Source organism: Cydia splendana, chromosome 18 (genome assembly GCF_910591565.1).
Source record: "Cydia splendana chromosome 18, ilCydSple1.2, whole genome shotgun sequence".
Classification (NCBI taxonomy): domain Eukaryota; kingdom Metazoa; phylum Arthropoda; class Insecta; order Lepidoptera; family Tortricidae; genus Cydia; species Cydia splendana.
In genome coordinates, this window is record NC_085977.1 from 3,404,839 (window position 1) to 3,972,253 (window position 567,415).

General features: G+C 38.9%; 19 protein-coding genes and 5 long non-coding RNA genes across 26 annotated transcripts in view; 9 read left to right on the forward strand and 15 right to left on the reverse strand.

Moving 5' to 3' along the window:
* The window catches only part of LOC134799329 (hemicentin-1-like), a 252,930-nt gene extending 219,988 nt beyond the window's left edge, over positions 1 to 32,942 (forward strand). Inside the window, exons 5-14 of one of the 2 annotated variants that reach the window (XM_063771725.1) lie at positions 8,119 to 8,229; positions 16,542 to 16,742; positions 17,403 to 17,566; positions 23,609 to 23,762; positions 25,062 to 25,192; positions 25,418 to 25,577; positions 25,842 to 26,177; positions 26,804 to 27,076; positions 27,971 to 28,101; positions 32,709 to 32,941. In XM_063771725.1, the coding sequence (XP_063627795.1) occupies positions 8,119 to 8,229; positions 16,542 to 16,742; positions 17,403 to 17,566; positions 23,609 to 23,762; positions 25,062 to 25,192; positions 25,418 to 25,577; positions 25,842 to 26,177; positions 26,804 to 27,076; positions 27,971 to 28,101; positions 32,709 to 32,819 (1,772 nt within the window). In that variant the 3' untranslated portion in view covers positions 32,820 to 32,941. Of the gene's footprint in view, positions 1 to 8,118; positions 8,230 to 16,541; positions 16,743 to 17,402; positions 17,567 to 23,608; positions 23,763 to 25,061; positions 25,193 to 25,417; positions 25,578 to 25,841; positions 26,178 to 26,803; positions 27,077 to 27,970; positions 28,151 to 32,708 lie in introns of both variants that reach the window. The other variant, XM_063771724.1, reaches the window with a different exon arrangement.
* Positions 32,943 to 41,891: 8,949 nt separating this feature from the next.
* On the reverse strand, positions 41,892 to 44,123 carry LOC134799192 (uncharacterized). Its single transcript, XR_010145353.1, has 3 exons — positions 43,515 to 44,123; positions 42,452 to 42,668; positions 41,892 to 42,076 (listed from the first exon to the last, which is right to left on the reverse strand). It is a non-coding gene; the product is annotated as an uncharacterized LOC134799192 (long non-coding RNA).
* A 3,043-nt stretch (positions 44,124 to 47,166) lies between these two features.
* Positions 47,167 to 51,801, reverse strand: LOC134799683 (melanization protease 1-like). The gene is made up of 6 exons (XM_063772122.1): positions 51,792 to 51,801; positions 51,289 to 51,348; positions 49,690 to 49,868; positions 49,205 to 49,313; positions 48,511 to 48,688; positions 47,167 to 47,456 (listed from the first exon to the last, which is right to left on the reverse strand). The coding sequence occupies exons 1-6, from the start codon at positions 51,799 to 51,801 to the stop codon at positions 47,207 to 47,209; spliced, it is 786 nt and encodes a 261-aa protein (XP_063628192.1). The 3' UTR covers positions 47,167 to 47,206.
* A 479-nt stretch (positions 51,802 to 52,280) lies between these two features.
* LOC134799378 (uncharacterized) lies at positions 52,281 to 58,944 on the reverse strand. The gene is made up of 3 exons (XR_010145384.1): positions 58,789 to 58,944; positions 57,215 to 57,345; positions 52,281 to 52,390 (listed from the first exon to the last, which is right to left on the reverse strand). It is a non-coding gene; the product is annotated as an uncharacterized LOC134799378 (long non-coding RNA).
* A 3,348-nt stretch (positions 58,945 to 62,292) lies between these two features.
* LOC134799347 (CLIP domain-containing serine protease B4-like) lies at positions 62,293 to 72,225 on the forward strand. The gene is made up of 8 exons (XM_063771754.1): positions 62,293 to 62,425; positions 66,133 to 66,263; positions 67,778 to 67,898; positions 69,248 to 69,307; positions 69,755 to 69,933; positions 70,147 to 70,255; positions 70,623 to 70,800; positions 71,840 to 72,225. The coding sequence occupies exons 1-8, from the start codon at positions 62,359 to 62,361 to the stop codon at positions 72,087 to 72,089; spliced, it is 1,095 nt and encodes a 364-aa protein (XP_063627824.1). The 5' UTR covers positions 62,293 to 62,358; the 3' UTR covers positions 72,090 to 72,225.
* On the forward strand, positions 68,234 to 68,933 carry LOC134799380 (uncharacterized). Its single transcript, XR_010145388.1, has 2 exons — positions 68,234 to 68,291; positions 68,802 to 68,933. It is a non-coding gene; the product is annotated as an uncharacterized LOC134799380 (long non-coding RNA).
* Positions 72,226 to 74,557: 2,332 nt separating the features above from the next.
* LOC134799684 (CLIP domain-containing serine protease B4-like) lies at positions 74,558 to 99,261 on the reverse strand. Its single transcript, XM_063772123.1, has 8 exons — positions 99,129 to 99,261; positions 98,200 to 98,327; positions 90,794 to 90,920; positions 89,985 to 90,044; positions 89,631 to 89,815; positions 78,096 to 78,201; positions 77,441 to 77,630; positions 74,558 to 74,955 (listed from the first exon to the last, which is right to left on the reverse strand). The coding sequence occupies exons 1-8, from the start codon at positions 99,196 to 99,198 to the stop codon at positions 74,712 to 74,714; spliced, it is 1,110 nt and encodes a 369-aa protein (XP_063628193.1). The 5' UTR covers positions 99,199 to 99,261; the 3' UTR covers positions 74,558 to 74,711.
* Positions 99,262 to 99,926: 665 nt separating this feature from the next.
* LOC134799193 (CLIP domain-containing serine protease B4-like) lies at positions 99,927 to 105,314 on the forward strand. Its single transcript, XM_063771584.1, has 8 exons — positions 99,927 to 100,074; positions 100,541 to 100,713; positions 101,326 to 101,455; positions 102,175 to 102,234; positions 102,582 to 102,721; positions 103,189 to 103,297; positions 104,129 to 104,306; positions 104,784 to 105,314. Exons 1-8 carry the CDS (start codon positions 99,993 to 99,995, stop codon positions 105,028 to 105,030), a joined length of 1,119 nt encoding a protein of 372 aa, XP_063627654.1. The 5' UTR covers positions 99,927 to 99,992; the 3' UTR covers positions 105,031 to 105,314.
* Positions 105,315 to 106,415: 1,101 nt separating this feature from the next.
* Positions 106,416 to 108,781, reverse strand: LOC134799685 (melanization protease 1-like). The gene is made up of 7 exons (XM_063772124.1): positions 108,766 to 108,781; positions 108,428 to 108,591; positions 107,959 to 108,064; positions 107,537 to 107,714; positions 106,916 to 107,159; positions 106,801 to 106,836; positions 106,416 to 106,441 (listed from the first exon to the last, which is right to left on the reverse strand). Exons 1-5 carry the CDS (start codon positions 108,779 to 108,781, stop codon positions 106,916 to 106,918), a joined length of 708 nt encoding a protein of 235 aa, XP_063628194.1. The 3' UTR covers positions 106,416 to 106,441; positions 106,801 to 106,836.
* A 206-nt stretch (positions 108,782 to 108,987) lies between these two features.
* Positions 108,988 to 111,283, reverse strand: LOC134799195 (uncharacterized). Its single transcript, XR_010145354.1, has 4 exons — positions 111,185 to 111,283; positions 110,605 to 110,726; positions 109,807 to 110,156; positions 108,988 to 109,046 (listed from the first exon to the last, which is right to left on the reverse strand). It is a non-coding gene; the product is annotated as an uncharacterized LOC134799195 (long non-coding RNA).
* Positions 111,284 to 113,777: 2,494 nt separating this feature from the next.
* LOC134799196 (CLIP domain-containing serine protease HP8-like) lies at positions 113,778 to 125,608 on the reverse strand. The gene is made up of 8 exons (XM_063771585.1): positions 125,500 to 125,608; positions 124,988 to 125,118; positions 120,434 to 120,569; positions 120,124 to 120,183; positions 119,620 to 119,783; positions 118,865 to 118,982; positions 118,057 to 118,234; positions 113,778 to 114,132 (listed from the first exon to the last, which is right to left on the reverse strand). The coding sequence occupies exons 1-8, from the start codon at positions 125,573 to 125,575 to the stop codon at positions 113,886 to 113,888; spliced, it is 1,110 nt and encodes a 369-aa protein (XP_063627655.1). The 5' UTR covers positions 125,576 to 125,608; the 3' UTR covers positions 113,778 to 113,885.
* Positions 125,609 to 127,320: 1,712 nt separating this feature from the next.
* Positions 127,321 to 128,665, forward strand: LOC134799197 (serine protease inhibitor 77Ba-like). Its single transcript, XM_063771586.1, has one exon. The coding sequence runs from the start codon at positions 127,375 to 127,377 to the stop codon at positions 128,623 to 128,625; it is 1,251 nt and encodes a 416-aa protein (XP_063627656.1). The 5' UTR covers positions 127,321 to 127,374; the 3' UTR covers positions 128,626 to 128,665.
* A 1,378-nt stretch (positions 128,666 to 130,043) lies between these two features.
* On the reverse strand, positions 130,044 to 136,609 carry LOC134799302 (mucin-17-like). The gene is made up of 2 exons (XM_063771682.1): positions 136,513 to 136,609; positions 130,044 to 133,271 (listed from the first exon to the last, which is right to left on the reverse strand). Exons 1-2 carry the CDS (start codon positions 136,531 to 136,533, stop codon positions 130,104 to 130,106), a joined length of 3,189 nt encoding a protein of 1,062 aa, XP_063627752.1. The 5' UTR covers positions 136,534 to 136,609; the 3' UTR covers positions 130,044 to 130,103.
* A 1,243-nt stretch (positions 136,610 to 137,852) lies between these two features.
* LOC134799686 (protein Fer3-like) lies at positions 137,853 to 140,816 on the reverse strand. Its single transcript, XM_063772125.1, has 4 exons — positions 140,384 to 140,816; positions 140,058 to 140,151; positions 139,388 to 139,551; positions 137,853 to 138,020 (listed from the first exon to the last, which is right to left on the reverse strand). The coding sequence occupies exons 1-4, from the start codon at positions 140,426 to 140,428 to the stop codon at positions 137,853 to 137,855; spliced, it is 471 nt and encodes a 156-aa protein (XP_063628195.1). The 5' UTR covers positions 140,429 to 140,816.
* A 7,720-nt stretch (positions 140,817 to 148,536) lies between these two features.
* LOC134799303 (dynein axonemal assembly factor 10) lies at positions 148,537 to 152,448 on the reverse strand. The gene is made up of 6 exons (XM_063771683.1): positions 152,071 to 152,448; positions 151,618 to 151,745; positions 150,989 to 151,206; positions 149,923 to 150,045; positions 149,225 to 149,337; positions 148,537 to 148,758 (listed from the first exon to the last, which is right to left on the reverse strand). Exons 1-6 carry the CDS (start codon positions 152,352 to 152,354, stop codon positions 148,551 to 148,553), a joined length of 1,074 nt encoding a protein of 357 aa, XP_063627753.1. The 5' UTR covers positions 152,355 to 152,448; the 3' UTR covers positions 148,537 to 148,550.
* A 569-nt stretch (positions 152,449 to 153,017) lies between these two features.
* Positions 153,018 to 162,916, forward strand: LOC134799304 (CXXC-type zinc finger protein 1-like). Its single transcript, XM_063771684.1, has 10 exons — positions 153,018 to 153,152; positions 153,228 to 153,349; positions 153,910 to 154,073; positions 156,074 to 156,197; positions 157,204 to 157,314; positions 158,146 to 158,335; positions 158,519 to 158,716; positions 159,411 to 159,617; positions 161,372 to 161,619; positions 162,738 to 162,916. Exons 1-10 carry the CDS (start codon positions 153,126 to 153,128, stop codon positions 162,832 to 162,834), a joined length of 1,488 nt encoding a protein of 495 aa, XP_063627754.1. The 5' UTR covers positions 153,018 to 153,125; the 3' UTR covers positions 162,835 to 162,916.
* Positions 162,917 to 163,981: 1,065 nt separating this feature from the next.
* On the reverse strand, positions 163,982 to 317,230 carry LOC134799373 (protein pellino). Its single transcript, XM_063771783.1, has 10 exons — positions 317,097 to 317,230; positions 283,524 to 283,649; positions 226,234 to 226,465; positions 175,354 to 175,548; positions 174,378 to 174,557; positions 171,811 to 171,918; positions 171,449 to 171,605; positions 170,885 to 171,065; positions 170,144 to 170,279; positions 163,982 to 169,196 (listed from the first exon to the last, which is right to left on the reverse strand). The coding sequence occupies exons 1-9, from the start codon at positions 317,213 to 317,215 to the stop codon at positions 170,153 to 170,155; spliced, it is 1,425 nt and encodes a 474-aa protein (XP_063627853.1). The 5' UTR covers positions 317,216 to 317,230; the 3' UTR covers positions 163,982 to 169,196; positions 170,144 to 170,152.
* LOC134799388 (uncharacterized) lies at positions 208,366 to 441,120 on the forward strand. The gene is made up of 2 exons (XR_010145398.1): positions 208,366 to 208,444; positions 440,291 to 441,120. It is a non-coding gene; the product is annotated as an uncharacterized LOC134799388 (long non-coding RNA).
* Positions 332,002 to 391,075, reverse strand: LOC134799371 (transcription factor IIIB 90 kDa subunit). The gene is given in 12 exon segments (XM_063771781.1): positions 332,002 to 332,146; positions 332,780 to 332,928; positions 334,681 to 334,930; positions 336,635 to 336,871; positions 338,634 to 338,777; positions 342,507 to 342,648; positions 343,303 to 343,529; positions 343,893 to 344,042; positions 383,837 to 383,941; positions 389,930 to 390,154; positions 390,630 to 390,854; positions 390,949 to 391,075. Coding segments are annotated over 11 exon segments (1,968 nt in total). The 5' UTR covers positions 390,844 to 390,854; positions 390,949 to 391,075; the 3' UTR covers positions 332,002 to 332,021.
* On the forward strand, positions 367,703 to 378,141 carry LOC134799305 (BTB/POZ domain-containing protein 6-B). Of its 2 annotated transcripts, XM_063771685.1 has the most exons (7): positions 367,703 to 367,969; positions 373,707 to 373,873; positions 374,914 to 375,198; positions 375,458 to 375,605; positions 375,856 to 376,072; positions 376,717 to 377,082; positions 377,158 to 378,141. In XM_063771685.1, exons 1-7 carry the CDS (start codon positions 367,866 to 367,868, stop codon positions 377,635 to 377,637), a joined length of 1,767 nt encoding a protein of 588 aa, XP_063627755.1. In that variant the 5' UTR covers positions 367,703 to 367,865; the 3' UTR covers positions 377,638 to 378,141. The 2 variants fall into 2 exon arrangements, with proteins under 2 accessions (XP_063627755.1, XP_063627756.1); XM_063771686.1 differs by lacking the exons at positions 367,703 to 367,969; positions 373,707 to 373,873 and adding an exon at positions 374,468 to 374,660.
* LOC134799342 (transcription factor kayak) lies at positions 392,635 to 441,120 on the forward strand. Its single transcript, XM_063771746.1, is given in 6 exon segments — positions 392,635 to 393,039; positions 434,212 to 434,386; positions 434,883 to 435,426; positions 436,450 to 436,567; positions 438,209 to 438,391; positions 438,393 to 441,120. Coding segments are annotated over 6 exon segments (1,224 nt in total). The 5' UTR covers positions 392,635 to 392,913; the 3' UTR covers positions 438,471 to 441,120.
* A 1,534-nt stretch (positions 441,121 to 442,654) lies between these two features.
* Positions 442,655 to 458,235, reverse strand: LOC134799641 (uncharacterized). The gene is made up of 12 exons (XM_063772079.1): positions 458,062 to 458,235; positions 457,123 to 457,332; positions 455,413 to 455,542; positions 453,471 to 453,661; positions 453,262 to 453,400; positions 453,033 to 453,203; positions 452,305 to 452,448; positions 451,417 to 451,553; positions 450,604 to 450,794; positions 449,821 to 449,944; positions 449,250 to 449,359; positions 442,655 to 442,815 (listed from the first exon to the last, which is right to left on the reverse strand). The coding sequence occupies exons 1-12, from the start codon at positions 458,181 to 458,183 to the stop codon at positions 442,655 to 442,657; spliced, it is 1,830 nt and encodes a 609-aa protein (XP_063628149.1). The 5' UTR covers positions 458,184 to 458,235.
* A 2,938-nt stretch (positions 458,236 to 461,173) lies between these two features.
* LOC134799338 (synaptotagmin-16) lies at positions 461,174 to 476,566 on the reverse strand. The gene is made up of 11 exons (XM_063771742.1): positions 476,233 to 476,566; positions 475,981 to 476,160; positions 474,666 to 474,757; positions 469,355 to 469,564; positions 468,075 to 468,230; positions 466,972 to 467,080; positions 466,075 to 466,238; positions 465,312 to 465,521; positions 464,842 to 465,006; positions 462,909 to 463,073; positions 461,174 to 462,555 (listed from the first exon to the last, which is right to left on the reverse strand). The coding sequence occupies exons 1-11, from the start codon at positions 476,267 to 476,269 to the stop codon at positions 462,523 to 462,525; spliced, it is 1,521 nt and encodes a 506-aa protein (XP_063627812.1). The 5' UTR covers positions 476,270 to 476,566; the 3' UTR covers positions 461,174 to 462,522.
* Positions 476,567 to 489,485: 12,919 nt separating this feature from the next.
* Positions 489,486 to 513,243, reverse strand: LOC134799366 (sodium/potassium-transporting ATPase subunit alpha). The gene is made up of 17 exons (XM_063771775.1): positions 513,166 to 513,243; positions 512,645 to 512,725; positions 512,274 to 512,405; positions 511,622 to 511,792; positions 510,911 to 511,132; positions 508,499 to 508,717; positions 507,834 to 508,014; positions 507,122 to 507,379; positions 506,273 to 506,622; positions 504,813 to 505,064; positions 501,724 to 501,935; positions 500,827 to 501,010; positions 500,138 to 500,353; positions 495,782 to 495,876; positions 492,683 to 492,857; positions 491,811 to 492,043; positions 489,486 to 491,101 (listed from the first exon to the last, which is right to left on the reverse strand). Exons 1-17 carry the CDS (start codon positions 513,232 to 513,234, stop codon positions 490,981 to 490,983), a joined length of 3,171 nt encoding a protein of 1,056 aa, XP_063627845.1. The 5' UTR covers positions 513,235 to 513,243; the 3' UTR covers positions 489,486 to 490,980.
* Between the last annotated feature and the right edge of the window lie 54,172 nt (positions 513,244 to 567,415).

Here is a 567,415-nt window from a genome sequence, read left to right on the forward strand (position 1 = left end):
CCCGGTGGACTGGGCACTAATGTTTTGCTTTAGATGGACTGGGTATTGTTTAGTGACCGCATCAGAAGTGCCGGAGCATGTAAGAGGTGCACGTGGTCTGCTTTTTATGTGCAGAATGCTCTTTGCAAGGAGTAGCACTTACGCGGCTGAGATGGTTACTTCTGACGAGGGTCTGGTATCTGCCGAAGGACTGGCAATGCACCGAAGGACTGGTGTTGTTTTGTTAAAAATGAATTCCCGTTGATGTACTGTGTTCATATGAGTAAAATTGGCATTATTAAGTCAGAGTGCTATTTATTTTAAGATGTCCTACAATGATTATTATCACATTTGACCAAAATATTTTTTTTTAATGCCAGATAATATCCCCGTAAATTGATATTGATGACAATAGTAGTGATACTGTCGAGCAATGAATTAGAGCTGTTGTGATTTGTGTTTTTGATGTTTGAGATTGTTCTGTTTTCACATAAATTTGAGAGTATCCGCCAGATGGAGGCGATGATTAATGGAGTGTATCCGCTAGATAGCGGCGATGATTACTGATTATTTTTTATTAAGTGGTTGCTCGATGGACTATTTTTGACTAGAGAATTGAGGATTGTTAAAGTAATTTTGAACAATCATTTTTTCTGGTTGGATTGATAACAAAGTTTGATTTTAATAGTAATTTGAGTGAGACCCAGATTGTGGGTCAGGAATGACCGAGCGATGAGATACTGTGCTGAGTATTTTGTTACAGAATCAAATGCATACACCCACACACGAGGACGTGTGTAGCGCAGGACGGCCGTGTCGGACCCTGACACCAGAAAGACGTATTGCAGCGTTATAGTTCATTATTTTAGACGCCTGTATAAAATCGATTAGCAATGTTGAGCTACGTATTATTTGGTTGTAACAAAATAAATAAAGTTGTGTAGAGAGTAACTCCGTCTATTGGCGCATTGTTGAAATAAAGTTGCGTAGAGAGTAACGCCATCTATTGGCGTGTTGTTGAACTAAGATGACAGGTAGAATGCTTTGGAACGTCGAGAGGTTTCTCTCGAGTGAGCGTAGGCACGAGTTGGCGTTTTTGTCGGTATGTTGGTAGACTGGTCGAGCAGGTTTACCAACTTGACTGAGGCGGGAGCGGAGAGGCTCCGCCGCTGGTACTTCTTCTTGATCGGACCGCGCTAGAGATCGGACGTACTCGTTAGCCAACCTCGTGCCTAACTCGCTACGTTCCTGAAGGTTTATACCTGAAGGATTATCCTGATAGCTTATAGAATCCCGCGTTCTTTAACCATTTAGCTAAGTGTTTTATTTCAAGTGTTATTTTGATTTCTTATGTTTCATTAGAAGCTTACTTTTGTGAAATAAAGAAATGATGTGTTATGTGTTGTTTTAACTTGTTTTAAAAAGATTTATCCCTCTGAGTTTGTTGCCGGTCCCATATAGGGCTAAATCTACTCAGGTCAGATATGTAGGGTTGAAGCCGGCCTAGTTTGACTTGAATAAAGATTTAAACGGTTTCTTTTTACTTTCATATCGCTCCCTTGAGTTAAAAATAGCAATTAGTTCTTTTAAACATTTAGTACTGAAGTATAGTAGGCACTAGTATGGTTAACGAGTCCTAATGTTTATTTCATGCACTGGTAGCAATGGTAGCATACTGGTTTAGCTGTGAAGTAATACATTATCGTACTACCCCCACGCGCCCACCGCCTTTAGGACCATCGGTATTCGATATATATATTAATTTTCCTGAACATATTAAGGCTCAAGATGGGATCAGATTTAAAAACAAACTCAAGAAATATATAATTACACTTCAATCCATCAACATATCGCCTGATAAGACAATATTACCAAAAATGGCGCCCAAAAAAGTTTTAAATATAATCCGTAACATGAAAGCTTCAATTACGCGCGGCGCTAAAAACATTAATCGTACAAAATAAACACATACTGCAAACAAACATCAGTCACATGGATGGATCCAATCAGTTTCCGGGCATCCCACACACCTGCTCGTTTAAATGCTGCCGCACATGAGCGACTAAAGTCACATATAGGTACATAAAATATTTGACACGCAAAATTATTTTGCAATGATGTTAACTCCAAATAACTATGAGTATACCTCTACAAGTATAACATCAGTGAATCGCAAGATATTAGTCGCCGGAAAAACACGATAGTGTGCGAAAGCCTAAACAAGTAGAGTTAGACCAAGAAAAGTCTGCAGCGATTTTGATAGCCCACGCAGTGCAAGTGTTATTTTAAACGTCAAACTTCTATAAAATTATGACTTTTAAAGAACACTTGCACTGTGCAGGCTATCAAAATCGGTGCAGACTTTTCGTGGTCTAACTCTAAAGATATTCCTGTTGATATTAACAATATTATACTTAGGTAATAACTTCCGAGAACGGTGTAATTATCAGATAAAATAATGAGCTTTTACAGTTAAATTAATGATTAATGGGATGTTTCGACGTATGTTAAACTGTAGTTTCAATTTTATCTTTAATATTTAAAATAACTTGAATCAACTATAGACCTTACTGCATTGAAATAAGGTCGAATTTATGAATGAATGTGTATATTGTGTATGTATAGAAGTTTTGGTGGTCCACCTATTATATGTTAGCGACTATTATGTAGTGGCTGACATTATAACAGTTAATAATATGTATATTCGAAATGATAAATGGGAGAGAGGCGAGGAAATGAGACATATTCATTCGGTGATAGTTGTGATAGTAATTAGTATGCATGTCAAACTTAATAGAGAATGATGTCGAATGTTATAACAATTTGCATACGTGTTTACTCACTCACAATTCTCAGGATACCGTGGCTATAACAGCAAAAACTGGACTTATATTATTTTAATTAGCTAATACATATGTATGCCAGTACATAGACCATGACGAAAACCCAATAACACATAGGTATTAAGAGAGAGACAAGTTACAGAAGGCTGCTATTTAACTGATCACCAGATTTAGTAAAATTTAATACCAAAAAAATCTATTTTACCACCCTAAAATCATGAATGATCACCAAAATTATAACACCATTTTAATGTGAAATGATTACCAATTTTATTACATTTTACTATCCTTTTAAAGGAAATGACACCAAAATAATCATTATTAACCCAAAAATAGTCAATGATTACCAAATTTCAATCCCCATTTTAATGTGAAATGATAACCAAATTTTTACATCTTGCTATCCTATTAAAGAAAATGACACCAAAATAATCATTGTAAACCCAAAAATAGTAAATGACCACCAAAATTAGAACTCCATTTTAATGTAAAATGATAACCAAATTTTTAAATCTTGCTATCCTATTAAAGCAAATGGCTCCAAAATAATCATTGTAAACGCAAAAATAGTAAATGATCACAAAATTGTAACCACATTTTAATTAAAAATGTGCAATCATTTAATATATCGTTATCCTATTAAATTAATTAATCCACTTCGTCACCTTGTTCTAGTAGCATTTTATTTCTGTAACAGTCGCAGTTCTAACCTAACCCAACCCACTTTTCTAGTAGCATTTTGTTTCTGTAAGGGTCGCAGTTCAAACCTAACCTAACCCACTTTTCTAGTAGCATTTCTTTTCTGCAAGGGTCGCAGTTCAAACCTAACCTAACCCACTTTTCTAGTAGCATTTCGTTTCTGTATGGGTCGCAGTTCAAACCTAACCTAACCCACTTTTCTAGTAGCATTTCTTTTCTGTAAGGGTCGCAGTTCAAACCTAACCTAACCCACTTTTCTAGTAGCGTTTCGTATCTGTATGGGTAGCAGTTGAAACTTAACCTAACCTACTTTTCTAGTACCATTTCGTTTCTGTAAGGGTCGCAGTGCTAACCTAACCTAACCCACTTAACTGATAGCAGTTTAACTTACTTTTCTAGTAGCATAACGAAATGCTACTAGAAAAGTAGATTAGGTTAGGTAGGTATGCGGTGCGGGCTACGGGGGGTTGAGCGGGAGGGGCTAGTAATTTTGGCATCAGTTTACTTTATTTGGTAATATGTATAAATTTTTTGGTAATCATAGTGGTTTATTTAGGTGAAAATATCGCATTAATTTGGTCTTCAAGATTTGGTGATCATTAATGATTTTTGGTGATCATTCAATATATTTGGTATTTGAATACAATTTGAAGTGCAGTCGTAATTAAAGTGGTGGTACTTTTGTATGTTTAGGCCTTATTTTTTTGGTGTTCAGTAATTTTTTTTGGTAAGCATGATTTTTTTATTTAGGGTAAGTACCAAAGTATTTTTTGGTGGTCATTATATTTGTAGCCGTTACAGAATATGACCAAAGAAGATAATGACAAAGAGTGATATAAAAAAGTGACGAACACAGAATGATACGAAACAAGAAATAAAAGAAAACGAATGAGATGAGCGGTGATGATATCGAACCTTTACTATAAATCATGACATTCGTGACTAAAATTAATAATCATGTGTAATATGTAATACTGAAGTACAAATTAAAGAATTTAAATAAACAAAACCAGGAAAGAAGTTAACAATAACGAACGACAGTAAAAAACAAAGAATTTTACAACTACTACGTTCGTGATCATATATTATACATTCCTAACATAACCTATTATTTGTAAAACGAACCTAACAACACGAATGGATCCATTTTAATTACGATTAAACCAAGTTCATTTACAAACAAAAAAAACAAGTATTTTCATATGAATTTCAACTACATTCAAAGCTTAGCACAGTGGTGGGCAAACTTTCTTCATGGGGGGCCAGAAAGTTTAGAAAATTTAAGTGGAGGGCCAGAATTGTAGCCAAAATTTATTTTGATTTGTGATAAATTGATAATCGTGGGCCAATGCCACATACTAATTATTTTATAGGACCAGCGGCGGGCCGGATAAAATCCATTCGCGGGCCGCAGATGGCCCGCGAGCCGTACTTTGCCCACCACTGGCTTAGCAGAATTGGAGACCGATTCTGTTTCAACAATATGATATGCTTTTCATAATATTTTGATACGACATTGACCGGTAGCACTAATTCAGCGTTAGCGACTCACGCTCATTGGTGCTACCGAAGTGCAATCATCTCATAAGGCATTTCATTCGCTATATATATTTTTATCAAAAACAAATAAGATGGTTGAATGTTGAAATGGTTTGAACACGCACAAAGAATAAGTGAAAGAAGGCTAACAAAGAGAGAGTACATGGAAGAAGTAGAAGCGGGAGTTGGAAGGGGTAGACCTTGGCGGATTTCTCTTTTCAGATCGGGGAAATCCTGAAGAAAGGCCAGGTCAAAAGTAACCTAAACCAGCGAGCGTGTATGAGGAATGTTATGAAAGTGAAGAAAGCGAAAGAGGTATGTCAAGATCGTAGCAAGTGAAACTCCGTGGTCTCTACCTACCCCTCCGGCAAATAGGCGTGATTATATGTATGTATGTACAAATAATTTAGTGATAAAAAGTATTACTTAAAAACTATTAGTTTCTCTTAAAGACAGAAGTGTTATTAGAGAAGAGTAGTTTACAAATGCCTGATCTAGGATTTCCTGTGTTTCAGGCAGAAAAATAACAATTTATATATTTTTTAATTGCTTACCCATTGGTAAGTGTGCGTATACTGTATGCTTATATACATAGATGACATTGACACGACTCGAGGAAAATAGGATGAAAACCCGCCTATTCCACCTATCCCTACCGCGATATCCCCCCCAGTGGGGATATGTGGAATATTTTTCCATCTATTTCTACTGGTAGTGATACATGGAATCAAGTCGTCCATTTATCCCCCCTATTTTTGAATGGTAGGGCCAGATGGAATTTATTACGCTTTTCCCAACTACTTTCCCCCCTGGTAGAAATAGGTGGATTTTTTTCCACGTGTACCTGTTGATTTCCCCCCTGGTGGGGATAAGTAACTTTTTTTCCACTTTAACCTCTTTTTTCCTCCCCAGGTGGGGACAGGTGGATTTTATGTTACCTATCCCTACTGCCTTTTTGTTTGGTAGGGATATATGGAATCTCTTCCACTCGTCCCTGCTACCTTGCTGTTTGGTAGGGATATATGGATTTTTTTCCACTCGTCCCTGCCACCTTGCTGTTTGGTAGGGATATATGGAATTTCTTCCACTCGTCCCTGCTACCTTGCTGTTTGGTAGGGCTATATGGAAATTCTTCCATTCAAACATCAAACATTAACATCAAACATCAATTCGTCCCTGCTACCTTGCTGTTTAGTAGGGATATATGGAAATTCTTCCAGTCATCCCGTCCCTGCTACCTAGTAGGGATATATATGGAATTTCATCCACTCGCCCTGCTACCTAGCTGTTTAAAGCCTGCGCAAACCGGCGGACCGCAGCGCAGATCACCCAGGAGGATTAACGTGCTCCTCGATGCCTCGGAGTAACAATCCTCCGTGATGCTCCGAGATGCTCCATGTCTCAGAGCATTCAAATTTATACCTGAATGAAATTGAAATAGGGAAGAATACACATTGATAAATTTAAAGTGATCTGCGCTGCGCTCCGCCGGTTTGCACAGGCGTTTAGTAGATATATAATATGGACTTATTCCACCCGCCCCTGCACCTTTTCATATATATGTTCAGATAGCCTCGTCACATTTTTTTTGGCCAGTCTTTCCAATGTAATTAGGTAAAGATGATTGGAGAAAACTTCCATGTATCCCTATCAAAATACAAATCAGGTAAAGATGATTGGAAAATTTTCCATGTATTTCAACCAAAATACAATCAGGTTAAGATGATTGGAAAAGTTTCCATGTATCCCTACCAAAATACAATCAGGTTAAGATGATTGGAAAAGTTTCCATGTATCCCTACCAAATAGCGAGGTTGTAGGGATAAGTGAAAAAAAATCCACCTATCCCCACCGGGGGGGAAACCAATGGGTATACATAGAAATAATTCCACCTGTCCCCCCCAGGGGGGGAAACAGTAGGGACGGGAGGATAAAAATCCATTTATCCCTACCAGGGGGAAAATGGTAGGGATATGCGGAAAAAAATCCATTTGGCATCAATTAGTAGGGATAGATGGAAAAGTATCCCTACTAGTAGAAATAGATGGAAAAATATTCCACATATCCCTACTGGGGGGGATATCGCGGTAGGGATAGGTGGAATAGGCGTGAAAACCATATATTTTTTTTAAACAAGATCGGCCTCCCGAATTGGAGTATTTTACACATACGAATTTGCATTTTGTACCGAAATGTTCTAAAACTTTAAAGGACGGTGGGAATGTTTTGCATTTTAAAACATCTGAAAATTGAAATGCCCGGTTTCGTTACGAGTATGCGGAGATTAGAGTTTTGTTACTTTAAATATTTGATGGTCTGTGATGTAACATTTGTTAACATTAACAAATGTTTGATGTATCTTTTATTTTACGGATGGAAGGCAGATGAGTTTTCATTTCATCGGTAAAATCGGAATGTTATACTTCCAGCCTATTAGGCCAATTACGAATAAAATTGATGAATGTTCGAAATATAAATATATGTGCAAAATAATTTCCGAATGCATTCGCTGATTGATTATATGACCGCCGTATCTTTACTTATTTTACAGGCTTTTATTTAACTTGCAATTTTCGTATAAAGGTTATTTGTGTTATTTATTGATTGGATTGGGCTGAAATATGTCATATTTTTTAATCCAAAATTATTTATTTCGAACAAAAGTCCATAATATGTTAATAACATACCTACTAATATTATGAACAGAGATCGAAGTACAGGCAACTGTAAAAATATGGGTGTAGACAACTTACTCAAAAATATGTCCCATAGTTCTTAATTCACTGACATAAGAGTTATGGGACATATTTATGAGATGATTTGTACACCCATATTTTTACAGTTGGCTGTACAATCGCTGTACACTACACATTTTTTTTAGATCTGGTATGAAACCCATCGACTCCTAAGTACAATTAAATAACGCAACCTCATTGAATTTAGGCAATTAAATCGATGAGTAGTCTATGATTTTTTTAAAGAAAACTACATTCAGTTAGTAATAAAAGCTTGTTTTAGCTTTACATTTAAATTAATTAGAAAAAAAAACTGATTTCAGTGCTGCCAAGTAAACCGTTCTTCTTCGATGAGTTGGACAACAAGGTGGAAGACAAAATCGGGCCCTACCACGAAGGAGACACGCTGGTGCTGAAGTGTCTCGTCATTGGAGGTAAGTTTAGTTTTAGTTTTTTACACCGACGCACGGAATGAGGACGATAGGGTGGTGCTATAGATCTTGCAAATTGTATATCAATGGGTCGTTAGGTCGTTTCTCAAGTTGGCCGAATATTGAATGGCTGTTGTGACATTTATTAATTAATTATCATCACATACGGATTCAACACAGGTTCCAAGACTTTCATTCGTAAAGTAATTCAACAGCGGGTGGTCTGTGCTCAACCGGTTTTTACCTTCACTCGCAGAAACATCATCATTTTTTCAATCATCAAGATATAAGACCATGTTGCTTTGAGATTCTTTATCTAATTTCAATAATCTCATTATTATAATGTTTAATATTATGTGTAGGTTTTAAATAAGGTGTTACATCAATTAGGTAACCCAGATATTTTATATATTAATCATGATTTTAAATTAATTACTGCCTTTAACATGTCCCTTGTGTTCTCTTTCCAAAGAGGAATGATAAAAGAGTGCAGATCTTAAACACTCTCCTACTTTTAGTATATTTTCCAAAACCAAATACACGTACAAAAGTTTCGGAAGACATATTATGTGACAGACAACTAATTCAGAGAGACAAACTAGTCTACGAGTAGGTAATGTCGTCTTCTTAGTCTAGAATAATACTACTATGGTCTAGGATTACCTAATCTTCAAGGAATACAAGACCAAAGCTTGGCAACAAGAAATAAAACTAAACGAATTATTGAAACTAACAATAAATGTGCCGTTCCATGGAAAAAGGTACCTTATGGCGGCTGGCGCTTACGTCGCAGAACTCGCAGAGCACCGCAATAGTATTGGAGCTGCGTTAATAATAGCGTAAGCGCCAACCGCCATACCAACCTTTACCCGTGGGACGTCACAATTTGTCAACTAGTCCACTGCCCTTGGGAAATTGATTTTAGGTTACTTTGCCGTATTAACAAACTTTACACTAATTATAGTTCTAAGTTCTAATCAAAGTCCTCCTTTCGAAAATAGGGAAGTATTGAATTTCGTATTGCCACTGTTTCAAGAGAACCCACAACTAACTTTGGAGCTTTGTCACATATTAAGGAGTTCACTCGTGCTAGTTTTAAACTTCAGGTCCCATTTAATAAGTTGCTTGAAACTTATATTGCCCCTGTGACCGGGTGGCCTAGTGGTTGTGACTTGTGACGTAAGTTGCTTAAAACGTATATACCTACGGATATTCCGTCTTCCGTACACTTATGTATGGTAGCAAAAGTTGGGTATGGCAGAGAGGCATCAGAGCTAAGTGAATGCTGTGGAAATGAGAGCGTTGAGAAGTGTGTGTGGTGTGAGATTGCAAGATAGAATTAGGAACAGTGTGATAAGGGAAAAGTGTGAACTGAATGTAGATCTATTTAGTGACAAAAATTGAGAAAGGTATGTTGAGATGGTTTGGACATGTGGAAAGAATGAGTGAAAGAAGGCTAATAAAGAGAGTGTATAAGGGAGAAGTGGAAGTGGGAGTTGGAAGGGGTAGACCTCGGCACACTTTCTCTGATCATATCGGGGAAATCCTGAAGAAAGGCCAGGTCAAGGGCACCCTAATCCGGCGAGCATGTATGAGGAATGTTATGAAAGTGAAGGAAGCGAAAGAGATATGTCAGGATCGTAGCAAGTGGAAATCCGTGGTCTCTGCCTACCCCTCCGGGAAATAGGCGTGATTATATGTATGTATGTATATTCCGTCTTCCGTTGCTTCTAAATTCAAATTGTTGGGGCTGCTGGCATTGAGTTATTATTACTACTAGCGACCCGCCCCGGCTTCGCACGGGTTAACAAATTATAGTAAAATTGTCTGCCAACCATGGTAACACCAGGTTGAACCGGTTAACCCCGTGTTAGTGAATGGTGCAAATGGCCCTTAGTGAATATGATTTTTAAAGTTACGCTTTACTGCGAAATTCCGAGTCGTCCTATTTTAAGCTTTGGCCTAGTCGATCCTTTATTCTACTTGTTAGCAGAAGTTTTTGTTAAAAGACCCATTCGAAAAGTCTGCTTTAAAATGGCCTCGTATTATCCTTGGTTGCGCGAGGGCGGGAGACACTAGCGTCACTTGCACCATCCCACTAACCCAGTGTTAACCGGTTAAAGTTGGACTTACCATGGTTACCAGTACAATTTGACACTCCGAAACATGTCGCGCGAGTGACTAAAAACAAGTGAGTCTAAACCGTAAAATTATTCAAAGTTAACACATATCAGTGAAAGAATAATGATCAAAGTGAAATGGCGTTCTAACAGTTATAATATTCTGTCGACAGATGGCAGTAAATGTACTGTAGCTACATAATTTACCTCTCTCTAATTCAAATTCTCCAATTCAAATTCTCTTTGCCAGAGGCTATAGCGAAGGTGCCAATCGTATGTCGACAGTGTCAGTTGTCTCAGGCAGACTCAGGCCTTCTTGTCCGCCTGAGACATCAACTCGGCAAGCGATAAAAATGAACGTCACCCCAGAAATGAATGCCTTCATTACTCGCTCTAGAAAAGGCAATGTAGTGAAACAACTTTTTGTAACAGGAAAGTTTACGTTCAGTTTTTTAGCTTCGTTAAGGGATTCTAGGGATTCCTCGTTTAAACTCGTATGTCGCTATTGACAGAGAAAAATGTGACGTATGCCTTTTTTGTATTGAGCTAAAGCTCAAAATGCTGTGTGTGTGGTCGCTACAAGTTATAGATACAGTCTCACAAGATCCCACATTTAAAAGCATGTGCGATACATATGCTTATAATATATGCCACATACGTTCGGGGGTACGGTCGGGGCCTAGTACGTAAAGGATGACACGCTAGACCGGGCCGGGGTCGGGCCGGAGCTTCCGCCGCTTCGCTTTCTATAGAAAGCACCACGTGATCACCGACCAGCCGTCATAGAAAATGACATGTCGGACGCCTCGATCCTGATCCTGATCAATCTCCCGCCAGTTATCGGCTACACACACTATCACAACACCACGAGGTTATACATCGTCTAGTGGAAAGTAATCTATACCTTGTGCACTGGCTACCGGTTTCGGAATGTCACTTCACTGCGCTTAAAGAATAGTCACTATTTATTACAAAGTGACGCATCCTGACGAAGATTGAAGTAATTACTTCTGAAATGGACAGTTGGTCAACTGTGGTCACAGCCAATTAAAAAATTGCGTAAATATTTTTAGGCGGTCACTTTTGATGCTATAAGTATACTGATGAGATATTAAAATGGATTTTATTTAATGAGGGACCCGTTATATGCACTTAAATGTTTAGAATGTATACTATGGACCTTTGACTGCATTACTTTTTTTTTATACCACGTCGGTGGCAAACAAGCATAGGACCCGCCTAATAGTAAGCAGTTATATTTGGTCTTTCAAACACGATCATGTGAACGATTGGAAATAAAAATTAATCCATTCGTATCTTTACCAATTCCAAAAATAGAAAGCCATTTTACGAGCATTATGGTATTAAATCTGATAGAAAAGTGCTTGATAAGCAGTTGCAAAAATCGCAATGCCTTTGTCTAGATTCAGTGACCTACACGGAAAATGGGAAAGGCTTTTATTCGATTGTCTGGCACGGGATTAGATTTAAGAAACGATAGAGTTAGACCAAGAAAAGTCTGCACTCCGCAACGATTTTGACAGTTTGTTTGACGTTTAGAAAGTCTTATCGCACAAAAGGCGTTCTTAATGCCTTCCGTAGCCCTTAAGGCATTATGTAAGATTTTCTATTGTACAATAAATACAATATAAAAATAAATAAACTTCCATAACGCCAACCAAAACTGTCAAGTTATGATTATCTTCTGACATAAATCACTACATTATCCAGCCTCATTTGTCCACCGGTACACCACTCATCATTCACCTAACTATAATCTACGTCAGATTAGATTTGAACAACCAATAAAAGTCACGACTAGAATAAATAATGGTTAGAAGGAATAACTGCCGAGTCGAATATTCGTATGGCACGACCCACCGCAAGCGTATTTGGGTATTCTTATGTGATTGGGTGTAATAATACTAATAATATACAATCATAAAGGGAATACGTGTATTCGTGTATGTGACTTTAATTGAGAACTTTGACGACACAAATGGATAATAGTCAAACAGTTATAATGAAAATCATTTATTTACAAACAAGATATAAACAGTGGTATTACTAAAAGAAATTAATAACTAGCTTAAATCTAAAATAGGCCCTTGAGGCATTGTACCAAGGATGCTGGCGGCATTTCCTCGCTGTATCGCAATGCTGACACGTTGTGCAGTAAAACAGTAGGTACATATATTCCAAGATATAACCACCCACCGTATCTCTTACATACCTACAGCTTTTTGCTAGTACGCTAACCTTACGTTTTGTACATTCAAGCCGGAGCGGCGGCTAGCGGCCGCTATGAATCTGAAGTGGTCAGGTTTTTTCATTTGCAATCTGGCTCTTTCGCACCCATGACATGTTCATATACGTGATGGCTCCCCTTTTGCACACTACTATTATCTTTAAGCACAAGCATCATTCAAGATCTGTGCTTGTACAGATTTACTTAGTGCATAATAATTTTCCATCGTATTTTCACGGAAAGGTACGAACGTGTTTTTACCCGACTACGGCAACGCAAAAGGAGGGTTATGCTATTTCAGTCAGTCTCGGTACAAAAAGTACTGAGGTTGACTGAAGTAGCATGACAAATACGAACGTTTCCGAGAAAATACGATGGAAAACAATTATGCATTACATATGTAACTGTTGCTTTTGTTTTTGTTTATTCCACATAATGTCACAGCCGACACACATAATCCAACCTACTCACTGAGTAAATGAAAAGGATACCATAAAAGGATAAGCACGTTTTTACATCCCAAACATCTATAAATGTGTTTAATGTTTTATGTGCCTAAAGTGATAAAACATTTACGTACGTTTAGCAGAATAATGTCGGCGGTGTAAGCGCGGCTACAAATATAAAATGTAGGCCTTTCAGGTTATGCGACAATTCACTAGCCCAATATTACACGGTTCTGTTTCACTTTTCTCGTGAAATTTGAACATTGTCATAGTGACATTAAGTCGAATTTCAATTATCTTGAAAATGTAACATAGAACCCTGTAATATTGGGCCAGTGAATTGTGACGTGTGGCTAAGTGCCTTGGTAATAATGTAACATTTCCCGGCATCGGTTTAATTTAGTATAAACCCAGGAACGGTGTAATTTAGTGAGATTATGTAAATAAAATCGAATAGGTAAAGATATATTTGGGGCCAATCTCATTCACTTAGTTACAGAATTTGTATAACCAGCATGTATTATCACAGAACAAATAATAGTACTAACTACCGTATAGAAAGGACGCTTCCTACAAAACCGAAGTTTGACAGCGATTCAGGGTCTAATCATGCTGTCCCTTTCTAATGTATGGCACTATCCCTTTCGGAAATGTAGGGTTGTCAAAATTCACAGATTATCTTATCTGTGGTCGTGCACGCAAAAGGAAATCAAGTGGTGCCAACCCTAATAATTGCTCGGAGCAATGCTGAACCGAACAGAGATTTTGCCCGAATTCAGGAGTGTCTCCCCACTGGTATTATGTATGTCGGCCAATCGTAAAGGCCCCATTACACAATGGGCCACCGCCGGCCACTCCATGGGACGCATTTATGCGTTAGAGGGAGCAAGTGATATTGCTATCTCATTCTACCGCATGGCTGCGTCCCTTGGAGTGGCCGGCGATGGCCCATTGTGTACTGGGGCCTTAAGATCAGGCAGATCGTGATAGAATATTCAACGTTCGTTTTATTGATCGTAAAACGTGAAAATCTTTGTCAGATTCCCTGAGTCGACGGAGCCCTGCATTCCAACTATTTGTGGACAGTTTGCCCTTCGGGCATCTAAACTCTAAAGCAACCTAATGACGAGCCTTCCAAATGGATGCCGTTACAATGGATTCGTCCAAATGGACGGCATCCTTTAAACATTGTACCTACGTTCTTGACATTCACGGACCGATTTTGGATTGCAGCCACGCTATTTGGACTGTTGGAAGGCTCGTCAGTGGCCACCTTAAAGCAACCTAACGAACCTATCCTACCTAATCTATTGGGTTAATGTGACTACCGTCAAACCATCACACACGATCTTTACGATCTGCCTAATTCTACGTCGGCATATATATTTTGTATATGTATAGACGACACACGTTATACTTACCTATTTTATGATGTCTACTAGAAAGACGCATAACCGGCATAACCTTAACTCATAGATAAGGTACTAAAAAAAGTTTTATAACCAATAACCATGATCAAAAACACAGTATAACCATGATCAAAAAACACAGTAGAATGACTCGCACCACTCTCACGACGCATTCCTATCATCACTTATGACTTTTCAACAACATACCTATCTTTTATTCGTATCTAAGGTGTGAATGTGAAATATCGATCATATAGTTAGAACAATGGACCGAGAACGCACGATAACGATCAGAAGATTGCCTTCAATATGTGCTTCATCATTGAAGCTCGAGTATGCTCGAGTATCGACACAATCAATCAACCTGACTGAGTAAGGCCGGTTACCCACACACCTGCAGCCGCCACGCCGATTTAGGGTCTCCCCAGATATATCGACTCGCGTTTGGCAAAAGCCGATAGGAAAAAGCTTTATGTCCGCGCAATAAGAGCGAAAAAGCTGTCGACGCGTCGGCAGGCGCCGGCCGATGCGAGCCGAGCCGAACGACCAATTTTTCGCTCTTATTGCGCAGACATAAAGCTGAGACTCTTAGGGCGGGCGATGGTCAGAGGGTCTACCACTACTCCATACATCCCAGCAATTATTCCGCAATTAGTCCGGCAATAAATTGTAGAAAATTATTGAGGGCGCCACTTCCTACGTAACTGTCACATTTTGGCGTAAAATGCAAACATGGCAACAATTTAGTATGGACTTTTTTTTTCTCCATTTTATTTAATTTCTACTAATTTATGTCGCACTGTAAGAAGATGCCTTCTCCAATCGTCGCTACTAGAGTCTGTTCGGGAAGAGAAGAGTTGTAGAATGTATTGGGCCCCATACATTCCACGACTCTTCTCTTTCCGCACAGACTACAGTTGTGTGGGTAACCGGCATTACAGTTAGTATGAATTTGAACTTTACATTAGTTACTGACAGGTCAAAGTAGGTCAAACTTTGTTCAAAACTTTCAAAAGGTTCTCCTTTGAAACAATGATTTGCGCAAAATAGAAGTTTGTTAAATGAAAAAGTTTACCGCGTGAGTGAGGGTATGTGTTTATTTTGTTCAATACTGTTATTACTGTTCACAAGAATGGGTATTGTTTTTATAACGGGTGTACTTAACAAAAGAAATTGATTAGGTAAAGTAACAATGAATAATTGATGCTTTACGTCGCGTTATTTAGGTACCGTAAAGTCGGGTTACTTTAGCCCTGGAGGGTAATTTTGGCCATTGAGATTTACTCGGTCCAGGTTATATTATTGTACTAGAATCATGGAAATATGTAATGAGGTTGGTTTTAACTACTTAACCTTTGACGTTTTTATGTTTATATTAGACCCTTTTAACTGAGGTTTTCATGTGGGTCAAAGTTACCCTCCATTGGGTCAAAGTAACCCGAGTTTACGGTACCCTGATATAAAACTTATTGGTCCCAACTCCCAAGTCTCATTTTGTAACATGTTACTATAGTTCGTTTTTTTTAGCATTAGAAAGAACTTGCAAGAAGGTAAGCGATCTTGACAAGTCTTTTAATTGAAAAACGCTTTTTAAAATTCAAAAACTATTACTTATGAAAGCAGAAGAATATAAATGATCGTATTAGATTCATAATTGTTACATATTTGCCGTCACTTATTTTTAAAATGTGTTTTTCAATTAAAAGACACATCAAGATTGTTTACCTAATTTCTAATGCTAAAAAAAACGAACTATAGTGCAAAATACAATTGTCTGGTAAGAAAACATTTACACAACTTGATTTTACTATTCAATGGTACTTTGATAAACATCCTAATTAGCTACTCAACGGTTGCAACTCCGGGGGTATCACAATTGCGTTGCTGACCGACCCTTTTGAAACTTTGCCCTTTTTAATAGCCCTATTCATTGTCTCTTTTACTCTAATTCGATCGACATTGATTCTTAATGACTACCTACCTACCCCACTTTTAAAAAAAAAATTCTTGCTTAGGATATTTCCTAACAAGACCCTATTGGGTCTTGATTTACTGTAATGTCAAAAGTATATTTTTTTCTTTTTTTTTACAGGAAGCCCCCCACCCCGAATCAGCTGGTACTCCGGCGAGACGCTCATCGACGCGTCAGACGAGGACAGCGACATCACGCTGATGAGGGAGAACGAGCTATATCTGCCTCTCACTCGGGACAACGCCGCGGGGCTGTCTTGTCGCGCGACGAATACGAAACTCGCGCCGCCTGTCGTCGCGACATTGCAAGTCAAGTTGTATTGTAAGTTGGGCAGTGATTAACTTAACTAGATAAGTCATCAACGAACCCAAAAGCCCGCTCCACAGTCGTGCGCGAATCGCGGCGCGAATCAGATCTGCTTCGCATCGCGCCGCGATTCACGCACGAGTGTGGAGCCGGCTTAATAGGAATAAAATATTTTACCCCAGGATGTATAACATCAAGCTTTTCTGAATAATTGACTTAAGTCTAGTTCTTGATGACCATCCCTAACCTATACAACCTTAGCCTCTGACACAGTGGCGTAGCTAGGAGTAAGCGGGCCCCGCAAAGCCAACCCTTTTTACTACCTTGGCAATGATCCTTCCGACCGATTTCGGCCAAGGCGACCACTTCGACTCCTAGTTAGTTCGACGCTCGTGCACCCGAAGATGGCTGACGTAGCCGATTTTCGAGGTGAACTTCCGCGCACATTGAGGGCACGTGAGGACACCAGCCACGTAGTGGTAATGGATGGCAGCACACAACCTTGGCAAGCATAGACATGGAAAGAAAAGCCTCGTAAATATAATTTCGACCACGGCTAGACTAGATTAGTTCACGCTACGCCACTTCTCTGACACTAAACACACAACAACAACAATTATGTTTGACCAGTCGATCATTGAATAAGAATTAATTTAATATTTATTCTAATTCCAGTGTCAGCCTACAACGTGTCAATCCACTGGGTATCAGGCACCCTTGGCGACGCGTTACAAGCAGGCAGGCCAGCTGTAGTCCAATGTACCGCCCACGGTTCCAACCCACCCGCCGACCTAGCCTGGTGGTTAGACCATAAGCATCTCACACAGCATAGTAATCAGGTAAGTTCGGGTATCAGGCAACCCTTGGCGACGCGTTACAAGCAGGCAGGCCAGCTGTAGTCCAATGTACCGCCCACGGTTCCAAACCCCTCGCTAATTTAGCCTGGTGGTTGGACCATAAGCATCTCACACAGCACAGTAAGTAGGTAATATTGCGTATTAGCTTCGTTTTTCATAGGTGTTAGAGAGAAAGAGTCAAGCACTAAGGAAAAAACCCCGATCTATTGAAGCTAAATTGGATACATACAAAACTAGAAGCCAGTATAGAAACAAATTAAAAACACCAAGCTCTAAATTAGCCATCTATAGAAACGGGCCCCATTTCGTATGTATCCAAGTAGTAAACAAAATACCCGATGAGATCAAATTGGAACCAAATGACAAACTGTTTCACAAAAAACTAAAAACCTTCCTAATACAAAAATGCTATTACTCAGTGGATAACTTTTTAAATGATGAAAGCTAGCCGCACTACTTATACCAAAAATTGTAATCAAACTATCATTGACATTCAACTTAATACGAAATTCGCTGTGACTAATTATTAATTATACATTAATTCAAAATATTAGACATAAATTGACATAATAATAGCATGCATGGCCTGTAATGTACTTTAGTATCCCACCAAAAACATTCTGTAAAAAACTAGCCAAGTCTCGATGGAGCTGCTTGTTTATCTCTAAAAAGTAATGAAATCTAGACAAAGTCGTGCCAAGTCTAAGGTTCCTTACTGCGATTTCTTTATTATTATAGTTAATGTTGTGTGACTTGGCCGTTGAAGGGTACACAAGGGTACAAAACCAGGTGCTCCATGACACCATTGCACCAATCTGTCGCCAGAACCGCTACCCATTGACGATGGAAAATTGCCACTTGGAAAACGTTGATTCAATAACCAGTCAATTGTAGGCTTGATAAAGCTGCGTATTTCAATAATACTTATGTATAGGCGAGACTGAAACAAACACTTCTTTTTGAAGCGTCAAATCGACCATCGATCTAACATAAAATAGACGTACAGGCGGACTTCTATCAATGATTAGAAGCCCGTCTGTACTGGAAATATTTTTTTATACTGTATGTTTGGTGTCATGGAGCACCTGGTTTTGTACCCTTGTGTACCCTTCAACGGCCAAGTCACACAACATTAACTAAAGAAATAAAGAAATAAAGAAATCGCAGTAAGGAACCTTAGACTTGGCACGACTTTGTCTAGATTTCATTACTTTTTAGAGATAAACAAGCAGCTCCATCGAGACTTGGCTAGTTTTTTACAGAATGTTTTTGGTGGGATTTCACTTCTTTTTGTAGAAACGTGGGCATATTGATTTATTTTATTAGATTTTCTTATTAGACACATTTTTTTTCTTTTTAGGAGTAGTTTTTTTATTACCATATCTCTAAAGGCTCCGTCACACATGAGCGTTTTCAAAGCGCGGCGTGAGCGGGGCACGATGCAAGCGTGACGCGAGCGCGTGGCGCTCGCGATCTGCGCTTGGACGCAGCGGCCCGCCGGCGCGCTGCGCGCGCGACCCGCTTTGATCACGCCCGCGCAGTCACACACAACACAGCGCGTGTTGCGAGCGGTCACTCGATTACTGAACGTTGGACGTTGGAAAGCATGATCATGGACGTTGAATAGTTTCACGAGCATTTTGTAGCCTGCAGCAGTATATTGCGACAATACTGCCGACTGCATTACTGCAGCAAATGTCAAATACGATGATGCTGACCGAAGTTTTGATATTTACCTCAGTAATTCAGTCGGCAGTAGTGCATGCTGCAATCCTGCTGCAGTATAGCTGCCGACTGCATTACTGCCAAAAATGTCAAAGTTGATGTATTTTTAACCGCCTTAAAATAAAGGTTCTCAGTTTGACCCGTATGTATGTTTGTTCGCGATTATCTCGCCTTTGGCTGAACCGATTTTGATGCGGTTTTCAGAAAAGTGTTTGTTACATTCTGGTAATGGTTTTAGTATACATAGATCTGAGCTGATGCTGAACCCTGGTTGTACCTAGTGGAACTCAGGTTTGGTGCAACATAAGCCCACGCTATTTTGGTCATCCGTCACATCTTGATGAGCACTTGGGAGAGCAGTACCTTAGACAGAGCTGATGCTGAACCCTGGCTGTACCTAGTGGAACTCAGGTTTGGTACAACATAAGCCCACGCTATTTTGGTCATCCGTCACATCTTGATGAGCACTTGGGAGAGCAGTACCCAAGATAGAGCTGATGCTGAACCCTGGCTGTACCTAGTGGAACTCAGGTTTGGTGCAACATAGGCACACTTTGTTTTGGTTAACCGACTTGTCGTCGTGTGCCTGTTGCAGAGTTCCACTAGGCGGTCATCAAGATGTAACGGATGACCAAAATAGCGTGGGGCTATGTTGCACCAAACCTAAGTTCCACTAGGTTCAGCCAGGGTTCAGCATCAGCTCTATTTCAGGTACTGCTCTCCCAAGTGCTCATCAAGATGTGATGGATGACCAAACTAGCGTTGGCCTATGTTACACCAAACCTAAGTTCCAGTAGGTACAGCCAGGGTTCAGCATTAGCTCTATCTTGGGTACTGCTCTCCCAAGTGCTCATCAAGATGTGACGGATGACCAAAATAGCGTTGGCCTATGTTGCACCAAACCTGAGTTCCACTAGGTACAGCTAGCGTTCAGCATCAGCTCTATTTCAGGTACTGCTCTCCCAAGTGCTCATCAAGATGTGACGGATGACCAAAATAGCGTGGGCCTATGTTGCACCAAACCTGAGTTCCAGTAGGTACAGCCAGGGTTCAGCATCAGCTCTATCTTGGGTACTGCGTTCCCAAGTGCTCATCAAGATGTAACGGATGACCAAAATAGCGTGGGCCTATGTTGCACCAAACCTGAGTTCCACTAGGTACAGCCAGGGTTCAGCATCAGCTCTATCTTGGGTACTGCGTTCCCAAGTGCTCATCCAGATGTAACGGATGACCAAAATAGCGTGGGCCTATGTTGCACTAAACCTGAGTTCCACTAGGTACAGCCAGGGTTCAGCATCAGCTCCATCTTGGGTACTACTCTTCCAAAGGCTCATCAAGGCGTGTCGGATGACCAAAACAGTGTGTGCATATGTTGCACCAAGCCTGAGTTCCACTAGGTACAGCCAGGGTTCAGCATCAGCTCCATCTTGGGTACTACTTTCCCAAAGGCTCATCAAGGCGTGTCGGATGACCAAAACAGTGTGTACATATGTTGCACCAAGCATAACGCCTATGTCTGACGGAGCCTTAATACTGAGACCAGCTGAGGGTTCTTCATGAGATACTTCAGACCATTGTTGACATCAAATGAAGCGGCCCACCAATTTGATTATTTTTTGTAAAGGCGGTATGTCGATCTCCAATAGTTTGGTTGGGCTCTTGTGTTTTCTAATCAGGGTCACCAGGTACTCCAGATCTTCGATTATCCTAGTTTTTATAGTTTTCCCTTTATGTGGCCATTAAACCCTAACTCTGTACCAAATTTCAGCTCTCTGAGTTTATGGGAAGTACTAGTTCTATTCTGATGATCATAAGTGAGTGAGTGTGTGTCATAAATGCGAAACTTTGCTTTCGCTTAACTTCGGAACTAAATGACCTACAGACTTGAAATTTTGGATTTTAAGTATGTGATTATAGCTTACTGGATGACGAAAATTTCTGCGTTCTGGTCTTATCCAGAGGTTCTCAAATAGGGACCTGAAAATGCGGCGAAATGGTTCCAGTAAAGGATGGTACGGCAGTGTTTGCTTCGCGCTCGACTTGGCGGGGGCACTGCCGTGCCCCCCGATTAAGCTAGATATAAGAAAATTTGTGTGCCCTGACAGGGTGTCATGGAAGCTTCCTGTATAACTGTAATAACATCCCATGTACATGACTATACAAATAAACATCTTATCTTATCTTATCTAAAGGTCACAAACCTTGCTCAGTGGAAAATCTGACCATGTGCACTGTTTGTAATTTAAACTAACATGGGTTTAAAATGTAGGCACATAAATGAAACACAACTACTTGGATCTTCCAAACAATAAAGAGGGTAGGAGTCTAGGAGGTAATTAAAAACTTACAGCTAAATTGTATTAGGAAACTAGCAAGCGACTTTTTAGTATAAACACTTTTAATATAAAACGTACTTATTATTAGAGGTTGTTCTTACTCAGAATTCTTAGCAAATTTCAAAGAAAAGCAATGTTTAAGAAAACCAGTCACAGTAAAAGATTGGAATAATCCTTTATTTTGAGTCACTTTTGAGTATTCCTTCATAGGTTTCCATTAACCGCTTTACATGTGCCACCTAGCGCGAAACTAAGGAACTACTTTCAGTGCGAGTTAGGAACTTCGCAGTTCCCCATAGGAACTTTTAACTCTGCGATCTTCCCACAGATGGCGTGATTAACGAAACATTATGTTCGTATATTTTTATTTTATGTTGCTTCATCTTTTATTATTATCCATTAGTATGATAATAAATGTCTAATAATTTGTGTCAAGTACTACCTACTTATATAGTAGGTACATGATTTTTATTGTTTCTTGTTTCCTAATGGATCATCATAAAATCCTGACTCCCACTGAATACTTAAGTAATATATCAAATAAGTATAACAAAGAACGTGTTTTTATCTTGTCTAGCACTATATAATATTGCAAGATATACTTGGTCAAGCAGATCTTGTCAGTAGAAAAAGGCGGCAAATTTGAAAAATGTAGGCGCGAAAGGATATCGTCCCATATAAAATTTGAATTTCGCGCCTTTTTTTACTGACAAGATTTGCTTGACCGTCTATATCTCTGCAGCTGACTTCAAAACACACTTCAAAAAATCCTTATTTAATTAGACTCTAAAGTGTAAATAACATTATTTGCGGTATTTGACGTCTGTCACTCACAACAGCAATACTACGTAAAATGTTTTGCACGTGGAAATCACAAAGGAAAACAACTGCACTGCGAACGTTTACGTTCTACGTCTTTTTTTTTTAATTTTAGGGTTGGCCGGACACCACCGTTATGAATCGGTAGTCGTCTAAGTAAATCGATATGAATTTTTCATTTTTCTTTTAATAAAAATAAGGAAAAGGTGGATAATTAACTGTAAATATGGATATATTTATCGTCACTTAACAGACAACAAATTTGACACAGAAATAACATAAATAAACTTTAAAATAGATCCCCAGTTAGTTTCAATTTTGACAATGGGTGCGACCTACTCGGTCGATGTATTAAATACACCGACCGACCGGTAGCTTGCGGGAAAACCATATAATTCTAGCTTTATTTAAATCTCAAATAAAAATTCATTATACGTCAGTGACAAGAAGAAAACCTAAACTATTCTTAGAAAATTTTACTCCCATTAATTACTATGGAGAGCGGACGTTTCAATATTTGGTACCTAAAATATTTAATGCACTTCCAGAAAAACTATTTGCTAAAGAGATAAGCCCACATACCTTTAGAACAAGTGTTAAGAAATATTTAATAGATATTTGCCCACAGGAACAGTAGAGAGGGGTCAACTTATTATGGAAACTTATAAAAGTGGACCCGTCTTTGCTGGCCCTGAAGGCCTATAATAGAATAACTAGATTTAAATTTGCATGCTTAGTTATTAAGTTAAAATAATACAGCATGTTTATAAATATTTAACTGACACAAACATGTATATCAAGAGCTTTACTAACTGCCATCAAACTGTTTTGCAGTTTGGCAGTCCTATTTCAATGTAAAACATTTGTACTGTGTCTTATGAAAAAAAAAAAAAAAAATAAATAAATAAATAATAAATAATTCGATACCTCAGTCTACGTGCCATCCAATCGTAATCGCTTGCTGTGACAATCGATTTGCGTTAGTTACATCTCTATATACGTCAGTCATAATGTGTCAAATACCGCAAATAATGCTATTTACACTTTAATAATTAGAGCATCTTAAGCGCTACTTACTTACTCACAGGTGCAATAAAAAATATTTGTAGGTACGTATTAGTAATATTTGTATCTCTGTTCACAGACCCTAATAAACTCAACGGGCACCGCGATATCATTTCTGCAACTTGCGCCCGGTGTTTTAGACGACGGCGCCACATTGGCCTGCGTGGCGACTAACGTCGCGATGGCGCCAAGTCGAGGCGCCAAGGCCGACTTAGTCAAGCTCAACGTCACTTGTAAGTAGACAGAGACAGATAGACAGTTAGAGAGGGATATCATTCCTGCAACTTTCGCCCGGAGTTTTAGATGACGGCGCCACTCTGGCCTGCGTGGCGACCAACGTCGCGATGGCACCCAGTCGAGGCGCCAAGGCTGACTTAGTCAAGCTCAATGTCACTTGTGAGTAGACAGAGACAGATAGACAGTTAGAGAGAGATATCATTCCTGCAACTTTCGCCCGGTGTTTTAGACGACAGCGCCACTCTGGCCTGCGTGGCGACCAACGTCGCGATGGCGCCCAGTCGAGGCGCCAAGGCTGACTTAGTCAAGCTCAACGTCACTTGTGAGTAGACAGAGACAGATAGACAGTTAGAGAGGGATATCATTCCTGCAACTTTCGCCCGGAGTTTTAGAGGACGGCGCCACTCTGGCGTGCTTGACGAGTTGGCGACCAACGTCGCGATGGCGCCCAGTCGAGGCGCCAAGGCTGACTTAGTCAAGCTCAACGTAATTTGTAAGTAGACAGAGACAGATAGACAGTTAGAGAGAGATATCATTCCTGCAACTTTCGCCCGGAGTTTTAGACGACGGCGCCACTCTGGCGTGCGTAGCGACCAACGTCGCGATGGAACCCAGTCGAGGCGCCAAGGCTGACTTAGTCAAGTTCAACGTAACTTGTAAGTAGACAGAGGCAGATAGACAGTTAGAGAGGGATATCATTCCTGCAACTTTCGCCCGGAGTTTTAGACGACGGCGCCACTCTGGCCTGCGTGGCGACCAACGTCGCGATGGCACCCAGTCGAGGCGCCAAGGCTGACTTAGTCAAGCTCAATGTGACTTGTGAGTAGACAGAGACAGATAGACAGTTAGAGAGAGATATCATTCCTGCAACTTTCGCCCGGTGTTTTAGACGACAGCGCCACTCTGGCCTGCGTGGCGACCAACGTCGCGATGGCGCCCAGTCGAGGCGCCAAGGCTGACTTAGTCAAGCTCAACGTCACTTGTGAGTAGACAGAGACAGATAGACAGTTAGAGAGGGATATCATTCCTGCAACTTTCGCCCGGAGTTTTAAAGGACGGCGCCACTCTGGCCTGCGTGGCGACCAACGTCGCTTCAACTTCATACATCAACTTTATACATCAGTAACATCAGTCTTCTCCGAGACCACGAAGACAATAGGTACCGCCCCTAGAAACGTCGGAGGTAATTTAAAAACTTGATTATATGCGATTAAGTCCCATTTTCGTAAATCATAATTAGTAAAAATAGTGAAAGTTTAAACAATTGAAAATCGTTTGATATTATTTTATTACAGATAGCCCAATCGTAGAGGTGTCAATAGCAGGCGACGAGAACGGCAACAGAGTGGTAGAGCTGGACCCACTGCATCTAGAGTGCGAGGTCAAAGCCAACCCGCCCGTGGAGCGGTTCCTCTGGTATTTTGACGTATGTATACCTGTTATTTTGACGTAAGTATACCTGTTATTTTGACTTAAGTATACCTGTTATTTTGACGTGAGTATACCTGTTTTGATAAATGATTGCTTACAACTCGGCCATCCTGATCGAGGTGAGACCCTACGCCATATCTTAACTTATTAAACTCTAGCTAGAGTAATAAAGCCCTGTTCGATTACTTACCATAAAATAAATTCTTCATTACCATTTTAGGATGTGGAAATCCAAGCCGGTGATATTTGGGGTACAAACACATCGTCACCGTCTCTGCTAGTGGAGGAGGTTTCGAGGCACCATGCAGGCCGATACGCGTGCGAGGCCGTCAACAGTGTTGGCCGGACGAGGGCACAACATATCACAATCGTTGTACATTGTAAGTATTGTATTTTTTTGCCAATGCACCGATGAGTTTGTTATAGAATTTAATAGACAAAAGTGCACATAATACAACTTTTCTCTTTTCTGAAATGAAGACAAACTCAAAACCATTATCTTTCCGAGGAAACTCATACCTTCTCCAACCATGTTGATATAGATGATTATGCAAACTTAAGTTGTTTAGGCCAACATGTTTCTTTTTAATCCAAATGGATTGAATGTCGAGACGCAACTACCTAAAATCTTTTGTCCCTTCCAGACCCACCAGAATGCGACAACGGCGTCATCGTCGTCAAAGAAACCCTCCACTGCAGCGTCAAAGCGCTCCCAACCCCAGACACATACTTCTGGCACATCTACCCCTCCGGCTTCGACATCCAGCAACTGACGACCGGCTCGGCCATCCTCCCGCTGTCCCAAGTAACCGCCCCGCTGTCCGGGATAGTAAGGGCGACGTGTGAGGCGAGCAACGGGGTGGCGTCGCAAGAGGCGCCATGTGAGAGGGTGCTGAGCTTGGAGCATTTGAGGCCGCAGCAGCCGCAGCAGTGTGATCTGGCTTATGAGTACGAGGAGTTTCAGATGAGATGTGTGCCAGGTGAGTTCTATCTCTTTATTTATTTATCTTCTAATCTTATCTTATTGTTTTCGGGGGCCCTTACAGATACACTTTGACCCATAGGGATCTTTTGTGCAATTACCCCCTAGAAAAGATCCGTCAACTACTCAAGAGCTTTTCCCACCATATCCATGTGCCGGATGATGGAGCTCATGGGTAGCGTTTTGAAGTCCTTCTTTTTTGAAGTTCTTTATTTGTTTACATCTTGAATGGATTCAAGACACATTCTCTTTAAGCTGTAAGCACAAAGATTTTAGCTGATGATTTGACTTTGCGATTAATTGGTAGTGACACCCATGTAATCGTCAATCGACAACCTTCAGGATATTTACGCGCAACCAAATGTATGTTGATGGACGAAGAGCGGATGGTAGGCCCAAAAAACGATGGATGGATTTTGTGAGAAGAGGATATGAGAAAGAATGGAGTGAGTGCTGAGGTGACGAAAGACAGAGGAGATTGGAAGAGAAAAACATGTTGTGGCGACCCCACATAACGTGGGATAAGGGCAGGGAAAAGAAGAACCAAATGTATCATACCCTATTGGGTAGAAGCTATTTAGCTCAAAACTACATGATTTAAAATGTTATTCTATTAATTTCCAGTGGAAAACGCTACCCACTACGAAGTATCCGTCTGGCGCATGTCCACCTCCAACACCTCCCTCGTCCTCGAGCACCGAGCGGCCATGGGTTTCGGCTCAGGCCAGGCTATGGCACAAGGCGAGGCCCCCTGGCTACTCCGAGGGGCCCTGGGCAAGCTGAAGGCGGGGGATGAGGCCGGGGCTTCGGCGTGTAATCGCTATGGATGCTCGAGGGCGCTGCTTTTGAGGCCGACGGAGAATCTGCTGACGGCTTCCGCGCCGCCTTGGTGGGAATGTAAGTTAACTGGCATTATTTTAGAATTATCGGACAACTGGTAACATCTCAGCTTATATGGTGAAAAGCATCTTGATTTATCTCTTTCGGTCCACTCGGTTGTTTAAGACTTTTAGGGCCACTTGCACCATTCATTAACCCGGGTTTAACCGTTTAAACATGGAGTTACCATGGTTACCAGTATAATATGACCCTGGGTTAACTGTTTAACCAGTTAACCCTGGGTTAGCGGGATGGTACAAGTGGCGCTTAGTAAGTTAAAGGTAGGGTGGATTCAGCTTTAGGTATCTTGGAGAAAATGTACGTATGACTAGAATTTGTATAATATAGATCTATCTGGTCTACACTTCTATCTAAAATCAGCACAGTAACTAAAAACCTGGGTTTTGCTGTCGCTGTGCCGGGTAATAATAGAACAATACATACCCATAATATAATTAAATGAATAATTAAAAATTAATTAATATTGTCCTTCGCTGCCTGAAACACAGGGAATCCTAGTTCAGGCATTTGTAAACCACTTGTCTTTAATAAAAATTCTTAGTCTGTAATAGCAACCACTGTACTATACTTTTCTCAATAAATTATTTGTATATATAAATTGCATAACTCTGCCCTTATCTCAAATTTTATATTAAGGGAAAAAATGGAAAAATTTACGTTTTAAGGACTTGAACCCGCAACCTCCGCAATCCGTGCGTTAGCTCTAACCAATTAAGCTACGGAAGCCTACCAGAACCTCGCGAATCTTTCCATTCCTTCCCTTATGTATACACGCCTTTGGGGTGGCGTATAGCGACATCTACCGAAAGACGATTACATTACGACGACGAGACAATTAGATTTTTTTTCTGCCCTTGTCTGCTTCTAAACGACCTTATGTTTGTTTTCCAGTCCTCGTCGAGAAAGATGTGGCCATATCCGTCGGCGCAGTGGTCCTGGTGGCCGCGTTCCTCATCTCCACGTTCCTCGTGGTCCGGCTGGCGCGGCGCACGCGCAGCAAGCCGCCGGCGCCTGTTATCCAAGTGCTGCAATTGGACGATATAGCGAGGGACTATCTGGATACTATTGGAGGTTAGGAGTTGACTGGCGATGGAGTTGTGTGATCACTTGGACTCGGGGTTCTCTAACCACATGCTTATGGCAACTGGAGTTGCCAGCTGTCACCCTTATTTTATAATAATAATAGAGGTCACTGAAAAATATCAATCATGTGACTGGCTAGCAATTTCAACCACGAGATTTACCTACATGAAAATAGAAAAGTACAACACGCGATGTATATGTAAACTAGCGATCTAGCTTCGCATTACCCAAAACCTTAACAAATGATACATCTTAACCTTCCTCAAGAATCACTCTATTGATATGTGAAAATCGCATGAAAATCCGTTCAGTAGTTTTTGAGTTTATCGCGAACAGACACACAAACAGACAGACGCGGCGGGGGACTTTGTTTTATAACGTGTAGTGAGGACTAATTAGACAATTAACACTTACAACATACAGACCAATCCCTCAATCCCTCAAAACGCTCTATGTGTCAATCAATTGGCATGTTTTTTTAGCCCCATTAATAGTATTCTCAAAAACAAAATTTGACACGTACCATTACCTAGTTTCATAAAAAATGAATTCGAAATTGTTATAAATCGGTCCGGTGATTCAGTAGGGCTAATAGGCTCTTTATCATTTGTCACCATGCCTGTCACGTTCTAACAAATACAGGGCGTTATTTGAACAACTAGCCATATTGTGCGAGGTGATTAGGTAGGCCATACTGAACAACTTTTTCTATGGGACCAACTCCGAAATCACAAAAAAATCTTTGGCCGTTTCATACATTTTGGTTGAGTGGATAATTGATCCCATAGAAAAAGTTGTTCAGTATGGCCTACCTAATCACCTCGCACAATATGGCTAGTTGTTCAAAAAACGCTTTGTATGTATGTGCGAAAGTGACTCATGGCATGACAGATGATGAAAAATGATACTTACCGCTCCAGATTCAGGTTAATCATGTATTTTATGTCTATCATACAACACATTGCCAGTTGAGAACCTAATGCTAACATGACTAATATGTCAAAATGTCCCACAATCGGACACGGTGCTTTTAGACTGTTTCATATCATATAATTTATTCATGTATCATAAAATTATGCTTGTGTTAATACAGTATTTATAAATCATGCTCTAGTTTCATTGGCTTGCGTACAGTTCATAAACTTGTTTAAATTTTTATTTTATTCCATTGGAATAAAATCGATAATTTAATGTTTGTGACAATTGTACGACGCTTTTACCCCATTGCACGATCTATACTCTGTATCTTTAGGTATTTAAAAGTAAACAAACAATTTGTACATTTTCGGGTAGTTATAACATTTATAGGTTAACCGACCAATTGCAAAACCGCCCGGATCAGTCACTGAACGACCTGACTTTAACCTACATTATTTGATCGTGTAATGTTTTCATCTACCCTCAACTGGCTTAACGAGCCATTTGAGGGTAGATTTTGTTTACTTTTATTTAAATAAATAAAGATACAGAATATAGTCTACAGATCTAGTGCATAATTATTTTCCATCGTATTTTCACGGAAACGTACGAACGTGACTTGCTATTTCAGTCAGTCTTGGTACAAAAAGTACTGACGTTGACTGAAGCAGCATGACAAATACGAACGTTTCCGACAAAATACGATGGAAAACAATTATGCACTACAGCTGTAATAGTACATTACGATATAAGTACGAAAAGTAGGAAATTCGCAACGAATGGCAATAAATTGAAACACGACCGAAGTGAGTGTTTTGAATCGACACGAGTTGCGAATTACCTTTTCGCACGTGTATTTTACAACATTTTACAGTACATATGGCCCTTTGAATTTTCGACATAGGCACGTATTGTGCTAATTACCGCTCTAGGGCGGTAAAGCAGCACCATATGCACTGTAAAAGTATGTGTGCAAGCACTATTTTGAGTCCTATGTTGCAAAATGCATGCATATTATCAGACATAATTGCATTACCCGCTTAAGTGTTCATCTTTCACCCATCAATTAATATAAACTCAACAAGTGCGATTCGGACTCGCGCACTAAGGGTTCCGTACCATTGCGCAAAAAACGACAAAAATCACGTATTTTGTATGGGAGCCCCACTTAAATATTTATTATATTCTGTATTTGTTATTATAGCGGACATTTCAACTGCCTAGCTATCACGGTTCATGAGATGCAGCCTGGTGACAGACAGACAGACGGACAGCGATTAGTAATAGGGTCCCATTTTTACCCTTTGGGTACGGAACCCTAAAAAGAAACGCATATATAAGTTTATTGAGAGAAAACTGCTTAAAAGAGCCAGGTTAAAACTTCAAATCAATTATGAACCAATTTTGCATGTATAACTGGCCTTAAAATTTATAGTTTATGATGGTTCATAATTTTGTAAGTGGGTAGTTTTTACACAGTACAGTTTTTCCTCAGTCACCCGTTGAACACGAACGCTGTAAAGGGTTCGAAACGTCGGGATGTAGAATTCAATATACGCGGTATAATCCGTTTCAATAGTTTTATTTCACTTCAAATCAACATGCCGATATTTACCTGGCTCTTTCATGCCAGTTTCTCCATGGTTTCCCCTAAACAGACATGCATGTATAAATTATGTCCTCGCTTTCAAGAATTTGACTACTACACTACCTTATTCAAAGCCATCAGTCAGTGATTTTATTTGCGTTACTTTCCTTGAAATGCATTATGATTATGAATTATGAATGACGAAGTAAAATTATTATTTACGTAAGAGAAATTCCCTGCAGTAAAATTTTAGTTCGTCACTTACACATATGATATTATGAATTAATAAGAAGTATGCAGTTAACTAATGATATTTATTTACATATTTACATACTTACATGAGCAACTGATTGATTGATGAACTAAATAAATTTTAATTTGTAGGTGCCGAACAAACCCCATTTTTTAAATTTCTACTTTGTATTTAATATTACACTCTGGCCCTACCATATCCAGACATAGGGTAATTGCGTTAGTTTTCGTCCACTTGACGGAATTGCGAAAAATATATTTCATTTTTAGGGTTCCGTACCCAAAGGGTAAAACTAGACCCTATTACTAAGACTCCGCTGTCCGTCCGTCCGTCTGTGACCAGGCTGTATCTCGTGATCTGTGATAGCTAGACAGCTGAAATTTTCACAGATGGTGTATTTCTGTTGCCACTATAACAACAAATACTAAAAACAGAATAAGATAAAGATTTAAGTGGGGCTCCCATACAACAAACGTGATTTTTGACCGAAGTTAAGCAACGTCGGGCGGGGTCAGTACTTGGATGGGTGAACGTTTTTATAAATAATGGTACGGAACCCTTGGTGTGCGAGTCCGACTCGCACTTGCCCGGTTTTTAATGTGCTACTTGTGAAATATATTTTTTATGTAAATAAGACATTAAGGGTTGCAATTTGCAATCATTTCAAATTTGTGCTGCAAGGTAGGTTATTAAAATTTCTTCAAGTGGACGAAAACTAGCGCAAAGACCCTAATATCACCTTATTCTTAAGAGACAACTGATTCAGAATAATTTTAAGTATTTAAACATAGTTGAGATCATATTGTCTTCGGTTACCGCGATAGTTGCTCATGAAATAAAACTATTGAAACGGATTATATCGCGTATATTCACCACGAACGCTGTAAAGTAAAGGGTTCGAAACGTCGGGATGAATTCAATAAACGCGATATATTCCGTTTCAATATTTCATAGTTGAGATCATATATACTTAGGTATGTTTTGTCTATACAAATTACACATTCTACAGGTAAATTATTTCGGTTTTATAATTGATATGTAGATTATCTACCTTAAATAAAGAATGATGTGAATATTTACACAAAATTTAACACATTATTACAACACATCGCCACATAGATTTATTCGAGGCACAATTTTTCATCCACTTTACATCTCTTCTAGAATCTTCTAAACTCTTTGCCATAACTAAAGTGACCCTCTTTATTTGTTCTTATTCTTAACCCTTTGAACGCAACGCCTATCATGTGCGGCGCGTCATCATGAACCTTGTTTGAATGCACGAAGGTTGATATTGGGCTGTAGCCGCGCGCGTCAGTGGGTCTAAGGGTTAATAACATATTTATCTAACCATTATCCACCACCACCCCACACTAGCGTCTTCCGAGCGTCGGCGTCTAGACAACTCTATGGCTGCTGCTCGACGTAGCGACGCAGCGCAGCGACGCCATTTTCCATGGCGCCGACGCTCAAAAGGCGCTAGTGTGGGTAGCTCTAAAACCATTGACGTATAATATCTACGGACGGGCTAATGGAGCACTAAAAATAGCACTAGTTCAGCGGTGTTACTCACGAATTCCAGCCAATCGTGCAGTCTAACGCAACTAGTCGCGACCTTGCGCGCATAATGCGAACTTGTCAACCAATCGCGTGCGTAATGCGAACTCATCAACCAATCGCGTTGTAGCGGTTTCACACCGCTGTACCGGGCCCTGTCATGCCTCTTTATTATTGCCCGTAAAGCCAGTCCCTAGATATCTATGCCTAAAACCCAATGTCCTTCTCAGAGAACAAAGTCCGAGCTTCCTGCAGCCTGCGCTCCTGCTCCAGTGTCTACTCCGAGGGTTCCGAAGCGAGCGCTCCGACCATCGACCGGAGAAGAAAACCTCTGTGGATAACTCAATACGAAGCCCCGCCGCCAGATGTCACTCTAACTTTGCATAGAGAGAGTGCCGTGTGAAATGAACTGTCAAAATATATTCTAGTTAGTTTTAAATGCAGTTGTTAAATCAGCAAGATCGTTCAGTTAGCTTAAAAAAGGCATCTATTATTGATAAGGGTGTATTCTGAACCGTCAATCGAAAAGGAAAACCTCTGTGGATACCTACAAATATAAAACTCTACAGATGTAGTGTACCTATAATTATTTTCCACCGTATTTTCACGGAACGGAACGGACGTGTTGCTATTTCAGTCAGTCTCTGTACAAAAACTACTGAGGTTGACTGAAGTGGCATAACAAATACGAACGCTTCCGAGAAAATACGATGGAAAACAATTATGCACTATATTTGTACCACCAGATGTCACTTTAACGCTATATTAGTCTTTGGTTAGCTTAATTAGGTCAATATCAGACAAGAAAATCTATGGAAGTATGTTAATTCGGATGTGAGCGACTGATGAACAGAACAGTTGATCAGAGATGAACAGAACAGTTGATCAGAGATGAACAGAACAGTTGATCAGAGATGAACAGAACAGTTGATCAGAGATGAAAACCGTTGTGGATACAGCAAGCTTCACCAACTAAGGGGTCATCCATTAATTACATCACACGTTTAGGGGGTGGGAGGGGGTCAAGAAAATGTGACATGTTGTGACAAGGGGGAGGGGGGAGTCATAAACTTTGTGACGTCGCTTTAACTTCATCAGTAACCGAAAATGTATTTAAATTATTTTATACGCTAATTATCATTTAAATAACAAGGTTTTTAAACGATAATCGTTTTTATTCGTTTAATTTTATTTCTTAATCAGTTTTGGGTTATAAAATTACTAATATTTCTTTTATCAAAAATATTTTGATAAAATATTAAATAAATATTTGCCGATTTCGTTGAAGAAATGTGACGTCACACCAGGGGGGAGGGGGGTTTGCCAAATGTGACCAAGTGTGACAAGGAGGGGGGGAGGGGTAAAAAAACCTAGAAATTCGTGTGACGTAATTAATGGATGACCCCTAATGTCACTTTATCTCAGTCAAATAAAACATTCAAAATATTCGTCAGTTATCTTTTAACGCAGTCGGTAAACCAGTAAAATCAAACCACAAAAGTCCGAAAAATTATGAATTATGAAACTTAATAAATAAAAACGTAATGCTTTTCTATCATATAATCCTCCACATGGATTATATGATAGAAAAGCATTACGTTTTACTTAAATTCAGTAATAGTTCATGGTGCGCAGCGTATATTAGATTTTATAAGACCTCTAATTATTATCGTGCCAAGTGTAGACATATTCACACATTCATAGAAAAGAGCTAATAACTGTTAAAAATCGTGAACCATGACATTTCCCATTCCAAAATATTACTAAGTATTGTAGTTATAAACTCTAATTATAATGTACAGTCGCCATCAGATATATCGGAGCGGCCAAGGTGCTCACAAATATCGGAACACGCCTCTATTGTCAGGGCGTTAGAGCGCGTGTTCAGATATTGTGAACACCTTGGCCGCTCCGATATATCTGATGGCGACTGTACTTATTTTAAGATACTTGACACTGTCACGTCGAATTCGTACCAAAGTGTCCAAAAGTATTAGGTACCTATCTTAGATCTAAACTTACAGGTCTTATTAAAAGAGCTATTCTAGAAAAGTGTCGGGCACGTGACGCTGTTTCTTAACACTTCTGATAAAGCTAAACTGATATTTGCCATGATAACTTTTGGTAACTTAGCTTTAAGAGCTCATCAACGTGCTCACTAGCGCCACTGCTAAACTATAATTGTGATTATTTAAATTTAACGATAGATATTTGCAAAAGGGGGCCGCTATGAACTGTATTTTGAATACATCAAACTAGTTTTTATGCTGTAGGATTCGTCGATCTATGAACTCAAAACAAAATCGGCCGTTTTAACTTTGGACGCATAGATTGACGAATTCAGCAACTTAAAAACTTTTATAATGTATTCAAAAGGCACTTAAATACAAAATACTGTACTTAACAGCCCCTTTTTTTTAAATATGTATCGTTTTGAGGAATTAATTCCCAGCAAGCTGGAAATCAATTTAATACCTTCATTTGGTCCTAAATGCGTATAATCCGAGTTTGATCCATCCCAGGAGGTGTGGATAAATTTTGGGAGCCTTGGATTGACAAAACCACTCGATGTAGAAGGACCTACCATCAATTCCAATATCACTACCAGCAAGGTTGTGGTGGATTAGACACTGGTGAAAAAAAAATTCGGATTTAACACGATTATACCAAAAAAGAAATTCAAAATGGCGGCTATTTTTTACAATCTTTGACTACGAATTCATATAGAGGTATATTTCGGATTCTCAGATATCAATTTTTATCATGATCACAACAAATTTTCCGTCAGTCGTACCGTTTTTGAACTACAAGCAAAAAACTGAAAAAGAGCACAATTTTTTCCACAACTCCTGGAATGGAGCAAACTGGGATTACACTAATTTAGAACCAAATGAAGGTATTAAGACGGTTTCCAACTTGCTGGGAATTAATTCCTGGAAAAAATCTAATTTGATTGGCCTAAAAGTTTATTGAAAGGCTGTTTGACTAAGCCAACGATATAATGTATGATTTGGTAATTTCTGTTAATTTTGTCATGTTAAAAATAATATGATGTAAATTCTATATTTTGAATCTATGAAATGAATACGTGTGTTGAATTAATAAATTGGATGAATGAAACAAAGATCACGTTTGTTTATTTTAGTTTTTTATAACTTTATTCTTATTTATTCTGGGTTGGAAGGTCAGATGGCAGTCGCTTTCGTAAAAACTAGTGCCTACGCCAATTCTTGGGGTTAGTTGCCAATCGGACCCCAGGCTCCCATGAGCCGTGGCAAAATGCCGACACAACGTGAAGGAGATGAGTGATACCTTAATCCTTTTAACCCTAAGAACGCCACGCCCAGTCGCCTACTATAGTCACAGAATAAATAATAGTACTAGGTACAAAAGACTCACTCTCTAACAAAACGCGTCTGTTATGATCAGCGGGCTTAGCAAGGTTATATCATATTGCGCGTGGAATCTACTGTCGTCTTTTAACGATAGTCTTATTTTTATCGTTTTGCTGAACATGGTTACGGGTTACGATAAGAATACCACGTCGATATCGTATAAAGTTATCCACTATCATTCGTAAGTGACCACGATTGTCTATGCCTAGAGTTTATGAAAAATCCATTTAATGCCTGGCTTTATTAAAATGTCGGACGTGTGTCGGACGATGTTTGAAAACGAATAGTTAGTTTTATTACTACACTTCCAAATTGAAAAATGTTTAAATGAGTGACAGCTTTATACAAATTGACTTACATTATAACATGCACGGATAATCGTGTTTTCTCAACTGACAATTCACTTGACATTGACAAGCATCGCGTACGCGCATGATTCAGTGAATTTAGTGAAAATACAAACCAAGTCGAAGAAAAATACTGATTTGCTGTTTAAACTAAAGGAAATGCCACCCAAAATGTAAGTTTCTCTAATTTATTTATAGAAAAAGTTATAGTTCGTTTGATCATTAACTGGTTTTGTCATGAATATGTTTAATTTCAGTCGATGCTTCGGCGCACAAGAAAATGCTAGCCAAATATATAACTCAGCATCCCCTGTTCGCCTACACCTACAGGGAGATTCATGAGCCTCTCGGAACCCAGAGATACAAAATGCAATGCTGCACAGTGCACACAAGTTCTAAGATCTAGAAGAAAGGATTGAAGATGTAAGTACACCTTTCTTAAACTAAAATCATGAAAAGTTTCTGGTGCCTTTTAATATTATTGACACTTAATATCTATTTCTTCTCATTCTATCTATTATGTTCTACTAAGTGACAAAAGTTTGTTAAAAACCTGTTCTATCACTACTATAATTGCAGGAAGTTGATTTGGCAACAAGGATGTGTAAAAGTTACACTACAACAGTACCTATGCATACTTACATTTATTCACACTGCATAAAAAGTGCATACTTAAGGGTTCTAACAAATATTAAAATCTTTGAAACCCGTAGACCTCACTTTAAAAACTTATATATTTTTTTACTCTGTTTGTATATTCTAGAAGCTGGTTTTGTAGCAAGAATAAAAGTTTATTGAAAAAGAAAAAGACACACTTTATGCCATAAATCTAAGACATAAAGATAAAATAAAATATTATTAATAAGTATTTAGTTTTTATGCCCGTTCCGGATGTCCCGCTCACTTAAACTTTAAATCCTTCCTCTTCATAACCGTTTTATGTATGATTGTTTTGCCGTTCAGGCAACCTATCTATGGAATGCACTCCCTCTACCTGTAAGACAAGCCCCAAGAAAATTTGTTTTTTGAGTAGTCATGCTCGGTAGTTATCTGCTAAATGTCTCGTCTAGTGTCTATCATCCCATATACATATTAGTACATTTATTTTTATAACATATATGTATGTTTATGTTAGTATGTATATCTAAGATATACCTACTGCATTTGCTTTTTGATTGGTTTTTGCACCAACCTTTAGTGTTTATATGTGACGTCCCACGGGTAAAGGTACCTTATGGCGGTTGGCGCTTACGCTATTAACTATTAACGCCGCTCCAATATTATTGCGGCGCTATGCGACGTAAGCGCCAGCCGCCATAAGGTACCTTTTGCCGTGGAACGTCACATATTTGTTTCTATGGTTGACTAGTAGGTGATAGATAATGCCTTTTGGCATTAAGTTCGCCATTTTTACGTAATTCTATATTTTTGTGCAATAAAGTTTATAAATTAAATAAATAAAGTAGCCATACCCACAAGTAACTTACAAATTCCCTGCAAGAGTTAGGCCGGCGCCCCACTGCTGCCCACGCTATGTACACGACCCACGTTCCTATACAAAATTTCGTGGGCTTGCCGGCTTGCCCACGGTTTGTATTAAAACGTGGGCCGTGGATGTAGCGTGCGCAGCAGTGGGGCGCCGGCCTTATTCAATACAAATAAATTGTATTAGTACCTATTCTACTAAGATTATAAAAAATATAATACGTACTCGTACAATATTCTTACTTATAACATGTAGGTAATATAGAAATACTAGGAACAGTTATGTTAGCACTAAAGCTGGCCATATACATTTGACAGCTAAGTTTGACCCACTTCCCGATTTCCGATTGAGCTGAAATTTTGCATACATAACAATATGTAAATCGGATGACAATTGCAATATTATGATGACATGGAGCTGATCTGATGATGGAGACATGAGGTGGCCATGGGAACACTGTGATAAAACAACGCAAACTAATTGTGCTTGGTGTTGTTAGAATGGACTCATGGAGTATTAGTTGCCTGTTGAAAGAAAAGTACAGTCAGCGATAAAAGCTTGTACCAAAAATTATATTTTTGCCAAAAACTTATTTATATTGTTAGGGCTTGGGAGTAGAAGCTGGTTTCTTTACTGCTGGCAGCTGGAATATTTTTTTTGTGTTTGAAGTGGTCTATTGTACCTATACCTGACTATGGGAATGATTTTAGCAGCCTATGTATGTGTGTGGGTATGTTTGTGTCGTATATTACCCTAGCATAGAATATCTGAGATACATTTTGATAAATAAGGTGTTGGTTGGTTTGTTTTTATGACGCAAGTGGTACAGAACTACACTTGATACATAATACAACTTTAATAACGGATAAATAATTACTAGAACAAAATTCAATTTATTTTCAATCGATAATTTGGACAACTGTAACAAAAAAATCCCCCTGGCTTAAAAACGAGAGCTTTCTAAAAGTGACATTAATTTCACATAATTTGCCAATGAACCGCTGTAAGTACTAGCCTGCGCCTGACCTCATCTAATATAATTTGTTTCTGTTTCAGTCATAACATATTGGAGGCTTGAAAGTGCACATACCCATAGATTGGACGTTAAGCTCAACGAGACCATGCGATGCATCTCAGGCACTATCCGATCTACAACCGCCACTGGCTGCCGGCATTGAGTCACATTGCCCCTCCTCACATCCGACGAGTCAAGGCGTTGAAGAGGGAGGCTGAGAATATCACGAATAACCCCACAATGCCTGTCCACGAGGAATTCTGCCGCCCGACTGCCCGCCGACCCTGTGCTACAGCTGGGAGCCTGAGCAGCTTTAATATTTCGGATAGGTGGATAGCGGAATGGTCAGCTTCGGCAGCTCGGAGTTGCTGTATATCTGACCCAACTAAAAAACCAAAAGGGTTTGACCTTCCTCGGAAAATCTGGTGCCGCCTGAGAACCGGACATGGCCGCTGCAATTCAGCCACACAAATGGAGGTAGACGGCTTTCCCACTTTGCGAATGCAGAATGCAGACCACTTAGCATATCTTCCAACGCTGCCTACTCCACTCCTCCTCCACTCCTGGGCCTGTTGAGGACCTGAAGACCGTGACACCTGACTTGGTTGCTTGGCTTGGCAACCTCAAGGCTACACTCTGAATGCCCTCATCAGTTTATGATATGAAATGAAATCACTTTATTGGAGCATTCCACGAGCTGTCCCGTACAAACGCATTTTATTTCCTGTGTTGCGACTTTTTTTTTCGCCATTTAAAGCAAGCGATTAATTTTCCGTGCATGTTTGACCATTTGTCATAGAAAAGGAAACTCTTATACCTGCAAATCTCCAGAAAATCTGCATTTCTACGGGACAAACGGTAGACAATTGCATGGAATGCTCCATTGCCAAAACATGATAAGTTGATGGTAGAAAAAATATTAGGAATACAAACCATATACCTACATATAAATTCTATGATAAGTATGTACTAAGTTATTCTAGGTTAAGTACTAACTTATTGTCTACTCTATACATAGGTAATTACACTTAGCAAGACATGTTGGCCGTGGGTACCAAGCTCAGCATGTGCTAGACTGGCGTCCAGCGCTGGTTTTCAGTTTGGCCCCTTTTTGTTGGAGGTCTGAGAGGAATGTTGATCTTTTCTGCGCCGTTAAGCATTCTATTTATATTGGAAACGAAACTTATAGATGAGCAGTTATGAAATAGCAATACTACAATAATATGGATATCAAATAAAAGCTAGTGAGAAGACCATTCCAAAAATATATATATGTGTCATACCTATCCACAAATAAAACAACAAACAACCTTTTCAGTTCATTAGTATTATCATTAAGCGTTTTACAACGTAAGTTAGGCCGTCGAATCAGACAGAATGGTAAGGGCCCCCGCTCAGTGGCGAAACTGACGCAGCAGGGAAACTTTTGTCAGTCGTATTTACCACCACTGTGAAGTGTGAAATGCGGATGGTAATCTGGCCCACAGCGCAAAAGAGAAAGACGATCTTTTAGGAACTCTTTTTGCATCGAACTCGACCTTGAAAGACGACGGTAGCGCCCTACCGCCCACCATCCCGTAGTGTGAATACTCTATGCCAGAAACTTCTATCAAGCAGAGGGATATTCGGCGGGAGTTGCTATGCTTTCGTTTTATAAGGCGAGCGGGCCAAGTGCTTCAGAGTTGTGTCCAGTGTTAGCGCGTCTTACGTTAGGGGTCTCCTGTCGAAGTTACCATCTTATGGACTGTCCAATAGACTACCTATTATGCAAGTGGATCGCTAGCCCTTTGTCCGGCAGGCGCATATGAGCCGTAGTTGACGGAACCTGCTTCAATAGCTGCTGCTGCATATCTGTGACATGTTGTCTATCGACGACATTCATGGATATGTGGACTACTGAGGCTTCCTATACACTATACAGGATGGCTAAAAAATAACTACATTCCCGTTGCCAGGGAGGTTTTGGGATTATACTGAGTAACTTTTGCTACGGGACCAACCTCGAAATCGCGAAAAAAATAGTTTACCCTCCCATAGAAATTTGACCAGCCAAAATGTATGAAACAGCCAAATTTTTTTTCGCGACTTAGGGGTTGGTCCCATTTCGTTTCGGAGAGGGGGGAGGCGCAAATTTGGTGCCTGCCCCGGGCGCCATATGACGTTCCTGGTACAAAAGCTGTTCATACTTCATAGTAATCCAGCGATAAAGCTGCTGGCATGATGGGCACTTTCACACCGGGTACGGCAGCCAATGATTTGTTTGTACACCTACATTTAATGTGTAAATAAACTTTGTTTAATTTTTTGGCAATAGTTGTTTTATTTACCCATTTATAATATTCTCTCTAGCACAGAGCCGAAATTGTTAACTTATCTATAGAGTTTAGTAAACAAAAAAGACTTGACAACACCACAAGTGACGAGAATTGTCATTCTTGTATCTACCTAAATGGAATTTAACATAGTTTTTAATATTCAACATTAGTTATTGGCGTATTGAGTCTGACCGCAGTTATAGTCTCTAAAGTAGACTTATTAGCATAATAGAGCATTTAGGAATATTCTTATTTGACCTTTTCACCGCCAGACTCACTAGACGCGTCCTTAAGACGCGTCTTTTCATACAAACGTAGTCCACATTTTTCTCTCTGGATAATAACATTAAATATTTTGATACAATTTGTTGTATATCATATCAAAATCAACTACAGCCATGCCCCTACGGTTGTTCTTTTTTTTTAATTTTTAATTATTATAAGAGTTAGAAGCATTTAAAAATTTGTATGTAATCTGTCTTCCGCTCCTAATTTTTACAATAATCAAAAATTCGAACGTAGGGGCATAGCTATATGGTTAATATACATTAAATTATGTAAAAATATTTTCCATAATGTCAATATCCAGAGAGGAAAATGAGGACTACGTTTGTATGGAGAAGCGGAAGCGGCCATCTCCCTTTCCTCTTAAGTAAGAACGTGCCTAAAATGTTTTTATTACCTATGCTTTCATTGTACTATACTGCATATGAGTCGGATTTTACATTTAGAAGCTATAATATCACAAATTTTGTACGCATAAGGCTAAAATGAAAAATAAGAATAAGTGACACCTACATTGAAGCATGCCCGGGAATGGTGTTCTGTGTGAAGATTATCCGTCTTGAATGTTTACTAGTCTCTACTTGTATAGAAATATAGGTAAATTAGGTAGGTATTTGTGTGATAGTAAAACATAGTAATAGGCGAAATATGTATTTATTAAGCTTATTAAGAGCCGGTTTTGTGCATGCTTGCATGCTTAGGAAGTTTTTTAGGAGCGTCTTCTCTAATTTTTCCCTTGATCCACGAGAAGTTTTCTGGAAGAAAAAGAAGGAAATAAGTAAAAGTAGGTTCATGTGGCAGCGATGGAGTAAGTATTTTCACATGAGTGCAGTCTAGTGCACTCAAGATATATACTAAACAATCGCCAGGAATAATATCCATTAAACAAGGCAGCACATTAGAACTAGGTGCCTTAGTTAAACCTAATAAGTATTGCATTCCCAGATTATATATCCCAGAGATAACTACTTATCATACATAACTATCAAACAATGGGTAGGTACATATCTCAATGCATAATACAGCCGCACTCATACTTATTCAAAAAAGGAAAAGTTACTAAGACAGTCCTTGTGGAAAGTCACAGTTTTTTATGTCTAATACTTAATTCAGTGCTCAAAAGAACTTACCTTCTGTTTACAGCATCTACAAACTGCTCGAGGTTCAGGCTTACAGTAGTGTGGCCAATCCAGTCAGTAGTGCTCCAATGGACAAGCCATGATCTTGACTAGTCCCACGTTGGTAGTTAATTGCCATCAGCTAGCAGGTGTAACTGTTACACACCAGCAGCTGCTGCTGCTGCTGCTGGTGTAGGTGTGCTGCTGGTGTGGTGTATACTGTTAGAACCTAAAACAAATAAGTACCTAATTACAGTACCGGCCAATAATATATCACCTCCATGCTTTTACGATATAACTTTTTTTTATATTTGTGAGTGACTTCCACAGCTTTAGGTAGTTTAGTAGTATTCCTTGTCCAGCGATGAGAAAAATTGGTCTATGTAATGATTTTTTCATAGAGGTTTTTTGTTTTAATGTATGGTCAACTTCATTATTTTTAAAGAGCTTTTTTAGTAATATGCTGAGTCTCTTATTGTAGTTCACAGTATTTCAGTATTCATAATATCTTATACCTTTAAACGAGCAATTCTTGTATATTTATTTATTTATATGTATATATATTTCGGGGATATCGGAAACGGCTCCAACGATTTCGATGAAATTTGCTATATGGGGGTTTTCGGGGGCGAAAAATCAATCTAGCTAGGTCTCATCTCTGGAAAAACATGCATATTTATATAAAATGACTAGTAAAATATGAAATCTACAAACTAACCTACTACAAGTTCATACAAAAACACACAAAGGTGATATGTTATTGACCGGTACTGTAAATCTAATTTTGTCAAGTAGATTTTCCCCCTGGAGGTTAGGATATGAATGTTGAAGTAAATAGTAGCTTAAGTAACCTCTGTTAGTAGGTTAGTAGCATAAGTAAGAGATTGTACAACAGATATCTTAACATACTAACTTTTACATATAATAATGAGGCCGGTACCTAGTATTGAAGAGTTTAGTAGCATTGTCATTAAGACGTCTGTTTTACATAGAATCAATGATTTCAAATATAATAGGGTCTATGCATAGAATACATATTAACTTTATAAGAAACACTGCAATTTTATAGCTTTACCTTTGAGATGTTTTGGTAGGTAACCCATCACCGTTTTGAAGCTCGGCGTTAAATTCGGCACATAAGTAAATGCACTGCACACTCCTTACGCACTCTGTAAATATGCCGAAACTCTTCGTCCGTCATATCAAATGGGCTGCAAGTGTTTCTTAAAGCTGTTTACGATATTTTTCTTCAACAGCAGCCGCGAGTAGGAATAATAAAATTTGACTTCCCTGCGAAGAAAATATTGACAATATTATATACAGCGGAACATTGTAACTAATAACTCTCAATATAATCATAGAAAAACTGATATTTACCTGTAATTTATACCTTAAAATATGATTATTCACTACTTTTGCTTTCACGACAAGGCTTATCGTCATCTAAGAAGCACGTAGTTAAAATTAACTAAGTTGAACTGTCAAAATGGGACAATCTGTCAAATTATCCACATCTTATCCAACGACCATGTTATGCAAATTGTCTTCTATCATCTACCGCTGTCAAATGTGGATAACTCCATATATCGTCTGCAACCATAGTATGGATGATAAAACCGACGATAACGGCCGTTTTATCCACACCTATTGCGTGATAACTACCTTGTCGTACAACCTTGCTAAGCCCGCAGGACAGATATGGCCGCTACGTGGCGATAGCGCCACGCGCGGCTTATGGCTAGCCACCAAAATTGGTGTGGAACGGATGTACTTGTAGCTACCTGTAGCAAAGCGACGAAATCGCGGAGTGAGCCACGCCTGCTATACTGTAAAAGTAAAGTAAAGTAAATCTTTATTTCAGTACAGTATATATGATATTGAGCGTCTGTGTATTGAGCATATGTATTAAACATAAAGCGTACACGTAAAGCTGATTAAAATGCAGGAAGATCTGTGATGAAGGTTGATAATTATTAAACTGCAACCATGCTCGTCTGTGGCTGTCTTTGACGGTCAAAGGATTACGAATAAAAAACAGCCAAAGCGCATAAACTGGTCACACCGCGGAGTGGTGTTTTTTACAATTTTCGGTGGCCAAAATAATTTGGCTAGAGGGAAAACCGAACATCATTTAAATTTTGGGCCACTTTTACCTTGTCGTTGTGACACATAAATAATAAGTATACCTAAGTCTTGAAAGATCTCATATAACAGACAGGTGTTCTTCTAACAAATTTTAAGAGTAGGTACAGTTCCATCCGGAACGGCCCGGTCTAGCGTGAGTCACCCTTTATTGGACTCTACAAGACATAGTAATAAAATGGTAATAAATGTAACCTGCTCACAAAATTTCACGGCACTCAGTTCAGAAATGCGACCTGAAGAGAACAGCCGTACGCCCAGGGGCGTATTTCCCTAGGGCCATCCGGGCATGGCCCGCATGCCTCACTCCGGGATTTCGTCGCTTTGCTACTGGTAGCTAAAAGTACATCCGTTCCCCACCAATTTTGGGGAAAGCTATAAGCTGCGCGTGGCGCTGTCGCCACCTAGCGGCCATATATGTGCTGATCGTAACAGACGCGTTTTGTTAGAGAGTGAGTCTTCTGTACCTAGTACTATTATTTATTCTGTGGCATGCCCGGGGCGCCAATCCGCTAAGGGCGGCGAATGCCGCCCCTCGCCCTTGTCATTTTGCATTTTGTTTTCTTCCTTAACTTCGGGGGTGGCAAAACTGGCAAAACTTATTGTCCCGGGGCGCCAAATTTCAAAATACGCCCCTGCGTACTCCCGAACTGGCAAGATAAGCATGAGCCCGAGCTGAAACAAAGACGCTTTGCTCAGCCGTCGCGCTAGCTCGGTCAAGAACTGTCAATGCACATTTGACCTTGCATTTGCTCGACTTAATGAACTTGATGATACCTATTATTTTGTTGAATAAAATCATCATTATCGGGAAATCCCTGAGACAAATTCCTTATAACTTACAATCGCCTCTCAACTTCAACTTCTTCACTGTCAATTAGTGATACACGTGATTAAGAAAGAAGGTACCTAAGTAAATAAAATAATTAATACACATTTTAAATAGGGCATATTACGCGAAATTCTGCGTAAGGGGCTCTACTACCACAATTCATCACAATCTGGGGGTCTACCGCGAAGCAAGAAAATCGAAATTTCGTTATCTAACCTCTCTATCACTCTTGCATATTCGAGCGATAAAGAAAAACTAAATTTAAAATTACGCGTTTCCCGGTAGGCCCTTGTTAACAAACCGCCTTGATGCATCAATGTCATATTTTATTGTCTGTGAAAACTTGTCAAAAAACAGTTTAAGGCACTTTTATAAGTTACTAGATGGTTAACTAGCTAGCTTAGTGCTGCACTCTGGCGGCAGAGCATTGCAGTAATACTACCCCCTATTGGCACCTGATTTGACAGCATTTTTTCCAGGTGAAGAGGTCAAGACTTATGTCAGCCAACTGGTCAAAGGAGACTAGAGTTAGACCAAGGAAAGTCTGCAGAGATTTTGACAGCCCACGCAGTGCAAGCTTTATTTTAAACGTCAAACTTCTATGACGTATAAATTACACTTGCACTACGGGGGCTATCAAAATCGTTGCAGACTTTTCTTGGTCCAACTCTAACTGTTACCTAGTAATGGTTCAGGGGACAAAATATAAATAAATAACTTAAGAAATATTTCACAATCGGCTAAAATAATTTACACTTTTTTGCAACATTTAGAAATTCCACTACTTATGTATATATGTAAGAGGAAAACCGGTGGATATCCCAAGTTATTTCTGTGATACCGGTCATCCAGCTATAGTCTGGGAGCCGACCGTAAGATTACTTAAATCACAAAATAAAAGTTGCAGAAAAGGGAAAAAAATAATTTTATATAGACAATGCACAAAATATTGATTGAAATTAGAATTAAATGTAGTTTTTACATTATCAACATGTAATTTAACATATACCACTAGCCTTTCAGCGTAGGTAAATATTATGATGAAACCTGCATAGACTTCTACTTAAATATATCAGAGAAAAAAAGGTGCACATAATTGGGAATTACATACGAAATCAAAAATAAGCATCATATTGCACTTCATTGGAAATATTATCAAGATGAAATTGACGCATTCACCTTATTCTGATGAAAACTGATCATCACGCAAATAGACGACCAAAAAACATAATTGACTAACTTAATGTCAACATCTCAATGGTAAAAGTACAATAAAATATTACGAATTTATTACTATAAACTAGTTTCAATAATTCTACAACAAAGACAAGAATATAGTTAACGCCAGTATCGCGCTAACATTATTGAAACTAGATTTATAATAATAAATTAGCAATATTTATTGTACTTTTTACATTGAGATGTTGACATTAAGTAACTTTGTTTTTTCTTGTCATTGACATATTTCAAGTATTTCAAAGTTAGAATGCGCGCCGCATCGTAGGTTCTTCTGGCGGCGCTAATGCATAAAGGTTAGATTGTTAACATCAGGTTATTAATATAAAATACTCTAAAAACATAAACAAAAACTTCTTAATTATTAATCACTACAAAGGATGAAGTGAATGAGTATCATTTACTGTCATTAGTATACTCCAAGTATTTGTCATCTTAACTTAAACCATTTCATGCCAAGGACAGCTGAATGTCTTAAGCGGTCATCTCCAAAAGTATATTATGGCGTACAAAGTTTCAAGGACCTAACGATGACGAGAAGTTATTATGATCTAAAATCAAGGCTTAATATTATCCAATATCCACTTCATATAGTTCGAAACATCTGTGTATACTCCCGGAAAGTCGGACCCGCAAAGCCTGGGTCCGTACGACACGATGCCGTGCTGAATGAAGCGTTCTCCGCTATTCCTGTAGGCCCCCTTGACCATCAGTGGGCCTCCGGAGTCCCCTGCGCAGGAGTCCTTGCCGTTCTCACCGGCGCAGATCTTGTTGGTCGTCTCGTCTTCTTCACCGGGTTTTTGGCCTCTGAAATAAATAAATATTAGAGGACATCTTACACAGATCAACCCAGCCACAAACTAAGCAAAGCCTGTACAAATGTACAAGGTGCTAGGCGACGATATACAATATACATACTTATATAGAAAACACCCATGACTCAGGAACAAAATATTTGCGTTCATCACACAAATAAATGCTCTTACCGGGATTCGAATCCAGGATCATAGAAACAACCATTCTTGCTTCTAGTTTGTTACCACTACGTGTATTAGTAGTATCTTATACTACCATATGTACCATGATGGATCCTGGGGATGACAGATTTTTTATTGGTGTAGGTAGGTACGATTCTATACCGAGCCCGACGATGGAATGCATACCTAAGTATAAAAAATAAAGTGGTAGGGCTACTTGCACCATCCAGTATTAGCCACTAACTCGAAGTTAACCGTTAACACAGAGTTTAAATTGTGTATTGTAACCCCGAGTTAATGGCTAACCCTGGATGGTGCAAGTGGCACACTTTAGTAAAATAGTCTTCTATTTCACAGCTACATTTTGGACTTCCTCCTCCTCCTCCTCTATGTAATTCTACTTGCGACACAAAAAAGGGAGAAACGTGTGAGTTGCCTCTCTCACATGTCATGGTTTCACTCTCATTCCCTTTCTCGTGATCCCAGCCCATCTTAACAATTGAATAATATACCAAATACCAATATAACTGTCGATTGGCAATAGCAAGCGTCATCCTTTACTGAAGAGGATCCAAGCCTCTTAAATCTTCTTAAATCTTCCTTTTTAGAGTTCCGTACCCAAAGGGTAAAAACGAGACCCTATTACTAAGACTTCGCTGTCCGTCTGTCTGTTACCAGGCTGTAACTCATGAACCGTGATAGCAAGACAGTTGAAATTTTCTGAAATGATGTATTTCTGTTGCCGCTACAAATACTAAAAACAGAATAAAATAAATATTTAAGTTGGTCTCCCATACAACAACCATGATTGTTTTGCCGTTTTTTGCGTAATGGTAAGGAACCCTTCATGCGCGAGTCCGACTCTCACTTGGCCGGTTTTTTACCTATTATACAATTCTCGGCACGAATCAGCAGTATGTATTGGCACGTATACGGCTAGCAGCTTAGATGAGATGTAGCCTTTCTCAGTATAGCCCCAGCCAGCGACGGTGGCGTGCTGGCCTCCGAGGTTACGGCTCTGTAGGTCTCTGGATACCGGCAGGCAGATTATACCGGCGTTCTCTGTAAAAATAAGTACGATGGTTGGGAAAGCTGTTTCCTCAATGTTTATACTACTTATATCGGTCAATGAGAATATAGCTAGCGCTACGTTAAGAACATCGGTGGCAAACTAGCTTCAGACTGGCTGATGGCTGGCTTTTATTTATTTATTTTTTTCTATGTGATACTCGTAATCTTACAAGAAACGGGAACATCCCCATGTCTAACGCAAAAAATATCAAAGAAATACACTCAAGATTATTTTTAGATATAGGTAATAGTGAAATATGCAGTGGCGTAGCGTGAACCAATCTGGCCGTGGTCGAAAACCAGATCTGTGAGGACCTTTTCAATGTGTTTTCCCAAGGAAATAAAAATATTGGCTTTGCGAGGCCCCCCTAAGTGCGAGGCCGTGGGCGAATGGAACATTCGCCTTGCTACGCCACTGGAAATATGTATAAACATATAAATAAACCGTTCAAGTTGGTGGAAGAGTCATTAGTGTGGGTATAAAAGAAGTAAATAGGATGTACTTACTGAAAGATAAGTCCACTGGCTTTTTAAGCCTGAGAAGACCGATATCATTTCTGTTGTTGGGTTTGCCGTGATATTCTGGATGGGGTATGGCCTCCTCAATACGAATATCCTGAAAGTAAATAAAATGGCAATAATTAAATTTGATAAGTGCATGATGTTTGTAGCTATGTTATCCAAGGGACAATGCTACGTAAATCATTGTCTCAGCTTGTAGCTCGAGTTTTGAACGTAGTGTTCATTGATGAGACTAAGTCAGGGTCAGTCGAGGACGCTAGACTTGTAGAAAAGGGGAAGAAGATATACCTGAATCTAGGATTACCACATCTCTCCTATGCTCACGGCAAGCATCTTTAAGTTGGATATGCAGTCGGCTGATGTCAGCACGTAGCGTTCATTGATGAGACTAAGTATCTTCAGGGACTCTAGGGGCGAACCACAGCAAATCTAATAGACACTAGACTTTGTAGAAAAGGGGGAGAATATACCTGAATCTTAGATTCGCAAGTAAGAGTGGGAGGTTCTCCTTGACAGTCCGGGGAGGTATCCACATCGTTTTCTCCTATCCTCACGCCAAGCAGCTTCAAGTTGGAGATGCAGTGGGCCGCGGTGAGTACGTAGCGTTCATTGATGAGGCTGCCGCCGCATTCGAACTGGGGTCCCAGTCCTGTTATACGTGAAACGTACAGTCAGCTACAGAGATAGTTGATCTCTCTGCAAATATACATGTAAAACTACTAAGAAAAAAAAAGAACCAGGTAACAACAGGCGGTCTTATCGTTAAAAAGCGAAGCAAAGCTTCCAGACAACCTTTGGCTAGCAGGAAATGTAGAACTCAAACAGAAGTCAACAGGTAGTGCACGGAGCAAAATATGGAGACTATTAAACACAAACACACATATTACATACTACTTATATTAGTACGAGTATTACAACAAAACCTAATACACAAATATAAATACAATATATATATACATAATATATATTTATACTTACATATATACAATATATAAAATGGCAACTTAAGGCAGACATAAAAAGTATACTTTCAGCGGATTTTTGAAAATGGGGAGTGATTTAGCTAATCTTAATTCTGCTGGCAAAGCAGTCCACAACCGAACAGCCCGGAAGGTAAACGAGATGTTATAAAATTTTGAAGTAGATGAAGGAGGAGCAAAAATATGAGTCTGAGAACATCGGATAGAAGAGAGATATTTGAAACGCTCTTTGAGATAAGGTGGTGTAGCGGGGTTAAAGAGAATGCCATAAAGAAGGGCGAGGACATGAGAGTCACGGCGAAGTCGAATGAGAAGCCACTTGAGCTGAGAACGGAATTGTGACACATGGTCATATTTGCGCAGGCCAAATATAAACCTTATGCAGAGATTCTGGAGGCGCTCAAACTTATTCAGCTGGTTCTCCGTAAGGTCCAGAGGGATTGAGCTAGCGCAATCTTAGTGGCGTAAGGCAAGAAATTTCGAAGTCTGTGGAGTGATGCACTTGCTGTAAACATTTTCTTGCTAACCTCACTCACATGAGGCGCCCAAGAGAGACTCTGGTCCATCATGACACCGAGGTTCTTTACCTGGAGAGAGTAGGGAATCTGAATACAATGGCAAGTAGAGAACCAAAATCAATCCGAGCAGTAAGCTTTGAGCTACCTATTACCATAGCCTAAGTTTTAGTAGGGTTTACCTTGAGACCGTAACGTTTGCTCCAATCTAAAATGCTCTCCAAGTCGGTGTTCATGGCGCAGATACTTAGTCTGTGATAGATCGGCAATAGAGCCCTGAGAGTATATCTGAAGGTCCGTTACGGTGATAGGAGGCCAAAATGTTGGAAGTGATAGAGTTTATAAAGATAGTTGATCTCTCTGCAAACAAATTTAAATGCAGGGACTTAAAATAGCATGGAGTAGAAACATCAGGGACTGGACAGGTATTAAAACCGGAGCCAAATTTTGGAAGTAAGAACTTAATGATACTTCAAATAGTTAATCGCATTTACCTTTTATTACATTTGTAGATAACTACGAGAAACTGCAACTAACTATTTTTTTTTTTAATAAAAGTAATGTTTTAACTTACGTGTCTTATATGCGATGAGCGTCATCCATGGATACTCGTAGAGACCCGCGGTTCGGCCTCCTGTGAATGAATGATTGAATTAATTGATCATAAGTGAAGTATTTACCTAAAGGTCTTCCATTTCTGACCGCAGCTGCACTACTGCTCCGACACGTCGCGCGTCGATGTTATTGTCAATTTCCATAGTAAAATGAATGACAAGACAATGAATGACAGTAACATCGCAACAGTAGTGCAGCTGTCGTTGGAAATGGACTGTCGCCTTATTTAATCCTGAAGTACTAAGTTGAATAACAATATCTACTTAATTCATTGTCGAATCAATTAATTTGATATATAAACAACTCTCCGCTAAAAGCACTAGTTTCTAGATTTGAATTAATTTAATTTGAACTTTTCATTTTGAACATGTCATTTTCTATGACGGCTGATCGGTGCTTTCCATAGAAAACGAAGCGCTGGCAGCTCCGGCCCGACCCCCGCCCGGCCCCGGCCCGGTCTACCGTGAGTCATCCTTAAGACTGTTGACAATACTTTATTATTATGTCATCAATTAATCGACTGATGGAGTTTGAAGAATGGTCATGTGAATTCGGTGATAAAATAACGCTACATCATTAATGTATTTTCGTTAGAATTAGAATCTCTTCGATGAGTAAGCTTTGCCTTCACCATGAGTGTTACGTGGCCTTTAACGCTCACAAACGCTTGCACCAATGTCAATTATCAGTACGAGGAGATGCATTTTGTGTACGTCTACCACTAGTTTTTACATTGACATAACGCTCACGTCTACGTAATTTACATTCTGTACATCTCGCTTGCACTAATATGCGAGTACGAGCGAGATGCATAGAAAGTAAGTTACGTAGACGTGAGCATATATGTCAATGTCAAAACTGATGGTAGACGTAGTGAATTACTTTACGCGGTCGCTAGCGAATACCTCTATATCAGTGTCAACTCGTGGTACCTTACCTAAGAGCTTGTCTCCGTCTCTGTTGATCTTCCCACACGCGTCCGGGAGCAGGTGGAGGTTCGGGTGGTTTTCCACGCTTTCCACATCAGGTGTTGATTTAGTCGAGAGTTGGGAGCAACACACCTGGGGAAGATATTTTACTTTGTTCATTCTTTCTGATGATGCTCTTTTGGTATAGTTCGTAGGTTTCTAATAGAGCCCGAACTAATCCTATTGTCTATTGTTAAGTAAAACCGCTCGTGCCACGTGCCACAACCACCTGCATAAAAAATACGTACTTCAGTTACTGAGTGCCGGCGAGTCGAACGCTACAGAACCAGTCTAAAATGTGTCATCGAGATGCGTAACTAGGGCTTGCAATCCGGATACCGGATATCCGTTTTATCCGGATATCCGTCCAATTTACTATCTAGATTTCGATGAGGTTGATATCCGGATAAAACGAATAATTCGAATACCATTTATGACAAAAATATCATTCCAATTTTTAAGAAAACTATTTCACAAACGTTGAAAATAATAACGTAAAGTATGTCGATTGATTTATTTATTTATTTGGATACATTTTTACGGTATAAAAACTGTTTATTTAAAAAGTATTTCTCCTTGATTGTCGACTACTCCCTTATTTTTTTTTTTATATTTGGGAACCTAGCTCCGTAAAACGTACAAAGTAACTTTGAATGTAGGTACTTGTACCGTGTTCCTGTCAAACGCGCTGCGCTGCATTATTGTTAGCATCTGAAAGCATTATTAATAACGTGCGAACAGAACTAAAATGGGTCCAACGGAGGAGAACTTCGGTTGATATTGAACTGCCGAACGAGATGCAGTAGCTGTTTTGCAGATACATATATGATAAGAAAGTTTTAGCATTCTGCATTAAAATAAATTATGTAATGAAAACCTTGATTGACCTTAAATTCAATGTCTCAACAAGAAGACTGTCTCAACGGTGAGAAGACGTATTCGATTCTCTAAATATCATCAAAACCACTGCCAGTACCATATGTCAATAAGACACCAATTTCGTAACTGAAGCATAGTTTGACTAGAATTATAATTCATGGTTGTAAAACTTACATGAAATAACGCTAAATATCTTGGGTAGGGCATGCAGTACCGGTCCCGGTACCAAAAATTTCATTTCCCGGTTCTGGGCATGGCCGGAACCGGGATTCCCGGTTCTTCCCGGTTCTCAAGGCATCTTTTGATTACTTTTAAGAAATTGTTTGTGTCAGCGTACAATCTTTATGAATGACTTATTTTCATATAAATAATTGCACAAGAAATATACATGACTTATTTTATTATAAACAAACACTTAATTGGCGTTCCAACCTATTTTACGAATTAACCGGCGCACTGGGCCGAGCCACACGGCCGTAGCGTAGTCGATGCGCTCAGCACTACCTATGACGGCACGGCCTGCCTGCATGAATGCCTACTTTACTAGGTTAGTTTGTCGGGTTATTTGGGTCCCCTGTTTCATAGCACCATTATTAAATATTATATAATGTCCCGAGCTAAAGTACTAAAACATTACTACTATTGAAACGGGAATAAATAGTCATATGATGAGAACCGGGAAGTACCGGTACCGGGTCTTCAGTACCGGTTCTTTTGACACTATAAAATTCCCGGGAATTCCCGGGAATATGAGAACCGGGAATTCCCGGGAGCATGCCCTAGTCTTGGGATCATCCTGAAGTCACTTAAGAAATGAATTTCGCAACGCAGGCTGCCAATATTATGCGGAGGGTTGAAGTATCTCCATAAACTATAAATTGTTACAAACATAGTTTGAGTCAGGTGTTTGCGTTTGCATAATTGAAGCAAATAATACCGTTCTCATTAATAGAATTTGCCGAAGGTAGTCACAGTAAAGCTTCAGCAAAAATGTTTTCGAAGTGAAATTCGGACATTAAAATTTCGGCGAAAAGGTAAAACTCCTAAAAATACTTTAATACTTGCTGTTACGCAACCTTTTATACGTAAAAAATACCAAAAAAAAACAAAAAATCCCGTAGAATCAAAATTCTATTACACTTTTTATAAAGTTCATGTGAGTTTTGTTAAATAAAAAGCAAGTATTCGAATTATCCGTTTTATCCGGATATCCGGATAGTAAAATAATAAATATTCGAAATATCCGGATACAAAAAATGGGCGGATATTGCAAGCCCTATGCGTAACAAAGGCGCGTTATCGGAGAGCGCACCTACACTGGTTTTTTGAGCGTTGGACTAGCCCGCGTTCAGGTGCCAAATATAATAATTATGACCCTTTTTTGCAGACAATAGGATTAGCCGCTGGGCTCTATTACAAAGCTACAAACTATAAGGTGTAGGTACTTATTTTATTATTTTAGCAGCTTTGTAAAATGTAAACATGGGCTAAACGGAAATAAATGGTTATATGCAAGATTAACTGGAAGAGCAATATAATATTTTAAACTTTCGCGTTTTGAACACATATTAACTCACATTTATTTCGCGTTAGACCCGTCTATAAATGTGAGTTAACTGGAATAGATCCCTTTGAGGGACAAGTTCGCCATTATACCTGCTAATGATGTGAGATTTTTCCTGTTTTGTTTTTATTATGTGTATATTACTTAACTGCTATTTACTACGCACGATTATCTTCTTTAGTTCCTTTATGTAGAGTATTTTTTTACTTTTCGACTCGACTCGAAGGAAATTAAATTGGAAACTTTGTATAATTGTATATTCATGCATGATATAGCCGTTTTATATAAGTAGTTCGTTTTTTTGCATTAGAAAAAGACTACGCGATCTTGACGTGTCTTTTAATTGAAAAAAGCTTTTTAAAAATCAGTAACTATTACAGAAAGCAAAAGAATGTCAAATAATCGTATATGATTCATAATTGTTACATATTTGCCGTGACTTATTTTTCAAACGTGTTTTTCAATAAAAAGACATGTCTTGATTGTTTACCTTTTTTTTCTAATGCTGAAAAAAACGAACTATAACAGGGATAAAATTATATCTAACTTGTAATCGAGTCAGAAGGATGTGGCCAGTTGTGCTAGCTACACACGTATACAGACAGTAGGTATTGACAATAAACACAAATATAAAATGAACATATTCGCAATAATAAGTGTTTATATGTCTGTGACGTACTGGTACCGCATGGTTAAGGTTGCAAAGACCTTTCCTCGAACAGACCAGTTGCCCGTTGCCCGCCATCGAGTATAAAAACTATTATATTCTCGGCTACGGTTTACCCGGGTAATTCCGAAATTCGGAAAATTCCGAAATTCAGATGAAAATCACCCAAAATTCCATCATAATAAAAGTCTCTTTTCGGAATTATCCGACAGTTTTCGACATTGGGAATTACCCTAATACAACTTATACATAATACGGGGAAACTATCAAATGACAGTGATAGGTACAAAGTACCTAAGTATCTACTTTTTAGAAAAAAAACAGTGATGCTTTGAAATAAGGATGAAAGTACGCACAATACGATATTACATCAGTAATATAAACGTAGTTTACCCTAAAAATGCATATAGATAAGGTAAATGTACTCGACGTGCTCGACGCGGTTCCAGTACCTACATGTCGTCTTGAAACTTAAGTCATTGTAAATAGAGGTGACAGCAAGGTGTCATCTATTGGGCATTAGCATGTCGAGCACTAGTACGTTTAGCACTAATACTATGATTGATGCATCAGACCATAAGCGACAGTCAATAACTAAGTTAAGTATCTATTCTATGTATTTTGAATGAAAAAACAAATTAATACTTGCAACAAAGTATGTGAGACTAGACGATTAGAAAAGTACCTAGGCAGTGCCGCGTACCATGTCCGATTTTTTATTCAGATAGATGTGTCATAACTATATACAGGGTGATTCAGGAGACGTGAGCAGGACTAATACTGCGCATTTCGTAGATTATAAGCAACACTTTCGTATCAGTATTAGTGAGGTTAACGTTAATTTTCTAGTCGTGTTGAAAAAAAAAGTTATTAATTTATTTACGACATGCGTGGTCACCCTAAAATTAGAATACTAAACTACCGATATTCTGTGTCAAATTAAATGTCACCACTGTCATCGCGGTTTGGTTACTTTTGAAAACTCGTATCTCACTCAAGTTAGTTTATTTTCTTCGTAATCAAAAATTAAAGAGGTTTTATGCTTATTAATTAGGTCTTGTAGGGTGACCATGATTGTAGAGGGTTAAATTTGCCCTCACCAAAAAGTTAAAAAATAGGAAAAAATCTGGCTGTTTCACCTAAATACGACGGTGATCGATCAATTATCAGTTACTGGGTGTGCAGGATTAGTCCTGCTCACGTCTCATGAATCACCCTGTATAATAAAGTATATATTTTTTAAAAGCTAGATAAATATTCTTCACGGTAGTAATTTTTCTATGGCAAAAAATTCTGTATTTTTAAAGATACTGATAGTTGAATAAAAAAAAACAAACCGTATTTGGTTTGATCGTCAATATTTTTATTTTTTTCTGTTAAACTGTACATTAAATGTCTCAAAAACGAATTCCTCATGCCCGATTTATCAGGAAATGATACCAAACTCGAGGTGGTAGGTAAATAGAAGCCGATATGATTTTTTACATAAAGGGCGGCGGCGTGTAACTTTGGATGCCCCGTCTGCCTACCCACCAGGGGGTGGCATTTAGCTACCGGGCTGAATTGACTTAGCTTTACGTATATTACATCTGTGCCAAGTGAATTCATCCGATACCAAAATTTGCACGTTTGACACTACTTCCCTCACTATAACCCCTTATTCATAAAACTTTACGGGCCTGATTTAGTAAAATATTTTTTTTATCATTTTCTTGACATAAGTCAAAATGACAGATAAAGACAAACGATTATTAGCTAATTGAGGTTTGTAGCGCGTTTATGTATAAGGGGGTAGGGAAATACTAACCATTGGTAGCTTGGCTCCATCGAAACCGCAGAAAGCGCTCTGGGACTTCTTATCGGCGGTTGGCGTCTTCATGTTAAGAAGGGCCACGGCAGCGTCACAAGATTGGTAGCCGACGCAATCGTTACAACTCTCTGCGAAATTTACAGTATTTTACGGAAAGTGTAAACTTAGGTACATGGGTCATATCCAGACATAGAAGTTTTTGTGGCATAAACGAATGTCTGAGAAAATGAAACATCGATAGGTCGTAACAGATTAATAATTAAAAGATGTAACCGACAAATTTTAAGAACGCAAATCAGTTACAAACTGGTACATAATTTAGATTAACATTAACTTAGATTAACACAAGTATCCTGGACATAACGCATGTGAACAAACAAATTGCAAAATTTCCACACGCGTATCGAAGTTTGAATAATTGTCGCCGTGGCGCATAAGTATAATAGGTACAATATTTCATTTTTCGATTAATAAGCAGGATATATTAATGTTCAAAGTACAAGAAAATTATTACACGGCAAATCCGTAGTCAACTCGAGAAGTGGTAGCCACATCGCCGTTATCGTCACTCAAGTCTTGATCGGCAGCGGCCCATTTGCTGCAAGATATGAAATTTTCTTGACAGCAGTTTGACGCGACGAGAGATGACCATAACAGCGTTTGTCTATGTTGCACCAAACCTGAGTTCCAATAGGTACTACCAGGGTTCAGCATCAGCTATCTTGGGTAATGCTCTACCATGTGATCATCATGACGAATCGGATGTCCAAAACAGCGCGTGCCTATGTTGCACCAAACCTGAGTTCCGCTAGGTACAACCAGGGTTCAGCATCAGCTATCTGCTAGCAGCCGCCAGCAACATGCTGAGGTGAGACCATTTCGTGGCACTTTTTCTTTTTTATGTTTCACTGTATAAGTTTTTATTTTGTGTCTGTGCTCACGAATACAATTATTTCTATTTCTATCTCTACCTCTACCTCTACCTCTACCTCTACTACCTCTACCTCTACCTCTACCTCTATTTCTATTTCCACCACCACAAGAATGCATAGATTGTCGAATAGTGCGTTCTGACTTTTTGACTATTTTAAGGTTAGGCTACAGGGCAAACCCTTAACCCGATCGTCTTTGTTTTAGGCTCAAATTGTAGCTGACTAAATTGTCCAGAGCCGTTTTTTTCAAATTTTTGATATCGTTCTTCGTTTCCAAATTATCGAGCACCAAAATCAAAAATTCGGAAAAAATTGAATTTTATTTTCACTATTACGACCATAACTTTTTTCGTTTTTGACTTTCTCGAATAATTATTTTTGCACCTTACAGCTCTCGTGATTATGCGTCTTTTGAGCCTATTTTTTAATATCATATCTTCACAACTTTCCGAGATATAAGGGGATCGCACTTTTTCGTGAAATCGGACCCTATACCTACTGGAGCGAACGAAAAGACATTTCCAATGTCAAAACCGTGAAGATCACAATTCACATTAAAATCTTGTTTACCACGAAACAAAAAACATCTCTAATTGTTTCATCTTTTATCACCATCAAATTTAACAAAATAAAACTTACGATTTTGATAAGCCAGAGCACAGCTTAACCAAGCGAGCACAACACAAAGGGTAACTTTTGCACGCATTTTGTTATTATTTATATATTTTCCTTTATAAAATATAAACGTCTGCATCTGCCGTTTGGCGGCTCTCGACTGGTCAGTTTAACCGGTTCCTTATACAGGGTGATTCAGGAGACGTGAGCAGGACTAACACTGTGCATTTCGTAAATTATAAGCAACTGTTTCGTATCAGTATTAGTGAGGTTAACGTACATTTTCTAGTCGTGTTGAAAAAAAATATATTAATTTATTTAGGACATGCATGGTCACCCTAAAATTAGAATACTAAACTACCGATATTCTGTGTCAAATTGAATTTCATCATTGTCATCACGGTCTGGTTACTTTTGAAAACTCGTATCTCACTCAAGTTTGACAGTTTATTTTCTTCGTAATCAAAATGCTGTCATTACGGTTAAAGAGGTTTTATGTTTATTAATTAGGTCTTGTAGGGTGACCTGGGTGACCATGATTGTAGAGAATTAAATTTGCTCTCACCAAAAGTTAAAAAATAGGAAAAAGTGTGGTTGTTTCACCTAAATACGACGGTGATCGATCAATTTTATTATCAGTTACTGAGTGTGCAGGATTAGTCCTGCTCACGTCTCATGAATCAACCTGTATCTTATAATATACCTATAAGAAGTGATTTTTTTTTACTAAGATGTTAGAGTTAGACCAAGAAAAGTCTGCAGCAATTTTGATAGCCCACGCAGTGCAAGTGTTATTTTTACGTCATAATTTCATAGAAGTTTGACATTTAAAATAACACTTGCACTGCGTGGGCTTTAGTTTTAGTTCCATCCGGAAGAAGCATGAAGCTTGACACACATGTAGCTTTTGTATGGAAGAAAAAAATGCCAGAGGAAGCAACATGTCAACAACTGGGCATGGATTTTATATGAGGATTTTGACGGTTCAGTACTCTTACTAATCAGCCTAAACCTGTCGGATAACTTAGCGTTATTGGACTCTATCATCATCTCAGCCATAAGACGTCCACTGCTGAACATAGGCCTCCCCCTTGGACCTCCATACGTGCCGGTTGGAAGCGACCCACATCCAGCGTCTTCCGGCGACCTTAACAAGGTCGTCTGTCCATCTTGTCGGTGGACGTCCTACGCTGCGCTTGCTATTCCGTGGTCTCCACTTGAGCACTTTTCGACCCCATCGGCCATCTTCTCTGCGTGCAATGTGGCCTGCCCATTGGACTCTATAGACAGGCGGAATAATAGTTGAGTCAGACCAAGAAAAGTCTGCAACGATTTTAATAGCACACGCAGTGCCTTATTTTAAACGTCCAATTTCTATGAAATTATGACGTATAAATAACACTTGCACTGCGGGTGCTATCAAAATCGTTGCAGACTTTTCTTGGTCTAACTTTAACCTTTTCGACGCCGTGTCAAACACAAAAGCAGTCACCCGGACGCCACGTCACCGAAGTGTCAAAAGTGAAATTGAACTTTATGCATATGCATGTAGATTGTAGGTCTATGTTGCTCTATGGTCTGTGACCGATTAATCAATCTTTGGCATTGAACCTGCAGTGCGGATATATCGGTCATTGGCGTCCAAAACGTTAATTATGTAACCTTGTCATTTCACGACACTCCGTTTAGAAATGTGACCTGAAGAGAACAGCCGTGCGCCCGAACCACCCGAACTGACATACTCGTAAAATAGGTAAGCATTTTTCCCTGAGCTGAAACAGAAACGCTTTGCTCAGTCTTCGCGCTAGCTCGATCAAGAACTATCAATGCGTGCGGTTGCTCATTTGACCTTGCATTTTCTCGACTTAATGATAATTTGTTGATAAGTGTTATTTTGTTGAATAAAATGATCATTATCGGGAAACCCCTGAGACAAATTCCTTATAACTTACAAACGGCTATCAACTTCAACTTCTTCACTGTCAGTTTGTGATACACGTGATTTAGAAAGAAGGTAAGTACTCGTAAATGTACTTAATGAATACCTAATAAGCATTTAAAATTCATTTGACAGCAATTTTTCCTGGTGAAGAGGTCAAGACTCTTGTCAGACGACTGGTCAAAGACGACTAACATATTCTGACCCACCGTGTCTAGAGTGAGACCAAGAAAAGTCTGCAGAGATTTTGATAGCCTACGCAGTGCAAGTGTTGTTTTAAAAGTCAAACTTCTATGAAATTATGACGTATAAATTACACTTGCACTACGGGGGCTATCAAAATCGTTGCAGACTTTTCTTGGTCCAACTCTAACTGTTACCTAGTAATGGTTCAGGGGACAAAATATTAATAAATAACTGAATAAATATTTCACAATCGGCTAAAATAATTTACACTTTTTTTGCAACATTTAGAAATTCCACTACTTATGTAGGTATATATGTAAGAGGAAAACCGGTGGTTATCCCAAGTTATTTCTGTGATACCGGTCATCCAGCTATAGTCTGGGAGCCGACCGTAAGATTACTTATATCATAAAAATGAATTCGTTAAGGTCACTTTGTTTGTTATATGATATTTATTTATTTATTTATTTATTTATATGATATACTTCTTAAAAATAGATTTATAAATATATGTCTCTAGATTACTTTTTGCTACACTATCGCATTGGGCTACTGTTATGATTATGATAGCTGTACCGTTATTATCAATAAATAAATAAAATAAGATATCCACTGTATAAGAGCAAACCGGTTGTTATCCCAAGTTATTGCTATAATAACATCATTCAGTTATAGTCTGGCAGCCAATCGCAAGATTAATTAAATCATAAAATAAAAGTTGCAGAAAAATGAATAAAAAATTTATTTTATACAGATAGTTCACAAAATATTGATTGAAATTAGAATTAACCTAGTTTTTGCATTTTCAACATGTAATTTAACATATACCACTAGCCTTTCAGCGTAGGCCGGCGTGAGCTGAAACCTGCATAGACTTCTACTTAAATATAGCAGAGACAAAAAGGTGCACATAATTGGGAATTACACACGGAATCAAATATGTATAAGCATCATATTGGACATATTATCAAGATGAAATTGACGCATTTAACTTATTCTGATGAAAACTGATCATCACGCAAATAGACGACCAAAAAACATAATAAAATTTATACTAAGTTCACAAAAAATAAATAAGAATAACTGCTATGGCCTGAACAATCACCAAAACATGATTATTCTGAAACTAACAAAAAATCCTTAAATTTTTTTGTATCACAAACAAGTTTTACATAGCATATCTCAAGGCACAAGCAATTATGCAGCGGGACGCCGGTCTACAAGTGTCTACATACAGCCTCGAAACTATACACTTTAGTACTTTGTTCCAGTAACGCTTAATATGCGACGACATGTTAATGACGTAGGTTGAAAATGAGACATGGTTCTAAAGTGTCCAGCAACTTGAGGTTGGCCGAAGGTATATTATATAGAACCGGTTGAACTAACCACTTGACCAGTCGAGAGCCACCAAACGGCAGACGCAGACGTTTATATTTTTTAAAGGAAAATATATAAACAATAACAAAATGTGTGCAAAAGTTATCCTTTGTGTTGTGCTGGCTTGGTTAAGCTGTGCTCTGGCTTATCAAAAACGTAAGTTTTATTTTGTTAAGTTTGACGGTGAGAAAAGATGAAATAATTAGAGATGTTTTTTTGTTTTGTGGTAGTAAACAAGATTTAATGTGAATTGGCATCTTGCCGGTTTTTGCACTAAATATATGCAATAATGTCGTCTTATATGTTGTTGTCGTATAAGAATCCCGTAGGTACAGTCAACTGTAAAAATATGGGTGTAGCCAACTTATTCAAAAATATGTCCCATAGTTCTTAATTCGCTGACATAAGAGCTATGGGACATATTTTTGAGAAGATTTGTGCACCCATATTTTTACATACTGTACCTAGATTAAGTAGGTAGGTACTTATTCAATAAAACTTACTAAGCTAGCGGCATCCAGAACTCTGTAGCGTTAAAGGATGTTTATGTATTTAAATGTTTGTTTGTGTATATTTAAAAATACCTATATGCGACCTTTAATATTTATAACATTAAAGTCCGCATATATTGAATATATAATATACACTCATGGACATATTTAGAGGAACGCAAAAAAAAGTTTAATTAAGTACTAATGTTAAAATTACTTAGGCAGGCGTGGCTCACTCCGCGATTTCGTCGCTTTGCTACAGGTAGCCAAAAGTACATCCGTTCCACACCAATTTTGGTGGCTAGCCATAAGCCGCGCGTGGCGCTGTCGCCACCTAGCGGCCATATCTGTCCTGATCGTAACAGACGCGTTTTGTTAGAGAGTGAGTCTTCTGTACCTAGTACTATTATTTATTCTGTGCTTTACGTGCTGGCCAGTAATTCAACCCTTTTTTTTTGTGTTCCTCTAAATTTGTCCATGAGTATATTAATAATATAATTATTCGTTCTACTAATACAAAATGTAAAAACAATATGAATGTAGTACCAAAGACATATGTAACTTCGTATAAGACGAATAAAGTCTAAGGAAAAACCGTGCCTCGGAATTCAAGTAAAAGTCATTCTCGAATAGATGGCGCACACACCTTTAGCCTATCCTCGGCTAGATGGCGTGACGACACCGTTTCATATTTAACAATTTTAACACATAGATATCAGTGAATGAACATGGATCAAAATGATATAAAAATAATAAAATCATTTATCCATATATATAAATTTTTTGATAACTCTATACGTTTTCATTTTGAGTTTTAGTCGTTTGTCGATAGATGGCAGTAAATTTACAGTGACTACAAAATTTACAATGACAGGACCCCTCTATACTATCTATTCTTTTTGGTAGTACTAATAAAATTAGCCAGTATCGAATCAGCCTTAAGGTACCTATACCTACAAACTATTTACCCCTTAAGTAAACAAGGGTGTACCGAGCATATTAAATGGAACAGCCGGCGTATTATGGATGGCTTTATCCATCTTTATCCACGTGATAAAATAACTGTCACCTTTTAACACCTTGGGATAGAAAGTGACGGACACCGTTTTATCACGCTGTCACGTAGACAAGAACGACCATCATATCCGTACTGGTATAAACTAGGGACACCATTAGTATTTTTTTTATTTGATTTAGGATAGGATAAGTGTACAAACAGCAACACTTAATTGTACATCGGTGGACCTTATTATATAAGGCATAAGGTCCACTAATGTACAGTTAAAAGTATGGGCGATGGTACCAGTGAAACGAGAACCAGGACTGGTAGAACTACACAGATTTCTTGTTTTGTTCATTCACTGGTGCACCTCCCTGCGTACACAACTTAGATTAATTTAAAAAATCGGACAAGTGCGAGTCGGACTCGCCCATCGAGGGTTCCGTACTTTTTAGTATGTATTTGTTATTCTGTGCCGCTTTCAAATGAAAGAAGCGCCTGGCGTCCGTTGGCTCGTTGGGTGGATGACATCCGGAAAATTGCGGGTCACTTCTGGATGAGATTAGCTCAGGACCGGGAAAGCGGCGTACTACAAGAGAGGCCTATGCTCAGCAGTGGGCGATAAAGGGCTGATATGATGATGATGATGATGATTTGTTATTATAGCGGCAACAGAAATAGATCATCTGATGGTTCATGAGATACACCTGGTGACAGACAGACAGACAGGCGGACAGTGGAGCCTTAGTATAATAGGGTCCCATTTTTACCCTTTGGGTACGGAACCCTAAAAATATAGCAAGAAGTCTTAATAATAGCTAAAGCAAACGAACGTAGATACAGTTTGTAATTATCGCTAGAAATAATGTGTTACCTACACATGTTTCTTGCTACTTTTAGGAAAATCCATATTGGACATACCTACGAGTACCTACTATATATTCGTTAAATAATTATCACATTATGTTTTTCCTAGAAGTAAAATGTCTATCAGGAACGACACACCTACCTATTAATTAATTAAACAGGTAGGTTAAATTGTTCAAAAAAGGTTTTGTCGTCTTATGTTTCTGTTAATTGAAACCCTAACACGGATGACAACAATTGTAAATATAGTTTAGTATAGTTTTTAGTAGTAACTAACCAATTTATAACGAAATGAATTCGTTACATTAGGTACCTAAATATAGTAATACCTACACAAATTCAATGTTGCTACCAAAAACAGGAAAAACAACAAGATACTTATAGTTCGTTTTTTAGCATTAGGAAAAAGGTAAACAATCATAACGTGTCTTTTTATTGAAAAACACTTTTGAAAAATAAGTCACGGCAAATATGTAACAATTATGAACCATATACGATTATTTACATTCTTTTGCTTTCATAAGTAATAATTACAGATTTTTAAAAAGCGTTTTTCAATTAAAAGACACGTCAAGATCGCGTAGTCTTTTTCTAATGCTAAAAGAACGAACTATAATCCAGGTAAATGATATGTAGTCACCGTGTGAGTCAGTGCAGTATCCAACTGTGATTTGAATTTAATTGATTAGGTCATCAAATCTTTAAGAACTCGATACTGCTATTTGCGTTATTAAATCCCTTTATCAGTGCTATTATATTAATATTAACCCAACCATTGAACCACAATGTAGGTAATGAAAATGGAAAGAAATGAACAAATTATTTTATTTTATAGATACGGCTGCCTTTTTAGAGTACCTACTACTCAGATCAAAACAAAGTTTGTTTTGTTCTCTAGTTTTGTTCTTCAGTTCAGCCAGTTAGCTGCTTTTAGGGCCACATATAGAAATACCTACCTACGTATCATATAGAAATAGACTTAGGTTCTAATTTGTTCCTAAAAGTTAAGAACATTGATAAAAAAAATGCTAAGTTTGGTATGTACAGTCACCTGCAATATTATGTTACTCTTCGAAGGCCGCAAAAATATGTGACACGCTCTTATGGCTCTACAAATAAGATCGTGTCAGATATTTTGGCGGCCTTCGTTGTGTAACATATTATCGCAGGTGACTGTACAACCCAAACTACAACGGGAGTAGTTTTGGGACAAGAAATTAAGCTATCTCTGACTTTAAAAAAAAAACACAGCGAGAGTTAAACCAAGAAAAGTCTGCAGAGATTTTGACAGCACACGCAGTGCAGGTGTTATTTCAAAACGTCAAACTTCTATGAAATTATGACGTATAAATAACACTGGCACTGTGCGTGGAGTGTGCTGTCAAAATCTCTGCAGACTTTTCTTTCTTTCTATTGTTTTTTATTTGTTGTTTTCTATTTCTATGTTTATGTTTATATGACCAATGTAAGTTTACACTTTCCGTAAAATACTGTCAATTTTGCAGAGAGTTGTAATGATTGCGTCGGCTACAAATCTTGTGAAGCTGCCGTGGCCCTTCTTAACATGAAGACGCCAACCGCCGATGAGAAGTTCAAGAGCGCTTTCTGCGGTTTCGATGGAGCCAAGCTACCAATGGTTAGTATTTCCCTACCCCCTTATTCATAAACACGCTACAAACCTCAATTAGCTAATAATCGTTTGTCTTTATCTGTCATTTTGATTATGTATTTGTAAGAAAGGGATAAAACGTAATTTAACTAAATCAGGCCCGTGAAGTATTTATGAGGGAGCTATAATCATCATCTTAATCCTAGCCGGCTTCATGGCGACTGGATTTGAATTCTTGATTTGGCGTCGTCTGTGAGCTCTCAAATAGCTGACGTAGCCAATTTGAGCAAAAAATGTACGGCCACATGAAGGCAGGTCAGCCCCCTCCGACAAAATTGTAGTTGATGACCGCAGGTGGTCGGGTCTTTAACTAGACTTTATTGTCAAGTTCCATTCGCATCATATGCCGAAGACTTGCACTTTCATCCTCACTGTACCTAAGCATGGGTAAAATTCAGTCCAGCAATGATTTCTGATAAGACCATAGTTTGTAATGGCTTGGTGCTGTGATTTCAACAGCACAAGATAACCAATGAGTTTCTAAAAATAGCAGTTAGATTACTAGAAATTACTCCACTACACTAATGACCTTATACAATGGGGACAATACAGATTAGTAATTAGTTAAATAGGTACTCGACGTACCGTACTACAAAGATAAAAAAAAATATCTATACTCGTGCCGCCCAATGTACACTCAGATTCGAAGGAATGTCAACCTTAATTAAAAACAAAGTAGGTAGCATTTCATATGTCTCGTAAAATGTTCGAACAATTGAATTGTCTTAAACGCAGTTAATAATTTTATAGTCTTAATTAATACGCGATGGCGGGCAACCGGCAACCGGTCTGTTCGAGGAAAGGTCACTGTATCCTTCCTTAATCATTATTCCTTCTGTGTATCCTTTGCAATGTTTTAATATTGTACTTATCTTATTGTGCTATCTGTCGTGGCATCACCGAATGGGCCCTACGGAAGACCAGCGCTGGCTTTATAGCTAGCATTATGCTGAGTTGGGTCCATTTCGTGCACACTTATTGTTCTCTTCTTTTCTTGCTGTTGTTGTCTGTACATGTTCGTACATGTTTTGTGATCGTCATGAATAAAAAATCTTTTATCTTTTATCTTTATTTTATCTTAAACGTATGCGTCATATACATATAAACACTTATTATTGCAAATATGTTAATTTTACTTTTATGTTTAGGTACTAGCGACCCGCCCCGGCTTTGCACGGGTTAACAAATTAACATATTATACACCTAAACCTTCCTCAAGAATAACTCCTATTATCTGTATAGGTGCTTAACTATTTAGCAAGTAGTCAATAGTTAAGTACCTATACAGAAAATAAAAACAAAACAGGAAAAATGTCACATCATTAGCAGCAATAGCAGGTATAATGGCGAACTTGTCCCTCAAAGGGATTAACCTTGCATATAACCATTTATTTCCGTTTAGCCCATGTTTACATCTTACAAGTACCTACATCTTAAGAGCATCATCAGCAAGAATGAACAAAGTAAAATATCTTCCTCAGGTGTGTTGCTCCCAACTCTCGACTAAATCAACACCTGACAGCGTGGAAAGCGTGGAGAACCACCCGAACCTCCACCTGCTCCCGGACGCGTGTGGAAAGATCAACGGGGACAAGATCATAGGTAAACACAGAATCATAGGTATATACAAAAAAATATTTGAGTACTCCATCACGAATTTGACACTGACATATTCGCTAGCGACCGCGCAAACTAACTCACAATGCATCTCCCTCGTGCTGGCAATTGAGATTGGTGCAAGCGAGATGCACTGCGTTTGAGCGTTTAATGCCACAGTTTAAGGTAACACTCATGGAGAAGGCAAAGCTTACTCATCGAAGATTTATCCCCGAATTCACATGACCATCCTTCAAACTCCATCAGTAGATCAATCGATGAGATAATAATGAAGTTGTACAATGCAAGCATCGCACATTTCTCGCGTCAGCATTAAATACAATGACTTGATAATAATTGCTGTATTTGCGATTACGCCATACATCGATTTATGAATTAGTTTACGTTTATACGTGCTCCTAGCTAGTACTCATATACCTTGGTTATCAATAAATAAATATACCGAGAAAAAAAAAAATATATATATATATACAACGTTGATCTTCTGATGACAAACTTGATGCTTCATTGATGTCTTCTATGGTCCAAAAGCGCGAGATATCATTCATGTTGTTGACGACGGTGCAGCATTGATACGATGGCAATGGGACCTTTCCGTTTATGATGTACCCAAGTTTCGTTTTTTGAGCTACAGGGAGGTCATCGCCTTCTATTATGGTTCCATTTTGGACGAATTTAGCGTAGATTTCTGTTCCCAAGATTATATCGATAGGGCGGCTGATGTTGTAATCCGGGTCAGCCAGTGGAAGTCCTCTTAAGTACGACAGATCCGGTTCGAAGGACCATAAGATGTACGGATAGTACATCTGAGTTGATATGATTCTTGATGGTAGATTGCAATCTTGATGGAAACACTGATTTCGGTATATTTATTTATTGATAACCAAGGTTTACGTTTATACGTGCTCCTAGCTAGTACTCATATACCTTGGTTATCAATAAATAAATATACCGAAATCAGTGTTTCCATCAAGATTGCAATCTACCATCAAGAATCATATCAACTCAGATGTACTATCCGTACAGAAGTATTGTCAACTGTCTTAAGGTTGACTCACGCTAGACCGGGCCGGGGCCCGGCCGGAGCTGCCGGCGCTTCGTTTTCTATGGAAAGCACCACGTGATCACCCATCAGCCGTCATTGAAAATGACATGTCGGACGCCTCGGCACGGGTTCCGCCCGGTCTAGCGATAGTCATCCATTACATAAAAATAAAATCATCTAGTCATCGGGAAATAGTTCAAATTAAATTTAAATCTAGAAACTAGTGCTTTTAGCGAGGATTAGGTAAATACTTCACTTATGATAGTTATGATCAATCATTCATTCACAGGAGGCCGGACCGCGGGTCTCTACGAGTATCCATGGATGACGCTCATCTCATATAAGACACGTAAGTTAAAACGTTACCTTTATTAAAAAAAAATAGTTAGGTACCTAATTTCAGTTACAAATCTAAAAAACGTCAATTGAATAAAAGCCAGACCACCTGCAGCAATACCCTATATCTATGTTAACGGTGTGCTCACATGCCCGCAATGTTCGCGAACTTGTATTAACAAGATCGTCAACATCAGCCACTTGCGAGCACACCAGCGACAGCAACGGAGTTGACAGCAGTCGCCGTAGCTGAAGTCAGCCGTGGAGAGTTATTAAAAGGTCAATGTTATATTTGAAGTATCATTAAGTTCTTACTCCCAAAATTTGGCTGCGTTTTTAATACCGGTCCAGTCCCTGATATTTCTACTCCATGCCCCCCCCCCCCCACCCCCTGCATTTAAATTTCTTTGCAGGTGGATCAACTATCTCTGTAGCTGATTGTACGTTCCACGTATTTCAGGACTGGGACCCCAGTTCGAATGCGGCGGCAGCCTCATCAATGAACGCTACGTACTCACCGCGGCCCACTGCATCTCCAACTTGAAGCTGCTTGGCGTGAGAATAGGAGAGAACGATGTGGATACCACCACGGACTGTCAAGGAGATCCTCCCACTCTTACTTGCGAATCTAAGATTCAGGTATATCTTCTCTCCCTTTTCTATAAGTCTAGCGTAATCCACTCACCCTGAAGGTACTTATACTTAGTCTCATCAATGAACACTACGTTCCAAACTCGAGCTACAAGCTGAGACAATCGATTTACATAATGTAGCTTGCATTGTCCCTTGGATAACATCTACAAACATCATGCACTTATCACATTTAATTATTGCCATTTTATTTACTTTCAGGATATTCGTATTGAGGAGGCCATACCCCATCCAGAATATCACGGCAAACCCAACGTCAGAAATGATATCGGTCTTCTCAGGCTTAAAAAGCCAGTGGACTTATCTTTCAGTAAGTACATCCTATTTACTTCTTTTATACCTACACTAATGCCTCTTCCACCAACTTCTTCAGTTTATTTATCTTATATGTTTTTAAACATTTCATTATAATGTGTAAAAAAATCTTGAGTGTAAGTACCTTTTTGATAGTTTTGCGTTAGACACATCCCCATGTCTATTCCCGTTTCTTGTACTTAAGAATACGAGTATCACACAGAAAAAAGAAAAATTCAATAAAAGCCAGCCATCAGCCAGTCTGAAGCTAGTTTGCCACCGATGTTCTTAACGTAGAGCTAGCTATATTCTCTTTGACCGATATAAGTAGTATAAACATTGAGGCAGCAGCTTTCCTAACCATCGTACTTTTTTTTTTACAGAGAACGCCGGTATAGTCTGCCTACCGGTATCCAGAGACCTACAGAGCCGTAACCTCGGAGGACTGCACGCCACTGTCGCTGGCTGGGGCTATACTGAGAAAGGCTACATCTCATCTAAGCTGCTAGCCGTAGACGTGCCAATACATACTGCTGATTCGTGCCGAGAATTGTACAATAGGTAAATACAGAACTTAAGATTTAAGAGGCTTGGATCCTCTTCACTAAAGGACGACGCTTGCTAATTGCCAATCGACAGTTATATCGGTATATTATTCAATTGTTAAGATGGGCTGGGCTCACGACAGCTGAGAAAGGGAATGAGAGAGAAAACGTGACGTAGGGGCTATTCATAAATTACGTCATTTCAAATTAGGGGGGGGGGGGTCTGGACATCGGATGACGGTAGCATGAAGTAGGAGGAAATGGGGTCATTTGAAGCATGATTTTTGGATGATTATAGGGGGGGGGGGTCCAAAATCGTCAAAAATCGATGACGTAATTTATGGACAGCCCCGTAGTGTGAGAGGGGCAATCCACACGTTTCTCCCTTTTTTGTTTCGCAAGTAGAATTACATAGAGGACACATGAGGTCCAAAAGGAAGCTGCGAAATAGAGGACTATTTTACTAAGTGCCACTAGCACCATCCAGGGTTTGCCACTAACTTGGGGTTACAGTACACAATTTAAACTCTGTGTTAACGGTTAACCTCGAGTTAGTGGCTAATACTGGATGGTGCTGCAAGTGGCCCTACCACTTTATTTTTGTATACTGTTGCATTCCATCGTCGAGCTCGGTATAGAATAGTACCTACACTAATCAAAAAAATCTGTGAGACCCAGACCCATCATGATCCATATAGATAGTAAAAGATACTCATACACGTAGTGGTATCAAATATCAAACTAGAAACAAGAATGGTAGTTTCTCAATTTGCTATACATTATATCTTATCTTATATTATTTGACGACCGGTCTGGCCTAGTGGGTAGTGACCCTACCTGTACAGCCGATGGTCCTGGGTTCGAATCCCGGTAAGAGCATTTATTTGTGTGATGAACGCAAATATTTGTTCCTGAGTTTTCTATGTATTTATCTATATAAGTATGTATTTGTATATCGTCGCCTAGCACCCATAGTCCAAGCTTTGCTTAATAGTTTGGGGCTGGGTTGATCTGTGTAAGATGTCCCCTAATATTTATTTATTTATTTATTTCAGAGGCCAAAAACCCGGTGAAGAAGACGAGACGATCAACAAGATCTGCGCCGGTGAGAACGGCAAGGACTCCTGCGGAGGGGACTCCGGAGGCCCACTGATGGTCAAGGGGGCCTACAGGAATAGCGGAGAACGCTTCATTCAGCACGGCATCGTGTCGTACGGGCCCAGGCTTTGCGGGTCCGACTTTCCGGGAGTATACACAGATGTTTCGAACTATATGAAGTGGATATTGGATAATATTAAGCCTTGATTTAAGAACATAATAACTTCTCGCCATCTCGAGCGTTACTTGAAACTTTCTACGCCATAATATACTATAGTATACTTTTGGAGCTGAACGCTTAAGACATTCAGCTGTCCTTGGCATGAAATGGTTTAAGTTAAGATCACAAAATACCTGGACTATACTAATGACAGTAAATGATACTCATTCACTTCATCCTTTGTAGTGATTAATAATTAAGAAGTGATTATTTACTAAGATGTTAGAGTTAGACCAAGAAAAGTCTGCAGCGATTTTGATAGCCCACGCAGTGCAAGTGTTATTTATACGTAATAATTTCATAGAAGTTTGACGTAAAATATCACTTTACTGCGTGGGCTATCAAAATCGCTGCAAACTTTTGGTCTAACTCTAGTAGTACTTAATTGGATAAGAACTACTCTGTAATGTGTGTTGTAAATAAAATATGTACTACTTCTTAAATTTTAAGCTTGTTTCATTTTAAGACGTCTAAATAGTAAGTCATGAGAAGGAATCCTTGCCGAGGTTGCCTCGAGGGACTGCCGTACGGATATGATAGGCTGTCTCATCATAGCAATAGGCATCTGTCTCATTCAATCGTGTGGTGTGACGGTCAGCTGACGGTTATTTTATGAAGTGGACTTTAATAAGTTTTTGGCACAATTTCATTTTTGGTACAAGCTTTTATCGCTGACTGTACTTTTCTTACGACAGACAACTAATACTCATCGAGACAATTCTAAAAACCCCTAACACAATTAGGTTGCGTTGTTTCATCACGGAGTTCATATGGCCACCTCCTGTCTCCATCATCAGATCAGTTCGACAGTACCATATTATTGTATTGTCATCAGAACTCCATACAGCTGCCAATTTTCATGACGCTACGATCCTTGGAAGATGGTTAAATTAGTTACCTTGGATTCCATTACATGTTAGTTACATAACTTACATACAGGTCGAGAGTTCCTATGGCCACCTCCTGTCTCCATCATCAGATCAGTTCGACAGTACCATATTATTGTATTGTCATCAGAACTAGATACAGCTGCCAATTTTCATGACGCTACGATCCTTGGAAGATGGTTAAATTAGTTACCTTAGATTCCATTACATAGTTAGTTACATACAGGTCGACCTAATAAAAGCTTGTTAAAAAACCAAGAATGGCTCTGCATATCCGAAGTCAGTCTACACATGGCATTTACATTGAACACATTGCAACGATCATCTATCAAAAATGTCGTCGCCAATAATAATCTCGACTAAAGCAAAATAATTAAATAATAATTACCTAAGTATCGGGAATCCTCAATTCGCTGTTCCGGTCCTGGGAAAGCTACCGATACCGCATACCTTAGCAGTCAACGCCGTCCACAAGTCCTAATGGCATAGGTCAGCATTTCCCAAACTATAGATCACAACCAATCACGACCCATTGGTGGGTCGCGAGCGCATATTGAGTGGGCCCTGAAACATAAGTCGACATTCCGACCTATCGGGCAATCTGAGCGTTGCGAATAATATTTTGAGCCCTTTTTTTAAGGCGGCCAAGAGGTGGGTCCCGAATTTGGGAGTTTTTGTTAGATAGTCGGAACCCATTCAATTTTGCGAACCACTGGCATAGGTAGTATTTGCTGCAAGAAGTGAAGTGTCGCGAGCTCCCTTTTCGGGGAGCAAGTAGTAAATATAGACACAAAACCGGATCACACTCCAGCCTGACCAGTTGCAATCAGTCTGTAAGACTTAAGACTCAGGGACCAGGGTGTAGGAGCTTGGAGATTTTGGATCTTGATTGGGACAAACGAATCTGATGAAAATAATGTATTTCATCCAGAACACAGACACATGATACAATCTCGAAATACAGTGTATATGTAATGTACAAAGATACAGTATTGGTCTTAAGGTGGTGGTACTAGTGCTCGACATGCTAATGCCCAATAGATGACACCCTGCTGTCACCTCTATTGACTATGACTTAAGTTTATGACATGTACTAGGAGCACCAGTACCACCACCACACAGGTGGTGGCACCACCTTACATACGGACGACACCGTGCGTATCATGAATCTAGTATTAAACTGGATTGGGCATGAGTTGTGGGGATAACAGACAGAACGGGATAGTCTTATGTATCTTTCAGTAGGAGTAGCAGCGAAAGCGCTATTATAGTTTGTCCTTGTCACTGTCTCACATATTTTTTGTTCCCCACCGTAAATTTAGTATGGATTATGGTGGGCAACAAATAAATTCGACCAATCATAGTTCGCATTGCGTATGTTTTGTCCCTCACGGAGGCACGCGTATACCACTTCTATAGGATGCTACCTTCTATGGTGCGTATGCTACGGTGGTCGAGAGCCGAAGAAGGAAGTTACAAATTGGAAAAGAGCCATCTAGGCGTCTAAGTTGGTATTAATACTGTTGGTAGAGGCTGCCGTAGAGGTTATACGCGCGGCCAATCAGGGGTGGCTTCTGTAGGAAGCTAGGCCCTGATAGGTCCTGCGAATCAAAATTGGCACAGATAAAGCAAATTAAACAAGTTAATGGGTCATCTACTAAATAATACAACTTCATTAAGTAAAATAAGCCACCAGTTTTAACAATAAAATCACTCATTCACTCAAGGTCTTATTGTATCCAGAATCCACATCATGTATTTAGTGACGTCAGTGTAGATTTCAGGAAGTGATAATGTTCCACAGTGGCTTGGTCCATACGACGCGACCCCGTATTGGACAAAGCGGTACCGGTCCCCGAACAGGCTCTGCACCATCATGGGGCTTCCTGCGACGGGGCAGGTGTCCGAACCGCTGGGATAGGAGCCGCAGATCTTGTTGAGCATGTTATCTTCTCTGGCGTTTTTACTGTTAAAAAAGGGCAATATTGTATCGTTATCGCATTATGAATCCATGTTCGCATATTAACCAGCCCATCAACACCCCATACTATGATAAATTAGAAACGTAACAAGTACGTTTCTAATTTATACCAACATTGAGGCATAGAAATAATCTTATCGAATTAAAATGACAGCTGTTGCATTTTGGTAGCACATACCATACTTGCTTTTAACATAGACGTATTATACTTAGTTTTCTTTACGTTGGTATGATCGGTAGTAAAACGTCAATAACGTCATTTTAAATTGTCGTGAACGTGGAAATACATGGTTATTTTTTATTGTAATTTTGGTAAAATAACTTTAGCTGCTATTTAAATGGGGGCCAAATCTTCAAAGAAATGTGAAGTTTGTGGTGGGCGTGTAAGAAGACTAACTACTGACGTATTTTTGGCCAGATTTCCACTTGATCCGAACAGGTCGGTAAACTGATGTTTGTATGCAATATTTTCATTTTTTACTTTGAGTAACGACGAATTAGTAACTGTTAACGAACAGTTACTAATTTAATTAGTTCGAATTAGTTTTAGTCGTGTACAATCCATGATTAAAACGAAAATGTTTTGTGAATGAAGTATTTTTAAGTATAAAACTAAGTAACCTAAGACACGAATAGTGTACGACCAATTTATCGATAATCTCTTTATTTCAGATGTCGATTATGGGCAAAGCTAACAGGAAATGAGGATATGGCGTATTTATTTACCTATTCAAAAGCTGAATGGAAACAAGTTCATTTGTGAAAATCATTCTCCATCCAGTGCCTTCAATAAAAGGGGATCAGAATATTGTAATATGCCTACTTGAATAATAAACTATGTTATTTTTATCATGTAAAATAAAATTGTTTATTTTTAATTTTTAATCCACGTGGTTCTCAAAATGTACTGTTACAGTAGTACAGTAAATACAGCAGCACGTATAGCACATTTATCGATATCGATAAACAGTAGGTACTGCGGGCGCAGCACGGTTCCATTTTTATCGACTATCACTATGTGCGTCCCTTTCGCACTTACATACTTGTTAGAACGTGACAGGCATGGTGACAAGGGATAAAAACGCGACCGTGCTACGCCGCTTGGAAGTGTCGAGCCCTAGCGTTGTTTTTTTGTGTTGGTAGTATTGACATGTATTTGGTGTGTGTTTTTTTTTACAATTATGGCCTGGATGCGAGGTTATTCAAGCCTGTATTTGGTGTATTGGCACAATGTACGTTCATAATTCGGTTCAAGGCTTGTTCGAGAGTGCCGACTCTTAAAACGTAGTGATTTAGGTAATTCTCTTTGATATTAACCTGAAAAGTGAAGCAAGAGTTTCCTTTCCTTTCCAGGCCTCTTTAGTGAGGCGCCTTTCCGTTCACCGTAAAACCTTTTTGACGGATACCGTGTCAGAATGACAGAGATAAAATGGCTTTACTCATCTAGGATTTGTGATGTATTCTATTTTATACTTAGAGAATATAACCAACGGAGACGCCATGTCTACAATTTTCGGTACAAAATATTCTGCCGTTTTTTGCGGGGGATGGGTACATCAAATGTATACGTAACGTAAACATAGCCATGTCAGATAAACGTCAGTCCATACATGTGGTTGACATGAGGTTGACCATTGGCCGCCTATTTTCGACAGAGGGGAACGCCTGTTAATGACCACTCCGTTTGGTTATATTCTCTAAGATTTTATACATGGTAGCTTGTGGCGAGCACTGGCTGATGCGCGCTGTCGCGCAGGCCTGTGCTGTCTTGTGTGTCAATTATCTGTCACGTCAATGAATGGTTCTTAATTTTCTGCCTAACCGTTTCGTTTAACATTTAAATATTAAACAAAACAAGCTAACCGGTGGTCACTGTTACCGCAAAAATTTATGTCATCTGTCATACTCATAAGAAGGATTACCGATTAAAAGTAAGCAATTTCCCTAAGTTTTGTTTTATTTCGAAACATATTAGCCTTTATCTTCACGCTTTGCCAGACCTATCTAGGCAAGCAACGCAACGCTACGCAACGTTTTCCCAAAAAATCCAAATAAGTATTCAACATTTTCACATTTCCTGAAAGTCCAATCTAATTTTAACCTTAAATCGGAATGCTGAAGTTGAAATTCTATTAGCGCATGCCTGGAAAAGGGTTAAGTCCAATTTAATGAAAGCACAAAACATGGACTATAAAACTACATATATGCACTTTTGTACTCCATGTTTTGATCTCAATATGTCAATGACCAAGAGTTGTTGCTATTTTCAAATATCAAATGTCTAAGCTAAGAGCGAACTATGGAAATAGTTTCGCAATTTAAAGAGCAACGAAATCCCTCTAGTTAGTGTGCCATACTATCATTATTAATTAATCCGGATCCCTGGTAGCTGCTCAGCGGTGGGTGGGTGCACTGGGTGCTCTATAAATTGCAAACCTATTTCCGTAGCTAGCTCTCCGTCTATACTTACTTAGTTGTAATCTTGTCATACTGCTCCTTGCATTGCTGAGCATTGTTTATTTTAACATCCGCATACAGCATTTTGGAAAACGCGTAGCCACCCTCCGAATATCTCCAATGGGAAACGGTGGCGCTCAGATTATCGATGTCTTGGGTGCGCAAATAGCGGGTCACGGGTAAGCAGATTGTGCCAGCATTTTCTATTAAATATAGGAATAATCGTGACACGTTGATCGGACAGAATCACAACACGACGAGGCACATATAAAGCTATATAATATGTATTATACATTGGTTTCGACATAATTAACTGGGTACTTAAAACTAGGTTTTTTTCTCTAGTAGTCATGGACAATATTAGCGACATTACTTTTAAAACAACGGATATTAATTAATAAAACGTCAAACTTAAGCAGTTATATTTTCATGTTTCGCGGTAGGCCCTGTGATTGCGCTTGTGACGCCCTCTACGCAGAGTTTTGCGTAATATTCCCTATTAGGTAACCACAAGCCATATGCTTAAGTATAAGATAATGTCACCGATCTGTCACTGTCAAAAGTGACGCTATTGGTTGAAGAAATGTCACTTTTAACACTGACAGATCAGTATCGTATCGCTGTGACATCTTGTAAGCGTCGTTCGAACTGGGCCGTCAGTTACTTACTTGAAAAATTTACAGTATCGTTCAGTCTAATGAGTCCGATGTCATTCTTAATAGGGTACACAAGTTTCTTTTCAGGGTGAGCAATGCCCTCTTCTATGTCTATGTCCTGAAATGACAACGAAACATTATTTTACTAGTACATAACACCTACCAGACCAGAAATACGAGGTAACATCCACTGTAAAACCTGACGCGCGTTGTGAGGAGATACTGAAATCACCAGAAACTTTAAGTGCTAGCTGTAATGATGTTATTATTATAAACATAGGTGAATGTGATTGTAACCCATTAGTATTACTTGCTGAGCTCAGCGCGTTCATAAAAATGCGACCAAAAGCCTTTATTATTGTTACTGGTGTGAAAAAGAGTACCTATATACTTAAACGAATGCACACTGAATAACACGATGAAATTGCTTTGCAAACTTTTTGACAACTGTACGTTTTTGGACGTCACAGACCTAACCTATAATGTAAACCTTAAGTATAAGCTCGCCCGCTCTCAATGACATCCTCCGTCGGGCCTTCGTCAGCGCCAACGTTCCAGCCATCCTAGAGCCACCTGGCCTCGCGCGTGACGATGGCAAGAGGCCCGACGGAATGACCCTTGTGCCCTGGAGTGTGGGACGGGCCCTTATTTGGGACGCAACGTGTGTGGACACCCTGGCACCGTCCCACCTCGGTTCAACATCATTGAGAGCGGGCGCGGCGGCTGCAGCTGCTGAGGGGGCAAAATGCCGCAAATATATAGCTCTCACTGACCGGCATATATTTGCGGCATTTGCAGTCGAAACTCTGGAACCGTGGTGCCCAGGGGCCCATAAACTAGTTCGGCAAATATCAAAAAAAATATTCGAGGTCACCGGGGACCGTAGGGCTGGCTCGTTCCTCGCCCAGCGGATCGGCATAGCCATCCAAAGGGGGAACGCAGCCAGCCTTATGGGAACCCTTCCACAAGGTTCGGACCTGGGTGATCTAGCCCATGGTATAATAATATACTCCGCCTGGTACTCCATTCCCGTCTTTTCTAGGTCACCTAACTGACACGCGCTTACGTCATCATGCGACAGCGCTATATGATAATATGCGATAGCGCTATATATAGCGGCCATGTTGTTGTGACGTAGCCCCGTGTCACTCTGGGAATGGAAGACCATGTTTTATTAGACTATGATCTAGCCTAATAGGCTTGTGCCTGCTCGGTCACTACAGAGAGCGCTCCGCTCTCGGTCAATCGGTCAAACGAACTAGTTCGGTCTTTTAGTTCCTTTAGTTCAGTTCGGTCGTTGAGAGCCGGGAATGAATAGGAGTCGATTTTTCATTGGTTTCTTTCCAATCTTTGGTAACTGAATACAATTCAACTTGTACGATACGATGTGTCGGTATTAAACATTAAAACACCTTAACATAATTAAAAAATATCAAATATGTCGAAATATATTTGATTTTCCTTCATATTTTACGGGCTTAGGAGTGTCACGTCGTTCTTTCATCTCGTTCACACTCGTGCCAGCGACATTGATAACCGTTTCGTTCCGTCCATTTTACGTTTCACTCAGTCAAGCGCTCTCGAATCCTACTGAACTAAAGGACCTAAAGACCGATTAAGAGCGTGCAAAAAGATTTAGTTCCTTTCGGTCCTTGATGGGATTTCATTCTTAATAGTTCTTAGTTCAGGACCGACACAAGCCTATAGCCTAATATATACATATTGGGCTAGGTCACCCACATTATGTTTTATTTATTTTTTTAGGTATTAGTTTTAGTTTTGTAGGTAGTATAAGTTATGTTCAAAGATTAATTTTCTCATCGACTTTCGGGACTATTCGAATAAATATTTGAGTTACAACAATTTTCAAAAAACGAGGAACTGTAACCCGAATAATCAGGCTCATAGATCACGTGCGGAGGTGCGGTGCAATAAAGGTAGGTACTATTCCTTATTATTTTAGATACACCTCGCATAATATTTACGGCAACACAGGGACAAGGTTAACACAAAGAGTTATTACTGATTACTTCCCAAAAAGCTGTAAAAGGGCTAATACACCACAACTAACACAACAAAAAAGTACAAGGTTAACACAAAAATACATTACTGATCACTTCCCGAAAAGCTGTGAACGGGCTAATACACCACAACCAACACAACAAAAAAACAACTCATTTTTTCGTCCCTCAGAGTAATTTATTCTCAATCCTTCGCCTAAATGGTTTAGGCCCAGTTCTACAGATTTCTATTACAGATTCCCAATTCTACAGATTTTCAATTTTACAGATTCCCAATTGTACATAATTTCAATTTTACAGAATCTTAATTCTACATATTCACAATTCTACAGATTCCCAATTCTACATAATTTCAATTTTACAGAATCTTAATTCTACATATTCTCAATTCTACAGATTCCCATTTCCACAAACTCCCAATTCTACAGATTAGAGAATCAGACATGGGCCTAAACCGCCTAAATATAGCAGGTTTTATGAGCAAAATAGAATTGCTAGAATTGACACTAGACGAATTGGTTGAAAATAATAATATAGATGGTCAAGCAAATCTTGTCAGTAGAAAAAGGCGCGAAATTCAAATTTTCTATGAACCGATATCCCTTCACGCCTACATTTTTCAAATTTGCCGCCTTTTTCTACTGACAAGATCTGCTTGACCAACTATAAGTTTGACGTATTATGCCTCACTGAAACATTTATTCGACAGGGTAATGAAGGGAATTTGCGCGTGCCTGGCTACCGGCTGGCAGCGTCCTATTCTAGGTCGCACCAAAAGAGAGGTGGCGTTTGCATACTTTGCGCGAATCACATTCAATCGCGAGAGCTGTCACTTGTGAAAGAGTTTGCTGTAAATTACGTATTTGAAGGCTGCGGCATAGAAATACCATCAATAAAGTGTATAGTGATTTGTATTTACAAAACTCCAACTGCTTTCTCATCATCTTTTCTACATAAATTGGAAATTCTCATGAGCAAGTTAAAACATAAATTAAAATATAAATTAATTATTGCTGGGGACTTTAACATAGACCTACTAAAGACCACAGATAATTCAACTGAACTTAAAAGAATTGCTCACAACAATAATTTTGTACTTCATATACTTCGCCCCACACGGAAAGATTCATGCCTGGATCAAATATTATCAAATATTTCAGAGGCTCGAGGCGAAATCCTTGATTTAGGCCTTTCGGATCATGAAACTGCCCAGACCCTAACGTTCAGTGTACATAATATACAAAAACCGCGCTTGAGTTTGTATCGCTATAAAAGAGATTACAGTTTAGATAACATAGCAAAATTCAACGAATGCCTTAATAGTTTGTCATGGTCTGACGTGTACTCTGAAGGTGATGCGACAGTGGCATTCAATAGTTTTTATGATACGTCTATACTGTTTTATAAATTATGTTTCCCAGTTAATAAAGTAAAATTTATATTAAAACCTAAAAATAGTGTGTGGTTCACAAGAGGTATTAAAAATTCTGTAAAAACAAAAAGAAGACTGCGCTTCAGTTATTACAGAACACCGAAAAACCGTGCTAGCGCTTTGCCAAGTAAAACTAAATTTAATAATTACTCTAAGCTTCTCAAGCGCTACATAAATCAAGCTTAAAAACTTGCGAATATTAATCATATACATCGATCCAAGAACATGTGTAAGGCAACATGGGAGGTAATTAGGAACATAACCACTAACAACGTAAGTGGGGCAAACGTCGAGAAACTGGTTGTCGAAGGTAGTCCTATATCAAATCCTACTGACATTGCAAATCAAAGAATATAATACTCACTAGGAGAAGAACGATAACTCCATACAAAAAAATGTCCCTTTCAAAAGTTCGTTTATACTACTAGCGCTCTGGTAGGATACCATTGTAATTAGAATTGACAACCCGTTTAGCCTAGCGGGTATTGGCAGTAATTCTGTTCAGGAAGCTAATGGTCCTGGGTTCAAATCCCGGAGAGGGAATTTCTTTTTGTATTTTTTCTTTTTTGTTGGGGTCAGGTTTTTAAGAGCCCATCAACGTGCACACTAGCGCCACTGCTAAATAATCGTGATTATTTAAATTTAGCGACAGGTATTTCAAAAAGGGGGCCGCTACTGACTGTATTGTGTATTTAAGTACCTTTTGAATACACCAAACTAGTTTTTATGTTGCTGGATTAGTCGATCTATGAGCTCAAAACAAAAACGGCCGTTTTAACTTTGGACGCGTAGATTGACGAATCCAGTAACATAAAAACTAGTTTGATGTATTCAAAAGGTACTTAAATACACAATACAGTCCGTAGCGGACTTTAAATACCTGTCATTAAATTTAAATAATCACGATTATTTAGCAGCGGCGCTAGTGTGCACGTTCATGGGCTCTTAAATTAGCATATCACAAAAAAATAAAAAAATACGTTAAAAGGTAATGATTAGGTACTATATTTAGAAATTCGTCAAATATAAAAGGCAACAAAAAAGTATATTAAGATATAAATATTTTCATTCCTATTAGGATTACTGTATATATGTTAGGAGCAATACATATGAATACATACATTGATATGGCAAATGGTTACAAGTTGTTATTACATCTATCCGGTTATCGGACATTTTCTGCTTCACAGCTCCGCGTAGCGTTCTTGTTCACCGGTATCCCGGTAGTCTGGATATGCGGCAGATACGTGCCCTTTGAGCTTTTTCCAAGAAATCATATGACGGCCCAGGATTATATTGTTATCTCACGCTCAAGCCATCTGCTGATTCACTCTCTAAAACAAAACAGTCACAAATTAAACAATATAATCTAACTGCCTAATTACTAACGTCGCTAATTGCTACCGGGTCTAAATTTACCAGCTGAAACAATGTGAGGTTTTACATCTATGATAAATTTTGATTAAAATTTCGGACGCGATATAGCGTCCGCGGGACTCACGGGGATAGTAAGATTAAATTATTATATTTGAATTTGGCAATTAGTACGCTCATTTTTATTTAAAGATTAATATATTTATGTATTTCTTACCTTGAAATTATCGCTATTTCTGGTTTACTACAACGGGTTAATTTTAACTAAGTCTGTGCGAAGACGCATTTAGATATGTTGCTCGTACATATGAATCGTTTTTATTTTTAAAATTAATAGGTAAATAAATATATTTCAAGTGAATAAATCGTTTTATATGAAAACTGATATTTTTAGGTTAAATGACTTTAATGACAGCATTGACATTACAGACTTTTGTCTTGCCTATGTTCTTACCGGCCAGACCCAAATCAAGGCCTATCAAAGAGGCCTATTGACAAAGATTTTTTTTAATTTTATCATGGAGGGTAGAGGCACGTCTACCCTTCATAGATTTTATGAACATAGACAAAGACAAACTGAAATAGATAATAATTTACATATGACTTCAACTACTTCATAAAATACAAATCAAAATATATTTGATAAAATAATTGGATTTGTTCCTAGAAATAGTATAGACGAAGCCAGTTCTAGCAATGTTGCTGTAGTAAAATATTTTTATGGTAATAACTGGCAATCCTCCTCTAGGAACGGAGCACACATGCACAATTATGAAGGGTCACGTCATTCCAAGGAAGTCAATAGGCCTTGTTGCAAATACTTTTAATGACTTTTATATACATTTGACAAATGTAAATAATAATCCTAAACCGAAGCCTGACATCTCACTAATCAATTGTAATAATGCTAATATGTTCTTATCACCGACAGATGAAAATGAAATTCGGAAATGAAAATGAAATATTTTTTTATTGACACTCTAAACCCGACTAACTCAGCGGGCTATGACGAAGTGCAAACTAAAATATTAAAAGGGTGTAAACAAAGTATTGCTGCAGTCATAAACTACGTAGTAAACTTGTCATTCACTAGTGGAGTCTTCCCGGAGCCCTTAAAACTCTCTCTTGTTAAGGTGGTTCGATTTTCATACAAAATTCAATCCGCTTTCATTAAGTAACTACACACTATTAGTACATAAATATTTCCGCATTTATCTACTTTCGAATATTCGTTTGCGCGAAATTAATAAGAAGACAATGTTTCATACATACACATACAACATCGTGTACCAAAATGTAAGGGGACTCAACACGAAGCTTAGCTTCTTTAGACAAAACCTACTATCTTTGGAAGGCGATGTGGTTGCAGTAACTGAGTCGTTCCTGACTGATGCTGTCAACGATGCTGAGCTCATGTGCGGCGGGTGGAGTGCGTTGCGCCGGGACCGCGCCACGGGCGCGCGCGGCGGCGGCGTGCTTCTCGCTGCGCGACCTGGAGTCCTTCTTCAGCGATGTCGAGACTTCGAAACTCCAAGCGGAGAGGATCTATGGGCTTCGTGCGTTATCGACCAAGTTACATTCTATTTGTGCGTGGTGTACATTCCTCCTAATGCAAATGATGAAACTTATTTGAGATGGTTCCAAAAGGTAGAGTCAGTGGTTGAGACATTAAAGAGTGTAGTACTGGTAGTCGGTGACTTAAACTTGAATCCGGCTTATACATCCCAAAATGTCCTTACTTACTATTGTTATTTTTTAGCTGTATGCGGTTTAAAAGAGACGAATGAGGTGATGAATTCATATGGTGGCAAGTTAGATGTTGTGCTGGTATCGGAGAGCATCCCGAGTACCGTGAGTGAGTTGTCGGGAGGAGGTCTGGTTCCAAGATCTGACGCGCATCACCCTCCTTTGGAGATTTCAATCCCAGCAAACTGTTTAACGCGCCGTCCCTCGGATGAATGGTTAGCTCCGAGCAATGTAGACATGGAGCGGGACTGGAACTTCGCTAAAGGTAATTACGAACTCTTATACAAATTAGTCTCGGAGGTGAGCTGGAAGGAGGTTCTCAGTGCTGGGAATGTCGACTGTGCTGTAAATAGCTTTTACCAAATATTGTACGGAATCTTTGACACTTGCATTCCTAAACGAAGTCGTCCGAGAAAGGCTAGTAGACGCTATCCTGTTTGGTTCACCGCAGACCTCATTAATGATCTGAGACTAAAAATTGACCTGCACCGAGAATGGAAAAGCACAAATAACAAACAGTCTTATAACAAGTTCGCAAAATTGAGGTCTGAGTTGAAAGGACGAATAGCCTCTGCCTACGACGACTATATTGTTCGAATTCAGAGCAAGGTGAAGGACAATCCGAGGGCATTTTGGCAGCACTTAGACAGCCTGAAGTCGACGGGAGGGTTCGTCAATAGTGTGAAGTCGGATGGAAAGCTGTTTACTGGAGCTGAGGTAGCTAATGCGTTTGCGAGCTATTTCTCTGGGGTATTTTTGCCTGACACGCCGCTTTTTGATCCCAACGTAAGGGGAACTGACCATCTCAACCGTAGTGCCAACTACATCCATATAGATGCAGTATCGATGGAACAGGTTGTATCTGGGATAAAGCACCTCAAATCCAATTGTGCTGTAGGCCCGGACAACATGCCAGCGTACGTTGTAAAGGGATGCATGGATTACCTTAAAGCCCCTTTACACTACATCTTTAATTTGGCACTGAGGACTGGCTCGTACCCTCTTCGCTGGAAACTATCGAGGGTGAGACCTATACCAAAGGCAAATGACGCTACAATCGTGGAAAACTATAGGCCCATTGCCGTCCTTTCCACTCTGGCCAAGCTCTTTGAGTCAATAGTCCACCGAACTCTATGTGCACAGGTAAAACCGTTTTTATGTGACGCACAACACGGATTCAGACATAGTCGCTCGGTTAACACCAACCTATTAATTTTGGCTGATAGCATATCTGAGCACCTGGATAGAGGTATCCAAGTCGATGTCCTTTATTTTGATTTCAGTAAGGCTTTCGATCGCGTGGATAACGATGTGTTGTTGGCGAAACTAGATCGGATTGGTTTTTCTCCCGCATTGTTGTCTTTCTTCGCTAGTTATCTACGCGATCGGCAGCTGTACGTCAAGCATGGATGTTTTTTCTCGGCCCCATACCATACCCGGTCTGGGGTCAGTCAAGGCTCCATATTAGGTCCTTTCTTGTTCGGCATCATGATATTCATGATAAACGACCTCAGTTCAGTCCTTCAATCGGCTCAGTGTCTTCTATATGCAGATGACCTTAAGTTGGTGTATGGAGTGGAGCAAAGTACTGACTGTGAGTCGTTACAAAGGGACATCGACTCGGTTTTTAGGGTTCCGTACCCAAAGGGTAAAACGGGACCCTATTACTAAGACTTCGCTGTCCGTCCGTCCGTCCGTCCGTCCGTCCGTCCGTCTGTCACCAGGCTGTATCTCACGAACCGTGATAGCTAGACAGTTGAAATTTTCACAGATGATGTATTTCTGTTGCCGCTATAACAACAAATACTAAAAACAGAATAAAATAAAGATTTAAATGGGGCTCCCATACAACAAACGTGATTTTTGACCAAAGTTAAGCAACGTCGGGAGTGGTCAGTATTTGGATGGGTGACCGTTTTTTTTTTTTGCTTTTTTTTTTTTTTTTTTTTGCATTATGGTACGGAACCCTTCGTGCGCGAGTCCAACTCGCACTTGCCCGGTTTTTCTCTGGAGCACCGAAAACAAGCTGCTGTTCAACCCGGCTAAGTGTTGCGTCTGCACTTTCAGCCGTGCTCATATGCCGTTGCATGCACAATATGTGCTGGGGTCCGAGCCTATAAACCGCGTGTGTTCTATTAAAGATCTGGGTGTGGTCTTCGATACGCGGCTCACTTTTCATGAGCATATCTCGACGCTTGCTGCCAACTGCTTTCGAAGACTGGGCTTCGTTACACGCAACCTTCGTCAGTTTAACGATCCTGTTGCTATCAGGCTTGTCTATAATGCACTTGTAAGAAGCAAGCTTGAGACATCATCGATCGTTTGGCATCCCTACGAATCTACCTACAGTTTGCTTCTTGAAAAGGTACAAAAAGCCTTTTTAAGGTTTTTATACAAAAAAATTTTTGGATATTACCCGTTTCTTTATCCGACAAAGTATCTCCTTGGGGCCTTAGGTTACAACTCTTTGGAGGTGAGACGTAACCTTAGCTTATTGACGTTGGCGTGTCGGACCCTGCGCGGTGTTTCGGACTGTCCAGAATTGGTGAGTCGACTTGTGCGACTACATGTGCCAGACATCCCCAGGATAGCCCTCAGACCGCGGCGACGCGATCTGTTGGCTTTGCCAGCGGGACGCACCGTGTCACGACTGAACTCTTCGCTGCTCCGTGCCCTCACACAGTTGAATGCACTCTTGGCATCAGTACCCGAGTGCGACCTGTTTGCGTGGCGTTGGGTGTCTGTGAGAAATGAATGCATGAGATTCTGTGAGGTGATGGATGCGAGGCCTACATCCGTTAAGGTGTAATTGTGGATGTGATAAGGGACTAGTGATTTGTAATTGTGTTATTTGTAATTGTTTGTTTGTACCTGATTGTTATATGATAGCGCATTGGATCTGTCTGTAAGGTCATGTAAACATTTTTCAAATAAAAAAAATATATAGAAATCATGCAAAAATCATAGTTAATTTCATCAATTTTACGTATGTGTGTGTCACAAATGACGTGTACAGATACATTTGCGACGTTGCCATACCATTTCCAACGTTGCCGGGCTGACCACGGCGCGAATTTGGAGTGCCGTCATGTTTGTTGACACTGATACTTGACAGGTACTTAATTGGCCGAAGCGAGAATAAGTACCCGAAGTTCGTCAGCTTAGCTAAGAACTATCATGGTGTGTTTTGCAAACAGACGCTATTTTGCTTACAAACGGAAGGTTCCCGGTTCGATCCCCAGTCATTGTATGCTGGGACATAACTTTTTGTATTTTTTATACACCTAATTTTCGTATTGTTTTTTTTTTTTAATTTTTCTTCTTTTCAAAAATCGATTGATTAAGTATGGGCTAACCGTATTCGTTTATTTTTTACAAAGATAATTAGAAATTATACTCTACCTAAACTCTTTGATTTTTACTATCAGGACATCCTCACTGCAATAATAAAGAAATGTATAAAATGTCCTGTGGTTGAAAATAATGGAATTTTGTCTATGAATGAAAAACACAATTATTACTAGTTACTACCAGGGGCCCGTTTCTCAAAAGCTTGTAACTTGTAATACAAGCGGATGTCACTTTTTGACAGCCTTTGTTAGAAAGGGACTTCCACTTGTATTACAATTAAGTTACAAGCTTTTGAGAAACGGGCCCCAGGTAAGTAAATTATAACTTGATTATAACTTTATTAGAATCCATATTGTTGCATCATCTTTCTTCCTATTACATTAGAGATTTGTTCCTATCATGATTCATGATATTATATTTCTTTCAGGTACAGGGACTACTACGGATAACAAATATAAAAAAAAATACTGTACATGAATTCAAAATAAAAAAAATTAAAATAAATGTTCTCATTACAAGCTTTTATTTAGTTTCACCTGACCGTTGTCTGTCTTTCTGTAATCAAATCTTGCAAGTTAAATTTGATCCACTTCCCAGTTTCCGATTGAGCTGAAATTTTGCATGCATGTATAAATCGGATGACAATGCAATATTATGGTACCATCGAGCTGATCTGATGATGCAGACAGGAGGTGGCCATAGGAGCTCTGTGATGAAACAACGCAACCTAATTGTGTTAGGGGTTTTTAGAATTGTCTCGATGAGTATTAGTTGTCTGTCGTAAGAAAAGTACAATCAGCGATAAAAGCTTGTACTTACCAAAAATGAAATTTTTGCCAAAAACTTATTTTATTTTACAATTAAGTACCTACTACTTTATTAGAGGCTGGGCAGTAAGGGATTGCTTTACTTGTAGAACAAACTATTAGCGCTTTATAAAAACTGATACCCGCAGGTATCAGTTGACACTTACAAACCTGGACTTCCTTGGGCTCATTCTACTAAGAATCGTCAGTAGGTATTCTCCATCCTAATTCCTAGCATAAAAAGATATCCTAAAATGTCGGTCCCATCACGTCAGGTTTTATACCGATACCTATTTTTTGAAAGAAAACAATGTGAGGAAACCGGACTAATCCCAATAAGTTTACTCTCTGGGTTGGAAGGTCAGGGCAGTCGCTTTCGTAAAAACTAGTGCCCATGCCAATTCTGGGATTAGTTGCCAAGCGAACCCCACGCGAGGAAGAAGAGATTGAATATCTGGGAGACCAACCAAAGCTTAGAAAACATATAAAAACTCAAAAATGCGCGTTTTCTCACAGATCAGACCTAGCTAAGAGATCGAATCCCTTATCAGCACATTTCATCCAAATCGTTAGAGCAGTTTCTGATATCATCCAAATATATAAATAAATTAAATATATATATAATAATTGCTCGTTTAAAGGTAAGATAACATAAAAAGGAACACTAGTGTGGGGGGGGGGGGGTTACGGCTCGGCCACGACATTACGCGACTGGCGACGGCGGCAGCGACAACCATAGATAGGAACGAAAGGTCCGATCGCTGCCGCCGTCGCAAGTCGCGCAATGTCGTGGCCGAGCCGTTAAATGGGGCTGTACCTGCACATAAGATTCACATTTATCTCCAATGCAGTCTGTAGTTGTGTCCACATCGTATTCTCCAATCCTTACGCTCAGCAATTTACTACGCCCCCTGCTGAAGATACAGTGGGCCGCTGTCAACACGTAGCGGTCGTTGATGAGGGTACCGCCGCAGTTGAACTGAGGACCCTCCTCGGGCTTTGCTGTCGAAATTAGAACGTTCAATCCGTCGGTTATATTGTCAAGGAGATTGACATTATGGCGCCGTGAGTTCAAAAAACGATTTGTTAGGACATCAAATATAATTATGTATTATTATAATAGATAGTTGGACCTGAATTTATTAGTATAGGTACTTTTTGCAAAACTTACATGACTTATATCCAATGAGGACCATCCACGGATACTCGTAGAGTCCTGGGACCGGGAACGCTGTAAAAAGAAGTTTTGCTCCAAATATAATATATTAATAGGTACGTTTCTAACAAGTTAAGATTATATTGATCACCACAACAATTGGTAAAGGCTTATATTTATTCCACATGACAAGAACAGCAAAGTATTTACATTTAAAGCAAAATTTGACTTGTTTCCTCATATTGGCCTGTGAGATTGAAGTTGAATTTAATGTTAATTTCAGTTTTATCTACCTTTTTAGGGTTCCGTACCCAAAGGGTAAAACGGGACCCTATTACTAAGACTTCGCTGTCCGTCCGTCCGTCCGGCCGTCCGTCCGTCCGTCCGTCTGTCACCAGGCTGTATCTCACGAACCGTGATAGCTAGACAGTTGAAATTTTCACAGATGATGTATTTCTGTTGCCGCTATAACAACAAATACTAAAAACAGAATAAAATAAAGATTTAAATGGGGCTCCCATACAACAAACGTGATTTTTGACCAAAGTTAAGCAACGTCGGGAGTGGTCAGTACTTGGATGGGTGACCGTTTTTTTTTTGCTTTTTTTTGTTTTTTTTTTTTTAAATGGTACGGAACCCTTCGTGCGCGAGTCCGACTCGCACTTGCCCGATTTTTTTCTTTAATTTTTACAAATATTTGGCATTAGAGATAGCACATTCAAATAAGAGTCACACAACAAAGATACTATATTTAATTTTGGACCATATTTACGAGCTTTTGGACTAGGTAGGTATATTTGGATGGTTTTACACAATTTACCTACCTCCTGCAAGTCTGTCTGCAAAGTCCTCCCCTCCAACGCCGCAGTCGTCCGGTAACAGAGAAAGATTGGGATGGTTATCGGCGGAATGCTCCAGTTGCCTCAGCCCTGTCAGGTCGGAGCAACAGACCTGGAAATTGTTAAAATACAGAATAAGAAACAAAACACAGCTGTGAAAAAATACGTCAAGACATGGTCGGCGTTGTGTAAAAAAATTTCCATAATGTGGAAATTCGGATAAAAATGGGGATTACATTCATATAAAGAAGTCCACTATTACGGTCTGAATACCTACGGAATCGGGTACGGAACCTTGAAAATATTGGAATTCTTAATTGATAGTCTTTTGAAATAATTCTAGAGTGTATAGGTACAGTTGGTGCCCCTAACATAAGTATCCACTTTTCTGTAGGTACAGTTGGTATGGCGACTTGGGAACTTAATATGGGTGGGTAGTGGAAGCAGTTATGAAGTTGACCCAAAAAAATTTTATTAAGCCATGAGCTTCATCATATATGTTCCTTGAGTAATTCTAAGCATTTCAAGCCTGGGAGGCAATAAGAAATGTGCGTCTAGTCGGGGAGGGCGGGGTACAAAGTGGTATCATTTTCGTATAAACCGAAGACGTAGAATTCATTGCCCTAATACAGGCAATGTACGACCGGTAAGTATAAACTAGTTTGATACGAATTCAGTGTACCTATTTTAATATAACATAGTTACAATCTATTTTGTAGCAAATCACATAAGAATGACTCCAAGATTTTATTTTTCTGCTCAATCCCTTGTACAACAGTCAACGAATGCAGAAAATATCAATTTACGAAGAGGGACAGACATCACACACAGCTAGAAAATATCCCTCCAACGAAAGCCGCTCTTCGCCAACACACACTTCGGGCAATATATCAAGGAGTCGATGTCTGGGAACAAACATTAGTGTCTCTCCAAAAGCTTCCGAGTCCTTCTTCTTAGGGCTGGAGAATGGAAGACAGTGAATGGACACCTGTTTGGTCAGATATACCCGATGTCGCAAAGTGTGCGCCTGGAACTCACTCATTGCAGGTGCACGACAGGTTGCAAAAATCGTTGCAACTGCATTAAATAGTACATTACTACAGAGGCCGGGACGAAAGGGGTTGCCGGCCGAAGACATATAGACGGATAGGTCTGAGCGCGGGCAACCCCATTTCCCGCCGAGGTATGTATAGTGCTTTTCTCAAACATGCAATGAAAGAAATAAAATAAAAAATCCACGAAACCCAAGTTTTATTTATAGAAAAAACTAAAAGTAAACTACACCCAAAATATAACCAACACGTACCTATATCATTATCACGCGTATGTTTTACACGAGTCGTGTATTTTTACTACCCGTATATTTTCATGTATCTTTGATTTTTTCGGCTTGTATCCGTCTGACTGTCGTTTTCGTCACATAAGTTTACATAGTCTTTCATGTTGATATCATGTTTCACATACATCGTTGCTTTATGCATGGAGTAAATAAGTATAATTTCCACAGTGTTGACGAATTTGTAGTTACATTCATTTAAAATATGCCACAAAACTGTTTCTAATAAACTGTAAGCCATTTTTCTTAGTTTCTCAAATAATAAAATTGCCATAAGCAACCATATACATACTTCGTCTTTGACTTGGCGGTAGAGGCAGCAAGTTATTAAAATCAATTCTGCTTACGCTGCCAATTCCAACACCTACGATTACAATTAATATTAATTTCATTATTTCGTCGAAACTCATATTAAAGTCAAAAAATCAACAACGCACCATAAATCCAATAAAACAGAATGAATATTTTTCAACTTTACCTCCATAACAATTTAAAAAATATAACTACGCGTGTTTGAGTAGACCTTTTTACCGCTAACGTTTAGATGAAATATTTTAAATGTTTTTATTTGTGTAGTTAAATTTATAATTTAAAATTATAGAATGTATTATTTATTAAGTTCATGTTGATTTTATACAAATAAAACTGCAAATTATAACAAACATTATTTTTTGTTTTTTTTTATAGGCGTAGTGGCAGAGTGTCATTACAAACCATAAAGCAAATACTGCCTCTAGTTTTTTTTAATGGATGAATGCCACGATGCTGTGTCACAAATATCTGTGAAATGAAAATTAAAAAAGAGGACTTTGCCGGCCTAGGCCTGCAAGATGTGTATGAAATTCCATTAACGACCTTTTGTCCTAGCCGCACCTGAAACGTCATACTTCGCAGCCTATTATAAGGAACTTAACATCAATATTTCATTGCATGTTTGAGAAAAAGAAAATTTAAAGTGCACATAGTTTTGTCCGTGTACCGGAAACTGCGGACATCAAATTGTTTTATAAAAATATATAGAAAGTATTTTATTTTGGCATCATAAAATTTAACACTTTTAACTCTCGTATTTGGTACACATATTTAATTATACAAACGACTGAAACGTCGTAATTTAAGGTAAAAACAATGAAATTATATCGCGGTAGACCCGTTTTAGTAGAAGAGCCGGCCGCAAATTTTCTAACCGACTTGATACCGCGATGAAATGCACAATGATTTCCTATAAAAGTGATGCTAAGTCCGAATTCGATAGTCTGCCATGGCGGAACTTGCCGAAAGTACGAAAAAGAAGGCCACTTCCGGTGCGAAAAAAGGGGCCTGATTTAACCCATCTGATACCGAAATAATAGTTATGGCAGCAGTTAGAAATATACATGTAGACACAGAAAAGCGAAGTCTGTCAGTATTTTTTTTGCCGGAAGTGCTTGGCAGACGCTCTCAAAGGTGGCCACCGGGACCCCTAATTTAACCCATCTGATACCACCATGAAACCAATTCCAGTCGGTAGGTATGAACCCTCATGTCAGGAATATATAAGTCTGCCAAGGCTTATCCTGCCGAAACACCTTGGCAGACGAGATTATGTGAGCAAGGTAACCATCGGTTACCCTACACTAACCCATCTGATACCACCATGAAACCAATTCCAGTCGGTAGGTATGAACCCCCATTTTAGGAATATATAAGTCTGCCAAGGTTTTTCCTGCCGAAACACCTTGACAGACGAGATTATAAGCAAGATGACCATCGGTTACCGTACACTAACCCATCTGATACCACGATGAAACCAATTCCAGTTGGTAGGTATGAACCCTCATTTCAGGAATATATAAGTCTGCCAGGGCTTTTCCTGCCGAAACACCTTGGCAGACGAGATTATGTTAGCAAGGTGTACATCAGTTACCCTACATTAACCCATCTGATACCACCATGAAACCAATTCCAGTCGGTAGGTATGAACCCCCATTTCAGGAATATATAAGTCTGCCAAGGCTTTTCCTGCCGAAACACCTTGGCAGACGAGATTATAAGCAAGATGACCATCGGTTACCGTACACTAACCCATCTGATACCACCATGAAACCAATTCCAGTCGGTAGTTATGAATCCCCATTTGAGGAATATATAAGTCTGCCAAGGTTTTTCCTGCCGAAACACCTTGGCAGACGAGATTATAAGCAAGATGACCATCGGTTACCGTATACTAACCCATCTGATACCACCATGAAACCAATTCCAGTCGGTAGATATGAACCCTCCTTTGAGGAATATATAAGTCTGCCAAGGCCTTTCCTGCCGAAACACCTTGGCAGACGAGATTATGTTAGCAAGGTGTACATCAGTTACCCTACATTAACCCATCTGATACCTCCATGACCATGAATCCAATTCTAGTCGGTAGGTATGAACCCGCATTTTAGGAATATATAAGTCTGCCAAGGCTTTGGCAGACATGACTTGGCAGACTGGACTTATCAAACAAGGTATCAGATGGGTAAATGTAGGGTAACTGATGTACACCTTGCTAACATAATCTCGTCTGCCAAGGTGTTTCGGCAGGAAAATCCTTGGCAGACTTATATATTCCTGAAATGAGGGTGCATACCTACCGACTGGAATTGGTTTCATGGTGGTATCAGATGGGTTAGTGTACGGTAACTGATGGTCATCTTGCTTATAATCTCGTTTGCCAAGGTGTTTCGGCAGGAAAAGCCCTGGCAGACTTATATATTCCTGAAATGAGGGTTCATACCTACCGACTGGAATTGGTTTTATCGTGGTATCCGATGGGTTAGTGTACGGTAACCGATGGTCATCTTGCTTATAATCTCGTTTGCCAAGGTGTTTCGGCAGGAAAAGCCCTGGCAGACTTATATATTCCTGAAATGAGGGTTCATACCTACCGACTGGAATTGGTTTTATCGTGGTATCCGATGGGTTAGTGTACATTAACCGATGGTCATCTTGCTTATAATCTCGTCTGCCAAGGTGTTTCGGCAGGAAAAGCCTTGGCAGACTTATATATTCCTGACATGAGGGTTCATACCTACCGACTGTAATTGGTTTCATGGTGGTATCAGATGGGTTAAAATAGGGGTCCCGGTGGCCACCTTTGAGAGCGTCTGCCAAGCACTTCCGGCAAAAAAAATACTGGCAGACTTCGCTTTTCTGTGACTACATGTAAATTTCTAACTGCTGCCATAACTATTATTTCGGTATCAGATGGGTTAAATCGGCCCCCTTTTTTCGCACCGGAAGTGGCCCTCTTTTTCGTACTTTCGGCAAGTTCCGCCGTGGCAGACTATCGAATTCGGACTTAGCATCACTTTTATGGGGAACCATTGTGCATTTCATCGTGGTATCAAGTCGGTTGGAAAATTTGCGGCCGGCTCTTCTACTATTTGTGTAATTAAATATCATAAAATTTAACAATGTAAGCATAACCAGATACTCGTACCTCGTACTCGACCATTTTGTAAGATAAACGCCGCCTAGTTCGCCGATCAACTACCCGCGCTGCGGTCATTTAATAATTTTTTCACCATCTCTGTACAGTAATATACTATTAAACGAGTATATTTTTAAAATTTGCATGAATTGCGCTTTATTACAGTATTTTTTGTATGATATTTTTGGCCACTATACAAAAGTTATTAGCTCTCAAAGCAAAAATCTCCAACCAAAATTTTGACCTTTTTACGTTTTTCTTGTAAAATTATTATGAAACTGAAAAAAACAAATACCAGCAATGAATTCTACGTCTTCAGTTTATACGAAAATGATACCAAACTTACCCTAGTAGCCACCACGACCAGAATAGATTTTTTTTAAAGATGACGGGTGGCGGCCATCTTTGTTCCCCGCCCTCCCCGACTACACACACGCTTCTTATTGCCTCCCAGGCTAGAAATGCTTAGAATTACTCAAAGATCATATGTGATGAAGCTCACAGCTTAATAATAGTACCTACATTATTGTCGAGGCTCGGAAGTAGCTACTTGCAGGCTGAGGATTCGTTTTAAACCTTGTGAGTCCGTTTAATTGAATGCGAAGCGAGCAAGTAGCCTTCCAGCCGAGTCATATATAGTGCTTTTCTCAAAAATGTGCAAGAAATAGAAATATTTTACAAAAACAACGCACAGTGTTTCGTCTAGAACAAGCTAGGTGGACAATAGTTATTTGTACAACAAGAGATCAAAGTTTGATATTTCTTCGAGTGCTTATTTTGAGTCCCGTGCAAGCGAAAGATTCTATAATAGATTCACGAGCGTAGCGAGTGAATCTAATTTAGAATCTTGAGCGTAGTAAGGGATTCAAAAGCGCACGAGATGTAAATAACTTTGATCTCGTGTAGTACACAAAATTTTTCACCCGAAGCAGTGAGAACATACCTAGAGGGACAGAGATAATAGAACCCAAGTATATCGAACTTGTATTAGACCCCGCATGTTGAAATGACTATAAAGGTCACTTGAATGTCATTTTGTCTCACTCAGTGAGCAAAATCGCATTTTGCTCACTGAGTGAGACACAATCAGTGAGCAAAATGCGATTTTGCTCTCTGAGTGAGACAAAATGACTCAGTGAGCAAAATCGCATTTTGCTCACTGTTTTTAAGAAGCAAAGTACCCTTGTTCGTGCTGCTGAGGTGAAAAAGTCGTTATCAAATTATCTCTAATGAGTCATTAAATAAGATAAACAACATGTTTAAACCCCGAAACCCATTAATAGATTATGTCTAACTTTCTAATTTTATGAGTCATAGGGTGCAGAAGTCAGCTAATGAGGTAAGTGCAATTGCACAATTAAATCAGTTACAATTTTGTGATGCGTTCAACAACATCTCTTACAAGTAAAACGTTATTTTGTGAAAAGTTTTGGTGATGGATCTTATAACTGAAGGTAAGCACTTTATATTTTTCTTAAAAACATGTTCATATCAGTTGTAATAATGCTCGCATAGAGCAATAAATATGCACTTAAAAACGTGGTGTTCTTTTTCTTCATTTTAGAATTTTGATAGACTAGCAAATACTTGACACCGCTTGACACCGGTCTAGATTTTTGATATTGTTTGCTTGCATAATTCTATTTTATGATGGTGTATATTTCATTTTGCAGAAATTTGCATGACAGAATACGTTTTCTCTATTTTAAGGAAGGGGTTTTTGAAGAATGGACAAATAAGGGGAAAAATTACGAAAATTTCCACCTGTATCAGTTTATATTGGTAAAATATGAGTTACAAGATTTCACAGAAGAGTCTGAGAGACGGTTGAAAAATATTTTAAGCAGTTATTCATCAAAACTGAATACTAAGTGGAATAGTGCGTCAAGATTAAAGAAGCAATTTGTGGAAAAGTTTAAAAGTGGTCTGGATGGCCAAAATATAGAATTACGAGTGTACATAACTAGACCAAGTGCATCAAAGTCGTCTGAAAATGCTATGTCCTGCAGGAAGACCCAAATTAAACTTCAAAAGTTCCTCTTTTAAAACGAAAAAACGCTGAGTTAAAGATCTGGTACAATTATGTACCTATGTTTTAACTGCTGCCGAAATCCCGATTTATTCGTGATCGGCAGGAAATAGAACACGGCAAAAATGTTAAAAAATATTAGAGAAAGTCCACATAAGCCAACGTAGTCTTGTTCTTACGACAACAGTAGGCACTTCAATGAATTCTAGGCAGCTAAGTGTTAATGAGGCATTAGCATATTATATTGAGTCAAAATCGACAAATATACAAACTTACAAGCAGACTAAAAAGTGGTCAATGAAGGCTGATTATCATAAATATTCATCATATCATTATTTGCCCAATGCAAAAGGTACAAGCGTGTTATATCCTTCAGAAGAACTTCAAAAAACTTACGCAAAACAAGGAAAACAATTATTATTGTTTTCCTTGTTTTGCGTAAGAAGATTATTAGGTTATTAATAATTAACAGATTAATAATTAATTTATTATTGTTATACTGAGCCGAACGCGAACGGAGCCGAGTTTGCCCGAAGGGAGGAGTTTCGCACCCCTGATATAATGTAGGTACCAACCATTGGTCTCCCAGCCTCGAATCCACAGAAGGCATTGGTGAGCTGGGTGTCGATGGCTGGATCATTCTTTTTAATGGCTTCTACAGCAGCATCACATGACTTGTAGGGAATGCAGTCGGTACAGTTTTCTGCAAAAAATCATAACGTTCCATACAAACGGTTTCATAGCCTAGACGGTAGTGACCTACCTATGAGGCAGGATCCCGGTAATAGAAATTATTTATGTGTAATTACAGGCATACCTCATGTCATTGTATGTTCAAAGTTTCATTACAATCCAACACGTAGTTTTAAAATGAGAACTCCGTTTGTATGGGAAGATGAAATTCGGCCGAACTTACTGCGGACTCTTAACTATGTTTCTAAGTACCTATACTTACTTACATGTATATATATATATATATATATATATATATATATATCTATATACAAACTTTGCTTAATTAAACTTTGTGTAGGATGGCACGAGATTACTTATCATGCACTGAACTTGAAAATACTCATAATAAATTTTGCGCCGGCTGTCGTGATCCACCACACAACATTCATCGTTCGAGTGCTCAAGAAATTAAGTCATATACTTACCCGAGTAATTGACCGTAGGTATATAAAAACGCCACAATAATATTCGTATCGTATTGGTATGCCACAAGGCACTATACTTAGACTTTTGTTGTTTCTCTATACTGATATTCAGAATAAAATACTAAACGGAACACAGTTTGAAAAAAAAAAATGTTCTAATCGTAGATATTTATGTAAAAATAGGTAGAAGGTTGCAGACATAAATATATATAAGAATTAAATATATAAAAATAAATGCCGTAAACACATGAAATGATGAATTGAATCTTTCTAACCATGTGAGTGTTATGCTTGGTTCCTTCATAACATAACTAATATTCTAATCTATAATAATGATAACTTACTTGTTTCTGTGTAAGCCGGCGTACAACTTAACACAATAAATAGAAATAAAGAAGTGACGGTATCGCACATGTTAATATTATTTGTTGTTTCAATTATTTTATTGGAAACACTGATGTGTGGATGCCGATCGTCTGATGAAGTGATGACTAATAACAACCGGATTTTTCACCGGAAAGTTTTTGTCAAAACTAAAACCAAAATTTTATAAGGTGCGAGTACCTAACTCTTAATATTAGCGTAATAGGTATTTTCCTGATCAAGTTTAAGAGACCAAAATGTCATATAAAGTTTTCTGGGTTCGGCCCGTAGATAATGTCATTTGCCATTTTTTCGAAAACACTTTAGTTGAGATATCATATGAATAAGCTAATTCCTAGCTGGATCTCCTAATTTAAGAGGATAATATTAGTAACAAAATCGCGAGCTTATGGTTAATATGTTTAAGATATTCGAACATAGCGTAGCTCTAAAGCACATAGGTAATATTTGACCACTTTCAAACAAACATCACATCTAGCAGTATGCTTTAAAATTTAGAGTCTTAATTCACCTCACTAAAGTCTTGGAAAATGTCAGCTTTCTAGCACTATCGATCACTGAGCTAAGCCGCGGACGAATATAAAAGGAAATGGCGAAACTATAATTAATTATAATTTAAGCACGAGCAAAACACCTATTAAAATACGGTTTCCTCAAACGTACGCGTAATATTACTGTAGGTATATTTATAAATGCAAAACCGGATCTGACTGACCACTCTGACCAGTTACAATAACACAACTGACATCTACACATCTACAATACTACTCTTTGATCTACACTCGAATATAAATTAAGTGTAGATTATAATAAAGTATAATAAAATGAATGGCAAAGTCAGTATTTTATGTGTACATTGTGTACTCATTTGGTTCAGTTGGACTCCCTCTTACACAGCAGCTATAAGTAAGTTGTGTAATTTATTTAAACTAGCTTCTGCCTTATTATTAGTTTTACTAATTTAATATAACAGTGTCAATACTACCTAGTCCTAAAAATAAATTATATCTATAATACTATAAATAAATTATATCTATGTATACTATATTGTATGTTGATGTTATGATCTGCGTAAAGGATGACTCACGTTAGACCGAGCCATGTCCGGGCTGGAGCGTCCGGCGCTTCGTTTTTTATGGAAAGCATGACGTGATCACCTGTCACTGTCATAGAAAACTAAGCGCCGGAAGCTCCGGCCCGGACACGGCCCGTCCTTAAGCCTCACCTTAAAGGGCATATTAGAACGATCTGGTCACTGGACCCTTTCTCCTAAGACAGTGGAAGGTGGTTATTTACCTGTCGCACAGCAGCAAGATATCAGAAAGAAACCGATAGATTTAATAACCACTAGATAAAACACTAATCGTTGCAGGAAACTGTAGCGATTGCACTAGTCTCAACGCATGTGCTGCCGCCGTGACAGCAACAGAAAACCTCTCAGCTTGCGCGGCAAAGCTGCCATCTTGCGTTCCAGGGATTGAGTTACAAATGGTTGATCAGCTCTCGAGCAACGCCTGCGGGCTCGACGATGCTGGGTTTAGAATGGTTAGTGTTTTATTAAATATTAGCGACCCGCTTTGGCTTCGCACGGGTTAACAAATTATACACCTAAACCTTCCTCAAGAATCACTCTATTGATTGGTGAAAACCGCATGAAAATCCGTTCAGTAGTTTTTGACTTAAATGTTAATATATTTTTCCTTTTTTTAGAACGCAGATGTCGCTAACAGTGACGTTGTCACAGTTGCAATGACTAAATTCGCGTTGATTGACGGATGGTCAGCTGGCTGAATTGGTAACGCATTGCCGGCCATCCAAGGATGTGGGTTCGAGTCCCACGTTGGCCAGAGTTGATGTGATGATCGTTGATTTTTTCATTGTGATTGGCATCTGTATTTACAATTTAGTTTTTGAATTTATCGCAAACAATCATACAAACACACAAACAGACAGACGCGGTGGGGGACTGTTTTATAAGGTGTAGTGATAAAAGTACGGTTAGCATAGCGTATAAAAAAACGCGTCAAAAGTATCTGCCACCAAAAACAAGTATTCCAACATGCAGTTATAGTTCCCGTTTGATTTTGGACTCAAACTCCTCACCAGCTTTTAAGTTAGCATGACATAAAAACATAATTATAATTTAATGATTTCCAGATGTGTTGCGCCGAGCTGACAGCTGGAGTAGAGAGCGTATTAGCGTCCGTCGACCATCCGAACCGACGCTTGTTACCGGATGACTGTGGTATCGGAGAGGAGGGCGATATTAGTTACCGAATATCAGGAGGTATATATTACGTCTACATCTTTAAAAAAAATCCTGGCGCTTCTTTCCGCCGTATCTCATTAAGTGTTAAGCATATTGCTATACCCTTACAGGGTTCATGTGGAACTGTACTAAGTATTTTTTTTAAACTGTATACTAATATGAGTGCAATAAACAATTCTGATTCTGATCGCTCTACGCGACAACATTTCCATCTTTATCACTTAGATCAGGGCTCTCCAAACCCCGGCCCGCCGACAGCGGTCCAATCTGGCCTGCGGGAGCCAGGCTCCAGGTGTTCAGCCCTAACAGCAGCAACCAGATACACCCCCCCTGACTTAGATGGTTGGCAGGATTGAATGGAATGGAATGAATGAATGGAATGAGAAATGAACTGTCGCCCGCGGTATTTTCGGACCAATACCTTCAAGAAAAGAGCGTACTCCCATTTTATAGGCCGGCAACCCACTTGCAACCCGTTTGGTATTGCAAGTGTTACGGGCGACGATAATTGCTTACCGTCAGTCGATTGATCTGCTCGTTTGCCATCTATATCATATTCATATATAACTTTCACAATCCAGTCTAAAATGTCACGCCATTTATTGACTTCAGTACCAGATCAGTAGCAGCTTCAACTGAACTAAGCGTTCTCAGAGGGACTAGGTCGATTAGTCTATATTATCCTTTATTATCGATTTATATTTAATTACGTACTTAGACACGTTTATTGTTTTTAGGGGTCCCAGTTTTAGGACTCAACGACTATCCTTGGATGATCTTCATTTCTTACCAGACTCGTGAGTTTTCAAGAAGTTTTATTACTAAGTAATGACTAATGAGTCTAATGGTACCTATAATTATAACGATCCGAGCGTTTCTTCCAAATCACTTTCATTGAACACATTTTATAGTCAGAAGTTATAGTTAGTCAGAAGTTAGAAGTTAGAAGTTAAGTTTATTTGGTAGAGTTCAACCACATTAAATCCATGCCAAGATACCATTGTCGATGTCATATTTAGCATGGTCGGTAAGTAATCAAAAATGTCATGTACTTTTAATAGGTAGCCAATTCATCAAAAAAGTGTCGACCAAAGTGAGACGTAACCCAACCAAACACTTGCATGACTTATAATCCGTATTTTAGAGGCAGGACCCATATTCCAATGCGGTGGTAGCCTGATAAACGACCGCTACGTGCTGACCGCGGCTCACTGTCTCTCCAGAAAGGACGCGCTCAGTGTGAGAGTACGAGAGTACGATGTGGAGACTACAGGGCCCCCAACTGTGAGTTAAATGCGTCTTTCCGATGCGGTGGTAGTCTGACGCTACGTGTTGACCACGGCTCACTGTCTCTCCAGCAAGGACGCGTTCAGTGTAAGGGTACGAGAGTACGATGTGGACATTATAGGGCCCCCAACTGTAAGTAACATTTATGATATGAATGAATGATACTTACGCCGTTGCGATCCTCGAAACAGAATGAAACTGTAGACCGATAATACGTATACCGATAATAACGTTTTTGTTTGAAGCTAGCAATTTTGACACTGACATATCTAATCCATATCGTATCTAGACGTAATATTTGACTTATCTTAAAGTTAGAATCGGGCTGATACAATTTAGTGTATTTTTAACATGTTGGAGTCTCTTGGAAGTTTTATACTTAATATTGTATGGTTGATGATTAAAAAAATATGGTCGCTAATCAATTTTAGGACACTAACTTCCCAAAATTCTTGTTATTTCAGGATATACCCATAGAAGAGGCCATTCCGCATCCGGGATACCGCCGTAAACCGGTCATTACAGATGACATCGGACTCCTGAGGCTGAAAAATCCTGTAAACTTATATTCCAGTATGTACTTCATGCCCTTAGAGCATTTATTTTAGTTCTAGTTGAACATCACTTGTTTGAAGGCCTGTCCAGACGAGAACAATATTTCGCCAATCTGATTAAATTGTCCGATCAAATCCGGTGGTGCGGACGTAAACGCCAATTTGGCCACTTTCACCAATTGTGTCGCTTAACTTCAAACTCGGGTCAATCCATTCGATCCTCTCAGCAAATATCTACTCTATTACCTTCTCTTAATACTATAATCGCATAATCTGACAGATGGATTTACCCGAGTTTGAAGTTAAGCGACTCAATTTTAAATTTATGGTGATATTTCAGCGCTCTAAATAAAAAAAATGCCCCCAAACGCGAATACTAGCGTCACAAATTGGTATTCTTGCGTCCGTACCCCGTTTTATCGGTCATAATCGGCGGTTGAATTCGGCGAGCCAAATTGGAGTTTGCGTCCGCACGGCCTGATTTGATCGGACAATTTAATCAGATTAGCGAAAAATTGTCCCCGTCTGGACACGCCTTAATAGAGCCTATATTGTATGATCACAGGAGTTTCACAAAACCCCCTGTTTCTGGAAGGCCTTTAACTTGGGCTATGCAAGGAAGGATAATACCTAAATTGACTAAAGCATGCAAAAGAAAGTCTGCAAAGTCAGTGCAAAAAATCTACGATAACTTAGAATGAAGAGGTATTCTATTTAGCCTGGCATTAATTGTAAAACGGTATAAGATAAGGACTAAGTAAAGAAGATAGCAAAAGTGATTTATGCTACTTTTTTGTGTGCTACTTTTGCTGAAGACTGTCCTCATTGAAAATGTTTGTTTTTCTAATAGAGAACGCTGGCACAATTTGCCTGCCAGTGACCCGCGACTTGCAGAACCAGGATATAATCGCACTGAACGCCACCATCGCACAAAGGAGGAAAGCGGAGGAAAACTACGAATCAGCGACGCTGCTCTATGCCGATGTATCTTTATATGGTGTCGAGTATTGCCGGGAACAATACAATAAGTAAGTATCCAGAGAAATTCCAAACTATCGCGTCCAAAGCGGTTTTCGCAGGTCCCATAGGAACAGTAGAAACTAGCTATATAAAAAACCGGTCAAGTGCGAGTGGCGTTTCGAAATTTTGTGTGATGATATGTAATTAATGGATGACCCTTAATAATGTACCTACACGGTGGCTAAAAAATAACTGCATTCCCGTTGCCAGGGAGGTTTTAGGATTATACTGAGCAATTTATACTAAGGGACCAACCCCGAAATCGCGAAAAAAAAATTTACCCTCCCATATAAAATGGACCAGCCAAAATGTATGAAACAGCCAAATTTTTTTTCGCGTTTTCGGGATTGGTCCCGTAGTGAAAGTTGCTCAGTATAATCCCAAAACCTCCCTAGTAACGGGAATGTAGTTATTTTTTAGCCACCCTGTATACAACATTGTAATGTTGTTTTTTATTTGAATAAATGTTGAAGTTTTTTTTTCAGAAACAGAAAGCATGGCGAGGAAGACAAGATGATCAACAAGATCTGCTCCGACTCCAACAGCAAGGGTGCTTGTCGAGGGGTCTCCGGAGGCCCCTTGATGGTGTGGGGTCCTTTTGGGGACCACAAGCGCTTTATCCAGTACGGACTTGTGTCGTATGGACCAAACCGTTGCGGCACCCTTTTACCTGAAGTGTACACCGATGTTACGAAATATATGATGTGGATTTTAAATACAATTAGACCTTGACCCTGACTTGACACGGGGATTTGGCAGAGCAGACCACGTCGGCGATGGCGAGACGAGCTAGAAAATAGGTTTTATCTAACTTGTCTCGCCATAGCGCCTCGTAAATTTGAAAACATAAATGACTTTATTTACATGTTTATTTTAGAATAGAAATATTATAAATATTTTTATTTGTGAGCACAAAACATTAAAGAAAATTATACAAGCAGAGTAACATAAAAAAGAAGAAAGTGCCACGAAATGGTCTTACCTCTGCTAGTGACTTCCAGCGCTGATTTTTCGATTTTTTTCCGAATTTCTTTGTAGAATGAAAATGTTGTATGAATGTTGGCTTGAAATTACAAGGAGTTTATACTTAGATATTATTTTAAAATAAATGTAAATAAATAATTATTTCTCTAAATGTTGTATGTATTATTGTACATATACTGACACTTTCATCTGCAATCAGCTCATAAATTAGAGGGAGCGTACCTAATACGTGCAGGGGATCAATTCTTTCCGTGCAGTCTCGTGTTTTGGCCTGAAATTTACAACAACAAATAAATACATGCTTTTTTAGACTGTTAGGAGACAAACTGTAAAATAGACCAATACTTATGTGTATAATTTAATAAAGTACCTACACCATTACTGTTTTAACAATAGCTAGAAGTCTGGCTAGCCAAATTTTGTTGACAGATATTTCCTTGTTGTATCACCAATTGTCTATGATTTTTAAAAAAGTTCAAAGTCTGTTGTCAATTTATGTCATTCATTCAAATTGTTTGCGGTTTATACGGCGTTTATTTTAAATAATATTAATAATTACTATACTTACCTACCGAGTGAGGTCCGCAAACTATTATTTAAGCACGTAAATAATTACGACAATATGAGAAGTCGACGTGAAGCGTGGAATAACGAAAAACTGCAATGTTTACAAGTCGTAAACAATTTAGTAGGTTGGTGCTCTATTAATATTTTGATACTTTAAGTACTAGTATTACTTTAAGTATTAGTAGTTGTAGTATTTGCCTATAACTTTGATTAAGTAAGTAGGTACATGAATTTATTAATACCTGAATCTCATAAACAGGACAAGTGTGTAAAGAAACGGATAAACTAGAAGTTCTGGAAAGTATCAATAAAATCAAAACTTTGGAACGTAAACATTGTTTGTCGTTGACTGTACTTTAAATAGTAGAAATTATGTGAGCTGACTTTGAGTGCACGTCAACGTATATTTAACTTATTTCCTTAGGTACCTTACGTGTGCACAGAAAATCAAAAATATTTTCTAGTATCAAAACTCTAATTCCTACTACACAAAGTGTGACCAGCCCAAGATATTTTGAAATTCCCGCCAAATATTTATTTGTGTAATATTTCAATAGCCAGACTCTATTGAGCCATTAACAAAATCGTGTTTATAAATAATTCATTACCTCCCCCATCATCCATCCAAAGTCTAACGCTATTCTGATTTACGGTTTTATCGTATTCAAAATCCACACCATGTACTTGATGGTGTAGACTTCAGGAAATGGCGTGTCGCAACGGTTTGGTTCGTATGACACGTTACGTCACGGTTACAGTCCCCAGACCGATCCCACACCATTAAAGCGGCTCCGGAGAACCCAATCCAAACTATGGAAGACGGATTGGGCCCATGTTTTTACTCAATTTAAGAATACTTTAAAAACTGGACAGTAAAATAGACCATCAACTTAATATGTAGGTATAATTTAATAAAGTTAATTTATTAAGTTATTAACAAAATTGTGTTTAATAAATAATTCATTTCCTTCCTCGCCATCTTTGTACCTGGATGCTGTTAAGCAATAATGTGTCAACCCACATTAATTTTTCAATAAGATGTAAATTTTTGCTATACTCCATCCACCTATGGTTTTATCGTGTTCAAAATCCATGCCATGTACTTGGTGACGTCAGTGTACACTTCAGGAAAAAGGGTGGTGCAACGGTTTGGTCCGTACGACACGATGCCATACTGGATAAATCGATCACGGTCCCCAAATCGATCCCACAACATTAAAGGGGCCCCGGAGTACACTTGACATGAGCCCTTGCTACTGGAGTCAGTGCAGATCTTGTTACTCATGTCATCTTCGCCATGTTTTCTGTTTCTGAAATAGGAAATATTATTATGTTATGCCTTAGAACATTTAATAACTGGAGTCGCCTTTAAGAGCTTACCCCTCTGCCGAAAAACTTGCACAATTGTGCAAACTTTTGTATGGACTGACATGGCTATTTGTACGTTACGTAGAAATCATGTAAAAATAGCAATACATTTGACGTCCCCCCCCGTCCCCGTCCCCCCCCCCCCCGCAAAAATCGGCAGACTGTTTCGTAAAGAAAATGACAGCGATGACATCTCCAGTTACTATATATATCCTCTTTAGTGTTATGCCTGTTGTCTGCCTCTATCTTTAATTAATCGTTTTTCTTTAAGCTGTATCTTTATCTGAGGTGTGCTAATAAATAAGTTACTCAATATTACCTGTCATACTGCTCCTGGCAGTACTGAGCAGTGTATATGGACACGTTGATATAGAGCAGTGTTGCTGATTCGTAGCTTTTCTCCAAGTTCTCCATGTGGGCGACGGTAGCTGGCTGCCCGACTATATTGCGGTGTCGCATGGACCGGGTCACTGGCAGGCAAACTGTGCCAGCGTTGTCTATAAAAAAAGAAAAGAATAACGTTTATTTAAAACAAAGAGAGTAAGCACTACAAATGTGGCTTTGGGAAGGGCACTTATGCACATGGAGCGTAAAGACTTTTAATAGGGATGGAACGCCACTAATCTTTCTGTAAATACAAAATTAAATGTGACGCTCGAAAGTAAAAAGGGTAAAAAAGATAAACGCTTTTCTCTAGGTTTTTAAAATGACACATCATTTTGGAGAACATGAGTAACATACTGAATAACAGATTAACAGGATTTTTCAGCCTCAGGAGTCCGATGTCATTTCTAATGACTGGTTTGCTGAACCCTGGATGAGGAATAGCTTCTTCTATGAGTATATCCTGAAATAAGAGAAATTTTTTGAAGTTAATTTACTGAACATAATTGAAAGTATAATCTTATCGTGATTATCTGGTAAATTACTGTAAATAGACCAAGTACCTATAGATATTTCATCGTAGAAATAAGCTACGCTACACACGCAACAACACTAGTCATGAACGATCATGACTATCAGCGCCTTTTTGAATTATCACTCTTCTCCTTATTATATTGTTCAATACAATACATAAGTTGGTGTTCAACAGAAGGCCCTTTTGGGCATGATATCACGATCATCACACCTGCAGCTAGCATTGAGGAACTTACGAATGAAGAAGAGATCCTCATACTCTATATTAATAAAGTCAGTCAGTCAGTCATACCTGTATACTAGCTTCACATCCGAACGAACCTCCCTGGCAGTCCGTGTCGCCATAAACTCGTATCTTCACGCCGACCACCTCCCAGCCTGAGAGACAGTGGGCCGCGGTCAACACGTAACGCTCATTGATGAGGCTACCAGCGCATTGGAACGGAGTACCCTTAGCTGTAATAAAGGGTTAGGGATTGTTTAGTCTCTTGGAGACCCTGGAATTCACCCAACAGCCTACTTGTAATCCCAATAATTTCCTTAGTTTCTTTAAGAAAGCGAATGCTCTGTTCAATCCATCACGAGAGAAAATTAGGGAATATAGGTATTAATCCGGTTTCCTTCCAAAACATCGGTTAGCCTTCATCGAAAAGCGATTGATAAATAACAAATAATATTTTGTAAATACCTAGTTCCCAGAATTTATTTGTTACGTACAAATTAATTCTGGGAACCTAGTACGTGGCAGGGTTTAAACCCGCGTCCTTCGCTTTGAAAGTCGAATTAACTAGTTCATCAACGCTTTATTTCGGTACTTCTTAGTTCTTCATAATATCTTAGTGCAAACTCACATGTTTTATAGGATATGAATACCATCCATGGATACACGTACAGCCCGAGCACAGGGACCCCTATAAGTAAAAAAACAGTTACAAAGTAGGATTAACCTTTTAACCGCCGTAGACTGATATATAAGACAAACAAAATCGGGCTTATTTCACCGCGGTCTGATAAATAAGACAAAACTTCGTGTAACTTCGTACCGCCGGCGACACGAGCACGCTTGATGAAAAATTCTATGGCGGTTAAAAGGTTAATAATAAGTTTAATGGTTTTCACGCCCGCTATCAGCTCAGAACAACAAATATGTACATATCAACTTTACCGCCTGCGATTCTGTCTGCATAACCATCTTCCTCACCGATGCCACAGTTATCCGGTAACAGGAGAACGTTTGGATGATAATGAAGGGTGTTCATTGCGGTTTCCACTCCAGGGCGTGTAGCAAACGTGCCAATCGTTAACGCTCTCTCTCTCTCTCTTTCTCTATCACTCTTCCATACTAATGCGACAGTGGCAGTTAAGTTTCGATCGCTACGGAGCGTAAATGATTGCACTTTGGCTACGCACCTAGCTGTCAGGTTAGCGCAACATAATTATGTTCATATCAACTTTACCGCCTGCGATTCTGTCTGCATAACCATCTTCCTCCCCGATGCCACAGTTATCCGGTAACAGGAGAACGTTTGGATGATAATGAAGGGTGTTGGCCATTGTGGTTTCCACTCCAGGGCGTGTAGCCAACGTGCTACGAAGCGTAAACGATTGCACGTTGGCTACGCACCCAGCTGTCAGCTTAGCGCAACATAATTATGTACATATCAACTTTACCGCCTGCGATTCTGTCTGCATAACCATCTTCCTCACCGATGCCACAGTTATCCGGTAACAGGAGAACGTTTGGATGGTAAACAAGGTAGTTGGCCATTGTAGTTTCCACTTCAGGGCGTGTAGCCAACGTGCTACGGAGCGTAAACGATTGCACGTTGGCTACGCACCCAGCTGTCAGCTTAGCGCAACATAATTATGTACATATCAACTTTACCGCCTGCGATTCTGTCTGCATAACCATCTTCCTCCCCGATGCCACAGTTATCCGGTAACAGGAGAACGTTTGGATGGTAATCAAGGTAGTTGGCCATTGCGGTTTCCACTCCATCTGTCAGCTTAGCGCAGCATACCTGGAAATTATAGGCAATTTTAATAACAAAACTTCAGTGAGGCACAGACACACGTAGAAGACACAGAAAATTGCTCGACATATTATATCGAGAAGTTTCAATGGAGCACGCAGACTTCGGGCGACAGCTCTCCGCGACCGATTGTTTGGCAATCTGCGACTTAAATGAGTGATTCGTTTAATTAATGTATTCAATTTTAGACAACATGGAAAAATAATACCATGAACCGTAGGTGCCTTAGAGGGTAATTGAAAAAAATATAAGTACAGAAAAGTATGTATCACACTATGCGTCAAAACGTATTACCTACGTATTTTTCAAGGCTTAGTAACGACGTATAATGCCCCGTTATTGCACATGGAAAACACATACCGTCGGGTTTACATGAGGCAAGCCGTTTGCTTGGTTTCCATCGTCGTAGTATAAAAAAATACCAAATTCAACTAACCTTCCGTACTAAGGCATCGTCTAACCCGCAGTCGGCGCTCTGAAGCTCAGTGTACAGAGCCATGCCTGTGGCTATCACGGCAGCGGTACATGATTTGTAGCCAATGCAATCGCTACAGTTTTCTGCAATGTATTTAAATAATAAGTACCCTAATATAATTCAGTGCGATCGCTAGTTTTCTGCAATGTATTTAAATAATAGGTACCCTAATATATTCAGTGCGCGAATCATGGTGCAAAGACGAAGTGTGTACCCGTCCGTAGCGCAAATTTTGGCGCGAATAAAATAAAACTCTACTATCATGTGATTGTTATAGCCTTTTCATTAATTCGAGGTTCGTGTCCGTTTACGCATGGTGCCTAACGGCCCTTTGCGATATTGAGATATAATAATCTTACTTATCTTTCTTGAGGAACTACTAGCTGACAACACACAACAAGGAAAAGGACTCCATATTCATCGCAAAATAGCATCACAGGAAATATTGACACATAACACGACACACATTGTTTACTTATCATAAACTTGCTATCAATGATATTTAAATGATTAACTATAAGCCATAAATGTTAAAACTTACTTCTTATAACTACTGTGTACACTCGATCACAATTAAACCAAATAACAATACATATAAAAGTAACTTTGGCGCGCATTTTCTTAATAAGTAGCGGTGCGTCGTGTCGGTCGTCTTATTGGAACTGGTTGGTATCTGATCCGGTTTTCAGTGTATAAATATAGTCATGTATATAATATGACATTGGCAAGGCAGGCAGGAATTCCGCATTGGTAAAGTATTTAGAGCGTTACAATCTTATATATTGCAAATAACCAGTACGGCTTTCGCCGTGGAAAGTCGACCGAAGACGCGGTCTCTGAGCTAACTGGATTTATAACTTGCTAACTAGATGAGAGACGTAGGTGCATGGGTATATTTCTAGACCTCTCCAAGGCATTTGATACTGTGTCAATCCCGATATTATTGCATAAATTGGAAAGCATGGGTGTTCGCGGAACTACGCTTGACTTGTTTAAAGACTATCTGTCTAAACGCTCCCAATCTGTAAAGATCAACAACTACGTCAGTAGAGAAGAAACCATAAGCTATGGAGTCCCGCAGGGTAGCATCTTGGGCCCCACGCTGTTCCAAATTTACATAAACCAATTATACCAGATGTCCCTCGATAACTGTAAAATTATAGCCTACGCCGATGACACGGCCTTACTCTTCCATGGATCTGATTGGGCTGAAATGAGCACGCACGCAGAAAAACGCCTATATTCCGTAATGCAATGGCTTAAGGCCAATCAACTCACTCTCAATCTAGAAAAAACGAAATGTATCCCTTTCGCAATTGCTAGCCCGTCACTACCTCCACCTCCCTTTACCATAAAGAGCCATATTTGCCAGTCTCCCTCACCTAACTGTCTTTGCGTCTCCCGCGCCCAAGCCTCCACTATTAAATACATAGGTGTAATGATTGATCAAAAATTAGACTGGCACACTCATATCGACTGTTTGACTTCCCGTGTTAGAAAACTCATGTTCGTCTTTAAATAAATACGTCACTCTGCTGATTTCAAGACCTTAATGATAGCGTATACGTCCCTGTGTCAATCACTCGTCACCTACTGTATTCCGGTATGGGGGGCCGCCGGCAAAACAACTATGCTAAAGTTGGAGCGCGCTCAGCGTGCCGTACTTTAAAGGTTGCTACGTCAAAACCGTACCACATCCGACAACACAACTGTACGAGGTATGTAGTGTTCTGTTTGTTAGGCAGCTGTACCTACATCCTTCGTACCATTTTACGTAGACACCGTCATCTTCCTTTTTCCATCTCCGTTTTGTTTTAATATATAACATCTAGACTCTAAATAAATTAAAATTATTGAAATATGTGTATTAATAAAATAATTACTTATGTTATTTAATATTACGAAACGTTTTATTCTAGACTCTTTACATTTCCCCTTTCTATCTTAGTAGTATTTATTTTTATTTTTACTTCTTATGTTCCTTTAGTACTTAAGTTTATAAAATAACCTGCACCACTTTCCTCGGAGGAATCGCTGAATCCTGAGTCACAGGCTTTGTCCTAGTTCAGGAAACAGAGGCTCTTTATATGTTGAATGTTTCATTGATGGCAAGGTTAAGGTCACATGTCTAACATTTAAACAATCGTTTATAAACACTATGCTGAAGAAAGTGTATGATATCAAGCATGGAGAATATGGAGATGCTCAAAGCTCTCCCGCGTCCACCAAGTTGGCAATCATGCTCCGTGGACATAAAAGGCGACTTTCTCGTAGCATGCCGTACGTGCCGACCAGATTTTCAACTAACAATGAAACTCAGGTGTATGTACAATGAAACAAGTCTTTCGCTTTTAGATATTTCAGCAATCTTATAATGATATGTCGGAAACCTGTTAAATAACCAATTTCAGCCTACCACTATTTTCTCCTTTCCTTTCTCATTAATTGATTGAAAGCATATATGTATTAATGTCACTTATTTATTACACCGTTTCAATGTTTATTAACGATGTTTCATGGTAGGCTATAATTATTACATTTGTTTGTTGTAAAAATTAGAGTGTTTCATTGAAAACATGCATAAGTACACAATGAAACAAAACTCATTTTTCAAAAAAAGGTTTATAATACAGAAACTGTTAAAGATAAGTAAAAACTAAGAATGCCATACGATAGCCAAAGAAATTGTTTATCTTCGTACGGAATGTCACACTCATAACTTTAAAAACACCAGAGATAGAAAGGCTTGAATTTTTAGTGTTTCATTGATCAACAAGTTACCCTACCTACACCATTACTGTTTTTTAACAATACCTATTTAGCCATTAACAAAATCGTGTTTATAAATAATGCATTACCTTCCCCACTTTCCTTCCAAAGTCTAACGCTATTCTATTTGACGGTTTTATCGTGTTCAACATCCACACCATGTACTGGGTGAAGTCAGTGTACATCTCAGGAAGAAGGGTTCCGCACCCATTTGGTCCGTACGACTCGATGCCATAACTGGATAAATCGTTTACGGTCCCCAAAACGATCCCACACCATGGGGCCCCGGAGAACCCAATCCAATCTATGGATCATGGAACGGACCCATGTTTTTACTCAATTTCAGAATACTATAAAAATTGGACCGTAAAATAGACCATCAACTTATGTATAAATTAATAAAGTTTATTTATTAAGCCATTCACAAAATCGTGTTTATAAATAATTCATTTCCTTCCTCGCTATCCTTTTACCTATGGTTTTATCGTGTTCAAAATCCACACCATGTACTTGGTGACGTCAGTGTACTCTTTAGGGGCAAAAATGCTGCCGCACACACTTGCTCTGCGCGACACGATGCCATACTGGATAAATCGTTTACGGTCCCCAAATTGATCCCACACCATTAAAGGGGCTCCGGCGAACCCTATACAGGGACCCTCGTCGTTGGCGATAGCGCAGATCTTGTTGATCATGTCTTCTTCGCCGCGTTTTGTGACTCTGAAAAAAAGGACATCACATTATATTTTTACTCCAGAATGAATCCTCATGGACCCTCTAATTTACAGGGTAGGAATGTCATTTTCGTAAGGCTCAATGTGCCATACATTTTACACTCCATTTCAATGGGATGGGAACCTAGTTCATAAATCAAATAATATTGCATTTATTAAACTGAAGTAGATGTCATAAAATGTAATTAGTAATTACCCACAATTTTAATTTTATGGATATGTATGTCTGAATTAAATAAATTAATTGAATTGAGTAATCTATATATTTATTATCTATCTTCTATATATATATATATATATATATATATATATATATAAATGCACGTGTCCTGACTAGGGCTTGCAATCCGGATATCCGGATAATCGTTTTATCCCGGATATCCGTCCAATTTACTATCCGGATTTAGATGAGTTTGATATCCGGATAAAACGAATAATTCGAATACCATTTATGACAATAATATCATTCAAATTTTTAAGAAAACTATTTCAAAAACGTTGAAAATTATAACGTAAACGATGTCGGTTGATTTATTTATTTATTTAGATACATTTTTACGGTATAAAAACTGATTATTTAAGTATTTCTCCTTGATTGTCGTCTACTCCCTTATTTTTTTAATATTTGGGAACAATCTTGTCGATCCGTAAAACGTACAAAGTAATTTTGAATGTACTTGTACCGTGTTCCTATCAAACGCGCTGCGCTGCATTCTTGTTAGCGTCTGAATACGTTATTAATAACGTGCGAAAATAACTAAAATGGGTCCAACGGAGGAAAACTTCGGTTGATATTGAACTGCCGACCATTTGAATAAATCTGTAATGAAAGCCTTGATTGACCTTAAATGCAATGTAATATCTCAGCAGTTAGAAGACGTAATCGATTCTATATACATATCATCAAAACCACGGCCAGTACCATATGTCAATAAGACGCCAATTTCTTAACTGAAGAAGAGTTTGACCATAATTATATAATTCATGGTTGTAAAATTTTAATGAATTAAACGTCAAATATCTTGTGATCATCTGAAGTCACTTAAGAAATTAATTTCGTAGCACAGGCTGCCAATATTAAGCGGAGGGTTGAAGTATCTCCATAAACTAAAGCCTGACCAGGAATATATGATCATTGTCAAGAGGGCGCTATTATTCTCATTTATATGGCAACAGTTCAGTATAGTCTGAACAATGTGGATTGGCAACTCGTTATTTTGACTTACATACTTTTACTCACTCTAATCATAATCAGTATCCAAATATTCGGTGTTCACATTTTTTTATTGTCGGTTTTTACCGTATAAAATTCATGTATTTTCTTACGCGTCACACATAGGTCAAAATTACCTTACATAGGGTCTGCTACATTGTCAATGAATAAAATTGATCGTCTCCAAAGCCCATAGCAAAGAGAATAGAGTGTATAGAGAGTTATTGTCATAGTAAATTTTGTAGTCACTGTAAATTTATTGCCATCTATCGACACAAGATTAAAACTAAAAATGAAAATCTATGTTATGTATATCTTTGCCCATAGTACCTAAATATTTTTCAAACACATCTTTGTTACTGTACTTAAGTATTTCCTCGCTTATGTATAACATAACACTACAATAATCAAGTCGTAATAACCAGACTATAATGACATTTTGATTTGTTTACCTGTCAGCTCTGATGTTAATTTGGAAATGTTTCGTAGCGAAATAGTTTAATTTCCCGAACGGTTCTTTTCCAGCAGTTTATTATTTACATTATTTACAATGTTTCGCTCTTAATTATGTATAGTTTCGGCCATTTTTTGTCATTTATTATTTAATATTAAACACTTAAGTATTATTCAAGTAAACCGCCACAATGACACTGACAACAGTGACAACCTATCATTAAAATTATTGCCAGTGTAAGAAATTAGTTCCAATGAAATTCCGCAACATGGCGCATGATCATATATTGATGGTCAGGCTTTACATATATATTGTTATAAAATAAAATTTGCCAAAGGTTGATTGTCATGTCACAGTAAAGCTTCAGAGAAAAAATTTACCAAGTGAAATTCGTACAATAAAATTTCGACGAAAAGGTAGAACTCCTAAAAATACCTTAGCATTTGCTGTTACGCAACCTTTTATACGTAAAATTTGATTCTATTACATTTTTTATAAAATTCGTGTGAGTTTTGTTAAATAAAAAGCAAGTATTCGAATTATCCGTTTTATCCGAATATCCGGATACTAAAATTATAAATATTCGAAATATCCGGATACAAAAAATGGTCGGATAATGCAAGCCCTAGTCCTGACTGATTGACTGACTGACTCATCAACGCAGAGCCGAAACTACAAATGCTAGAAAGTTGAAATTTGCACACTAGGTTGCATTTATAAAGTGTACAAGAGCTAAGAAGCAATTTTGTAAAATTCAACCCCTAAGGGGGTTAAAAAGGGGATGAAAGGTTGTATGGGGTACAAGTTTTATTTTAAGCTAGGAATTTGAAACTTCGTAAAAAGGTATTACAAGAAAACTAAATTCAGCCTTTTTGACAGTTCATCCCCCAAGGTGGTGAAAAAGGGGTTGAAATGTTGTATGGAGACCAAATATTTTTTTGAGTGTGGGACTTGCCTTTGTATAAGGGCATATTATTAGAATACAAGAAAAGTAATTTCAGCGTTTTAAAAAATTCATCCCTTAAAAGGGTTAAAAAGGGGTTGAAAGTTTGTACCGAAAACAAACTTTTTTTTTTACTGCGGGACTTGAATCGTTGTATAAAGGCATATTATAACATAACATACCATAATTTATTTAAACTGATAAATCTTTATTGAACAACAACATAAGTATAAAATAATAATAAAATAATCTAATTAAAATTAAAACTACCTACAAAACTAAAACTACTACTTAAAAAAGGGAAACTAAAAATCTATATCTAAAGAGGGCCCCTGGGGCATAGTACCGAAGATACTGGCAAGCATTTCCTCGCTGAATTGCAACGCTTATTCCGCTTATTCGCTGAGCGAGGAAGCTGCCAGCTCTTTTGTCCCCAGTGACCTCAACCAGCCGTTTGGCCAAATATGTAAATAAATTTTGAGCTCCCGGACCCCACGGATCGAGGGTCTCGACACCGAAAGGAACAAAGTTGTAATTGGCGTCGAGACCCCCGTATTTCCGCCTCTTGAGGGTCTCTGCAGCTTCGGCAGCACATAATTTATTTAAAGACAAGTAAAGTAAATTCAGTGTTTTTAAAAATTATTCCCCTAAAATAGTTAAAAAGGGGTTAAAAGTTTGTATAGGGTTCGAATTTTATTTTAAAGCTTACTTCAAACTTCGTAAATGGGTAGTAGTATAGGTAGGTAGTATTTAGTAGGTTTTATTAAATAGTGGATTTAAAAATCTTCCAGGGGTTTTGAGAGTGAGAGGGATTATATCGAGAACAATTTTATTCAGTTTATTGAAACTACTTAGCCAGGTTGTGAAATACAAATCTCATGCATTGTATAATAATGAACAAATCATTAACCGTCCCTACTGCTATCTTTTGCTGCATAATATTCTAAGCGAATGTATAATATATAACCACCAATATACTAATCCACGCGTACGAAGTCGCGGGCAACAGCTAGTACTAAATATATACACTAAATGATACTAAATAAATGAATAAATGACAAAGCCCTCTAATGCGTGAAACTTGATTCGAATTAGCGCCTACGTTTCAGTTTCGGCGCATCCGTTTCAATTTCTCGAATATAGGCAATCTTTGGAACGGCTGTATCTTGTGGTAAAATCACATACATCTAAGGTTCTACAATTCTTGAAATGTTTCCCAGTAACATCTTGCTTCGAGAGAAAATTCGAAATCAAAGGCTAAAAGAAAAATCGACTACACGAGTTAGTTGCTCAATATTACCTGTTGTACAGCTCCCGGCAGTACTGGTTATTGTATATGGACACGTTGACATAGAGCAGTGTGGCTGACTCGTAGCTTTTCTCCGAGTCCTCCCTGTGAACGACCGTAGCTGGCTGCCCGACTATATTGCGGTTTCGCATGGACGGGGTCACTGGCAAGCAAATTGTGCCATCGTCGTCTACAATAAAAGAAAAGAAAAACGTTTACTTACTAGAATACAGAGAGGTTATTCCCACTAGTTACTGACCGAGTTGTTACCAGTGGTAACTACTGGGAATAATTCCCAGTAGTTACGACCAAAATTTTGTTAGAGTTAAATACTAATAAAGACAGTATAAATAGTATAGTATAAATATAGGGTGATTTTGAATTACCTAATAAAATCACTTGAAAAATAATCTAAATGGATTATTAAAATTATCCTTACATATATTATAGTTTTTGTACTAGTATCGGTTAAACTGTTTCAATATTTTTGGTCACTTTTAATTATTTATTAAATCACTCTATATTTATACTATACTAATTATAGTAATTATACTGTTTTTATTAGTATTTAACTCTAACAAAGTTTTGATTAAACTGAGTTGGTGGTAACTAGTGGGAATAACCTGCAAAGAGAGTAAGCAGTACAAATGTGGCTTTCCATCATTCCATCATCAATAGAAGTATTCTTATGCATATGGAGCATAATGACTCTTTATAAATACAAAATTAAATGTGACGCTCAAAAGTAGAAAGGGTGAAAAATGCTTTCTCTAGGGTTTTGAAATGACACACATCATTTTAGAGAGCATAAGAAACATACTGAATAATAGATTCACAGGATTCTCCAGCCTCAGCAATCCGATGTCATTTATAATGACTGGTTTGCGGTCGTAAATGTGGTAACCTGGATGAGTAATAGCTTCTTCTATGAGTATATCCTGAAATAAGAGAAAAATTGAGAAGTTATTTAGTGAACTTTAAAAGTATAATTATATCGTGGTTGTCGTGTTAACAGACCACGTATAGGTATTGTACCGTAGGGATAAAGCTACACACGCAACAAGTCATGAACGATCATGACTATAAGCGCCTTTTGAATTATGAAAATAGGTCTATTTTCCTTATAATATGACGTAAGACATATCAAATTATAAGGTGAATAGCTCACCCCCGCCGACCTCTGATTTAGAATCTTCCCCTAATTATATTGTTCAGTTCAGAAATTATAATGTCATAATCAACAATCATCACACCATAGGTACTCTATTTATCCGTGTGTGATCCCATTCATTCATCAATCGTTTTATTTGCCTCTAAAGATTGCAATTGTTGATAGATAAGACCAATCGAAACGTATAGTATGGACATATTCACGTTACCTACTTTTCATAGCATCTATCATCCAGATATACTTTTTCTTTTCGTTTGGCATTTGTTGATATAAAACATTCGGTGATGCACTTTCTCGTTTGCCAAGACTGCCTGGACTAACTCATTCGATTTAGAATCGTATCTCAACTTATAGATTTATATATATTAATATTAAAAGTCAATCTCGTGAGTCATTATTTGTACCTGTATACTAGCTTCACATCCGAACGAAGCTCCCTGGCAGTCCAAGTCCTCATAAACTCGTATCCTCACACTGAACACGTCCCGGTCTGAGAGACAGTGGGCCGCGGTCAACACGTAACGCTCATTGATGAGGCTACCAGCGCACAGGAATTGAATACCCTCAGCTGGAATAAAGAGTTAAAGATTGTTCAGTCTCTTGGAGAAACGGGTCCTAATCCCTTAAAATTCCTTAGTTCCTTTACGAAAGTGAATGCTCTGTTCAATCCAAACACGAGAGGAAATTAGGCAATAGGTATAGGTATTCATCCGGTTTCCTTATAAAACATCGGTTAGCCTTCATCAAAGAGCGATTAGTAAATAACAAATATTGTGTAAATACCTAAGTTCCCAGAACTCATCTTAGCGGGGTTTGAACCCCGCGACCTTCGCTTTGAAAGTTGAATTACCACTAGTTCATCAACGCTTAGTTCGGTACTTCTTCATAATATTTAGTGCAAAACTCACGTGTTTTATAGGATATGAAGACCATCCATGGATACTCGTACAGCCCCAGCACCGGAACCCCTATAAACAAACGGTTACAAAGTCGGTTTAATAAGTTTAAAGGTTTCCACGCCAGCTGTTAGCTCAGAACATCAAATATGTTCATATAAACCACGATTCTGTCTGCATAACCATCTTCCTCCCCCATGCCACAATTAGCCGGCAACAGTAGAATGTTCGGATGGTAATGAAGGGTCAATACAACTGAGCTGACAGCTAGAGTGGAAACCATATTGGCCAATGCCAACAAATATGTTCATAAAAACTTTACCGCCTGCGATTTTGTCTGCATAACCATCTTCCTCCCCGATGCCACAGTTATCCGGTAACAGAAGAACGCTTGGATGGTAATGAAGGGTGTTCGCCATTGCAGTTTCCACTCCAGCTGTCAGCTTGGCACAGCATATCTGCGACATATAGGCAACATAACATGGGAAAACAATACTATGAACCGTAATATTGTTTTTTCACAATAAAGACGAAAACCAGATAATTATTAGAAAAACGTAAAGAGCAGTTATTTATTGACACAATTTATATTTAATAAATCGAATTGAACTAAAATAAGTAGGTGATTTGACCGTGACGTCACTTGTGCAGTTTTCATTACTACATAGTATAAAAATTAAGTTAAAAAAAGTTTTAAGTTAAACGGTTTTATGTTAGTCAGAAAGTGTACCAAAAACTAGAAAATAAAAATTATTATACTAATCGGAGTCCCATATACTATCCATGTTCCTTTCTGGACAGTAATCATGCAAGGCGGGAAGCAAATGTAGTCTTCTCGAGTCGGATTCTAAACGCCACTTTTCGACACTAGGTCAGTGGATTAAGTATTAATCGGATTTTTTTTCTTAGACTACAATAAAAACGTGGGGCGTTAGTATTTAAAAATATTGAGGAAGATCAAAAATATATTCAATGCAATGTGGAGCTTTCTGAGGTAGGTATGAAGTACGTAAAATTATATTTTAATGTTTTCTAGCGATATTTTATTCTGACGCCCCACGCTTTTATTTTAGTCTAAGAAAAAAAAATCGATTAATACTTAATCCACTGACCTAGTGTCGAAAATTGGCGTTTAGAATCCGACTCAAGAAGACTACATTTGCTTCCCGTCTTGCATGATTACTGTCCAGAAAGGAACATGGATAGTATATAGGACTCCGATTAGTATAATAATTTTTATTTTCTAGTTTTTGGTACAATTTCTAACTAACATAAAACCGTTTAACTTAAAACTTTTTTAACTTGATTTATCTCTTTATTTATTTTTCATCTCAAGTTAGGTTATTTATAATATGAATATAAAAGTAAAATATAAAAACAATTACAAAACGATAAAAAATACATATAAACACATTATAAAAAACCTAACCTAGGGTGCCGCCAGCAGCGGGGCAAGGCCCAAGCTACCGGTGGTTAGGGCCGCAGAGAGAGGAACCGGCGGACTATCCGCGCCGTGTCCAAGATCACCGCCTTCTGCATCTGACCCTTGATCCAACCACCTAGCGAGAGTCTCTCAAGATGTTGGTCGAGACTCTTCGCTATTAGACCGTTCACTGAAACGACTATCGGGACAATGATCGTCGAATCAACATCCCACATGGCGGTTATCTCGTGACTTGATTTTATTTTTAAGTTTTTAGTAGCATTACGAGTAAAAACACACATTCGATTGCACTTCCGCTGCAAGATGACAATAGTTATTTGTTTTGCTAGGGGGCAAACTTGGATTTGATTTACAGTTTGTGTTTTCTTCGCGTTGGTGTAGTAAAAAAAAGGGGTTAGGCTGTATCAGGAACACAGCCGCAATGGTTTGCGTGAACGTGGTGAGAACAGCTATTATTATAGCAGCTCCGCGTAGGGCCGAAGGTCCGAAGCGTCCGGCAGGTTAGTGCTTGGTTAGTGCTCAAACAGAGAACAATGGTTCAAGCGTCTTAATTACGAAGGCCGAAGGCCAAGCTCCGCGTAGGGCCGAAGGTCCGAAGCGTCCGGCAGGTTAGTGCCCAAACACAGAATGGATGGAAGTTAGTGTTTAAACACAGAACAAAAGTACAAGTGGCTTAATTGCGAAGACCGAAGGTCGTACTCCGCGTAGGGCCGAAGGCCCGAAGCGTCCGAAGGCCCGAAGCGTCTGGGAGGTTAGTCCTTAAACACGGAACTTAAGTTTCTTCGGCGCCCTCATACTAAAATGATTACTTGGGACTTCGCATATTTTCCAAGCTAGGGGTTATATAGTGTGGGCAGGCCACCTTGCATCATCACGACTGAGGAGTTGGAGGTCATTTTTAAATGCAAATACCTCAAATCCCAATACTTCAAATCCTACTTTGAAACCAGAACTTTATTATTCTTGGTGGTTAAGGCAGGCAGTAACCCTGCAGCATCAGAACTGATGAGTTGGGAGGACAATATTAAACGTAAATGGCTCTACCTAAAACTTAAAGCACTACTTTAAAATTGACACGTTCTCCAACCGGTCGGTTATGCCAGGCAGTAACCTTGCATCATCACGATTGAGGAGTTGGAGGTCATTATTAAATGCAAGCGCCCCTGCCCAATACTTTAAATCCTACTTTAAAATCAGAATTTTCTCAATCCCGGCGGTTAAGGCAGGCAGTAACCGTGGAGCATCAAAACTGAAGAGTTGGAGGTCAGTAATAAGTCACTAAGGATTTGTTTACAATATACATTCGATGGTGCCTATCGTTTTAACAGTTCGAAAAACGAAACTGATTTGACTAGTAGTAAAGTAGCCTTCGAAGGTAATTTTCCTATTGAAACAAATATAAGTGTAGATACATCTTACCCTGATTCCTGTAGAGTGTAGGGTGTCTTTAGGAAGATTCGACATAGATATATTCTGCTGTGGAATATGCTTCGGTTACCTGCCCAGAAATTACAGTATGATGTCCTACGTATTTTTAAAGGCTTGATAACATGTATGACACCTCGGTTATTGCACAGCGCCGCATCCACATCAGGGCTAAAACCGCGAAAATCGAAATTCGCAAATTGCGGGCATTTTTCTCTGTCACTCTAAAATAGTGTCCGACCGAAACATGTTTTTTTGCCGAAACCGAAACCGAAACCGAATGTTCGGCTTTGGCTCTAGTTTCGGCCGAAACCGAAACCGAAACTTTTGTAGACTTGTTAAAATCGTTGAATAAATGACATAAAACCGCTTTTACACACATATTATGGGGCTGTCAACACCCAATGTCCTTGTAATTGATGTTACTTAAGTAGTTTTTTAAGAAAATGACTATAGTTTGACCAAGATAATTCTGCAACGATTTTGATAACACACGCAGTGCAAGTGTTATTTTAAACGTCAAACCTTCTATGAAATTATGACGTATAAATAACATTTGCACTAGTAGCACTGCGTATGCTATCAAAATCATTGCAGAATTTTCTTGGTCTAGCTAACTGTATTCATTCACCAGTCAAGGTAACATGTACACCCACAAACACAGGGCGTGTACAGGGTCAACCAAAACCGCGAGCGCAGCGAGCGCGAAATTTTTTGTTAACAATATCGCAAGGCCGGGTACCGATCTTCACCTGGGCCTAAAAGTCCGAAGTGCCCCAGTGAGGCGAACTTTCATGCGAAGTCAAAGCCGTTTCTGGCTTCAGGATAAGTAGTTGAGCACAGACTCCAACCAATGTCTATTGTATTAAAAAGCGCAGGCCAAGCATGGCGCAGCGAGGCCAAAGGCTAAGCTGAAGGACATGTGGAACACAAACCAAAATGGTAAATTGAGGTAAAAAGTGAGGCTACGGTCGAGCATTCGTATGAAAAACTGTACTGGGGACACTTTGAAGGGTTTTTTATCGTTTTTTTTTTATTAATTATTAAAATTCATTTATTGCAAGCTAATTTTGCTCATATTTTACATTATTTACATTTAGATAACACAACATTAATAAAATTAGGTTTAAATATATTCTACTAAGATTAACATTAATTTTAATCAATATTCAGCTGTTCAGTCTCGCAAAATATTAACTATTGAGAAAATCAACCTTGCGGCACTAGTTGAGCGTAGCCTTTAGCCTCGCTTAAAATTTGCCATTAGAGGTATAGTTCGTCAAACCAATTTGTCAGTCAGTAAGAACCAGGAAAACTATACTCATCTTTTTCTTTTGGGTGCTAGTACTAGTCTAAGACAAAGATAGTATGATTCTCTCTGTCTATGATTGAAATGAGACAGTCTTTTGACAAACCCTATGGTTTCATAGGAAAATGACTGAATAAGTGAGTGCATGAATAATAGCGAAAAAGACATCGTTCGACTCGGGCCGAGCTGATACTCGGCCAACGGCTACGTGAGGCAGTGCTATCTCATTCACTCCAATACAATTTAGACAGTGTGCGCGTTGTAGGTATTGACAGCCTCTTAAGACTGCGTCGACCGTCCAGTGGCGCCCTCATTACTGGAATTGTGTTTTATAATAAACCAATTAATTTCTGTACCTATAAATGAATCAGTTTATGTAGGTATTAATATTGTTGTCCAACTTATTCCCCAACTTTTGGTCTTTGTCCGAAGTACCATTTCGTAAGTTTCGGCCCGGCCGAAAGGTTCGGCCGTTTTTTGGCCGAAACCGAAACTACAGCCGAAACATGATTTTTTGGCCGAAACTGGCCGAAACCGAAACCGAACCTTCGGTCGGACACTACTCTAAATACGTCTTCATTGGAGTAATTTGCGAATTTCGGTTTCCACGGTAGCCCCTCAGGCTACAGCTTTACATCAGCCGGGCCACATATTATGTTCGTTCCGCTTTCGTATATACAAGACCTAATTAAACTCACCTTCCGACCCTTCCGTAGCAAGGTATCGTCTAACCCGCAGTCGGCGTTCTGAAGCTGGGTGAGCAGAGCCATGTCTGTGGCTACCACGGCAGCGGTACATGATTTGTAGTCAATGCAATCGCTACAGTTATCTGCAATGTATTTTAAATAATAAGCACTGAATGTATACATAGGTACATTCAGTGCTTGAATCATGGTGCAAAAACGAAGAAGTGTGTACCCACCCGTACCGCAAATTTAGGCGCGAATTTAAAAAAAACTACTATCATGTGATTGTTATAGCCTCTTCATTATAGGGTATTTGACTACTAGTCAAATTTCTTTCTTTAGGACCTACTGGGTGGTCTAGGTGGCAACACACAACAGGGAAAAAGACTCATCATATTCATCGCAATACAGTATCACAGGAAATATTGGCACATAACACAACTTTGTTTTGTTGTCATAAACTTGCTATCAATGCCATTTAAATTATTAACTTTTAATCATAAATGTTTAATCTTAAAACTTACTTTTAATAACTACTGTGGTCACTCGATCACAAATAAACCAAATAAACACACACACAAAAGTAACTTTGACGCGCATTTTCTTATAAGTTAGGTAGCGGTGTGTCGTGTCAGTATCGTCTTAATAATATGGAACTGGTTAGCGTATGATCCGGTTTAAAGTTTATAAATACATACATGTAAGCATGGTATAATAATATTTATTAGACTATGCATGTAAGAACATGTGATATGACATGGGCAAGGCAGGTATTGATGTTCGAATTGTATGATGGTAATCTGCAAACACTAAGGTAAAAAACATGTAACCTAAACTAATAAATTTTAAATAATATGGAGGCCACTTTTGGGGGGTAATTGAGAAAATTAAAAAATATTTTTTTGTTCAAACATATCAAATGAAAGAGCCCATTATAGGAATCTCAAATATATTTTTTTTTATAATTTTAGGTTAAATAGTTCAAGAAATTAGGCAAAACATTACCATTTCTCCCCCCCCCCCCCCTTTTATCTCCGAAACTACTGGGTCTAAAATTTTGAAAATAATACACAAAATAGTTCTTTACCTATTATAGATGACAGGAAAACCTATTAGAAATGTGCAGTCAAGCGTGAGTCGGACTTAAATGTTCGGAACCCTTGGCACGCGAGTCAGACTCGCACTAGGCCGGTTTTTAGGGTTCCGTGGACCAATCATGTTAAAATTTGGCGCATATATGTAAATTTGTGACACAAAGATGGACGTGTAACGTAAATAATTGAATTTTAAATATGGAGGCCATTTTTGGGGGGTAAATGTGAAAATTAAAAAATAAAGCTTTTCAAACTACAGCACGTCCGCTTTTCGTGGCAGCTTCCGATATGCTGCAACGAAATGTTGGAACAATTTACCGCCACCAATCAAAAGCTGCAAATCCGTTATCTCTTTTAAGTGCAACCTAAAACAGTATTTACTCGCAACCCAACAAAGTTTATAACCAGTTATATAGTTGGTCAACCAGATCTTGTCAGTAGAAAAAGGCGGCAAATTTGAAAAATGTAGGCGCGAAGGGATATCGTTTCATAGAAAATTTGAATTTCGCGCCTTTTTCTACTGACAAGATTTGCTTGACCATCTATAACTAAGCGGACATATTCAAAAAAACAAAAAAAAAAACATATTTGTGAACTATGACTACTATGAGAAATAAATGTGGTCTCTCTCTCTCTCTCTCTCTCTCTCTCTCCTTCTTTCTTATCCGTGTTCTGTCTTGTTCTGTTTCTATCTCTTTCTGTATTAGTTTTAAGTTTTAGTTTTAATTTTAGGTGCCCTGAAAACCAGCGCCGTGTCTTACAGACACTGCTTATGCTGAGCGGCATCCTATTTGGTGTACGTTTTTTTTGTACTTATTTAATTTGCTGTACCTAACGTATGTTTTTATGCCAAATAAATATTTTCTATTTCTATTAAACTGTATCGTGTTACATATCAATTTTTTTTTTTATAATTTTAGAATAAATAGTTTAGCAGTTATTTAAGAAAATAGCCAAAAATGACCATTGTCCCCCCCCCCCCCCTTTTCTCCGAAATACTGGGTCTAAAATTTTGAAAAAAATACACGAAATAGTTCTTTACCAATAATACATGACAGGAAAACCTATTAGAAATATGCAGTCAAGCGTAAGTCGGACTTAATGTACGGAACCCTTGGAACGCGAGTCCGACTCGCACTTGGCCGGTTTTTATGATATCATTCATTTTCCTCAACACTATGCGAATCGTCAGTGTGTGAGTCAGTCGCCTCTTTTGTTGAACTTCGGGGAACTATAACAAAAGTCTACCTTTTTAAAAATAATAGAGAATATCTACTTTTAAACACAAAGTTTAAGGTAGTCAGTATGTTTATAGTTATACTCGAATTGTGCGCGTGTTTTGTGCTGTGTTTAGGGCAGAATAAAGTTAAAGATCCGCAATATAAAATGAATTTAACTAAATTCAGTGACTCGACGGGCAATTTTTCAATAGAGTTGTTATATCACGTGGCAGAACAGCAAGAGGATCAAAACTTCGTCTTGTCCCCGTTCGCAGCGTGGACAATGTTAGCGGTGACTTCAGAGGGCGCATTGGGCAAGACCCGTCAAGAACTGCTCTCCGCCTTACGGTTTGACAGAAACAGCCCAAGAACAACAGTTAGGTATTACTACCAAGAAATCGCGCGATGGCTTGTCGTCAACAGAACGACGGCCCAATTTACGAAATTCAACGGAATATTCATGGACAGGGATGAATGGCAAGGAATTGAAGATAGCTTCCGTCAAATTGCGGAGAAGATTTATAATACAGATGCAGTTAATTTAAACTTCAAAAACAATGCCGCAGCTTCCACCATCAACCGAGCTGTATCTTTAACTACCGAAGACAGGATTCCCACATTAATTGATGAAAGTCATTTGAATAACACACATCTGCTTATCACCAGTGCTGTATATTTCAAAGGGCAATGGACTTCGCCATTTAATGATGCTACAGTTAAACGAGATTTCTTTAACAGTATTGGAGAGAAAATTGGTGAAGTGAACATGATGTATAATAGACACACATACCCATTTGCTAATATTAGTGAACTTCAAGCAAGTGTGATCGAGTTGCCTTATGGTGTGGAAAACCATATGTCTATGATATTAATGCTGCCAAACCCCGATATCACTCTAGAAGATATGTTCTTAAACTTCCTGAAAGCGAATCTTAAGACAGTATTTCAAGAGCTGAGAGTCTCTCAAGAAGAGCGTGGTGATGTTGAAATAGATTGTTTCATCCCACGCTACAAAATTGTTTCAAATTTTGAATTAAACGAAATTTTGAAATATGGTATGGGAATATATGACCTGTTTGACCCAAAGAAAGTCGTCTTGGGTAGGTTGGCCCGGAGGCCCATTCGTGATACAAAGGTCGTACATAAAACAGAAATTGATGTTACAGAAGAAAGTACCACCGGTACCACGTCATCCGTTAATACAGCTCCCGAATTTGCAAATGATAGTAAAGTTACAACATTAGAAGCTAACCGGCCATTCAGTTTTTTTATTATGGAAAAACACACGAACACTATTGTTTTGGAAGGTGTTTACCGAAAGCCTATTTTGTATTGAGTTGCGAAAAGAATTTGAATATCAAAAAGACCCAAATATTCCTGGTTATATAAAATTTATTTTAAGATGTTTGATCGCATATAATGAGAGTGGGTATTTTTTAGATATTTAAGACTTCATATTTAAAAAATTTTAAAGATCCAATTTAAAATGTTACCGCTTTTTTAGATACAATTAATATATACTTGGTCAAGCAGATCTTGTCAGTAGAAAAAGGCGGCAAATTTGAAAAATGTAGGCGCGAAGGGATATCGTCTCATAGAAAATTTGAATTTCGCGCCTTTTTTTTTAAATTAATATAGAAGTAATGTTCTAGATTTTTTTGGTTGTTTGTATACTTACCTACCTATCAGCAACTATCAGGTATCGATGTAAATATATCCGCATTGCTCGGGGTTCCCCGGCCTTTAAACATTTGTGGAATTTCACAAGAATTAACTGCTCAATATGCTTTTCTTATTCTATTTCAATTCGACATAAGATTCGGGTCCACATTTCTTTGGCTAGTTCTTGTCAGAGGTTCGTATGCATCGATACCTTCTACTTTCAAAGAAATTTTAAAATGATAAAAACTGTTGTACAAATTAGCGGTTATTATAAGCTTTTATCTAGTTTCACCTGACCGTTGTCTGTCTGTCTGTATGTCTGTCTGTTTGTCTGTAATAAAATTTTGCAAGTTAAATTTGATCCACTTCCCGGTTTCCGATTGAGCTGAAATTTTGCATACATACGTAAGTCGGGTGACAATGCAATATTATGATGTCATCGAGCTGATCTGATGATGGAGACCGGAGGTGGCCATAGGAACTCTGTAATAAAACAACGAAACCTAATTGTGTTTGGGGTTTTTAGAATTGCCTCAATGAGTATTAGTTGCCTGTGGAAAGAAAAGTACAGTCAGCGATAAAAGCTTGTACCAAAAATTTAATTTTTGCCAAAAACTATTTTTTTTTTGTGATTAGTTTCTTTTCTTATACCTACTTCAGTTGCTACTTTAAGAAGTAAGTACCTACCTAGTTTATTTATAATACTTATTTTTAATTAAACAAAAGTAACAAGGAGTCATTACATAGTACCGGTCAAATGGAGTTTCTGTGGACGGGTCAGGAACATAAGACAATATTTTTTACTACGAACTAATCTATTAACTTGTTGAAAAAAAATACCCTAAGACTGGTAAATCCTGATTGTAAAAAATGACTACACTGCTGTCAGCCACGTTCATACATACATATAATTGGGGAATATTTCTTTTGTCTAATGTTAGTATCAAAGTATCAAAAACAAGGTTGATTTTTATTAAATTATTTATCTGCAATTAGTGAGGTCACCTGACGATATTTTAAAAGACCTCTATTTTTAATCAGTCAAATAAAGTAAAGAAATAATAATAAGGATGTATCAACGAAAACCAGAAATATAATAAATATGATTTAATTTAAACTAAGATCACATCACAAACAAGCGTATCACTCTAATCACTCGCCCTCAGGAATGTCTCCTCTATGGACAACAGGTTTCTTTTTCCTAACAACGCGTCGCCGAATCGGTTTGGCGTGGCCAGACACAGGTCCTGCCTCTACTGCAGGTGCAGGCGTAGCTTCTTGCAACACTTGCGTTCCAGGTGGATAGTTCTCTATTCCCGTCGTTGTTGGCTCTTGACTCACTGCTTCAGTCATCGTTGCTTCCTGTAGTTGCACAGCTATGCTGTTGTGCCCATCATCCTTAAGCGTTATGGTTGACCCGTCAGGATTGCTAGACTTAAATGAGAAAGTTGAACCGGGAGTGAAATCTGGTACTATAATTGGATTGTTGGCTAAGGTGTCCTGGCTGTTGAAAGTCGGTCCAGAAGGATATGGCATAGGGTTTGATTGCACTGGCATTGGAATTGTGGGATTTGGCGTAGCGATTGTTGGGCTTGGCATAACGTTTGTTGGGGTAATAGGACTCGCAGGTATTGGCACAGCTGACGGGTTCTGTTCGATGTGGACATCCCCAGGGTTCTCTTGAGGATTTATTGCGATTGGAGACAGATTAGTCTTAACGCCGTTTGGAAACTCATCAGAGTATTGATATACGCCATCGCTTGTTACTTGCTTGTACGAGAAGGAAGAAGAGGCTTTGTCCTTTTGTACTTCTGGCGTTCGCGAGTTGATCATCGGAGCTGACGGCTTAGTATTTCTGTGCTCAATGAAGTTAATGGTTGGCTGAGTGTGCGCAAGAAGCTGATTTTCTTGGCTTGTAACTTGCTTGTAAGAGAAGGAAGAAGGTACGGTGTTCTTATGAATTTGCGGCGTTCGCGAGTTGATCATTGGAGATAGAGCTGATGGCCCAGAATGGCTGTGCTCCATAGAGTTGAGGGTTGGCTCTGAAGGTGAATGAGGCTGATGTTCTTGACTTGTAACTTGCTTGTAAGAAAAAGATGAAGGCGGCGATGCTTCCGTTGCTGCTTGTGGTGCTGACATGGGCATAATTGGGGCTGGTACAAATGGTGCTGGATTTAATTTAATGGGCTTGTGTTCTACCACATTGATAGAAGCAGGTGGAACCAGCGGTGTTAGAGTTGACAAACCTTGATTAGGTTGAAGCATCGAGTTGACTTTTTTTACATCTCTTACGGGGTCTTCGACATTCACAACCGTGAATGGATTAGGATTGCTATGACTGATCTGTTTGTATGAATAAGTCAGTGGCACGGGCGCAAGTGGATCAATTACGGTAAAAGGACTGTCAATATGTACTGCGGCATGAGCACTATCTTCATCAATGCACCCTTGTACCGGGGAAGTGGCTGCGCTCAATGGCGGAGGAGGAGCGAATGTGTCCACAACCGGTTCATCAACAGGTCCAACTGGAGGATGGCTTCCCTGCAAGCTGTTCACCAACTTGTATGAATATGAAGCAGAAACAGGCGTTGAGGGCTTAACAGCATTAGGATTTACCGGGTTAATGGGGAAAGGACCACTGTACATCGGAGATTCAAATACGCGAACTTTGCCTTGTGGGAATGGCGTTTCCATGTTAGCAGGAGGAGGAAATGGTTTACCTTGTTCAGTGGTTAAACTAGACCCACCGTAGCTTGTCATGGAACCGTCGCTGTTAATATGTCGGTAGTTAAACGAATTCGCTCCTGGTGCTATCGGTACATTCACTGGCTGAATTGACGGAACGCTCACAAATTCTGTTGGAACTGGAACTGCAAGGAGAGGTGGTCTGTTATATTTTGCCCCTGCGGCCACTTTCTCAATTCTGTCGGTAATATGCGGTGGGGGGATCGGGTGGGGCATCCCATGGACAACTATTGCAGGACTCGAACCTTGTTCTTCAAACATACTCGATCCAGTGTACGTAGTCATTTTTCCGGCTCCAATTTGTTTGTATGAAAATGAACTCGGAGGAGGCGGTAAACCTGGCGAAACAGAAATAGGTACAGGATTATATTCAACTACATTAACCGGATCAGCTGGAACACCTCCATCAATGCTTATTCTGCCGTCGGCATATCCGTGGCTAAAAGAATATGCTCCATGACCAGTTGGATGATGTCTGAAGGGATTTTGCTTCGGTAAACCGGGAACGTTCATTGGGGTGGTGGGTATTCCATTATCCGTGACTATCACAGCGCTATTTGCTCCAGATGCTAAATGCGTAGTCATTCCACCATTGACGTCCATTTGTGAATAAGAATATCCTGTAGGCACTGGTGGTACAGGCCTTACCACTGCGGCATTAATTGCGACTGGTGTTGGCGCAACGTCTAGATAGGGACCTCTAGGATGAGATGCAATTGCAGCTACTTTCTCGATTCTGTCCATTAAAAACATAGGGGATGGAGGAATTCCTGTTTCAGTGACCACCACTGCTCCTGGCTTCCTAAATGTTGGAGGCAATCCCATGTAAGATGTCATTTTACCATCTTGTATTTGCTGATAAGCGTATGTAACGGGTTGAGCGACTTCTGCGACGAAAATTTTCGATACCTTCGGCAGTACTGGAACTGGCAAACGTACAGGAATTTTTCTAACTCTATCAATGATGAATGGTAGTGTCTTACCACTCTCTGTCACTCTCACGCCGTTCCCTAACTCAAGGGAGCTGGTGTAAGTCGTCAGTGATCCGTCTTGGTTTACCTGCTTGTACGAATATTGGGTTGGAAATACTGGGACCTTTGGGGGCTGTACCAGAACTGGGACAGGTTGAAAAGGCAGAGTGACAGCAGGCGCTGCGCATGGCTTAATTGGTTTAACAATGATCTGAGCCTTGGATGGTAATAGACTTACTTCTTTTAGCACTTCTGCTTTTCCGCTCAGAATTCCCGATGTTAATAGATTCTTGACTCCTAAGAGCGCGTTGTAGGTTTCGTTTAAGGTGCTGGTGCCGAGATAGGATCCAACGATGCCTATATGTGAATTTGGCGGTATTTTCTCGTAGATAGCTGGTTCGAGGGTTCCCTTGGGGACAGCTTTGATGACGACATCGTTGAAGCCGGGGATGCTGTAGAACTTGACGTCAGGGGCTTCGGGCTGGGTGCAGTTCGGCTTATTGCAGCTGAACAGTTTGTTGATGATCAGGTCCTTAATCTGGTGGAGGTGGCGACGCGGCCGGTCTTCCGCCAGAGCTGTGGCCAACCATGCCAGAATTATACACTGAAAATAAATAATATAATTTATTAGCATGGTCGTTTTTTTTATTTTAATTAAAACAAAGAGTTATTTGAATTAGTATGAACTATTGGGTCTATTTTTTGTTGCCGAGGAATGAAAAAAAGGCATTTTCTGACTAGGTAGGTTCCTTCCTGAGGTCTGGTAAAAGGTCTAAATCAGAAATGCCTGGTTCCACCGAATACTATACATAGTGCTTTTCTCAAACATGTGGGGAAATACAGTAAAAATATTATATATTTAACGAATTTCTCATACGTTATGTTGTCAATGTTGCATGCACACAACATCGCGTACAGTTCAGTCTAAAGGCCCCAGTACACAATGGGCCATCGCCGGCCACTCCAAGGGACACAGCCATGCCGTAGAATGAGATAGCATTATCACTTGCTCCCTCTAACGCATAAATGCGTCCCTTGGAGTGGCCGGCGATGGCCCATTGTGTACTGGGGCCTTTAGACTAAATGAGAGATTTCCGAGCATGTTTGAGAAAAAACAATAGGGGAAGGTCGGGTAAAGCGAACACCCCAGGCAAAGCGAATTCGGGCTCCCAATCCTAAACTATTCGACTTTGTCGCACCACGCGCCTATATGATGTTCAGGATCCTTCGCTCTATGAGCGTCAAGCGTCACAGGGAGCGGTCGCTGCGAGCGTCGTCGGTGAGCAGTCAAAATGTGTTTTTAGTGCAAAATATTCGATTTTGAAAGGTAAGTACATTGTATGTTATTTTGTCATAGTAATTATCTCGAATTTGAATTCAAGATGCTTCTATTGCATATTAAAGTATCTTTCTTTTACAACGCATTTCTTTTAAAACAATCCAACCATTATTTTTTTTTTTTAATCTTAATTTCTTTAATTGACTGAATGGGCAAAGTGGATCAGGCAAAGCGGATAGCGTGTTCACTTTGAATTTATTAGGTAATTTTTTTATATGATAATATTTTGTTACAGATGGTATATAATTATCAAAAAAAACAGTCATTGCTCCTGGCTAACAGATGTCATGGAAATGGCTATCAAAACGTGGATTCGCTGTGTTAAAATGTCTTCAGAAATGCCGTGAAGACTTATGCTTATGAAATCAGTGAAAATATGTCAAAAGTTACTTGTGATAGCTTTTTCTAATTAATATTATTGAAATGATCTTATATTGATTAATTTTCACTTAGTTATTAAGTTCCCTAAGATTTTATGAGTGACATTTGCTTTGCCTGGAGGCCTGTTTCACTTTGCCCGGCACCCTGGGCAAAGCGAATAAAATATTTTTTTTTACGTTTTGTTCAAAATTGCAGCAATTATTAAACATTGGAGGCTAGTGTTGTTTTAAATTAAAAGTGTATTAAATAAAAACTTATTATTGACAATATTTCATTTCTTCCTTGTTAAATTTTCCTGTTATGTCAAGTCAAAGCTTAAGGTGTTCACTATACGCGGACTTCCCCTACCTACTAGGTACATTAAATAATCTACCTAGTCACTCCGTTGTCTGTTATAAAATAAATAAAAATAAATAAACAAGGGATCAATAAAAGTTTCGCTGAATATTCACCACAACTGATGTTTTAATACGAAACGTTTATAAAATTAGAATAGGTACCTACAGTTCGTTTTTTCGCCCATGAGCCCGTTTTAAGGGCGACTCACGCTATAACGGTCCGGGCCCGGGCCGCGACGCCCGACACTTATTTTTTTATAACAGGTGACGGTGATCACGTGACGATTTCTATAGAAAACTAAAGTGCCGGACGCCCCGGCCCGGGCCCAGACCGTTGTAGAGTGAGTCATCCTCTTTACACATCGATTAGTGTTAAAATGCAAAGTTCATACATTTGCTACTTACGTTCAACAGCAAATGTATGAACTCGCACAATGTGTAAATAGTCACCTATTTACATTTTACATTACATTTACACCCAGCATATGAATGTCATACTTAAAAACAACTTCTCCTAGTACATAATCAACCTAACATAAAAATCTGGCTGTCCCATATAAAACGATATCAGAGGGCTTAGCCAAGATGTCAATCGTACATCGACAAACACCAAGTGAAAAGAAAAAGCGGCCAAGTGCGAGTCGGATTCGCCCATGAAGGGTTCCGTAGCAGCAAGTAACATAATAAAATTGCGGTTTACGATTTATGACGTATTAAAAAAAACTACTTACTAGATCTCGTTCAAACCAATTTTCGGTGGAAGTTTAGTTTAGTTAGTTCACCATATATTTTTTTTAGTTTTATCATTCTCTTATTTTAGAAGTTACAGGGAGGGGGGGACACATTTTACCACTTTGGAACTGTCTCTCGCGCAAACTATTCAGTTTAGAATAAAATGATATTTGAAAATATCATTTTTGAAGACCTATCCATAAATACCCCACACGTATGGGTTTGATGACAAAAACATTTTTTAGTTTCAGTTCTAAGTATTAGGAACCCCCAAAATGTATTGTTTTTTTTCTATTTTTGTGTGAAAATCTTAATGCGGTTCACAGAATACATCTACTTACCAAGTTTCAACAGTATAGTTCTTATAGTTTCGGAAAAAAGTGGTTGTGACATACGGACGGACAGACAGACAGACAGACATGACGAATCCATAAGGGTTCCGTTTTTTGCCATTTGGCTACGGAACCCTAATTGTATCAGGAATATCGGGATGACAGATGTTACGAGTACTAACGAAAAGTCACGTGACTGTACACACTTCCATACATTATTTTGGTTTCCTGACGAAGTTAAATGAGCGAAATAGCCAATTGATGCTCTTCGCAATTTCGAAGAACCCCATAGAAACTGTTGTTCAATTATCACCTTTTAAATATTCACCTCGCAAAGTATAGCTAGGCTGGTAAGGGTTGAAAAATCCCTGCATAGGTGATACATCCCCATGCGGGTAGGCTTAGAGCATTTAGTAACTGGAACTGGAGATGTCATCGCTGTCATTTTCTTTACGAAACAGTCTGCCGATTTGTGCGGGGGATGGGACGTCAAATGTATTGCTATTTCTACATGATTTCTACATAACGTACAAATAGCAGAGGCAGAGGGGTAAGCTCTTAATGGCCACTCCAGTTATTACCTAAATGCTCTAAGCCGGTAGGTAATGTACATAAATAGGTAAAGACGGAAGCTCTTGTAATAGATACAAGCGGTTTAAAAAAAAACTCAAAGAGACGCAATAACCATAAGTAAGGTAAAAGAAATTAATTATTTATACTTACATTAATCACCACCAACCGCATAATTTCACTTGTCACTGTTCACTGGCCCCTCGCCCAACACAAACTAACTAAATAATTTACCAATCGCCCCTTTTGTACCGAAGAAAGCTAAAAGTAAATTAACTAATCACATATTATAATCACTTATGATTCAACGCTCAATACATATACAATAATCTCATTTAATTAGAAGGAATTCTACTAATGAGTTTTTACGTATAATAATGAATGATACGAGATTGAGTCAATATTTATTTATTTATCGTTCTTAGAATTAAATTATGATTAATGGAAGACTTTGGTACATATGACTAGATTTTGAAATAAACATGTACCTACTGCAAACTTAAACTAGAATATTACAAGTAAAATGTACTATCTTAAATAAAAACTAAATACTTAGGTACATAAATACATTCAGTCTATAAGGCTAAAAATACTTTACAGAGTAATTTTCTCATAAGCTAAACAAAATTCTACAATTTTCACCAATTCAAACTCAAATTTTATAATGCTCTTTCGACTCACAGTAATTCATTAATTTATTATAGTAACGTTTTGATTGCGTTAATTTGGTTGCCTATAGAATGTCCTAATCGGCTAAAAGATACTTTAGGTCTGGATAATTAAACCCTAGACAGAAAGTCGGCAAAAGAAAAGAGTTAAGGTGAATGATTAGGACACACAAAGCTACATAGAGTACCTAGTTATTGCAAAAACGACTGAGTGAATGTGAAATATCTTGAAGATACTTTTTGGACAATCTTCCAGTTGGCTATCAATTTTAATCTGTTTCATTACCTATATAATCTTAACGTTCAGGAGAAGCATGGCAATTTGCTATGTATCCTAATAGTACATTTCCATACAAGTTACTTGTTTTCGGTATGAAAAAAGAATACCTACTCTTTTCAAAATTCAGAGCCTCTACCATCAGTTTTAACATTGACATAACGCTCACGTCTACGTAATTTACTTTCTGTACATCTCGCTTGCACTATTTCTCGCATATGCGAGTACGAGCGAGATGCATAGAAAGTAAGTTACGTAAACGTGAGCGTTATGTCAATGTCAAAACTGGTGGTAGCCGTACTGCTTTGGAGTGCGAAAGTTCACACATAAAGCAAAGTACAGATGTTATGCATAATTGTTTTCCTTCGTATTTTCTCGGAAACGTTCCTATTTGTCATGCTACTTCAGTAAACCTCAGTACTTTTTGTACCTTTTTGACAGACTGAAATAGCAAGCAATAATTATGCACTACATCTGTATGTGATCTTTCCATAAGCACTAGAAATTTTAAAGGTGACGACACAGAAACAGTACAACATCATATATTCCTAACCGCACCAAGGCACATCTCCGTCAAAGACGTGCCTCTGTATGGGCGGCGCATGGTGTGGTTGCGGAGATCCGTGGAGGAGTTCACACATGAAGCTGATGTAGGTGATGGCAAGCCGGAGGGTCTCGATGCGGGAGAGCCGTTTCTCGTAGGCAAACGTCGGGACCTGGAGAAAGAAAATGTTAGTTTATAATTTTTCAATGGTTAAGGGGTATTAACTTATTGCACGAAGGTAAAGGTCTTTATTTCTGTAAATATTATGTAAACCTGTGTTGTCTGCAATAAAGTGATTACTACTAGGTTCTACTAAAGGTATTCATCATCATCATCATATCAGCCAGAGGACGTCCACTGCTGGACATAGGCCTCCCCCAAAGAGTGCCACAATGACCGGTCTTGCGCCACCCGCATCCAGCGGGTATTATTTTATTCTTATTTGATAAGTAGGTTTCACATCCAAAATAATTATTTAAACTTAATCTAATAAATAACTTATTTTAGTTGCTGAATAAATGAAATTACCAAATAATAATACTAAAGTATCATACTAACAACCACAAATTGTGATTCATTGTAAATACTCTAAAGTCGAGTAAAAACAAACTATCGATATCTGTGTTTTAACGTCGTATCATTTCTAAGTTACCATTAGGTACCCATCAGAATTTATCTTTAGCCTTTCGTAGCAGAATAGCACTTATTGATGACGTCACTTTCTGTGCACCTCCACAACTGTTTCACACACCTCCAGACGTGTTTTGTGTGAGTAATGTCTGGCTGCAACAAACACATCGCCACCCAACTTCTTCATTTGCTTACCTTTCTCCTTAACTTGTCAAAGGCCTCATTCAGGTTGAACATCCGTCGCCTCTCCCGTATATTTGCCGCGCGACGTTGTGCGACGGACGCGACGCGGCGCCGCGGTTTCTTGCCTCATTAGGCATGAAATAGCTTGGTCTTACCTTTCTCCTTAACTTGTCAAAGGCCTCATTCAGGTTGAACATCCGTCGCCTCTCCCGTATATTTGCCGCGCGACGTTGTGCGACGGACGCGACGCGGCGCCGCGGTTTCTTGCCTCATTAGGCATGAAATAGCTTGGTCTTACCTTTCTCCTTAACTTGTCAAAGGCCTCATTCAGGTTGAACATCCGTCGCCTCTCCCGTATGTTTGCCGCGCGACGTTGCGCGACAGACGAGACGCGGCGCCACGGCTTCTTGTCTCATTACCCATGACATATCTTGGTCTTACCTTTCTCATTAACTTGTCAAAAGCCTCGTTCAAGTTGAACATGCGTCTCCTCTCCCGTATGTTTACCGCGCGTCGTTCGGCGACACACGTAACACGCCTCTTACCACAACTTCTTTATCATTAGGTATGATATTTAACGCCTCTTTCTCCGCAACTTGTCAAAAGTCTCGTTCAGATTAAGCATCCGTCGCCTCTCCCGTATATTAACCGCGCGTCATTCCGCGAATGACGCGACGCAACGCCGCGGCTTCTTGCCTCATTAGGGATGAAATTGCTTGGTCTTACCTTTCTCCTCAACTTGTCAAAAGCCTCGTTCAGGTTGAACATGCGTCGCCTCTCCCGGATATTTGCCGCGCGACGTTGCGCGACGGACGCGACGCGACGCCGTGGTTTCTTTCCGCCGGAGGACGCGCGCGACGGGCCGCGGCCACATCCCGCCGCCGACCACACTGTTATTAAAGTTACTATTACAAATACTTCACAATAACAACATTTTTAAATAGGTAAACTTAATAACAGTAAGAATTTACTAGATTGAAAAAATAATTTGTCGTTTCAATAATTGCACACTTTTTCTGCTGCCACGTCACAGGCATAGCCTAGTGTGGGGCCACAGGATATATAATATATTTATTGTTAACAAGGTTTTTTCAAATAAATATTAGGTATTCTATTATTCTATTCTATTCTATTCTCCATTGATATCTCCGGAGGCAAAACAACAGCGCCATAAAATATCAGTCGCTTTTCGGTGACGGAAAACATCGTGAAAACGTAGAGTTGGAGTAGTTAGTGTAACCCCCTTTACGCGAAATAGGCAGAATGGATATAGACTTGCGGAAAATGCATGAAAACACTAACGCAGACTTTGGTAATCCCTGAATATGAAATTACGAGAATCTTGCCTGAAAGTGTTTTTAGCATACCTATATTATTTTAGGATATTTTATCTTACCCAGGTCGGCCGGCGGGAACGCCAGGATGTCGGGGTAGGGCACCGGCGCGGGAGGTGCGTCCCACAGCGGACCGTATGGGGACACCTCGCTGCCCTGGAAAGGCACCAACCCTTTAAACATCAGAAGACCAGGCCCCGTAGACAACATGCCATATATTAACCGCGTATCAAATTGTACTGGTAACCATGATAACTCCAGGTTTAACCGGTTAACCCCGGATTAGTGGAATGGTGCAAGTGGCGTTTACTAGACTTAATGTTACTCTCAAGTTGTCGTGACCAGTAATGTCTAAGAAATAACTAAAGGAATTATCTAAAATACGTACTGCAGATCCGCTCCAAACGTGCGACGTGTCGCTGCCGTATGACATGAGCGGGAAATGAATCTTGATACCTGGCGCCCTCGCTTATCTAGAAAACAGCCACTGCCACCACAGCAGTCCCAGCACCTTTTTTGGAAGCACTAGCACACTCTGGTCAGAACCAGAACCTACCGCGCCGCGAACTGTACTAAATCAAAATACAAATTCATATTTTCATGCTAACATTTTATTAACTTTTCTCACCTTTCAAAAACCAACCCTCGTACACCCTTATTTAAGTCCATTTTTCAGTAACTCTTGGAAAGCGCACCCCTAACCATAGTGTCGCCAGATTTCTGAGCGGTGATTGGTCGGGATAAGGGTGAGTCGAGGGTGGTTGGCTGTGATTGGCTGCAGCGGGTGCATGGGCGGGAGTATCGATTGTAAATGTCTGATCTCGTAATAAAGACTTTCTGAAAACAGGTTTCCATACAAAACAAGTAAGCAAATATAAATATATATGTATTATTAAAAAATCACAATAAGTACTTACCCACTTTAAGAAGTTCTATAATCGAAAGATCACTCTGGATGAGAATAGCTCAGGACCGGGACAAGAGGCGTACTAGAAGAGAGGCCTATTCTCAGCAGTGAGGGATAAAATGATGATGATGATAACATCGAAATGGTATTAAACCATATTAAATCCGGATATTTTTTAAATTGTATATGCTGTGTGGTGTATTTTAGCAGCATTGTAGCGCTTCTGGCCCTGACATGGACCGTGCGCATTTATTTGTAACGTGTCATACCTTAATATTCCTCCAGATTACTAGCATATCCGATGTGTGACGTGGTATTTATGTATTCTGTCTTAAATTGTTTAAGTAATTGTATAATTTAGTGTAACTTTCGTACCTATAGTTTCGCTCTTTAATATTTCTCATGGTGAGCATAGGTAAGTACCTACATGCTTTGGATAGCAGTCACAACCAAAACCAATATTTAAACCTAGGTATATTTAATTGTTAGGTAGCATAGGCGTGCCCACGGTGGGGCAAGGTGGGGCAGTTGCCCCACCCTGGTCTCTGACCATAAGCTAAGAATTTCTGTTTCAACCGAACCCTGTTACAACGTACCCAGCCTCCACTCCTGCCCCACCCCTTATAAAATGCTGCGTACGCCCATGTTAGGTAGGTATAGGTATATATGTTTTGTGTGCCTAATAAAAAAAACCTGCAACGGGGACGAAATCGCGGTCCAGAGGCTTATATAAAATCGTACGTTTACTTTGTCGAGCCGCCATACTTTAATGTTCGAATTTTCACAGATATGTATACCTAAGTTAACTACTTACAGTATCCACTGTATGTGTATTTCACTGTGTAGGGAGTTTCCTCCTGAAAACACATTTTAATTTTTAGTCCCTACTTAATTATCACCAGATTAAATGTGTCTAGGTGAATAGGTGTACACTTTTGGTTTCTACTTGAAAATAAAATTATCTACCTACTTGTTTGATATCCAGAAAATAAGAAAAATACATAAAAATCTGTTTTTAGACCATCAACAAATCACTCCTAAATGACCATAACCCCTACAAAGCCATGTAGCTGCTTTGTTACTGCACACCGTTGTATGGGGACCTTGCACTTTGAGACTATGCGCTGAAACTTGGCACAGTTGATTCTTAGCTGGTCTTGAGCAGATACAGATCGGGAGCCGTCGAGAGCCACCTCTCATTTAGTGAGGGGGGAGGGGGAAAGTTCGATGCTGCCGCGCTTCACTTGGAGCAACATTTCTCTAAAACTATACCTATTAAGGAATGTAATATATCATTTTCGGATAAATTAAGGATGAGGAATCTAGTTTCGGAACAAAAACAATGCACTTTCTAACAAAAAAAAAGCATAAAGTAGAAAAGACTAAAAAACGTATTTTTGATTTTTTCATAATTACCATTTTTTTTTTAAAGTGTAGCAGGAATCTACAAAAAATACAGTCGTAAAGCTACACTTATTACGTTTAAGAAAATATATAGTTTAATATACAAAACTGTTGATAAATGGGAGATAAAAAATAATATTAAGCGTGGGTCAGAGTGATCTCAATACAAAATATTATGAATGTGGGAAAGTTACTTATAATTTGTTCTACAATCGTTTATTTTTCTTGTTTTTTCGTAAATAACTCGTAAACGGTAGCCCACAGCAAAAAAATATCTTTTACGTAAATAATCTGTTTCAGATTTCTTATAAAATAAGTACTACTGTTTTTCGGTACCATCAATATTAAAAAAAATATTGAAGGGAGAAAATAAATACTTAGGTCCCCTTTTTTAGTCATTCGTAAATAACTCGTAAACGAAGGCCAATAGCAAAAAAATGTTTAGTACATGAATAATTTACATAAAATTTCCTACAAAAAAGGTCATTCGAACTTTTTCGCTAGGATCAATATTAAAAACGATATTAAAGAGAGAAAATAAATTCTAAGGTCCCCTTTTTAAATATTGATCCTAGCGAAAAAGTTTGAATAACCTTTTTTGTAGGAAATTTTATGCTAATTATTCTTGTGTTAAAATATTTTTTGCTATTGGACATCCTTTACGAGTTATTTACGAATGACTAAAAAAGAGGACCTTAGTATTTATTTTCTCCCTTCAATATTTTTTTTAAAATTGACCTTAGCGAAAAAAAGGAGCACTTATTTTACAAGAAATCTGAAACAGATTATTTACGTAAAAGATATTTTTTTGCTGTGGGCTACCGTTTACGAGTTATTTACGAAAAACTAAAAAATAAACGATTGTAGAACAAATTATAAGTATGTTTCCCACATTCATAATATTTTGTATTGAGATCACTCTGGCCCACGCTTAATATTATTTTTTATCTCCCATTTATCAACAGTTTAGTATAATAAACTATATATTTTTTTAAACGTAATAAGTGTAGCTTTACAACTATATTTTTTGTTTTCAGAATTCTACTACACTTAAAAAAAAAATTGGTAATTATGAAAAAATCCAAGATACGTTTTTTTGTCTTTTCTACTTTATGTTTTTTTTTGTTAGAAAGTGCATTGTTTTGGTTCCAAAAAAAAATTCCTCATCCTTAATTTAACCGAAAATGATATATCACATGCCCTAATAGGTACAGTTTTAGAGAAATGTTGCTCCAAGTGAAGCGCGGCGGCGTCGAACTTCCCCCCCTCCCCCCCACTAAATGAGACGTGGCTCTCGAGGTCTCCCGGTCTGTATCTGCTCATGACCAGCTAAGAATCAACTGTGCCAAGTTTCAGCGCATAGTCACAAAGTGCAAGGTGTCGTGCACTAACAAACTAGCTAATGCACCTGCAAACCATGCCAGATCGCTAATCTGAAATTGATCGCGTGACACATGAGGCGGGACAGATGCTCATTCGATGCACATTGCGCCAATTTGGGGCGAATCCGTCAAACTGACAGAAATCAGCGCGGATGAGGTAAAGTGGGGTAGCAACCCCATTTGACAATGTAATTAACACTTGCTAATAAGTTCGAAAATAAATTTGCCGCGGCAATAACAACTTTATTACAAACAGTGAAAGCGTAAATTTCGTCGTCGGTCTGTATGGTGTTGTGAAAACAGATTGTACACTTGCAGCAGCTGCAAGTGTTCAATCTGCTTGCTGTACAATCTGCTGCTGCTGATTAGGTATTACAAGTTACAAATTAAAGGACCATGGGCAGAAATGTCCCCACCCACCAACAGAAATGAAACATGTCTCATTTAATAGATTTTAGCAACCTGATGATTTTTTACTATGACGAGGATCGCCATATGTATGGGGTTTTCTTGGAAAACCGTGTTTTGTTTTTACATATTTTTTGCTCATTTCATTGAAAGTTTTTGTTTTTTTATTATACTAGTTGATTGATAAACAAGCATGCGGGGCTGCGTGATGGTAAACAGTCACCGCAGCCTATAGACGGATGTAACAACTCATGGTTATCACGTAATACGCGTTACCGACCATGTGACGTAACAGATCTTATGCCACAATACCCAGTAATTGCACTGCCATGTCTCACCCTTCAAACCAGAACACCGCCATGAAAACATAACTGCTTAGGGAGAGAAAAGAACCCCATACATAGGGCGATTCTCGTCATAGTAAAAAATCATCAGTTTGCCAAGATCTATTAAATGAGACATGTTTCATTTCTGTTGGTGGGTGGGGACAGTGCCCATACAAATTTGCCCATGGTCCTTTAAGAATGGACCTTATTCTTAACTAGCGGCCTGCCCCGGCTTCGCACGGTTTACCTTAACAAATTATACACTTATGTAAACCCTCCTCAAAAATCACTCTATATTGATAGGTGAAAACTCCATGAAAATCCGTTCAGTAGTTTTGGAGTTTATCGCGAACATATGTACTACTATACAGACGGACGCGGCGGGGGACTTTCTTTTATAAGGTGTATAGATTTGAATATTAATTGACCGAGCGTTCGGTTGTTCTCCTCCTCCACAGGGGCCTTACCATGATGTCCTTATTGTGATTCTGTTTAGGACCAAAAATCACAAATACAAAGTATCAGCTTGTATTTAATAGGCAATAGGCCTCTGGTTCAAAACCTAGAATAGATGTTTTATGTCGATTCAGTTTTTGATTTTTTTGCAACATGGCGGCGCCGTACATTTATTCAGTTTTAAACTATGCTCGCGGTCTATTGCTCACAGAGCCGCTACACAAACCTCTTGACTTACATTACTTACACCCACACATCTCGACTTCAAAGCTTAAACAATTCCAAAATCAACGAGGGGTCTTTATCCCCGTCAAATTATGAGATTTAGCAAAACATGTCTACTGAATTACACGCTTCAATTACGAGGGGCACAATGGGGGCATAACCGTGCCCCTGCAGGGGCTGACCGCACGTGGCGACGCAATATGCTTCGTATGATAACTGACGGTAAAATCTTATTGTTCTTTAATTGTTTTATAATAATAATACTTTATTTTTAAGCGGGACGAATAAATAATAGGGTGTTTTCATTGTGATTTGGGTAGTGTTGTTTAGCATAATTTTAATCGGTAATAGAGAGCTTTGAAACAGGTCAATTAGGTACCTACATACAGTGACTTGAATATAACATGTGATTCATAAAAAGCAAACGTAGGTAAATACAGCGATCTTCAAAAGTTATGAATGGAATTACCTAATTCTTAAAAGGGGTACGTACTTTTGCAGCAGTTGGGTGTATGTACATTTAAGTTAGGCATTCCCTCTACTTTACTGGGTAACAATGGCGATGGTGACAAAAAGTAAATAGTAAACTTAGGTACCTACTTGTTTCCAACCAAGCATACCTAACCTAGGTATACCTATAGGTACTTATTGGTACCTATTGTCGAAAAGAAAGGACATTTACTTACTTACCTACTTTACATCTAAAAATTAATATCTGCTCCAGTGTGTAATTGAAATTGAATTTATTATTCCGGGTTAGACACGCTCTAACACTTGCATCGGCGACAAACAATAGCAAGTTTGAGGGACGTGGGGGTGACCATGCGACTGGTGCTAACTAGGATATTTTATTTAAAGCGGTATTGAGAGCTATCTTACAATCTTATATAATTATATATATGAATAAAAGTTACCTACTTTTACTACTCTATATTTATAATTTTATGCTCATGGTTCTACTCCTTCTCATTTAATTTTTAAATAAAAAAATATTCTTACTCCAAGAAGCTTGTAGTTTTCTTTAGTTAATTACGAGTACGACATAAGTAGGTACGATCATCTAAGTGACCGTATTAACTTCATAGTATGATAATTAAACGGACCTACCTACCTAGTTGCGGAAACCTTATGAATCATCATTAATGATTTACTCATTTATGATAAGTTATTTTCGATTTTGCTAGGCAACGCTTTCTCCGATAATGAAATACTTGGGTAATTAAAACAATTTATTAATATTTGGATAAATTAGTGCAAATTCCAAATTTAATGCAGCAAACGATTTGTCTATTAATGACACTAAAATGGTGTCATATTTAATTTAAAACGTATGATAAAATAATCGATATTAAATAGGAACTAAATAATTAGGTGTTTATAATTTGCTAAACAATTAATAATTAGAGTGCCTAACTGCCTGATACACGTGAATGTAAAAGCAGACGGTTTGCAGAAAGTTGTTATTCTGCAAGACGCACATACTAAACACATTGCCTTTACCTAAAAATTTACAAGCCCGGCGCATTTTTTATACATGCTTGTATCGCTGCCTGTACCAGGAAGTAAACAGGAGTTTTGTTTTGTGTCTCTTAATTCCTCCTCAAAACCTTTCTATTGAGCCCTAACTCGTTGTGCGTTATTTCATCGAAACATCATTCGATTTTGTTGAAAATTGTCTGTATAGTCAGTCTATGCCGTACATTAGGTGTCAAATATTTTTAATTTATGCTCTTTCTTTTTCTCACTGCCCTCAGCTCATGCAGCCGTAAGATTGTGTCGTCTCATTTATTATATTTTAATTTATGTTTAAACGTTTACAACGTATACAAATAGTTATTTGTTTTAGAAGGGGGCAAAGTTGTTGTTTAACCGCTCGTGCTAATATTGATACCCAAGCAAGCGAAAGATTCCAAAATTGAACCAAGAGCGTAGCGAGTGGTTCTATAAATGGAATCTTGAGCGTTGCGAGGGTTTCAAAGCACGAGGGTTAAACAAAATTTGCCCCCGAGTGAAACACAAAATTTTTCACCACACCAACCTGAAGCAAATATAAATGTAAAATATCGAACAAAATCAAACCAAATCAAATCCAAATGAATGTTATTAAATATTTATCATCCAAAATCATCATTTAAAAGTCAATTCTACCAGCAAACATAAGAAAACAACTCAAATTTTGCATTTGATTACTTTGCCTCACATGTGAATAAAATGAAACTTTGCTATCAGTTTATGAAGTGCAAAGTAAGCCTTTCCGAGCTGGTGTGGTGAAAAAATCTTTATTTTATCTTAATGTTTCTAATCATATAAAACTAGATATAGTGCTGTATTAATTTGCTACCATTAATACAGACTCATATCATAACTTGGTGTTGCTTCATTTCGTAATCTTGGCTAGTCCCTCGCCTGCTTCCCTCGCCCGTGTGCTCCTTATATTTCGAACAGATTTTGTCTTCAAATACTTATTGGATTGTCATAAAAATTCCTGTATAGGTAGGAATACCTACCTAATTATGTGATGTCAGGCTAAATCAAATACTGGGATGTTCGTACTTCAATTACTGGATTTAGATCACAAAATATACCTACAACGATCAGATACAAGGTAGCCAAAATAAAATCGATTAGCAAAAAATAAAATAGGTTTGAAAGCGTGGTCACCCCACAACAATGACACCCTAAATTTTGCACGAGGGAGCTAAACGGCCCGTTATCTTCGGTTCCGTTTCATTAAAAACGTATTAGCTGTTGCATCGGAAATATTCCGACTGAGACTGTCCACTGATCCTTTTTGTATAAAGATTGTAATATTTGAAATATCTCTCACAAATATTAACCATTTTTAATAACATTAACTGCATGAGTAATTTAATAACACTTCTAGATCGTTAACACTTCAATATACTTAAATATTACGATAGGTAGGCATAGTCTGTAGATTTGTAACTGGCCCTGAACTGCTAATCCTTTGTCTATTGTTTAGTAAAACCGCACGTGCTACTTACCTGCAAAAAAGGGTCTTAATTATTATATTTGCCACCTGAGCGCGGGCTAGTCCAACGCTCAAAAAACCAGTGTAGGTGCGCTCTCCGATAACGCGCCTTTGTTACGTATCTGGATGTCACATTTTAGACTGGTTCGACTTCCAGCACTCAGTAACCGTAGAGAATTACACGATCCTTTTTTTACAGGTAGAGGCACATGCGGTTTTACTTAACAATAGACAAAGGATTAGCGGCTCGGGGCCAGTTACAAATCTACAGACTATACCTGTAATATAAAACATACAACCGAATCGATAATCTCCTCCTTTTAGATTTGGATTTCGGTTAAAAAGGAGGATGAAAGCGCCGAAAACACCGAAAATTAGCGTCAAGTCTTTGCGAGGCCTAAGACCCCTGCTCTGGCCCAGCTGGTAAAAGAAACAAGAATAAAATAATAAATACTTTATTGTATATTGAGCTTAGTCGTCACAATAACCCTCACATACTGGTCGTAGGCAGTAGCCACGGCCAAGCCAAGGTGGTCGCGGTTCCAGTCCAGAGCGTTGATAGGCTGGGTGCTTATGACCATGCGTTGCAGTCGCTTCAGAGTCCCGGGGACCCCGACAGACACGCCTTGCTGGTCCATGCGGAACCTCTGCTCTGGGTATTCGCTGAAAATTATTTGTTCTCTTGAATCTCACATTTGTTGACGCGACTCCGGATTAGCTTGTTTGATCGGGACGGAAAACGCGTGGAATTGAACAAATGTTTCTTGATTTAATCCTAATAGCGTCATTAGGCCCCGAATGTCGAAAGCACTCGATAAACATCTAGACTCTACCAACAGTAACTTTGCACAAATTTGGCAGTAAAAAGGCATACTTACATAGCCCTGCAAGTAGCTCCACACTGGACGCTAACCGATACCGTATTGATAAGTACGATACGGTTCATATTAGGTAAAGCTTAGATATTATATAGGCACGCTACAATAAAGTTTACAAAAAATGCATTGCATAAGTATAGTATAGGTACCTAATTACCTAGCCAGTTTTTATCAAATTCTAAATTAAAAACTGTATCTGGTACTCAAATACAATGAGCCTGAAGAATAGATATTAATAACGTAAAACTTACTATTTCCAGAGAGACGCTTGCCCGTTTCCTGAGCATGTCACGAACAGGTCCCGGTTCTGTGGCAGATGTCGCGCCACCCAAATGGTGCCGCTTTTCACTGAATTTTCTAATACCTGGAAATATGTAACAAGTATGTAATGGAAAATGGCGTACTTTGATTATCATTACATTGTAATTAATATACAGGATAGCTACATATAGTTATTACAATAGTCAAAATATAACTAGATAACTACATAGAAGCGCTGGTGGCCTAGCGGTAAGAGCGTGCGACTTGCAATCCGGAGGTCGCAAAAACCCCGGCTCTTACCAATGAGTTTTTCGGAACTTATTGTACGGAATATCATTTGATATTTTTTAAGTACCAGTCGCTTTTCGGCGAAGGAAAAACAACGTGAGGAAACCGGTCAAATCACAATAAGGCCTAGTTTACTCTCTGGGTTGGAAGGTCAGGGCAGTCACTTTCGTAAACACTAGTGCTTACGCCAATTCTTGGGATTAGTTGCCAAGCGGACCCCAGGCTCCCGTGAGCCATGGCAAAATGCCGGGACAACGCGAGGAAGATCTGTAAATACCTCAAAGATACGTGGGCCATACTCAAAGTCTCTGGATTCTGATATATGACAAGACTTATTTTTTCTAAGTGGTCAGTCCAGGAATTTTCAGTAGGTATGCCCTAAGTATTAGAGAATAATTACCTGCGCAAATCCCTTGGTAGGATTCTGAGTGCGCACGTCAAACACGTGGAATTTCCCCTCGAGCGTGGTCGCTACTAACTTGTTCATGGGAATATCCTTGCGATCAAACTCTGCGTGGCATACCTGGAATACAACAATAGGTACAATAATTATTTAGAATTGTTGTGCCTAAGTTAACTACTATAGCCAGTAAGCTATAGTATGAATTTTCTCAAATGATTTTTAGGCCTCAGACCCTTATCTCCTTCTTCTTCCTCGCGTTATCCCGGCATTTTGCCACGGCTCATGGGAGCCTGGGGTCCGCTTGACAACTAATCCCAGAATTGGCATGGGCACTAGTTTTTACGAAAGCGACTGCCATCTGACCTTCCAACCCAGAGGGGAAACTAAGCCTTATTGGGATTAGTCCGGTTTCCTCACGATGTTTTCCTTCACCGAAAAGCGACTGGTAAATATCAAATGATATTTCGTACGTAAGTTCCGAAAAACTCATTGGTACGAGCCGGGGTTTGAACCTGCGACCTTCGGATTGAAAGTCGCACGCTCTTACCGCTAGGCCACCAGCGCTTTTTTTTTAGGGTCTCAGACGCTAATCTCTTAAACAAAAGCCATTGTTTCTTTTATGCGAGCGGTCACCTCCCGTTTTAGCCACGTGGCAAAGCAACAATGTCCTTTAAAAAGCAACGGTATCATGATAGTGTTAAGGTTCAATAATCTATGTAAAAATATGATCGCTCGCCTACATTGAGGTGGTCCATCGTCCAACATTACCAAAATATGATAAATGTACACAGATTTGAACCTTAAAACCACTACGATACATCCGCTTTTTAAACGACATTATTGCTTTGCCACGCGCCTAACACGGGAGCCGACCGATCGCACAAAAGAAATGGCTTTTACAGTAGGTACATATTTTTCCGCACTTGTATCGTAAATAACTATTGCTTAACAGATTAGGGTCTTACGTGTAAAAATCATTTGAGAAAATTCATACTATACATGCATCTACAGAATGATTGGTTCATGCACATAATATATCAAACATTCAGAATATGTTTCTTACCCCATTCTTCAAGTTACATTCCCATCTCAATGACATAGTCCTCAAATCAAACATCTTGAGGTCTCCATTATCATAGCCGGCCACAACAATACGCTCCGAGTCATTGAATGAGTTTCCGAAGCAGACAGACCAGCAGTCCCGCTTGCCCTCACCTTTCACCGGCTGCATGTTTGCCACGGGCTTGCCCCGCTGCCTTGGATCCCATACTTTTACTGTGCCTGTTATACAAAAGCATTATTATAGGTCTATAAATTCTGCATAATCAGCATTGTCCACACCCATGGAAGAAGGGGTCATGAGAAACAAGGAAGAAGAGAAAGTAATTTAAGGTAACTTAAAACAAAAGATGTCACCATAATAAATAATAATAATACACTCAGGCACTGGATTTATTGCGATCCTTAATGTCTAAAACAATATATTTATCTACATAAAAATTATATTTCGTAAAAAGCATATAATAAATATATTATTTGCTACTCCATCAAGTGGACGAAAACTAAAGCCACAATGGAAACTAGCGCACTGACCCTATAGTGAAACATTTCATTACCCCTGAATGTATTAGACAGTGCAACATTTAGAAGTTTCAAGTTAGATATAATAAAATGTGTTTTAACAAGTTGTACCATCTCTGCTGCCGGTGACAATTTCTGGGGCCCCACAGCTGACTGTGTTGCCGCCCATGCCATCTATCGAGTTTATGATGTCTGTATGCTCCTTTGTTATGTACACTTGGCAGCTCTTTTCCAAATCCCTGAAAAAAAAAAGTTTAATTCTTATGAGTAAGGGCTGATTTAGTTAGACGATGCAGAACAGATTATGATTATGAACTCGCATGCGAGTTTCATTCCATTGCGGGTTTTGATCGGTCGTTCGAATTGGACGTAACCAACAGTCCGCAATGTAGCTAAAATCGCATGCGAGTTCGCACGCCGTCTAAATCAGCCTTAAGTGTGTATGTTGTTCATTTTAAACTCTTGTTTTAAGATTAATTAGAATTATTGTTTAGTAGATAGCAGAAGGAAATATCTAAGTATCAATGAAAATGGTAGTACTGATGGTTTTCTGAGCATTCTTACCATATTTCTAAAGTACCCTTAAAATCGCCTGTAGCCAATCTTCTCTCTACATCGCTGGTCGCACCGAAGGTTCCACATTTAAAAGAATTCGGCCTTTCAATCTCCTTTATTTTCTTCACTTCACCTGCAGTTATTTCAAAGATTTCAATAGTTCCGTGTCCTTTGGGTATGCAACCAATAACAACAAACTTAGCAGAGCACGGAATCCATTTGCAATCAAATATGGAATGATTGATATTGTGCTCAATGTGTGTTATGATCTGAGGAGTATCCAGGCTTTCCATTTTAACAGATTTATAGTTTTCCTTGAAACCAATCACTTATTTTATGGATAAAAACAACCTCAAAGTCCACCATCGAATAAACACATTTTAGTTGTCATGGTAACCAAAGTGACGTTTATAAGTTTTTTTTTTTATTATTGGCACTTTACATTGTAAAATTTGCCAGTGAAGTCATCGAAATAGTATACTGAAATAAAAAAGTCAATAAAAAATAGTATGCAGTTTTACTGTTATATTAATACAACGCAGCAAGTGATTAATCAGAATTACGATTATTTTATCACGTATGAATATCAGAGACAATTACATTTTACTTTATTTACGTTCGTATGCTATCTGTAATTATTGTCTATGATTTGACAGCGCTTTGACATTTATAGTGATGTACTCTTAACGCATGACACGCATGATTTGGATTTTGGAATATCGACAAAGTAAAGGACGATTGTGGAAATTCATTAATTATCCTCAAAAAATCCTTAAATTAATTATACAACGCTGATAGAATTGACGAAACAAATATATTGCACTTAAATGATTCACGGCTTATAGTCACGTTTATTCGTTTTCGTCTCGTGCTATTACACCAGTAAGGTGCTCATTGTATTATCGATAAATTATCTTAAAGGACGCTGCTAAAGGACATCCTTAACTGCATTACAAAAAAAAGCAATTATTGTAAAAGCGTGCAAAATAACAAATAAATTAATTTCATTGTATATTCAGTAATATTACTTTCTACATTGCAAAATTAACCTATAATTGTCCAGAATGAGCGAAAGGAAGAGCAAGAAAAGCGTAAGTTTGTGACCCAAATCAGATCATGATATACTTGTTTGTTTTCTCTTGTCCACATATTTTATGTTTTTGCAGAAAGCTGATATCGCGAAGCAGTTTGACTTGCCGGAGAGGCAGTCGAAGATCACGTCACTGCTGAACCAGGCTGGGCAGGCGTATTGCATATGCCGATCTTCAGACAGTTCGCGATTTATGATGTTCGTATTTTGGTCATCTTTTATCGTTAATTAGAGACGAAATTTGCTCTAATCTACCTGTCTAGAAGTTATTTGAGGAATTCTAAGCACTTGCATATTGCATACTAAGGATATTGTTTGTTGTCCAAAGGTTGAAATAAATATTATAAGTAACTAAACATAATGTGGATCATTCTCCAGATTTGTGCCTGCCTCTAAACTCCATCAAATCATCAATCGAGTTGAGGCTGACCACAGTCATATAATTTGAGAATGACCCAATGCATCTTTTTCAAAGCTAAGGTAGCACCTATTCGGCAACAACAAAGGTAGAATTTGTTGTTTATAATGGCAATTCCACACTTTCATTTGCTTACTCTGTTCAAAGGGCCTACCGCAAAGCAAGTTCAAGTCATGTTGCCTCCCTGTCGCACTTATAAATTTGTACGTAAGTGTGACAGGGAGGCAACACATTGAGAATTCACATAGACAAACTTTAGGGGTTAGCAATAGTCACCAATCAACTGACAAGCCAATTATATCACAAACTCGAATATCAGACTGTGTGACATTGTTTTCAGAGCCTGTGATGCCTGTGAAGAGTGGTACCACGGGGATTGCATAAATATATCCGAGCGAGAGGCAAAGTACATTAAGAACTATTTCTGCGAGCGCTGCCGGGATGAAGACCCTACACTAAAGACTCGCTTCAGGCCACAGAAGAGGGAGAATGATGACGAGCCTGGTTAGTTTATTATATTATTATATGTGAATGCACAGGCAGCTTAAAGCTGATACTGATCTGATCACTGATCACTGACTCAGGTAAACTGTTCCACACTTTCACTACGCGGTAGACGTGCGCGCCGCGCCGCCATTCATACGCGCCGCCGCCGCCGGCTCGTCCACTCGGCCCGCCGTTGCACGGGCTACTGAGCGTTTAAGCCCGATTCGGGTGGATAAAATTATTTTATTCACAACAATTATGCAACATGTAAAGAAAATTGCATGTTTATTCATAAACAATCTGTTTACTTTGTTGTTTTTTCTCTCCTTATTTAGTACCACACCAAGATGGCAATAAAAGTAAACTATTGAACAACACATTTACGCAATAAGTCTAAACTATGCTGTACAAGAACAGATTGTGCGTGAGTATAATGCTAGTGAAAAACTATAAATAGTTAATTTTTGCAGATTTTAGTAGGAAATTCCTAAATGAAAAAAATTACTACACGCCGGCGCCGCCGCGCCACGCCGACCTAAAATGCCGGCGCGCCGCCGCCGGCAAATTTTAGGTCGGCGCGCACGTCTACTACGCGGTTAGGTTAGATAGGAAGTGTCATCTGAGGTTGCTACTACTCTGTGTCCGTGTTAGTTTCAGAGAGTGTCCTCTCAGTCTGTCATTTATGTTGCGAGTAAAAATATCGCTTAACCCGGGTACGTTGTAGTGTCCTGTGAGTGTGTGTAGTTTGCTAGTCTAATTTTACTTATTTTCTTGTACAGTCATATTGGACCGGCCAAGGTGTTCACAATATCTGAATGTGCACTCTAACACCTTTACAACAGAGGCTTGTTCAGATATTTGTGAGCACCTTGGCCACTCTGATATATCCGATGGCGACTGTACCTATACCCTACCACGCAGCACCCAGGTCAGGTCAGGTTCCGTGAACATTAGGGTGTTGCTTATTTCGTCGAAATTGTAATTTTCTATGTCTCACCCCCTTAAATTGTTCTCTTTCACTAAAAAACAAATGTGGATTTATTTCAGAATTTTTAATTTCGTTTTAGGGGGTCGCTACCGAATTTAGAAAATTTTGATCCTTCATTCATGATGATTTTATTTTAATTTTCGTTTTTTTTTTAGTGAGACAGTGAGTCAAAGTATATGGAAGCTATTTATATGTAATTCAATACTAGGTATAGTCAATATATATTTTTAAATAATTTTTATTCCTGTTTTAGGAGTGCACACTGCTAAATCAATATTTAGACCGCCTAAAACACGCATTAATAAGCTTTAAAAATGGTATTATTTTATGTTAAAGTGCACATTAATACACCCTGACACGGGTCAGGCAACGGTGTCTCATAAAAAAAAAACGAGAAAAAAAAAACGAAAAAATCTTGTATGGAGGGTCCAAATTTTCACAATTCGGTAGCAACCCCTAAAACGTAATTGAAAATTCTGAAAAAAAACCACATTTGTTTTTTAGTGAAAGAGAACAATTTAAGGGGGTGAGACGTAGAAAATTTCAATTTCGACGAAATAAGCAACACCCTAGAGAACATTGGCAAAAAATTTCAAACTGCCTGTCATCAATTTACTCTTTTAAATTCTGGACATGAGCATAGTATACAGCTGTGCGCATTTGTGACGTTTTTAACCAAAAGGTACCACATTGTCGGTTGTCGATAAGGTTGATTTCAAATTGAAAGTATATGGAAATAGCACCTTATAGCCGACAACCAACAATAAGTACCCTTTCGTTTGAGAATGGCTCATCCTCATACTATTAATACCTGTTTAGGCCAACTGAAATAGATACTGTCATGTACTGTATAGCTCAATTGTGTCGCTTAACTTCAAATTCGGGTAAATCCATTCGACCCTCTCAGCAAATATCTACCCTATTACCTTTTCTTAATACCAAAATCGCATAATCTGACAGATGGATTTACCCGAGTTTGAAGTTAAGCTACTCAATTCTACTTATATGCATCTATTTTTATTACCACCAGTTCGAGATGACAGAAAGAAGAAACGCAAGGAGAAAGACCACTCGGAGAACAAGTCCAAAAGAACAAGCAACAAAGATGGCTGCGGGGACTGCCCGGGATGCTTGCAGTTACAGGATTGTGGACAGTATGTATTTTAAGTCAGGTTTTTACTTACTGTTCTGAACGGCAAGCGAGCAATCGTTTGTTTGGTTAATCTGCTCCAATAGTAAGAGAAGAGCAAACATTTGCTTGAAACCAAATGTTTGTTCAGAACACTAACTTTTTTTTTTTTAATCCTTTTTTTTTTAAGGGGTTTTGTCACGCGTTCTATACAATAATAAAATGCTGCTGAGATGAGTAATCTTAACATTTCTGTTTTTATATAGCCCTAAAACTTTTGCAATTTTATTTCAGTGTCTTTAATATGAATAAAGTTGGAATATTACTGCTTTGAGAATGATAACTTGATAAGACAGTTTTCCAAAAGTTAGTAGATAGTTACCAGATCTGCTTACTACAAAAAAAAAACTTTTAATGCTTGACTTTTCATTTTATCTTATATACCCCATTTCAAATGCCATGGCCCGATTCCACTTGAAACTGCACAGAGAGTACCTGATGTTTGTCTACTGTTTAATAATTGCTTTACAAGCTCTGCTCTTCAAAGACAGCATGTGGTGGTTATTAATTATTACCTACAGTGAAGTAAAGTCGGGCATCTTTTGTTTTTGTTTTGTACGCCGCAAAAAATATTTTACCGGGTATATTTTGTTGTCACTTTGTTACTACTCGTATTGTGTACGCCTAATGAAGGTCTCAAGTCTCAAGTGGAATCGGGCCATGGCATTTGAAATGGGGTATACCTTTAAACGAGCAATTCTTGTATATTTATTTATTTATATATATATTTCGGCGATCTCGGAAACGGCTCTAATGATTTCGATGAAATTTACTATATGGGGGTTTTCGGGGGCGAAAAATAGATCTAGCTAGGTCTTATCTCTGGGAAAAGGCACATTTTTGAGTTTTTATATGTTTTCCGAGCAAAGCTTGGTCTCCCAGATATTTTCACTTTAAATTTGGAATATATCTATAAAATTGTGGGGATACATTTAAACTATTTTTTATAAAATACTTTTCTTGTATTGCAGCTGTGAAGCGTGTGAGGACATGTTCAAATTCGGCGGCAGCAACAAGCTGAAGATGAAGTGCAGGCAGCGGGTCTGCATACTCAAGAGCAAGAAGCCATCGCGGCAGTCCAGGTAATTTGTGTTAATCATTTACTTTAAACAAAATACAACCATATAACTTATACAGTATTTTATACTCGGTTTGCATAATGTTCACATAGACACAAGTATCACAGTTTATGATACATAAGTGTTTCTTGACACTTAAGACTAGTGGCTCTGTGACCTTGTGATCCCCAATGTAAATCGTGAATCGACAAAAAGGTAATTAAAACCGGCCACGTGCGAGTCAGACTCGCGCACGAAGGGTTCCGTACCATTATGCAAAAAACGGCCAAAAAAATCACGTTTATTGTATGGGAGCCCCACTTAAATATTTATTATATTTTGTTTTTAGTATTTGTTGTTATAGCGGCAACAGAAATACATCATCTGTGAAAATTTCAACTGCCTAGCTATCACGGTTCATGAGATACAGCCTGGCGACAGACATACCGTACTGACAGCGGAGTCTTAGTAATAGGGTCCCGTTTTTACCCTTTGGGTACGGAACCCTAAAAATTATCGAACCTGTTCACAAAATTTGACGGGAATCGGTTGAGAAATGACAGACATCCAACAGCAGTTATTTTCGAGCTAAAACGGAAACGTTCGCTTTTGGTTGGTCAATTATTATCTTGTAATCACAATCATATTGTTAATAATTAATTAAATCGCCTGCGCCGCCTGTTGCACCTGTATACGGGTTCCAACAGGCGTTCCACATGACATTAAAGCTCTCCAAAGGGTCTCTACGTGTTGGATCTATATCCCCACGCAAGCCTCTATCAAAAGACCGGGATTTATAGGCCCGTGCAATCCAAAATTAAGAAACGAAAAACGATCATTTTTTTTTTCTTGCAGCAGCAGCAACCGAGTGAAAAAGAAGCACCACGAACGAGAAACCTACGAGCCTGAAGAATCTATAGCGCACTTGCAGACTATGGAGCCTAGGCAATGCTATGGGCCTCAGTGTACCAGGGCGGCTTTGTATGGATCTAAATACTGCTCGTCCCAGTGTGGAATCAGGCTGGCCACGGCTAGGATTTATCAAGTGAGTTGTAATTTAGGATTTATGTTTAGGGCTAAACAATTCTAATACCCCGCTCGCACACTCGAGCGGCTTGCGGATTCGTCTTCAATGTGAAGACCGCCTTAGGTGTTAAGTCTAAACTAGCTCTGATCTGTTTCATTTGCTAAGACCTAGATTTCAAAGTGGTTTGTTTCGTATCTACAGGTACTCCCTCAGCGCATCCAAGAGTGGTCGCTCTCCAGCTGCGTGGCCGAACAGCGCAACCGCAAAGCGCTTGAAGTTGTTCGCAGCGGTCTGGCTCGAGCTCAAGCGGCTCTGAGGGCTTTGGATCAACAACACGCCGCCTTGGATGCTACTGTGCTGCGAGCGAGTCATGCTACCATACAGGAGCAGGCTGAGAAGGTAAAATACCCTCTATATTAGCTCTGTGCATGCCTGTGTCCATCCTAGCGTGTGTTACATTAGTTATCTAACAAATCATCATCCGACGAGTTGACAACAGGTCTGGCCTAATGGATAGTGACCCTGCCTGTGAAGCCAATGGTCCTGGGTTCGAATCCCAGTAAGGGCATTTATTTGTGTGATGACACACAAATAAATGTTCCTGAGTCATGGTTGTTTTCTATGTATTTAAGTGTTTATATATTATACATATATCGTTGTCTGAGTACCCACAACACAAGCCTTCTTGAGCTTACTGTGGGACTTGGTCAATCTGTGTAAGAATGTCCTATAATATTTATTTATTTATCATCAGCCTCGTTTCCATGAAGGAAAACATTGTTAGGGAACCTCAATAATCTGAATGATGCATAATTTCCTTTTTAATATTAGATGTCAGTTGCGTACATAAAAATAACATAACCGGCACGAGCCTGCGCCATTTCCTTCGCCATCAGGTTTCTGGACGGATTCTAAATTCACATATTGAGCCGGAGCAAAGAGTTGTAATATTCAAATATTCTAGATGTTGGGAAAATATCAAAGATAAGGAGGAACTAGGAAGAGAAGAAGACATCTGATTATGTCAACCATCGTCCGAAAACAACTTTATATCAACAATAACTAATATTAAACTCTTTTTTTCTGGTAACAGGAAGCCGACGACGAAACGTCCATGTACTGCATCACGTGCGGCCACGAGATACACTCGCGCACCGCCGTCAAACATATGGAGAAGTGCTTCGTCAAGTACGAGGCTCAAGCGTCGTTCGGCTCGAGGCACAGGACCCGTATAGACGGGCAGAGCATGTTCTGTGACTACTACAATCCTGTTAATGGGACCTACTGCAAGAGGTTACGGGTAAGTTTAGTTGAACCGCCTTTCCTATGAAATTTGCAATAGTAAACCTATAGATGCATCGTCAAACATATGGAGAAGTGCTTCGTCAAATACGAGGCTCAAGCGTCCTTCGGCTCGAGGCACAGGACTCGTATAGACGGGCAGAGCATGTTCTGTGACTACTACAATCCTGCTAATGGGACCTACTGCAAGAGATTACGGGTAAGTTTAGTTAAACCGCCTTTCCTGTGAAATTTGCAATAGTAAACCTATAGACGCATCGTCAAACATATGGAGAAGTGCTTCGTCAAATACGAGGCTCAAGCGTCCTTCGGCTCGAGGCACAGGACTCGTATAGACGGGCAGAGCATGTTCTGTGACTACTACAATCCTGCTAATGGGACCTACTGCAAGAGGTTACGGGTAAGTTTAGTTAAACCGCCTTTCCTGTGAAATTTGCAATAGTAAACCTATAGACGCATCGTCAAACATATGGAGAAGTGCTTCGTCAAATACGAGGCTCAAGCGTCCTTCGGCTCGAGGCACAGGACTCGTATAGACGGGCAGAGCATGTTCTGTGACTACTACAATCCTGCTAATGGGACCTACTGCAAGAGGTTACGGGTAAGTTTAGTTAAACCGCCTTTCCTGTGAAATTTGCAATAGTAAACCTATAGACGCATCGTCAAACATATGGAGAAGTGCTTCGTCAAATACGAGGCTCAAGCGTCCTTCGGCTCGAGGCACAGGACTCGTATAGACGGGCAGAGCATGTTCTGTGACTACTACAATCCTGCTAATGGGATCTACTGCAAGAGGTTACGGGTAAGTTCGTATATCCCACCAAAAACATTTTCATCTAAAATGTTGCCACTCAAGACGAAACCATAAGGCTCGCACTGTCAAAAAGTTATAAGATCTCTTGTAGAGCCAAGCTTCTAACTCTACAAGCCCTAACTTCACAAACCCTACTCTTTAGTCAAAATATGTGGCTTGGCCGTTAAGTTGACCCTTATATTTACGAAGCTAAGGCGCACTTGCACCATTCCACTAACCCGGGATTAAGCGGTTAAACCGTTAACCTAATGTCAAATTGTATTGGTATCCATGGTAACGCCAGGTTTAACCGGGTAACCCCGGGTTAGTGGAATGGTGCAAGTGGGCCTTAGTCATATATATAAGGGTCAATTCATAACTGTCAAAATTGACTTCTTAGCTCAGTCATAGAGAAATATAGTAAGACAAGAGTACTCACTTCATCCATACATCAGTTTTGGTACCAATAAAATTAGTATTTTCATAGTCGACATCTAGATGTCGATGCTAGCATCGAGTAGCGGAATTATCAGTACTTTAAGTAGTACTAGTAGTACTGTCAAATGATAATAGATGTAGCACCGACCGGAAAGTCTTATGTTGTTGAGCATTAGACTTTCCGGTCGGTGCTTGTACCAAAACTGATGTATGGAGTGAGCACTCTTGTCTTACTGGGTCAAACAGATCACTGTGTTATGTCTTACCTGTAGACATACACAAGAGTTAAGGGCTATAAAGGTTAATTTTCTTATTTAACCCTTATCCACGTGAAAAGGTCCTCCTTTTATTTAAAGAACTATGATAAAATCGTTACTTACATGCCCACAAGCTGTTAACTATTCCCACAGGAGAGAAAAACACACTGATCTGTTTGACCCTACTATATATCTCTATGGCTCAGTTAGACTGTTGGTATTTTATTTACACAACTTCATCCCCTAATCTCCTCGTTATTCCAGGTAATGTGCCCCGAACACTTCAAAGACCCCAAAGTGAGCGACACGGACGTCTGCGGCTGCCCGCTCGTGCGTCGCCTCTTCGAGCCCACCGGCGACTTCTGCCGCGCGCCCAAGAAGAGCTGCCTCAAGCATTACCAGTGGGAGAAACTAAGGAGGGCGGAGATTGACATGGAGAGAGTCAGGCAGTGGTTGAGGGCTGATGAGTTGGTGGAACAGGAGAGGAGTATCAGACATGCTATGGCTTCCAGGTGAGTTACTTTGGTTTGGACTTTAAGAGTGTTTCAAGTCCTGTCTCAAGCATTACCATTGGGAGAGAGAAACTAAGGAGGGCTGAGATTGACATGGAGAGAGTCAGGCAGTGGTTGAGGGCTGATGAGTTGGTGGAACAGGAGAGGAGTATCAGGCACGCTATAGCTTCCAGGTGAGTTCCTTTGTATTGATCTTTGAGTGTTTCAAGTCCTGTTTCAAGCATTACCAGTGGGAGAAACTAAGGAGGGCGGAAATTGATATGGAGAGAGTCAGGCAGTGGTTGAGGGCTGATGAGTTGGTGGAACAGGAGATGAGCATCAGGCATGCCATGGCTTCCAGGTGAGTTACATATTTGAGAGTGTTTCAAGTCCTGTCTCAAGCATTACCAGTGGGAGAAACTTAAGAGGGCGGATATTGACATGGAGAGAGTCAGGCAGTGGATGAGGGCTGATGAGTTGGTGGAACAGGAGAGGAGCATCAGGCATGCCATGGCCTCCAGGTGAGTTACATATTTGAGAGTGTTTCAAGTCCTGTCTCAAGCATTACCAGTGGGAGAAACTTAAGAGGGCGGAGATTGACATGGAGAGAGTCAGGCAGTGGATGAGGGCTGATGTGTTGGTGGAACAGGAGAGGAGCATCAGGCATGCCATGGCCTCCAGGTGAGTTACATATTTGAGAGTGTTTCAAGTCCTGTCTCAAGCATTACCAGTGGGAGAAACTTAAGAGGGCGGAGATTGACATGGAGAGAGTCAGGCAGTGGTTGAGGGCTGATGAGTTGGTGGAACAGGAGAGGAGCATCAGGCATGCCATGGCCTCCAGGTGAGTTACATATTTGAGAGTGTTTCAAGTCCTGTCTCAAGCATTACCAGTGGGAGAAACTTAAGAGGGCGGAGATTGACATGGAGAGAGTGAGACAGTGGTCGAGGGCTGATGACTTGGTAGAACAGGAGAGGACCATCAGACACGCCATGGCCTGAAGGTCATTTTTTTAGGGTGTAAATAAATATTTGCGGCATTACACGATTGCGCCTTTAATTAGGTTACTAGCATGAGATTTATACCACTCTATTAGTCTCGTAAATTATACAGTAATATTCATTATTCGTCGTTTTCTCAGAGCGGGCGTGCTGGGCCTTATGCTGCACTCGACCTACAACCACGAGGTGATGGAGCGCATCACAGGCAAGGTGAACGACAAGCCCAAAGACTCCTGACACAGGCCGAGACACAAGAGAAAAAGACCGATCGAAACCAACACTACTACCGAGAATGTGAAGATTGCGAAGTAATTGTTACAAGTGTTGTAATTGTAAAGGTTCCGTCACACAGGCGCGTTTTCCGGGCGGGGCGTGAGCGGGACGCGCCACTTTTACCTACATATAAAACGCTCACGCGCCGCCCGGAAAACGCGCCTGTGTGACGGAACCTTTATACTTCCCTATTCGAAAATTCAATCTCAGACATCCACCTCTACTGCAGTCAATAAATAATATGACTGATTGTTATTGAAAGCCAGATAAATTAGAAAGATCTTACAATAAAATTGCTATTGTCAAAAGTTACGTCACGGGCAAAGCCAGCGACAAGCCAAAGGACTCCTGACACAGGCTAAGACACAAGAGAAAAATACCGATCGAAACCAACACTACTACTAGTACTTGATGTTAAGTGATTTGTTTTGTTGTAATCATCATTTTAAAATAGGAAAAAAAATAATTGAAAACCGGAGAAAATGGTCAAATTAAATCTTCTAGAAATGCAACCCAATTTGTAGATAATATTTGTATCCGTTTTATAAGCAAAAAGTTGTGACTGCTGTTTTATACGAAAAATTTCTTTAAATAAATGAATGAATACTCGTTTGTTGTCCTATAGTTCGGTTTTTTAGCATTAGAAAGAAGGTAGGCGATCTTGACAGGTCTTTTAATTGAGAAACGCTTTTTAAAAATCAGTAACTATTACTTATGAAAGCAGAAGAATATAAATGATCTTATTAGATTCATAATTGTTACATATTTGCCGTGACTTATTTTTCAATTAAAAGACACATCAATATTGTTTACCTTTTTTCTAATGCTAAAAAAAACTAACTATATTCCTATGCAGTCTGTAAAAATGTGTATAAATAATCTGATTAATAAAGTAAGTTGTGTATAAACATACCTACGTTGTTTTATTACTCGTCTACTTTATGTTGGTTGATGATCATAAATGTTTTGGTAGAAATTATAGTAACCGGTATAGATACTACCCATATTTGGGCACTTAAACTATCACTATTAGGTAAATTCCATGTTGTGTACCTTACTAATGTGACTGATATATAAGACATCGCAGAGCAGTACCAAATAAAACAACAAATCAATTTTCTAACTCAAAAGAGCGATTTATTATTATCCTAGCACTTATTATAAATAAAATTAAGGCTAGCATTCAGTTCTTATTACCACTAGTACAGTAATGTTAGAACGATTTAGTAATTTGTGCACTTCACTGAAGCCTCGGTGTTTCGTGTGGCGACCCTTTCAGATGTACTTATGCCCTTTATCAACTATTAGGGCTGATTTAGACGGAGCGCGAACTCGCATGCGATTTTAGTTACATTGCGGACTGTTGGTTACGTCCAATTCAACCGACCCATCAAAACCCGCAATGTAATGAAACTCGCATGCGAGTTCTCGCATCATCTAAATCAGCCCTTAGGCTGAACTCAATTTCTTAACACATTCATTGCCACTAAGCTAGTAGCGCGTAGCCACGACTTTGCCGTATGTAGCACGCAGTCGCTGCGAACATTGTATCCGACAGTCGGGTTCTTGGCCCTGAATGTGTTAAAAATACAAGTGGTAGTATTTTCCAAAATGTATCTACTTAAGGGGCCCACAGATTACCAGTTCGCCGGACGATATCACCCTGTCAGTTGTTCGGGGCTGTCTGTCAAATTTTGCGTTTAACTGACAGGCCGATATCGTCCGGCGGACTGGTAATCAGTGGGCCCCTTCAGATTGCTATAGGTACATTCATTTTGAAAAATATATTTTTGTATATGATAATTATGATAAATCAATCAAATGATTTAAAGATTTTCTCGTAACGGGGCGCTACAGGCTTCATAGTGAAGTGCAGTCAGTAAGCGTCACTACTCTCCATAACCATCTAAACAATGCGGGCGCGTCAACGCGCAGTATTGTCACAACATATACCGTAGCTATTTGTGGCAGTTCAAAACAAAAGGGACCTTAAGTCGCATAAGCAAGACACAATTACAAGCCTTCAGTACTAGTTGTATCTAGAGCGAACAGAATCATTCGAATATCAGTATAACTTACGTCCTGCGTATTTATAAAGTTACTGTATTACCCCAATTCTTTCGGCATAAATGCATTTTTTTTTTCAAACGTGGCAATAGCAGTGCCATTTATTTTGGTGAAAATATTATTAGTAGCGTATCGTTCTAAGATCCCTTTCGGTTTGAACCGCCATTTGAGTTACAATAGAAGGTAAGAAAGCGCAGGTCTTATCGGGTTACTCATAATCGCTATACTACGGGTGTTAAGCGATATAACTCATGTTGGATCTACACTGTAACTACCTACGTATTCGAATATTAAACGATTTGATATCTTACCCGACTTGAACGTTAACCCTTCAAACGTCACAGACTTGTTAAAATGCATTGACGTGTCAGCCCAAGGGTTATCTTAAACAAATATAATATTACGTGCACTTACTTGCATTAATTAATTAAATAAGAATTATCTTTGTAACACATGAATAATCCTTAAATCCGTCTTGCACTTTGTCGACTCGAAAGGCAATATTAAGTGTAACCACTAACTAGTGAATTCAAATTGTACAAAAACTAAATTTCATAGTATCGTAAGCTTATAATCGCTACGTTTACAAACTTACATTATTTTTACAACACTCCTGAGGACAGGGTTTATAGAACATACACCTACGCTACATACGACCAAGTCACACCTAATGTGTTGTGCGGTGCGGTACATTCAGCCTAAGAGTGCGATACCCACCCTTTCAAAGTTTATACGCAGGTGGATACTTCTCTCTGTATCTGACTCTACATGAAGTCGACGAGTGAAGAGTTTTCACTTTTGAACCTTAATGTCAAAGAAATAAAGTCGAAAATGACTTCTGTCCCTTGACTCTCTTTCATTAAATCCAATAATTGCACTACAACACACCGCACTGCATCTTGCATTAGATGTAACGAAGCCTTTAATACTAGTTGAATACGATAGACATTTGTAAGAAAACTAGAAACTTTAACCTTTTCCCATTTGTCCCCAATCGTAACAAATAATGATTCCTTCCTAGTTGTGAGAGGGACTTTTTTGACCCATTATTTCCCACTGTCGACAAATGAGAATATAACTAAACATTTTAGAGTTGGTTACGTTTTCCGCTTACCTGACAAACATCTATAATAAACAACCAGCTTAGATCAGAAACTACGTTCAAAAAAGCTACTTCTATTTCGTCAGATATAGTCAATTCGAAAACAGTCCAAAATAACATCGGACGCAACTAAAGAGACTTTTTAACACAAAAAGCGATAGTTGAATCGTGTGCCAGCAGGTTCGGGACTTACATTACATTTACTACATAAATGGCATGTCTAATCACTCGTGTGATAACCGTCATATCGCCAGTTTACAACCAAATACCTGATTAGAATTATTTACTAACATTATGACAATACTAATGACCAATACCCATACGTAAACGGAAAACAAATACATAGTAGGTATGACAGAACGTCGAAATTTGAAGATGGTATCTATGTCGCTCTTGCCTTATTCGAGTAATAGGGAGAGACAATAAGCTACTTTTCTACTAGTCAAATCAGCTTCTTTTTTAGAACTGTCAAAACGATTTGCTAATATGGAATTTATATGAAAACGAGTATAGTGACGTCACGGTCAACTCAACTACTTTTTATATTTCAACCCGATTTATTAAATATAAGTTGTGTTTAAAAATAACTGACGTTCTATGTTTTACTAATAATTATCTGGTGTTTTATTTCGTGCATGGTGTGAAATAATTTATTTTAAGTAGAGGAAAAATCCCTGTAAAAGCTCTATACTTTATGAATTTACGTTTTGCACGGCGGAGTCATGATAAAAAATGTTTTCAAAAGAATTATGTCTAAATCTCAGATGAATCCAGTAATTTTTTTACTATATTTAAATTCTTCCGATTCCTCGCGAGCAACATATTTAGATTTTTTTAGTATTGATTGATCAATTGGTCCATAAACAAATTAAATACCTATTAAAACCAAGTATCATAGTATCAATTGAACATCTATATACAAGTTTTGGTTGTAAACCGACGAAATATCTAAGTTTAACCTGTAAATGAGACCACTGTGTGTGCACGGTTCCATACTTCACACTATGGCCTATGCTACCGCTATGGCTCTTAGGTATACAAGCAACCCACACTACAAAACATAAATTACTTAACATTACAAAGTAATCAGTATTTACAATCATAAAGCAAATTAGAACTTAAGTTAGTTATATCAATATAATGATAGTCATAGCTGCGTTTATCGGCCGATTTTTTAATATTGACGCTTTTTTTTTTGTTAGATTTGGATAAAATTTGGCTGTTTTGAAGAGCTCATTTATTTATTTAAACTTTATTGCACAGTAAAAAATATACAGTGACAAAAGGCGGACTTAATGCTACACGGCACTCTCTACCAGTCAACCTTTAGGCCAAACAGAGAAGCATTCTGGGTGGAATAAATACGAAATCCTAAAATTTATGTAATTTTCCGTTGAGTTTTGAAAATACCATAACCATACGTTTTCGTAAGTTAGAGGAATATTTTTTTTAAGACATACGGTGTAGTTGCGCGTATATTGTGCAGATAGGGAAATTTATATCCACCAAATTTTATCGAAATCTTACGAATATAAATTCGACAACAAAATAAAATACGACCCTCCTATGGACTAGAGTCTGTGCGGAAAGAGAAGAGTTGTAGAATGTATTGGACCCCAATGGCCCCATACATTTCACGACTCTTCTCTTTCCGCACAGACTCTAACATAGGTTAGTTTTGCCAAAGGCCAGTAACGATAGACTGAAAACTTCCTTTGTTATAACCAGTGATCGTTAATTTTCCAGCAATTTTGGTGCATCATAGTAAAAATAAAGGATTTTCTTCAATTTTTTTCTAGGGAGAGGATTGGTTAAGGTTAATTACTGTTATTAACCCTAATTATCTATTCCACCTAGAGTAGGGCATACAGGTGCTTTTAACCAACAATGCTGCACCAAAATTGCTGGAAAATTAACGATCACTGGTTATAACACTATGTAGTGAAATTCGCAACTTTGTCATATAACATGATAAGTTTCATTATATTAGCAATCTTTATCCTTAACTTGTCTCCAGTCTAACATAGATTGATATATTTCAGTTATACAATAGAATATGTGTCGATAGAGTCAGCCTCAGGTATACGCTCAAAATACAAGTAAAACTTCTATTGATGTACTGTTATTCCATTATAATCTTTCATATATATTCCATTCATAATCATTTTAAAATAAAAGACAGCAATATACAAAGCATTAAATACTTTTTTTGTAGTTTCTCGCATTTTCTCCGCATTATTATCTTACATCTTGACATTAACAAATAAATATTCTTCATTAGCCGAACATTTTATAATACCTATTTGTGACGTTTTCAGGCAAAAGGTAGCACTTTCTCGTACGGACTACTTCAAATTGCATCATTCTTGCCTTCTTGAAAAAGTGGTACCTTAAGAACGACACATTAAACATACAGACACCATCAACACATCGTTTTTATAAACGTAACACACATTATAAATATTTATTTTGCGTCTCGTGAACAAATTAAATCACTTCATTTTTCACAGTATTACATTCATTCGTATAGCGGTTTTTTGCAGAAACGATTTACTAATAAAGACTGCTAACTCTATACGTTTCGAAAAAGACCATGCGCTATAATCGAGTAATAACTTGATATTAACAGTCTTTATTCAACTCGTTTGAGTAAAGCTTCTGCGTTACAGCTATGTCGAAATATGGAAAAAGATAAAAGTGAGATTCCATTTAAAAAAAATAGGATATTAGGTATTAGTGCATAATTCAAAGGTCATTAGAACATTCTCAACTCACCGAGGAGCATATAACCTTGCTCGGTCTGAGGTCATAAATATGTGTAAAGTACGCACAAAGAATTTCGTACATCGACCCGCCATTTCCTATCTCTATTTCACGTGCATAATTATATTGCTGTTTCGCTTAGTGGCATTGACCGCCAGCATCATCGGCGGGACAGCAATACAATACGCGTGCGATAGAGATCGGGTTCATGTACGAAATTGTCCTTTAGGTACATTTTGAACTTATTTGTTAACATATTTATGATCTTTGTGACCGCTCGTATATGTATAACTTCCTCGCGGCCTGACGTCACTGCCGGCCACTCCGTAATAATCTTGTTAATTGTTAAATAAAAGGCCCTTTTATTTATAATTAATAATGCCTGCTGCAGAACCTGAAACAAGATAAAGGCCAATTAGGAGAATAGGGGATATTAATGCAATGTTCTGCCGCCAGAGTGCAGCACTACCGACTCTAGTAAATTCATAGACTAACTTATACATACTGTGCCTTAAACTGTTTTTTGACAAGTTTTCACAGACAATAAAATATGACATTGATGCATCAAGGCGGTTTGTTAACAAGGGCCTACCGGTAAACGCGAAAATCGAAATTTAGTTATCTGCCTCTTTATCGCTCGAATATGCAAGAGTGATAGAGAGGCAGAAACAGAACTTTCGATTGTCGTGTTTCACGGTAGGCCATGTGATTGACGTAGTGACGCATGATGTGTCATTTATGTTTGTTTACTGTATGTGCTAGTTAGTGCCACCTACGCAGAGCTTTGCCTAATATTCCCTATTACAAAGAATTTGTTTGATCTATTTCTTAGCTCTGTGGTTGTATATCGCTCAGTGGCGGTATCATGGTCACATATTTATCACTTGTCATATCATGCGTCACTTTCGCACTCACATACTTGTTAGAACGTGACAGGCATGATGACAGATGATAAAAAACCGACCATCTTAGCCCTACATGTTATTCAGATAGTCAAGGCAGTTATTGTCAATTAAATTAATTTTAAAATTATCCAATCATCCAAGTTGTAATTTTTCGTTTTAAACTCGATTGTCTGCTCTTAGTCTGTCATGAAAGAGACATACTGAACAACAAGAGACCTAATTATGGCTCGTTGTAAGTATTGCAGTATAACAGCGTAGCAGTGATCCTGTAAGGGAGTCGCAGGAGTTCTATTAACCTTAGTTAAAAAAGAAAAAAAAGTTACAAATAGTGGAAGGAAGAAGATCGCGAACATAGTTTTTTCATGCCAAGGGGGGTCGCAAAATTTTTTCAGGTTACGCCATGAAAAAGATTGGCTAGTACTGAAGTATTATGTACCTGGCACGTTCAGTCGAGGTTGTCCTGGAAGATGAGGCGCACGTAGCCCGGCGTGCCCTGCAGCGGCGCGGCGCAGAACGGGCAGATGGCGTGGAAGCCGTTCGTGCCGTGCGGGATGTCCACGCTCGCCCAGTACCTGAACACATTACATTATTATACTCAGGCTCAGCCACTTTGTCAGCAGAAAGAGGCGGCAGAATAAATAAAGTAGAAAATTTTAATTTCGCGCCTTTTTCAACTGACAAGTTGGGTGTGCTTGAGTATACATAGCTACGATATTAAAACAATCTCAATCGTTCATGTCCTCATGTGAACTAAAAAAGAATAAACAGATCAACGTTCAAATTAGTTACCGCATCACGGCGTCATTCATTAAAGTAGTGAGAGCACTAAATTAAGAGTTGTGTTCGATGCGGCGAGTATTGTACGATGCACACAAAAATAGTCGTGTATAGAAATGAAATTGTCAGTATTACTTTTGACATCACATTTATTTGGAATGTTTTTCTGTTTTGTTGTTTAAGAATTTGGATTCCATAATAGCACAAAAGAAGATGAAAACCACTCATTTTATTGAAGGACATTATCCGTCAATAAAGCTAGCAAAAACTGGATGCACCGGATCGGCACGCTTGAAGAAATGGAGAGAAAAACAGCGCATTACCATCCCTCTTCACGGTAGGTACATAAAAAAAATGGATGGTGTTCCTATCCCTGCATGTAATGTGACATGTAACTCACTTGACGGTCCGCTCGGAGGCCATGTGTCCGCAGGGGTTGAAGGCGTAGGTGGGCGGCTCGGCGTCCACGTAGAAGGCGGGCTCGATGCCCATGCACACGCGCACCACCAGCCCCGGCGCCATGCACATCGGGCACTTGCGGAGTCCCGTCTCGCTGCTCTCCGCGCCCCACGAGTGCTCGCCTGGAATCAATTTAACACATGTTAAGTTAGGCGTACTCAAGCCTTTTTTCATTGAGGCCAAAATGCTCATGATACGGGTCGTAATGGTCGGGGACATCGAATCAAATTGAGTCGCTTAACTTCAAACTCGGGTAAATCAATCTATCAGATTAAGCGATTTTGGTATTAAGAAAAAGTAATAGGGTAGATATTTGCTGAGAGGGTCGAATGGATTTACCCGAGTTTGAAATTAAGCGACACAATTTATGTGTAAATATTTATATGTACGTCATTAAGGTTACAAGAACCGCCAAATGCGGCACTTACTGATGCTTAATAGGCAGCAATTTAAGTATTGCTGTTCAGCGTTCAGCGTGTCGGCTAATGCCTCCTTGTCTACTGACCTTGCACGTGCCCGCAGTTGAGGTACACGTAGGGCTGGTTGAGGTCCTGTTGAGCTGAAGACAGCTTGCGTGGAATCACCAATGTATTCAACCCTACAGGACATTGTGGCCGACCCGCGTTCAGTGCGTCTACTAATGCTTCCAGGTCGCGTTTTGTCTGAAAATGTACATTCGGACTGTCAAAAATCTTGCGTGAGAGATATGCAGAATATAGTGCTGAGCGAATCACAGGAGTAGAAGGCCGAAAATTTTAATGGGAAATTTGGCATCCCGTCAGATATAAAGAAAATAGTACTTCTTAAAGACGTGACCAACCTCCACTGGACCGAGATCAGCTCTTAATGGTAATAACTTAAACTTACAGGTGAATTCTTGAGTCCCTCGGCGCTCCTCCATAGCAGCGTGGCTCCGCACAAGTCAATCATAGTCCCGTCCCGGAGCACGTTGCTTTCTGACTGGCATGGGAGACCCTGGAAAATAGGATGATTTTAAAATACGTACGTAGGGTAAACTAGGGAACAAATCAAATATTTTTTGTTTTGTGGAAGTTTTAGTTTCGTGGGGTGTTGCAGATTAATTAGTAACAATGGATCGCTAGCCAGCAGATCATTTTGCATATTACGTATATTGATACGTATCGTACCCTTAGTAACTACCGCAATGTGTAAAGCCGACCACTGACTAACAGTCCGCCGGACGATATCGGCCGGTCAGTTGTTCGGAACTGTCAAATTTTTGTTCTAACTGACAGGCCGATATCCTCCGGCGGCCTGTTAGTCAGTGGTCGGCTTAAGCTTTATATATGCGGAAAAGGTTGGAGGAGCGCGAACACAGCAAAGATCGATATTAAGAAAATGTGTTTTTCAATAGAATGAAAACAGCATTCATCTTCTTATCATAAACGATTTTTGTTTATCTGTTAAAACAAAATCTAAAATCTGCGATTGGACATCCTGTAAAAACAAGTTAGAAAGATGATGTATTCACGTTAAGTATGTTTTCAATGAAGACAGACAATTCCCTTCTTATTCGTACTCGTCTATAATAGTGACTGCTCAATTTCCAAGCCAACCATAGCTATGAGTACCTATAACATATTTAATTTCGATAATGAATCATGACCAATTATAATACAAACAATGTTTACTAGACCAAACTAGAATTTCAAGGCGGCCTGTTAACTTTTTAGTGCAACCAATTAATTAAAAAAATCTAGAATCTTCAAATTTCATCATGCCAACCTAGCACAAAAATATACCTCTATTAGGTACAAGACATTACGTGAGAACTAAACAGCATACGGAGCGTTAATAATGTTAATATAATATTCCAGCATGTACCACATGAAACCAACGCAGCTTGCAAGCCGGGTGGTCTACTCCGATATCCAAATTTCGTTATCTGCCTCTCTATCGCTCTTACGTGTTCGAGCGATAGAGGCAAATAGATGAACGAACGAACGAAGTGATTCGCGGTAGGCCTTCTGATTACGGTAATGAAATATGGTTCCGCTGCACTGAGTTTCTTGGTCAACCGATTCACATGAGTTATGTGATTGTGTTTTTTACGAGTTGGCAACTGTACTTTGCTGGTACGTCCTTGGCGAAGGTAGAATGCGACCTTGCATGTCGTTCTTAGATAAGCTGAGTTTTAAGCTTCGAGAACAGTTAGTTTTTATTTCTGTAATCAGATTATTGAAGTACCCGAGGAACAGCACTAACAGCGTCCTTTGTGCGTGTATGCCTACTCCTAATTTTCAGTCTTTTTGTGTTTTTCAAACAAAATTCAAATGCTCTTATTTCGGTGCACGATTAATTGATTAGTCATTAGCACGATTAATTGATTAGTCATTAGTTATCAGTGTCGGAGGCTTCCTTTCAGACCCGGACCGTTCTGGTGTGGACGATCTTTGTCTGGTACGGCTATCTAAGAACCTACTCCATCAGAGCACACCGCTCGCTTGACTTTTCATCGAATGAGATACATATCCTACACACATACTAATATCCTAGCTAGGTGATGATGTCCTCCCAGACGTATCCGTTGACGGCAAACCTGGACAAATCAGGTATTCAGTAAATTCTGACGTGCATGGGCTCGAACGTGACTTGCGAATCCGAGTTTAGTTTTAAACTTCCGGCCGCAAGACATGCAGTAAAGCTCGCCATTAAGGATGCTATGACGGATTGTAACCAGACTTACCAAAAGTGAGTGGCTAGTAGGTACAGCAAGCTCACCTTCTGCTGCGCGGAGCGACTCTCCCTCAGCGAGAACATGGCGCCGCCGACTGAAGTCTCGCGCCACGGGCCGCAGGTGGCGCTGCCGCCGCAGAAGTCACCGCGCGGGTGCATCATGAGAACGCCGTTCGTCGTCAGACCGTCGACCTGGTGGTTCTGTAGGTACAGTTCACCTTCTGCTGCGCGGAGCGACTCTCCCTCAGCGACAACACGGCGCCGCCGACTGAAGTCTCGCGCCACGGGCCGCAGGTGGCGCTGCCGCCGCAGAAGTCACCGCGCGGGTGCATCATGAGAACGCCGTTCGTCGTCAGACCGTCGACCTGGTGGTTCTGTAGGTACAGTTCACCTTCTGCTGCGCGGAGCGACTCTCCCTCAGCGAGAACACGGCGCCGCCGACTGAAGTCTCGCGCCACGGGCCGCAGGTGGCGCTGCCGCCGCAGAAGTCACCGCGCGGGTGCATCATGAGAACGCCGTTCGTCGTCAGACCGTCGACCTGGTGGTTCTGTAGGTACAGTTCACCTTCTGCTGCGCGGAGCGACTCTCCCTCAGCGAGAACACGGCGCCGCCGACTGAAGTCTCGCGCCACGGGCCGCAGGTGGCGCTGCCGCCGCAGAAGTCACCGCGCGGGTGCATCATGAGAACGCCGTTCGTCGTCAGACCGTCGACCTGGTGGTTCTGTAGGTACAGCTCACCTTCTGCTGCGCGGAGCGACTCTCCCTCAGCGAGAACACGGCGCCGCCGACTGAAGTCTCGCGCCACGGGCCGCAGGTGGCGCTGCCTCCGCAGAAGTCACCGCGCGGGTGCATCATGAGAACGCCGTTCGTCGTCAGACCGTCGATCTCGTGGTTCTCTGTCCATTTCGTTGCTTTTTCCTGAAATTAGTTTATCGGTGGTTAGAATTTCCCGTTTCGCGGTGGTGGTGGTTTTTTTTTGTTTTTCCTGGTTAGGCTGTTTCAGGGGAAACCTAAAAGGATAAAGGATAATCGCAATGCATTTGGAAACGGTTTTGTGGTTTTGACACGTAAGTGGTGAAATGCAACTAGGCAAAAGACTATATGAAAAATATAATGAAATTATATATCGATACGAGTAAGGTCCATTTGTGTAAAATTGTCCTTATAATATTTATTTTTTATATATTTACTAAAAACAGCAATATCAATTGCATCAAACAAAAACCCCATCTTCCTGCTGAAATTTAATCAAAATTAAAGAATCGCTTCTAGAAACGAGCCCTTCAATGTTACAATGCTGTTGCCGTAAAGCGTCAAGACAAAGTTGAAGTCGTTCAACGACTTTTTACGATGACATATACTTACCACGAGTTCCTGTTAAAGCTAATAAAACGCATAGCTTTAAAAGGACAATAAGTGCCGGTTATTCTTAATTGTTCGTTATACCTATCAGTAAACCATTAATCAATCAACATCTTAAGTATTTTCAACTCATCACACAGTGTATCTACCCCAAGGAATATATTTCTAGAAGAGTCGAACCCAGCGGCATATATGCGACAGTTGTTGACGTTCTCTCTGTCGGCGATAATGCGACACGCGAACCGCGATATGGTGCTCTGTAGCACTTTTGTTTCGCCACTTAATATCAGTAAACCAACCCGATATTTTTATATTCTTAACTTAAATCAGAATTATATATAAATAGACATACCCCAAGGAATATATTTCTAGAAGAGTCGAACCCAGCGGCATATATGCGACAGTTATTGACGTCCTCTCTGTCGGCGATGATACGACACGCGAACCGCGATATGGTGCTCTGTAGCACTTTCGTGTCGCCGCTCTTGTCGCCTGCCACTGTGTCCATTACCACGAAGTCGATCGGCGATTCTGACGACCTACCGATCTGTGAACAAAGAGATTATGTTCAGTTAGTGAGCAGATAAAGGAAGGGGGAAGCCGCCTTTCAGGTTAGAGTGAATATCATCTGTTAGATGGGGCAATAAAACTTTATCGAACCTCTCGATGGTCGTATTATTTTGTCGAACTGTTCGACCAAAATTAACGTTGACCCTTCCAGTCAGTATGGGCATTTTTACGAGTGTACCTGTACAGGGTGACCACTCTTTACTATAACCCAAATTCCCTGACTTTTCCCGGTTTTCCAGGCGTTTTTTCAAGTTTTTCCCTGACCATAATCTTAAATGTAATAAATATAAATTATGTAATTTGAATACATTTTTGAGTTTTTGCAGAATCTGAATTAGTCCAGTCATTATATCCAAAAAAACCGGGCAAGTGCGAGTCGGACTCGCGCACGAAGGGTTCCGTACCATAATGCAAAAAAAAAAAAAACAAAAAAAAAAGCAAAAAAAAACGGTCACCCATCCAAGTACTGACCACTCCCGACGTTGCTTAACTTTGGTCAAAAATCACGTTTGTTGTATGGGAGCCCCATTTAAATCTTTATTTTATTCTGTTTTTAGTATTTGTTGTTATAGCGGCAACAGAAATACATCATCTGTGAAAATTTCAACTGTCTAGCTATCACGGTTCGTGAGATACAGCCTGGTGACAGACGGACGGACGGACGGACAGCGAAGTCTTAGTAATAGGGTCCCGTTTTACCCTTTGGGTACGGAACCCTAAAAAACCGACCCTACCCGTGAATAATCAGTTCTTGGATTTTTTTTCGTAGGTCCCTCGGGGGGGGGGGGTCACTGGGAGTGTAAATTCAAAAAGTAGACTGAATCAGGCTCCTGTGTATATTCGAAAAACGGTTTTTCTTGAATAACTCGGCCATTTTTGATTTTACAGTAAAACCGTGAGGACAAAAATTTTAGGAAATTTGATTCTCTACAAGTTTGGTCCTCACAATTTTTCTTCTAGGATCGATATTTTGGAAATAAAATTTGAAAAAAGAGACTAATTCAAAATATTTTCATCATCTACTAGATACGAGCGATAGAAATTGGGAATCTAGTGGTAAAGTGGTATTGACCACTCGATTTCAATTCTATTAGTAGAATTTAAACGCCTAGTAGTGGAGATATCATTTAACGAAATACACGAAATCGAGTGGTCGAATTTCAAAAATCGGCCCCCTGGACTTAAATTTTCTATCTTTTTGTGTAGCTCCTCCGTGTACAAAAAAAAATGATCCACGCGGCTCGTAATGCTCACTTTACGAGCCGCGTGGATCATTTTTTTTTCAATATTTATTTTGTCTATACCGCCGTGGTAGGATATAGCGTTACCTATTATTAACCTATTTAGCGGCAAACGTACGACCCCAATTTCATAGAAAACCGCAAATCGATGTACGGGGTTAGCCGTTTGGCACACGCATACTAGAGATCAAAATAAAATTTTTGACCCGCAGTTCCTAAAAAAAAAATCCATAGGAGGGGAGTGCTGAGTCATTGTTTTTTTTTTTATGAGAAAAAAAATTTTTTTTAGAAACCAATCGTGTATGGTAGGGTTAAAGAGGTATTCCCCGTTGGATATATGGATATTACGTATCATTTTATGATTAATATGCACCGTATCTGCAGTACAGTTCCATTAAGTCTCGTAGAATAGATACTGAAGTAGGACTGTATCACTTAGTATTATTGAAAACCGGGCAAGTGCGAGTCGGACTCGCGCACGAACGGTTCCGTACCATAATGCAAAAAAAAAACAAAAAAAAAAGCAAAAAAAAACGGTCACCCATCCAAGTACTGACCACTCCCGACGTTGCTTAACTTTGGTCAAAAATCACGTTTGTTGTATGGGAGCCCTATTTAAATCTTTATTTTATTCTGTTTTTAGTATTTGTTGTTATAGCGGCAACAGAAATACATCAACTGTGAAAATTTCAACTGTCTAGCTATCACGGTTCGTGAGATACAGCCTGGTGACAGACGGACGGACGGACGGACGGACGGACGGACAGCGAAGTCTTAGTAATAGGGTCCCGTTTTACCCTTTGGGTACGGAACCCTAAAAATTAAAAAAAAAATACTAAATGAAATTATTTTCAAAATTGCTTTATTAGGGTTAGATATGAGGATATCACGTATCATTTGAGGTATATTGTACAAAAAAAATCAGCCATATCGTATCTGGAGAAGCCCAAACTTGGTATGTTTTGAAAATTATTTTTGTTTTAATTAAAAAAAAATGGCTGAAATGTAATGATGTGGTATAGTTTTAGCATCGCCTCAAAAAGCTTTTCTGAAAAAAAAAAAATCCCTCCCATACAAAAAAAACAATGACTCAGCACTCCCCTCCTACGGGAAATATTTTTAGGAACTGCGGGTCAAAAATTTTGTTTTGACCTCTAGTATGCGTGTGCCAAACGGCTAATCTGTACATCGTTTGGGGTTTTTTAAAGTGAACAGGTTAGCACATTCACTGCCCCCGACGCAAATGTGCGTCCACCGTCATACAAGTTTGTTCCTAGGCCACGCCCTCTGGCAGTGAATGCGTTAGACTAATTATAGTAGATATATAATATTTGCAGATTATACATAGATTATAGATATATAATGAAGCGATGGTGGCCTAGCGGTAAGAGCGTGCGACTTTCAATCCGGAGGTCGCGGGTTCAAACCCCCGGCTCGTACCAATGAGTTTTTCGGAACTTATGTACCTACGAAATATCATTTGATATTTACCAGTTGCTTTTCGGTGGAGGAAAACATGATGAGGAAACCGGACTAATCCCATCAAGGCCTAGTTTCCCCTCTGGGTTGGAAGGTCAGATGGCAGTCGCTTTCGTAAAAACTAGTGCCTACGTCAAATCATGGGATTAGTACTCAAGCGGACCCCACGCCTATTACTTATTCTGCATGTGCCCAGGCTCCCATGAGCCGTGGCAAAATGCCGGGATAACGCCAGGAAGAAGAAGATATAATGTTTGCAGATGGTAAAATTAATATATTTATTTTTATTTTATTATGTACATACATCATACAGAGACAATTTTTATTCCCTGACCTCCATTAAATTTCCCTGACAATTCCCTGACTTTTCCATGACTAGCGAAATTCCCTGACTTTTCCCGGTTTTCCAGAAAGTGGCCACCCTGCTGTACTAGTATGGGTTCGAAAAAATTAACATTTAAAATAATTAACCGGGTAACATGTTTAGCCGAACCCTTACCACTGTATTACGCATTCATTAAATTTATAAGCTGAAAAGGTACTGGATAAAGTAATCCTAATTTAAATAGAAAAGTTAAATATGAAATGATTAGGTTGTCAAAACCTTTACATCCGTAGAGCCTTGATCAATTTATCACGGTTCACGACGTAACGACAATCGCAATTGGCACCGAGAGCTTATCGAATCAATTACGTACGGTACGGTAGACCTCTAATTCATTTCAATATCATCGCTATTAAAGTGTCTAAATAATTTTCTGATTTCACTACACCTTATAAAACAAAGTCCCCCACCGCGTCTGTCCGTTTGTATGTTGTTCGCGATAAACTCAAAAACTACAGAACGGATTTTCATGCGGTTTTCATCTATCAATTGAGGAAGGTTTAGGTGTATAATTTGTTAATTTGTCAGTTAATAATATTGTAGAAATAATTTTAAGGATATTTCCCCGATATGGAGTAAAGGAAAATGGACATATACGTTGGCTACAAAGGTCTGTTTGGCGTTTCGCCACGCTGCTATATTTAGTAGGAATTAGGAATGTACGCAGATTCTATCAACATAATATATAACTTTATCTTTTATTGGATCATGCCCAGATAAGTACATTAGTACATATTAAAAACTAAATGTCAAACCAGGCTGATTGGCATCAAGAATCACTAATAGGTAAACTATAGAGGTCTTGGTCAGGGTAAATTTTTAATACCTTTGTTGGCGCTATGAGTTCCAAGGGCACGAAAGTAGAGTAACGCTATTCACTATTCAGTTAAGTTGAACTTGACCGATGATGTGACGGTCGACAGTTGTGCTAAATAGCAAGCTGTACGTAGCATTTGAAGTTGAGATAGAGATCCAGCTAGTTAAATATAAATTTCCCTTTCGGTAGCTTTGAGAGCCGAGTTGTGAGGGCCATCCAGTTACTCATTGCAGTTCTTTCGATGCTATGAAGAGAGGAAAACTGACTTGGAGTACAACTTTTGTAATCTAGTTTCGTACGTGAGCGTGATCACGAGTGTAACTAGCCAGTTTTAAGATCATAGGGTAGGTAGACAATGAGATATGCTCAAAATTCTTTAAATAAGTCTTTGAGCGTTAGCGGTCGCGAGGTGTGTAAATAGCGTTAGCACCTATTCCCGTTCGTAAATTTCAAGATCACATGGCAGAATACACAATGTGATGTGTTCGTAACTTTGAGCGGTGGTCGCGAGGTTTGTAACTAAGGTAAGCAATTATCCCCCTTGATATGTTTCCATAATCTAGACTCGTACGTGACCCTTAGTGATCGTGACGAGTGTAGCGTAGCGTAGGAACCACCAATTGCCCTTCGCAAGTTTCAAGATCACAGGGTAGACAACGAGATGTGCTCGTAACTGGTATAGGAGTACGTGAGCGGTGGTCGTGAGGTGTGAAGGCTGCGTTACGTCACCGTTCCGCGGCGCGCCCGCGACGCTCTGATTGCTTATCGCCGTCCCTGTCGCTTCTACACTTCACGAGTTGCTAAAGCTATTGGTTTTTAAATTATTAGAAGTTTTGAATTGGATCGCTGGTGATATTAATCAGGCTGTGTAAGGCTGTGATGGATGAGGACTGCGTCTACTATGACGACCTTTTGGGTATTTTAGTTCGATATTCAATCACCGGCTCTTCCCTTCTTAAAATATGTTTTAAAGCACTAAACAAGCAACAAGACCTTCCAACGAGTAGGTTCTGTGCAAGTCGGTAAGTGGAATTGCAAATGCGTCAAATATACATTAGACTCCGCGAGTAATACCTCAATGCTAGTAAATCTAGCCAGCAGAACATAATTTATTCAAAAGTATAGGTATTGCCAATCTAACAGCGATGCCATACACCCTTGTACAACTTCAGTTCAACAGAATCTGAGTTCATACCGCAATTTAATGTTTAAAATAACTGTTTCGAGAGGGAATTCGTAGAAATGATCTTTGGAATTAATTTCGAGAGTACGTAAGCATGGCTCGATTTCAATGGCGTCCGAAGGTTAAGGGGGACCGCGAAATTAAAGCGGGCCTATAGAAATCTCCCCGTGGACACACGCACACGTGAATAATTCCAAGGATTATTTATGTCTTTAAAGATTTGTTGGTACGTGGAGCGCATTATTATTGTAGCTTTTGAGCAGGTTGTTGATTGCGCCATACATAATGTTAAGACTTGCATAAACATGTCACGCTGTCTTGTTGGCCATGTCGCTGATCAATCTCATTGTTGGGATTATGAATACATAACTACCTACAATATGTGGCAACATTGGTGACTGGTGACTATACCTTAGAAGGAATAAGCAATAGGAGTGCCCAATAGCCAAAAATTAGCATTTGGTCTGTCTACATAGGGCTTGTGCACAAATCACGCGAGGTTCGATAGGGGGTGGGGGGTCATGAAAAAATCACGATAGATCACGTTGGGGGAGGGGGGGTATAAGGAGAACCACACGTGTATTTTTCTACAGTGAACGAAACTAAGAAAAAAACCTACCACATGAGTATATCTACTTTTTCTCGGTTTTGTTAAACATAAATCTTCACTCTGCACTTCAAAATAGCGAGTCTATTTAACGAAAATAGAAAAATAAACAAGATTTTCTATATACAATACTATTTATCTTAAAATTAGGTCGAATAAAAAAAATTCAAAAAAATACACGTGAGGCTGTGTGGGGGGGTAGCCAAAAACCTCACCAAATATGACCAAGGGGGAGGGGGGCTCAAAAAGTGGCCGAAAACACCTCGCGTGATTTGTGCACAACCCCATATGTACATACTTAATGTTGTTTTCAGTTACGCCTCAAAAGAATTGTATACCACGGTTCCTAGACTGGAACTCACCCTACGGTGATCGAAAAGGTATATTTTGCTTTTAATTTAGAAGCTTTGCTGAAGTCTAATATAGTAGCTAAGAGCAAGTATTGCTGCATTTACTATCGGTGCTCATTAAAATCGATTTCCGAAGCATGAAGATCATTGCTGCGGGGATAGGTTTCAAGGTGCAGAAATGTTGGCCAAGACGAAACTTCATCGTTCAAGCCCTTGATCCATCCAAATCGAGCGCCAAAGCATTAAGATCATTTCTGGCTGGAAAGGCCTCAAGTCGCCAAGTTTAAGTGGCAGGCTTAGTGCGGATTAGCGTGTCCGAGGCCGCATTGCCGTGGTTGGGTAACGTGACGCGTCGAACTTGCGTCACGTCGTCATACAGTTGCAAGGGCATTGGTGCATGCCCTGCTGCGTTCCCACTGCCCTGGCTGCTGAAGGATCAATACCAGTTTAACTAGTGCCATAAGATATGTTACAACGGACGGTGCACATATACTGGTTTCGCCTGAGCACTTGCTGGTAAACCATTAGTAATAACACAGCACCCAAGATGTTATAACCATCGCTTACCTACGGTCCGCAGGCGCGCAATTGTCGGCAAATCAATGAGTAATGAGGTCTGGCCTGGAGATGCAAAGTTGTTACGAATCACACTACAACACAAAACTCACCGAGACTTGGTAAGCAAAACGAACAACCCGCACTGTTCGTGCCATAACCGTGCACCGTGCACGTGTTTGTGGTCTTGATACCGCTGCCGTATGCTTATATCTGCCATCTTCATATCCTAATCCAAATACAGATGTAGTGCTTAATTGTTTTTTTCGTATTTTCTCGGAAACGTTCGTATTTGTCATGCTACTTCAGTCAACGTCAGTACTTTTTGTACAGAGACTGACTGAAATAGCAAGACACGTTCGTAGTTTCCGTGAAAATACGAAGGAATATAATTATGCACTACATCTGTAGCTTAGTTATTCGTGGTCTAGGCAGAGACACATTACTTTCCACATCGTGCAGTGAAATGGTAATGGCGCTTGGCTACGCAAAGGTCAAACAGGCCTATTCGGATTTCGAGATAATCACAAGATCTTGAGACGATTTAGAGATCAACTAGATCTACATTAGATATTGACTAGATATCCATATCTAAGTCATAACTTGTCGAAATCGTTCAAGAGGACCTTCAGAATCGCGGAAACGTCAAATTTGACATATCTATCTTACAAATATCTTTAAATTATCCGGGGCTTCCGGTTCGAGCGCCATCTTGATGGCACGCGTCGGGATCATTTGCTTTGTTTTTTGCTCATTAATATTGTTTAAAGTGTAATATCGATAGCCTATTATACAGTAAACTAATGTGGTAGCAGTGTTGGCCGAAAGTTAATCCAAATTGAAAATGCTGGCCATTAACCATTATAAATTGAACCGTAATCTGTAATCGTCCGTTACGGTTTAAGGTTCAATTTATAATGGTTAATGGCCAACATTTTCAATTCGCATTAACTTTCGGCCAACACTGTGTGGTAGTGTGCAGTGAATGGAGAATTTATCTTGATGCACGTTTAACCATCATTTTGGAGTCAACGGCCGGTTGTCCACGTGTTTCTTGTAAAGCCCGCTATCGCTTTACAAGAGCTAAATAACCGTACACTGTCTTGTACTAACCGTACAATTTCAATCGTTTTACCCTGCTACTACGACCTTGACACTGGCGAAATAGCCCCAATGGGCTGAAGCCATAATTTTAAAAGAATGAATGAATTAAATTATCCGTATCGTAACTTGTTGAAGTCTAGTAGAAATCTAATTCATTTTCCGAATCGAGCCGAAAAACGCGACAACGTTCTCGCCACCGACTATGAACCCTTAGTTTAAGTAGGTTTCTAAGGTCATTTCCATTTTAAGTAATATCTGAATAGGGTTTCTTTTAAGTCAATTATACTTTTCCAAAGGTATAAAATATACAAATCCGATGCAGTTCCGAGATAAGGAATAATGTAAGCCAATTCAAGCGCGTTTACCCGGAATGTGTGGCGAATCAACTAAATGGTATTCACGTGTTTTACGATCGTAGTCCACGCGAACTGGTATATTTGCCGCACAGTTCTGGAAGATCAGAAGAATATTCGGTGTATTCCCATTTGTCCCCACCCCACGTGACCGCCGCCATACATGAGGCGGGGACAAATGGGAATGATTTGTATGCAGTGCCTATTCCCATCTGTTCCCGGCGGGGACAAATGGGAATACTCCGAATATTCAAGCGAATTTTACAGTCATTATCTCTATAGCGTTTTCCTTCTGAGGAGCTCGGTCAAGTCGGCTATGGCCGTGTTTGCTTGACATGACAAGTACTGTAGTAGATTTTTTGGACTTGAATTTGAAATGACAGTGACTCTCCCCTTTTTTATTTAGTCCGTTTTATTATTTAAGTATTAGCTCCGGGCTGTGTTAAGTGCGAGTAACCCTTAACCTTTCCTTTTAACCTAAAATTTCTCCAACGCTCAAGAGTCCCTCTAATAAAGCGACCCTTTACCTTTAGCCTCTTTGAAATATTGAATGGTTAGTCCAAGTGGCTTAGTACGGTGAAATAAATCGCCATGACCTTTGGTAAAATTATGCGAGTGGAGATTCCCAAGTATAATTTATGTAATATGCAAACCTATATAAACAACGTATTTCCCAGTAACAAGACGATAATGTAACAACGATTGTTGTTTATTTTGTTTTTATTTTAAACAAACATTTTGAGTCGAGTCTAGTATTAAACTATGATGTAATATATACTATGTGGTTAGTTCCGTGTTTTTTCACGGAACTAGTATATGTCAAAGTATTGTTAGAAGCAAGTCATAAGAATAATATTCATTATGTTAAAGTTCAAATCTTGTAAAGTATGCTACATCACAATGAAATGTCCCAAATATATTTAAATAATGGTCAATACCAATAGCCCATATAAAGGGAAAGCTGAATTGGACTATGATGTACTGACTAGACGTGCGCGCCGCCGCGGCGCGCCGCCGCCATATGGAGTCAGCGCGCCGCCGCCGCCGCCGGTAGTTTAAAATTCGCGCCGAATATTTTTTTATAAGACAGTATTATGCAGCGTTAAAATATGTAATAGGTTATAGTCCGATAAGAAATAGTTGAAAATTATTGCGGGCGTGACTTCCGACGTAACTCTTACGTTTTTGACGTAGAATACTAACTTAAACATGGCAATAATTTAGTACGGAAAGTTTTTGGTTATATAATTTAATTTCTACTATTTTATGTCGCACCAACACCATACTAACTATTCTTATGTGGCAGTATGATTTACATAAAAATGTGTTGTATGTATGGGTAAAACGGGTAAAACACATTTATAAAGTATAATGTCCAGTGTTTTAACCGTTGTCGATTACACGGCACTTTTGCTAAGTCCAGTATGTTGGACATTGCCAAGTATGCGAAGAGTAAAATTATCAAATTTTCTGGTAGTTTTTATGGTAAATAAATTAAACAGAGGTGTTAGGTGTTGCAAAACGTTTTTACTTGTCGTATTACAACGTAATGAACCAAATAGATAAAATAATATATTTACGGATTTTTTTTCCTGTGCGTTCATCAAGGCACCAAGAGACAGACCCGATTTCATTTGAGAAATGTCTTCAGAAAAGATTGACTAAATTGCCTGCATTATTGTAATAACCATTGCTCAGATGTTCCTGCATCCTACGATACCCGCCAAGTTTGATTTAATGTTTAATAACTGAAGTCAATGACTGGTAAAATTTTGTCACCTACGATCTATAAAGTTTTTGGAAAAATATAAAAATAATAGGTTTTACTTTAATTCATAACATAAGTTGACATTATCAGTAAGTGTATTTGTAATTAAAAAATGCAATGATTCTATATTTATTAAAAAAAACATGAATTTGACAAAAAAAAATCCTTATGCACATAAAGTGCTGTATGTATACTCGGCAACCTCACGTGTATTTTTCTACAGTGAACGAAACTAAGAAAAAATACCTACCACATGAGTAGATTTCTTTTTCTCGGTTTCGTTAAACATAAATCTTCACTCCGCACTTCAAAATAGCGAGTCTATTTTACGAAATTTTGAAGCGCGTGGCCTTAACCAGTCTGATAGAAAAACTTCAAAAAAATACACGTGAGGTTATGTGGGGTAGGGGAGGTAGCCAAAAACCTCACCAAATATCACCAATGGGGAGGGGGGTCAAAAATTAGCCGAAAACACTTCGCGTGATTTGTGCACAAACCCTCAATATTGAAAAGCTGAAAAATCCCACGCCGCCGGCGTTACGCCGCCGCCGTGGATTTTTTCGTGGCGCGCCGCCGCCCGATTTTTTACGACCGGCGCGCACGTCTAGTACTGACATAAGTATTCAAAAATCGAAATAGCTGCAGTGGTTCAAAATGACTCACACATCAGCATTACACAGCCGTACTGATAAGAAGTAGGTAGGTACAGGTACCTAAATATTTTATAGCATACAAAATACAAACAAGAGTCGAGTGCCAGACGTCATTTTAGATCCATTGCGTAAGATCAATCTACTGAGCGACAATAACCCCATTTCGAAATAGCAGCAGTAACCGGAGTTTTTTTCTAAACCACAGAATTTGGGCAGAGACCGTGACGAGGGCAAAGATGGCCGAGATTACACCGCTAACCGATTGCGTCCCACAGAATACAAGTTGACATCAGTAATGCAGTAGTTCTATGCCAACCCAACTAATATCTATCCCACCTAATGTGTGAATGTCACGCCCTCGGCAGACAAAGAATGAAGGACTTTGGAGCAGGAACCAAAGGAATTCAAAGCACTACCCATGAGCTCCATTATCCGACACATGGAGTTGGTCGAAAAAGCTCTTAAGTAGGCAAAAGGTTGAGCTTAAGGGGGTGACTGCATTGCCCCCGAAATTATACTGTTATAATTATAATTATAAGTTCTATCCCAACTAATATCGAAAATGCTACTCCTCAGTTTATTTAATTGCACAACATGGCTTGCTATCTTTCCCACCAAATTGACAAAAAATGTTTGATAAACTGAGCCGATAACACCTAGCATAATTCTTACTGGAAAAATTCATAAAATGCAACTGACTGCAGGTCCAACAGCTTACTTTGAATGTACAATCTGCTTTTGATTCGAACATCCTAATGACCACCAACCACCTATGGTTTTATCTGACGGGATATAGTGCGATTACAATTGCCCACCTTATAGTTTTTCGGACTATAAGTTAAGTTAAATAAGACAATGGTTTGGATTTGGACTCGTGTTACGCGCTGTTATAACACGGGTGCTGTATGCTGTCCCGTTATTCACGCGGTTACGTTCCTCCAAACCGCGTTTATCAAACTACACATGCTACCTGCACGTATGCGTAGAAATGTAATCACGCTACGCTGGCCGAAATACGGTGGCTTCAATTTCTAAAAGCATAACTCGCGGATTTCAGTTTCGGTAGAATTAAATAACTTAGCGCCATTTTAATATGCAAATATGCGCTTTAATATAATGGAATTATTCCGCGCACATGTAATGTGTGCAAAGTAGGTAATCCGGAAGTAATTTGGGTTTAGAGGAAGACGTGTGTCTCTCGCAAAATCGCAAGTGCTTTACTTTTGAAATTTTATCAATTTATTTTCTCGTTTTGTGTCTAGCGCTGCACCAGGTATGGCGAGTTTTTTTTCCATCCATCGTAAACTTACGAATCTGTCACTTTTACGGACTTAGTCACTCAAATCAAAATGTGAACAAAATTCAATTTCATCGACATTGCATCGTGAGTGTATAGGAAAAAGTAGACAGCAGACTAGTTAACGGAACGTGTTATAATTTCGGAAGACACGGCATTAATTATGACTTAGCTGTCAAACTCGGTGTCGGTCGTTTCGTCAGCTTTTGTACATATGTTAGTACAAATTAATGCATCTGATAATGACAGTATACTCGTAGGTAAATCTCACGCCAGCTCTTAAGAGCGCTCTTACAAGAAAAGTCGAAATAACGCAAAATTGATGATACTAGTCGACGAAATTCAGGACTTTGTGCTCATTATTAGAAACAATGAGTACTTGTTCCAGTAAAAGCGTCTTCTTATCTTTTTAAATATCGTTGTAAATATTAGAAAAAGGACTTATTAAATTAGTAATGATTTTTTTTCTGATGGTCGTTTCCGAAAAACCCCGTGAAGCACTGAATGGCAAGCTCTTATTTGGAAATGTTGAGAAGTTTACTCTGCTAAACCTGGCTATTTTGTATTACTAATACCCTGTACTTTAGGCATATCAAACGATATTTTTCCTACACACCTTTGAGAAAGAGAAAATCAAAGTAAAACGAACTCAATTTTCTATCCGAAACAAGTGTCAATTCGTACGAAAATCTACTTAATATCGAAGTCATGTTCATACTCAAGCAATCTGCAACGTTTGCTTATACTGTTGGTATACATTAGTGTTTATGAAATTCTACTATAATTTTTTGGCAATTTTTTGAAAACTACTCTATATTACCGATGACGTGCGCTGCGCCAGCTCAGTGCCGCGGCAGAGCTTGTAGAGGCAGGACGTGTGTCGGTCGGCTCCGCACATTTTCAACGGCGACAACGAGATTTTTTATCATTGTGTGCGGCGGGCGCCGTGTAAAACGCTTTACTGTGTGCGTGTAAACCGCAACGAGAGACTTTGATCCTAGCACTGTTTTTATAGTATTATAATTTATAATGGTACAGTTTAATAAACTACCGGACAGGATTAAAAATATTTGAAACGACCTGACATTCTATATGTATTAATTTTGACTCAAGATAGTACTCAGGGTCTGATGATGGAGCCGGAAGGTGGTCACCGGTACCAATCAACCATGCAACTAAACTACTTCGTGTTTAGGCTCGTTTTATTCATCTCAACAAGATCTTTGACACAAGATAGTACTCAGGGTCTGATGATGGAGCCGGAAGGTGGTCACCGGTACCAATCAACCATGCAACTAAACCACTTCGTGTTTGGGCTCGTTTGATTCGTCTCAACAAGATCTTTGACACAAGATAGTACTCAAGGTCTAATGATGGAGCCGGAATGTGGTCACCGGTACCAATCAACCATGCAACTAAACCACTTCGTGTTTGGGCTCGTTTGATTCGTCTCAACAAGATCTTTGACACAAGATAGTACTCAGGGTCTGATGATGGAGCCGGAAAGTGGTCACCGGTACCAATCAACCATGCAACTAAACCACTTCGTGCTTGGGCTCGTTCGATTCGTCGCAACAAGATCTTTGACAAAAGTTAGTACTCAGAGTCTGATGATGGAGCTGGACTGTGGCCACGGGTACCAGTCTACCATGTAACTGAACCACTTCGTGTTTGGGCTCGTTTGATTCGTCGCAACAAGATCTTTGACACAAGATACTACTCAGGGTCTGATGATGGAGCTCGAAGGTGGCGACGGGTACCAGTCTATCACGTAACTGAACTAACTGAACCACTTCGTGTTTGGGCTACGTGTTTGGGCTTCGTGTTTGGGCTTCGTGTTTGGTGTATCACCTAGTGTCAAAGATCTTGTTGAGACGAATCAAACGAGCCTAAACACGATGTGGTTTAGTTGCATGGTTGATTGGTAATGGTGACCACCTTCCAGCTCCATCATCAGACCCTGAGTACTGTCTTGTGTCAAAGATCTTGTTGAGACGAATCAAACGAGCCCAAACACGAAGTTGTTTAGTTACACGATAGACTGGTACCCGTGGCCACCTTCCAGCTCCATCATCAGACCCTGTGTATCTTCAGTGTCAAAGATCTTGTTGAGACGAATCAAACGAGCCCAAACACGAAGTGGTTTAGTTACATGATAGACTGGTACCCGTGGCCACCTTCCAGCTCCATCATCAGACCCTGTGTATCTTCAGTGTCAAAGATCTTGTTGAGACGAATCAAACGAGCCTAATCATGTTACTACATGGTTGATTGGTATCCGTGACCACCTTAATCATCATCATTATCATCAGATCCTCAATACTAGTTCGTTTTTAAACCCTCGTTGATACAAACTTTACAACCTATAGGTACCAAATGCTATGACGAAACATGTAAATAAGCGAGTACCTATAATTTATTTCGAGTAATACTTATACCTTCATAAGTACGAGTATGGGGCTATTCATAAATTACGTCGTTTCAAATGGAGGGGGGGGGGGGGGAGGGGGGGGGTCTGGACATCGGATGATGGTAGTATGACGTAGGAGGAAACAGAGTCATCCGAAGCATGATTTTTGGATGATTTGAGGGGTGGGGGGGGTCAAAAATCGTCAAAAATAGATGAAAAATTAATTTATGAACACTGCACACACTTACATTTGCACTGCATTTAGTATTTTCGTACTTACCAAATAACAGTTTTAGGACTTTAAAAGTTAAGCACAGTTAGTGTTGTTATGGTTGATTTCAATATGCTTCGCGAAGGATCAAGAATGTTTAATCCATCATTGTAGTGCGAGTGTGGTAGAAGGGATCGGCATACTGAGCTCGCACGGCCTGCCGCAGCGCGTAAAATACCTAAACTCGCTCAACACCGAAATGTAATAGCGCTCTTAAGAATGCCCTTATTATAGGGGGAACAAAACAACTACAATTGCCTACGTGTTGGAATTTCAAGGGAATGTAGATTATATCTTGGGATATCATCGTTAGAATGGAACGATATTGCTTTGCCACTAAACTCAAACGTGATATGGATGATAATAAACTTTGCCAGTGCTGTAAAAATATGAATTCGTGCAATTGCATTCGCATAGTTTCCAGTGGGTATATATACCGGGTGTGGCCTGTAACATGAGCAAAAAATTAAACTGTAGGCTGTACTCCTCATACTGACCAACATTTGTTCAGCGACTTTTAAAAATAACTTGGGGTTTGATTTTTAATACACTTTAAAGTTTATTCTAAGACGCAATGTATTGCGAATTTTGTTATGTTTAAGGCGTGACAAGCAACGTCAATCACAATGATATGGTGTGGCAATGGCGTCCATTGAAAATAATATTTATTTTGTATGAAAAATAGGGAGTCCTAAATACTTCATAATTTTTAAAAGTTGTAGAACAAAAGTGTCACCGTTTGAGGAGTACAGTCAGCAGCAGAAGTTGCAAAGCGGGCGAGGTGTTCAAAATTACCTTGACACGCTCTTACTCTCTTAACAATAAATTCGCGCTAAGATCATTTTGAACACCTGGACCGCTTAGCAACTTCTGCTGCTGACTGTACAATCTATGTTTTAATTATTTGCTCGTGTTACAGGCCACACCGTGTATATATGTTCATGTTCGGTATAAAATAGCATGAAGCAAACTTGATAATTGTTTGCGGTAAATCTAGTGGGTATTAGGATACCTATAGTCGTTAAATAATCATTACGAGAAGAAAAGCACCTGATGGTCATTAGGAACTGATCCAGCTTTGTTAACGCTACGTCACGGACGAACCTCAAACAAAAAGTTTTTTTCATCATGAAATAATAGTAGAAACACCGATATCTTCTGCATGCTTTTATATATAACCATACTAGCGGTGAAGGGTCTCTAGAAACCGAATCCCCTATCCACAGGGCCCAAAAATTATGTTTTTATCTCTAAAGAGAATTCATATTATTCTTTAATCCATGCAAGTTCCAGAGGCCACGTATCTTATAGTTGCGTATGCGTGTAGTTGTTGACACGAATCGTTACGTATGTGTTTACGTTTACGGCCGTTTAATGTCGAATATATTCCCGTTTCATTAGATGTGACCCGGTAACGAGCAGAAACTAATTGAATCGATGCACCCGGCTAACGAATGCCTGGAATTATTCAAGCACGTTTACGTAGTGAGGATCACGGCCGTACGTGGGAGGCGGAACACATGGCGCGCATATTTGTTTTGTTGCTCGAAGTGCACAAGTATTCGTTGCCTCATGCTTGTTACTGAATTTTCGAAGCTTTTAATCTTATGGATCCCATGGAAGAAGATCCGTTATCGTCACACATTTTACAATGATGTAGCAGTCCAATTGGAGAGATCTTTAGACGCCACCGTTTGCTTTAAAAATAACTTTTCTAACGTTGTTTTCGACTTCAGTCCATGTACATTTTTTACTATTCCACATACATTTAGTAGGTATGTGTTTGTAGTAGCCGCATTTGCAATGTGACGGCATGTAACAGAATATGCCGGTAGTTGCAACTGCGACCGCAGGTGCAAGATGATCGGTCTGAGGGCGCCGGACCGCATCTGCAGTACAGCATAAACACTTCTGGGTTTACAGCCCGTAAATTTAAGATCCCTTCTGAAGTCTACATTTATTATTCTACCGGCAATGTTTTTCTAGTCCAATCTGTTTCGTAGAATAGGAAATTATTTTACAATCAAGTATTCACCTTGTTAGTTTAACACTTGGTATTCCAAATCTATTATTTATAGGCCGTACCAAAGATCATATTCAACAAAAACACGTTCCGCCTCGACAAAAACGATCTTATACATTTTTCAACGCCCGGAGGAGAATTTTCGAGAGATGCTTTTAAATTCCGAACGTATCTCGTAAAATCTGTAACGTACAAATGCCGGAGGATTTCAATGTGCTTAAATCTGGATACAGGGGTGTCGTTGAAATCGCTTACCGAATGCAGGCGAGTATCTGTGGAACCAGTGTGAGTATAACTGTATTACGGACCACGAACATATAAAATGGTTTATTTTAGTAACTACAGTGACTATTTATGGCTAAGTGTTACATTTGCAGCGTCTTTGGCATAGTAGATATTTCGTAGCGGGAAGGTTAGGGAAAAGTTAAAACTGCACCAATTTACGAAGATCGGCTTTGACTGACTGAATGATACATTATATACAGATAATTAAAAGGCTGCAGTAGATGCACAGGGAAGCCAAGCTATTAGCGAGGAATGACGTGCTGTATTTATCCTATGTCTACAATGATGATCACGTTAAAAGTGAAATGGACGAAGAAAACATTACGGATAACGAGTTCGTGAGGTCGCGTTATCCTGGTTATTCCAGAATTCCGACTTTCCACCGCTCGCGGAGCCAATACGAACTCACGGCCTACGGTATTCTCACCACAATTTCCGACACCCAATACCCCTTTTATTATGCTGTATTTGTAACAAATACTTTTAGCCTGCGCCGCCTGGCTGGCGCCTTACCTGCTGAACAATATGGTGCTCATTGTGCTCGACGGTTTCCTGTTATTTGGAAAGCGGGATACAAAGCAAACAATTTTTTTCAAGTGCCGGCACTTGTATTGTGTGGTCTGTGGAAACGGTGCGCGCGTATAAAATTTGCGTGCACGCACATTCAAAAGCTCTACTGGGTTTAAACTTTATCGCATCTATGCGTATGCGGTAATATACATTAGAAGAACATTTAAACGCTCGTTTCAACTTTCCGAAACTATACCGAAATCCATATTGTTTTAAAACATTCTGTTATTTTAAGAGATAAGATGTCTAACCCGTATTTGACGATCGAATTTTTATTTACTTTCTTGCAGTTGACGTTATTCGAGAGTGAATTTCGTCAATTTCGACAGGTCTGCCGGGGCGGTATTGAGAGTTGTTCTATTGACATCTCTTGTGAAACGATGGCTTTATTGCAGTATCACGATATGTTTCGTTCATTTTGTGTAGCAGATTATGATTGACAAATAAATGAAATTACTTTTTTCATTAAATACTCCCCCGAAAATGATCGAACATGACGGCCGAAGTCCCAGAAAGATACAGAACGTCATTTACCTCACTAGCGGTTCTATATTTTCGGCTGTGCTTTTACGGAGTCTACTTGAAGGGTACACGGAAAGAACATGTCTAGTCACTCTGACAACATTTTGAGTTATCGCGGTTTGAAAGGAACGATGTACATAATTAACCATATTAATTTGTGTTTTTAAAGTAAGAAAAAAAGGAGGTATATTTATGATTACACAGGTAACCGAAGTTGTTACTAATAGTTCATTGAGAGCTCTAACATTTTGAGATCAAAAATTTTAAATTTTTTTGAAAAATGGACTAGACATGTTCTTTCCGTGTACCCTTCACTTAGTATTTTCACTGAGATATAAATCCCATTATAGTGTATGTTGAAAAGCTATTTCTATGAGTAGTGTTTTCTTTGTGGGTGAAAAGACGACCAACTTTCGTATATCTCGTTTCTAAATAGGTAGAGCAGTAGGGAGTCGCTTAGAAAGTTTTTGTTGGATTCCTTTGACACCGTACCCCAGTTTACAAAGGCCTTTTTTAGGGTTCCGGACCCAAAGGGTAAAAACGGGAACCTACTACTAAGACTCCACTGTCCGTTTGTCTGTGACCAGGCTGTATCTTATGAATCGTGATAGCTAGACATTTGTTGCCGCTATAACAACAAATAGGTACTATAAAGTACGGAACCCTCGGTGGGCGAGTCCGATTCGCACTTGTCCGGTTTTTTTAAGAATGAATGATGCATCGCTGTATGGTTCATATAGCGTCGTTGATGCGTTAAATCATTTTGTTAAATCATCAAAGATTTTCATTAAGATTTTGTACGATTATGGTACATGGTTGCCACGTTTTTGTTTTAATTCCATTGCGACTATTGCTGCTTGTAAGAATACTCTTAAAACAATGTTTTCGTTGAATCTTAATGGGGAAAAGTTACCAAACAAACGAATATTAATTACAAAGTACCCAAATGAATCCTTAGAAGCATCAGTGTCTGCGCGAAAATCTGCCACAATGCATGAATGTTCACGCTCCATTTACAATTCTTCAGTAATAGGTACACCAACAGAGGAGTCATCAACAAAGACCGACCGGTTGACCGGGACCATCCAACAGGGCGTCGATCCAAGTTGTCGCGGAACCGAGATGAATGTGGTCAGTGGTGCTCGCGTGACAGCGGACAAGATTAATTTTGGGTCGCCGAGTAATTAAATAAAGTGGTGACTGTGCTTTGATCGGGCTACAGCGTTAAAAGGGAGTTAATAGTTATGATGCAGGTTGGCGTTCGTCTTTTGTTCCTCCGCTTCTACCGCTTTGTCTCTGCGATTGCACATTTGTTTGTATTTTGAACCTTATTTTATTGTAATAAGACATACATATATTCGACGTTTACCGTACGCGGATTCAAGTGCCGCTCTCTGCTCTTTCGGCTTTTGTGGCACGACAGGCGACAGGCTATTCAATAGCAGACAGGGGAAGGGAAATATACTGCGGGTATATTATGATGGCGTCTTTATCGTTTATCGTTGTGGTTAATATATGGGTCACTCTCGCACTTGTCAAGAACCGTATCATATCCCCCAGCGATAAAAGCCCTTTTATCGCTGGGGATATGATACGGACCTCGGAAATTAAGGAGTAGAATTCAGTAAACTATAGCATAGTGTGATAAGTTCAATAAAAAATAATTATTTCAATTAAGTCAAAACAGTGTAAGTCATAATCATCAATATTTAAGATGATGCTCTTGTCGGTGGAGTAATCGCCACTCTTCTCTTTGCTGGGCCAGCTGTGGGCCAGCCTTTTAACTCCCTCGTACGACACGACAGAAACTCTATCTTTTGTTTGGATGTGTTATGTGAGAAATGTGCCTATTTATTTGTTAAATAATGTATGTACGTAAGAATGTACGTTTGTATCTGGCGGTCTAGCATGAGTTGCGTTCCCGCGCGCGAGTCCATACTTGAAGATGTATGGATGGAGTCGCGCGCGCAGAGCAGGTCTGGTCTGGTATCCAACAGAATTTTCTACATGTAGACTTTAGACAATCAGCCTCTTATCAATTTAATTTACATACATATGTAACATGGCACTCTGACAAGATCGCTCGACCTTGAAATAATCGGCAACGGGGGCGGAGACCCAAAATTCTCTGCACAACATACAACGGAAAAGTCTTAAGTGTACGAAAATTTTAAAGGACGTAGGCTGTTTTAGTTACTGTAGGAGTGTAGGCGGAGCGTGGGTGAGATTGAAAGCCTAGCTGGACATTCTCATCGGTGAACTAGCATGTGTCTCACGAGACGGTCCAACTTAGGTCTCTCCTCTCATCATCATCATCCCCCTAGCGTTTGTCCCATACTGTGACGGGGTTCGCATTCCTGAATCCTGCTATTCTCCTTCCACTTCGCTGCCTTGGTTGGCCCCTCCTGTTTGAGCCTGGGAAAGTAGAGCTAACGGCTCGGCTACGACATTGCTCGATCGACGGCGGCGGCAGCCATAGGCGGAAACGAAAGGTCCGATCGTTGTCTCGCTCAAACCTACGGTTGCCGTCGCCGCCGCCGATCGTGCAATGTCGTGGCCGAGCCGTAGGGGCTCTGTTGCCTATATGTATTCAGGCGGCCTTCTTTAAGTTAGGTCTCTGAATACGAATATTTGTTATGGATGTAGGTTATTCTAATATTGGTTTATGTTTGGTAAGTGATATGAAGAGCAGTAACAAACGTCTGCCAAGTTATATACGTTGAGCAAGTCCAATAAAGTACAGTTAGGACAATTAATGTTATCGAGCACTGATACGTTTGTGACTGATTAGAGTTCTATTGTTTTATTGAGGTTTTCGTGTTGGTGTGTTCTCATTTATTTATAATGACTGATTTGCATTTTGCGATAAATATTTACCTACAGGTACAGAGTCAGTCGTAGAGTTCATTTATTCGTGTACCCATACGCATAATATGTATTTTTGAATGGTATTTTCTTTTTTTCGCCATAGGTAACAACTTAAAACTTATGGATTTGAGTAGGTATAATAATATACTATGAGTATGTAGTTTAAAACTATACTTTAATCTACTTAGTAGAAGAACAAGGTAACACTAAATTGCTGTCACACTACTTATTATAGTAGTTGACAAAAATTGCGTCTTTGTATCTATGTAAGTAGGTAGTTTAACGACAGGCATTTCACGGTTACATTCAATTGTGCGTTTGTCCTTTATTTTTTGTGTTTAGTGACGATTGTGACGAAGAACCGGCCGTTTCCCACGGCACTGGACCTTGATTGACTGACTAACTGTGTCTAATAAAACTACACGCCTGTCGACGGTTTACTTGGCCGGAAGTAAAAAGGGAAGAGATTAGCTTCGTTATTAAAATTGTAAATATTTAAAGAGTCCTACCACGCTAAGGGCGGTTAAAGACTAGCGTTTTAAACGCGCCTATAAGCTCGTTTTGGATGCGCGTGTAAGCGAAATGTAGCACGCGTGTAAGCTATGTTGTAGGTAAAATAGACAGGCGATTTAGTACAGTCGGACTCTAATTCTAAGCCAATATACCAAATAGAAATAGCAGGACCACGCATTATTTAAGTTTCGATTTGCGTTTTCTATCAACGATTGTCTTCTTGACTAGGCCCACTGAAGCGCTCGTGGCCTTATACAGCAATTTACGCAATATCAAACGCAAAAACTTTAGCTTTAAAGGCATCTGATCGTAAATGATGTCTATGAAAATAATCGTGATACCTTCGAGCAACATAAAAACTTCAAACACTGAAGTTGCTCGCTTCAAAAAGTCAGTTCCTACCTAAATACGGTCGTTTCAATAAAATAATCATCACAGATCTTTCTCCAAACAATACTACGCTGCCCAAAAAGAACCAATGATGATCGCTATTCAATAAATTACAGCTATATTCATCGAAAGGCCGGTTGTAGGTAATTATTTATTGTAATTTTAGTGTATCGGCGGGCACTTTTATAATCCAATAAGGTGAATTGAAAAAATTACCGATAGTATCACTAGCTTGTACAGTCGACGTCAAAAATATGTTTACACTTTTGCACCTTACTCCTTTGTAATAAGGCAAAAAGTGTAAACATATCTTTGACGTCCGTCGATTGTACTCAATCTATATTATGCTCTTGTGAATGACTTAAATGATTAGAGAAAATAACACACTTTAGATCATGATCGGTTATTATAGTGTAGTATACGGTTATACGGTATACTGTGTGTTACTGACCATGGGGCTTTAAATCCAGGGCTTGATTCTACTCGCTAAACTGAGCTACTTTTACTATGGCACCAACCCCGAAATCCCGAAAAAAATTTTTACTTTTTTATACATTTTGGCTGATCAGATGTCGACGTTTTCTATGGAAAAGCCAAAAAAATTTCTCCGATTTTAGGGGTGGTCCCATAGTAAAAGTAGCTCAGTTTAGCGAGTAAAATCAAGCCCTGGATTTAAAGCCCCATGGTCAGACACACCATGTAGTTAGTATACGGTTTCAGAGTTACGCCCTTTTCACTTTTTTTCCAATTTAATAATGAACGGAAACACCACTTGTAGTGCAGGTCCGTAATGAGATCCAAAGTGAACCAAGTGAATTTGGTTCTGCACGCGACTATGTTACTAATTGCTTGGAACACACATCCTGCAGTGGCGTAAACGTTCACGTGGATTTGCGTCCCTCTGGCTTTTAGTTACAGGACAGTTATTCCTAACGAAAGCTGAGTAGCGTAAAAATATTGCCTCTAATTATCGTTTTTCTAAAGCTGTCAAATTACTGTCATAGTTATGATTGATTTTTCTCCTTTTTTTGTTTCATAGTGTCACATAGTAAAGAAACGAGTAAAGTTGGAGTATAAATTCGAATTGGAGGTTACTTTGGGAATAAATTGTATCGAGCGAAGTGTTATGAATCGTGTATCGAAAGCTGTGTTATTAAAGATAATATAATCAAGAATTATATTTATTTTTCCCACGTCTACAAATATCACCGTTTCTTAGAAAAATAGGATAATTATTGGGGTATTTTTACATTTCTGGCTCAGGGAACGGCCTTAAGTATGCTTCAAGAGAACCACTAGAATTGAGATCTGTAATTCATGCCCATAGTCCTAAAACTTCCTATAAAACCGAAGTTTGGCAGCGATTCAGGTACGAATCATGCTGTTCCTTTCTTATATATCCCTTAATTTGGCACAGTCAAGTATACTTAACACTTACTTTGAAAAAATGTAGGCATGTTATTTTTTACGTAAATTCCAAGTTTTTAATTTCTATGTATCATTTATATTATAAAGAATAAAGAAAAAAATTAAACCTCACTGGCAACAATGTTATATGTTAGTAGTGAATCAACATACATAGTTAGTAGAAGGTCGACACTGCGTTCTATCCAGGTATTTGTTTATTTTTTTTCGATTCTATTACGCGAAATTTTACTGCATATACTATTATTATATTTGATTATAGTATTACGTATACTTTACATATCTCACCTATTCGCCAAGTCAAGTTATTTACGTGTAATAGCATACACAACTGTTAAGGATTTTTGACAAAACAATACGTACAGTGTATTAGAAATTAAACAACCTGTTAAGCATTTTTAACAAATCTTTATGGTGTGAGATTTCGACCGCGCTTTAATTTGACAAATTTCACTGCCTACCTTTATATTTTGCCATAATAGAAAAGAGTGAATGCTATAGTTTGATTCGCTATACATTTATAGCTTAGTATGCAACAAAGCGAACGCTACTTAATATCAATACACGTTTTTTTATAAAACCCCGTTCAGTTTGGCGTATGGCTATACATTCAAGGAAACTAAATGGAATAGGTAGTTATATTTCATATTTTTTTATTCAATTCAATTCAAATATACTTTATTCATGTAGGTGGTATTGTGTATAATTTTTTTTTTTCATTCAAAATATTTAAATGCTGCATGTATAAGGGGCTGTCCATAAATTACGTCATCGATTTTTGACGATTTTGGACCCCCCGCCCCCTATAATCATCCAAAAATCATGCTTCAAATGACCCCATTTCCTCCCCCCCCCCTAATTTGAAATGACGTAATTTATGAATAGCCCCTAAGTAGCGTTGTTGTAACACCGGCATTATATTAAATTCAACCAAACAACCTATGAAATATCTATGTCATTTCGAAAATTTTTAACCCTATATTGTACTTGCGTTTCGTAGCAAAGTCTTTTAGGTCTTTGCTTCGATTTAATGCCAAAAAAATGTTTTCCTTGTCTTTGTTTCGATACCCTTTTTTGGAATTTGTTAAGTATATTTAACACACTAAGTTTGACGAGCGTACGTTTTTGTTCAAAATACTGTACATTAGATTATCAGGAAATCTTAGAGTGAAATATTTTATAAATATTTTTTAGGACATATTTAAAGGCATAATAATAAATAATTGTGCACATAAAAGTTAAAATCAAGTTTTTTATTTTCTGCCAAATTAAGGGATATGGTACTATCCGTTTCGGCTATTTAGGGTTGTCAAAATTCAGGTCATTCTTATCTGTGGTCGTACACGCAAAGGGACGTCAAGTTGTGCCAACCCAAATTATTGCTCGGAGCAATGCTGATCCGAACGGAGCCGAGCATGCCCGAAAGGAGTTTCGCACCCCTGTTTATACTGATGGGTAGCCGAGTTTGAGATGCCTTGGGAATTGAAAACATTCTGAACATACCCATGTTTTATGTCACCTGTCGATATGAGTGTCACGGATACGCGTTGAAAAGGTCGACGCGGAATGAACTACACCCGTCGTTTGCCGTTGACATATGTTTATTTTTTATTTACCCGTGTCCCGCTGACAGCTTACTACCGTGGAGGTGAAGTGGGTACTTGTAGTTCAAAAATAGGTTCAGGACTATTCAGGTCGGGGTGTACAGCCCTTGAGTGGGACAGGGGGAAATAATAGTTACAGAGTTTTTTACCTCGGAGATTGGCTCTCAAAGAGTTATAACAGGAGAAACGTGGTTCTTCTCTAAGGGTTCTAAAGATATCTAAACTTAAAAGTTAAACTCTTTTCTCATTAACGTAATACCTACATGTAAAATGAAGGTAAGGTAAAATGTGTTGCTGTTGTTACTTAAGCATGAGGGCTTCTCAAATATTGAATTTACGCAGTTGGCAAGGCAAATATAATTAATTAAGTATTATTGAAGCAAAACACAGTGCTTTAAACTACTTACCCTTCACCCGTATGACCCAGACGAACGATCAAAGACGTGCGCAGTTTGTATTTGATTTATTAACGATCAAAGAGATTTATAAAATATTTGCAGTTAATAACATTTAGAATTTTAGACATATTTCAAAAAGCACGTCAATTCAGAGAACTCATAGTTAAATTGATGATGAATGATTTTCGTCTAAGGCGCACTACATACGAGCTGAATGCAGAGTCTGAATGTATGGTCACGTTTCTATGGAAAAATATTAGACTCCGAATTTCTGATAAATTTCTCGCTTCAAACTCGTCTATGATGCGCCTGAAAAGGACAAAAGACACATTATGACGTCGTATACATAGGTATACTTATACTCAAAGAGAATTAAATCACTATGTTTCTTATACTTATGATTTATGATAACTATGTTGTCAATCAGTCATGTCAATCACGCGTGAAACGGTAAGCAATAGGTCAAGGCATTCAAAAACTTGATTCTCATTTAAGAAATATTCATAATTTACATTATCAGGCAGGTAATAATTCCTGGCTCATTTTAGGACAATGGAGCATAGATCTTACTTCACTTTGTGCAGATTATAGTTGAATTATCGAGAAGATGGAATTGCATTTGTAGTGGTTGTATGCTGATAGTACAAGAAAATAGAAAATTCAAATATAGAATGCCTGTAAACACACAATACTACTACATATGCAATTCCACGCTCTCGATTATACGACTATACCTAAGCTAAATTAGCTTTAGCTTACGTCTATATACTATGCCTTTGAGTATGAGTATCTATTTTTAAAAATCTTCAATGAACTAGTATGTGGAAATCTGACGCTCGGTCAATGAATAACCTGGGGTCTTATGTGCAGTCGATACGGAACTTTTAAATTAAAATAAAGGAACTAAAAGTCGTTAATGATATTAATAACCAAACGCCGTATTATCCAGGCTACACTACACTGTAATAAAATTTATCGCAACTTCCTTCCCTGAGGAACTGGTGCCCTATTTCTTGGTCCTATAAAATTTATTACTTGGCACAACGTGCTCCTACATGTTGTCTCTGTTGATAACTTTGGAAATTTAACTTTACGTGAGCAACAGTAACGTATAACCATAACCACTCAACTATAATACAAACTCTCCCAACTATGGCCCAAAACTAACTCGAATATTTTCGTTTGACGTGTGATTATATAGATAGACGCTTTTCTGAGGCAAGATATTTAAAAAAATGGCAGACTTGTAATATTAGATAATATTTGGGTCGTTTTACGGTAGATATTTTCAGCGGTCAATATGGTTTTTATGCTAAAGGACTATACAACACAGTACTGCGTTAGGTGACCATTGAACAAGTCTGAAGCCACCCCCAGTGCGGAATTTGTAAAATTTAATAACCTTAGCCGTCGGAATTTTCAATCGCTCCCGGACTTGCATATGTGCTCTCTGACTCGCAGTGGTGTCAGTGGTGTGGCGTCCGGAAAACCGACATACTTTTTAAAGTAGGTAGGTACCTATAGTTCATACATACGAACAGTTCAACTTAGTGTGAATTGATTAAGTATGCCCAACTTAAAACCGAGAGATACATTTTATTTTTTACGACATTTTGAAAGATCATCGATGAACGATGTCCACTGCTGAGGGTCTACTGCGAAAATGGAAAATCGAAATTTCGTTATCTGCCTCTCTATCGATCGAATATACAAGTCTCTGGACAAAGACCCAACCAAGATATCCAAGTTTTCGATTACATACCAAACACATCTCTCACTAGCAGGTAATTATACATAAAACCTGGAGATATCAGTTTATCTTTGCCCACGAGTGTAACAAATGAATTTAGTCACAACATCAGAAGCACCATTTATATACATACCTTGCCGAAACTAATTTTAAAAGCATAACAATTTATCGATTGAACTGCAGACATGCCTATTAGATGTTATCGAACGTATCGAAATGGGAATCAGGTAAGAATAATAAGAAGCGTTTGAATACACGTTTATAGAAATGTGCATTGTGCAGTAGGTCCCAGCCAGGGATCACGTGGTTATGGAAGAGCACACTCAGCATAATATGGACGGTATAGGATAGCAAAGAATATTCGAACCATGAAAGCTTATTGAATATCTTTGAAAATTTCGTACTCTTGAACTTGGTCCATGAGTTTATGACAATAAACTTCGAAATGTATTGATGCGAACACAGAGAATACAAACATTTGATTTTGTATCCGACAAAAAAGTGACCGCCAGCCGGTGACCATGCTTCTATGCAAATGCCGGAACCAACAAGGACCATACTGAGTTGCGTATTATTCTATTGTAAAGAAAAGAGAAAGAGGTACTCTTATTTACATTAGTTAACTAAAGTTAAACATGGGAAAGTGTGGGAATTCTATATATCTATAGTTAAACCAACAAGTAGAATGACCTAAATATGTGTTATCATAATCTTATCACTACACTAACGCTTTTTAGGGTTTCCCGATCCAATACAGTTATTATCACGGTCTAGCGGTTGTTTTATAATGACATTGTGTAAACGGGAATCCACACTTCTCGCTGGGAAAGCCCGAAGTGAGTAATTCACAGAACTAAGTATTCCCGAGATTGAGAAAGAGGAAAGTGAAACAGGAAAACGTAACCACAACATGCTCTGATTTTTACCATAATGAGTTTATTGCTGAGAAATTCTTCAGTTTATTTTTTCGGAATAAACAAGTAGGTCCGCGGTTCGAAGCAATTACTGAAGATAATAAGATGAAACATGTAAAACAAGAGCTTTAATATAGAGAATGGCTTGTCTATAGTCTCTCCAGAGGGCCTACCGTGAAAAATTATAATCAAAATTTCGTTCTCACTTTATCGCTCTTGCATAATCGAGCGATAAAGAGGTGGATAAGGAATATTTCTATTTTCGTTTTTCGCAGCAGGGACTCAGATGTCTTTTTAGTTTTTACTATGTAAGTTAACTTCACCAATTAACATACGAATATTCAATTGTTCTTATGTTAGTCTATTGTTTCACGTAGGTAAGTATGGGCGGATTCACACCGTGTTGTCAATAGCCTATCCCAATTTGGCCCATTGTCGGTTGAACAAAAGGACGTTTCGCTAGTGAGATGGCTAATGGCTATGAACATGGACAAACACTACAGACGCAGTATTTAGATAGATATCGCATGTACCGCGGTTGTGGTGATGTCAGTGTACCTAATATTAGTGGATGTTACAAACTTCGACAATGGAAAACAGAGAAAGCTGGGGCCCTCTTCTAGATCGATATTAGTCTAATATTTGGTGTATTCTAATGGCATCCCATACGATTTGACAGTTAGTGGACTAATAATATTAGTCTAATATCGTTCGAGAAATGGGCCCCTGAGGGATTTTTCTGAGTACTACCTACTGAAATTCACGACCATAACAAATGTAAATAAGATGTGAATTGTGAACATATACAGAAATAGTCACTCGTATTAAGCTTTAAAACGTTCAGCTAGTGGATCTATCGAGCAAAATGTCCATAATCTTTGGCACATACGTTTAGGGTAATCTATAGAATATAAAAGGTCTGTGTTTATGAGCGTTTACAAACACAACACTTTTATTCTTCGTTGTAGCAAATTTAAATAGTTGAAAGTATCTCGTGTCGTGACATCGTGACCCAATTCAATGTCACTGAAGCGCCAAATAGCGTCGTTTTCGAATATGATTCGCTCCAGGCCGTAAAGGAATTGCGATTTAAACCACTTTGGCTTTCTGTTGCAAGCTTTCAGAAATAGCTCTGATTTTTCGATTTCATCTCTGGCGAGGGATGACATAGGTGCCAATGCCAATGGTCTTACTAAAGAGGATGCCGAATACCATGCGAAGTAGAGGAAAAACAGTGTCGGGATCTCGAAGACAATACAAAAGGTAATGACGGTCCATATCCCAGTCGATATGTCTAGTGAAACTAACCGTGAATCATTCGAAACTGTTAGAGAAGAAATAGTCAGAAATGTGTTCTTGGACTCCAAAGCAGGAGCAGAGAGGACAAGCGGGAAGGCTAAGATGAGAGATAGAAAGACATACACATGGACGCAGGTGTATTTAACTGGTCTTTAAACAAATAATACATAATCCGTTGAGTGCGGTGCGTCCCATCCTACCAAGGTATGCGTGCGACGCGGCACTGTAAAAAGCGTAATAAACTTATGAAAATGATTCATTAAAACCGGGCAAGTGCGAGTCGGACTCGCACACGAAGGGTTCCATTATCTATAAAAACGGTCACCTATCCAAGTACTGACCCCGCCCGACGTTGCTTAAGTTCGGTCAAAAATCACGTTTGTTGTATGGGAGCCCCACTTAAATCTTTATTTTATTCTGTTTTTAGTATTTGTTCTTATAGTGGCAACAGAAATACATCATCTGTGAAAATTTTAACTATCTAGCTATCACGGTTCGTGAGATACAGCCTGGTGACAGACGGACGGACGGACAGCAGAGTCTTAGTACTAGGGTCCCGTTTTACCCTTTGGGTACGGAACCCTAAAAAGTATTATTTGGTACTATTCCGCCGTATAGGTACATCCTTTAAAACGAAGATGAGATAATAATATGCTGTGCAGTGTGCATAAATATTAACCAATAACTCACAGACTAAGATCACAGATCACGAGATACAGCCTGGCCCCAATTTCACATCGGTGACAGGTGCGACGAATTGTAAAATCACTGTTGCTGACGTCACAGGCATCCATGGGCTACGATTACCACTTACCATCGGGCGGGCCGTACTCCTGTTTGCCACCATCATTGTATTATTTAAAAAAACTTTATTATATCGGATTAAAACAGATATTTCTCCTGCGAAGTTTCTGACAATTGTCAAAGATTTAGAAGAATTGTAGGTAATTCTTGACAGGTAATTAGTTATATGTCGGAATTTCGTGACAATTGTAGTGTTTCTTGTGACAATTGTCATAAACTTAGCAAGAGAAGTATCTGTTTTTTCCGATATCATAAAGTTTTTTTTAATAATACAATGATGGTGGCAAACAGGAATACGGCCCGCCCGATGGTAAGCGGTAACCGTAGCCCATGGATGCCTGTGACGTCAGCAACAGTGATTTTACAATTCGTCGCACCTGTCACGTTGGTGAAACAGGGGCCTGATGGTGACAGACGGGCGGACGGACAGCGGAATCTTAGTAATAGGGTCCCGTTTTACCCTTGAGGTACGGAACCCTAAAAACGTTGATTAGTCCAATCAACATATTACGTTATTAACCCCGTGTGGTAAATGAAGCCGCAAGCAGGTCACGCCATCTAACGGTGTTATAATGGGTAACGTGCCGTGAATACATTACGGAATGTCGCCGTTTAATGATATATTGGTCGTATATGGGGTTCCATTCGGATGTAGCTACCGAATGTAACACGGAAGACATCCATCTAAACAAACTGCTGTTATGCCAAGTTGGTGAAATAGGGACCTGTTCGGCCAGCACAACTCCCTAGCCTAGTTTAATAATCTTAGAATACATGAATTTGATTCAGTACAGATATGATGATCGTTCTTGTCTACGTGACAGCGTGATAAAACGGTGTCCGTCACTTTCTATCCCGCGGAGTTAAAAAGTGTCAGTTATTTTATCACGTGGATAAATGTGTATAAAGCGATCCCTAACACGCCTGCTGGTTCTTATGAAAGAAAGACATACTTTAAAAGAAGACACACAAAAAAATTAAGGTTTAAGGAGTGTCAAAGACAAGAATATATCTGATACTTAGGCACTAAGAATTGGTGAACATATAAAAATACTCTCTATAGCTTAAATGCTGTTTTTGCAATCGTCGACGCACTACTGTTAGGTTTAGAATAGGTATTTCTTTTTTACCCAGTAACAGTAAATATTCATTGAGGGACAAGAGAAGAAATGTCTTCAGGCGGCTTAGCACGGTCGCGTTTTTATCCCTTGTCACCATGCCTGTCACGTTCTAACAAGTATGTAAGTGCGAAAGGGACGCGCATAGTGATAGTCGATAAAAATGGAACCGTGCTGAGCCCGCAGACATGGAATATATTGCCTGGGGTATTTCCGATTGAAATTTAAATTCGAGGGTCGTTGAGCAGGCTTGACCGTCTGACCTTGCGTGAAAGATCATCATTCTTAAGGGGCCCACTGATTAACAGTCCGCCGGACGGTATCGGCCTGTCAGTTAGAACAAATTTTTGACAGTTCCGAACAACTGACAGGCCGATACCGTCCGGCGGACTGTTAATCAGTGGGCCCCTTTAAGGCCTGCGCAAAGTGGCGGAGCGCAGCGCAGATCACCTTAAAATTATCAATGTATTCTCTTCCCTATTTCAATTACCTTCAGGTATAAATTTAAATGCTTTGAGACCGACCTCGGAGCGTCACGGAGGATTGTTACTCCGCGGCATCGAGGAGCACGTTAGAGGATACTGCGGCGGTAGGCGCCGGCATGCCGCGGCATCTCCCAGCATGCGCCGAGGCCTCCCGAGTGCGCCGGAGTAGCGCCGGGACGACGGGGGAGAACTCGCGCACACTAGTCACCAATCCCTTGTGATAGAGTACACGCGGCGGCATGCCGCGGCATCCCCCGGCCTGCGCCGAAGTGCTCCCTGGTGCGCCGGTCGCCAGCGATCGGGCTGGCGGGCGCTCGCGATATCGCGGGGGATTTTACCTCGCCGGTGTGCGCTGCGCGGCGTAAATCCTCCTCGGTGATCTGCGCTGCGCTCCGCCGGTTTGCGCTGGCCTTAAGTCGCGAAAGGCAATGGACCACGCGTTTACTGCCATAAGCAAAACATTTGCACGATTCGCATCCGGAGACCGTATCGTGAAACGACAATTTAATCACAATCAGTGATCACGCGCATTTTTATCTTACATTTTAGAGACAAGAATACAGACAACTGTTTCGTTTTAAAAGAGACCTTAGGGAGATGGGTGTAACTAGGCCCCACCACCCTAAGAGACCTTAGGGTGGTGGGGCCTAGTTTTGTATTGGGTATCGTCGAAGAGACAGCAGCTCCCTGAAGATATGCATTTTAATGCTCTATGGAGTCTTTCACATATAATTTACTGAGGTGCACCTTTTACTCATCTGTGGTCCAGTAAAATTGCATTTAATTCCTATGCTATACTTCGTTTCTTTTTAGTTTTAGGAAAAGGGTAAACATTTTTGACTAGTATTTTTATTGAAAAACACATTTGAATAATAAGTCACAACAAATATGTACCTAACAATTAGGTATATAGCATATAATATTATCATGTACATTCGTTTGGTATCAATACTATTTTTTAAAAGCGTTTTTCAATAAAAAAAAAACACGTCAATTACCCAATTAAATGTTTACCCTTTTTCTAATACCAAAAAAACGAAGTATAGATGATGACCTATAGATATGTTTTATATTTGATTGTTACAGAATTTTCAAAACTGAACCGATAAAAATGAATCAGCTGAGTCAGCCAACATACTTACATTTCTTTTGCCCATCACTGAAATATCGTGAGGACACGTTCGTCACTCGGAAACTACAACAAATCGCAGGTATTACATGCGTCAGCAACTCAGCATAGTCTAATGTTATTAAAGACCATCGACGGAAACAACGTTCAATACTCGGCACATGTCGCTTGTCGGAAGTACGCTAAGTTCAACACCGTATCAGTGTTGAAACTATATAGATGGCCTAACGCGAACCAAGTTCGACGTGTTGCCTCTCTGACGCACTTGTAAATTCGTATGTAAGTGTGACAGGGAGGCAACACGTCGAACGTGGTTCGCGGTAAACCCTCAGGTTTGTAGAACGCGTGTCAAAATTAGTTTGTGTCATAATGAGACCTAACTGACCTAGTCATGTGACTGTGCGGGGAAAATTGAGAAATTACCGGCGAAGTCTTTAATGAAGCAATATTACTAATAAACGTTGAGATTGACAGCTAAATTTATCTTGTGTGAGGAAAACTTAGCAATAACTTCAATAAGCATAATGCTTTTCCTTATCCGTGACCAAGGGCTAAGCAAATTAATTTTTAATAACAGATCTTTGAAGCGCGACATCGCGGTTGTCTTAAGAATCAAAAGTTACGGTTACAGTTAAAATTGTCATCATTTTCGCAATTGGTATTCCAAGTTTTCTATTTTGTTTTTAAAATAATCACTATTAAAAATACCAGTGCCCTGTTTCTCAAAAGCTTGTAACTGGTAATACAAGTGGAAATCCCTTTTGCCACAGCTTTTGTTAGAAAGGGACTTCCACTTGTATTACAAGTTACAAGCTTTTGATATTCTTGCTCGAATGGTCTTCTTTAGAATCAAAAGTTACACGAATATTCATCATTTTTGCGATTGGTTTCTGTTCTGTATTCAAAATTATAACAATTCGTTATTTTTCTTTTTCCACTGGCATCAGTAAATGGCCACAAATTGGCATCAGCCGATAAACGAGAACGTTGCTAACGGCACGTCACTAATCCGTCTTGTCGTTATCTTCCCGTGGCGACGTACAGTACAAGAGCATGCAAATTGGAAGTGAAATGTCGTGACAGCGCAATTTTAGGCACATTCATCTTGCCCGAGATGGATGTATTGATTATACAATACATTAAAAACGGTTTAGCATAATGTGTCTGTCGAAAGAGAAGAAAAACGCGCTGTGCATGAAAAAGGAACATTATTAGCGATGTTTCAATTCGCTTTGCGAAAAGTACCTAATAGTATTATAAGCAGCGGCCATAGCAATTATGTAGTATAATATACCTTAACTAGTATCATTAACTACCTATACCTATTTATGCATCCGAACCATCCAACCAAAGATTTACTGATAACGAAAAATATACTAGTCTGTTACGCTATAAGAACACAAGCTAAACAACCCATTTCGCTCAATCGTATTTTCTCGTAGAAAGATTTATTAATTCCATATTCATATCAAGGGTAATTTTGTACGAAACCATGGCAACACGAACGTCTAGACTTATAATAAGTAGCTGAAGTCGCAGATCGTGTCTCAGCCATAACTCCAGGGACCGATGAACTATCTCGACTCCCCCACCCATCCCGCTGGGGAGCCAAATAAGTTTGCGGTACTTAACTAAAATCGGCGCAAAATAATGCCTTAAAGCGTTTCCTGGACTTTGAACGGTAACTAACGTTTTTTAAGAAATCCTTTGTGAAATATCCGTTACAGCCTTCGTTAAGAGATAAAAGGGAAAGTTTAGTAAGTTTAGTACCTGTTAAAGTTTCCTAATTTCGACGACGCGAAAGCAAACTTCAATTTCCTTTGGCGTTGTCGTTTAAATAATGCGGAATAATATGATACCGCCGCGTTGCGGTTATCCGGTTACATTTAGCAAAGGCTCCAAAGAGCAATGGTAAAAAGGAAACCTTAGGGGGATCCAGCCAGTTAATTTATGACCTTTATGTACATATTTATAAGCCCACAATGGTATTGGCAAAAGCCGAGACAACAAGAAGTTGGTGACAATGAATTCTATTTTTTACAGTTTTGATAACAGCAATATAAAGTGATCCAACAGAAAATCGAAATGTTAAAGACAACAGTTAACAGCATTATTAATTCGTATAAATATACGTGTTCTTCGCCTAATGACAACGAATTATCTTAACTCAGTTTTCATGGGCCTAACACAAAATGTAATGGTAATGATTCAATCTCGATATGTATCCTCACAAGAAACCGCCCGGAAACGACTTATTTTCGCAGATCCACGTCAAAACAGATGTCACTTCCTCCTCCGCGGTGGTCTCGTAAAATATTATAAAAATATCGTTCTTTAAATTATGCGGCACGATTCACAACAAACAATTAGAATTTAAAATACTTTCGCTCTGGTATTTGCATGCAAAAGAAGGATATTTCGTTGGAGTTCAGCCAGCACTTTGGGGAAATAGCTTCTGGTTTCCGGCTGTAGGTACAGTCGCCATCAGATATATCGGAGCGGCCAAGGTGTTCACAATATCTGAACACGCGCTCTAACGCCCTGACAATAGAGGCGTGTTCCCATATTTGTGAGCACCTTGGCCGCTCCGATATATCTGATGGCGACTGTACCTATTGCTGTTTTTTGTTCGCTACCTATGATCTTTTATACTAGATATGCCATACACTAACATATCAAGCGAAAAAAATGATGCCAACCAATGCTGCCAATGTCACGGCAGCATTAGTTACAATTTGTTTACGACTTCATACGCAAATGCGTAAAAAAGACGGCACAATTAAAAGAATACCTAAGTAAAAAAGAGACGGCTAGTGTTTGTCACTTGCGCGTGAATTTGATAAATCAGTGATACCACCATAACACGACGGCAAACAGTGAATATGGCGCGAAGCGTAAAACTTTTAAGAAAAAGAAATATCATAGAATAAGATGTTTGGAGAAGGTGCAAATCATTTCAGTGAGTTCTATGTGGTAATGTACTCGCTACCGAAGTAAAAAGTTTTCACATTTAGTTATGTAAATAAAAGATATTATATTTTATATTATACTTATCATTGTTACTTTTGTTAGGTATGTTTTTTTTAATAGAATAATAATTGTACACATTGAGACTATTTTCTTTACCCGAGACACTGTGGATTTTACTTAGGCGGGGTATGAAATACCCAATTAAGTTTAATTGGTTAATGGTAATGAAACGTTCTCAAACACCTTTTTTCCCAAATTTACATAAAATTATATAGAATGAATTTTTAAATTAAAGTTTACTACTAGTCAAATCAATTTCTTCAATAGTAAAGTAAGAAACATTATGACAAAAAGCAAACTCAATAACAACAAAATCCTTTATTTTACTAACAATTTTATGTTATAATAATTGTTATTGTGTGAGAAAATGAAATGCCTGACAATAAATACTAATTTTGTAGTAATCTTTGTATAAACAGCAATATACCTATTTATTTAATTGACGCGACCCGGACAATAATATGGCGAATAATAATGTTTAATTTGCCAATTGTTGTACTTAATTACAAGAAAAAATGCGTTCAAGTAAAAAACTGTAATATTAAAGTTGAAATTTATATATTATTTCTCTTATTTGTACGACAAGCACCAAACAATGAATGCAACTTACCATTACGCGTCTGCTATGATAATCTATGTACGCAGTTGGTGCGTCCTTGTCATTCTCGCTGATAAGAACATAAACTTATCTCTTTCTGTCAGCCGGCAAAAATGGCGGCTGGGTTTATTTAATTCAAGATTAAACCGAAGAAAAACGGATTATTTCAGTTTTTACTTACCAATGATATGTGACGCCGTCAATTTTTTTGCGCTTCCGCGGATAATTTGTGACGTCCCACGGTCAAAGGTACCTTATGGCGGGTATGGAGTTATGCATACCCCAGTAATCTACAATAAATAAGCTATCGATAACACAAAAGATCAACCTTCTAGGTTGCGTAGTTACAGAGATATGATTTTTTGAAAATAATGTTGTGAAATGAGCAACTTTACGATAGAGAAGTTTTAAGTTTAGCCGCCTAAAAAACTATGTTCCTGAAGTAAGTTACATAGTTGACTACAAATAATAATGCCTTATATATCTGAGATTAAAAAAATATTGCGACTTGTTCTGTAATGCAAATATAAACTTTTGATATCGACTGATTTATGTGTATACTAACCAATCTCTTGAAAATAAAGTTTTATTTCATTTTCACGATTGATTGCAATGAGCTCTCAAGATTTAAATTTTATCTATTAGAAAACGACACTGACAGACAGTTTAAGCAAAAAACAATACCGATTTAGAGGTGAAAATGTATTTTCTGACTTTTTCATATAAAATCACAAAATTGAATATTTTTACTTTTAATGTGACACACAATCAATTTTTCTGAGCACATATGAAAGAAATTCTGTCATTCAAATGAAATAAATCCTAAAACCCCAACTAAATACTATATTTAACCCCTTATGCCACTTTAAACTTACATAACAATAACAGTATTTGCTCCATACATTTACGAAAAGGTACCTTATGGAAATAAATCTAATAATACATCACTACAAAATATCAATCATATTATAGTTTATCTTTTATGAATAGAAAATATTAATTTACATTAAACTGCCCCCAATTTAATTAGTTCTTCGTCATAATAATCTTAAAAAAGACCAATAATTAGTATGTAATGAAAAGGTACCTTGTGGTCAAGTTACATGATGAGGCATGATGATGATGGAACAGTTAGGATAAACTAATAATATTTTGGGGTTAAGATGGTATAAATCGTCTATTTCTTATCAATAATATATTTCGGTTGCTATTGAAGATAAGCGGCATTGAGGTTCAATGACCTCAGATATTCCATAAGGTAATGCGTCGGGTATTGGCATTTTTCAGCAAACCAATGGCTGATTTACTGCATGCGACCAAACCAAATGAAGATTATTCTAGTTAAGAAAGACTTGACGAGAGTAACTTTGGTATAATAGCAGTCTACTTGGATTTGTGATGTCGGTCTATGTACGGTTATAATATTTGCGAGGCGCCCCAACCAGAACTGAAATTATCAAATTAGTTTTGCAGAATGCTAATACAGTTCTCTACCAAACTTCTTTTCCCGTATTGACTAGTTTTTTTGGGAATTTTCAATCTTTTTTCCATAAGGTACCTTTTCTACTAAACTCTGAGACGACATTACTAGGCTTATAACTAACTTATAACAAAAATAAAAACAGGTAAACAAACGTTACGCATTAAGGTTTCAGATCACACAATAAAAAAAAATTGAGCATTTTTTCACCTCTTTACAAAACATTTAATATCTCCGAAACTAGAAACCCTCATAAGGTACCTTTTCCCGTGGAACGTCACATTTGAGCATTTCAACATAACGCAGGTCGGCATTTTGTTGCTTAATACACGTTATTTGTGGAAAAGTATTAACCGGTGTACACCTTCGCGCTTGCGTCAGGCAGATTGAGACAAACTCGTACACATGACACGAGGTGAGTGCTTCAATTTTGGAACATGTATAACACATCTTTGTATAAAAGATCATAGTTCGCTACACAGAAGCTAGATCGATACATGTTCCACGATCAAAGCAAAACGACAAACATTTCATCGGGGTTAGTAAAAACGGATACATCCCTGCAATGTTGCATGTGTTGGTTATGAAATGTCATCACGATTCTAGCTATGTGGGAAGTTGCGCAAGAAAGATAAAAGAAACCGGGTTATCACCAGGACTATGTGTGCCTACAGTGCCTGTCGACGAACAAATAAAGCACGATGAGAAATTTTGCAAGAACTGTTTTAGTCACCAATATTTTTTAATACGTAGCGATTACAAATATCTGATGCATTTTATGAATCAAATAACGTTGCGTTAGATATTTTTGCGTGTTCTGTCGTATTATTTACAGTACAGACATTTCACTGTTGTTTTAAGTATTCAATCATTTTTATGAAAACTTTAGAAGGTTCCCTAAGTAGATGCCAAAAGTTTTCAGCACTGTCTCCGGCTGTTTTAGTTCCCCCGCCTTGGGGCTGTCCATAAATTACGTCATCGATTTTTGACGATTTTGGACCCCCCCCCCCCTATAATCATCCAAAAATCATGCTTCAAATGACCCCATTTCCTCCTACTTCATGCTACCGTCATCCGATGTCCAGACCCCCCCCCCTAATTTGAAATGACGTAATTTATGAATAGCCCCCTTGTAGCGTTGGGTAGAGCGAGGAATATGAAACTGTTTCGACTATCGTTTCATTAATAATGTTCATACTTATTCTTTTAAGACAAACATTTGGATTTTCTACCTAACTGACACGACATTCAGCAGCAGTATTAATGAACAGTGATAGTTCATACATTTGCTACTCGTACTTATCGAAAATATAAGAATAGTGAATTCATGAATTGTAAAAGTTCTGCCTCGCCCTCGCAAAAAAGCTAGCGAATCGCATTAAGACGAAACGGGAGCTGAGCTAAAAGTCAATTTTGAGATTTCAAGCTGAATATACCCGTCGCTCTGACGGGGCGTGAGAGACTGTATTTGTGTGTGTAATGCACGCACACAGATGCGTACGCTTGCACCCGCGCGCGCCTCATTGCCGACAATTTGCAATGTTATTTTTCGTGCGTTACTGCCACGAGGCGTTCACTTATTACTTACTGTGTTGCGATTGAATTTTTTGACCCGGCTTACGTTTACGGAACTCGATAATCTTTCTACTACTGTGACTTGGCTTTGTTTACTTGACTTTGCTGATCAGCTTATTGTTTTGGACTCCGTGAGTTGTGGTTACCTATTGGACCGCACGCAATTCATCTACCTTTATTCAAGTAATTAAGCGTAATTAGCCGAAACCTTTATAAGAGTGTAATTCATAAGAAGTACATAAGATATAATTTATGTACTGGTTTGCTGTTAGCTTTTAATTGTATCACTTTACATATATGTTACTCAAATAACTAACACGGTTACACTGTTGTAAGAACATTATTTTTCAGGTAGGCCTTATTATACCTACTATAGGCCTTATTACCTCCTAGTACCTTAGTAGTACTAGTACTACTACGGAAATTGATTCAAAGACTCAAGACTGACTTAAGTGGCAGTAGGGTGTAGGGTTTTTTCTAGGCTTAATGAGTTCGCTGAAGCTTATTTTTTATACTTAGCGCACAGAACCACTAGTTTAACAGTATCAGCTCTAACCACATGTCACCATTTTGTCCTTTACGTAACAAACTCAGGGGCCCAGAATATCCGATGTACCTATCAAATCAAGGTTCTGTACCAAATAAGGCCCGGTTATTATAGTTCGTTATTTTTTAGCATTAGAAAGAAGGTAAACAATCATGACGTGTCTTTTTATTAATAAATATTGAAAAACGCTTTCAAAAATTCGTTTATATTACTTATGAAAGCAAAAGAATATAAAAAAGTATATGATTAATACATACATACATACAATCACGCCTATTTCCCGGAGGGGTAGGCAGAGACCACGGATTTCCACTTGCTACGATCCTGACATACCACTTTCGCTTCCTTCACATTCATAACATTCCTCATACACGCTCGCCGGTTTAGGGTGCTCTTGCTCATTAATATGATTAATATGATTTATAATTCTAACATATTTGCTATGACTTATTTTTCAATGGTAATTTTTAATAAGACATGTCAAAATCTGTTACCTTAATGCAAAAACTAGGGTTCCGTACATAAGTCCGACTCACGCTTGACTGCACATTTCTAATAGGTTTTCCTGTCATCTATAGGTAAAGAACTATTTTGTGTATTTTTCAATATTTTAGACCCAGTAGTTTCGGAGATAAAAGGGGGTGAATGGTAATTTTTTGGCTGTTTTCTTAAATAACTTCGAACCTATGTATTTTAAAATTATTAAAAAAACATTTCCATCTTTAGGTCACTAATTTACATATGTGTACCAAATTTCAACTTAATTGGTCCAGTAGTTTCCGAGAAAATAGGCTGTGACAGACGGACAGACAGACAGACGCACGAGTGATTCTATAAGGGTTCCGTTTTTTCCTTTTGAGGTACGGAACCCTAAAAACGAACTTTAAACGTGCTAACTTTCAAAATTTCATTTTTTATAAGATAGTATAAGTAGATGGGCAAAAATTTTGCGTCCATGTCCACCAGTGAGTAAGTGATTGAGATACCTAAACATTTAACTTTATAATGTAAAATGATATAATTTACTAACCTACTCGTTTAATTTCAGGTAGGTTGAATAAGGAACCAAGTAACCATGGGGAGGAGCAGTATTTACTAACATTTTCTTTTTGGGTCTTCAGAGTGTATCGTTTCCTTTTTTTTTGCACATATTACACTTAAATATATATTCTCTGTGTAAACCCTTACGTCTTTCAATGACAAAGGCAAGATCAGCAAATGTACAATTTGTATGATCGTGCCTGATATTTGAGATCACAGAAAATAAATATTTTAAATCCACTATTCTGCGACCTTCTAAAATTTTGTTTTATCATGATTCATGATCAAAAAGCCGGATTCAATAGTCATATCAAACGTCGATTATGCAGTTGATGATGAGCTTGCATTTTCTACCATTGGTGCTGCAAATGCATCAACCGGTGGCGATAAACTTTGCCCTCTTGTAAAACAAATTACTATTGTGATTGTGTCCAGCAAAAGGCCAAAATTCGGTTTACTTTCCTGTTTAAAATATTACTAATTTATTCATATTTCAGATTAGGTACATAGGTAACTGTCTGAATGTTACAATGCCAGCTGGCAAATTCTATCACATTTGTTTGTTTGGTAGTCATGGTAACATTCACTTACATTGATATCCTTATTAAGATCTGTATCTTATTATCCAGACCTTAAAATATTGCCACCGTTGCCCTTTAAAAAATACTGTTTAAATAATTGGCTACTCAAACAATGCTTCTATAGTATAAATAATGACTACACAAAAATGGGTAGTATTGTATATAATGCACGAAATAAGGCCCGATTCTTAAGCGGGTTTAAATTTTGAGGCCATGTCCGCTAATACTATAGACAAAATATCAAGTTTAATAAACACAAAAAAAAAACATTGATGGGCCTTATTTTATAATTTAGGCCTTACTTTGTAATTTAAAGTAGAGTTAGGCCAAGAAAAATCTATAGCGATTTTGATAGAACACGCAGTGCAAGTATTATTTCAAACGTCGCTTCTATGAAATTATGACATATAAATAACACTTGCACTGCGTGTGCTATCAAAATTTCTGTAGACTTTTCTTGGTCTGACTCTAAAATATTCTTTATTACACCACAAACATAAAAACAAATTAAAAAAAAAACCGGCGAAGTGCAAGTCGGACTCGCACACGAAGGGTTCCGTACCATTATTTATAAAAACGGTCACCCATCCAAGTACTGACCCCGCCCGACGTTGCTTAACTTCGGTCAAAAATCACGTTTGTTGTATGGGAGGCCCCACTAAAATTTTTGTTTTATCCTGTTTTTAGTATTTGTTGTTATAGCGGCAACAGAAATAAATCATCTGTGAAAATTTCAACTGTCTAGCTATCACGGTTCGTGAGATACAGCCTGGTGACAGACGGACGGACGGACAGCGGAATCTTAGTAATAGGGTCCCGTGTTTTACCCTTTGGGTACGGAACCCTAAAACCGATTTACAATGTAGATAAAGGTAGCAACAGGCGGTCTTATCGCTGTTAGTTCTTATTCTTCGTTTGTTTAGCATTAGAGTGAAGGTGACGTGTCTTTTTTAAGCATGCAATCGTATAATTATTTAGCTTTTTTTGTAATAGTTATGTACTTAGTGGTTAATATTAGTATTTACTATTTTTTTTTTCAATAATGCTTAAAAACGAAGTATAGACATGACAACCAAATATTAACGCCATTGTAGGGCAGGATATACAGAACATGAATCATTAGTACTGTCACGCTCCGTGATTGTTGAGCCATTTAGGGTTCTAGCTAAATTGGACATTCCATAGAGCACGAGTAAGTATGGAACAACCAATTCAGCTAGGACCCTAAATTGCTCGACAATTACGAAGCGTGCCTGTAGGTACCTAAAAATTTTGTTAACCCATTTTAACCATGCAATAAAATATTTTTGATTTTGATTTCTAATTTGAAATATTAGAATCAAAAAGTTCATAATAGATTGTATATCATAACTACAAAAATGTGTTCCCTACTCTCAACCCAAAACCCCTTGTATCTTAGGATCTAGATATTTTCACACAAGACGGTTTATCGATAACTTCTTACATCACTAGATTATCGACATTAAATGTCGACTATTGCCCATCACTTTTCTGGCTGTGTACGTATTTAGAAACTTGACTCCGCCCCTAAAATTAGTGCGATAGGGACAACTGCAGCTGAGGCGAAAAATCCTGCGTAAAAATGACAAAAATCGAGGTTTCGTAGTCCTCTTTTTCCTCCCCCAAAACTTAACCAATCGTAACCAAATTTGGAAATCTAAATGATTATGAAATTATCTGTGTCGGACCGTTTTGCTTTTTTGGCTAATTGATATCAGTTTTGAATACCACGCCTCTCATTGCGGCATAGTCTATTAGGCCATTTTGGCCGTTTTTGAAGGGCTCTAGCGCCTTAAAAAACAAAAATATCAAAAAAAGCAAAACGGTCCGACACAGATATTGACAATATTAATCTGTGTTGAAAAAATCATTGCTCTAGCTTCAAAAACCACGGAGGAAAACGAGGACTACGTTTGTATGGAGGAATGACCACTCCTGTTGGCTCTTAAAAGGGTAGCAAATGCAACTCAAGTCACACAAAATTGGCCTTTACTAATGTTTAATAAACAATAGACTTACGCCTGTTTCCTAGAGGGGTAATCATATATTTCGTTTACACCCTTACATTAAGTAGTAAGGTACCTAACATGTTTCATGCATGTTTGTTAGTTTAGGATACTCATGACCTAGCTTTTCCTGCGCTGGGTTGTCCCCGATTTGGCCGGAGTACGTTCACTAAAGCACTTTCCAACTTTCCGATCCCCTCTCCTTGAATATATTAACCACTTTACGTTCCCTTGATTTTATCTTTGTCGCAGTTTTTAGTTCATACAATACATGTGTTATGGTTAAGAAGAGAGACAAAGTATCTGTCACTTTATGCCAAATAAATGGTCAGCAATGACAAACCCATCAATGTCTTTGTTATGCGATAAAAGCAGTTGTTACTTGCGTAACTGCAGTTGACACTATCATCACAAATTTCACCAATGATCAGCTACGTTAGAATTGATGTCTGCAAGGTCTACCATATGATTAACATGTTGGATCATCATAGTATACTTATTGTCGATTTGTCTGGCCGGGCCTGATACCAACTAGCTTATGCCAGTGCCTATTAAAAAAAATGCGCAACTAAGAAGAGGGGGGGGGGGGGAGGCCTTTGTCCAGCAGTGGGACACAGTGGGCTCTGAACAAATATTAAATAACCACATAGGCCATACCAGAAAGCCAGAACCCATTTAGTTTTTATTTAAGTCCTACTAAACAGGCAAGCAAAGTACGGATGACAGATCAGGCCGAACAACACAGTGACATGACATGACTGTATATTTGAACTTTTTTAGCAATAAGCGTGCTAATAATGGCAGTCCTAGTCTAGATCAGCAGGCGGTTGTCAGGCAACCGTATTGATTGTCCGGGTGTTGCGGGGCGGTCGGCCCGGCGACGTCCTTGGCCCGAGCCGTCTCGCCTCCCTCTGACGTCACGGCCCCGTGACGTCGCGCGTCACCCCGGTGCAACGAGGTAAACGAACGGGACGAGCCAATTAAAATGGGATGCAGCGGTGATTACGTGTCCAGTGGAAAATTGACGGTTTCGTTAGAGATTTAGAGCAAGCGTAGAAATATAGGTACCTACCTTAGCTTCTAATTGACGCCGTACGCTATTTAATTATCTTGTCCTATCTGGGCCGACTTTATATAACAATATAATACATGTATGTAATAAATACATGGTGGAATAAATACGAAATCCCATATATGGGTGGAATAAGTACAAAAAATGTACCTATGTAACTTTACCCTGAGTTACGAAAATACCAAACGTTTTCGTATCTCAGTGGTTTTTAGGACATACGCTGAAATTACGCTTATTATGTACAGTTACCTGCGAAATTGCATAAAGAAATTATGAATGAATTCATTGACAAAGTCGCTATGCACTTACGGCTGATGGTACCTACAGAATAACTCTATCCTATCCACCAAAAAAAACAAACGAAAACAAAATAGAAACGGGCCCATCAAGCATCGTCTAGCAGCACGTCTTGGCTTGACTGACGGGACTCCATATGTCAAGTCGTGCTTGATGTATGAAGTAGAGCGTCTTTAGAAAAGATATGCTGACGCTGAGTGACAAACGAAGCAACGTGACGCTATGCACTCTACAAAGACACCTGCCGGCCTAGCCAAGGTTACAATCGCTAACGCTTCGACAACGAAACGCTTTGTGTCTCTCTGTCACTCTTCCATAATAGTGCGACAGTGACAGTTGCGTTACGATCGCTACGGAGCGTAAGCGATTGGCATGTTGGCTACGCGGCCTGTCTATGTCACTTGTCCTATATATATCTATCAGATATATTACGGACCCGTCAAGGTACTATACTATCAAATTTCTGAATATCGCATCTATTATCAAGAGGTTAAAGTTCATCTTCAAATATTTGTGAGCAACTTTGCCACTCTGATCTGATGGCGACTGTACCAATGCCCGATTAGGTTATTAGCATTCCCCGTGCCTACGGGAAGCCTACATTCTAGCTTTACATATATTAATTACTGGCTCTCTCAAAAGTCTACCCCCCCTAAAGGTGGAGTTGACGACTTTTTATAAATAATATAAATACCTATGTATTTCGCTTTTCTACATAGGTCGTATCATTATTTTCGCTCAATTAAAAAAACAAACAAAGATGGAAGAAGACAACGGCGCTCAATACGCACGAATGCGGCCCAATGGGGCGATTGTAGCTTTCAAGCGCACCGTAGAAGAATCGATTTTCATTTAAATCCAAACCGAATAAGAATTTACGTATCTCAGCTGCTCCGCAATGGTTATCCGGTTTTCAGACAGTTATAGTGCGATAAAAAGGCGCTTCTAGCCGGAAATAAAGTGCTAAAGAAAGGAAAGACAGGGCGATCATTTAGACATCTCGCTCGTTTCTAGAATTGCAGACAGCGGAAGTTCTTTTAGCATCTAGGCTGTGCCAGTCCTCCCAATGATGATTTTCATTTTCGCTTCAAAATTAAATTAAAATTTCAACTTTATTTTATGTGTCCCATGCAAATTAATTTTTTGGCGACTGGTAGAAATTACTTTTTCCACCCTCCGGCCGGAAAGCGTCAACTTTCGGCCCGCTGCGTGAAACAAAGTTTGCGCTTTCCGACTCCGTCGAGCAGAAAAATAGTAAACATACCTCGGACAGTAAAAAAGAAAGCCTGACATTTCTTACTTTGCTGCCTTTGTTCTTAGATATGTAATTTACTATTTCTGGGACAAATAGACTAAAAATGCTTAAAAAATAATCACCGACCTATTTTTCTACTTACATGGCAGACCCACAGTTTGCTTTTAGTATTCATGTGCCTTTGTTACAAACAGTAACTCAATTATCGCCACCACATAGACTAGTGCAATTTGCGGACCCAACGGCCAGCGAACGTGCCGCATCAACCGCGTTTTGTGCACCAGTTCAAATCTAATAGCTCATTGTGCACTTAATAAGTAAACTGCAAAAACAACCTTGTTGTATAGGTATTAGGATGATATTTGTAAAGTTTGCAATGTTGAGATAAGAGGTTCCTGAGGTTAGTTGGGACGCATTGAACCAAACAGTCCTCGATGTATGCGGCAACGGAGACATATAACTGTATTTGAATAGGCGATCGTTTGGGACGTTCGGTAAACGATCGTTGATGATTTTTATTTTAAAGTTGATGTGCAATGCACCAATAAAGTGATGTGATGAACTGACTACTTTTTTGGTGGGATGGACTGTGACAAGACACGAGCCTTATATTTAGAAATTTGACCTCATCAACGCTTTACAGACTCTGTATGTGACATTTAAGTCATCGAACCCATCACCCCCTGAAACCCCAGCCCTGATTGAATCAATATGTAAGCAGTGAGGTCAGTAGGTCAGGCTCTTCACGTTGATCCATTCATCAGGCTCACCATTCAGCTCCACCTTATAAAACGTATTTGCATATAAACCAGATCCTAGGTCAATAACCGAGGTCACCTCAATATTTAATCCCCTCACCATTGATGACAAGTATGTGTTTAGATTTCAATAATTTTCGCATTGAAAGTGACTTCAATAACCTTGATGAGTTTTTAAACTTATGATTTATGAAAATTGGCGAGCCTTTGAGACTTTGTCTTTTGCGTTTAGAATCCTTGCGATCGATAAAAGGTGACTGAAATTCGTGCAACGGAACTTTCCCGTATGTGGACACAGAATGGCCATTTATAACCTGACAATAGACCCAATTACTACATCAATCCTATAACCAAACATGGACCAGACTGTGATGGCTGGTGCAGAATTTTAAGTAGAGAGCTGGCGGAGCTGCGAAAACTGGGCTGGTAAAATTGTGACACAAAAAAAATTTAATTGTTAATAAAACCTTTTGTTTATCAATTCATTTGGGGTCGGATCTTTGAATATTTTTGTAACCAAGCTGTCGTTTTAATTTCCTGGTACCTACGATCTTTCAAGGACTCTTTTTCTCCGGAGTTTTTTGCCTATGCCTGAAAATGATTTGTATATACGCACAACAAGTCTGCAAACCCCTCTACGGCGTGATAAATACCGAAAGTGGGTTATTTGTAGGAAACACCTCGTCCGAATCGGTCTGCAGTTTATCGCCTGCCCGATAATGTATAAATCGTGGCAAAACGACCGATACCATAAGGCCTTGCAAAGACGCAAAAGCTGCGAGCAATTTATTTTTTGTTCACGAGTTCTACTTGTTTTCGTTGCTGCATATCAGCATGTCATTCATACATAGTTTATAGCGGATATGAATTATTATGAATGAGAAACAAAAATCGTGCTTTGTGGCTACGAGAGACATTAAAATTCATCACAGGACTCGCCGAAAATGCTAATAGGTGCTTCTTGTTTCGCTTCTTCCGTTGTTGTATTCATAACGTTTGAATTAAATGTTTGTTTAGGTGAATATGATAGAGTTGGCGTGTGTGCGTAAGGGGCTATTCATAAATTACGTCATTTCAAATTAGGGGGGGGGGGTCTGGACATCGGATGACGGTAGCACGACGTAGGAGGAAACAGGGTCATTCGAAGCATGATTTTTGGATGATTTTAGGGGGGGGGGGTCCAAAATTGTCAAAAATCGATGACGTAATTTATGGACAGCCCCTAAGTGAAAACAATGAAATGGCGTCCCAAACAGGATGTGGAGTGGAGCACGCGTCGGCCGGCGGCAACGAACTTGCCTCCCCATAGGAATTGCCAGCAATTGAGCAAAAAGCTAGTAACACCAGCGCATATGTCCCCACCCCAGAGTGTTTACCTATATGTATACTTTCGAGCAAGTTAGAGAAAATGGTAAAGGTTAAGACATCGAGACAAATTTTCGTATCGTTTTCTAATTAGGTATGCAGCTTGTCTTTGTTGTTCTATTTCGATACCCCACGCGGTAAAGCTAAAATTAGACAAGAAGACTAACGTTAGACGAACCCTGTAAAATTCCGCGTAAAAGTGACGTATCAATTAGCATACAGCATACCAATCATATCTGTCTCGTTCATTGGCTTTTTGCAACCTTTATCAGATAAGGGCGTCTCTAATCGCATCTTTGTTGTTGTATTTTTATACCTGCAAGGTAATGGTACAAGCAGACAGTAAAACAAACGCTGGACGAACCTTGTTAAATTCTGCGTAGAAATGTACCTTGCGGCATACCCGGAATGAGTTCAATGGCTTCAGAGCGTCCTTTATCAGATAAACAGATGCGATAAGTCATTGCCTTGTTTTGCAGTCGCTTGTTGATGTTTCTTTACACCACGTGGTAATGGTAATGTTAAAAGCAGACAAACAATCGTCTAGATTTTAAATTCTGCGTAAAAGTGGCATGAATCCCGTTCATTGTCTTTCTGGTATCCTTTATCAGATAAGTTAACAGATGTGATAAGTCATTGGCTGTGTGGCATGGAAGGGACCAACGCATTGTTCTCGCCGGGGGGCAGTCACCCAGCCGATTAGATACGGGCGGCGCCGGGACGCCGGGTAAACACTCGTTGTACGATGCTGCACTGCGAGAAATTTACAGCGATCTTGAACCTTGAGCCACTTGAGGAGTCTGCTAGTTTAAGACGTGATCGGAAAAAATATCACTAAGTTTTGAGGTCTTGAAGCCTGCTTGTTTTAAACATGTCAGGCAAAGAGAACAGAAACGATGAAGTCAAAATAGACAAATTTAAGTCTAAGCATTTACAATGATCTTGAGCACTGAAACCATTTGGAGTTTACTCCTAATAGAACTTGACTGAAAAGTTGAAGAAACCGTTACAGAGCGAATTAAAGTAAATTAGGTAAAAATAGAAAATAACAAAATCTGTGGCATAATCAGGTTAGTGCCGGCGTTTCGCCACGAGCTTGTTAGTTACTTTCCTCGATTTTTTAATCTTAGACCTTGAAAATTGACGTTTACTGGTTGAATTCGAACGCGATAAGAAACAACTGTTAAGCCTGACGTTAAATATTCGAGGTAAAAATAGAAAATACAAAAATTTGAGCCCTAATCGTTTCAGTCCCGGCAGCCTAGTTCGCATCACGCAATTTCGCCACAGACCTGTCAGTTATTTCCATTAGACGACACGTGATCGGGCTACGTTCCTGGCACGAAACCAAAGTTTTTGAGAGAAAAAAAATCACCTCCATTCAAAACATTTCGTAACAAATACTTGCTTTTGAAATGTTAAACAGCGGTCGGCTGGAGACATTCCGGAGATTCTCAGATATTTGAGTTATTGATTCCAGAGGTTGTACCTAAATGGAGAGAAGCATCCCTCATTTAGCAACCGTTGTTTGCGCTGTAGCACTTTGTTCGGAGGCAAACAGACAGCGTCTGTTGGCAGATAAGCGAGCCCATTTTGAGGGGAATGAACACCCGCTGAGTTTACGTGTTTTCGGTGCTGACATAATTTCGAAACGGGGCAGGGGATTCATTCATGGTATAACAATTTAACGTCCAACAAAATTAGGTAATAAACGTAATGTCTGTTTATTTTGCCGACACATTAACCCGGAGCTTGGGTAGATCAGTTTATGTGTGCGTTTTCAAAGAATTAACAGTGAATAATGCATTGCAGCATTAAGGTGTAGGTACGTGTAAGGGAAAACCGTGTGTGGCGGATTATAAGAGACCGGTCAAGGTGCGTCGTGGAACAGCCATTACCTACAATTTACGTTCACCTCTGTAATTTAACGGACGTTTAAAATACGTCGACAATTCCGCTTACATTTAAATTCATAGTCATTTAAATCTAAATATCTGTGTGGGAAGAAAGAATACGGATGGATTATCTTTCCAATTTCTTAATATTTCGGACTCATGTACGTCCTTGAAAATCCTTTACCGACTATTTCTGATAGATGTACTCGTAATCCTATAGCATCCTTTCATCATCAATACTATTGATGATGATAATAATTAAGACAGGTTGACAGGGTTCGTGAAAGTGCGACACAAGGGGCCCACTGATTAACAGTCCGCCGGACGGTATCGCCCTGTCAGTTGTTCGGAACTGTCAAAATTTTGTTCTAACTGACAGGCCGATACCGTCCGGCGGACTGTTAATCAGTAGGCCCCTTTAGAGGTGACTCATACGGCCCATACGTCGCTCATAGTCCCGTCTGCACAGTGACGGTCAATCCTTTACTATCTGGTAATTTGACATGGTTCAACGGTGGTACAGGCATTCGAAGAACTCTTTCGGTGCTTCCTTTATATTCTAAAGACTCACCTGGAACATATCAGTGTCGGGATCCTCCGTGTACTCGACGATGACCGCCTGGCTGCGGCTCAGCGTGTACGAGATTGAGTGCTGGCTGGCGTCGAGGATGGCCTTGCTGCTGTGCGGGGTCTTGACTACGTAGTGCTTGGAGCGCCGCACGCCGTTGGCCTGCGGCCGCCGGTAGAGCACGAATTTGCTCCGGCGGCGGCCGCGCTCGCCAGCGGGTAGGTAACCGTTGTATCTGGAAATAATTACAAAGTTAGGGAATCCATTGTGAATTTATTGAGTTTATTGAATTGACTCTCATTGAATGTACTTATCTATTAAGTAATTCAGTATAAAATTGAGATGGCGCTTCCCTTCTGCTGATATTACCTAAATACTCAAAACAAATTGGAGGTTTAGAGACTAGGACGAGAATTTAGATGTCGTTAGAGATTAGATCTCGGTCTATCGTGCTTACTTAGTGTAATGACGTCTTAATTGATCAGCCTAGCCAAATTGCAAGACAAAAGGATGCATATGCCGCCGTAAAATTGTAAATACTCGTCAGTTTACAATTTAGCTAGTTAAATTATAAACTGACCGTAGTAAGATTAGATTACAAACTAACCTAACCTAATACGTTAGATTGTAAACTAACGGGTACACAATTTTAAGGTGTCAGATGTATTACAAACGAAGCCACGGTAATTCTGCTAGCCCGAAAGTCAACAATAGACAACAATACGTTCCGCTGTATTATTTTCAAAGTTATGATCGTGAAGTTGACCGCCCCATATCGAGTGCCCGCAAATGGCATATCTATATCGTTAGTTCATCGTTAGTTCACGTTAGTTCAGTATATTAAATCGTTAGGATCCGACTACAACATCGATTTTTTTAAAAAACAAAAGTGGGGAGGTCAACTTCACGCTACCGCCCCAAAATCGATTTTATGGTTTTTATCAATTAGAATCGATAGATAATCGTTAGTTCACGTTAGTTCAGTATATTAAGTCGTTAGGATCCGATTCTAAGTATTTTTTTTTTTCAATTTTGTGGGGCGGTCAACTTCACGTGAAGTTGACCGCCCCATATCGAGTGCCCGCAAATGGCATATCTATATCGTTAGTTCATCGTTAGTTCACGTTAGTTCAGTATATCAAATCGTTAGGATCCGACGCATAACTTGTGTACGAATTTTTTTTTAAAGTAGGGGAGCGCCAACACCGTCTTCCGCTCCAAAATTGTATTTATGGTTCCAATCAATTGGAATCGATATGTAGTCGTTAGTTCATCGTTAATTCATGTTAGTTCAGCATGTGAAATCGTTAGGATCCGACTACATTACGTATTTAAAAAAAATAACATAAGTGGGGCGGTCAACTTCACGCTACCGCCCCAAAACCGATTTTATGGATTCTTTCAATTAGAATCGTTAGTTCATCGTTAGTTCACGTTAGTTCAGTATTTTAAATCGTTAGGATCCGACTAAAAGATGTTTTTTTTTTAAAAACGAAAGTGGGGAGGTCAACTTCACGTGAAGTTGACCGCCCCATATCGAGTGCCCGCAAATGGCATATCTATATCGTTAGTTCATCGTTAGTTCACGTTAGTTCAGTATATCAAATCGTTAGGATCCGACGCATAACTTGTGTACGAATTTTTTTTAAAGTAGGGGAGCGCCAACACCGTCTTCCGCTCCAAAACTGTATTTATGGTTCCAATCAATTGGAATCGATATGTAGTCGTTAGTTCATCGTTAGTTCATGTTAGTTCAGCATGTGAAATCGTTAGGATCCGACTACATTACGTATTTAAAAAAAATAACATAAGTGGGGAGGTCAACTTCACGCTACCGCCCCAAAACCGATTTTATGGATTCTTTCAATTAGAATCGTTAGTTCATCGTTAGTTCACGTTAGTTCAGTATTTTAAATCGTTAGGATCCGACTAAAAGATGTTTTTTTTTTTAAAAACGAAAGTGGGGAGGTCAACTTCACGTGAAGTTGACCGCCCCATATCGAGTGCCCGCAAATGGCATATCTATATCGTTAGTTCATCGTTAGTTCACGTTAGTTCAGTATATCAAATCGTTAGGATCCGACGCATAACCTGTGTACGAATTTTTTTTTAAGTAGGGGAGCGCCAACACCGTCTTCCGCTCCAAAACTGTATTTATGGTTCCAATCAATTGGAATCGATATGTAGTCGTTAGTTCATCGTTAGTTCACGTTAGTTCAGTATTTTAAATCGTTAGGATCCGACTAAAAGATGTTTTTTTTTTTAAAACGAAAGTGGGGAGGTCAACTTCACGTGAAGTTGACCGCCCCATATCGAGTGCCCGCAAATGGCATATCTATATCGTTAGTTCATCGTTAGTTCACGTTAGTTCAGTATATCAAATCGTTAGGATCCGACGCATAACTTGTGTACGAATTTTTTTTAAAGTAGGGGAGCGCCAACATCGCTTTCCGCTCCAAAACTGTATTTATGGTTCCAATCAATTGGAATCGATATGTAGTCGTTAGTTCATCGTTAGTTCATGTTAGTTCAGCATGTGAAATCGTTAGGATCCGACTACATTACGTATTTAAAAAAAATAACATAAGTGGGGCGGTCAACTTCACGCTACCGCCCCAAAACCGATTTTATGGATTCTTTCAATTAGAATCGTTAGTTCATCGTTAGTTCACGTTAGTTCAGTATTTTAAATCGTTAGGATCCGACTAAAAGATGTTTTTTTTTTTAAAACGAAAGTGGGGAGGTCAACTTCACGTGAAGTTGACCGCCCCATATCGAGTGCCCGCAAATGGCATATCTATATCGTTAGTTCATCGTTAGTTCACGTTAGTTCAGTATATCAAATCGTTAGGATCCGACGCATAACCTGTGTACGAATTTTTTTTTAAGTAGGGGAGCGCCAACACCGTCTTCCGCTCCAAAACTGTATTTATGGTTCCAATCAATTGGAATCGATATGTAGTCGTTAGTTCATCGTTAGTTCATGTTAGTTCAGCATGTGAAATCGTTAGGATCCGACTACATTACGTATTTAAAAAAAATAACATAAGTGGGGCGGTCAATTTCACGCTACCGCCCCAAAACCGATTTTATGGATTCTTTCAATTAGAATCGTTAGTTTTTTTTTTTAAAAACGAAAGTGGGGAGGTCAACTTCACGTGAAGTTGACCGCCCCATATCGAGTGCCCGCAAATGGCATATCTATATCGTTAGTTCATCGTTAGTTCACGTTAGTTCAGTATATCAAATCGTTAGGATCCGACGCATAACCTGTGTACGAATTTTTTTTTAAGTAGGGGAACGCCAACACCGTCTTCCGCTCCAAAACTGTATTTATGGTTCCAATCAATTGGAATCGATATGTAGTCGTTAGTTCATCGTTAGTTCACGTTAGTTCAGTATTTTAAATCGTTAGGATCCGACTAAAAGATGTTTTTTTTTTTAAAACGAAAGTGGGGAGGTCAACTTCACGTGAAGTTGACCGCCCCATATCGAGTGCCCGCAAATGGCATATCTATATCGTTAGTTCATCGTTAGTTCACGTTAGTTCAGTATATCAAATCGTTAGGATCCGACGCATAACTTGTGTACGAATTTTTTTTAAAGTAGGGGAGCGCCAACATCGCTTTCCGCTCCAAAACTGTATTTATGGTTCCAATCAATTGGAATCGATATGTAGTCGTTAGTTCATCGTTAGTTCATGTTAGTTCAGCATGTGAAATCGTTAGGATCCGACTACATTACGTATTTAAAAAAAATAACATAAGTGGGGCGGTCAACTTCACGCTACCGCCCCAAAACCGATTTTATGGATTCTTTCAATTAGAATCGTTAGTTCATCGTTAGTTCACGTTAGTTCAGTATTTTAAATCGTTAGGATCCGACTAAAAGATGTTTTTTTTTTAAAAACGAAAGTGGGGAGGTCAACTTCACGTGAAGTTGACCGCCCCATATCGAGTGCCCGCAAATGGCATATCTATATCGTTAGTTCATCGTTAGTTCACGTTAGTTCAGTATATCAAATCGTTAGGATCCGACGCATAACCTGTGTACGAATTTTTTTTTAAGTAGGGGAGCGCCAAAACCGTCTTCCGCTCCAAAACTGTATTTATGGTTCCAATCAATTGGAATCGATATGTAGTCGTTAGTTCATCGTTAGTTCATGTTAGTTCAGCATGTGAAATCGTTAGGATCCGACTACATTACGTATTTAAAAAAAATAACATAAGTGGGGCGGTCAATTTCACGCTACCGCCCCAAAACCGATTTTATGGATTCTTTCAATTAGAATCGTTAGTTCATCGTTAGTTCACGTTAGTTCAGTATTTTAAATCGTTAGGATCCGACTAAAAGATGTTTTTTTTTTAAAAACGAAAGTGGGGAGGTCAACTTCACGTGAAGTTGACCGCCCCATATCGAGTGCCCGCAAATGGCATATCTATATCGTTAGTTCATCGTTAGTTCACGTTAGTTCAGTATTTTAAATCGTTAGGATCCGACTAAAAGATGTTTTTTTTTTTAAAAACGAAAGTGGGGAGGTCAACTTCACGTGAAGTTGACCGCCCCATATCGAGTGCCCGCAAATGGCATATCTATATCGTTAGTTCATCGTTAGTTCACGTTAGTTCAGTATTTTAAATCGTTAGGATCCGACTAAAAGATGTTTTTTTTTTTAAAACGAAAGTGGGGAGGTCAACTTCACGTGAAGTTGACCGCCCCATATCGAGTGCCCGCAAATGGCATATCTATATCGTTAGTTCATCGTTAGTTCACGTTAGTTCAGTATATCAAATCGTTAGGATCCGACGCATAACTTGTGTACGAATTTTTTTTAAAGTAGGGGAGCGCCAACATCGCTTTCCGCTCCAAAACTGTATTTATGGTTCCAATCAATTGGAATCGATATGTAGTCGTTAGTTCATCGTTAGTTCATGTTAGTTCAGCATGTGAAATCGTTAGGATCCGACTACATTACGTATTTAAAAAAAATAACATAAGTGGGGCGGTCAACTTCACGCTACCGCCCCAAAACCGATTTTATGGATTCTGTCAATTAGAATCGTTAGTTCAGTATTTTAAATCGTTAGGATCCGACTAAAAGATGTTTTTTTTTTAAAAACGAAAGTGGGGAGGTCAACTTCACGTGAAGTTGACCGCCCCATATCGAGTGCCCGCAAATGGCATATCTATATCGTTAGTTCATCGTTAGTTCACGTTAGTTCAGTATATCAAATCGTTAGGATCCGACGCATAACTTGTGTGCGAATTTTTTTAAAGTAGGGGATAGCGCCAACACCGTCTTCCACTCCAAAACTGTATTTATGGTTCCTATCAATTGGAATCGATATGTAGTCGTTAGTTCATCGTTAGTTCATGTTAGTAGCATGTCAAATCGTTAGGATCCGACTACATTACGTATTAAAAAAAAAACTTAAGTGGCCCCACTTAAGGGTCGAACCGAAACCGAACCGATTTTATGGTTTCTATCAATTAGATTCGATAGATAATCGTTAGTTCACGTTAGTTCAGTATATCAAACCGTTAGGATCCGACGCGTAACTTGTGTGCGGATTTTTTTTAAAGTGTACGCCAGCGTACCTACAAAAAAAAACGGTCACCCATCCAAGTACTGACCCCGCCCGACGTTGCTTAACTTCGGTCAAAAATCGCGTTTGTTGTATGGGAGCCCCACTTAAATCTTTATTTTATTCTGTTTATAGTATTTGTTGTTATAGCGGCAACAGAAATACATCATCTGTGAAAATTTCAGCTGTCTAGCTATCACAGATCACGAGATACAGCCTGGACAGACGGACGGACGGACGGACGGACAACGGAGTCTTAGTAATAGCATGCCCTCCCATCCCGAAGGCGTTATAATTATTTTCAAATGGATATCATAGTGTGTGTATCATAATCGGCCATTACGAAATTTTTATCGTACAGATTAAGATTGATTAAGAGATATTTAAAGCGTCATAAATTAAAAACGTTATAAATGAAATACAAACATTAATAACAACACGAATTCAATGCATTAATTTACGAAATTTGAAACCACAATTATATTGCAACTGACTACGTTATGAGCAACAGCGCACGACAATTATTTCAAGCTGTCGAAGTAATATTGAATATTGACACTAGATGGAGCCACCACGATTCTAGTATGTTTTACGTCATTCGAAAACGGAACGAGTGTGGGTTTCTTTTCCTGAGTTTTGTTTTTCGTTTTAAGACATGATGTGAAGTTTGATTTAGAATAATTATTAATTACAATCGAGTTTTAAATTACGGAATTTAGGTACATACCTAATCTAAATGAGTAATCTATTTTAAAGTAGGCCTGACGTTAAAATACAAATTAAAGAACTCATAGGGCGATGTCTTTCAAAACACATGAATGCTTTGTTTCTAAACAAAATGCATGTTTTGATTTCGCTTGGTGTCCATGTCCAAGTCAAACGCGCATTTTACTCCTTTATTGACCGAAGCGTTTGCGAAGGTCTCCGTTTTATCTCGGGCCAAAATCGTATGTCCGGACGTTCTCCTCGGTTCAATTCTCAACCGATTCTTATCAAATTTTATGACCAGATTCTAGAAATAAAATAGTTTTTTTTCGATCCGAATATTAGATTTTTTTTTCAAAATGGCGGAAAGAAATAGTCGTATTAATATCATAGGAGTTTTTTTTTCTTTTTGAGATATATTTACAGTGCTTGTCAAAAATGTACTAATTTAGTAACGCTGGTACATAAGCCGTCTAGGAGGTATTTAGATATATCATTGTATGTAGATTTTTACTTGAGATTAAGTAGCCAAATTTCGTCACTTTAAGTAAGTGCTATGATGGCGCAGTTTGCAAACACTTGCTTTGATGCATGGAGGTGCCTAGTTCGATCCCCAGTAAAGTGTAACTTTTTGTAAATTTTAAATTTTGTAATTTTGATTGATCAAGCGAGTGCAATCTTTTATTTAACTTTTCGTTAATTTAGTTTTTCCAAATTATTCTAAAAGGCGTAGCCTTACATTTTTTATTCAGAAGCTATGCTCGCGAGGTCTACAGAGGGTCTACCGCGAACGACGTTGCCACAACTGTTGCCACAGCGCCACTGGTTTATTAATTTCCTTAAATTGTAAACGGCGATCTGCTTTAACCGCGAAAATCGAAGTTTGTAAGACTTCGAGAGTTAGACCAAGCTAAATTGACAGGGATTTTGATGGTACAGACAGACTGTGCAAGTGTTTTTTTTTTAAATTTCATAATTTAATAGAAGTTTGACGTTTAAAATAACACTAATGAAATAGCTTGGTATGACTCATGCAACTATCTCTGTCACTCTAATTACGACTTAATTTGACTAAAAGAGAAAGATGCCCACACTTTGCAATATTCGATCGCGGGGCATGCCTGCCTCTGGCATTCAGGCGAACTTTTTTGTTGACGGACGGACTCCGACAATTACTGCACTCATTACTGCGACGGGGAGTACGGGCCGATTTATTAATTTTGAGCACAAAAGTCTGTTGAAAACGATATATAGATAGGACACCATTTTACAAATTGACCAAGTCAACTCCCACAGTAAGCTCAATAAGGCTTCTATCTATCTATCTTTTTCAATATATAAATATGTTTTTATAAATACTGTACCTAATACATATAGCTATGTATACAAAACATCCATAACTTAACTTAGGAACAAATATTTGTGCTCGTCACACAATTAGATGCCCTTACAGGATTTGAACCCGGGCCCATCGGCTTCATAGGCAGGGTTACCTACTAAGGCCCGACCGGTTGTCAAAACGATGACATGCTATTTTTGGAATAGGTACCTACGAGCGAAATTAAGAATCGAGTGATATTGATCACATCACTGGTAATACTCGTATTCAATTATAATTATTACCTAGTCCTTTTAGTGGTACCTAGGTGTTCGTATTTCCAATGCAAGGTCATGACCGGTCAAACGTCGATGTTCCGCTTCCAAAAAACAGTGCGATTTGGAAACTTGTATTGACAATACGACGTATTACATCTATAGGTTTGTTCTATTTACTTTTAATTTAATATGTGCTCATTTTCGATTTTTACAATTGTTCGTATCGATCGGCGCTGGCGTAACCTTGCGCAGCCTCTCAAGGCCGCGACTGCACAGCGACCAAAACTGCACACTCAGATTTCTAAAGGCCAGCGCAAAGCGGCGGAGCGCAGCGCAGATCACCGAGGAGGATTTACGCCGCGCAGCGCACACCAGCGAGGTAAAATCCCCCGCGATACCGCGAGCGCCTGCCAGCCCGGCGCTGGCGGCCGGCGCACCAGGGAGCACTTCGGCGCAGGCCGGGGGATGCCGCGGCATGCCGCCGCGTGTACTCTATCACAAGGGATAGTGACTAGTGTGCACGAGTTCTCCCCCGTCGAAAAATTAAAAAATTAAAATTAAAATTAGAAAGTTAGGCATGATCTATTCATGGGTTTGGGGGTTTAAGAATGTTATTTATCTAATCTAATTACTCATTAGTGGAAATTTGATAATGAATTTTGTCCACCTAGCTTGTTCTAGACGGAACACTGTGCGTCAGAGGTAAATCTTGAATGACTTATAATTTATACGGAAAATTGAAACAATACGGTTAAAGTGTATCAATGATTTAGGAAAGTTAGGTTATTGTAGGTACCTATTTAATTTGTTATGATATCAAACATCAGAGGGCCTACCATAACGATCGAAACTTAAAGAAAATTTGATGTCGGTGATAGGAACTCCCGAATCAGAAATTAGGAAAGTTTAATTCGTATACCTACCTACTTATTATATGTATGTTTAGTAAGAGGGCGTTCATTAATTACGCAAGGGGATCACAAATAGGGGTCACAAAACTGGTTTTACCAAACTTAAAAAACCGGGAAATCCAAGTTTACCTATTCCGATATTTTTAAATAAATAAGCTACATATAGCACCTTCAAATAGGATTCCGGATTTTTACAGATACGTGCGAAAGCTGGGCTATTTAAGTGTCACCTAATGCTCAGGGGGAATATTTAGTAACAAAAAGTAACATTTCCAAAAATTTAATCCAAAAACCAAAGAAAGTTCTAGGTTAACCAAAAACAAATTCAAGTCTGAATATCTTTTTTGGCGGCAAAAATATAACCTACCAGGGTATGCTCGTGAAGTTGACCACCCCAAATCGTTTGCCCGCAAATGGCATAGCTATATCGTTTGTTCATCGTTAGTTCACGTTTGTTCAGTAGGTAAAATCGTAAGGACCCGATTCCTTCATTTTTAGGGTTCCGTACCCAAAGGGTAAAACGGGACCCTATTACTAAGACTTCGCTGTCCGTCCGTCCGTCCGTCCGTCCGTCCGTCCGTCCGTCCGTCCGTCCGTCCGTCCGTCTGTCACCAGGCTGTATCTCACGAACCGTGATAGCTAGACAGTTGAAATTTTCACAGATGATGTATTTCTGTTGCCGCTATAACAACAAATACTAAAAACAGAATAAAATAAAGATTTAAATGGGGCTCCCATACAACAAACGTGATTTTTGACCAAAGTTAAGCAACGTCGGGAGTGGTCAGTATTTGGATGGGTGACCGTTTTTTTTTTTGCTTTTTTTTTGTTTTTTTTTTTTGCATTATGGTACGGAACCCTTCGTGCGCGAGTCCGACTCGCACTTGCCCGGTTTTTTTTTATTTTTTCAAATTGGGGTGGCTGTCTTCACGCTAGCCACCCCACCCCGAAATCAGCCAAACCAACCATGTGAAGTCATCGAGCGACGTTAGTTCACGTTTGTTCAGGCATTCAAATCGTTAGGATCTCATTAGATTTCCCATAAAAAAATAAAATCGAAAAATTCATATACAGGTTGATTTCGGGGTCGTGATCCAGAACCACTTTTTCTGACTCTGTAAATGATCCACATTATCATATGGTAGTATTTGATTAAAAGATAATTACTTGAATTATTCTGATTTTTCAAGTAAAATTAATGTTATACTAAGTAATTATGGTCACCCTATGACTTTTGACATACGCTGTATGGACAGCGACAAGACGTCACATTGAGTAGGGTCACCAAATTGTATGCAAAATTGTTTTTTCCTACTCGTCATCTGGAAAATAATCATCATTATTGGTGATAAACAATAATTAACAACATCATTAGGCTCATCTTTGGATTCTGTATGATGTCTGGCTCTCTTGCTCCACGACCCCGAAATCACCCTGTATATGGACCAGCCGAGCCAAGTAATGTGGCCTAGCAAGCAATCGACACGGATACTAACGATTCTTTGGCTTGAATAAACTTATATAGACGATATTTAAACGATAAATTACAGTGCCTTGTGGGCGTTCAAAACATAATAAGAGATACTCAGCTCTATAAAGCTCGTAATCGTAAAGCTCTTGATTGTTCAAAACCTGAGAGGAATTTTGTTGCATTTTATCTACGTGTGGAAATAAAATTTGATGCAAATTTTGAGTAGATAATAGTTTCTTTATCCACTAGCCACCCAGACATCAAAACTTGCCAATGCAAATGTAATTTTGATTTGTTTAAATAAAGATTCAAATTAGAATAGAACTGGAGACCTTTTTATAGACCTCTGTACTTCTACCATCAGTTTTGACATTGACATATACGCTCACGTCTACGTAACTTACTTTCTATGCATCTCGCTCGTACTCGCATATGCGAGCAATAGTGCAAGCGAGATGTACAGAAAGTAAATTACGTAGACGTGAGCGTTATGTCAATGTTAAAACTGATGGTAGAGGCTCTGGGCGGCTAGAGGTTATGTTGGCTGGTAGAATATACCTAGGTACTTACTTTTAACCTTTTGGACGCCAATGACCGATATATCCGCACTGTAGGTTCAACGCCAAAGACCGATTAATCGGTCACTGACCATATAGCAACATAGACCTACGTGCATATGCATAAAGTTCAATTTCAGTTTTGACACTTCGGTGACGTGGCGTCTGAGTGACAGCTTTTGTGTTTGACACAGCGTCGAAAAGGTTAAATGATAAATTTGAATGATTAATATATAATGACGTTCATTTAGGTTTGATTTTTATAGTTAGTATTTTTTGTAGCGTTGAAAATTATAATTAATTTGTTAATTTGTATGAAAAAAAGATATCTGAAATTTAATAAAAAATTCTTATGCTATATTTTTTGTTTAAGGACAACAATATTTGCCAGTGTTTAGCGTCCGAAGGTTTAGTGGTATAATCAGACATAGAAGTTTTTGTGGCAAAAAAAAGTGATTGACCAAATGAAATATCGACATGTCAGTTATCGATGTTACCTTAACGTTATGTACTTAGATATGTATTACATTTTATAAGAATATAGCTACCGCGAAATACACAACACGTTCGATATCTTCTTCTCTTTTGATATGTTTTTGACACCGTATACTTACTACAGTTTACGTTTTAATTTTTAAGTACTAAATATATGTAATAAAGAAATTACGTAGCGCTTTGTATTGATTTGCATTATTAAAATTTCTCGGTAACTTACCTATATAAAGCAAGCAGAAGTTACATATTTTAAATATTAATCTATGACTTATCGATGTTTCATTTTCTCAAACACTCGTTTATGCCACAAAAACTTCTATGTCTGGGTATAATATATTTATACCTACGTATGTAACCAGTTCGATTTTGAGTTTATTAAAATTGAGCTCATCCTTGTATTCATAGCTGTAGGTATATTGTACTTAGGATTTGATTTTAAAAATGTTTTTTAAGACGCAATGTATTGCGAATTTTGTTGTTTAAAGAGCCACAAATGACGTCAATTAAGTGATTATAGCGTTCATTGAAACTAATATTTAAACTGTATGAATAAGACAAAAACTAAAGAAACATAATCTTTTGATTTTGCAAGAGACACCCGGTATAAGAAGTTAAATTTTTTGGCAACGTTTACTATGTAGCATACTATACCAAGTGTGGCCTGTAACATGAGCAAAAAATTGCTTAAAAGTAGATACAGATACACTTCCCTTTCTTCAGAAAGTGTATCTGTAACTGTAGTTATTTCGCTTTTACTGATTGATTTTTTCAAGTTTGGCCGTGCTTAACTTGCGGCTTAACTTCAAACTCGGGAAAATTTATTCGACCCTGTCAGCAAATATCTATTACGGGGGCCCATTTACACGATGCGAGAACTCGCATGCGAGTTTCATTACATTGCAGTTTTTGATCGGTCGGTTGAATTGGACGTGACCAACAGTCCGCAATGTAACTAAAATCGCATGCGAGTTCGGGCGCATAAATGCCTCGATCCTGGGCTCATATTATTAGTTTTGGCTTGTCCTGTAGAGAGTGTAAAGTACTTAACACATTTGTATTAGTAGGTTTAGTAAGGAACACAAATGTATGGAACAGCATGCACTTTAGTCTCAGGCGATGCCGCTTGGCACGATTGTTCCTTAGGTCAAACAAAGTTGACCTGGCCCTGTAGCCGGGAGATCGTACCATGCAGACCCCTCAAAAAGGGGGGGGTGAAAGGGTCGGCTCCCCAGGTCCAATCTATGCTATATTCCTTCCTAGTCTTAGCAACTAGGGCAAGTTATATATCATTTTCGTATAATTTAGGGACAGGGAATTCATTTTCGAAATAATTATTATACCTTTTAGAAAAATAACAAGTTGAAATATAATGTTTTAATAATTTTCTATGCGTTTTTGCCCTTATTTGGGACAAATTTGTTGTTTTTATTTTTCTTCCATACAAACTTTCTCCCCCCCATTCCCCCCCCCCCCCCCTTAAGGGTTGATTTTATAAAATTTTATTTTATCTTAAACTTAGACCTGTCGCATTTAATTGATGTTGAAAATTTCAGCTTCATATCTTCAGCGGTTTAGATTGTATGATGTCTGGAAGTAAGCAGAGTTTTGTTAGATATTATAATGTATGGGATATTATGAAATAAAATGTCTTTAGATCAAACACATGTAGATCCTAAACTACTGAACATTTTAACCTGAAAGTTTGAACATCGATTAATTACAAAAGGTATAAGTTAGTTATAAAAACAAATTTAAAAATATCAACCCTTAAGGGGGGGGAATGGGGGGGAGAAAGTTTGTATGAAAGAAAAATAAAAACAACAAATTTGTCCCAAAAAAGGGCAAAAACGCATAGAAAAATTATTTAAACTTTTAAAATGCCAAATTCAGTGTTTTAGTAAACATTTTTAATCTTTGACTTTGGGCATAGTTCCATTTGTATGGAAATCGTTACCGCCACGCTCTATAAATTATTTTTTTATTACGAAAAAATGTATAAGTGCCTACTATAAAGTGATATTTTTCTGAATAAGGAATACATGGGATACATCGTCCAATTTTTTATTTAGTGCAAATCGCCACACTGTGATTGTAACATCCAAAATTGTCATAAAAAATTACATAACATTTTCATTTTTTGTACAAAAATATTTTTTTTGTATGGAATGGTATAATAATTATTTCGAAAATGAATTCCCCGTCCCTAAATTATACGAAAATGATATACAACTTGCCCTAGTTGCTAGAAGGAAGGAATATAGCATAGATTGGACCTGGGGTGCCGACCCTTTCACCCCCCCCCCCCCCCTTTTTGGGGGGTCTGCATGGTACGATCTCCCGGCTACCGGGGCAAATCAGCTTTGTTTGACCTAAGGAACAATCGTGCCAAGCGGCATCGCCTGAGACCAAAGTGCATGCAAAATGACCTTACTCAACCTACTAGTATTTGTCACTATGGTTTATAAAAAAACTCCTTATGTGTCTAAACTGATGCCAAATTTGACTATTTTAAATTTACTTGAAAAATACCTACATTACCTACATTGCAACTGGGTGATAAGCAAATTCAATCAGATTTAACTGGCCCACCGCGAAAAATCGAGAATCACAAAATCGAAGTTTGTTATCTGCGTCTCTATCGCTCCATTATGCAAGTGCGATAGAGGCAGCTGACTTTCTAATGTAGCGACAGGCCCTCCTTGTATACCCTTATTTGAGTCGAAGGCGGACCTAAATTTCAGTGATCACGTTAACTCACTCGCAGTCCGTCTCGCTCGCACCAACATAGTGTGAGCAAGAGGCAAGCGTACAGGGCAATTTTTTTTATTTATTAATATTTATTTATTCATGAACAATATGACAATTGTATTTTAATATAACTACATACTAAGTTCCTTAAATCTAGGTCCTTCTTAAATCTAAGAATTATAAAATCTAACATGCAGAACAATATCAGACGTATTTATCTAAAATAATTACTACCAACATTACGTAGACAAATTACTAAAGTAGGTCGTAAACTCCACTATAAAATAAAAGCATTCTTTCAGCAGCAGTGTTTTTAATTTATTTTTAAAGATAACAAGGCTATCGATGTTCCTCCACTCACTGGGAAGCTTGTTGTAGAGCTGTCTCCCTCTCTTCATTGGTCTCGTACTCCTTTAGACTTTTGACCAGGTCAGTGAGGAGCAGAAGGATGTACAGACACGGGACAATTAGTATTTTAAGATTTATGAAATATTCCTGGCAGAACTCAGTTTGTGGAATACGCACTATAGTCCTCATGGCTCGCTTTTGTATAACAAAGGCTTTATTCATGTTATACTCATAGTCTATCAAAACTCTGTCAAATTTGCTTCTAGACGATAGAACTGTGGTTATTCTAGTGCTCTAGGGAGCTGGCTACCCAGAACTGCTGAGATGCTGGGTGTCTGACCCGCATTGGCTGGGATGCCAAGCTCAGAACTTAGCAATTCCTCGATTTCGATACTTCTTTGTAGTTTTGAAAGACTAGACTATGTTTCAAAAACTTTGCCAAATTTCGTTCTAGAAGATAGAACTGCATGTATTCTAATGTACTAGGGTGCTTGCTATCCAGAATTGCTGAGATGCTAGGTATCTAGCGCGCATTGGCTGGGATGCTAAGCTCCGAACTTAGCTATTTCTCGATTTCGAGGCTATTTCAAACATAATCCTCCAAAACTCTGCCAAATTTCCTTCTAGAAGATAGAACTGAGGTTATTCTGGTGCACTAGGGAGCTGCCTATCCAGAATTGCTGAGATGCTGGGTATCAGACCTGCATTGGCTGGGATGCTTCGCTCCGAACTTAGCATTTACTCGATTTCGAGACTATTTTCGGAGATAGTCTATCAAAACTCTGTCAAATTTCCTTCTAGAAGATAGAACTGTGGTTATTCTAGTGCACTTTGGAGCTGGCTATCCAGAACTGCTGAGATGCTGGGTGTCTGACCCGCATTGGCTGGGATGCTAGCTCAGAACTTAGCTATTTCTCGATTTCGAGACTTCGATACTATTTTCGGAGATAGTCTATCAAAACTCTGTCAAATTTCCTTCTAGAAGATAGAACTATGGTTATTCTAGTGCTCTAGGGAGCTGACTATCCAGAACTGCTGAGATGCTGGGTATCAGACTTGCATTGGCTGGGATGCTACGCTCAGAACTTAGCATTTACTCGATTTCGAGACTATTTTCGGACATAGTCTATCAAAACTCTGTCAAATTTCCTTCTAGAAGATAGAACTGTGGTTATTCTAGTGCACTTTGGAGCTGGCTATCCAGAACTGCTGAGATGCTGGGTGTCTGACCCGCATTGGCTGGGATGCTAGCTCAGAACTTAGCTATTTCTCGATTTCGAGACTTCGATACTATTTTCGGAGATAGTCTATCAAAACTCTGTCAAATTTCCTTCTAGAAGATAGAACTATGGTTATTCTAGTGCTCTAGGGAGCTGACTATCCAGAACTGCTGAGATGCTGGGTATCAGACTTGCATTGGCTGGGATGCTACGCTCAGAACTTAGCATTTACTCGATTTCGAGACTATTTTCGGACATAGTCTATCAAAACTCTGTCAAATTTCCTTCTAGAAGGTAGAACTGTGGTTATTCTATTTCACTTTGGAGCTGGCTATCCAGAACTGCTGAGATGCTGGGTGTCTGACCCGCATGGCTGGGATGCTAGCTCAGAACTTAGCTATTTCTCGATTTTGAGACTTCGATACTATTTTCGGACAGAGTGTATCAAAACTGTGTCAAATTTCCTTCTAGAAGATAGAACTGTGGTTATTGTAGTGCTCCAGGGGGCTGGCTATCCAGAACTGCTGAGATGCTGGGTGTCTCACCTGCATTGGCTGGGATGCCAAGCTCAGAACTTAGCAATTCCTCGATTAAAATACTTTTTTGGAGTTTTGAAAGACTATCTTTCAAAACTTTGCCAAATTTCGTTCTAGAAGATAGAACTGCGTGTATTCTAATGCACTAGGGTGCTTGAACTGCTGAGATGACAGGTATCTAACCCGCATTGGCTGGGATGCTAAGCTCCGAACTTAGCTATTTCTCAATTTCGAGACTATTTCATACATAATCCTCCAAAACTCTGCCAAATTTCCTTCTAGAAGATAGAACTGTGGTTATTCTAGTGCACTAGGGACCTGCCTATCCAGAATTGCTGAGATGCTGGGTATCAGACCTGCATTGGCTGGGATGCTACGCTCAGAATTTAGTATTTACTCGATTTCGAGACTATTTTCGGAGATAGTCTATCAAAACTCTACCAAATTTCCTTCTAGAAGATAGAACTGTGGTTATTCTAGTGCTCTAGAGAGCTGGCTATAAAGAACTGCTGAGATGCTGGGTATTAGACCTGCATTGGCTGGGATGCGACGCTCAGAACTTAGCTATTTCTCGATTTAGATACTATTTTCGGACATAGTCTATTCAAACTCTGTCAAATTTCCTTCTAGAAGATAGAACTGTGGTTATTCTAGTGCTCTAGGGAGCTGACTATCCAGAACTGCTGCGATGCTGGGTATCAGACTTGCATTGGCTGGGATGCTACGCTCAGAACTTAGCATTTACTCGATTTCGAGACTATTTTCGGACATAGTCTATCAAAACTCTGTCAAATTTCCTTCTAGAAGGTAGAACTGTGGTTATTCTATTTCACTTTGGAGCTGGCTATCCAGAACTGCTGAGATGCTGGGTGTCTGACCTGCATTGGCTGGGATGCCAAGCTCAAAACTTAGCAATTCCTCGATTTCGATACTTTTTTCGGAGTTTTGAAAGACTATCTTTCAAAACTTTGCCAAATTTCGTTCTAGAAGATAGAACTGCATGTATTCTAATTCACTAAGGTGCTTGCTATCCAGAACTGCTGAGATGCTAGGTATCTAGCCCGCATTGGCTGGGATGCTAAGCTCCGAACTTAGCTATTTCTCGATTTCGAGATTATTTCAAACATAATCCTCCAAAACTCTGCCAAATTTCCTTCTAGAAGATAGAACTGTGGTTATTCTAGTGCACTAGGGAGCTGCGTATCCAGAACTGCTGAGATGCTGGGTATCAGACCGGCATTGGCTGGGATGCTACGCTGAGAACTTAGCATTTACTCGATTTTAAGACTATTTTCGGAGATATTCTATCAAAACTCTGTCAAATTTTCTTCTAGAAGATAGAACTGTGGTTATTCTAGTGCACGTGGGAGCTGGCTATCCAGAACTGCTGAGAAGCTGGTTGTCCAAACTGGGATTTTTGCTCAAACTTAGCATTAATCAGAATTTACCTAGAATTATTTTTCATGTTCGTGTCCCATACATATATGAAAAAAATTTTTTTTACACTTTTGACTAGAACTCATTATATATCGTCTAAAAATGTTAGTATCTTTCATTTAAATGCTATTTCGAGGCTGTGGAGTGGGTAATGGCTGGGATGCTGGAGTGTCAAAACGTGAAGTTAGCATATCATTTTAAAATTTCATTTTTTTCGCGAAAATGAGCATAACTATTTAAAAAAACCATCTAGAACTGTAGAACTATTAGGGATGCTACTAGAACTCTCATAAAAGTTTGAGATGCTAGCACTTGATATGCTAGGTTCACACACACGTATAGGTACAGTATTTATAAAAACATATTTATATATTGAAAAAGATAGATAGATAGAAGCCTTATTGAGCTTACTGTGGGAGTTGACTTGGTCAATTTGTAAAATGGTGTCCTATCTATATATCGTTTTCAACAGACTTTTGTGCTCAAAATTAATAAATCGGCCCGTACGTACTCCCCGTCGCAGTAATGAGTGCAGTAATTGTCGGAGTCCGTCCGTCAACAAAAAAGTTCGCCTGAATGCCAGAGGCAGGCATGCCCCGCGATCGAATATTGCAAAGTGTGGGCATCTTTCTCTTTTAGTCAAATTAAGTCGTAATTAGAGTGACAGAGATAGTTGCATGAGTCATACCAAGCTATTTCATTAGTGTTATTTTAAACGTCAAACTTCTATTAAATTATGAAATTTAAAAAAAAAAATACTTGCACAGTCTGTCTGTACCATCAAAATCCCTGTCAATTTAGCTTGGTCTAACTCTCGAAGTCTTACAAACTTCGATTTTCGCGGTTAATGCAGATCGTCGTTTACAATTTAAGGAAATTAATAAACCAGTGGCGCTGTGGCAACAGTTGTGGCAACGTCGTTCGCGGTAGACCCTCTGTAGACCTCGCGAGCATAGCTTAAAACTGAATAAAAAATGTAAGGCTACGCCTTTTAGAATAATTTGGAAAAACTAAATTAACGAAAAGTTAAATAAAAGATTGCACTCGCTTGATCAATCAAAAATACAAAATTTAAAATTTACAAAAAGTTACACTTTACTGGGGATCGAACTAGGCACCTCCATGCATCAAAGCAAGTGTTTGCAAACTGCGCCATCATAGCACTTACTTAAAGTGACGAAATTTGGCTACTTAATCTCAAGTAAAAATCTACATACAATGATATATCTAAATACCTCCTAGACGGCTTATGTACCAGCGTTACTAAATTAGTACATTTTTGACAAGCACTGTAAATATATCTCAAAAAGAAAAAAAAACTCCTATGATATTAATACGACTATTTCTTTCCGCCATTTTGAAAAAAAAATCTAATATTCGGATCGAAAAAAAACTATTTTATTTCTAGAATCTGGTCATAAAATTTGATAAGAATCGGTTGAGAATTGAACCGAGGAGAACGTCCGGACATACGATTTTGGCCCGAGATAAAACGGAGACCTTCGCAAACGCTTCGGTCAATAAAGGAGTAAAATGCGCGTTTGACTTGGACATGGACACCAAGCGAAATCAAAACATGCATTTTGTTTAGAAACAAAGCATTCATGTGTTTTGAAAGACATCGCCCTATGAGTTCTTTAATTTGTATTTTAACGTCAGGCCTACTTTAAAATAGATTACTCATTTAGATTAGGTATGTACCTAAATTTCGTAATTTAAAACTCGATTGTAATTAATAATTATTCTAAATCAAACTTCACATCATGTCTTAAAACGAAAAACAAAACTCAGGAAAAGAAACCCACACTCGTTCCGTTTTCGAATGACGTAAAACATACTAGAATCGTGGTGGCTCCATCTAGTGTCAATATTCAATATTACTTCGACAGCTTGAAATAATTGTCGTGCGCTGTTGCTCATAACGTAGTCAGTTGCAATATAATTGGGGTTTCAAATTTCGTAAATTAATGCATTGAATTCGTGTTGTTATTAATGTTTGTATTTCATTTATAACGTTTTTAATTTATGACGCTTTAAATATCTCTTAATCAATCTTAATCTGTACGATAAAAATTTCGTAATGGCCGATTATGATACACACACTATGATATCCATTTGAAAATAATTATAACGCCTTCGGGATGGGAGGGCATGCTATTACTAAGACTCCGTTGTCCGTCCGTCCGTCCGTCCGTCTGTCCAGGCTGTATCTCGTGATCTGTGATAGCTAGACAGCTGAAATTTTCACAGATGATGTATTTCTGTTGCCGCTATAACAACAAATACTATAAACAGAATAAAATAAAGATTTAAGTGGGGCTCCCATACAACAAACGCGATTTTTGACCGAAGTTAAGCAACGTCGGGCGGGGTCAGTACTTGGATGGGTGACCGTTTTTTTTGTAGGTACGCTGGCGTACACTTTAAAAAAAATCCGCACACAAGTTACGCGTCGGATCCTAACGGTTTGATATACTGAACTAACGTGAACTAACGATTATCTATCGAATCTAATTGATAGAAACCATAAAATCGGTTATGGGGCGGTAGCGTGAAGTTGACCCTTAAGTGGGGCCACTTAAGTTTTTTTTTTAATACGTAATGTAGTCGGATCCTAACGATTTCACATGCTACTAACATGAACTAACGATGAACTAACGACTACATATCGATTCCAATTGATTGGAACCATAAATACAGTTTTGGAGCGGAAGACGGTGTTGGCGCTCCCCTACTTTAAAAAAAATTCGTGCACAAGTTATGCGTCGGATCCTAACGATTTGATATACTGAACTAACGTGAACTAACGATGAACTAACGATATAGATATGCCATTTGCGGGCACTCGATATGGGGCGGTCAACTTCACGTGAAGTTGACCTCCCCACTTTCGTTTTTAAAAAAAAAACATCTTTTAGTCGGATCCTAACGATTTAAAATACTGAACTAACGTGAACTAACGATAAACTAACGATTCTAATTGAAAGAATCCATAAAATCGGTTTTGGGGCGGTAGCGTGAAGTTGACCGCCCCACTTATGTTATTTTTTTTAAATACGTAATGTAGTCGGATCCTAACGATTTCACATGCTGAACTAACATGAACTAACGATGAACTAACGACTACATATCGATTCCAATTGATTGGAACCATAAATACAGTTTTGGAGCGGAAAGCGATGTTGGCGCTCCCCTACTTTAAAAAAAAATTCGTACACAAGTTATGCGTCGGATCCTAACGATTTGATATACTGAACTAACGTGAACTAACGATGAACTAACGATATAGATATGCCATTTGCGGGCACTCGATATGGGGCGGTCAACTTCACGTGAAGTTGACCTCCCCACTTTCGTTTTTTAAAAAAAAACATCTTTTAGTCGGATCCTAACGATTTAAAATACTGAACTAACGTGAACTAACGATGAACTAACGACTACATATCGATTCCAATTGATTGGAACCATAAATACAGTTTTGGAGCGGAAGACGGTGTTGGCGCTCCCCTACTTAAAAAAAAATTCGTACACAGGTTATGCGTCGGATCCTAACGATTTGATATACTGAACTAACGTGAACTAACGATGAACTAACGATATAGATATGCCATTTGCGGGCACTCGATATGGGGCGGTCAACTTCACGTGAAGTTGACCTCCCCACTTTCGTTTTAAAAAAAAAAACATCTTTTAGTCGGATCCTAACGATTTAAAATACTGAACTAACGTGAACTAACGATGAACTAACGATTCTAATTGAAAGAATCCATAAAATCGGTTTTGGGGCGGTAGCGTGAAGTTGACCTCCCCACTTATGTTATTTTTTTTAAATACGTAATGTAGTCGGATCCTAACGATTTCACATGCTGAACTAACATGAACTAACGATGAACTAACGACTACATATCGATTCCAATTGATTGGAACCATAAATACAGTTTTGGAGCGGAAAGCGATGTTGGCGCTCCCCTACTTTAAAAAAAATTCGTACACAAGTTATGCGTCGGATCCTAACGATTTGATATACTGAACTAACGTGAACTAACGATGAACTAACGATATAGATATGCCATTTGCGGGCACTCGATATGGGGCGGTCAACTTCACGTGAAGTTGACCTCCCCACTTTCGTTTTTAAAAAAAAAACATCTTTTAGTCGGATCCTAACGATTTAAAATACTGAACTAACGTGAACTAACGATGAACTAACGACTACATATCGATTCCAATTGATTGGAACCATAAATACAGTTTTGGAGCGGAAGACGGTGTTGGCGCTCCCCTACTTAAAAAAAAATTCGTACACAGGTTATGCGTCGGATCCTAACGATTTGATATACTGAACTAACGTGAACTAACGATGAACTAACGATATAGATATGCCATTTGCGGGCACTCGATATGGGGCGGTCAACTTCACGTGAAGTTGACCTCCCCACTTTCGTTTTTAAAAAAAAAACATCTTTTAGTCGGATCCTAACGATTTAAAATACTGAACTAACGTGAACTAACGATGAACTAACGATTCTAATTGAAAGAATCCATAAAATCGGTTTTGGGGCGGTAGCGTGAAGTTGACCTCCCCACTTATGTTATTTTTTTTAAATACGTAATGTAGTCGGATCCTAACGATTTCACATGCTGAACTAACATGAACTAACGATGAACTAACGACTACATATCGATTCCAATTGATTGGAACCATAAATACAGTTTTGGAGCGGAAAGCGATGTTGGCGCTCCCCTACTTTAAAAAAAATTCGTACACAAGTTATGCGTCGGATCCTAACGATTTGATATACTGAACTAACGTGAACTAACGATGAACTAACGATATAGATATGCCATTTGCGGGCACTCGATATGGGGCGGTCAACTTCACGTGAAGTTGACCTCCCCACTTTCGTTTTTAAAAAAAAAACATCTTTTAGTCGGATCCTAACGATTTAAAATACTGAACTAACGTGAACTAACGATGAACTAACGATTCTAATTGAAAGAATCCATAAAATCGGTTTTGGGGCGGTAGCGTGAAGTTGACCTCCCCACTTATGTTATTTTTTTTAAATACGTAATGTAGTCGGATCCTAACGATTTCACATGCTGAACTAACATGAACTAACGATGAACTAACGACTACATATCGATTCCAATTGATTGGAACCATAAATACAGTTTTGGAGCGGAAAGCGATGTTGGCGCTCCCCTACTTTAAAAAAAATTCGTACACAAGTTATGCGTCGGATCCTAACGATTTGATATACTGAACTAACGTGAACTAACGATGAACTAACGATATAGATATGCCATTTGCGGGCACTCGATATGGGGCGGTCAACTTCACGTGAAGTTGACCTCCCCACTTTCGTTTTTAAAAAAAAAACATCTTTTAGTCGGATCCTAACGATTTAAAATACTGAACTAACGTGAACTAACGATGAACTAACGACTACATATCGATTCCAATTGATTGGAACCATAAATACAGTTTTGGAGCGGAAGACGGTGTTGGCGCTCCCCTACTTAAAAAAAAATTCGTACACAGGTTATGCGTCGGATCCTAACGATTTGATATACTGAACTAACGTGAACTAACGATGAACTAACGATATAGATATGCCATTTGCGGGCACTCGATATGGGGCGGTCAACTTCACGTGAAGTTGACCTCCCCACTTTCGTTTTTAAAAAAAAAACATCTTTTAGTCGGATCCTAACGATTTAAAATACTGAACTAACGTGAACTAAGGATGAACTAACGATTCTAATTGAAAGAATCCATAAAATCGGTTTTGGGGCGGTAGCGTGAAGTTGACCACCCCACTTATGTTATTTTTTTTAAATACGTAATGTAGTCGGATCCTAACGATTTCACATGCTGAACTAACATGAACTAACGATGAACTAACGACTACATATCGATTCCAATTGATTGGAACCATAAATACAGTTTTGGAGCGGAAGACGGTGTTGGCGCTCCCCTACTTTAAAAAAAATTCGTACACAAGTTATGCGTCGGATCCTAACGATTTGATATACTGAACTAACGTGAACTAACGATGAACTAACGATATAGATATGCCATTTGCGGGCACTCGATATGGGGCGGTCAACTTCACGTGAAGTTGACCTCCCCACTTTCGTTTTTAAAAAAAAAACATCTTTTAGTCGGATCCTAACGATTTAAAATACTGAACTAACGTGAACTAACGATGAACTAACGATTCTAATTGAAAGAATCCATAAAATCGGTTTTGGGGCGGTAGCGTGAAGTTGACCGCCCCACTTATGTTATTTTTTTTAAATACGTAATGTAGTCGGATCCTAACGATTTCACATGCTGAACTAACATGAATTAACGATGAACTAACGACTACATATCGATTCCAATTGATTGGAACCATAAATACAGTTTTGGAGCGGAAGACGGTGTTGGCGCTCCCCTACTTTAAAAAAAATTCGTACACAAGTTATGCGTCGGATCCTAACGATTTGATATACTGAACTAACGTGAACTAACGATGAACTAACGATATAGATATGCCATTTGCGGGCACTCGATATGGGGCGGTCAACTTCACGTGAAGTTGACCTCCCCACTTTCGTTTTTAAAAAAAAAACATCTTTTAGTCGGATCCTAACGATTTAAAATACTGAACTAACGTGAACTAACGATGAACTAACGATTCTAATTGAAAGAATCCATAAAATCGGTTTTGGGGCGGTAGCGTGAAGTTGACCGCCCCACTTATGTTATTTTTTTTAAATACGTAATGTAGTCGGATCCTAACGATTTCACATGCTGAACTAACATGAATTAACGATGAACTAACGACTACATATCGATTCCAATTGATTGGAACCATAAATACAATTTTGGAGCGGAAGACGGTGTTGGCGCTCCCCTACTTTAAAAAAAAATTCGTACACAAGTTATGCGTCGGATCCTAACGATTTGATATACTGAACTAACGTGAACTAACGATGAACTAACGATATAGATATGCCATTTGCGGGCACTCGATATGGGGCGGTCAACTTCACGTGAAGTTGACCGCCCCACAAAATTGAAAAAAAAAAATACTTAGAATCGGATCCTAACGACTTAATATACTGAACTAACGTGAACTAACGATTATCTATCGATTCTAATTGATAAAAACCATAAAATCGATTTTGGGGCGGTAGCGTGAAGTTGACCTCCCCACTTTTGTTTTTTAAAAAAATCGATGTTGTAGTCGGATCCTAACGATTTAATATACTGAACTAACGTGAACTAACGATGAACTAACGATATAGATATGCCATTTGCGGGCACTCGATATGGGGCGGTCAACTTCACGATCATTTCAAAGTTCGAGACCAAAATTGGTAATACGGAACACGTCAAGCACATGGGATTGCCTCGGCGTCAGCTGTCTGTCACTGCCGTTTTTGTTCTCCGTGTGACTCATGCTGCGTAGTTGCATATTATCTATATGATCCGTATGCGTTTGTGTACCTGGGTCATATACAGATTTAAGTTTTTATCATTTTTCCCTGAAATAAAGAACATTGGTGAGACAAATGTCCATAATATTGGTACAGCCTAAAACAACATCTTGCCAGTTTGGCCGATATCTTAGGTAAGTCACAACTAGAAATTTGACTCCAGTTCCAGTATCCTTAAGTATCGGAAGAAAATACAATTTTTCGGCGTGTGTAAAACCCGCTTATGCCTACTGAATTTGCAGAAATACCATCACGTATTTCTGTTGTATTGTATAAGCGTCATATGAGAAATGCGTATCACGTCACTTTTCATTAATCCTTTATTTTTAAATCCGAACATCAGAAACAGATTATTTTGGTACAATAACTCCGATAAAACGAAATGAGATCGAAAATACTGCGCAATAAAATGGACTCGCTGAAAAGGAAACCGACGATAATCGATTGTATACATATTTCGTGGGCCAGTAAGAGTAAAATTCATGTTTAGTTTATGAGAAAATAGTTGGAAAGCTTTTCCGGCTCAGGGGCCACAATGACAAGAGCGTGAAATTGCTTTGCCACGCCGGAATTATTAACTTTATTACTTTCCTCCAATTTAGCCGTTGAGCGATTCCGGAAAATACTCAGGAAATAATTTACCACAAGTTTCTGAAGCATAGAGTTCGTACTAGACTCCAAATAACGAAGATATGCGGTCGTCATATCTTAAGTTTGTACATTACATTACTCGAGCTGCATCACTCAGTTACATCCCACAATATTTTTTGTTAAATACGCGTTACCTTACATAACTACCAACTACCAGCCGAAGTTTATTATTTTCATTCGGTCTCAACTAAAACGAAAGGTCGCCTTCACATGTTAAATTAATAAGCATGCAATAATGGGAAAAACCAAGCAGGTTCCGTCTTACACCTCTACACTAAATGAGCTCCGATAAATTATAGAAGAAACTTGAAAGCTTGCTTAAGTACACACTTCCAAGCGCGATGCACACCCTCCCTCAGCTCTTCCAAACTCTCATGCTCAGACTGTATGCTCCATCTACAAGTGATCTGTGGTTGGAAGCTTAGGCCAAGTTTGTAGAGTAGCTCCGGACGGCGTACTTGACAAGTTGGAGCGGATTTCCCGGTGTTACCTTACACGCTTGTCCAGAGTGTTTTATTGAATATTGTATCAAGTAACAGAGTGTTTTATTGAATATTGTATCAATTTTTCAATCCAAGACTAAAAACATTAAGAGAGACCCCTACACTAGCGTCTCCCTTCCCTAATAGCTACGCAACTGCGCAACGACACCAATTTCAATAACGCTGACTAGACATTAAAGCTCAAAAGACGCTACCTAGTGTGAAGTTTAATTTTTTTTTGTTAGCCTAGTTTAGTATCCCACTGCTGGGCAAAGGCCTCCCCTCCTTTCCTCCACTCAACCCTATCATTTGTACATTCCCGCCAATCCGGATCAAATGCGTCCAAGTCGTCCCGCCATCTCCTTTTCGGTCTGCCTGAACCCCGGCCTGCGCCATCGATGGTGTTCCGTGGGTCCCACTCGGTAACATCAACATCAACATCAACATCAACATCAACATTTATTCAGCAAATAGGCCACAAGGGCACTTTTACACGTCATCATTGAATTTACATATAAGCAAAAATAATAACATCAACAATTTTATAAAATAAAACTAACAATTCAATCTAACGTATTACAATTACTAAGAGATGTATATGGTCTCTTAATGTCGAATTACATAAAAAATACAGATACAAAACACAAAAAAAAAAATCTATAATATTTAGAGGTGTAAATGTCTCTAGGTGTCAGAACTATAAGATTATATAGTTTATCAAGTTATCCTTAGAGATGTATAGGGTCTCCAAGAGTCAATATCCTGTATAATTAATACATTCATTAAGAGAAAAGAAACATACGAGAGCAGAATGAGGCGTCTCACTGTAATTAATTAATAAAAATAAAGTTACTAAGTATAATAGCTTGAGTTAGCTTAAACAGACCAGTCTCCACAAACAGCACCCGTTCACGAGTATGACACGTATCTCAGCCATCGCCTCCCTCAACCTTCATTCGGGAAAGTGGCGACCCGATCAACGACGCCACCGTAAGTAAAGACTTTTAAGCGAGCATGACATGTTCAAGCTTCCGGCCTATAATAATATTAAAATAGTAATAACATGTAACAGTAAGACACGGCATTTTGTGCTCGTATGTTACATAAAAAGACAGTATAGCTTCACATAATTACTAGCCTAAGTTGACTTAGAGATGTAAAGGTCTCTAAGTGTCAGAAACATTAAAAATATAGGTATGTACAATCAAAAATAAAATAAATAAATACTTAGAGATGTATAAGGTCTCCAAGTGTCCAAAACTAAAATTAAATTAAACAATTTAATCAAGCGAGAACATCATTGTCTCATGTGTCAATTCTACTGGACACTAGCATATTTAATTCACAATGTAAAAAAAAAAACAATATTTATTTAGCTCTTATTATACTAATGAAATTAAGCTACCTGCTTAAAGGCATCTCTATCGTTTATAAAATCATTTACAGTGTAGTACGCCTTACTTAACAAGGAGCGCTTAATGTGCGACTTAAATTTGTGAAGTGGTAAATTCACTACATCAGTGGGGACTTTGTTATAAAAACGTGTACAGTTCCCGACGAAAGACGTACTAACCTTACGGAGGCGGTGGGCGGGCACAGCAAGCTTATGTTTGTTTCTAGTGTTATAGTTATGGATTTCACTGTTAACCTTTAATTCGTGGATGTTTTTCCGAACATACATAATATTCTCTAGTATGTATTGAGATGCAACGGTAAGAATGTTAACTTCTTTGAATTTCTCTCTTAGGGATACTCGAGCGCCCAGTCCATAGATGGAACGTACAGCTCGTTTTTGCAGCACAAATATTGTCTGAATATCTGCCGCTTTTCCCCACAACAGAATTCCATAAGACATAACACCATGGAAGTAACTAAAGTATACCAGCCTGGCCGTCTCTACGTTTGTTAGCTGTTTGATTCTCCTCACTGCATAGGCTGCTGAACTAAGTTTTCCGGCTAGAGTGCCTATATGTGCATGCCATTGCAGTTTGGAGTCTAGAGTGACTCCCAGGAAAACAGTTCGATCCTCAAATTCCAGCGTATCACCTTTTATTTTAATCTTGCTGTTATTTACCTGCTTGACGTTAGGTAGCGTAAACTTGATGCATTTGGTTTTCTTGGCGTTCAAAAGCAAATTGTTTGCCGTAAACCAGTTTACTATGGTTGATAGCGCGTCATTAATGCTCTCGAAGCTATTTTCCTTTCTGTCCACTTTAAATATAAGGGAAGTGTCATCTGCAAATAACACTATATCATGTCTATCTTGCACAACTTTTGGTAAGTCATTAATGTATACCAAAAACAGGAAGGGACCAAGAATTGAACCTTGAGGCACTCCGAGGGCTACCGGGGACCCCGCCGATTGAGTTCCGGTAACCATTTTGGCCCATGTTTCAGACATGCGGCAGACATGTCCAGCCCAGTCCCACTTAAGCTTAGCGGTCTTGACACCTACATATACAACTATGGTACATGAAGGTCCATGAGGTTTCTATAAACAAAGAAAAATTCACCGTCCCGGAAGAGATTCAAACTCGCGGTTCTGGGTCACCGCCCATAGCTCTGCCAACTGAGGGCCTACCGCGAACAACGGAAATCGAAATTTCGTTACATGCCTCCCGATCGCTCTCGACCTCTCGATGCCTCCCGATCGCTCTCGAGTCTTGCATATTCAATTCTTAAATCTAGATTTTCAACGAAATTCTTCTTGTTTTACACGCCTTCAAAATTGAAAATACCTACTAATAGCCAGATCAACGAAGATCTGATAAAGAGTGTCAAGTCAATAAAAACTTTCTGTTGCTTTAGCATGATGGAAATTTTGCTAAATAATATGTGCATTGGCTTAACTGAACATACAAGTCATCATTGTCCTCAATCATGTTTTTTTTTTTTGCGTTTGTGTTCGTACCCGTAATGAATCACTATTACTACCCGGTAATAGCCATTCAAACTATATAATCGGTATATACCACCGGTAGGTATACATATTAAGACGGCGATAAAAAAGAGCGTGGTTGCAGTCAGGCAGTTGAAAGTCGTACAACTATAGAAATACCAAGGCCAAAACATGCCGGATCAAGTATCAAGTTCAAATTAATTACTGCGGAGCTAATAGCGCTGTGTTTATCTAGGAAAACGACGTTTAATTCAATTTTAGCTGAGTATAACTAATCAATTAATCATAAACAAGACAAGCACGCAATATGTGGTCATATTTAATAAAACCTAGCAGTTCAAAGATATCCTTAGCACGTTATTCTAAACCACAGACCCTAAGTTTTTATATGTATAAATCTGCCAAATAAGTTACAGAACCATGTAACCATGTATCACTTTTATATCGGGTGGAACAGAACGAAGGACTTTTATGAAAACGGGGAATTGATTAGGCAACGTACTTAATTTTTCACTTATTAACCACGTTAATATTTCTAACCGTTTTTGAGATATGGTTTGTTAAACATTAGTGCACAAATCAGTGTGTTTCAACCCTAGCAAATAGATCCTATTGAATGACATGACATGTGTCAAATTAAAATGTAAATAACTTTGTAGGGTTGTCACTGATATAAAAATACTTCATTTTAATGATTTTGTTTTACTTTTTAATCCAGTTTTACGATTATTAAAACTCGATTGTAGATTACTTAGATAACACTATCCTTTCAGCTCAGTCCCTAGAAATGTTCCACCCTGTATAAACGTAGTTTAGCTTACCCAAAGTAACGTAGTTACCCAAAGTTAACGTGGTTACATAGTTTACCCAAAGGTTCATTTATTCAAGATACATAATAAACTTACAGTAAAATCACCAAATCGTTTACATGTTAATTCTTAATTCTAACACAAAATAAAAATGTCAAAAAATATCATACATACCTACAAACGTCAGTGTAAAAAATAATCAAATATAATTTAAAACCAATAAAAAATTCAAATAAAAAAAAAAATTAAAAAAAATTAAAGGTTGGCTGGCAAGGTTGTCTGGAAGAGATCGCTTTTTAGCGATAAGACCGTCTGTTGTTACCGGGTTCTATTTTTCCGTTAAAATTTCTGTGTAGTTTTACATGTATGTAAAATGTATAATTATTGGTGCAATAAAGAATATTTACTTACTTTACTTACTTACTTACTTACTTACACTCTATTAAACACAAGATGCATTGTTTTAAAACATGAGGTTTTAGTTGGGATGCCAAAATATCCCCACTGGTTTTTACTTACTTATTCTATTAAAGGCCACTTGCCACTTTAATCCGTTAACCCCGGGTTAGTGGGATGATGCAAGTGGCCCTAAGTTATGTTCCGAGTAGACGTGTGCGCCGATTAAGAAATGATCGGCGGCGGCGTTTGCCAAAAAATCGGCGGCGGCGGCGTATTTTCGGCGTGAAATCGGCGTGACCTTGACTTTCAGCTTTCTTTAGAAAAAATCATTAATTTGTTGTTTTTCTTGAAAATTTCATCAATGCAGGTTGCTGGTCAGTGAACTACATATAGTTTGAATATGCTGCGAGTAAAATAGGGTTTGTAAATGAATATAGGATAGGTATAATAACTTGATTTCCCTAACACTGGCTTGCATTAATAAGTTACCTGGTCCTAATGACCTTCGATCCGATCAGTAACTCTCCGTTTTCTCAAGCTTTCCATGGCTTATCCTATTAAAAATGACATACTTTAACAAAACAGAACTCCACATATCCTTGAAATTTGCTAGACATAGTGGATTGCTATGGCTTCTTTTTAATGGTTTTGTTGTCGTACAAGCACCAGATTCACTGAGCCGTATCTTTTTTCTCGTCTCCTCATTGCTGAGGATCGTTACATGTAATTTGTGTCCATTTCATGCGGTCATAAGCCGTATGGACTGCACGGTGCAGACTGCCGCACTCTTCATAGCGTTCGACCATCTTACACATGCTCCAACTCGAGCTCTTCTCTGTCGTATCGCTCTTGACAGAGCCGTCGTGGTCACTCGAGCACGTTTGCCAAAATTCATTCGGCTTTAAATTCATGTGTTTCTCCACATCATATATTCTTCGGACATATCATCCAATATGTCCTAAGAATCTAAAGGTGGGATCAGACGGTTCACTCGAATGAATGTTCACTTGAGTGAATGATTCATTTTTCTTTCATTGCATGTTCACACAGTGCTGGTGCTAAGATTATTCACTTTTCATTTTCTTCCACTATAGCGTCGAATGAAGTTGTGCGTCTTGGATTCATTTTTATTTGTGATCATCATTTAGTAAAGATGTTAACAAGCAAAAAGCAAAGAAAACGTCGACGGTGGTGGGTGCGAGCTTCGAATACATTGGGGAAACTAGGTAATCATTGAAGATCCTGAATTGTATCGCAATCATTTGCGGATGAATTTAAGTAATTTTGAAGATCTTCTAATACCTTGCTACTGGCGATTGTTTTGGAACTCTGAAATATTTTTACTGAGTACCTACAAATACCATATCCTGCTTTTTCCAAGAAGTCTAGGTACTACCTACTACCCACAGGATTCGAGAAAACAATCACTCTGTGTTCACACTGTTCATTTTTTGTTCATTCGGAGTGCGAGTGAAAGATGCCGAATGAAAATATCCAACACTGTTGGATCATTTCACTAATGAATTCATTTTTCACTTTTGGTTCAGTTTGTGTTCACACGTGTCACTTTGAGTGAAAGATGAATAATGAAACACGAAAATGAACACAAAATGAACCGTCTGATTTCACCTTAAGGGCTCACCCATGGCATGTTGGGTTAGGAAGAGCTGAGTGGCGATATAGAGCTCTCTGAGAATGGAGGGGTTTGTTCTCCCAGCTGTCCAAGGTATAAGCAGCAGTTTTCATTCGTTCGTTAACAGTAGACGGTGAATACTTAGGATTACTCATTTCCTTTAATTGGTGTGTCAAATAGTTTCTGCAACTGCATGGCTATTCAGTTTCATTTAATTAATAATTGATGTATATTTGACAACTGTAACATAAATAATACAAAAAATCCATATTGTAATCGAAAAACCAACTTGGAGTAGCTAATTAACAACACTCAAGGTCACGCCGATTTCACGCCGATCATTTATCGGCGGCGGCGGCGTGGTCAAAATGCCCGGCGGCGGCGGCGCGCCGGCGCGGCGCACACGTCTAGTTCCGAGAGTGTTATGCGTCTAACTTGCTTAGTATCTAGTATCTAAAGTGTCATTCAATAGAACTTGCTAACTATGTAAACAAAAGTCACTAGTAAATTGACATTTTGAGACAATTCCAGTATGGCGGTTTGTTTACATAGTTAGCAAGTTCTATTGAATGGCACTTTACTGACGCTGTGACTTCTAATGTTATGTTCCTAATGTACCAAGTTTTGAAAGTTTTTACAAAAGTTCCTCTGCTCTTTTACACAGTAGTAGTTTTCACTAGCTGTAGATGTAAAATAAACCACGAAGCCCTTTACCGCGGTTATGTAACGCGAGCCGCTGAAGCTGAACGCCCGAGTAATCCTATTAAGCTGCTGTTGTTGGCAGTGGCGTGCACTTCATAAAGGCAAAAAGGCACTGCCTACCCTACTATAATTCCGATGTCTATCCTCTTAAACTACTTAATTTAATTTATACTTGATCGTCCTATCAGTAATCGATATAACTTAAAACATTCTAAAAATTAATAAGCGCTCCATCTACCGGTTAAGCTTTGTCATCAAGTCATCATCTATAATAATTCTACGCGACGAAGTTAAAGGCTTGGCCACACACAGAGCGCGACGCAGCGCCGCGTCCGCGCCGCGTGATGCCGACGCGAAGCCTGGTCAAACAGGGCGCGCGCCGATCGCGCCGGCCTCACGCTCTCAACACGCCCTCAAGGCGCGCGTGAACGCGGCGCGGCCGCGCGGGAACGCGCCGCACCGCTCGCTGCCTACGTCCGATCCTACTGACGTGACCTTGCGCGACGCGGCGGGCCGCCGCGTTCGCTCGGCGCAGCGCTGCGCACGCGCCGCGCGGACGCAATGGGCCGCGCGGCGCGGGGCGCGACAGAAGCGGGGCGTGATACCGGCGGGACGCAGTCTGTTTGACGTCGGTAACCTGTTAGCATGTGCCGCGGTCGCGCGGCGTGGACGCGGCGCTGCGTCGCGCTCTGTATGTGGCCAAGCCTTTACACCACGCGGCACTAGCGCCGCTACGTGCCTTGCACGGCAAAGACAGAAAACATTTCCGTCTAAATCTTTCTATGTGTGCCTCTCCGTGACTCGTCGTTACGCGGTTACAGTGTAGTGGGTCTTCCTATAAGTACGAGCACACAATTATACAAGTAACGCACACATTTAGACGCAATAGGCAGTGTCTTTCGTACCAAACCTAAACGAATGACGCCCGAAAGTTTCCGAATAGTTCCGATGTTTATGTGACTATTTTAAAAAGTAGCATTTGCTATGGTAATTTAGTGCAAATACGAGACTATTTTTTTATTCGTTTACAGTATTTGGTTAAGTTTATTTTCATTTTTTATTCGGTCGCCATTGTTTGTTTGTTTTGGTGAGTTTATGAGATAACAGTTAACAGTTGCCGGAAATTATAAAGTGCGATTAGTGAAAAAATGGATAATTTAACTGTGAAAGTTGTGGTGGGTGTGTGTGTGTGCAAACTATTAAAAATGATGCGTTTTCGAAGCTTTCGTTTAGCCAAAAAAAGAAGTAATTGAAAAGACTTGACAACAAAATGAAAACCATCACGCAATTTTTTTGGTGAGTTAGTAGCTCTCATTTTTTAAGGTTCCGTATCCAAAGGGTAAAACGGGACTCTATTACTAAGACTCTGCTGTCCTTCCGTCCGTCCGTCTGTCATCAGGCTGTATCTCACGAACCGTGATAGCTAGACAGTTGAAATTTTCACAGATGTATTTCTGTTGCCGCTATAACAACAAACACTAAAAACAGAATAAAATAAAGATTTAAGTGGGGCTCCCATACAACAAACGTGATTTTTGACCGAAGTTAAGCAACGTAGGGCGGGGTCAGTACTTGGATGGGGACCGTTTTTTTTTGCCTTTTTTTGCATTATGGTACGGAACCCTTCGTGCGCGAGTCCGACTCGCACTTGCCCGGTTTTCTGATATAATTTTGCCTACCCAGTCCCAAATCTCTGTGCACGCGACTGGTTGTTGGTGTTGTTCCAATCGCACGTCCAACACATCCGAACCGTCTATAAATAAATAAAAAACCGGCCAAGTGTGAGTCGGACTCGCGCACGAAGGGTTCCATACCATTACGCAACGGCACTAAAATGGTTGTATGGGAGCCCCACTTAAATATTTATTTTATTATGTTTATTGTATTTGTTGTTATAGCGGCAACAGAAATGCATCATCTGTGAAAATTTCAACTGTCTAGCTATCACGGTTCATGGGTTACAGCCTGGTGACAGACAAACAGACGGACGGATTGAGGACATCGCAGTCTTAGTAATAGGGTCCCGTTTTTACCCTTTGGGTACCGAACCATAATAAAATAAATAATTTAGCCTGTAGACTAGGGCTTCCAATACCGGGATCCCGGGATCCCGAAATACCGGGATCCCGTCTTTTTAAAGGTATTTTTCAATACCGGTATTTTTAAATGCAATACCGGGATCCCGGTATTTTCAAAAACAAGGAAAATTTGCAGTATAAACCATTTATATCCATTAAAATGCTCATATTCGGCTGTATTAAGAAGCTTACTACACGTCAGAGGCATCTAAATTGCATCTAGCCCTTATTTTATTATTGAAATAAGATCGTTGCCTGAACGTCAGATAAATATTTGGTGGTTGGTGGTAGATGAATCCTGACAGTGAGATTAATATAGTTAATTGAGTTAGTTCTTAAAATTTTATCAAAAATTTTAAAGAAAAGAGCAAAGATCAAGGAACTGCAGTATGGCAAACTAATTTAGGCGGAAATTAAAAAAATAGTTGGCTGGCGGGTTGTTGGACTAAAAATGTGACTGGTAAAGTCAACCAGTTGGATAAAATTATTGCCAACCTGGAGTGTGTAATAAAATAAAAAACAGATGGCGACATTGATTGTTTATTGTTCTAAAAGCTTTTAGGACATATCTGGTGTTACAGTAACCCTTTTTAATTCCGCTTTTTCAATAAAACTATATTTTATTTAAGCGATTCATATTCAATACCGGGATCCCGGGATCCCGGTATTGATGAAGACAGTTTCGGTATTAATACCGGTATTGTGAGAAGTCCGGTATTTGGAAGCCCTACTGTAGACGTCCCACTGCTAGACACAGGCCTCCTCTCATGCGCGAGAGGGCTTGGGCTATAGTCCCCACGATAGCCCATTGCGGATTGGGGACTTCACATACACCTTTGAATTTCTTCGCAGATGTATTCAGCGAACCGTCCAACACACCAAAAAATCCAGCGCCGCCCCAATTCATCCGTACTTAGGCCAAATAACAAGAAATAGGGGAAATCTATAAAAAACAGATAATAGGTAAATTTCCGTGCAATTTGATCCGTTTTGGTTACCTGCGAATATTGGTACGTTGGGATAATGCCGCTGTCGTTAACGTTGACAAATTTGTGTCTTGAATTGTGACCAGTACGGATATGATGGTCGTTTTTGTCTACACGACAGCGCGATAAAACGGTGTCCGTCTCTTTCTATCCCGCGGAGTTAAAAAGTGACAGTTATTTTATCACGTGGATAAATGTGGATAAAGCGATCCATAATACGCCTGCTGTACCCTATTATCCGGTGAGAAGTGTGATTTACTCCAGTGTAGGTTATCGACCCACTGATGAGAGACGGTTCTAGTATACCCCGACGTGCTAATAGCCCACGACATTTGTACCAACTATAAATCTTCCTCAACTCATTAGGTAGTACATCAATATTGATTATCTAGGATTCTAGGCTGTAACACAGACGAGTACATGATAAATACTTCTAATTTCCAAGTCCACGCAGTTTTTTTCCACTGAAATCATTAAAATCCAAATGATTTTAGGGACACCAAGAGTCTTGGGCCCTTAAAAGTACAGTCAATGAATTTAATTTCCTACCCATTTTGTACTTTGTCACAGTGACAATAGTATGAGGTCTCTAGCGACTTTCATATTGATTGACACTGTGACCCTTCGTACCTTTCGTACCTTCGAAATGGGTCGGAAATCGGAAAAGATATAAAAACTCAAAAATGCGCGTTTTCCTAGAGATAAGACCTATCCACATAGCAAATGTCATCGAAATCGTTAGAGCCGTTTCTGAGATCCCCGAAATATATATATCGGGTGGAACAGAACGAAGGACTTTTACGCAAACGGGGAATTGTTTAGGCTACGGACTTTATTTTTCACTTATTTATCACGTTAATATTTCTAACGGTTTGTGAGATACAGTTTGTTAAACATTAGTGCAAAAATCGGCATGTTTCAACCCTAGCAAGTAGATCCTATTAAATGACATGACATGTGTCAATTTAAAATGTGAATAACATCGTAGGGTTGTCACTGATATAACAATATTTCATTTTAATTATTTTGTTTTACTTTTTAATCCAGCTTTACGGTTATAATAACTCGATTGTAGATCACTTAGATAACACTATCCTTTCAGCTCAGTCTCTAGAAATGTTCCATCCTGTATATAAAATAAACAAGAATTGCTCGTTTAAAGGTATTAGATTGACTGTACCTACATATATGCTTTGACCTACTGTACAGACACCTGCAATAATATTTTGCACTCAAAAATATATGGATACACTATTATGACTCTACAAACAAGATAGTGTCAATAATTTTTTGTGCGCTTCGTTGTACAATATATTATTGCAGCACGGATAGCATTGTCACGTTTTTATCACCTGTCGTGTCATGCGTTACTTTCGCACTCATACACTTGTTAGAACCCGACATGGTAAAGAGACGACCATCTTAGCATCTGGTGACTATACCTTTTTCAATAAATGCATAAAAATTATGAGATTTATGAGCCTCGGTAAGTAGCTCCATCTACAAGAATAACGAGGAACTTAACTATGTATGATTAGCAGTCTCTGTTATTTGCGAGTCTCCAGTAGTCTGAGTGAGTTATCGTTGTTTTCGACTAATAATACAACCTACATTCATCGGTAATTTCACGACCTACTTGAACCATTGTGCGCAAACGGAATATTTTATTGTTTCCATGCACCGGACACCACAATACCTACTTCGTTTCTGTAACGTTACTTTCACCCAATTTATCTGCTTTATTGGCCATTCTTAACTCGCTGGGTGAGCAGCACAGAATGTTTTATGTACAGAAGTCTGACTATTTAGTGATAACCGATAATGATCTTTCGCGTGTGCAGCCTAACAATCGGTATTGGAAATGGTCACCTCACTAGAGCGCGCCAAGGACTGACAGATGAGCATCGCCGCAATGGCGGCGTCGTAGTAAAGCTTCCCAAGTTATGTCTGTTTTATTATATTAAATCCATTATTTAATGATGATTGGTGTTTTAGTTTAACATTAGAAACTACTTACGGTAGGAATTGTCTCTTTAAAGAAAGCATTTGACTCAGGTGCAAGATGCAAGCATATAGAAAGCTGCGTTCTTTTTAACAACAGTGCTAATAACCGCGACCTACTTCGTTTGTTCATCTATTTATCGGTCCAATGTGCAAAAGCGATAGAGGCAGATAACAAAATTCCGATCTTAGATCGCGGTAGGTCATGGCTCCAAAAGAGTAGTTTTAAAATGTATTCTCGTGATTAAACATGCAGTCGTTATTTAAAGAAATCGAAGAAATATTGCGTTTTGGTATCATATTATATCATAACCGAATTTCTTTTAAAATTTAACATCTAGCCGTCCAAACATCAACTTGCCATGACCATCAAATGCATTTTTGATTCAACGAAATAAAGTAATTAGTAGGGGAGACTTTTTAAAGGCCTCTGTGGGCGGCTAGAGGGTATAAATAAATGTCCGTGGTCTTCTGTCCAGCTTCTGTATATCACACCTTCTGTGACCAGAAGTATTATTAATAATATATATTATTAATAAAACTGCAAAACTGCTCTTTTGGAGCTATGGGGGCCTACCGCGATCGAATATAGAAATTTTGTTATCTGCCTCTATGGCTTCGCTTTTGGGCATTCGACCGATAAATAGGTAAATAGACGAACAAACGAAGTAGTCGCGGTTATTAGCACCGTTGTTAAAAAAAATTCACAGATTTCGTGCCTCACACGACTATCGAGCACATTGGAAATGAATCTACGGAATTCGAAAAAATATTGTCGCTGAGCGACGAGAAAGTCTGGATAAGGAAAAAGTTACAAAATAAAACTACAACGTTGAATGATAATTATTTTATTCTTAGACTAACACAAGTATCCTGGACATAACGCATGTGAACAAACAAATTGCAAAATTTCCACACGCGTATCCAAGTTTGAATAATTGTCGCCGTGGCACATAAGTATAGGTACATATTTCATTTTTCGATTAATAAGCAGGATATATTAATGTTCAAAGTACAAGAAAATTATTACACGGCAAATCCGTAGTCAACTCGAGAAGTGGTGATCGGCAGCGGCCCATTTGCTGCAAGATATGAAATTTTCTTGACAGCAGTTTGACGCGACGAGAGATGACCATAACAGCGTTTGTCTATGTTGCACCAAACCTGAGTTCCAATAGGTACTACCAGGGTTCAGCATCAGCTATCTTGGGTAATGCTCTACCATGTGCTCATCATGACGAATCTGGTGTCCAAAACAGCGTGTGCCTATGTTGCACCAAACCTGAGTTCCGCTAGGTACAACCAGGGTTCAGCATCAGCTCTATAATCTTGGGTACTACTGTCCTAAGTGCTCATCAAGACGAGTCGGATGACCAAAACAGCGTGTGCCTATGTTGCAACAAACCTGAGTTCCTTTAGGTACACCCTCTCCCTCTCCCTCTCCCTCTCCCTCTCCCTCTCCCTCTCCCTCTATCTCTATTTCTATTTCCACCACCACAATAATGCATAGATTGTCGAATAGTGCGTTATCTACGCCCGTCTCAAACAGGATAGATGAGTTAGACCAAGAAAAATCTGCAGCGATTTTGAAAGCCCACGCAGTGCAAGTGTTATTCTGCCGTCATAATCCCGATAATTCACAACAAACACCGATAACGAACTCTGCGAAACATGAAGTCATAAATGTCCTGTGAAAAATGTCGTTCTGACTTTTTGACTATTTTAAGGTTAGGCTACAGGGCAAACCCTTAACCCGATCGTCTTTGTTTTAGGCTCAAATTGTAGCTGACTAAATTGTCCAGAGCCGTTTTTCTCAAATTTTTGATATCATTCTTCGTTTCCAAATTATCGAGCACCAAAATCAAAAATTCGGAAAAAATTGAATTTTATTTTCACTATTTCGACCATAACTTTTTTTGTTTTTGACTTTCTCGAATAATTATTTTTGCACCTTACAGCTCTCGTGATTATGCGTCTTTTTAGCCTATTTTTTAATATCATATCTTCACAACTTTCCGAGATATAAGGGGATCGCACTTTTTCGTGAAATCGGACCGTATACTGGAGCGAACGAAAAGACATTTCCAATGTCAAAACGTAGCTTCCTATGTTTGCATCTTTATTAGCCTATATCTATTTGACCAAACTCCTCCAGTTGTATTGATTCTTTGCGCAATGATACCAAATATTTGGGTAAACAGAGAAGCGATATACGAGTGGTTTGTTACGAGGTGTAATCAAACTCTTTCGTTGTTCGGATCTATTTCTGTTTAATGAACGTGGCATGTAATCGAATAGCTTACAGATACTATTGCGTTTGCAATTGAGTATCAAATTATTGGTGAACGCGTTGACTGTACCTATTTGCTTAACAGTTGGATATATATAGATAGATCCCCTTGACTCTAAGCTGTGTCCAGAAAAGAAGTGAACAAATTAGGCATATGTACTGTAAATGTGTATTATGGGGTCATAATACACATTTACCTTACGCATACACAATAATAATACAATAATACACATTTTACGGCGGGGTAGCCGTATTCACGATTTCTGACTTTGAATCGTGTTTCTGAGTCGGAAAACATCCGAATTTTGTATAAAGGGGCCCACTGATTAACAGTCCGCCGGACGGTATCGGCCTGTCAGTTAGAACAAAATTTTGACAGTTCCGAACAACTGACAGGCCGATACCGTCCGGCGGACTGGTAATCAGTGGGCCCCTTAAAACCTATCAAATCATTTTTATTACTGAAACATTGTCATAGGTTTGTATTTTTAAACTGTCATCCGCAAAAGCTTTCTCTTTCGTTTCTTTTTCTTTCGTATTTGACTGATCCATTTGACTACATCTAGTCCCTAGATTACGTCTATATCAATAGAACACAACGACCGCTACACTTACATCATTATATGTGACAGCACATTATATAACGACACAAAGGCTTACGGCTCTTCTCATGAGACCGGCACAACATTGTCCGACTTCTTGCTCTTATAAAACAATGTACAACTGCATTAAACAAAAGGTCGTAAGCGACATACTCGCCAATGTCGGTTACGACGTTCGGGTGGAAAGTAAAGTGGTGTTCTGTGATTTCTGTGAAATATCAGCTGCTGATGATTTAAGTTACGTAATTGCAGTGAATGATAAAATTACATTTGTGGAGTTCATGGGAAATGTCCTTCCGAGTACGGATGGTTCGTTAATTAATTATTACAATGTTTCGCGTAACGTACCGTAATTGAATTGCGGTTCTGTAATTGGATTTTGTTTACATTTTGTTTTGGTAACCCCACTTCCTACGTCTAAAGTATTCTACCTATCCAATTTCTTTGTCCAATGTGTATTGCGTCTCACATTTTGCTTTAATGAGAGAGTGAGACGCACTGACATTGGACAAATAAATTGGACAGTTGGAATACCACCCTAACCAACGCTAGTCGCCTCAAGTTGCTGCGCGCTCAATTTAGTACTCCAATGTTATTATGCGTATTGTCACAACAGGTTTATAGCACATTAAAAAAATTGAGAATATAAATTTCCATTACTTCTCCGAAACCTTTAATTTTCGCTCAACTAACTTCGGGGAGTCAAATCGGTATCTCTTAAAGTTCTGTATTATATTGGTGTTCGTTTGATTCGTACTGAAAGCGACATCCACATATATTAGAGTACACAACTGAGATAACATACTATATCTGAAAATTAGACGCATTTAAATATAGGAGAGACGCATTAGACACACGTGTTACTAGCCGCGTAGCGCTTTGCACGTACGTCTTGGAAATACCCGGCCGCGAAATTTGTTTATCAAATAGATATGTAAGAAAAATGACAGATACAGGAAACAATAGTAACAGAATTCATTTGTTTTCTATTCGTTTTCCTGGGATGCTGTTTGTTTGACCTCATTGGGTCATGTTCATGTAAGTATGTAACAGTAGTTTTTAGCACCGCGGATTTTGTAGCATTACTGTAACAAAATCGTATATGAATGACTTCTGATGGGAGTACAAAAATCCTTACGATTCATTCGACCGAGTTTCGCTTGGCCCAAAGTTATGCTTCTAAGATCTACAAAAATTTCACGTAGGTTTATAAATTCATCATCATCATCATCTTCATATCAGCCAGAGGACGTCCACTGCTGGACATAGGCCTCCCCCAAAGAGTGCCACAATGACCGGTCCTGCGCCACCCGCATCCAGCGGACTCCCGCGACAAATAAATGAATAAAAAAATTAAATTAATGATAAATTAAAGATGGTAAACTGGTATGCTATTTATATACATACTCGCAATGCATTTCGTTGATACGATAGTGAGATGCGCTGGTGAGTTGTTCCAAAATAAGATCAAATTGTTCTCAATTTATAAGCCCCGGGCTTCAGTTCTTTTCTGCTTTTTGTTACTTCTTTACCTAAGTACTTAGTAATAGTGGAAGTGAGAAGCAAAGAGAATAGAGTGTATAGAGAGTTCCTGTATGTAGCCACAGTACATTTACTGTCAAATGGCGTTCTAACAGTTTTAATCTTCTGTCGAAAGATGGCACTAAATTTACTGTGGCTACATAATTTACTTTGACGATCCGCCTCTATTTCAAATTCTCTTTGTTGGAAGTGAGATAAGATAAACATCGATAAATCAGTGGCAGTGACGCCTGTGTGACATAATAGTGCTCGTGTGATGTGAATCCAGTATCGGCAAATTGCCTAGCGTGCCTAGACTGTCTCACGGAAGAGTAACCTTTCCCACGCATATTTAAATATATCGATTGCGATGTCTACCTTAATGAGTAGATAATATCAATAATTTAATTCATCTCTATGTTATATTGTAAAATACACAGCATCTTCGCTCAACGTAGTTATCCGAATAACATTCCAGCGAGGAAATGCTGCCAGCATCTTCGGTACTATACTATGACCATAGAGAAAAATAAGTAAGGAAAGAGTGATATGATAACTCCATACATCAGTTTTCTTACCAAAACGCGAGTTATTTCGTAGTCGACATATTAGCGTCAAGTAGCGAATAACTCGCGTTTTGGTAAGAAAACTAATGTATGGAGTTACCACTCTTTCTTTACTTATATTTCTCTATGCTATGACCAAAGAAACATTTTTAGATTTACTTTAGATTTAATTGTAATATATTATTTGCTTAAACGATTAAAATGTCATAGAAGAGTGGTATCTTCTGACATAAAAAGATCCCGAACTTTGTAAAAAAGCTCATTCTGTTAACAAAATATAATACATAATATTTAGTGTTCCGTACAAAAATTTGTTCACGGAACACTTATGGAGTCACTTCGGTCTTGCAAATTAGTTATTTTTCATTTTAATTTCATTAGAAAATTATCTTTTAAGGCGGCCGGATGTCTTTGTTCTTTTATTATCTATTTGTGGATAGTCGAAAGGTTTAGTTGCCCAATCATTCAAATGTCATACATCCGTATTCGAACAATGAGATACGTCAGTTAATAGATCTAGAAACGATATGGATTAGATATGTCAGTGTCAAACAAGTGTCAAAATTGACGTTTCTTCAAACAAAAACGTCACTTTTGACACTTGTTTGACACTGACATATCCAATCCATATCGTTTCAATATCTAGTATTTGACGTATCTCATTGTTCGAATACGGCTGATAGTCGGTGCTTTGACTGATAAATGCGGTGACCATGAAACAGAAATGATTTTAAGGTTTCCATATATGCGAATAGATCTGGAGAACAACTAATGCTATTGGTTGATTCGTCTCATCTCAGTGGAAAGGCAGCCTTACCAACTGATCTTAGAACTCCTACGAGTAAAACTATGCAAAGAGTACATATATAAAATTAATTCCATTCAGACATTACAGTTCGTCACGTAGGTGGTCGTAACCGTAACCCAAATTATAATAACTGTACATGTGCTAGAGATATTATCGGATTGCACGTTACAAGCAATTTTAGCAGCGAAGTGGTAGAGTTAGACAAAGAAAAGTCTGCAGAGATTTTGATAGCCCACGCAGTGCAAGTGTCATTTTAAACGTCAAACTTCTATGAAATTATGACGTACAAATAACACTTGCACTGCGTGGGCTATCAAAATCGCTGCAGACTTTTCTTGGTCTAACTCTAACCTAATTCATAGATGGATTATTTGACACAAAACTGTCACAGTACAGTCTACGTCAAAAATTTGTTTACACTTTTGCACCTTACTCCTTTGTAATAAGGCGAAAAATGTAAATATATCTTTGACGTCGACTTACTACCGACGTACCTACCATAACATTCATAATTGTCAGCTGACGAACTTTCAGTCGACGAAGTCTACGGTAACCGAATGAATGAATGAATGAATGAATGAATGAATGTTTATTTGCTTCAAACAAGCGTATATATAGGTGTTACATTTTGTTTTTGTACGATCCTTGTTTTGCCATGACTGGCGTACAAATATTGTTTGTACTTATACTAACTAAATTGACTATGTACAAGAATAAACCGAAACTTATAGACTACGATTTTAATTTTAATTTCATGCAATTCATGCAATTTATATACAATAATAATTCTCCAATTCGATTTTATAAAATTAATGAATAAGTAGTACCTACAATTGACAAATATCTAACATTACAATTTACATTTGTTTATGAATTCATCGACAGAATAATAACAATGTTCAATTAAATAATTAAATAATTTCTTCTTAAAAATATTAAAAGCCATTTCTTTAAATGTATCTGAGAGAATATTAAATATCTTAATAGCCATACAATATGAATTTTGTCGTGATAACGCTAGATTGGTTTTCGGTAAGTTTAACTTAATCCTATGTGTCCCTCTTTTAGAGTTAGTGACTCTTACATCAAACAGTTCCATATTTTTCTTTACAAATATACACATTTCAAACACATATAAACATGGAAGTGGTAGTATACGTTTGGATTGGTAAAGTGGCTTACAGTGGTCTAAGAAATCGGCTCCACATAAAGTGCGGATGCATTTTTTTTGTATTTTAAAAATTATATCAGCATCCGTCGAGTTTCCCCAGAGTATGAGCCCGTACCGTAATATTGATGCCACATAACCGTGATATGCAGAAAGAGCTGCTTCTTCTGAGACTACATTGCGTAGCCGATATAGTGCATACACAAAACGATCGAGTCGTATGCGCAGATTATCAATATGACTCCTCCAGTTACAGAAGGAGTCCAATGTTATTCCTAAAAATGTCGCAGATTTAACTTCTTCAATTGATTGATTATTATATGATATATTTAAATTAGTCTTTTTACTTTTACATGTCAAAAATTGTATAAATTTAGTCTTTGCCAAATTAATGCTCAAATTATTATCTGCCATCCAATTAATTATGTCATTTAATGCTTGATTTATTTCATGTTCAAATGTTAAAATATTATTACAATTTATAAGTAAGGTAGTATCACACTGATTTAAACTTTCACGATTATTAAACATTATCAAACTGCACAACGGGACTTAATCGCGTATCGCGTTGAGTCTTCTCCGAGACCACGGGGACAACGCCGTCCTCGAAACGTCGGAGGTAAATCTTAAAACTTAAATACGCGATTAAGTCCCGTTGTGCAGTTTGATAAGGTAGTATCATCAGCGAACAATATACATTTGTGATTCGTTGCATCTGGCAGGTCATTAATATAAAGTAGGAACAGCAATGGACCTAATATACTTCCTTGAGGTACGCCGGTAGGATTGAGTTTGTAGTTTGATCTGTATGCTAATCTATCATGACCAGTCATTTTCATGATTTCTACACACTGTTGTCTGTTACTGAGATAACTAATAAGCCAGTCATAAGCAAGACCTCTTATACCATACCTATACAGTTTACTCATTAATATGTCATGGTTCACGAAATCGAATGCTTTTGACATATCTAATAAAACTGCTACTATGGGTAGCCTATTGTCAAGGTTATCGATGACATATTTCATCAGATTAAAACATGCTTTAGAAGTTGAGCTATTTTTACGAAACCCGAATTGCTCTTTTTTTAATACTTGAGAGTGTGATATAAAACTAGTGATTTTATTATGCATAATTTTTTCAAGAATTTTAGACAGAACGGGTATAAGGGTAATAGGTCTGTAATTGCTAACCTCGGATTTAATTCCTTTTTTATATAATGGTTTCACGACAGAATATTTAAGACGTTGCGGGAAAATACCTTGTGTGAATGATAGGTTTAATATGTGGCACAGGGGTCCCGATAAGCTGATTGCACACAATTTGATAACCTTTGTGCATATGTCGTCGTAACCAGTGGAGTTTGTATTGCGTAGACTTTTTATCGTCTTGATCACATCTATGTTGTCAACTGGAGTAAGGAACATACTGTGTACATTTTGGGATATCCTGTTGGAGTTATGTACTGGATGTTGTTGTCCTTGTGTTATGTTTATGAAGTAACTATTCATTTTTTCAGCTATGTCTTGTGGATCGTGAATAATGTCATTACCAATTACAATTTCAGCTATGTCTTCGGTGGCCTGGGTCATATTACAGTTATTTTTTATTATTTGCCACGAAGCTTTACATCTGTTACTAGAGTTGTTTATAAATCTCATATTTGAAATTTGCCTCGCTTTATGTAGGCATGTTTTTAACATTTTTGTATATATTTTGTATCGTTTTAAATAGTCTTTGTTGTGACCATTTCGAGAAGCTATTCTATATAAGGTACGTTTCTTAGCACAACTAATTTTTACTCCTTTCGTGAGCCATTTGTTTTTTACTGGTTTAATAACTCTCTTTACTACCGAACCTTTACTCTTATGTTATCAATTTTTAGGCAATCATGAAGGAAAAACGACATTAATGTAAGATGAAACTTTTTAAATGTCTATATTCTTGGTAGAATTGAAACGCTATACATATTAATTACTCAGAGTCATCGACATTGACAACTAAATAGCACAGTGGCGCTTCGGGTACGTCAGCTCTAGGCGTCATTGTCGCCTAAAAGGTGAACATACTCGTGCTATTTCTGATGACGCTTCCGTGTTATCCCTCGAAGTATTCTTGTTGCCCGTCTGCGGCCATTACAGTAGCATAGCGAACTTGGGCGAATACAGATTATAGAGTCCGTCTACGGTAAGTCTGCACGCCAAGTCCTACATCAAGCATAGCACGGAGCACGGCCATAAATTGGTCTTCTTCTTCCTCGCATTGTCCCGGCATTTTGCCACGGCTCATGGGAGCCTGGGGGCCGCTTGGCTTGGCTTGGCTTGGTATCCCAAGATTTGGCGTAGGCACAGGCAGGTAGTTTTTACGAAAGCGACTGCCATCTGACCTTCCAACCCAGAGGGTGAACTAGGTCTTATTGGGATTAGTCCGGTTTCCTCACGATGTTTTCCTTCACCGAAAAGCGACTGGTAAATATCAAATGATATTTCGTACATAAGTTCCGAAAAACTCATTGGTACGAGCCGGGGTTTGAACGGCCATAAATTGGTCACTGCGAAAAAGGATCCGAAGCCCCGCTGCCGAACATATGGCTACCTCTCCACTATATCACTAAAGCGGAGATGAGACGTATCAATATCAACCAATAACACTGGTTGTAATCCACGACTCTTCTCCGCTCCGTTGGATATCAACCAATGTTCTAATTGAATTTTAAGGCGTCCATAGTTGCCGAATCAAACAATGCTGGAATGGAAGTGGAAGCGGACATGGGTTACAAATTTTTCCATGATTTGGGGGCGTTGAAGAGACACCATAATCTAAGCGCCTTGCCGATATTAGGTGGCATAAGGCCCTCTGTTCCAATTTTGGGTCCCTTCGGATGTTTACCGCCATACGCAGCGTCCAGTGCGGCGTCAACCGTAGACCAGAGACTTCGAGATCACGTTACACCAGTTCGATTGAAACCAGACTGGCTGCGCTCACGCAAGTCGCGCAACCAACGCGAACACATGCAGTCTGCGTCGAAACAATGCGTCGAATCGCTTTCGTAACGCGCGGTTATAAAACGTTAACGATTTTAATATAAGCTCGGAACGTCGTAAACTTGCTTATGGTTTTGAATTAAGAATGCACGTGTTGTACAGACACGTGTAGCGAACAATTAATGTAATTATTAAGCCAAGCCAAGCCAAGCTTAAATGGGATTGAGCGGAACACGTCTGCCGGATGTGGGCCAAAACAGCCACCCGTTGGGTCCCACAGATTGTAAGGCGTCACGGCAGACCTCGTCGGAGATGGCGGGACGAGCTTGACGCCTTTGACAGAGACTGGTGGGAGACTTCAGGGGATAGGGATACGTGGAGAAATAAGAGGGAGGCCTTTGCCCAGCAGTGGGACAATATGGGCTCATAATAATAATTATTATTATTAAGGTCGTATGTCGTTGTAATAAGGTTTACTTAAGTTTGGCGTTTTTCAATCTCATGTAAGGTCTTCATGTAAGATCTTTAAAATGACAAAGACCATTTGTCGAATGTTATCGTCGGAGGGGCTATAGTCAGACCGTAAAAAGTCTGCAGCAATTTTGATAGCCCACGCAGTGCAAGTGTCATTTTAAACGTCAAACTTCTATGAAATTATGACGTATCCATAACACTTACACTGCGTGGGCTATCAAATCCGCTGCAGACTTTGTTTAGTGCGACCTTATGTGGGTTTAAGAAGGAGAAGGGTTATCAAATTCACTCGCACCAATTATCATCTGAAATATATTGATGTCAAGGAAACCCTGGTAAACCTGGGAGCCTTTCTACAAATCTGTCAAATCTACTTTACTGGACATATCTATGCGATGAAAGCCTTCAAACCCTTTTTAATGCTTATCGCCCCGTCAAATGTGGTCGCTGTGTTTCTGTTCCATTATTGAATAGACATTTCCGTGACAGCCTCACCCTTATTTTACAAACCTGGCTACACTGTGTCAGTTGACAACTGACAAATATTGAAATAGGGGCCCAATGACCGACATTCTCCTGGCTTTAAATAGGATTCCCAGGTTCTTATTTCATTATGATTAATTATTAACCATGCATTAATACAAATACGATGCTTTACGGGTCTCTTTTTATATGGAACGACACAATCAAAGAAACTGTCATCAATTGAAGTTTCAATGAACGCCGAATAAAATCACGTCAACCGATTGCTCGGTTTAATCGCTTGTTAAGATTTAGTGCCGAGTCTTAAGTGGTTACAGTAAACGATTGGTTAACCTTAATTTGTCGAGAAAGCGGGCTCGGGTAGCCGAAAGTTTGTTGACATTTAGGCTGGAAACAGTTGATAAATATAAATATAAACTAGTTCAGAAATTGTGTATTAAATCTTATGCAACAGGGTAAGGGCGGTAAGGCAAACAGAGCTCTCTCAATGTTGGGAAGAAAAAACCGCTAGATTACAATAAGTGAGATCCTACACTAGTTAGCGTCGGCGTAAAGCCAATTAACTCTATGGCTGCTGCTGGGCACAACGTTGGCGCAACTGCACAGGGACACCATTTCCCATCGACGACGAGGCGCTGACTCTCAAAAGACGATAGTGTCGTGTCTCTCTAATGGAACTAAGTGCGTAGCCAACGTGCAATCATTTACGCCCCGTAGCGAATGAAACGCAACTGTTACGCAACGCTACGGAGCGTTAACGATTGGCACGTTGGCTACGCGGCCTGGACTGTATATGTTTGCCGTACAGTGATGACTGGTCAAAGTAACCATTAGCTAGATATATCCTCCGGATGGTCATGGCACGGGTAAACGAGAAAGCGATTGCGGAACGTCCTAGATGCGTTTCAGCAGGATAGGCTTTTTTTTTATTCTGTTCAGTAATATACTTCCTACAGTGCAGTGAGACCAGTAAAAAAAGCACAAAACTTAATTTTGCAAACATCACCGATGCACCTCTAAGCACTATCATATATACTATCAATCACTGTTAGTATGTCAACGGAGCGGCATCTTTATAGTTTTAAATGCAGAGCAAACGTGACTTGAAACGAAAGATTGACAAGTTCGTGACTGTGAGATACCAGAATTGTACAGGAATAGGAGTTTTTAATAGTGAATGAAGAGCAAAACTTTTTGCGGTCCGTTTCACACTCATTCAACAAACCGCGCTTAAAAGCATTTAAATATTTGGGTTGGAGTCAAATAAAAGAACTGCGGTCTACATTTCGTCGTAAGTGGTCTACGGTTTCGAAAGTTTAACGACAAGAAAAATGTCATTTGCGTGTACAGTACAATCAACCAATTTAAAATATTAGGCCACGGGCGCATTATGTTTTATAACGTAATGATCTAAGTACAAAAAAATGCCACCGACGTGCTGCGACAAGGTTCCATTGGCCTCCAAATGCCAAACAAAGACGATAAGATGCTACCTTATGGCTGGAAACGAAACAAAGCCATTTGTGAGAATGCAAGACTGTATTGCCGGATCAATTTAAAAAGGGCGTATATTGCTTAATTGCGAGTGAACATAGGACGGTCTAGACTTACAGTGTAATAAGTATGCATAATATGCGTTGCCCGATAAGCCAGGGTCCGTAAAGATTAACGAAACAAGGACGTTGATGACAGTGTCTGCGGATAAAAAGACATACCTTCTATTGACCGAGATTATCTGTCTGTAAGTAGTTAACCCTTAAATGAATGATTTTTTCTTTTTGTTTTTTGCTGATTATGGGAAAAATGGTAAAAAAATTGTAACATCGATTTTCACTGCGAAATCAGTGTTAGAAGTTGCATAGGCTAAATCATATTTATGTAAATATATAATTATCAGGAAGAGATATATGAAAAATCTTACTACCATCAGAAAGGTACACTATTTTAGATACACCTATGATAAAGTTTTTAAATATAAAATAATTACAAACCCAAAAAAAACGTCCTAATTCACATACTAGAAATTATCAAACTCTGGATATTTTCAAATTTTCCGACATTTCGTCTTAAAACGAATGTAATTTTTATAAATTAAAATATTGCGTTAATTTAAGTAAAAAATCGGAAAACGGATTGGTTTTACTATTGAAATAATATATAGGAATAAATAGATTTTATCTAATTATGTATAAAATTAGATATTTTTGTAATGTACGCTGCATCGTACACCATGCATTTAAGGCTTAACGTATCGTGGTCTTTTGGGGTAGTGGTTCCAAACCTTGCGAGGCAAGGGCTTTTTTGATTATTTTTTGGCGGGTAAATTTAAGGACAAGATTGAAGTTTTCAATTTTCAATGGCGGAGGCAAAGGCAGTATTTTTTTGCGGACTACTGCTCACAGTCTCTTAGAGACTGCTGTATGTTATGATGGTCTCTCTAGCACACCATCACAACATAATTAGCAGTGACTTAACGCGGAAATAAAAGAAAATTGAAACGAAGAGCCGCAAGGTTATAATATAAAATTACTTCAATAATTCATTATAAGTACCCTTATTCTATTCGTAGGCCCTGAATAGTTTCCGCTGATTAGTATCGCAACTCATAATAAATAATAACTATTAAAACAAAAATATTGACCGTGTGCATGCTAATACCTAACGCACAAGGTCGCGGTGCGATAGTGTGTTACGCCCTTTACGACTGTACTGTCAGCAGCAGAAGTTGCTAAGCGGGCAACTACTGCTGCTGACTGTACATTCGGAATATCAGTAAACCACAGCAAGCGTATACTTTATTTGCTTAACGCATTCACTGCCAGGGCGCGTGGCCTAGGAACAAACTTGTGTTGAACATGTGCGTCGGGGGCAGTGAATGTGTTAAAACGCATTTTAAAATACTTAAAGTTTAAACTACTGTTCGATTGGCTTATTCAATGATTTTGTACTAAAATGGCATATCGGAAGGAGAAATTGAGGCAATCAATTAATTTTAGTATTCGGGCATTAAAAGAAGGATTACATTTCCTGGTTTATTCAAGGAAAACATACACAGTTTTTTGGGCCAACCCGAGTAATTAAGTTATGACTAAGAAATAAAACTAGAACACGCTTCGCAAGAAATTCCATGAATCGTGAGGGCAGTGATAACTTTGAACAATCCAACATTATGTTATTGGTCACATCACGTATTATTTTATATTCTGAGGCGAGGTGACTTAAACAAATTTAATATTAAATGCACTGGGAATATCAAGTTACTGAAACCGCATTCAAATATGGAATTACCGAGTAAGAACTTAATAGGAGCGAGAAACATGCCACAAAACAGTACACATACCTATGTAGTTTGCGACTTCTGCCTTTTTCTTCGGTTTGTTACAATGATTTTGCATTTGGCCTCTACACACGTGGCAACAAACGGCACCCGATTTTAGATAATTACCGGTTAAGTAGCTGCAACGCAAATTGCATGATTTGCATGCGATTATCGGCGACGTTTGTATAGAAGCGTTTACTTAGTACGGCCACTGAGTACCATTTTGTACATGGAATGGTAAATCGAACATGATCGATACACTTTGGGAAACGTATTGTTTTACTCGAGTATTACTCTATCTATTCGATAGATAGACTATGACAGAATACCCACGTAGGTAGTGTGCAAGCTCGCGTCTGCATCGCATTGCTATCAGTCAATATGCTGTCGTATCGAACTATCGAGTCAACAGACCAGTGTATGATAAAAGGAGTAGTATGTATGTCCTGCGGCGGCTGTATCACAGTTGTTGCGATGCTGTGTATTTGCGATTTTAACTTGTTCCTGTATCTGGCCGTGTTTATAACTATTGTAACTTCATCTCCGAATATTGCCATTAAGTGATTGAGTCGCGAATGATCGTATTGCCGCAATCATGAGCTTGGCTCCAATAAAACTTTTTGAACTGCGCTCAAACTGAGCTGAACTGAGTTCAAAGCGCTGTGTGGCATTTAAAATGCTGCTACGACAAAATGGTAATAAAGATTATACATATACTTCCAAGTCCGAATTTAATTGTGTTTTGTGTAACAGAGTGATTGCGGAATCTCTGCAAAGAGTGCAAAGTGTGCATGCTTCTAGGAAGTACAATACATATAAGTTCACCTATAAAATACTGAAGTGTTCCTACATATGTGAAGCTAATCACGTTTACCTGATTACTGGACCTTCACACAGATAGTTTGCCAAGGGCAAAACTAAGTGTCGGTCGATAGTTCGTGGAATATGGACTTCTATATTGCATGCACGCAATGTAGTCCTCATTTTAGATCCATCAAATATGTTTTATATTGATTGTGAACTATGAATCTGTTCAGCGTAAGGTCAACATTTTAAAGAAGAAATTTTAAAGGGCATGATGACACTAAAGGTCTAACTACACTGTACAAGTATACACTGCTTTTGGCTAAAGTGAAGGGCAAAAGAGCCAGACCGGTATCACTCCCGCTGGTTTGATCAGGGAAATCATGTGTCACTCTAAGCCAAGACCCTTAGATATGAAGTGTCTATAGGTACATTATTTAGTGGTTATTACTAAGAGAAACGCTCCCGACTAACCACCATGCCGTTGAGTGTGTGTTAATTTGCAATTGGATTCTGCCATATAATTTATTTTGGATTTGGAACAACTATGCGTAATCCCATAATGTTAGACGTAAAAGCTAGCGTGTAGCCAACCAGACAGTAATTTTTTTGAAATGCTGTCGAAGGAAAATAAACGAACCCTGATAGTCACGACTCCAACAAGTTTTTTCTCCACACCTCACATCGGTTAGAATACCAATATAACCAATAAGTAACGATTATCCTACGATAATAACCCAACCGGTTATAAAGGAACGGGAGGAAAGGCAGACGTATTTTATTACGCTTTCTCTTCATAATCGGAATCAGACAAGCGGGTCTTATCGTTAGGAAGTGAACTGGATTCACGAGCTATAATAACAATACTCTTCGTGTTAAAAACGAGTGTATGTTTAACCTCAGATATGGATATTCGATTCGGGATTAGAATAATGGAAAGGTCTAGGGCTAAAAACAATCTTTCAATTATGTAGTGGCAAAGACTTCCATATTTACTCTAGCCTACAGTAGTAAGGTGCCCATGAGATTTCCTTCAGCTTGAATCATTTTTATAATCGAGCACATCAGCAGCAGAGTGGAGCAGTTCTTGAAAAAAAAAACTGCCTCAAAAGACTCAATGGGCTATGAAAAGTTAATCACATGATGTGAACATTGACTCGCATCAGAAACGGACGTGGGAAATAGAAACAGTCAGTTTTTTTTAAGCAGACTTGCCATCGCAGAAGGCGAGGCCACTCAAAAGACGTGGAGTGAAATTAAGCGTAAAGCTCGAAGCTGATTCGTGGCGCACTGTAAAAGTCCTCTTCCCATAAAAGGGACATAGGACATTAGCAAAATAACGTTCTGTTTTCCTATTTGAGTGTACAGTCACCTGCAATAATATGTTACACAACGAAGGCCGCAAAAATATCTGACACGATCTTATTTGTAGAGCCATAAGAGCGTGTCACATATTTTTGCGGCCTTCGATGAGTAACATATTATTGCAGGTGACTGTACAAATCTAGCTCAAACACTCGTGTCGTGACAAAGAACCGTGAACTGGTTTAATTATCAAAAATTCTTCTGTACATCGTTATCGTTACACAATAATGGATTCACACGCATCGCATGCGCATGTATTACGTGCGCACCGGCTGCGTTATTTGCGTAAAGACGTAAGCGTCTTTGGTTTACTTGATTTGTTATACGATGTATAATCCGAAGCGAAGTGGTTCGACTTGCCTGCGTTTATAACCAGGGGTAGTTTCTGAGTATGTGCAGTATTTTCCACCAAATCCTCTTCGTAAAATAAAACGATACGTGACTGTAAGGGGTCATCCATTAATTACATCACACGTTTAGGGGGAGGGAGGGGGTCAAGAAAATGTGACATGTTGTGACAAGGGGGAACTTTGTGACGTCACTTTAACTTCATCAGTAACCGAAAATGTATTTAAATTATTTTATACGCTAATTATCATTTAAATAACAAGGTTTTCAAACGATAATCGTTTTTCTTCGTTTAATTTAATTTCTTAATCAGTTTTGGGTTATAAAATTACTAATATTTCTTTTGTCAAAAATATTTTGATAAAATATTAAATAAATATTGGCCGATTTCGTTGAAGAAATGTGACGTCACACCAGGGGGGAGGGGTTTGCCAAATGTGACCAAGTGTGACAAGGAGGGGGGGACGGGTAAAAAAACCTTGAAATTCGTGTGACGTAATTAATGGATGACCCCTAATGAGATGTCATACATAATATAATAAAGAAAATAGATTCTACGGCTGTCCGGACAGCGATTAGAATTGGACCAATGTTTTCAGCTTTTGTGGACGACGACATAACCCTTTGACCACTTGGCCAGTTACATGGAGTACCTATAGTCCTATACGAAAATAACATACAGTGGAAACTGGATAAGTGGAACCTGGGTTAGTGGAAAACCTCTTTAAGTGGACCCAAGTTCTCGGTTCCAGTCCCTTGGCAACGAATTACCTCTATAAGTGGAATTTTGGGACCTCTATAAGCGGAATCCATTTTTTCGAAAATTTCTTATATTTACCTCTGAAAACTCTATGAGTGGAATAGCTCGGCGTTATAAAATTTGTATTTTTAATAAACCGTCATAAGGAGGGTAGTTTGTTTCGTTAACATTATGGTTCGTGTTTTAACTACGTATTTTGTATGAGATCACACATCGTCAGTTTTTTTGCATTAAAGTACAATCGGTACATTGATTTATTTAACCATACTGGTTTCTCTTGCATAAATAAATATTAGGAGTGGTTTTGTTTTTGTTATTTTGATAATTGTATACGAGTAGGTACTGTGGATTATTTACAGTATTGCTTTTTTTAAAGTCAGGATTTCATATCTATTTTTGTTAATACATACATATCTACATACATATTTAATAAAAGATGATTATTTAAGTCTTGATCATACCATACGTGACCTCTATAAGCGACATTACTAGCATCCACAACCTCTGTTAGCGAGAGCCTCTGTAAGTGAGAAAATGTTTTATTTGAACCTGGTTTAGTGGAAAACTGGATAAATGGAAAACCTGGATAAGCGGAACTAAACAGCCGGTCCCTTGCGATTCCACTTATCCAGTTTCCACTGTATATCATAATACTCATAACATAATTTAACAGTAGCATTTCTGAAGTTTCTTAACTTAAATTACCATCAAACAGCAAACACTAATCTAGTTGGGACGTTTATAAATGGAACTTCAAAATGCATAATGTTCTCGATCGGAAACTACGTCAACGGGCACTCATTGGTTGTTATCATCACTTACACCACTTTGTAACCTACCAGTATCGGCGTGTACTCTAATCAAACTTAGATAATACGGAGATCTAGACCTCATTTGTACTGGTTCTTCAGAAGTGGTATAAACCTTGTCTTAACCTTGCGTCGGACCGTTTGAGATTAATGCCGGCTAATGATCATGATCTGACCCAGAGAGCAAATCAAATGGCTGGATATTGTGATGCCAATTAATATCTGTACAATTAACATATACATATAACAATACTGTGGAGTTGTGCTACTTACCAATGTTTACGTAAGAATAAGAACGGGAACATTGACGCACATCGCTAATCTGACACCCTAAAACCCTAGATGTTTTACCTAAAAACTTTTATCGACTAGATTAAAGAATGAGGCAATTACCGATTTAATCCTGTCTTGATTTAATCCTATCCATTCCGCGCATAAGGTGGTGGTACTAGTGCTCGACATGCTAATGCCCAATAGATGACACCCTGCTGTCACCTCTATTGACAATGACTTAAGTTTCAAGATGACATGTACTGGTACCGCGTCGAGCACCCAATACCACCACCTTAATGCTTTTCAAAAGCAAATACCGAATTTTCGCGGACTAAAATCATCATACTATTTGACATCCTCAACTTATCAATTGTCATATTGGTATTGGTATTAATAAATTACTATGTATAACTAGAGTCCTGTGGCCGGGCGAATGCTTTTGTTGCGTAAACCAGCCAGAACGCCAGAACGCCAGAACGTTAAATAAGGGCCAGCTAGATATAGTTCCATTTTAACCTGATTGTTGTGATAAGGCTGAAAGTCGCTTGGCGTCGGTCACAATAATATGTAAGATTTTTTCTAGCCTATTCGTGTGTGCCACTGCTGGCCTCCCCTCTTTGCCGCCACTTGGTTCTGTCAAATGCACACTCCCGCCACTCCACACAGAATGTATATGGAGGTCGTCCCGCCATCTCCGTTTGGGTCTTCGTCTGCCCCGAGATCCATCCCGTCTGTGTATGTATGTGTGATATCCTCCTAAGGCCCAAGGTCCTACCTATAGTACTTATTCAGTATGATGAAATTTAAATCATATTCAATTGGAACAGAGTCGCATTTGTTTTGTTTCGTAAACATTTCAAACAAAACCAAAATCAACTCTATTCCCTGCACTAAACGTTCAAATTTCAGTGGCAAATTCTGGATTTTTCTTTTGTATGGCTGGGTGTTAGGAGGGTAAGATGTTTAAATAGGTAGTTACCCAAGTATGACGAGCTCGCCATATTTGACGAGAGGCTTAGGCTTCTGCTCAGAACCGCTCTCGCCGGCTTCCTCCAAAATGGGTGATTCCGCACTGTCCGCAGCACTGTAACAAAACAAACATACACTCAATAACAATTAGGTTATCTGCACATACATATATGCTTAATTGCTTATGCATTTAAATAAATGTGTTGTGTTATATGTACCTATTATATCGCGTTGTCTGAATGACCAAGTCACCTGCTTTTGTGTTAGGTTAGGTAAGTTTAATACTTACGGCTCGGCCACGACATTTAGCGACTTGCGACGGCGGCAGCGATAACCATAGGATGGAGCGAGACAGCGATCGGACCTTTCGTTCCGACCAATGGTTGTCGCTGCCGCCGTCGCAAGTAGCTCAATGTCGTGGCCGAGCCGTTAAAAAGAAAAACAATAGCTGTATGTCTAGTTTGTTGGTTTTTAAATGTTTTTTACTTCTTATTTCGTCTGCCAAGGTACGGTACAATAAAACAATGTACGGCGCCGCGCTGCACCGCCCACGGAATCCTATTCTTCGCCGAACGGAAGATTAAATTTAATGAATGCAGTAAGTGTTGCTTGGATAGGGACGAGAAGCGTTTCACGCACATAAGAGAGCCGAATTATATAGTGAACCAGTATAAGGTGGGCTTGAAGGCCAGAGCACATCGACTGCGTGCGTGCGCGTGCACTACAACTGCAATGTTGGAGCCGCACCGCACTCCTCGCAAGCGGTGTGCCGTCTCTCGTAAGGATCTGTATATTACAACGCGCACGTACACGTCTCCGGTGTGCACAGGCCTTGATAGTTTGATGTGAGGAAGTCTGTGTAAGTCTCATCAAGGACTTGAATTTTTAAAGAAGATTTAAGTTAACTCTAATTTCATTTGCATCTTAAGATACTCCAAAGTTCCAAACTCAAATTTAAGTCCAAGGTATGCGTAACCCAATTGCGGTTTTATAGTGGTTCGTTCAAGCGATCGACTCACTAACGACTGTAACGACATCGACCGGAGACAGCTGTGGGTCAAGATTACGAAGTAAATTACTAGCCAGTCATTTACAAAGCTTATCAACTCAGTCACTGACCAATATAACTCCAACTTCCTCTACGCACAGTCTTTAACAATCACGGGATCAAGTTATACTAGGAAAGTTCTCAGACACGCAAATGATTTGTTAATAGACAAAACCGGTCGGGACCGATGCGTTACGCAACTCATAAACGAAATAAATAGCTAATAAAAGGACCCAATAACTAAGTTATGTTCTAATATCAGCCCAGTTATTACACCATCAAAACACCGGCTGTCAGCTTCGTAAAACCGTTTAAGGCGTTGTATTCTGGGGACAATGTTACATAGACGACCTAGACGGCTGTCAACTGAATTTGATGTTTATACAAAGTTTATAGAGATTACATAACTACGAAACACTTAGAAATAATACATTGCTTATCACACAAATACGCCCTTATTGTGCTTGAATCTCGGATCGCCACCTGAACGAACTAGGCAAGTCTAAAAAGCCTAAGGCTTGCAATACGACCACATCGATGTCTCTGTACTAAAATGTGTTTTGAAAAGTAGACGTTTTACTATCAAGCTCAATAACTAAGTTATATCCAGCCCTCAGTTATTAGACCACGCGTTAAAAGCGTTTGAAGAGTGGAAGTGGGTTAGGTAAACATTATGCTATGGGCGAATCTTTGGCGGTTGTCAGTTCTTGCGCTCTGGCGGTTTGAGTGCTCTAATGTTCCTCCGTATACTTCCAGATTGACTGCTTCACAAACCAGCATAAGAGGGCTCTTGTAGCTGTTATGGATCTCGAGGCAGACGTTACAATGGTCTTAAGACTTCAACTCGCTGAGCAATGATAACATACAGCTTTTATCGATCGTCGATAAGCTATCGGTAATATCGGTCCTATGCTTTGATGGAGAGAAATGGGCCACTCTATCTGCAACTAACGCCTACTTGCTTTGTGCTGCGAACACGATTGTTACAAAATCGGTCAAGTGCATGGAAGGTGCAGTTTTACCTGCCCCGATAACAGCAGATATTATGTGATATTTTCAACAGGTTATTTTATTTTCAGTTAAAGGTACACACACGAGTTTAAAGAGCTTCCAACAGGCAAGAGTTAAACATAGCGGGCAGTAAATAGGACCTCATTGACATCCTTTGGACATGAACCATAAACACTCACTGCATTGCGAACTACGTGTCATTACGACTGACCTATTAACCAACCTGCAGAGTATTCTCGTTTTTGTTTCAGTAATATACAGTATGCATACTCACTCTCATGATAAATAAAATTGGGTCCAGTTTGTAAAAACAAAGTGTATCCTTTTATTGCTCTATAAGTTAAGTATTAGAGACGCTATTCTCTAAGTGTTTTCCAAAGAGCACCGCGAGCCTAGACTGCCTAGAGAAACAGCTAAATGGGCTAAAATAGAACACAGTTTAGTAATCATTATGGGGGTACTATAAAAACATTGAGAATTGTCGCCAAAAAACCGTTAAAATCTAGCATCGGTTTATTAACTACACACCCAAAAAAAACAAGCCTATGCCCTAGTGTAATCCAAAAATAGAATGACACATCATTAGCGGACCGTGCTCACAATGTCTCCTTAATAAATAATAGCTTGCGGTCCCTGTAGGGCCGAGGGCTTTGACCCCGGCCGTAATCATAGATGCCCGGCCCACTTCCACTGTTTTACTTTGTTTTCACTAAACCCGATGAATGCTGGATGCTGGACTGTAATTTATTTGGTTTCTGTATCTAACTTTTTATAAAACACTCCGAATTGTAAAACAATAATTCTTTGTCTGAAAATTCATATACTTAAGCCAAAAATTAAAAAGGTATTCGTATTGATTTGCTTCTAACCTAATTTTATTAGGTATGAAGATCGTCCCCTCAGTGACTCATTTACAATCCGCTTATAGATGGAATTTCGATGGATAAGCAATATTAGTTGGATTACTTATAAAGAACACCCAACGATGGAAATGGAACCAATTATATTAAAATACAGTTTACCTATATGAAAGTTGAGTCATCTCAATTCAAATTAACTAGTAGTTCGCCCCGAACTGAGAACTCGCCGTTAACTAAAAATTATATAGCGATTGACTTTGTTGCACCTACTTAGGTACTCGTATAGTGCGACATAAAATAATAGAAAATAAATGAGGGCGCCACTTTCTACGTAACTGTCACATTTTTGACGTAAAATGCTTACACATGGCAACAATTTAGTATGGACATTTTTGAGTTCCATTTTATTTAATTTCTACTATTTTATGTCGCTCTATAGGCGGCAAAGCATCAAAGATCGCGTGGATTTATTGCAAGGTCTGTGGAGCCCTTAACTGATAGATTTAAGCAAAGAGTAGTATGTATAATATAGTTGGCCAAGCAGATCTTGTCAGTAGAAAAAATGTAGGCGCGAAGGGATATGGTCTCATAGAAAATTTGAGTTTCGCGCCTTTTTCTACCGACAAGATTTGCTTTTTTGCATCAATTTTGAAGCGCCATTTACAAGTTTAGCGTTAAGTAATATAGATGGCGCTATTTTTTCGAATAAAAGGCTTCGTATACGGCTGTCCCTCCCCTGGATTTAAGTCACCACCATAGAGATTAAAATAAACTGTATCTGTGCTAAGCCGAAATATTTCCTGTCAAATGTCAAATACATATATTATGTTATGTTTATTCTATTTTATTATTTTTATCTTGCTAATTATTTCTAAATGGTAAATTAAAAAACGATATTATAAACGTGTAAGTCGAGCACTTTCATTTGATACTAAACTCGACCATGTTTCTTGCAAAACAATGACTAGAATAGCAAGACCTCTCACATACAGCTTTTTAGCCTCTATGCTCTTCTAGCTCAATAACCCCTTGATCGGACCTGCTCATACATAATTTAATGACTAAAATATAATGCCCTCGACTACACGTTTACCCAATTTCATTTAAATTAGAACAAATTTACTTAAGTTATTGAGTATCAAACTATCTTCTGACAGTTCAGCTTAAAAACAACGAAATGCCGGGACGTGCCGCTAGCCAGCCGCGTGTTCAAAGTCGAATGTAAGAACTTCGCTTCGCTCGCTCGTTCGATAAATATACTTGCATGTTTACGTACACATTATTATTCCTTTAACTTTCAACAGCAAATAATTGCTAATAAACTTAACGGAAGCCTTTTCATAATAAAAAGTAAGATAAGGTGATTAGATTTGCATGTCTCTACATTTCCTCTTTTGTCTACAAAATAGGTAATAAAATCTCTCACGTGGCTTTAATTTCATTCCCACAAGGTTGACTTTCGCCTGGCTTGCAGATTGATTTACTAATACACTACACCTTCCTGCATCGGCGTCGTCTCGTTTCGGTTTTTATTTTAGCATCGGCGGAAACCGCGTGACGTTTGCGTTCCGAGAATGATTACTACGCGATACTACGTGTGAATCATTGCGGAGTCATTGAGGGGTTAGAATGTTAGATAGAACTTAGAACTGTGAGGAAGGGGTCATGTCGATGTCAATATTTCCCGGGGTGATGAAACTTCCCTGAAGTAATTAGGTATATATATTCAATAGTAGGTAAATGATAAGAATTGTGGGTTTTTGTTTTTTACCCAGCTGAGTTGACAAAACGGGGAAATAAATGTTTTCGAATAGGTATAAATATGTATGGGGATTCTAATACTGGAAATGGATGTAACTAATTTATCGTTGCAATTCTAGCACGTGAACAGATTGAGAGGCCTGCCTGAAAGTTTTAAGCGAAAATCTAGGATCGTCCTAAGTTACAAAGGCCACATTATGACACTGTTAATCTTTACAGAAGCATGAAGACGTCTTTTTTAGGGTTCCGTACCCAAAGGGTAAAACGACTAAAACGGGACCCTATTACTAAGACTCCGCTGTCCGTCCGTCCGTCCGTCTGTCACCAGGCTGTATCTCACGAACCGTGATAGCTAGACAGTTGAAATTTTCACAGATGATGTATTTCTGTTGCCGCTATAACAACAAATACTAAAAACAGAATAAAATAAAGATTTAAGTGGGGTCCCATACAACAAACGTGATTTTTGACCGAAGTTAAGCAACGTCGGGCGGGATCAGTACTTGGATGGGTGACCGCTTTTTTTTTTTTTGCCGTTTTTTGCATTATGGTACGGAACCCTTCGTGCGCGAGTCCGACTCGCACTTGCTCGGTTTTTTATGAATTTCGACAGCCTACTTATCAGCTCAGTCTACAAAAAACTATTAACTAAAGGTTCATAATAATTTGATCGGGCTTGGTATACTCGTACACTATTCGTCAACGACACACGTGGCGATATAAGGTTGTAGCGGCATCCGGTAAAGGTGGGAAGGAAGTGTTCGAGGAATCGGCTACACGACGTGAATTCCGCAGTTGTGATGAGTAAGTTCATACAATTTTGATTTTGATACGAAAACTTGTCCATTGTTACAAAATTTCTAATTAAATATTTTTCACATGCTGATGCTTAGGGCCTTTGGATTTGTATGGGAACTGCACGCCGACGTTACAGATGAGGTTCTCATACAAGTTGCAGTCGGGTTGCAGTCCGTCTGTATCGGCCCTTAGGTACCATTAACAAAAACACAGCTTTACTAATCTAATTTACGTGATGAAATGATTTATTTATAGTATTAATTCAAAGAGACTAAAGATAACACAAGAGTTACATTTGCTTGTCCAACATGAAGAAATTAGGGCGGCAAGGCACCGAGATAAAAGAACGCATTAAGAAGTAGTTATCTATTTTTTCCTACATCGTTACTATGAGAATTTATTACGTTTCGCTTAGCATCAAACGAAAATGTGCTTATCTTTTTCTAGACTTTATCTCATTGTATTAAGGTTGAAAGTTATCATACGTGAGTTTTCATTCATAGAGCGCTCGCGATTCAAATAATCTGTCGCGAGTATGTACAGTCACCTGCAATAGTTTGTTACTCTTCGAAGGCCGCAAAAATATGTGACACGCTCTTATGGCTCTACAAATAAGATTGTGTCAGATTTTTTTGCGGCCTTCGTTGTGTAATATTAATATGTTGCAGTTGCAGGTGACTATACACATAGTCATAGTGGGGTGATTTTTGTACTGCTTAAATTGGGAGTACATCCTTGAACCACCATACTAAAAAAAATGTGACCTCTTCAGGCAAACTGCTCCGTTGTCTCATATGCAATAATAATAAAAAAATATCTGACACAGTCTCATTTGCGGACATGACATTAAAGCGTGCATTTTTGCTTCATCATTATGCAGGTTACTCAATGTCACAACATCTATGTTGTTCAATTTCATAGAGACCATGTCTAATGAAATTTTAATAGGTGCGTTTTTTGACGACCGAATGTAAGTTGCCTTGTATGATGACCAAACAATGTCGTCTCTTTTAGTGAGAAAATAAGAATTATGACTATTAGATTATGAAAACGATGTTGTAATGTTGATAATTCGAACCACATACAATGGTTTCAAGTACACCAGTTATACAATATCCAGTCCCTTGTTCTTACTTTCACCGTTCGCACGGCCACGATCTCAGCTGGAGTCCGGGCACTTTCTACCTTTGCTAGCCTCAGTGACATGAAAGGCTTCGAGCTGATGGATGGGTAGCCGTTATATTGTGACTATGAATTTTGAATTTTAGTAAACGTCAGGGTTTATGGATGAGGGTTTTGGTACAGGCCAAAGCAGAGTCAAAAATACCAACCAGAATTTTCCAAAAAACTTTTTTTTTGTTTTTACTGGAACTATGGTACTATATGAAAAGCCAGAACTTTTAAAAAGAGAATAAAATATGCAATGTTCATTGTTAAGTGCTAAAAATGCCTGACTGATAGCAATCAGTGCATTAAAACAATCAACAATTAGACCAAACAATCTTTCTACGAGATTATCAAGAAAAAGAAAACGCAATCCGCTGATGCTTCAAATTATGATATTCTCTCCTGATATGAAATGAATCATTCAAATTCACACTCAGCTATAATAAGATCAACTGGAGGCTGGAGGACAAAGTATCTCTTTTATACTTATTCTTTGAAACGTTTAGGAAGTTCTGTACGTTAAATGAGTCATTAACGGTCGTAATACATTTTAGTCAACCTTGCGCTTAAAACCGGCTATTACCAAAACCACCGAAATCACAAAAACAACCGCTCAACTTCAAATTAGAACAACAACAGTCAATTTTCGTTAAACGTGCGACGAAAAAGATGAAGACAAAAGAGAATCGTTAAAATTAAATTAACACAGTCAAACGAAGACGGACGCTAATGGAACGAAATGGAAGAAATGAATATTCGAGTATTTGGAACTGCCGGATTCTAGAGGCGAGCAAAAAACGCTTTGTGAGACAAACACATGAAAATTTAATGCCGAATGAACCCACTTTTATTCCAGTTTCGAGTGCTTACAAAATAAAATGGTAACCTGGCAAAGCTACATTTGAGGTAACATAATATTGAATATTCTTTTATAGCATGAAGTTAATGAGGCCTAAGTAACAAGCATTTAAAACTCTAAAATCCAAGTAATAGATATGTTTTATGGTTTCATACTCACAAGATTAAGATTAGATTTAGATTTCAGTCTAATAAACTTAAACATTTGTCAGAAAAACTCACACGTTTGGTGATCTAGCGCAACTATCCTAACTACACATGTTCCTTGTAAAAACCACAGCGTAAAACTAACTCCACGATGCTGCAAACCGTTCTCTCTCTACGAATTAAATCAAATAGCACAAGCATGTTCCATCCGACACCGCATCTGTACTTATCACCAGGTGAAATTGTGGTCAAATGCTTTATCCATTGAAAAATAAGAATAAGAAGTTCAAGTATCTTCATTAGGCAACAGATTTTGGCGTAATGGAAAACAGAGAGCATCTAATTGCATACCACGGTTCACTGGATGCGAGTTGATAGCCCGCTTGATGGTCCAACGGTCATTTATTTTTTACCGCGTCGACGCGGAAATCAACTTTGAATCGACTTGATCCGGGTAGAGTTCAATGATTTATGCCTCTTAGAACGATAGCTTTTCTTAAGCTTGAGGGATTTGAATTTTTGTTATTTCCTTTTCTCTTTTCTGTGATGTTGCCCTATGTCATCTGATTAACTTTGTGTTTGTGGCAATACGATGCAGCCAAAGTAAGCCTCATATTGTATCATTTGTACTTAAATGGCAGTAGCATTTATAATGCCTATACAAATTCATGTTGTGTGTAGGTTTGTACAGTTTCGATAACATTAAGCCTGAGCATGTTCCTTTTGCCGCACATGCAATTTTTTTTTATTTTTTTTTTTGTAACCTGTATGTTTTTTGTGTGGCAATAAATGGTTTCTTATTCTTATTCATTAGACAGTAACAGACTTATTAAGACGAGTAACAACTTGGATTATTCTGTTCTGTACAGATAATTATGATGGTCGTTCTTGTCTACGTGACATCGTGATAAAACGGTGTCCGTCACTTTCTATCCCGCGGTGTTAAAAGTGACAGTTATTTTATCATGTGCATAAAGCCATCCATAACACGCCTGCTGGTCCATATAAGAGGCCACCCACTCTAAGCTTAGACCCATGTACATTTTATATATGTATGTATTTAGTTTTACATATAATATGGTACAACAACTATCACTAGAGAAACTGGAGCTCAGCCTGGTCGTTTTTTATTGAGATGTGTAATGAATGGCACGCCTGCGGTAAAGTTGATTGCTTGTGTTGGTGTTAAGGAATTCCCGAATACCTTCGCAGTTACTATGCAGCAATTTTACATTAATTAATGAAATATGTTTCCTTATACATTACCTATTAGAAAGTCTAGTACAGACATTGACATAGATATCTAGGGACTGGCTTTACGGGCAATAATAATGAGGCATGACAGGGGCCAGTACAGCGGTGTGACACCGCTACAACGCGATTGGTTGATGAGTTCGCATCACGCGCGCGATTGGTTGATGAGTTCATGCGCGCTTTTCGTCGCAACTAGTTGCATTAGACTGCAGGATTGGCTGGAATTCGTGAGTAACACCGCTGAACTACCATTTTTAGTGCCCGTAAGGCCAATCCATAGATATCTATGTCAATAAGTATTGACAATCTTTAGATTCATAAAAAATATTAAAGCACCATACATTTATAAAATTATAACATATAAAGGATAACTCACGTTAGAACGGGCCGTGTCCGGGCCGGAGCATCCGGCGCTTAATTTTATATGACATGACAGGCGATCACGTGATGCTTTCCATAGAAAACGATGCGCCGGAAGCTCCGGGTCGGACACGGCCCGATCTAACGTGAGTCATTCTTTATTCGGGCGCACCATATATTTAAAACATAAAGAGACTCATGCTACTCAATCAAGTTCAACAGGAATGTTTAAGGATGACTCACGTTAGACCGGGCCGTGTCCGGGCCGGAGCTTCCGGCGCATTGTTTTCTATGGAAAGCATCACGTGATCACCTGTCATGTTATAGAAAAGTAAGCGCCGGAAGCTCCGGCCCGGCCACGGCCCGGTCTAGCGTGAGTCATACTTTATACTTAGTGCGGAAGTGCCACTTTAAGTTCCACTTACGTGTGAACCAAACAATCCACGCATAACGATAGATTGAGTAATCGAACCGAATACTAAAACTAAATAAACCTAAACTAAAACCCAATTTCGCAGTAAGGTAAACGTACTGGTGCTCGACGCGGTCCCAGTACATGTCATCTTGAAACTTAAGTCATTCTCAATAGGCGACAGCAAGGTGTCATCTATTGGACATTAGCATGTCGATTGTCGAGCACTAGTACGTTTATAATGCAAAGCACGTTGTGTCCAATTGTTTCTTCCGTCGTAAAAAAAAACTAAATTGCCGCCGGTAAGTTGAAGGAACAATTTATTGCACTGAGAGTTTCCTGCGGCAGTTTTTATCATCTTTCTGACATTCAAAAATTGACTGTAACGACATTCGACAATCGAAGAACTGCACTGAGGGCATAACGTGACATAAGGAAATCGAATTTTAGTCATTTATTTCGTTATTGCTCTTGCCAGGCGTGGCTCACTCCGCGATTTCGTCGCTTTGCTACAGGTAGCTAAAAGCACATCCATTCCATTCCACACCAATTTTGGTGGCTAGCCATAAGCCGCACGTGGCGCTGTCGCCAACTCGCCACCTAGCGGCCATATCTGTCCTGATCGTAACAGACGCGTTTTGTTAGAGAGTGAGTCTTCTGTACCTAATACTATTATTTATTCTGTGACTGAGGGCATAACGTGACATAAGGAAATCGAAATTTCGTCATTTATTTCGTTATTACTCTTGCAAATTTGAGCGAAAGATGTACATAGACGAACGAATGAATAAAATGATGGTTCGCGGTAGGCCCTCTGAAATATGGCGCTCAAGACGGATATGATGGTCTTTCTTGTCTACGTGACAGCGTGATAAAACGGTGTCCGTCACTTTCTATCCCACGGTGTTAAAAAATGACAGTTATTTTATCACGTGGATAAAGATGGATAAACCCATCCATAATACGCCGGCAAGACGGCACCTGTTATCATACAGAGAATTGTGGAAATTTACATCCATACAAGATTAATAAACTATGATTAGAATTAAGATCACAGACGGGCGCACGGCTAGGGTTACCAGATGACAGGAATTTTCCTGACATGTCAGGAATTTTGGCCTTTTGTCAGGAATGGGGACGGAACACGAAAATGTCAGGATTTTTTTGAATTGATAAGACTTTTATTATAAAGTACCTTTTTATTTACTTAAATTAATCCAAAAACATTGTAAAAAATAATAAATGAGATCCACTCAACTTATCAATAAAATAATATAGGTAAAACATCTTGTTTAATCGGACTAAACTTAACTATAGTAACTCACCAAAATAATACAATTGCACTTTTAGGGCCGCGTTATGCGTTGACGCGGCAATCGGCTCAATCGCGTGGCCATCGCTAAACGGCTAGACCCCCCCCCCCCCCTGACGTCGTCAAAGGAATTTTGACAGGAAATTCTAAATTTGTATCTGGTAACCCTAGGCGCACCTCATCTGACAAGAGACAAACGAAATTCAAAGCAAATGTGTTGACGTGAACTGTACATAACTATCTCTTTTCTTTAAACCAGATTGGCGAGTATTGAGTGATAGGCTGGTTTTGGCAATGCGCAGCGACAACGACAAACGAGGCCATATAATCAATATTACACACTCGTGCAAATCAATCAGTAAATTAATGATCTCGTATTACGCAGAGTTCCTACGGACCCAGAGTTCAAGTTTAAACTGGTTTTCTGAGTAATTCTCGGCAAGCTATATAAATAGCAACGTGGGTCATTGAACCCGAAACAGTGCAACATGTTCGCACTCGTATGCGCCCGCGCGTGGGGTGACCTTCCGAAAGACTAACTCCCGTAGACTCCGGATTGGAGCATTTACGATTCGCTACAAACAAGTTTCGGAAGCTCAGTGGCAGAGCGGTGGGCTGATATCCTTACTACCCCGGAGTCGCGAGTGCGAACCAAGTGTTTATTTTTGCATTTTCCTTTATTTTATAGTTTATTTCAAGCATTGGTATTCCCAAATACACACAAGTCTCACCACTCAGCTGTATTGCCTGTATCACCGCGTTTGTCTATCTGTAGGTCTGTAACCTACTAAATGTTCGCGATAAACTCAAAAACTAATGAACGGATTTTCATGCGGTTTTCACCTACTTATCAACAGAGATTGTTGAGAAAGGTGTAGATTAGGGAATTTATTAAGGTCTACCCGTGCGATGCCGGTGCGGGTCTCTAGTTCCATACTATAACAGCTTGGGCTGTTTATTGATACAAATTATTATTTTTATTTTGTGTCGCAAATGAGAGGATCTAGTCCAGCAGGATATTAATAAGGAAGCGCCAATGTGTCAGCGATCTTGTATGCTCCGTCTAGTAAGTAAATGATCTGCGCCTTCCAAATACCCCACCAAATTAAGGAGGCCCAACCGAAGCAGATGATGTATGGGGTTTTGGGGTTAAAGACTTCTGAATTGGGTGGGGTTGTGGTCGGCGCGTGCCCAAAAGTAATGCAATCGTTACAGACAATGCGTTTTATTTAATGCATTGGGTTGATTTAATACTGTTACCTATCGAGTTATACAATAGGGCTAATTATCGAACTTTGTGCCAGAATTCAAATACATCTAAAATGTGATTAAATAGATCAAGAACTAGCCTACCATCGGTCAAATATGTTCAAGTACAGCATACAACATAGTTATATGTATAGTAAACACACACAAACAAATGTATAAGTAAGTATATCAAATTATATGGCTAATCGGTACAATTTATATATTTTCAAATATTGGAGTTGTAATAATATGAAAATATTCCAAAAAATAAACTTTCAGGCCAATTCGAACGTACACTGACATCAGAATGATATAATTTAGCTATCGTGCGTTACGCTCGCGCCAATACATGTACGGACAAGTACAGTCATCTGCAATACACAACAAAGGCCGCCAAAATATCTGACACGATCTTATTTGTAGAGCCATAAGAGCATGTCACATACATATTTTTGCGGCCTTCGAAGAGTAACATACTATTGCAGATGATTGTAATACGAGCGAAAAGCATGATAACCGAATTACATAATTGAGATGTCTTTCTGATATCAGTGTACAGTAAGCTGCAGAAATAACTGACCCCTCCTGCATTTGCAGGGAGGGTTAGTTATCTCTGCAGTGTCTGCAGCTATTAGGGTTGCCAGATCGAAAGGCGCTATTATCGGGAAAAAATATCCATTTTTCGAGATTTTGGGACTTAGGTCGGGAACAAAAACATTCAAATTAAAGTATTAAAAACAACGATATTTTACATTATTGGCACTAGGTCAGCTGCTCTGTCCATAGACGTTTTTAAATAAAAATAGTATAAATTCTTTGAGATCTTGAACATACAAAAAAATGTCTTCTCATTATCTACAATGCATTATCAACGCGGGTCGCTCGCTCGCTCGACGACAGTTTGGAACTTGAAATTATTGTTTTATAACGTGAAGCTGTTTTTCGGGACAATTTTCACTTTGTCGGGAATCGGGAACACATGTTAAAAATCGGGAGAATCCCGCCAAATCCCGACCATCTGGCAACCCTATCTGCAGCTTAGTGTAAGTACGTTCGAATAGGCCTGTACGGTTACGGTTACCATCAGTTTGTCACTGACGTAAACGCCGTCGAGAACGTAATTTACTTTCTATACATCCCGCTCACACTCGCATATTAGTGCAAACGGGATGTATAGAAAGTAAATTACGTTCTCGACGGCGTTTATGTCAGTGAGAAAAACTGATGGTAACCGTACTGGTTCTCTTTAAAAATTACACTTCTATTCTTATTATTCAAAAAGTACAACATACCAGAAAGTGTAAACTTTTGGTTGAAATCTCCAACGTCCACTACCCGTCATCCTGACGCTCACGATATTCAGTCAATACTAATGTAATATATGTATAACACTAACATTTTATATATAATAACATACCTATTGTTATTATATTTTTATCAGTTTACTTGGAAGCGTAGAACCCAATGGACTTCCCATAGCTAAGCGGACGATATACCTATACCTACTTCTGGAAACTATTAAGGTTCCGTCACACAGGCGCGTTTTCCGGGCGGGCCGTGAGCGTTTTATATGTAAAAGCGGCGCGCCCCGCTCACGCGCCGCCCGCATAACGCGCCTGTGTGACGGAGCCTTTAGGTACCAAGCTACCAAGAATTATCTGTGTCAAATGGGATGGCCCACACATCCCTGTACTGTAAAATGGGGTGAGTAGGGTTCGCGGGGAGACTTGGGTTATGAATGGGGAGAGAAGGAATGAAAGGGGGTGAGATGGGATTTTAAGGCTACTGCTACAAAACTAATGTATTCCAATTTAAAATGGAGCTATAGTAATACTCATAATAAAAAAAAATCGATCCAACAATCTTCCAAAATCACCTTTGTATGAAAACCCAACTCACCCCAAATACGAGGGACTACAGGGTAAGGTGGGATTTCCTGTTTATCGTCAAAGTTATGAAATGGAACTACCCAAAATAAAATAAAAACGAAAATACAAATGTCTGGAACACTACTACTACTATTATATACACCATTCAGTTTGCATATGTAAAAATAAAATGTTATCGAGGTTTGAATGTCAGTTTTGCACCTACTCACCCCATTTTACGGTACATATTTCTTTTTTTTTTATTACAAAAACACATAGGTTGGGACTTGGGACAAAACTGTGTTTTTATTTACTCCCACGATCAAATTAAGTTGTTTCCATCGTTAACTGCTGGTTAAAATAAAACGAATGTTACTATAATTGGATTACTTAGCATTGTTTTAAAATATCCGAATTGTAGGAAGAGCTCTTATACGGTCATCTTAAAATCTAACTACACATACATAAAACATGTTTCAAGCGCCAGGAAATTTCGCCTATATCGAATCAATTTATAATTACCAGTATAACACAAATATGTATAACCACAACCCAGACTGTATATATCAACAATCTCTCTAATTCTTGGAGCTTTAAATAACGGGAACAGGAATGAAAGGCATCAGGTAAAAGAACCCAAAGGACCTTTTAAAATCCCCGCGGCTGCGGAGGTAATTACAGATTTTTTATCACGCACATCTGCTGGCCAGGCACGAGTTCTGAACGAAAATTAGGCCTACGTTTGAGCCTGTTTCTTTCGGAATTGTGAGGTCAGACAAGGATGGAGAACGGTGGGAGGAACTGGTTGTGTTCCGTTTCAAAAGACGCTGGTGAGACGATTTGTTGGGCGCCAGTTGCCTCCCTGTCACACTCATGTACTAACAAGTACTTACAAGTGCGACAGAGAGACAACACGTTGAACGGGGTTCGCGGTAGGCCCTCAGTGTCGGGCCTCTAAATACGTAACAACTAAACTTAGTTGTCCCATTGAAGTCAATGGGAATATCGGTTTCTCTGAAGCACGACTCGGATCGCAGGCGAGCGCACGAACGACGCTTGTACTTGACCAACAATGGGTCTTACGTCGTAGCAATAGGGTTCAACAACAGTCAACATTGTGGACGATAGTTTGCAGCCGTTTGGAACCGTTTCGGGGTCCGAAACATCTGTTATGCAGGTGTGATGGCAGGTGGAAGCCATATCGTTGCGAGAGCGACCGAGTAATTGATTAGTTTGGAATTTACAGCCTTTCGCGATGATACAATAATGGAACACATTTTTGTGCAAATTGAACAGCTGACTCTAACAATAGCTACATAAGTTAAAAATACGACTCAAACTTACTAACGATGCAGCAGAGAGCAATATGTATCGTGTTATTTTAGTAGAGTTGACACATATTATATTTTATCTACACACATATCATAAACTCTCTATGATGCCTTCAAAATCCGTAAATAATGGCCCACATTACGATAAACTGTTTTGTTACAGCAAATTTCTTATCTGTGAAAATGTGGTAATAGCTTCATTACTATATCAAAATCGATTTGGTAATGAAATTCAAATTTCGAACATCTCTGAAAAAAAAAAGGAATTTGATTTGACCCCTATTCTAATATCAGTCGAGATGACGTTTTATTCGAAATCAAATGTCAATTGCATACAATATTGACAAATCTCGCTTGTAAGTTGGTATCGGACGATATGGTAATCGACCCCGACTCTAGTTTGTCTCTGAATTAAAAAAAAAACTACGGATGCGTGACATGCGTGAAAAAAGTTTTCATTTGCCGCCATTTGACGTACAGTTTATCTTTTAATGAGTTTGTAGTAAAAAATAATTTGTTTTGTTGTTTTTAAAGTAACTATAACAAAAGTTTCGTGTAAAATGTGCGATAAAGATATTTCGGAGACGCCATCTCATATCCGCGAGTTCCGCCAGAGAGGAAAGTGCCCCAATGTCGGTTGTAATATGAGGTTAGTGAATATATCATAGAAAGTTTATAATATGTGTGTAGATAAAGCAGTGTATATAACTGTACATAATGAGGCATTAAAACACTCGTGTGATACTATTATGAAACTCATTTCATTCGTTTCATAAACCCACACTCGTATTTTAATGCCTTTCATTATGTAGCAGTCACATAAACTACTATACTTTGTCGCAGTTAGGCAATAATTCTGTTTTAGTATAACAGTCAAGAGTATAGTGGACCAGCCAAAATGTATGAAACAGCCAATTTTTTTTTGCGATTTCGGTGTTTGTCCCATAGTAAAAGTTGCTCAGTATAATCCCAAAACCTCTCTGGCAACGGGAATGCACTTATTTTATGGCCACCCTGTAGAGCGTACTTAAATGAATGGCTAGTATAAACATAAACAATGAGAAGTGCACAGTCTTGACAGTAATAATGTAGTTTTAAAGCTTAAGTACCTATCACTTTAAGTGAGACACGAGTACTTTCTGGTGGTATTCTGTCTATCCAATTTCTTTGTTCAAATTCAGTGCGTCTCACTCTCTTCGCTTAACACATTCAGTGGCGAAAACCCGACTATCGGGTATTTTATGATTTCGTTCCCAGGCCGGACGACCCGATAGTCGGGATCGTGGTACTAGTGCTTTATATGACGAAATTGTTGTGGCCTGGCGCGGACGTCTTGTTTGGCTGGGTGGCAATGAATGTGTTAAATGAGAGAGTGAGACGCAATGATATTGGACAGATGGAATACCACCCTTAGCTGTAGTTCCATATGCTATAGTTGCGTAGCACAGGATCAATGATAGAGTACTGATACTGACTGGTAGAGAATGCCTTATGGCATTAAGTCCGCCTTTTGTACTAGGTTTTTAGGGTTCCGTACCCAAAGGGTAAAACGGACCCTATTACTAAGACTTCGCTGTCCGTCCGTCCGTCCGTCCGTCTGTCTGTCACCAGGCTGTATCTCACGAACCGTGATAGCTAGACAGTTGAAATTTTCACAGATGATGTATTTCTGTTGCCGCTTTATCAACAAATACAGAATAAATAAAATAAAGATTTAAATGGGGCTCCCATACAACAAACGTGATTTTTGACCAAAGTTAAGCAACGTCGGGAGTGGTCAGTACTTGGATGGGTGACCGTTTTTTTTTTTGCTTTTTTTTTTTTTCGTTTTTTTTTGCATTATGGTACGGAACCCTTCGTGCGCGAGTCCGACTCGCACTTGCCCGGTTTTTTTTCTTTTGTGCAATAGAGATTAAATAAATAAATGACAGACTAACTTTACAGATCTTAGGGCAGGTTACATTGGTCGATTTTCGATTAAGCATTCGCAGCTAAGAGGTCCTTGGCACTCCCTAATTGGTCCAATCCAAACAAAGGCCCTCACCTCCGGGAATCCACTTGATCGAATGCAGAAGGTCTACCGCAAACCACGTTCGACGCGTTCCCTCTCTGTCGCACTCTTAAATTCGTACGTAAGTGTGACATGAGGCAACACATCGAACGTGGTTCGCGGTAGGCCCTCAGATTCCAATTATTATATACTGCGGACGTTAACGCTACGTACATTCGGTAGCAGATATATCGGAGCGGCCATGTTACTCAAAAATATCTATAATGGCTTTTCTCAGATAATTGTGAACACCGTGGCCGCTCCGATATATCTGATGGCGACTAAAAACCATAAAAGCCATTAAAAAATAATTTTAGGAACTTGGGCAGATAATAAAAAAACCCCATAGGTAGTTTTAATTGGGCTTTTTACCTCAACGGTGTGAAAGTATGTAGAAAAGCTATTCTATTCTATTCTAAAATACATACGTATATACACCAAGAAATGTAATCGGTGATCAGGAACCAATTTTTCTAATTCAGTCATCGATGGCGATCACATTTAACTATGGGACCAACCTCGAAATCACAAAAAAAAATTTGCCTGTTTCATACATTTGGGTTGGTCCGAGTCCGATTTTGATATTTTCTATGAGAGAGTTAATTTTTTTTTCGCGATTTCGTGGTTGGTTTCATAATTAAATGTGATCGCCATCGCTGACTGAATTAGAAAAATTGGTTCCTGATCACCGATTAAAAATCATCGTGTATAATTGTCGTGCGTTTGAAGTTCCGATGCGTACGTAACAGCTGACACAATTGACACATACAAGCACTGCATATTCAAATCAACGCGCACGTGCGCGTCTACGCACACGCACCCGGTGTGCACAGGCCTTAGACTCCACTGTCCGTCTGTCTGTCACCAGGCTGTAACTCATCAACCGTGATAGCTTAGACAGTTGAAATTTTCACAGATGTATTTCTGTTGCCGCTATAACAACAAATATTAAAAAGTACGGAACCCTCGGTGGACGAGACCGTCTCGCACTTGTCCCGGTTATTATTTAAATTCCAATTTCAAAAGTCTACTAAACAAACAAAACCCACTAGCCTTATAATATAATACATGTCCCATAATTGTACATAGTTACATTTCTTTCGGTACACCTACATTGCCACCTACGTACATTTTCGTAACAAGAGAGGGTGCCAAATACTTTTCATTGCCTCGCCTTTCAAATGCCTCCGTATTTAGAGCACTTGAGTTTTATTTTTAACGTAACCTTTATTGTACAGTGCAGTGACGTTTATGTGAAGCCGAAGATTGCACCTCATAGATGCCGCATTCACCGCCACATAGGATATCGTCGGCTAAAGTCGCTAACCTCATATCTCCTTCGAACGGAGTTAGTTAAAATATTTTAACTCAAGGTATTATTTTATTCGGCTAAAGTCGCATATCTCCTTGAAATGGAGTTAAGAATTTTCTGACTTTGGAGTTTGGAAGACAATATATGAAGATAAACATTCTCACAAAATTTAAACGCGAACAATGCCATATATAATTGCAATGCCACAACAACCTATGGGACAATCTCTAATTAAATATAATAAAGATTTAATAAAAAAAATATACTGGTTGTACACGCAATACAAATCAGATAGCGGTGCCCTATACAATTATACATAATGAGCGCGAAACAACTTACGACAGGTAGGGTAGAAACGATTAGTGAAAAGCCTCCAGAGCTAGAAACGGAAGAAAAGCATATAATTACAGTCAGCGATCAACAAATATCCATTAAATGCCACCAGCTACTATAGTTGTGGTAAACACTCGACGCACGCGTAGCAATTAAAAAAGAGACAGGACGCCGCCCGCCGCAGGTAGGTGTGACAGAGAGCATACTACGTATTCGCGTGCAGCGAGTGCTTGAATCAACTAAACATAAGTGATACTCATTTCCCCGCCGTCGGAACAGTTTTATATGCTCCATCTAGTTAGTGAGTGATCTGTGCGTGTGAAGCCCTCTTTTAACCCTCTTATTAAAGTTTAATGGACGCGGGCCTCGTGCTTCAAACCGACAGGCTGGCTTCCTTTTGACATTTCGGTGTCGATGGGAGGGTTAAAAATACCTGTACATGTAAGTTTGTTGGTCACGTTGATATTAAAATTGGGAATATTACGCAAAACTCTGCGTAGAGGGCGTCACTAGGCCAATCACATGGCCTACCGCGAAACACGACAATCGAAAGTTCGGTTTCTGCCTCTCTATCACTCTTGCTTATTCGATCGATAGAGAGGCAGATAAAGAAATTTCGATTTTCGCGTTTCGCGGTAGACCACCTGTAAACAAACCGCCTTGTTGCATCAATGTCATAGTGAAAATTTATCAAAAAAACTGTTTAAGGCCTAGGATGTTTAAGTTACACTATGGTTTACTAAACAAATTAGTGCTGCACTCTGGCGGCAGAACATTGCAGTAATACTCCTTATTGTAACTTATGTGATATTCCAAAAGTCGCCATACAATAACCCTAATGACTGTATTTTAAATAAATAATTCTACACCATGCATGAAATATAGCACCAGAAGATTAATAGAGAAACGTAGACAGCATTTTTTTTAGACACAATTTCTATTTTAAAACCCGTATAAAACTATAAAGGGTAGGTAATTTGATTGGAACGTCTCATGCTAGTGTTTCATGTATATTCCATAAATCCATAGTAGCAAACTCGTTTTGACAGTCCGAAAAAAGAAACTGATTTGACTAGTAGTCAAATTTCCTATAGTAGCAACGCCACTTGCCACTTTCTCGAGTTGAATTGGGCCCCAGAGTAATAACAGTACTCGTCATCACAAAAATATGCAAGATAAACAAACTTATTATAGCAAGGTCGTCGATCGCCATTATAAATTTATGGGAAAGTTGAACGGACTCATATATTTAAATTCGACTGTATCATCACGATGGTCTCAAGATGTAAACCGATCGGGACGCTTCATTCACAAATACATTTAGCATTACTCAGATAACTTATCAATATTATAAACTCGCCAGACAAAGAATGAAGAACTTTGGAGCAGGATATCTGGAACTAAAGGACTTTAAAACGCTACCCATGAGCTCCATCATCCGGCACATGGAGATGGTGGGAAAAGCTCTTGAGTAGTTAACGGATCTTTTCTAGGGGGTAATTGCACAAAAGATTCCTATGGGTCGAAGTGTATCCGCAAGTAGGGTTACACGATGTCAGGAATTTTCCTGACATGTCAGGAATTTTGGCCGTTTGTCAGGAATGCGGCCGGAATACGAAAATGTCAGGAATTTTTGTGAATTAACAGGCTTTTCTATTATGTACCTAAAAAGGTACATTATCGTACATAAATCCAAAACAAATCAAATTTAAGCAATGTATCAAGCATACATAGATATCGCTTACGGTTAGCCCCCAGCCCTCTCGATATGAGCGTCAGGAAAAATGTTCGCAAATCAGGAATTTTGTCAGGAAATCCCAAATTTGGATCTGGTAACACTATCCGCAAGGGCCCCCAAAAACAATAAGACAATAACTACTAACGAACTTGAGAGAAATTTACCTAAGTAATTTTTTTCAAACAGTATCTTTTTCACACAAAAATACAGCCCGATCGTTCTTAGAAGGCCAATTTTTTGTCTCATTCGGGGACTTTACAAGCTTTTATTCGTAACACGAAACGAAACTCAATACGTTTTGATTTGGTACCCAAGAGGCCAGCACTCAAACGAGTGCTTCCGAGCATTACCGACGAAATGATGGATGACAAGGTATTCGTGAAGATCACTGCACTCGGTTTCTAAGAATAGGTAGGTAGAGATACTAGCTAATGTTATACGGTTCTGGAACTTTTGGCGACGGGCTTTTTTACCCAGGACAGGCGTGGCTCACTCCGGGATTTCGTCGCTACAAGTACATGCCGCCGACACCAATTTTGGTGTCTAGCCATATTAGTTGCCGCGCACCGCTACGGAACGGACGCCTGCTCGCGCTTACGCCACCTAGCGGGCATGTCTATCGTAATAGACGCGTGTTGATAGAGAGTGAACCTTCTGTACCTGGTAGGTACCTAACATTATTTATTCTGTGCCCCGGAACGGATGGTAAAAATATGCGTTTGGGGTGAATTTGATTCGTTTTGCGCGTTGGTGTTAGTATCCGACCGATTTTTCGGTTTCGGCCGAATGATCGATTTCGGCCAAAACATTTCCAAAACTTTCGGTCGCATAAAAGCATGCTACTTTTGGTCGTAGCTACTAGCTTTTAAAAAAACTCACTAACCTCAGTCACATCAGGACCTGCGCACACTTTGTGAAAAGCAGTTTTACATACACCTTAAATTCTAAATCTTCAAACTTTGACTTACGACGAAGCAAGAAGATTCAGAATGTAGCAATTGTCAGTTTTCGTTCATCTCAAATATTGTAAACCATAAAGTCCGGTACCTACCTGCTGACGCCGTTGGCTTCGGCAAGGGTCCCTGCCCCTTAGCTTGCGAGAAATGCCCATTCACTAAATGGAGCGGCCATCCGTATAATTATATTAACACACTAAAGTAGAGGGCCGGGGGACGCGATATTCACGATATGAAACATTAGTTTGGCGTAAAATTTATGTCTATGGATCAAATTTGTTAGGGAGTTCCGTAAGGTGGGTGGCGCTTTTATACTTCATAGGTACCTCAATTCAAAATATGTAATAAAGCATATAAAAGGTCTGACATAGTAACTAACTCAATTACGGCAAGAGCGAAAGAGGTGAATATAATCTTATTTTAGAAGTAGGTTTTTAGGCTTTAATATTCTTAGGGTATAGGAATAACTTATGAAAATCGAATACCTACATCATTTTCCCGTAATGTAGGTCTAAAACAAAAAGTCAGGTAGGCTAAAGCTACTTAGTTAGAGAAGGTAAATTACTTACGTGAACTACCTACTGTACTTCAAGGAATTATTGAGGAATTTTATGAGGCATAACCGTAAAAAGGTACCTACAAATTTTGCCGAGATCAGTAGGCTGAACACAGTGCCGATCTTCCTCAATTATTGAAGTTGGGTAAAATGATTCACAGTAAAATTCTAGGAACTAGTGATAAATAGATAATAAGAAACAAATAGAGAAATAGTAAGGTTAAGGGTAAAACAGATAACAGTTTCAAATGGGCCTACTAGATAAGAAGGCGGTTATAAAATAGGGTATTTGACTACTAATCAAATCTGTTTCTTTTTTCGAACTGTCAAAACGATTTTGCTACTATGGAATTTATATGAAACTGAAGCATGTGACGTCACAATCAAATTACGTACTCTTTATAGTTTAATACGGGTTTTGAAATATAAATTGTGTTTAAAAATATCTTCTGTCTATGTTTCTCTATTTAATCTTCTGCCTACCTTAAAGGTAATTCATAAGTTCCGGTTTCGGCATCAAAATCGTGCTTCGGCTCACGGTTTGGTTTCGGCCATAAAACCACCTGACAGGTTAGGCCGCGCTGAAACAGTATTTTCGTCCCCGTGTTCGGCCGAAGTTTCGGTTTCGGTATATAAAAAAATCATATTTCGGTCGAAGGTTGAGGTTCGACCGAAACTAGAGCAAAACAGAACCTTCGGTTTCGGCAAAAAAATACAGTTACGCCCAGTTACGGTCGGACACTAGTTATAAGTAGCTAAACTACATTACATTATACACAAACGAGTTTTTGAGACAAATGGCGTATTTACCTTAGCTAAGCCCTAGGACCAAAAGGGGCGGCTCAAGCCCAACGCATAGACTAGGAATCCTCTAGACGGAGTTTAGAGCAATTATTTCATGAAACCGATGCTGCCAAAAATACGGGGGTGCGGGGGACGAGGTGAGCGAGGTCCCGTGCCGTGATTGGTCCGTTCAAAGACACGGGCGTCACACAAAGACACTTTCGACTCAAAAATGGAGTAAAACTACCGTATTTGTGGCAGAGGGGGTAGAGCTATTATGCTCAGTCTGGAGGATGTCTTGTCTGTGGCCCAACCTCGCGGTCACTGTTGGACGACTATGGCTATGGAACTTCAACCTTTATAGGCCCATGACTATAATCGTGAACCACTTTCATTCGTTCGTCTATTTGCCTCTATCGCTAGAATACGCAAGAGCGATAGAGGCAGATAACGAAATTTTATTTTCGATGTACGAACATATGCCCTCAGGGCGGAAATCTTGAAACATCTACGCAACGTTGGCTGCTCTGAAATGGTCGTGCACTTACGCTAAAGGCTCCGTCACACAACCCGGGGCGGAACCTTAAGTCAGGTAGCACTTCAATAAGTACCCGAAAGGATGAGATTGCCAAATTATGCAGTACTGGACTGGGTGGCTTCCACATTTTAAATGAACAACAGTAATCCTTAATGCTTATTTTATTAGGCGAGGTGCGGCTTAAATTTTAATTTGTTTACAAAGGCGCGGGCTTGGTTTATGTTGATAGCTAATTTATTTTATCTACACAAATATCATAAACCCTCTATGATGCCCTTCAAAATCCGTAAATAATGGCCCACATTACGATAAACTGTTTAGTTACAGCAAATTTCTTATCTGTGAAAATGTTGTAATAGGTTCATTACTATATCAAAATCGATTTGGTAATGCATTTAAATTTCGAACATCTCTTAAAAAAAAAGCAATTTGATTTGACCCCTATTCTAATATCAGTCGAGATGACGTTTTATTCGAAATAAAATGACAATTGCATACAATATTGACAAATCTCGCATGTGCGTTGGTATCGGACGATATGGTCGTATGACCCCGACTCTAGTTTGTCTCTGAATTAAAAAAAAAACTATGGATGCGTGACGTGCGTGAAAAAAGTTTTTATTTGCCGCCTTTTGACGTACAGTTTATCTTTTAATTAGTTTGTAAGTAAAAAATAATTTGTTTTGTTGTTTTTAAAGTAACTATAACAAAAGTTTCGTGTAAAATGTGCGATAAAGATATTTCGGAGACGCCATCTCATATCCGCGAGTTCCGCCAGAGAACAGAGTGCCCCAGTGTCGGCTGTAATATGAGGTTAGTGAATACATCATAGAAAGTTTATAATATGTGTGTAGATAAAGCAGTGTATGTAACTGTACATAATTAGGCATTAAAACACTCGTGTGATACTATTATGAAACTCATTTGATTCGTTTCATAAACCCACACTCGTATTTTTAACGCCTTTCATTATGTAGCAGTCACATAAACTACTATAAATCCCTGAGAACTGAAAATAACTTTTATAACTACCAGCTACTTTGATAAATGTCAACTATGGATAGTTACAACTATTTCTACTAATGCCAATGACCAAGCTAACTCTGCCATCATTTTGTTCTATTCAAGTTGGTAGAAAGTTAGCAGTGGCTTAGACGGACCCTATCTGGATTATTTTGGCTTATTTAATTCTCTATCTCGATATTTCAGTGAGTTGCCAATTTCACAAAATAGACTTATATTGATTGAAAATATCAGCTTAAACTAATCATAAATCATAAATCATCTCATCTCATTTATTCGTAATAAACTATAACATACACATGTAAAGAACAACAAAGAAAGTTAAACATAAAATAATTAAATAGTTTACCACGTAATGGTCCCGCCTCAGCATAAATGCTAACCCAAAAGTCAGCGCTGATCTTCCGGTGAGACCATTTGTGGGTCACTGCTGAATGCTAATGACTGCTTCAATCACAAAATACAAGCAATAGATGTGCCATCTCACATATAATTCCATACATTACAAATGGACACCAAATGGACAGTGTATATGTCGTAGGCCGATCGTAAGATCAGGCAGATCGTAATGTTCCTGTGTAATGTTTTGACGATAGTTACATTAAACTAATACATAGGTAGGATAGGTTCGTTAGGTTGCTTCAGATGCCCGAAGGGCAAACTGCCCAGAAATAGGAGCCCCGCGTCGACTCAGGGAACGAGTCAAAGATTTTCACGTTTCACGATATGCCTAGGACTTTAACGATATGCCTGATCTTACGATCGGCCGCCGACATATACATACACATGTGCTTCCTGCTGGAAATACAGCTGGTTAATAGTTTTTAAAAAGTTTCATTGTCTTATGTAATATGACCGGAAAATAAATGATATCAAATGACCTAAAAATAAATAGATGTGCATTTGACCTAATGGTGTTATTACACTAATTAACTTATCTGCTCTGCAAGATGACGGCTACCCAATTAATTATTTTAATTGGTTTAGACTAATTGGTAATTTCAATGTTGCATTGTTTCACAAGTTATGACAAGCTAAGTTAGGCAAGAAAATGTGTAAATTAAATATTAGGGTGACCAATATCAAGTCAGTGGGATTTAAGGGTCGAGTAAGTAGCACTTACAAAAAATTTAATAAATACCTACAACTTATAGCACTTTCAAAATGAAAGAGTAAAATATGACTCACATTAGACCAGGCCGTGTCCGGGCCGGAGCTTCCGGCGCATCGTTTTCTATGGTCAACATCAAGTGATTGCCTGTCATGTCATAGAAAAGTAAGCGAAGGAAGCTCCGGCCCGGACACGGCCCGATCTAAAGTGAGTCATCCTTTATTCTTAGGATTGAGTATTATACCTGTGTGAAGGTATATCTGTGAACTGATTGTTGACACATTTAATAAGTTCAAACCATACAGGCGCCATCAGACATCGGAGCGGCCAAGGTGCTTACCAATATCTGAACACGCCTTTGTTTTCAAGGCGTAAGAGTGTGTGTTCAGATATTTTTTAGCACCTCAGCCGCTTCAATATATCTGATGCCAACTCTACAAACTCTGAACCTAAGGTTGAGAGTTAACACATTCAGTGCCACTAAGTGCTACGGGTTACGCTCGTAGCGCGTAGCCACGTCTTTGCCGTATGGAATGCGTAGGTGCTACGAACAGTGTACCCAACAGTCGGGTTCTTGGCACTGAATGTGTTAATGTAATAGGTACAAGTACATGTTATTTGTTTGTAACCAGCCTTCAAAATTTTTAGAAGGTTAATGACTTCTACCATGATGAAGTTGCAGACAGAGTCCTAAAGCACCCACTATTTTGCACTTGAACATGAACAGTCTCAGTGGTAAGCTCCCTAATTCTGAATATTCTGATACATAGCATAATAAACTGACCTAGTGGGTCCTACAAACAGCAACACTACCCCTCCTCTCCCACTACTCATATATGAGCCGCAACGCTTATGGTGACGTCACATCGTGGGACTGGACAAGTTAACTGCCCATCGGTGGACCTTATGCCTTTTGTACTAAGGTTTACAATGGTACCAAAAGTATTCAGGAAATTTAAGTTCGGTCAGTAAATTGTCAGTGGTCAAGCTGTTGCTGAATCTCTTTGCAGAATTGGCCTACTACTAATTGTTGGCTGGTGCTAAAAGTCCTGCAAATCTTGTCCTTACATTCCTTAGAACATATCCAAATGTTGGACACTAATAGCAAGTATCCTGGTATAAAATGTTTAATGCTAATACATAAAATACATTGTTATTTTCTCTAAATAACCTGTTTTACTAATTAGCATAAAACCAAGTAGAGTCCTAGTGCAAGGATAATGAAGTAAACACCTTGTGCCATGTTAATTTTTTAAAATTATATGTAATTCTAAACTCAATGTACCGTAAAACGGGGTGAACAGAAATCGCGGGGTGAATAGAGAAATTTTGAACTTTTTCTTTCAAGTTGTTATATTTAAAAACGTACATCTCTAAAATTAGATTTTTTGGAATGCGTATAAAGCAGACTATTTATTCTCAACACTGATACCAAAAGAACTTAATCAAACTGCCTAAAAGTTAGATTTTTTAGACTCTAAAGTAAGGTCTTGCCGAGGTAAGAAATGAAGCCTGTCTGAACTTTGTTCTAGAGGTAAATGTTTTGACATTAACTAAGTAAAAGTTAGCTAACCTGGCAATATAGTATATGTAGTACCTAAATAATAAATAATATCACTAATTTTCTCTATAATAAAGCATTTTTTTGCAAAAAAACAATAACAAGCAAATTTACGTGATACAGGGGTCAGTGGACACGCATATGGGGTGAACAGTTACGCCATATGGGGTGATTAGATACAACAAAGGGGTGTAAAGACACGCCTTGGGGGTTAAAAGACACGAAAAAATAATTTTGTGTTAAATAGCTGTTTAACAGATATATATACCATTTGCCAATAGAGTATCCACATAATAATGACCAAATTCGATGCCTATGACAGCTAAAACTTAATATTTCTATTCACCCCTTTCTTGTGTCTATCGACCCCGTTTTAAGGATATGGAGAAAACAGGTAGTTTTCTTTGATTTTCGCTGAATTGAGTAGGTAAAAATTTATTTCACAAATGCAAAATTGAAGAACTAACCAAGACTCAAAAAATGATATCAAAATTATTACTTTTATCTTTTGGATTATTGGCGAAAATCGTCCTTGAAGTTGAAAATCGTGTCTTTTCACCTCGTTTTACGGTATACATTAAAACAAGTTTGTAGGCCAATCATATGCATTAGAGCTAATTAGGGCAAGGCTGAATTTAATTAAAAACTTAATATGCGCACTTGATTTAGTTAATGGCTGTTTTTTTTTTAATTTAGAGGCGGTGTAAAAAAATACAATAACAAAACACGCCAGCCAATCCGCGATGCGTAGTGATCGATAACAATGGCGACAACGAAAACAACACATTTTTCGTAAACAAAGGGACATGTTATAACTAAATATATTGTACCATTAGGAAATTACGTTGGAAATACCCAAAATACGAGAACGTTGAGATATAAACAACGTAAACAAATACGTTTTATTACACATGTAAGTCACGTACAAACGTTGACGATACACCAACAGTACTAGTACTCAGTACATGAAGACAAAACGTATTATAGTTCTAGCACTATGTCCGTTAATGCTAGAAATAGATGTAGGAACTAGATATAGGCATTTATAGTTTGTTTTATCTTATATAAACACCACGTTGTATGATAACTTACCGTTTTACGACCATGATAGAATCCGTCTCCTCGTTTATGGTCCCTATGATTCGAAATATACTCTATAAACGACACTAATTTTATTGGATGCACCATGAATTTTGAAATCACAATCAACTTAATGTATTAAAACCACACATCGCTACAAAGCGATAAAAGCACTGCTCGTCATTATTTCACCAACCTAGAACATTTGCACTTCACTCCCGTACATGAAATATTACGATTACCCGCGACGTTAAATGAACTTATCACTTCGATAGCAAAACAAATATTCAGTGACGACACCTTTTAACGCGAAGAATGCCACAGGTTTTAGGACCCGACAAATCTAAACACAGTCGTGAACTCGCAAACTACAAACTAAAAAAAAATGTTACTTGTACAGCGTGGCTAACTTCATTCTCAACTCCAACGAACTTCACGTTTATACTGCCTGCATGTTGGCGAAATTGAGTGTGTACCAACCAAACAACGACAATTTTAATTTGAGCTTTGAGTTCCTCTATTTTGGCCACCATTAATTCTAATTTATTATTATACAATGTAACAAAACTTATTCAATAATCTCTTTTTATCATAAAGTCGACTAATATTTTTTCATCAAAAGCAGTTTAATCAATTTAGTATGACTTCAGTGATGCGTGTATTCGATCGCAGTGTTGCCATAGTTGAAACAACGTTTCCTCTAATTATACTGCAAAACGTAATTCAAGACCAAAAAAGTAAGAAAATGTTGCCACTTTTTACTAGCGCGTGTTGTATTTATGTAAAAATAAGTAAATAAAAGTACTTTTTAAATCGTAGGAGTAAAATTACTAATAAATAAATTATGTTAGCGTGATTATTTATCAAAAGGAATTTACTATTTTACAAACAAATTATTGCAGTGGCAACATTGTCTTACTTTTTTTGGTCTTGAATTACGTTTTGCAGTATAGCAATTTATGATCAGAAGGAAATTCGATATGTATATTACAAAGTAAGAAATATTTGTACTTTATACTATATTTCTGTTCGGATCCGGAAAGCGGCAACTTCGTTTATCGCAGCAGGCCGTAAGTTGTAAGTTACAACGTGGGATTAATTGTTATTCGAAATGATGATTTATTTATTAGGTATATTTGATTATTGATGAGGAAATGGATATTCCGATGAAATACTATCTACTTCTTTTGTCACTTATGCTTTTTTTTTTGACATTTAGATTTTATTCTAGAAATTCTAGACTAGTATTTTTTTATACAATCTTTTTAATGTTTGACGATCCTTTTGTGAAATTTTTAGTGTTAAATTTGATATGTATAATAATCCAATTTTATTATGGAATAATATTAACATTAGTGTCCGACCGAAACATGTTTTTTTGCCGAAACCGAAACCGAAACCGAATGTTCGGCTTTAGCTCTAGTTTCGGCCGAAACCGAAACCGAAACCGAACCTTTTGTAGACTTGATAAAATCGTTGAAAAAATGTCATAAAACCGCTTTTACACAAATATTATGGGGCTGTCAACACCCAATGTCCTTGAAATTGATGTTACTTAAGCAGTTTTTTAAGAAAATTACTAGAGTTAGAGCAAGATAATTCTGCAACGATTTTGATAACACACGCAGTGCGAGTGTTATTTAAACGTCAAAATTTATATGAAATTATGACGTATAAATAACATTTGCACTAGTAGCACTGCGTATGCTATCAAAATCATTGCAGAATTTTTTTGATCTAACTCTATTCATTCACCAGTCAAGCTAACATGTAGATCAGATACAGGGTCAACCAAAAACCAACCGAAAACGCGAGCGCAGCGAGCGCGAAATTTTTTGTTAACAATATCGCAAGGGAAGTAACGGGAGTGGAAAACCGAGAAAAAGGTGGATGGACTGTGTGAGAGATGATATGAAACGAACGCAAGTGAATGATGAGATGACGGGCGAGAGAGAGGTATGGAAGAAAAAGACATGCTGCGCCGACCCCAAATGAATGGGATAAGGGCAAGTGAATGATGATAATCGTAAGGCCGGGTACCGATCTTCACCTGGGCCTAAAAGTCCGAAGTGCCCCAGTGAGGCGAACTTTCATGCGAAGTAAAAGCCGTGCTTCAGGCTTCAGAATAAGAGACTCCAACCAATGTCCATTGTATTAAAAAGCGAGACGCGCAGGCCGAGCATGGCGCAGCGAGGCGAACGGCTAAGTTGAAGTAGAGGACATGTGGAACACAAACCAAATGGTAAATTGAGGTAAAAAGTGAGGCTAAGGTCGAGCATTCGTATGAAAAACTGCACTGGGGACACTTTTAAGGGTTTTATCTTCGTTTTAATCAATAGTCAGAAAATCAACTTTGCAGTACTACTTGAGCGTAGCCTTTAGCCTCGCTTAAAATTTGCCATTAGAGGTAGATAGGAAAGTGACTGAATAAGAGCGAAAAAGACATCGTTCGACTCGGGCCGAGCTGATACTCGGCCAACGGCTACGTGCGATAGTGCTATCTCATTCACTCCGATACAATGTGTGCGATAGACAGTGTGCGCGTTATTAGGTATTGACAGCCTCATAAGACTGCGTCGACCGTCCAGTGGCGCCCTCATTGGTGGAATTGTGTTTTATAATATACCTATACATGAATCAGTAAATGTAGGTTATTACTATTGTTGTCCTACTTATTCCCCAACTTTTGGTCTTTGTCCGAAGTGCCATTTCGTAAGTTTCGGCCCGGCCGAAACGTTCGGCCGTTTTTTGGCCGAAACCGAAACTACAGCCGAAACATGATTTTTTGGCCGAAACTGGCCGAAACCGAAACCGAAACCGAACCTTCGGTCGGACACTAATTAACATCAATAAATTGCTCTGATAATTAGATTAAGATTAATTACGATTCATAAGAGCTTGTTGCTAGGCCTACATGAATAAAGTAAATTTTGTTTGTTTTGTTTTGTTTGTTGACGTTTTCGAAAGTTTTTAACATCATTCTTAATACCACGTTCCCACTCACATGTTTAAAAGTGACCCAAACTGCACAGAACCATGGTCTAATCATGGTCTAATAAAACATGGTCTTCCATTCCCAGAGTGACACGGGCCTACGTCACAATAACATTGCCACTTTATTTCAACATAACATGTTACATGGGTACATTATACCTATGGTTAATAAGTTAAAATATTTCTTTATAATTTTATAATTTTCATTTATATGTATTTTACCTTAAATTTTACAATAACACGTCATTTTTAATTACTCGTTAGCAATATCTTCCGATCACGAAAGAAATTTCAGACTTTCGGGTAATTCTGTTTATACTACTGGCAACACAGGATAGCGCTGTGCACATTTGACAATTCGGATCTAGATAACTTCATGCCCTGACCGTCATCCTTGTCGAACGCGTGTTAATTGTTATTTCCTTCTCGCTCAGTGTCAGCAGTCGCAATGTTTTCCAAACTTTTCACGCCGTAAGCTTGGTAATTAATGTGTAACTGTGAATTAGTTTTTCAAACGTTTGTCTTGTATAGATAAATAAAGTTTAATTTAATACATTAGATTTGTTTTATTTTACTATGTTTCTACATGAATAACTTAAAATTAATGCAGTTAAAATAATTTTCACCGTTGGTTAAAATTCTCCCACATTTCAAAGTTTGAGAACCTGTAAACAGCATGATGACGTAGGCGCGTGTCAGTTAGGTCATACGCGAATCTCGGAATGGAGTACCAGGCGGAGTATATTATTATACCATGGGTCTAATAAAACATGGTCTTCCATTCCCAGAGTGACACGGGCCTACGTCACAATAACATTGCCACTTTATTTCAACATAACATGTTATATGGGTACATTATACCTATGGTTAATAAGTTAAAATATTTCTTTATAATTTTATAATTTTCATTTATATGTATTTTAGCTTAAATTTTACAATAACACGTCATTTTTAATTACTCGTTAGGAATATCTTCCGATTCACGAAAGAAATTTCAGACTTTCGGGTAATTCTGTTTATACTACTGGCAACACAGGATAGCGCTGTGCACATTTGACAATTCGGATCTAGATAACTTCATGCCCTGACCGTCATCCTTGTCGAACGCGTGTTAATTGTTATTTCCTTCTCGCTCAGTGTCAGCAGTCGCAGTGTTTTCCAAACTTTTCACGTCGTAAGCTTGGTAATTAATGTGTAACTGTGAATTAATTTTTTAAACGTTTGTCTTGTATAGATAAATAAAGTTTAATTTAATACATTAGATTTGTTTTATTTTACTATGTTTCTACATGAATAACTTAAAATTAATGCCGTTAAAATAATTTTCACCGTTGGTTAAAATTCTCCCACATTTCAAAGTTTGAGACCCTGTAAACAGCATGATAACGTAGGCGCGTGTCAGTTAGGTCATACGCGAATCTCGGAATGGAGTACCAGGCGGAGTATATTATTATACCATGCACAGAACCAAAGCCAATGGATACCAAATTAAATAAACCTTTACAGGCCAATACTTATAGCAGACTTAATAAATAATTCGTTTCTATTTCATTTTGTGACTGGCCAACGAACAACTAACGCAATGAAAATGTGTTTCCTAAAAACTATGTATTTAATTTCATGATGCAGGTAACAGAAATTATAAAGATCATTCGATGGCTTTATAAAAGTGTGGCAACATTCATGTCAACCAAATGGAGGGAAGAAAAGGGCGGCAAAAGCAAAATTTCAAATGCTATTTCAACTAATTATTGCAGTTTTAATTATTACTTTCATACAATATCAGTTGTTGTGCTATGCCTAATCATAGTCTAAATTTAATTATAATAATTCGAAACTGTTTACGTAACTTATTCAACAAAATACTGATATGATAATGATATGTAATATGTACCTACACCAAACGCACAAAACGAAAATCTAAACATTTTATTTTAATTATTTGTAATGGATGTGTGATAATTTCATCAAGTGTTTCAATTATACATTCATTTTTATTCAAAACGGTAAGTAAAAATTAAAGTTACATACATCAACAGTTCCGTCCGCCATTCCTACGTAAAATGTAAACTTAACACACATAAACTAAACTTACCTGCTCAAGTTCATTGACACGAACTGCGATGTTCGAAAAGCATATTTTCCGTATTTCTCCAAAAGTTTCTTCAGTATTATTAGTTGATTTTCCGTTAATTTCCTTCGACGCACTTGTCCGTTACACATAAAACCCATAGCAAAATATAATAGATTTTTATTTAAATAATCTGATCAATATATTATGTCCTTTGTTTACAAAATATCACTAAAACTGACTAGATATTTTTACCGAAACTGGTGACCAGTTTATTCAGTCGGGTTGGCAAGTTTAATACTGTTGTGTTTTGCTTCTGTCTCACAATCGACATCACAAGTGGGTGCAATGGTAGGAGCGTTCTTGTACCGACAAGTCGGTTCTCAGATAGTGCGGGCCGAATTAGAGTTCTGAGGGGCTACCGCGAAAACCGAAATTCGCAAATTGCGGGGATCTTTCTCTTTTACTCCAATGAAGGCGTAATTAGAGTGACAGAGAAAAATGCCCGCAATTTGCGAATTTCGATTTTCGCGGTTATAGCCCTGTGAACCAATTTCCAATTTGATACATGTTTAAAACTATTAAAAAAAAATAGTCTACAAAAATTGTCTATAGGTATCTTATCTGAAATAATAATGAGGTTTTATTGATAGTTTTTTTTTGTAAAATATTAATAATGGTAGGAAGTGAAATCATGTTGCAATATTTTATTTCTTCAAGGTATTTCTAACTATAATTATGATTCATTTGTTAAAATCATACATTTCTTGGAATTTTAGTCAAATTTTTTAACTAACTAGATACCTACATAAGTTTAATTGATCTTATTAAACTAAAGTATTTAATTGTGTAATTCAGTAGTTAGGTACAGTCACCTGCAATATGTTGCACAACGAAGGCCTAAAAATATCAGACACGTCACACGATCTTATTTGTAGACCTATAAGAGCGTGTCACATATAATTTGCGGCCTTCGAAGATAACATATTATTGCAGGTGACTGTACAGGTACATAGGTATAGGTATGTACTCAAGTTTCAAATTTCAAAAATAGGTGAACTGTTCCAACCAAACAAACAGAACCAAGTTTGTAGAATCCTAAACTTTAACATTAGCAAGAAACATCAAAATGTGACATCATTATGAGTTTTGCAAATATCCAAAACATTTTCCTCCTTCCGAATTCCTCACAGACATGTTCTGACCAGTGAAACGCCACCCTAAAATTAAAAACCAATGACAGTTTACGAAATTAGACTCTACTGTCTATGATATAAAGTTTATTTTTGTATTATTTATCAAACTAAAACTTTAGATCATTTGGGCATTTTTTGTGTCAAAGACTTGTCAACACACGGCATGATAGAGCAATAAACAAAACATTCTAAACATCAAGTTAGTACTAGTTTTTATGGCAAGATCACATCACCTAACCTAAGTCTAGCGCGCAAGTTCAGACTTGTCCAATAGTAAGTGACGCATCAAAGTAAACAAATGCATCGCGCAGTTACGAATGGCATTTGCATTATGTAACAAAGGTTGTCACGTATAAATAAGACGTATTGATGTGTTGGTGTACAAGCTAAATTGAACCTTAAATGTAGGGATTTAAAGTGCAAATAAAATTATTTGCAGGGAATCACATGAGATAATGCTCGATTGCTTGAAATTGAATAATAATATTTGATCTTCTCAATTAGACCTACCGCATATAGATATATAGTTTATTTCTGAATGGGTTTAAGTGAAAAAATATTGAAAAACTCAATAAAGTTGAGAATATTCCTATTAAAGTAATTTTAAAGATAGTTGTTTGTTTATATCAGCCATTAACCTAAACAAATATCACTTGATTTATTAAAATTAAATTAGTTCAGACATTAAGAGCGCTATTACATTTCGGCGTTGAGCGAGTTTAGGTATTTTACGCGCTGCGGCAGGCCGTGCGAGCTCAGTACGCCGATCCCTTCTACCACACTCGCACTACAATGATGGATTAAACATTCTTGATCCTTCGCGAAGCATATTGAAATCAACCATAACAACACTAACTGTACTTAACTTTTAAAGTTCTAAAACTGTTATTTGGTAAGTACGAAAATACTAAATGCAGTGCAAATGTACATAGGGGCTGTTCATAAATTACGTCATCTATTTTTGACGATTTTTGACCCCCCCCCACCCCTCAAATCATCCAAAAATCAAGCTTCGGATGAATCTGTTTCCTCCTACGTCATGTTACCATCATCCGATGTCCAGACCCCCCCCCCACTCCTCCCATTTGAAACGACGTAATTTATGAATAGCCCCATACTCGTACTTATGAAGGTATATTACTCGAAAGAAATTATAGGTACCTACTCGCTTATTTACATGTTTCGTCATTGCATTTGGTACCTATAGGTTGTAAAGTTTGTATCAACGAGGGTTTAAAAACGAACTGGTACTGAGGATCTGATGATGATTAAGGTGGTCACGGATACCAATCAACCATGTAGTAACATGATTAGGCTCGTTTGATTCGTCTCAACAAGATCTTTGACACTGAAGATACACAGGGTCTGATGATGGAGCTGGAAGGTGGCCACGGGTACCAGTCTATCATGTAACTAAACAACTTCGTGTTTGGGCTCGTTTGATTCGTCTCAACAAGATCTTTGAGACAAGACAGTACTCAGGGTCTGATGATGGAGCTGGAAGGTACCATTACCAATCAACCATGCAACTAAACCACATCGTGTTTAGGATCGTTTGATTCGTCTCAACAAGATCTTTGACACTAGGTGATACTCAGAGTCTGATGATGGAGCTGGAAGGTGGTCACCGGTACCAATCAACCATGCAACTAAACCACTTCGTGTTTAGGCTCGTTTTATTCGTTTCAACAAGATCTTTGACACAAGATAGTACTCAGGGTCTGATGTTGGAGCCGGAAGGTGGTCACCGGTACCAATCAACCATGCAACTAAACCATTTCGTGTTTAGGCACGTTTTATTCATCTCAACAAGATCTTTGACACAAGGTAGTACTCAGGGTCTGATGATGGAGCGCGAAGGTGGCGACGGGTACCTGTCAATCATCATCAGCTCCATCATCAGACCCTGAGTAGTATCTTGTCTCAAACATCTTATTGCGAGGAATCAAACGAGCCCAAACACGAAGTGGTTCAGTTACATGGTAGACTGGTACCCGTGGCCACAGTCCAGCTCCATCATCAGACCCTGAGTACTAACTTGTGTCAAAGATCTTGTTGCGACGAATCGAACGAAGCCAAACACGAAGTGGTTTAGTTGCATGGTTGATTGGTACCGGTGACCACCTTCCGGATCCATCATCAGACCCTCAGTACTACCTTGTGTCAAAGATCTTGTTGCGACAAATCAAACGAGCCCAAACACGAAGTGGTTCAGTTACATGGTAGACTGGTACCCGTGGCCACAGTCCAGCTCCATCATCAGACCCTGAGTACTAACTTGTGTCAAAGATTTTGTTGCGACGAATCGAACGAAGCCAAACACGAAGTGGTTTAGTTGCATGGTTGATTGGTACCGGTCACCACCTTCCGGATCCATCATCAGACCCTCAGTACTACCTTGTGTCAAAGATCTTGTTGCGACAAATCAAACGAGCCCAAACACGAAGTGGTTCAGTTACATGGTAGACTGGTACCCGTGGCCACCTTCCAGCTCCATCATCAGATCCTGAGTACTATCTTGTGTCTAAGGTCTTGTTGAGACGAATCAAACGAGCCTAAACACGAAGTGGTTTAGTTGCATGGTTGATTGGTACCGGTGACCACCTTCCGGCTCCAACATCAGACCCTGAGTACTATCTTGTGTCAAAGATCTTATAGAAACGAATAAAACGAGCCTAAACACGAAGTGGTTTAGTGGCATGGTTGATTGGTACCGGTGACCACCTGCCGGCTCCATCATCAGACCCTGAGTACTATCTTGTGTCAAAGATCTTTGATAGCTAATGGGGTGGACTGTATGATGAATCGAAGATATAATGCAAACACGCAGATATTAAACAAATATTATAAATAATTTATTTAAAACAGAGCACAAGATCTTAATAGTTAGGCGGTGACAGGCAGACTGATTGACAAGCAATCATTCAAAAAGTATACAAATTAAAAGTATAAAATAGGTCGCATGCCAGCCAGTCGCCAACATACCGGACCCCCAGTGGAACACTAACCACTGGTGGCTACTGGCTGAGGTACGGCCTCCATCAGAATTAGTTTCCGGGCCGGTCTGCGCAGCACGCCTCCTCTGGTGAGGACGTCTGCCACGCGGACCGCTCCGTCGGGTCCTAAGTAAACCTTTGCTATCCTTCCTAGTGGCCACAAACCACGAGGAAGGGTAGGATCGGCGATCAACACCACATCACCCTCGCTAAGATTTAACGCGTTGTTGTTGGGTCCCCTCGTTCGAAGCGTCGGTAAGTACTCGCGTAGCCATCGTGCCCAGAACTGATCTGCTAGGCGGAGGGTTCTCCGCCAGTCACATCGTCGGGATAGGTCTGCGTCTGTCAGCGACGTGGTCCATGGAACGACTGATGAGGAGCCAAGGATAAAATGGAATGGTGTTAGCGCCTCTGGTGCATCTGGGGAAGACGGGACGTATGTGAGTGGCCTGGAATTCACTATCGATTCAGCCTCGAGTAGGAGTGTTGACAAGACTTCTTCCTTCAGTGGTTGATTTGTTAGGCAAGATCTGAGGGCTGCTTTCACTGTCCGCACAAGCCGCTCCCAGGCACCGCCCATGAACGGGGATGCCGGTGGTATGAAGCGCCAGTCGATTTTGTGGTTAGTGGCATACTCTACGACCGAGTTGTCATGTAGGGAGCGCAGTTCGCGGGAAGAGCCAACAAAGTTAGTCCCGTTATCGGAAAATATTGTGGTGGGCGATCCTCGGCGAGCAATGAAGCGTCTGAGGCTCATTATAGCACTATCTGCAGTGAGTGAGTTTACGATTTCGAGGTGAAGCGCTCTGGTTGTGAGACACGTATATAAGGCGATGTATCGTTTATCGCTCCGTCGATATAGCGTTACTAGGATCGGGCCAAAGTAATCGAGGCCTACGTGGGTGAATGGTCTTTTGTGGTGATCAAGACGTTCTGGTGGTAAGTTACCGGTCTGAGGTTGGATAGGTTTCGTGTTCCATCTTTTACACTTCAAGCAGGCGCTTGCTACGCTACGGATGGTTCCTCTGGCTCTTAAGATCGAATATCTTTGCCGAAGTTCATTCAAAACGAGCTCATTAAATTGGTGCGCGGCTTTGACATGTTCGTGGAGGATCAAGAGTCGTGAGATATAGTGGCGGCCGTCGAGAATCATGGGTGATTTCATCTCGTCGTTCACTTCCGGTGCGGAACTTATGCGCGTGTCTTGTCGCATGAGGCCTTCTCCATCCAGTGTAGGTGCCAATTTCTTAATCCGACTATTCTTGGGCACTGGCTTCGAAGATCGTAAGTTCGATAATTCCTCAGGGAAACTCTCTGTTTGTGCTTGACAGACCAACATCTTCTCCGCTTCTATCATGTCTGACGCGTGAAGCTGGTGGGGAGACGTGGTGTTATGAATGTAGAGTTTGGAATTTGGATCTATTGGCCGAGACAGCTTAAGCCGGAATAGACGTGCGCCCTGGAGAAAACGGGCGGTGGCACGTAGTAAACGTAGCCAGGAGCTGAAACGCGTTGGATCGGGTAACGAATTCGAGAGTGGGGTGTCGAGGAGCAGAACCATCAGATTCGATTTTAACTCGGGGTCTGATGAGGTCTCTCCCTCGTCGGTGACGCGCTCGGTCGGCCAAGTGCAAGACTGTTCAACAAGGAACTGTGGACCGGTGAACCACCGATGAGTTGCGGTAAAGTCGGTTCGTTTTGGTTTTGTCGCATCGTCAGCGACGTTGAGAGAGGTAGGGATCCACCTCCAATCGGATGGATTGGTGGTTTCCAATATCTCTCCCAACCTGTGTGCCACGAAAGGTTTAAACGCACGAGCGTCACTCCGGATCCACTTTAGGACTGTGGTTGAGTCAGTCCAGAAAATAGTTGCGGAGGGCTCAAAACGGTGAGCTTGCAGAATTGTTTGCGCAAAACGCGACGCGATAAGCGCGGCTTGTAATTCTAATCTTGGGATGGAAACCGGTTTCAGGGGACAGACTCGGGCCTTACTACCGATGAGGGCTGTCGATACAGAGTCATCACTGTAAGTGAAACGCCAATAGGCGACGCAGGCGTAGGCTTGTTCGCCACCGTCGGCGATTACGTGCAGCTGGACATCGGACACGTTTGACCTGACCATGTACCAGCGAGGGATTTTTATATTGGCTGCAATCTGCAGCTGTGCAAACCAGTCTTTAGATTCGCTTACGTACATTTCAGGTAAGTCTGTGTCCCAGCCAACGCCTGCCCGCCATAATCTTTGAATCAAAATACGACCCCAGATGACGACCGGCATCAAAAAACCAAGAGGGTCATAAACTTTCATGACGTTCGATAAAAGAATGCGTTTTGTCATAGTGCCGGTCGGTATCTGGGGTACGGCACGAAACCCTAAGAAGTCTTGACGTGGGTTCCATTTAACACCCAAGACGCCGACGTCACTACTGGGAGGCAGGTAAACGTCAGAAGTTGCGTCGCTACGAAGTTCCTTCGGGACAAGAGAGAGTGCCTCTGGATGGTTAGACGTCCACGCTCGCATCTCGAAACCACAATTCTTGTGCACTGTGACAACGTCGGCGGCAAGTTGAGCTGCGTCAGCAACGTTTGTGTGGCTCCCAAGGTAGTCGTCCATATAGTGGTCGTCAATGATTGCTTTGCAGGCAGCGGCATAGTCGACTTCGTGCATCTTCGCGTTTTTGTTTTTTATATAGAGGGCGATGAAAGGACTCGAAACTGCGCCAAAAATCATTGACGACATGCGGTATTCCTTGAGGTCGCCGTTCTTGTCACGCCAGAGAAAACGTTGAGTATCCCTGTCCCTTGCGGCAATCTTGATCTGGGGAAACATCTCCTTGATGTCGCCATTCAAGGCCACCGCACCTTCTCTGAAACGGAACAGGATGTCAAGTAGAGGCGACAATAAGTCAGGACCTTGCAGAAGCAGACTGTTAAGGCTTACGCCTTTTGTTGTGGCAGCCGCGTCATGGACTGCTCTCAGCTTCTTTTTCTGAGGATGATAGACGCCAAAGATAGGCAGGTACCAGCGAATGGAGCCATCTGCGTTGACGCAAGAGGCATTTGGTGCGGGTCGATGGTGGTAAGTCTTCGAATCACACTCTTCGGCATAGTTCTTGCTGATTATGTCATCTATGAATTGTTGAAAGGATGCGGCGAACGCTGGGTCCTTTGACATCTGTCGCTCGAGGGCCTTGAAGCGTGAGAGTGCCTGTGGGTAGCTATCTGGTATAATTTTCGGTAGCTCCTCCTTCCAAGGCAGGCCGACTTCAAAATGGCTATCGTCAAGTTGGTGAGTGGATGATTCTATGATGTCTACGGCCCGTTGATCCTCGCTGTTTTGACGTGGGACCTTTTTTGTGATACCCAAGGCGTCGATGTCGTATTGGCATTTTATAAGTGTATCCAGATCTTCCGTGACGTGATTGACAAATTCAAATGGCTTCGACGACAAAGAGTGTGCACCATGGAGTACCCAACCTAATAGGGTTTTGGAGGCAACAGGGTCGTTCTTTTTTCCGCACCGCACTTCGCGACTTATGGATATATACCAGTCAGGCGCGCCGATTAGGACGGTGGGATAAGCAATGTCATGTGAAAGTTCGTTTGCTAGACCTGACAGATGATCGTAATCCATGATATTAATCGTGTCTGGATATCGTGCGCGAAGCCCTAAGGGTTCCACGGCTCGCGCGTGTTCAATCAGGTAACGATCGGGTCGGTCGCGACCACGTACGTAAAAATCAACATAACTTACGTTAAGTTCCGCTGTCATATTACAAACACCTTCAATGCGAAGACGCTCCGAGCGGGTTGGCTTCGCGCCGATGCGTTTTGCCACTTCGGCGTCGATGAGAGATGAGACGCTGCCGTCGTCTAGCATTGCTGTTGTCTCGAACGCGCCGTCAGGACCCTCGACTATGACCGGGACCACTTTCAGCAGGCCTCGGGGATGTGGGCGTGTAGTCGATGGGCAGGATCCTGTTGCATTAATTGAACAATCAGTAGTATTCGCGATTTTGTCGGAAGGTTTGATTTCGTTATGTTGTTGAGTAGTATTTATATTGACAGGACATGTAGGGTTGACAGAGGAAGTCTGAAGACAGATGTTCTGCCCGCTTGGAGCTGCGTCGGGATTGTCGTCGGCTGTCCCTGTGCCATGGAGGAGCGCGTTATGACGTCTAGGGCATCCATCGATACCGCAACGTTTCGCGCGGCAATTGTTCCACGTGTGTGGGTTAGACTTGAGACAACGGTAACATATTTTAGTTTCTCGGACCCAGCGCCATCTGTCGTCAAATGTTAGCTTTAAAAAACTCTTACATGTTTTTATCTTATGAGATCCTTGTTTACAATATGCGCAATGCTCAGATGTATTCCCGCTAGATACCGTAGCGTGTATTGTTTCCTTTTTTAACGGGAATTTCGGAGCATTAGTGCGTGGTACATTTGAATGCGTTGGTGTCGTTGGCGCCTTAATCGTACTGTCAGCAATAAAATTATATTTTAACTGTTTGTCAGCTTCAGTTAAGAGAAATTGTGACAACAATTCAAGTTTTGTTACATTTTGTTGCTCTGGCGCGTGAGCCGATGCGTAGTCTGTAAAGCGAGATCTAGTGTGCTCACTCAATTTTACCAAAATGCACCGAAGGAGCTCTGGGGATGATTAGTACTCATTTTGTTTGAGCAAAGTGAGCGTTGTAATAAAATTACGCAATTTATTTGCTAAACCATTTAAATCTTGAGGAGAACTTAGCTTTGGACTGTTGCGGAGCTCGGCAACCTCGCGGGCGACCAGAAGTTCCGGACGGGCGTACGTCTGCTCCAGGGCCTTCACGATGTCGTCGGGCGACCCGCAGGTCCACATGAGCGACGCGACGGACTGGTACGCTTGTCCGCGGACTGCGTGGTTCAAACGGTCTAAGTTTTCTGCAGCTGAAAAATTGCATTTTGTTCGTTCATAACTACTTTTAAAAGCCATCCACTGTGAAGTCTCACCCGAGAACGTAATTAGCTCGGGCTTCTTTGGCCTGTTCGAAAGTGAATTTATAGCTTGGGTAAGTTTTGTAATAGGGTCTGAGGAGGAACGTTCAGATGATACTGGTAGTCGTGGTGCCACTGTGTCGTAGTTATATGTTAAGGGCGCTTGAGTGGGTTTCGAGAGGGTTGCTTGGTTGACAATAGGCACGTTGAAAGATACCGAGTTGGCGGTGGCTCCCGGTTGTAAACTAGGTCCTCGAGCGTTACTCGAGGTGACAATCGGTGCCCCACCAGGCATATTTCCATGAGTTGCTGTAGTCATGTTAGCATTCTGTTCGGATACCCAAGTCGCAGTGCGCCTTTCGGCGTTGCGATCAGAAAAATACGAACTACGAGATTTGGCAGACTTATCTGAAGCTTCCAGAGCGGCGATTCTTGCTTGCAGCTCCGTCTGTTCCGCCTCGAACTCGAGATTTGCGAGCTTGCGCTCGCGATCCTCTTGTTGACGCGCGAGTTCAAACTCGCGCTCCGCCTGCTCCCGATCGCGGTCCGCTTGTTGTTGAGCGAGTTCGCGCTCGCGCTCCACCTGACGCCGCATTAGGTCCGCTTCAAGAGCTAGCTTTTGTGCGCGAACGGTCGCCGAAGAACGCGTTGAGTGTGTGCGCACGGTATGCGATTGCTTACTGTGAACACTAGAAGCGCTTTCAGTTGGTGCCTTGACATCGCCTTGTGCGAGCGTAAGCGAGCTAGTTCGAGCATTTGGGCGTTCGGCAGCGGGCTTAGGTTGTGCCGCGCTGGTTGGAATGTCGCCCGTCGTTAGTATGTTCGAACTACCAGGCGATGCCGAAGCACCTTCGTTATTCGTGGCTAAACCCGGCGGGGCGCCGCGCGGTGAACGATCACGCCGTTCGCGCTGCACCCGGTCGGATTCCGTAGCCGTCGGGTCTGCCTTTGTCTTACTACGTGTTTCCACCATGATGAAAAATGTACGTAATTAATGTAAACAATGTTTTACAATGAAATGAAAATTTACAATGACTTACGTGAAAAAATTTGACAACTTAATTTCGATGGAATGGTAAAACTACGGCGAGAATGGACCAAAATGATAGCTAATGGGGTGGACTGTATGATGAATCGAAGATATAATGCAAACACGCAGATATTAAACAAATATTATAAATAATTTATTTAAAACAGAGCACAAGATCTTAATAGTTAGGCGGTGACAGGCAGACTGATTGACAAGCAATCATTCAAAAAGTATACAAATTAAAAGTATAAAATAGGTCGCATGCCAGCCAGTCGCCAACAATCTTGTTGAGACGAATCAAACGAGCCTAAACACGAAGTGGTTTAGTTGCATGGTTGATTGGTACCGGTGACCACCTTCCGGCTCCATCATCAGACCCTGAGTATTATCTTGTGCCAAAGATCTTGTTGAGACGAATCAAACGAGCCCAAACACGAAGTGGTTTAGTTGCATGGTTGATTGGTACCGGTGACCACCTTCCAGCTCCATCATCAGACCCTGAGTACTATCTTAAGTCAAAGATCTTGTTGAGCCGAATCAAACGAGCCCAAACACGAAGTGGTTTAGTTGCATGGTTGATTGGTACCGGTGACCACCTTCCGGCTCCATCATCAGACCCTGAGTACTATCTTGTGTCAAAGATCTTGTTGAGATGAATAAAACGAGCCTAAACACGAAGTGGTTTAGTTGCATGGTTGATTGGTACCGGTGACCACCTTCCGGCTCCAACATCAGACCCTGAGTACTATCTTGAGTCAAATAAATACATATAGAATGTCAGGTCGTTTCAAATATTTTTAATCCTGTCCGGTAGTTTATTAAACTGTACCATTATAAATTATAATACTACAAAAACAGTGCTAGGATCAAAGTCTCTCGTTGCGGTTTACACGCACACAGTATAGCGTTTTACACGGCGCCCGCCGCACACAATGATAAAAAACCTCGTCGTCGCCGTTGAAAATGTGCGGAGCCGACCGACACACGTCCTACCTCTACAAGCTCTGCCGCGGCACTGAGCTGGCGCAGCGCGCGTCATCGGTAATATAGAGTAGTTTTCAAAAAATTGCCAAAAAATTATAGTAGAATTTCATAAACACTTATGTATACCAACAGTATAAGCAAACGTTGCAGATTGCTTGAGTATGAAAATGACTTCGATATTAAGTAGATTTTCGTAGGAATTGACACTTGTTTCGGAGAGAAAATCGAGTTCGTTTTACTTTGATTTTCTCTTTCTCAAAGGTATGTAGGAAAAATATAGTTTGATATGCCTAAAGTACAGGGTATTAGTAATACAAAATAGCCAGGTTTAGCAGAGTAAAATTCTCAACATTTCCAAATAAGAGCTCGCCATTCAGTGCTTCACGGGATTTTTCGGAAACGACCATCAGAAAAAAAATCATTACTAATTTAATAAGTCCTTTTTCTAATATTTACAACGATATTTATAAAGATAAGAAGACGCTTTTACTGGAACAAGTACTCATTGTTTCTAATAATGAGCGCAAAGTCCTGAATTTCGTCGACTAGTATCATCAATTTTGCATTATTTCGACTTTTCTTGTAAGAGCGCTCTTAAATGGAAATATGTATTTAAAAAAAAAGGCAGATGAAATAGGTAGGTATATATTTATTGCTATTATAAATACACATTTGACAGTTTTTATTAATTTTAAGCTTTACCAGGCTTGACTAACATATCAAATAATTTTAACTGTTGTTTTAAGATAGATATTATGCAAAAATGGAACATACCCATGACTTTTCCTGAGACGTTGCATAAAACATTCGCAAAAAACCAATTAAGTTAAATTAATGTTACTTATAGGTAGGTACGCTAAGTTTAAAAATATAGTATCATTTCAAAAATAATATTTACATCTTTTTTCTTTTTTAAATGTACTTACATCACTTTATGAAGATCTTTTTCTAAAATACTGACATTTGGACAAATCAAATTATTTTTATTAAATTGTTTTATTAGAAACACCGCTATATTAATTAAATAATGGAAAAATATCTATATATATGGATATATCAAGAACTCGGAATCATCAAGTGATTTGAATAGTAAGCGGAAAGCTTCAGAGCAGGGGTCTCCAAACCCCGGCCCGCGGGAGCCAGGCTCCAGGGGTTCAGCCCTAACAGCAGCATCCACATACACCAAAGTCTCAACAAATTTGGGTGACCTCTACAAAACTGGGGAGGTCTAAAGGTTATCAGACCAAACCATCAATACCTAAGATAAAGAATATAAAGATACTCGTAGGATAGGTATGAAAAACTAAAATGGACTTAAAATTAATAAAAAAAACACCCCTTATATTTAAAAGGCAATACTACAACGAAAGACAGTATTAAAAATATAACATGTTTACATCTAACGCAATTAAAAAAAAAACAAATAATCACACAGCTTAGCTAAACCACAAGTAAAATGTACATTTCTCAGTGCGGTATTATACCTATCAACAGGATCCCACCGCGGGTAGCAAGGTTAATCCAGAAATCAATTTACTTTATGGCGGAGTGAGACGGAAAAACATCACGGATAGAGTACCATCAAAATCACTAAGGGGGTGGGATGGGAAGCTCAAATTTAGGCAAAATATGACCACAAGATTTCTGGATGAACTTCGGACAACTTTGACACACTACTCTCGAATTTGCCGTTATTGTTTTATTTCTAATTTTCTAAGTCCTAAAATAGTTTACATTTTACAAAGTAAAAATAATTAAATCAGTCCTTCATACACAAAGTACCTACAGCTATAAGTAATAAAGCTAATATCAGGAGACCTTTTTTCACTCCACTATCCCAACCTAATTATTACTCTAAGTTTACAGATGTAACTAGTGTATAATTATTTTCCATCGTATTTTCACGGAAACGTACTAAACGTGTCTTGCTATCTCAGGCAGTCTCGGTACAAAAACAACTGAGATTGCCTGAAGTAGCATGACAAATACGAACGTTTCCATGAAAATACGATGGAAAACAATTATGCACTACAGCTGTACCTGATATTAGCGTCTACTATATAATCAATTCCTAAAATGATCTAAAAGTATTTTACAAAGTTAAAAACAAATAAATTAAAAAAAAAAATGTGGAGAAGACATATAAAATTTATTGCTGGGAAGACCGTCATAGGACAAGAACTTTCGTATTTGTAATATTTGTATACGTACGTCGCTCAGACATAGTCAGAAAGGAACAATGATATATTATAACTCAAGATATGTTATAGGTGTTCCAAAATTGAAGCGCTTACCTTGTGACAAATTGTACAAGTTGCTTTTAGTCGCACCTGGGCAAGCGAGAAATGTGCACGTGCTAACGAGCTCCCGCTCACCGAAAGAGAAAGCGACAAGCTCATGTTCAACAACGAGTATGACAAAGATGAATAGAATGCGAAAATTAATCAAAAATAACAGATTTTCTTCGTAGGTATAGAAATAAATAATTATGGAAGTATTTTTTATGCTCCTTATGTATGAGTATAACCTATCTATAGTTATATAATATAATTGGAAAGGAAGAGCTTCGCTCCTTCTGTTCTACCGACCAAGTAAGTGTACAAACGCAAGAGTTAAGTTTCCTTTTTTTTAACAATTATGGCCTGGATGCGAGTTCTTTAAGCCAAGTCTTTATTTTGCTATTCTATTATCTATGAAAAGGGACCTTATGGTCGATGACGCTTTTTCGTAATAGGTAAATAGGTGTGGCCGTTCAGATTCATAGATTTCGTCTAAGCTAATTCTGTACTTGGGTAAGCAATGTATTATATGATTACAATAAGTTAAACTACAACTAATGAACACCTTAATCTACATCATTAGGTACGTTATTATAAGTAGTTATGTTTTTATCGCCATTTAATACACCCTATCTACATGTTGGTTCAGCTCAATGAAATATGTGACGTTCCACGGGCACCTTACCGCGGTTGGTGCTTGCGTCGTTAATAACAGCGTACGCGCCGACCGCCATTAGGTACCTTCACCCGTGGAATGTCACATATGGTCTAGTCTAGTACGATGTGTACTAATAATGTATACCTTTTTCATATACAAAGGAATATAAAGAGGCGTAAGAAGTGCAAGTTACTTGTTACGGTTGTAGGGATCCGTTAAGGTCGTAATGTGTTCTAATAAAAAAAATTTGGTGTTTCTTTGTATGGAGGGCTGGCCGACTTGGACGACCTGCCTGTGGACCTGCCTCATAGAGTAAAGTTTTTTTTCGCGTGTTTTATTTTTTCTTATACTTTTTTTATAATTAAAACACGATACCAAATATGCCCTTAAATCATAGATAAAAAAATACATAGAGTGCTCACTTCATACATCAGTTTTAGTACCAAAACGACTATTATTTTCGTAGTAGACATCGAGCATCGAATAGCGGAATTATCAGTACTGCTACTTGACAATAGCTGTTCCGACGACCGAAAAGTCTAATGCTCAACCATTTTCAGCTAATATTGTAACCGGATTAACCGGAACTCTATTTTCAACGCCTTCTGCTTTTAATATTAGTTGTAAATTGTTGTTCAATACAATTTTCGTGAGTCGCGACACTAGAGAATTCTAGTATCAAGTAGCGGTACTGATAATTCCGCTACTCGATGCTAGATGCCGACAGACGAAAATAATAGTCGTTTTGGCACCTAAACTGATGTATGGAGTGAGCACTCTATTCTTACTATATTTCTCTATGCTTAAATGGATCCTCACTATTTTCGTTACATCCTGTGTGTATTTAGTATTCCTCATAATCATAATAGTCGTCATCCTGTCCATTTTGGAGTAGGGCGCCTAAAGACAGCTCTTCTGCTGCGGCGGTAGGCTCCACCTCCACGTCTTCGTCGTAATCGTCGCCTGCATCTAAAACCATTACAAATGGTGTAAAAACTAGAGATGCAACGGATAGTTGTTAGGCCGGATACCGGATATTTGGCCTGACCATCGGCCGAATATTCGGTATCAGGCCGCCGAATTTTCGGCCGGGGGAGCTATACTTACATTACGGTTTTTCAGGTGTGCATTATGCAGGTTTAGTCCTGTTTCGTACCTAGTGAACGTTCGCGCAGACTCATTTCTAGGTTCGAAATAAGTGCGCGTGCAAGTCAGTTGAATGTTTAAATTGTTTTAAAATAATAAACGAGTACGATTATGACCGTGACATGTTTCTTAAATCCAAATTGTTTACTCCGAAATCAAGCAATGTTACTATCTGGTATCCGGCCGGATAGTAGGCCACTATCCGGTATCCGGCCGGATGTTAAAATAATGGTCGGATAGGCCGGATACCGGATAGTAAACGAATATCCGGTGCATCTCTAGTAAAAACTTACCCCCCTATACATAAAACTAGAAAACTATTAAATTGTGTATGCATGGGGGTCAAATCGGTAGCTTTTAAGGTTCTCTATCAACTTCTGGCTGGCGTGGCGGTAGGACCTATCTTTTCGCGTTTTTTGGGTACTGGGGGGGTTTGTGACTTTAGTCGTATATTACCTGTAGCAGCCGGTGTGGCCGGCGCGGGGGTGGCGGGGGAGGGGGAGGGGGCGGGGCTGGCGATGTTGAGTGTAGCAGGAGGAGCCTTCTTCTTGCGCTTCTTAGGTACGGGCGAGGCTGGTACTGGAACGGGTGTGGGGGGTTTTGATCTGAAAGGTAAATGTAGTGATGACGTTATTAAACAAACCATAACTTATGTTGTCTGGTAGTTGGTAACTCAAAACGTGGTAAACTATATCAATACTTCATTACTTTCATTAGATACTGCCGTGTCTCTAGGAGGACGTACGCAGACTTAGTACACGGATTCCGTTCCTTTGACTATGCTAAAATATGAAAAACATATTTTAAGGAAATTATCTTACTCAGGAATTCTGCTTTGACCGGGAACATTCCCCAGGACGGTCCAGTGTCTTCAATACATATATTGTAGTTTATCGTCATATTGAACCTCTTAAACAGCTGCGATGCACACCACCGCAGCACCAGCACCAGGCAGCAGCAGGCGACACCGGAGCCCCCGGGTGGTCCAGCGTCTTCAATATATTGTAGTTGATCTTCATACTGATTCTCTTCTCGGCCAACATTCTTCAGAGAGCTCAACTTAGTACATTGGGGACAAAAAGGAAACTTACTCAGGAACAGGGGTTGCAGCCTCTCTCACAGGCGACACCGGAGCCCCCGGGTGGTCCAGCGTCTTCAATATATTGTAGTTGATCTTCATACTGATTCTCTTCTCGGCCAACATTCTTCAGAGAGCTCAACTTAGTACATTGGGGACAAAAAGGAAACTTACTCAGGAACAGGGGTTGCAGCCTCTCTCACAGGCGACACCGGAGCCCCCGGGTGGTCCAGCGTCTTCAATATATTGTAGTTGATCTTCATACTGATTCTCTTCTCGGCCAACATTCTTCAGAGAGCTCAACTTAGTACATTGGGGACAAAAAGGAAACTTACTCAGGAACAGGGGTTGCAGCCTCTCTCACAGGCGACACCGGAGCCCCCGGGTGGTCCAGCGTCTTCAATATATTGTAGTTGATCTTCATACTGATCCGCTTCTCGGCCAACATTCTTCAGAGAGCTCAACTTAGTACATTGGGGACAAAAAGGAAACTTACTCAGGAACAGGGGTTGCAGCCTCTCTCACAGGCGACACCGGAGCCCCCGGGTGGTCCAGCGTCTTCAATATATTGTAGTTGATCTTCATACTGATCCGCTTCTCGGCCAACATTCTTCAGAGAGCTCAATTTAGTACATTAGGGACAAAAAGACAACTTACTCAGGAACAGGGGTGGCAGCTTCCCTTACAGGCGACATAGGAGCCCCCGGGATGATCTAACGTCTTCAATATATTGTAGTTGATCTTCATACTGATTCTCTTCTCGGCCAACATTCTTCAGAGAGCTCAACTTAGTACATTAGGGACAAAAAGACAACTTACTCAGGAACAGGGGTTGCAGCCTCTCTCACAGGCGACATCGGAGCCCCCGGGTGGTCCAGCGTCTTCAATATATTGCAGTTGATCTTCATACTGATCCGCTTCTAGGCCAACATTCTTCAGAGAGCTCAACTTAGTACATTAGGGACAAAAAGACAACTTACTCAGGGACAGGTGTTGCAGCCTCTCTAACCGGCGACATCGGAGCCCCTGAATGATCCAGGGTCATCAGTATATATTGTAGTTGTTCTTCATACTGATTTAAGAGATTTCATCTTCAGAGAGCTCAACTTAGTACATTAGGGACAAAAAGACAACTTACTCAGGGAGAGGTGTTGCAGCCTCTCTAACCGGCGACATCGGAGCCCCTGAATGATCCAGGGTCATCAGTATATTGTAGTTGTTCTTCATACTGATTTAAGAGATTTCATCTTCAGAGAGCTCAACTTAGTACATTGGGGACAAAAAGGAAACTTACTCAGGAACAGGGGTGGCAGCTTCCCTCACAGGGGACATCGGAGCCCCCGGATGGTCTAGCGTCTTCAATATATTGTAGTTGATCTTCATACTGATTCTCTTCTCGGCCAACATCTTCTCAATGGCCTCGCCGGCCGTGGCGGCGTTGCAAGGAGTCTTCTTCTTGTATGAGCCGCGGACTTTCTTCTTTTTGTCTTTACCTTCCTCCTTTTCTCTGGCTCGCATTTCTTCTTTGACTGTGGATTGAAAATAATTTGTTTTTTTAGTTATGCCCGCGACTACGTCTTTCGCATGGGATTTGGTCTGTGTCAATTGTTCTCCATTCCTTCTACCGGTGAATTCACAAAAACAAAGTATCCCATGTAGGGCATGCTCCCGGGAATTCCCGGTTCTTAAATTCCCGGTAATTCCCGGGAATTTTATAGTGTCAAAAGAACCGGTACTGAAGACCTGGTACCGGTACTTCCCGGTTCTCATCCTATGGCTATTTATTCCCATTTCAATAGTAGTAATGTTTTAATACTTTAGCTCGGGACATTAAATAACATTTAATAATGGTGCTATTTCATAATAGCACCCCACCAGGAGCAAATAACCCGTTACCCGACAAACTAACCTGGTAAAGTAGGCATTTCAATATTTCCAATCGATATTACGGATAATGGTAAATTATAAAATTTCACCTAATTTATCTATTACAATTTTATCTGAAACATTGCTCAGTACTTTTATGCCGGTTACATAGACGGACTATACTATGTTATTTATTAGCAATCTATCCGTTCTCGGGTCGAAATTTTAATTTCTGTATGCCGTGCCGTCATAGTGCTGACTTGCTGAGGAGTGCATCGACTACGCTACGGCCGTGTGGCTCGGCCCAGGCGGAGGCAGTGTGCCGGTTAATTTAGTAAAATAGGTTGGAACGCCAATTAAAATGTATTTTTTTTTAAATAAGTCATTTATTAATAATTATGCAATTGTTTATATGAAAATAAGTCTATCATGAAGATTGTCCGCTAACACAAACAATTTCTTAAAAATAATCATATGATGCCTTGAGAACCGGGAAGAACCGGGAATCTGGGCATGGCCGGAACCGGGAAATGAAATTCTTGGTACCGGGACCGGTACTGCATGCCCTAATCCCATGTCTATACCAGGTATATATTATAAATGATACAGCTACAGACATTGCTACAGCCTACAAGTTACAAGTTCACCATTTGCATGTCTTTCTAAGAGCCATATTTGTTGACTCTGGTGGCGACTTGCCTTTAGCCACTGTATGTAATTATGTAGTGAACATCTCTGTCACTTTTACTTTTATAATTATAACATAGAGCTTAGACAAATAAATAAACCAGTACTTACTACTACTCACCATTAGATATTCGATTTCGCTTGTTCTCTCGTATCTTCTTACTCCTTACATGGCGACCGAAACACTCCAATACACGGACATGGTAAACAATAAGGAAACTCACTTTTCTGATCCCTCAAGTATCCGGCATTGATCTTATTCCACAGCTGCGTCTTATGTCTCGCCTCCTCCTCGCTCATAATAAGCGAGCTGACGCAATCTTCATCACTGGGAGCCTTACATGGCGACCCTAACAGAACACTCTTGTATACTCACTTTTCTGATTCCTCAAGTACCCCGCATTGATCTTATTTCACAACTGCGTCTTATTTCTCGCCTCCTCCTCGCTCATAATAAGTGAGCTGACGTAATCTTCATCACTGGGAGCCTTACATGGCGACCCTGACAGAACTCTCTTGTATACTCACTTTTCTGATCCCTCAAGTACCCGGCATTGATCTTATTCCACAGCTGCGTCTTATGTCTCGCCTCCTCCTCGCTCATAATAAGTGAGCTGACGTAATCTTCATCACTGGGAGCCTTACATGGCGACCCTGACAGAACTCTCTTGTATACTCACTTTTCTGATCCCTCAAGTACCCGGCATTGATCTTATTCCACAGCTGCGTCTTATGTCTCGCCTCCTCCTCGCTCATAATAAGTGAGCTGACGTAATCTTCATCACTGGGAGCTAGTATAAGTTCATCAGCGACCAAGTCCGCGCCGAACTGGGGCTTTGGTTCCGGTTTTAGGAACTTGTCTTTCTCTTCGGGCTGGTCAGGCCTATTACCTAGACCTATTACTGCTAAGTCTGGACCTGGAATGAGAAATTAAAGTATCATAATTTAACGAAGCATACAAGATCGTTTTGGAAATAACCTTTCAGGTGGCAGTGACACCGGTTGAACGGTAGGAGAAGTGGCACGACCATTTTTCCAAATATACCGTTAAGTAGCAGGAGCCGGACCTGGCTTTTTTTACTTTTATAGGTAAGAACTATTTTTACGCAGACCTTTATATTGGAAACTCAATGAATAAGTAAAAGTTTCTTGGTAAAAATATAATTTTAATATTTTGCTTCGGCGTAGTTGGGCACCAACGGAGAAGTTAGGGTTCCTTACGCCACCGTATGTGGATACGGCCCTTTTGCCAATCCTGATTATCAATAGGGAGTATTACTGCAATGTTCTGCCGCCAGAGTGCAGCACTAGCTCCTCTAGTAAATCATAGAGTAACTTATACATACTGTGCCTTAAACTGTTTGACAAGTTTTCACAGACAATAAAATATGACATTGATGCATCAAGGCGGTTTGTTAACAAGGGCCTACCGGGAAACGCGAAAATCGACATTTAGTTATCTGCCTCTTTATCGCTCGAATATGCAAGAGTGATATAGAGGTTTTGATTTTTGATTTTCTTGTTTCGCGGTAGACCCCCAGATTGTGACGGATAGTGGTAGTGGCGCCTCCTACGCAGAGTTTCGCGTAATACTTAGGGCATACTGAAAATTCCTGGACTGGCCATTTAGAAAAAAAACCGGCCAAGTGCGAGTCGGACTCGCGTTTCTAGGGTTCCGTACATAAGTCCGACTCACGCTTGACTGCACATTTCTAATAGGTTTTCCTGTCATCTATAGGTAAAGCACTATATTGTGTATTTTTTTCAAAATTTTAGATATAAAGGGGGGGGGGAATGGTCATTTGTTGGCTATTTTCTTAAATAACTTCGAACCTATGTATTTTAAAATTATAAAAAACAAACATTTTCATCTTTGGGCCACTAATTTACATATACACCGTGTTTTTTTTGATTTCCGTTAATTTCAAGGGTGCATTCCTGAGCTTAAATCAAGTAACTTTCTCAAAGACACCGATGTTCTAATTAAGTCCATTTCGGAGATAATCCATAATTTATTTTTTCCTATAAGGCCTCTCAAAGCGTGTACACTTGCCTTAGGGCCGGCTTACATATTGATTAGTGTTTAGAATGAGTTCATACATTTTTTTTTTTTTTAATTTTTTTTTAGAAAAGTATGGTACATTTTAAACTTATATTAGGTTCGCCAAACTTACGTTTAACGCTACTAAACTTAAGTACTTTTTGCTACTAAATTTGCTACTAAACTTAAGTACAATCTCGGTCGATTGATGTACGAAATGACATTGATATGTCACAGATTTCAATTGTTTGGTTGAGTTAAATGTAATGCCCGTGTTACAACAACGCTATATGCTACATTTAATTACTTCTAAACAAAAAAAAAAACAAAAAAGAAAACAAAAAAAAATTTTTGTTTTGAAAATTAACTATGCCATTTAGTTCTTATAAACGTACTTAACTATACCCCGAAGTTAACGGAATTCAATAAAAACACGGTGTATGTACCAAATTTCAACTTAATTGGTCCAGTGGTTTCCGAGAAAATAGGCTGTGACAGACGGACAGACAGACGCACGAGTGATCCTATAAGGGTTCCGTTTTTTCCTTTTGAGGTACGGAACCCTAATAAGTCGTTTCATATATCAGAATCCAGAAACTTTCCGTATGGCCCACGTATTAATGGGGTTTTGTTATCACCTAGTCCTTTCTCCAGCTTGAGTTTCTCCTGCTTCTGCGACGCCTCTGTTTTCGGTTGCACCTCGCTAGCGATCTCGCCGAGGAGATTTAACGTGTCTTCCGCGGCGAACCGGGACGCTTCCGCGTCTTCTGACGTGCCATCATCTGAGAAATGGTAAATACATAATTTGATTCAGTTGTCTAATAGTAGACTGTACAAACAGCAACATCAGTCTTAACCTCCTGAGACTAAATGTACATTACAATGCACATATTATTATTCGTGCAATCTAATTTGAACCTTTCATGGACCAATAAAGTAGCATTCCTTTTGTTTAATTGCTTTTTAAAACAAACGAAATTCGTTTTAATTTACTTATAGAATAAGGTTCAAATTAAAAAAATTGAATGGTGGGTCTTAGGAAGTTAAGGGGTCATCCATTAATTACGTCACACGTTTAGGGGGAGGGAGGGGGTCCAGAAAATGTGACATATTGTGACATGGGGGAGGGGGGAGACACAAACTTTGTGACGTCACTTTAACTTCATCAGTAACCGAATTTTTTTTTGATTATTTTATTCGCTGTACATTTAAATAACAAGTTTTTAAAACGATAATCGTTTTTATTCTTTTAATTTTCTTTCCTAAGCAGTTTTGGGTTATAAAATTACTAATATTTATATCGTCAAAAATATTTTGATAAAATATTAATAATACTTAGGTACTTACTTAATTCGATTTGGCGATTTCGTAGAAAAAATGTGACGTCACACTAGGGGGGAGGGGTTTGCCAAATGTGACCAAATGTGACAAGGGGGGGGGGGGGGGGGAGGGGTCAAAAAACCTAGAAATTCGTGTGACGTAATTAATGGATGACCCCTAACTGTCCATCGGTGGACCTTATGAATTTTGTAATAAGGTTTACCGAAGGACATTTAACAGTGTGGGCGATGGTACAGTCGACGTCAAAAATATGTTTACAGTTTTGCACCTTACTCCTTTGTAATAAGGCAAAAAGTGTAAACATATCTTTGACATCATAAAACAATTCATTTTATCAAAGCCATTTTTTTACCTCAAATAGACGGTCTTCCCCACATTGACCTTAGGCGCCATTCATTTATTACGTAAGACGATTTTTGTCAGTTTTTGATCCCCTCCCCCCTATGTAAGAAAAAATAAGAATAGGCCGAAGAAGAATTATTTTAAAGTTTTTCTTTATCATTCATCTCTACATACGATTTTGCTCTGTCCAGCGGCGCAAAACCCACTCAGAAAGTGGATCTGCCACTGGAACATCTCTGGAACAAAGGGTTTTTAAAGTTTCATCTTAACTTAGCGCATTTTTGTGATCTTACGTATTATCTATCAAAACTTCCTCACACCCCTTGTCATAGACAAAGTTGCCCTTGTAAGAAAAAATAAGACATAGTTGAACCCCCTGCCCCCCTAATTCGTCTTACGTAATAAATGAATGGCACCTTAAAGGACTTTCCTTTCTTCATACTTAATATCAACACTCACTGTAAAAAACAACGGCTACAAATATAATGACCACCAAAAAAGACTTTTTCACTTCTCATGCTCAAAAAGTGCACCTTTATGTCGTGCGTAGACGACATAAAATCGCATTTTATGCTCTAGAGCATAAAAGTAAAATTTTCTTCTAAGACTAAGGTAATCGGTCTCAACAGCCAAACAGTTAAAAGATATTGCACAATTTTACTGAGCAATAAAATTGTGTAGATGACAAAACTTGTTATATTATTTTATTTTTGCTACAATTTATTAGAAATCCGTATTTTCTGTCATTAAATTTAGTAAATCACATAAAATAGGAGTCGATTATCGTTCAAAAATGCTCCGAAATGCTTGACTTGGCAGAAAACCAAGCGTCTGAAACCCTGATCACATGTTGAAAATAAAAAAAAAATTTAAAAAGTTAGTTGGCGGGAATTGGTTATGTATTATGTTCTTTCGCTTTACGACAATTTCGTGGTGTAAATTGCCGTGAAAAATATAATTTCATTTTCCTCGCAATCGAAGTGAAAAGCAGAGTGTACAACAAGGGCATAAATGTCCATTTTTACCCTTGTGCTGTCACTTTATGCCCTTGTTGTACAATCTACTATGGTACCCTAAATAAAAAAATCATGCATACCAAAAAAACTTACTGAACACCAAAAAAATAAGGTCTAAAATTACAAAAGTACCACCGTTTTAATTACGACTGCACTTCAAATTGTATTCAAATAGCAAATATAATGAATGATCACCAAATATCATTAATGATCACCAAATCTTGAAGAGCAAATTAATGCGATATTAACACCTAAATAAACCACTATGATTACCAAAAAATGTATACAACGAAATGTTACTGGAAAAGTAGGTTAGGTTAGGTTTGAACTGCGACTTATACAGAAACGAAATGCTACTATAAAAGTGGGTTAGGTTAGGTTAGAATTGCGATCCTCACAGAACCGAACTGCTATCAGATAAGTGGGTTAGGTTAGGTTAGAACTGCGACCCGTACGGAAACGAAATGCTACTAAAATAGTGGGTTAGGTTAGGCTTGAACTGCGACCCTTACAGAAACGAAATGCTACTAGAAAAGTGGGTTAGGTTAGGTTTGAACTGCGACCTTTACAGAAACGAAATGCTACTAGAAAAGTGGGTTAGGTTAGGTTTGAACTGCGACCCTTACATAAACCAAAAGCTACTAGAAAAGTGGGTTAGGTTAGGTTTAAACTGCGACCCACACAGAAACGAAATGCTACTGGAAAAAGGTGACGAAGCGGATTGATTAATTTAATTGGATAACGATATATTAAATACTTGCACATTTTTAATTAAAATGTGGTTACAATTTTGGTGGTCATTTACGATTTTTGGGTTTAGAATGATTATTTTGGAGTCATTTGCTTTAATTGGATAGCAAGATTTGAAAATTTGGTTATATTTTACATTAAAATACGAGTTCTAATTTTGGTGGTCATTTACTATTTTTGGGTTTACAATGATTATTTTGGTGTTATTTTATTTAATAGGAAAGCAAGATGTAATAATTTGGTTATCATTCCACATTAAAATGGGGTTTGAAATTTGGTAATCATTTACTATTTTTGGGTTAATAATGATTAGTTTGGTGTAATTTCCTTTAATATGATAGCAAAATGTAATAAAATTAAAAATTGGTAATCATTTCACATTAAAATAGGGTTATAATTTTGGTGATCATTTATTATTTTAGGGTGGTAAAATATATTTTTTTGGTATTAAATTTTACTAAATCTGGTGATCCGTTAAATAGCAGCCAAAAACAACTATAGATGGTCAAGCAAATCTTGTCAGTAGAAAAAGGCGCGATATTCAAATTTTCTATGAGACGATATCCAATCACGCCCACATTTTTCAAATTTGCCGCCTTTTTCTACTGGCAAGATCCGCTTGACCAGCTATAGCTCTCTTGTTTCATAAATAATTATAATTGTTGGTGTTTTAATTTGGATTTAAAGCGCTAGTGGCCTAGCGGTAAGAGCGTGCGACTTGCAATCCGGAGGTCGCGGGTTCAAACCCCGGCTCGTACCAATGAATTTTCGGAACTTATGTACGAAATATCATTTGATATTTACTAGTCGCTTTTCGGTGAAGGAAAACATCGTGAGGAAACCGGACTAATCCCAATAAGGCCTAGTTTCCCCTCTGGGTTGGAAGGTCAGATGGCAGTCGCTTTCGTAAAAACTAGTGCCTACGTCAATTCTTGGGATTAGTTGTCAAGCGGACCCCAGGCTCCTATGAGCCGTGGCAAAATCCCGGGATAACGCGAGGAAAAAAAGAAGAAGGTGTTTTAATCTGGATTTAATGGAAAATTTTACGAATCAATTAGTTACCGCTTAATAATGACAGAGGAGTCGAGGGTGTCGCTGCCGAAGCTGCTGCCTTCTTTCTTCTGGAGTTGTCCTTTTCTAGCTGTGCGTCTATCTCTTTCTGCAGGTCAGTCATTTCCTTCTCGCCATCCTCTTCTTCCATTAACTGAAAAGCACAATTCACACAGATAACTTATAGATTTTTTTTAAATCTGTGGGTTAGAAAATTAGATACGATTTTCCGGAATGACCAATAACCACGAACTTGACGAGAAACAGGCGTTTTTTTTCGAATATGGCAAAGCCAAAAAGAAGCATTACTAATATAGAACTACATTCAAAAGAAACCTCGGTTAAGTTAACCAAAAGTGCTTAACATATGACCCACAAAATGCCATATATTAACGCCAGTATAAGTACCACGAGGTTTCTCTTAACGCGAGGACTCAAATACGTAAATTCCACCCATGAACCTCCAACACGCTCCAAACAGCGTATAGGGAAGCTTATTTTTATTGGAAAGGAACGGGAAGTCTCTTCTATAATTGCTGTCTCTTCTCTTACCTTTTGTATCCGTTCTGTATCTTCCTTCCTAGCCGCTCTGAACGCCGGCGGGTCCTGCTCCTCCTCAGGGTTCACATGAACTCCTCAAGCGTCAGCTCGACGGAGTGTCACCTCCAGGAATAGCTTACCTTTTGTAACCGCTCTCTATCATTCTTCCTAGCCGCTCTGAACGCCGGCGGGTCCTGCTCCTCCTCAGGGTCCACATGAACTCCTCAAGCATCAGCTCGACGGAGTGTCACCTCCAGGAATCTCTTACCTTTTGTAACCGTTCTCTATCTTTCTTCCTAGCCGCTCTGAACGCCGGCGGGTCCTGCTCCTCCTCAAGGTCTACTGTCATGAACTCTTCAAGTGTCAACGCGCTTGATGGAGTGTCACCAAACTCGAGGAGTCTCTTGCGCAATGTTGACTCGTGGACTTTCACTATTCGGACCACGTCAGCCGGTGTACGGGAGAAGTTGTGGAGACGAGCGGCGATTAGGAGGGCTGAAGAAGAAATAGATTTTTTTAATTTAGTGACATGGACATACCATATAACTGGATACAATATTTTTTTGTCGTCATCAAAGACGATTGAGTAGATGATAATTGCTCATTCTGTGTATGATTCTCGGAGTCTATGTAAACCCTTACTTACTAAAAATTTAACAATAATTATGCTGTCTTTATAGCCTAAGGAAACAGCTTGCGCCGCGGCGTGCTCTGAACGCTGAGGCGTGTGATATACCTAAGCAAGGACTTCCCTAAAATTCCTCAGAAATCGCGTTTAGACTATTGCCATTAATTATATACCTAACCAACGTATAATGTGTAGAATAAGTATAGATAATTAAATATTCATATTATTACCAGCGCCGCAGATGCCGGACGGCCGCCTTCCAGAATGTATGGAGTCGCGCTTCATCCTCTGCACGAGCCGTAGAGCCGTCATGCTCACTTCGTGAGACTTGTCTTCGAACTGCAGCTGTGAGGAGAACCGCAGGATGTAGAGGCATGGGTCTGGAATAGAAGAGAAAACGTGGTTGTAATAATAATCGTGCTAATGTTAAGTAATCAGAATCAGGATTATAGTATCCGGAAAAAGATCGTTGATGATTTAGCGGTATGACGTGCAACTTTCAAACAGAAGCTCAATTCTTGGGATTAGGTGGCCGAGCGGACTTAAGCCATGGCAAAAATGCCAAGATAACGGTATGAGGACGATGATAATTATCGTGTCCTCCGGAGGAGCCTAATAATATTAAGTTTTAACACAAGTAAAATTCAAAGTTCATATTTTTATTTGCTCCTTTTAACTCACAGATTGATTTACGAGCCAATCGAATTTTTGATGCAAAATTTTGACTTAAGGGGGAGTGCCCCCCGAAATTTGTAAAAAATAAAGTTTTGCCATGTGGTCAAGTTTGATATAATTTTCGTGTAACTCAAGGATGCTGGGTGCTGGTGCTGGGTGAATATGATGGGTGCTGAGAAAGGGGGGGCTACAGGTCCTGGGGCCTAGGGCGGCAAAGACTGCAACTGATATTAGCACCTATGCTACTAAACAGTGGGAAACAGCTCTTAAATAAGCCGTTACTGTTCCTTGGATACCAAGCGCCTAAACCGTGTACCTTGCATACTACTAACTATAAATTTCTACATGAAACCATTACAGTGTTAATACTTATTATCCATTACGGTGTTAATACTTATTATTTTAGACCAAATTTTGACAAAGTGATACAAATATCTCGAACAGTTGGAATGTTACAAATGATTACAAATCGACGAAACACCGTGATTGATCGAAGTAGTTGTAACGGCCGGTAAAGTATGTATTTCATAACAATGTATTGCCCTAGGGCCAGGGCCCTGATGCATTCAAGTACGCAATGATTGTACGTGGTGGCGCAAATTTTATTATTAATCATGAGTCATGATGCAATTCGCTACTTAATGAAATAAACAAGCTTCAAAATCATCGAACAAGTAAACGTCTGTGTGAAGTTAACACACAAAACAGCTAGAGTTAGACCGAGGTAAGACGGGCTTACCCGTTTTTGAAGTGAAAACTTCTTTAGCGGCGCTGGGCACTTTTTGAGGTGGGGAAAAAATGATAAACTCGAGACAGCGTAACGCGATCACGTGACCGTAACGTTTAGATGGCCACTCATTTAGATGGCATTTAAATCAATAAAGAAAAACTTAATGACATTACATGAAAAAGGTTCTAATCTTGTACGGGTTGAAATACGAGGATCTCACAGTTACATTTTAACTTTATATCACTCAAATATAATTCAATAAAGCTACATCTTGATGAAATCGCTAATAAAAGTGAACTCTAGTACTGAAGAATAAAACTCAAAATATCATGACCAAATATATTTAGATGCGAGGTCTGCAAGGTAACTTTGCAATTTGAATTTCGAATTTTAAACAAGCTCACTGACCAGCAATTTCGGAACTAAAGTTTTTCAATAGAGAGGAGGATGGGTCAATTATACATAGTGCTGCAGACATTTTGGACTAGTCATTGAGTTTTCACTTTCGTCGTTTTTTTTTTAACTGTATTAATAAGAGGGACTGTGTACAGTAACATTTTTAAATAGGGAATAACAAAGGTAACTATTAAGTTATTAATTTTAACAAAATGCTTAACAGCTCGCGGTAAGGTTTAGTGAAAAAACTAGTGATCTTTACGACCTTTCTGCAGGTACATTAAGGGTCAGTGACCTCAAATTTAACATTGACGGATGTAAAAGTTTGTTATACTTTGTAGGAAACGGAAGCAGGTACTACTTAAGGTCAACCAAATTCGGGATTTCCTGACAAAACGGCTTTTTGGCGGCGGGTTCTTCTGATTCTTAATAGTGAACACAGGACCAATGAACATATAAACATTTATATTTATAATATTAATATGTTGAACATCAGTTCAAGTATAGCTACGAGTAGTTTGTTAGTGCACGACACCTTGCACTTTGTGACTATGCGCTGAAACTTGGCACAGTTGATTCTTAGCTGGTCATGAGCAGATACAGACCGGGAGACCTCGAGAGCCACGTCTCATTTAGTGGGGGGGAGGGGGGGAAGTTCGACGCCGCCGCGCTTCACTTGGAGCAACATTTCTCTAAAACTGTACCTATTAGGGCATGTGATATATCATTTTCGGTTAAATTAAGGATGAGGAATTTTTTTTTGGAACCAAAACAATGCACTTTCTAACAAAAAAAACATAAAGTAGAAAAGACAAAAAAACGTATCTTGGATTTTTTCATAATTACCAAATTTTTTTTTAAGTGTAGTAGGAATCTGAAAACAAAAAATATAGTTGTAAAGCTACACTTATTACGTTTAAGAATATATATAGTTTATTATACAAAACTGTTGATAAATGGGAGATAAAAAATAATATTAAGCGTGGGACAGAGTGATCTCAATACAAAATATTATGAATGTGGGAAAATTACTTATAATTTGTTCTACAATCGTTTATTTTTTAGTTTTTCGTAAATAACTCGTAAACGGTAGCCCACAGCAAAAAAATATCTTTTACGTAAATAATCTGTTTCAGATTTCTTATAAAATAAGTGCTCCTTTTTGTCGCTCAGGTCAATATTAAAAAAAATATTGAAGGGAGAAAATAAATACTAAGGTCCTCTTTTTTAGTCATTCGTAAATAACTCGTAAAGGATGTCCAATAGCAAAAAATATTTTAACACAAGAATAATTAGCATAAAATTTCCTACAAAAAAGGTTATTCAAACTTTTTCGCTAGGATCAATATTTAAAAAGGGGACCTTAGAATTTATTTTCTCTCTTTAATATCGTTTTTAATATTGATCCTAGCGAAAAAGTTCGAATGACCTTTTTTGTAGGAAATTTTATGTAAATTATTCATGTACTAAAAATTTTTTTGCTATTGGCCTTCGTTAACGAGTTATTTACGAATGACTAAAAAAGGGGACCTTAGTATTTATTTTCTCCCTTCAATATTTTTTTTAATATTGATGGTACCGAAAAACAGTAGTACTTATTTTATAAGAAATCTGAAACAGATTATTTACGTAAAAGATATTTTTTTGCTGTGGGCTACCGTTTACGAGTTATTTACGAAAAACAAGAAAAATAAACGATTGTAGAACAAATTTTAAGTAACTTTCCCACATTCATAATATTTTGTATTGAGATCACTCTGACCCACGCTTAATATTATTTTTTATCTCCCATTTATCAACAGTTTTGTATATTAAACTATATATTTTCTTAAACGTAATAAGTGTAGCTTAACGACTGTATTTTTTGTTTTCAGATTCCTGCTACACTTTAAAAAAAAATTGGTAATTATGAAAAAATCAAAAATACGTTTTTTAGTCTTTTCTACTTTATGCTTTTTTTTTGTTAGAAAGTGCATTGTTTTTGTTCCAAAACTAGATTCCTCATCCTTAATTTATCCGAAAATGATATATTACATTCCCTAATAGGTATAGTTTTAGAGAAATGTTGCTCCAAGTGAAGCGCGGCAGCGTCGAACTTTCCCCCTCCCCCCTCACTAAATGAGAGGTGGCTCTCGACGGCTCCCGGTCTGTATCTGCTCAAGACCAGCTAAGAATCAACTGTGCCAAGTTTCAGCGCATAGTCTCAAAGTGCAAGGTCCCCATACAACGGTGTGCAGTAACAAAGCAGCTAGTATGAAAGCACCTAATTTTAAGCTCGTAAACTCTGTATCAGAGTCAAAAACTGGTTACCTAAGTACATTAAAACGTTACAATTCAGATAGGTAAGTATATCACCGAAATAATTTAGAAACCAACCCACTAACCATTCCCTCTCGCTTTCACATACTTGCTAGAGAGAGACATTTACATCATAACTTGTTGGGTGGTCAAAACCTTCTCGGTAAATACCGTTAAACACCACCATAAAGGCCTCACGACACCTCATATCAATTTAGTAATTATATATTTAACATGGTAGTTACAGGGAAGGTTAAAGACCTATAATGTCTAACACATTTCTAGGTCAGAGACACGATGGGTACGCGTCATTATCACGTTATGATAAATCGTATTGTGTTAATAGAAATAGTAGCTATTTATATTTAATAAAAAAACCGGACAAGTGCGAGTCGGACTCGCCCACCGAGGGTTCCGTACTTTTTAGTATTTGTTGTTATAGCGGCAACAGAAATACATCATCTGTGAAAATTTCAACTGCCTAGCTATCACGGTTCATGAGATACAGCCTGGTGACAGACGGACGGACGGACAGCGGAGTCTTAGTAATAGGGTCCCGTTTTTACCCTTTGGGTACGGAACCCTAAAAACCATGAACCTAGACGCAGCCATACCATCGAAATTAAATTACCCACACTCTCATTTTAAAATTACATGAAACAAAAAAACCGGCAAAGTGCGAGTCGGACTCGCGCACGAAGGGTTCCGCACCATTACGCAAAAAAACGGCAAAAAAAATCACGTTTGTTGTATGGGAGCCCCACTTAAATATTTATTTTATTCTGTTTTTAGTATTTTTTGTTATAGCGGCAACAGAAATAAAGCTAGACCAGGAATATATGATCACGCGCCATGTTGCGGAATTTTACTGGAAGCATTATTTTCATACTATACTGAACTGTCACCATTAGATTTAGAAAAACAGCGCCCTCTTGACAATGATCATATATTACTGGTCAGGCTTTACATCATCTGTGAAAATTTCAACTGCCTAGCTATCACGATTCATGAGATACAGCCTGGAGACAGACAGACAGACGGACAGCGGAGTAATAGGGACCCGGGTACGGAACCCTAAAAAAAACAATAAAGACGGATTTCTTAGTGCCTTGTGGCTTTTCAGGCGTAAACATATTTAGGGGAGAATTTTTTTTGTAACCTATCATTTAACCTGAGCCGAGACAAAGAATTCGGCAATCGTTGCAATTTGAGTTTTAAAAAGCCTAATTCGGTTTGACTTTTGTCCTATTTTTAATTGCATTTACGTCCTTCTCAACACATGTAGTTTTGGAATAAACAACTTTAAAGAAAAACTTGTTTATTCGTACGCGTGTGGGCAACATTTGCGTCTGAATTTCTTAAACCTTAATACTATAGATATAAGGTGGAATTTTGTGTAGATGTTTACGCATTGTCCAAACTCGAGCAAACTTAAACATATTTCCGTGACATTGTCTGCACCTTGAGAGACTCATTTACATTATAATGAACTTTGGTTCAACGACCCGGGTCTTTTTAATATATACAGGGTGTTCTCAAACTCTTTTTGCAGTCCATTTTTTAGGATTAGGAAAAAACTCCGCAGAGGCAAGCATGATGTTCAAAATCGGGCTCTTAATACGGAAAAATATGAAGAAAATAATAAGACATAACGATTGTACGGAGTTCTTCCTATTAATGTTAAAAAACATAAATTCAAAACCATATTTTCCAATAGAGCTTTCTAAGACTAAATAAAACAGAACACCAGTTCAAACCGCAATTAAATCTCCTTTTGATTAACAACTTTAAAGAAATCTTTATTTTTATTTTGACAACTTTTTTTCGTCAGATATGTTGATATAATTTGGTTGATAGATAGAGTTCGCTATTATGTACAATATAAGCGCTATTCTACCGTAGGTATCTCTTAAAAAATCTTCCTCTGAGCTACGAAAACGTATGGTATTTTCGCACCACAACGAAAAATTACGTACTTTTATTGGGAGAAATTTTAATTTAAGTAGTTTTTTTTTTCGCTTAGAAAGAGGAGCTCTTCAAGATTGTATCAAAATCTGACGAACAAAATTCGACATCAAATAAAAATATTCCCAATTTATCTACTTACTTTACAATCTATCCTGTATACTCAGGCTTTACAAATATTACCGGATTGAAAGTATTTTAGTTTTTTTCCTTTACCTTTGTGACATTGAAATATAAATGGTGCAAAAAATAGTTTTTTTAGTTTTTATTGTCACGAGCAAGTAATAAATTGCGGCAATCCTTGCAATAAACATAGGCCTACCATTATTATTAGCATTGTTTTATCAAGGCTAACATAAAAGTGTGGTTTATAATCGAATACCTTTAAATGAGCAATTCTTGTTTATTTATATATTTCGGGGATCTCGGAAGTGGCTCTAACGATTTCGATGAAAACGGCTATTAAATTACTCTTATAAAATATGTATTTTTAAACATTAAACTAAATATAATTAATTAAAAATTAAAAATGATTAATTTAATTTAATTTAAATTATAAACGTCAGGATTTTAATACTAATATATACTTGTTTCGTATGAATTAATGACATAAGTAATTCATTTTTTTTCACCATGCATAACTCCCGCGGGAACAATATAGACCTTTGTCCTTTAGTACACCTGCATGAAATAAGATCTTTTTCGAGCAAGTGTGATGCTGATGAAAAATAATAACTCAACTCATGACTGAATAACAAGAAAAAACGCGTCTGAGTTGACCGTGTGACTGACTCATTGTTAACCAGGTGGCGACACGCTGCAATTTGCTAATTAAGGTGTAGATAACTGTGTGCTTAGTAGTATGCTGTCAGCGGTATTGTTTCTTGGGCTTTAGCAGGTTATAACTCAGCAATAATAGACTCTGACAACGCTTAGTTTGCGCCGGCTTGGCAGTGACAATACATAGGTACCGTATCCCATAGGAACGTTATACTTGACGCACTAGGCATGAAAACTTACCCGAAAGGTGTTGTACTTTGGCGGTTTCGTTGGAATCTGCCGAATCCTAAACCAGGACAGGTGACTGTGTCGCCAATAAAATTACTATAATCTTTTAAGATTTTTATTAGTGTATAATACCTATATTAATTTTAGTATCGTATAAAACGCCGGCAGGGTCGGCCTAAGAGGAGATGGCGAGACGACCTGGACGCATTTCTCAGCAACTGAACGGATACTGCAGTTAATCGGGAGGATCGGGGTTAATAGGGGGGAAATATGGCCTTTGCCCAGCAGTGGGACACCTTAAAGGCTCCAAAAAAAATGTTCTGGATATATGGGCTACATAACCCGGCTAACACAGCCACCAAGTGGACGGCGGTAAAGCGTGGGTGGGGTAGGTAGTCCCAGGAGGAGATGACGAGACGACATTGACAACCTCTTCTGGCCGGAGGAAGCACAAAATTGGGAGTTATGGAGAACCAGGGGAGAGGGGGGTCTCTATTGTTTCCCAAAAAGTTTTAAGTCATAATGTATTGTTAGCCCGCATTTTCGTTAGTCATAATTTATTTGGTTCAGAAACGCGTCACTTTTCAGGATTGCCATAAAACAAATCTAACCTAACCTAACCTATCTATAGGATAACCTTACGAAATCCCGAAAAGTTAACGGTTTCAGTTTTATGACTAATGATAGTCTGACAAACAATACATTATGACTTAAAACTTTATGGGAAACAAAGGGGGGTCCAGGGGAGAGGCCTTTGCCCAGCAGTGGGACACTCAAAAAGGCTAAATAAAAAAATATATGTTAATGTATAATAAGGCTTATAAATATACCTTACAAAGTAACATACAGACAATAATAAAAATAAAAGCCAACCTACAGAACTTAAAATTTTTATATGAACAATATGAAAATCGCACATTAATAAAACACGCCGACTGTACAAATAACTAATGATAATGACCTCAACTATACAAACACTATGTGATGTCTATATATAAACATACACGTGAATCTACTTCCGAGTGGAAGCAAACATTAGCAAACATAGCCTCGAGCCGAAAGACACTCAGGAAGTGGATTTAGTTGAAATCCTTGCCAAAATATTAGCCCGTAGCTCGTACTTTTAACAGCAACGCTGTTAATTTAACTATCAATGGACCTTATCACTTCTTAATAAGGTTTACGGATGGTAGACGGTGTGGACTGTGGATTAGCGAAGGTCTCCGTCTCAGCTTGGGCATCAAAAATGCTTTCGTATGTCCGGATGTTCTCCTCTGCAGGGTCCCATTTCTTAACCGATTGCCGTGAAATTTTGCCTGGCAGTACGGATATGATGGTCGTTCTTGTCTACGTGACAGCGTGATAAAACGGTGTCCGTCACTTTCTATCATGCTGTGTTAAAAAGTGACAGTTATTTTATCACGTGGATAAAGATGGATAAAGTACCATCCATCCATACCATCCATAGTACGCCGGCATGTGTGATAGTAAAATATAATTTTATATGCGGTTCTACGCGACGTAAGCGCCAACCGCCTTAAAAATATGTGACGATTTTGGTTGAAGAAATGTCACTATTGACACTCTAGATCAGTATCATATCGGAAACAGATCGAATAAGTAAAACTCGAAGTTGGCCTGTGTGTTATAGGCAGTTTTGACTAAATATTTGTGGACCTTAATGTAATGGTGTAAGGTATACTATCGGACAATGTTTTCGTTAAGAGACTGCCTCTTGAGTATGTTGTAACGATGCGCGAACAATGGAGCCAAGGTCAGAAAAGATTGCTTATTCGGTTACATAAATGTAATTAAATCGTTTATATATGGAGCTGATTCATGTATGTGCATTGTCTTTTAATGAATGAAAAGATAGGGATTTTTTTCTTTTTCATGAATCAACGTGCCAAATGTGTCTGTCAACCTGGAATACTCTTCCAAATAGGGATAGGTATATTTCTACATGAAATAAAACTATAGTATAGTTTAGTCCAATTCATAGTATAGTTCAATTTTCTACATGGAGAGCATATCCCATTATGTTAAGTTAAAGTACCTACCTAGTCTATTCGTTGTGATGCTGACTGTAAATAATACCTACTTAATAACAGCAAACACATTACTTAACTTAACTAAGACATTTTTTTTGTGTAGGTATGTATATCTATGTTAATTTAATTGTGAAATATTCTTCTGCAATACTGTTACAGGCCGTTTTGCTTGAATATTAATGATTTATGGTAAATAAAAGAATGTAACTTTTAAGTGACTAAAAGCTAATACATATTTAGTATTCGTCTACACCAGTGGTGGGCAAAGTACGGCCCGCGGGCCATCTCCGGCCCGCGAATGGATTCTATCCGGCCCGCCGCCGGTCCTATGAAATAATTAGTATATTTAGTATATGGCATTGGCCCACGATTATCGCAAATCAAAATAAATTTTGGCTACAATTCTGGCCCTCCACTTAAATATCCTAAACTTTCTGCCCCCCCATGAAGAAAGTTTGTTCACCACTGGTCTACACGATCCAAGAATAACGATTGTTGCAACACATTTAAAATTATATCGTGGCCGTTAATTAAGACGAAACGGGAGCTGAGCTAAAAGTCAATTTTGAGATTTCAAGCTGAATATACCCGTCGCTCTGACGGGGCGTGAGAGACTGTATTTGTGTGTGTAATGCACGCACACAGATGCGTACGCTTGCACCCGCGCGCGCCTCATTGCCGACAATTTGCAATGTTATTTTTCGTGCGTTACTGCCACGAGGCGTTCACTTATTACTTACTGTGTTGCGATTGAATTTTTTGACCCGGCTTACGTTTACGGAACTCGATAATCTTTCTACTACTGTGACTTGGCTTTGTTTACTTGACTTTGCTGATCAGCTTATTGTTTTGGACTCCGTGAGTTGTGGTTACCTATTGGACCGCACGCAATTCATCTACCTTTATTCAAGTAATTAAGCGTAATTAGCCGAAACCTTTATAAGAGTGTAATTCATAAGAAGTACATAAGATATAATTTATGTACTGGTTTGCTGTTAGCTTTTAATTGTATCACTTTACATATATGTTACTCAAATAACTAACACGGTTACACTGTTGTAAGAACATTATTTTTCAGGTAGGCCTTATTATACCTACTATAGGCCTTATTACCTCCTAGTACCTTAGTAGTAGTAGTACTACTACGGAAATTGATTCAAAGACTCATAAGACTGACTTAAGTGGCAGTAGGGTGTAGGGTTTTTTCTAGGCTTAATGAGTTCGCTGAAGCTTATTTTTTATACTTAGCGCACAGAACCACTAGTTTAACAGTATCAGCTCTAACCACATATCACCATTTTGTCCTTTACGTAACAAACTCAGGGGCCCAGAATATCCGATGTACCTATCAAATCAAGGTTCTGTACCAAATAAGGCCCGGTTATTATAGTTCGTTATTTTTTAGCATTAGAAAGAAGGTAAACAATCATGACGTGTCTTTTTATTAATAATTATTGAAAAACGCTTTCAAAAATTAGTTTATATTACTTATGAAAGCAAAAGAATATAAAAAAGTATATGATTAATACATACATACATACATACATACATACAATCACGCCTATTTCCCGGAGGGGTAGGCAGAGACCACGGATTTCCACTTGCTACGATCCTGACATACCACTTTCGCTTCCTTCACATTCATAACATTCCTCATACACGCTCGCCGGTTTAGGGTGCTCTTGCTCATTAATATGATTAATATGATTTATAATTCTAACATATTTGCTATGACTTATTTTTCAATGGTAATTTTTAATAAGACATGTCAAAATCTGTTACCTTAATGCAAAAAAACGAACTTTAAGCGTGCTAACTTTCAAAATTTCATTTTTTATAAGATAGTATAAGTAGATGGGCAAAAATTTTGCGTCCATGTCCACCAGTGAGTAAGTGATTGAGATACCTAAACATTTAACTTTATAATGTAAAATGATATAATTTACTAACCTACTCGTTTAATTTCAGGTAGGTTGAATAAGGAACCAAGTAACCATGGGGAGGAGCAGTATTTACTAACATTTTCTTTTTGGGTCTTCAGAGTGTATCGTTTCCTTTTTTTTGCACATATTACACTTAAATATATATTCTCTGTGTAAACCCTTACGTCTTTCAATGACAAAGGCAAGATCAGCAAATGTACAATTTGTATGATCATGCCTGATATTTGAGATCACAGAAAATAAATATTTTAAATCCACTATTCTGCGACCTTCTAAAATTTTGTTTTATCATGATTCATGATCAAAAAGCTCGGATTCAATAGTCATATCAAACGTCGATTATGCAGTTGATGATGAGCTTGCATTTTCTACCATTGGTGCTGCAAATGCATCAACCGGTGGCGATAAACTTTGCCCTCTTGTAAAACAAATTACTATTGTGATTGTGTCCAGCAAAAGGCCAAAATTCGGTTTACTTTCCTGTTTAAAATATTACTAATTTATTCATATTTCAGATTAGGTACATAGGTAACTGTCTGAATGTTACAATGCCAGCTGGCAAATTCTATCACATTTGTTTGTTTGGTAGTCATGGTAACATTCACTTACATTGATATCCTTATTAAGATCTGTATCTTATTATCCAGACCTTAAAATATTGCCACCGTTGCCCTTTAAAAAAATACTGTTTAAATAATTGGCTACTCAAACAATGCTTCTATAGTATAAATAATGACTACACAAAAATGGGTAGTATTGTATATAATGCACGAAATAAGGCCCGATTCTTAAGCGGGTTTAAATTTTGAGGCCATGTCCGCCAAAAACAACAAAATATCAAGTTTAATAAACACAAAAAAAAACATTGATGGGCCTTATTTTATAATTTAGGCCTTACTTTGTAATTTAAAGTAGAGTTAGGCCAAGAAAAATCTTTAGCGATTTTGATAGAACACGCAGTGCAAGTATTATTTCAAACGTCGCTTCTATGAAATTATGACACATAAATAACACTTGCACTGCGTGTGCTATCAAAATTGCTGTAGACTTTTCTTGGTCTGACTCTAAAATATTCTTTATTACACCACAAACATAAAAACAAATTAAAAAAAAACCGGCGAAGTGCAAGTCGGACTCGCACACGAAGGGTTCCGTACCATTATTTATAAAAACGGTCACCCATCCAAGTACTGACCCCGCCCGACGTTGCTTAACTTCGGTCAAAAATCACGTTTGTTGTATGGGAGGCCCCACTAAAATTTTTATTTTATCCTGTTTTTAGTATTTGTTGTTATAGCGGCAACAGAAATAAATCATCTGTGAAAATTTCAACTGTCTAGCTATCACGGTTCGTGAGATACAGCCTGGTGACAGACGGACGGACGGACAGCGGAATCTTAGTAATAGGGTCCCGTGTTTTACCCTTTGGGTACGGAACCCTAAAACCGATTTACAATGTAGATAAAGGTAGCAACAGGCGGTCTTATCGCTGTTAGTTCTTATTCTTCGTTTGTTTAGCATTAGAGTGAAGGTGACGTGTCTTTTTTAAGCATGCAATCGTATAATTATTTAGTGGTTAATATTAGTGTTTACTATTTTTTTTTTCAATAATGCTTAAAAACGAAGTATAGACATGACAACCAAATATTAACGCCATTGTAGGGCAGGATATACAGAACATGAATCATTTGTACTGTCACGCTCCGTGATTGTTGAGCCATTTAGGGTTCTAGCTAAATTGGACATTCCATAGAGCACGAGTAAGTATGGAACAACCAATTCAGCTAGGACCCTAAATTGCTCGACAATTACGAAGCGTGCCTGTAGGTACCTAAAAATTTTGTTAACCCATTTTAACCATGCAATAAAATATTTTTGATTTTGATTTCTAATTTGAAATATTAGAATCAAAAAGTTCATAATAGATTGTATATCATAACTACAAAAATGTGTTCCCTACTCTCAACCCAAAACCCCTTGTATCTTAGGATCTAGATATTTTCACACAAGACGGTTTATCGATAACTTCTTACATCACTAGATTATCGACATTAAATGTCGACTATTGCCCATCACTTTTCTGGCTGTGTACGTATTTAGAAACTTGACTCCGCCCCTAAAATTAGTGCGATAGGGACAACTGCAGCTGAGGCGAAAAATCCTGCGTAAAAATGACAAAAATCGAGGTTTCGTAGTCCTCTTTTTCCTCCCCCAAAACTTAACCAATCGTAACCAAATTTGGAAATCTAAATGATTATGAAATTATCTGTGTCGGACCGTTTTGCTTTTTTGGCTAATTGATATCAGTTTTGAATACCACGCCTCTCATTGCGGCATAGTCTATTAGGCCATTTTGGCCGTTTTTGAAGGGCTCTAGCGCCTTAAAAAACAAAAATATCAAAAAAAGCAAAACGGTCCGACACAGATATTGACAATATTAATCTGTGTTGAAAAAATCATTGCTCTAGCTTCAAAAACCACGGAGGAAAACGAGGACTACGTTTGTATGGAGGAATGACCACTCCTGTTGGCTCTTAAGTTCCAATACACCGCAAAGAAATAATGTTCGATATGTCTTCAAGTGTATTATTATGAATATCTATTTAGGTTGTAGAATAGGTATTTATTTTAGATTTTTTTTCTTATTATTTCCTTGTAAATTCACTTGATCATGCTTGTTTTATAAAATAACCTAAATAAACCAACAAAACCGAACTAAAAGCGGAATAAGTTATGCATTTCTGTTCAATAACAAACTTTGTTTTGGATCGCAGCGACTGCGTAAATATTATTAAAATTATTTTTAGACGAAGAAGATTTTGCAAAGATAATGAATGATTAAATAGGTATGTGTGTAATCCTTAAGAGCGCTTTCGCACTACGTCCGATCCGATACCGATCCGAACCCATGAAAATAATGGTCCGTAGTAGCCGTAGAACTATTCCTATGGCAAGTTACGCACCGCACAAGTTGAATGACGGAAATAAATTGGATGACCAGGATCGAATCTAGTGCGTAACTTACCATAGAAATAGTTCTACGGCTACTACGGACCATATTTTCACGGGTTCGGATCTGATTCGGATCGGACATAGTGCGAAACCGCTCTAAATGTTAATTAAATCAGCGCGAAGCGTAAAATCCATGACTTGTGCTGTTGTTTATTAATCGCGAAATAAAATTTATAACATGCTCTTAATGGTTTTACAGATAGAGTCGGACCAAGAAAAGTCTGCAGCGGATTTGATAGCCCACGCAGTGCAAGTGTCATTTATACGTCATAATTTCATAGAAGTTTGACGTTTAAAATAACACGTGCACTGCGTGGGCTAGCAAATCCGCTGTGCAAATGTCATTTATACGTCATAATTTCATAGAAGTTTGACGTTTAAAATAACACTTGCACTGCGTGGGCTATCAAATCCGCTGCAGACTATTCTTGGTCTGACTCTATATGTCTTTTTCAATAATCCGGTGTCAAAAAGTAGCGTCCATCATAAGCCCGCTGGTATTTTCCTTAAAAGTTGGTCGACCCTTTAGTCACCGTGGCCGTGGACATTAGATATCTATAGGCTTCAACAGTAGGCACCTAGGCAGTCTCAAGGGAAGGCCTAGTTAGAGGTAAACTTGCTAATAATACAGACAGACAGTGAAAAACACTGCATAGTTATCCTTAACTTCAGAAAAGAAGAATGAAAATTATAGTAACAGCACCAGTCATGGGACATTTAAGAGGAAATTTGGAGTATTTATGATATTTCCCTTGTACATGTAAACTCTCTCCGCTTAGCGTGTTAAAAGATGAAAGTCCTATCCGCCTTTCATGTTTTAGGCGTGTTGTATCAAAGATACTGCAATGAGTTTCCACATAATTAACAAATTAAAACTATGCTTTTTTTCTCCAGTCATGGACACCAAAGCTCCAGTAATGGGCCCCCGGTAATGGACGTGGATCCAGTAATGGGCCCCCTATAATGGACATTGCTCTATCAGTATAAAATATAGAAATGGGGAATAAGTTATGGCAAAAAAATCACGTTTTGGTATAAGCTTTTATCGCTGAATGTATTTTTCTTTCCACAGCCAATTATTATTGTATTAGATTCATCGAGACAATTCTAATATACCCAAACACAATTAGTTAGGGTTTATTGCGATAAAGTTTCCATAGCCACCTCCTGTCTCCATCATCAGATCAAGTCCATGTTATCATAATATTGCATTATCATTCGATTTGCATACTTAATTACGTACTTACACAAAATTTCAACTGAATCGAAAATCGAAAAGTGGGTCAAATTCAGCTACCAAGATTTGACCCACACTAACTAACAAGGCAAGTTAAATAAAAGTTTGGAAAAACGATATTAATTTATCCTAAGTCCGAGAATACCTCCTGGTTCACATATTTCGTAACTACATTTTACTTCTGTATTGTTTAAAACATGAAATTATGGCATGGCAAGCATCATTATGTCAATTGTCCCATCATAGGAGGTATGCAGTTTTACAGCTCCTATAATGGGATTGGGCCAAATACCACTATTTTTTTACATCTGTGGAGTCACAACATAGTGTGTTGTATACCTTATCTCATGGTAAATGCAATTAACAAAACACATTCTAGTTTTCATCAAGTATTAATTAATTAAAATTTAATAAATTAACTCACCTCTCTTAGCGAAGTTGTTAAGAATTTTTAGTGATATTTTTTTTCAGTGGCACGATAACTTTTGGGTTGACGCACATTTCTTAAAAAATAACCGAATTTAATAAAAATTCAAACATAATCAGCTCTAGGACTCTTATTTATGATAAAAATATATCCAGTGTTTATAAACTACTTTTATATACTTATTTTAGAGGAATTGTGTTTTTTTGTCCCATTACTGGTTCCGTGTCCATTATAGGGTATACTACTATAACTAGGTAAAATTAGCATCAATAGTTAGCAACGGACTAACGGATAAAAAGAATCCTACCATTCTCCAATATATAGTAAAGACATTGTCTCTTTTTGTACTATCTGTAAACTCTACAGAGTGTGGCTGATAGTTTTGAAGTTTGAACGAGAACTGTGGGTACATATTACTACATATTACAAATAGTGTCCGACCGACGGTTCGGTTTCGGTTTCGGCCAGTTTCGGCCAAAATTTCATGTTTCGGCTGCAGTTTCGGTTTCGGCCAAAAAACGGCCGCACCTTTCGGCCGGGCCGAAACTTACGAAATGTTACGAAATTCAGTACAGGGAAATATAGTTGGTCAAGCAGATCTTGTCAGTAGAAAAAGGCGGCAAATTTGAAAAATGTAGGCGCGAAGGGATATCGCTTCATAGAAAATTTGAATTTCGCGCCTTTTTCTACTGACAAGATTTGCTTGACCATCTATAAGTTTGCGTTTTTAATTTCAATCTTCAGGCGTTGGCCGAGTATCAGCTCGGCCCTCGGGCCTCGACTCGTCGAACGATGTCTTTTTCGCTCTTATTCAGTCACTTATTCAGTCATTTTCCTATCTACCTTTAATGGCAAATTTTAAGCGAGGCTAAAGGCTACGCTTAACTAGTGTCGCAATGTTGATTTACTCAATAGTTAATATTTTGCGAGGCTGAACAGCTACAGTTTTTCATACGAATGCTCGACCTTAGCCTCACTGTTTACCTCAATTTACCATTGGGTTGTGTTCCACATGTCCTCTACTTCAGCTTAGCCTTTGGCCTCGCTGCGCCATGCTCGGCCTGCGGTCTCGCTTTTTAATACAATGGACATTGGTTGGAGTCTGTGCTCAACTACTTATCCTGAAGGCTGAAGCACGGCTTTGACTTCGCATGAAAGTTCGCCTCACTGGGGCACTTCGGACATTTAGGCCCAGGTGAAGATCGGTATACGACGACGATCGACGATATTGTCAACAAAAAATTTCGCGCTCACTGCGCTCGCGTTTTTGGTTGGTTTTTTGGTTGACCCTGTATCTACACGTTAGCTTGACTGGTGAATGAATAGAGTTAGACTAAGATAATTCTGCAATGATTTTGATAGCATACGCAGTGCAACTAGTGCAAATGTTATTTATACGTCATAATCATAATTTCATAGAAGTTTTGACGTTTAAAATAATACTTGCACTGTGTGTGGTATCAAAATCGTTGCAGAATTATCTTGGTCTAACTCTAGTAATTAAAAAAAAACTGCTTATGTAACATCTATTTCAAGGACATTGGGTGTTGACAGCCCCATAATATGTGTGTAAAGGCGGTATTATGACATTTTTCAACGATGTTAACAAGTCTACAAAAGTTTCGGTTTCGGTTTCGGCCGAAACTAGACCCAAAGCCGAACATTCGGTTTCGGTTTCGGCAAAAAAACATGTTTCGGTCGGACACTAATTACAAAGGACCATGGGCAACTTTGTATGGAGTCTGGACCCAACGCCAACAGAAATGAGAGTAAGGTCATTAGATAGGTATTTCTATACGTATGTACTTCATTTTGTTCTATGGGCACCAAGCGGAATTCCATTGCAGAACTGAGATATTGGTAGTTTAGCCAAAATGTCGTCACCCTTATTACCTAGGCAATAGAGACTGAGTAAGTAAATTAATTGGTGCAGGGTAGATGTTCGCGCACCGCCGGGCGAGGATACCGAATGATTTGCCGCACTCGCCCGGCGGTGGACTCTATTGCCTAGGTAAGGGTGACGACATTTTGATTAAAATACCAATTACTCAGTTCTGCAATGGAATTCCGCTTGATGCCCATAGAACGAAATAAAGTACAGAGAAATACCTATCTAATGACCTAACTCTCAACTCTGTTGGTTTTGGGGCAATTTTGACGCATAGTCCTTTGTCATCATAAAATTACATGGTGGCAATTATTTTAGTGCATAGTGCTAAATTGCTAATCGCTATAAGTACTTAGTTCGTTTTTTTAAGCATTAGAAAAAGACTACGCGATCTTGACGTGTCTTTTAATTGAAAGACGCTTTTTAAAAATCAGTAACTATTCAGTACTTATTAGAACTATTAAGCAATTATTAAAGCAAAAGAATGTAAATAAAATAATCGAATATGATTCCTAATTGTTACATATTTGCCGTGACTTATTTTTCAAAACTGTTTTTCAATAACCTTTTTTCTGATGCTAAAAAAACCGAAATATAGCATAGACGCGATCGGAACGAATGATGAATGAAATCACAATCATCATCTTCCTCTAGTAGTTTAGTAACATTCTCACGAAGAGAACACAAAAGCAAAACAATACGCGGATAAAATTGGTTTTTATAGAGTTCTACTAATTAATTTAGATACTAAAACATTTTAGATATTAAAAAAAAAGTAGTTTAACTTGGATTTTATCAGGTACATATATATTTGTATGAAAAATTCCACGTCCATACAGGTTTTTAAAGCATTATAGTTTGTGATCTACATGTGCCTTATTAGCAATCCACCCAGGCCAACACCTTGGTTTTGGGTGAGTCACAACAAGGAAACACTGGTGACTTGTGTAAACCTATTCCAATATTTAACTACGTTCAGTAGAACACTGAAGGTTATAGACCTGTGGATCCGTTACGACTAGCATTAGTAGTATTCAACTTTGAAAATCTAATCTTGAATGGATATTGACTTGTCATAATTAAAGGAGACATGGGATAAGAAGAAAATAGTTTATTTTATTTGGGGCAATATGAACACTACAACCATTCAATATAGTGTTAGGATGGTATAATAGTGTTCTTGTTGCCCATTGTCCCTAAAATGTGCCTACTTTGCTAAAAATTTGAAATTTAGGTATATTGTGGTAGTCTGTGCGGAAAGAGAAGAGTCGTGAAATGTATAGGAACCAATACATTCCACGACTCTTGTCTTTCCGCACAGACTCTAGCTATGTTGTATATGCCTATTTCAGTGGTTCCTAACCTGGGGGTATTTACCCCCCTGGGGGTAAACCTGGTATTTTGCGGGGGTAATAAGCTAACCCAATATAACAATACAACGAACGTACACGATTTATTTTATATTACCATTGGGAGGAGGGGTAAAATCAGGTTCCCTAGTTAGTCATAGGGGTGACCGGACTGAAAAGGTTAGGAACCACTGGCCTATTTAATGTAGACTGTCACTACGATTATTCTCATGTTCGCTATTCACCTAGGCTCGTTAGTATTAGTTGTGCAACAATTGCCTAGACTATAAAACCACGGTACACGATGGAGTGAAATAGTTCTTTCTTTCATTTCATAGTGACATTCTGCAAGAAGTCGGCCTTTAAAACCGCTCTACTTCCCTTCCGTGATCGCAATTCGCAATGTATTTTTACATATTCGGTCACTTATTTATTCATTATCCTCGTAAGGCCCACGGTCCTAGGATCGGACCAAGATAATTTAGCATGGATTTTTAATGACAAAGTGTGACAATTTCATAAATAATATCAAATTTCTATGAACTTATGACGTTTATAACGACACACTCTCTCACTTTGTTCTCTTTAAATCAGTGCAAAGTTATTTTAGACGGACTTCATCTGTAGTACTGATTACTTCAACGTAATTTAAACCATTGCATTGCGATATTATAGCCTAAGTATAGGCTAAGAAATAAGAAGGTATAGAGGGAAATGCTAGGAACACAATTTTAGACTCCGTAACTTTGTTTGGACTAGTTAGGAGGTGAACATATCAAAAGTCCCCGACAGTAGCCCCTAGGCCGGGGGGAGAGGGGGTAAGAAGGTCCCATTTTTATACCCCCAAAAATTCCTGCCTTCTCAAAAATTGTGTTCCTAGCATTTCCCTCTACAACTTTTTTTGAGCATTCGTTGCCTGACCTAATAAGAGTATATACCGAAGAACATCCGAACAGACATGCTACGAGAATTTTGGCTAAGCTGAAACGGAGACCTATCGCTCTCGCATGGTCAAAAACGACCGAATATTAGCACAAAGGCTACACTACAAACATTGGGATGGACAACGCTATGCGTAAGCGCACAAGCTTGTCTACTCCCGCGCATGCATATGGCCCGTTTATGGACTATTTACGAACACAAGCTGCATTACGATAACCGATCTATTCTCAATATGACGTATCTTTATATCAAAAACAACGGCGCTTAGGCCCTTCTTAAATGAAAAGTATTTAATGGCTTTTGGATAAGGTAGCTGGTATTCAAACACTTTAGATAGCTATGATGTCTACTGATCTTCTATAGCGCATGATTGTTACAGATGTGGAGGTTAATTGATCCTGGGTAGAGTGGGTAGCTAGAGCTGATTCGCATAAGAATATAGAAATAAAGCAGCTGCTATTCATAAAGCTGTTTACAGATGAATTATAGGCTAAAAAGTTAATTACAGAAGAAAATCCTTTGTAAAGTTGTTTCGCTGGGCCCACCTAGCTCCACTGGTTGAAAAATCTCTGAAATAATTATTTTAAAGATATTTTCGATATCCATACTAGAAGTTTACAAGTTTCACCGCATTATCAAAATCTTAAAAAACAAGCGAAACAATAAGAGCGAAACAGCCGACGACGCGTCGGCAGGCGCCGGCCGATGCGAGCCGAGCCGAACGACGACTTTTTCGCTTCGATATTATACAGGGTGGAAAAATCGAGTGCCACATGGATGGCAACTACCTTAAATATTGTAAATAGCACATTTTGTGTAAAGTAGACTTAGTTTGTTTTTAAAAACAATAAATTCTGCATTTAAGGATTTATGAAAAATCGCTTGCCTCAGTCGGGACTCGAACCAGTCAAATGTAACAAAAAATCAAATTTAAAAGGTAATTGTTAGTTTTCATGGCCTTCCGTTATTCTGATTGTATTTGTTATTTAGAGAAAAATGAACCTTATCAGTAAACCTTTCAATCTGCATCATAAAATACGGCACGTTATTTTTTGTCACATTTGACCGGTTCGAGAGTCCCGACTGAGGCAAGCGATTTTTCATAAATCCTTAAATGCAGAATTTATTGTTTTTAAAAACAAAGGAAAGTCTCCTTTACACAAAATGTGCTATTTACAATATTTAAGGTAGTTGCCATCCATGTGGCACTCGATTTTTCCACACTGTATATATGGGGAGACCCTTATTATAAGAGAGAGCTCAAACGAGCGTCTTTTGAGCGTCAGCGTCTAGTCAGCGCTATGGAAAATGGCGTCGCTGCGCAGTTGCGCCAATTGCGTAGCCATAGAGCCATAGAGTCAATTAGAGGGCTAGACGCCGACGCTCAGAAGTCAGGAGACGATAGTGTGGGGTGTCTCTAAGCCACTCTTAGGGCCAATTTACACTGGACGAGCTCTTAGGCGAATAAAAACAACTTTATGCATAGCCTGCTGTAATGTGTTTTACGTGATGACCACCCAACAATCCCAACATGTGTAGATGGAATTTTAAACAAGATCAAACGATTTTATAAATGCAAGGATTTATCCTTATTGACAAAGTAGAGCCAATGCAGGTATGGATGTTATAGTTTATTTTATGTTACTGTTACAAAACACAAGTATGGGATTATTAAACGAGCTGAAAGCGAGTTTTATAATAAGAAAGTCATACGCGGGGTTGTAATGCCTAAATATGTAAGCTCATATCCATACTAATAATATTATAAATGCGTAAGTGTGTCTGTCTGGCTGTCTGTTTTACTTCTTCACGCTTAAGCCGCTGAACCGATTTAGTTGACATTTGGTACGGAGATAGTTTGAGTCCCGGGGAAGGAAATAGGGTAGTTTTTATCTCAGAAATCACCATTTAAGGGGGTGAATATAGGGGTGGAAGTTAGTATGGGGAATCGATAAAAAGCAGATTGGATAAAAAATAAGCTAGCCCAATTACTAACTCCACGCAGACGAAGTCGCGGGTAAAAGCTAGTAATTATTATAAGCTCTCTATGATGTGTTCAGGAACAAGAATGCTAAGACCGCCATTGCGGTATTTGATCACACACTCATTAAAACGTGCTAATCGACTAATACTAGAAATGAGGTCAAATCTAATTCATTCTTTATTATGTGTGTAAGTAAATAAAAATAAAATCAATGCTGGATATTCAACTGATGGTCAAAGTACCGTCATTTTTTAATTCATCATCAAAACACCATATTACTAGTATTTACGAGTCTCACGAATGTATAGACATTAACGATGACAAGTAGCACAATAGGTCTGTTCAAAACCACTCTTCAAGAAGTTTTAATGACGGTTTGTAAAGAAGTACATGTGTATTGTGTATGTCCACGTTTAATGGATAATGTATGGTTTAATGGACAATGTGTAGAGTTATACCAAGAAAAGTCTTCAACGATTTTAATAACACACGCAGTGCAAGTGTTATTTTAAACGTCAAACTTCTATGAAATTATGAAAAATAACACTTGCAATGCGTAGGTATGCTATCAAAATCGTCTTCCGTCGTAATCGTCCGTCTGTCTGTCTGTCTGTCACCAGGCTATATCTCATGAACCGTGATAGCTAGGCAGTTGAAATTTTCACAGATGATGTATTTCTGTTGCCGCTATAACAACAATTACAACAAATAAGTACTAAAAAGTACGGAACCCTCGTCGGGCAAGTCCGACTCGCACTTGTCCGTTTTTTTTTAAACCATTTCAATATTTATCAGTGTGGCCGGGATAATAACAATGTGACGAAATCATCAATTTCCTCGGAAACAGTTAAATTTGTTGTTCATTTGTTGTGCGTTGGTTTAAGTATGTACAAGACAACCCGTATGTGAAAGACACTGCTTACACAAGTTATCCATGACCTAGGTTAGTAATAGATACCTGGTCTACTGTGCAGAAATAGGTATACATTGTGTATCGGTGACAGTCACCTCAGAAACAAATCTTGCTCGGGGGCTTTTGATGAGAACTAAAGTGTCTAAATACATAAGTAAAATAAAGATGAGAGTGACTGCGGGTTAATCAAATCAAAGTCTTTTTGGTTTACCGTTTCATTCTAACATATAACTGCGTCTATATCTCTCAAGTGCAATGTTGTGCGTCTGTAACCGCAGCGCAGCAATGTCCTAAAAGGGGGTCACTTATCCAAATATGATTAGCATGACTCATTTTAATACAATAGGTACGAATTATGCATTAGCTATGACATCATTCTTTGCAGCTTGTTAAAGAAATCAATTGATTATTAATTAAGAATGCTTACGCAAGTTATGGTAAGGTATTTTGATTTATATTTTCATCCCGCAAACGCTATTTATGGTCCCACCCTAAAACAATCGAACATACATATTAGTACTTGGGACATAAAAACACTTTTAAGACCTAACCTGACCTATCGAAGTTTCGACGCCTTTTCAGCATTCGTGGTCAGTTGGTCACGGAGTCACGGGGTCGATGGAAGTACCTTACATTAATCGATTTAATATACTTAACTGTAATTTTATTGTTGATCGAGATGGTTTTTCTACAGTTTTTAGTGCTCCATACAAAACTTTATTCAAGGAGAACTTATGGGATCACTTCTGTCGTGGTTATTTAATTAATAATTATGCGTGAATGCTCTACACGTGCTCTACATACCTATATAGTTAATTACTAAAATTAGCTACCTAGGTACCTACCTATTTAGTCATCAGTTAATTTTTGTATGTAGGTAGGTATAATGATTAATTAAATCTAACGAGTCACTCATGCAAACTGCTACAAAACAGCGTTGTTGGTTCCGGTCAAACTCCAAAAACGGTCAAACTGGTTTAACCCGGCCCGGCGTCTATGCAATTTTAATCAAAACAAAAATAATCAAGGTCGACAATACCATCGCTGATTGATACAATAGATCGATAAGCGAGCACAGATAACACATGTATTCCATCTCGCTCAGGCTTGGCGGCGGTCCACCGGCGCCTAGGAGACAGGTGACCTTGCGCAAACTATAGTAGTGCGTGACCGGCCGCGTCTGCGCGCTGCGACAGTCTGTTCGAACGCACCATCGCACCAATGCAAACGCATTATTTTATTCGTTATTTAAAAAAAATATAAATCGAAAATATCCGTTCGGATACTTATGCTTGGCTGAATGCATAAAAATTAAGTGTACAAACTGTACCGGTTTTCAGTGAATAGTGTGGTGAAAATGAACGGATGCAGTACCAGAAAATGAAATGAAGGGGAGTGTTTTTGGAACACCGAAAATACCTGTGATATTAGGAAAAATAGTTTTAGGCTTGATTTTCACAAAAGCGGACCTCACATACTTCGCTAACCGGTTTGTTATTTTAATTTACTTTATTCGGACGTTCTATTTTATTAATACTTGTTTTTATGAAAAAACTTGTTTAAGTAATGCGTCAAACATATTTTAAGAGATAATTTAAAATAATTTAGCATTAAGAAAATATGAGTCAGGCTCAAGCAAACTTGTATTTTTTTCTACGTGATATAAAAAATATAAAAATACACTTTTAAAATGACACTACCCTACCCTCAAAATTCCAAAGTTGTCATGTCTGATATTTTTCACGGCAAAACTACTTAATCGATTTTGATGGAAAATGGCTGGTCGAAAGTGCCCTAAGAATTATTTTTTAATTTACCACTTTGGAAGGGAGGGAAAGTAATACAGACCGAAACCCACGCAGGTGGAGCCGCAGGCACTGATGGAATACATAAATATAATATTTCATTTCGCTGTCATGGATTCTATAACATGCTAAAATAATTATAGGTACATAACACATAACATAGTAATATTTTCAATTAAACGAGCAAAGGCAATCATTTTTCATATAGGCTAGGCGCAGAATACTAATTAAGTTCACAGCCGTGTGTAAATGAAAAGCTTCGTTAAAGCCCTATAAGACATTAATATACGTAGAGTCAGGATAAGCTAACTCTGCCCCGTGTTTGATAGCACAGAGTGTGCAAGTGTTATTTTAAAGACATAATTTCATACAAGTTTTACGTTTATGTTAACTCTTCCACGCTCTGTGTTATTAAACACGGTGTAGAGTAAGCTTAGCCCGACTCTATTTAAAATTTAAATATCCATGCATTGTGAAAATAAGAGTTAATAGAACTTTAATACAGAAAAATCTTCATAATATTCTATAAGGTTCAAACGTTCGGAACCTGACTTAACAAATCATATTTACGATCACATTTTTGCTTAACTGATGAATTGATGATCCATAATACTTATAAAATATTAATAACATGAAACTATTCTTGCAGCCGCGTTCTGTTAGACAAATAAGACCTACTTAAAACTAGTCATAAGACAACAGATAAGATAAAATAAAAAAGAGGGCAGTCAACAGAGCAATATAAACACTTACAGCAATGGCGTCAAACATTGGCCCATCGAGCCGGGTGCTATAAAATTCGGCTTTTGTAACGATTTCAAGTCTTACAACACGTTACCAGTCACAAGTAAAAAGCGTTGCAACCGGCATATCAACACATATTTAATGAGATTCTGGGCAACATGGATATTCCGTCAAATTTGATTCTCTGCCCATATTTAATCCGTATTCTACAACATCGTCTCGTATATTCCAAGGAACTTTAAATAATAAGCTTTTGTATAATTTTTGCCAAATATAATAAAACTCATGATAATATTCATAACAGTGAGGTCTATGGCATGGACTTTATTATTCATTTATCACAACGCTATTTACTGTATTTTTTTGCTCAATTTTTATGGAGTGCAATGGATGCATGTACATATTTTAGGTCGTTGATTTAATGCAGTATTTGAGCCCAGATACTTGCGAAGTTATGTGAAGCTGAGCGAATAACTAGTCTGAAATAAGATGTACAAAGTGCCTACAACCAGGCGATAAATATTAGCTTCACAACTGTTTATAGAGTTAGACCAATAAAAATCTGCAACGATTTTGATAGCACACGTAGTGCAAATGTCATTTATACGTCATAATTTCATAGAAGTTTGACGTTTAAAATAACACTTGCACTACGTATGCTATCGAAATTTTTGCTGACTTTTCTTGGTCTAACTCTAGTAAATAATACAAAAATTTATGGGGACTTATTTTCAGTAATAGTAGATGAAAAATTATAGTACTTAGGTAGGTGCAGACATCACAACCATGCGCTGAAAAATGTTTTAGAAAATCAAACACTTATATGTATAGCAAAACCTTTAGATATTTTTGAATGTCATATCCTATCAGGCAGGTGTTATTGACTATATCTTATAAAGTTATAACTAACAAACAGGTTGATTTTATTTTGGGAAAACCGGTTGTTACTCAGTCCGCAGATTGAATTAATTTTGCTAGGAACAACGTACTTAATTATCATATCCACTATGATATTCGAAAATAGTTTCAAATTTAGAGGCCGACATAACATAGTTTAATGGCCTGTTTTTTTAGCGCTAGTAATAGAAACATAAGTTCGGTTAAAGGAATGAAAGAGTCGTAGTCGCTGGTCGACCACTCGGCATATCTAATTAAACTGTTAATTCATGCACTGACGCATTATTTATATAACAATTAGACAACTGTAGTCACTAGTCACAAACTCTAAGGGTTGTTTCACACGTACCACAACCACACGACAACCACAACCACACCACAACCACAACACGTGGTCGGGCGCATATTTTATACGTTTAATGAATAGTTCAATTCACACGTAACCACAACCACACCACAACCACAACACGTGGTCGGGCGCATATTTTGTACGTTTAATGAATAGTACAATTCACACGTAACCACTGCTTGACCGCATTTTAACGCTGCGACGTGGTGTGGTTGTGGTACGTGTGAAACAACCCTAATCCGGATGTCGAGAGTACGAACCCTTTTTATTACGGCATTTATTTGTGAAAGAGTTTATTTGATGAAATAACATACCGTATAATAATGAGATAATCTCAAGTAGCATGATTAATTGATTATGAATAAGAATAAGAATAAGAATAAGAATAAATTTATTATCAAAAGAACACATAACAGAGTATGGCAGGGGTCTCCGCACTAGGCTACGCCTGTATCGCGGGGAACCAGTTACAGTTTAAATAAGAGATCTAAGTTACACAATCAAGTCCAGTAATATCTTAGGTATGTTTTTGATATAATATAACAGACTTAAAATGAGAACTTATAACATACTTATAAGTAAGAAAAAGATATACATTTCTATGGCAAAACATGAAAAATAAACCTAAATTATTTTAACTAAAATATCTTCTGTCTCGGCATAGTTAAGTGATTGTAAAAAAATAAATAGGAGTTTCTTTGCTTCGACGATGGTGCAGTCTTTAAGGTTGCAGTGTTTAAGCATGGCGTTGTAAGTGGTTACTCGGATTCGTTCACCAAAACGTTTACCAAAAACGGAACGTACTTCTGGAATCGGTAAGTTAAAGACACGTTTTTTAATTAAAGAACTATAGCAATGTAATAATTTTGAGAATTTGTGAGTGTGTAAAGAAATTTTCATTAAAAATAATTGACGTACGGTTAAGACGTTTGCTTGAGCATAGAGATCAATGGTTGGAAATCGAAAGGGCTTTTTAAGTATCACTTTTAAAACAGAACGTTGAGCCCTTTCAATTTCTAGCATAAAAGTCTTTGCTGCACTTCCCCAAACTGTGATGCAATAGCTAATTACAGACTGACAGAGCGCGGTGTAAACCATTTTAAGTATAGAATAATCGGCAGAGTTACGTAGCTTTTTGAAAATATAAATGGACTTTCTTATTCTGGCAGAGAGTTTATGTATGTGGTTTTTAAAGTTCAGTTTTTCATCAACTAAAAGACCAAGATATTTTATAACATCAGTATTCTGAATGGAATCGCAGTTACATGAGTTAGAAGTAGGGTAGTCTGTGCATGAATGGATTTTTATAATAGGAGGAAGAAGTGGTTTAGATAGGGCGGTTTTATAGAAACAAAGGAATTTAGTTTTTTTGCAGTTCAGGGTTAGAAGGTTGGAACGGAACCAGTCAGATGCAATTTTCATACCCTTTTCTGTAGTAGCGATTGTGTTCTTCCAGCATGTGTCATTAAAAAGTATAACGGTATCGTCTGCGTAACAGAGAATTTCAGACTTAGGAATTGTTAAATTTAGAACTTCATTCATGTAAACCGTAAAAAGGGTGGGACCAAGAATACTTCCTTGCGGAACACCGAATTTAATATTTTCTGTCGAACTAGTAAAGGAACCTACTCTGACAAGTTGCCTTCTCCCTGTCAAGTAACTTTCGAACCACGACAGCGGGATACCGTGTATCCCTAGATTTTGTAGTTTGCGGAGCAAGATCGGTATCGACACGGTATCAAAGGCTTTAGCCAGATCCAAAAAGACGCCAATACATTTTAGATTTTTGTCTAAATATGATGAGATTAGGTTGACGAGAGTTGATGTGGCATCTTCCGTGGATTTATTCCGCCTAAACCCGAACTGTCTATCCGATAAGAGGATTATGACTCACTGTTTACTTTAATTTTTTATCGCATATACTTAAGATATACTTAAGAGCATAATTTAGACCCTCCTTTATTGTGAATGCTTTTCTTAGTTCTTCAGAATTATGTATATCTATGTAACTATAAAAAAAAACGATATTTGTATATGTAGACGAGGAATAAGATTCCCTTAACAGATAATGCTTCTGGAAATGTTTCCTGTAATATTTTCATTACAGGAAAATTACCGAAACAGGCACATCATATGCTAATCAATCCTCGAGAGCGAAGTCAACATATTTTACATACAATAGTACCTAATGTACATAAATACAATTGTCGAGCAATGGCCAACGGTCACCAGTCCAAATGTTGTTGTCCATTACTCGTCGCGCCGACAGTTTTATTTATGTATTTCTCTCCAAAACCTAAAAACCTTACAATGACGAATTAAAAATCTAAAACAAAGGACTGTGCGTCAAAATCGCCCCAAAACCAACAGAGTTGAGAGTTAGGTCATTAGATAGGTATTTTCCTGTAATTCATTTCGTTCTATGGGCACCAAGCGGAATTCCATTGCAGAACTGAGAATTTGGTATATTACTAAAAAAGTCGTCACCCTTATTACCTAGGCAATAGAGTCCACCGCCGGGCGAGCGCGGCAAATCATTCGGTGTGCTCGCCCGGCGATGCGCGAACATCTACCCTGCAGCAATTAATTTACTTACTTGGACTCTATTGCCTAGGTAATAAGAGTGACGACATTTTGGCTAAAATACCAATATCTCAGTTCTGCAATGGAATTACGATTGGTGCCCATAGAAAAAAATGAAGTACGTAGAAATACCTATCTAATAACTCTCATTTCTGTTGGCGTTGGGTCCAGGCTCCATACAAAGTTGCCCATGGTCCTTTATTGAACAATACAAACACAAAAAACAAGGACGTGGTGGTAGTACATATATTTAACTTTACTTGTTTACTTACGTTTAGAAAACAATATAAAAAATTCTGGACTTAGGTACCAGAAAAAAAAAACTTCGCATCTTACTACGTATTTGCCTTAATTACTGACGTCAAAGAAAACTATTTACCATTATTTATCTTGACTTCAATTAAGTTAATGAAACTATTTTGCATGAATTTACATTCACAGAAATGCCTATGTTAATCTAACGCAACATGAGCAATTTTGGTGGATCTGAATACATACAACAAATAAAATATATATTTTAACATTTGTATCTGAATTATTATTTTTTTCTATAAAAATTGACTGGCCGTTCTTAACTTAAACTTTAAGTACGCACGCCTCTCTCATAAGTTATCGGTTTTTATGCAAACAAGATTGCTTAAGACTCCATGTCAGAACTGAACTGCCTGTGTATAAAACTCTGTATATTCACGATAAAAAGTAGACAAATAATACATGCTTTATTGTTGAGGGCTGTTTCAATATAAATATGGTTCAAGTCTGTATCTAACCCGTAATTTATGCGAAGCACGATACTCGCCAATTCACTAGTAAGTGCTTATTGTTTAAGATGATTAATTTCTATTCAGATTTGTGTGGTACGCGTGCCAACTGCGACTGCAAACCTCGATGGACAGCAGCGTGGATTTCTTCGAAAGCCTCATCAACGAAGATGGCAGATTCGCGGAGGTGAACAACAACTGTCAAGAACCGGCCCAGCGCCGGCAACGACCACGGCCACGGCCGTTGGTTGAAGGTAAAGTGATCTAGGATATGTTGTACCTTGAGTTAGACCAAGAAAAGTCTGCAGCGATTTTGACAGCCCACGCAGTGCAAGTGTTATTTACATGTCATAATTCAAGTAACACAGCACAGATTTTAAACCTTTTAATTTTTCTACTGGGTGATGTGACGCCATTTATCATCCACATAAAAATGACTTAGCATAAAAGTCAATACAATACGGCTTTCGCGAAGATCTAAATTCAAATTGTATTTTTTACTCGCTTTTGCATTATTCGAGCGACAGACCCAGACAATTCTTCGAATTTTAGAGTTTAGTTTTTCGCGGTAGCCTACCTGAGACGAAGATAAGAATTTTATGACTTAAATTAAATTCTGCTACTAGTGTTAATTTGCTGTGTACCGATTTTTTTTAGATATGCATTGTCTATGCTTTATGTTCCTTTTTTCCTTCTAGAACACACTAAAATACACAAATTTATTAAAATTAAAACAGTTTCGTCGAGTCTAAATAATTTAACTTGTATTCTTGTATTCGAACGCAACATTGTACCGGATTCATTGGATTGGCTGTTTTTCCACTTTCCCCTACCTCCCGCCGCCCGTCCCTCCCCGTCAAGCAATATGGCCGACGTCAAACTGTAGGAGTACGCGGCCCTAATGTTTTTCAAAAGAATTTGAACGATTCCGCGGGCGTTGTTTATAAACTATGTCGAATTTGTGTTCTAGAATTGTGTCAAAGCCTCCTAAGAGGTTACAGGATAGTATGTCGGTCGCACAAACGAACGCTTGGATGAACGGTGAGCACAGTCTTGAAAAATATTATCGATTTTAAGTTCCATCTTCGTCAAAGACAACGTAGGTGTGATCAATAATGCATTAGCGGGAGCCGTTTTTGGTCCCTTATCAGAATTCAAGTTATAGTGACGTGATTGTGTTAACTATAATTAGTCGGACGTCTGACCTGGATATTGTGGTCTAAGATTTGGCGTTCGCCCTAGGTCTTAGCTCGAAGTTGGCTAATTGATTTATAATTGTGTTTTTACTTTGCAGCGGAAAACATAAACAATGGAGGCCAGTCATTATCTCCGCCGCACAGTCAGACGATCTCGCAGCGCGAGACAGGCACCCAGGTGTCTCAGTGCTACAGTGGCCCGCCTTCTCCCTGCGGGTCCTCGAGCTCCGTCCCGTCGCCCACGGCGAGCCCCGCGCCGCCCCCGGGCTCCGCCACGCTGGACCCCAACTGGCAAGCTACAAAGCCCACCATAAGGGAGCGGAATGCAGCGATGTTCAATAATCAACTGATGGCTGATATCACATTTGTTGTTGGAAGCCCCGGTAAGTTTAAAATTTATTAATAATGAAATGCATTTTTATTGTATTTTTAGTTTTTTCTTGGAGAAGCTAAATTTGTGCAGTCTCAAATATGAAGGGTTTAGTTATAGTGGTTTTTTCATACAATTCTTCAGATGATGTGTTTACTGAAGTATTTTGCCTTAATTTTAAGCCAAGGAATTCTTAAAAAATCTTTAGTTATGTAAATATTTTGATCTGTTATTACACATTAATGTCTAATAAAATATATCTCCAATTTCAGGCCACACTCAAGTGATCCCAGCACACAAGTATGTTTTAGCAACGGGCAGTTCTGTGTTCTACGCCATGTTTTACGGAGGGTTGGCAGAGTGTAAACAAGAAATAGAGGTTCCCGATGTTGAGCCCTCAGCTTTCCTAACATTATTAAAGTAAGAAATTTTATTTTTATAACCAATCATAATTTATTTATTCTAGTATACACTACAAAATATACTTTGGTTAAAAAAAACAGGAACTTTACACAAAAACAAAGCGAGTAAATACGTAAATTAAATCAGACCTCGCACAACAACAAATCAAACCATTGAAATAAATCATAGAAGCAATTTTTTTTCGATCATAGACAGCAAAATTTTGTTTTAATAATCTGTGCTCACTTGACCACTATTTCTTTTTCAGGTATTTATACTGTGATGAAATCCAGCTAGAAGCGGACACAGTGTTGTCAACACTATATGTCGCAAAAAAGTACATAGTGCCTCATCTAGCAAGAGCCTGCGTCAATTATCTGGAGACTAGTCTCACAGCAAAAAACGCTTGCCTCCTCCTAAGCCAGTCCAGACTCTTTGAAGAGCCAGAACTCATGCAGAGATGTTGGGAAGTGATCGACGCCCAGGTATGTGAGAGTACAAAACACATATCAACTATATGCCTCGAGCCGTCCTCATCCTACAGTAGCCTAGTCACCATTTCACGGTCTTCCAGTCGAAACTTTTCAAGTCCTGAAGCAGAAAGCAGTGATACTCTATGAATCTGTGATGAAAAGACTTAAAGTCCGAATCTCAAAATTATGCCACTGAAACTACTAGTACACAAAACTCTAATGCTCAATGTTATGCATTTTGGTTGTGATTTAGGTTTAAGATTAATGTTAATTTGCAACATTGTTTCTACAGTCAGTAGCAAAAATTTAATGGGTGAGGTGGTCAAAATATCCACACATGCCCAAAAAAAATTAGTCTCATTTCCAACACTTCACTTGCTCAGCTACTTTTGGTACTGACTGATATTCCCTATAACATTCCAAGTATAAGTGTACCTATACCTAGTCAATACGTAGATAGATATAAACTGCAATACAGTCTGTATTCATTGGTGTCTGCATGTTAGAATTTGCATGTAAATGTTGAAATGTCGTACAATTTTTGTAACATTTCCGACTCATTTGTAAAGATCTGAATAAAACATTTGAAACAAATTGTATTGCAGTTTTAATACACCTAACAATTTTAAAAAACAAGATTATTTCATTATTTATAGGCTGAGATGGCCCTGACATCAGAAGGATTCGTTGACATTGATATTTCGACCCTGGAATCAGTATTAGCGAGAGAAACTTTAAATTGCAAAGAAATAAATCTATTTGAGGCAGCTCTAGCCTGGGCCCAAGCAGAATGTTCTAGAAAAGAAATTGAGTCGACACCAAGCAACAAGCGAGCAATGCTCGGAAACGCTATATACTTGATCAGATTCCCTACAATGTCTTTGGAAGAGTTTGCCAATAGTGCTGCTCAGATAGGAATACTCACACCACAAGAGACTATAGACATATTTCTGCATTTCACCGCGTGCGCCAAACCACCACTGTGTTACCCCATCAAATCCCGAGCCGGACTCAAGTCTCAGGTAACGTAAATATTGACGAATTTCATTAAATTATAAATGTGTGCGTAAAAATAATTAGAACTTTTACCTTTCCAGATATGTCACAGATTTCAATCCTGCGCTTATAGAAGCAATCAGTGGCGATATCGCGGCAGATGCGACTCCATACAGTTTTGCGTAGACAAGAGGATATTCGTTGTTGGCTTCGGACTGTACGGGTCTTCGAACGGTGCTGCAGATTACAATGTGAAGATCGAGCTGAAACGCCTAGGCAGAGTCCTGGCAGAAAACAACACAAAGTTCTTCTCGGATGGCTCAAGCAACACCTTCCATGTTTACTTTGAGAACCCAATACAGATAGAGCCGGAGTACTTCTACACAGCCTCCGCTATCCTGGATGGTAGCGAGCTAAGTTACTTTGGCCAAGAGGGATTGAGTGAAGTCTACATGGGTACAGTGACATTCCAATTCCACTGTTCTTCGGAGAGTACCAACGGGACAGGAGTGCAAGGTGGTCAGATACCAGAACTGATCTATTATGGGCCTACGATGAGTGGCGCTGGGAGCGAGGAATGACAATTAATACAAAGGCCGCGTCCGCTCAAATACATGTCAGTGTAATGGTGAACACTTTTGACCTACTAAATGTTTTGACCTAAAGTTTCTTTAGGTCTAAAGTACTTAATTTCTCAGTTGTTACACAAAGAACCGAGAATATTTTGAGTTATGAATGACTGTTACAAAAACTGACGGTTACAACTTCAAAAAGAAATCTAGGTCAATTGAAACATTAGGTCAAAGAATTTTATGGTCACTAAGGACTCCGGCTTGACATGTATTGGCTGACGTTACCTCAATATAATCGGGAAAAACGTTCAATATTTATGATACTTAACATTCCCAAAATGTTATTGTTTCGTTGAAAATATAAAATGACTTGTATATTGTTGAATTAAAAATTAAATAGACATAAGGGAACCTAAGAATGTGATATGGATGTCGTAATGCTCTCTATAAAATGCTTAAACTAGAAATGATCCATAACACAAATTTATTGCAATATATTACAATTAATATTTATGCTGTTCTTTAATTTTAATTCCTTAGCATTAGCGATTTAGAAATTGCAGTACGTGTTGTTCAGATTATAAAATATATGTGTAAATATATTATAATGGAAACTTGTATAAAAGTGGTATATAATTTCCTCTTGCTGTAGAAAACAAAAACATTAGCAACATCATACATTCTGTGTCTGCCATAAAAGGATATGAATTCCTATAATACATCACATCCAATGCTAGGATTATGCTGTCAATGCTAACAAAATCGCTGTTGTGTATCCCTTTGTAAGGCAGAGGGGATATATTTCCCACCTGATATTAAACTTTATTTTAAAGCGATAGTGTTCAATTTTGCATAATTTCTGAAACCATATGCCTTATAAAGGGGTATCTTTATTACAAATTTTGAATCGCGCTATCAAGAGTTTTCTTAGGATAATAACATTAATAACCCCTATATGTGACGCATAATTGTTATGCTAGATATCGCCGTTGTATGTAGTAAATATCCTGAACAGCACTGAAGATTTTTCCTGATATAATGTAGACTCATAATTTTTATTTACTTACAAAATTCCAAATATCACGCTCTTGTAAAATAAACATTGAGAGATTTGTGTCATCACAGCTCGCAGATAATTTTTAGTTTAAGAATTGCATGCTAGGTGCCACTCTGTGCAGAGAAAATCCTGAACTGTTAACCCTAATATTTTATTTCGGAGGCCTCTAATTATTTGTGCCTCTGGTTAAGGGCCCCGGGCCCCGCCATGGTTTAAGACGGCTTTGCGTCTCAGTAGCTGAGCTGGTAACAGAAAATCTTGAGAGTGTCGTTGATGTTAATCTAGAAGAAGGTTCGTCAGAAGCTGTGGTGAAAGTTTTAACACATATATGGGACATGCGCTCGCATCGACGGCCGGACGCAACTGAGGCGCGCGCAGGCGGCGCGCACGTATTTACGCAACGGTTGGAGCGAGATGGAAGACAGGGCGTGCTACTCTCGAAAGCGACATTCTCCGCGGTAGTCCTGAATTGCTGTATTTTCTACTACCCACTTCATGCAACCGGCGATTGTGAGCGGGATAGAAGATATGCCATCGCACTCTAGAGAGGCGCGATTTACGTCAAAGGGTAGAATAGATTCTGCGGTTTTAAGATACCTATCTTTCTGATTTTCGTAGGTTTAGGAATAGTATATAAGACGACGATACATTTCAATAAATGTTCATTATTTAACTGACTATACCGCGTTTATTATTGCTCCTCCTGCCTGGACCCCCATATCTGGTGACCCCGACGTGATATTCTCGCCGCCATGGCCGACAAGATGTTAGAGCACGCCGAGCCAGTCACCGTTGCTGCAGTCACACAAGCCACAGACTTTCAAGCCCCGCAAAGCAGCCAAAACACATTTTTTGAGAAGTTATCCCAGAAGCTCGACAGTTTAACACTCGAAATTGCAGCCCTTCGGTCCGGCGGCCGGCAACGCTATCGCCGTCCCTTTCGCTCTCGCAGCCGTTCCCGTTCGAGATCTATGGCGGCGCATGGAACTTCACGCAATCCAGGTGATCCTGGATGGCTCTGCAGATATCACTTCAGATTCGGAGACAAAGCACGAAGATGCGAATCGCCGTGTAGCAAGAAAACTAGCTCATCGGAAAACTAATGCCTACACCGACTCTGGCGGGCCTCGGTGTACCTTCAGTCAGCAACCGCCTATGTGTCATCGATCGCAACTCTCGAGAACGTTACCTCGTCGACACTGGCGCCGAAATATCTGTACTATCGTCGCATCACAAGAAAAACCAGTTATCAAGCACCTACAAGCTTTACGCCGCAAACGACACGCCGATAAAGACCTATGGAGAGAAAACGATCACTCTCAACTTGGGGCTACGGCGCGACTACCGTTGGACGTTTATCGTGGCTGCCATCAAGACCTCAATCCTCGGAGCTGATTTCCTTCGGCACTACAAGCTGCTACCTGACCTGGATCAAAAGAAGCTCATCGATAAAACCACTAAACTCCAAGTCAACGCGTTAACAGTTCGAAGTACTCAAGAAACCGTCTATTTGATCAGCAGCAATCAAGCCTACTACGAGATTCTCAAGCAGTATCCTAATGTACTACGACCAATGTCTTTGAAAACGCCGGCCAAGCACAACGTGCAACATTTCATCGAGACTACGGGCCCCCCACTCTTCGCCAGGGCACGCCCACTGCCGCCCGACAAATATGCAGCGGCGAAGGCCGAATTCGAACGCTTGATGGAAATGGGCATCTGTCAACCCTCAAACAGCCCCTGGGCAAGTCCACTGCACGTTGTCAAGAAGAAAGATGGTTCTCTACGTGTATGCGGCGACTATAGACGTCTGAACGCCGTAACGCAACCCGATCGCTATCCGTTACCTCGAATTCAAGATTTTACATACCAGTTGCACAATAAGAAGATTTTTTCTAAATTAGACCTGAAGATGGCGTATTTTTGGATACCCATGAACAAAGAAGACGCGCAGAAAACTTCAATAATCACACCGTTCGGGTTGTTCCAGTTTAACTCAATGACGTTCGGGCTCCGTAACTCAAGCCAAACATTCCAACGATTCATGCACGACGTTCTACGAGGCATAGATGGCTGTTTCTGCTACGTCGATGATCTTCTCCTGTCCTCTGAAAATGAAGAAGAACACAAAACACTGCTTCGACAAGTCCTGGAACGCCTAGATAAATACGGCGTAACTCTCAATGTCGATAAATGCGAGTTCGGACGAAGAAAAATCAACTTCCTTGGCTATGAAGTATCACCCGACGGCATCAGTCCCACTCAAGAACGGATCGAAACAATATCGAATTACCCAAAGCCGAAGACAGTCTGTGAGCTGAGAAGATTTCTAGGCATGTTAAATTTTTACCGTGACTGCCTACCACATCAAGCGGAACTTCAGTCTCAACTCAACAAGTATCTGCACAACTCCAAGAAAAATGACAAGACTCCTATCGAATGGAACACCGAGTCAGATGAAGCTTACAAGAAATGCCGCCAAAGCATATTGGAAGTAACTACGCTATCATATCCAGTTCACGGCGCTCCTCTATGTATCATGAGTGATGCATCAGACCACAGCGTAGGAGGAGTAGTCCAACAGAAAGTTGATGATGTTTGGAAACCTCTGGCATTTTTCTCGAAGGCACTGAGTCCGACGCAACGCCGCTACAGTGTGTATGATCGCGAACTCCTAGCGATTTACATGGCTGTAAAGCACTTCAGACGACTTATAGAAGGCAATGACGTCATCGTCTACACGGATCACAGACCACTTACGCACGCACTTACGCGAGCACCGAGCAGCAGCGACACTCCGAGACGCGAGCGCCAACTGCACTTCATTAGCCAATTTTGTTCGAGCATCCAGTATATCCCAGGCGACAAAAACAACATCGCTGACGCCTTATCACGAATCGAAGAAATACAATGTCCTTCCGCAATAGATTTTGACAAGTTAGCCACCGACCAGCGCACCGATGAAGAACTAACAAAATTGAAAACTCAAGAAAATCTGAAGTTCACTGAAGTCACGTTACCAGCCATCAATCGACCAATCACGTGTGAGCTCTCAACTGGCACACCGCGACCGTACTTACCTATCGCTTATCGTTATGCGGCCTACAAAGCGCAACACGGTATAAGCCACTCAGGTGTACGCGCAACGAGGAGACTTATGGCATCTAAGTTCTTTTGGCCAGCAATGAACAGAGACGTCGCACTTTGGACTCGAGCATGCATTGGATGTCAACGAGCTAAAATACATCGTCACGTGATTCCACCTATCGGCGAGTTCCCGCCATCTCAACGTTTCGAGCATCTGCATATCGATATCGTGGGACCCCTAAGAATATCAAATGATTATCGATATTGCGTCACAATGATCGACCGCTGCACGAAGTGGCCCGAGGCAATACCAGTACGTGACATAACAGCTGAAGTTGTCGCTAAAGTCTTGTACGAGCACTGGATTACGAGATTTGGATGTCCGCTACGCATCACGTCAGATCAAGGTCGTACCTTTGAGTCAAACCTTTTCAACGCTCTCCTGAAGAAGCTTGGGACTACGAGAATACGTACCACTGCCTACCACCCTCAGGCGAATTCTCAAGTGGAGAGGCTACACCGCACCTTGAAAGCCGCTCTTATGGCAAGGGGCGAAAGTTCAAGATGGTCCGAAGAGCTGCCTACAGTTTTATTTGGATTACGAGCCGCATTACGCAGCGATAACAACCTAAGCCCTGCATTGATGACGTATGGATCTCCGCTACGCATGCCAGCTGATTTCTTCGTACCTACAAAGTCGACGATTGAAGATGCAGAGTTTGTACGACGTTTGTCAGAGATAATGTCATCACTTGTTCCTGTAACCCGGACGCACGCCACGCAATGGAGACCTTTCGTGCATAAGGACCTTGCCTCGTGCACTCACGTATTCGTGCGTAATGACACCGTGCGACCCCCGCTCACACCACCATATGACGGTCCGTTCGCGGTTCTCAAACGCTACGACAAGTATTTCAAGATACAAATGCCACAACGAACTACTGTCGTCACTATTGAGCGTCTGAAGCCAGCCTACATCTACAATGAAGACGTCACAAGCGACAGCCAGTCTTCTAGCCCAGACACTCAGACATATGTGACGAGATCGGGCAGAGTCACGAAACGTATTCGCTTCGCTTGAGAGGGAGTGCTATGGGACATGCGCTCGCATCGACGGCCGGACGCAACTGAGGCGCGCGCAGGCGGCGCGCACGTATTTACGCAACGGTTGGAGCGAGATGGAAGACAGGGCGTGCTACTCTCGAAAGCGACATTCTCCGCGGTAGTCCTGAATTGCTGTATTTTCTACTACCCACTTCATGCAACCGGCGATTGTGAGCGGGATAGAAGATATGCCATCGCACTCTAGAGAGGCGCGATTTACGTCAAAGGGTAGAATAGATTCTGCGGTTTTAAGATACCTATCTTTCTGATTTTCGTAGGTTTAGGAATAGTATATAAGACGACGATACATTTCAATAAATGTTCATTATTTAACTGACTATACCGCGGTTATTATTGCTCCTCCTGCCTGGACCCCCATACATATTTGTGTCATAAATGAAATTCTTAAACTTGTGTTAGTCTCAAACTGAGTTGACTTCTACTGGAAAATCACCGCGAAACTTCCTGACGAGCAGTCTCAGATATCTCTGAGTCTCAGTAATGCGGTCTTGCCCCACACTCGGGGCCAAGCTGTAAAAAAGCCCTTCGTTTCAGTAAAGTGAGTGAAATAGACTTACCAGCAGGTTGAATGTTGATACACAGAGCCGAATAAACCAAAGGTTTTGCTCTTGATTCGGCCGAAACCGAACTTCATTCGACAACTACAGAAAATACGGTTTTAGCGCGGCCGAACGGTTCGGCAGTTTTTTGACAGAAACCGAACCTACGACCAAAACATGATTTTTATGCCGAAACCAAACGGAGAACACTAGCAATAATTTACTAGCACATTATGTTGTCTGCGCCACTTGCACCATCCCACTAACACGGGATTAACCGGTTAAACCGTTAACCCAGTGTCAAATTGTACTGGTAACCATGGTAACTCCAGGTTTAACCGGTTAACCTCGGGTTCGTGAATGGTGCAAGACTACACGTAGCCCTAAGTCTATGACTTACCAGTAGGTGGAATGTTGATGCACAGAGCGCGAGAGAGCCGGAAGTAGGTGCGGCCGAGCTGGTAGCAGCAGATTTGCAGCGCGTCGCTGATGTCGATTAGGAGGTCTGTATGTACGATGTTAAGGATATTGTTGAAACTGGTATACAGATGGCGTTGGCGCCTGATTACGTTGACAGGGATGTCAATTCTAATAATAGTGTTAAATTATTCTGTGTTTTTGAATTATATGACCCAAATGCTAAGCCAAATCCAAGAATAAATATGAAAAAGCTATGCTGGCGCCACCTATAAAAACCTTTAGAGTTGCCAACCGCATATTTGTTAAATTAAACTTGACTATAATTTCGTAAACATTGGGCCGATTAGAGTGCAAAATAATCATAAGAATTTTGCAGTAATACCTAATAGGATAAAATATCAGATGCTAGAGATGTTAACATAAAAACCGGGCAAGTGCGAGTCGGCCTCGCGCACGAAGGGTTCCGTACCATGTACCATAATGCAAAAAACGGTCACCCATCCAAGTACTGACCCCGCCCGACGTTGCTTAACTTAGGTAAAAAATCACGTTTGTTGTGTGGGAGCCCCACTTAAATCTTTATTTTATTCTGTTTTTAGTATTTGTTGTTATAGCGGCAACAGAAATACATCATCTGTGAAAATTTCAACTGTCTATATGTATAGCTATCACGGTTCGTGAGATACAGCCTGGTGACAGACGGACGGACGGACGGACGGACAGCGGAGTCTTAGTAATAGGGTCTCGTTTTACCCTTTGGGTACGGAACCCTAATAAAAAAGCAAATAAATATTAGGGCCGTTACACACAGGGCTCGGAACCAGTTTTTTTGGGTTACCTACGCCATTTCGAAAGATATTTTGCCGATAGTTGTTTTGTCGAAGACCTTTTATCGAATCTACTTTTAGATGAAAGCTTGATCAATCGAAGGTACCATTCATCGAAATATCATTTCACCGACAATGCGTTTTGTCGAAAGCTTAAAACATCGAATATTCATTTTATCGAAACTTTTTTACACATGATATTTCATCGACATTTGAAGTACTTACCTACTTATGCAATGTTTTATTTTATCGAAAAATGGAATCGTGACCGTTGCGAGGGTTTCAAGGTACAAGGGTTAAACAAATTTACAGAATAATTTTTTATTTCATAGCAAAAAATCTCTGGAAAACCGAGTAATAAATATCAAATAGTATATTTATTGGGTACTTCAGTTTAGTAACTTTAAGATAGGTCAAATATTACGTCTGGATACGATATCGTATCTTAGACGTAATATTCGACGTACGTTCGAATCAGGCATTGACTTATACAGGATGATTTCGGGGTCGTGGAGCAAGAGAGCCAGACATCATACAGAATCCAAAGATGAGCCTAATGATGTTGTTAATTATTATTTATCACCAATAATGATGATTGTTTTCCAGATGACAAGTAGGAAAAAACATTTTTGCATACAATTTGGTGACCCTACTCAATGTGACGTCTTGTCGCTTTCCATACAGCGTATGTCAAAAGTCACAGGGTGACCATAATTACTTAGTATAACAGTATTTTACTTGAAAAATAAGAATATTTAAAGTAATTATCTTTTAATAAAATACTACCATATGATAATGTGGATCATTTACAGAGTCAGAAAAAGTGCCCAGACCCAGAAATCAACCTGTATAATAAAGACGGGCCTCGCCTTAGACTGCACGATTAGCTAGTACTAGTACAGTCAGTGAGGGAGATCATCGTATAGAAAAGTTTTATATTTTCTGGATGAGATGGTGATATAGGCAAAGCTTCATTTGAAAATAATGCATAGGCAAGATACTAAACTGAAGTACCCAATAAATATACACTATTTTATATTTATTACTCGGTTTTCCAGTCTTACAAGATTTTTTGCTAGGCAATAAATAATTATTCTGTAAATTTGTTTAACCCTTGTGCCTTGAAACCCTCGCAACTGTCAAGATTCAATTTTTCGATCAAATAAAACATTGCATAAGTAGGTATAGTACTTCAAATGTCGATGAAATATCATGTGTAAAAAAGTTTCGATAAAATGAATATTCGATGTTTTAAGCTTTCGACAAAACGAATTGTCGGTGAAATGATATTTCGATGAATGGTACCTGCGATTGATCAAGCTTTCGTCTAAAAGTAGATTCGATAAAAGGTCTTCGACAAAACAACTATCGGCAAAACATCTTTCGAAATGGCGTAGGTAACCCAGTTTTTTTTTAATCCCAAAATAGCCCAATATTTATAATTATTTTATGCTCTTTCCGTAGGACTGAATCATGTATATATGTAACGACTTCTTATTATTAGATTGACTGATTGAAAATGAAATAATAAACCAAAGAACGCAATAACACCGATATTCTTTGTATGAAGAAAAAACCGGTGCCGAGCCTTAGTTCCACACTTGTGGTTGCAACCGCGCCGATTCGCCACAATTTTTTTTTCAGATAGCATATAAAAAAATATTTTCGTCTTCGCCGTGCGCCGCTGTGGTTGCGGCCGCAAGTGCGTATAGGCTGTAATCTTAATAAATAAATAACCGGGCAAGTGCGAGTTGGACTCGCGCACGAAGGGTTCCGTACCATAATGCAAAAAACGGCAAAAAAAAAAACGGTCACCCATCCAAGTACTGACCCCGCCCGACGTGGCTTAACTTCGGTCTAAAATCACGTTTGTTGTATGGGAGCCCCACTTAAATCTTTATTTTATTCTATTTTTTAGGGTTCCGTACCTCAAAAGGAAAAAACGGAACCCTTATAGGATCACTCGTGCGTCTGTCTGTCTGTCTGTCTGTCTGTCTGTCCGTCTGTCACAGCCGATTTTCTCCGGAACTACTGAACCAATCAAGTTGAAATTTGGTACACATATGTAAGTTTGTGACCCGAATACGGACATGTAACGTAAACAAATGAATTTTAAACATGGGGGCCACTTTTGGGGGGTAAATGAAAAAATGATAAAAAAAAATTTTTCAAACTATATCATGTTACATATCAAATAAAAGAGCTTATTGTAAGGATTTCAAATAATTTTTTTTATAATTTTCGAATCAACAGTTTAGAAGTTATTCAAGAAAATAGGCAAAAAATGACCATTCCCCCCCCCCTTATCTCCGAAACTACTAGGTCTAAAATTTTGAAAAAAATACATAAAATAGGTCTATACCTATAGATGACAGGAAAACCTATTAGAAATGTAAAGTCAAGCGTGAGTCGGACTTAATTACAGTTTTTAATCCGACCCCTACGGATTTTTTAAAGAGATTTCACTCACGTTTCACATAAAAAATACATTGTTAACAGTGCCGGATTACTTAGAGTATTAGTTTTCTTAGAGTAATTGGTGATAATTTTCTGATAAGATAATCATTTTAAATATTTAACGGTCTTACCTACTTACGAGTAATTGTAAGGTCAAATTAAAAATAATGTTTAAAAAAAATGTTAAATTCAGAGCTAGCTTAAAGTTTTTTGTACTCGTCGACTTTAATGGTTGAATTAATAAAGACTTTGTAACCAATAAGCAAAACAAGCACGTGCTTAGGGCACCACGTTCAGGAGGGGCACCAAAATGCCAGGTTGAAAAAGGTGAACAAATTTTAAAATTAGGGACAGACACATCGTTTTTACCACACGATTTTTTTTAGCTGTCCAAAAGCTAATTTGCAAAAATAATGGCGCGTAATTCTTTGGGAAACAATCGGTAGCAGTAGAAGAGTCGTGATTACATGCATAGATTCGATTTCAACCCACTCTTTTGCGGTTCGGCGTTAGGTCTTATGCGAGGCCTTCTGCCTTAATTACACTTGGGCGTGGATCCAAATCCAAGCTTTCCTCTTTCGCAGCTAGGCCTACTGCCTTTCTCACACTTCGCCAATTCAATTCCAAGCTCTGCTTTCTTGCATATTTTATGCATGAAAACAACCTCGAATATCGAAGCCTAAGAAATATCGAGCCCTATGCGAAGCTAGGCTGATAGAAAACTGTCCCATCCCTTCTCTGTATGAAATCCTGGATTCGCGCCTGGTTGGGACTAAAAGTAAAATTGCGTTTGTATATCGAAAAATTTTCGCGCTCGCTTCGCTCGCGTTATCAATAACTTTATAAGGTATGATAAAGGTGACATTCGGGTGGCGACTGCAGCAACATTACTCTGTTGCAACGTTACTGCTGCAGTACTGTCAACTTCCGTGATAAAATGATGTGACTGATTTCCATACTAAAAGTAAAAATTTACAACTGTCTATCATATTGCGTTTTTATATCGAAAAATTTCCGCGCTCGCTTCGCTCGCGTTTCTATTACTTTCTAAGCTATGATAAAGGTGACATTCGGGTGGCAACTGCAACAGCATTAGGTACTCTGTTGCAACATTACTGCCGCGGCACTGTCAATTTTCGTGATAAAATGATGTGACTGATTTCCATTCTCAGCTGTAACGCGGCAATGAACTTCTCTCAATTTACCAAAAAATCAATGTAATCTTGATGACCCGAGGGAGAGGGGGCACCTAGAAATCCTTAGGGCGTCAACATATCTTAATCCGGCACTGATTGTTAAAAATTGTGTAATATACGGAACCCTTGGAACGCGAGTCCGACTCGCACTTGGCCGGTTTTTTTTAGTATTTGTTGTTATAGCGGCAACAGGAATACATCATCTGTGAAAATTTCAACTGTCTAGCTATCACGGTTCGTGAGATACAGCCTGGTGACAGACGGACGGACGGACGGACAGCGAAGTCTTAGTAATAGGGTCCCGTTTTACCCTTTGGGTACGGAACCCTAAAAAGCCTTTATTTCCAATTTTTTTTACATTAGAAGTTTCTCAGTTGGTTAGTAAGTTCCTTATAGCTAATAGTTAGTGTTAAGTTTATGTATATTATTTACTATTTATTTATTTTATTTGGACCCCTCTTCGGGTGTAGGCCTCCTCCAACTGTCTCCATTTTTGCCTGTCTTCCGCTTCGTTTAGCCAGTCTTTCCCTGCAGTTTCTTTTATATCTGCTAGCCATCGTTTATACGGCTTTCCCACTTTCCTTTTGCCAATAGGGTCTCTCCATTTGGTTGCCACTATTGTCCATCTATTGTCTTTATACCGTGCGATGTGTCCTGCCCATCGCCATTTTAATTTGAGGGCTTGAGTTAGTGCGTCTTGTAACTTTGTTTTTAGGGTTCCGTACCCAAAGGGTAAAACGGGACCCTATTACTAAGACTTCGCTGTCCGTCCGTCCGTCCGTCCGTCCGTCCGTCCGTCCGTCCGTCCGTCCGTCTGTCACCAGGCTGTATCTCACGAACCGTGATAGCTAGACAGTTGAAATTTTCTCAGATGATGTATTTCTGTTGCCGCTATAACAAGAAATACTAAAAACAGAATAAAATAAAGATTTAAATGGGGCTCCCATACAACAAACGTGATTTTTGACCAAAGTTAAGCAACGTCGGGAGTAGTCAGTATTTGGATGGGTGACCGTTTTTGTCTTTGCTTTTTTTGTTTTTTTTTTCGCATAATGGTACGGAACCCTTCGTGCGCGAGTCCGACTCGCACTTGCCCGGTTTTTATTTCTCTTATAGACATACTCTTTATTGTAATATTAGCTTAGGGCAATTGATTACTAATGTCAGGTCAGGACACTAAGCACGAAAAATTTCGTAACATTTGACAACATTTCTTCTAACACACTGCTACTTTTTAGGGTTCCGTACCCAAAGGGTAAAAACGGGAGCCTATTACTAAGACTCCGCTGTCCATCCGTCTGTCTGTCACCAGGCTGTAACTCATGACCCGTGATAGACAGTTGAAATTTTCACAGATGATATATTTCTGTTGCCGCTATAACAACAAATACTAAAAACAGAATATACCTAATAAATATTTAAGTGGGGCTCCCATACAACAAACGTTATTATTTCGCCGTTTTTTGCGTAATGGTACGGAACCCTTTGTGCGCGAGCCCGAGTCGCACTTGGTCGGTTTTTACTCTGGCTGATGGGACAAAATAACAAAAAAAAATAGTTGATCCACCCAAGTACAACTTAAAAAAAGGATACGAGCTGTGCCTTCAGTTCTACACGTCATATACACGCAAGCCGCCTGCGTGTGGCTCGCCGGCCGCCCAATGGTCAGATGCCTGGACAGAGCCATCTTGAAAAAGTTGCAAGCGATGTCTATGCATTGCTGGTTGAGCCGTAGTTGCTGACAGAGTGCTGTGATGCCATCTCTGGCTTTCCGTAAGGTTACTTCTCTGGATTCTTGGCCAATGCCCGCATTGAAAGCTGAAAATTGTGTTTGAATTAAATTAATTTGGACTCATCATATTCACTTAATATTTTACTACCGCTTCTAACAAAATAAGTATTTGTTGAATAAATATTTCCATCTGTAAAATTTTATACAGTCCTCTAAAACACGGAATGTGGCCCAAGAGCATTCAAAATTATAATTAATTCTACCCATAAGTATGATAACAGATTGAAAGTGTTTAACATCTTTTATTTGCATGAAGCCACAGGCAGAGGCTTACCTACTTTAAAAGGTTTTTCAATCAATCATTGAAGGATTTTCTAATGTAACTTTCTAATAATAAGATTATTTGTGTTGTCTCATATGATACCGAAGACCTCACTTTAAAGTTAACTAAGCCACAATATTGATTGGTAATTGTTTTTGTTTAGTAGCTCCTTTCTTTAGAAAACTCCAAAACATAGGACTGCTTAAATCATCATGGAACTTATTCCGAAAAATCCTTACCTCCTCCAAAACCAGTTGCGCCTCCTTTGGACTCAGCAGACACAAACTGGCCAATAGCCGAAGCTCCTCCATGAGCGTTTTCTTGGAACTCTACTTCGGCCACTATAATGTTGTCCTCCAACACAGTTCCGCAGTTTGTACACACTGCATCACCTCGAGCGGGATCTACTTCTATCTCCGAAGAGCCACAGTGCTTGCATTTCTTCCCCGACATTGTTAAATCGGCTGAAACATCAAGAAAACATACGTTAACAAATGTTTACGTATTGGGTTAAAATTTATGGGGTTTGTGCACGACGAGACAAAGATTTCAACTTACGGATATGACAAAATTGATAACTGACGCTGTTCCTATAAGCTAGACGTGTAATTTGTCTAAAACAGGGAATATTATCATGCTTTTCGATATAATAATACAGTTAGGTGAACCATGCATTTACTTTGACAGCTGACATTGACATGACATATTAAAGATGTTCTACTACGTACATTATTCATAACGATACATATTCCGTTTTTTTTACTCATAATGTAACAATTCAATTTAATTTATCTAATTTTAAATCTGTTTACAATATTAATAACAAACTTATTTGTATTAAACAGCGACAATGTTGCGTGACGTGAAACGAAACGTATATTTTTAACCGACTTCAGAAAAGGGTAGTAATCGTACAATTATGTCATAGAAGGTAGGATCGTATAGAAGTGGTATACGCGTGCCTCTGTGAGGGACAAAACATACGCAAATGCGACACTGTGATTGGTCGAATTCATTTGTTGCCCACCATTATCCATACTAAAAAAAAGGTGGGGAACAAATAAAATGTGAGACTGTGACAAGGACAAACAATAATAGCTCTTTCGCTGCTACTCCTACTGAAAGATACATAAGACTATCCCGTTCTGTCAGTTACCCCCACCACTCATGCCAGATCCAGGTATATCCTAGATTCATGAATTATGTAGTTATTTGAAAAAAAAACTAGTTTAACGGTTAAACTAGGTTTTTTTTCAAAAAAAGTTAAAGTTAAAGTCACTTTAACCGCAATTTGCCATTTTGATTACGTCACACACATATTATAAATTAAACGATTTCATATTATAAAATGCGACTATTATTCAAGGAAACGATTATAACTATATATTTAAGTGAAAATATGTTGGTAAATATACTTACTTGGTCAAGCAAATCTTGTCAGTAGAAAAAGGCGCGAATTTCTAAAGTTCTATGGGACTTCGCGCCTACATTTTTTAAGTTTGCCGCCTTTTTCTACTGACAAGATTCGCTTGACCAAGTATAATTAACGTATTAAAACAGTTATTTGTTCAACAAGGTAGCAAAGTCGTTGTTTACCCCTTGAGCTAATATTTAGATCCGAGAAAGCGAAATATTTATAATGGATATCGATAAGACCGTGGTTCATAAAATGGGATCTTGAGCATTGTGAGGGTTTCAAGACACGAGATATAAACAAACTTTGCTGCTGAGTGAAACTAAAAAATCTGTAATACGTTACAAATCTAATTCAAAATTATTTTATATAGGTATAATTCTAATCCAACATTCCAACATCCAAAGACTTTTTTGTACAATTAACAACTTGTACTTCTGTGTTTGTATGTTGCAACTTTTAAATAGTGAAAATAAAGGAATACTAAACATACTTGGATTTGGCAATAAAGTATTAGATTTCTAGAACGAAATCAAGTGACAAAATTCACGGAATCCTCAGCGCAAGGGTCAGATTCAAAGCTATCTATTTTTTGTATCAAGCGAACCAACAAAGATGATAGCATTCAAAACGCAAACCGTATGACGTCATAGCCACACTGCGATGCCATTGGTTGAATATCACGCCATACGTCTTTTTATAGACGGTGAGATCACCCTTTTAAATTTTGTTTAGGTTGAAGTAAGACAGCATACTCGAAAAGTTGATGCTTCGATACAAAGTGGCGGCGCTTCGGACATTTCGAAACAAGGGGCGAGAAATTCTCAGGAGAGAAGGGCATCCCCAAAGCGAGGACGACGTCATCGGAGATGAGTCATCATTGTTGTGTTCTCAGATAATCTGCGCGCATTTGCTTCGAATCGGAACTGTCACAAAAGTTGCAAAGTGAAGTGAACTGTCAGAATCAGATTGAAAACGAACGATTACGCTACGCTAGTTTGATATTACGCGGAACTATAACAGGTTTGGACTTAACCTCGTCAATTGGCTCATGATATCGCGTTTGTGCATTACGTAAATCTCGTGTTGTGTTTTGTGAGGACTATAATATGACGATGAAGCTCGATGTTAGTGATAGCCAGTCCAACCATTCTGAGTCCAACGACAGTCAAAGTTCGCAGGACTCCAGCAATGACTTCATGGCAACGATACAAGCATCCAGATCGCTGCTTACGGTGAGTGGAAAAAAAAAGTTCAAGGTCACATCAATGCTTTATCACTTGAATATGGGTTATAAACCTACTGAAACTACTTCTATGTTCTTCAAATGAGTTACAATTACTTTGAACTAACCTCAAACTATGATAGGTAACTTAGTTTTCAACTAGTTGACTGTTTGTCAGCATTATCACGTACAAAATAATTGTATTTTGTTGTAATGTGCTATTTCTAGAGAGGTACTTCCTGCAACCACATATTGATAGGGGTCTATGTTTTCAATTGTATTGTTTGATAGCAGCGTTGAAATACCAATGGTTATAAGGAAATTGCTACTGTTGTCTGTATTCCATAATAATTATGATTTATTTTAGTTGTTTCAAAGCAAGAGTGAATAATTTGTTTCTGAATCAGTGAAATCACTTTCAGCTTTTTGACCATTTCTGTTTATTACTGTCAGGGAAGCGTTTCAGTAAACTTTATGATGATTTAAGGAAATAAATCATCGGCCAGATGAGGAGAGATGTTGTTGTTTAACAGGAAGTTCTAGGGAGTTGGTAACACATTGGACCGGCAATCCAAGGATGTGGGTTCGAGTCCCATTTGGCCAGAGTTGATCATCATTGATTTTTTCATTGTGATTGACATCTGTATTTACAAATTATAGAGTGTAATTTCTAGACATTGTTTATTGTGAAAATAACAAATTCTGGTACTGTTTTTATAATTTTTATTATTTTATTGTATCTATCAACTAACATAACACGTTCATAAATTTAGATTCTTATCTGATAACGATTCTGTGAATTTCATACAATACTTACCACACCAACACTACTGATAGATAGCACACATATTAGTCACCACATTAATATCTTATCCAAAAAGTAAACAAAGTTCTTACACTTACAGTACCAATTTTATTAAGGCCTAAAGTAAACCAAGTAATTCTATTTCCGCTGTGCTATTTCTTATTTTGATTTGCATCTCTAGATTCCATATACAAATCTCGCTATTTGACCTTTTCTATTTGATAATCTTATTTATGGCAGTAATAGAGTACAGTCGCCATTAGATATATCGGAGCTGCCGAGGTGCTCAAAAATATCTGAACATGCACTTTAACACCTTGACAATAGAGCTGTGTTCAGATATTTGTGAGCACCTTGGCCGTTGCGAATCGCAACTTGCGATGTTTATATTTATAGATAACCTCTAGGCTAGCTGCCTGCACTGCACCACAAAACTTGTGAGACAAATGCAATTATAATTTGTTAAAATATAGATTGGACATAAAATGGAACAGGAGACCTTCTTATAGGCCACTGGGCAGCTAGAAGATCAAGTCCTTTAGAATAAGGAAGTATGTGAAGGATAATATTATTGTTACAGCTTGAAGTAGGGGTTTCCCAAGAAATTAAATTAAATAAATAATTAATTTTGTTACTGTTCAATTAATTAATATTCATACAAAACATAATTACTTAGGCACATGAGCAACCGGGATAAGGCCTTATTTATAGTTTTTTTATTTTATTTATTATGTCAATTTTATCATATTTTTTTAATCATAAAGAAGGCTTACATTTATTTCTGAAGAACAGAACATATAAAGATGGTAGATTCTGCATGTTTTAAGGAATTTTTAATCTGTCTGGGTTTTACGGATTTTGTTCTAGTTTGGATTGGAGCCCATTGAGAAATTAATAGGATGATTTGTTTCAAAAATTTTCAGGAGTATCCCTACAAACAATTTATTTTTGAAATATTAAATATTTTTTATATTGTCCCGAGAACCGTGATTTCACTGATATTTTTTCCTGGCGATGGTAACATAGGTGACAGCAGGCTTATGCATACTGTATGCATTAGTTCACTGTGCTATGGACTTCATAATAACAAGTGGCTGATTTGATCTTTGAAAAAACTTTTACTGTACAATACAATGTAGACTCCGTTTCAAAAGATTTACAACCTAATTTAAAATAGATAGAATAGAAAGCCATTTATTCGATAAAGCACACATACACAGGACTAAAAGATGAAAAACAAAGAAAATGAAAAGGGTAACAACAACAATGCAAAGTACAATGGGGTTGGCAACTGTCAAAGGTTTGCATAGATGGCGCCATCATAGGTTGCCCCTTTTTCTATGAGATTTGGCTTAAAGGGCTGGCATCCAGGGTATTAAAAAAACGAAAATTTGACACAATTCTAGGGATTGACAGGGCAAGCTATGATGGCTAAAAACATCTGCTAAAAACTTCCACCGGCCAACCCCATTCAATTCAAACTCTAGCAACCATTTTGTATTGTGAATGTTACCGATAGGTATATGACATACTGTCAATGTCTGGAATACAAAAATGTGGATTGCCGCAGTACAGTAGGTATTATATTATAAACTATTGTTCTTAACTGTAAATTAAACCGCATAGAAAATAAATTATAACTAGACTTTTCCTTTGTTTTATGGTTCAAACAAACAAACATAGAAGTAATAAAAAAAACTGAATAAAAAAGTAGGGGTATTATTTAACATGTTTGCCAAACCTACTACTTTACTGTTTAGTTACCACAAGGGCTAGTTCGTAGCCAACTGCTTCATTTATCTGAAATATGCCTATGATGGATTCCTTTATCAATCGTTCTAGGATCTCTTCACTTTTTTTAATTATAATGTTATTAAGCTTAGATCATCATCATCTCCTAGTCGTTTTCGGCTACAGCGACTGCTTTTCTACCGCTGAGAGCAGGTGACTGCTTAGATATATAATATAATATACTTATGTATATATGGTATATGTTTTTAGAGTTACATTAACCATTAAATTTAGGGTTCTCAGGGGTCGGCAACGCTTAAGTGGCTCCTGTGATGTTGCTTATGTCCATGGGCGACGATGACCGCTTCCCATCAGGCGGCTCGTCTGCTCGTTTGCTGACTATCACATAAAAAAAAAATAAGCTTGGTTCACGGAACTCTTATGAAATCACTTTGGTATTGTAAACCGTCTTGTGGGTTGGAACGTTTGTGCATAACTACGTCCAAGTGTGCTTTATTGCAGATTTTTTTCTAAAGATAAGAAAAAACCGGGCAAGTGCGAGTCGGACTCGCGCACGAAGGGTTCCAAAAAACGGCAAAAACAAAAGGTCACCCATCCAAGTACTGACCCCTACTGACCCCGCCCGACGTTGCTTAACTTCGGTCAAAAATCACGTTTGTTGTATGGGAGCCCCACTTAAATCTTTATTTTATTCTGGTTTAGTCTTTGTTGTTATAGCGGCAACAGAAATACATCATCTGTGAAAATTTCAACTGTCTAGCTATCACGGTTCGTGAGATACAGCCTGGTGACAGACGGACGGACGGACGGACGGACAGCGGAGTCTTAGTAATAGGGTCCCGTTTTACCCTTTGGGTACGGAACCCTAAAAACTGGGGATATCAATTTACTACCTAACCAACGTATTACACGTAGGGTCGTTTTATAGGTCATATATCTATACTTGGTCAAGCAGATCTTGTCAGTAGAAAAAGGCGCGAAATTCAAATTTTCTATGAGACGATATCCCTTCGCGCCTACATTTTTCAAATTTGCCGCCTTTTTCTACTGACAAGATCTGCTTGACCAAGTATATTTTATTTATTAACCACTCGCTACCGTGCGCCGTGACGTCATATTCGAGGAAAACGCTACGCTACCACACGTCGCCCTAATAACTTGATTGCTTCAAACTGACGGGCACAAGTATGTAGGTACGTGAATTGATGTTGGCATTAGCAAACAATAGCATTAACGCCGTTTACGAGTGGTATGGTGTTAGTTAGGTTCTTTTCACTGACTTAAAACTACCCAAGTCCTACTGTACCTATATGTAAAGAGTTAAAGACTCCGTTAACAATTCTTAAGGTATTATTTAATTAAGAGTAGGGGTATCATCACCCACACTGTGAACTTTACATCGGTGGACCGGCTATCACGGTTCATGAGATACAGCCTGGTGACAGACAGACGGACAGTGGAGGCTTAGTAATAGGGTCCCGTTTTTACCCTTTGATTACGGAACCCTAAAAAATCACAATGATAACGCACACCAACTAAGAGGACCTGGCCCTATTCCTCTTACGTATTCAGCCAGGACTGTAGCTTACTAAATGGTTTTTGCAGTAAAAGAAAACACGAAACACTTGACCACCTTGACCTGCCTTCCCGACAGATCCGAGCACATGCATGAAAAATTTATGAAAATGGCGACCTACAAATTATGCGGTATCGGTTTACATATTCCGTTTATACCGGTTTACCATTCGATATGATATGCTATATGAGAGTCAAAATGTGTTGTGACGTTGGTGCAGAATACTAACGATACAACACGTGATGTAATGTCCTTCGGGTTCCGATGAATTCGTATCAAATAACTGAATACATTATTTAAACTTAGCCGTTGAGGGCAGAGCAGTGAGCAGAGACATAGTGCAAACGCCTTCCTGTTCATGCTTCTGACTCTGACGATGCCTGCCTGCCATGATGACAGTTTTGGCTGACTAGTAGAGTCAGAAGCAGTGAGTTGGACTGTGATTACAGTTCTTAGTGGCAGGCACCTGCAGGGACAGTCGCCGTCAGATATATCGGAGCGGCGAAGGTGTTCACAATATTTGAACACACACTAACGCGCTGACAATAGACGTGTGTTCAGATATTTGTTAGTGCCTCAGCCGCTCCAATATATCTGATGGCCACTGTACCAGTATCTACATTATCTACTCGAAACATGCAGCGGCAACATGCCCATAGCATAGCAGCATTGCATTGACGACAGTGAGCACTGTCGTTAAGGCCGTCTTAAACTGTGCTGGGGCCCTTGGGCACTCAAGAATTTGATCTTGATCTCCCACTGTCCATGTCCTCGGGGCCCCCAGAGGATGGGGGCCCTGGGCACGGGCCTATGTGCCCTTATGGTAAAGACGGTATTGACTGTCGTCGATCATACTACGGTAAGTATACGGTATGATTTGAGAAGCATTTCGTTCTGCATTATGGCACACTATTTGCTATTACGAATTGCCTTTTTCCCTGAAAATTATCGATAAAATGATGTCCTTTTGAATGTGATTTAATATGTGTTCAAAACGCGAAAGTTTTAAATGTTACATGTCCGTCTGTACGATAAATGTGACGTCCCACGGTCAAAGGTACCTTATGGCGGGTATGGAGTTATGCATACCCCAGTAATCTACAATAAATAAGCTATCGATAACACAAAAGATCAACCTTCTAGGTTGCGTAGTTACAGAGATATGATTTTTTGAAAATAATGTTGTGAAATGAGCAACTTTACGATAGAGAAGTTTTAAGTTTAGCCGCCTAAAAAACTATGTTCCTGAAGTAAGTTACATAGTTGACTACAAATAATAATACCTTATATATCTGAGATTAAAAAAATATTGCGACTTGTTCTGTAATGCAAATAGAAACTTTTGATATCGACTGATCTATGTGTATACTAACCAATCTCTTGAAAATAAAGTTTTATTTTATTTTCACGATTGATTGCAATGAGCTCTCAAGATTTAAATTTTATCTATTAGAAAACGACACTGACAGACAGTTTAAGCAAAAAACAATACCGATTTAGAGGTGAAAATGTATTTTCTGACTTTTTCATATAAAATCACAAAATTGAATATTTTTACTTTTAATGTGACACACAATCAACTTTTCTGAGCACATATGAAAGAAATTCTGTCATTCAAATGAAATAAATCCTAAAACCCCAACTAAATACTATATTTAACCCCTTATGCCACTTTAAACTTACATAACAATAACAGTATTTGCTCCATACATTTACGAAAAGGTACCTTATGGAAATAAATCTAATAATACATCACTACAAAATATCAATCATATTACAGTTTAACTTTTATGAATAGAAAATATTAATTTACATTAAACTGCCCCAAATTTAATTAGTTCTTCGTCATAATAATCTTAAAAAAGACCAATAATTTGTATGTAATGAAAAGGTACCTTGTGATTAAGTTACATGATGAGGCATGATGATGATGGAACAGTTAGGATAAACTAATAATATTTTGGGGTTAAGATGGTATAAATCGTCTATTTCTTATCAATAATATATTTCGGTTGCTATTGAAGATAAGCGGCATTGAGGTTCAATGACCTCAGATATTCCATAAGGTAATGCGTCGGGTATTGGCATTTTTCAGCAAACCAATGGCTGATTTACTGCATGCGACCAAACCAAATGAAGATTATTCTAGTTAAGAAAGACTTGACGAGAGTAACTTTGGTATAATAGCAGGCTACTTGGATTTGTAATGTCGGTCGATGTACGGTTATAATATTTGCGAGGCGCCCCAACCAGAACTGAAATTATCAAATTAGTTTTGCTGAATGCTAATACAGTTCTCTACCAAACTTCTTTTCCCGTATTGACTAGTTTTTTTGGGAATTTTCAATCTTTTTTTCCATAAGGTACCTTTTCTACTAAACTCTGAGACGACATTACTAGGCTTATAACTAACTTATAACAAAAATAAAAACAGGTAAACAAACGTTACGCATTAAGGTTTCAGATCAAACATTAAAAAAAAATTGAGCATTTTTTCACCTCTTTACAAAACATTTCATATCTCCGAAACTAGAAACCCTCATAAGGTACCTTTTCCCGTGGAACGTCACAAATAATCGTGTATAATAAAAATATAATAGTTTCAGACTTACCGATTATGATCGTACACCCATTAGCCCGCTACCGAGAACCACCCCATTAATCCTAGTTCATATAACATTTCCAATTCTCGCTAGCTCACTTTCCATTTTCCAGAAACAAACAAAAGCTGGCCGTGAACTTCGTTCCTAATGACCTTAGCCATGATTCAGCAGCTCGTAGTTCTATTCCTAATGCAGACGGCTCTAGCTATTGGACGCCACTGTTATATGATCTCGCGATCTGTATCAAATAAGTCTAATCTGATATCGCACTTATACTGGATGCAATAAGGCTTTGAATTGCATGCGATTGGAATGTTACCTAAGTTCTGCGATAACATCAATAACCTCACTTTTTTATAAAATGACGTAAATGACAAAAGTAAAGTAATACGATACACTCTTTGTACGAACAGGGTAGGAATTGTGTAACAGTGAAATAGTCACATATCGAGATCGATGTTAGGTATTGCAACGTTGAATTACGAAATAGTGAATGAATCATTAGTGGTGAACCCTGTAAAGGCCACGCTGATAAATTATTTCTTAAAGCCTAGTAGGCCAGATTAAAATCTGTTAGGTAGTCTATCATTTTATATCTTAATTAATCTTAAAGGACGTCCCATATCCCATATCATTATCTTAGGACAAGATTAAAAGCTTTGAAAGGTCACTAAGACACATGAAAATACACTCATTGTGAAATTATGACCAATAAATGTTGCGTAGGTTCGATTTTACTTCTGAAATACGTTACATTTAAGAGCCCATCAACGTGCACACTATAGCGCCACTGCTAAATAATCGTGATTATTTAAATTTAACGAAAGATATTTCAAGCGGACCCCGGGTTCCCATGAGCCGTGGCAAAAATGCCGGGATAACGCGAGGAAGAAGAAGAAGAAGAAAGATATTTAAAAAAGGGGGTCGCTACGTACTGTGTTTTGTATTTCAGTACCTTTTGAATACAATACATCAGACTAGTTTTTATGTTGCTGGATCGATCTATGAACTCAAAACAAAAACGGCCGTTTTAACTTTGGACGCATAGATTGACGAATCCAGCAACATTAAAAGTAGTTTGATGTATTCAAAAGGTGCTTAAATATAAAACACAGTACGTAGCGGCTCCCTAAATTAAATTTAAATAATCACGATTATTTAGCAGTGGCGCTAGTGTGCACGTTGATGGGCTCTTAACGCGAACCAGTATTTTCTAGACATGTTGTGTAGGTATCACATTTTTTAAACTAAACCTACTTACTATACCGCTTTTAATTGCTGAGTTGCCTAATTGCGAACCAGACACTCCTCCTCTTCCAGTGTAATGATTGGAATGATATAAGACAGTCTGAAATTTGAAACTATAATTACTTGCCTTGTGTTTCGAGGTCCTGGGTTCAATTGCCGGCAATATACCGATCACTTCTACGAATAAAAAAAAAGATAAGGAAACATTATAAGGAATCCTTGCAAAATGCCTAAAATGAGGAAAAGCACCGGACATCGTATTGATAGTGCAATCTTATCAATCGTAAGTTTTTTAAGTGATGTAAACATTTCTAATAAATCAATAAAAGCATGTCTGACGTCACCTAAACTCCTAAACCTAAACAATTTTACGTTTTTTTTTTGTAATCAGTTTCAAACATGATTTGTGTTTTAGACCTTAAGTCTATTACTATACGATTTCTTTTAGAAACGCGGATTTATGTACAAGTTGCGGCTTTATGTATTTTGCGGTTTGTTGTCGTTTACAACAAAAGATCTTAGCACGATCGGCGCACATTATCTACTGTGTATACACGTGTATGAGTGGTTTGACTGTTCCAAGAAAATTACAGCGTTCAAATACTGGGCGTAGGTTATTCACCTATCCTTGTTTTTTTTGTCTCTTGCAGGATTCTCTTTTAATTAGAGATTAATTTATTATTGCCTTGAAACTCTTGAAAGTAAACTGTCATGTAGGTAACTTTCAAGAGACTCACCCTTAAGAAAGGGTCAGAGCACTAACATGACATCGTTCAAGGTTATATTTCACGCTTCAAGCATTACTTTAATACGTAACCTCCTGTTTGGTTTGAGTGGTTCCAATATAACCTTGTGGAATAAGGACCTTGCCAAATAAGAAGCATTTGGCATGACTATTATTTGTCGAATGATTCCTATTGCCTCCTTATACCCTTGGGACTCCACTGTCCGTCTGTCTGTCTGTCGCCAGGCTGTATCTCATGAACCGTGATAGCTAGACAGTTGAAATTTTCACAGATGATGTATTTCTGTTGCCACTATAACAACAAATACTAAAAAGTACGGAACCCCACTTGTTTTAATTTAGGTAGAAACTGTTTTGTCTGCTGGTTTCATTTACTTACATATGCCAGGCCGAGTTCATTAAATATGTAGGTATCTAGGTATGTAAACAACTGCAACAATAACATAAGCGGGTTTGTGTTGACCATCGTTTATCATTACGTTGCAGTTAAACGGCTGTTTTATTATATTTATAGTATTTACACCACATAACATGACATTATGTATGTGTGAGTATTGTTAACATTAATAATACCTACTTTACATCAGACAATTGAGGACAATCCAACTAGAGTTAAGAAGTAACATATATTTCCTTTAGGTATTAGCTTATAACACAGAATAAATAATAGTACTGCCGTACAGAAAGGAAACTTCCTACAAAACCGAAGTTTGACAGCGGTTCAGGGTCGAATCATGCTATCCCTTTCTAATATATGGCACTATCCCTTTCGGCTATTTAGGGTTGTCAAAATTCAAGTGATTATCTTATCTGTGGTCGTGCACGCAAAAGGAAGTCAAGTGGTGCCAACCCTAATAATTGCTCGGAGCAATGCTGAGCCGAGCGGAGCCGAGTTTGGCCGAAGTCAGGAGTTTCGCACCCCTGCTTATAAGCCCAAACTAATACTCGTAGAGTCAATACTCTGTGGCTCTGTGCTGTGAGGAAAAACTCAGTACCTGTTATCTTTATAATTATGTTTATATGCCTTCAACTCTTCAAACACATAATATACCCGCAATATCATGCCACCAATAACAAATAGTCACTAGATGGTGTTCTAATATCGGCGCATAAGATTCAAAACTTCATAAGCAACACCAGAAAAACCATAATATATAAATAAGCGCTGCCGATCTCTGAAAACGTACTTCGTACTTTTAGGCATTTCATCAATAGTCCTTTTGTCAACGAGTCCGGAACTTTCTTAGGGCCTGTCCAGAAAGGAACAATTTTTCGCCAATCTGATTAAATTGTCCGATCAAATCAGGCGGTGCGGACGCAAACGCCAGTTTTAAATTAATGGTGATATTTGAGCGCTCTAAATAAAAATAATGCCCTCAAGCGCGAATACTAGCGAATATTTTTCGGTAATATCGGTCATAATCGGCGGTTTAATTCGGCAAGCCAAATTGGAGTTTGCGTCCGCATGGCCTGAATTGATCGGACAATTTAATCAGATTGGCGAAAAACTGTCCCCGTCTGGACACGCCTTTAAAATGCTGAGCTGCTAAGCGTAAAAACAGTCTTGGATGCATTGAAAACATCATCGACTATATGAATGATGAGGACCGTCTTCTTATCGTCGTACAATATGGGATTTTGACATTTTTGACTGTTTTGGCTTTAGGCAAAAAAACTTCTATGATACAATGTTCTACATTTAGATGTTTAGATTGGTTAGAAATAGCAGTAGAATCAGCACAAGTTTGTAAATGGTAATCGCAGTGAATATCTCGAAACTGGTAACTAGATAGGAAACCGGGATAAGTAATTTATAGCCTCAGCAGCTGCGTTCGTGTCCCCGGCCCGTTACCGAGATGGAGATTTGTACAAATATGAATAGTTGAATAGGTCCGATCTACGATATCGTTGCAAGTCACAGCATCCGTGAAATTGCGCGATAAGACATAAGTTCTGGCGGTTACGTCGCAAAATTTATTGACTACTGCGCTGTATGAGATTCGGCTTAAATATGCAATAACTGCAAGGGTATTATGGTCTATGATATGATTTTATATAGCGCTCGCTTCTTTGCTAACGCTCTCTTTCTCTCTGGCAATTATTCCTATGCCATCACTGCCATCAGTCTTTTCTTTTTCCACTTTACCCTATTTTAGCTTCAGATACATTACAGCCTTCAATTTCTTTCTTTATGATGGTGGTTGTGTTCAATGTGTTCAGATTTTACATGTCACACCTACTCTCTTGTAGCTTGTCGGCAACGTCGCGTACTCCGAAGCTTCGCCTTTTACTAACGTGAGGTGTCTCTACGTTTACGTAAAACACATTAACTTTAGAAGCCGGGAAGTCCGTTATTGCCTAACGAGTTTTGTTTTCCCACCCCGAAGGCCTAAGACCTAATGATCTGTGAAAATCAGTTGCATTACTTTGGAATGCAGACTTACAATGAAGCGTTAATTCGAGGTCTATATTCAGTGATCACGATTCCGAAGACAATATATTTCAGAAATTGTGTATTGTCATCCTTTCCATTCATACTAAACTAGTGGTCGATTCATGTAAACATTGTCCAACTACACCATAAATTGTATTTTAATTAGGTGTCATAGTTTGTGTAGAAAGTGTAATGGTAGAGACAAATGTACTAAACGATAAGATATACTACACTTCTGTGCATATTTTAGACTCAGTATTGAATAGTCGGATGTCTTTTTGAGAGATATGTCACAACGGACTAGTTGTCTACAAGGATATGTAATGCGTTGTAAATAATATGTGCATACATTTGGATTTGAACACGAATCTCATATGAATGTATCGTTTTCATTCAGTCGTTCACCTTTTGTTTTATTAGAAGGGCTAGTTGCAGTTTGCACTACGTCAGTTTGGTGATTTATAGGTTTATCTTTAACACATTTAAGAGCAATCAAAATGGGTCCGTTTTGCCGTACATAGTTGCCCGTTTTCATTGTCATTGAGTTGATGTTACTGTACTTCTCAGTCCAGTCCTAGGTTTTGAGATGAGAAATAGTATATTAGGTACAGAAAAAATCTTCATAATTTTATTTACATTCTAAGTCTAAACGTGTGTAAGTCTAACAACAAAACTCAATACAAAAATTGTTGTTTTCTTCAACTAGTCATTGGCCATTCGTATTTCAATTTAAGTACGTATATCCACTAATTGGTTAGTTTTAGTCATTTTCCAACCCAAAACAACCTAGGCGAAGCGATTTTTAGTCAATCAAGTCAGGGCCTGTAGCACAGATGACAACCGCTTATCAACACCAATTGAAAAATAAAGATGTATTGGGACGTTACTTACACTTTGTATACTTGATTGACTTGATTTTCACTTGGCTAGGCTTCAGTTTGAGTTTTTTCTGTACCTAATAATTATTTTGTTTTTCAATGTAAATATGAGACTTTATTGTTTCAATTTATTTTCCCTAATGTCTTATAGGAAATCGTTGTGAGCCTTATGATTTTCCTGTTTTTACATCCTGAACATGAAGTGTTTTGCTCGAGACAGCAAGTAGTTACAGTCCAGTTTATTCCAATTATCTGCTTTGTCTTGCAATATATTTAGTTCAAACGGCATTAATAATAAAACAAAGTGATCTTTTTAATTTCGCTCTCCTATTATGTATTCATTACGATTGCCAGAACCTAACGATTTCAGTTCTCCGAAACCGAGTTCAGTACTACAGATAAGTGGGACACTTGCCAACTTTCTTACCCAAGTCCCAGCTATCGTAACCTTCAGCAAAAGTCGATACAATTCACAGCCAAAATATTTACCAGCATGTCGCTGAAATTCATGATTCACAGAATCTGAAAAACTGGAAAACGATTTGGCGTTGCAAGCGGATTGTTGGAATAGTTATGTAGTTGAGGCGTTTCAGTTGTGTGCTGAATCTCGCGCGTGCGCGGTGCGGCTAGTCGCTATACAAAACCGGCCGCGGCCCCCGATCTGAGTCAGTCTGATATTAAAACACATACTAGAAGCCCGCGTTCGCGCTCGACACAGCCTTCGTATGAGTCATACCTTATCACTGACAACCGTAACGTGCCGCGCCTGAACTTTGCAAAACTTTTCTGTGTGTATTGTTTTGAACGGTTTTTGCGAATCCAGCTTCATGTCTCAGCGAGTGCCGTATTACTACAGCGAACAAGACGACAGTAGTCTTATGTTCGCAACCATGTTCGAGTACCAGAATGATGAATACAGCAAGCCAGTGGTAAGTTTGCTAATTAAGTGCTATGTGGGGTGAAATCTGCATATGGAAGAGTTCGGATATTTGCTAGAACAATGGCCAAATGATATTTATGGCCCGAAAAAAGTTTTCCCGAACTTTTTTGTACGCTGATTTTAGCTTACTTTTGTTCTCCGTTTTCACCGTATCCTAATTTATAAGTGAACCGATTTAAAAGTTTAATCTTTGTCGGTTTTCCTTTTCTAACATCTTAATTTATTACGCGTGTTACCAAATATTTTGCAATAGTTCTGAAAGTTACGAGAAACTGTTTTTAAACTTCCGCGTTTGTTGTTATTCGTCTTGAATAAAGTTATCGCTAGTTAATGATAATGAATGTAGGAATTAAGTGTTGCATTGTTTGCGTAATTAATGGTGTCGAAAAACAAGAACACTTGTGGACTAATAAATATTTAATAGTTCCACCAATAGTGTTCGCATCATGGCCTGTCATTTGGAGTTCCTTACGCCATTGGTCCGGACCGCGTGTGATAAGGATAAGATTAATATGTGCGTTTCTTTCTGGCCGTGACGTCATCGGACCATTTTTTCTCGGAAAACGGTCGAAGACCTTGCCTTTTCAACCGTCGCTTTTATGTTTTAAATGTAAATACGTTCATTTATAACAATTTACATGGAATATGTTTACTTCTTCGAAGCAATTCATTTTCCTCGAGTCTTTACTTTTTTTAAAGCTTCATCACCATTCTCACAGATGGCGCTACGTTTACAATATACGTCGTATCATGTTGTTCAAAACATGCGCAATGTTTTTTTCTACCTTCAAACTTATCGGTTTTAACGATATCGCAGTCTTACCAAGATTAGCTTGTCTTGTTTACACTTCTAATCTAGTTATTTACGTCTCGGAAATCATGGAAAACTTTTCTAGAAAAATCACTTGTATCAGATTTAACTAGTCAATAGGTTTACAAAATGACATGTTAGCACTTGTCGGGTTTTCTCACTTTCTCTGTCCCTGCTCACGCCACCAGACGTCACGGCCTCGGTGACGTCAATCCGTCGTCCCCACCACGGCGATTCCTCGAACTCGGCATCTTGACCTCGATTGCTTTAACTTAACTTTTGGAAATTTGCGCCTTGATTACTTTCCTTATGTGAAAAGTTCAATATTTCGCCTTATGGCTCCGCGTTGCAAGATTTACCTTTACGTTGCATCAGTACAGAGGGTAAATGTTTTGCTTACGCAATTGCCTGCTTGATTGGGCCATTCTTAATTACCACTGTAGACTCTTGGTTTGACTGTGATCTGAGCAAAATGTACTTATGTGTGTGTTACACTGTACTATATTAAATTTTACTGTTGATCCTGTGTTACAGGATGAGCTGAGCTTTAGGGAGACTTAACTATCTGATTTTATTTATCGCTTAATGTTTTGGTGTCTTAAGCATGAAGGAGGTTGACGAAGATTTTTTGTAAATATGCGGTATGTCTTTACTACTCTTTACATACAAAGTCTAAACTAGAGGTGAATGGATTTGGGAAGTAACTACGCAATAGTTCAGATGAGAACACTTCAATTCTATGGAATGCAATTGCCTTTCTTAAGGGTATTGGTCTATATTGTTTAAAGTAAGTACATAAGGCCATGCCATTAGTAGACACGTAGTTTGAAAAGTCAATCTCCTTTTAATAGACACATATCAATTGTGGTAAGCCGAGTGATTCAGCTTTGTTTGTTAATGCCACTTGTCACACCATAATGGGTCTACTACCTATACTTAATACCCATTCCCATTCTAAAGGACATGTTTGCATTTGAAACTTCACTGTTCATATATCCTTATTCAAGTTATCGACTAGTTAATAATAAGAAAATAGGACCATTGTTTTTATTTGCGTCACTGACCACAGGATGATTTGCGTAAAATCGTTGTTATTGCAAAGTATGAATGAAATCCTTGGGTTTTGCCAGTATTTTCCAGCGTAGTGAAAAAACCATGTCCATTATAAATGGATTACCTCATAACGAGGTAAACTGTCCCTCGCAGGTATCGAAGCCATTAGTAGGGACTCCACGTTAAGCTTTTAAATCTGGAATGCACTCTAGCATTGCATATTGTCTCGATCTTTTTAGCGATCTGATAAACAAGACGGCTTGCGCAAGAGCACAACCGGATTCGCCGATCGGCGCCGACGTCGGGCAACCTTTGCTGCGAAACGTCGAGTCCGGCTAACTTGACCCACTTTGCGTTGAGCAATTTCTCCTATATCCGCGCGCGTTCTACGAACTCCTTGATGTTGGGGAAACCCCCCACGCAACGCGGCTGAACGCACGTACAACACCTTGTTGGGTGTTTTAGATGCTCCCATTACTGCCCCAAGCATGGCAGATAGCAGCCATTAGAAAACTCATTCAATTGTCTACCGTATTCTCACGCAACAAATTCCAAATTCAAAATGGTTTTCAAACGGCTGTTAGTGTGTGTTGAGATATAATAGGTGTTATGAATATCGTCGGTATCATTAGGATCTATCATGTCTGTCGATCCCATGATATGGACAATAATTTCTTAAAAGTCTTTGCCAGTATTTCTAAAACCCAAGGGACCTTCTTAATCATAATAATACAAGAAAATGACTAGCATTATCGCAATTTCTCTTGCGTTGAGGAATATGTTTTGGATTAATAAAACTCATTAAGTTAAGCCTGAACGTTGCGTTTTCTGTGGAATAGTTAATGAGTTAACAGGTAACAATACCATTGATAGTGATAACAGATAAGCTAACAATTGTTCAAAGCCTCAAAGGGCATGAAAAAATTACCCTAGCTCTACGGAGGTCATTCTTTTATCAAAAGGAATATAGGTACCTATCTTTATTTAAAAGTAAGTACGTTTTACTAGAAACCCATTAAGAAGGGGTATATTGTCCAGCAATGATTATAAATTTTGAAAAACTTCGCTTTTTAATAGTGACGTTCATGGAGGAAAAGACGTTCTAGCCAAATCACTTATCCCAGTGGACTTTCTAACACCATGAATGGTAGGAAGAGCTCTTAAGTAACATTCGGAGATCTTAATTGATTTTAACTATACATTGTCAAGTCTATTGATACGCTATAAACAGATTTAAGTAATGATTGACCCCGGCAGATGTTTGATTGCCCGACACCTATTAAATGATTCCAGCTAATACGGCCCGGATGTGGACAATTTGCTCTAGTTACATACCTAATTGACGGAGTTGGCTGATATGGAACCAAGGAGACGTCTTTTGATAGCTCTGTCTTGGAGGCAAATTGACTAAGCCTAGTCAGTGTTATTCCCAGTAGTTAACTGTCTTGTTGTTACCACCTGCTGGTAACAGGAAACTATTAGTTACTACTACATTGGTTGTTAAAATTGGTGATAACGACAGGGATTTTTTGGTAGTGTTGACAACTTAGTAATGTCTACAGACGGTGACTCTACGTTGTAGGTATTAGGTAAACGAGATGAACGTAGTCGAGATTGATCTGTCTAAGATTATTCACAAATATTTAATTATTGTGAATGTTGTCTGGAAGTAAGGTCGTCAAAGCTTCTGAAGCTGCGCTGTTTTAACAATATTAACTCAGCTTATTTTCAGGAAAATCTTTAAACAGTTTATATTCAAAACAGTCCACGTGCATAAGATGTGACGGCCTTGGAGTTGCAAACTGATCGGTGACCATCGACCATTGGGTGTGACTCATTTATGATCTTGGCCATCAACAATGTGGTATTTAACAAAAAGAGTGCAAAGGTCTGTGAATCAGGTCAGATAATTCATGTAATATAGACAACCTTTCTCACTCTGTACATTTTCAGAAATTATGACCATATTACATCGCGTTACATCAACATTAAGACAGTGGATTGCGTAGCAGATAGCATTCTGCGAAAGATGAGTCACCGCCTAGAGCATCGGAAGTAAATCGTTAGCGAACACAAAACAACGATGACACGGGCGATGTAATGACCAGTTTATTGGCCTGGCATCTTGCACACCTGTCAGTTTAGATTTATTGACCGAGATTGGTAACAATATTTTGTAAGAATAGGTATTATTTTTCTTTAGCGTTTAATTAGCGTCGCTTGTTCACAAGAATATAACGTAGACTGCCTACTGTATTTTATTTTGATAGGTTAAAAGAGTAAAGAGATATTTTTTGTTGTAGATAGTTGATCCTCTTTTATTTAAATTCTTATTTAGTTTTGGTTCTTTTGTAAATATGTATTACCATCAGTTATTAATGCTGGGTATGCATATTTTTACGTAGATATACCTTTCTGTAGAGGTGATATGGACCAGTCAAAAAGTAGATTTTTAATTCGCATTAGAAAGTTATCTCTTTCTCATTTCTTTAACCTACATACTTTTTCTACAAATGTATGATTTATTCAACCACAAAATTTCAGATATTTACCAAAACTTCGTCCAGCTTCAACAACAATATAACAGCTCCTGATTATTTCAAAAGACAAAAGGTAGCTCCGAATACCAAACTCAAATCAGCTTTCACGCAAACTTACAGTAGTAAAGTTCCAAGTGACTTCTTTACGACCACTCGACCAGATAACCACAGCAACTGTCCCTCCAACCATTACGTAAAGTGTTTCTATTGTCTACAATACATTACTTTGGACACGCACTTAGCTGTACCTGATAACTTTTTTAGGGAAATAATTAGGTAATCGTCCATGTAGAGAAAGAATTTTAAGAACTTCTCTAGTAGCGACATACCAACATGTCGACTTTTTGTCGTGTTTTTTGTTTCTTTTCTAAACATGCTTTTGGATTTTAAACTCCAATAAATCTTAATCATTATAGTTGAGGATTAGGGTTGTTATCCGGTTCGTAACCCTCAAAAGTAAAAAAAATAAACAAAAGGAGCTCAACTAAACAAAATGACATGGGTCATTTGTCTATCTCTGCACTGAAAACATCAGTCGTGCCCGACAAAGAAGGAAACAAAGAGCGTATCTTGGAAGGGAATTCATCTTAGTTGCGTCTTTTCATGTCTAGGGCGGGAAGTGTCGGTAGAGTCGTAATTCCGAGCGCTTTGTTGGCCGTGGTAGCACTATGTCACCGCGCCTGCGCGCTGTCTGCTGTCAAACCATAACCAACCTCCCACGTTGACGAACATTATCGCCTTGCTGATTTCCCTTGTAATTCGCTTCTTTATTGCCCCTCGGAAGGTCTGTTTCTCGGTTATGCTTTCACGTTTTTTGTTGGCGCGTTGAAATGGATTTTGCCATTTAAATAAGATGTTTGTGCTTTTGAATTATTAATGACGCAAATTAATTCTGAGTAAGACATATCTTTAATTTTGAATACAAGTAATGACATTGTATGTTATGCTTGTTAGAATGAGGAATATCTTTGGGTAATTAATTCTTAAAATAAATTAAGTGGACTTTGTGACGTCCTTTACAGTTATATTCAATTATTTTATTATAATTCAATTCAAAGCTGTAAATAATACAGTATCATTTACGGAAAAAGCTTCCTGTTTATACCGTCCAATCGAACATTATGTATAAATGTTTACATTTATCACTGTCGTATAGAATGCTGTATAAATTATCCTCGAGTGTGAGAATAATAGGTCACTCCGATGCACATTCCAAATGTAAAGTAATGGAAAGTAAAATGATTCTAAAAGGTCAAAAAATATGTCGTTGATTGATGCGCGGTCCGAGTATCGTACCTTTAGCTACGCTCGCTTACCGGACAAATAGATGCCATTCTGTACAAGTTATTTGAACGATCTTTAACGGCTCTTTTATCTCCTATTGTAACTTTATTCTTGGTACAAAACTCGCCAATTTTACCGCCTTTATTACCACTTAATTCTTTGTTTACCTGCAACAGAGACTTCCCAAACGGCAATTCGAGACCCTTCTTTGAAATACAAAGATAAGCGAAAATATAGCTGTGGCTTTTTGTCGGAATTCACCAAAGTGTCCCGTGGGTTATTGGAACGGTACTCGATATTGCATCGTCGGCTTCCGAAAAGATGGCCTGGGAGGTCCGTTAGGGTGTCGAAGCTTGCCGACCTGGACGGTGACTCATCATATCGGCTCGGTCTGCATTCCACACCACCGGACATTCTACACGTGCCTTTTTTAACCATATCTCTACTTACTTAATTAGAACACCTGGTTATTATAATATAACAAATATTATTTAGAAAATATTAAACAACCTATTATGCTCAGTTAAAACAAAGGCATTACCGCGAACTTAATTTTCTTTGTTTCACAAAGCAATAATAATTACGTCACAGTAATAAGCATGGAACTGATATTTACAGCAGCTGCTAAGTCCTTGTTCCGATTATGGACAAGAATCGTGCCCGCGGCTCTTTGGATTACTAACATTTTCTATGTTTCCGCCTCGCCTTATTAAAAGATGTCATGCACGTGCATTACATCATGAACATAAAATGTAACAAGGACTACGTTTGTTTAACTGCATACTGATGTGATTGGTAATGTGGTAGTTTTTTCCTTGCGCTGCTAAGCTACTGGTTACGCTACTTACGCTTTTACACAAAAGATTATACGCGTATACATGTACTTAATACACACGAGTGTGTAGAATAGACAAATGTGTTTGATATTGGTAATAATATGGATCGTAAATCGTAACATACTAATATAACACGTACATGTTTTAATAGTGTCGAAGGTGTTTTTGCTTCATTATGATAACAACCGTTCTTGGAATTCGATTATTATAATTATTATCCACCATAATCGCTGGGAGGTTCACATGTCAGGTCATTCGAGTATGACACGTTTGAAATATTTATCAGAAATGAGATCGATTTGGCTATCCTAGCTTAATCCTCAATACAAAGAGCATCATACGCGTGGATTGAATGCCCGCCTACTACAAAAATTGTGATAGACGGCACAATAACCTCACCACCAATACCGACGCCATTATTTAATGAACCCTCGTCAGATGAAAAGGTCAAATTGTTTGAAAAGATTAATCTCATAATAAATGTGGGCCTAACCAGACCAGATTTTTTGGTTGATGTTGAGTTATGTGACACAAATATAAATATTTTAACGGACACAATGGACAGTAAACTTTTTTATACTGTGCTCAATCATCTTGCTCTGTAAAGGGCTTTGATTGTGATTTTATGTGTCCGAGAATTTAAAGGTAAATGAAGAGGAATCGCTGGACAGAGTAATTCTTTCATGCGGCATAATAGTTCAGTGAAATTAGCTAAAATTATGGCATAATTAATAGAAGACTTTTTTTAATTGTGATACGTACGGTGTCGACCGAAGTTATTTTTCATCAACCCTCCCCTCCCCTCCCCCCTCTGCGTCACCCCCCCACACCCCAGCAAAGGGTCCAAAACCTAGTTTTTCTCAATTTTTAAGAAAACCGTTCAAGATACAGAAAAAGGGTGTAGGAACGAAGTGATCCTTATTAAATTTTCTATTTATCTCTTATACACACTATATTGCTATCACTTATAGTTTTTGCGCAATACGTCACGGAAGATGCTATTTTTAGCATTTTCAGTGTTTTTTTTCTTCTAATGACTTTTCTCAAATAACACTTACGATATCATCCACGTTTTTAGGGTTCCGTACCTTAAAAGGAAAAAACGGAACCCTTATAAGATCACTCGTGCGTCTGTCTGTCTGTCCGACCATTCCTCCCCCCCTTAATCTCTGAAACTACTGGGCCTAAAATTTTGAAAAAAAATACACAAATGTACTTTACCTATAGATAATAGGAAAACCTATTAGAAATGTGCAGTCAAGCGTGAGTCGGACTTTATACAGAACCCTTGGAACGCGAGTTCGACTCGCACTTGACCGGTTTTTTATTTATTTAAGTAAATAGTTAATACGAGTATGTTATTTAAAATGGGTATTATTTATTGAAAGAGTTTGTGTATCTGGGAACCTTGTTCACTAGGGACGGTAAGCACGATAAAGACATTGAAAGGAGAGTGAATGCTGGAAATCGTGTGAATGGGGCACTTAACGCTTTTATGAGCAGCCAGAAGGTGTCGCAAAAAGCACGGTTGGCTGTTCATAGAGGGGTGTTGGTGCCTACACTTATGTATGGTAGCGAAAGTTGGGTATGGCAGAAGAGGCATCAGAGCCAAGTGAATGCAGTGGAAATGAGAGCGCTGAGAAGTGTGTGTGGTGTGAGATTGTTTGGACATGTGGAAAGAATGAGTGAAAGAAGGCTAACAAAGAGATTTTCGGCGGATTTTCTCTGATCAGATCGGGGAAATCCTGAAGAAAGGCCAGGTCAAGAGCACCCTAAGCCGGCGAGCGTGTATGAGGAATGTAATGAAAGTGAAGGAAGCGAAAGAGGTATGTCAGGATCGTAGCAAGTGGAAATCAGTGGTCTCTGACTACTCCTCCGGGAAATAGGCGTGATTATATGTATGTATGTGTTATTTATTATTAAACTACTTCATTTCAATTTCAATTTCAATCAATTTCAATTTCGATTTTTGATCACCACACACATCTTCTTCCTCGCGTTAGTTGTCGCTTTTCGGTGAAGGAAATCATCGTGAGGAAACCGGACTAATCCCAGTAAGGCCTAGTTTCCCCTCTGGGTTGGAAGGTCAGATGGCAGTCGCTTTCGTAAAAACTAGTGTCTACGTCAAACCATGGGATTAGTTGCCAGCGGACCCCAGGCTCCCATGAGCCGTGGCAAAATGCCGGGAACAACGCGAAGATGATGAACTTTTCATGTGTGTGGTGGTCAAAAATCGTGGGTTCACCCTCGTTTGTGTTGTATAAAATTCGGTCAGCGGGCGCAGCACGGTTCCATTTTTTTCGCCTATCACTATGCGCGTCCCTTTCGCACTCACATACTTGTTAGAGCGTGACAGGCATCATAGAGGTACAATAATAGAGAGGAAACGGGGGAGGGGCCAAATGACCACGAGATACACTTATAGAACTTTCAGTAGGAGTAGCAAGAAAGCGGTACTATTGCTTGTCCTTGTCACAGTCTCACTTTTTGTTTGGGGAACAAACATAACATAAATTTAGTATGGGTTATGGACTTATGGTGGGCAACAAATAACCCGACCGAATTACGTAGATTGTTTTTGGTATATTGTCAGGAATGTTAAAACGTGTTTTTAATATTGTCGCATTGCGTATATTTTGTCCCTCACGAAGGCACGCGCACACCACTTCTATAGGCTACCTTCAATGTGAGGCAAGCTATAAAAATGCGACCGTGCGATCTGTTTCACAGTCACGTGGGTAATATGTTGTAACGATGTTCGGTGAGCTTAAAAATGTTTCTGTAATTTCAAAATGGCATAGCATCGTCAAATGAAGGAGTTGAATAAGAAATAATACACCATTTTAAAGAACATATTAACTATTTATTTAAATTAAATAAAATTTGGCGATATCGTAAGTATATTTTGAGAAAAGTTATCTTACAAAAGAAAAAAAACGTAAATTCTAAAAAAATGGCATATATGGTGACAGATTTCACAAAAACTATAAGTGATAGCACTATAGTGTGTATAAGAGATAAATAGCAAATTTACTAAGGATCACTTCGTTCCTACACACATTTTCTATATCTTGAACGGTTTTCTTAAAAATTTAGAAAAACCGCGTTTCGGGCCCTTTGCGGGGGTGAGGGGGGGTGACGCAGAGGGGGGAGGGTTGGGGAGGGTTGATGAAAAATAACTTTGGTCCATAACGTACATATCCCAATTACAAAAAGTCTTCTATTAATTATGCCAAGTTTTCCATATATTTTTTTCCAGAAGCAACGTACTATAAGTTGTTCGTTTAAAGCATCATTTACACGGGCACGCCGGCTGAGAGTAATGCACTCGTAAATGTTTACGACTGCGGCTTCAACTTCAATGTTATTTGAATATTTTTTACCAGATTCCTCCCATATACCATCACGTGGGTTTTGCGACGCGAACTTTTTATTGACGAGCAATATTTCAACTTAACGACATTCGCATGGAATTTTGTTACGTGGAAATTCACTGTTGAGCGGAACAATATTGTTAAGTTTAATTGTTAACTGTAAATAATTTTGCAATGTCTACTCATTAATATATTACGATTTAACTGGACAGGTATTAAGAAGTACACGGCGTGATCATTAGACTAGAAGTCATTAACAGTCCGCCACGGCGCAACTTCTTTCTCAACAATATTTAACAAGTGTTCGGTTGCTGGCCAATGAGCGTTTGAGCATCCAAATTAATCTGTTCCGAATGGCCGCATGTTTGCCATTCTCGGAATCCAATTTTGTATTTTACCACTCCTACGCAGTTCGTAAATCAAATTGAACGAATAAAAGGTCACTTCATTTTAAATTGACTCCCCTTGTACATTAATGGTCATTTTTCTGTTTGGCCCTATGGATGCCATGAGGCATTAAGTCCGCCTTTTGTACTTGATGTGCAATAAAGTTTAATATAAATAAAATTAATAAACCGACATTACCCATGTTTTTTCCCGATCCAGACCTTATTAGATTATTTACTATTAATGTTGATGTCTAAGTACAAATTTTTCTGAAGTAAATATTTACGAACATCTTTTTAAACGTTCAGTAAATAGATTAACTGATAATTTTCCTCAATCGCTCTCTGTCTTTGCTGCGGTCGAGCGGTCTAGTCTGCACATGCAACTTGATGTTCCAGTATTTTTTCCTTTCAGTATTACTGGAAATGAAATCCATGTAATGACATAACATATTATTTAGCCGGTTTACCTTCATTTTTGCTTGCAGCGTATTAAGTAAGTTTAATCAAAGAAGATTAATGTAACGTAGGATAGAGAGAGGGGGAGATCTTTTCAACGACTAATAAAACATTTAATGACTAGATAATTTTAATATAAAAATGCGGGCTCCTATATGATCACATGAAAGAAACTCCCCTTTTATGTTTCCAAGTCGTTAAAAGGTCAGTTTTGCCTATTTGGTATACCCTGAACAACTTAGAACTGCCGCAATGGTTATACTGCATAAAGCAGCTAAGTTATGGGCAATAACTCTTTATACTGTGGATTTCATGGAGCTGCCGCTTTCGTTTTGCGGTTTTGAGCAAGAGGTCGGTACTGTATTGAGATTAACCTTAGCGGGGCGAAAGCAATTACCCTATTTCGACACTGCTATATACATAGGTGGGCACGGGCCAGGCCCGGCGGCTCGGCTGCTCGTGCCCGACAAGCTCGCACTAATTCAATTATTCCGTTTATGTGGTGAGCGGATCGCGTTGCATATTGAATTTCTGCCGGCCGCGCTGCGAACCCAATTAGGAGGACACTAAAAAGGTTCAGCGTTTGTTCGCGCCTCATTGTTCTCTTATATCTGGGCTGCCGTTTCGAAATCGCCGTTTCCTCGTCTTTTTAAGGAGTGGAAAGTTGATTTTCTGTTGTGCAGTTTTGAAATTGCGTAGGTGCATTGCGAGGGGGCCCGTCTGGCGGTGGCGAGGGTGTGCTCGGTGCAGCGGCGCCGGGTCCCCACCGCCGTAGGCGTCGCCGGGGGGCGTCGCGCCAGGCTTATCAGACGGCGGCGGGGCCGGCGCGCGAGCCTCACTCCTCGGTCTACCGCTGACCGCGCGCCTGTGTTCGCTGGCTCGGCTTTATCTAACAAAACCTTTGTCCAGTCGAGGCGTAATATTCGCACTCCGCGCGTAGTTTCCGAGGGGTTTTCCGACGCGCACCGACATCTGTCACTCGATTGTTTTCGTTGCGCGCACGCGTACCGTTTGTTTGTATCAGGTTTCGACAAGTTTTGTGAAGTTTTTGTACTGAAATTGTATACATTGTGATTAGTGTTGTGTTTTGGGATTGCAGTTAAAGGGATTTGGTAAGTTTCAATATTTTAAAACAGCTTCGAATCTTTGTTTGTGTTATTGCGTGGGGCTTCCCCATGCGAGTTGTTATCTTCCTTCCTTCATTTTAGTTTGCACAGAATTGCATCATTATTTGTAAATTTACTAGAATTTTTACCCTGATTGCCTCAATCCACGTGTCCTGTTATCGGTCACCTGACGTAAAAATATTTGCTAATTTTTTTTCGTCACAGTGACTTATTTTTAACTTACAGTTTCAAGTATGTATCTTAACATACTCGTACGTAGACTTTCGTGATATGATAAGCCATGTAATCTGACAACACTGTCAGTCTTTAATTAATTAGAAGATAGGTAGGTACCTACTCTAAAACAATTAATAACGCACGGAAGTTATACATTTTGATGTCCTCTGCTTTTGGGTGGTTGAGAAGCTTGAGGTATTCCGATCACTCCAGCAAGCGCCTAAAGCCAATATAAGCGTGACCTTACAATCCTTAACAGCTATTCCTAATGGGAGATCACACTTCGCCGGTTTTGGATCAGCGCGTGCACATGTGACTCCGCGGCGTGTCATCGCTCGCGGTCAGTTGAACGAACCCGCGCGTCAACCTTGCCATAATCGCGATATTTGCATCGCCATTGTACCGCCGTGGGCTCAAATGTGCCTCTAATTGTCACATTTGCTAGATGGATGAACTCTTAGATAAGCAAAGCTTAGTACCGTCATGTGGGCAGATCCTCTGCTGTTCGTTTAAATGAATCAGATTTAAAACTTATTCAACATAGGCCTCGTGAGGTGAGGTGAGGCTCAGCGAGGGCTCAGCATACAAACTATTTTCCGTATTCAATTTTTTACATTGAAGTTTCTCAATTTAAAAAATACAATGCTTTTGGAAATTAGAGGATAGGGCATAAATCTAAGTAACATAGGTACCTGAATTTAAGAATATTCTACATACAATGTATTTATATTTGATTTAATATAATCGGCAAATGGAATACAGTGAAAATAGTTTAACAACAAAGCTTAAAGGATAAAGGTTTGATTTAATTATTACGTGTCTTTTTTTTTCTTTGACAAATCTGTTTACAAATTTATTTTAACTGAAGATCAAACAAAGTGTGTCACAGTTTTCAGTTGTTTCCAAAATAATATTCATGTATTAATTTGTTATCGTTAAGCCGACGATAAACTGCATCGATGCATTGAATGCAGGTTGGCGAAATGCACTCTTACAATAACATGTCTGATTATCTGATTGATAATAATGAATGTTATATTTAGGTCAGACGTGTATCAATAACACTTCACATGTAATCAATATAATGATAATAAAATACAGGTTTTCACTAGCCTTACGACGTTACATATCTTTATCACAGAGATGCATATAAAATTTTCCACCTGTATGTGCCCTAAGTTTATGAAAAGTTTGAAAGAAAGAACCTTATTAAGCATTGAAGGTACATACTGTCTTGTTTATTAACTTGTCTTGGTATTACCTACCGTTTTAACGTAAAGCAATAGGTAATACTTACCTTGTGGCACTCATGTAGGTCGATTATAAACACACCCAATAAATTCATATTCATCGCCTCTCTACTAATCCTCTTAACCACGCTGGGCCCTTTGTAAGTTAGCTACTTAGCTATCAACAGGTTATAAATTTAGCGTATTAACAAGTCATTCTTATGCTACCACACGAAGACCAAGATCCTTGGGCATAATGCCAGACTGGCGACAGTCGTTGAAACGCAGCCGGAAACGAGGTTTCATTTCATTTGCCTATGCGACCTTCACGGGCCAACAAAGTTAATTGTTTTACACTTTACAGGAAAGTTACTGGTGTAAAGTATCGCGAAATTGTGCGAATTTGTCCTGAAAGGTAAATGGCCTCATTAAATACTAAAATTTTGTTATATTTGTTGCGACATGAATTAAAACATTCCATTTTAAGCATTAATTCTTGTCCAGATATGCTGGTAAAATATTCCTCACAGGAATGTCAAATAGTAGAGTAGATAGGTAATATTGGAAAAGAAAAACTTTTGAAAATACGGAGAATTTTTGAGAAAGGTCGGATTAAGAATACTTTTTCAAAACTGAACACACTGTATGTTGGAAGTTTGGAGTAAGGCAAAAGGGCTGCCTCCAAGTCCACCATACAAGTTGTCAGACAAAGAAAAATCATAGGCATTTATAGGTCAAATAGCGTTATCCCCTAATCCCTAATACCTTATAAAACTATCTTACCCATATTTTCCGGACTTCACGGCCTTCGGGCAGGCTACAAACTGGAACAATTCTAGGGAAGTCCGAACGGTTGGCAAGTCAAAAGGTACGTGACAAAATTCAGAACGTAGCCGGTGAAAATCCAGGGACCAGGTGTAGAGCATGGTTCCGGTACTAGTTTAACACAGGGGTCAGCGAGAGAGCGAGAGATAGTCAACCGCAGTAGAAATAGAAATCAAAAGTTTTAGAAATCTCATAGCGCCGCAACTGTTGTTTTCCGTGTTCAAAGAACTAGTGTTATTTTCGTAGTATTGAGGAGTCGAAATTGTACTTTCAAAGCCTATTGTTACCAGTACGGATATAATATAATGGTCGTATTTTTCTACGTACATAATAATTTCTGGTTCACAATCGCGTGGTGTTAAAAAGTGCCACTTTATCACCTGCAGGTGAAACAGGCGTGATAGTAAACCAATGTCCGAGTATTCTCGGGTTGTGAAACGTTTCGCGATAACTCCAAGTGTTTGTGGATGGTTTCATGGAATTGATAAGGGCCGGTGCGATGTCAAACAATTCGGATGCCGCTATCTATCGCCGATAAGCCGGAGCCGCCCTGTTTTCAATGCTACACACTTTTACTTGATTTTAGCGAGTTTCTAGTGTGCTAAAATCTTTGAAAGTGTTAACAACACTATAAAATGTTTGCAGTTAATTAGGCATAATACGGGTCGTTAGTTGCGCGTAGTAAATTAGAAACTATAGGTGTGGAGTTATCTAATGGGTCATTGATAATGTTGAATGTTAATTAATACTTTTTATACATAGTTAAGCATAAGTGGGTTTTACCACAAACTTATCATGTTTGAATACTAAATTTACCCCTAATTAAACCCAGTTCAATATTCGTAATTTTGTATTAGGTAACTAATTATGATCATTTTAACCTTAATATTGTTTTAATACAACAACTGTTCTATCCAACAGTTTAATTTTAATTGGGTCAGTTAGAAGATAGTTTTATCAAAACAATAAAAAAAAAAACAATAAACAATCAAAGTTACATAACTATTTGTCAACTGTCATGAATATAACAGAAGAACATGTTGCCACTGCCACGACCCTCAGCTAAAAGGATGCTGATGATAAGGTATGGTTCGCTTGCTGAAATCATCCTTAGGAAGCAAACCAAAGGTCTCATATTAAAACATAAAAATCTTGCCACTGTTCCCCCAGAGTTGCTAGTGCTACTAGTGCAACTAGGACCTAGGTAATATGATTAACTAATGAGCATGTTAGTGGTTTACAACTTACAACCTCGCTGCACCCAAAAGCAGCAACGGTTTTCCCCGCTCCATGGGCGTTTATCTCGTGCTAGGCGGTGCCGGCGTGCGCGGGCGCCGCTCGATAAACTTAAAACATATACGAACAATATAAACCTGTAAAGTAGTATTTGCTTAGTAGTATTCGTTTAAGGGATTTTTTCCTGTTGATACGCATTTAATTTTTGAAGTTTTGGATATGACATGTGTAGCAGTTGGTTGAGTTTTTTTATCTCATAATAATAGTCATAATGGTCATATCTTACTGCTACAGAGTTTCAAAAGAAATTGATTTGTTTTTGGTATTAGTGAGGTATTACCCTTCATTCAACAGTGAAAAAAATTGTATGTACTTATATGTATTAGGCACACTATTTTTACGCAGGGCTCCACGAGATTAAAATACATTACCCTCGCTATTGAGACACTCTTGTAAAGTCGATAAGAATATAATGTTTCAATTTCTGCAAGCACAATAATATATATTATGGTCTAAGAAAACATGGTCTTCCATTCCCAGAGTGACACGGGCCTACGTCACAATAACATTGCCACTTTATTTCAACATAACATGTTACATGGGTACATTATACCTATGGTTAATAAGTTAAAATATTTCTTTATAATTTTATAATTTTCATTTATATGTATTTTAGCTTAAATTTTACAATAACACGTCATTTTTAATTACTCGTTAGCAATATCTTCCGATTCACGAAAGAAATTTCAGACTTTCGGGTAATTCTGTTTATACTACTGGCAACACAGGATAGCGCTGTGCACATTTGACAATTCGGATCTAGATAACTTCATGCCCTGACCGTCATCCTTGTCGAACGCGTGTTAATTGTTATTCCCTTCTCGCTCAGTGTCAGCAGTCGCAGTGTTTTCCAAACTTTTCACGTCGTAAGCTTGGTAATTAATGTGTAACTGTGAATTAGTTTTTTAAACGTTTGTCTTGTATAGATAAATAAAGTTTAATTTAATACATTAGATTTGTTTTATTTTACTATGTTTCTACATGAATAACTTAAAATTAATGCCGTTAAAATAATTTTCACCGTTGGTTAAAATTCTCCCACATTTCAAAGTTTGAGAACCTGTAAACAGCATGATGACGTAGGCGCGTGTCAGTTAGGTCATACGCGAATCTCGGAATGGAGTACCAGGCGGAGTATATTATTATACCATGATATATATTATCTGTGATCAAAAGTTGCAAAACAGCAATTCTTAACTGACCTTCGGTAGATCTTATATCTTTGTAATAAAGTTTACAAATGTTCAGTTAAATGTGGTCGTTGGTACATACTAAAATAGCAACATGTCTAAAACATGTTGGCCATAATTCTTTGTGGATTGTTTTTTCTAAGAATCCATAAAGCAGGTAATGAAGCTACCCCGCTAAGGTCGGATCGTCAAAAGAAATTAGCATAACCACCGTCAACGAGACAATGGCTTTGTCTGTCCGTCTGTCTCGTAACTGTACTTTAACAATGTAAGCTTAAGTACAAAGTGCAAACGTATAAAATATGAACCTACTAAAATTGACACCTAAATTGCCTACTGCGTGTTACAATGAAAATGGCTCAATATTGTGTAAATTTGTCTCATAAAATTGAAAAGTGTACAACGGTTTTAAGTGCAGTTTCGCTGGGTGTTTTGAAATCAGTGTCTTGTTGCAATGTTTTCTCTACAAGCCTGAAAACTAAAAATAAATCGGCTAGACGATATGTTAGTAAGAATAATATCAAGCAAAGGGCATTCAAAAAGGCAATCGCAATTCAATAAATTTAACCCTAAATGGTCCTCAATATGCGACAGTAACTAAGCGATGAACGATCGTCGCCGAACGTTACCGAAAACACCCGAGCCACTGATGTGGGTGACGCAATTAAAAAGTTAAATAAAACAAAGCAACACGTGCGTGGGCATCGAACTGGGCTCAGGATAATTCCACTCTGTACCAATCAGTGCTAACTTGACTCTAATTGCCACGGAAAATGATACGGAGGTCGATGACTTTGCCCTGGCCGTATGCACTTGGTTAATTTTCACCCAACTCCGCTTCTCACGAAGATAATATAAATAAAGAAACATTCGCGCATAATATGTGAATATTTATATTGCAACGATTTTGTAATTGCGACACAAGTCAGCTAATTTATTCGAGATAATGCACATGTATGTAACCTGACCATACGGAGAGGCGTAGTCGCAGTAAAGCGTCGATATAATTTGCATGGTCGTTGGACGTGTCTGGATTGTACCTCTTTGTTCTGCCGCGCGCAGCTGTTATTGTTTCTTATCGCGGGAACAATAAATACCGATTTAAAACACTTCAGGGAAGATAACCCTTAGCCTACGCTCCCGACGCATTCAATCATAAATGTATAGATTTTATAAGGTGCATAAGATCCGCTGGAACCCTGATGTATGCAGTACGCATCGCTTCATCCGACAGCGAACACAAACATAAACTGACCAAACACTTGCGAGTACAGTCGCAAAAAATGTTTGCTATTGTTGCCATACAAAAAAGTGATTTGTTTTTTTTTAATTCGGTGAAGTCTGCGGTCGGCGGCGCCTCGCGGAATGCCCGCCATTTCCGGACGGTTTCCGGTCCGCGTCGCGGACGCCGGCGGCTTTAGATAACTCTATCTGAATTGTGGGACATGTGCCATGTGTCTTATGAGGCTTTGAGGCCTTGTAATTGAGCGACAACGCGGCACGACACATGACGTAACTCAGATATCAAAACCGACGCTGGACCAAGAGGACCAGCGTCCGTACCCCATAAGAATGGGGTCGTCTAGATATGCTGACATGACTTACGTGTGCATAATTGTATGTCTTTTTCGTCGATCAAAGATGAGATCCTATAATGAAAACATCAACGGTTTTCCGATATTTACCAGTTTTTCCAGTTTTCTCGTCATTTCCTTGTTCTTGATAATCTTGAGTTCAGCCTTCAGAATCTAATGCATGATGTTATCTAATCGCTTAACAACACAGGTGTGTATCCCATTTGCGCAATTTAATAGGCATGCAGCAGAATTCAATTTGGCACGTCGGTCGGCCACTTAGCTTTCAGCGTGTTATAAAGTGAAATTTTCTGTGTCGCGCGCTGATTCATAGCTTCATTATGAATCATTCAACGTAATCGAGTTTTTGAATCGAGCCGACCGAATGTAAATACTGTAGTGACCCGCGCCTAGCGCCGCGAGCGGCGGTGACTCAGAGGGTTTTCCGAGAAAACGGAACGGAGCAGAGTTTTCATGAACACGAAGGTCGAGCCGGTAACCGGCAGCGGCCAATTTTCTTTCTCGGATGACTCATTTCGGTGAAATCATTCCCTAAAACTCTTGAAGAAAATTAATTTTCCGTATCGAGTTTCACTTTAAAATTTAATAAAGAAGGGGGAGCTTGCGAAAGGGTTTGCAAGGGCATTGACTGCAGTCGAAACGACTGGTGAGATTGCTTTCGTACATTGCGGTTTTGAGTAAACGCAGCGTTGTGTAGTGTTAGCTGGTGCAGTAATGGTCTGGGTCCATGATTTAGCGTCGATAAAGGTGAGGTGAAGGGCTGTTGGCGCGGAGCCAGTGATATGTTTTATTATTCGCAGTGTGGCGGTCAATGTCGCGCCTGCTAGTCGCCACCGTCACACATGTTGCCACATCCCGTTGTCTTATTGTAAAATCAAAATAGAATCTCGCATCACTGCTTTTGTTAAAACAAACTCCCTTTTTAACAGACCGAAGAGAATTCAAGAAAAAAATACTTGTCTGTATATTTTTGTTGCATCTTTGAAACAAAATACGGATAAACATTGAAACATTCTCCTTGTAACATATACAAAGACGCCCTTTAAATTCAAACGATAAGTTAATGAACGGAAACCTTGACGTTACCAGCGTTACCGACATACCGACTGGCGCTGAGACCGAGCGAAGGGGTTTTTTGCAAGGCAATTACAATTTAACCTATAATAATTCTTTAAATTACAATTTTATGGATATTATTTCATACCAAATCGCTTCTCCGAAGTTAACCTGACGTCCCGTGCGCTATTAGAACTCGGTTCGAATAATTAGCAATGCGTTAATGAGTTACGCACAACCGACCAGATATGATAGTCGTTCACCGCCTTCCCCCTTATGAGCATCACATACCTCTTCAACTGTACCATATAATCGCCTGGGAGGTTTTATGACGCCACAGCACTCTTGAATGTGTTCTTTATTACCTTTCGAATTGAGGTCAGTTTTCCATCGCACGTGTTAAAGGCATGGGAAGAATTTAGCGCTACTGCGTTCCGAGTAACCATTAAACGCTCAGACGCCTACGTTCCCATGTTTGACGACTTGGAATATTCACACCTACTTTAGATCTAAGGGATGTTTGGTTTACATATTGGTTTAGACGCCTTTGTGCTTTGTGAAGTGCGACAGCTATAATAGTAAGGTATCTTTGATGTCATCAATCTTTATTGTGGTCATTACCACATAAGTGCTTATTACACTATGTCTTTTTTAACTTTTCTGTTTGTGTTATTTTTGTAATTACTGTTAATGAATTTGCACGCCATTAGCTAGCTGAACGGAATGTTTAAGGAACATGTTTACATACAATTCTAATAATTACCGACTCAGTCTCCACACCTAGTCTAGTTGTTTTTGACCTTTCGGTTACCTGCATTTTAGAAAGTATACCTATTTATTTACATGTCCCTAAATTAAGTATATAAGTAACTTAAATGTTGGTCTATTAAGAACAAAACCTCAACTATGCTGTAGGTATTTGTCACTTTCGTCAACAACAATTACGATAATTTGTCTGTCCTCGCGCAGCAGATACCAAGTACATAATACCAGCCTTGCGTTTTTACTAGTGTCCGACCGAAGGTTCGGTTTCGGTTTCGGCCAGTTTCGGCCAAAATATCATGTTTCGGCTGTAGTTTCGGTTTCGGCCAAAAAACGGCCGAACCTTTCGGCCAGGCCGAAACTTAGGGGTTTGTACTTGCGACCTTCGGATTGAAAGTCGCACGCTCTTACCGCTAGGCCACCAGCGCTCAAGGAAATATCTCGCTTTTTAATACAATGGACATGGTTGGAGTCTGTGCTCAACTACTTATCTTGCAGCCTGAAGCACGGCTTTGACTTCGCATGAAAGTTCGCTTCACTGGGGCACTTTGGACGTTTAGGCCCAGGTGAAGATCGGTACCCGGCCTTGCGATATTGTCAACAAAAAATTCGCGCTCGCTGCGCTCGCGTTTTTGGTTGACCCTGTATCTACATGTTGGCTTGACTGGTGAATGAATAGAGTTAGACCAAGAGAGTTCTACAATTATTTTGATAGCATACGCATTGCAACTAGTGCAAATGTTATTTATACGTCATAATTTCACAGAAGTTTTGACGTATAAAATAACACTTGCACTGCGTGTGTTATCAAAATCGTTGCAGAATTATGTTGGTCCAACTCTAGTAATTTTCTTAAAAAACTGCTTAAGTAACATCAATTTCAAGGACATTGGGTGTTGACAGCCCCATAATATGTGTGTAAAAGCGGTTTTATGACATTTTTTCAACGATTTTAACAAGTCTACAAAAGGTTCGGTTTCGGTTTCGGCCGAAACTAGAGCCAAAGCCGAACATTCGGTTTCGGTTTCGGTTTCGGCAAAAAAACATGTTTCGGTCGGACACTAGTTTTTACCAGGTCCAATAACGTCTGTCCGTAATAAGAGCCACGTAAACGGTTTGTTTTATTCTCCCGGGTGGTCTCACCTGACTCTTGCGCTTGCGCATATTCTCAACACGTTCCGTGTCAAAAACTGCGCAATTTATTTCGAACAACAACTTACTTGTAGTCAGAGATCATTTAGCGAGGAAGACTGTCAATCTTCGTATAAAGACACATGTATCAGTTCATGTTGACACTAATGTGCCATTCCAGTTTATTTTAAACTAATACACCCGATCGATCACATTGAAAAAAAAAAGCTTGACTCGGTGAGCTAGGTATTTATGGAAGTAAAATGTGCAAAGTTATCATATTTATTATTCAGAGAGCTCTCTAGCTGGCCTTGCCCTTTTAATTTTACTATATTTTACTGATATGTGACTGTAGAGAACAGTTTTTATTCCTACTAGTCTCCGGTCCTGACGCTTGCCCACCATACAAATTCTAAATGTGTTTTTGACCTGTCGGTTAAATACTCAGGTGTCAACGATTTCGTTTTCTAGAGCTTCGACTTACTATGAATCGTTAATGTCTAAGTCAGTTATGAAGTCATTAGTTTATAATGATATTTTCATTAATACCGAGAATATCGATGTCAGATTCAATAAATAGCATAAGAGTTATTTAATTGATTGTTTTTCGTTGTGGACGAAAGCCAGCAATTTGCCGGTTTCGAAGAAATATTAGTTGTTATTCGTTATCGGCCGCTATACGTTTCCAGGAAAATAACAGGTGCAAAAGTAGTCATATTTTTTTATAGATGACCTAATTTAAGGAAAAAAGGAAATTGATAATGAATTTTACCTTTCCTCGATCGAGTTTGTTAATTTAGTAAATAATTTAAAATGAATGTCAGTACCTAGGTAGACAATTAATTGCCGTATGTTTTATATCACTGTTAGTGTAATTATCGAAGTGATAAGACTCACCATACCGAACATAGTTTATCAATTTCATGAAGTCTTGACATACAGTTTATACGTATCACATGTACAAATATGAATTTCCGTGAAATGTCCCACGTATACACATACGATAGCCGTACAACCAGAGATAGTAAATAAAAAAGACTTATGATCACAAAGCTACATATATTTTTTATAACCTCCGCTTAATACCGCAAGTCCAGAGCCCCTGCAAAGGCCTAAGTCCGAATTCCGCGTAGGGCTGAAAGCCCGCAGCGTTTTCCTTCGAGGCCGAAGGCAGAGCTCTAGGAGCAATAAGGGTGAAATACTCCCTACGATTTCCCTAACACATCTTACTTAGCTCTTGCAGTTTTTCATTTTCTATCCCCACTCCCAATACCTTGCCTGTCTCTTAGTTACATCGGCCAGGCCACCTATGTTCATATTCTACTATCAAGGCCGTGTACAAATATCTACATGGCTTTCTAGTCTTTAATTTTACTAGTCTGTTACTAATATTTACGTATTAGTAACAAGCCGATAGATAACCATAGGCTTTGTTAGTGCGTGGGCGGGCACACGTGCGGATAACGGCGCCTTATCTCACTGACTACAATTGCTAAATGTATTTTGTGTTTTGGCAACAGTGTGACGATTCTGTCGGAACACGTGCCTTTTACAAATGAAATGTATATTAACCTGTAATAAGGCGAAAAGTTCATAAATACCTGACAAGAGACATGACCATGTTAACTGTAATGCTGAAGCGTTTCGCTGTAACATCGGCTGATAAAACCTGATTTTCTAACAGGTGTGTGTCAATTTGACCAACAAACAATAAATTTTACTCCAAAAGTAGTAAATATACCTACAGTGGCCACTCTTAACAATAAGGTTTCAATTAACCTGTTGTTAAAAGTGGCCAATTACTATGTAGTGGCCAATAATTATAGCAGTCACCCTACCTAGTCTTGTTGTGATTAAAACTATGGTTAAACCCATATTCCACTAAATCCGGCCTGGTTGAAAAAAACGGCATGCTTTGGCCACGTAGGTAAGTGTAAAACTCTGCCCTATTAACAAATCTAAACCATCAATCGCTTAGCCTACGCCAATGACCCTCATTCTTAAGTATTCCTCATCGCATATCTTATCTTAGGTACTATTATAACTACTTAGCCAGCCATTTAAAGTTTTCCTCCGCGTTACTAAACATATCAGCCGTGGGAGTTATCACTAAACCGAAATGTTATTCAAAACGCTTACCGAACTCAAAAAAATTAAACACCTCAGCCTGCCAGTATATTTAATAACTCTTTGATAACAATCACGGATATCGAGGTTACCAAGGGCCTATCGTGAGCATCAAAATTTCGTTACTGTTCTCTATCGCTCTTGCATATTCGAGCGACAGAGAAGCAAACAATCGATCCAACGAACGAATCGATTCGCAGTAGGTTCTCTGGTTAGCTTACAGCGGACTCGCTATAAGCAAAAGGAACACGGCAAAAGCATTGCCCTTCGCAAGTGTCGAGTACCGTGGTTGTGTGTGACGTCACGACTAGTTATAGAGGTGATCTCACGGCGGGGTATCGTTCAGTTACTCGTACGTTACGGCGGTGTACCGCCTGAGGAAACGTTACCATAATGTCAACTTGTTGTGATAATGTTATTGTCTGTATGCACGACCGTGGCGCGACCTAGGTGCTGCTAAATGAAAGATTTTGATCATGATGATGATGCATTCCTGTTATCCCTCATTAGGGACATAGGGCTCGCAGAAGAATCCTCCATTTGTCACGTTTTTGAGCAGCTACTTCCAGCTCTTTCCAACCGAGTCCAGTTGAGCCAGCCTCTTTCTTTATTAGATTTTAGAAAAAAAATTGAAAATGAAGTTTTAAAAGTCCATAGATGTAAAACGGTTCCATTACTTAGATACTGACAGCGCATAGCCTAAGTCTAAACTGTTAAAGGTAAGAACTTAAAATTAGAACACATATTGAAGAGCTCCAACGAGAAAGGCTGTTCTGAAATTAAAATGAAAAGTATGGACTTAAACAGTGTTGAAAGATTAATTTTTTTAACAAAGCGGATGATATCGAAGGCGGAGGCTAGCACAACATAATTATGCTAAAGTACGTACAAGACATAATATAACGTTACTTGGCTTTTATGATGACTAACCGGACACTATAAGAATAAGTAAAAACGTAGTATATGATGTCAACACCATGCAAAGCGATAAATAGAACATTGTCTACGTTTCCGTTTCCACGTAACAAGCATTGCACTTTGTTATCGATATATTTACAGAACACTTGGCAGATGTTTTGAGGTACAATTGACAAGAATTCAACGCTAAAAGTTTATGCAATGAAGCGGTCTATTCTACTAAGTGATTACGAAATGGTAGAGTATAATCGTAGCGAAAAAAAAACAACGCGCTAAAAGTATCTGCCACCTTTATAATCGTTGTACAAAATAGAATATACCTCTGCTCTGTAGATATATCTTTACATTTTGCGTTCAAAAGAATGCCGAACTATGAGGCTGCCTATCCACTGAGGCGGAGATGGGAAGGGACGTTCGGGAATCAAACAATATCATTGGTTGTAATCCAAATCTCTCCCCTCCGCTGGATTACAACCAATCACAGATTACAGATTTGAGAGTGTGATTACCAGTTTACGCAACATATGGACCGAGGGCGTTGGAGGGTCTGCCATCTTGTGGCCTAAATAGGAAATATATGTGCACATGTACACTACCGTTCTCGTCGGTATATTCTTGTGCATAGTAAGTTCTGCCATCTTGTGGGCTACATCGGAGGCCTAATCGACACGTTTAAACCTCGCGCCAAAAATCTGACGGCTCCTTGCTGCCCACTATAGTTCATGCACGGGGCCTATACCTATATTCGGTCTGTTTTGCTGCACAATTACGAAATGGTATATTACATAAAGTTATTTGCTAGGTATGCACCGTAACCAATTAATGCACGTGGTCGTCAGTTGAGACGAATTTCATTTGAGCAATTGATGTAATTGACCGCCGGCTGCCTTCCGGCGCGCTTTGTCTCCTCCATGACTTTAATCAAGTTTTAACAAGTTAACCGGTTGATAGAGACGAGTAAATAATAGAGACATGTGAAGTCGCGTGCCCGAGTCATTGTTGTGGAGTAATTTAGAGAGGTTTCAGACAATAGTATGTACACAGAAAGTAGGTATTATGTAGGAATTATCACTGTCTAACAACATCGATGTTGAAATATGTTTTTCTCTGCCCGTTAGACTGTGCCTATTACTGCTATAAGAAGTTGTGAGGCGAGCATGTCTCAAAAATTCAGTGGAGTACCACTGGCATAGTGAGTGCTTTTATTTCTAGATACGTCTTTAAGCGATGTCTGCAATAATGTCTATGATCTATGATTAAGAGTCTTTACAACTTACTCGTCTCTTAATAAGCTCTAGAAATTTCCCTGCGATTAACACGTCTAATCGTTAGTCCATATAAGGCGGTATTGGCGAAGTAACTTCTTCGCCCACTGGTTAGGACGGCCTTGCCGCAAGGTCCGACCGAGCCTCCGGCCAGCCCACTCACGACACCGTGATTCAGTGTAGACCCAGCCTTTACTTTATCTCTGATAGCAAGGCGACAAATTGTAGGCTAGTGTGTTTGTTTGTTGATAAAAGCACGTGGCCTGAATTTGTACAACAAATTGGGAATGGGATCAAGGATAAACTGAGACGAAACAAAAAAGGGAAAGTAGTATTTAGTCTCTACAGGGGTGTCAGGGAAGCAGGGTCTAGCTTGACAGGGTTAGGTTGAAAGAACTGCATGCTTCAGCGTCACCGACGAAATATAAGTCTTAAATTAGGTTGAGGATTGGTAGCCGCTGAACGATTGATCGCAGCTTCTGATCCCGTTCTCCAGCGTTCATTACCTCAGATAACTAGCCGCAGCCACATGCAATGCGAAATGACGCGAAATATTTCCGGAGTTAGAGGAGTGTTCTATAAATAAGTGATTCTACGTCGCTCGTGGGAGTTGTGGGCGAAGATTTCGGGCCTGGTCGGCGTCGCGATCAGTAGCGCGCGAGAATCCGCGGCCGCCGGCGCGCGCGACGCAACGAACGAACGACCCGCACTCCGACATACTACACGATAGAACCTCAGTAGTTAGAGAGTACGGATTAACGAAACATATCGAAACAGACTCGGACGCGAGTTTAAACGCAAGCGCAGTTTCTAATTATAACGTGCTCGAAATGCAGAACATGGATCCGCTGGAGTTTGCCAACATATTGGCCACCGAGCTTTGGTGCCAACAGGTATATCTACCTCTGACCGTCTTCAAACCCTGGAACCTAAACAATGGTGTCTTGTTCTCAATGACAGCTGCAAGATCGCTATACTGTGATAAGATAACTTCTAATTTTATTTCACTCCTGAAAAACTGTACAATTAATCTTTTAACAGCCTGTAATAAAAGATGCCTCTTTATACAGTTTAGTGGCAAAGATTGTTTTGTTTATCGTACTTAGAGATCTGGCGGAGTGATTTATAGTCAGCTTTCAGCGTAGTTAATGAACGCTACGAAGTACTTAGCACGCTATTATCGAAGGAATGTTTTCTATATCGCCCCCGTGGTTTTTGAGGCACAGGTCATGTGTATATTTAACCCCGAAGTTTAAAGCATATGTCATCCACAGATTTAGGTTCGCTATTTACTTTGTATGCCTTTTGGAAAACAGAGAAATGTCACATTTCTTTGACGTAGGTGTGTATTTTGAAATATTGCGAAATGGACCTATGTATAAACGATTTTATATCGTAGAATCTCTGCCTACATCACTACACCTTACAAAACAAAGTCCCCCGCCGCGTCTGTCTGTTTGTATGTTTGTTTGCGATAAACTCAAAAACTACTACCTATAAATAGAGTGATTCTTGAGGAAGGTTTAGGTGTATAATTTGTTAACCCGTGCGAAGCCGAGGCGGATCGCTAGTTTGAAAACTAAAGTTCTAAAAGTGCTGATATTATAATAGCTACAATAACATATAGTTGAAAATGAAAATATATAAATCTGTTTAAGTTTATTGTTATTTGTTACAATAACACGTTGAGATCGGAATGTGGAAGCAACTGCGGCCAAATAAAACAATAAATAAACATTGTATAATAATTTCACAACACCACAAACAGTTATCGGGGACAAAAGTTTCGAATTGCACCGAATAACTTGTTCTATATGGGCCACTATTACTATAACAGTCTAAGACCTAAGTAAACAAACCTACTTTATAATTAATTGTCGTCTTAACTTTGCCTTTATCGAGCCTGTTGTACTAAATGCATCTGTTATTTGTAATTTTAGTGTTAAGGAAGGATATATATGGCTTGTAACTAACCTAAATTAATGTTACGGGAAACCGTACTAATGAAACCCTAGGAAAATTTGATTTCCTTATTCCTTGTTTTTTGAAACATTCTCGCTAGTCAAAATAAATTGACTACGTAAGTACCTATATTGTGTATTAAATAACATAAACTTCCTGTAGAAGTGTAGATGACCAGGAAAATATTTATTTATTTATTTATTATCCTTTACAGCTATATTACAGCTATTGTCTTTATGGAGTCGCTATAGTAAAGCACAGTAGTCTCTGCTATATTGTGATGTAAGTATCACATGTATTTAATTAAAAAATAAATAATTCATAATTCAAAAACCGCAACGCAGGTTTTGTCAGGTGCAGGAATCGTGTCATAAACGTTTTAGTTTCGCCTACTTTAACTTGCAGTCGGTAAGCAAAGCCTACGTGACAGGTAACAGGTGACTGACTGTCACTGCACTATATTAGGTACATTGCTGGATCGACAAGCTACAGTATCTATCGTAGTATCGGGCAGTCATGGAATGGACGACATGCGACATGGACACACGACGATCACGAATGGAAGACATATTGTCACGTCGGTTAAATGAGCGACCTAAATATTAACTGAAATAGATCTAATAAACGAAAGAAAAAGTGATCTCCACCATAACCACTAGGCCACCCAGATTGAAGTACCTATTTAGTGTTTCTGTCTTAGTTATTTACTAGAATATGTCAAAAAAACCGTTGCTTATCTCGTCTTCTCCTTCTTTCCAGTTGGCTAACCTCGAGGGCCTCCAATCGGGGGTACCAACCCGCACAACGGCGACCATCACGCCCACGCAGCTGCGCAATTTCGAGCAGACCTACATCGAGCTGAGCAACTGTCATAGCGAGCAGGCCAACCACGCCGGGTTCGTGCCGCCGTCAGTCACGCACGCCAACAGCTACGGTAGGTTTTACTTCTTACTTCTTATGGCTCCCTGGTACAGTCATCAGCAATAGTATCTTACACAACTAGGGCCGCAAAAATATGTGACACGTTCTTATTTGGAGCGCAATAAGAGCGCGTCATATATTTTTGCGGCCCTAGTTGTGTAAGATACTATTGCTGATGACTGTACCTCATCACAAACTAGATACCGACAAACTTGGGTCCATTATAGGATTAAAAGCATCGTGGGCAGAAATATATTCGATCGTCAAAATTAAACGATTATCTAAGTTATCAAAAGGTGACCTGAGCGAGTAGCGCGGAAAAACCGTGATAACCTGATAACAACTATCACCACGCCGTAGACTAATTTGGCGGTCTGTTATTGGGTTGCATCGTTGCGTCACTTTTATTTCTCATGTTGACCCACACATAAACAAGCCACGAAATTAATAACCGGCTACATAAAACGTCTTCTCTTCGCATATCTAATAAAATCCTCCCTCCATTCCAGGCATCCTGAATCAGGGGGGCTACTGCGACCCGGGCCCGACGACGGCGCTGCATGTGTCGCCGGGCCCGCTCTCCGCCAGCGACAGCAGCTGCAGCCCCGGGCCCGCGCCCAAGCGCCGCAACATGGGCGGCCGCCGCCCCACCAAGGCGCCGCAGGACATCTCCCCCGAGGAGGAGGAAAGGAGAAAGGTCCGACGCGAACGCAACAAAATGGCCGCCGCTCGCTGCAGAAAACGCAGGCTCGATCACACTAATGAGCTCCAAGATGAAACGGACAAGCTTGAAGAGAAAAAGCACGCGCTACAAGAGGAAATCCGGAAGTTAAACGCCGATAAGGACCAGTTACAGACCATCCTTCAGACGCATCTCAGGACGTGTAAATTAGCGAGACGCGCGCCTAGCCCTCCCGACGTGAAACCCTTCGAGGAGTACCCGTATATAGAAGAGGGGGTTAGGGTGAAGGAGGAGGTGGTAGATCCGGCGCACGACCCCTCGCTGGCGCTGGACAATGACGTCATGTTCACCTCGCCGACACCGGACAAAAGGTGAGACTGCCGTGATACGTGTAAACTCCATCGATCAAGTTGTGTCAAACATTGTTATCTTTGTTATCAGTCTAGGTCGAATTCTTGACGTCTCCGAGGACTGATATATGTTATTTCTTATAGTATAGTAATCGAAACAATAGTCTACCAATATTCTTATAAACACATTCAAATTGAATTAAATTCGATTTATTACAAGTACCTATTCATAAAAATACAGTTATTACGATTTGAAGAAAAAATCAATCAAACAAAGGAGGGTTGTTTTTATTGGGTATAGGTATGTTATCTTACTCAAATTTCTAACTTATAAAATACGTACAACAAAATACGCATTAAAAGACAAGGACATTAAGACGGTTTTCACATAGTAAGCAGATCCGCACGCCGCTCCGGTGTGCGAGCGAATTATCGCTACATACGTAGCGCTGTCTCGCTCACACCACGGAGCGGCGCGCAGATCCATAATATCCGTATCAGTGTGATAAGCGTATAAGGATACGTTCTGTTTATGCCATACCACAGAATAAATAATAGTACTACCGTACAGAAAGGAAACTTCCTACAAAACAGAAGTTTAACAGCGGTTCAGGGTCGAATTGTGCTGTCCCTTTCTAATATATGGGACTATCCCTTTCGGCTATTTAGGGTTGTCAAAATTCAAGCCATTATCTTATCTGTGGTCGCGCACGCAAAGGGACGTCAAGTTGTGTGAACCCTAAAAATTGTTCGGAGCAATGCTGAGCCGAGCGGAGCCGAGTTTGGCCGAAGTCAGGAGTTTCGCACCCCTGGCCATACTTCGGTGGCGCCCTCTAGACATCCTTAATAAGGCCTGTGCACACCGGCTTGCGTGTGCGTGATGTGCACGTGCGCTAACATGTTGGAGCCGCACACGCAAACGTCACGCAAGCGGTGTGCCGTCTCTCATAAGGATCTGTATACTACAACGCCGCACGCACAGGTGCACGTCACGCACACGCAGCCGGTGTGCACAGGCCTTTAACCTTTCTTCTTTTGTTCCAGGATAATGTTGTCGGCGGCCAGCCCGGCCATGGGTCTCACCCTGGACACGCCGCCCGTCCCCGTGCGGCCCTCTCGCCCCAACTTCCTGCAGGTGCCGCTCTTTCTCACTCCCGCGCAGGTCAATACACCCACGCTACTAGCGCCATCTCACGTGGCTCGAGTGTACCGCTTTGTGTGACAGCTTAAAACTTACCCTTATTGATAAACGTTTACTAAAGTTAACAAGCCGATTATAATCGTTTGTCCCTTTCCATCATACCAATATGTCGGATAGGGACAAACGATTATTATCGGCTTGTCAACTTCAGTAAACGTTTATGAATAAGGATTTAGGACCTACCTAAAATCGAAAATCGTTATCTATCCCTATCGCTCTATGTCCAATCGGTAGAGAGACTGATAGCGATTTTCGATGTTGACGTTAGGCCCGTATTTACTTTTATTGTGGCTAGAGATTTCGTATTTAATCAGGATAAGACTATTCGGGGTTGGTTTGGAAATTGAGGGGTTACTAGTTGAGTGTAGGGGTTATTACATTTATTCTATCGTTGGATACTTTTTAGGAGCAGTTTCTCGTTACTCCATTAGAACGACGTTCCGAATAATGTTTAGAAGCATTGACGTATAACATCTAAGGACGGGCCTTACGAGCACTAAAAATGGTACTAGTTCAGCGGTGTTACTCACGAATTCCAGCCAATCGTGCAGTCTAACGCAACTAGTTGCGACCAATAGCGCGCGTAATGCGAACTGACCAACCAATCGCGCGCATGATGCGAACTCATCAACTAATCGCGTTGTGCGGTGTCACACCGCTGTACTGGCCCCTGTCATGCCTCATTATTATTGCCCGGAAAGCCAGTCCCTAGATATCTATGACAATGTTTAGAAGAAAGAAATAATAAATTATTAATTAATAATTATATACCGACGCTTGAGCCACGTTTATGGAATTTGTTTGTTTTTAATTGTCGCTAGTAACTGGGTCTAACACTACACATTGGCTTATAAATTTAGAAAATGTTCAAAATTTTACGGTTAACACTTACAAAAATCACAGTCATTTATCATCGCTTTACCAAACACACTGCACATTTACCATATTTATCTCTAATAAATATGGACCGGATAATCGGTTACTATACGGTATCCGGTTTATCCGGCTATTATTTTAACATCCGGCCGGATACCGGATAGTGGCCTAGATACCGGATACCGAATCCTGGATAATCGGCCGATGGTCAGGCCGAATATCCGGCCAAATATCCGTTGCATCTCTTATATTTATGAAGGAACAGTTGATTGTTTTGACATTAATTTAATTGATGGTCTAATACTTGATTAACATAAAAAAGAAAAAATGCTTTTGAGTGTTAAGGGCAGAGTTGAAAAGCAAGTCAAGACCGCCTAAGACGTTAACTGACGCGTGCGGCTACAACCCAATATCAACCTTCGTGCATTCCGATAAGGTTCATGATGACGTGCCGCTGAACGATAAAAATTACATCTACATTATAAACTATATTTATATTTGCGACCCGCCCCAGCTTTGTACGGGTTACACAAAACCTTAAGAAATTAGGTATACATCTAAACCATCCTCAAAAATCACTCTATTGACAGGTGAAAACCGTATCCGTCGAAGTAGTTTTTGAGTTTATCGCGAACATACATACACACAAACCGACAGACGCGGCGGGGGACTTTTTTATAAGGTGTAGTGATATATTTTACTAATAATGTATTTCCATCTTTGCAGATCCACAACAACAAAGCGATCGCGAACAGCAACAAGATCGCCGGCATCGAGATCAGCACACCCAGCAACGGCATACCGTTCAACTTCGACAGCCTCATGGAGGGCGGCACCGGCCTCACCCCCGTGCACCCGCACCCCCTGGCGCTGCCCCTCCACCACGCCCTCCCCCACCCGCCCCCCCCTCCCGCACCCCTGCGCGCAGCAGCAGCGCGTGGCGCCCGACGGCGTCTCCCCCGACCACGGGAGCCTCGTCAGCCTCTGAGACATGGAGCTGTTCTGCTTCCAGCTCGACTACTAGGACGTCCCCGTGGGATGTGCGATGCTCTGGATGTGCTTGAAGTTCATCAAAACTTTAAATGCGCGGTTAAACGATTTTGAAATTACGTTATATGTTTACTTTAAAAGCGATCGATCTAAGTCAATAATAATTGATTTGGCAAAAATCACGGAAGGCCGTGAGTTCAAACTTCGGCGCTCAACAGTATCAATGATCCTGGTTAAGAAAAAAATACAAAAAGAGGATATAAGATTGTGTACAGTATTTTGGACACTGCCAAATTAAGGGAACGGCGACCATTTTTCCGCGTGTTTTAAGAATATGAATGAATTTCAAGTAGATACTACGTCAAAGAGCATTTACAATATCGGGGTACGGACGGTACTGCGATTGGAAGCAGAAAGGTCCGACAGTACTTGAATATCGCACTGGACTGCGCCTTGAGCGGTGGTCGGCGTGAGACGCCGCGAACAAAGTTCGCGTTCGAGTTTCGACCGGAATACTTATTTATTCTATGTAATTCTTCTATCTTTCTACTCATAAACCTATTTTTTCACTTGTAACGTCCTATTTATTATGAGTACTTTATGGTGTTTAAAAAAGGTAAACGGATTGTTAAAAAAATTGGCCGAATGTAATCTTGTATCTGTGGCCTAGTCATGTAGGTTTATTTACTTTTTTAAACATCGAAAAGTGCAAATATTCGGCTGTCGCCGGCGATCGCTCCACACGGAGCACCTATCTACTTGCTCACTATGTGCTTTGTATTTATATAGTATAGTTCTAGCGTACGGCCCCGGCCTTCTCGAGTCAATTCACGAGTTATTCTAAATATAAAATATTTTTATAAATAGACTTGTATTTCCGCAGAATATAGGAATTGTGATTTAAAATAAAACAGAGTTTTATTTGAAGCATTTCAGGGATTTCGAGTTGTGCTTAAATCTAGCTAGGCTAGATGGTGCGATTATATTGTAAGTTCACGTAAAAGATCTCTTTTACACGTTGGTTATAGGCCTGTCCAGACGGGGACAATTTTTCGCATCGGCGGACGCACGGGCGGTCGAATTCGGCGAGCCAAATTGGCGTTTGAGTCCGCACCCTGATTGGATCGGACAATTTAATCAGGTTGGTGAAAAAATGTCCCCCTCCTGGACAGGCCTTATTTCGGCACAAACTTGTATTTTTAATCCTCGAAGCATCTTGTCATAATAAAATCTCGTGCCATCGCTCTACTCTCATACTACGAAATATTTAGTTAACCATAAAACTAACAGCAATACTACTTAAAGATTAATATATTGTATGTAAGTTAGCTCAATATTGGTGTAACGTTTACCGTTCCATTGTTTAGGTTCTGGTAGTGTAGAGTATTTTAAGGCATTTGTGATATGTCCAGTGATAGGTTGTCCCGGGGACTTGTGACACAGGCTTTATAGCAAACTCGCATACATGCGGCCTTTCCACAGTAAAATCAACCATATTTTATACTTATTACGAGCGAATTTTCTTCAGTGTGTGTACGTGTTATGCTACATCACATAATTAATGAGTTTGCAATAACACCTGTGTTTATATTTTGTATTTGACTCATGCCATCATTCTTTTCTTTTTTTAAACCCATCACAGTCCAATTTCCAGTGTATGTAAGCAAATTATCGTACGTGTCACCTGTCGTCGGAATTGGGCTGTAATGAGGATCGTTAGTTTCTGAGTGTCTACCGCGAACGTTCGACGTGTTGACTCCCTGTCATACTTACGTACGAATTTACAAGTGCGACAGAGAGGCAACACGTTGAACGTAGTTCGCGGTAGGCCCTCTGATCGGCTCGCTGGTTGTGCGACCTTCATGTCATGTTTAAATGGTTGTTGTGGAAATAAAAATGTTTTTGTAACGATTTGTTGCGTTGAGTTGAGCCCCTACTTATTGTGAAAATAGAGTTAGAAATGTGACGTTTCAAACAAAAGTAACCACTTTTTTGAGGTTATCTTTTGAAACCTGTTTTTTTTGGGAGTTCAATTGGGCATGGGTCGATATATCGTACCGATAAAGACCACTGGAATAAAATATGATAGTTTAAGGCAATAATTAGATTAAAGGCACTTAACAATTATTATAATATGCATAACTTAGACCAAATTATTACTTTTACGTGCTTTATCGTAGTTTTAATTACAATCTAAGCCAAATATTGATTTTATTGTTATCGTAAGTTAGGTTAGACGCTGTTTACGTAAAAGTATTAGGAGACGGAGTCGCGCCAAGTATTTATTTAGTTTGCTCCGACACGACAGTAAATATTTATACAGTTTTGAACCTTACGTCTTTGTAATTAAGGTGTATAAATATTTATGATCGTGACTGTATACCCGAAACTAGCGCTAGCGAATATCTGCCGACATTTCTATTTGAAAATAAATAGCATTCGACATATAGTACGCATAATAGTTGTATAAGAGAGATGTAATTTTTTCTAGAACTATTTTCTAAAGGCAATTGTAGAATACTTTTGTATTTTTTCAAGAAAATTAGCAAAGCAATATATTTGATACAAATTATTTGAAAAATCTAGCCAGATGTAGTGAAATATATATGTAAATCAGAAAATATAAATTTGTTTACATACACCTGAAATTGGGCTTTTATTATTTGAATATAATTCTATTACCCTACCTCCTTTCGTTATTTAATGTATAGTTTATACATAGTTACGTAAAAGCATAGAGAAAAAAATACATAGATTGCTCACACCATACATCAGTTTTGGTACAAAAAATACTATTATTTTCATATTCGACATCTAGCATCTAAATATGACGACCGGTCTGGCCTAGTGGATAGTGACCCTGTCTGCTAAGCCGATGGTCCTGGGTTCGAATCCCAGTAAGGGCATTTATTTGTGTGATGAACACTAATATTTGTTCCTGAGTCATGGTTGTTTTCTATGTATATAAGTATGTATTTATCTATACAAGTATGTATATCGTCGCCTAGTACCCATAGTACAAGCTTTGCTTAGTTTGGGGCTAGGTTTGATCTGTGTAAGGGGCTATTCATAAATTACGTCATTTCAAATTAGGGGGGGGGGGGGTCTGGACATCGGATGACGGTAGCATGAAGTAGGAGGAAATGGGGTCATTTGAAGCATGATTTTTGGATGATGATAGGAGGGGGGGGTCAAAATCGTCAAAAATCGATGACGTAATTTATGGACAGCCCCTAAGATGTCCCCTAACATAAAAAAAAAAGCATCGAATAGCGGAATTATCAGTACTGCTACTTGACAATAGATGAAGCACCGACCGGAAAGTCTAATGCTCAACAACATAAGACTAGTTAGATGTCGACTATGAAAATAATAGTCTTTTTTGTACCAAAACTACTACTACTAAACTACTACTACTACTACTAAACTGATGTATGGAGTGAGCACTCTTGTCTTACTATATTTCTCTATGGTAAAAGTTAGGCAACTACACATATCCTCCTAAGGGTGGTATTTCACTGGTCCAATGTCACTGCGTCTCACTCTCTCATTCAAGCCAAATGTGAGACGCAATACACATTGGACAAAGAATTTGGATAGGTGGAATACCACCCTAAGCCCCACGGCCTTACCCGTAGTACTTCAGTATAATTTAAACCATTTAACAGAGTAACAATTAACCAGGTAATAGAGTTACATATTTATTCTTTAGTTCTATTTCAAAACAAATTAAATTCAACCATATTGCCTACATTATTGATTTCATATTCCATTGTCAATTTTCTTGTATGGTGGGCCTTAGGATGATAAATGCCAGATGATTAACATTGAAGAGGACCTTCACTGCTTTATAGGGAAGTCACCACTTCTGCCGAACACCAGTGGTAACAACTTGGTGTTAACTAGTGGGAATAACCCAACACAAACAAATAAGGTGACGGGAATTACAATAACATAAATATTATACCGTTTATTACATGTGATTAAATGTTATGAACACACAGTGCAAAGAAGTCATACACGTTTGATAATCTATAGATACCTACCTACTAAAAAATAAGTGGTGCCATCCAATTTAGCTGTCTAAATCGATTATTTGTGGCTCACTCGAGTCCATAATCACGGCGTGCGAGTAGTGGTATTGTATGTGAAGTACGGTGTTGAAAGTTATAAAAATTTCGTTCAATAATGACGGCCCCTGTATTGTCGCATCTGGTCTTCCACGGCGCGCCGCAGCCTCTTCCTAAGATAATTCTCGACAGCCTTGCGCGTGTAGAATAGCATCTCCATCAAGCTCACCGCGCTCACGCCCATACAGAGGCCGAATATACCGCCGAGGTTTGCTGAAACCATAGAAGGTAGGATCGTATAGAAGTGGTATACGCGTGCCTCTGTGAGGGACAAAACATACGCAAATGCGACACTGTGATTGGTCGAATTCATTTGTTGCCCACCATTATCCATACTAAAAAAAGGTGGGGAACAAATAAAATGTGAGACTGTGACAAGGACAAACAATAATAGTTCTTTCGCTGCTACTCCTACTGAAAGATACATAAGACTATCCCGTTCTGTCAGTTACCCCCACCACTCATGCCAGATCCAGGTATATCCTAGATTCATGGCTGAAACATCCTATGGGTTAAGCCCGCTCCACATCCTATGGGTTAAGGCTTCGCGCCGCGATTCGCGCACGAGTATCATTGGAGCGGGCTATACACACATACGCATAGACCTAATATAATTTACTACCTATACTCTTTGGGATAGACCAACTACGAAACAAAATGTCCCTCCTTAAAAGGAATGGCCTCTACAAACGTCACCGATAATCGCATGCGATTTACAATACATTGCGGCATTTGATCAATCGATTGATTCGTTGATATCAAAGAGAATAGATAGTAGTTACATATGTCTTTGGTTGATATTTAGCCGGCAATTATCTACAATCGCATGCCATTTGACGCAACGTCTGTAGAAGCCTTTAAGCCCCCATTCCACGGGCGCTTTTACAACGCGCGTTAAAAAAGCGTTTGAATGACACAAATGGATACATGTGTATTTATTTATATTTATTCACACGACAGTAGTAGTAGAGTATCCTACGCCAAATGCCTCCGTCGTTTATAGACGTACTATGTCATAATATAAACCTATGCTTAAAAAATGGGTCTTATCCTGAAACGTTAAAAAATATTAAAGTCGTACCAGTATATAAGGGCAAAGGAGACAAATCTGAATTTAAGAACTACCGATCCATATCGATCATACCGGCATTATCAAAGATTTTTGAGTTAGGTCTCGCCCACAGACTTATAAAGCATTTCATCAATAGGGGTATATTAGCTAAGGAGCAGCATGCGTATCAAACTCATAAATCAACGGTGGATGCAACTAGAAAACTAATTAAAACAATCTTTGACAAACAAGAGTCAGGGAGCAAAGTTGCAGTCGTATTATGCGACCTTTCGAAAGCATTCGACCTTGTTGACCATGCACTTATTTTGAAAAAGTTGTATCACTATGGCATTCGTGGGACTTTCTTAAAACTATTTGAATCATTTCTAAGCAATAGGAAACAATCCTGTGTAATAGATATTGACGGTAATAAAGGAAAATCTGGTTACCAGTCACTAGACGCCACTTCTGTCCCTCAAGGATCCGTTATTGGCAATTACTTGTTCATAACATTAGTTAATGATTTATCATCATGCACAACTCATGGTCAACTAACTAATAGCGTATGCGGATGATAGTGCTTTTGTTGTTTCTGGGACCAATTTTACGGAATTACAGTCTAAAGTGAATTACTTACTTATAGATGTAAAGAATTGGTTTACTGTGAATGGAATGCAACTTAATCTAGACAAGACTAATGTAATTCAAATCAATCTTAGGGGTATGCCACTACAAACACTTAAGATTGAGTTGGATAACATTGCCGTTCCTAGGGTAGATAAGGCAAAATATCTGGGTTTCGTTCTGGACTCTGGTTTAAAGTGGAGTGACCACATTGACGAACTATGCAAAAGATTGGGAAAAGCGTGCTTCGCAATATCACGCCTAACAAAAATGCTGGACAATGATTGTGTAAGAAATGCTTACTTTGCGTATTTCCAGTCAATCATCGCTTATGGTATTGACATGTGGGGACAGGCGGCAGATAGACAAAGGGTGTTTATACTCCAAAAAAGAGTAATTAGGATAATGGCTAGGGTGCCCTGGGATACGCCTGCCCGTAACCTTTTTCGGAGATTGAGAATCATAACCATTCCAGGCGGCGTAGCACGGTCGCGTTTTTATCCCTTGTCGCCATGCCTGTCACGTTCTAACAAGTATGTAAGTGCGAAAGGGACGCGCATAGTGATAGTCGATAAAAATGGAACCGTGCTGAGCCCGCAGGTCTGTATATATTAGAAGTGGCAAAAGTTGTTCGTAGGAATCTCGGGGAATTCAGAATGCGTGGTCCAAACTATCGTCATGGATATAATATTCTCCCAAATAGACACAGACTGAAAAAATCAGAGCAATGTGTGTGGTATATAGGTCCCAAAATCTACAACCGATTGCCCAATGACCTAAAACTAGTTGAAATGTCAGACACCATATTTATAACCAAGCTCAAGGAGTACTTAATAGAGAAAGCTTTTTACTCAGTAGATGAATTTATAAATCGAATAGACTAACGTAATATTCCAAATGCCTGTGACATTATTAATTTTTATATTTTATAATTTAATGATACCTAATAATTTAAATTTAGTTTAATGTAATTTAATTTCTAAATGTATGACGACATATTTATATTTATAATTGTAATCTTTATTGGAATGTAAAGTGTGCCAAACAGAAAATGTTAAATGACGTCCCAACAAACAATTAGGCGACACTTAGCACTTATTTTATCACCTAAAGAGATAGAACGGCTGTAGAATAGCTACATATTCTAAACTTACAGGCTCTGGTGATATCAAGGTCTTTAAGAGGTCCATGTATAGCTTTAAGATCCACAGTAACCGATTTGGCCGCTATAATGCATCTTAAGCAGCTAGTATTATAGCTCAAAGTTAATTCTACCACCTTAGCATCTATATGAGTAATAAGCAGCTGCAATTTTCACTTAAGATTCTAAACAGGCGATAAAAAGTCTTTTATAGCTCCATGTATCGCAATCGCTACTTAACTCTCTTGTATCACTTACAGTCGAAAAGAGAAGTTACGAGTCACTATTATAGATCATTTAGTCGCAGACGAGCGTTATTCAATACCTTAGTACATCTTATACTGTTAATAGAGTCTTACTTGCAACCTAAGCCTATAGCGCCATGTTGAGATGACCGATGAATCAATAAGCAAAACAAAAACTATTAATTAGAACGTAAATACTTAATAAAAATCGATACTTTTACTCAATATTGGCTTAATGCTAGTATTGTTATATTTAAAACCGGATTTCACGTATATTGTGCAATTTTTCGAAAATAAAATACGGTAGACCACAAGTAATAAAATATTATATTCAGATAAATATGCAAAGGATCAGAGGACCTTTAAAATTTTGTTAGTAATACATATAGTTATTGACAGTGTAATTAATTTCGCCATCATAAATCCGCAGATAACGCCGGCATCAGTGAACTAAAATAATTATTTGCTTTTATTTATCCGCCATTACATTTCACTTCAAGCTGCCACAGTGCAAGTTTGCGAATAATAATACAAAATGGAAACATTGCAACCAAAACAGATAGGGCTAAGGAAAAAATGCGCAATTACCTTCTTGAGTGTTACAAATATTGACTTTGAATGCTTATATACCATCTAAAGCTCAAAGTATCATCTATATGGCCCTACACTACTACTCAAATAGTTAGTAGTCGCTTATTTGGCACCCTTTTAAATCCTAAGTACTTAATCAACGCTATTACAGCACTAATTTAGCGCTCTTATACCTCTTATTTCTCTATTGTAGCGCCGTTTTACAATCCAAGGTGATAAAAAATGTGCCCAATCCGGGGGTATTAGGGAGTTATAGCCGGCTATAACTCCTATTTTTAGAACATCAATAGAACCTCTGGAGTAAACAAACGCTTATGTAGAACTCTTTTAACCCTTATATTTAGCGCCTAATGTTAGTTGGGGTGTAACGCTTGTTATCAATAAACGATTGATTGATTGATTGATTGATTGACAGCGGTGGCGCTTTTTATCAAGCGTTGTTAGATTTTCGACTACGCCTAAGCCTAAGCCTTGGTCGTTAAATCGAATTTAGAGTGCGGACAGGGGGGCTACCGCAAAAACCGAAATTCGCAAATTGCGGGAATCTTTCTCTTTTACTCCAATAAAGGCGTAATTAGAGTGACAGACAAAAATGCCCGCAATTTGCGAACTTAGATTTTCGCGGTTTTAGCCCAGATTCAAGCGCTTTTTTTAACGCGCGTTGAAAAAGCTGTCGTGCGAATGGGGGCTTAGGGTACTGCAATATAAGTTCTGATTGTGATGATTTGATGAATTATGGATAATATTATATACATATACACCCGATCGATAGAAATCGGTAGAATAACCTACGATAATTAGTAGGCCAATATGACAATCGTTGATAGAAAACGTCAATAATATCACGTGACTTTTCGTACTAGTTTAGTATCTGCACAGACCACAGAACACCGCCTCTAGAAACCTAATATTGGCCATTTTGTTCCCTACGCAAATCACCAAAGGCTGCTATTTAACTGATCACCAGATTTAGTAAAATTTAATACCAAAAAAATCTATTTTACCACCCTAAAATAATGAATGATCACCAAAATTATAACACCATTTTAATGTGAAATGATTACCAATTTTATTACACTTTACTATCCTTTTAAAGGAAATGACACCAAACTAATCATTATTAACCCAAAAATACTAAATGATTACCAAATTTCAAACCCCATTTTAATGTGAAATGATAACCAAATTTTTACATCTTGCTATCCTATTAAAGAAAATGACACCAAAATAATCATTGTAAACCCAAAAATAGTAAATGACCACCAAAATTAGAACTCCATTTTAATGTAAAATTATAACCAAATTTTTAAATCTTGATATCATATTTAAGCAAATGACTCCGAAATAATCATTGTAAACCCAAAAATAGTAAATGACCACCACAATTGTAACCAAATTTTAATTAAAAATGTGCAAATATTTAATATAATTATCGTTATCCTATTAAATTAATTAATCCACTTGGTCACCTTTTTCTAGTAGCATTTTATTTCTGTTACAGTCGCAGTTCTAACCTAACCTAACCCACTTTTCTAGTAGCATTTCGTTTCTGTAAGGGTCGCAGTTCAAACCTAACCTAACCCACTTTTCTAGTAGCATTTCGTTTCTAGAAGAATGATTATTTTGGAGTCATTTGCTTTAATAGAATAGCCAACCTAACCCACTTTTCTAGTAGCATTTCGTTTCTGTATGGGTCGCAGTTCAAACCTAACCTAACCCACTTTACTAGTAGCATTTCGTATCTGTATGGGTAGCAGTTGAAACTTAACCTAGCCCACTTTTTTAGTAGCATTTCGGTTCTGTGAGGATCGTAGTTCTAACCTAACCTAACCCACTTTTATAGTAGCATTTCGTTTCTGTAAAGGTCGCAGTTCAAACCTAACCTGACCTACTTTTCTAGTACCATTTCGTTTCTGTAAGGGTCGCAGTGCTAACCTAACCCACTTAACTGATAGCAGTTTGACTTACTTTTCTAGTAGCAGTAGTAGCATAACGAAATGCTACTAGAAAAGTAGATTAGGTAAGGTAGGTATGCGGTGCGGGGTACGGGGGGTTGAGCGGGAGGGGCTAGTAATTATGGCATCAGTTTATTTGGTAATATGTATACATTTTTTGGTAATCATAGTGGTTTATTTAGGTGAAAATATCGCATTAATTTGGTCTTCAAGATTTGGTGATCATTAATGATTTTTGGTGATCATTCAATATATTTGGTATTTGAATGCAATTTGAAGTGCAGTCGCAATTAAAATGGTGGTACTTTTGTATTTTTAGGTCTTATTTTTTTGGTGTTCAGTAATTTTTTTTGGTAAGCATGATTTTTTTATTTAGGGTACCAATGTATTTTTTGGTGGTCATTATATTTGTAGCCATCACCAAACTGTGAGGTGCGGGAGGGGTGCTCACGGCGTTGCGATTGGTCGTTTCAAACATGGCGCGCTGACACGTGTAAGCGTAGGGATGGGACATGTTCATTACAGGTAGTGGGCACTGCTACCAGTGATATCGAAATTTATTGTGGTAAAATTGTTACCAATTTAGTATACTTAGAGTAAACTTACTTAATAATTATATTGATTAATTGAATATTTCATTAAGTAATTTAACAGTGTACCTGAAATTTTTACTTAACATATTAGGGCATTTCTGTTTAAAGTACCCAGAACTTGAATTTTAAAGTTTAGAATTTTTATATTATTTCCACTCAGAATCGCAATCTCTTTCGATACGAGAAAAAAGTGTCTCCAAAATCTCATACAATTATTTTCTTTAATCCATTTTATTAAGGTTTTGTTCTGTGAGCATCTGTCATCCCGATACATTTATGCATTTATTTTTCGTTTAGCGTATTGTAGATGTACGATTGTCAGCTTGTCTAGGCCCCTAACAGGTAGTTACTTAAATCGTTACGCGATGGATAGCTCATGCCTCCCTCCAACTTATTTAAACAATTTAGGTAGTACTAAAGTGTATGATATGTGATAAAAATACTCACAAACCAAACTAATTAGCGACATAACAGTTTCTTGTTTCTTCTTCACATACACGGAGGTAGGAAAGAAGAACTGCAGGATGGTCGTGCTCTCGTTGAACTGGATTTCAGAACTAGAGGAAACACATCTTTATTAGCAATCATTTCTGTTCAAACTGGCAATTGAGCCGTGTCTTATCAGATGGGAAGTAGGTACCTATAAAGATAGGCCCCAAGATGTAGCAGTGCTTATATATAGGAGCTTGCTTTGAATAAAACTATAAAATTATGAATGTCGGCGGCCGTAAAAGCCGCCAGATCATGAAATTTCTAGGCGTATCATGAAACAGGCGGCTTTACGTTGAGTTTCATCATAATAAAGGCTGTAGCTAACATACGGGCGTACCGGAGGGATACCTTGGTCCGGTCAGCATATCTCTTTCTCGCTTTCACTAATGACCTTCCACACGATCGGACAACTCGGACTGGACCAAGGTCGGGGTCCGGGACGTCTGCACGTCAAAAATAGAAATCGGTTTTCAAATTATGTATTGTCAAATACTTATGAAGTAAAATTAAGTACATAAATACTCACTAAGGGTTGTAAACCATGTGGGGCAGCGCTCTGAGGTTGCCGAGGCTTAGATCAACGGTATACATCCTGGATACGCAGTCTCTCGGACAGTTGCAGTCCATGCTGCCGTCCTCGTTTGACAGGTCTGCACAGTAAACAACATTTTAAAACAGTTAAGGATGACTCACGCTAGAACGGTTCAGGTCCGGGCCAAGGCGTCCGGCATTTCGTTTTCTATAATGGGTGATCAGTAATCACGTGATGCTTTCTAAAGTGTCAGAGGCCTCGGGCCGGATACGGACCGTTCTAGCGGGAGCTACTTATCTTTAAGGCATAGTTCAGTAACGTGTTATTTTGTGTGGTCTTCTTAAGTAGCCTTGAAGGTGCAGCGCATGAAATGTTTTTATTTAGCCGATGGACGCCCACTGCTGGACATATGGAAGCTGGTTCTGCGCTGCACTCATGGGCTTCTTATCCTCGACTAGGTACTTAAGTTTATAGATCTTAGACCCTTCTTATTATTTTACATTCCTACACCGCGTCTTCCCTTCCAGTAGACACTAGTATTTTTGGGCTGTAAATAAATAAATTAGCTTCGAGCTATCAGTATGTTAAGAAATGCATCTTAACATACTGATAGCTCGAAGCTTCATGAGAGCTAAATGAGAAGGTAAGTAATTGTGGTACCTTTTAGCATTGACGACATCGATTTATTTAACGAATTTATGCAAATTTTTGGAATATATGCAAAACACTCATGACATGGTGAGGGCCAAGGATGAACCAATAGAACCAATTAGGTACCTGGGACCTTGCTGATGCATCGTATCTTAGTGACGTCACAGGACTTCTGTGTGCCCACATGCGGCACGTACACAGGCTTGCAATGGCAGTGCGTCTCCACGGCTCGGATGTAGCACAAGTGGTCGCAGTCGGAGTTGTGGTAATCCACGAACGATTGCAGCAGCCGCTCGTGCTCGAAGAGGCATTCGCGACTAGGTGGAAAGAAGATTAGCAGGCCCCGTAGACAAATGCCAATCGCTAACGGTCCGTGGCGAACGAAACACAACTGTCATACTAATCTAATATAGAAGAGCGATAGAGAGACACAAAGCAATGCGCTGGCGAAGCGCACTCAAGCGATTGTCACCTTGGCCATAGACAAGACTTAATTCTCTTTGCTTGGCTAGGCTGCCAGGTAAGTTTTTAGCAAAATAATTATCCCCACTGTAAATGGTTTTTTTAGAGCGGTAAACGCACAAACTTGTGTCTCGGTGAGGTTGAATCGGATTAAAAAAATAAAGATCTATTTGGGCATCCAAGCGCTTACTAAGGTTGGAAGACGATTCTATACCTCCGGGGAGGTAATCTTCCTACAGTGGTTACAGATGTAGTGCATAATTGTTTTCCATTGTATTTTCTCGCAAACGTTCGTATTTGTCATGCTAGTTCAGTCAATGTCAGTACTTTTTTTACCGAGACTGACTGAAATAGCAAGACACGTTCGTAAGTTTCCGTGATAATACGATGGAAAATAATTATGCACTACATCTTTACCTCTTCAATTCATGGGTACACGAGGTTGATCTCTAGTAGAAAGTCATTACAGATGCGTACCTATTAGGAGGCAGGCTGGTGACCTCTTCCGAGCAGTAGGTGTAGGTCCCTCTGATGGTGAGGAAGGCCTCAACGCGCGGATATACCAGGTTAGTCTCGTCATCAGCAGGGAACTCGGTCCAGTCCGTAAACATTACCTGGAGGATTTTTGTTTTGCTTAACATGTTTTTGCCTTATCATCCCTACTTAGGGCCAATTGCACCATTCACTGGTCCGGGGTTAACCGGTTAAACCTGAAGTTTCCATGGTTACCAGTATAATTTGACACTGGGTTAACCGGTTAACCCCGGGTGGCGCTTAGTAATATAAATCCAAAAGTATAACTCGGTCTGTTACCTCTTTGCGCTTAAACCGCCGAATCGCTTTAATAGATAAAATAACATTTGATATGTCTCGGGGATGAATAGAGCATAGTTAGTTAGGATAGCATAGTTTTTAACACGTAAATCTTCATTCTACGCTAGTGATGTTTTTAACCTATTTTAATGACACTGATAAGAAACCACTCGACTAAATTATTTTTCGCCAGGGACCACCAACTGTTTGGAAGTTAAGACTATATCGAATAAATTGAGCAAAGAGTTGTTCTATTCATTGAGGCCCACCTCAGGAGATCCCTGGGACCACCAGTGGTCTTTGGACCATCATTACGAACTGCAGTTATATTTTCATCACTGTAAATTGCGATATTTTCACATGGAAAATTTTGTATGGGGATGAGGATTGAAAGTTCCCACTTCTAAAATTAAATTTCCCTTTCCTGTGAAATTCTGAGACCGAGAACTATTCCAACATTTCCAAAATTTTCCCTAACTTCGAAGTCACAGAAAACGTTTATGATCTCTAATGAGCTCGTATTAAAAATATAATTTCTTAAGATCGTATTACCCTGATAGCGCCGACGTGGAACAAGGTCCTCGGCAAGGCGTCCTCCGGCTCGTAGTCCACCACGACTCGCAGTCCGTCGTAGATGCCCCCCGTGGTCGCCATGTGCGGCTTGAATTGTGGATCTCTTTCATTTCTGGACAATTTCTTGTAAATGTTAGAGAGACTACACTAGCCGCTTCCGAGATTCCCGAGCGTCGGCGTCTAGTCAAATCTATGGCTGCTGCTCGACGCAAATTTGGCGCAACTGCGCAGCGACGCTATTTTCCATAGCGCGGACTAGACGCCGACGCTCAAAAGACGCTATTAATAATAGTGTGGGGTGGCCCTTAAGCATGCAGCGGCGGCCTTAAAGGTTGGCGCGGTGGGCAGGGTAGTCGCCCGGGGCCTCGATCCTGCAGGGGCCTGCCTACAAATACCCGAGATGCTTTTTTATGAACACTAAAGACTTGCCCGGAACCTTTGCTATTGTTAACGTCGACATTGTCAGTAGGGACAGGTGGGGTAGAAGGAACACCAGGGGGCAAGGGGGACAGGAACATTGGCATGAAACTTAAATGAACTATGTTCATGTTACCCCACCTGACCTTAATATTCATTGACGATTGTAGATGAAATTAGAAAGGAAATCGAAGTATATGAAAGAAAGAAAATAAATTTATTCAGGACACTTACACAATAAAGTACCTATTGATTAAATGTATTAACTACCTCAAGGAGTACGAAGATACTTGCCGTCTTTTATCTTTGAACGAGTAGACGCTGTTGAACGCGCAGCACAGCCCCTGCCTGTACAGGATGGGACGGAACAGCTCGCTGCACGGGCGCCTCTTCCGCTTGAAGATGCATAGCTTCAGAAAATTCTCACAGCTTTGGGGCATTAGTCCCATTACCTCAGGTACCTTGAACATATGGGTTACAGCTTCAGGGTTTTACCTACCACAAGGAGTAAGAAGATACTTGCCGTCTTTTATATTTGAACGAGTAGACGCTGTTGAACGCGCAGCACAGCCCCTGCCTGTACAGGATGGGACGGAACAGCTCGCTGCACGGGCGCCTCTTCCGCTTGAAGATGCAGAGTTTCAGGAACTTCTCACAGCTTTGGGGCATTAGTCCCATTACCTCAGGTACCTTAAACATATGTGTTACAACTTCAGGGTTTTACCTACCACAAGGAGTTCGAAGATACTTGCCGTCTTTTGTCTTTGAACGAGTAGACGCTGTTGAACGCGCAGCACAGCCCCTGCCTGGTCAGGATGGGACGGAACAGCTCGCTGCACGGGCGCCTCTTCCGCTTGAAGATGCATCGCTTCAGAAAATTCTCACAGCTTTGGGGCATTAGTCCCATTACCTCAGGTACCTTGAACATATGGGTTACAGCTTCAGGGTTTTACCCACCACAAGGAGTAAGAAGATACTTGCCGTCTTTTATCTTTGAACGAGTAGACGCTGTTGAACGCGCAGCACAGCCCCTGCCTGGTCAGGATGGGACGGAACAGCTCGCTGCACGGACGCCTCTTCCGCTTGAAGATGCATCGCTTCAGAAAATTCTCACAGCTTTGGGGCATTAGTCCCATTACCTCAGGTACCTTGAACATATGGATAAATGAATTTTAATAGAGTAGGTTAGTAGTCAGGTAAGTGAGGTTTTCACGCGTCTGTCAAACATATCATTAAATGTCCAGTATATTAAATCCTGTTCTCTGCCAGATATACGGATTAATACGGAGACAAAGTACGGAGACTGTCCTCCAGCTCCGGCTGTTCTTAATTCAACTTTAACTTAAGTTACGTGTTGCTTGATGATAATATGTAACAGGGACATATATATCACGCTTAACGGCAAAGTAGACTTGGTTGAGTCACGCTAGACCGGGCCGGGCCGGAGCTACCGGCGGAAAGCACTCACTAGATCACCGGTCAGCTGTCATAGAAAATGACATGTCGGTCTAGCGTGAGTCATCCCTGACACCTATTGAATAATAATAACAAATAATTAATTTGGAATTGGAAATGAATAACCAATATTGTAAGAAGTATTTTTATAACTGTAAGGAAAGTATATAGGTGGGCCATTTATTTAAAGTTGTCCCCGTACACTTTTTTTTAAATTTGTGAAATTTTATGTTATTTCTACTCAGAATCACGAGCTCTTTCTATCCTAATAGGAGAAAAAAAGTGTCCCAAGGTTTTTATTCCCATTCCGTTATCATTTTTCATAAACTTTGTATGGCAGTCACGGAATGGAAAGATCGAAATTTGTATGGAAATTATGGGACACTTTTTTTCTCCTATTAGGATCAAAAGCGCTCATGATTCTGAGTAGAAATAACATAAAAAATCCCAGATTTGAAAAAAAAGTGTAGGGGACAACTTTAAAGTCAGACCGTGAATAGTCTGCAGCGATTTTGATAGCCCACGCAGTGCAAGTGTCATTTTAAACGTCAAACTTCTATGAAATCATAACGTATAAATAACACTTACACTGCGTGGGCTATCAAATCCGCTACAGACTTTTCTTGGTGCGACTCTAAATAAAATGGCCCAGGTATCCGTTTTTATTGTTCTGTAGTATATTTTTATATTGATAGGTAAGGTGGACTGCTGGTGCTCGACGCGGTCCCAGGTCCCAGTACATGTCATCTTGAAACTTAAGTCATTGTCAATAGAGGTGACAGCAAGGTGTCATCTATTCGCTGGCGAGGTTGCGGAAGAGTACTTCGGCGTTCCTGGGACCTCGCCGTATAGCAGCGAGGCGGCAACAGAGGGGTTTTAGTGGGTAAACCTGGGGTCTCATTGGCCCATAACAGGGAGTGCCACATAACCATCCCGGCCCGTCCCCGCGCCGGGTGGTATGCACGTGGGTCAAACAGATCACTGCGTTATGTCTTTCCTGTAGACATACACAAGAGTTAAGGGCTATAAAGGTTAATTTTCTTATTTAACCCTTATCCACGTGAAAAGGTCCTCCTTTTATTTGTATGTCTACAGGAAAGACATAACACAGTGATCTGTTTGACCCGCGTAAAGCATTTCCCCTCTTAAAAAAAGGGTGTCATCTATTGGGCATTAGCATGTCGAGCACTAGTACCACCTAAGAGCAATACTTACTGTGTATCGGTTTTCGTCAATGAGCCGCTGAAGGCGCCACAATTCCTCGTCGTCAATAACCGGGACACTCGAATAGTAACCCAGCAGTTGGGGGAGGGCTTTCTTCAGGTTCACTGTAGTGTTGCCATCGCTAGAGAAAAGTATTGTCATGTTTACAAATACAAAAGTCATATAAGGTAAACGTACTGGTGCTCGACGCGGTCCCAGTACATATACATATGTCATCTTGAATCTTAAGTCATTGTCAATAGAGGTGACAGCACTGACAGCAAGGTGTCATCCATTGGGCATCAGCATGTCGAGCACTAATAGTTCCTTCTCTTCTTCTTCTTCCTCGGTCTCTCATTGCTGAGGATCACGACCATGTATGCTACGTCTCTACAGTGTGCGATCATAGGCCATATGGGTCACGCACTGCATGTTGCCGCCAACCGGCAACCACCCTCTTCACAACATCAGACCATCTCGTTTACCGAACCTTATGTAGGTACCTACTTACTTATATAGGGTGGTATTGTGTTTAAGATGCAGTTTAGAGGGCCTACCGCGAAACACGAATATCGAAATTTCGTTATCTGCCTTTCTATCGCTCATGCATATTCGAGCGATAGAGAGGCAGATAAAGAAATTTCGATTTTCGCGGTAGAGCCTCAGGTCCTTCTCCGAACGTAGCTCGATATGTTATTATAACGATTGAATCGAGGCGCTCGATCAAAAATAAAATTACTTACGCATTTTCAGAAGCAATTCCAATGATGAGCATAACTCACATCAAGGTCTTCTTGAAATGCCTCATAGAGCTCAGGCTTTTGCTTAGGGGAGCAGATGGTGTTGGTGATGGACCGCAGGTTGCCGCCAGGGGGCTCGTACTGGTTATCGATGCTGATGCACATGTGCATCTCTTTTATTACTAAATGGTAGACTCACATCAAGGTTTTGTTGAAGTGTCTCATAGAGCTCAGGGTCATCTGGTTGGGCGAGCAGATGGTGATGGCCGGGAACGGAATATCATCTAGGGACTGGTACTGGTTCTCGATGGTGATGCGAGTCGGCATCTCGTTTATTACTAATGGTAGACTCACATCAAGGTTTTGTTGAAGTGTCTCATAGAGCTCAGGGTCATCTGGTTGGGCGAGCAGATGGTGATGGCCGGGAACGGCAGATCATCGAGGGACTGATACTCGTTCTCGATGGTGATGCGGGTCGGCATCTCGTTTATTACTAAATGGTAGACTCACATCAAGGTTTCGTTGAAGTGTCTCATAGAGCTCAGTGTCATCTGGTTGGGCGAGCAGATGGTGATGGCCGGGAACGGCAGGGTGTCGAGGGACTGATATTGGTTCTCGATGGTGATGCGGGTCGGCATCTCGTTTATTACTAAATGGTAGACTCACATCAAGGTTTCGTTGAAGTGTCTCATAGAGCTCAGTGTCATCTGGTTGGGCGAGCAGATGGTGATGGCCGGGAACGGCAGATCATCGAGAGACTGATATTGGTTCTCGATGGTGATGCGGGTCGGCATCTCGTTTATTACTAAATGTAAATGGTAGACTCACATCAAGGTTTTGTTGAAGTGTCTCATAGAGCTCAGTGTCATCTGGTTGGGCGAGCAGATGGTGATGGCCGGGAACGGCAGGGTGTCGAGGGACTGATATTGGTTCTCGATGGTGATGTGAGTCGGCGTCTCGTTTATTACTAAATTGTACTCACATCAAGGTTTTGTTGAAGTGTCTCATAGAGCTCAGTGTCATCTGGTTGGGCGAGCAGATGGTGATGGCCGGGAACGGAAGGTCGTCGAGGGACTGATATTGGTTCTCGATGGTGATGCGAGTCGGCATCTCGTTGAAGCGGCCGTATAGCAACCATGTCAAGCAACACGCGAACATCACTATGAGTATCAGTGTTACCGCCCAGAAGCATCTGTGAAGTAAATGTTGAAACAACATTGCTAAAAAGTATCTAGAGGTTGGTTCAATAACACTAATAGATACTATTTTAGATAATTTTAACTTGTGTTTGTGTATCAAGTCATGTGTCTTAATTTTTAATTAGGTACTTTTTAACCTAATATAAATTCAGCGCTAATCACGAGACTTTGTCGTTTTGCCTCTATGAAGCGTAGCGCCAATGGCGCCACGACCGTGTAAGTATGAAAATTATTTTAAAAGAAATAAAGAAGAAAGAATTTTTAGGAATATTAATTCCTAAAAATTCTTTGTCAACGTATTTTTGGACCATCCTCTTAGAATATTAGTAGGCACTATTGTCACTAGTCTGTAAACTTAAAATTCTTAGGACGATAACATACTCATTTATATTTTAGGAATAGTGTTCGTTAGATAGTTACAGTTCGGTACTGTAAGATGCGTCAAATATTGGATACTCTGTTTTGTACCGGATATAACTATGAGTCAAAAGTATCTAAACCGAGATCTAATAATCTATTTGAAAAGTTGTTTTGACCGATGACGTGAACGAAATGTACACAAGCTTGGTTTAAAATATTTAATTATTGGAAAATTGGCGGCAGCATCTTGCACATTTTTTGTAAAATCTGCCTTAGCTAAGTAGTCAGTATTTGTCTGCATCGCTAGAATCCTACGCTTCGCTCGAATTCCCTTAACAGACTTACACTAAAAGTTAGCCTACCTTGATACTCTATCTGGATACAAATAAAAATACTTAAGCCCTAACACAGTCCCTTCCATACAAAAATGCTTTAGTAACATTTTAAAATTTCCATCAACGAATACTTTTTTCGCCATTTTCATTTACAAAGTAAGACCGGTCGTTTTCAAAGTTGTACAATGTTTAATCATAGTTTTACAGTAATTACCTTAATTTAAAAAAAACAATTTTAGTCATTTTGTTTTCAATTATAATTTGACATGCACTAAAGTCACGCTACATGGCTCATGATTAATTAATAAAAAAGCGAAACAACACGAACTATTTTTTAATTATAGGTAGGTAAGTGTCCATGCAATTTCTGCAGCTCGCCGTACGTAGAATCCTATTTCTGCCGTAACATCGCAATGTAACCCTGGGCCATCATGAAACTGTGTTACATTTAACACCTTCACTGAGGTAGGGGGTCGAAAGACCCCATGCAAAGTATGCTTAATTACGAGTTAGACTAATTGCCTCAGCGAAGGTGTTAGGGGTTGCCTAATACGACACGATTATCGCAAGGGTTCCGTCCCACAGAGAATTTTAATTTCGCGCCTTTTTCTACTGACATAGTTGTTTGACAGACAATAATTACTAATTTCGATCGCACCCAAATCGCACATATACTCTGTAACATTGGGTATTTAAATAAAAGTAAACAAAATCTACCCTCAAATGGCTCCTTAAGCCAGTTGAGGGTAGATGAAAACATTACATGATCAAATAATGTAGGTTAAACTCAGGCCGTTCTGTGGCAGATCCAGGCGGTTTTGTATTTGGTTGGATAACCAATAAATGTTATACCTAGGTACCCGAAAATGTAGAAATTTTTCGTTTACTTTTATTTAAATACCTAAAGATACAGACTTATATATACCAGAAAAATGGAAGCAGTAAGTAAAACAACGTTTAGGAAAAATGTATAAAGTGATTTATTGAGAAACGTTTTACATGAGTTTTCAACAATTTCAAAAGTGCCATTATGTTTGAATGAAATATTGTTAGAGCTGTTATAATAAATATCATTAATATAATATTAATTGAATAAAAATCCAGTAGGTGAGAGTTATATTTTCTAAATAAGCTTTTTATGTTATTGCAATCCTATAAATATTGTATGTATACATATTGAAGTAGTAAATGATTAACCAGATGAGTAGACTTGCTACGTGTAGAGTTATAATTTTAATGAAAAATAGCGTGTGCCGATAATTAACTTCTGTGTAAAATGGTAAATATTGTATTTTGTAAAAACATACTTCAAATGTTTATAAATTATAAAACAAATTGTCATTTTACAGTCGAGTATCGTATTAGGTGAAAAGTTTTATTTCAAATACTTTTCTGAAAAAAATAATACAAACTGTAGTCTAAAAAGTTTTTGTCCTGTTCAAATTAGTCTAGAAAAAATAATATAACTGTAAGGGCATGTAAGTAATTCTTAAGTTATCTATGTATTATTATGGATTTAATTAACTATTTATAAATAAGTAAAATAATTTGTTATTATAATAAGCTTAATAAACACAAAAAAATATTCGTATGATTGCTAGCAAAGAATATACATCAGTACCACCTATTTAATGTAGAGTATTTTTGGCTTTATGAGTATTGTTCAGTAGGTATTATAATGACGGTAATATAATCATCTTTAAATAAGTGATATACCTAATATTGGTCATTTGCGATTTTAAGTACGATATCGTTAAACGCATAAGTAACTACTTTTTTTTAACTAAGGGACCATATTTTGACACAAATTCAAGTGGGATAGGTAAATAATTATTTTATATTATAACATTCACTGCATTGCAGTTTTCATCTATTCTATGCCTGCCTTTCATTAGTTTTAGTAATGGAGTTTTCAACAGAATAAAATAAAATGTTGAGTCAACATATTATATTCTTACAAATCGTAGGCAAATATTAACGGTTTACAGAAATCCCCAATACGTACGTAGTAAGCTATATGTATGTTTACAGATACAAATATCATGTCAAAACATCTACTAATTTTTAGGCATTTCTAAAATTCCGCCAACTTCCGAAGCAGCAACATTGTAAGGGGTAGTTATATATTCTTTTTTTTGTTACCTGGCAGTGGGTGGGTATTACCCTACAGAGACGAAAATTGTCAATAAATTCAATAGGTATATCAAATATCAAAATAAACATCAAAGTAGCAATATACTTTTTAGATTTTGGAATGCTTGCCGGAATGATTAGTAGTCGTCGTCGCGTGTTGAGTGTACGACATGACACTGTATCGGCGTCAGAAAGTGCAGGGAAAATATATGCACACCTCTAAATACAAATGTCACAGATGCTGCGTCACGAGAGAAAACTATGCTTAGGGTTACGGCGTAGAACCGTGGCACCCCCGAGCGGTGAAAGAGTTACCGAATGTAAAAAACGTCGACTGCAAATGTCCTATTTTATTATATGTTTCATTCAAGAACGTAAGTTTAGAACATTGAATACCTAACAAGTCTACGTAACTCTCGTCGTTACAATTTAATTACCATTATATTTGCCTACGACTACAAAAACGTACCTACAACATAAGAACATACCTAGTGTTAAATGCTTATACCTACAAATAAGCCCTTATATATTTTCTTTTCCTTAATGACACTAACCTCCTTTTTACAGCAGGGGTGGACTACATATGATCCATCCCCGCAATATATGTGAAATTTAAAACGCGACAGTTAAAAATTTACCAAAAATCTATATTAACAAGCAATAAACTATATCGTATTAAGTATATAAATATTCGCTTCGTTTCTTTGGTCATACCGCTCTATATCGAGTTGACTTACGCGAGTAAATACGTACCAAGTCCTAGCTTTGCTTCACATAAGAGATTCTGCGGAAATAAGTCGTTATGTACTCCTACTAACAAAAATACACTTAACTGACCAATTAAAGGCCTTATTCCTTTGCAATAAGGTTAACGATTGCCAATGATGGTATCATAGTATATATACCAAAATCCTCTATTCTAAACATATACATAGAATACCGTTGAGTAGGTACCTGAAAGTGAAAGTACTATAGGAACAAAAATGCTGAACATAATATCATGTATATGGCGTAGTATGTTACATTAAAAAAATGCCTAATTATTAAATAGGTACTATAAATGTATAGTGAGTGGTTTTGTGATAATAATATCCTTATATTTATACAACCTTGGGTTATTATAATTATTCTGAGATTATGTTATATTCGAAACAAACGTTACGAGAAATGTATTGTAGTGTAGCAGAATCAGAGGAAATACTGTAAAACTTATTCTATGTATTATCTTTAAAAGCATACGATACATTATGTTCTGGTCGGGCTGATTAAATTGCATATATTAATTAATTGCAGTTAACTGGCAATTACATTTTTAAATAACTATATCATTAAAATTTTGACGGTTTTCTATCACTATTTTGTATGTGTATGTTTACTAACAGTTTTCAAATGAAGAATATATGGTGTATACGATAATAATTGCTTAATAGTATGTATGTATGTGTACATGTATACATATACTTATATATAACCTCGTTATGTACCGTATCCTACTCTCACCAGTATTGTGCGCTGCGAGTCGTCCCTTCATATAAAATGCTACTTACGATTACGCTAACTTTTGGAATCCAAGTAAAATATTTCATACAAACAATGGTTTCAAAAGTATTAGGTATCTCTTACTCTATGTTTACATTACAACATTCAAACTCGAAATCAAATCAATACGAAGCCTTTCTAAGGAGTTAACATATTAATATTATTAATTTAAGATAAAATACAAGTATTTATTCGTATTTATATATAATATCTATAAGCAAATATGCTTCGTAGGCAGAAGCTAATACTTAAAAAGACAGACTTTCCACGGTTTTTCGTACAAATTCGAGCAACCAATTGATGATAGATCCTAAAGAGCAACATGTGTAAATATAAATATATATTCTATGTATAAATATAATGGGACAAAGATAGTCATGCGTAAAACGCTATATTATATTTGGAAAAGCTATTAAGAGAACTGAACTCAGAATAGAACAATTCCCTTTCAATGCGTTAAATCTACAATTCAAGCTATCGTTACTATATATTGGAGTTTATTTAAAACACATAAATTCTTAGTAGAATTTTCAAAATCCATAAAATCTTTGTAACATCAAATTCAATCAGTCAGAAACGTGCGTGCGTCTTACACTCGTGTTATCGACACACCAATGCAATAAGATCTGCATCTGAAGTGCAGTCAATACAAAGCTTGCTCGCGAAAAGATCCGGAGATCTGGAACAGAAGCGAGTGGGCGCCGGGCCGGAGGCCGCGGGCGAGTCCACTCGAGTCGGCGAGGCCGAGTCAGGGGCGAAGGGCCCTGGCGAAGTCAGTTCTCAAGCCGGCGCGTCGGCGCGCTAGGTCGGTGAACGTCAGGACTCCAGCAACACATGCCAGCGTTGAACCTGAGGATGAGGAACCGGTTCAGAACCTGTTTCATGAAACAACTTCCACACGCTTACAGCAGTACGGATTTACCATGACCTGATCTGAGGCTAAGAAACCGCTATTCACGATATAATTTTTTGACGAACCAAACGTTGGCAAAGACTATACGAGCCTCGTTTAAAAACAAATAGTATCATACCTATTGATCACGGCCCTCTCAGTAGTTTTGGAGTAATGTCGTTCTTGGATACACCTGTGAGGTCTTCCGGAGGAAGAACAATCAAATGACATCGTTCTGCTTCACAATTTGCTCTACCTAACTAATGGTGAGTCTGTCGTTCACTGTCAATGAGAAATAAGGGTCCCTTACTTGTTCCCCGTGTCCCTCGCATAGCTCTTGCCAATGGCGCTCCTCGTCACGACCCGAAGGGCTGTGTCCCAGCGAGAACCAGCCCACCATCTCGTTCCGTTTCACGCTGCGCCGCCACCACACAGATACCATCAGGGTCACCTCGGTTAGTTGGAACAGGGCCACCTGGAAAATAGATAGCACGCTTGAGAAGACCTAGAAGCCTTCAGCAGCATATATGGTTGACCTAATATATTGATTGGCTAAAGAATGAGTCTACGAGTACGAAAGGTACCGTAAAATGGGGTGAGTAGGGTTCGCGGGTTATGAATGGGGAGAGAAGGGATGAAAGGGGGGTGAGATGTGATTTTAAGGCTACTGCTACAAAAATAATGTATTCCAATTTAAAATGGATCTATAGTAATAGGTACTCATGATAAAAAAAATCGATCCAACAATCTTCCAAAATTACCTTTGTATGAAAACTCAACTCACCCCAAATACGAGGGACTACGGAGTGAGGTGGGATTTTCTGTTTATCGTCAAAGTTATGAAATTGAACTACCCAAAATAAAATAAAAACTAAAATACAAACGTCCGGAACACTTATTATATACACCATTCAGTTTGCATATGTAAAAATGAGTATGGCGATATTTTTGGCAAAATCTTTCCATTCGCAAAATTTACCAGTCGTTTTGTTTCCTTTCGCTTGTTTTGCCGAAGTTTATTTTGTTGGTATCTATTTTTATCGAATGCGATAATTCCATTAGCATATTTTACCGATATTACAATAGCTTAGCTTCTCTTCTATATTTTTTCGAATATATTTTTTTCTATACTATTTTTTTCCTTACGCACTTTTTATTAATTTGGTGAAATCTATAAGTACTTACATATTTTTTGTCAGAGTTGCAATTTCAATAGTTATGTGTGGGTTGTCTTATTTCTGATATCGTTACTTTTTAGGGTTCCGTACCTCAAAAGGAAAAAACGGAACCCTTATAGGATCACTCGTGCGTTTGTCTGTCTGTCTGTCTACTGTCACAGCCGATTTTCTCCGGAACTACTGGACCAAATAAGTTGAAATTTGGTACACATATGTAAGTTTGTGACCCAAAGACGGACATGTAACGTAAACAAAATAATTTTAAACATGGGGGCCACTTTTGAGGGGTAAATGAGAAAATTAAAAAATAAAGTTTTTCAAACTATATTGTGTTACATATCAAATGAAAGAGCTCATTGTGAGAATCTCAAATATATTTTTATAATTTTAGAATAAACAGTTTAGAAGTAATTCAAGAAAATAGGCAAAAAATGACCATTCCCCTATATCTCCGAAACTATAAGATAAGTCTTACCTAAGTTTTAGGAACTGTAAATCCAAGTTTACTTAATACACCTAGTGCTAAAGTAATCATAAACAGTGCTAGCAAGAAGGCACCCAAAATAAATATAAGATTCAGGAAACAATGCGAACAGAAACGGGGCTTTTAAGAACAAAAGAGAATGGGAAATTATCAATTGGGATACATAAAGATTGGGAAATTATGAGAATGGGATTGTTACTACTGGAAAAAAAAAGCAACCGGGGAATAAGCTACAGAAAAAAAACCATTGGTAAATATAAGCTACAGGAAAAAGACGATTGGTAAATTTTGCGAATGGAAAGATTGCTATCAGAAAAAAAAGATTTTGGCAAAAATATCGCCATACTCTCAAAAAGTAGGTACCTTACTTAATATAAAATAGGCTTGACTTGAGGGCCTTGCAGTTGCGGTCACATAATCTTCAGCTAAAATTGGGGACTGATGGATTTTGGGTGCGTAATGACATTTCCATCGGGCTTTAACGAAATAGCGATAACGAATAACTCCTTAGTGCGGCCTATCATGCCTAGCGAACTGATGAGGCCCAGTTCCACGTGTCCTTGCTGGGAGATGAACTGTACCTGGAAGATGAAGAGCTCCTTATAGAGCGGGTTGGACTGCGCGCGGCGCGTGGTGGACTTGCAGCGACCCATCTCCATGCCCAGCGAGCTGATGAGGCTCAACTTCACGTACGTGTCCGGAGCCTTGTTGGGGGACAGCTTACGGAAATGCGTGCCTTTTATCACCTGCACAAAGAATGATTAAAATAGTATTTTTCCACGTATGACTAAGGGCCAGGTCGTTAATTATCACCTAAACCTAACCTAGCGGCCTAGCCAAGGTGACAATCGCTTGCTCTTCGCCATCGAATCGCTTTGTGTCTCTCTATCGCTGCTCCTTATTAGTGTGACAGTGACAGTTGCGTTACGTTCGCTACGGAGCGATAGCCTAACCTCACTGTAGACCGTTTATGTAAGACTGCAGCATCGGTTGATGTCCCAGGACAGACTTGACAGCCATAGTAATATAATAGATGATAATAGAATCATACCTCTACAGACAAATGTCCCGTGATAGAACTGTACTGGAGTCCAAGCAGAAGTTCAGGAGCGGAGCGGGCGCTGCAGCATGAAGACGCGGAATCCGAGCGAGCCAGGCTGCAGGATTCACCGCCACCCGTCGGCGTGGTCGTCGTGATGGACGATGGAGACGCCAATACCCCCGACATGGACATGGAGTGGTTCAGTTCTAGCTTCGGGAGCTGTAAACAATATTGACAGTTGAAATATTTGCCGTATTAATGCTTAAATTCCCACGAAGTCACAAACACTCACACTGCAGTGGGGCGATGGCTATGAAAGCGGGGTGTGAGCGCGGCAGCTGCTTGGCGCGTCGCGGCGTAACACGGTGGAGGCACGGGGCATGAGGGTACGCTGCCTTCCAGCACAGGAAGCGCGAGCGATGCGCTTTCATAAATCCTAATATTGACTGTACTATGGCTCATTTCACTTTCATCATCAGAAACCGATGTAGACATCGAAAGGAAAGGACAGAGAAAAAAGGACGGGATAAATTATGTTACCCAGCTATCTTTTAAGTACCTACTTTAAATGATAGACAACAGGTACCTGTAGACTAGGCTGCTGCCGCGGCGCCAGCTGCAGCCACAGGCTGTTCTCCAGCTCCAGATTAAGTGTCGCGAAGGACACGGCCGCCTCGCCCAAGAGGCGCTGCCGCCGCATGCGCTCGCAGCCGTAGATGCGGATACGTAGTCCAGACCGTATACCTCTGGTAATAGTGGACGTTAGACCTACCTGAAGACTAGGCTGCTGCCGCGGCGCCAGCTGCAGCCACAGGCTGTTCTCCAGCTCCAGATTAAGTGTCGCGAAGGACACGGCCGCCTCGCCCAAGAGGCGCTGCCGCCGCATACGCTCGCAGCCGTAAATGCGGATTCGAAGTCCTAATCCGTATACGTCCTCTGCGAATATATTAGTAAAGGTTAGTTTTGTCACGCATATATATGAAAAAAACCGGCCAAGTGCGAGTTGGACTCGCGCACGAAGGGTTCCGTACCATTATGCAAAAAACGGCAGCAAAAAAATCACGTTTGTTGTATGGGAGCCCCACATTAATATTTATTATATTTTGTTTATAGTATTTGTTGTTATAGCGGCAACAGAAATACATCATCTGTGGAAATTTCAACTGCCTAGCTATCACGGTCCATGAGATACAGCCCGGTGACAGGCAGACAGACAGACGAACAGACGGACAGCGGAGTCTTAGTAATAGGGTCCCGTTTTTACCCTTTGGGTACGGAACCCTAAAAAAGAACACTGTCGGTAAGGGATTCCAGGTCACCCCTGCCGTCTTAATTTTCCCTCAAGTTTCAAGTTTTTAGGGTTCCGTACCCAAAGGGTAAAACGGGACCCTATTACTAAGACTCCGCTGTCCGTCCGTCTGTCACCAGGCTGTATCTCACGAACCGTGATAGCTAGACAGTTGAAATTTTCACAGATGATGTATTTCTGTTGCCGCGCTATAACAACAAATACTAAAAAGTACGGAACCCTCGGTGGGCGAGTCCGACTCGCACTTGTCCGGTTTTTTATTGTATGTAATAATCAGGTTACATTGCCTCTGTTTGTTTCACTACTTTACTTGGATACTGTTCCACTTGTGATGACAACTTTAGGTACTTTTTTGCTTACCTGGATTAATTTTGTGAAGAACGAAGCTTTCCATGTATTGAGGATTTTCACCATTTCGTATCTTAGATTTGAACTTTTGCCTCTTCAATGGTAGAAGGACTATTCGAACCTGCAAACAATAATTTAAAATTTATAATCTTAATTAATTTATCCATACATATAGGTTTTTTTTCTAGCCTATTTGAGTGTCACACTGCTGGGCAAAGGCCTCTCCCCTTAATTTCCATGACTCCCGATTTGGTGTTTCCTTTCAGGAACCTGTCCAGGTCATCGCGCCATCTCCGTTTGGGCCTGCCGCGCCCACGTCCCTCTACCGGCATCCACTTGGCGGCTAAACTAGCCCACCTCTCCAGATGCATGCGGTAGACATATAGGTATTATTTAAAGTTAATGTGGCAATACTATTAATACAATGTGATATTTACTTGTGCCTAGAAAGAATACCAGGGCCATTAACATTCGTCACAGACATCGTTAGGACAGAAATTAATCAATTCATTTCAGCGTTCGATTCCGTCACTAGAGGCTTTAAATTAAATATAATCAAACAGTGGTGGTAAGTCGTAACCTACCCTATTGAAATATAATAATAGAGAAAGAAATTGTGCCTAGAAATTGCCACCTTTTACAGCTATTTACTTAACCTAATGCTTTTAACCTTTCGTCACCCGCCGTGTCATATCACCTCTAAATGAACCCCGGTGAACTTAGCTCGCTTATTGTTCACATGAGCGATGGACCTTCTAATCAAATACCTAGAACATTCAGAGGATTCTAAATATTATTAGCTTTTTTTATTGCTCAAGTATTCGCAAATTAAATAATATACGCTGTAAATTAAATACACTTTATACCTACCTAGGTAGTCAGTTTACTTTTTTTGGCTATTAATTGATATCAGTTTTGAATACCACGCTTCTCATTGCGGCATAGTCAATTTGGCCATTTTGGCCATGTTTGAAGAGCAAAACAGTCCGACACTGATATTGACAATATTTATATGTGTTAAAAAAATAATTGCTCTAGCTTGAAAAACCACGGAGGAAACAGTCAAGTACGTTTGTATGAAGAAATGACCACACCTGTTGGCTCTTAACCCTAACCTGACTCTGCAGCAGCGGTTGTGGCGTGCGTTGCGGCAACGCGCGCGCTTGCAGCACGTGCACCGTCATGCTGCGGACCGGCGCATCATACAGCAGGGTTAATTCCACGGAGCCGCGTTCTTGGCTGCTGCTCTCTCCGCAGAGGAGCGACGTGTCCTGAGGGCAAGTAAGGGGTGATTCAGACGGCGCGCGTTTAGTTTAGTTACATTGCGGACTGTTGGTTACATCCAATTCAACCGACCGATCAAAAACCGCAATGTAATGAAACTCGCATACGACTTCTCGCACCGTCTAAATGAGCCCTAAAGTTGAAAAATTATTATGCTGATCCTTCTGATCGTTTCGGCCACAGTGGTTGTACAATTCCGGCATACCTAGACATCATTATATGTAAGAAAGAGCCAGACAAAACAGGGTCTTATCTATCTGGTTCTCTCTTTAGTTGGCCTACTACCGATGTGTTATTTTGTAATGTATATCAGCTCTTGGCGGTCTAGTCAAGTCAAGTTACAATCATGCAATGCTCAATCTCAAAACTGTAGGTTTTGGGCATGAAACTTATATTATGAATGAGATGTCGCTATTTGGACCGTAATCAATCAATCAATCAAAGCATTTATTTTCAGACAACTAAGGCCCATAGATACATAGGTACCTAACATACCTTACAAACTAACATATATACAATAATAAAAATCTTAAATACTTAAAAAAATCATTTCCGGGACGCAGATTCCCACGGAACCGCCGAAATATCACACCCTTTGCCTTTTGTCGTGTTAAGGATGACTCACGCTAGACCGGGCCGAGGCGTCCGACATATCATTTTCTATGACGGCTGATCGGTGATCACGTGGTGCTTTCCATAGAAAACAAAGCTCCGGAAGCTCCGGCCCGGTCTAGCGTGAGTCATTCTTTAGTAGGTAGTTTTGTAGTGTTAAAGGAATGAAATAAATAAATACCTACGACCTTTACGTTTTAAAACACCCTAGTGTAACCCATTTACTAGCGCCAGGTCAAGGAACAGTTTAATAGGGCTATTAAATACTGAAACGGACACCTCTACCCCGTGCCCTGTTTTATCTTTCCACGCGAAGCAATTAAACGCATGCAAATTAAATTAACCCCCGTTAATATGATAAAAGAACGTAAAACTACTTAGAGGATGTAACCAAACGGAGTAGCCATTAATAGGCGTTCCCCTCTGTAGAAAATAGGCGGCCAATGGTCACCTGTCCTCATATTCGATGGTCCTTGTAACCGGAACCAACACTACTTACATTATGAACGATGACGTCACTGTCCACGCTGCTCTGAGCCTCAAGCGTGTGGATGTACTCGGCCCGCCGCGGCACCACATCGTCTATCCTTGTCTCTCGCAGGGTGCTCTCCCGTAGCGCCGTCTCGACCAACTCCACCTCCACTCCTGCTTTTATTGGTGCTGCGTTCTCGTTTTTCTCTTCGTAGTGGCATCCCACTTCTTCTTTATCCTATTTGGAAGACTTTGATTAGAAATTTTGTAGCTGAGGATGGTCAGACATGTTCAGTTAGTAGACGTAATAATAGTAAAGGCACCGAGATAGGCACAAAATAAAATGCGTCATACTGTAACTGATAATTTAGCAGGCTGAAGAAGATGGTCCCGTAATACGGCCCTCTCACCTTGTGAAGCAACTACTTATAAGTTGTTAAACGCTGATGGTGTATGACAGCTTAGTTCAGTTACAACAAAACGTACTTTTATCTTTGTACAGCGCCATCTAATTTAGCTGTTAGTTTTGTGGCTAGAATATTTTGCTTCCCTTTACGCGTCAGTATTGATTTAAAGGTAGAAGAAGGCCTAGTGGAACTATTAATGTTATATTATCGACGATAAAAAATAGTCCGACGGGCTTAAAATAGTTTCTCTACTCCCTCAAGGTGGAATATTAATTTCTAGGTTATGGTTACCGCCATTGTTTTGCACAAAGTGTGTTTGGAGCATTCCACGGGCTATCCCGTACAAACGCATTTAGAACTTTTTTTTCGGCGTTTAAAGCTGACAATTATTTTTCTGGTCATATTTTTGACCATTTATTACAGAAAAAGAAACTCCTATACCTGCAAATCTTCAGAAAACTCGCGTTTGTACGGGACAACGGTATAAGACAATTTCATGGAATGCTCCATTTGGTTGAATTTAAGACTGCCCGGTCTGTAATTACTATCACGTGCTGCTAATTTCGTTTATGCTTCAACATTGTGCCTTGTGCCCCACCATCACCTACACCTTACACTTACACTTGTGCTACACCTTATAAAACAAAGTCACCTGCCGCGTCTGCCTGTTTGTATGTTCGCGATAAACCCAAAAACTACTGAACGGAATTTCATGCCGTTTTCACCTATCAGTAGAGTGATTCTTAGGAAGGTTTAAGTGTATAATATGTTAGGGTTTTGTGTAACCCGTGCAACAATATAACATCGTTTGTGACATTTGAAAAAGAATAGATAAACGTTATAAAATTGACCAAAGTTAGCCTTCAACAAACGTTACTTAATAACTCACACGTCTGTTATTCCAGACGTGGGTAGATGTACTAAGTACTAAACCCCGTGACACGTTAAAATGTCAAACATGTCAGCCGTCATTAACTATTTACTCGACACGGCGGCACGTCGGCCAAGGGCAATCCAATTACAGTGAGCGTAAACAAATCACATTCGCTGTCAGAAGCCAAAACAAATGGGGCAGGCGAGTTGACGTGATTTCACACGCGTTTCTCTATACCTACACCCAAATATCTAGACACTCGCCAAGACTTCGAAAATCCTGACATTTCAGGCATTTCAGGGCGAATCCTGGCGTATGGCAACCCTAGTTTCGGCTGACTGCCCGATTCGAAACACTGATTTAAACTTCCACGATTTTTACTCATGACTAAATTGTACAACGGGACTAAGGGCAATTGCACCAACCACATTTGACAGACTGATCAACGTCAGCCGGCGCCCCCAGCGCTTTACTATGAAACTTTCCATACATAAAAATTTTGCGAACTCTTTAACTAAACGATACGAACAGTTTGGTGCCACCGGCCCTTAATCGCGTATTTAAGTTTTAAGATTTACCTCCGACGTTAAATACGCGATTAAGTTCCGTTGTACAATTTAATAAGGCCCGATTAGAACTTTAAGATAAGTATACCAACGTCAAAAAATGTATAAAGATATGATATGGATTGGATTTTATCCATGTCGTATCTTTAGCATTAAAGTTCGAAGTTCGAATCAGGCCGTAAGCCGAAATAGGATCTTAATCTGTGACCAAATTGTGTGAATTAAAATGTAACATCTTGGAATAAAAAATAAATATTAAAATGTGATATATTCATAGAAATATGACATTGTTTCACTTTGTCATTGCAAATAGCATGCAGTGTTAGCATGGTCCGACTCTAACTATAACTTACCATCTAAAGTGGTGTTTAAGATACGGGTAACATAGATATATCACATATTCAACCTCTAAAATGTTATTACCTACTAACCACAATTTTATGACATCGTTGGCGACAAGGTTACAAGGATAAAGTATAAATTACGATAAAGTAATGGCTATTTTACTCATTTCCGATATTAATGAACTACATAATGGCACTAATATTTTTTCAAAATAGGAATTTAGTATTATAGAATATCTATGATAAGAGAATAATAAAAGTAAAAATTAAGAATAAGGGTACCTCTACAATTATTCTATGACGAGTAAATAATTCTATTGCATGCTTCTTTAAACATTATTAACTACCAAATCAAATAACATGCTCTCTGTTTCAATTCAGGGTTATTTTTTTGACAAAAGAAATATTTTTATGTTATTTTGTTAAAGAGCGGTTCGGAGTAAATTTTAACCGATCGCGACTATAAGTAGAGTGTTGCGACAGTCGCGAATCGCAGGATTTGCCAGTTTAAATATAAATGGCCGATGTTGACACCGTCTGGAACGAATCTGGGACAACTCTTGAACGATTGCGAAACTATACTTGCACAGCTTCAGTATGAAACCAAAGTTTATTGTGATTTTTTTAACATTTCAGTAAGTTTTTATTTTCGTAATTATTTTATTTTCTTTTGACAAACTTTACCAAACAATATCTTCTGCAATAACCTCGCAAGGCCCTGTGTACGAGTAGGTCCATATCTTGTAAAAAAATAATTCGAGGTTTGAACGCTTAATAGAAATAAAAGAACTTCCAAAATTGGCCTGGGTCTTACGAGGGCAATTGTGAACCGGTATAGGCTGTAGAGGTCTACAGTTGCTACGCCGTAGCGCTACGAGCCGTAGCAGGCTGTTACCAGGCCTGTGTTTGCAGGCAAATACCTAGTAGAAGCTAGTGCTAAATTTAGTGAACAATGACGGCTATTTAAAAAAATCATTGTCTGTGATACCTACTGATGTGCGACAGTATTTCGCGGCGAGATAGACTACCCGTCCCTCTTTAATTAACATAGAAAAATGTAAAAAAAAAGACTTTTTGGAATGGCCGTAATTTCGTTATTGACGAAAAATAATATCATGAAATATATTGGCAAAAAATGAATTAAATATGATGCCAGCTTGTTAAATCTAAAAATGTGAAGAAACCATCATATATTTATCTTAAGGTTCCGTCACACAGGCGCTTTTTCCGGGCGGGGCGTGAGCGTTTTATATGTAAAACGCTCACTCCCCGCCCGGAAAACGGGCCTTAATTATGTCGTGTCCATAACTCTTCTTAGTGCCACTTGCACCATCCCACTAACCCGGGGTTAACCGGTTGAACCTGGAGTTACCATGGGATGATGCAAGTGGCCCTTAGTGTCATAACAATTTACTTGATTTCAGCCTAGCAGATTTGAAAAGGGTTCTCATTAAACTTTTGCTCTTGCACGTGTACGCACCTGTAGGTATATATATAAAAAAAAAGAGGTATATTCAAAAGCAGTTTCATACAAATTTACGCCGTTTTGAGTTTACTTGTATTCGTATGATTAAGGGTCGTTGATTATTTATTTAAAATCCTTTATTCATATGCTGAAGGCAGCTGTTGGAGGTATAGTTAATAAACATCAAATCATACTCTCCACGAAAATAGAACAGCAAAAAAACTTTTGAACTCGGTCGCGTTTATAAAATATCACGTTACATTTACAGCTCTTTACTTTGATATAAAAACAGTAGAGCAACGTGATATTTAACAAAACGTGCCCTTGGTTACAACAAAAAACCGGGCAAGTGCGAGTCGGACTCGCGCACGAAGGGTTCCGTATCATAATGCAAAAAAAAACAAAAAAAAAGCAAAAAAAAAAAACGGTCACCCATCCAAGTACTGACCACTCCCGACGTTGCTTAACTTTGGTCAAAAATCACGTTTGTTGTATGGGAGCCCCATTTAAATCTTTATTTTATTCTGTTTTTAGTATTTGTTGTTATAGCGGTAACAGAAATACATCATCTGTGAAAATTTCAACTGTCTAGCTCTCACGGTTCGTGAGATACAGCCTGGTGACAGACAGACGGACGGACGGACGGACGGACGGACGGACGGACGGACAGACGGACGGACGGACGGACAGCGAAGTCTTAGTAATAGGGTCCCGTTTTACCCTTTGGGTACGGAACCCTAAAAACGAATCTTCAGACTCCCTTTGTGGCCTTGTCTTATCAAGGTTGTATTATCTTCTCAGGGATGTGAAATACGGAGTTAAACCAATTCCCCGTGATTTTAGAAAAAGAAAACAATATATGTTGTGCAACAAGAACATTTTCAGCAATAATATCTTGTACAATGAAGAGTGTAAAAATATCTGAACAAATGTTATTTGTGATGACATATACAGGTGTATTGGGGTAGTTTGTGATCACTCCCAAATGTCGTTGTAATTTTCGAAAGTATTCGACATTCGTGATTCGATTTTACCTCAAAGTATGTTACCTATTTTTGCGCACTTCGCTTTACAAAATATTATTTCATATGGCCTCTGATGCTCGCGCGGGTTCGTACCTGGTGCAAAGGCTGGCCATCGCTATCCAACGTGGTAACGCGGCAAGTGTGATGGGCACCTTTGCACCCGGTACAGACCGCGGAGGTCTTTTAGATTAAAATATTTTAATATTTAGATATATTTAAGTTATTTTTGTATGATTTTTTTTATATACCATTAACCTTTTGTATATTTTTTTTTTCAGATGGGTACACAAATGTGAGTGGGATAAATAAGGAACTGCACTACAAAGTTGCTCCGTTTGTGCATTGAGTTAGGCGTACCACATAGGGGCCAAAATTAAGCATTGAAGTCTCTAGAGCCTTTCCATGCCAATTCTGCAATCCATTGCATTACAAAGTGTGGCAATATCATCATTAATGTCAAATTCTAAGAAAATATGACGATTAATGACACTATATACCTTCCTTTGTTTCATTCAAGTCGGTCCAAACTTAGCTTAAACGGAGTCTATGGTTTCGGAATATTCTCTATGGCACCTGTTACTTTGTATGGTGTCATAGACAACATTTCATGACCATAGACCGGGGCTTAATTTCAGCCCGTTGGTCTTTAATGTCTCACCTGCTGTATGCGCAAGCGTTGCTCTTCGTCGTCGTCGGACGGCTCGAACGCGAATATTCGGTCGGGATAATGGATCGGTTTCGACAAAGTATCTATAACAACACAGACGTATGGACAACGTCAATCGATATATACGCAGTACTACAGTTATACTATATGTAATCTAGCTATATATATAACAACTACTTATAAACTAAGTCTAACCCCCTTATTCATAAACGCGCTACAAACCTCGATTATCTAATAATCGTTTGTCCTTATCTGTCATTTTGACTTATGTATTTGTAGGAAAGGGACAAAACTTAATTTAACTAAATCAGGTCCGTAAAGTTTTATGAATAAGGAGGTAAGTCTTAAACGGTAATTCGGGTGCGGTTGTAGCAAAAGTTTGGGAAAGAACCTTTGCTTTTTTTCTGATTCTAAATTAAATCGATTTTTTTTAATTATATAGGAGGCAAACGAGCAGACGGATCATCTGATGGTAAGCGATTACCGCCGCCTATGGACACCCGCAACACCAGAAGAGTTGTAAGTGCGTTGCCGGCATTTAAGATGGGAGTACTAACGCTCTTTTCTTGAAGGTTTGAAGGTTGTATCACTTGTATAGGTCCGGAAATACCGCATTTATCCTTAGAATGATATCAAATTTGTGTTTGTATGTAGGTAGTTTAAGACAGAAAATCTTATAAATAGCATTTATAAGATTGTGGAAATTTACATAGCACTTCACCCTTCAAATGTATCTAGAAACTTAAATATTTTAATTAAGTACTTACCTAAGTTTATTTTCTCCAAATAAAAAAGTTACAATTACGTATTTAAGACTGAAAGTAGTAGGCATATATAAAACAACGCACTACTACAAATTTTGGGTTATAAATTGAATAGAATTAGGTGAAAACTCTAGTTAGGTGGATAACAATGACTAAATATTAGGGACATGGAATGGAGGCGCGTGTTTAGACATTAAAAATAGGTACTGTATTAAAAGTACCTACCAGTTTATAGTGAAAAATACAAACAAAAGAATCTCCAACTGAAAATAAACGAACCTTGCTACAAACGCACCCTACAGTAAAGATTAAGTGCTAAAGATAGCAGATAACGAACATTAATGTTGTCCTTACTTAGCATGGAACATGGAACCTAGCGTTCTGCGCCCTTGACTCTACTACACTAAAAAATAAATTAATTCTATGACGGCTTCACAGACCTTCGCTAGCGTTGAACAAACTCAATCAAATATTCATAACAAAATCGATTAGGTAAACTATGTTTACTGTGTTTTCTAGATTTCTATTTAAGTTAAGAATACCGTGAGCATTGTCGAGAGTGAGGCAGGGCGCGTCGGGTCCCGCGTTGACAGTGAGGACCCCGTGGCAGCCCTTCCTCGCGAAAACCGCTCCGTGGCACCACCGTCGTCCCAGAAACAGCAGCACCACCAGCACAACAGCAGCGAACGCCGCTACGGCACTTATATACGCCGTCGCTTCCACTACGAACAACAACAACACTTGCACAACACATTCATTTAAACCCAAGCAATTTTACATCTAATCACTCATACCATTTGTCGGATTGATAGGACCGATGCTAGCCACCATCGTGACTCATGTGGTTCTGAGTCGCATGTTTAGTTTAAGACGTGAGTTGGATAAAAGGCAGGGAAATAATCAGGACGTGTTGGCACGGTCTGGCTGTCAAAGACGCGCATGCGTGCTGCGGCAGAGGCTCGGCGGGGGTGTGTTGGGACGGGACTGCGCGCTATAGGGCAGGATTCCATCTATTCACAATCTGTTATACATTAGTAAGCTCTGTTTTGTACTCGCCTGTGAGCTCAACCTAGTATAAATTGGTACTGAGATGCGCTAAACCCACGCGCATTCAGAGGTCATATTAAACTGGTATGTTGGAAGTTTTTGGGAAGCATTGTGAATGTTCCGCCCACAGTTATAGGTAGGGATGATAAAGGACGTTCAAGGCCGCGTTTGGCACGTGCCGCGACCCTCAGGATACAGAGCTATAAGTAAGTATATACATTCAAATACGTTTAATCAATCGGATTATACAGGGTGGAATAAACGAATCGTTATCTGGATTCAGCTGCTGCTAAATGCAAGAAACAATTTTAAGTCAAATAAAAGTGACTTAAAATGCAATCATCCAAACAGCGTGAAAATAATATCACCATAAAGATACAACCTAGCTTTTAAAACGTGTAGGATTTTAATGTCTTGAGAATCATTAGAAGGTTAGAGTAGAAACGCATGTGACAGACCCACAGAACGACGAAGTGCTCCTAAGATGCTTTTAACTCTACTGTTTTCCGAGAAAACTTAAGATCATTGTATCTACTTATCCAAGCCAAAATTACATTAATTATAAAATACATCACATAATTACATTACATTTACACAAGTTACATAACACAAAAAAAATACACAAGTCAAAAAAAAGCAGTACTGACTGACTGACTACTGAGTCAGTCAAATATCCCACCCCGCGTCATCCCCGGGGCAAAGGTGCCCAAAACGCTCGCCGCATTACCGCGCTGAATCGCGATGGACAACCTCTGCACCAGGAATGACCCGGAGCGGGGATCCAGGCCTCTATCTCGCAAACGGTTCCCAACCTCCTTAAAAAACTCTCTAGCCTCTGAGCACCAACAACCAGCCGTTTCGACCGCCAGAGGCACAAACAAATAGCCGTCCAATTCCGCGTACTTCTCCCGTTTTCTCAGCGCCGCCACCTCAGCAGCTGCCCCTGCTGCCCTCACGGTGCGGGCAATGTGCGATGCAGCAAAAGTGCTGACGCATGTAAAAAAAAATAAAAAATAAAAATAATAATAAAAGTATGAAAGATAATTTTTGATGACCCAGGAAAATCGAGACTTCGGTTTCGGCAAAAAATCCGATTTCGGTCGAACACTAATATTTTTGCGCACTTTTGTTGTCCAATATCGCAATTCGCAGAGGATTGTATATGTACAATACAGCTTCTCTGAACTCTGAAGGTACCGTTTTCATTAGTTACAGCAGCGGTCGGCAACCAGCGGCCCGCGGGCCGCATGCGGCTATTTTGTATGTAATACTGACGAACGACAATGTCTGCTAAAGTCACAAATATTACCACAGTGCGGCCCGCGTCATCTTCGTTAACTACTTTGTGGCCCTTGGCTGCTAAGAGGTAGCCGACCGCTGAGTTACAGTAAAATTGTGGAATTGGTAGGAGGAGGAGAATTTTTACCTTTATTCATTTAATTTCTTAGATTAAGTAGGTTATTTATAATATGAATATAAAAGTAAAATATAAAAACACTTACAAAATAAGCATTAATTATTATCACCCACTGTAATGTTAACTTTTAAAACCGTAATAATTACGTAATTTGTTTTAACCATACTAATATTATTTACTGATTATTCTTAATGAAACGATTATATTTTTCTTACTTGACGTGTAAAATGACTTTACAAAAAATGAATATGAGTATGAATATGAGCTCGGAGTTTTCAGTTTTACAAACAATTCGAGTATAATATTTAAGTTAATATATCTCTAATATTTAAGCTGCTTTCCCTTTGAGTACGGTTCGTTACTTTAACATGTAAATATACGTTTCAATTGCTTGTCAAATTCATGTTTGCATAAACGATATTACAGGTAATAAGCTTACAGTTGACGTAATCTAATCAGGTTAGAGCATTATTAGCAGTCCATTATTGTAGCTACAGCCCTACACGTATCAATTACATATCACTAATTGTATTAGACGAACTATAGCGCGTATTTACGCGTAATTAAGGTGTAGGAAGGTCACGCAATCGAATTTCTGTGAGCTCTATTATTTAAGCACTGCCCTATATTACCTACTAGGGACCCGCCCCGGCTTCGCACGGGTTAACAAATACACCTAAACCTTCCTCAAGGATCACTCTATTGGTAAGTGAAAACCGTATGAAAATCCGTTCTGTAGTTTTTGAGTTTATCGCGAACAAGCACACAAACAGACGGACGCGGCTAGGAAATTGTTTTATAACATGTAGTGATTTGTAATGTACCTACAGTTTCATCAACGTACCTACATTTCTTTGTGCCTACTGGAAAAAAAACATCATCAAAATATGGTATGAAAAAAGTGCCCATGAAAGTTTAGACATCGCCAGCGGCGGAGCATCCATGGAGCTTGATTCCTAATTGCCACCGGCTTGCCTAATTTTCAGCCACCTAAGTACATACTTCAAGGTACACCGGCTCATGCACAAAAGGAAAGCCAAACTAGCTCCTGCTTCCCTATGAATATTTTTTACACGCTACCTAGCTATCGATTGAGTCATATATTTATATGACTGAGGGTTTTAATAAACAATAACAGGAGTCGAGATCGCAGCTCTTGGCGTCGTAGGTATTATGGTTATTATTTTTATATACGACTTATTTCTCAGCTTCCAGTAATTAGTATTAAGCAACATAGTTAATGCTCCAGTAATTAAGAGTAGTGCTTTAAACTGACCGTATTTTAAATAAAATTAATGTTCGCATTAATCAGAGTATAAATTAAGTAGTTTCATACTATTTCAATGTAACATTTATCCGAAATTGAGGGCTTTGGAGTGGTGCCAGCGCCATGGAAACTCCGTCCTTAGTACAGTCGGTATATCGGTATAAATATAATTTACTTAGTCGGAAAAATATCCATGCGGGTGAGTCTAATAATCTAATTAGGTACTACGTACCACCTTTTTCATACATATTTTATTGGGTCGCGGCAATATGACCGCAGACAATTATTTTTAACACATTTAGGGCCAAGAACCCAACTATCGGGTACACTGTTCGTAGCGACTACGCGCTCCATACGGCGAATCCATGGCTACGCGCTACGAGCGTAACCCGTCCCGTAGCACTTAGTGGCAATGAATGTGTTAAAGAATGGCCGGAATTTTTCCTTGTGCCGTATCGAAAGAATGAAAGTAAGGTGGCACGAAGAGTAATATGTTATTGCAGGTGACTGTACCAGTACTGGAAATTCAACTGAAGAGCGTATTGTGTTCTGGATAAATGTGTTATTTTGGGATATTTATTTTCTTCACATTCTCACTGTCGTCTTTGTTTGCACTAACATGTATATTGTATTCATACAATACAAGGCATATTCAGTTCATAACACAATATTGATTTCGCGACGACGGTCCTATGTATTGGAATGCATTTTACTTTTCCGAATACGCCCCTTAGTATTAAGTACCTGTCTACAGCTTTTTTACCCGACTGCGACATGAACAAAAGGAAGAATTATGATTCTAGCAATGTATTTGGGAGGGAAAGTGTTATTTTACTGAAGTAGAAGACTAGAAATACTTAATAATGTGGCTTAGCGACCCAAAGAGTCTCTTGGCCTCCGAAACGAGAGAATGCCACTGTTCCCGATCCTGCGCCGCTTCCTGCCAATTATCGGCTTGAAGCTGACGCAGATCCGCTTCAACGCTGTCTCGCCAGCGGTACCTGATTCGATGCAGTCGGTCTTCCCAAGTTACGCCATCTAGGCAGCCCGATCCACTTCCATTCTTAGGTGATGGTCGAACCAGAAAATCACTACACCTTATAAAACAAAGTCCCCCTGTGTGTAAAACCGGGACTCCCTCTGGTCGCATAACAACTTTTGTCATATTTCTAATTGTCATAACACTTTATGTATAAAATTGTAAGTCATAAAAATCCGCTCCGTCGAATTAAGTGTTTGGACGGAGATTAGGGAAAAGGTTTTTTTCGAGGAGTTGTTGAGAGGCTAAAATTATTTATGTAAACCATTATGGTTGAAAATTATTATGCTACAAAACGTTATACGTAAAAACCTTATAAATATCGATAAATATGCTTTTAGCTGGTATTACATTTGATTCATTATAATCAAAACCTATATGCACAAAAAAATTATGACAACTGCTGAGTATGTCATCAAATATTATGGCTAAAAATGTATGGCAAAATATAATATGACTTTACATTTGTATGCGCAATGATGATTATGACACAAGTTGTTATGCGCATCAAAGATATGACCTAAACTTGTATGCAACCCAATATGGACCCTGTAAAACCCCCTCAAAAACTACTGAACGGATTTTCATGCGGTTTTCACCTGTCGATAGAGTGATTCTTGAGAAAGGTTTAGGCAGTGGCGTAGCTAGCATGGGTGGCACCCGGGGCGGAAATTGTGGGTGTCACCCCAAAATTCAATCAAAATTGTAAAATATGTTTAATATTTTACAATTATAAAATTACGTTTAATATTCCATAGCTCACAATTTACTCCATCGCTTTCATTTTAGATTCCATGAACTCTCAATAGTCCACACCCTGGCGGGTGTTGCCTCTGCGCGCGTTCTATGACACGGGCAAGGACAGCATCCGCTCGGTGTAACCCACATTTCATAAGTGTCATAAGGGCATCTACATGTTGGCTTGGGCTCCGCGCACGCCTCCCAAAGGTCCGAGTCATCATTGTCCCGTGAAAGATATACAAATAATTTACGTTAAAAAAAATTAAAAACTTTTTTTGCCAAGTGCGCGATTTGAAAGAGATTCTGTAAAATCCCATTTCACAATGAATTTCAAATAGTCCAAAGTCACCCAATTAGAAACAGTGACATAGCTTCTCAATTACCGAAATAATCACATAAAAAAAAACCTTTCTGAATAAAAAAACCTACGAAGCGTCAACATATTATTGTTGCATACCAGGAACCCCGAGAGATTTTAACCATGCATTTCTGAGGCCAAAAGGAAAAATAGTAACAGAGTTTACGTCAATTTCGCCAAAATAAAATGTTTTTCGTTTTTTTTGTACATAAATGTAAATGCTATAATTTGTAAAACTGTCACCCAAAAATAATTTTAACTTTTTTTGTCAATTACATAATTAAAAAAAAAAACCTTTACAATAAGGGTTGAATTAAAAAAACCTACGAGGCGCCAAAATATTATTGCTACTTACCAGGTGCCAACGAGGAACCCGAGAGATTATAACCACGCATTTCCGAGGCCAAAGAAGGAAAAAATATTAAAAGAGAGTATTAGGTACGTCAATTTCACGAAAAATAAATTCTTTTTTCGATTTTTTTGTACGTAATGTACAGGCAGCCAAAAAAGTGGTCTACCACTTTCTTGGCTGACCGTACCTACATAAAATATAAATGCTATTTGTAAAACTATCACTCAAAAAGAATTTTAACTTTTTTTGTAAAACCTAGTTTTTGCAAAGGGTACTTGTCACTTTTTTACATTATATCGATAAGGATATTTGGACTAGGTCCCATAGTAGCAACATCGATACATATATCCAGTAACAGATAAGGAAATACGTAATGTAATAAACCACTTACCCAATAAAATCAGCTGCGGCATTGATGAAATCCCCTCTATCTTAATAAAAGCATGTGTAAACGAGCTAACTTCGCCCATCACCAAACTAGTCAACCAATCATTTAGTGAATGTAGCTTCCCGGAAAAATTAAAAATAGCCAAAATAAAACCTGTCTTAAAGAAAGGTGGTAAAACAGACAATCCCTCTCACTATAGACCGATCGCGCTGCTACCCGTTATTTCAAAAGTTTTTGAAAAATGTATGACAAACCGCATCTACAGTTTCTTAGAAAAATACAATTTGTTAAATGATAATCAGTTCGCATTCCGTAAAAAACGTTCTACCACCCTCGCAGCTTTTAACTACGTGCAAACAATAGTTGACTACTTAAGAAATAAGCATTACGCAGTGGGACTATTGTTAGATATGTCCAAAGCATATGACAGAGTGTCACACCCCATACTGTTACAAAAATTAAACGCAATAGGCATACGCGGTAAAGCGCTAGATTGGATGAAGTCATATCTCACGTCACGACAACAATATGTAGAAATAGAACACCTTGAAAACCAAACCAGAACATTACACAATATCCAATCCAATATACGATATATCGAGAACTCAATCCCACAAGGAAGTGTCATAGGGTGCATCCTATTCCTCATTTACATAAATGACCTTCCAAAATCCACTGAACACAAAGTTGTTATGTTTGCCGATGACATATCGATCTTATTCCAATGCCCAGATAACAATAGCAGCAGTTCCTACATACAACAAACTTTTAACTCAATAACTCATTGGCTCAACGATCACAACCTCATAATAAATAATGATAAATCAAAATTAATCCAATTCAGACCAAGACAAAAGCAACCGCTAAACCTCAACACTGTAATAAACAACCTAAATATTGAAGAAGTACCCGACTGCACCTTATTGGGCCTTACACTGGACAGCCATTTGACATGGAAAAAACATGTAGAAAAAATTAAAAATAAACTTGCCCGATTTGTGTATGCACTTAGCGTATTGAAGTGTAGCACTACCTTAGAGTGTGCGCTGGCGGCGTATCACTCGCAAGCAGTCGCATGGCTATGCTACGGGCTTCTTTTGTGGGGCCACAGCACCGACATTCAAAACGTTTTCATCATGCAGAAAAAATGTATCAGGATCCTAGTAAATATACATCCACCCCACAGCTGTAGACCACACTTCAAAAATCTTAACTTACTGACCCTCCCCTCTCTGTACATTTTGGAAGTAGCTACATTTGTCCGAAAAAACTTACATTTATTCCAATTTTGTCAAAACCCTCGACGTCAACACTACATAGAACTCCCGGAGCCTAAACTAGAAATATACAAAAACGGACCATACTACAGAGCCATAAATGTTTATAATAAAATCCCCACATATTTAAAAACAGACTCAAACTTCATAAACCGCCTTAAAACTATGCTGATGGATAAATGTTACTACTCAATAGCCGAATTTATGGAGGATGATACTATGTAAATAAATAAATAGTAACTTGTACATATAATATAAATAAAATTGTATTATATTATAACATATTTTATATTAATACAAACAGTAATAAGTACTTAAAACGTAATGTAGTAGTCCTTGTTTATAGGTAATAAGATTCAAGTATTCGTTAGAAGAGGCTGTTACAACTTAAAAGTGCAATTTAGAAAATGTATAAGTATTATAATATCGAAACCTAAGTATAAGTCAGTAGTAATAATAACCAAAACTGTGAAATTGTGAACCATAAATTTTTGCTACACCCTTTCTAGGGTCCATGTATATAACATCTGTACTATGGTATGCAAATAAAGATCTCTTATCTCTTATCTCTTATCGCCATAAAAAAAAACATTTTGCACTGAGTAACAATAAAAAGATGCTTTTTTTAGCCTGCTGGTACTGGACTATGAAACTAGGCGAATTCCAAAACAGTTTATAGAACATTTTAGTCTTTAAATATGATCAGGAATATTCTGTCAAAATCTCTCGGGTTCCTCGTGGGCATGGTGTATATTATTTCCTTAATGGCGGTTGTGCAATCTGCCACAGTTTTACGAATTTTTATAGATGGCACTACTGATGTTCACGGTCGGGTGTCACCCCCCAGATGGGTGACACCCGGGGCGGCATCCTTAATTTTTTTTACTCACAATAAAAAGGACTAAGGAGACATTATATCTATAGGTACTTTTAGGTATTGCGAGAAGCTGTTTATGAGTTTGTTATACAATTGCATCAAAAAAAAATGGCCCCACTATATTCTAACTGTAGTAGGTACACCTATGACTAAAAAACGCAAGTCAGATAATACGCGGCAGGGTGTCAAGCCAAGTGCAATAATAAATCTATTTACTTAGGGGCTGTCCATAAATTACGTCATCGATTTTTGTCGATTTTTGACCCCCCCCCCCTATAATCATCCAAAAATCATGCTTCAAACGACCCCATTTCCTCCTACTTCATGCTACCGTCATCCTATGTCCAGACCCCCCCCCCCTAATTTGAAATGACGTAATTTGTGAATAGCCCCTTACGTTACCAAAAAGCCTGAGTCTGAGTACCTAGGTATTAACTTAGGCCAGCCTTTCGGGTAAAATACACCCTTAGATATATTTCATACTGTCGCGTATAAAAGCTAAGTGTCATCATTTGTGAGATTCTCATGAGCATCACTCAGTTGCCACGCCCCGGCCGCCCCACCCTTATCTAGGGCAGCCTGCAGCCCTAAAGTTATGCTAACGGTCGACCTTAATGACCTTTGGGCCCGAGAGTCACAAAATTAAGTGCTAGGTATTGTATAATTCACAGGGAATGGCTGTGCTTGGGACGTGGCCTGATTTCGGGCGTGATTACTGTCAGCCGCTGTGCAACTGTGTAGAATTATAATAAAATAAAACCGGCCAGTTGCGAGTCGGACTCGAGCACGAAGGATTTCGTACCATTATGCAAAAAACATCACCTTTGTTGTATGGGAGCCCCGCTTAAATATTTATTTTATTCTGTTTTTAGTATTTGTTGTTATAGCGCCGTCGTTGAATGTCTTATAGAGTGGGCAACAAAAAATAGTTGCATATATGCGTCCAGCCTAGACTTTTTTTTTCTTCTAAAAGTTGTGGTTAAACAACTAGGTACCCAACTAACATTAGGCGCTAAATTTAAGGGTTAGAAGAGATTTATATAAGCGCCTATTTACTCTTTAGGTGTTGTTAGTGCTCTAAAAATAGGAGTTATAGCCGGCTATAACCCCGTTTTAACCCCGGATTGGGCACAAATTTTATCACCATAAGATTTATAACAGTGCTACAGTAGGGTTAGCGCATAAAAAAAGAGACATAAGAGCGGTATAGTGGAGGTACAATAGTGTTAATTAATTCTTTACGAGCTAGATGGGTTGCATATAGGTGACTACAAACTGTTGTAGTAGAAGAGCGCTAAAGTAGTGTTGTAATAGCGTTGATTAACCCATTCAGGGCCAGCGACTCAGCGTATGGGTCATGCTCAAACAGTTCCGCAGGGCCAGTGACTCACATGTGAGTCTTGAATAAATTCTGATTTAAACTTAAACGAAACGTAATTTAAAGTAATAACGTAAGTATCATATAAGCTAACAACCATTTCTATAAGGTATATTAGGTTAAAAAATTATAAACACGTATTTTTTAATGAAAACAGGGTCTAGAATATTCAAGTTTGGTTTACTATCAGTGCAATATAGTAAATATACTGAAATTCTAGATACATATGCGATGCAAGCAAACAGAAAAATCCATATTTAAAAAATACAAAAAATATATAATCTTTCAGAAGTTATTGTCATGGCTCAAGGTATGGGTCACCGTGGCCTGGCGCTACTTGTAAAAACTACTAATGTTTCCGTAGCAGGCTAAAATAAACTTTATTGGCTGGTTTTAAAGCTTATTTCATGTTGAAGCTGTTTGATATTGTACCATTTTACAACCGATTACTGTTTGGATGATGGTAAGCCACATTTTGTAGGAACCAAACCGTAGTATAATAATATTTTGTTTTGTATGAGGGGTAAGGCAACTAGAATTTTCTCCCACTGTACTTTTATGTCATAATATTTGGTGATCGTTGTATTGTATCTTAGGCAATTACCTACTAACAATGATGTTAAGGTTCATTTTTTTTTCGTTTCAATATAAGACAAGGCGGTTGAATCAGTCATCACTAACTAATATGTATTGTATTACAAATAGTTTGTGACAAATATTTACAAGTTCTTTAAAACATCGTGGTTTCTACGGTAGATTAGAAAGTAAGTACTATAATACATTTTAAGTTCTCTATTGTTACTAATATAATGACGTTTACCAAAACAAAGATAAATGACCGACCAGTGGCCTATTTTATAAAGCTACAAGTTACAATTTACAAGCGGAAGTCTCGTTCTAACACATAGGGTTAGAAAGAGACTTCCGCTTGTAAATTGTAACTTGTAGCTTTATAAAATAGGCCACAGGTGTAAGCTTATCGGACACACTTGGACAATAAACAAGGAATGCATCCGAGCGGCGGCGGTATTATCTTTCATGTAGTATTTGTCACAAGAGTTCAAGAAGTGATTCATCCCATCCCCCTTATTAGAGATGTATTTTGGAGTAACATGGGAAATATTATTTAGTCACGATTTATTCGTGGGCGACTTTATACTCCTCCTGTGCTGTTTAGTGATTTCGTATTTTGTGACTATGGCTATGGATTACCGGAATTTGAACCCGCCTAACCAAACTGCAGTAATTAGTTTTTTTTTATAGGCACAGAAAAACTGTGGTTAGTAAAAATGTTGCATAATGCTGTTCAACTGGCCGGCTTCATAAGCGGCGATTTATTTACCGTGCGCGCCAGGCTCGAGACCCATAAGCTGAGTCATACGTTTTAGCTAAAAACGGTTTGTATGGTGGCCCGGCGTATTGTGTACGCTCAGCGGTTCGTGGCCATGAATGGGTTAAGTACTTAGGATTTAAAAGGGTGCCAAATAAGCGAATACTAACTATTTGAGTAGTAGTGTAGGGCCGTATAGATGATACTTTCAGCTTTAGATGGTATATTAGCATTTAAAGTCAATATTTGTAACACTCAAGAAGGTAATTGCACATTTTTTCCTTAGCCTTATCTGCTTTGGTTGCAGATGTTTCCATTTTGTATTATTATTCGTAAGCTTGCTCTGTGACAGCTTGAAGTGAAATGTAATGGCGGATAATTAAAAGCAAATAATTATTTTAATTCACTGATGCAGGAGTTATCTGCGGATTTATGATGGCGAAATTAATTACACTGTCAAAAACTATATGTATTACTAACAAAATTTTAATGGGCCTCTGATCCTTTGCATATTTATCTGAATATAATATTTTTTTATTTGTGGTCCACCGTATTTAATTTTCGAAAAATTACTCAATATACGTGAAGTCCGGTTTTAAATATAACAATACTAACATTAGGTCAATATTGAGTAAAAGTATCGATTTTTATGAAGTATTTACGTTCTAATTAATAGTTTTTGTTTTGCTTATTGATTCATCGGTCAATTTAACATGGCGCTATAGGCTTAGATTCTAAGTAAGACTCTAATAACAGTATAAGATGTACTAAGGTATTGAATAACGCTCGTCTGCGACTACATGATCGATAATGGTGACTCATAACTTCTCTTTTCGACTGTAAGTGATACAAGAGAGTTAAGTAGCGATTATGATACACGGAGCTATAAAAGACTTTTTATCGCCTGTTTAGAACCTTAAGTGAAAATTGCAGCTGCTTATCACTCATATAGATATTAAGGTGGTAGAATTCACTTTGAGCTATAACACTAGCGGCTTAAGATGCATTATAGCGGCCAAAACGGCTACTGTGGATCTTAAAGCTATACATGGACCTCTTAAAGACCTTGATGTCACCAGAGCCTGTAAGCTTAGAATATGTAGCTATTCTACAGCTGTTCTATGTGTTTAGGTGATAAAATAAGTGCTAAGTGTCGCTTAATTGTTTGTTGGGTACTTACGTCAATTACTTGTTGTGGTCCGGCACCAAAGAATATAATACTCACTAGTCCGGCACTATGTAAAGGTATCTTTTGACTGCACACATTTCTAATAGGTTTTCCTGTCATCTATAGGTAATGAACTATTCTGTGTATTTTATTCAAAACTTTAGGACCCAGTATAGTTTCGGAGATAAAGGGAGGGGAATGGTCATTTATTTATTGCCTATTTTCATGAATAACTCCTAAACTGTTTATCTTAAAATTAAAAAATATATATGTTGCAGTCAAAAGTGTGAACTGGCCAAAAGAACTAATAACCGACAAAAACAGGCAAAACTGCTTTTGACTGAGCATGTTGGTCAAAAGTAGTTTTACCTGAAAATCATACCCAGTTCTGGCAGCAGTTTCGTTTTTAGGGCGTAGCAAAAAAAAAATAACCCTAACCTACCTATCTCTGGGAACAGTTTCGTTTTTTGGGCGTAGCAAAAAAAAAATAACCCTAACCTACCTATTTCTGGGAGTACTTTTGACTGATAGTAACAGTCACAATTACTATTAACCAATGATTTTCAGGTAAAACTACTTTTGACCAACATGCTCAGTCAAAAGCAGTTTTACCTGTTTTTGTCGGTTAAAAGTTCTTTTGACCAGTTCACACTTTTGACTGCGACATATATATTTGAGATTCTCTTGAGGCTCTTTTATTTGTTATACTGTTATGTTATACACAATATAGCCCCATGTTTAAATTCATTTATTTACGTTACATGTCCGTCTTTGGGTCACAAAATTACATATGTGTACCAAATTTCAACTTAATTGGTTCAGTAGTTTCGGAGAAAATCGGCTGTGACAGACAGACAGACGCACGAGTGATCCTATAAGGGTTCCTCATTTTCCTTTTGACGTTCGGAACCCTAACAACGGTAAAAAGAACCATTATCTGCGATCCTCGGTAGTTAAGCAACCATTTGTTTGCTATTTTCTTGGTCCACGTGATGGAGTTGATGACACTAAAGGATTTGGATCTGAATAAAACAATTATGTAGAGTAACGTATTTATTGTAGAAATCTTCCAATTTAGCCACTTATGAACAAGCTTGTGGACGCTCTACTGCTTCTGTGACAGTTTAGCAGCTAACAAAGAGATAAATCCTTACGGATCCTTATCCTGGCAACTAACTTAATTGTCTATTCAAATTCTAGCTGTGGTCAGAGATGCAAGATGTATTGATTTGTTCGCAGTTTCCGTTCATGTACCTACTTAGTATTATTTGAAGCATTTCGATGCGTATTTGCTTACTACATTGGCAAAATATTTGTCGAAGCACATTGAAAGACATTTGGCGACTATTTCGAGCGGCCGAATGCGAAAGCGCCTCAGGACTGTACTCGATGGAATGAAACAACGCAATAATATTTTGAAAATGTTTTTTATTAATAACACTTACATTTTTACAGCGCTCCTAGCCAACAGAGTAATACTAAAAAATGAATCGGTGTAAAGAACTGTCGAACGCAAAACAAAGTTCTACGGTGTACGTCAAATAAACGGCTCACAAAGATCAAATCATTACAGTAATATCATCATGATCAACCACTATTGTCACGAGATGTACATCTTCTCATCAAACAAGCACAGAAGGTCACTCTAAAGAAACAAACTTCGTTTAAATCTATAAACATTTCATATAATTTAGATTTATTAGTCGCTATAATGTTATATTTTACTTTTGTAACCATTATTATAATGTTATATGTATTCGTTACGAAAAATTGAAATGAATCGTTCCACTCGGGTCTCCAGCTCGCTCGCCTGGTGCGCGAGCGCGCCCCGAGCTCGCTCGGCGAGCATGCTCGCGAGCGTGTTCGCCGAGCAAGCTCGCCGAGCGTGCCGCGCCCGGCTGCGGCCGCCGCCCGCTCCGGCCGCCGCCGGAGCCCTGAGTGGCCACTAAAACAATCTCACTCTATCATAACTGTATAATTTTAAAAATTTCTAATTACGCATCCCTACGTTTTGTTATTATCCTTTAATTAAGAAATAAAATCTTACATAATTACCATGAGCAGCCTATTTTAATAAATTTGACGAAATTCACTAATAATCTGAATATTTTGTTATAAAAGAAAAGCATAGTGTTGTAGCGTGGTGGCCGCGACGGAGCGAGAGTCGGCAGTGCGCCCGGCGCGGCCCGCAGGCGGCGGTGTATGCTTCATAACTACATTACAATTCAAAATACGGCTTCAAAATTTCAACTACCTACCTAACAGTAAGCGGTAGTACAGTGTACACTAATCCTCAGGCACTCCACATCGACCTCGCACACACCATGCACCCGATCGCTGAGCGAACTAAACGTTTTCCACTCGAAAAATTCAACTTAATCTATACTTAAAATATAATAATAATGGCTCTTAACTGTAATTTTACAACAAATGCTTTTCGTTGGCCACCGAACACGGCGGCATACCGATGCCCACATGTTTCACGAACGATGAACTACTGCTAGACGATCATTTATTACTTATTACATAAGTATGTGAAAAACAATACATTAGTATAATTCATTAAGTCTATCTTACGTGATTAGTGTGTTCGAGGTGCCGGGCCGGCGCCGGCGCCGTCGCGTGGCGGCCTGAGTACGCTTCCGGATCCGCGTCCTCGAGATTCAATCGTCAAATTACATCGTCAAACAATTTTCAATATAAAAATAACTCGATTCATAATCATCAAAAATAATAATAATCGTGTATAATATTTTTCATCACAAATATCAAACCACCGTTCACCGTGCATATATACATACATAGTTCATGGAAACAATAAATAAGGAGGCGGGGTCCGTCTTGTGGCGCCGGGCGGGCGGGGCCTGCAGGCGGAGCGGAGCGGACTGCGGCAAGCGGAGCGCCTAGTAGTACGTCTCCTGCTCCAGCCAGCCGCCCGGGTTGCGGCGCAGGTAGAAGCGCCGGATCTCGTCGTAGATGAAGATCGACAGCATGAACGGGATGGCCGGCAGCCACCACACGAACCTGACAAACCACACAATGTCAACATTCGTAACAACATAAAGCAGCGGTCGGCAACAGGCTTGCGGCCCGCGAGCCTCCCTGGCTATTTTGTATGTAATATTGACAAACGACAATGTCTGATAAAGTCACAATATTAACAAAGGCCCGCTTCAACTTCGTTAACTGCTATGTGGCCCATGGCTGCTAAAATGTTGCCGACCGCTGACATAAAGGATAATTAGTGCAGTCGGGGGAATCCAAAACGAATCAGCATCATAAGATTCATATGAGTATCCATATATACACTATTTGACGCATTGCAAACCAACTCTTATTGGCACGGTCGGTAGGATAAGACATTGTGACCAGTGAAATTACAAACATCTTCTTACGTATGACAATGACACACATCTGTTGTATAGTCAGTAGTAGAAGTAGCTAAACGGAAAAGGTGTTCAGAATGATCCTAACTTTGTTCCTTAGAGAGTAAGAGCTTATGTAGTTAATTTTAAACTTCTGTAGGGCTAAGATGGTCGCCTCTTTATTGTCTGTTTAAATGCGTATGACACGCGATAAAAACGCGACGGTCGCTGGTTTACTTAGTATATCAAACATCAAACATCAACATTTATTCAGCAAATAGGCCACAAGGGCACTTTTACACACTTTTACCTTTGCTGCTAACCATAGTTTCTGGTTTCGCCTGTATAACTTTTGACATTATACTCACTTGAGTGGGTACATCCGGAGGCCCTTGTCCATGCCGGGCGTGTAGGACAGGAAGGCGGCCAGCGCGGTCTCGAAGATGATGCCGAAGTTGAGCGCCCAGTTGCGCATGCCCTGGTGCACGATGGAGTTGCGGCGGGTCTTGCAGATGATCAGATCGGCCCATTGCACGACCACGATGGAGACGAAGAAGGCGGTGTGGCAGGTGAACTCGAGGGCCTTGCGGTCGCGGTACGTCTGCAGGACAAACACCGGTTTAAAATTTGTTAACGAAGAATACAAGACAAAGGAGAGAGAAGGAAAAGAGTGGAAATGTGTCCAGATCTAGCGGATACGCCGCTAGGGAGCTATTTGAAAAACATTTGCAAAAGGATTAATAACTGTGCCCTGTTTATCAAAAGCTTGTAACTTGTAATACAAGTGGAAGTCCCTTTCTAACAAAAGCTGTCAATAAGGGACTTCCACTTGTATTACAAGTTACAAGCTTTTGATAAAGAAGGCACAGGTCTAGTGCATTACGTACGTATTACTGCGATGTGCATTGGCCATATATTCAGAACTTAACGTGTTAATAAAAGGTAAGATAAAAACATTAGTTTCATTGAGTCAATTTTGGTTAGGATGCCTAGGTTTGAACGCTTGCGGATCTATGATGATAATATTATGTTACGACTGCAGTTTTCTGCTGATGTGAAAAACATTCATCCGTTCCTAAAGGGATTTGCGTGGGGCAGCGACCAATGCTTGATAACCGCCAAAAAATGCTGCGAAATAGTATTATTTTCTGACGCTTAGAACTAATCTTAAAGAAAAGAGACTAGTAAATAATTCTAGCTAATTTGTAAAGTTTCATTTTAAATAAGTGTGCCAGCTTACCCATTCTTGTCCATAAGAGTCAGTCAAATCGTTGATAGCCTTGGAGTCCCACATCTTTCGGATGCCGAACAGCTTGAGCGGCAGGAAGCCGTTCTCAGCCATGATCACGAAGTACACGAAGAAGCCGGCGGCCGCTTGGATCATGCCGATCTGACCGTAGGCCATAGATATCAACCTGACAACACCCACAGCTAGTGTCAACAGTTGGTACAGAATAAAAGTCTTGCAAGCTTGATTTTATCGACACACGTTTAGAATATTTTAACATTGTATTTTAGCCAATCGAATAGAGCAACTATATTTGGATTCGTTTCTCGAATATTTTAATAGAAAGTAGGCTTAAGTAAAGACCAGTTCAGGTTCTTTACTAGTTAGCACATAATTTAGATTTTATTCGTATCGTGTGTCGCAAAGTGCCTTCTATATGAGCATTCGTTTGCCATTCAGTTATTTGACAATCGGCACGTACATATGTAACTAGCTAGTAAGCTTTACTGTATTGTAAGAACATAGAATATGCTCTAAATCTGGTTTTGTAAATAGCTAGGATTATATAGTTAGCAGATATGTATTAGAGCAAAAATCATATCCTTCTTTTATAATTGAAGGCATTCATTATAAAGTGCCAATCTGCTAATGCAATATTGTCATCATGTATAAACAATTAAACATTTAAGAGTGATAAATGATAATGGTTTTTGCTTTAATTATTTAACATTGCAATTTCATTCAGTACATCGAAAATGTTCGCTTAATTACAGACTTTTTACGAGGGTTAATTTTAATAGGTTCTTAGTTATACTACAGAGAAATATACTAAGAATAGAGTGCTCACTCTATACATCAGTTTTGGTACCAAAACGACTATTATTTTCGCAGTCGACATCTAGCATCGAGTAGCGGAATTATCAGTACCGCTACTTGATACTAGAATTCTAAAATAGAGAGCCGGTAAATCCGGTTACAATATTAGCTGAAAATTGTTGAGCATTAGACTTTTCGGTCGGTGCAACATCTATTGTCAAGTAGCAGTACTGATAATTCCGCTACTCGATACTAGATGTCGAAAACGAAAATAATAGTCTTTTTGGTACTGAAACTGAAGTATGGAATGAGCACTCAATGTATTTTTTTTACCTAAGGTGAATAACTGAATAATAAATTAATGTTAACATTGTCGATGTTCCCAAGTTAGTAATCTAAATGTACGATAGAGATAAAACAACATCCATGCTTCCACTGTACAACATTCAGTTAGTCGATTCTACGATGTAAAAAAAAACTTGAAAATTAAAATAAGATTAGAAAAAAGAAAATGCCCAATTACAGAAATTTTAACACAATTTTAGGTATTGCTTCTAGATCACACATAAAACAATTTTAACATCATTCTAATATATTTTTCTTTTCAGAACCGATTTAATTATTTTAAAACGTAGTATTCTAAAACGACCATTTTTACTTATAATATTATTATTGTTATTTCTGGAATTGGGTAGGAAGTAAGCTTCAGCCAGTGAGTAAGACAGGCAGTTATAATTATATTATAAGGCGGTTATATTAACATCGTAAGGATCCCTATCAAGTGTGGTGTGTGTGTGGCTGAGAAAGCGCTTTGAGCATCAATTTGCGACTAACGTGCTCTTCTACTGAATATAAATAATAAATCATATTATACATAAAAATAATTACGTGATAAAATTATTACGATATCTATAAATGTACCCTTTCGCCTACGACATTCCTTGAACACAAACGTTTATAATGTTTAATGGAAATTTTCTATATAATCTACTGGGACATTACGACACGTATCACACAAGTTGCTAGCGTCTAGAACGTAGACTACACGATCTAAATAGATCTCTAATCGTGCATTGTCGCCGACACTGCGTTCCGAAGTGTCGCCCAACATTTTCTTTTGCCAATTTTAAATATGGAAGAGTGAAGATTATAGAGAGATAGAGGTAAAATTCTAATCTATTTGGAGAGGTTTCTAGTTTAAAACATGTCAGAAAATCTATGAAGAAACTTTAAAAAACAAACTAGTCATAGGTTGTATGTACTGGTTTCGTATATTTATTAGGTATTTGTATACAAGTTTACATCATTATTTACGGGGAGGGACAGTGGTTCTGAATACATTTTTCTGTATACAGGGGGGGGGGGGGGGGGGGGGGTGTAGTTATAATCACTCTTCCACATCCAGCTCAAATGGTACTGTTGAGACACAGGTGGCCGTATTATTGTCATCTGTCGCCACGGGCGACAACTGAACTAGTAGACGAAACAAGTCGAACAAGAGTTGTATTCGAAACAGCTTCACTAGATGGCGCTGATACAAGAAGAATCGTCAGCTAGTAAGGCTGTCATTATAAAAATTCAAATTATTTTTTGGTCTTCATATTTTTTTTACATTATATACCAAATAAGCGTACGGCGGGCCTAATGGTAAGCAGGCACCGTAGCCTATAGGTATTTGTGACTCCAGAGGTTTCGTAGCGCATTGCTAGTCCTTTATAGACATAGAGGGATACCCTATGTTGACAGCTCAAGTACCAAGTACAAGTAAGTACAAATGCACCGTCGACACAGTGAATCCATGGGTCGTCTATTAATTCAGTTGTCTGTATTGTGAGGCTCCGTGCAACGGACGAATAACCGTGTCGTTCTCAGGCAAAAAATATATAACTGTGTCGATTTGTTAATATGGAACCTTTGGCAAATCACTAGAAATAAGAATTTGCTCCCGACGTCTGTATTTGCCGGCGTCGTCGTCTGACATGACCTATGGCATATTTAAGCAAGAGTAAATAGGCTCTGAAGGAGCTTAATGTAATCCTCTGGATGACTTTCCATTACTAGGTTAGTCTAAAGGTCGCTATCGACTAGTTATAGTAGTTATGAAAATAAATCCATATCTATAGGAAACAGACTTGAAAACACATTTTGTAATTCAGTTGTTTCTTCGTCAAAACGGATGTAGTTTTGTCTGACAGTGTATTTCTTGTCCGAGAACGTCACTCAATAATCAGGCCATCGCGTGTTAACACCCATATGAGAACTATAAGCGTCGGGCCGCGGTGCAGTCAGGCCAACCTTCTGTTGACGAGGTTGTCGCGGTAAGGGTCCCGCGGCTGTCGCTTCATGATATCGGACTCGGGCGCCTCGTACGCCAGAGATATAGCTGGCACCTTCGTAAACACCAAGCAATCAGGACATACCAACATACACTACATCCCAAACGTTGTTGGAGCTGGTTGGATCTCAAATTGTACGTAGTGCATAATAATTTTCCTTCGTACTTTCACGGAAATGTACGAACGTGTCTTGCTATTTCAGTCGGTTATTCCCACCAGTTAGCACTGGTAAGAACTTGGTGGTAACTAGTGGGAATAACCCTTTCAGTCAGTTCGGCAGAAAAAGTACTGAGGTTGACTGAAGTAGCATGACAAATACGAACGTTTCCGAGAAAATACGAAGGAAAACAATTATGCACTACATTTGTAAGGGCTTCAATTGATGCTGTTAACCTCAGTTGAGTATTAAAGACAGAATAAAAGCTTTCTGTAGTAATAAGAAAGCTTTTCCTCATGTCTTTAAGACGCGGTTTGGGTCTCACACAACACTAGCTTCTTCTGTGATTTGAATTGATTCTATTGTGCAACAGTTATGTATGTATATTTTTTGTTACACAAAGGATTCAATTAACTTGTGGATGAAAGCGCAATTGATCCCTTAACTTTATAGACAAATTTTGAAATCCACCGATATTAGAAAACTTGCAATCAACATATATTAACGCTCTATATTTTAAAGTATTAGGCCACACCACTCATTTGCATACTACAACGTACCCTGGTTGTCCCTAAAACTCTTATTTTACATTATTAATATAGATCGTACACAACTCAAAGAAGCGGTCAGCTTAATACACTATTAGTATCGGAGCGCCAATGCGTGATAAGCGCAAGTTTTTAACATGCTCCGTTTTGTGGGTTTTTTCTGTATATCAATATGACGCTTATACATAATAAATATACCTACGTACACCTTTCTACGCCGCTTATACTAAACTACTTCGATTAGAAATATCATTAATAAAAAATATATCTAAATAGATCTGCTTAATATTACGATATAGCTAGTATAAAAGACTGGCGTGTTCATAAATTACATACGATAGCTTTCGACCTTGAGAGACAAAAATGTAAAAATCTGAAACACTACACTAGTGAAAGAAGTTACAATCAAGCCCTAGATTGTAGAGTAATTATAATTATAATATATTACGTATATATTAGTGTCAGTGTATACATACTATAGCCTTGATGAAGTAATCTTATGTGTGATGAAGCTCGGCTCAACGTGAGTAACGAATGATAGCGATATCTTCGTGAAAAACTTGTGTCGGGTGAAGTATGAGCGGTAAGAAATGAGAAAACGTCAAAATACTATACAGACAACAGTAGTACTATAGGACACTTATCAAATGTTCCATGCATGGCAGAGATGACAGGTACAGACAGGGAAACACCGAAACTTACCTGCTCACAACACCGTACATAAATAAGTGTTAAAGATCACAAAAAAAACAAAATGAAACAATGTGTTTATGAAGGGACCATGAGGTGGTAACGTGGATAAAACACATTCTTCCATAGACACCAAGCTAAGGAAGACAGTAAAGATAGTAAAATACAAAGACAACGCAAGGCATAAGTTAGGAGCTGTGCGTTCGTCGCCTTCAATATCCACGGAGATACACGGTGTTAGGGCTTCCACACACAGGCAACAACCACACCTCAATATTGAAGACTAACTTACACGTGGTAGCAAGCAAATTAGCGGATAGATAGAATCTTTGAACGAGTGGTGACACTCGCGTGGGTTTTACCTCTCGTTAACTAGTTTATCTGTGAAAGGATTACGCGGCTGTCGCTTCATAATGTCAGATTCGGCCTCCTCGTAGGCCAGGGAAATGGCGGGCACCTACAAACACTAGCCATGTGAGCACAGGACCACACCACGACGGCCGCCGCGCGAAGCGTGTGCATATCGTCACGTGTACAACATCCAACACTTAGCAAGCTGCTTGCAACCAGACGCTATTCGCTATTACCACTATAATTTGATTGCTGAAGGCGTATCAACCAAAGGCCACGTAAAACGCTCCGACCGAATTGGCTCAAGGCTAATACGGGCGGCGTCAACCACGAAACATTTGTATGAAACAAATATATGATGGCCAGTGCTACCGGCGTTAGCGTCAAACGCATTCGCTCAGAACGTATTTTACGTCGCCAAGGCATTATGGTTGCGTCTATCACGAAATAGATACAGATAAAACCTCCAACGTCTTTAATCACAAGGATAAAAAATGAAGAACAGTTTATCATATCACGCGTTAAACGCAAGCATCATAGATACGTTAAACTCTTTCTGTACGAGATCAAAAGTCAAAATTTATTAACACTTCCATGCTGTTGACACACCCTTTGATAAATCAGCCATTCGACTTTCGATAACGAACAGTAGCTTCGACTTTAGCAATCAGATCATAATGGACAAAAGAGCTCGTAAATAAAATTACTTGTGATTTAGGTAATTCTAAAATGAAATTCGAGAAAACGGCTAGGTACTAACAGGACCAACTATCTTCAACTAGACAAGAATGTCTATACCAAGTGCTTTAATAACTTTACAATTGTTGTCTTGAGTGAAAAATAACTTTGTTGTTAAGATGTATTATTGTAGAAATAACGTAAAGCACTGTCATTCTAAAACAAAAGACGATTAGAACAACTCATAGAAAATCTTTAGTAGAACAAACAGTACTTGTAAAGTTCCTCATTGACATTAATTGGCCTAAGTTCTTAGTTTCCATTTACTGAAGCCGCATCGACAGCACTACAGCTTGAGTACTTTATTGTGATACAGGCAAGGACTCTCGGCCCGAACGCGATCAATAGCCCAACGCCAGTACCGCCATCTATCGTGAGTGTCCCGCAAACAGCGACCTTCGTAATTCTGGACTTAGCGTATGGTTGCAACGGCTTGGAATGCTTAAAAATTATCGTAGAAATGATATTTATAACACAAAAAGATTGTGACCCATTATGTAAAACACAAAATTTGAAATATGAATGGGGATGGTATTTAATCACAATGTTTCCAGGGTTCGAATGGAGATGGAGTGATATGAATGACTGTACTAAGGGTGTGTTGTGTCTGTTTTAACTGTCGGTCGCGGGGGGGACCATTGTCGGGGTAACACCAACACTGTTAGATATTAAAATAGGCAAAACACATATGATTGTTATTTCCTAGCGGTCGTCCTCGCTGCATCAGGTCACTCTCAAGCGGGACTCCACGTTAGTATGATTCCAGGCTAACACTTATCTCTATAATTTAACCATAATGAATGAAAGTTCAGTTAACATAGAGCTTAGTCCTTATGATTACATAAACAAGCTGTTTAGAATAACACCGACATAACACCCACTCGTTACGATATCGAGACAACAGCAATGTTATTGTTATTAGCTGGATACCGGCATGTTATATGGCAACAGTAATTGACAATTATAAAGACCTCTCATTGACAAGTTTGTCGCAAAATGGGTTCCTAGGCGGGCGTTTCATTATGTCCGCCTCCGCCTCCTCGTATGCGAGCGCAATCGCTGGCACCTACATATGTCAACAACTAGGTAAATACAACTACATCACAGTTGGCGAGATCGCCTCTAGAATATTAAGAAAAATATCGTCAGTCTGCAACTTCTGAAAATTGTATGCCAATCAGTATCTCAGTTTTAATCAATTCAGACTAATAACAATTTCGAAAATAAATAAAGTCCAATTATAGTCAGGGCATTTTCATTTAACTGTGTACCATTGACGGCCGGTTAGCAATCGTCACAAAACTGACGGTCAGTGTAAAATCCAATACATTTTGTCAGGAATGTGACGGTTAGACGTTACTGAAACACGACTTAAGTCGCTCTTTAAAGTATAAGTTAAAATGAAAATGCCTGTCAACTAAAAATTAAAATCTAAACAGATGTTGCAGACTGTTTAACATCTTATCTTACACAATCTTACAGCTGTAATTATGCCTCAATATCTCATATGTTCGGTATTTACTAAAGCTGTAAACAATTAATATATCTGTGCACTAAAAGAGCCATTCGTACAATCAACATTGATACAATTCATGGTGATATTTTCATTTATTTATTAACCCAGCTTTTCAAGTAGTCATTTTCTAGGTTTTCGTGTTTAAGAATAATTCTTCATCCAGGGTCACTTATATGTATAGCGCCTTAGGAAAATTATATCTCGGAATTGCACTAAATAACCTCAAGTAATTCTAAAAGAATGCTCATAAATCAATTTCCAGTTCAGCTCTTTGAATGCACAGCCCAATAAACAGTGACAGAAAGTGAAACTTACCATGTCAGTTCCAAGATCGATGCAAAGGATAGTTACAGTACCAAGAGGCAGCGGGATATCGCAGAGGATGAAGGCGAGGAAGGGAGAGATCTCGGGGATATTGGAGGTGAGCGTGTAGGCGATGGATTTCTTGAGGTTGTCGAAGATCAGCCGGCCCTCCTCGACGCCCGTGACGATGGAGGCGAAGTTGTCGTCCAGCAAGATCATGTCGGCGGCCTGGAAGACAGGGGGGAACGTGAGTTATGGCGGATTTTATTAAGTGGCGAAGTAGGGTTAAAATTTTCTCATGTGAGTCGCTTAACTTAAAACTCGGGTAAATCCATCAGTCAGATTATGCTATTTTGGTATTAAGAAAAGGTAATAGGGTAGATATTTGCTGAGAGGGTCGAATGGATTCACTCGAGTTTGAAGTTAAGCGACACATGTGTAATTTTCGGGCGTACCTACGATTAAGAAAGTTGATACAAAAATATGGAATAGAGTTGTCAATAAAAAGTTTCTTTCATGTAAAAAAGTGGCCCGAGAGGACGACCAGTGAGATGAAAAGTTGCCATTACATTAAATATGAGTACCTAAATTACTTTTTTGTTACCATGCAGTGAACTGTATGCCGTAGGCACCTTTTTCCAGTCTGTAAGTAAAGACATATTTGTAGTACAGGATTGTGGGCTATATATAACTGTACACACCTGTTTGGACACGTCGGAACCAGCGATACCCATGGCAACACCGATGTCGGCCTTCTTCAGGGCGGGAGAGTCGTTGACACCGTCACCAGTCACAGCCACGATGGCGCCGAGACGCTGGCAACCCTCTACGATGATCAGCTTCTGTTGTGGCGACGTACGGGCGAATACGATTTCGGTGTGGTACCTAAGGAAAATATTATTAATATTTATTAATTCAGAAGATCAGAGTTCGGCGTCGGCGAAAGCTACCGCTCATCGGCGTGATACCGCTCTGGACCGAGCAAAGTGGCGTGCTCTTGTGTTGGAGGCCAAGACTCATTTTGGGTCTTCGCGCCAGCCAAATAAGTATGTAATATTAATTAATAGAATTTAAGACAAATTAACAGCAGTCTCTACAAGTGAACAAAAAAAAACTCGCACAGTTAAGTTAAAAAAACTATCTATGTAATATAGGAGTATCTATAGATAAAAAGATTGTTGCCGACTAAATATAAAAGCATGTAAGGCATGTGCCATATATCAATTTTCTTGATCATAAAACAAGGCCCGGTGGCGATCATAAAACATCAGGGTCGTTATATTGGCTAAATAAGTCGTGGGCCGGTTTCCCGCAACTCGACGTAATATGTGTCTATTTTGAGTGTTGCAATGTCAGGCCTATATTATCAGTTTTTTTTAGACAAACACCACTACTTATAAAAGTCAGCAACACCTATAAAATTTGTAGTTCAAAGGCAGTTTGTGAGTACAAATGAGCACAGGTAACTGTTAATAAGAAGACCTTATTACGTTCTAATAAAATTTACGAATGTGTAGTATGTCTGTGTTAGTTTATCAATTTTATCATAGACTTGGCGACAATCGCTGCCGGTATTAGCTGTAGTAAGCTGTACTTACTTGAGAATCTCGTCAAGCTGATCAGAGTTGAGTTCCCTAAGCTCCGTTCCGTGGACCACAGCAGCCTTAGCCTCGCGAGGGTTGACTTCGGACACGGGGATGTTCAGACGAGCGGCGATGTCCTCGACGGTCTCGTTGCCTTCAGAGATGATGCCGACGGACTTGGCGATGGCCTTGGCAGTGATCGGGTGATCGCCGGTAACCATGATGACCTGGAATAGCATGGATTATGTAGTGTATGTGGTTTTGAATATAGGAAGACTTGGAAATAAGCAAAGAAGGAAATCAAAAGTTGGAAATAATTTAGTTATAATCTGAGTCGAAAAAAATGTCTACTCTGTTTCAGGAAACCAAATACAACGATAGTGATAGCATTTATTAACCCAGCTTTTCAAGAAGTCATTTTCTAGGTTTTCGTGTTTATGAATAATTCTTCATCCAGCGCCTTAGGAAAATTATATCTCGGAATTGGGTCATAATCTGAGTCGAAAAAGATGTCTACTCTGTTTCAGGAAACGATATGCAACGATAGCGATAGCATTTATTAACCCAGCTATTCAAGTAGTCATTTTCTAGGTTTTCGTTTTTATGAATAATCCTTCATCCAGCGTCTTGGGAATATTATATCTCGGAATTTTGTCATAATCTGAGTCGAAAAAAATGTCTACTCTGTTTCAGGAAACTATTTACAACGATTGCGTCGTATTTTTTATGACAAAATAGTCATAAAATTTATATATAATAATAAACTATAATAGCCTAGAAGGTCTTAAGTGATCTAAGTCATTAAAATCTCTATTCTAACTTTAATGACTTAATTTAAAATGAGCTTGACCTTTTCGAAATACCACAGTATACACCTACGACCTTACCAAGTTCTGTAGATAGATAGATAATTTCTTTATTCATACCCACAACATACACGGCATTGAAAAAGTACAGGATAAGAACATGCAAAACAACTTAATTACTAAAAACTATTACATTAAAAAATTATGAAGCCATGTGTCGTGGCACAGAAAAGGCGCTGGCTCAGCATTGTGATGCGCTGATGCGGCAAGCCACATCGCTGGTATTCTGCCAGTATCTTACATACAAATATGCAACGCTTATTTTAAAAAAACAGTTGGTACGAGAAATATAAGAAAAAACTACTGTGCAATTTGTGTGTGACGTGTACATTATTGTGTGAGTGTACAAGAATTTCGATCGAAACGTCAGTTAACGTAATATCCTGAAAGTAGATTGATTTACCCGATGGGAGGAAATTGCAATCTATTTTCATTTCATCTCGTCTAATGATTGCTGTACAAAGTCAACATAAATGTCCCGATTCGCGGATTCAATTTTCTTCCTCAAATACAGTGATTTATTGGTTTGTACTTGTCAATTTATTTCGAGTGTTGTGGTTACAGGATATGAACTTGTAAAAATAAAATCGGAACCGATGTAAGTAATTCCGATAAGTCTATTTCGAATTAAGGTAATTCGATTAAAATACTCTGTGCCTAATTGGCATTTTTCTGTTAACTAATATTGTCAATATGTATATCATAAGTGGCTTACAATGATTTTGTCGGTCTTGATCTAGGCTAACGCAGCTTAAATGGTCGACGGGAACTCGATACCGCCCATATATAGCTACTTACTGGATTACTATGTAATCATTAAAGGTCGATTGTATTTAATTAGAGGCCCTTTTGGATAGGTACCTATCGTTTCTAATTTTTCTATCATGATAATGGTATCATGTGCGACGTCACATTCTTAAAATTGGTGTCAAAATGAACTTCTTGGTGTCACAATGATACTGCACAGACTTTGCAGCGACAAAATATGATATTGACGTTTATTAATGGCACCACGGACGTATCGCTTGCCAAATTGGTGAAGAGTTATCTTGGTCAGGCTATAGATACCTTGATACCGGCGGAGCGGCACTTGGCAACAGCATCGGGCACGGCGGCACGTGGCGGGTCGATCATGCTCATGAGGCCGACGCAGCGCAGGTTGTCGACGGGGAAGTTATCTGTATTGAACTTGTGACGGGGTACTTGTGTAGTTACCTTGATCCGGCGGAGCGGCACTTGGCAACAGCGTCGGGCACGGCGGCACGCGGCGGGTCGATCATGCTCATGAGGCCGACGAAGCGGAGGTTGTCGACGGGGAAGTTATCTGTATTGAACTTGTGACGGGGTACTTGTGTAGTTACCTTGATCCGGCGGAGCGGCACTTGGCAACAGCGTCGGGCACGGCGGCACGAGGTGGGTCGATCATGCTCATGAGGCCGACGAAGCGCAGGTTGTCGACGGGGAAGTTATCTGTATTGAACTTGTGACGGGGTACTTGTGTAGTTACCTTGATCCGGCGGAGCGGCACTTGGCAACAGCGTCGGGCACGGCGGCACGCGGCGGGTCGATCATGCTCATGAGGCCGACGAAGCGGAGGTTGTCGACGGGGAAGTTATCTGTATTGAACTTGTGACGGGGTACTTGTGTAGTTACCTTGATCCGGCGGAGCGGCACTTGGCAACAGCGTCGGGCACGGCGGCACGAGGTGGGTCGATCATGCTCATGAGGCCGACGAAGCGCAGGTTGTCGACGGGGAAGTTATCTGTATTGAACTTGTGACGGGGTACTTGTGTAGTTACCTTGATCCGGCGGAGCGGCACTTGGCAACAGCGTCGGGCACGGCGGCACGAGGTGGGTCGATCATGCTCATGAGGCCGACGAAGCGCAGGTTGTCGACGGGGAAGTTATCTGTATTGAACTTGTGACGGGGTACTTGTGTAGTTACCTTGATCCGGCGGAGCGGCACTTGGCAACAGCGTCGGGCACGGCGGCACGCGGCGGGTCGATCATGCTCATGAGGCCGACGAAGCGGAGGTTGTCGACGGGGAAGTTATCTGTATTGAACTTGTGACGGGGTACTTGTGTAGTTACCTTGATACCGGCGGAGCGGCACTTGGCAACAGCGTCGGGCACGGCGGCACGCGGCGGGTCGATCATGCTCATGAGGCCGACGAAGCGGAGGTTGTCGACGGGGAAGTTATCTGTGTTGAACTTGTGACGGGGTACTTGTGTAGTTACCTTGATACCGGCGGAGCGGCACTTGGCAACAGCGTCGGGCACGGCGGCACGCGGCGGGTCGATCATGCTCATGAGGCCGACGAAGCGGAGGTTGTCGACGGGGAAGTTGATGTCGTCGGTGTTGAACTTGTAGCCGATGGGGTACTTGTCGGAGGGCAGCTGCAGGTCGCAGAAGCCGAGCACGCGCTCGCCGAGCCCGCCCAGCTCGAGGTACGCGTTGTTGAACGCCTCCTTCATCTCTTCGTCCAGAACCTACAAGAGTGATTGGGAAATTAATATCACCATATATTTTCTATGAATTCTTTGCGGTAATGTAAGTGATGCAGGCGGGCACGTTTTTATTGAGATTACCGCGTTGTGATATGTAAGTTACACTTTTTATGAACCATATTAAAATTTTCAAAAAATATGACTGGATTAGAAAAAGCTGCTGTCAGATTATCTAATTATGGGTACCAGTCACTTTAGTGGACAGAAAAAAATCATTCTTGTTAATATCAAATGACCTATGCAGTGAAACCACTGAATGAACTTTAAAAAAAAAGCAGGCAGTAAAAGAGCGGTAACCAAAAACGAATATATCCCAAGATTTATCATTTCTAAAAACTCCCGTCATGTCTTCCAACAGTACTTAGGTACAGGCAAAAACAGATTTGAATAAAAACTATTGGGCGCAGACCTCAAACTTTTATTTCTTCCAAGTAATTCTCAAAGGGACCGCAATGCGTCAGCTCCGGGGAGGCTGTAACTAAATAACTTTTTCGCTGACAAAGGAAATGAGGGTAGGCTTATGCTTATGAAATCCTTTGTAACTAACTTCGTTAATTACTTTAGACCCCTGGAGGTATTTACCACCCGCTTTGGACATAAAGAAATCTACTTTCAAGCTGGAGATATAAACAGTGTGCTATGCTAAATTGAAGTGCTAAGAAAAAATCTTAGGAGAGATTTCGGATCGAGTTATTTGCTGGATAAAAATAAGATTTTCTTTCCATTTTTATTCATGGAACAATGGAATATAAATAGACTGATAATGTCCATACCAAGTCTCATTATTGCTGTAGATGACCAAACTCAGAAACTCAGAGAGGGGAGGAAATAAAAACGTTGCAAGTGACTTTTGTGAAGATTAATGGAGTTATTCAGAAACGCTTGTCAAATCTAACAAACCGTTAATAATCGTTTGTCTCCGTCATTTTGACATTTCGTTTAGTTAGACGGAGATAAATTTTAACAGAGGTTTGTAAGAGGTTGCTAAGTTTTATGAATAATTTACACCTCCTCCCGTCCCTCTTTCGTTAACATAGTTAGAAAAAGATGGGTAGTCTATCTCGCCGCGTGATACTGTCGCGCCAATCATGTGCTTGGCCTACAGACTCTCTTAATTTCTATACCCAACAATCATTTGACCATTGTACACCTTATTACAACAACAGGACAGTTTAAAGTTCTCTGTTTACCTTTTCCTTTCCTCCAATGAAGATAGTGCTGCAACGCTCAAGAATCCTCTCAGGGGCTCCCTTCATCACAAGCAGGTGGCGCGGATCGCTGGGGTCATCACTCTCATGAATAGACACTTGGTACTTGTTGGTGGAGTTGAATGGGATCTCGCACACTTTCTTGTTACGCTTCCTGATTGAAAGTACATCTCCGAGAGCTAATTCCATGCATTTCAGAAGGGCAGCTTCGGAGGCGTCGCCGGCGACCTCCTTCTTTAGAATAGGGACACCATCTTGGCCGCCTTTGAACTCGGCGCGGTTGCAGAGCGTGGCGATCTTGGCGAGGGCCTTGAAGCCGGGGCTGGTGCGGTCTGCGGACGGGGGAGGGGGGTTAACGTCAAATAGTTGATGTTGGTTGTAATTATCGACGAACTGATGACTGATGAGAGGTTATACAGAGTTGTGTTGTCGAATGACGACGCGTTTCGTTATGACTAGCTATGTCTCAGAGTCGCAATACATACAATACAATATTTTCTGTCAAACTTCTTTAGCGGCGCTGTGCACTTTTTGTGATGGGGAAAAAAATGTTAAACTCGCGACAGCGTAAGACGTAAGACGCTTCGTAAGACAGACACGTGACCTGATCGAAAAACTGTTACAATGTCATTGAGTTTTCACTTCTGCCGGCACTCCCGGAGTGCAACCCGTTGTTTTTTTTTTGTATTAAGAGTGCCGGTCTTGTCAGAGCAAATAGTAGACGTGGATCCGAGGGTTTCCACGGCTTCAAGGTTCTTCACGAGGCAGTTCTTGGACCTGAAGCGCCGGTTATGGACTTTGGTATCAAAGGAAGTATCAAAATGAGCTTACCATATTGGACTCCTGATTGATCCTCAGTAGTATCAGCCTCAATAATCTGGTTGTCGAACCACATGTGGGCGACAGTCATCCTGTTCTGTGTGAGAGTGCCGGTCTTGTCAGAGCAGATGGTAGATGTGGATCCGAGGGTCTCCACGGCCTCCAGATTCTTAACGAGACAGTTCTTGGACGCCATGCGCTTGGCAGTGAGGGTTAGGCAGACGGTTACAGTGGCCAGGAGACCTTCAGGTACGTTGGCGACGATGATACCTGTAGAATTGGACGGTTGGTTAGTAAGATCTTGATGACTTGTTTAGACCTACTTCATTACAGTAAGGTACGTAATGGTAACCACCAGTGTCTGCTTTACAAATAATAATCATCAGGTAGAATCAGGTAGAAATTAGTTGCACAAAACAAACAAAGAGGTTTTTGCTTATAATACGACGCCATTTTCCCCTATTTAGTGTTCAATTGGAAATATCACCACCGTAAAGATTGGATATGACTAACACGAAGATGGTGACTCCGAGGAATACGCCAACGTCGGTAATGATGATGAAGTGTGTTCAGGCGATGGTCTCTAGAACGTTACTCATGAGGAAGATGACGGCGTCCAGCCAATGGTAGCCGAGGATGAAGGCGATCACGAAGGTGACTCCGAGGAACACGGCCATGCCGGTGATGATGAAGTGGGTTCAGGCGATGGTCTCCAGGAACTTACCGATGAGGAAGATGACGGCGTCCAGCCAGTGGTAGCCGAGGATGAAGGCGATGACGAAGAAGGTGACTCCGAGGAACACGGCCACGCCGGTGATGAGGTGGATGAAATGGTGGATCTCCTTGGCGATGGGCGTCTCTCCGGTGTCCAAGCCAGAAGCCAAGCCGGCGATACGGCCCATCACCTGGCGAAAGAAAACATTTACATAACTTACCAAAATATATTGCAGGAGGAATCAGTACCAAAATTTAGCGCGTAAAATAATTATTATAAGTTCGAATTTGTCATAAAACTAGCCTTTTGAGTAACTCTGTCAATACAAATTCGCGATAAGGTGGCAAATTTAATATTAAAACTGCGAATGGTTGCAGGCAAGTAAAACTATAACTTTCCATTTCTACCATAAGGTGTATATGGGTAGCTTCGAATCACTCACGATTGTTAGGTAATTCCGAAAACCACTCGTAATACCATCATATCAGAGTCCATTTTAGGAATTATCCGACTATCGACAGATGAGCTCTTACACCCAACCTTTTAAAGTTAAGAATACGTCGTCAATCTTGAACAGAGTGGGATTTAACCTCTGGTGTGCCAGGATAATTTTTTTCTAATGGATTCCTCGTACGCTGACACGAGGGATTTAAGCCGAGCAAGTTCCAACTCACGGTGTTATCTCCGCAGCAGATGACGATCCCCTTAGCGGTGCCCTCGACAGCGTTTGTAGAGAAGAAGGCCAAGTTCTTGGTTTCCAGGGGGTTCTCGTTGGTGAAATCGGCGCCGCGGGACTGGGGCTCGGATTCGCCGGTCAAGCTGGAGTTGTCCACTTTGAAGCCGCGCGCCTCGATGATACGGATGTCAGCAGGGATACGGTCGCCGAATTTCACCTGAAATTGTTGCAGATAGTGAAACTAATGTCATATACATGCCAAGCCAATGGAATTCCTTGCCGGCGTCTATATTTCCGTGTTCTTATAACCCGGCAACCTTCAAATCAAGAGTGAACAGGCACCTTCTGGGCGAGCTCGCTCCATCGTAGGCCACGTCTACGCCTCGGCTAGTCTGTGGCCATCCGTAAGCCCATTCAGAATTTAAAAAAAATACCATTACGACAACTAAATGCACAAACGATATTTGTTAAATACGACCTTTGAGTCTGAAAATATTAATTTTTACTAAACGCTCGCATATGTTTACCATATCATATCTGTCTGTGAAAATATAGATATTGTTAGATATCTAATTTTCGTCTTTTTTTCCTAAAGAAAGAAAGTTGATCGAGAATGTGACAAGTGTGAGAACGAGAGAGATCGTTGATGACACGCTAGATTAGCCGCTAACAGTTACAAATAATCGTTAATTAATATATCCACCTCTCCAGTACCTAAATTAACTTCTGTGTATTTAAAATACCGGACTAACATCGAAAATTCACACCCTCCTTTAATGTGATAGGATAGGGTAAAGTGGATTTTATATTGCACTTATAAAACAACCGGAACCATCGCGTATTCAACCCTTTTACACCTCGCGATAGCTCTTTATGCCGTGACCTCAATCGATCAATGGTTAAAAATAGTCCAGTGTAAACACTCCGTGTTTTGAGTAGCAATTTACAGTATATTCTCACTTCATCATGAATAATATTTAGTCACTGAGTACATAGTGGTATACGTAGATTTGTGCACCTATACGTTTCTTTAATAAAACAATACTTATTGAAAGTTAACTAACTATAATTGTATATCACTAACCTTAATTAATTTAAGATTTTTTGTTCCTACAATACACTATACGGATTTCCCGACTTGATATAAATAATTGAAACTGAAATGTACTTATATTAAATTTTACAATTTACATTTAACAAATTAAACAATATCACATTAAAAAAATAATCAACCTTTCGGGACTCGTAAGCTGCATCGACACGCCTTGCCGAAACTCGACCATGGATTTAAATACGTCGAGTTTTTTAATAATAATAGTTATAACAGTCATTTCGCTCAGTGATAAAATCGGCAATGGATTAATTTGCGGTTTATAGCAAAAACAATACAATACTCAAACCACAAATGCTACATGTGAATGATATAATGGAACTAGTTTAATGATTGTTTTAAGCCTATTGATATTTCATTTTTTTGATATAAGTGCCATAAAAGACCAAAATGCGTTGCTGTTGAATTTTTTTGGAAAAGCTATGTTACATTTAAGTACCTACGGTAAATGGAATGAAAGAATCCTGTGATCTTCGCCTATTTTTTTTATTACCCTTATTAGCCTCTAGGGCGGCATAAAGAAAACGCAGCGGCCATAAATACGCGACAATGCCGAAATGTGAGCCGGCAATTCTATTCCGGCTATTTTGAGCCCTCCCACCATTTCATCATTATGTCATATTAAAGTACGAACCTTATGTCACCGACTTCAAGATTCGAAGGAGCTTAGCGCCAGCAAGATTACAGTGGCGAACTGCGGCACCATTTTCTTGAAGAACTCCAAGATCTTGGACATTCTTGGTAGATGTACTAACCTCAACAATGTCACCGAGCACCAGGTCCTCAGCTCGCAGCGTCAACTTCTCGCCCTCGCGGATGACAGTGGCGAACTGCGGCACCATGTTCTTGAAGGACTCCATCATCTTGGACAATCTTGGTAGATGTACTAACCTCAACAATGTCACCGAGCACCAGGTCCTCAGCTCGCAGCGTCAGCTTCTCGCCCTCGCGGATAACAGTGGCGAACTGCGGCACCATGTTCTTGAATGACTCCATGATCTTGTACATTCTTGGTATATGTACTAACCTCAACAATGTCACCGAGCACCAGGCCCTCAGCTCGCAGCGTCAGCTTCTCGCCCTCGCGGATGACAGTGGCGAACTGCGGCACCATATTCTTGAAGGACTCCGTCATCTTGGACAATCTTGGTAGATGTACTAACCTCAACAATGTCACCGAGCACCAGGTCCTCAGCTCGCAGCGTCAGCTTCTCGCCCTCGCGGATGACAGTGGCGAACTGCGGCACCATATTCTTGAAGGACTCCGTCATCTTGGACAATCTTGGTAGATGTACTAACCTCAACAATGTCACCGAGCACCAGGTCCTCAGCTCGCAGCGTCAGCTTCTCGCCCTCGCGGATGACAGTGGCGAACTGCGGCACCATGTTCTTGAAGGACTCCATGATCTTGGACGACTTGCTCTCTTGGTAGTAGGAGAAAATGCCAGTCACGATTACTACTGCCGCCAACACGATGCCCAGGTACAAATTGTCGTCCGCCGGTTCTTCTACGGTACTCGCCTGTAACGCAAACGTATTTGATAAAGTCGTGTTATGTAAACAATTATATTTTTATATGTACAGACAAAGAAAATTTAAAGTTGTCGGTTACGTTTTCGAAAGTAAAGTACCCTAAAACCTAATGCTTGCTTGTGATCATATCTGCATTATCTACAGACATGTAGTTTTTGCAGTCCTTAATTCTCGAAAGAAGAAAGGCAAAGTAGCGTCGAAATCTTTGTAGGATACAATATAAGGGATATTGTCCACCAATAACATTAAAATAACGCGAAGGTTTGGTGAAAAACACACTGCGCCAGTCTCCGTGCTCCACCATATAGCTATATTTATCAAAAGGTGTGAAATTGAGAAAAAAGCGCAATAATTTTCGAAGCGCACAACGCTGCAGTGTGGTATCATCGCCTAACCTTCCCCATGTCCATGTTTACATCGTTTTAACTGATATGGTCAACAGTTAAAAAGGACAATTGATGTTTAAATTATACTGACCTGAATTCCATAGGCTATAAAGCATAGAATAGCACCAATCCACAGTAATAACGCAAAACCACCGAACAAATTTTTACAAAATTTCACCCATTCGGGCGTTTGTTTAGGTGGCGTGAGTGCGTTTGGACCATCCCTTTCAAGGTTCTCTTTCGCTTTTGCGTGACTAAGGCCCTAGAAAAATACATAAACAGCATTAAAACACAAGAATTATGTTTATATTATGTCAAGTGTAACATTTTTATAACTATTATACAAAGAGCCACTGTAACCAACAAAAATAACTTTAAAAAAACAGTGGAGGGTTGTATGTTAGAGCAGACATATAGGATTTTAATAAAATTTGGTTTAACTGTAACTATGTTTAATGTTTATGTATACGATCTTGTATCGGACAATTCGGACATATGCCGATGACATTGTAAAAAACAACACAAAACAAGAAATAAGTCAGAACGGAATGAAAGAGATTAGGGGAGGATTAGATTTCCCAATACAAGGAAATATGCCCAAGATGATGATTGATGATTATTATTATGTATAGGACAGCCTGGTGGGAATTCAGGTTTTATCTGCACATAAATAAATAGGGACATAACAGAACAATTTGTTTGTGTACTTATGTGGTTTCATCAAAAGAGCAAAGTAATCTTACATTTTCTGGATGTGTTTGAAATCTTTGGTATAGTTCCTCGGGAGTGACTTTGTGAAAATCAATATCCAACTCCTGTTTCAGGTCATCTAAATCTCCTGCTTTCCGCTTCTTCGCGGGAGGCTTCCGGCGAGTCTGAAACACACCAATAAACAGTTTACACATGCTTTCACCCTACGCGATCTTGTTTATTATTCGACTAATTGATAGCTCGAGTCTAATTTCAAAAGCAAGCACTTACTCCTAATGAAGGAATAAATCAAAATGCATTATAAAGTGAATCAAAACGCATGCAATAACGAAGGCTGACAGGGGTCACTGTCAATCTCCGTCAGGATAAAGCAAAAATGAAAGATGGTAATGTAAATAAAAACCTTGTACTGTCCATCGGCAGTTCTATTATCGTCCTTAATGAGGCCGATGGTGGCGACGCGGTACGAGTCGGTACGGCCATGCTGCAAACACAACTAGGGGCTAGACACATTCTACAGGCTGGGCCCTATGGGCCATGCACATGAGTGACGGATGAGTGCAGCTGCGATCTCGAATGACTCCAGAATAGTTAAAGACATTTGGAAGAGTCATGCGATATCGATGCTTAAGAACAAAAATGAAAAAGAAACCGGAACGAGCTAATGAGTATTACTTGTGTTCCAGTTCCTTCATAATAGGATTAAAAAAGGTGTACTAAAACTAAAGTAAGTAACTAATGAATGCTCGGCAACTATGGGGTCAAGCCTTGAAGTTGTACAAATACTGACCGAAGTACATATAGCCTAGCCTAACAACGCGGCTGGAAAGCAATCAATAAAGCGAATAGCACGCGCAGGGAGCACGGTAGCCTTGCCGCACGTACGGGGACCGCTCAATTGATCTGAACTAGTTGTATGCGAACCTGAGAGCGGTTGAAAGGCCGGCGCGCACCTCGATGCAAGACCGATTCAACACTCATACCCATATTCATCGCGTATCTACATCGCTGAGATTTGGTGAATGCGGAACAGTTGTTGGCCGAACGAAAGGGGATGTTAATAGAGATCATTATGAAAACGACCGGTAACTGGCATGACGATTAGACGGAATCGTGGAGTGCTCTGTATACGTACGTAGAGCGGTTACAGTAGATGGGATCGAGGCTAAATGCGGTCCCGTTGCCGTAAACACGGCACGTCACCGTCGATAATTGATGGACGTTTGCATAGCGTTCATTAAAGCGCGCCCTGGATTATCGCGAAGGTTGCTATGAAAATAGCTAGAACAACAGCCGCGAGAAATGGCTTAAGGTTTAAAGGGGACATAATCGGGATTTAATTAGCATCTTATGGCCGCTCGGACACGAGGGTGCGATGAAATATTCATACGGTGGTAGGGTAGGGTATGGTAGGGGGCGCGATGCACGTCCTCGACTTGAGACGACGCCGAGGCGACGGCGGCGCGGCGGGGGCCCGCACCCGCGTTACATAACATCGCGCCTGCGCACTGCGGCCTTCCTCCACCCCCGCTACGCCCTCCACATAAATAGATAACACAAGGTTGCCACCCCGGGCCCCGGCGACCGCATTTATAATCTCTACAAAGGTTAAACCGAAATATCTAATGGAAAATCGAACTTCTCTCGCGAAATAAACAACACCTTTTTTAGCCATGGAAACGTTTCAATGTGACAAGGGGTATCTAGAGACACCTACTCTTGAAGGATATTTCTCACGTTTGCCAAAGCTGATTCAGTCGAAATGAACTGACTAGCGCTTTCGCTGACACATCATGGTTATCGCATGCCTCTAAGTAGGTAAACAGTTTTTCGTGCCAGTCACTGGCTTCAGCAAGTATTTATCGGTCAATCTTTGAACGGTTAAAATACTCTATTCCTGGATTTAACATGACAAGCGGAACCGGAAGTTATACAGAATATTCATGGTGGATTTAAAACAAGGGTCTGAAGAAGGTGAACCCGCTCGTGCGGTAATGTTCCGACGCTGACATGACAGAGTGATTTTAGGACCAGCGGCTGACAACGTGTAAATCGGTTTTTAAAGATTGTTATCCTCGGTTCGTTAATTCTTTTTTCTACTCCCGTACTTTTATTTGTCATTTAAAGGGTCGTGCACACACCTTTAAAACCCTACCTTATAGTTGTCAAGACAAGTCTTTAGTCTATACCCCAAAAAAGAATTTGTGCATACACGCAGTATCTTTTTGGCGATTTTACGATACTTCGTGTAATGACCACTTAAAAAATATTGAATGAAATACAGTGTTGCCAACCGTTTTTTTAATTTCATTCGTTCATTCATTCTTTTCCCGCCCGTACCCCCCATTTTTGCTACTTCTTGAATTAAAAATATTTGTTAAATTTACAATTTTATTTCAAAGTAAGTGCTTGGTCGTAGAAAAAGTATTGTATGCAACGTTGTTTAACTGAGTCAAAAAATACTCGTTGCGTCTTTATTAACAATTTTCGGGTTCGCCTCAAATTGTTACTCACGCCACTCGCCTTTTTTGACCTCTCTTAAACAACGGTTGCATAAAATACTATTTCTAACGTGCGTGTAATATAACACAAGGTTTTATGTTGCAGGGCAATTTCATCGTAAATAACCACGCCAATGACCCATAATCGTTATCGCTAAGCTACCCTAGTGTGAAACTGCTAAATGAGGCGACCTCTATGGACAGCTAGCTTCAAAAATATGTATACACTTTTAGTCTTAATGCAATGGGAGAAGGTGCAAAATCGTAAGCACATCTTAGTCATAGCATAAACGGGTTACAAGATTATATTTTAAACGTGCCCCTAGGCTGAAACCGGTCCGGATGAAAGGATGCTGAGTTTTGCAAGCACAGAAACCTATTCAGAAATATTCTTTTGTAAAGCCCTTTTTAACCCCTTTAGAACTTGACTTAATATGAAATATACTAGGTAGGAATTGTATGAATCTTTCTACAATGACAAAACTTTCTAACGCAGTTATTTCATTCTTTTGAAATATAACTTCTATTTTATCTTCAAGTTGGTATCGTAAAGCACCTTCTCAAAGCTTGACAGGCTTTAGACATGTAACCTCGCGTGCCAGTTCAAAACGAAAACTTCAATTATATTTCTATTTCCTTGGAGAGGCATTATTTTATTTAAGTAATATGCCCGCCAAATAAAATTATGTAGGTAGGCAGCGTTTTTGTAACACTTCCTAAAAAACAAACTAGCAATTTACTTTGCCTTTGTCATTTCACTTCCTCAAAGGGGAAAATTTCCAAAAACAAAATAGCTTATGTCTTTCCCCTGGGTTTAACTTTACACGCCAGTGTTTACCTATCCTGTTAACCTTGAAAAGGTAACAGAGCTACTATTGTATTTATAACATGGAACAAGTTTGGATGGATGGTGGTGAACATTGTCAAACACCATATCTGACAGACAATCTGGTTAAATCCGACATATAAACTAACAATTTCATGGATTTATCATTTTCTCCAAATCACCGCAACCTTGTCAGTAGAAAAAGGCGGCCAATTTAAAAAATGTAGGCGCGAAGAGTTGACTCCCCATAGAAAAATTTCGCGCCTTTTCCACTGACACGTTGGGTGTGTTTTAGTAGGTATACCTATTACTGGCATTTACTATAACTTAAATTTCTCTATTAGAGTCGTTATTTTCACCCTGCATATACGATCTGAAAAGAAAATGCCACATAATTGTTTTTGCAACACCGATCTGCGTGTGGAGCGCCATTCATTGCCACGGTCACGAAACTGCTTTATACCGAAAATTTGTGGTTACTATCGTAGTAGTGACGTATGAATGAGACAATTATTTTTAACCTGATTTAATGAGCGTCCCGAAGCGCCGGGCCCATCACATGCCAAAACTGCCCTTTAGCTGTAAAAGGGCTTAAGTCGCTTTAAATTCCTTTAGACACACGTCTTTTACGAAGACGCGTTAGAGGACTATTATTAACGCTGTTCTATGAATTAGAATGTGTTTAGTGGTCAGTTACGTGGCGAGTTATACGCGCCACCAGCATGTGCATCCGAGGCTCACACCACCGCTTTAAGTCCACTGCCAGGTGGCTCGGGTTCGACAACGGTGCCGCCCTTCCACACATCGATTGAAACCCCTTTTCTACCCTACCTATGTATTATCTACCCCTTTGCCTATGTATTATAATTGTTATAATTTTTATTACTATATTGAATGGTGTTACGTGGCGACGATGCAACATTGTAAAAGGCTATTTTAGGAAAACATCGTTTGCAACGCGGAATATGCTGGAAGTTCCACGGCCTACGTTTTGTTACAATAATACATTAGTACAAAAGCCGGGAAATACAAGAATCGCCTGCCTCAATTCGCGATTGTACGCCGAAGCATAAGGGTGATTTAGGGTGATATTTCCGTGCGTATAAAAAGAAAACCTTATAACTGCGAAATATAAACGTAGCATATCGGAAAAGTTATTAGGTTGATTAAAAAAACAGTACGTTTTTCCATTTTAAACCCCTCGTATATATTCACCCTTCTGACCTTATTGTGAACCTTCCCTGTGCATACTAATCAGCACCTTGGGAAAACCCAATGCGGGGCCAACGGGCCTTGTGTTTTTACATTCGCGGCAAAAGTTTGCGAGTACAGTCGGCTCTGTTGTACTAAAAGCAACACTCGGGATTGACCATAGGTGTACCTTAGGTCTTTGCAATAAGGATTGCTAAAGGTCAGTTCACTGGGTTGACGATGGTTCAGTTAAAATGCAAGATTTTTAGTATCCAACTTCCATCGATACAATCTGGACATCGAATACATCCGAGTGCAAATATATACGGTTTTAGTTCTGAGGAAACAACGACAAAATACAGTAGTTTTGTGGAAAGGGCTATTCCTTTATTGGAAGGTATTTAAAGTTTCCACAGCAAGTTGATAATGAAAGCAAAAAAATACTAGCTATTTTAAACACTCGATAGGACGACTGTATCTCGTACACTTGCAACAATAAATTTTGTCATTACCAGCGACATTTGATCGGAATTTTTTAGAAGTCTCTAGTATCGTGGGTGTTTTACGGGCCAAATGTCAATTGACAAAAGTCGACCAATCTATTACACAGACGTACTGAGCCGTGCATCTCCATTATGTATGATTGCTGTCTAAAAACAAGGAATAAAACTAACAATATTGTCATGTGCACTCAGATAAAAAAAGGTTTTGAGCCAAGGAATATTATTTGTTCCAAGATCTATTCATATTTTGATATAAGGAAATTCGAACATGTCTTCGTCCAAGAAATAAAATGTCTTGTATTGTATAATAACAAAGTGTCACATAAAACGGCCAGTTTTGATTCAATATGTATATCTTGGGTAACCAAGTAATAAAATTCTTAGCCCAAGACATTCAATCTTAAATTTTGTGAATTTAACATTATCTTATTAGGCCACTGATCTTTGATTAAGCTATATCAGCTGACACTATATCGGGCTCTTGTTTCAAAAACTTGTTTTTTTTTCTGTGAATCATCGTCAGTATTTCAGGCGGTTTGTATACTTAACACTTTTTCAACAGTTCCAAAGTCAACTGTTACTTTATTAATGGATCCCATAGGCGCCAGACGACACCAAAGACGTGCATATGATCAATATGAATACTTTAACAATTTTTATAACAAAATGATGATATGACTTTAAATGAAATAACACAAAAATAAACTTGATAACCTTATTTGTATTGACTAAAAATGTGTGATAATTTTATCAATACATTGCTCTCGCATACCTTTATGTTTGCACATGCGTTTTGTTTATGTTAAAAGATTACTGACCGGTTTGAAACTATTAATATTTAAAAAAATAATTCTGGAGGTGTCTCGTATTGATCAATACTCGTATTTGTATCAGCAATTATACAAATTACGACGCATATAATTTTTAGTAGTATAAGTACACATGGGTAAGTAAGACAAACACTGGGGCAAGAGTAACACTTGTAGGGAATCCTCATACTGTTATTCTTGCCCCGAGTAAAATAAACTGTTTCTCTTACCCTACATGACCTTACTTAGTTTAAATTTGAAATTGTTGCGTATATTTTAAGACTTTTTAGCATAGGCCTACCTACTCTTTTAGCACATTTGTCTACTACTACTATACATTTCCTCAAATATTAATGGAACTGAAAAACAGTAACAAAACATGCGTGAATGCTCGAGTAGATTTGGCCTTGTACAGATTATCGTATTCTCAAGGATTCAGTTCCGTGACCGGAGTAAATAAAACTAAAATAAACTAAATGGCCGAACTTAAAAGAAACGCCACTAGGAAATAAAAATATTAGACATTCACAATATTTCCTTCAACAACAAATTAAGTATTCGGGGGATTTATGACTTTACCCTTCGACATTAAAATAAATATAAACTAGAGATTTGATAAGGTAAATTGCGTAAAAAAACAAACATGAAACGTCAAGTTATGTCCATAGATTGGCACATGTATCACTTCTGCTTACATCGATGACTTCACTCAGTTTTTCAGCTCCATTGCATATATTTCTTTATTATTTAAGTTACTAAAAAAAGCCTTGTCATCATGTACTGACTGTTTTAAAGAATCGAATAATAAAATTATTTGGCACGCTGTAGTGTCACACGTTAAAAAGCACTAAACGTACCTTTAATGACCCTAAAAAGCACTAAACGTACCTTTAATGACCCTAAAAAGCACTAAACGCACCTTTAATGACCCTTAGGTAGTTTTACAATATGCCATTAGGACTCACCGACACTAACATAACGAACTGTCTCTCGCGGCCTTCCGAGCTCATGTTGAAGTATTTAAAACGGCTTTATGGGTACGTTCATTAGCTTGGACGCTTACTAACAGACTTGTGCACACGACAGTATTCTCGTACAGTGTTGCCAGTACATTTTTTTGAAGAATCTGTAGATTTTTCAACAAAAGTTTACATGTAAACGATTGTGTAATTCGTGGGTCCTAGAGAAAATTTAAAGTTTCTTAGTCAATCAATGTCTATAGAGAAATTCAGTGATCATTGATTTGAAAGAAACTCTACTGTAAAAAAATTGGTGAATGCAGTAATGGACCACAATACGAGTAAGTGTGACAGTCGAGATTGCCCCAAAATTAGCATAACAGCCTACTTACTTCAAACACCTTTTAATACAGGACCATTAGCGTAAGGTCCTTCGGCAATTTCAATCAACGTCTATAGAGACAGTCAATGACCATTAATTTGAAAGTGTAAACTCAACTGTAAAACAATTTGGTGAATGCAGTAAGGTACAATACGAGTAAGTGTGGCATACTGGTAAGTGTGGATGGCTTTCACAGGATTGGGGCCTGTTTACACATTGATTAGTGTTTATGCTTGATTAGTGCGCAATGTGAATGCCAGCCACATTTACCCGTTTTAATTACCCGTAGGTATTGACCTTACACTATTTACAGAGTTACGATTAAATTAATGTTATTCAAATCGCATTAAAAAAAGACTTACGAAGACATTAAATTATGGCAAATAATAATATAAGAAATATACAATTCACAGTATTTTACAAGACGTATTAGTTTTAACTACAAAATCCCAAAATTCTGTAGATCTTTACATCTGTAGATTTTCCAATAGATCTGGCAACGCTGTACTAATAATTTTATCGCATAGCAAATGTGGAACGCATTGAGAAAACCGTAAAATCGATTTCAAATGTTTTTACTACATGACAACTACACTACACGGAACTACGTAACTAGTTAGTCACTTTTGTCGGTTTTTCTCTGATGTCATATTTCAAGGGCTAGGCCCAATTTGTCAAATTGCCTAAGGACTTTATTAACGATAATGGTCCTCTTAAGGGCCAGTTGCACCAACCACATTTAGCGGACTGATCAACACCACTCAGAAGTGAACTATGAAACTCCCATACAATAAAGTTTAGCGAATGCTTTAACGGTGATACACGGTGTGGTGCAACTGACCCTAAAAGGTAGGTATAGAAGTTGTTTGAAGTAAGTAGACTGTTTATGCAAATTTTGTGTACTACATAGTGTTATTGTAACGTAATCTAAATGTAACATTTTCAGTCAAAATGGGCCAAATTATCAGTTGTTAATAAGGTCGATTTCTTGTTGAATACTAATGGTAGTAGAACTAGTAGAGTCGGCAGTTTTCATGCCAAGTGCTGCGTCAAGTATGGAGCTTATAGGGATATGTATGAAGGTATGCGTTCTTATAGTGCCAAGTATGGGCAAAGTTAGTGTGGTCAAAGTTTACCCATTGATTTAAGTGTATTTAAGTAATGGACGAGATCAAAAGTCATAAATTCGGAAACAAAGTTAATTGTTCCTAGAGACTATGAAGTTTTGATTATACTCAGGCAATCTTGTACTTACTTCCCGGGCCTCGGGAATAGTGTATCTCTCTCTACTATACTAACTCACAATGAAGTAGTTTAGAGATAAAAAAAAAACATTAGGAACATAAAAAAAAAACAATAAATACAAGATTTACAATCATTTCTTTTATTTGTAAAATATAGGGCACGGAAAGGATACGAAGGATAAAAGAAAATAAACAAGTTGTTTCCATTATCGTTAGGCCAACGCGGAAAAAGATCTGAACCCGTGTCAAATTACTAAGTGACGCAGCACATCATCCCCTTTCTTAAAAAAATACTAAAGGGATATTGAGAATCAAAAAGAGTGTACTGACAGTAGGGGGTTTATTCTAATCGCAATAACAGGCTATGAATGAATTTGGTCTGGATTTGTTGGATACCTCTCAGTGTGAAAAAGTGAAGAAATATAGGTACAGTACGGTTACCATCAGTTTGTCACTGACATAAACGCCGTCGAGAACGTAATTTACTTTCTATACATCTCGCTCGCACTCGCATATTAGTGCAAACGGGATGTATAGAAAGTAAATTACGTTCTCGACGGCGTTTATGTCAGTGACAAACTGATGGTAACCGTACATGTTGGCCCATTTAGATCGGTCAGTATGGGAAAATCTGAAACTATAAGACATACGACGATCTCTTCTTAGGAACCATGAGTTCGATTTCATCAGTAACAAGAAAAACTGCATTCCTAAGAAGCTGCTGTTCCTAAGAAGAGATCGTCGTATGTCTTATAGTTTCAGATTTTCCCATACTAACCGATCTAAATGGGCCAACCTGTATAACAACCAGAATAAACATAGTTTGAAAATATATTTTGTGATTTAGGAATTTATTTGTGAAAATATTTCTAAGAGAACAGTGTAAGATTTATAATAAAACGCGGTAATTTATTTTTCTACTCAAACCTCAAACTATTAGTAGGCATAGTACTGCACTCGTTGCTATTATGTGATAACCAATTAACCACTAATGAAATTTAATAGAATACCGAATATTGCATTAAAATTTTGAGCCAATTACATTTCTGTAAGCCTATTAAAAATGGTGTATTTTCTAACTATGCGCCCTCTAATTAATACTCTGTCAAAATCAAAGCATTTATAAGGTAAATTTACGTGTTTGTTTAGTAAACCAAATCTAATGTCAACCTAACCAAATGAACTAGCACTATACAATTTTAAAAAGTTTTAAGATAAAGAACCTTCCCCAATCCATCCATGGGTACCCAACGACCGTTTTTCAGAAATAATAGCACGATCGAAATGAAATTTTACTGAAAAACTTTGTTAACTTATAACTTGTAAACTTTGATATAAATGGACCCTTCAAAGAGTCATTCACCAATTTCCAGGATGATATCTTTACAAAGTTTGAGAATAAGAACATAAACTCTCAAAATATTTATAATTATAACCAAAGGATAGTTCTATCATCGGTATAATCGGTCGCTTTATATAATAGTAGAAAACTGCGATCATGAAACTAAAGAAACCTCATAGGAACCGCGTGTCTCACGTAATTGGTTCGTGTCTCCGTCTGAGGATAAAGAAGATACTCCAATAGAGCGTCGGCAGTGTATGCAATTTAAATTATATAATTCAATGTTAACAAATTACTGGATCGAAATATTTGGAAAAACAAGAATATGTAAAACGGGACTCAGGAATCTACACTCCGATAATCAATGGTTAAGATGTAACATTTCAAAATAATTGTAAGTGATGCAAGTAAAGAAATAAATTTAAGGAAAGGCGTTCTTTTTAGAGAGATATTCTGACAGAATTTTCTAAGTAGCTTTCAAAATTGAACTGTGAGGCGCTTCTGAATTGATTATCCAGAAAATTTCGTGAAACTCCATAGGAACGGCGTGTCTCACCTATTGGTGCGTGCCGTCAGAGGATACAGGATATACTCCAATAGAGCGCCGGCAGTCTATGCGATTTAATATGCGAAATATTAAAAAAAAAAAAACGTGATATGTAACTACTTTACTCCGGCACTCCGATAGTCGATGGTTAAAAAAATTGTAAGTGATAAGATGGTTAAGAAAGACATTTCCCGAAAACGTTATTTTTAAGCAGACATTCGCAATTTTTGAGATATTCGGAGGTATACTTGGTCAAGCAAATCTTGTCAGTAGAAAAAGGCGCGAAATTCAAATTTTCTATGGGACGATAACCCTTCGCGCCTACAATTTTTAAATTTGCCGCCTTTTCCTACTGACAAGATTTGCTTGACCAAGTATAGGTTTCAAAATTCAGCTGTGTGAGGCTTCTAAAATCAAATCGCAATCCAGAAATTCTAATTCTTCAAAATTAATAATCCAGAAAAGTCCATAGGAACCGCGTGTCTCACCTAATTGGTGCGTGCCTCCGTCAGAGGATAAAGTGATAAAATGGTAAAGAAAGAAATTGACCGAAAGCGTTCGTATTAAGGAGACAATGGCAATTTTCAAGATGTTCAGCTGTGAGAGGCTTCTAAAATCAAATCGCAGTCCAAAAATACTCATTCCTCATTATTAATTATCCAGAAAACTCCATAGGAACCGCGTGTCTCACCTAATTGGTCCGTGCCTCCGTCAGGGGACAAAGTGAAAAAATGGTAAATCAAGAAATTGACCGAAGGCGTTCCTTTTAAGGACACAATGGCAATTTTCAAGATGTTCAGCTGTGAGAGGCTTCTAAAATCAAATCGCAGTACAAAAATTCTAATTCCTCATAATTCATTATCCAGTAAACTCCATAGGAACCGCGTGTCTCACCTAATTGGTGCGTGCCTCCGTCAGAGGATAAAGGAAATACTCCAATAGAGCGTCGGCAGTATATGCGATTTAAATGACATAATGACGAGGCAATTTTCTAATAAACCTTCGGGGCTCTTAGTGCTGGTATACGAAGCAACCTGCCACCTACTTCCTCGGTAAGGTAAGGCCGTCGTAAGTGGGTTTGGAGTTAAAGGAATATGTTACTTTGAAACAAGTCGGAGATCTTTCCAACTGTCACAAGTGTCACAACTAAGTAGCTATTTTCTGAATATCTAAATACTCAGTAAAATTTACAGTAGAGAATTATAATGAAACAAGCTTTTATGCATTAAGATGATTTTGTAGGTCAATAGGTAAGTTACTAAAGAAACAACGCTAAGATTTAAATAAGTCTTCACTACAACTTCCACAAAATAAATTTGATTATTCTAAACAGAATGACTTGTTCCCGATAAAAAAAACTTGTATCAGATTATTAAAGTGACGACTCAATCGTACACGTAAAAAAAACGAAAGTATCTTAAATTTAAAAAAAGGTTTCTTTAAAATAAAGTATTTACCTACGTTTTAGGTCGAAATCAGAGAAAATCTTTCAAATTATCCAACTTTATTGAAACCAGTAAAATACGATAACTAAGAAAAAAATCCTTCGTTAAAAAAGCTTTCAAAACCTTCATCTCTTTTTAAAACTACATAGGTACGTTCAGCAATTGCGATTCATGAATTTTAATAACTAGGAAAGTTCTTTGAGTTCGATTGCAAAATAGCTTTTGAAAATGACAGCATTCTTAAGTAAGTGCATGATAAGAAAAAGATCTCAAATAAGGATTTTCGCAAGCTATCGCTTCGGAAGGATGATTGGCACGTGAAAACCCCATAGAGCCATATCTCATTCCTTGCGATCGATACTGGCAGTTACGCAACCCGGCCGGCGCCCTCAACGAAAACTCCACTTACTTCCGGCTTTTTCCAACTATTTCCTTACGATTACAGGCACTGATACTCCCCAATACATGATAGAAATAAACGAATGTGAATACACTTAGCAAACGAAACGGGTAAGCATTGAAACGCGTGACAACTACGTGCACGGATTAATTGACACGGTGGAACAAAGGTGATGAGACGTGGATGGATGGTGGCGTGAGACACTGCGAACATGCCCTGGGGTTGCAACTCCGCAAGCACTGGCGGCGGCCGGCGCCAGCTGACCGGCGTATCTCCAGCACTCACTGTCGGCGACATGCACTCACATCTTCACGAAAGCACTGTACCTGCCGCCGGTCCGCGTTCGCTACTATAAAAGCCTAGTAAGCACTACTTCAAGCGACACCTCACTCACCTCGCCCATTTTCGCTAGACTCTATGAAAAAGGCGGATAAAAAGGAGCAAGCCGCCTGTCGGTCTCGCCTCGGTCCCTCTAACGGAGTGGGGTGGGTCGTCGCTAGTTCTGCAACAACGGGGACCGTTACGGCTTCCTCGCTCCAATGAAAAAACTTAAAATGTGTGCGCTTTTACGTAGTGTCTTCGCACGGCACCGGGGCTATGTCATCGTGGTACGGAACTGAAACCCGTATGATACGCGGGCGGAGGAGGCGCGTGGGGCGCGACGTTCGGCGGCCTGGCTCGGGCGGCGACTGACGGCGGGGCCGGCGCGTATCGAGCCGACGGCGCACTGACGTCACACTGCGTCACGACGCCAGCGCCGCCGCCGCCGCGAGCGTCGCGCGCATGCACCGCCCGCCGCCGAGCCGCCGATCGAGAGCGCCCTCTGCACGCCGGCCTTCCGCCACCGGCACGTTGACAGCCTCCGCTGATCGACGGCCGTACGCTACCTCCACGCGCCTCCGACACCTTATCTCATTAGCCGATCTATTTCAATATACACGGCCTAAAAATCACATACGGTGGCCTTCATTAATAACTGTCCATAAAAGCTTTTACAGCGGCGCTGTTAATAAATTTTTATGAGGCATTCTGAGCCGGTAGGGCGGGTGGAGGGCGGAAGGCCGTCTCGGCGACGCGCCCATCCTAATGTTGCATTGAGAATGATAGACATTCTTATCTCAAGGGCGAGTTCTCGGAGGGAAAAGTTACTCACGCAATTGCCTTTTCTTAACTTTAATTAGTTTCTACGCTCAACAAAGCACAGACATTACTCGTGAGACTAATAACACGCCTAATAACTTAGTTCAACACGTTTAACGCAAGTTACAGTACCATAGTATATATTTCAATTATCACGTAAGTAATCTATTCATAAATTTAAATGATTACGTAATCTTAATCACTATAATCATTCATTCTCTTTTACAAATCGAAAGCTCAACTGTATAAATAATCTTAGCACTTTAGAATCAGCTAAAGAGCTATTGATTGCCGATTAGCTACAGATTCGCCTGATCTATTAACTTTTAAACAGTTTTCGCTCTTCAATCTGACCAATCTGCCCACATCGGTTTACATTTCGATGGCCGTAGTGCGGTTTTATAGTGGGCAATATATTCGATTCGGTTTTATTGCATACGCATTATGATAATGTCATAAGCATCGTATAAATGTGGGACGATAAACGTTTTACGTCTAGACCTCGGATGTGGCCACGATCCGATCTAAATCTGCAAGTCTGATGTACTTTAGATAGAACTTTAGATTGTAATTCTTAGACATAAGTTCTAAATCGTACTGTGGAATTAGAAGTTACACGCTTACAATTTATGACCAAGAGTAATGGAGAAGAAACCCACATTAGAAACGAATAGGTGTGTTAGACACATTACGTCTGGACCATTAAATCCTTTGTCCGATCAGACGCACCGAGACCGAATATAATTTAAAAGTTGTAAAAAGGTACAAATCTCGCACAGCCATAGAACCTTTTTCAGTCGGCTACCTTAGCGGAGAAAATCTACAACACATTATACTTGACTAGAGCTTTCTTGATTTATTTCCTTAGAGAAACTCAGTCGCCTTTAAAGATTACTTGGAGTAGTAATAAAATACTTTATACTCGAATAAAATACACTGTAGTCACAATACGGGTGACAATATAACTCTAAAGCTATGCACTCTAACACTTGGTACGTACAAAGGCCATTGAAAGTTCGTAGATAATGTAGAGCGTGCAGGATAACCTATAAAAGTTATACCTATAGATTAAAACCCGTATTGTCTAGATTTCAGGACTTAGTGGATTTTTGGCAAGCAGCATGGAGTAAACACGAAAGTTAAACGAATTCCACAAAACTTTATTTTTAACAAATATAAATCACGAAGACTGTCCAAATTTATACTTAATCACATTAAGAAAAGTCAAAACTTGTTTTCGTCTTTTTATACACACTTCCTCCACTACCTATTAAAACCAATACTCGTGTTTTATATGTGTAACTGACGATAAAGTCAACCTACAAACATCAAGGCTAATCAGGGATATATAAGGCATATTTCCGTTTATTTCAGAAGATAAATTCATTCTAACTATACGAAGGGCGTTAGAATGAATATCTGTACTATTTGCGTCTATTTCACAAGATCTTCAACGTTAAGCGGCCCATCGAGGCTTAGGTCGGCATGCGTGGCGAAGCGGCCCCAAGGGGCTACCTGTCGTCTTAATATCCGGTGCTTGACGCCTCCCGTAATTACCCCGTGTGTGGCAAAAACTACACGCTTCTACCCCCAATTATCCCCCGCAAGGCGGTCGAAATTATTCATGAGGATTAACTGGTGTTAGTAAACCCTTTGATGTAAGGTCACTGTGTATCACTTAGTTAAAATAACCAGAATTGAAACAAAGGGAATTAAAGCTATAAGTTTCATTAAGTTCTGGACTATCTCTGTCTATCTGAAAACTATCGTGTTTTCAGTAAAGTAGGCATTATAATTAATCAGAGTACCGAAAGCTCCAGAGATTAAAAATGACAAGAGAAGGAGAACGACGAAAAAATTACGCACGCACATGGTTGAGTGCTTTAGCGGATATCGAGTTTAATGTAATGAAAAATGGCATCGTACCTTAAGTCCAAACTCAGACGCCTAGTCCTCGCGTAGCAACAAAGGGTTAAAGCGTTCATGTACATATGTTCCAAAAAGCCTAATTCATTTCTGTCGAGTTAGTCAAAGTGTCTGGCGCGATTTAGGCTCTCACAATGGGCTGCCAATCGTAACAAAATCACGCACGCACACCGTAAGCGTACAACTAGCGCGAAGCCTAGACTAGGGGACAATTGTTCCAATCACTAGATCGTCGAACGTTCAGGCCACCAGTAGAAGTAAGCGCTATCCATGGTAGTACTGAGCACGTTTCTGGAGGTCCAGTTACAATGGCATAGCTGAGTGTCCTAAACGCCTGCGCTTAGCAACAGGAACGGCTAGCGTAGCTTTTTGTCCGGTTATGTAAGGTTCCAGACTGGTTACATCATGAGGGGCGAAACTAAGCATTGATTAACGGGGAGGGCGGGAAATATAATAATCAAAAGTTTGCTCGTGTTCGTCCGACATAATGTTCGTATTTGTATTCACAAACAAGCCATAAATGGGATTTGTTTCAACCTTAGATTTGCGATCGCTGTAGCGTGAGATTTAGGTACAATAATTTATACAGATAAAGTGGATACCTATATTACTAAGTACCTATATTACTATCAATAAGGTGTTGGGTTTATTTAAGTATATCAGCGGGCGCAGCATGGTTCCATTTTTATCGCCTGTCACTATGCCCGTCACTTTCGCACTTACATACTTGTTAGAACGTGACAGGCATGGTGACAAGCGATAAAAATGCGACCGTGCTACCGCCGCAGGTCAGTTGGAGCAAGTGTCTTCTTAGGACCTTGTATTCGACAAATGCAAATATGGTGTAAAGGCTCTTGGCCGCATTTCCCACAAAAAAATGGAAAATAACGGAAACCGTGTGAAATGCACGTAACACGTAAGCTTAAACAAGGTACAGTCAATCGTACGATGACTCGAATGATCGATCTGACGACCTTTAACATTAAAGGGGCCCACAGATTACAGACTGATATTGTCCGGAGAACTCTGTGGGCCCCTTAACAATATGTCCATATAGTCGTGCACACTGCACACTTATTTAATTATTTACCTAAATTGGTGGCATCAATAAAACTTGCCTGAGTTCCATTAAAAATTGTACCATTACTAAATTGTTCTCATACAATTTGACGGAATCGTCACGAATTTCGTACATCCATGCAAAACTTTTTGAGAAAAAGTCACAAAAGAGGTAGATCGTAAAAACGGACGGAGCGTGACATTTCGCCTGCAATCTCCTGGCCTATTGCAACAATAAAAGCAACTGCACACTTTTCAATTTAAGCGTCGAGGCTTGCAGCGGCCGCTATTTTTCATCTCAATGAGCCCTCCCTGGACGGAGACTAAACAAAAGGATTTCCCTCATTGTTTCAATCATTCGTGGTTCCTCGGCAATGTTACTTATTCATATTTTACTGCAGATATTTTACGGATTAAGGGTAATTTTTTTTAATACTCTATCTTATGTAGTGATAGCCAACAAATTTTCACTGTACCTACTTAAAACCACTAAGAATTAATGTATAGTTTACTTCCTTTAACACATTCACTGCCATCAGCGACGCGCTAGGCGGGTTCTCTGTGCGTAGGCGCTTTTCGCTACAAACGGGAAAAATCGTTTTATCTGCTACCCTCGTAGCGCGGTAGCTCGCGCTGGCAGCGAGTGTTTTAAGCAAAATATGTTATTTAAGTGTCAGTTTGACCCACCAAAACTGGACTCAAGACTATGTTCTAAATCTCTGTTACTACACAAAGAAATGTAGTACAATGACACAAATAGATAGGTATCTATACGTTTATTTTACTAAACAGAACAAAGAAAACACTTATCAGAAAATTCACGCTCGAAAGCACTTTACAAAGTTGTTCCAAGTATCGGAAACCGCATAAAACGGCACGTTAAACCCCTACATCCATCATAAAATCAAAACCGTCCAACACCATAAACAAAAGCGACACTCCGACCATAATAAATATTATAAGCCTTCATTTGTCATAAGCTACGCGCTCCCCCAACGCAGCGCGGGCCGGGAAATACGTGAAAACCTGGCAAAACCCTAGGCAACCTACCCGATCAATATAGATTCAATATGTCAGCCATCAGGACAGTCAGCGGTGCATTCACGCGAGCCAAATCATAGGTCAGTTATTATGCATTCGGGCGCCAAATGTAACGAGTTTTCAGCTTTGATTAATATGCAAAGTTATGACACCCTAGCGTGAATACAAATTATCAAACTTTAATAAACAGGATTATATAAGCCTACGCGTGTCCACGAATATCTATCGGTTGATCCGAACGTCTTAGTGTCACCAAGTATTTATTCGGCAATGAAAGTGACCTCGAAACGAAACTTTTCAGTCGGTCTCATAAAACTTTCATGGCTCACGTAAGTGAGGAAGGAAAAATGTAGGGATTCAGCCGGTTGAGACATGTAAATGTCTAAGGGCGTTCGCATTCGAATTGACGTTCGCCGTGTGTTAAGCGGAAGGAATATGATCAGTAGGGGCAGCAGCAGTGCCATTCCTTCGCCGCGGAGAGCCGGCTGATATGAAAATTCGTCGTCGAGCAGTCGGCGGCCGAGGGCGGCGGTGGAGACGCTGGTGTGGGGCCGGAGGCACGGAGGCTCTATTTGGGTCACCCCGGGCGTCATCCCCCACGATCAATAGCCGAGCCGGCGCGCGCCGCCCTCTCGCTCGCTCCCGCCTCGCTGTTACCTAACGCGTCTCGCACACTGCCCCACCGACATTAATTATTCTCTAAATCGGTCTATATGAGCTATTTAGACTTTAAATTAAGAACTATAGTCTTATCGTGACTAGTTCCGAAAGCGTTCATTACCTCATTAAGTTTCCGAGCGCAGAGGTGCGAGGCTATAGGTAGGTGTGGGTGTATAGGAACCACCGCCACTGTCTGGCTTTTTCCTTTACACGAGTTCTCGTAAAACTTACGTAATACAGAACAATAGAATCAAACGTATATTTCTGACTAGTGAGCAGCTTCGCAATGGTAGAGCGTATTTTACAAATAATATGTATATTCTGGATGGATTTTAAATAAGGGTATTCAGCAAATAGGCCAGCGTTCCGCGGGCGATTCATACTCAGGGAAGCACGCTGAAATCTCATAATGAGGCGTTCTGCCGAGTGGGGTACTCGAGTGGGCTCATAAATATTATCTGTAGGCAAGCCCATAGCATTAACTGCCTCGGAAAAGCTTCAGCTCTCAAACTAAATTATTTTTGTAGATGGTGGATTTAACAGGATTTTACAGGATGTAACACTACTCGTTTTTTTTTGTATTAACTTGAGGAATAGGACTTCGCGCAAATATTATATAAGCCTGCAGATTTGTGGCACAGAAAAGATAGGTACGAGCACAGAAACTTTTAACATTAGGCTAAATCCGTGAGAAACTTCGGGAATATATTGAATGTTCTAATACCGCAACTTCGAATTGTGGAAATTGACTAGAAAAGGTCGCGTGTCGGATTATGTGCAAATACACGTTCGTCGCTCAAACATCAACGAAAGCAAACATTGGTTTGAGCCAAACACAAATTAAGAGCGTGCGTGAAATTAAACTTCACCCGTTGGGAAGACTGGAAAGATTGTTAATTAATGTTTATACATGCCCTTCCTTTGAGTGAATATCTACTCCAGGCGTATTATGGTCGCTTTATCCACGTGATAAAATAACAATTACTTTTAAACTCCGCGGGATAGAAAGTGACAGACACCGTTTTATCACGCTGTCACGTAGACAAGAACGATCATCATATCCGTACTGAATAGGATTATTAGTCGTTACAAGTAACAGCTCTATAAATGAATAGCTGCACGTCAACGGAGGGACCCACCGTGCCAGGGGACCCGCTGGGAAACGAACTTATCATAAAAGGGAGAAACAGTCAAGGTCATGCCGGCTTTTGCACGTGGATAAATTTGTACAATTTATTAGGAGCTTCAAGAACGCGGGATTACCTCATTTTGTCGATACCACTCACGTTATTGTTACGTATAAGCACCTAGACCGCAATTCGCATTTCAGAAATAGCCTGTGAGTACCTACCACGGCGAAATAGAAGGTAAGCATGCCGGGATGACGTGTTCGTCTAACAAATGCGGTGCCAAAACGTGGCCATAAAACTGGTGTACCTATTGCAAACCACTTCAGTTTACGGAAAACTTCAAGGATAAGAACACGCTTGACAAAGAAAAGATAATTCAGGCTGATTAAAGAAAACCAAATTGAAACATTTAAAATTTGCAAATTGCAAAAATCTGAATGGAATAATCAGGTAAAATCAAATATTTCAATTCAATTCAGTTAACAAATTTACTCAGCGACAATTGTTTAAAACGCCATTTAATCGGATCCCTGCTAGGTTATTTTTGCGTTACAAACGGTTACTATCTCGGTAACATTATGTAGCAAAATGCGACACAATGGAAATTAGTAATAAAACGGTCATTCTTCCGTTCCCTTCTGCCAACTTTCTGAGCTTTCGTGCCGCAATTTTCTGTAAGTATACCAATTTCACAAAAACTGAGTCTACTGAATATTCGACATATTGATTGTGTATTCGACATGCGACAGTCATAATATAAAGGATATTCTTTATGTCTCAATGTCTGTGTCGTGCATCAAGTATTATAGAATTATACCGTTCTTTATGTAATTACATAATTATAAGGACAGTCCAGACAGGCCTAGTGTCTGGTCAGTTCGAACCGCTCGGATCCGAAGCTGAGTAATCGATACCGTAAACCGTTCCTAGCGTCGATATTTCAGTATTATGTTTCTTAACGAAACCTTCCGAGTGCCGAGATCATATTATGTACGCACACGGTAGTCTTGCGATTTCGTTCGACAAATATGTGATCTAGTCAGATCACTGAACCTCGACAGTTTGTTTGTTCAAACTATTGAGAAAAAACACGATTTTCATGCAGAAAATTGTGTTATGTAATCGTGGCATTAGTGTTCAAAAAGCTAACTTTGATGAAGCTGTTAAATACGATTGTAGATGGTTTCAATCAAAGTTTACGAACAATTTCCATTGGCTAAAGAGAAATTTTAATGGTCTTATTGTGAATGCAAATTTGTGGCGACGCAGCATTCGATTTATCGAGTAATGAAATTGAAGATAATAGTTTTACCTCACCTCCAGCCGGAGCGGGAGGTCAAAGTGAATAAACCTTCGACTCGAGTCAATTTCCGATATTAGATTTGCCTACAGGCAGAAGTGGGGCAGCCATAACGAGATGTCCTGTTTTATATCTACAAAACAGAACGTGTAACTGAGCAATGTCGAATATTTGTTCCATTTGGAAATGTTTGAACGTGTAACTGAGCAATGTCGAATATTTGTTCCATTTGGAAATGTTTGCGACATAAAAACGGTTTCTATTATCTACATATGTCGCTTTCAGTTCCGCCTAAGGGAGCATTCAATTCAATCAGGATCCCCTTACCATTGAATACGAGAAGCGTGTAGCTATTGAACGGAACTGAATTTAATGATGTGTCCTTCACCTAAAACAATACATTTACAGCAGCTGTTACTTTACTTAAATAAAGAGGATACTGTTTTGAAGTATGTGTAAAAAGATAATCGACCTAGATATCCAAAGAGGATTTGTATCGCATTTAGCTCGGGTCAGACGGCCTCCGTCTACTTACAACAAGGATTTACACCGCACCGACGTTTCGTAAAACATTTCAGTCAATGAAATTATTATAGAGTAAACAGTATATGAGCGAATATAAACATACGTCACGGCCGTTGCTACGCCGATACTGTTGATTCACCGCTTTCGGAGCATGATCCGAAGGTGAATATGGAGGAAGTTTATTGGAATACATACAGATAAGATTTATGGTTCTCAGTAACGTTCTAAAAATTGCACACGTCTCACCCTACAAATCTGAATAAATGGAATATGATTTAAAAATCTATAACACAAGCGGCAGCAAAAACTATTACGATGTGGTTCATAAAATTACAAATGGATTGAAAAGGTATTTCAGGAAATAGTACTTCGAAAATTGTCCAAACCTCATGTCCGTGTGGCCACTTATATAGATCAAAGCCATCTCAATATTTAACGCTTGGTTTATTGCATGAAACAGCTATGCTCTTACGTTGCGAAACTGGAAACACTAATGTATTTATACTGAATGTATGTCAATATTTTAGGAATGCCTTGGATCTGTGTTGTCCATAAAAAATAAATGCATAAAGAGATAAAAGTTGAAAGTACTAAAACTATAGCTAACGTATCATTTCCGCAGCTTACAGTACGCATGTGAAGAAAACTAATTTGGAAAGTAATAGCAAACGGGACACACATAAATACAAGTTTAAGGCCTTGTTAAATAGGGCAATCCAATAAAAGTGGAGCAGGTGGAAACTGGATAGGTCCCTATAATCAAATTAACGCTACCCAGAGTACACGAACAATGGCTTAGTGGCGATGGCGTTACAATGCCAACTAAGTCAACTACGAGTATAATAAGTAATTTGAATCATTTTACAAGTAGCATAATTTAAGTTGTTATAATTGGTGAATCATATCATTTAATATCTCCAGTTCTTGCTTTTTCTTTATATTTGACACATCTTGTTGTTTTTTTAAGGCACCTTAGAGTAACTGGTAATTTTATGCTTGCATTCTAAAATATTACCTTACCAAAATATTTCCGTAGTGGGCGACGTGTGTCCGTTACGTGTTTGTGTTGGACAAAGGAACTAGTAAATAGAGCATTACTCCACAGGGAAAATTCTGCCCTTCACCTGTTTTCCGTTATTATGAAAGTTGTTTTCCCCCTAGTGATTGATCTAGCGATAAATCATAACTCCATGATACTTTACCAATACATTAGCTTTATTTTCGTGACGAATACCAATAATAAAATGTCACATTTACAAATATACGACGGCCTGCAGTAAACAACGATAATAATTAATAACGGTGTAAAGTTCCTGCAAATATATTTTCATATCTCATGCTCTGAAAGTGGGTCGTTGTTGTTCTAAAAGGTGCGCAGAAAGTGATACGTTTATGCTCTAGCGCAGAAAAGTAGTGTACTCCTCTGCGTCCCCGTCCCACGAACAACTGGGTGGAAACAAAATGGAAAAATAGTGTCTTTATTTCCTCGCTTGGAACAATTGGTAACTGTTTAATTTTACTAATCCCACGTTGATCCTTTTTTTATAAAAAATGATGTAAGTAAATTGTTAAAAACAATTTTTTCTTGTTTCTTTCGTTGAATTCTATTTACTCGATTTCGTAAGGCGGGAACCAACAGGAATACACCAAAAATATTTTTTTAAACCTTACACTTGCGTAAATTAGCAAAGGCAAAATCTTATACAGCCACAGTTAAACCTTTGTACGATATTAAATTGGTTTTTAAAGTTATTTAGCACTATATTCATGAAAATAAAATAAAATACAAGATAAAAATTTTGTTATATTATTAATGAAATAGTTATTTAATATTTAAAATACTTTTATTATGTTATTACGTGGTGCGGTGCACCAAGGTCGCGGTGCGGTCCGGTAGCCTGTTGCGGCTTTTAGAACGAAAAAGTATAAAATTAAAAAGTAAGAGGCAATCCCGCTGATTTTCATACTATAATGTACAAACCATTTTAAAATTACTGCAGTTTGTTAAAAAATGTGTATTTTCGTAAATATTGCAATCTAAATGATTTTCGCTAGGGGTTATTAATCTTTACACTTGTAAAGTCTCCGATTGCAAGTAAGTCCTAATGAAAAAAATCATGGCCGTAGGTCTATTAGGTACTTCAATTGCTGATTTTCCGAAATTGCCTTGTCTTGTTTGGTTTCCTCGCATTCGATATGAAAAGTAGAGTGTTTAACTCGGGTGAAAGGCACCATTTCCGTCTCGGACTATTGGCGCTCTCACTGCGTTCGAGCGCCAAACTACCTCGACAGAAATGGGTGCCTTTCAACCCTTGGTTAACAATCTACTATTCCTGTCCACTATAACTTGGATATTTTCAAATCGAGAGTGAATAGACATCTTTTAGATAAGCATGCTCCATCCTAGACCGCATCAGCACTTATGCAGCACAAGTGAAAGTGTGGTCAAATACTTTTACCTTTATCCAGTAATTAAAAAAGTATAGTCGTCCTAAAAATTATCGAAGCTGCCAAAGTGCTCAAAATATCTGCGCACCAAAAGAGGTGTGTTCATATATTTGAAACATCTTGGCCGCTCTGATAAATACTATAGCGACCGTATGCAGATAATAATAGATAAAATGTTTCTGTATACATAATGTTATGGTATGGAATGTCGTGGAAAACCGGCAAGAAGTAACTGATGTAACTGTGACATTTGGGCGTTATCCCTGGGGGTGCAACGAAACGTATAAAGCGGATTAGTGGGGTAATAATCCTCGTAAAGCCCTTTTCAGAACCACAAGCAAAGGCTAATGGCACATTTTAAATGTGACACAATTTCCTCGCGTCCTGGGGTAAGTGTGATCAAAATGAATCATAAATAACAACTACATCCAAAGTATCCAACAATCATGTTGGGAAAGTAGGGATCACAAGACAAAGTTCAGTCAAAACTGTACACTTAGCAATAAAGATATTCATATTGTCACGCACGCTACTAAACCGGTTTTCATTGAAATGTTATTATTTAATCAATTAAAAAGTATCCTTAAGTACAAATTCGTTTAATTAACTCTATAATCGTCCGCTTGGTCAGTGTTGGATACCTAGGACGAATGCACCCAGATCCAGACCTACAATTTCAAACATTTGCCCTTAGAACTATTTAAGTTTCAAGTTGCTATGCTAACCCTAGAAACAGTTGCGAGCAGGGCTATATTTCCTAAACGATTACCTCATTCCACTCCTAACCCAGCAATAAAGACTATAACTCGAACAACTCGTCCCGTCTTGTAGCGAAGGTTAAAGTCGTTGTAAAAGAAAATTGCGTGCAGAACCCGACATATGAAGATAGGTAGGGGTATTCGAGGCCTTGCCCTAGTGGTTTCCTGAGGGCAATTGCTAGGAAATTGCCGAGACCCCCACGCCGGGCGTGGTACGCAGCCCAATCAACATCGGGAAACTACTTAATTCGTTATTCCAGACTTCTTAATTAAACTGTTCTCATTAAACTCGGAAATATTGCTTCCAAACGCTTTTATCGAAGTGGGGAATATTTCAAAAATGTACAAGGGTTGGTATAAGTTCTTTTTCGCTCAGATTTAGCTGCTCAATTATTTACGCTTAGAAACTCTGTGATGATATGAAGAGCTAAGTTTGCGACTCATCGATTTTATGTTTTTTTTAAATGAATATTTAAAGTATGAAAAACTGGAAAAGCACAGTCGGTTCTTAGTAGGACAGGAGCGGTTATCGTATCATGGCGCAGTCGCGATGTGCGAAAATAAGCCAGACTAAAGTTGAATGCTCTTCTTGCTATTGATTAGTGCACTAGAAAAAGAGAAAAGGAGGTCGCCTGGCCCCGGCGCCGCACTTATGGTGTGCCTGTCGTTTAGTCCACACGATCTAGTGAATTGTGTAGACTCCGTTTAATGCTATCCTCCGCCGTAGAGACTAGTTTTACGACCTCTATATACGAGAAAGCCTGCCGAGAGCAACCATAAGCTCGACAGTTGACACACTAAAACTTTTCCGTCTAGATTTTTTTTAGGAAACAGAAATTGGAAATAGGAACCACAATACACAATTTTTTTTTAATTAGTCGTCCATCAAAAATTACGAGACCTTTAAACTAGCTCGAAGCCGAAGTTTAAATCTTTCTAGCAATAACGTCGAGAGCATGTCCGTATGTGTTAGAGCTTAGTATAAAGTGCGTCTGAAAACTTTTCTTGATTACTATGCCATTTCGGTGCCAGGGTCGTCTGTCAAGTGTCCTGCCGCTAAACAGTCCCCAGGGTACACTGTTACGTAAATCTAGCCGTGAATCAGCGGCGTTAAGTGCATGTGAAAATTGCCGCGCTCCACATAATTCAATTAAGAGCTTGATGGCGCTTCTCATAGTGACGCTTGAAAAAATGCATCTAAAAAGATAAGGTCAATCGGTTTGAAAAATAGGTCACTCATCAACGAACAAACAAGCTACGTATTCGCTTCTAATCCAAAACACTATAAATTACTCAACATTGCAGGATTCTTTGGGCGAAACAGTTCATAAAACCCATATTGACAGTCATATTCATCATCCGAAAACTCAACAAGCGACGATAGATCAATAATACAATACTAATGAACGATAATATCAATACAAACGAAGAATGAGAAGTGCAATTACATGATAAACAGTATTTTTAGCGCCCTATTCATGAGCGGTATCTAGCTTTATTACAAGCAATTCAGCTCAGATACAAATCAATACGTGTTTCGCTTCTCAAGGCAGAGAGCTAATAAAATAAATGTATTTCTCAAGTCACTGAGTCACTGACTTACGTTTGATAACCCATTTTAAGGGATTGGGAGGGTTTTTATTTGGTTTAGGATTTTAGAAAGTAGGAAAGCTTTCGTTAACACGTTTTTTTAGAGCACTCTATGACATCCTTGATATATGATCTATCTATACAGGAAAAATAGTGTGAAAAAAAAAGAAATAGTGAATTTTATGAATAATGTAATGGGTTTTCATTATCACGTATTTTAACACTATTTGAAAATCAAAATCAAAACCAGTTGATCATTCACAGATAATATAGTGCTATAAAAAATTGTGAACAGCGCTATAACCCAACAGCTTTTTATTCGGTTTAGAATCGCCAGTGATAACTGTGAAAAGTACCTAAATATCATTGTTACGTGCTTTTGGAATGCTTCAATATTTCGTGTTAAAAACGGTCTAGCTAGAAGATAATTGTTTTATGGCGGATTAGTTTTGATTTTATTTTGGCTAAAATGTTATAAATCGTAACTGACACTTGCTTCTTGTTAGTTTTCAGAATTGGTCAGGATTATTAAATAATAGTGAGTTATGATGAACCGTCGCGTAGGTTTGTACGCGTCCTAAAACGGCCGGTGAAACTGGCAGCCGCCGGTGGTATCCAGTGCGGGCGGTGCGCGCCAGCGCGGGCCCACCGGCGTTTCCGCTCCTAAAGGCGGTTCAACGGACCGCTTTAAAACTTTACAAATAGAAAGAAATAAAATGTAATGTAGTAATGGAATATTATTAGATCATTTCATATGCGATAAATTGAGAGTAGATTTCAACGCTTTATGATTACGATCGATATTACCTACTTCTATTATTTCATTGTATGAAGCGACGGTATAGAGTTTTTTGTATTCACGATTTTTTCTTTAATTTATGTGTATCAACTTTTTAGTGTCACTCGTTGTCATGGTTACGTTTCTCTGTGTAGTCACCTGCAATATTATGTTATACAACGAAGGCCGCAAAAATATCTGACTCTATCTTAATTCTAGAGCCATAAGAGCGTGTCACATATTTTTGCGGCCTTCGAAGAGCAGCATATTATTGAAGGTGACTGTACAACTCTTAAAAGCATATTAAATTATTTTAACAAGTTGTCCTTAGGACAACGGGACGGTATAATAACACAAAAGTTGATACGCCCTTATATGAACTTCTCAATTCAATCATTATTAGTGAATATGCGATATGTATAAGAACACCCTAAACATCGAACAGCTTTGATTGCTAAAGCGACAGTCCCTGGAAGAATGCCTTCTTGACCTAAATATTTAACTAGCTGCCTTACCCTACACCGTAACACGACACAATTTACACAATCACATCACTTAATGTCAGCATTCGAGGGTGATATTGTGCTAACGATCCGCTAGGGCTTCTCACTATTACAAGCATAATTCATCATTGCGAGTTATCAAGTAAATTTGCCTAAGCAAGGTAATTTACAGTAGATTGTCTGCGAAAACGCTACCTATGTCCTCTTTCCTGATTAAACCGTAATCCGAGAATGATGGACAAATTGCCAGTGGGTGTGGCGTATGAATGAAATTCGCGCACGGCCGCCATGGCACAATACTGTATAGATCCAATTGGATTACCTACATGAGACGTAGTAATCCCCATTAGAATATTCAACCTTGGTTCTTGCCCTTGGACTCCAAATTGGTTCTTAGCAAATTTCTGAGTCAGTTATTAGATTCGTTAAAGATCTATTTGCCAAGGACCAGTCACTTAAGTTAACCAATATAATAACGTTCGGAAGGGAGCGCTTAATTTTTCATGGGAATGGAAGAGGATTATATGAAAAACTCAAGGAGAAGCAAATATCGACAAAAGCCCAACTCGAAGACAAGACGTATTAAAAAAACATAAATGTCTTGCTTGATACTAGAGTTCCAGAAAAGTAACGACAGTAACAAGAAATGAGAGCAGAATTTGTGATTTGATGTGTTGTATAACTGCAAAGAAAGCATGGCACAAACTGTCAGAAGAGACGGAGCTACGGTAAACTTGGTTTACTTTCCACATACATAATAACGAGTAAACTCGGTTATGTAACAGCGACTCGTATTCCTGCGGGCACACACTCAAATGAAAATTATGAAAGCTTCGCTGCAACTCCGCATCATAGTGGATTTTATTTCCAACGTTGGCAGCGTTTTTATGTTTTTCAACGGGAAACAACACCGCTTGCTGCTACACACAATTAAATTGATTTATTTACATTAAACAGGGTATAAATCTAATAAGTGTTTTAGTTATGCTGTTCACATATTAAGTTGGATTAAAACTTTGTCAAAGGGGACCAAATTAAGGTTAGTTGGGGGAAACTATTAAACACCTCTTTAGAAGAATTGAAAAGCGGTCCACATAAACGAATTGCAGAGTTGTGGTGGAAATGAAATTAGCAAAAGCTCGCGGAGGAAAATTGATTGCCTCGCCGCCAGTGTGGCGGTGTATTCACAAAATGTTAACTCTGTCTTGCAAATTAAGTTGTATGGCCTAATTGAAATTTAAAACCCCATTCATTTCCGAGTATGATGCAATACGAATAAATACAACAGAGATTGGAAACGAGGCGGGATTAGATTTAGGGTTCTCATTAAAAATGTACCTTAGTTTAGATTGACTAAGTAAAATTTGTGACGAGAAGTTGGAAATGACAACAAATCCACACGAAATTTAATTCGTATCTCTGGACGGTCAGAACTGCAACTTTTCGTTACAAAGGTCATCTTGAAATTTCTGATAACAATTTGAACTTTTCATGTGAAATTTTGCATCGTAAGTACCACTAGCGAGATAAGGCAACGTCTTACGTTGTGGACCACAGCGGGGCTATCGTGTGGGAGTTTAATAGCAAAGTGCTGCGGACTTATCTGCAGCGCTTTTGCAGTTAGCTTAATCTGGTTATATTTTGGAGGTTTACCATATAGAATTATTTTCTTTGCCAAAATTTAGTAACTTTACGGCGCTTTGTACCAGACCGTTTTTGTTGACAATTGCGACTAAATATAAAATATAATCTCGGTGAATATATAATTTGTAAATGGGTTTATGTGTGAATTTCACCGAACATACTCGTAGTTATATTTACCACCTGACTTAATAAATTGTTTCCATTAGCCTCTTCACTTTTTACACAAGCCGATTAAAGATAGAGCATATCATTAATCATGTGAGATCAGATTGGAAGCCAGCGCAAAAATAGAATATTGCTAAACAAATCCTAGCTTAGAAAAAGTAGGAGCGCTTGTAAATAGTGCTCATTCGCTAGTTAAATAGATACACGTCGTGCACCAACGATGGATGTACACGTAACTCTCAAAAGCAAAAACACGGGTACCTCATTATGTTCATAAATTCAGCTCCTACGAAGTGTACACATATTAACTACTTTTAAATATACAATGTGTTGCTACCTACGAAAAATTGGTCGGAAGATTCCACAGGACGGAAGCCTCAACTCATATTTCAGACACGCGTCTCGTTCGCAGTAATTGCATTAGAGAATTACTGTACAGTACGGGAGTAATTTCAACGAAATTGACGCCATTACGGGATTAGTCAGAGTCAGAGTGGTTTGCAGTTTAAGCTGGATTTGATGTTCTTTCTTCGGGCTTTGACTTCCTCGGGACCAGATAGTGACTCATTCAGGAAAAGGATACTTTGTCGTTCAAATGCCGAATAAAATTTAGTGTAGGTACTTTGGTTTTTTGCTATTTGACAATAACATCCCTATATTTCAACTAATCCTATTCTCCTATTCATATTTGTAACTGATTCGAAAAAGAGCACTGAAACTCGGAAGAAAATTTCACTTGCACACATTTAGACAGCTACTAAACACACCTTTTTATTTCGAAAATCATCTCCCTATTCGATTAACGTGTTGTACCGACGAAGTACGAAGACGATTGAAATACGAGTACCTAACTGTATAATAGTCAGAGAAAAGCTTTCCCCGTTTCAACAGACTCATCAAATATTATCTGAATCATCTCAGTGGTCGGAATTAAAATAGACAAGTAACTATTTTAGTAGTTTTTTTGTAGACTGTGACGTTTGACGATTTACATCAGGGTCTTCATTCTCGCACCGTTAATATAAATTTAATATGAATTAAATAGATTGTTGACAATATGCTCTACAATCTACATCATCATGGTATTTCACGCGAACAGAATCGCAATAGATTCAAATAAGAATATCAAGCGTTAAAAAAATATGGGCATCAAGGAAAAATATGCGTGTTGCCGACCCTTTGAAAACCTCTAGGTAACTTTTTCTATCAGACTGCATGTAGTCTCTTGAGGAATACTCAATAGGAGCGTTCACATGAACGTAAATGTACCTGAATACGTGTACGTTATGTACGTGAATGAACCGCCATACGTCAAACGGCGGAGGCAGCAATAACGGCGCAATGAATGCAACTCAAAGGAGATTGAATATCACCCGCGCGGTGCAGTGGAATCTAGACGAAACTAACTCCAATGTTTTGAATACGTTCGTACAAAGCTTGGAGCATTAAGAGAATTAGTTATTGCGTCCGGTGCTGCTCGTTTCGTTAAGTGATGTGGCCGATTATTCAGCTGTTTTTAAAACTTCCTCAAACCATGATAGATAGAATACCTCAGTAAAAAGAGAAAAGAAAAGAAAGAAAGAAAGGAAAAGAAGGACGTTGGATGACTTTTTCTTTGTTGTAAATAGTTTAATTGTTTACTTTTTGATTGTTATGATATTTAGGTTTATTTTAGGATTATTAATGACATTGAAATAAGTGGGTGATTATGACTTCGACTACTAAATATAACAGTTTTTACATGCTAGGATCATTCATTACATAAAGCTTGATTTTTATTTATTTTGTTTAGACTTACAAGAACGGGTTTCGGTATATTTTTTACATTAATCTACTATTGCAAAGGCCTCCTCTTTCTTTCTCACGTCTATATCCACTAAAATATTCGGTCAATCTATTTGTAAGACGTCAAGAATATCAAGATCGTTCTCATCGAAGTTTTCCTTCCACTTTGAATTTCCCATTAATAATTCCCAAACATTGTGATCAACCCTCATCACATCAGAAAATTTTTGATCACTCGAGAACCCTGGAAAGTCACACCACTAGTCACGTCGCTAATTTATTGTAACGACATGATTGCCAACGTAATGCCTTTTTACTGTAATCGGGGCGGCGCTAAATTATTCGTGAAACCAATATCAAGCAGATGGCGATTTGGGAATGTTTAGAATTACGACCTTAAGAAAAGTTAATTTACTTAAGGAATATCTGCTGACGTTGAAACTTCGGAAAATTCTAGAAATACTAGTTCAATTGCCATTTTGAAAACTAACATGGATTTGTATTGTTTAAGTTTATTGGTGGTTTTCTTCGAGTCTTCTTGTTGCCAACCGCTTATAAGTCACAAAGACCTATTGTTTCAATTTATTTGCGCTAAATAGACTTCAAAGCGGCAAAGCACAATACCTACATCCAAAGTGAAAAGTCAACATTTTATGTACTTAAATTAATCTTAATGAACAAATTATAGATATGGATAGACTTAAGTAATGAACATAGGTTAAAGGAATTTATACACAAGGATAAAAATGTGTAAGTACATAAGAATTTTCTAATATCAATATCTCATCATATTAAATCTGGCTTCGAATAAGTTATATTATTTGGAACACAATACAAGAAATAGTGAAAGGATATGCATAAAGTAACCCAAAAGGGGAGGGTAAGGACACAAAGGAAGCATCGAAGGGCTTCTCAAGGTCTCGACTTATTGTTCGTGAAACATCCGATTTTGCCGACGCTGTTCCCTTTGCCGAGGAAACGACTCGAGAGGAATAGTATAAGTGTATCTGTATTCTGTCATCTCTCTCTCTCTCTCTCATCATACCTAGCGTTTATCCTGGTTACGCCCTCAGCTACTGCTTAGGACCTTAAGCAGTTCGGGCTACGGTGCTTGAGGTCACTACTTTATTGGTTTGCCGTAACTAAGCGAAAGCGATATGAGTAATAGAAAAACTCTTATTTGATCATTGATAGACCTTAAATCTACAATTAGAATAATGAAATGTCGAGTGAACAATGTTATCCTTATATAGACGCACGAGAACGATATTCTTGGGTGTTATTGTAACGTGACCTTAAGATTATTAATTAAAACAATGCGTAATTTCAGAGCACACTTATACTGGATCCTTTGAGCATTCGAGTCGCCCATGCTCGCTAAGCATTTGGATTTAGCCCTCGTCTGCCCTAATCCTTGGAAGAGGTGCGAGTATTTCAACCTCGAGTGGTCTAATTGATATTAATATTCTTGATCTTGTCTTGAGTCTATCATTCATCCTTTAATAAATCTAGAAATATGGTCTTGAGAAGCACGATCCATTACTTTGTTTGAACTACGATTGTGTTGAACGAACTATTGATTAATGTCTGTAGCTCCAATAGTAAGAGGGTTATCTTCAATAACTTGTGATTTATTATCTAAAAATGGGTTACTTTAATATTTAACTACATTTTCAGTAGGTAATTTAACCCAGTTTGCGTTACATAAGTTTCAAACCCGCTCGTATTGACTAAAACTAACTGACCTATTTAGGTTAAATATGGAGACGAAAAAAATACGTCCGTTAATTTAACGTAGGTTCACTTTTATACCCTGGTCCCTGATGAAATCTATGACTAAGTGAGTCATAAATTTTAAATTTTAAATAATATACTTACAGGTACATAATTATATGAGCGCTAAAAAGCAATCTTTTCCAATCCACTTCCTTATGTTCCAAATTACAAGTGACATTTAAAGGCACTTATCCCACCCTTAAACGCACTCTAAAAAAAATTTGGTTGGCCCTATCAATATTTTGATAGTCGTAATCAAGCATCTTGATTCCATACGAGCCTAACAAGGACTTCGACATTTCAAATAAGGTAATTCTGATTGATTTTACTATTGCTATGTAACTGAGCCAACTAAGATCTTGTTCAATATATACATGAAAAAGAATTATGCTAACTAATTGACCCTAGTAAGATCAACTAAGCTTGATATTTATTGAATCAACCTACGTTACATAATTATGTCAACAAGTTAATAATAGATGCAAGGTATACAATTGTTAGGATTAATCAATACCTACTTTATTAGTTCAATCACAGATACACTTATTGTTTTAAGTAATCAGCTTTCATTGATTTATATAAGATCGTAATTGTTGTAATTAACTTAACGTCAACTAAGAAGAAACTGCTCTTAGTTGGTCTTCATTTTTTAGAGTGCGTATTTTAAGAAATTGGGTGAAGACATCTAAAGGTATTTTTAAATTAAGACTGAGGGCACTCAAGTTAATAATAGAAAGGGCGATATTTTTGTAAAAGTGAAGCTAAAAAAACCACAGATCTGCTTCTTACAATGTAACAATTTCATCAGAAATGAATTCAATTTGTACCTAATTTCAATTACAATCAGGAACCAGAATTCGATTTCTCACAAAACCTTCAAATTATCGGAACCATCTCTCAATTAATGCTAAAGTAGGTCCATTGTCGCCAAGATGGCAAGAGCTGCGAGAATTGAACAGACGATCGTACCCTGGACCCGTAAATCGGTTGGGACCCTCAAAATGAGGATTTACACTAATGGGTTTTGAAGGGCAAAATCTGTAGATTGTTATGTACTGAAGTGAGAAATTGCGGTAAATTTTGCAAGCAACAAGCCAATAGAGTAGGCAAATTTAGGACTGCCAGAAGCTTTTCAATTAAGTAAATTGTAAATTAAATGTAATGCTGGATTTCTTGTACTAGTAGTAGATTAATGTAAGCAGGTCAGTGATATAAGACACGGAGTAATTTTTAAAAGCTACCTAATGGTATCTTATAGCAAACTCGGAAGAATCCACTGTTTTATTAGCTATTTTTTTTGTTCCAAGCCCGTTTTTTTCAAAGCACGTCTTAATTCATCTTATTTGATTTTTTTTTAAATAGACAATATGTAGAAGTTAGATTTCTGACCCTTCAACAAAACACCTTATGCGTTAAATACAAAAATTATGCGTTAATTCGTTTTAAGGCAGCGATATGTAACTTTCTCTAATACTGCAATTACCGAACACGGCAAGTTCTGTTCTACTTCTCATAAAGGTACGCAAACGTGCATAATTTTTTTTCTGCATTCCTAGCTTTCATCCGCATATTGGCAAAAGTAAATTTTTCGACAATTTTACCTGAACAGGAATCACTAATAGAACAACGCAAGGAGAAGTCAAAGCACTTTCCGAATAAGTACATATTCCAATGCAGTCTCCCAGTCTGGACTCGAACGTCGCGAATTTCCGTTGGCTGGTTACGTAACTTCTAGCCCGTCCTGGCCAATCAATACCGACTTCATGGAATAACAGGCCAATGTATGGCGCGGACAGTCTAGCGTGCCCGTGGTGGCGCCTAGACTATATAGCCATCATGGGTATGTTGGCTCCTATTTCCCCTTGGCAACAACGAATGTACTGTCACGGTTGACTTATTACATTATTTTTTATGTAACAGACATGGAACAACTTTGGTGAAATGCAAGGCACTTTAAAATAAAAGATATCACGAAACAGCAAAGCATAACAGGGCAATGTACGACGAAGACAGTTTAGCGTGCCACTGTCTGTGCCTGAATCATAGCTATATTGAAACGGTTGTCCCCATTTCCCCTAAGCAACGAAAACCATGTTTTTAACTGACAAAGTAACGTTAGCTAAATAACATCGATAAGTAAAGTTAGAACCAAAAACAAAAAGAAAGGCAACAAAGGAGAATAACTTTTTTTTTTGAAAACTTTTAATAAAAACATATATACCTTTGTGGTATATCTGAAGATAATATGATACAAAACTTTCATCCGTAAACCCCAAAAATAATAGGAAAACATAGCGAAATAAACTAATGTATGTAAAGACCGGCGAATACTGAATTATGTAACAGTATTACGCAATATGCAAAGAGAAGATGTGTTTCGGGATTGGATTTTTTGTTCCGATAGGGATCAGTTTATCGCCAGATTTTAGATGCTGGATTTCTTGTACTAGTAGTAGATTAATGTAAGCAGGAACTACTAATAACGTTGAAATAGCAGAAAATATAATATTAAAGTAGTAAAGTGAAGATCTAGGAGAATTGTAGACCAACTAAAAGTTATGTGTTGCACTTACAGATATAAAATTTGATTTTACAGAAAATTTGGAAATGGAAAATTTCAATACTCATACAAAAGTTACAGAATTTTCTGAAAAATATCCATGTGGAAATTTCGCAAATTTGGTAACTTGTAGAAATTGTCACCCGGTGTAACCACTAATTCTAAAACGTAGAACGGCGGACTTATCCCTAAGCAATCTGAAATGAGAAGAATCCTATCATATGTCAAATAAAAAGATCGTCGTGTCTTATAACGAGACTTGGCAGACTTGAAAAAATTGGCAGAAGACTACGAGTACCGGTGCCTACTCCGACAAGAGCCAAGCTCTTACGACGATGATGAATCACAGTAACGACGTTTACGTCTTCAAGTGTCAATTAGTGGGGTGGTTTACGATTGGTTCCAATTTCCGATAGGATCTAATACACTGCGATGAATAAAGAAAACAAAGAATAGCGATTTGTATTACGTAACACGTCTGGCCCAAATTCAAAGAGCTAAGGTAACAGTGTCAATGACAAGCACGCACGAAAAGGCAATAGAATAGTCTGGAGGGGTTGTTCGTAAGTTTTTTTCAAGGTTTTTATCGGCCTTAGGCGGGTTACGCATAGACATTTGAGGCGTTCCATAGGTAAAGGGCCCTTGAGTATGATGAGTGCACCCATATTTTTACACTTGACTGTACCAATTCGCGTGACTGCTGTGATTCGCGAGTATCGCGACGATTATTGACGATCACTTCAGCCGAGCGATTGTATGGATGCAATCACTATGATAAATAAAAGCATGCGGTATCCATTTTTAGACGCGTGTGTAGTTCGATATGTAAGCACAATTACTGTGTAGCTGCCCTACAGCATAGCGTCTGCCTGGCGCTACAAACGTGCCACTAATAAGTCGTCGTATATATTAACTTGCTTTATTTACAGATTTAAGTATGTATACAGAACTTGGATACACGATTTAGAAGTCTCAAACGCACTGTGTCGCTGCGTTTAACCAGCCTTCAGCATGAGTATACGAGCACGCAACGCCACCATGCTACTCCGAGCCGTATTGTGCTATTGAATGTCAACAGAAATGACGCACCTTTGTAAGGGCCAACAGGATGCATTACATTTGTTATAATTACTTTTCATACGAGGGGTGTTCAAAATATTCTCGGTATGAGAATGAAAACAAACAAGTACGAAAAGTTTGATATTTTTATTTTTCAATATACTCCCCCCCTATGTTAATCCCCTTAAAAGATCGATCAATTTTTTTTTTTAATCCCTCATAAAAATATTTTTTATCTTTGGTGTAAAAATGCTCCTCCACTGCAGCCTTCAATGCTTCATCGTCAGAAAAAAAAAAACCACGCAGATCCTTTTTAAGATTGGGGAACAAAAAGAAGTCGCTGGGGGCTAAGTCCGGACTATACGGTGGGTGAGTAACAGTTTCAAACCCACATTCAACAATAGCTGCCTTGGCAATATGAGCAGTATGGACGGGGGCGTTGTCACACAGAAGCAGAACACCTTTGGTTAACTTTCCTCGCCTCTTTTCTTTGATTGCATCCTTTAATTGACGTAGAATGTTAGCGTAGTACTGTCGTGTGATATTTACACCTTTTTCTTTATAATCGATTAGTAATATTCCTTCACAATCCCAAAATATCGTGGCCATGACCTTGCCAGCTGAAGGGACGACCTTGAACTTTTTGGGATGAGCTGAACCCTTAATGTGCCACTGCATGGACTCTTGTTTACTCTCTGGGTCATAATGATGAACCCAGGTTTCATCTCCAGTAACTATTCTTTGCAGCACCTCATTAGGATTTTCACCGCACAGGTCAATAACATCGGAACAACACGCTACACGCATGTCTTTTTGAAGCCGAGTCAGCATTCGCGGAACCCATCTTGCACTTACTTTTGACATATTAAGATGGTCATGGATAATATCATGTACGATACCAATAGAAAGATTGGTTACTTGAGCTATAGATTTTACCTTCACTCGACCATCTTCCAATATAAGTTTTTCCACTTTATCAATATTTTCTTGTGAAGTAGCTACTACAGGCCGACCAGGTCTAGGGTCATCTTCAATACTCTCCCTTCCACGTTTAAATTCGCTTGACCACTTTTGAATGGTAGATAGAGAAGGAGCAGACTCACGGTAAACACAATCCATTTCCTCTTTTATGGTTTTTTGATTTTTACCCTGTTTTGTCGAGAATCTTATGACGCATTGATGTTCTAATTTAGTTAACATTGTCAATTCGCACATGATGTTCATGTTTGTTCAGCAATTGCAGAAAAACAAAAGAACATCTCGGTTCCAATTATATTTTTTTTTAATGTCAATGAATAAACCTTAGCGGCCAGTAACGAAAGAAATTTAAGAAGAGGTTGTAAGATATCAATACCGAGAATATTTTGAACGCCCCTCGTATATTATAGTTTGTTACATCGTTATTTTGAATAACGTAATAAATGGCATACTACCGTAATACCTAATTAACGGTATACATAATGTTATAATTGGTATAATGGTCATAAGGTATATTTACACTTGGTCTAATATACATTGCCATAATTATTACATACTCTAAAGCGTATTACTTATTATAACAAGTGACATCACATCATTATTTGTATGGCATAATAGTTGCATGACATAAATGGGTTAGGTTAGGTTGGAACTGCGACTCCGCACAAACGAATAACTACCTTGCAAAAGGAGGGTTAGGTTAGGTTAAAACTTTGACCCTCCGGAGAATAAAATACCTAGCAAAAAAGTGGTTTAGGTTAGGTTTGAACTGCGGGCCCCGCAGAATCGAAAACCGTGAAAAAATTGGTTAGATTAGGTTAGAACTGTGACCTCCCTAGAATAAAATAGCTAGCAAAATAAGTAGGCCTGCGTACTAGTTATAAAAAAACCAGGCAAGTGCGAGTCGGACTCGCGCACGAAGGGTTCCGTACCATAATGCAAAACAAACTAAAAAAAAAAAGCAAAAAAAAAACGGTCACCCATCCAAGTACTGACCACTCCCGACGTTGCTTAACTTTGGTCAAAAATCACGTTTGTTGTATGGGAGCCCCATTTAAATCTTTATTTTATTCTGTTTTTAGTATTTGTTGTTATAGCGGCAACAGAAATACATCATCTGTGAAAATTTCAACTGTCTAGCTATCACGGTTCGTGAGATACAGCCTGGTGACGGACGGACGGACGGACGGACAGGGAAGTCTTAGTAATAGGGTCCCGTTTTACCCTTTGGGTACGGAACCCTAAAAAATATGTAAAACTTTACTTTATTATCTTATTATTAAATGAAATATGACAATAAATGTTATACAATATATGTATTTATACGTGATAAAATTGTATGAAGTATTACGTTATACAAAAATATAATATAACAAATGTCATTATAAAATATGTCTATATATTCTATTTAAAAATTATATTACAATAGGAATTATAGCAATGACAGTTTAGATGAAATCACAATATAACAAAGGAAACGTATAATAAAAATTACATTATAACATAAAATAATATATAAAATGGCGTTATAACAAATGTATGATATTTATTTTTATAATTATATTAAGCATTACACACCCATATTTCACACTTCCAGATCCGTTGTAACGAAAGGCAACTATAGCTTGCCTTGTCACAAATAAACGAAACGAGAAAAGGATACCGTGTTTTTAGATCTGTGACTTTGACCACTCGTTTCGAGAAGTATAAATAACTTATGTAGGTACCTAGTGAATATGTAGCCTAATATTAACAAAATTGATTAGTTTAAGCCTCTCGATTACTTACCTACATATCACTACACCTTATAAAACAATGTCCCCGCCGCGTTTCGCGTCGCGTCTGTCTGTTTGTTCGCGATAAAAAAAAAATCATGAACGTGATTCTTGAAGGTTTAGGTGTATAATTTGTTAACCCGTGCGAAGCCGAGGCGGGACGCTAGTGTATGTATAAATTTGTCATACACAATACTGTGGCAATAAGCTTTTATAAAAATAATAGGCTTCTAAAATTAGTCTGAAAGTTTTTATTAGTTCGCTTTGGTTCGATACAATACGCAAAGATTAAATAAACCGATCGTTTTCAACTAATACGCGGTAGGGTAGAATAATAGAACAATAAGACTGCAATAAAATTCGTTAAATTAAACGTTCCCTTAATTAACCGGCTGGAATAAATTAGCAATTAATCGTCCAGCTTTCATTGTTTCAATGTAATATCGGAAAACAATTTTCCTGAGTCAATTAGAAGTGATCACCTGATCACTTACAAGGAAGACAATCTTTCTTGTCTAATTGACGGCCAAGTTAATCCAGAGGGGTAGGACTGCTGAATCCTCTATCCGTAGTATTTAAAGTGTCGTTCTATGGAACTTGCTAACTATGTAAACAAACCGCCATATTGAAATTGTCTCTGAGTGGTGAATTTACTAGTGACTTTTGTTTACATAGTTAGTAGGGCTTCCAATACCGGGATCCCGGGATCCCGAAATACCGGGATCCCGTCTGTTTTAACGCATTTTTCAATACCGGTATTTTTTAATGCATTACCGGGATCCCAGTATTTTCAAAAACAAGGAAAATGTGCGGATTATACCGTTTAAAATCCTATAAAATGATTAAATTCGGCTGTATCAAGAACATTACTTGCCCATTTAATTAAAGATCATTTAATTGAAACAATATCTGTGCATATGCGTTAGATAAATATTTGGTGATGAATTCTGATGTTCAGGATATGATATTAATATAATGAGGAGGCAAACTGTCATTGTTGCAGTCTGAGGGCTTACCGCGAACCAACTGTGGAAATATAGGATCTCCCTATTTTCCCAAGGACCCGATATGCATAAAACGGTGAGAAAAAGCTTTGAGTATCAAAAACTAAGGCATATGCAAAGACCGTTTGTATCATTTGTATAGGCTGCATTTTAAGGAAGATAAATATTTTGGAAAGAGTAAATACACAGGTAGCTTAGTTTTAATGAAGTAGTACATAATTTAGGGCATAATGGCTTGGCTACACATGCTGTACTCCATACGCATCACGACTTTGTGTACCTATCTGTTGTGTCGTAGGGCGGGCGTATATGAAACGCCTTCTTGTACACCCAGGTGATCCAGGTATACACCAAAGTTTGTTTTCGATCGAACACTTGTAATATAAGAGGAAAAACTGCACGTGAGCCTTCGAAAATTTGAATAAACGGTAAAATACACAAGATAACCTGAAATATATTAAGTGATTATCTTTGTATCAAATCAGCCTTTTTAGTTTTTACCACCAACTGTAGCATTTCTCCTTCGAAGCTTGGTTTGTAGTTCCCGTACAGTCATAAATGAATATTTTTTTCTTGATAAATCGCAAGTATTAGTAAATAATTCGCAACCATACGCTTGTCACAAATCGTAAACAATGACGGATCACAGAGACATCTGTCCTAACCTTTTAGTGTGCCTCCTCATTAGTTCTTTTATATGGTTCCTGTTTTTATTTATTGTATTTTGGTATGTTTTTGTAATATATATAATATATGAATAAAGAGATATGTTATTAGTTTTTAAAATGATATCAAAAAGTAGAAAGAAATGAGAAAGGAATTATAGTATGGCTGGTTTATTATGTTGAACTAAAAATGAGACTGGTGAAGTCAACAAGGCGGATAAAATGATTGCCAATCTGGAGGGTGAAATAATAATTATTGCAGATGGCGATTATTGTTTAATATCCTAAGCTAACATACATATCTGGTGTTACAGTGAGCCTTTTTTTATAAAACTCAAAAATTTTAAGCGATTCATAGTAAATACCGGGATCCCGGGATCCCGGTATTGATGAAGACAGTTTCGGTATTAATACCGGTATTGAAAGAAGTCCGGTATTTGGAAGCCCTAATAGTTAGCAAGTTCCATAGAATGACACTTTAGCTGTAGTAATCAGAAAGAGACGATTAGCCTATCCCTTAGAGGTGTCAAATTACCGACAATAGCGGTCACCTAGCTTTGGCTAGTTACATTATGTACCTACTCTCATTTTCATCATATAAAAACGTAGTTAAATAAAGATTAGCAATCTCTATAATTTCCTTCGTCCCTAGAATGACGTAGTGAACCTTATTTCGATAGCGGCACTCCCTTGAAATTAATCAGGAAAGTAAACTGACCTTCACCGACTTAATTGGTTCGTCCTCTATGGGTTACACCTAGCAAACAGCTCTTGAAACTATAATGGAAGATGCGACCATTTCATTATATTGTTAACGAAGAAAGGAGGGTAATGGTTTCGAAAATAGAAAGGTTTAACGTTTAGTTAGACTCTGCGATATGAAAACTCAGGTCATACTGAACAACTTTTACTATAGGACCAACTCTGCAATCGCGAAAATTCGGCTGTTTCATACATTTATGTATGTGTAATGCCTGTTAGTCTGGCTACTGAAATTTTACACAAATGTTTGGCGGGAAATTCAAAAAATCATGGGCTGGTCACACTTTGTGTAGTAGGAATTATAGTTTTGATACTAGAAAATATTTTTAATTTTCTGTGCACACGTAAGGTACCTAAGGATATAAGTTAAATATACGTTGACGTGCACTCAAAGTCAGCTCACATAATTTCTACCACTATGAAAAGTATACAGTCAACAATAAACACATATGTTAACACTTTCTCACCATATACCATTGTTACAAGGCGAAAAATGAAATGTAGTATAAATAAGACCTAGCTTGATAATACCGTAATATTAATCCATCACCAAAAAAATACATAAGTACTTTGCCAAATATGCTAAATGCTAAGTATCAAAATATTTATAGAGCACCAACCTCCGAATTTGTTTACATTTGTTTAGGAGTTGTAAACATTGCAGTTTTTCGTTATACAACGCTACACCTCGACTTCGCACATTGTCGTAATTATTTACCAGCTTAAATAATAGTTTGCGAACCTCACTCAGTATAGACATTATTAATATTATTTAAAATAAATCCATTATAATCCGCAAACAATTTGAATGAATGACATAAATTGACAACTGACTTTTAGCTTTTTTTTTTAATCATAGACAATTGGTGATACAACAACGAAATATTTGTCAACAATTTTTGGCTAGCCAGACTCTATCGACAAACGCCAATCGAAAGAAATGTGTCGGGATGACTGATGCGAATTGCGAACGAAAAGACACGTGATAATGTTCATACACGCTTTAATAAGTAGGTATGTATAAAATAAACTAGCTAACTTAATAATAATGGGAAGGGATAGGGAACCGATGAATTTTTTTATAATATCATGTTAACCAGTGTTTTTTTAATCATTGATAGAAGTACCTAATTGAATTCCTCTTAGTCAAACTTTCCAAAGAGCCGTATTGCGGTGCAGAATTGCAGCCTTCCATTTTTAAATAATTCTCTAATGCAGTAAAATGTTTAGAACACAAAGTTGACCTTTCAGGCGAAATAACGGTCTATTTCTGTTGGTATAGCTCCATGACCCTTCGGCTATAACTGGAGTGCGCTATATTCAGCGTTTACAAATGTCAAAGATCAAATGCTGTGACATTTAATTTAATTCGATGCAACCCCGAACTAACCTAACCTGAGTTGCAGCACACAATACGTGTAGTAAACTCGAGGAAGAGAAATGTCAACCCGCTTGCCCCTACGCCAGTTACCTTGCCGCAGCACACACCCTCACTTCCTTTGCCCCCGAATTCATTTCGTACTTATTTATATTTACCCTGTAACTAATATAGGTCAGGCAACGAATGCACAAAAAAAGTTGTAGAGGGAAATGCTAGGAACACAATTTTTGACACCGTAACTTTGTTTGGACTATTTAGGAGGTAAACACATATCAAAAGTCCCCGGCCGTAGCCCCTGTGCCGGGGGGGAGAGGAGGATAAGAAGGTCCAAATTTCCATACCACCACCATACCATAAATGAATTCAGCACCCCTGATTTATACCCAACACGGCCTAGTAGCTTCACTGATGTAAATATAAAGATTTAATTGAGAGCCCCAAATAAACTTTCAAGAGAGGATATCCCGAAAACTATCCAAGATATCGAAAAACTTGACTAAATTAAACTTGTAGCAAATTTAATCAGCTTTTGGTTTGTCTAATAAGTAGTCAAGTCATGTCGCTAAGACGCAAAATTTCCAAGATATAAGTGAAAAACCGAAAAATGGGACCTTCTTAACCTTAAATAGAACGGATTGAAATAAGCTGACACAAGTATATTTTCGACAAACGAGTTATGTAAACCGCATGAAGTTTGAAAGTTCGTGGAGTTGAAAATATGCTTTCGTGTGCAGAAATGCAAGCGAGACGACCAAAAATAGTCAATTTGCAGTAAATCACAGAGCTTGAGGGTGGCAAGTGAAAGGCCGTAAGAATATTTTAGTTTTGAAAACATCAGAAGAGGGTCATTATTAAAATAACCGACTTTTATCTTTTATTTTTCAAGAAATGCACTGACATAACCGTACTACTTGCGTAACGGGTTCTCTGTGCATTTGTGCAACTGGGTTTTCTAATTTCAGTTGAAACCGTAACAAGATTCTTAAATAAAATACTATTTCCAACGCTTTTCGCTTTAGCCACAAAGCGCCACTCGCAAGACGAAATTATTTTATAAGACAAGCAAGACGAAGTGTTTTTTGATACCGTTTTTGAACAGTACACCGGTCTCAAATTCTTTTTAACATTGTCGAAACAAAACAGCTCTACAAAATTCACATAGACAATTCGTTTCAGTAATTCTGCATGTTCTTTAGCACTATTTCAACGTGGATTCTAGATTGTAGATCGTTAGGCAATTGTTTATTAGACCTAATTATGGTAGCTGAAGATCGTTAAGGAAAGTTTCGCTGTGAATTTAAACTAGTTACTTACGTTTATTACGATCATTGGAATGAATATAAATTGTTTAATTAAAATACTAGTTATTAGATTTACACTTAGTAGTACCTGCCATATATCCTGTAAAAAGCTTTTTTTATTAATACAACTAATATGAGAACAACGTCTCGTTTCGTTTGTCGTAAAAACAAAACACCAAAATTGTATACCTATACCATATTCTATGAAAGAAATTTATGATTATGATTTATGAGCTTTGCCACAAAGAAATTTAGTTATAAATAAGTAAGACGGACTTATTTACAATACCTACATCTTAACCTAAGGCACCAAAAACGGAATATTACATGAACGCAAGCTTACGCAGTTTTTACATGAACGGCGGAAGTCTTCAAATTTACAGGAGGTTAGTTGATTTCATAAACTAAAATAGTTGAAGCTTAAATGAGCTTTGCGAAAACCAAGCCACCAAGAAACTTAGTTGTAACCAAGACGATATCTTATTTACAATACCTACATAATAACCTAAGACACAACAACTGAATTTACATTGAACGCAAGCCTTCTTCAAAATTACAGGAGCATAGTTGATTTCATAATCTAAAATAGTTCCCAATTTGGCTCGAATGCACCTACGAAGTTACATAACGCGTGACCTGCGCGATCGATGGAGTTGCCGACCCCTTTGCCGACCGATGCACCGAGCTGGCCCGGGCTTTTAAACGTGACCCTTATCTGTTAGGCTTAAGGCCTATGTTGCGATGGCTGGTTGATGTTGCAGCTAGGTGGTGTCAAGTGGCGTTTGTCGACCGGTCGCGTGATAAAACCGCGTTTTCAGTATTTTAGTTTTGTAAAAAATAATCTTTTACATAATTTAATGCCTTCTTTAGCATTTCCAGTTAACTAAATGGTAATTTACTTTTTTAATTAATTTCTTATTTACTAATGGTAGTCACTATAAAAATACTCAAATCATTATAGGTGCCTGTAACATTTGATGAATTCCCTCGATTTCTCCAAGTTCCCATTACCTGGCGAATGGGTTATAGAATCCTGTCGAAACCTAGGCTAACGTTATCAGTACTGACTAGTATGTTGACTAGGTTGATGATTACGTACGATCTAAGAAATCCAAAATCGCGCTATTTTCCAAAGCGTTCGGGGGTTTTGATCTCTTTGGCAAAAATGAGACCATTTGCAAGACGTGGTCTTGCACTGCGTATATTGAAAAAATAAACGCAAAAAGGTGTTACACGTAGTTTTTGTTTGAAGTGACGTTTTTGTTTGAAGATACGTCACATTTGACACTGACATATCTAATCCATATTGTTTCTAGATCTATTAACTGACGTATCTTAAAGTTCGAATCGGGCCGCTTAGCTCTACCTACTACCTAAGGCACCTACGGTTCTGTAGATATTATCTAACGCTGTGCAGAATCCTGGTACGCCCCGAGTCGCTATCTGTAATCGACTAACCTACTTCCAATGCTGAATAAGACAAAAGGGAAGCTAGCATCTTCAGTTTTTCAATTATAGAATGTAAAGCGTATTTCAATATTGATTTTACTCCGGGGTCCTACTTTTATAAAACTCATTGTTACATAAGCCCCAATTACAAACCTTAACCAGCAACATTTATGAGATTAGTTTTTTTTTATACCACGAGGGTTTTATCCAGGGATTCACTGTGTTGTCAAGGTTATGGGACAAATGTAGGCTGCTCCTCAGAAAGTTACAGTCAAGTATGAGTACATACAGCGCGTCTTCGGGAGGATGCACTGTGTTCATATATCTGGCCAGCCTCTCAAAAAGGTGTCCAAGTTGTCCCGCCATCGCCGACGAGGTCTGCCGGCTCCTCAGTTAAACTCGTGGGGCTCCAACTCAGTATTAAAGAGCAGTATTATTTTGACTGTGGTCTTTTGAAAGGTTTCCGTACATCCCTGGTAGGGTTGACACGCTTGCTCAATAAATAACACGAAAGCTTTTGGCCAAGTTGGCTGTTTAGATTAAAATTATAATTTTGTGGGTTTACAAATATTTATAAAAGTAACACTTTAAAACACTTAGTGAAATAGGCGATATATTACACGTTACCAGAAGGGGGATGTCGGATAGAGGGAGAAAAATGGCTTACGCTGTCAACACATCAGTGGATGTGGATAAGCCGGTAGGGGAGTATATCACCTATACACAACATTTACGAGTGATTTATGTCGGATTATAGGGAACTTGAACCATTTCATTACTTTCCCCGATGTGTTTAGTTGAATTATACAAAGAGGTAGGGGGAAAACAATAAAATAGAATGAAAATGTAGATACGATATCATTGTATCTATAAAATAGCCACGGTAAATAAAGAGATATAAGTTATTCGTTTTCAGAACACGAAAAATAATGAATACGGTATTTTGAGGACCCGACGACCCAGACGAAAGAGTAAGCTTTAAACCAATGTATCTGTACCTGTGTGAAACGCAGTTTTATTTCCTTTCAGAATTTTATCACTAATGGAAATAGCAAAGAATATATAGTAATAGCATATACTTCATAGAGTAGTCATAAAGTAAACGCACTCCGAAACAATACCGCTTGCAGTCAGTTGTTGGCTGAAACGCAAGCCGGGGAGAAATATTTCCCGAAAGACTTTTATCTTCGTAATCCGATACAGCACACTGGGTAGATGAAGGGCCGTTTTACAAAGTAAAGGAAAATCCGATATCGGCAAAAAGCGGGAGAGATGTACCATTAGACGCCCATCATGTCTGTATCATCATTCATCTTTAAAGATGAGCCCTTATTACTCGCTGAATTTATTCAGTATCATGCGTCATAATTCCGATACCGTGTCAGAAATCTTTTCCAACAGACTGCAGAGTGCTGGATGATATATTTTTACCCCGTCAACAAAGTACAGGAAAGAAATAAACGGTATGCTGAAATTTTTAACAACTTAGAACCTTATTGGCACTTAACTGTTTTCACCCATTTAATCCTTCTCCGTCTCCATTTAGACCGGTTTGTCTACACTTTCATTTGGTATCATTTGGTTTGGTGTGGTTCCATTTGGTTTGGTATTTCAATGTGATTGTGTGTGTAAACTGCCTCCGATAATAGGCTCCATAATGTTTTTGCAACACCTATTTTTTCGATTATTTCTCTGTCTCCGCTACCCAAAGGTTGTCTGGAAGAGATCGCTCTTTAGCGATAAGACCGCCTGTTGTCTGCCTCTACATTTAATCAATTGTTCTTTTCTTTGGTATCTTTTTACTGAGGTGTGCCAATAAAGAGTATTCTATCTATCTATGGCGCATGTTCCCTACACTATGTCCTTGGTCCCAAAAGCTACTGTTATCATAATGTCTGCCGATTACGACAAATCGTCTCCGACGAGGGACCAATTAGGTAGTCGTTTGGCAGTTAAAGGTTTTTCTTATCTCAATATTTTCTTTCGCCAGACACATTCAACTTTTTATGCCTCGCAGAGGGCGGAACAAGGTCACCGGAGCTCATGATTGTCAGGCAGCAGCTTGTAGTGTTACGTAACCTTCCCAGTGTTCGATGTTACGAGACCTGTACATTTCCGTTAAATTTGTTGAGGCGACGACATTGCGTGCGCCAGTCTCGCAGAGATAAGCCACCCCAACGGCAGAAATGCGTGAAAAGGTTTTGTGCTACATAAAAAGAGCTTTATATATATCTGTGCAAGTCTTATAAAACTTGAGCGAGATTATAGGAAACCCGCAAATTTCGATTAGATGTTCGCTACCTGATTTATCTTGAGGATTGTAGCAACTTTGTTACAGGTATTCCAATATTTTGTATTAAGCCTCAGCCTCAATATTTGATAAATGTCAGATCATTTATTAAACTTTTCATTCAAAACAGGTGAATTGAATAGATTACAAATGGGACGTTCATTTGTTTTCTCACCTCCCGTTTTCATTAGCCGATATTGATTTTCAATTACTGGCAGTCGAAGGTCCGATTTACTGGCGCCGCGTATGTTCCGTTCATCCGTAAGATTAATCATCTTTTATATGAGGTAATAAATTGTATATAGGCTAAATTAACAAGGTTTATAGATAAAGCCAAAGTGTATAGATATAGCATAACTTGAACTTCTCTTAACTAAAGAAGATTGGACACAGACGATTCAGTAATATATAATATTTATATTTATGCATATTTGAATAGAAGCGACGGATTGAAATATTCCGCCTCTCTCTCTCAAATACGTTTATTGGCAGCCCTTTTCTTTGTGCGCAGAATTGTGAACGTGTGTTTTATCTTTGTCGTTACCTACTTGGCAACATGGCAACATTGGCAACCCACATCTACCTGTATTGCCTTTTTCCGGCTACGCAATTTGTCTTGTCTGGCCACGTTATGCGTGCCTTCTGGAATTTCCTCCCGAGGGATTTGTTGACCTCAAATCACTGAAACGATCGAAAAATGCCTGGGGTTGCTGTAACAAGGTTAGTTGCTCAAGTGGTAGGTATGTCGATGGCGCTTCACATATATGTTTAGGCCGTCGGCAACAAATTTACTGGCTGATCAATATCCTCAAGGTTCAGCAACAGTACTTCATCATATAACTTCAACAGCATGTTTTCGTGTTACACAGCCATCGCTATTTATAATGGGTTAAGATAATTATTTAGGCACCCAATAACAATATCTAAGCTTAATGACGTTCATCGCATTTGTTATCCGATCGACAAATAATAGCTTCTGGAAACGTAAGCGACCACATAGAAAGCCAATAAACCCATATTTTATGAGGAACTTTTGTGACCGTTAAAAGGTATAGGCACTGCTACTGTCCGATTAACCCCAACAAACCCTAGAACTATCGATTTAATTCGAAATCTTTTAATAGGTTTTGTATTTTTCATTTTCCGGAGTGTCATAGGGAAATGGTACATGACATTCTACTATCAGTCCTCTTTATATTATCCCTTTGGTTCAGTTTAAAGGCATTCAATACAAAACGTATTAAATTAAAACCTTTCTCCCGAACTGCGTAGCGTAGTAGCACTCCATCTTTCGATGATCCTTTCACGCTGTTACGTGGTGGAGGGTGTGACATTAAAAGATGTTGCTGACAGCGCGGATTTCGAGACTAAATACTGTATAGTAATTAACTACCACGAAAAGTATGAGAGAATAAATAAACTCGTTAAACGTTATATTTATAGGCCACGGCAACCACTTATCATTAAGCGGGATGTATTATACTCATTTGAAAGTTTTGAAACCGACGATGTACATATTAAGAAAAGCGTATAATGTTTCTTCATGGTGCAGATGAGAACTTCTCTGTATCCTTAACACAATTGCATTTCCAATTCATACGAGCACGACTTTTATTTGTTAAGGAATTTTCTACGCAGAAAACCTTACCCGTTTTCTTCGGAGCTATAGAAAACCCCGGGTAAGCCATTTAGATACGTATATGTATCTCGTTGAGGGTTTATTTTTGTTTGTATAAGAGCCTGTATGCCGGGCCTATTTCATTATAACGGTCCCTACAAATCTTTCCCGAAGGTCGTGGCAATAGTGCTACGTCTGAGACTCGTATTTCCCAAGAATGTTTGTTCACTTTGTTGGGTCCTGATGACTATTTTATAAGCAAAATACTGTCATAGAAGTCATAGTGCCCTTTTTCTTGAATATTAAAACTGGGGAGTCATAGTTCAGTCTTTGAGATAACTAGTAGTTCGCCTCGAACTGAGAACTCGCGGTTAACCAAAAATAATATAGCGATTGACTTTGTTGCACCTACTTAGGTACTCGTATAGTGCGACATAAAATAATAGAAAATAAATGAGGGCGCCACTTTCTACGTACCTGTCACATTTTTGACGTAAAATGCTTACACATGGCAACAATTTAGTATGGTCATTTTTGAGTTCCATTTAATTTAATTTCTACTATTTTATGTCGCTCTATAGGCGGCAATGGATCAAAGATCGCATGGATTTATTGCAAGGTCTGTGGAGCCCTTAACTAATAGATTTAAGCAAAGAGTAGTATGTATAATATAGTTGGCCAAGCAGATCTTGTCAGTAGAAAAAATGTAGGCGCGTAGGGATATGGTCTCATAGAAAATTTGAGTTTCGCGCCTTTTTCTACTGACAAGATTTGCTTTTTTGCATCAATTTTGAAGCGCCATTTACAAGTTTAGCGTTAAGTAATATAGACGGTGCTATTTTTTCGAATAAAGGGCTTCGTATACGGCTGTCCCTCCCCTGGATTTAAGTCACCACCATAGAGATTAAAATAAACTGTATCTGTGCTAAGCCGAAATATTTCCTGTCAAATGTCAAATACTTATATTATGTTTATTTTATTTTATTTTTATCATTCTAATTATATCAAAATGGTAAATTTAAAAACGATATTATAAAAGTGTAAGTTTAGCACTTTCATTTGATACTAAACTCGACCATGTTTCTTGCAAAAAAAATGACTAGAATAGCAAGACCTCTTACAAACAGCTTTTTGGCCTTCTGAGCTCTTCTAGCTCAATAACCCCTTGATCGAGCCTGATAATTTAATGACTAAAATATAATGCCCTCGACTACACGTTTACCCAATTTCATTTAAATTAGAACAAATTTACTTAAGTTATTGAGTATCAAACTATCTTCTGACAGTTCAGCTTAAAAACATCGAAATGCGTGTTCAAAGTCGAATTTAAGAACTTCGCTTCGCTTCGCTTCGCTTCGCTTCGCTCGCTCGTTCGAAAATTGGCTTGGAACTTTTTTTAGTTTCAGTTTATCTTTTAGATAAATTACATGTCTTGACGTCTTTCAGCAGCATATAGGATTTTATCATGTAAGGGTAAGATATTGTTAGATTTGTCTTAGTCAAAAGTAATGAGTGACATCCTCTTACTAATGTTATGAACACTTTGTTTATTAGCTGTTTGTCAGGATACATCCACACAAACACACACACAACACACACATTGGATGTCACATTCCAAGCAAACATGGCTGAACGAGTTTTGGATGAAATTTTGCACACACATAGATTATCTAATTTATGCTTGCTTTAACAATACTTTTTATTCTGAATTGTATCCCCTAAGAACTACCTACTTATTACTTGACTTACTTATTCCGTTTTACACCATGATCGGTGATTAAGTTTTACGCAGACAAAATAAAGCTATTAGATTAGGTTGTAGTAATCATTTATCAGTCATTTATTTTACTTTTTATTGTAGAATAAATGTTTGGCTGTAATTTTCCTACAAACGCACATTACTCCAGTGAACTTTTCAAAAGGCAGTGTCAGCTCCAATGAGTACTTATTTCATATCATCGCGCTCCGCTGGGGATTGTCATGACACTAATTTGACAGGATAATGGCTAAGGATTCTATTATACAGTTGTCTTTCAATTAGATCACTCGGATTCATGTTGGCTTTCGCGTGTCGTTCTAATTACAGTATAAATCAGGGATCTTCAAAATTAGGGCCTTTTGGCCCACAGCAAGAATCTAAAAGAAACGGTTCAGTTCAGCCCGCAAAAAGAAAACGAGAGTTCGAGTAATCTTTCGTTCAAAAAGTTCAAACCCCCGATAATTTGTTTAATTTTTATACTACTTCGGTGGCAAACAAGCACATGGCCCATCTGATGGTAAGCGGTCACCGTAGCCTACTAACGCCAACCTTAAAATCTGTGAGAAGTTTGCTTTGCATCAAGCTTTATGACCAGCGTTTGTTGCATTGTATCAAACGCTGAATTATGTTAATTTTTTCCAAAAATATAAGTAGTTGCATTTGTTTTCGTGGTAGATCCACCGCGAAGGGCCCGATAAATATATCTCCCAGTGTGTCATATAAGTAGATATCTTATTTTCTTTCTGGGGTCAAATATTTGCAGGTACAATTAAACCTGTCCAGCTACCGCACTTAAAGAACAAAAGACGTTAGTAATATCCTCATTAACTGCGTTACACAACCCGCGACGGTCGCCACCCACGACCAGCGTTATTAGGACACGCTCTCATTCCACACATCCTGGGGAAGCGTGGTCACTTGCGTCAGCCGAGGACCTCGGGATTGTGACTAGAGAAACTTGACAGAGTGACGGCGTATTGCTGTAAGATTATTGCGGAGCTCAGAATCTGTGTTTGTGTGGGTTTTCTTTTTTTGACAACAGAGGGGCTAACTTTCTGACAAATACTAAGTCATGTAAGGCATCTTCTGTTTCTTTCATACAGTAGGTACATATTTGAAAGAAGTGGGTAGAGCCCCTCTTAAATTCTAATTTTATAAGCTAACGCTTCCGTCACACAAAGACTTACGAAGAAGATTAGCACGCACTGGCGTAGACAACGGAAATATGTGGATCAGCAGGATGGCGGTAATGTGTGTATTATTCGAAATTGCTTATTTATTTTATAAAGTTTAATGATATTTGTATGCATGTTCTTAATTTCTCGTCGATTACCATGTGAGCAACAAATTAAGTGCATGGATTTTATCTTTTGTAAAAACTTGCTGCTTAGTAATAGTAGTCTTTTGTTTTTTGTATCCGCCTAAGTCACTACTTAAGGCGGAAAATCGTGCAGAAAGGAGAGCCTTGGTGCACAAAATAACGATCTCATGTGGTCGCGACCCTCAGTCATGAGGAATCGACGAAGAAGAGGTCACTACTTAGCCCCCCATTGGGTCTGCCAGAAAAAACGCATGCAAACGCTCGATAGTAGTATTGTTATTTTACAGCAGGATTTGAAGCTGTTGCTCTATCACGTTGATTTACTCGCATGCCTCAGTCTAGTCCGCGCAGACGATCTGTCAGACGCTCGCCACCGAGATATATGGTCTGGTACTTTGTCACCTTCGTACTGCGATAAAGGGTTTGCAGCGATAAATCCAATGCAATTTGTCCAAGACAAGTGACCTTCTCTGGATAAGTATTGGTTTATTTATGTGCTAGATCTCTACAGGAGACTCCTCATCAATTTCTATGACGGCAACCTTAACCTTTTTTATAGATTTATGCCAATGACGACCTCAAGACATAACTCATACGAAATATATGTTCGATTTTCGTATATTATTTTATGTTGAAATATTGGGCTAAGGCCGCGAACAAATTATGGGTTTCCTCCTTTGTAATCCACGATATGGCTATTCTATTATTTTGTTTGAACATCGAGGTATTGGTGATTACCGAGTATTAATAGTTTTTTCTCCTTTTGTCAAGCCGTGATCAGTTACTAAAAATAGCATTGTATCTAGGGGATACAATAACGTCCAATTGTGTAAAATAATTTCCAAAACGTCAAATATTTCCCAGGGAGGATAGGGAAAAGGGGAAATGGGGATTGAGTTTGTATAGAGAAGCGGTAATCCACTATTGTCTTAATGACTCCGTTAAAAACGAATGCTCTTCCACCAGCCTCGCAAACTTATCCACATAATTTCCTAAAAGGGCTCCATTCCCCACGCCCATTTCACTCATGGCTTCACGTATCCTAATTTGAGGAATTTCACACGCCGCCGGAGTCCGAAATTGACGAGAGGATTAACAGTTGTTGTGTCATGTCCGTCATTACGACGGAAATTCGGATATTTAGGCCGGTTAATTGGTTCGGAAAATTAGGGAAGCTTTAAACCAACTCATGTAATGTCCCTTATGCGAGAGACGCGTCTGAAAGTTTAAAAAGGTCATGTATAAAAAAGGTGGCAGCAAATCGATTAAAGTCTCGATTATAATGAACAATCAAGAAAAGAGCTACAGGCGTTTGCAACTCCAGAAGTATCGCGCACTAGTTAACTTAGAAAAGTAGGTATATTTCACTGAGAGGTATAATATTATTATCTCTTTGACCCCACTTGTCGTAGTAAAATGTACTAAAATGTCCTTAAACCTCAGTCTTATCCCACCACCGCCATAAGCTTCATGTAATAGTTTGTTATTTATGTAGTTATAAGATTGCTACGTCCTTGCAGGGTCCATATTATGTAATTTTATGTAATATGTTCGCAATAAATGTCTTGTCTAAGTCTTGAGTTTTCATACTTAGCGTCAGGAACACAATACATAATATACCAACTAAGAAGGTAGCAGTCGTCTTTGTTAGCCGGAGACACTTTCAAAGTTGGGTTGCTCCAAAAATGAGCAAGTCGTTATTGGTTGGGTACAGACCTTTTTTAAAGTATTTGTTTAATTACGCGAAAAACAAGGAAACCTTTCAACAGAAACTGTGCAAAGTGCCTTTAGAAACGCGCAAGTATATGTGGATACAGAATTCCTTTGTACATCCACTATTTCCACTAACGACTGAAAAATGAGCAGGTTATTCAGCGAGCGCCATTCATTAAATCCATGCATAATGTGGATCCACAATGTTGGGATGGGCGAGGACGTACCATTCATCCATTGCCAATGTGACTGACTAGTGACAATATATTCATCAATTCGAATCATATCTGACCTTACGTTTGCAAATGGAGGGATTTGTGACCCGTTATATAGTTACGTACGTTAGTGATGTTGATTGATTGCCTACAGCTGTAACAATTATCGACATTGTTGCCTTGGTAGTTCTAGTGCGTGTGTCAACATAAATAGATAGGTATATTGCCTATGACTGGAAAAAATATGTAGTCAGTGTAAAACTGTAAGACCTGGCTACAGTTGTATTCGCAATTATATCTAAACATTAAAATTTGATTTAGATACATATTTTCAACCGAATTCCGATGGACCTAATTGAAAACAGGTCATTATTTAAGGAAAGTTGTCTCTTTTAGTCTTGATTACTAATAAGGACTTATATAAAGACAAAAACGGACATACCTATTCTCGTTGTGGTATTTCTTATTAGCAATACGATTAACTGATCGAGATCTCACCACCACCTATCTATCAGCCGTCTGATAAATCTTTTGCACTAATTTGTTTTCAGAGCAATTTCTTTTCGAAAAGTCATTTTCACCTCAGCAGCTCAAACAAGGGTACTTTGCTTCTTAAAAACAGTGAGCAAAATGCGATTTTGCTCACTGAGCAATTTGGTCTCACTCAGTGAGCAAAATCGCATTTTGCTCACTGAGTGTGTCTCACTCCGTGAGCAAAATGCGATTTTGCTCACGAGTGAGACAAAATGACATTCAAGTGACCTTTATAGTCAAATGTAATTTCAACATGCAGGGTCTAATACAAGTTCGATTATACTTGGGTTCTATTATCTCTGTCCCTCTAGGTATGTTCTCACTGCTTAGGGTGAAAAATGTTGTGTACTACACGAGATCAAAGTTATTTACATCTCGTGCGCTTTTGAATCCCTTACTACGCTCAAGATTCT

Excerpts from the sequence above, each read along its gene's own strand:
- LOC134799347 (XM_063771754.1), top strand. The coding sequence starts at position 62,359 with ATGTGTGCAAAAGTTATCCTTTGTGTTGTGCTGGCTTGGTTAAGCTGT. Across the intron at positions 66,264-67,777 it reads ATGGAGCCAAGCTACCAATG|GTGTGTTGCTCCCAACTCTC; the intron begins GTTAGTATTTCC and ends TATCTTCCTCAG. Across the intron at positions 70,801-71,839 it reads TGCCGAGAATTGTACAATAG|AGGCCAAAAACCCGGTGAAG; the intron begins GTAAATACAGAA and ends TATTTATTTCAG.
- LOC134799302 (XM_063771682.1), bottom strand. The coding sequence starts at position 136,533 with ATGCGGTTGGTGGTGATTAAT. Across the intron at positions 133,272-136,512 it reads TGCGGTTGGTGGTGATTAAT|TGTATAATTCTGGCATGGTT; the intron begins GTAAGTATAAAT and ends ATTTATTTTCAG.
- LOC134799683 (XM_063772122.1), bottom strand. Across the intron at positions 49,869-51,288 it reads GCTCATCGCATATAAGACAC|GACTGGGACCCCAGTTCGAA; the intron begins GTAAGTTAAAAC and ends CACGTATAACAG. Across the intron at positions 49,314-49,689 it reads CTTGCGAATCTAAGATTCAG|GATATTCGTATTGAGGAGGC; the intron begins GTATATTCTCCC and ends ATTTACTTTCAG.
- LOC134799373 (XM_063771783.1), bottom strand. The coding sequence starts at position 317,215 with ATGGGTTTTATGTGTAACGGACAAGTGCGTCGAAGGAAATTAACGGAA. Across the intron at positions 171,919-174,377 it reads GTCGCTCCGCGCAGCAGAAG|GGTCTCCCATGCCAGTCAGA; the intron begins GTGAGCTGTACC and ends CCTATTTTCCAG. Across the intron at positions 171,066-171,448 it reads CAACTGCGGGCACGTGCAAG|GCGAGCACTCGTGGGGCGCG; the intron begins GTCAGTAGACAA and ends AATTGATTCCAG.
- LOC134799338 (XM_063771742.1), bottom strand. The coding sequence starts at position 476,269 with ATGGTGGCTAGCATCGGTCCTATCAATCCGACAAATG. Across the intron at positions 466,239-466,971 it reads TCTTCACAAAATTAATCCAG|AGGACGTATACGGATTAGGA; the intron begins GTAAGCAAAAAA and ends ATATATTCGCAG. Across the intron at positions 463,074-464,841 it reads AGGAGCTCTTCATCTTCCAG|GTGGCCCTGTTCCAACTAAC; the intron begins GTACAGTTCATC and ends TCTATTTTCCAG.
- LOC134799684 (XM_063772123.1), bottom strand. The coding sequence starts at position 99,198 with ATGTGCGATACCGTCACTTCTTTATTTCTATTTATTGTGTTAAGTTGT. Across the intron at positions 98,328-99,128 it reads GCCGGCTTACACAGAAACAA|AAAACTGTACCGACTGCATT; the intron begins GTAAGTTATCAT and ends GATTTTTTGCAG. Across the intron at positions 78,202-89,630 it reads AATGTGAATCTTATGTGCAG|GACATAGACATAGAAGAGGG; the intron begins GTACAGCCCCAT and ends TTGTCATTTCAG.
- LOC134799685 (XM_063772124.1), bottom strand. Across the intron at positions 108,065-108,427 it reads GATGTGAAGCTAGTATACAG|GATATACTCATAGAAGAAGC; the intron begins GTATGACTGACT and ends CTCTTATTTCAG. Across the intron at positions 107,715-107,958 it reads TCCTGTTAATCTGTTATTCA|ACAACGCTGGCACAGTTTGC; the intron begins GTATGTTACTCA and ends CTTTTTTTATAG.
- LOC134799197 (XM_063771586.1), top strand. The coding sequence starts at position 127,375 with ATGTTTATAGTTATACTCGAATTGTGCGCGTGTTTTGTGCTGTGTTTA.
- LOC134799686 (XM_063772125.1), bottom strand. The coding sequence starts at position 140,428 with ATGTCATACGGCAGCGACACGTCGCACGTTTGGAGCGGATCTGCA. Across the intron at positions 139,552-140,057 it reads GTTCCCGCCGGCCGACCTGG|TGTGGTCGGCGGCGGGATGT; the intron begins GTAAGATAAAAT and ends CTTTAATAACAG. Across the intron at positions 138,021-139,387 it reads TTGACAAGTTGAGGAGAAAG|GTCCCGACGTTTGCCTACGA; the intron begins GTAAGACCAAGC and ends TTCTTTCTCCAG.
- LOC134799196 (XM_063771585.1), bottom strand. The coding sequence starts at position 125,575 with ATGCGCGTCAAAGTTACTTTTGTGTGTGTGTTTATTTGGTTTATTTGT. Across the intron at positions 120,570-124,987 it reads TGCTACGGAAGGGTCGGAAG|ATATGCTGTGCCAAGCTGAC; the intron begins GTGAGTTTAATT and ends TATATGTCGCAG. Across the intron at positions 118,235-118,864 it reads TCCTGTGAATCTATTATTCA|ACGACGATGGCACAATTTGC; the intron begins GTATGTTTCTTA and ends CTTTTATTGTAG.
- LOC134799641 (XM_063772079.1), bottom strand. The coding sequence starts at position 458,183 with ATGAAAATGGCGAAAAAAGTATTCGTTGATGGAAATTTTAAAATGTTA. Across the intron at positions 453,204-453,261 it reads TCAAATATAAAAGACGGCAA|GTACCTGAGGTAATGGGACT; the intron begins GTATCTTCTTAC and ends CATATGTTCAAG. Across the intron at positions 451,554-452,304 it reads TCCACGTCGGCGCTATCAGG|GTAATGTTTACGGACTGGAC; the intron begins GTAATACGATCT and ends AAAATCCTCCAG.
- LOC134799366 (XM_063771775.1), bottom strand. The coding sequence starts at position 513,234 with ATGAATATGGGTATGAGTGTTGAATCGGTCTTGCATCGAGGTGCGCGC. Across the intron at positions 511,793-512,273 it reads TTCAAACACATCCAGAAAAT|GGCCTTAGTCACGCAAAAGC; the intron begins GTAAGATTACTT and ends GTATTTTTCTAG. Across the intron at positions 492,858-495,781 it reads GACAACCTCGTCAACAGAAG|GTTGATATCTATGGCCTACG; the intron begins GTTGGCCTGACT and ends GGGTGTTGTCAG.
- LOC134799193 (XM_063771584.1), top strand. The coding sequence starts at position 99,993 with ATGAATGGCAAAGTCAGTATTTTATGTGTACATTGTGTACTCATTTGG. Across the intron at positions 102,722-103,188 it reads AGACTACAGGGCCCCCAACT|GATATACCCATAGAAGAGGC; the intron begins GTGAGTTAAATG and ends TTGTTATTTCAG. Across the intron at positions 103,298-104,128 it reads TCCTGTAAACTTATATTCCA|AGAACGCTGGCACAATTTGC; the intron begins GTATGTACTTCA and ends TTTTTCTAATAG.
- LOC134799303 (XM_063771683.1), bottom strand. The coding sequence starts at position 152,354 with ATGGAAAGCCTGGATACTCCTCAGATCATAACACACATTGAGCACAAT. Across the intron at positions 151,746-152,070 it reads AAGGGTACTTTAGAAATATG|GGATTTGGAAAAGAGCTGCC; the intron begins GTAAGAATGCTC and ends TTTTTTTTTCAG. Across the intron at positions 148,759-149,224 it reads CAAGCGTCTCTCTGGAAATA|CGAATACCCAGAGCAGAGGT; the intron begins GTAAGTTTTACG and ends AATAATTTTCAG.
- LOC134799305 (XM_063771685.1), top strand. The coding sequence starts at position 367,866 with ATGAAGGGGAGTGTTTTTGGAACACCGAAAATACCTGTGATATTAGGA. Across the intron at positions 375,606-375,855 it reads GCTTTCCTAACATTATTAAA|GTATTTATACTGTGATGAAA; the intron begins GTAAGAAATTTT and ends TTTCTTTTTCAG. Across the intron at positions 376,073-376,716 it reads GGGAAGTGATCGACGCCCAG|GCTGAGATGGCCCTGACATC; the intron begins GTATGTGAGAGT and ends CATTATTTATAG.
- LOC134799304 (XM_063771684.1), top strand. The coding sequence starts at position 153,126 with ATGAGCGAAAGGAAGAGCAAGAAAAGC. Across the intron at positions 156,198-157,203 it reads CAGTTACAGGATTGTGGACA|CTGTGAAGCGTGTGAGGACA; the intron begins GTATGTATTTTA and ends CTTGTATTGCAG. Across the intron at positions 159,618-161,371 it reads CCTACTGCAAGAGGTTACGG|GTAATGTGCCCCGAACACTT; the intron begins GTAAGTTTAGTT and ends TCGTTATTCCAG.